This window comes from Vidua macroura, chromosome 18 (genome assembly GCF_024509145.1).
Source record: "Vidua macroura isolate BioBank_ID:100142 chromosome 18, ASM2450914v1, whole genome shotgun sequence".
NCBI lineage: Eukaryota > Metazoa > Chordata > Aves > Passeriformes > Viduidae > Vidua > Vidua macroura.
This window is the reverse complement of record NC_071588.1, coordinates 2,967,017-3,402,015: the sequence shown is the minus strand read 5'-3', so window position 1 is coordinate 3,402,015 and position 434,999 is coordinate 2,967,017. Positions and strand designations below refer to the sequence as shown.

General features: G+C 45.6%; 16 protein-coding genes and 1 long non-coding RNA gene across 51 annotated transcripts; 7 read left to right on the top strand and 10 right to left on the bottom strand.

The window, feature by feature from the left end:
• Window positions 1–2,189: 2,189 nt before the first annotated feature.
• On the bottom strand, window positions 2,190–46,321 carry MLXIP (MLX interacting protein). 4 transcript variants are annotated; one of them, XR_008439853.1, is made up of 19 exons: window positions 45,951–46,321; window positions 23,760–23,866; window positions 23,358–23,443; window positions 22,017–22,106; window positions 21,696–21,737; window positions 20,465–20,636; window positions 19,515–19,604; window positions 18,828–18,919; window positions 18,061–18,730; window positions 15,140–15,261; window positions 14,239–14,425; window positions 13,365–13,489; window positions 10,763–10,861; window positions 9,825–9,952; window positions 8,699–8,822; window positions 7,946–8,075; window positions 7,113–7,471; window positions 5,439–5,562; window positions 2,190–4,558 (listed from the first exon to the last, which is right to left on the bottom strand). XR_008439853.1 is itself a non-coding variant. In XM_053993775.1 (17 exons), exons 1-17 carry the CDS (start codon window positions 46,319–46,321, stop codon window positions 7,350–7,352), a joined length of 2,757 nt encoding a protein of 918 aa, XP_053849750.1. In that variant the 3' UTR covers window positions 6,785–7,349. The 4 variants fall into 4 exon arrangements, 1 of the variants encoding a protein (XP_053849750.1); XR_008439852.1 differs by having other exon boundaries at window positions 2,190–5,562; XM_053993775.1 differs by lacking the exons at window positions 2,190–4,558; window positions 5,439–5,562 and having other exon boundaries at window positions 6,785–7,471.
• A 3,352-nt stretch (window positions 46,322–49,673) lies between these two features.
• BCL7A (BAF chromatin remodeling complex subunit BCL7A) lies at window positions 49,674–69,716 on the bottom strand. Of its 3 annotated transcripts, XM_053994110.1 has the most exons (8): window positions 69,529–69,613; window positions 63,539–63,585; window positions 62,307–62,379; window positions 61,696–61,777; window positions 58,870–58,966; window positions 56,840–57,007; window positions 54,106–54,227; window positions 49,674–53,274 (listed from the first exon to the last, which is right to left on the bottom strand). In XM_053994110.1, the coding sequence occupies exons 2-8, from the start codon at window positions 63,546–63,548 to the stop codon at window positions 53,203–53,205; spliced, it is 624 nt and encodes a 207-aa protein (XP_053850085.1). In that variant the 5' UTR covers window positions 63,549–63,585; window positions 69,529–69,613; the 3' UTR covers window positions 49,674–53,202. The 3 variants fall into 3 exon arrangements, 2 of the variants coding, with proteins under 2 accessions (XP_053850085.1, XP_053850084.1); XR_008439921.1 differs by lacking the exons at window positions 62,307–62,379; window positions 63,539–63,585 and adding an exon at window positions 53,755–53,939 and having other exon boundaries at window positions 53,193–53,274; window positions 69,529–69,716; XM_053994109.1 differs by lacking the exons at window positions 62,307–62,379; window positions 63,539–63,585 and having other exon boundaries at window positions 69,529–69,716.
• A 1,421-nt stretch (window positions 69,717–71,137) lies between these two features.
• On the bottom strand, window positions 71,138–88,227 carry CFAP251 (cilia and flagella associated protein 251). 2 transcript variants are annotated; one of them, XM_053993466.1, is made up of 23 exons: window positions 88,173–88,227; window positions 87,468–87,687; window positions 87,212–87,296; window positions 86,949–87,052; window positions 86,665–86,805; window positions 86,364–86,473; window positions 85,787–85,895; window positions 85,272–85,352; window positions 84,890–84,967; window positions 84,390–84,434; window positions 83,845–84,062; window positions 83,185–83,358; window positions 81,141–81,388; window positions 80,900–81,048; window positions 80,237–80,410; window positions 79,778–79,962; window positions 79,193–79,307; window positions 78,845–79,008; window positions 76,505–76,595; window positions 76,160–76,303; window positions 73,880–74,108; window positions 72,608–72,709; window positions 71,138–71,752 (listed from the first exon to the last, which is right to left on the bottom strand). In XM_053993466.1, exons 2-23 carry the CDS (start codon window positions 87,516–87,518, stop codon window positions 71,625–71,627), a joined length of 2,925 nt encoding a protein of 974 aa, XP_053849441.1. In that variant the 5' UTR covers window positions 87,519–87,687; window positions 88,173–88,227; the 3' UTR covers window positions 71,138–71,624. The 2 variants fall into 2 exon arrangements, with proteins under 2 accessions (XP_053849441.1, XP_053849442.1); XM_053993467.1 differs by lacking the exons at window positions 71,138–71,752; window positions 72,608–72,709 and having other exon boundaries at window positions 74,021–74,108; window positions 76,160–76,325.
• Window positions 88,228–89,511: 1,284 nt separating this feature from the next.
• Window positions 89,512–93,123, bottom strand: PSMD9 (proteasome 26S subunit, non-ATPase 9). Of its 2 annotated transcripts, none has more exons than XM_053993470.1 (6): window positions 92,727–93,123; window positions 92,570–92,644; window positions 91,604–91,797; window positions 91,061–91,162; window positions 90,482–90,570; window positions 89,512–90,148 (listed from the first exon to the last, which is right to left on the bottom strand). In XM_053993470.1, exons 1-6 carry the CDS (start codon window positions 93,106–93,108, stop codon window positions 90,121–90,123), a joined length of 870 nt encoding a protein of 289 aa, XP_053849445.1. In that variant the 5' UTR covers window positions 93,109–93,123; the 3' UTR covers window positions 89,512–90,120. The 2 variants fall into 2 exon arrangements, with proteins under 2 accessions (XP_053849445.1, XP_053849446.1); XM_053993471.1 differs by having other exon boundaries at window positions 92,542–92,644; window positions 92,727–92,880.
• Window positions 93,124–94,036: 913 nt separating this feature from the next.
• Window positions 94,037–99,471, top strand: HPD (4-hydroxyphenylpyruvate dioxygenase). Of its 2 annotated transcripts, none has more exons than XM_053993469.1 (14): window positions 94,037–94,117; window positions 94,339–94,365; window positions 95,108–95,170; window positions 95,890–95,994; window positions 96,131–96,173; window positions 96,265–96,347; window positions 96,478–96,567; window positions 96,664–96,767; window positions 96,926–97,003; window positions 97,158–97,320; window positions 97,629–97,700; window positions 98,394–98,516; window positions 98,653–98,769; window positions 98,857–99,471. In XM_053993469.1, the coding sequence occupies exons 1-14, from the start codon at window positions 94,115–94,117 to the stop codon at window positions 98,965–98,967; spliced, it is 1,182 nt and encodes a 393-aa protein (XP_053849444.1). In that variant the 5' UTR covers window positions 94,037–94,114; the 3' UTR covers window positions 98,968–99,471. The 2 variants fall into 2 exon arrangements, with proteins under 2 accessions (XP_053849444.1, XP_053849443.1); XM_053993468.1 differs by lacking the exon at window positions 94,037–94,117 and adding an exon at window positions 94,137–94,230.
• A 1,342-nt stretch (window positions 99,472–100,813) lies between these two features.
• SETD1B (SET domain containing 1B, histone lysine methyltransferase) lies at window positions 100,814–149,037 on the bottom strand. Of its 2 annotated transcripts, XM_053993768.1 has the most exons (18): window positions 148,799–149,037; window positions 148,280–148,434; window positions 147,758–147,856; window positions 146,992–147,262; window positions 143,755–143,867; window positions 139,926–141,101; window positions 118,479–119,249; window positions 115,723–115,893; window positions 114,738–114,825; window positions 113,728–113,945; window positions 113,356–113,485; window positions 112,213–112,674; window positions 108,868–110,424; window positions 107,386–107,552; window positions 107,005–107,136; window positions 106,782–106,901; window positions 106,269–106,406; window positions 100,814–105,557 (listed from the first exon to the last, which is right to left on the bottom strand). In XM_053993768.1, the coding sequence occupies exons 1-18, from the start codon at window positions 148,869–148,871 to the stop codon at window positions 105,384–105,386; spliced, it is 6,015 nt and encodes a 2,004-aa protein (XP_053849743.1). In that variant the 5' UTR covers window positions 148,872–149,037; the 3' UTR covers window positions 100,814–105,383. The 2 variants fall into 2 exon arrangements, with proteins under 2 accessions (XP_053849743.1, XP_053849744.1); XM_053993769.1 differs by lacking the exons at window positions 100,814–105,557; window positions 106,269–106,406; window positions 106,782–106,901; window positions 107,005–107,136 and having other exon boundaries at window positions 107,401–107,545; window positions 108,910–110,424.
• A 1,867-nt stretch (window positions 149,038–150,904) lies between these two features.
• Window positions 150,905–165,445, bottom strand: LOC128816120 (uncharacterized). Its single transcript, XR_008439795.1, has 3 exons — window positions 165,040–165,445; window positions 162,781–162,874; window positions 150,905–151,926 (listed from the first exon to the last, which is right to left on the bottom strand). It is a non-coding gene; the product is annotated as an uncharacterized LOC128816120 (long non-coding RNA).
• RHOF (ras homolog family member F, filopodia associated) lies at window positions 150,963–176,636 on the top strand. Of its 5 annotated transcripts, XR_008439794.1 has the most exons (8): window positions 151,902–152,688; window positions 152,798–153,715; window positions 154,093–154,279; window positions 166,029–166,116; window positions 172,140–172,249; window positions 172,976–173,110; window positions 174,281–174,586; window positions 175,218–175,308. XR_008439794.1 is itself a non-coding variant. In XM_053993423.1 (7 exons), exons 2-7 carry the CDS (start codon window positions 153,633–153,635, stop codon window positions 175,380–175,382), a joined length of 768 nt encoding a protein of 255 aa, XP_053849398.1. In that variant the 5' UTR covers window positions 150,974–150,996; window positions 152,798–153,632; the 3' UTR covers window positions 175,383–176,636. The 5 variants fall into 5 exon arrangements, 4 of the variants coding, with proteins under 4 accessions (XP_053849399.1, XP_053849398.1, XP_053849397.1 ...); XM_053993423.1 differs by lacking the exons at window positions 151,902–152,688; window positions 174,281–174,586 and adding an exon at window positions 150,974–150,996 and having other exon boundaries at window positions 175,218–176,636; XM_053993422.1 differs by lacking the exon at window positions 174,281–174,586 and having other exon boundaries at window positions 175,218–176,636.
• An 854-nt stretch (window positions 176,637–177,490) lies between these two features.
• Window positions 177,491–186,979, bottom strand: TMEM120B (transmembrane protein 120B). Of its 2 annotated transcripts, XM_053993420.1 has the most exons (12): window positions 186,873–186,979; window positions 184,450–184,568; window positions 183,600–183,716; window positions 182,797–182,856; window positions 182,137–182,232; window positions 181,026–181,115; window positions 180,490–180,555; window positions 179,533–179,594; window positions 179,190–179,282; window positions 178,731–178,795; window positions 178,508–178,576; window positions 177,491–178,291 (listed from the first exon to the last, which is right to left on the bottom strand). In XM_053993420.1, exons 1-12 carry the CDS (start codon window positions 186,939–186,941, stop codon window positions 178,178–178,180), a joined length of 1,020 nt encoding a protein of 339 aa, XP_053849395.1. In that variant the 5' UTR covers window positions 186,942–186,979; the 3' UTR covers window positions 177,491–178,177. The 2 variants fall into 2 exon arrangements, with proteins under 2 accessions (XP_053849395.1, XP_053849396.1); XM_053993421.1 differs by lacking the exons at window positions 180,490–180,555; window positions 181,026–181,115.
• A 69-nt stretch (window positions 186,980–187,048) lies between these two features.
• Window positions 187,049–204,032, top strand: MORN3 (MORN repeat containing 3). Of its 6 annotated transcripts, none has more exons than XM_053993964.1 (7): window positions 187,049–187,102; window positions 188,502–188,609; window positions 196,519–196,674; window positions 197,396–197,553; window positions 198,953–199,112; window positions 201,761–201,945; window positions 203,730–204,032. In XM_053993964.1, the coding sequence occupies exons 3-7, from the start codon at window positions 196,530–196,532 to the stop codon at window positions 203,796–203,798; spliced, it is 717 nt and encodes a 238-aa protein (XP_053849939.1). In that variant the 5' UTR covers window positions 187,049–187,102; window positions 188,502–188,609; window positions 196,519–196,529; the 3' UTR covers window positions 203,799–204,032. The 6 variants fall into 6 exon arrangements, with proteins under 6 accessions (XP_053849939.1, XP_053849940.1, XP_053849941.1 ...); XM_053993965.1 differs by having other exon boundaries at window positions 187,065–187,153; XM_053993966.1 differs by lacking the exon at window positions 187,049–187,102 and adding an exon at window positions 187,150–187,170.
• A 289-nt stretch (window positions 204,033–204,321) lies between these two features.
• On the bottom strand, window positions 204,322–215,478 carry ORAI1 (ORAI calcium release-activated calcium modulator 1). 2 transcript variants are annotated; one of them, XM_053993971.1, is made up of 2 exons: window positions 215,247–215,478; window positions 204,322–207,661 (listed from the first exon to the last, which is right to left on the bottom strand). In XM_053993971.1, the coding sequence occupies exons 1-2, from the start codon at window positions 215,358–215,360 to the stop codon at window positions 207,095–207,097; spliced, it is 681 nt and encodes a 226-aa protein (XP_053849946.1). In that variant the 5' UTR covers window positions 215,361–215,478; the 3' UTR covers window positions 204,322–207,094. The 2 variants fall into 2 exon arrangements, with proteins under 2 accessions (XP_053849946.1, XP_053849947.1); XM_053993972.1 differs by lacking the exon at window positions 215,247–215,478 and adding an exon at window positions 215,156–215,222.
• Window positions 215,479–215,735: 257 nt separating this feature from the next.
• Window positions 215,736–329,425, top strand: KDM2B (lysine demethylase 2B). 3 transcript variants are annotated; one of them, XM_053993620.1, is made up of 23 exons: window positions 215,736–215,836; window positions 216,282–216,354; window positions 223,303–223,447; window positions 226,605–226,683; window positions 230,770–230,816; window positions 246,541–246,719; window positions 248,509–248,615; window positions 257,201–257,294; window positions 258,161–258,314; window positions 269,275–269,390; window positions 275,630–275,756; window positions 283,347–283,801; window positions 290,524–290,610; window positions 312,713–312,937; window positions 316,166–316,309; window positions 320,805–320,891; window positions 321,530–321,790; window positions 324,121–324,797; window positions 326,198–326,361; window positions 326,793–326,954; window positions 327,210–327,311; window positions 327,637–327,855; window positions 328,169–329,425. In XM_053993620.1, exons 3-23 carry the CDS (start codon window positions 223,408–223,410, stop codon window positions 328,348–328,350), a joined length of 3,708 nt encoding a protein of 1,235 aa, XP_053849595.1. In that variant the 5' UTR covers window positions 215,736–215,836; window positions 216,282–216,354; window positions 223,303–223,407; the 3' UTR covers window positions 328,351–329,425. The 3 variants fall into 3 exon arrangements, with proteins under 3 accessions (XP_053849595.1, XP_053849593.1, XP_053849594.1); XM_053993618.1 differs by lacking the exons at window positions 215,736–215,836; window positions 216,282–216,354 and adding an exon at window positions 223,029–223,120; XM_053993619.1 differs by lacking the exons at window positions 215,736–215,836; window positions 216,282–216,354; window positions 327,210–327,311 and adding an exon at window positions 223,031–223,120.
• A 208-nt stretch (window positions 329,426–329,633) lies between these two features.
• Window positions 329,634–343,437, bottom strand: RNF34 (ring finger protein 34). Of its 4 annotated transcripts, XM_053993622.1 has the most exons (8): window positions 343,220–343,437; window positions 342,424–342,500; window positions 339,876–339,966; window positions 335,095–335,313; window positions 333,381–333,770; window positions 332,998–333,051; window positions 332,549–332,750; window positions 329,634–331,462 (listed from the first exon to the last, which is right to left on the bottom strand). In XM_053993622.1, the coding sequence occupies exons 4-8, from the start codon at window positions 335,296–335,298 to the stop codon at window positions 331,275–331,277; spliced, it is 1,038 nt and encodes a 345-aa protein (XP_053849597.1). In that variant the 5' UTR covers window positions 335,299–335,313; window positions 339,876–339,966; window positions 342,424–342,500; window positions 343,220–343,437; the 3' UTR covers window positions 329,634–331,274. The 4 variants fall into 4 exon arrangements, with proteins under 4 accessions (XP_053849597.1, XP_053849598.1, XP_053849596.1 ...); XM_053993623.1 differs by lacking the exon at window positions 339,876–339,966; XM_053993621.1 differs by lacking the exons at window positions 339,876–339,966; window positions 342,424–342,500; window positions 343,220–343,437 and adding an exon at window positions 338,351–338,417.
• Window positions 343,438–343,545: 108 nt separating this feature from the next.
• Window positions 343,546–356,579, top strand: ANAPC5 (anaphase promoting complex subunit 5). Its single transcript, XM_053994200.1, has 17 exons — window positions 343,546–343,766; window positions 343,859–343,938; window positions 344,663–344,772; window positions 345,176–345,371; window positions 346,375–346,441; window positions 347,278–347,379; window positions 348,429–348,619; window positions 349,461–349,542; window positions 350,208–350,297; window positions 351,191–351,372; window positions 351,834–351,969; window positions 352,204–352,278; window positions 353,083–353,204; window positions 354,332–354,439; window positions 354,955–355,102; window positions 355,708–355,870; window positions 356,222–356,579. Exons 1-17 carry the CDS (start codon window positions 343,563–343,565, stop codon window positions 356,434–356,436), a joined length of 2,271 nt encoding a protein of 756 aa, XP_053850175.1. The 5' UTR covers window positions 343,546–343,562; the 3' UTR covers window positions 356,437–356,579.
• Window positions 356,580–358,903: 2,324 nt separating this feature from the next.
• On the top strand, window positions 358,904–375,879 carry CAMKK2 (calcium/calmodulin dependent protein kinase kinase 2). Of its 2 annotated transcripts, XM_053994287.1 has the most exons (18): window positions 358,904–359,010; window positions 363,204–363,314; window positions 363,733–364,204; window positions 364,946–364,993; window positions 365,406–365,459; window positions 365,601–365,652; window positions 365,742–365,875; window positions 366,482–366,518; window positions 367,289–367,310; window positions 367,606–367,694; window positions 367,928–368,127; window positions 368,218–368,271; window positions 368,713–368,786; window positions 369,160–369,247; window positions 369,494–369,589; window positions 370,141–370,269; window positions 372,141–372,241; window positions 372,604–375,879. In XM_053994287.1, the coding sequence occupies exons 3-18, from the start codon at window positions 363,905–363,907 to the stop codon at window positions 372,674–372,676; spliced, it is 1,551 nt and encodes a 516-aa protein (XP_053850262.1). In that variant the 5' UTR covers window positions 358,904–359,010; window positions 363,204–363,314; window positions 363,733–363,904; the 3' UTR covers window positions 372,677–375,879. The 2 variants fall into 2 exon arrangements, with proteins under 2 accessions (XP_053850262.1, XP_053850263.1); XM_053994288.1 differs by lacking the exon at window positions 369,494–369,589.
• On the bottom strand, window positions 363,375–396,940 carry P2RX4 (purinergic receptor P2X 4). 9 transcript variants are annotated; one of them, XM_053994278.1, is made up of 14 exons: window positions 396,372–396,940; window positions 393,771–393,946; window positions 393,022–393,215; window positions 391,115–391,168; window positions 381,457–381,528; window positions 381,290–381,362; window positions 380,721–380,817; window positions 380,481–380,561; window positions 380,254–380,395; window positions 379,780–379,916; window positions 378,367–378,460; window positions 378,217–378,282; window positions 378,031–378,126; window positions 377,214–377,339 (listed from the first exon to the last, which is right to left on the bottom strand). In XM_053994278.1, the coding sequence occupies exons 1-14, from the start codon at window positions 396,938–396,940 to the stop codon at window positions 377,307–377,309; spliced, it is 1,884 nt and encodes a 627-aa protein (XP_053850253.1). In that variant the 3' UTR covers window positions 377,214–377,306. The 9 variants fall into 9 exon arrangements, with proteins under 9 accessions (XP_053850254.1, XP_053850255.1, XP_053850256.1 ...); XM_053994279.1 differs by lacking the exons at window positions 377,214–377,339; window positions 378,031–378,126; window positions 378,217–378,282; window positions 378,367–378,460 and adding exons at window positions 363,375–363,642; window positions 364,419–364,506; XM_053994280.1 differs by lacking the exons at window positions 377,214–377,339; window positions 378,031–378,126; window positions 378,217–378,282; window positions 378,367–378,460 and adding exons at window positions 363,375–363,642; window positions 364,431–364,506.
• Window positions 396,874–434,178, top strand: IFT81 (intraflagellar transport 81). The gene is made up of 18 exons (XM_053994275.1): window positions 396,874–397,125; window positions 397,988–398,091; window positions 399,506–399,686; window positions 402,561–402,650; window positions 403,708–403,773; window positions 404,092–404,202; window positions 405,447–405,531; window positions 411,585–411,748; window positions 413,982–414,077; window positions 415,859–416,005; window positions 423,370–423,519; window positions 424,452–424,580; window positions 425,694–425,783; window positions 426,718–426,804; window positions 428,130–428,201; window positions 428,290–428,375; window positions 431,811–431,856; window positions 432,763–434,178. The coding sequence occupies exons 1-18, from the start codon at window positions 396,982–396,984 to the stop codon at window positions 432,943–432,945; spliced, it is 2,031 nt and encodes a 676-aa protein (XP_053850250.1). The 5' UTR covers window positions 396,874–396,981; the 3' UTR covers window positions 432,946–434,178.
• Window positions 434,179–434,999: the final 821 nt, after the last annotated feature.

The window sequence follows — 434,999 nt, the reverse complement described above, 5'->3', positions numbered from 1 at the left end:
GCACTCAAGTTTTCCAAGAGGAACTGAGGGACCAAGCTCCTTGCTGGAGCCAGGGGAAGAATTCTTCCCAAACAGGCCCCATTTCAGACACAGCTGTGGAGATGTCACATAGTGGTGACATAAAAGAAGGTAAAACTCCAACCTCATATCCTTTGTTTTTAATAGAAAAAAGAAGAGTAGCTGGAAAAAAGAATCACTGCCTGTGGTTGTGCTTATCCCCAAGGCTGAAGCAACACCTGCCTGACCTTTTCAGGTGGGGTCAGCAAACCTCTCAGGGGAGGAAAAGAGTCACACCCCGAGGGCTTAAACATCACACAAACCACTTAAGCCTTGCCGAACCAGAGGATTATACAGGACCGCTCCCGTGGCTTCCTCTCCCATGCACGGCTTTTGTTTCACCTCCTAAAGATATAAATAGCTCAACAAAAGTGTTTTCCTTAGAGAGGGAAATGCTTCCTCAGCAGTGCTAACAAGATGCCAAAGTGAGTCAGACGGTCTGTCCAAATTCTGGTCATGGGAAGAGCTACCTGAGAAAGAAGAGTTTTCTTCCCTGGGGGGAACACTCAGTCACTGCCGAGGAAAAGGCACCAGCCCCAGGCAGAAGAGTGAGAGAACACCTGCAGCCCTGTGGCCTTCCTGGTGCAGGGTTACCAGGGCTCACATAAGTCCTCCCCAGCCCTGGAGGGCTGCAAATTGGGGGATACACCTGTGCCACAGGGAGCATCTCTGCTGTGATCATGAGTTGGTCACCAGCCAAGACCTCCTGACATGCAGCTCCCCTTTTATCCTGGTTGAAAACAAAGCTTTTGAGGCCTATGAGGAATGAAGGGTTTGGATGGAGGAGCCACAGACGGGCTCTGTAAGGAGTGTCAGAAGGGAGCAGCAGGACCCAAGGATGTGATGAGTCTCATCTTTTCTGGGTTTGTTTCCATTGGGTGGTGGAAAGGCACTGGGGGTGTGACACACACACACCTTGTTCCGAAACAGGAAGGTGTTAAACATCTCTGGATGACAACAGGGGCTCTTCTGTGTTTGCACACAGGGAACTTCCCCAACACCCAAATAACCACTCCTTGTCTGCCCACCTCCTGGAGAAAGTGCAGAGATGAGCTCCTGAGGGAAAAAATAGGTTAAAATAAATAAATAAAAATCTACTGAGCATTCTATTCCATTCTTTTAGAAATAAAGAAATCTTGGTACAGAAGATTTCTATTATTCTGGGCTGTGAAATCACTTACAGCAATGATTTCATTTGGCATAATTTCCACAGAGCAAGTGTAGGTCCACTTTTGGCAGTGTTCAAGGATTTGCAGAGCCAGCCACAAAAAGAAACCACTTCACAAACTCTTTTGACACCTCAGCTGAAGTTACAGCAGCCTCCCTGAAATCATCACTAAATCAGTAATACAGAAACAGTGCTCTGCAGCCACAGCTTCCTCCCAGAGAGCTTTGATAGCATCACTGCAATAACTCTGGCATTCGTAGTGCTTGGTCAAGAGTGAAGGCAGGCTGAAGAGTTGATTTATCACTGTTGAAATAGCACTGCTTTTTCAAAATGCTCCCACCAAAATGCTTTATGTGAGATTAAGCTTGTGATTTCTGAAAAATTAAATGCAGGGTTTTTGAACCCTGCTGTACCTCCTGGAACCGCAGGCCTGACTCATCAGAAGTACCAAATCAAAAGCACCAGTCACAAGGGTAACATCAACCAGCACAAACTCTTGTGTGGTGATTTTAAAATAAAATCCTTCTTTTCACTCTTCTATTACCTTTCACTTCAACTAGAGCCTCACTGCTGCTTCCACTAGGCAAGAAAATCCAAAATGCCAGGGAGGTGACAACTGAAGCACAGAGAGCTGGAGTGTCCTACCGGGGAAAAACAAAAATCAGTCATTAAAGGCAGATTTATTAATTTCATTTTTAAAATGGACTTAAGCAGCTCAGTGCCTAACACTGACATCAATCCCAAAAGGAGTCCAAACTTCAGCAACTCCACAGAGAACACATTCCCTGCCCTGGGAATGCCAAACACACAGATCCAAAGGTAACTCCAGCACTGTTCACAGGGCAATGAGCTCTTGTCACCTTTTAGAGCTGCAAAAAGGATGCCAGGTGCCAACCCTGGTCCAGGAATAACTCTGCTTACCATTTCCTCACCTCCAGTCAGAAAAGAAAGGCATTAAAACCAGTTTCTTCCAAAAAATATCCTTTATTGTTTTGGTTGTAAATATAAAAAAATGCATTGCACAATTTAACAGACCTACTGAAAAGTGCTACATATCAACAGCACAACAGAAGTTGTCATGCAACAGAACAGGAAACCTAAGCAAAGCAAGAGCACAACCTGAAGTCCTCATACCTTCAAGCTTTTTTTTTTTTCTTTTTTCTTAACAAGAATGAATTCCATTCACTTAAAACACATTTAAATACAAGGTTAGAAGAAGAAAACAATCTATTTATTCATTGTATTGTTAAAAGGCTTGCTCATAACGTTGATATCTTTTGACTGAAAACCTTATTCATGTTGGAAAAGTTCAGATATAAAAAGTTCAGACAGTGGCTAGAAATTAATTCCATTCTATACCAAAGGTGTGTTTCAATGTAACTTACTGCAATTGTAACTGAAGAACTCAAGTTTTACAGGTAAAGCTACAGTTTGGTTCTACCAATTCTGTCTAACACAGTAAATGAGCAGAAAATCCAACCAAGAATGAAACCAAAGATAACTAGAGCTTTAACTGATGTTGTGGGAAAAATATTGGGCTCCTATTAGAGAAAAAAGCCCAAAACAAATCACCTCCTCTGAAACTCAAGTGTATAAATTGAGGAGTAATAGAAAAACTCCTGATGTCTCACCTAATTTAAAAAACTCCTAGAAGTTATCAACAATTGTCCACAGTCCTCCAAGACTGGTGTGACTGAATCCCTAAAGAACCTGAACTGGATGTCATCAGCCTTTTGTTTTTTGGTGGTTTTCCATGCAATGAAGGTGGGAAGGAACCAAAAAAATAGAAAGAAAAGGAGAAAACAGTGAAAAACCCGTTCAACTTTCAGCAGTACCTTCTAGCTGGCAACATCAAGGCAAGAATTATTCACTTCAGAAACTGAGAAAGTGAAACAGCCTTCAAGCAAGGATTATCTTAATCAACATTCCTGCAGTGAGCTTTCCTCTCCTATTCTCAAACTGCTTTTCAGGAGTTTTGGGCTTTAAAAGCAAACAAAACTAAATTTACCTAACCCTGTCCCTTCTACCACATGTGAACACAAACACACACACAGAGGAATGTAAAAAACCCTGAAGGTACAAAGGGATGCAGTTTTTCAATACATTTGACAGCCCTTTGTCTTTTGAAGCCATTCTGATGTAGAGGTTTAAGCCCTTGCCTGTTCCCTGGGTTTGGCAGAGCAGATTTATGTCCATGTGTGCACACGTGTTCCTGCACACGGCAGTGGAGAGGGGCGGATTCAGCAGGGAAGATGCAATTTTTTCCAAACATAGAAACAGTTACTCACAACCTCAGTCTGAAAGAGTCACAGCAATGTCACACAGATAAAACCCTCTAAAAAGCCAGGGAAGCCCCACTTCCTCCATTCTCTGAATTTTCCACACAGCATCATTTTAGGGGGAACAATGGATGACTTATGATTGATTAATCAAATGCATGCATGACACCAAGATCTAAGGCACAGATGGAAACATTCTAGCAGCCCCCCCCTGCCTTCAAGGAAGCCCTCCCCAGGGGTCTGGAAAAGCATGGAAGAACATTCCAGTCAGGTCAAACAGTATTAACCAAGAATCCTTTGGTTTTGTGCAGAGATCAGACTGCCATGGTGAAGTGTGCACTTGTCTCTGATCCTACTCCTCAGAAATTCCTTCAATTCTAGTTTTCTCTTGGACCTTCACCTCTTCCTCCTCCTGCTAAAAGGAGGCCAATAACTACAACACAAGCTAATTACTACACCAGATAATGCTCAGGTTCTCAAGAATTTGTCTTTGGGGTAGGGCCATTACAATATACCAATTTTAAAAATTTGAGGTCAGAAGGAACCAGCAGTCAATCCCATTTTGACTTTGTGCATATCACAGGCCATACATAAGTTATTTAGCCACTCCTTTACTGAGTGAAACATGTTGGATTTGACAGAATACAACTTATATTCAGTTATATGGGGGTTCTCCAAAAGTTTAGCACCAGACAGATGTGCAGCACCTGCAATTCTGTGCAGACTATAGGCACTGTGTGTTTGGCTTGCTCACTTTGGTGACACTGAGGAAATCAGAGTGCTTAAATTACAGGAGAAAGTGTTACCAAACTTTGAAATAAATAAAGTATTTTAACTCCTTCATGGGTAAGAAAGACAGACTAAGGTGTTAAAACATAAATCAAAGTGAAAAACTATGCAGGAACTAATACATACGTGGTCCATCTCCTTATATACCAATCTTTAGTGGTTCTACTGTTCAGATGTGAGACATAAACCAGCTTTTTTCCTCCTGTGCTTCCAAATGAAGTGAAATCACTCTCCTCACAAGGCTGACTGACAAAAGAATTCTAATCTGCAACAATAGGGTGACAAGAACATATTGAATCACTGCTTCAAAGAGGGGCCACATCATTTCTGGTAATTGCACTAATGGAAAGTATCTTTTCACTTTTCCTCCCTCCTACACTCCTGCCTAAGTAAGCAATACTTAAAATTTTTTCTCTTTAAGATTTGCAGTGTTTTAATAGTGCTTTGAGTTTGTTTCTGCACAACAATTTGTTAAACAAGCACTTTCCCTCCAACTGTAACCAGCTCATGGTGCAATGTGATTGATGAGTTTTCCATACACATCAAAACTGTGAATGGACGAAGCTTTTGGCAGTTCAGGTGAATTACTCCTCCCTGTTCCTTTAAGGCTGCTTTCAGTTTCCAATCCATTCAGTGAGATATGGGATGTTACGGTCTCAGTTCTCAGATCCCCCCGGGGCCCTGAAGGATGATTCTACTGCACTGTGATTGTTGGGACAAAACTCCCACGTCATCGATACCAGAAATGGTAAAAATCACACACCATCACTGCTGACAAGCAGGAGACCACACTGCAAGGGAGGCACTACAGGATCTGCTCATCTGAAAAGGTCAGCAAAAACACCAGCTCTTGGACAATATGCCTGCTGCTTTCTTGCTAGAAACCAAGACACATTTCTAACACACAGTGAGATCAGTCCACCAAGGAAAGGACAAAAGGGACATCCCCAGCTCATCACAGTGTACAAAGATTTTACTGGAGTCAAATTCACAACTAGTGACAAAAATGGGAGGACTGAAAGCACTGATTAAAAAAAGGATTTACTTATTTAACACTTCTTACCCAGATGTATCCAAAAGAATATTGCTTAATTAATTACATTATGAAAGATCTGGGAATGGATCCCTCCAGAAAATCTACTCACTATTTAATTACTATGACAACCTTTGCACACCATTCCTTGGCTGAGACTTGGAATTTTGTGGCTTCTGTCACAGGGACACAGGTTTTCACATGTGCCACAAACTTCAAATTATGTGTCAAATCTACTGTAAAAAAAAAAGAAAGAAAATCATGTCCCTCTCTGCCTGCACAGCTAGAGGAAGCTGTGTTGGTACAAAATGTGCTATTCTGCCTTCCCCTTCAGTCCTCAGTCCCTCCATCCAGGGAGAGGCTCACCTTTTGTGCCTTGTCCTTCCTACAGTGCTGCTCTCACAGAAAGAACTCTGCAAGGAAAGCCATTAGCTGCAAAACTCAGGACAAAGGAGAAACAAGAACAAAACCTCCACCTGTGCCCAACCCTACTCCCCAGGCCCATTGTTTCCTTCCAAACTTTGACCCACCAAGTGGAGGAGACTGGGGACAATGCTGAGAAAAGCTCCTTTCCCCAAGGAGAACCTACTGAGCCCATTTCAGAGTGTGCAACCCCCAAGTGTTCCAGTTATTCCTCATTCTCCCACTGTGAGAGGCTGCACAGCACCTCCAGCCTGCCCTCGGAGCTGGAAGAAACTGCTCAGGGAAGTGTTCCCACCATTTGCACAGCTCTGAACAATCAGCACCAAGTAGTGAGTGAATTACAAGGGTCACGGGATCATCCAGACTATGAACAATCAGCTGGAATGAACATCCCAGTGCTGTCTCAGGATGGACAATCACTGCTGGAACAGGACTCAGTTTACCTGCAGCAGAGATTGTGCTGAGATTGTCACAGAAAAATGTTATGCAGTATTTTGAGTTTTGAAGTTATTTTTACATGTTCTACAATTCATGTTGAACAGAACCTTCCCATACAGACCAGGCCTAGCGAAGTCCTTCAGGTTTTTCAGAGAGAAGGCAAAAAGAAGAAGCAAAAAAAAAAAAAAAAAGACAAAGAAGCAAAGAACTGACTGCAAGTCTGTGTGGTTTGACATAGCTTCTGAGATAATAAAAAAGCCAATTTTTTAACATTACAAACTCAATTCTTGTCTCTGAAGTGCTACTACATTTACCTATGGATGTGTTTTATATGTGCACATTTTGTGAGGATGGCAGCTGAACTGTGCAGAGTGCAAGAAAATAGTTCATTGATTAACCTGATATAAAATTCATGTATTTATTCTAATTGCAGAATTTATACAATCTCAAACTGTTTTCTTGCACTTACTGCACAGCCTGCTACTCCCTTGCAATGGCTATATTAAAAAAAAAAAAAAATCAGCTACTTTATTTACTAGAAAATAAAGCACGTCTTGAAACTGATCAAATGCAATGATACACTCATTAAAATAAAAATACACAAAACACAGCCTGAGATTTTAATTCTAGTATTTTTGCCATGAGTTGACATCACTGACAGATTTTTCTTCTCCTTTGGTTTTTCATATGATCCTGTTTAACAATTTTCACTATTCAAGTAAAACACATGGAACCGAATACCAGAGAACAAAATAAAAAGCACATTTTGCTTCGTGAAATCCGAAGTATTTTTTCCCCTTGAAGAGCACATTCCTTAGTGTACAGGATTTACACTTCAGAGAACTGAGGGTGTTCCATTAGTTGCATAAGGATGCATTGATGGAGATCTATTGCTGCCTGCAGGGCTCATACCTGCTGAGTTTACCTGAGCTTGGTGTTTTTTCTCACGTGACAGAGCACAGCACAGCACTGGAGAGGAACCCAAACGTTCTGACAACGCTGCATCACCTGCACCTCTTCGCAAGGCAGGGCCAGGTGCCCCGAACAATGTCTCAGGTGATGGAGAGAATCCTTTCTAAAGTGCACCGACTGGAGGAGCCTGGGCAGGCAGGGCCTGGCAGGTTCTCCACCCCTGGGACAAGCACCTCAGTGTCTTTGGTTGTTAGGTCTCCCCAGCTCTCTTGTTCAATTTCGTCACAGCCTCCCGCGCCTGCTCCGGCAGCCGCAACGGGTCCGACAGGATCGAGGTGGTCCTGCTCAGCTGCCGCAGGGTGTTCAGCACCACTATAGAACAAGAAAAAAAAAAAGGCAGGAAAGCATCAGGAAAAGCTATTAAACTGACTGGTATTTCTTCTGCAAAATAGAGCACCCCTTGACAGGAATAAACAGGAATTAAATACTTGCTGAAAGGCAAGAGGGAAAAAAACCAATGAGTGATGGCCAAACAGAAGGTCACTCCAGAGCTACATACAAATCTCAGAGGTCTTCCCTCATTATGAGATAAATCACACTGCCAAACATACTCCAACTACAGCCAAGCTTTTGAAATCTAAATGTAGTTAAAGACTGTTTAAATTCTGGTATATTCAACAGGTTTTTTTCCTCTCTTCACAGTCAGCTCTTCACTGAGCTAACAAAAAGGAAACGAAAGCCACATTCAGCATCATGTGCTCTCTTTGCTGTCCTCTGATTTTTAAGAAATGGTATTATATCATACTTTCTGTGATCTGAAGAGCTGCTGGATGGAACTTCACTTACTTGGCCTCAGAACAGGAAGAGAACAGTGCTGATCCAACCAGGCCAGTGCAGTTTCGTTCAGATCCTTAAAGCTTGTTGTGGAAACCATCCCATTGAAGGACTCAAACAATGGCTTAATAATAATGCTGAACTGCAAACCATCAAACGTTAAGGGACACAACAAAGGGGGAGTTCAAAACATTCTGTGGAAAAGGCTATAGCAGAGAAAACACCGGATTTCTAAGTGGACTTCAACTGCCAGAATGATTGCAATGTTTAAATAATTGTATTTTTAAATATCTTAACACTGAGAAATAATTTGAACCATAGTTCCTAGTGATATTCACTATATTTTGCAAAATTCCTCCACACTGACCCGAAGAGGAAAAAAGGAAAGGGGAATGTGCAAGTTTTTGAACAGCTTCTGTAACTAATTTTTCTTCCCCTGAAATCTTTGCTATTGTCTATGTACATTTCCCAAAAGACAACCAGAGCTGCAGTAACAGCAGAGCCCACAAAAGATTTCTTGCAGTCCAATAACCTAGCAAGAAAACCTTGCCTCTGCATTGCATTTTACTTTGCAGTTACCTCCCACACGTTGAGGTGAACAAGTTCTGCAAGAATCCATATCCACACGCAGATGTGGATGAAAACTGAGGACATTTGCTATTTGAGTAACTTGGCTTAAAGTCACAGCATCAGAACCCCAAGTTCTTGGCTCTAAAAGTACCGGTACCAAAGCCCAGGTTTAATCAGGTTGGTATAAAAGGATACAATCCAAAACTTCCAGTTCTGCAGGGTCCTGCTTCTCACATACTCATCAAACATCTTCCTCATGTGGTCAAACCTTTGCCGCGTTACGGGAACCCCGGTAGCAGGAAGCTGCTGCTGGCAAGAACTGAGAAGATGTTTGGAGGTCAGAATCTCACCAGAAAGGACACATTTCTCTTCCAAACTAAGCTGCAGCACGAGAACATTGTGTATTCCTTGTATCTCTGGTGGAGGGGCTTCCCAGTGCATGATCCCCTCAGAGTGTAACTGCTCCAGTCAGGAATAAAAACTCTTTTCCCAACAACTTTGCATATATTCATGCAGAAAAATTATTTATCAAGCTGCTACAAACACTTCTGGTTACAAACAATGAAACTGAAATCAAAGTAATTTTGGGCATCCATTAAGGATTAGGAACATTATGAGTCAAGGAAAAATTTGCAGTTACACCGAAGCACTTTTACAGAAGGTGTAATAGAGATTCTTATAAAACAGACCAATTTAAAATAAAACTAAGCAGACTTCATTATATCTTGCAAGAAAAATAAAAATACTTTGATTTACCGCTAATTTTAATGTCATGCCTAAGCCTGAAACTTCTGGAGATGGAAGTAAAGCCACTGCAGCTCTCAATGTGCTTTGCAATAGTACATAATCATAAAGCCACAGAGCAAACTGAGGCACTGGGAAGGTGAAGTGATTTACACCAGTTATGTTCAGCCAATGGCAAACTTCTGGAGCCCAAGTTCTGTGTCTTATGTACTCAATCACAATTTTCTATAAAAACTGACTGCATTTGAGAAGAAAACTGCAGCAAAGCCATTGTGAAGAGTGAGAGTTCAATCACCAATGAGCTTTATAAAAACATCCTCGCTGACTTCTTCTCAGAACTATTCTGACCTGACACATCCTCCCTGCTGCTGCCACTGTTGTGCATTCTGTGCTCAGAGCTTGCTGAAATCCACACAGTTTTCACCAGTGCCCATCCCACAGCAGCTCTGCTTGGAGCTGGCAGCAGCTCTGTTCTGTCCAACACCCATCTGCTCCCTGGTTGACACTGAGCACCCACTCCCTGCAGTTTGGCACCGCTGAAGCTGCTGCTCCATCCCTGGGAGCTCCCCGTTCTCACAGGATGGTGGCGTTCAGCTCCTCGATTTCCTCCCGGAGGCGCCGGGTTTCCTCCTGCATCTGGGTCCTCTCCTGCTGCAGCTTGGCGATGTATTCCACTGTCTTCTGCAGCGTGATGGCATGGCTGATCTAGGCCAAAGACAGACACACAGCTCACTTCCTGCAACGACCTGAGGTTCATGATGAGTTTGTCCTCCTAACCTGCACTCCAGCACCTTCTAATTTTCCTTCACTGTGTGTAAAAGCACAGGGTCAGGCAGAGCAAAACACTTCAGATACTCAACTCTGCGTTTCTCTGAATCCTCTTCACACTCCAGTACAGAGAAATGTGTCTGTAGGGGTTGTCTTCTTCCATAAATTACATTTCTGCTACTTTGTTGAAAGAAGTATTTTAATAATTTAAAATGTTTTATTTTATTATCTGTCCTCTTAAAAATATTTACACTTCTTACTTAAGTACTGAAGTATGTGCTACATCTCCAGACAGATTTATAGTGCTGGTAGAAGCACTGCTTTAAGTTGATAATATAAATTATTTAGTTTGGGAAACCTGAAGTTATTAAACAGAAGGACCCGTCAAAGGAAATAATACTCTTCTGTTTAGAGAAACCAATTAAAAAGCACAAATGACAAGTGAAAGGGGGAAAAAAGGCCCTGATTCTTAAAGACAGCTGTGTGGTGTAAAGAGTCCCAAGTGAGATTTTCCAAATCACCTGAACTGACCATGCTGGGAGGCAGAGATCTCAATGGTGTAGGAAATCCTAGGAATTTACCTGAGCTACCATTCCACCTCTGCTCATTGCTGTGTTCCAGCAGTGTGTTCTCTGCTGTGCTCAGCTGACCACTCAGCAGTGAAATGACTACATTTATTAACAAGACTTTTAGAATGGTTCTTTCTTACATTTCATGTTAAATTGTAAGTGCTGATGCAGTACTTACCGACTTGGAGTTGGCTGACACCAAGCTGTTCAGAGCACTGAAACCAATCTTGATATTAGACCTTCGTTTTTGTTCTGAAAGATGCCTCATCCTTCGATTCTGCATAAATAAAATCAGCTCAGTCTATGCTGTTCTCCTTTAGCTATGACTATTTCAGCTACTCAAATTTAGTGTCATTTTTGTTGACTTGCTGGCATTCACAGTTTCCCCTGGAATGACTCTCCAGAATCTTAATAACGAATTGATAGTGTGTTTGTGGACCAACCCACCTCTGACATCTGCATCTATTTTAAGCATCACATGCCAGGATGGCAAGGAGAAAATGTAAAAGATATTATATTACTTGGAGGTTCTAGACTTGTACAGTATGCACATGATTTGTTACTTGCCAGCAAGGCACACAAACGTTTGAAAGATACTATTTGTCTGTGAAGTGCTTTAGAAGAAAGAAAAGGACACCCCACACATCTTTCCAAGCTTCAGCCGTGTTATCAGGAAGTAAAATTTTTAGGATTTATATTAACAAAAGAACAAAGATCAATAGACCCAGAATTGGTCCAGGCTGTGGTGGAAATCAGTAACAATCAGTATCAAAGAAAACAACTGGCAGGATTTTTTTAGGCACATGAGGATCCTGCAGCTCCAGAATCCCAGGGCTGGGGAGCTATCTAAACTACTGACAGGAGCTCCCAAGGTTGGTGCCCATAAAAAGAAAAGACTTTCCAAGCTATAAAAGGAGCTCCAGTTTCTGCTTGGGCTTTGGGAATACCAGATTATTCCAAGGCCTCTGTGCTGCTGAGGACAAAGGAGCAGCTGGCAGATCCCTTCCCAGAGCTGCGGCCACACCGCCGCCCTGTGGCTCCTGCCCAGCTCAGCTGGAGCCTGGATCAGCCAGGGATCATCCCTGGGATAGTTACACGTGTCACAGCCACAGCAGGGACACAGAGAAAGGATCCAGGAAGGAACCAAACGACTCCAGATATGACTCTGAAAATCCCCACTCCACACAGAGCTGTGTGCCAGGTGTGTGAAGGAGGTGCAGAGAACATAACTGTAACAGCCCAGGGATTTCTTTGTTCTGAGTCCCTCTCTTGCACCACCAGCCTGAGTTGTTCCTATTGCTGCACAACTCAATTACTGCCTTTTCCTGGGAGTCTGCCACAGGAAACCTGGGATGAAGGAACTTCTTTAACAGAGTTTGCACTTTGAGAACACATTCCTGGCAGAGTGAGGCTTTCTGGCAGCAGTTCACCATCACCCCACTTTATAATGGAGGAAAACAATGTAATAAAGCAGTGAAGTGGTTGCCTAAAACCACAGAAAATGCAGGTCCATGAGCAGAACTGAGATTTCCAGTGCACTCCATGCTTTGCCAGACTGAAATAACTATGTTACCTAGCAATACAGAACTGTTTAATCTAACTAACAATACAGAGGAACAAAAGCACATACATCTGGAGCCTGGCAAATATCACTGTTTCTCTCTTGTCTTACAGAAGAGTTACTAACAATACATATCCAAAGCAATTCCTGTCAGAGCAGGTGTGTTTACATGGCTGTAAAGCCATGTCTTTGCTTTTCCATCTAGTGACCACTTTCCCACCATCAGCCAAGCCCTACTAATTTGCTCCTTTGTTATCTTACTCTCTAGCAGCAGAACAGGCTGTATCCATTGCTTGTGAGCTCTCATGCCAAGCAAATCCCTGCCAACTTTTATAACTTGCTGCCAACTTGCAGCATGGTCAGCAAGGGGCAGTTCTGACTGTCCTCTGCAACAGATCTAGACCTGAGTTTAGTCACAGGTTGCAGGTGTTAAATTTACCTTTCTGCCCTAGAGTAACCAAACTGCCACCAACTCACAGGGTACACAGAGCCAGAGAAGCCAGAAGGGGACTGGCAATTGCAGAACTGTTAAGTAACACTCCCTTCCACAACAGAATGAATAAGAGGGTTACAGCTGATTGTCCTGATGTGTTTTCACAGAGAAGTTTCTCATACCACCACAGAAAGTGTTCTGACAAGGTCAGCTTGTGTGTGAGGTACAACCAGCACTCAGGTGCTATCTCTAGACCTCCGAGTTCTTACCCCAGTAATTCTTGAATGGTTTTGCAGGTGTAACTCGGAGTCTGTGGAGCTGCTTCTCTGTGGAGCAGCATAGCATCACTGGAGACATGTAAGTAACTCAGCAGGTCAAGAACTTCCCCTCCAGCGATGGCCAGGGCCCTGCAGACTGAGGAGCCCCAACAGAACAATGGCAAAAAGCCACAGTTTAGAACACTAAGGCTGAAACCTTCGACCAAGTAAACTGACACCTGTCACAACACTCCTGTGAGCCACAGCAGGAACTGCTGTCACGACCATAAGGACCTGCAGAGGTACAGCTAAGCCTGGCCCCTCTGGTGACACATCCCTGAGGAGCACAGTAGATTAGAATCTGACATTTTGGATTGCACAGAGCAGCACAGATGCAGCAGCAAGCTCAGCCCGACACACAAATATGCTGCTGTCCTGAAGCACAACTTTCTCTAGCTATGCTCAGACATCAGGACAGAAAAGCAGCTATGAAGGCAAAGAAAAGCCCCTCAAAGGAAAGGACACACACCTTAAGTGCAGCCACAGTAGGGTCAGTGGCAGGTTTTCCTGAGCAGCTGTTCTGAGGAGACTGTGGACTGGGGCTCTGCTCAGAGGTGCAGGGGGAAGCCTGGCCTGAATTCTGACAGTCCCGACCTTCACAAAGGAAAAAACACAAGACACATTAACAAACAACTTTCTGTAGCAAATGTAACTGCTGAGAAGTTTCTACTCAGAACTGAACTGAAATGCAGTCGGCAACCAAATTACACTGTTTGATGCAGCAACCACATGCTAGAAAACATCAGGACTGGGAAAGCTTAGGATATCAGGTCACATGATACATCCTGAATAGCAAGATGTAATAGTCCTTTCACACATATTTCAGCAAAAGCAATTTGGATGCACAGGCTGTGACTCCATTGTCCTGCTGGGCTCCCCCATTTGTCTCTAAAGACCTGGGACATGATGGTGACACTTACAAGCCATTTACCACCAGAACCAGCCCAGGGAACACTCCATCGATGCACATGCAAAAGGAGTCTTTGCACTTACCTACAAGGATTGTGTCTGAGATCCTCCAGTCAAAATCAGAGCTATGACACTGAACAACAAACCTATTCAGCACTTCCTACACAGATGTCTTTCATTTCTTGGTGACTGCGACAGCACATCCTTTTAGAAAGGAGCCACTTACAGGAAGCACAAAATCACAGTTTGTGGGGATGCTGCACAGTCATTTAAGACAAGAATTGGATGCAACTGAAGCTGTGGGGTAGAAGGGCCTGAAAAGCTTTTCCTTCAAAAGTTAACTAGGGATCCTCAAGGCCCATTTACACCCTGCCTACCCAACAGAAACACACTTCCATGTGCAGGGAGAGAATGCTTACAGCTTTCTAACTTACTAGGTGTAGGTGAGGGAACTTGTGAACTGCTACAGTGGGAAGGGATGTGCTCTCCTTTCACCAACACATCTTGGACTACACTAGGAGGAAAGAGATGTGAGACTGTGGACTGGCTTTGTTGACTACTTGGTGCTCGCTGTGCTGGACCAACCAGAATGTTACTACGGAACTCCGTCACCCCGGGAGCCTGGGAACAGCACAGAAACAGCACAGAGAAAAACAGAGAGAAAGAGAGAGCAGGAGGGGCAGTGTGGGGGCAGAGGGAGAGATGGGATGAGAGAAAGGACAAAGTGGGGGGAGAGATTAAGAAAGAGAAAGAGAGAAAGAGAGATTTGTTACCTTGCCTTTCACTAAAAGTAGCAAATTAATACATGATTAACAATCTGATGACATGAAACAAGGGCTAATATATAAGGAACTGGCAGGCACCAAAGTCAGGCTTCTGGCAGGAGACCAGTATCCTTTCACATCTTAAAGCAGTATTACAACACATCAACAGCATAATATACTAAAATCTATCTCCATCTTCCTGCACACAACATATTGGGAAAACCCACTCACATACCCAAGGCATGTTTTCCAAAATGGTAGTGGAAAGGTGAGCTCCCTGGGCTCCTTCCAACTTCTGCACAAACCATCCCCATCCACAGCACTGTGAATACAGGCCTCCTTGGAATCTTACTGTTGTGTGAGATAGAGCCTGTCAAGACTATAAAGTGCTTCCAAGCCCATGAAGTGGCTACATTCAAAGTAAGCAAATATAATGCTGAATGCACAAATGCATACGTTGGGTAACAGATGATTTACTGGACTTGTTACCCACCTGAGCACATTATGGCTCTAACTACTTGCAAATAACAGACCTAGAAAACAAATATATATTTTTTTTTCTTCTCCTTACTCTGACAATTCCAGCTGGTGCAATTGCAACATTAGACTGAGACGTGGCTGGCGTCAAAATCCCCTCTCTTTTTAAAGGTGCTGGAGTTACAATCACAGCTCTGGACTGTCCCTGAAAGGCAGCTGAAGAACACAATTCAGTTAGAATAGTTAATGATACAAAAAAAAGATGGAAATTATTTTGTATGAAATAAGTTGTCGTTAAACATGGGCATGGATCAACGGGCACCTATTTGGTACTATTTCACTGCAGTATAAAATGCCACCAGTCTTCCAATAATCTCAACCCCTTTAATTCAGTACAAAGGACTTCAACACTCCAGCTATTTCTCAGTTTTCTAACATCACTGTCACTGCTTCACAGTGAATTTACAGAGGTATGTAGCAATTCAGGGAGATACAAAGTGCCTTCATTCTGTCAGAGCTGGGTTTGACGGGGGAGGACCATCTTCAGCTCTCCTCTTCCATCCACGCTTTGGGATCTCAGGCTTGCTCTGCTGACCCAGGAAGGGTCAATGACTCAGTACCTCATGCTTCCTTGTATATATATCTTAAATCCTTTCCCTCAGTAGTTCAGTCTACCAGCTTCTTTCACTGTCTGGTTTTATAGCTGCTTTAGATGACGCACAACCACAGACAACCAAAGGTGACTGGGAATCAGCATCAAAATTCCACAAAATATGCTCAAGAACCAAGAGTTCTGCAGTTTTTAGGAAGCTAGAGGTAATTCTGAATAGCAGCAAATGTCTCCACATAATCTGTGAAGATCTCCATGTAACCAATGCAGATGTGCAGTTACTACCACGGCATTCATGCTGACATTGTTCTTGCCCAGTCTAGACAGAACATGACTGACCATCCTAAACTGTTCTAAGGGAAGAATCTGGCAAAGACATAGCTTCTGTCTGGGTTTTGATCAAACTGAAGCAAACATATTTGGCTTCACTCTTGGCTGTACTGGATCAGCTCTCCTTTGTACAAATAAAGTCGTGATGCAGGAGAAGTGTCAGCACAGCTCAGCCCCTGCTGAGCCACCCCTCTGCAGTTCAGGACCCTGAAGGACACACAGCAGGACAGGGAGACAGTGCAGGGTTATCCAATGTCCCCTCCCTGACAGTGTCACCTGTGCCTGACAACTGTGTTTTGACTCAGCTGGAGTTTCTGCAGAGGCCTGGGGATTGCACAAACCTCATGCCAGCCCTTGCGTGGCTCTGTCTGGAGGGAGTTCATTCTTTGAGCATTCCCTCATCTAAAGCTGGAATCACAACCTTTCCACGGTTCACTGATGTTCAGCTGGACTTACAACATCTCTGTTGATGTCAAGAGCCTACTCTTACCAGTGCATTAATGCTGCTGCACAGGCTTGGCCTTTCTAATTTTCACATTTGGGGACCTGCAGCAACCAGCAATAATATTTAGAAGTCGCTTTACATGATTCATGTTTCTGTCCTACATATGCATCTTTTACAGACTTTCCTCTCCAAATCAGCACATTTATCATGAAATGGTGATAGCAGTGAAGTTTTGCACCTGATGAGACAATCTGTACAGATTTTTGGATCCTTATACCACACAGCAGTTTTAACACAAGGTATCATGTAATTTGTAATTTGCTTTACAGTCAGGAGATGATTTGTTTGTCCTGAACACAAATGACAGGCATAAATGCCTCAGTTACAAGTACTGATGTTTATTCTGTTTCCAAAAATAAAGCTCTAGTATTTATATAAATTCTTGGATTTGTCCCCTGAGCTTGATGTCCCAGTAGTTTAGGAACACCATGCTCCCCAAATACATGCCACTAATCTAGATGAAAAACAAATCCACTGGTTGTGATGATCTAAAAGTAAATGGTGGAGCACTGGGAAAGTAATGTATGGGGTATGGAACAACCTAGGAAGCCCTGAGAAAAGCAGGAGCAAAGGCTTTCTGAAAATGAGTTGCCTACAATCTTTACTAGGTGAGAAATGCATGTCTCAACTGCTGAAGCTACATGGAATGTTGGTTTATAACACACTGTAGATAGGAACACTGCCATTAACACCCTTATGCTATTAATCATAGACCAAATTGATCCCAGTGACATCCTAGAATTCCATCTTGGGTCTGTTCTCCTACTGAACAGTGATTTTTCTTTTTGGTGGGTAACCTCACTATCAGGCCCTGCAAACCTACTCCCTAGTAAAGCCTGTTTAACATTACTCCTCCAGGCAGGCTTTTTCTTGAATTATTGTTGCACATTTCAAGTGGCTGAAGTCACTTGGCCCCCAGCCAGCGCAAGTCTAAAAACAGACTGCAATAATCCCAAGAAGAGCGTTCTGCCTGTCCTGCTCCAGCCTTGAGCTTTCCTGCAAGAACCACCTCAAGCAAATTCTCACTCTGTATCTTGTTATTCTTTGCCTTGTGCAGCGCCAGTGGCTCCAAATCCCACCCAGTGTGGAAGTCTCAGGTGTTCCTACCCCAGCCTGATACTGACTCCAGACTTAAAGCATCTGAAGGGTCTCTAGACTGCTTGAGACAAAGATCTCCAGCTCCTTCAGGAGAATCTCCTCCTCCACTTGTGGCTGAATGCTCTGAGGGGCAGTTAATCACAACAGCATCACACCTAAAGCCAGAGCTTCTATGGGGCAGGAGCACAGAGCTGGTGCAGCTACACAGCCCATCACAGATGATACAAAGAGAGACCCCCTTTTGCAGGTCAGCTTTCCACGCTCAACCAAACTGCTGTCAATCCTTGCAGCAGTCCAGAGCATCCCACTGAACAGTGCAGCCACTGCATTCAGCCAGTGGATTCTAGGGTTCCGTGAACACACTCAGAAGCTCTATTTTAACTTATTATGTAAAGCAAGAAAAGCAAGAAGGTCTTTTCCTCCTGCTAGTCCCACTCAGAAAACAAAACCATCCTCCCACACTGCTCCTCACCTGGGGTGATGAAGGCATTCTTTACCACTAAGGACACTGTTTCAAGCTTCGGAGCAGGCACTATTTTTTGTGACTGTTTGGGCCTCGTCCCAGCACTGGCCAGCGGAACAGGTTTGGGGAGTGCAAATGTCAGCTGGGACTGCAGCTGGGGCCGGGGCTGCCCCTGCACAACAGCAGTCTGGAAGGCCAGGTTACAAGGCACTCCTGCCCCGGGCTGCTGCGTGGCCAGCACCAGGCTCTGGCTCTGGCTCTGGCTGAAGGTGGTGGCAGGGGCGTTGTGGGTCAGCGTGGCAGAAGCCGTGTGAGTGATGACCGAGGATTCACAGAGGCCGAACTTGGGGGTTTCCGGAGCGGCGAAGGCGGCGGGCGCGGGGCTCAGGCTGGAGCTGAGCGGCACCGCGGGCAGCGGGGACTGCTGCTGCGCGCTCGTGGGCTGCAGCAGCGGCAGGGGCGGCTGGAACACCGACATAAAAGTTTGTGGCCCGCTGAGAGACGAGTCAGGAGGGAAGTCTGCCGGCTGGATGAAAGATCCCCCACTTCTAATGCTGGAACACTGGTCAGCAACGACGTCAGGAATGACAGGAGCGGGTACTGAGGAAGGAATCAGTCCATCGCTGATGTTCCCTGCTGGAAGCGTGCTGGGCAACGAACCCGCCGGCAGGCCAGGAGACTGAGAGACAAGGAAATGTCACTGATTCAGACATGTCTGAACTCCTCCTGAGAGGACATGGCTCACGTCAGAGCCTTCTGTCTGAAACCTCTCTTACCTGGGAAGAGTGGCTGCTGCTGTCTGTGGTAGCTGAGCTGACAGCAGACACGGAAGGGAAATAATTACTGGAGCGACTAGGCGTGAATAATTCTGAAATATTAAAAGCCACCTATTAATTTTCTACTTTTCATACTTAAGATACAGCATTGCTAGATCCTAAAATTCACAGGAATATCAGTATTATTTAGCAAATAATGAAACCATGAGCTTTTTGCTTCATACAACTGCTGCTGACTGAGCAGTGAATTGCTGTCTTCCAGAGGAACTGATCTCTTTGGGACTGACTCCTTCAACTTTCATGCAAACTGGGACAATGCAAAAATCAGTCCTGTTAAAGGTTCATCTACACAGAGAGAGCCAATATCTGATCCTCAGTGAGTCCCACAAAGTACAGTCATCTGATGCAGACTGCTTGCAGAGCCAGCAAACAGACATGACTCTTTCTCTTAACTTCCATGAAGATCCATAATCATCAAAGCTGTCAGCAGTAGTTTAATGTTATATGGAATTCTTGACAGTGCCATAAAACATTAAAAGACAAACAAAATGTTAAACGTCTTCATCGCTAAGAAGTGTGAAATGGGGAAACCTTAGATGTTTGTAACACTTAAACTTTTTTTTAAAACCTAGTTCATAAATCACTGCAATATTTAAGAAATTAATGAACTCTCTATATGATTCTTACCCTGAAAAGGCTCAAAAGTATCCATAAAATCAAAATTTGGCTGGAGAGGAATAAGCCCTGGTTGAATCATGTCAGCATTTCCTAAGTGTCCTGCAAAATTCAGGAGACAGATTAGATTAGCTTCCCATTACTCACATAATAACAGCAGCAGGAATAAAACATTCCACAGCCAGGCTTGGCCAAGAGGTTACAGAAAAACTGCTGCTGAAAGGAACTGAGCATCTGCTTCTCTTCAGAGCTACAGCACAGTCCAGATATCAAAGCCATTGGGGAATGAAACTTTCAATTACTAAAATGGAAGTAGTGAAACCTGAAGGCTCTAATTGAGCTGCACTACACACAACCTTGCTGGGAAGCACAGCCTGACCCACCACAGCTCATAACAGAGTATTTTAAAGTAAACCACCACCCATTTCATTTGCCCTGGGTACAATTCATGTAAACCATGGCTGCTCTGGAGTTGCTCAGACATCCATGCAGCAAGGATGGTGAACAGTGGACATGTGCTGTCACACAGTCAGAGCCTCCAGACAGAGTTGAACAGCTCTTGCGATTTTTTGTACAGATGAAACTTGCACTGGTTCTACCGGACAAAGTCAAACAAAAATACACAGGCACTCCCTTAAAAATACACACACAGCTATGCTTTGAGATAAATCACAATGCCTTCACCACTGATAAAGTAAATACTGCTCATTACAGATTTATTCAGAGCAACATTAGGGGGCAAAGCTGGGAGCAGCACGTAAGAAGCTAAGACAAATTAAATTTGGATCATTAATTGGAATTCTATAACCTACAGAATCATAAGACAGCTACATTCCCTGACCTGTTTTTATCTGTATCAGCAATATGATAGATTTTTAAGGCAAGATTACAAGAGCACCAAAGCAACAAACCAGAGTTTTTGTAGGGGTTCTCACTGCAACATAGCTACAGCCAACAAATACCTATGTCCCTGGAATTTGGCCAGGAAACCAGCTGATGTGAAGAGAGCGTGGAGAACAGGGTGTCGGTGAACTCGGACATGAGCATGTCTGCATCCAGGAGGCTGCCTTCCTCCATGGGGACAGGGGTTTCTCTGCCATACCTTCTTTTTTGCCAGAGAACCACATCATCATCCTGTCAAAGGAAAGGAAGAGAGGTCAGGCTGCCTAGCAATGCCAAAGCAGTCTGGTGCATATCTATAAAAGCAGCCCTCATTTTTCACATTTTTAAAGAAAGAACCTCTCTTTGAGGAGCCATCAAATGGACTGAAACATTTCAGTGGTGCTTCTGATACATCAGCAACATCAGCTCAGTGAAATACCACAATGCTCTGGGAAAGGTTTTTGCCCAGAACGCAGATAGTGACTAGAAGGATGCAAGACAAATAACAACACTTCCTTGTTTGATTATTACAAGTATTTTTGCATTCAGCTTAACAATCCCTTGGTTTGAATAAAGATTAAAAATAACATGACTAGCAAGAATGTAAAAAACAAATCCTGTCTTGTGAGATGTATCTGAAACTCTGACTCGCAGTGAAATGTAATTGTACTCCAAGTTTGCACAAGACACTTTTTGCCCATGAAAAATACAACAGTGTGACTTGGCTTACCCATCCTTCACTACAGGCTGAGTTAAACTGCACTGCCTTGCAAAAACAGCAGAACAGTGCTTCTGATCATTGGTTTATATCCCCAAAACAGGTTTGATAGTTTAAGGGGACATACTAAATGGTGATACCACTGTTCCTTTAACCATTCTGTCCTTTTACAGGATCCTGGCCTATTATCTGCCTGAGATGTGGGCACAGCAGGAAGATGTGCAAAACATAGCTCCCACATCTTCACAGATCCAGTTACACAAGCAAAGCAGCAGTGCCAGTTACAACTCAGTAACAAGATGAAATCATGTGCCAGCCCTCAAAGAGATTGATCTCTCTGGGCATGCAATGCTGATTCCCATTTCTTCTGTCACAGCACTTTACATTCAACCTCTCCTCCATCCAATTCAAGCTACAAATCTCACATTGCTCTCTGAGGCACAAAACATTAAGGTGTCTAATCTTAATTAAGGCTTAAGCAAGATGCTCGTCTTTAGATTTTAATCAAAGCAAGCTACTGCATGTTACAGCTTTGTTATCTACTGTGGGTTCTACAAGCATAAATGTTGCCACTTCTCAGTGGTGTTACCTACCCTGACCAAACTTGAAAGATCTTCATCTTTGTGTTTCTGTAACTGCAAAAGGAGAACAGAACAGATAGTGAAGTCAGAATAGGCCCTGTATGTGCCAGTGGAAGACCTGATTTTGCAAAACTTTTAAGACCCAATCATGCACAATCAGTCCCAGCACAATAATTTTTAGTTAAGTGAACTAATTAGATGAGCATGTCTGTACCAGCTTATCATCTGTTTTAAGTACTCTTGCATGCCAGAAAAAGTGATAGAAAAACTCAAAAAGCAACAACATACTGATCAAGCTCAAGCAAACTACTTTCACAATGTAAACCAACAGACCCTTTTCTTGAAGTATGTTCTCCACTTGTGGTATTCCCTAATGACTATTTCAATTCTTCGTTTCCAGTATTTCCCTTCTGTTGCAATGGCCTGAGAACACAAACACATACCATGAATTACACAGAATCACATAAGGGCTGAATATTCAATACATTTCCAAGCAAATATTCAGGCATAAAAAATGCAAAAGAAAGCATGCTAATTCTCTTTGAGCTCATGTATCAGCAGCCCACACTGTCCCAGAGTTCAGCTATCACAGAGCAAATCTGACAGTACTAACTGCATCTTTCCCACAAAAACCAAACACGAGGTGACATCTGACTGCATTGTCAGCATCTCCCACAGTAGCTCAACCATAACCAAGAGTTAAGAAATGGCAAAAAAAGCCACTTTAAAATTAATTTACTGAAATATAATGTATAAAGCACACAATATCCTGTGAATTTCACAAGGTCACATGCACAGACACACATAAGCAAAAGCTGCTACGAATGACACAAAGCAATAGAAATCTGATGTCCAGCTCAGGGGGGGACCTTGCAGGCCACACACTGATGGCAACAAAAGATCACATGATATGGGTCTTCAATGTATCACAGAGAGCAGTGTGTAAGTTGGGGAGAGCAGACTAATGAGAGCCTTAACTTTGTGTTCGAGGGTCACTTTCAACACAAACATCAACACTGTTCTTTCAAAAACCTGAGACAGTTCCACAAACTCATCTGGAACTCCTCTGAGTTATAAATTACTCTAGAGTTATGCAGTATAGAGAGAGCCACATATTGCCACATCAAGGGCTTCACTGGTTTTCTGCAAGGAGCCAGAGGGCAGATGTTAGTTTTCATTTATGTTTACAGGAGCACAAAAATGAAAGAACACAAACTCATATTTGATCTGTCTGTGAAACTACCTCGACAGAAAGAAAGAAATTGCTTGTTCTCTTGAAACCACACCTCTCCAATTACATAAAATACAGAAAACTCTCCCAGGGTCACTTAGATTCAGTCCTGAAAACAGTCATCACTCTGATTTCCCACCGACTTCCAGTCAGGAGACAGCAGTGGCTGTCAAAACCTTAACTATTCAAACAGCACTTCTGCGACTTATGATTCATTAAACTACAACATTAACATAAGTTACACAGATAACAAATGTCCTTCTGGTTGCCCCTTGATCATCCTAATGTGATGAACTCACAAAACCGGGTTCACTCTGCTTTTAATGGTTCCTTCTAAATAAAAAGAGAGCACAGATTGGCTATGCTACCCTTGTTCCCAGCAGACCAGAAAATCCTGTTACAAACTCCGGAGCTCACTGGGCTGTTCCCAGGGTTTCACACACCTCTGGCCGCCGGTGCTCATCGACGTCCACGGAGCCATCCAGAGGGGTCACAAAGTGGCACACGGGGTTCTTGCGCTTCTCCAGGTCTGAAACAGCAACGACAATGCAAGTGCTGAGCACGTGCAGGGCCTGCAGAGCTGTCACTCCGGTGGCAAGGTGTGACAGGGAGCCTAGCCAGGATTCCCTCCCGTTGAACAACACGGAACAGGGAGATCTCGGGCTGTGCTTGGAGCACTCAGCACATCCTCAGTGTGGGCACATCCAGGAAAGCCCTGATCCAACGGCATTGCCTCTGGAACATCAGACCTTGAGCAGATTCACAAGCTTTTCACTAGACAATAATTTCAATTCTCTTGTTCCACCGGTCTCTCAGGGAAGACCCGCCCCCAGCACGGTACTTACACTGCATGTACCAGGCCCTCCAGATGGCGTTATTGAGACGGATTTTATCTCTCCACTGAAGCTTCAATCCCTTAAAATTTTTCCATTTTGGTGAAACCAACCTTCCGCTGCAACAAAACATACCACAAATTATTCTGCTTTCAGTTTTTCTCTCTCCCTTCCTTTCAAGACAAAGCATCCCCCTAAAGCAGCCAAACTGTCAACAGATGAAACAACAACAAGCCATGCTTGGCCATGGCTCACAAAGGCAGGAGCCAGAGATTAATCCAGTCTTCAAGTGTCCTCCATAAGAACTAAGAACTGCCACAACTGGTCTCACGAATATCAGCAGGAATGAAATTCATCTCACCCACACTTTTCTCTTTGCCAATATCACACCTTTTCTAATCCCCACCTATGAGCTTCTACCAACTGGGATTGAGTTTACTTAAAATTAAGAAACTTCTGCATGTTTGGTCAGATACAGTTCCATTCGATTTTCCAGGCTGGTAACACTGGAAAGGAGGAATGAAATGCCAGTTCTGGCCCAAGAAAAAATATAACCCACCAATTCTACACTGCTGGTAATCAGAGCTGGGCACAAAGGAATACCAACAGGCTAGAAAGAGTAACTTTTCTCCAAGGAAAGGCAAGGCTGGAAAAAGAAATGGTTTATGTATGAATGATCCTGGGAGGTGGAAGGGAAATGGAAGGAAAAAGGAAGAAGTAGCAGGGACTCTAGTAAACACTGTATAAACACAAACTACCCAGCCCTTAAAACACACCTTTATGAATCATTAATCCATACTACTGACAGGGCGGCAGAAGAAGTAGGAAATACTCATAACACAGTAAATTCCAAGCCAGAGATTAAAGTATAGAAACTGTGCCTATCCCAGGTTCTCTCTCTTGTTTTGGGGGGGTTTAGCCCCACATCTTCCAAGTTTATGTCTCCTGTGCTCTTTGTGCAACTTTGCTATGAGGGAATTGGACCAGCAATACCAAGTGCAACCCACACAACAACAAAGAAAACAGGTTCACCTTGACACACTACGAGCATCAGGTCAAGGGGTGATGGACACGAAGGAGTGGCAGAAGCAATGTCACCTACAAACACTCTGCCCTCTCAGAGACATCCATCCCCTGAGCACGTGGTCAGTCAGGAATGGTCTCTGCCATGGACTGCAGTGGCAATGGCAGCAAAAAAAAAACCCAGCACAGACAGTGCCCTGGCACAGGCCATTTGCCTCACACATTCAGTACAAATGAACTCGGAGAGGAATTATTTATCCTTAAAAGCTCATTTCACATTTAAGTTCTAAAATCGCTGTGCAACTAGGAAGTACATCCTACAGAAGTGCAAGGCACTTCCCTTAGCTCACCAAAGCCCATAGAGCCTGAGGGTGGAGAACTGATAATTCCCAGTTTCCTATTTGGTCTGGGAAACCTCCCAACAGCAGCTCTTTTTTAAAGAAATCTTTTAATAAAACTTGCAAGACTAAAAACAAGTAAAAAATCCTCAGCTTTAACAAAAGCAACCAGAATGCCAGAGCTGCCAATAACAGGATATTAAACTAACATTTTTTCATGTATTTTGTTCACCATTTCTTTCCTCCCTTGCTCACACCACAACTGCTCTCACACTCAGGTACTCCCACAACTTGACAGTAACAGAGGAGCAAATGCCAGGCTTCAGCCAAGAGACAGGTAAAGAAAACCAGCTCTGCTCTTTCAATTTTACTACTATATAAAATGCCAGTTGTGGCAACAGGTTGTAGCGATGCACCAATAGATAAGTTGTTGCCTGATTTTTTTTCCCTCCTTGTCCTCTTCAAAAATAAACTGTAATGTTCTTGTATGCACAAGGAAGCAGATGCAGAGACCAGGTATGAACTGCACTAAAAGGATAATTCCCAGCAGCAAGAGAACAGGCAAGTGACCAAGTTGTGAGTCCTGTCCATGCCCAGCTGCCCCTTTGGGGGTTAGGCTGTACACTGGACCATGCTACAAGGCTCTGCTGCAGCCTTTGGAACACTGGTGCTTGATTAAAAGAAAAAGTGTACACAAAATAGAACATGAGCACCCCCAAGACAAGCAGACTTGCTGGAGCAAGCAACTTCACTGACTGGGAGTGAGAGCAAACCATGACAACTATTAGCAAGAAATAGAAAAATCACTGTTAATGTATTTTTGCTGTCACTGGGCTTTAAGACACTCAGCACCATCTGTATGGTCACAGACATTTAGGAAATCCTTCTGGATTATTTCTTTTCAGTAATGCATCCATATGCCACTCTTTGAAATATATCTCCCAAGACTCCACTTCTAAATTTCAAGATTTTTAGTTAATGGAACAATCTCCTACTAGTTCATCTCACTGTTACCCAGCCCATGTGTCAGGGCAGAGAGAGGATCTCCACCCATTTAGTATTTCTCCCATCACTGCAAACTATCCCAACATCTTTGGTGTTCACTGCACAGCCAGCTCTGCCTCAGAACCACTGCACACCTTATCTTGTCTTCCAAACCCAGACTAAAGCACATCTTTCCCTGTTTCTCATCTGTACATTAACAGTTTGGAGACAGCAGATTAATGTGCATCACCAGCACTGACAAAGTGCCCACATGCCTTTGACTAAGAAATCTGTCAACTTAATGTTCATCTCTTCACAGCTCTGTGTGACTCGACATTTGCCAAAGCAACAAAACTCTAATAATCTGCACTCAGAATAACAAGAGCAAATGCTTTTCTATAAAAAGACTAAAAGGAACTGCAATCAAGTCTGGTACACTCCTTGCATCTTCAAAGAGCTAATTAAAACTGGAATTAAAACACAAATAGTTTAAAATATTTTCAATTACATTCTTAGAAAATGCTAAACAAGACTAGTACATCAAAAGAAGGAAGTGATTAAGAACCTATTCTTAAAATAATTATTATTTTTAGTTCCCATGGGAGCAAAACACAAGTCCAGCTTGAGGTCATAAGTGAAACGACTTCAGCCTCAGTGGAGAGGAATCAGCATGAAGCTGACAACAATATTTAGACACTGCTCCAAATTCCAAAGTCAATGTAAAGTCAATTACTTTGAACAGCACTGTGACTGAGAGCAGCTGCCTAACTGAAAGCAGTCTTCAGATTTTAAAGCAGCAAAACAACAAGGAAAAAACCCAAACAACTGGAGAGACCATCTGGCTGCGGCTCCTGCCAGTTCTGTAAGATCACACCAACTCCTACAGCAAATGTGGAGCAACCTCCCAACAGGTGGATGCTCACCAGGTACCTGCAGCACAACCCAAGAGCACCCCCATGGTCCTGGCCCCCTCTCCAACAGCTGCTGCAGCTCTGCAGGGATGCTGCTCCCAACAAGGGGAGCAGGAGAACATCCCAAGGGAGAACTGGACCCAACAGTGCACGGTACCAGCCAGGACAGCTGCCCCCACAGCTTGTGGGAATGCTTGTGCTGCACAGAGGGTGCCCAAGCTGAGCAGCACAGGGAGCCAGGCTCCTGGGTGATTCCTGCAGGGGATGCTGCTGCCAGCAGCCCAGCTTATGTAAGCAATGCTGGAAGAATAGGTGACTTTCATATTCTCCTCACTATCACACACAGATCAAATCAAAGCAGCTGAAAACCATCTGATGGGTGACTTGCAATGCATTCCAGCAGCTCAGCTCAGTCTCCCATGTAGAAATCTCCACCTCCAGAGTCCAAATGTCCTCATCAAGTGATTTGATCACAGCAAACCAGCCAAAAGAGCTTCAGCTCAACAGCCAACAGAGCTGGAAATCCCCTTGGACCGGCCCCAACAGACTCTGGAGGAGTTGTGGGGCTGTCACAGGAGAGGCTGCAGGCACCCGAGGCTGCCACTTCCACCAATGAGTCCTGGATACACCAAGAGAGGCTGCAGTCCATTCAGGTTTTCTACATGCATTTTCCCAGCTCAGGAACTAACCTCAGGCAACTGAGATCCAAGCAGGCAGACAGATAACAGGGCACTGATCTCTCACAACTCTCCATTTCTAAAACTCCAGTGAAAGCAGCTGTGTTTTAAAACAATTACAAACCTTCAAACATCACAAAATTTGCAGCAAAGTGCAAGAAACAGACATCCACTGTCAGAGTGTGACCTGATTCCCTTCAACACCTTTCATTTCTAAATTTTTCTTCAATCAACTGAAATGTGATTAGGGAGCAGGTTTGTATTCTAACAGTACCCTGACAGTATCCATTTACAAGAACGTTTTGCCTCTGAGAATCTCATTGTTTTGTTCTAGGTTAATAACACTCAGTTAATGATCTCACAGGGTATTTTAGTGATGCTTTGGACTCGGTAGAGACAAGGCAAAGGTGTGACCCTCTTTCTTAACAGATACACGAGATGCCATTCACTTGCTGCCAAATTTAAACCAGTAGCCCTCCCTAGCACTGAAACAACATTCAATTAATAAACTCAGTGCAAAACTCCTTCCAACATCTGTAGAAGCAGGATCAAGCTCTGAGATGAGATGACTCACAACAGAAGAATCCCCTGTTCTCCTCCCTTAATCAGAGGATTTTAAGCTGAACTTCAGTCAGCATAAAAGTACATGAGACAAGCACCCTCTGGATTTGGGCAGAAAGGGACATTTATCTGCGTGCAAACCCAGAAGAAATTTAGGGGTTTTTCATTACTTATTAGCATTAAGAAACGCCAGCATTTTACAAAACTGGTTTCTACAAAGAGCATTGAAGGGGCAGAGAAGCAGACTTTAAAATATTAACATAAATTTTATATATCCTCCACTTAACAGGTAGTTTGAATACATGTCAATTAAATGGAAACTATATGGTATAACATGGTAGAGCTTATGGGTTTTACACAGCTCAAATGCTTTATTCAGCTGTTTCTGATTCAACTTGCAGTTCCCAATTTTTTATCTCCCTCAGAAATGCTCACAACAGTACCACAGCCTTATGTTTAAATCTTTTTCTAACAGAAGGCAATAGGGAAGACTTTGCTGTAAACATCAGCCTGAAAAATCCCCTTTTCCTGTTCAGAAAAATTTAAGTTCATTCTCCACACCATGACGTGTAAAAGTCGCTGAGCAGGAATTGCAGCTGGGAAGAAATCTTGGGACTGTAGTGAACTAAATGCTGCATCAAGTAAGAAGTTTTTAAAATACCCTCTGAGGATGGAATGCAGGTTCTCCTGCTTAAAATAAGGAAAGAGTGAATTACATGCCCGTGGCTACAAAATTGTGTGAGTGACACAGTAGAAGTAGGACATAGATTTTTTTTTTTTTTTTATGTGCTACTGTGCTTTGCACATAAACTCATTTTCACCCTTTTATCCTTCCCTTTTTCGATACACAGGGACAAGGAAAATTTCTGGCTACACTTGGCTCCCTAGCTCAGAAGGTGTTATTTTTTTCTCTTCTCCTCAGAGAGCACCCGGCCAAGATCTATGGTACATGGAATTTAAACAGAAACCTCCAAGCACTGTGGTTTAGATTCCACAGGTCTGCCCTGCTGCCCAAATATGTATTCCCAGCAAGCCCAGCAGATAGGCTGGAAAGCAGCTACTGCATGTCTGCAGAAATCACTTCTACAGATCACTGGAGTCTAATGTGCTATGGTTGTAAACAAATTATTTTGTTTTCAAATCTGATTTTTGTCAACTCAGTTTATGGGGACAAGCTACAGAAATGTCCTGTCTTTTCCTGTTTAGGTAATGGATTCCCCCTGCCCTTGTGCTAAAACAACTCTTTTTTGCCTTATTAGCTCCAGCCTCAAAACCCACTTCCTCTGTGCCTCCCCTCAGTTCCTTCCTGTACACGATCATGCAATTTTTTGAGGTAGGTAAGAATTTTATTTTATTACAGGTAATGAATGGCAATGAGGCTCTTCATTTAAGTAGAGGACAACATTCAGACTTGATACTACAGTAGCTAAATAGATTAGCTTTTTCAGCAACACAGAAAAGGAACTTTCTGGCTTCTCCCCAGCATTTTTTTTTCAAAGGCGTGGTTTTCATTTGTTTTGTCATCTCCAATCTGTTTTGCTGGGGAGTTGGGCCTGTCAGCTCAGCTCTCCAAGAGCCAAAACTAACAGTATTTCCCAAAACAAAGGTTCATTCAGAGAATCAGATTATAAGCATTGTGTGTTGGAGCAAAGGGGCAGGCAAAAGAAACCAAAACATTTCTACATGGCGTGAACGTGTGTAGGACTGGCGAGGACACCACATTTTAGTATCTCACAATTCCTACCTACAAAGTTAATCCCAGCAGCAGCCTGAGGATACTAAACCCTGACAGAGCTCATTTTAAAAGCCAGATTTGGGGCAGGTCATTTTCTTTGTTACCGGGTTCATCTTCCTTCCCTGAAATCCTCCTGCAGCAGCAGGCTCAGGGTTGTGGAGGGATGTTCTATTGCCCACAGACCACAAAGAACAGCAGGGAGCTTCGTGCTGAAGTTAAATCAAACACTTTACAACAACATAAATGTCCCCTCACTGTTTGATTCAACACCTTTTAAAAATAATACTTCCATCCTGAAGACAGAGATACTGGACCGGACAAATATTTTTCTTCTGTCATGAGCATTATCTATTAAGAACTGTTAGAAAAATAAAAATTTAGCCACTGACAAACTGGAATTGCAACACCAGCCAAGAAACATGTTATCTCGACTGGTTTCACGCAGGCAGGCTCAGGTATGCACCTCCTGAAATGGAACAGGAAAGTGAAAGGTCAGCTGTATGCCTGAAGCAAATACTCCTGCCCCAACAAATCCACAAGAAACGTTGATTTATTTATATTATAAATTCAATGCTATTTTAAGCTTGGAAGTTTAATGTAATTTGCATAAATGAAAGTTTGCAGTGCCTGGGCTCTTGCTCTGACAACCTGATCTAAGCAGGACTCAGGAATGACCAGGTAGGTGTTGTGTCAAGGCAGCCTCCTCAGGGACAGATGAAAAATTCACATTTTGGGAGCATTATCACACCTACCCTGACAGTTTTTCATACCACCACCACTGTGTAAATAGGGGAAGGAGTCACTTGCTGCAGTTTGGCCAATGTGCAGGGAAGGCTGCAGGCAGCTGGGAAGGACCACTGAGAAATGCCTTCACCAGATGCAGGTTTCATGCAGGTTATGAAAGGGTGAAAAGAGCACTGGGCAAATATAAAAAACAGTACAAATATCAAGGAGACTTGAAGGCTATGGTGCCCTTCAGACAGTGGCTATTTAAAGACTCAGAATATTTAGACAGTTTCTCATTTCTAGTCAGAAATCAAAGGATATTTCTAGAAATGTTCCCACTTTTCAGACAGTTGTCCAACAGTGGTTCACTTTTATACAGAACTGGAATAGCAAGAAAAGCAAAACAGTTCTTAAGTACTGTCAGTAATAAGTCAGCCAAAAGGCTGAGAAAATGGGCCTTACCATCACATCTCTCACTGCTGACCCTCCCCAAACCTCTCCCTGATCCTTGCTGTCTTTTAACTTTGTAACTTTATAAATATTAACACTTTATAAAAGGCCACCCACTTCCACTGTCAAAAATCAGGACCTTCTTAAAGAACTACCAGAAACCCCATCATGGAAAAAGAAGCTGACACAGTGTTCTGGGATCCAGGCTCAGAGGCAAATCCCACCCCTTTCACTGCCCAACTCTGAAATGCCAGGATGGAGAGCAGCTGCCCATGGGCACAAAGTGTGTCAGTGGCAAAGCAAGGACAGAACACCAGCCAAGCATATCCCAGCCACACACCCCACACTAGAAATGCTACGAGCAAGGGTAAGCTTTAGCAAGGATTAGATTTACATTTTTCACATCAGATCAGTATATTTCGTTTTCTTTTCTTTTTTTTTTTAATACATTTTATTTTCCTTCTTTTTGAAGTGTTTCCTATGCTGTCATGCATGGTGGAAATAAGTGTAATTTTTCAGAGCTGCTTCAGTACAAAGGGAAGTGATCCTACTTACTTCAGCGTCTTGAAATTTTCACTTCTTCCTAAGACTTGATTTCTGCCACTGGCTTTTCACCAACCCTCTCAAAATCACAATATTCACTACAAAGAGCTGTTTCCCAATACAGATGACCAGGAACTGATAGAGTTTTGCAGTACACCTCAATTTTTCATTTAAAAGTATAGTTGTTGGTGAGGGACCCTCTTGTATGGAGAGCTATAAATGTGTCAGAATCTTTTTGAACATTAAGGTCCCAGCCTAGATTAATGAACTGATCAAGATGTGATAAGCTGGGACTTAAAAGATTTTTCACACATGGAGCTTCTGAAAAACCCAAACAAACCCTATCAGCATAGCAGATCAGCCCAGCTCTCTGAGCAGCACACATACCCCTGGAGCCCAGAGCTGTTTACCAGGCTCAAGAAACCCGAAACCAGCACTTCTGCTGCAGAGGATACTGTAACATTCTCTGAACAACATTACATCCTATAAATATACTGCAAGACTTCAGGGATCTTATTCTGAAAGAGCCTTACAGGTTTCCAGAAGCAGAGATGCTCTCCCAGCTCTCCCCTAGTGACACAAAGCTTTCATCTCAGCTGTCTGCAGCCAGCTCCCTGCAGCTTGAAAAACACCAGGCTGATTCCCAAATTCAGTTATTACAGACTCAAGACTGCAACAGCACACACAGCTTATTCAAAGTTTACATAAAAGCTGAACCAGAAACTACACAAGAGACAGAAGCAGGGTAAAGGCACCATTGTGTTACTACTGAAACTACTCAAGGATCAATCAAAATCCCATAGAAAGATGATGAAGGGAGGAAACTCCTTCCAGAACTCACACAGAACAGCCTGGAATGTGGGAAAAAAAAGTCTCTCAAAGGTCAGGCACAACTCACAGGAAAAGTCTCCACTTGGACCTTTCTTGGATCTGTGTGCAAACAAGTGCTCTGGCAATGCTTCACCAGAAGCAGCTCTTCAATTCATGGTGAACACCTGATTGCCCTGTGCATGGTCGTGCCATGGGGGCAGCCACATCCCAAACACCACAGCAAAACTCCCCAGCATCCACCCACCCAAGACCACAGTCCCAGGAAGGTTGAATGTTTAGAGAACACAGAGGGAAAACAAACTTCCACCTGTAGGTCACGAGTCAAACTGGAGCTGTGAAGATCTGTCTGCTGCAATGCAGGGAAGGCTGTGAATTAATTCCTTAATTAATTGGGACACGGGGCCTCAGCACACTTTTGCCAGATGGCTCCCATTGCCTGTCTAGGATTGGACAGGACAAGGGCAATGCCAGGTTCAGACACACAGAAGGAGAGATCAACCCTGTCCTTGGTGGCTCCAAGCCTGCTGAATTGTTGGATCTGTTACTTTATAATGATGGTGGTTATGGTAACTATGCACAGCACGGGGCACTGATCAATGTTTCATAGCAGTTAACCTCAAAAAGCAATATTTAACCTCACTATATGCAGTGAGTTCAGAGGAAGACTTTGTTTTATTGCCTGATACCCTTATAAAGTCATTCCTTTGCTCCCAGTTACCACCATGATTAAATATCAAGCAGCAACATGGTTCAGAAATTCTCATGCCATTCACCTGTGCACCAGTTAAAAGACATGTCTGGACTGACTTTCAAATGGACTGAGATGGTTTATGTCCCAAAGCAAGTGGTGACTTGACCAGTAAAACATGTGACAGCATCAGCACTTTCACAAATCTTACTGCAAGCAAAACAACAACCAAGTCACTAAATGACCCTCACTCAAGTCTTCTTTGAACCATGTTTTTCCTACGTGCCAAAAATCACAAAAAAAAAAAAGTAGTCCCAACCTTCATTCTGTAGAGTCCTGTCCTGGGGACAGGACAGTCCCTTGGGAAAGCTCATGTGAAAGATAAATAACACTTTTCATGTGTTTATTGCTATGGAGAGAAGCAATCTCTCAAAATTTCCTAGGATCTGTCTCCCTATTTCCAAAAGCCTGCTACATGCACCCAGCCTATAATCACCACATGCCAAGCTTAGACACCAAGCCTACTAATGTGCTAATAAAAACTGTTAATAAAAGTTTTAGTCTCCTTAAGCTCTGCTAAGATTTTTACTGGAGATTTGAGGGTTCTACTTGTATAACTGGATACTAAAAACAGATGGGATCCACGCTGAGTTCCTAAACAACAGCTTTCACAGACCAAAATTTTATTAGAAACAGTAATGAATTAGCTTTTATTGAAGAATTCTATGCATCTAAGAGCAGAGCTAAGCTCTGCTCTTTGGTAACATTTGCTGATTTGATAAATTAAGTGCAATCTTATCCCATGGCTTCCATTAAGGGTTAACAATTTCACACAGCAGGATAGATAGACCAGGATTTAGGAATGCCTCTGGGTCCCAAGCAGTCTGGCTGCAGATTACCCTTCCTCACAGAAGAATGACTCAGATCACAGTGTCGTTCCAGTCACAAGCATACTGGCTCTGTGCTTTCACAAGATCATGGAATCCCCAGCACCTCCAGGCAGCAGCACAGAACGGGGCTGAGGCCACAGAGAGCAGCCACAGCCACACACTCTGGCCTTATCTGCAGCTTCCAGAGACCAAATGCTGCCCGGAATTTTTTCCCAGCTGATACTAAAATACTGTGTAGCTCACTCCAGCACTTGGCACCTGCTTTGGCAAGGGCTGTAAGAACACCCACCCGGGGTGCCACAGGTCCAGCCTTCCCCACGCTCAGTCCCAGCAGTGGGTGAGCAGGTGCTTGGGGAAGGGTCACAACAGGATGAGCTTGTCCCTCTGGTGTTCCTGCCAGCTCCAACAACCAGCCCCTCCCAGATCTAAAGGAAAATGATATTAGCAAGTATATTAACTCAATCCCTCAAAGTGAACTGAAGAACTACACTTTTTGCTGTTTATAGACACTTTCCCCCCCCTAGCTGAGTATGTATATTGATTTGGCAAGGACTCTGCTCTGAAAAGGGAGGGATAATGACAGTTTTAGTAGAGAACACCCACTATGGTGACTACTCAACAGCTTGGATGCCCCAGGTTTTGGACAGATTGTTTTTGTTTCCCAAAGCAATTATTTCACAATCTCTGTTTTAGGTGTCAAACATGGTTGCTTTATAATTACCTGAAGTGAGTGCAGTTTCCTCCTTGAGGATATTTGTATTCCTGATAAGTCGGTTCTCTCATCCCAACACTAGGTTCCTTTGAAATAAGCTGACAAAATTCAAAGAGCTCTTCTGGCTCTGTAATAGATCTAAATATTTCACAACCATATCCAAATCCCTTGACTTAGTCCATCCTTTCTAAAAGTTTTATATCCTCTAATTCAGAAAAGTAATTTTTCTATGTTTCCAGGTGGCAAACCTCCTCTACAGCCCCTGCACTCGATTTTCTTTCTCAAAAGCTGTGTTTTAAAGAGCAAAAGCAAGCAGTTCATTCCCTTTCACTGCTTCATGCTTTCCCACATCTGGCACACCACCAGCACATTTTCTAGCCAAGTTCCCTCAGCCTCCATCCTCTCAGGGACAGATGTTTACCAAGCAAACAGAAATTTGGACTAAGCTGTGCAGATAGTAATATGCAGGAGCTTATACAGGGAAACAGTGATACGTTCTTTGGACACTGTACAGGACGAGCTAACACGAGAAGCACGGTATGCAACATCCAGACCTTTGTGTGCTGCTAACAGGAGAGCACATTTCAGAGCCATTCCTGAATCCACTACACAGCTTAGCAGGACCAGGACTCCGCTGTGTTGCCTCTCACTCAAATACTGGGAGTTCTCCTGATGCAGTTGTCACTGTAAATATTTTTAACAGAGCTTGACTAGCCATGGCTAAGCTTACTCAGACTACAGCTTCTATGTAAACATACAGAAATTCATCAGGATGAGCAGAGTGACCATCCAAGAACAAAACAAATAATAGCATTCTTTGCTCTGGGAAACGTGGCAGCAGATAATACCCATATCCAATGACTGGCATATCAGAAACGCAACAAGATCTTCCACTGCCCTCTTCCAGTTTGGTACTAACACGTCTTCTCTAACAGCTGCCAGACCCACAAGCTCAAGTATTTCCTTTTTTTTTAAGTTTTCCTTTTTATGTGCATGCTTTTCCTTTTTTACCTTGATCACTTCTGCCTCCAAAGTAAGGGCTTTTAACAACTAACACAGGTTAAATCAAGTGTCATACCATAACACCAAAAGCAAAAGTCTGCATGACAAAAAGATAATCAAGAGCAGTCATGGACTCCAAAGAAGAATTACAAAGACATGAGAAGCTCTTCTGCAATTCTTGCTCCATTTGGTCTCTGTCTCTTTGTGAGTGGTGTGGACAGTGAGAACAAACTAGATTTAAAAGCAGCCTAAAATCTGGATGTATGTAGAATTGAGCAGTATGAAGAATTGAGCAGAAGAGCCTGTGATGGCTCACATTCACATCAACATACAGTAATTAAATGCTGTGGGCCCGAGTTATTTTTAGGTCTATTGTGAAACCCCACATTCCAGCTGCTCCAAAGATACAGCAGCACTACCACAGAGGCCTGGGCTCTGTATCATCACCCTGGCAGGCTGGAGTGAGTCTAACCCTTGCCCTACATTAGATTTTTGGTGCCAAGGCAACCAAGTCCCTGGCACAGATGGGGCAATGTGGACAAGAAGTGTTTTGGACACCAAGCTCACATGGGCTGGGGAAGGGTTTGGCTGTTGGATACAGCAGTCACCGAGTTGCTGCAGCCTGGCCAGAGGTCTCCCAGCCATGTTGGCCAAGGTCACTTCAGCTGTTGTGTCCTTGAACTGCTGCACCCGTTACTATGGGACCTTGAGGGAAGGGAGAGTAAACAAAGCAGCAGAGGGAAAGGAGGCCAGGATTTCGAGTAAAAACACCCCACGCCACAGAATTCTGAAAACAATGAACGTGACAGATTCCAGAAGCAAACCTCTTTTGTGCCTCTGCAATGTTTGCTTGAATCTTGTTATGCAGACATGTCTCATAAAGAACAACCCTGCTGATCTCTGAGGACTAACAGCCTCCAATGGAAGGATCAGGGAAAAGAGAAGGCCCCATCCTGCTTACTTGTGCTTCTGCAGATCTGTTCTAGGCAGCAGCACAAGCTACAACACAAACTCCTCAGAACAAAACACTTGCACACCTTTGTTCCTTCGCTCTCTCCACCTGGCAGGACACAGGACCAAGGTCCTGCACTCACCACAGGGATCCTAATGGCACTGAAGGCTCTGGTGTTCACACAAGCTCTCAGCACAGACACCTCTGAGGACCCACATCTGCAGGACTTGCTCAATACCAGGGCAGATGCAGTGCAGGACAAAGCCAGGAGGAGCAAACACCCCACAAAGAAGGTTCAGGCCAGGTCACACTTGCCAACTGCCCCCTTCCCCCCAGATTTGCAAAACCCAAGTACAAACAATGCAGCTCCCATCTCACTTCCAAAACAAGTACCAGCAATCCCCTTTCTCAAGAAGGGCAAACCTATTACACAAGAGCAAGGTTATCTGGATCTTCTCCTTACCCCCTCAGTCACCCTTAAGGCTCCACTCTTCAATTCCTGTTCTTAATTCACAAGCCAGCCTTAGGACAAGTAAGCCCCACCCAAAACCAGCAAAGCCAAGACCACCCTTGATCTCCTGAGATGGAAGATCTTTCAAGCTCACACAGGAACAAAACTGTAACAAGCATTAGACTCCTTTGCTTGAGTAAGGACAACTTTTCAAAAACTAAGGGTCATCTCTCAACCATTCTTCATTGCTCTTTCAGCTGAAAGCAGCCTCAGCTCTTATTTCTGCTCTGAACCGTCCCCCCAAAATTCTGCTCTTTGTTCCCTGAATCACTGGGAGAATGCATAGGGAAATATTGTTAATCTGCAATGAAACAGAAGCACAAACACTACGTACACACTCTACCCATAAAGATATTCTCTGCTTGCTCTGGTGTGGTATAAATGAGCAATAGATATCCCCAGAAATCCAGAAATCTCCTGCTATATTTAAAAATAAAGCATTTATCTCTGTATGTAGAAAAATACTGTAAGATAAGGCATTAAATACAGCAAAAAGAGTTGTATCCATTGCTTCCTTGCACTACACCGTCAGATAAACCAGAAGAAGAAAGACTAAAAGGTCTCCAATTGTGCCTTACTGTTGTAGATAATGTGCTGCAAACACAAAACCAAGGCTAAAAAGCTCTCTAACAAGTCATTAAAATTTAACAAGTCATTAAAATTTTTCTCTGCTTTTCAGGAAAAATGATCAATTCATTAAGCAGCAACACTTAGCTACTTAAACAGCTGAACCCTTTCCTCACATCATGATACATCACCAACCGTGTCATGGCAAAGGGTTATCTGTAGGTCAGGAGTATTCTGGCCAAAACACACTGACATATCACTAATTGAAGTGAATCAGATTCTTTCACTAATACCCTGCTACAGGATAATCCAAGCAGTGCCCTGCAAGCTCTTTCCATCTGGCATGTCACCTTTTCTCTTACAGTCCCAAAGGTGACAAAGCAGCCCTAAGAACCACTCCTAGCACTGTGGGGGCTTTGTACCTTCATATACCTTGCAAGTGGCCATGGTCTGGATAACCAGCCAAGGGTAGGAATCTTTTCCCTGGGCCTAGATGGCTTCCTATGGTCCTTTCCAATCCCATTTTCTATTATCCACTGATGTCACAGCTGGACAGCCAACTAAAAACACTAATCTTTCACAAAAGTAACTGCTGCTGAGCTTCCTCTTAAGCAGCACTCAAGAGTTTCCATACCTTAAGGCACAAAGTGAAATCTGCTTAACAGAGAGGGAACAGGCAATTCCCCTGCAGCCATTCACACTACACGGAACGGCCAAGGTGTCACCCAGGCTCTCCTCACCACTTGCTCCTCAGAGGCATTAAGCCTGGAGGAGACTGATAAGAGATTGTCACATGCATGGGAATGGCAGGAAGATAAAACACCATTCCCACCGAGTTCAAGCAAACTTCTGCTCAATCCAACAGCAGATTTAACACAGGGAGGCAGAGTCCAGCAACGGCAGTGCATGGAGCCAAGACGGGCAAACAGACAAGGAGCCCCCCATTCCTGCCTGCAGAGTAAAGAGCTCCCAAACAGGCAGGGAGTGGAGTGGCACATTCAGCTCCTGAACAAATCTCTCTTGAGGAAAGGGGTCATGCCTCCAAAGGCTATTAACCATTTACCAGCTCACACAAGCTCACACCATTTAGACTTCCAAGCCCAACAGAACCCTGTCAGCAGCACACTCTGGATTCCTGATAGTAAAGGTTTTTTGGGGACTGCACGATGACAGCAACGATGCCTCTCAGAAGCACGGGCAGGGCAGGGAGCAGGTGCTTCTCAGGCAGTTCAGTGAAGACAATTAGCAGAACACTGCCTTCCAGAAGCATAAGGATTGCCCTTCAAATATCAGCCTGGTTTTATTACCCCAGTTCCTCATCAGTTCAGTAGCTTTTCTAAGACACATGCCAGTAAGCTGCACATCCTCTGCATCATCTCCTCCCAAATCTTTCTTCCATTTGTCCTCTTTCTTTTATTAAGTTTGTAACTGAGGTGTGATCTTGTCAGCTATGGCAGCTCACTTCTAAACTTTATGCCTTTGTTTCCCTCTTTCTAAAAGGCCAGCACACACATCTGGGGCCCTGAAGTGCTGAGACTGTTTTGGTCACTTCAGAATGGAGAAAGGGAAGAAAAAGCAGTAACTGATTTATCTAAGATCAACAGCCAAGAAACCAAGGGTTAGTGAAGAGCTTTGTGCTTGTGTGTCACAAAGTAAATAAGCTGTGGCAAATGCACACTGGAACATTTCCGATGGCAATGGCTGCTTTGCTTACCAAGGGTTGGCAACATTAATTATATCAGGAGCGACACCAAGTCAGCGTGTTTTATGTTCAAAAACAACCAAAAATTACCTTCCAACTCCCATCCAAGCAAACAAACAAATTATTTGAAAAGACCACGTTCAGGATTTTTGTTCTGGTACTAAAACTATTAGAAGCAATTTTTGAATAATCTTGCTTTTCCTAACCCTTTTTTTCAAGCCTTCCTGCTTCAGAAACGGTGACAATAATGTAACTCTAGCTTGCACTAAAAACAATCAGATTCAGCTTTTTCCATCACTGTCTGAAACACAAAGAACCAACTCTATTTTCTTTGGAGGCAACTGAAACAAGTACTTTTCCTAATCATCTTCATAATTGTTTCATGGACATGTTAAAGGTTTCCTTTCCAGAGCGAAAGGAAAATTGTATGAAAGCTGTAAAATATTTCTATAGTCATCAAAGAGTTTACAAAGCTTGTCTTTTTCCTCAGAAGTAGCTTAGAAGTTTTGTCTTTAAAGAACTGTTTGTGCCAATGATATTACGATATCAAAGGACAGATGAAGGAAACTGTAAATGCAATTAATTTCTGCATACAAAGAAAGGAAGTTGCAAGCATATAGCCTGTAGTCTGTAGTTAATTAAAAATAAAATTCCAGATTAAACCCAAACTGGTCCAGGTTTCTCAGCTGATAAGGCTTTTTGTTGTTGTTGTTCTGTTTTAAAAAGAGAACCCTTTCTCTCCAACAGCAAAAGGCAGCAGGGCAGCATGAGAAGACCCAAAGCAGGAATTCCAGAGCTCCTGCCCCACCTCACTGCTCCATTATCCACGACTTCTCTATCTGGGTCCATCCAGCTCATTCTCTCCTTCAGGCACACCTTCATCAAGTGCATCCTATCTAACTCTCCTATCACAGATCATGGGGAATTAACACTGGACTTTTCCAACTCCAGCCACACCTTCCATCATCTGCCCTTACTTTCCATATATTCTCCCCTTTCATTCCTACTTCTCCTGCCCTGAACTGCATTACACCAACAGCCTCCTTTCTCCACAACTCATCGTGCTCATTTACCTCTGTCCTTTTATTCAAATCTCATCTAAGTACAACTCCAACCTCTTTTCTTCCCCACAGTCCCCACCACGATTAGAGACTTCCCTTTCCTTGCTGCCATTCCATCCACCCCTGCTGCTGGGTGTTTCCTCACTCACACGGGTTCAGTGAGTTTGTAACCCGGGCTCAAACCCACCCAGTCAGCTGAGGCATCCTTTGTATGACTTGAACTTTGCAGTATCTCATTTTTTCTTTCCTGTTTCCATCCCTGTGGCCTCTGAAAACACCACCCAGCTCTTTGTGTGGCTTTATCTTGTCCTTTCTAATTCACTCGATGCATTCCTCAAAGATCCTCTTAATTTCACTCACATCTCAGTGAGTTTCCAGCCTCATTCCTTGCCCTTTCATCTCTTCCTGCTTTACAGCAGATTTCTGAGTGCCGTTATTAGGGGAAAAATTCCTCCCACACATTACAACTTAAAGAGTTCACTCTCTCCTTCAAGCCTGTCAAAATGCCTCTGACATCCCAGAAATGCCCAGCCTGCAGCTCAAAATGGCTACAAAGCTCCCTTTATTCCTCCCCACCCCTTCCCAGCTTGCAGCATCACTAGATACCCTTTTGTTTGATTAAGACTAATCATAGCTTAAGGACACACAGTCAGATAAGCAGCTGCTCAAGTGACTGAATATCAACTCCGCTTTCCAAAAGAATGGAAATTTTTTTTCCCCCACATGGGAAAGTAACAAACAAGAATGGTTCAGTGACCCGCTAAAGGGGTGTGTGGAAAAACATGAGTAAAGCCAAGACCTGAATTTGGGTCTCTTGGCTTTAATTCCTCTTGCCACTCAGCAGAAATAAATAAAAATGGGTAAGGGGGGGGAGAACTGGAAATCAACATATTAATTTCTGTTGCCATTCAAAGCACACCATAATCATGCAGCATAAAATCTTCACTAAAAATAATGCCAAATCTCAAAGTTCAACCAATTTTTTTTTCAGATCATGCAAAAGTTCTTGAGAACTGGCAATCTGAGGACAAACTAGCTCCTTCTTCCCTATTTCAGCAATCCATCAAAAATGATGATTACAAAATCCATGTTGTATTTAAGCCAGAAAAGAACATCTGTTTACTGAGTAAAAACACAAGATGACAACAACAACAAAACACGTAGATTAAATGGTAGATCAAAAGATGATAACAATGTGCTTTTTAATGAAAAAGGTGACTACTGTGCCCCACACCTCTATAGTAATATCCTGCCCAACCAAATCCATAAAAATAGTCTGCAGAGACACCAAAATAACCAGAAGCAAAACAAACAAAATTGTCCCTGTATCTAAACCTCTGCCCACAGAATTTGTCTGTTCTTCCTGCAGTCATTTGTAGCCCTGAAGACACCAAAACTTTAATCTGAATCAAGGCCTTCTCACACTACCACTACTAAATGTTTACTTTGGCAAAGAAATGCGCCTCTGAGACAAGAACAGCTCAGCAATCTTTCTGCAAACCCTCCTGAGGTTCAAGGTTGTCAAGGTGGAATTTCAAAGTGCATCTTACACAGAGCTTAAAAGCTTGTGACTATATCAAGCATTTGACATAAGCAGGGTAAGAGGCTCAGTACCGATGTCCTGATTCATACTGCACCCTGAGCACAGCATCCTTGCTTTGAAGGGACCTTTACTATGGTTTAAAAAATACCTGTAACAGCAACTTCTGCTCAAGTTTGGCTAAATTCAGAGGTGAATAGAGGTGTTTTTATCAGAGTAGCTTCTACAAGCAGCATGTGAAATACGTAAGTGAATTCTGGAGGTTTTTAATCTCCAAGTGCTATCAGCAGCGCTGAGAACTTCCCCAAACACTGCACTAACAAAGAATGTGTGGCAAAGGTGCTCTGGAAACAAGCTGACCCCTAACGTCAGTCCACTGGGAAAGGGAATATTTTTGGCTTCCATCTACATGAAGTGAAGGAGTCATATTGCTAAAGAGGAGAGATGAAATCTAGAAATGACCTGGCAAGCTGTTCACAAGGCAGCTTTTGTCCCAGTTCCCAGACCCCACTCTCCTGCTCTGTGCAGCTTTAGCAAGCAGGATCCAGAGGGCTTTGGACAAGGATCTCATGCCAAGGTTAACACTCTTACCTCAAGTACAACACCTGGCATGCTCCTTAAGCTCTTAATAAGAGGTGAGAGAACTCTGAGGCTACTTAAGAATAAATGAGCCCACAAAGTCATCTTCATCTACCCTACCATGGCCTATCCTAAGATAAGCAATGACTGACATAAAAATATGTAATAGTTTAAAAAGAACACCACCCAGTGTGAATATTATCATTAATCCTAACAAAGAGAAAAAAATCCTTCTGTCCCAATCTCAGGGAAAAAAGCCTTCATGATAGGCTGTTGTTGAAACATTTCTGAATACAGTTCAGCTTTGGGAAGTTATTTCTGGGCAATGTAATTATTTGGATAATGGTAAAGTTATTAGAGGGCTTTACTAAATTAAATATCAAGATGACATAACATTTTACTTAATTCTGTGTATTGTAGGTCATGTACCCAGGAGCACAGTTTCTCATTAGAATGAGCAGTGTCAAAGGTCTTTCTCATTTTGAGAAGAACATTTTTTAAGATCTTTTTGCCTGCCTGCAACAAGTCAATTCTAGCTACCTACACATCGAGGTCTGCAAGGTCACATTGGTTTAAAGAGCTGAGATGAAGGGGCTAAAAGGGGAAAACCAGTGTTCTTTTACTTTTGTCAGTGTGGTACAGTTCCCATAATCAATCTCATCAGAAAAACAGGTTACATTTAGATAAAGTACAGCCCGCGTGACACCTGTTGTAAACCCCAGTGTTTATAAGTTACTTATTAATTTAATAAAATTAAATTAATCTGCTCACTGTACAGGGGAGTATGCTATAGGCATATTTTCCCCTGTGGAATGGCTTATCTGAAATGAGACTTCTCAAGCTGTGCAACTGGATATGTGACTGAAACAGCTGTGATGAAAATAAGAATCACGTTGGTTTGTACTGCTCAAAGCCATGAGGGAATTGCTTCCCTGGTGTTCAGAAATAACTTTTTTTTTATCATAGAAAGTTTGACCATTAACAGCACAAAACCAAACTCAAAAAAATTTACAGCACAACTAAAAGAGCCCAGGTTACACCACAAATCCGTGATCCAGAATAAATTTGGTCGCTTCCAAACAAACCACCCGAGGTAATGACCCAGGTAATGACTGAGGTAATCTAGAAAAGCTTTGCTTTCTAGTCCATCCACAAAGCTAATGGGTACCACACGTTTTACTGCTTCTCTTTAAAACTTTAAACACTGAAATACCAGCAATGAGTGTCATGTGTAAATAAATATTACACAGAGAGCTCAGTTACAGCAGCTTCCTTGGGTTTGTGCTTAACAAGGCTGCATCCCCCAGCTCTGCAGGCAGCAAAATCCACACATCTTCACCTTTCTGTGTTACAGCTTTTGCTGTGGGTTTCCACACCTCCAGTTCTTTTCTAGAGTGAATTTCTAGCCAGCAAAGGCAGCACGGAAAACATTAACATGGAATCTGTGTGTTCTGTCAGTGCTGGATCTGACAGGCAATAATGAGAAAGGTACAGCTGAGGCAACAGCCACAAAAACATCCCCATAAACCAACCAAGATCAAATCCAACCTGAGGACAGAGAGAACTACAACGTACAAGATCAACAAGCTCAATCATTTGTTAAAAAGACATTTTCCCATTTCACAGCCACGTTCAACACCTCAAATCAGATTCTCCAGAATTACTTCAATCCTTTTTTAGACTCAAGTTTACAATTGGTTTGTTTGGCAGATTTAAAAATGGTATCCCAAAGCTGCTGAGTAAGCAGGCTGGATCTGGGCAGAATGCTTCAGGGCTGCAACTCAGCAAACCCTAAGGTACCCAAGGACAGAAGCATTAAGAATGTGCTTTTCTTTGGCAGCCTCTAAGAAGATATTTTCTGCACCTTGCCTCATGCTACCACCAGCAGGCAGGATAAAATTATTTCTTCTGAAATAAATTTGGTGCTCAATTTATTCACCTACCTCAGAGCCCGGTACTGTCAGTCAGTGTAACAGAATTATTCCTTTGCACCAGATGTGAGCCTCAGTTTCAAAATCCCAATGACATACTAACGGAAGCACAAAATAAAACAAAGGTGATAGAGGCCGAGGAGCAGATGCACATGAGCAGCCCAGTTCTGTCCTTCACAATCCCTGCGGTTCCTTTGCAAGTTCCTCCCAGCTTGTACAATAAAAGGCTTACTTTTTTTTTTTTTGTTTTTGTAAGTGCAAAGTACTTAGGTCTGCTGTTGCACACATCTTATCTGGGGTTCATTCTCTTGCCAATAACTAATAACGTTCTTGGCCAATGTTATCAAAATTTTAATATTACTTACATTACATCTTCTAGCTACTGTACAGAACAGATAGTTCTGTTGTTTCCTCGTCATTGAGTAATACTTAAATAGATTAATTTGGGGTGAGAAATGTTAATTTTCTTTTAGCAAGCTAACATGGTTCCTATAGATGAAAATAAATATTTCCGTTGATATGCCAAGAGGCATTTTCCATCAACCCTTTTAATCAACTTCCAAAATACGCTCAGCAGAGAACATCACATTGGATCCGGTTTCTGCTATATCACACGGAACAAAAGACTGGGCAGACACACATCTTTCCAAAACACTTCTACTCCACAGCTCTGCCTCCATTTTGGATGACAGACAAAGGGGATAAATGGGAATATAACGCCTTATTGAAGAAATGAAAAGCACAACTGAAGTCAGAGCAAAAGGTGCAGAAAAACCCAGGAAGTGCTGCTGCCAGCTGCAGCCACCACAGGAACAAAGGAAACAGCGACAGAGCCCGCTTGCTTGACTTTGTTATAAAAATAAAATTTGGGGAGGGGAAAAAGGAAAACTGGCCGGGTTTCACATCGAGCGGGGCACTTTGCCCTTTAAGCGTTTCTGTTTAGCACTAGAGGCTTCCACTCGCTCCCAGCCTGGCCGCGGGGATGCTGAGGGCTTCCAGCGGCACCAGCAGCCAGCGGGGCGAGCGGGACCCCAGCCCTCAGCCCTCACGGCGGGGAGCAGCGACACCCCCCGCTCGCCCCCAACCACGGGCCCCGGGCCTGCGGGGAAGGGCCGGCCGGGAGCCCCAAGTTCGCTGGAAACAAAAGCAGCGCCGAAACCCCGCGTGTGGGCCGGGGGGTCCCCGCTCGGCTGCGACCCCACCCCTCACACGGTCCCGGTCCCCGGCGCGGTCCCCCCGCCCAGCCCGGCCGGGACTCGCTCCCGGGGCCGCTCGGCGCCCGGCGGTACCTGTAGGCCAGGGACATGCACTCGAACAGCTTCGTGAGGGACGCGTCGATGCTGAGGCGGCCGCCGGCGCCGCCGCCGCCGCGGGCCGCCCCGAACTGGTAGGTCTGGCAGGTCTGCTCGTTGACCGTGTCGAAGTCGTAGCCCTTCTTGGGCGGGTGCTCGCTGTGCGGCGACGAGACCATGAAGTGCCCCGAGTGGATGATCTGCGGGCCCGGGGGCTGCCCCCGCCGCGGCCCGCACCGCCGCCCCCCGCCCGGCGACGTTCCGCCATCGTCCGTGTCCGACGAGTCCTCGTCGGGCTCCGTGCGGGGGGACAGCGGCCCCGCCGCCCCGAGCAGCCGCGCCGGCCGCATGAACACGTCGGCGGCCATGGCCCCGCTGCCGCCGCGGCCGAGCCCGCGCCCGCTCTGCGCCGCCACCGCCCCGCTCCGCCCCGCGCCGGCCCCCGCCGCGCTTAAAGGCGAAGGAGCGGCCCCGCCGCCGCCCTGCCCCCGCCGGGAAACGGGGGAACGGGGACACCCCGAGGCTCCGCCAGCATCACTATTTAAAAAAAAAAAAAAAAAAAAAAAAAAAGAAGGCGGTGCTGCTGCCCTGTGCCAGGAATGGGAATGTCCCTCATCCTTCTGAGGATGGCTGGTTTAAGTGATCCAGCGGGGACTTCCATCCAGCAGAATAATTTTTTTTTTTTTTTTAACCAAACTAAACCACGAAATGTTCCACCTCAACACGAAGAACAGCTGCTTCACGTTGAAGGTGGCAGAGCACTGGAACTGCCCAGAGAGGCCGTGGATTCTCCCTCTCTAGAGACGTTCCAAACACACCTGGATGCGCTCCTGTGTCACCGGCTCCAGGTAACCCTGCCTGGGCACTGAGTGATCTCCAGAGGCCCCTTCCAGCTCTAATGATTATGGAAAACATTCCCAAACTTAAGGGACTGCGAGGAACACGAGATGTAGAGGACAGCCCAGAAATGGCTGAAGAATGTTGAAAGAGCAATTGTGCTAGAAATACTTAAATTATCATTAATACACTAAACTGCTTATTATTTTCCAGAAGCAGTCTGCAAAAAGCCTGCAGAGTCACAGAGAGGTCAGGACATGGAGCTTCTGCTGCCAGGCTGGTGGCTCACAGCTCACTCACTACCTGCTCAGTGGCACATAAAAAGGAACCACAGTTGTTCCAGTGGAAGTAAAGGTCAGATTTCATCCTTCTCAAAAGCATAAAGGAAGCAAGGGATCCTGTAGGTTAACATAAAAACATAGCAACAGGGCCAGTATGGGGAGAGAGCATCATCCTACAGCACAAAACCCCATACACATATGTATGTGTACACAAAGTCAAGAGAAAAGATCTCAAACTTGCCCTGCAGTGCAAACCTCCATGACCAGGGGAGCAGTCAGATCCTTGGATACACATTCCAAAGCATTTATACTAAATTGCATATATTATTTCAGTTTTAGGGCCTCACACTTAAAATGAAAAAAACAGGCTCTTCTACATAGCCACCCTCAGGAGGGAAAAAGCTTCCAAACATTAAATAGCCACATGCTACTTTTTTCTGGTGTGTTAAACCAGAAATAAGATCAAGGGAGACTTAAGAGACTGAGAGCACGTCTTGGGCAAGGAGAGAAGAGGCATCCCTGCAATATCACAATTACGCCCATGCAATGATCTGACATTCCCCATTAGCATGGAATCAAGGCTGATCCCTGTGTTTAGGGAAGGAGTGGTAGGTCAAACACTTCCCCACACATGAAAGCAACAGTAAGGAATGACTACATCATGTGAGAGCTGTCTCAGATCTTTAAAAACCAAAACTAGCATTCAGCTCTTAGTCAGCATCATACATGACACAAATTCTGAAGAAAAAAAAGTGCTGCCTCCCAGCAAGACATTCTGAGAATATTTTAAGTATTAAAAAAACCCTAAAACATTTCAAAACAACATTCACAGTTTAACAATACCTAGTAAAAGTCTTCCATGTAGTTTATTCAGAACTAAACCCGAGCTAAAAAAATCACATCAGTAGCAGCACTGTATAAAGTATTTCCATGGTGACAGTCTGTACACTGACCTCACTAAATTCTAAGCCAGTGTTTCCTCCTGCAGGAAAAGACAGGTAACTTGTTAAGATAAAATCATTAGGTTGCAGTGCAATTTTCTAGGAAGAGTTAGGAGTACACCATCATTTAAAGAAAGGGCAGCAGCTTTAAGCTGCTGGGACACAAGTTCAGGGTTTTCTCCTTGGCCAGATGGAAGGAAAAAGACATTCCTTAAAATAAATCCACTTATTTTAGAGACAGACCTCTTGGTTTGCCCTTTTAAGATGAGCATTTAGGTGATCAGTAACAGTTCAAGACTGCCAGCGATTTCCTGCTCCACAGCAAAGAATTCCAGGAGGCATAGGGAAAGAGAGGCCACAGCATCTTTTGAATATGTATTTTCTTACTGTTTTTCATCATTCCACAGTTCAAGGTGAAACACAGGCCACCTGCTTCTGATGATGTTCCTTCAAGGAACAACATCAATTCCTTTAAATAAGCTTTTAGCACAGGAGGAATTCGACTGTAATACACACTGTGAATAGAGACATCCGAGCTGTTCAATGCCCACAGTGTATTCCACACCACTTAGTGGTGAGATTATCCTCCCGAATCTACAGACAGGAAGATAAGCATTCCCACACTGATGAGGGAAAGAGCTCAAGGGATCTTACTCACAGCCTGGGCCAGGGCTGAGTGCAGGAGTCCAGCCCAGCCGTGCCCCACTCCCATCCTGCTCCCAGGAAACCACAGGGACAACCTCCAGCCGTGGCCTGCTCCAGGCTGCCACTGCTCACTCCCTGGCACAAGCCTTACCTGTTCAGAGGCCTTTCCTTCTGGGACCCATCTTGAGTTACAGCCTTGCTTCTACTTGTCCTTTCCTCTCTCTCCAGTTCCACCCCGTATGGAACTCCTTGATACGTGCCTCCTGGTTTAATTCACTAATCTGGAGAAGGGGAAAAAAACCAAACTAAACCAGTTTCCTTCCCAGGTTAGTGAGTTTAAAGGGGCTCGTAAGGATGTTATGAGCACCCTGGTAAATGTGAGGGAGGAAACAAGTCAAGGTGGGAGCAGGCTGGGGCTCGCCCCGCTGGGAGCCAGAGCCAGCAGAGCAGTCCAGCTGCCTGTGGAACTGCAGGCCACCTTGGGACAGAGCACACTGAACACTAAAAATAAGCTGGACACTTTATATCCATCTTGAATGTAAAGAATCTTTCCAAAACTCTTCGGGAGTTTTACCCTTGCAAGCATTGCACTCGAGCTCGTTTCCAAACTGAAGCACGTTTCCACACCCTGCCTTCCCTACCCCCTCCAATTTAAGGTACCACAACACATTAACCGAGCACCAAAGGAGGAATTTGGTAAATGAATTATCTTAAATTACCAAATTATTCTGCAGATTGCTGTAATTACACTGGTCATATCTGTTTGTTGTTCTTACAACCATCACCTGCCCCTGCCCCACCACACAATTATCAAGACACCTTTGGACTTCTCAAAGGTGGATCATTTTATGAGTTACCAAACGAGACAACAGCAGAGAATGCACATTTAAATATACCATTTATAAAAACAGGAATTTATTGCAAATTAAAAAAAAAAACCAACAAAAAAAAAAAAAAAACCAACAAAACGAACCAAACTGAGATTAAGCTTCTTGATAAAAATTATTCACACAGCATTCATGTTGTGATTTTTTATTTTATTTTGAAATGAAACCATTGTACATTGTACAAACCATAACTACCGATGGAATAAATAAGTGAAAAATTATACTGCTGTACAACACACACACACAAATCATAAGATGGAAAACGATTAGGTATTGAAGAAAACAAAATTCTTTACACCTTCTAACAGGCCCTTAGAGATAAAGAACATTCCAAAACATGACAATGCTTATGAAGATAGCCACCCAAAACCGATATTATATACTGCCTTGTTGATTTTATTTTTTGTTGTTGTTTTCTAAGTGCCAGCACTTTTTGGAATGTTTAACAACTACTTTCCCAAGCATAAAAATTCCAAGGAATAGTTCTGCTATAAAATGTTTGGCTGAGTAAATCGATTATCCGGAAGGCCTTCCCACATGTTCCAAAAACTCAGCTAAATTACTTGCTTGCTTCTAGTTTCTTTTTTTTTTTTTTTCATATTTTTTGTTAATTTTTTTTATTTATTTGTAACTGAAGCTCCAACATTCAGCATTGTAGCAAGGAAGCACTTCTTGATATTTGCACTATTTCTAAAACATCAGCTGTATGAGAACTTTCAGTCATCTTGAAAAAAAGTACATCTCTCCTCCTGCTCCACCTCTCAATGCTTTCAATAAACCCTTTTACAGTGAGTTCATAAAACAAGTTTTGGGTAGAGATAGGTCCAAGCCAAAAAAAGCTGGATTTAGATCTGGTTTCAAACCTCAGTGGATTTGAATTCCATGTTCTGGTTTGGTCCCATCTGTACTTTCTGGCATTAAAATGTGTTCAATCACATCCGTTGGCCCATAAATGTTATCAGGCACTTCAAAAAAAGACTAATAACAGTCTTATACACTATTTTGGATTTCTTCATACCAGATAATGTCAAAGTCTCTTCCCTCAGAGACTGACAATAACAGGTCTAAGGAACCCAAATCTATCTGCTTGTTCAGTTGTCTGTTGTCATTAGAATCTCTGGTTAAAATAAAAGATCTGAATGCTTTCTGTAGAAGCTGTAAATGAAGGATTTCTACCTCGGAAATAAAGCCTCTAGGAAGATGGTTATGATGCCTTGTCTCATTAGCCACAGAACAATGAACAGTTCTGAGCAGAAGCCACAGGAGAGAAAAGGAAGTTTATAATTAAACCTGTTGATGTCAATAATGCCAATAAATGTTTCTATCTAGTGAAAAATTTGAGGTATTTTTAGTGCTATTTATATATTTTATTTCTTCCTAAAGTACAGGAATTAGTTCCTAAATGAAAAGTCTATTTACTCCCTTGGAAACATCTACAAAATGAAAATTAAAAACTTGCTGCGATGCACCTGAAGAGAGGGATTAGTAAACACGACTACTTGTCAAAGGTGGCATCAATTTGTTTTGTTTTAGCATTAAGAATAATGAAAAGTTAGTAAATCAAAAATATTTAAAAGTTTGAATCTTTCTAGATTTGCCCATTTAATATATCAATAGAACTTCTCACAAAATATCACTTAAATCTGAATGTAATATACATACAAATCAATCAGCATGGACCAGTTATCCACATTTTAGGCATACACACAATTCAAGAGAGAATTCTACCGTTTCATTGCATATATTGTGCAAATTCAGTTTTTGGCTCCTCATTTCCTTATTTTCAGAATGTTAATGGACTTCATGATCAGACCAGAAATCCCAAAATCTTATTAGGGAGCACGCTGTTTTCATGAATAATTTGCAATCAAATTTTATTCAGTTAAAATCCAAAATGTTTTATTTCAACGTAAAGGAAAAGTTGAGTGTCATAGGTTATTTGGGGTTCAATCCTACAAACATCTTACTGAAGGTCAGTATTGGCTCCCCACTCCTCCCTCCCCTTTTCCCTCCCCCCAGTTCCTCATTCTTTTTCCTAATAAAGTGGTAATTGCAAACGTAATGCAGTAGTCTAAGTGCAAGCCATTTTCACTATTGGAGAATTCAGACCTATATAAGCTTCAGAAACCTAATTTATGAAAAAACGTTATCAACTGGAAGCAACTTTTTTTTTTTTTTTTTTTTTTTTCTTGTCTAAAAAAGTATTTACAGTTTTTCAGCTTACAAACTACACGCAACCATTTCCAGAGCTGTGAGATCGCATTTCAGATTGCAAGTTCCATCTCCCACACCAGGAGAAGACAGAGCAAGGGCCCGATCCAGCAGCACGGATGGACACATGGATGGATGTGTGTGCATGGAAGTGGGAGATCAGGGTTTATTCCCTGGAAGTACAAATACCACTGGAAGACCAGACCCTCGTGACCTGATGCAGATGGTTCCACACTTCTGCTTGCCAGGAGTTTGAGGGGAGCTGCACCTACCTTGTGCCTTTCCATTAGTTTAGCATAAGCACACTTCAACGTTAATTGGAAGAGAAGGAACATTCCTAACTGGAGTTAGGAACTGGACTATGGAAACAACAAGGCTTATTTACAAGACTTGCTGAAAGAGAATAAGGAAAACCCCCTCCCAATACAGTATCTTCCTGGAACATAGAAGTAAACATCTCATAATGAAACAGTACAATGAAATCCAGTTCAGTGAAAACATGATATCAAAAAAGACCAATTGAAAACAAACTCACTGTGCATCAATCCCTTTGATCCTATTTATGTACATAGTGGAACTTTCCTGTAAAGCAAGTTGTACCCAGTACAGAGATCTGGACCTAATACGTAAGTATTTTAAGTGCCTGTGTTATAATATCTATTCAGATCTGGACTATAAATGGTAAACAGATCATGTTAACTTCTGATGAAGTTAAGTATTTAGAAGACCAAATTTACAGTTGCGAATGCCATGCATTCAATAAAAGATCTCCACTATAGCTGCTAAAATAAAACATCAAGCTCCTTTTTCTCCTTGGACTCCAAGAGTGAAAATGGCTTCCTGATTTGTAGTTGTTTAAAAATTTAAGCACCAGGGATTTAAAACTTAAAAACAAAACAAAAACCCCAAACAAAAAAAAAAGAAAAAAAAAAGCCTTACTACATGGCATTATGCAAACATAGGCCACTTTGCAAAGGAGACAGTTGCAAAACAACTTTTAAAAGTTAGCACTGTTTTCAGAACACAAGGCACAAAACAAAAGCAGACATCACGCCAGAACAATGAACTTCACATGAAAGCTAATACCTGACCTGTACCATCCTTAAATATCTTACAATGTTAAATAGAGAAATGAAAAAAAAAAAAAAATACAGCAGCAACATAATTGTAATTTTGACTTTAGAAACAGTGCGTAGACCCCTCCTGAGTTGTTTACTCCAACCAATTCAGAGACAGTAACTTAAAAGTTCTCAATGTTTGTTTCACAGGAAAAAGTTTTCAGTGTCTGAGAAGTTAAACCTTTATTAGGCTTTCTTGGATTTTTGCTTGGTAACTTGAAAAGTTAGGAGTTCTGTCCTCATCCAAGAGAAGATGCTTAAGTAAGGTTGTTCTATAATTAAGCCCACTGATGTACCTTACATAAAAACTGACCAGAAAAATCTATAGTCTAAATCTCTTCAACATTTTGTTGGGAAGCCTCTACTTTCATCTTTTTAGAAGGTGGCACTCCTTCAGAGTCCTTAATGAGGAGGAAAAGAAAAACAGCCACGTTATCATTGCTTATCAATTCAGGCACCACAAACATCAAACAAACAGCACCCACCAATTCCCCAGCGTGTGATGTGTCCCAGACAAAGCATCCCTGGATGCCAGAACATTTCTCAGAGCCGCCTTAAATCACTCCTCTACTTACATCTTACCTCAGCATCTTTGCACTTGTTGTCATCTACAAGGAGCAAAATTCTAGTTCCAGGCTAAAACCCACAGAGAATATTCCAAGGAACAGCCTCAATGGAGGGTGCACTGAAACTGAGGACCCACAGGAAAACCAGAGGAGCAGGGCTCTGCTTGAGGATCTGCCCTTGTCCTGCCCTGAGAAGGGCACAACTGCAAGGATAATTTCTTCCTCCCACCCACCCAGAATTTTGCAGTGTTTCAGTGAGTAAACAAACACCCAAGCATCCACAAATTAACTCTCCTAACTGCCATAAACATTTACCTTTATAGAAGGTGTTCTACTTCTGAATGGTGCTCAAAGGGTCCAGTAGGTTTGTTCCAAGCAATTTATTAATGTAAAATGTTAATATTCACTTAAAAACATGGTCTGGTTTAAGAAACCAAGAAATCCATCAGACCAATATGGTTTTACTGTTCCAACTCTGGGAGATTCAAGCAGCCAGCCACCTGGACCACAAAACCAGGAACAGGCACATTTAATACTCTACAGCTGCTTTACTGTCCTCACTTTGGAAATTAATGGAAATACACAACTGTCCTCCTTGTATTTGCTTTTAAGTAAAAATAAACTCTTCCAAAATCCATGCAATCAGGCATTTGCACTTAAAGTTACCTGAGAGTTTTTAGATGCCTCTGTAATTAAATCATTTTCTCCAGAGGACTGAATTTCTGCTTTCTCTGAACTATTCATGGAATTCTCCATTGAAGACTGTGAATTCTGTTCATCAGAGGTATCTGAAATGGCAAGAAATAATTTTAAACAAACAGATGAAAGCTTTCAGCAGGAGGTTTCCAGGATGTCTTCCCATCAGCAACATCCCCAGCACATCCATTTCACCCACACTGTAACCACTATGAAACACACACAACAAGTGTATGAATATGATGAATTAAGCTCAAACTCCAGGATCACAACCCAGCTGCTGCCTGAGCTTTTCCTTTTCCTTCCTGCTGCCGGAGCACAGACCCTGGGATCAGACCCTAGAGGGAGCCAAGCTCCTGCACAGCCTCAAAGAGGATTTCTGAGCCCTCAGCAAACCAGTCTGGACTGCAAGGGAATTCCTTCAAACCAGAAGCAAAAGGCTGAAGTGTTACAACTAATGGATCTAAAAAGCTGTGGCTAAACAGAGAGAATAAAGTTACCTGAATCAAAATTCAGCCATATATTTAAAATCCTTTTTTTTTTTCCTTGATAAAATATTTGAGATACAATTTAGAAATTCAGCTAACTAGCTTAACAACTAAATTTTTAATTCTGGTGGAAAGGTGTGAAGAATTCCTCCAGCCTATTACAGCTGTTACTTGCTTCCAGCTTTCACTGGGTTTTGGGTTTTTTGTTGGTCAGTTGTTTTTTAAACCCTTTTCTCTCTCAAAACAAGACTTACAGAAGGTTCGAGGTTAAAGCACCCATTTATTTAAACAGGGGACAGGGGCATGTAAAATGTATTCCTAGATCCCTGACCCAAAGATTATATGAATTTATTCCATATGAAGAAAAATGCAAGATCAAACAAAATTGTTGGACAGTTTTGGTTAATAAAGATGCCATAACCAATGAGTAATGGATATTTTTGTGGTGTACTGTATAAAAAGCATCATAAGCATTTCTAAATTCAAGACAAAGTGATGCTCATCACGAGCATCTCAAAGACCACATTCAGTGAACTCAGGCAGAATCCTCTTTCTGTCCATGTCTCACCAGAAAAGCATCTTCATGCTGATAAAGTAACAAGTCCCAAGGATCCAGAGAAATGTGAGTTTTGATTTTTGCTGAGTATCTCTCAGCCCCTACTGAGCTGAGGAGCACTTGGCCATGCTCCCATCTCCCTGTGACAAAGCCAGCCCCAGCTCATCACCGCTGTTCTCTTCCAGCTGCTCCTGATGAAACACTCAGCCTGCTGCTGACCTTTGGGCAAGGGGATCCATACCTTAAACCACCAAGCCTCAAGCTATTCCATTGCCTGCAGGACTTGTTCACACAGCAGAATGCTTTGAATCCACCTGTTTTATTTAAGGATTCCTCATTAAGCATTTCTGACCACACAAAGTGGCTTACAGGAACCTCCCTCATTTCAGTGGAGTAAAATGAGATAGACAGGCAAGGTCATTAACCCTGTCCAGCTGAATAATGTCCCAATTGCAGGGCTCTGACTGATCACAAGAAGATAGATAAATGTTTAGTAAATTGTTTAACACAGCATTTAACCAACTGAAAACCCTTGTATTAATAACAGATATTTTTTGCCATTATGTCTCCCTTTCATTCTACAATACCTGGCTCTGGAACTAATCCAGAGGACTTGGTATGATTTTCCCTGAACCTAAATTTAACCAGGGGAACATGCATGCTATGTAACAGGTTCATGTAAGCAGGTTCAGACAATATTAGACCAAGGAGTAAATCCTTACTGTTTACTGTGGCCAAATATGCAAGTGGAGGTATTATTTGCTCTGATTTATTCCAATTTGGTGATGGATCTGTTGTCAAATTTTAACCCCAGTTAACAATGACAACACTTAACATATTTAACCACTCTGGCATTACCAAGATAGAAGTTCTAAATTTAAATTGGTCAGTGGATCTACTGAGTGAAGAACTAAATCAGGAGGGCGTAATTTAATTGCTTTGGTATGGGAAGAATTCCGCAACCGAATCATTAGAATGGTGTTAAGGACATCTTTTATCTGTTACAATAGGACAAAGAAAGTTATCTTCCCAAGAATATAAATACAGAGCATGTTTCAATTACCCAAAATACCATTTAAAGAGTGAGGGTCAGAACAATCCCTTAACCCACATGTATTTTTAATCTGTCCACAACTGCAATAAAATCTTGTAATGCTTTCAGAAAATTAGGACAGAACTCAGAGCTAACTTTTGAATAAGTAGCAAGCAGGGTTAAGAGATAAGAAAGCTTGCATTATGGTTTACACAATTAAAAAAGTAATTTCAAAGCATCTCACCCCTATTTTACTGTCACACTAAGTCATCAACTTCCAGAGAGCTACACAAACCTTCCAAGACTTGTGTGATTACATGGTAGCAGTCATTTCAAAGATAATTTTAAATTATTTCTTCTTTCAAGACTGAGATTTGAGAACAATAACCAGTATTTTGTTTGTTCCTCTCTGAAAAGACTCCTGAATGTCAGTGTGACCTTTCCAGTCGTATGAAAGATCACCAGCAGGTCAGAGAAATTGTGGCCCATTTTCACATAGATGCTGAGAATTCAGAAACCATTTCTTTCAAATTATTATTTTCCAGTTCTTAAAGTGGATAAGCAAATAAATAACACCCTAAAGGATAACTTTTTTTGTTTGGCTTTCAAATGGCCCTCCCAGCTCACCTTCTGAACCAGGCTGCTCCTTTGCCTCTGCCTGAGTTTCGTCAGACTTGACTTCAGTGCTGTCTGCTTGTGTTGCCAAGTTCTGCTCTGGTGCTGGACTGGAATTACTGCTGTTTTCCTGTTTTATTGGAGAAGCATCAGCTATTGAACTCTGGTTGCTATTGTCATCTGTAAACAGAAGAGTGAAAACCAACAAAGTTTGATTTGACAAGATACAAAGTATACTTTAATTCTTCTATATTATTCCCTGATAACACATTATATAATTTAGCTCATTAGGGATCAAGTCCAATCATTTAGACTCACATCCAATTTTTTTCCACACCAGCCTAAGGAGTTTTCAAGCAGTTACTAAAAATCTAATTTTAATTTTATACATTAAAACAGTGAGTGTTTTACTCAGATCTGATGCAAAAGAACCCAGAATTTTGTAATGAGTAAACCAGATCAACCAAAGTGGCAGTCTCATATAACACAGGGCTAAGTAAGTTCATGCTGCAGATTTCCAAATACCCATCACTCCAATGTTCAGATAAGCAGGTATTTTTGAATTGAGTCCTGAAGGTCAAAAAAAAAAAAAAAACACACCAACCCAAAACCCCTTCAAGGTGAAATGTAACATCCAGTCCCAACAGTTTCTAAGTGATAATTGTCCAGAATATTCTCTAGTCCTCAAAGACTTGGATTACAGTAATCTTCTGCAGCACAGATCTGTAGTTAACAGGAAATATTCTGCCTGTGCCCTCTCCCTGTGACAGTGGTTTAAGTAGCTCAGCTGTTATTTTACACATTGCACTGGAGTGCAACTTCCTTTAAGCCAGACTAACATCCCTGGATAACCAAGAGGGAAGTTCCTGCTCCTTAAAGAAAACTAATCCTGCAAAATATTATGAATTAAATTACTAGAATACAAGTCAATCCATCTCCCTCTGCATCTGTACAACTATTAAATCCAAAGGACTTCAGGAACACAGAGCTGCTGCTGGGACCACCTCTCTCCAGAGCAGCCTGAAATCAATTCAGATTAAGTTTATCACAAAATTGTACAGTGTGAAATAGGAGAGTTAAAACGACAGGTGATAAGTGATAAAAAAGCAAGTAGTACATTCACCTCATGGAGGGAGAATCAAGACTTAAAAAAATTAAATTATCTGACCAAGGCAAAAGTGAAAAGGTTTTAAATAGACGAAAAATGAATCCAGATCTGCAAAACCCCTGCTCATTCCTTATACTGCAAGACCACACTTGCTGACAGCACTGCAAAAAGCAACCATGAGGCAGCACAAATGCAAATAAAACTGAAATTAAAAATTTACAACCCACTAAAAAGTGATCCTCTCTTATCAGCTCAAACAGTGCTGTGTTCTCAGCCATAATTGTTATCCAAACACCCAGAAGGTAAAAACCTGAAGCAGAACTGAGCTGTGCAAGCTGCTCTGTAATAAACACCAGGCTAACACTCAAAAGTCACATTTAGAAAAAAATTAAAGTGAAATAAAATTGACCTCATAGTGCATGACTGGCAAACAAAAATTGTTTTCTTGAGCAGTTAATTTCATCAAGCTGCAGCAGAAGGAAGGCACCACAGAACCAGAGCTTGCTTTCTTGGCTCTTGCAGAATTCTCTTGACCTTAATCAGTAGGAGAGTTAATAAGTACAAAACCTGCCTAAATTACAGTAGGTCCCACTGAGCCTTTGGGAGATTTTTGGTTCTTCAAGCAGCAAACTCTGTTGAGGTATTACTGCACCTGAGTGCAGTGCTTTGAATGGTAGATATTTCTAATTTTATTTTCATATTTAACTCCACTAACAATTTTTTTCCCTTACACACATAGCCCATATATAAATGACATTTAAACAACTGTTAGTACATCCACAGAAGAAAAGTCCAAGGTACCAAGTGAGTATCTGATGGTGTTTTCCATTTTGATTCAAGTCCATACATCAGAGCAGTGGAGAATCTGAGGTTGTTGGTTTACACTTTCACAGCAGTGTAAGAGGGGAATTGGGTCTGACCTTCTCCCACTCACCATGCATGTCCATCATCCCTGGGGAGGAGCTGTTCTCTGGAGTGGTCACTTCAGAGCCACATTTTTCATCTTTGCCCTTTTTCTTATTCTTATTTTTCTGAAAAACAAAAGGCACCACACTCAAATGAGACTACAGCCATGCAGAGAAATCCACATTGCTGTGGAAAACCTTCCCCACTCAGCACTTCTGTAAGAACAGCTCACAATCTCAACTGAAACCTCTTCCTCCTCTACAACTAGTGCTGTTTCTTCATTAAAACTGAAAGATGGATTAAGAAAAATCAGATTTGAACTAAACCAAAGAGCACAAGCACGACAGCCCTGCGTGAGCTGTGGGTCCCAACCTGCTCCCAGCCCACAAGGATGAAAACAAAGGAAGGGACCGTGGCATCCATCACGTGGGGAATCTGTGCCTGCTAAGGGATGCAGCATTTGCAATGAGGAGGTGATGTAATCAGTCTCACAGGAAAAAGAGCCAGCTGCACTGCTTTTGGAGATCCTGCTGCGGAGGAGACAATTCAAAGCCTGACTCCAGGAAGAATGCTCTCAGCCCACCCTTTTGGACAGAGACCGTCCTCCAGTGAGGGAAGGAACTGAACTACAATCAAATACTGTCTAAGACTGCAGAAGAAATTCAACAAGTGATATCTGGAGGGACTTTTCTCTATATTTTAAACAGATTATTAAGCTTATTTTTAAACTGCATTTTTACTTAGAGAAGCCAGATTTTACTCGCTGATGCTCTGGAAACAGAGGTGAGAGCACATGGACTTCTTTACCTTTGCAAAATGAAAGGGGGTCAGAGGGGTCATGATATGATCTCTCTCAGGTCTGGTTTTGTTGTTTTTTAAAGGTAAGAAGAACACTTTTGCCACAAAAGAAACTGAAAGTGACTGTGAGCAATTTAAGCTGACAGATGTTTTTTAAAGAGGTTTAACCATCAGAGTGGTGAGGTTCCAGAACAGCCTTCCACAACCAGGAGGAGGAAGAGCCAAGCTAATTGTAGTGCAGAGAAATGTCAAAGTGTCTAAGGAGCAACACGTGAGGGGGGGAGAAGTAATTTAATTTCTGTTCACCAAAATCAAAGACAACTTCCATTTGAAATAAGGGAAGGCACCACTCTCCTATTTTAGTGAAAAGCAAATATACTGTCTGGTCCTTCAGAGTGGATGAAATTTGATATAAAAAGATGTCCACAACAGATTTTAATAGACAAAATTATCCCTATCTGGTACTTACTGTTAAAATCTACGTGCTTGTGTGATTTGTGAGAACTTCCAGAGCTGCAGGACAGAAACCTTGCCAACATCAAGCCTGAAACAGCTTGAACTGAAACTGCAGCTGCACAACAGCCTCTACTTGAAATAAGAAGAACATGACTGTAGGACACCAGCATAACTGGTCTTAAACAAGTGTCCCAGTTTCAGCAAATCTGGAGCCTCAACCAAGAGATGATGGCTTAGAAAACACAATTAAACTCTGACCATAGAAACCATTATATAAACCCATTCTTCATAATAGAGAACCTGACTTTGGGTAGCAGCGACCTTGAAAATTCCTCCAGAAGCTCACTTAGAAATTCTGTTTCCAAGTCCCACAGCACCCATCCTGCAGGCACAGCTGAACAGCAGGGAAACAACTGCCAGAAGCCCTGAGCCTAAATATCCTAAACCCTGCACTCCCTCTCACACAGATAGCACAATTTTCCCCCACTATGTACTATAAATAATAAAATCAAGACCAAACACTTGACAAGTAGAAAGAATGGACAGGTTTCCCAATTCCCAAGGGGGAACTTCAGAAAGATGCTGCCCAAGCACTGGAAGAACCCTTGAGGTTTACCACAACTCTGACAGTCCCTAAAATCTGTGGGACAACCAAAGCACAGAAAAAAAAAAAACTCAGTAAAAGCAATCCTAATAAAAAAAAAAGGTCTTAAATTTGGAGTCTGAGTAAGACAAGGTCATGACACTGTCTTGTCTGAAAAACCACCATTTCACACATCTATTAATATAGAAGTTTTTTTCCAAATAGGTCTTCACTCATGTTTCAGGTAAAGTAAAAGTACATGACAGCCCAAGGAAAGAGTGCCAAACTTAGGATATGTTTTCTATTGAGTCATTAATTTACTGTGGTATCATGGGTTAGTGTTCTCTCTATCACAATATTACAATTTATAAGAGGAGAGCAACAATCAATTTTAAAAACCAATTTTTAAGTCCTATCAACTTTGATTTTTATACTTATTTTTACGCCACACAAACACTGCACACAACATAAACAGGATGCACAGACAGAACATTTATCAAGAGAAAACACACGTGACAACAGAAGCATGTGCTGCTGTGTTATTTGGCAGGACATCTTAATACAAGTGATCCCAGCTCCACAGGGTATTCCTACACTCGTGTCAAGTGTTTTCCACCTGGTTCTGAGCAAAAACCAGCAGTGATGTACACATAGAATATGTTCTTTGCCCTGTTCCAAACCAGCTGCTTTCTTTAAATCACCAGGCGCAAAGAGGGGAAAAATAATCCATGTCATAACTTTCCCTCCCTGCCTCCCAGTTAGTTAAAGGTTTCAAACTCAGTTTCAGCTGCATGTTTAACAGTTATCTGAGAACTGATCCCAGCTGACTCCAGGGAGACTGTCACACATTCACCCATCAACATCACTTGCTGTAGAGATCAACATCCCCCTGGAGCTTCCAAGATCCACACCAGTCTTAGCTTAAAGGCTCAATGAAAATCAAAGAGTATTTCTTTTGACTTTGCCTAAACAGGAGCATCTACATCTGGAAAAAGCAAGATACTGCAGGATACTTACATCATCCACTTTAGGCTCTGTTACTGGTACCCATTTGTAAATCCTTAGGGATGTGTCGCCAACTGTCACCCACTTCTTCTCCCTACAAAATTACAATGCAGGAGAAGTTAAACCTCAGATTCAGAAGAGAGTGATCTACTATTGTAAGTTGTCAAGAATTTAAACAGGCTATTAAGTAGGATGATCTCTATTACATCGTCTTTAGCACTGCATTGTGCAAATTGTTCTTTGCATTTCACAACTTGCTAGAGCACTGCTAACCTCCAGATTTCTCAGGGCTGTTACTTGACTGGGTGAGTAACTGCAGTAGCAGTAATAAGATCTGGATTAAAGATAAAGTTAAGAAGAACAGCAATTGAAAATGCAGATTTAATGCCTACAATTTTCACTTAAGTTTCTAGACAGCAGAAGAGGGTTTAGACAGACCGGTGTGTTTTGATTGTCATGAAGCTGTTTAATGGGATTAGAGATCTAAATGCATTTTGACCATCTGAGGTATATTTGGGGGGTGGGGGGGGGGGGTGCAGAAATTTGCTGCTGGCAATTTAATGCTCACTCCACACCCCTGGCAGACAGCTCTGCAATTCCAGCTGCAGGAACAACAGCCTCACCGGGAGCAATCAGTGCCGCGGTGCAGAATGCAGACTCTGGAGAGCCCAGCTCTGGGGAAAGGCGAGGCTGAGCCTAGAGAGAGGGGAAAGCACAGCCTGGGGTGCTGCGTGCAGACCCTGCCAGCCCTGCATGGTGACACTGACAAAAGCTGAAGGACATGTGGCTGCAGGGTGGCTCTGCCTCGGGGCTCCCAGGGCTGGGGTGGAGAGGGATGCTGAGGCTGAGGGATGCACTCCTTGAGCTCTGCACATCAGGGATTTAAAGAGGGTCCACAATGCCAGAGAAATTTCATCACGTTTCTGGGATCAGTTTTCAGGTCACAGATTACCACTGCTGGTTCCTGGGTTTGCAATGCAGCTCTGCAAATGGATCGATTAAAAGTTAACAACAAAGACCGATTCCATTAAATATTCAGGAACATCTGAAATTAATTTGGCATGAGATCTCAGGCTTTTTTTTTCCCCCATAAATACATTTAAATAATAGATTTGGGATCCAGTTATAGATTAAAAAAAATAAAAAATGTTCTTTGCAGGATGGGAGAAGCTGGATGTGACTCCAAATATATATATTTATATTTATGTGATAGCTCCATTTTTAGAAAGGGCCTCCAGAATCAAAAGCAGCCACACTGTACAAATGTCACAAATCCTCCTATTTGTTTTAGCTACTAAAGCCAATCTTGTATTTTCCCTTTAGAAGAGGCATTTTCCTGTTTAATTAAGAACAAAAGCAAAACTAAACTGTATATAAATGTATTTGATACATTTTGGCCCTGTCCATGATATTTTAATTGAAGTCCAAAACTATTTCAAATTACTTTCTTTCCCACTGCTCTTCGTGGAGCAGTGTTCCCTCAATGTGTTTAGACACAGCCATTTGGGTACACTAGGCGGCTAAATATGTCAAAATCCAATTTCACTCTAATTTGGAGCTCTACATGCGATAAAAATGACAGTGGAGATGAGGGCATGTCAATAATGAGAGCATACTTAATTGTGACGAGATGATCATGATATAATTTGGGTTTTTTTAAGGATAAAAGACAAACTAGATTTATTTCTACTTAAGAAAACCTTTGAAATAATGGAAATAAAACCAGCTGGGGTTTTGTTTTGGGTGTGGGGAGAGGTGAATAAATGCTTTTTTTAAAAAATCAAGATTTTAGTCTTTTCCTACAGCAAAATATTACTTAGAGATGCTGCACTGGAAAACCAAAAGTTCAAGATACCTGTTAGCATCTCAAAGCAGCCTCACACAGCATCTTCACTGGACAGACTGTAGAACACAGGAGGAAACCTATATTAGTAACTTTTTCCTTCTAGTATTAAAGTTAGCCCTGACATTTTAACTCTTCTGAGCTTCTTACCACTTTAAGTTTTGATAACCCTCAGCTCTAGGGATTTTTAACTGATTTCAATACACAGTAATTCAGACAACAATGGGAATAAGAATATTTTGTGATGGAAGTACACCAACATCCCAGTCCTGCAAACACTTATGGCAAAAAACCCAACATCACAGTGCTATTATGCAAATATTTTACTTGTGTAAGGATTTACAGTATTGACAGTTTAAGACCATGAAAGTATTAATAAGAAAAAAAGAAGACAACCTCCTCTAAAACGTAATAAAAGCATTGGCAGCACAAACACAAATTTGTTAACAAAGAAATGCAATGACTTTCAGACATTTAAGATCAACAGGGTAAAATAATTTCAAGATTTATGACATTTATTGCAAATTAAGCTTAGAATATTATCTGTAATACTTACTGCCTTACCATTTCGAAACAAAACCCAAAATCCAAACAAGCAAACAAAAACCCCCAAACCCACTTCTACTCTGAACACTCACTTTTTAATCTTTTGTGCAAAGACACCATCCCAACCTGCTGATCAGGGACTTTCCTTTTCACTCAGTGAGAACTGACAATTTACTGATGCTGCCCATGGCAGCGAGTTTGGGAAATGCTGCACAAATCACAGAAGATCCTCACTGGCCCAGTGCTGGGATAGGAATGAGGAACTCATGAACTCTTGTGCTCAGTCTGTTGTGAAACCTTAAATAGTTTCTTCACCTGTTTTCCTTCACCTGTCTGCTGCACCCACCCACCTCAAGATCCTGACCAGAATTCCACCCCCATCATTCAGTTCCACCTTTGATAAGTGATGACTGAGCAATATCTGTTATTGCACCATCCCCTGCTACTCTCTGTAGGTTGGTCTCTGTGTTGACTGTTGGATTGGAAAAGATGGCTAATGGAACACCATCAACCTGACACTTTATCAGGCTAAAAATGTGGCAATTATCAACTTTACTTGTCCATGTCTAGCTGATAAACTCCACAGTTTTACAAAAAAACCCATTTTGCCTGTTTTCAAAGCTCTCCTGTTTCTCCATGAATGACTCAGGAGTAACAACAACAGAAAATGGCAAAACTGAAATATATATAATAATATTTTTTCTTTTAATCTTCCACACTGAGAAGTATCTTCAATATTTTAGTTATAGTAAATTCAGAAACTAATCAGTGCAACAGAAACAAACCCTTACATTTATCTAAAATTGTGTAAAAGCATTTTTAAATTCTGAACTATATCTGCACAGCATTTAAAGGACAGCCAAGGGTACAAAGGGTAACCATTAGTATCAACACTTCTTCAGTGCTTATGCCTGAGGCATACTAATATCTCAGAACTTACATCATTATATACTCAATTCCCCATTCTAAATAACCCAAGACTTTCAAATATATCTATACTTTGTTTAATAACACTAAAGCTCCACAGATGAACATCAGATTCCACGTGTAAAAGTAATATACGGGTGAGCAAACACAGCAGTGTATATTACACTTATACAGAAAGTGTCAAGGCAGCTTCTGCAGCAGCAGTGAGTGCCAGAAACATTTGATGGCAGAGACACAGAAAGCCTTTACTGCCAATATATCACTCAAGGAAAGGCTTTCCCACTTGTCTGGCCTTTTCCCATGACTACCATTCATCACAGTGATCTGCATTTACACACAGATTTGCTCCCACATACCCCATCTTCTGCTGGTGATCACGAAGTGACGTCATAATGCTGAATTTATCACATCACACTCACTTGCATTGCAACAGAGTTTGGTGAAAATCACAGAATTATGACCTCCCTGTGGGATCAAGCAAAAGAGAAAGGGGATGGGAAAGAATATGCCATTATTATACACAAAAAGTGCTGTCAGATGCACAAAAACTGATTTTTTGAAGCGTAGGCTTGCTTTTCCGAGCACGCCTACTGCTGAGTAGATGTTTGTCTAGTGACTAACGTGAAGGAGCCCCAAACACACATGGTGTTTATTGAACAGGCTGCAAATACAATAAAATGCCATGTAGAGAGACTGGACAAGGACATGTGGTCACAGACACCTTCCCTCTGGGTTTATCTAAGCACAGCACGTTTGGGGTGTCCCCTGTAGTGTACACATGGCTTAAAGCAAGCCCTGCTTGGTTCCACGTGGCCACAAGCACCTTGCTCACAGCAGAGAGAACCACAGCTCACACATGACAAAACTCTACCTTCAGCTTCCACTGAAGGCAGAGAGCATATCCTGGCTCACAAAGAAATAATAATAAGCCAGGAAAAAGAAAGGTATCATAATTCAAGCATGGCAACAGCGTGTTTGGGCCACTACAGAACTTTAGTGCATTCCTGCACATACACTGGGTGTTTTTACTTCAACCACCACTACTTGAACTACAGTCTTAGGAGAAAACACAACACAGACTGGCTAAAGCAGGGAGGCAATCTGGGAGTAGCAAACAGCCTTTTTCCAAAGACATCATGTTAAGGAGTTCTGTGTCATGACTCCTTTTCAGAGCGAAAGCCTATTTGAAGAAGGAGGCATGAGCAGCGAAACCTGCAGAAACTCAATCTCAGAGCATTACATACCACACAAAAGCATTTTAGCAAGTCTGAATGGAGACAGTGAACAGAAAAGCTACAGCAGCACTGCCTAGAAATCCTAAATAGCCACAGCTCAGGATCCCAGCCAAGGGCACCAGGTAAAACAGCCTGTGGGGACTTTCCCCCTCAGCTTTCTCCAGGTACTTTCACCAGTTGTCCAGGTTCACCTCTTCTTCCTAAGGTGTTATCACTCCCCACAGATCAAGGCTTTGATGGGTCAGAAAAAGGTCAAAGGACTCCTGAGAAATACTGCAATTCAGAGGGAAGTGAACACAGTGGGATTTCTGATTCCTGGTGCATTCTCTAAAGTCAGGCTTACCTATCCCCACCAGGTATTCCAGACCTCCATCCTTACATGTTTGCACAGCTGTCCTAAAGTCCAGCAGTGCTATATACCCCTGCAAATTATTTCCCTGCCTCCCAAGACATCCTACCACTTATGCTTTCCTCCTTCTCATTCCTTGTCTCTCAGTAGATGTCTGTATTTTCCCTCATGTAATAAATCAGACTTTGACAAAAACCAAGAGTGTCTTCAGTATTTTTCTAGTGCTGGTTGAGGGCACAATAGTTTTTGCCCCTCTCGAGAACCCACTTTGAATCTACATGTACCCATCAACCTTTAAAGACAAAAAACCAATCCTGTACCATTCATTGAGACAAAATAATCTCAGAGGATTTTTTAGAAGACTGACAGAAGAATTTTAAGTACTGTTAAAGAAAGGTAGAACTGTTCACTTACTGTGGAAATTTAACATTTCTGCCACACAAACACAAGGCAACCATGTATTCTGTAAGCCACGTGCTGCGTGTTTTCCAAAACAGATGCTCATTCATGAGCGTGGTTTAAACAAAGGAGATAAGGTTACAGTAATCTCACGATAAAAACGTAACAACTTCACTGTTTACTACTAAGTTCCAGCAATAACCAGAAGTGCCACGCGCTCTGTGAACAGACAGGAAGACAGGGGACCTGCATCCAAGCGCTGGCTGACTTTCTGAGGAACAAAGTCCGCCCTGATGGAAGCTGCCTTCCAGCAGGCACATTCACATCCCTGTGGCAGCACAGGGATTCAGGAGCACCAAGCACAGCAAGGTGCTGCACACCTGCACAGGTGGATAATGCCTTGGATAAAGCCACCCTCCGCTCGGATGAGCTCCCAGCCCCGTCTGCCTGCCTGCCCATCCCTGGCACGCGCTGCTCCGAGCACACAAGTCTCACAAAACTCTCTTCTAGGAAATGTTGGACGCAAGGTATTTTAATTTTCAGTGGCTGCATTTCCACAGAAGAGCTGTGGATGGCAACAAATTGCTCCTATTATGCAAATGAAACTGCACACTTGGAAATTGCCGATGTGGCTCTTCTGAAGATGCAGGAATTGCTAGTGTGGAAAGTTCAATTTAACAAGCCAAGTCTTCTCAAAACACTGAAACCACAAAACACAGAATCTCTCTAGCTAATTTCCCACTGTATTTGACTGCAGGTGGAGGGGGGTAACCATGAGATTCACCTTCAAATTACGATTCCTTTAAAAATAAGAAAATTGCTTTATGTAAATACTTGTGACGTGCACGCATAAAAAGTCACATCAATACTTCTGACAATAATCAACAGAAACACTGCATGACTGTACAGGAACCCTCTACAGCAAGTTGTCTATCGTGAAGGTTAAAATGTAGAGAAATCTATTTATACCATAAGATTTCTGTTTTACAGAAAGAGCCATAGCAACTGGCATGATGGCAGAGAGTCTTTGCCAAGAAAAAAAAATAAATTAGGTATTTTGTTGAATGGCCAAGCTTCTGTCTCTACTCCTCTCTGAATTCCACAAACCAGGATTCAAAGGGAGCGTGCTGCGCTCATGAATGAAATACCTAAAGACAGAACAGTCCCACACATCCAACCACGCTCCGGCTGGAACAAAAGTCCTGTCACACCGCTGCACATTGTTCTGACCTTCCAAAGCCGGCCCAGCAGTCAGCAAACTGCACTTAAAAACAACACCCGAGTAGAAGAGAGTTCCTGAAAGCACCCGAGCTGCGGAGCTGGGGCTGCTGCGGCTCCCTACACAAAGGCTGGATTCTTTGAAATCCCCATCCCCTGCCCGGCGCTCCTGGACACACGTCCCGATTCTTTGTCCGGCTCACGCCACCGGGCCCATTCGTGTGCTCAAGGCCATTTAAAACTTAACAATCCATTTCACTCTAACACGAACACGTTCAACTCTATCTCTGGTCCTTTTTTTTTTAACGAAAACAAAGCGTTAGCTGAGGAGGACAATAGAAGTGTCCCCTTGATTTCAAAGCTGCAAACCGGCTGAATGATGCACAGTAACAATAACGCAAGGGATTTCCCCGTGGATTCCAAATGTTTAAAGAAAGTATTTTAAGATACATGCACAGAGACGGCTGAACAGTCAGGCAACTTGCTGGAAGAAAGATTCACTCTTGAGTCACACCGGCACTGCTCTTTATGCCATCCCAAATCCCCGGCCCGACCATGCAGAGCACGGCGCGACCGCTGCACTGTATTGTTTAAACACCTCGTGTGGGCTTTTCTAACAAAAGCAGGGGAAAAAAAGACAAAAGCGGGGAAATGCCAAAACGCGTTGAAGGCCTAACAAAAGGGACTTATTTCACACGGGGTATAACCTTTGATTTTTTGATTTAAGAGAGGTTCCAGGGGCAGTTCGCGCTCTCTCCCGGAGCGTCGGTGGGGGACGATCGCGCTCGGGTTTGCTGCGCTTTTACGCGCAAACCCCGGGAACTTGGGAGGCGAAATCAATACATAAACAGGCAACGACAAAAAAATAAACTCTCGGGAGCTTCAGAGGGGCATTCTTAACGTGTTTTCTTTTTTTCCAGAACACTTCTCCGAGCACTATTTCCACCCAGAAGAGCGGGCGGCGGAGCCACCCCGGGCCCGCTCCTCGGGCCCTTTGTGGGGGCCGGCGGCGGGAGGCGCCCGGCCCGACCCCGCCGCCCGCCCATGCCCGAGGCGCCCGGCCCGGGACCCGCGGCGAGGGGCGGCGGGCCGGGGTCCGCGGGAAGCGGCGGGGGGCGGCGGGGAGGGGGCTCGGCCGCACAATGGAGCCGCCTCTCGCCCTCACACGCCGCCGCCGCCTTCATGTGACTCGCCGGAGCGAAATGGCTGCTGGGTGCCGCCGGCTCCCCGCCCCCCGCGGCCGCCGGCGAGCCCCGGAGCCGCGCGGGGCCGGTGCGGGGCGCGGGGGGACGCGGGCGCGGGGTCCCGGCGCGGCGCGGCCCGCTCACCATTTGCGCACTTTCTCGATGGCCGCCATCACCCGCTTGATATCATCCTTCGCCCGGCTCCGGGTCTCGGCCCGCACCGACCGGCCCGACATGCTGCTGGGGGGCGGCGGGCTCGGCGGGGAACGCGGCGCTCGGCGCGGCCGGCGGCTCGGTCCGTGTGTCGGGGCGCCCGCCCGCACAATGCCGGGGCTGCGCGGGGCTCGGCACGGCTGCGCTCGGCGGCTCCGCTCGGCTCCGCCCGCCCGCCCGGCGGGGCCCGCGCTCCGCGCACGCGCGGGGCCGGCGGGGAGGGGAGGGGCGGGCGCCGTGAGGGGACGGCGGGTGGCGGGAAGAGCGGCCGGGGCGTGAGGGAGGGAGGGGAGCGGGTCCGACCCCCGGGCGGCTGTCGGGGCTGAGGGGACACCGCGGGGACGGCGAGCTGCCCCCGGCGGGGACCTGCGGAGGAGGTACCCGGTGCGGGAAGGAGCCCGCGCGGGGCAGAACCCGGAGGCGGCCGCCGGCCCCGCGCGCGCGGGGCTTCCAGAGTTCCCGTCGCTGTTTTTCCTCGAGTGTTCGCTGGAGCGAGCACAAGACAACGGTCTTTCTCCACTTCCACCCAGCTCAGGCCGTAAGGTACCCCAGAACTTAAAAGTTTATCCGATTTCAGCTCGCCTCCACTCTAAAGGGTCATCAAGAGCTGCCCAGGGAGGCGGTGGAATCGCCTGCCCTTTAGGGAAAGACTGGATGTGGCACTTGGTGCTATGGTTTAGTTGACAAGGCGGTGACCGATCAAAGGTTGGATCCCAGAGATCTTTTCCAACCAAATTGATTCTCGTGATTCTATGATAAACCAATGCGGTCTAGCAGCATCAAGAGCACAGTTACATTTTACCACAAAGTAAAATCCAGTCCTAAAATCCAGGGCTTTTACAAACGTCAAAGCACTTTGCATTTTTGTACAGGGCAGTGAAAAACACCCATCCTATCCTTGCACCAGTTGCTGTGACAGACCTTGAACATGGGTAATGGGTGATGAAGTCCCCTGTTTTACACGAAGCATAAATCCATAATTAGCAGATTTTGGGTTTGTTTCCCCAGTGGTTATACAGTTTCTCAGCTGCTTTAACTAATTCCAGCAATATCCATGGAACTGGGCTGCTTTTGAGCAGCGGAGGCTCAGCTCCGACAGAGATCCATGGAAGTACATGAGCATAAAGGCTAAATGAGTTACATGGGAGGTGAAGCTCTGCAGGAAATTTGTCACAGACCTGCGAGCTCTGGTGTGCTACTGCTGGACTCCTTCATTAACTTCTCCCTAATGCACACCTTGCTGTTGGTGCTAATTGCACAATCACAGAAGCTCTGGGTACACAACAGCGATCTCTGTTTAAAAAACATTGCTTCTGAAAGGAGCGCTTCTTAAGGGCCTACATTATTATTCAAATTGATGCCGAGGATGATGTAAAGAAGGAAGCTGTTCAACAGCACTTCACTGATCTTTCTACAGCAACTTGTATCAGTCTCATTATGCTGTTTATACACACACACAGAGCGATGCCGTCCCATTGGTATTACACTGCTAATTGGAATCACTACTTTCAGAAAGAAAAAGTCAGTTTAAAGGCCAAAAGAGAAGCGTGGTTTTAATGTATACCACAGCATTTATTTCTTTACCGAGGTCCATTGGATTTATAATTACAAATCCATTCTAACCTGTCAAAGCATTTATCAATGTATGTAATCAATACAATACTCTTACATTGCTCTTTTGCTGTCAGGTTTCACAAATGAGTACTGTCTTAACGTAATGAAAATAGACTGCGTCTGGCATAAACCCACCTGAAATGACTTCTGGGAAGGTTCCAGCCAAGGATGGAGTGGCCACCTGCTTCATTCTTTCCAGCCATTCAGTGTTTCCCTATATAGGTGTGAAATTACAGGTTTGTGTCATGGGCCAAACTGGGGACTTATTCTAGAGTTTGACTGAAATGCAACTACGTGACCTTTACTTTGCAATAAACACAAGCCATAAATTTTGCAGATACTTGAGGAGAGGATCCTGGAAAGTAAGAATAAACAGAAAATCTAGTGGTAGCTAGATTCTGAGTCTTTGTAGATCAAAGATTCTTCTTTTTCCTTCTGTTCTTTTTTTCTGGTTCAGCAATAGGTAAGCCAAGAATGTCTGCAACAAATATCTCTGCTGTGATTTCTGCTGGAATTTCTTCTTCAGTCAAAGCTGCTGCACCTGGAGAGCAGTAACAACATCACAAGACACACAGAAGCAATGTCAAAATTGCTCTCCAGTAAAATTTATAAGCAGCAATAAGTGAATGAAATGTTTTTAAAGATATACGAAGGGATCATGACAAAGTGATGGTTTACTAGCTTGATACTTTATGTGTTTATATCAGGAATTAAACCTGCCAAATCTGTGTGTCTCACCTTGCAGCAGGTCCCTGCCTCAGAGGAGTCATGGGACAACTTTAACACGTGGTCGATTTGATGTGATTTAGGATCCTGAGGGATCCAGGGATTTCAAAGTTCCCTTCAGGAGCAGCACCTTTGCTGCATGGGGCCCATTGCCAGTGACCCTAAACAGATTCTGTTCCAAACTGGTGGGGACTGGGACATGAATTGTACAAAAATGCAGTTCCAATTACAATGGGCAATTAAATTCAGCCTCTTGGCTCAAATCAGTGCTATAATTTGCTGTTCCAGACTGGTGTGGACTGGGACATAAATTGCAGACAAATGCGGTCGTTACCGACAGCTCTGTTACAATGGGCACTGCGGCCTGGGTGAAACCAGCCCTGGGATTTCCCTGTGTGTTTCTAATTTCAGTTCCAGCCAGCAGATAAACAGCAATGTAATCTTGTCAGGCCCCAGTTATAGTTCATTGTCCATTTATTTTTAGATATACCCATGCAATTGCTGCGTGGATGAAGGACAGTCTGTAGCTCTGTGACTATTTTTGCAATCCCATCTGAGCAGCTTTGACAGCTCTTGGCCTAACAGGGTAAATGGGTTTGAAATTTAAATGATTCCATTTGGGAATTGAAACAGTCCTGCTTCTGTGCTGTGTGGAATGCTAATCCTGTACCTGTGGAATCGTAGGTGTCCAGTTCAGATCCTTCTTTCCTGGGTCTCCTGCCCAGCAGGGTGGTCAGACACTCAGCCAGCTCATCCTCTGTCATCTGCTCCCCTATACAAAACAGAGCACCACCAGCCCGTGGGTTATGAAGAGCACAAAAACTCAAAAGCAACTGAAATTAAACTAAACAGGACAGTTCAAAAGAAGATCTGGCTTCTCTGAGATAGGGACATATACACTGCCAACTGAAACACACGACTCCAACGCAGGAAAATGTTGATCCTAAGGAAAATTGTCTTCTCTATAGCATTTTGGGGAAAAATGTCAATCAAAGGAAGAAATTCTGATGCAGACAGCTCTTTAAGCAACATTGTAGTAGCAGGGGCTTGAGCTTCTATTCCCACTGGAGAATTCCTGGCACAGAGCACAGTCCATGTAGCCATTTTCATACAGAGGAAGAGAAAGGTGGAGAAAAGTCTTGATTTAGTATCTTGAAATAACATGGACATAGCACTTGTTCCCAGTTAGTGGTTGGCTCATGCCCTGGAGCATGAGGTTATAGATCTGTTATGAAACTGTTCTATCTGATGTACCTATTTATGGATGTTCACACCATCTGTATAAATAGCTAACCTTTCTCACACTGGTTGAATCCGTGGTTTCCAAGGATCTTTGTGGCAAGGAATCTTGCCAAGTGATGTACTGAGTAAACCAGCATTTCTCTTTACCTGTTTTAATGCTCGGCTACGCTTTTACACCAGAAGTAAGACAATAAAAGTTTGTTATTAGCACTCTACAGCACTGGCCACAAGCAAATTAACACCCACATTTATGGTGTTCTCCCTGATTCAGCTCAACTAAATCATCCCATCTTTTCAGTCTTTCACACTGGGTGCAGCCCAGGACCAATTTCATCCCTCCTTTCTTGTCTCCCTTTTATCAGTTTTATACTACTTTTCCAGAGCCTGTGTGACTGGAAGAGAGAACAGCAATTCAGATAAGGGCACACTGGGAGAAGGATACATTTTGCCAAGATCCATACTTATCATTTAACAGCTGAGATACCTCAGGCCAGCAGAGATTTCCAGAGCAGTAAAAGAAGCACAGCTGGGGCAAGACATGTGATTATTCAATTTAAAATCTGAAGGCAGGTGGTTCTTCATGCCTGCCCTGGTTACCAGGTTCTCATTCCAGGATAATTTCTTGCTGCAGGGAAAAAGTTCTGAAATTGCAGGCAGAACTAGCAAGCATAAAACTGATATTAGAAACAAAATAACTCACCTCTGCACTGAAGCAGTGACAGGAAGTCTCCTCTGTCAATAACTTTGTCTCCCTTCTTGTTATCATAACCAAGAACCTGAAATGCTCGTTGTATGGTTTTCATCGACAAGCCAAGTGCAGGTCGATGATTTATATAAAGTTTGATAAAATCGTCTAAATTGATTTTTGTCACCTCTTCTCCAGTATCTGCATACTTGCTGAATTTTACTTCATTTATCATTTCTTCAATCTAAAGATCAAGACAAGGCAGATTGTTACATATTTTATTTTGAAGATCATTGGGCCAGTTTCCAATCCCATGAAGGCAAACGTCCCTGAACCATACATGTGTTGGTGCCATGACCACATCCCAGGAGGAAGCTGCACTCAGCAGCTGAGGATGGGAATGGCCAACAGTTACACACCTGCTGACATGACAATAACAAGTAAAGATGGGGGTCGCACACACACAGTCATTTTGGATTTCCTCTCTTGTGACAGGGACTCCGTGACCCTGCAGCTGTTACTGGCACCTTGGGCACAGCTGTGTCTCCACTCTGGAAGAGTGGGCAGGCAAACCACAAACCAGTAAACAAACCATCTTCCATCCTTGGTCTGGAAGCACAAACACGAGGGTCCCAATAGAACCAGGCTGCACACCCTGGCTGGATAAGAAGTCTTATCTTCCCCATGTTTAGGGTGGTTCAGGGACTGCACAAGCCAAATCCGAAACGTGCTCAGTGGGGCTGACACCCTGCACTGCTGGGTCCCTCACGCTCCTCTCGGACAAACAGGCAAGCACTGGCTGTGCTGGATACCAGTGGTTTTCCTGAAATCTGGTGCTGTGAGTCAGCCCAGTTGGCAGCTGTGCAGATGTGTGTCCAAAAGGCAGCATCTGCTCCATGCCTTCATTGTCCTTGCAGCCCCTCAGAGATACACGGGCAGCAGCGAGATGCCGGGAGAATTCCCCGTGCCAACACGTACCAGGCCTGCTGCTCCCCGGGAAGGGAAGCTGATGCAAGATCTCCCTGGGGAGGACTTTGCATTCAGCCTTGGGCCTTTGTCCTTGTGTCACAAGTTTTTCCACTGAATGAAGCCCAGGGAAGAGGGAAATCTCAGCCTTATATTTTTCCTGTAGCAAACGTCATGCCAAGCAAGAACAGTCATTTTTGCTCGGCTCTGGCTGATCTGGGATTAGGTTTTATATCAACCCCACTGAACTACAAAAGAAAAACACCAATTCCCAAAAGCTTTGCTACTCAGCCCAAGCTGCCTTTTCTCCCTCCTGCTTTTCTTTTATTAAAACACTAGAGAGAGCCGAACCTTCTCTCTGGATTTATTACTGATTGTAGGTTGCCTGGTTTCACAACAGCTCAGCACCTCTGTTTCCATGCTTGAAATGCTGTTTGTATTTTAATTTGGGGAAGCGTGGGGCATTATCAGTTATTATTCCAGAGACATTTCCCAATGGAATATGTTCTCTGTGTCCCCAAGAGGCAAAAATGCAATAACCCAAGGAAAAGATCTAACACAGTATGAAGAGATAACACCTCAACTTGACACCAGGGCAAAGCAGCCCCAGCTCAGACAAACACTTGCTGGTTGTGGGGGCTCCCAAGTGAGTCAGTTTGGTGGCGGCTGTGGCAACGGTCCTGCCTCCCATCTGGTGGCTCTTCTGGCAGAGCATTCCTGGGCAGATGGGGTGGCACAGACTCACAGCAGCGCCTCAGCAGCCTGTGGGTTGCTGTGCCACGGAAGAGATGAACACAATCTCCCCCGCAGAAAGGCTGAGGGAGCGCAGTGATGCACCTCTTCCCCTGGGAGAGCCTCTCCTGCGGTGACAGGCTGGAGCTGGTGCTCAGAGGCCGTTATTCAAATCTCCTTGCTTCGGATTCAGTCATGCCAGGTTACACATTACAAATGAGCTTTGTGTACAGTACAAACTGCCTTGGAGAAACAGCCACACAAAGGGGAAGAAGCAGCACCCTTATTAAATCAGTTCTCTCTGCTGTAAAATTTTGACCCTGAAGTTGCCTTGTTGAACAACTCTGAGCTGTCAGGCTTCAGGTTTGCTCTGCCTTCTTCTGCAGTTGCCCAACTTGCTAGCAAGGAAACTTTTTAAGGAATTTTCTGCCAGATTGTGGCCACTACTATATTGATGCAGAGCAGATAAAAATACGTTGACATCCCAGAGCCATCTAGCATGGCAATGGTCAGAATCTGGCCCTTAGAACACTTGGGAACTGCAATCAGTCTTGCTCTTTCTTCTTTTAATAACAACAATAAAAACAGCTGACCAACCTCTTCCTCTGATGGATAAAATCCTATTGCTCTCATTACAGAAGGAATTTCCTCCAAGGGAATATGTGTTGACACCTGTCTGGTCTCCAGTGTTTTGATACCTTGGCTGCACAGCTGTACGTAGTAAAAATAGTCCTCCAGTTCCTGCCAGGGATTCAAACAAACACTGCAAATTTCAGTTACCAACAGGCACAGAAGATAAGGCTCCTTTTAGGGTTTACTAACAGCCATATCAATGAGATTGCTGTTAAAGGCTAGCTGGACAAAACATAAAGAAATGTCAGGCCTGTATAAATTAAAGACCAACCAGATGTGGTCAGACAGCGTTCACAGTGAGATAATTACCCTGAAGAATTTGCCTTCTCTGCCGCCATCCAGGAGGTTGTAAAATGGGATCAAGTCCTCCCCACCCAGGAAAGCAGCAGCATCCAAGACACTGGCAGAAAGTGAAGAAAAGAAGGTACAGGAAGGGTTCATGTGAGGAGAGCTTTCATGGTTCCTTTTCTAGGCGTTGTTCACAGACACTTTCAATAAATAAAATCCCTGGGCCTCAGAATTCAGGAAAGAAAAGCACTGCCTTGAACCTTGTGCTATTTTATCATCAGCTGCACTTCTACAGCATATTTCATACCCAGGTTTTACATACAATAGCACAGTGTGGGAATTAATTATTACTGAATGGTCCTCTTGTTTAGTGGAATGAGTACAGGGCTGGGAGCCAGGAGCTTTTCCATGGACTTGAACTTGGTGTCTGGCATTTGGCTTTTCTGCTTCCTTATAGAGACATTGAGGGAGATGAATTAGCTAGATCAGCATTTTGAACATGCAGAGAAGGCTGGGGCTTGGTGTTTGCAATAAACCACACAACTCCCTGTTCCTTGATCCAACACATTTTTCCCCAGTAACTCAGTGCAATCCATTACCCGACTTCCTCCGCCGTGGCGGGCGACGGAGTTGCAGGTGCAGTTTGCATTAAACTGAAAGTGCCTGAGTAGCCACCTCTTTGTTTCAATTTCATAGGCAGTTGGAGCCAAAAGAATCCCTTTGGCTTGTGCAGATGTAAAAAGAAACCAAGCCTGGAAGTGCAATCATGGCATAGCACTGCCACATAATACCCCACGCCTGGCAGCCAGGCTGCAGCTTTCACACACACCCCGGTAGTGCTGCTTCCACTGGGGTTTTTTTGCAAGCTTCATGCTTTTTTCATAATTAAGTTATTTGGGTATTAAACACAGTGGAGATTCACAAGATGCCAGAAGCAGCAATAAAATGATAATTAGCTCATCAAAAACTTCACTCCAAAAACAAATTACATAGAAATTCAATGTTGCCTGGACTCTGGCCAACCATTATAAAGAAGGATCATTTATATTCTATTGCCTTCCTTAAAATGTCGCTTATCCTGACCCCCGACTGTTTAAGCCACACAAAGTGGAAAAGAAAATAAATAAACCCATTGCTTTCCAACCCAAGTTTCCTTTGTTCTGGCACATGAAGGTGAGCTGGCTTGGCACTCCTTGGGCTTTCCTCAGGGCAAATGGTACCTGCAAAATGTGTTCCTTGCAGGACCAGTGTGTGTCTTAACCACATGGTCCTAGGAAGGTGAGGGGCAGTTGTGTTTCCCAGGTGCGCACCACATGGCAAACACAGGAGCAAGGGCTAAAAGCCAGCTCCCATGGAGTTATTTCCCAGAAACCAGGAGACAAAGTACTCTGTGCTAGGAGGGTGTTGTGCAGGATTTAAAAAACAAAAACCCAAAACAGCACAGATTGAGGGAGACCATGCCACACTATCCTAACTCTGCCATGGACTAAGTTCCCTTCCCAGTCCCTGAAGTGTGAAGTGGTTCCATGGTGGCCTGGCAGTTTTCATGCCATTCACAGCTGCCTTGCTCCATTTCTATGTACAAATGTATCTACTGGGCAGCCATGAGGGGAGAGCCTGTGCCCCAAACATGTATTGCATTGAGCAGCTTTGGCCCTTGACATGCCAAGAAACCAAAATATCTATCCTGCCTTTGCTGTTTTACCCTCCTGTCATGTGGGAGTACATCTGGCAGCACTGCCCAAGGGATCTGGCAGAGGGAAGCCTGCAGAGGACAGTGTAAGAAATCTGGCAGGATTCATTGCTGATGTTCTGGGCCAGAGCCTGGAGATCCTTCTTTGTTAAAGCAGCCTCCACTCTTCAACCACCCCATTTATTGCAGGCCATTTATTCATGTAAGCAAAGCTTTATAGGATTAAGGTGGCTTGTCCTAAATCCAGTCTTCAAACAGGGGGGATTTCCCAGCAAATTCCTATTCCATTTGGAGGGCAGACACTTTTGTATCAGCAGCTGCCCTGTGTGCTCCTCCTGCAGCCAGTGCTGCTGCTCCTCTGGTCCCTGCCTAACCCTGACAATCTCCCATTGCACTGGCCAGGCCCTTACAAGTAGCAGAAAATCCTCTGCCCAGCTTCTTACCATTTGGACACTGTTTCCCAGACTGGAGTATTGTTCAAGCACTATGGCCACCCCTGTGAGGGTTGCTGGCTTATTCCCTCCTACATCACAGTGAGGGGACCAAGACCCCCTAAAATATGTCCCTCCTGTTTCAGCTGCCACCCCACATAGCTGCTTGGGGCCCAATGGGTCAACCAAGCAGCTGTGGAAAGCAGTAACAAGATTCCCTTGCCTGCCATAACTCACTGTAGGTTGACCTTCCATTTCATAAAAGTGCGCTCCTTCCCCCCAGCTGTAAAGATGTAACGCCCATCGTGGGAGATGGCCAAGTCAGAGGCACCATCCGGGTGGCAAATGAAGGCTGAGGACTTGTGGGGGTTGCCATCGACAGGCAGCATCTGCAAGCCCACCTGTAAGGGAAGAGGGAGTCTGGGAGGGCTGGAGGTCCCACTGGGGCTGTGCCACATCCTCTTCCCCAGGAGCTTGCTCAGCTTTCAGGCAGGACACGTGGTTTCATCTTCAAGGAAATTCCCAAGGGCCCACCAGCTCTGCAAGTGGGGACTCTTGTACAGCTGGGCAGGTGGGGCTCCATACCTTGTCCTTTGTAATGTACACCAGGTAGTGTTGCTGGGGGTCCGCAGAGCTTGTCCTAGGGAGGATTTGTATCTTCTCCAAGGGGGAGCCATAGGTTGGTCCCAAAAGGGTCTTTCTAAAGGCAAACAATGTATTTATCCACTCTAGGCCACCCAAAACATTTTTGAACAGCTGTTGTGTGGAACGATGGGTAGATAGGGGAGGTGTGCAGAGGCTTTGTGCTACTGGCTGAGAGAACAGGATAGGACAGGGTCCCTGGCTGGGGCTCAGAAATTAATTTAGTGCTCAGGGATTATTGTGCTTTGCTCATGTGGACTCCAATCTCTTTATTTGATGTCTAACTGCTACATCTCAGGTCCAATATAGTCAGTAGACCAAGATCCACCTGCAGCCACAACACATTAGTGAACAGCAGAGTGGACATAAGAATGGAGTGACCTGAGGGCTCTAGAACCATCCCAAGATCTGCATCACAGATGGAAAATCACATGCTCATGAGTGGGAGTATGGTGGTCATTAGACCAAGGAGAACACAGGGTCAGGAGGAGGCTCCCAGGCAATGGCAGGCCCGAATCAATCCTCTACCTGCACATTTTGGTCGTCGTGTTGTAGAGCTTCATTTTGTAGCAATTGTTGGCAGTGAGGAAAAAGGACTCGGTGCTGAGCTGTGGGTACCAGGTCAAGCACAGGGGCACCGCAACCTGCTCCAGCCTGTCCCTGTGTGTGACCACCAAGTGGTCCTTAATGCTGCTGTTCAGGTCATATTCAACCTGGAGGGAAGACAAGGAAACACAGCAACTCCCCTGTGGTCTGCCCTGCACCCATGACCTTGTGGATTCGCTGGATTTGCATCTCCTGGAGAAGCCACAATAGGAGAGCCTCGGCACCAAGACCAGGCTAAGAAACAACCCCCAGCAATGGAGCTGGTGGGGAGAGGGTTGGGAGCCATGGAACCAAACATGGAGCCTCCTTTGATGGCCTTGTCCAGCCCCACACCTTTAACCACAAAGCTTCACTGTCCTTTAAACTTTTGCATCAACCCACCAGCTGCCGGTCCTCCCCGAGGCTCAGGAGCCTGGGCTCGTTGCTGTCTGAGTGGACCCCAAAGAGGATGCTCCGGATGGGTTTGTAGTGGGAGTCCAGCCCTGCCAGATGTTCCCAGCATCTGCTCCCATTTTGCAGGACTCTCTTGTAAACAGTCACTGAATAATTCTCATCCTGCAACAACAGGACAAAGCTCAGTGAGGGAAATCTTTTTCTTTGTACAGATCATCACCAGTTGTTACAAACTCTGAGCCAAACTGCTTCAATGCTCCCTCAAAAATTGTACAGCAAGACATGGGATTGAGGGAGCAGCCCCCTCCCAGAGCACCAGCCAGGAGGAAATCCCTGCTCCAGCCCCTTCTTCAGATGGATGCAGAGCTGAGATTTGTCACTAAAGTTAGGGACTGGGCACTGCTGACTGATGACGTTTTTACAGAGTGACTCTTCAAAGCAGGAAAAGCATTTCGGAGTCAGGAAGCCCCAGGGGAGGAACAGCCCTCTGCCCTGCTCGTCCTGCATTTCAGAGTCACCAAGCCCCGGGGAGGGACGGCCCTTTGCCCTGCTCGCTCTGTGCCTCGCAGGATGGCCGGCAGTTCCCAGTCCCTCCCAAAGCTGCCCCGCGAGCAGCTCATGTAAATCACCGAGCGGAAAAAACAAGCTTACAGCGGTTGCGAGGTACTTGGAATCGTGAGAGAAGCTGATGTGAGTCACGGGACCTTGCGAGAACTGGAATTCCTTGCAGATGGACTGAAGGGAAATTGCATCAAGGATGTAAACGCTTCCATCAGTAAAACCAGCGGCCAGAAAATGACCTGGAAAGCAGACCAGAAACCTCTCATGACACCAGCACTCCTCCCAGGAAGGCCAGTGCTTGGCACATGGAGAAGTCACAGGGCTGGGATACCTTCAGGATCATAGGATAAGCACTGGATGCCAGCCTCAGTGAATATCCTGCTAACGAGGTACTGGGTCTGCTTGTATTCCCACACCTTCAGCAGCCCACAGTGACTCCCCACAGCCACGAATGGTTCCTGAGGGTGGCAGGCAATGGCATTCACAGCTTTCTTTGCCTCTGTCATGATTCTTTCAAAGTTTGTGCTGTCTGTTGCAACATGGAACATGGTTGCATCAGAGGTTGAAAGGATAAAGTTCCTGTTTAGCGTGAGAGAAACAGAATTTGATGAATCAGACCAACTGGCTCATGTCCCTGCAAGCTATATTACACATCAGTCTCTTTTTGGCAAGTTAGTTGGACAATCACTTATATTTTGTGATACACAGTATGGAAACGCTCCTTGACCTGGAAGGCAAGTGACACTTTGTATTCATGACCTGGGAAATGGCCATGGGAAGACACTGGAACCAGTTCTATTTTCTACCTGGCTGGGCAAGCCAGAAGATGAATGATATCTGGGGAGCTCCTGCCATTTGCAAGTCACTGGTGTGTGAGATGGACAAATGAGCAATTGGAGATACTCTGAATGGCCTTTTCACATGTCTCCACGCCACCATTGCCAGTGGCTCCACACTGACCGTGCTGCCATGGCCAAGGTCAGAGGGCAGTTTCAGTCCCTGTCTGCTCACTTGGCCATGCTGAGCAGCACAGCAGAGAGGTTTCACTGTGTGACTGATGATGCAGACAGCAGGATAATTATTCATATCACAGCACAAATATGTACAGTTTCAGTCTGCCTGATTGAGTCTGGACCCAGTAAAAGGGACAAGAGAGGATCACACAGAAATCCCATAGTGGTTTGAGTAGGAAGGGACCTTAAAGATCATCTTGTTTCAACATCTTTCACTAGACCAGGTTACTCCAAGCACCATCCAGCCTGGCCTTGAACAATTCCAGGCATGGAGCATCCACTGCTTTTCTGGGCAAGCTGTGCCAGGACATCACCACCCTCACAGTGAGGAATTTCTTCCTATATCCCATCTAACCCTGCCCTCTGTCAATTTTAAGCCATTTTCCCCTTGTCTTGTCACTTCCTACCCTTGTCCAAAGTCTCTCTCCAGCTGTTTTGGAGCCCTTGAGGCACTGGAAGGTGCTATAAGGTCTCCTTGGAGCCTTCTCCAGGCTGAGTCTGGGAGCTGCACAGACAGACAAGTGGGGAAGCACAGCCTCTTGGCCAGCTGTTCCATCACAGCCACCAGTTTATGCACATCTGGCCCAGGCACTGATGGACTCTACGTGCCTGGACCCCTTGCGTGCCTTAGCTGGGCTCTCCAGCCATTCCTAATCCCACCAGCCTCTGGGGATGAGCTCAAGCCTTCCCTTTCCCTTTGGGAAACCAAACCATCCTCCAGGACACTGCTCCAGGCTGGAGAAGAATCTGTCCCATATGGCTCTTTGGAAAACATGCGTGGCTAAGAACAGACATTGCCAGGAAAGCCTTAACAGGAGTGACAGACATGTGGCTTGCAGGCTGGATGGAGCCACCCAACAGCTTCATGTGGCCTGCAGACTCCCTGTAAATCCTCAGGCACAGCTACGTCACGCAGAGGGACACAGAGGGGCTGGTGACCAGTCAGCGTGGTACAACCCTGTCCCAGTGCCACAGCCCCAGTTAGCTTGCCAAGCCATGATAAAATCCAACTGGATACAGCCATGCCTGGGGAGGGTTTAAGGGGGGATTAAGGGGCCCAGTGAGCTCTGGAGGCTCAGCATTAACACTGCCTGGTGTGCCAGGTACGTGACAGAGAAACTGATCATCACTGTGCCTACACTAACGCCGTGTCTGCACTAAGGCATCACCTGGAGCTCAGAGTCTGATGTGCTAGAACCCACCCACACTCCCTCTCACTCCTGCCCAGGAGCCTGGGCACAGGGCTGAATCCTGCTCCAGACCAGGCAGAAGCTCATGGAGCAGCTCTCACTGAGCACCTTCCCAGCTTTCAGCTGCAAGGCAGACACAGGAGAAGACCTGGGTTGGTAAAGTGACACTCACCTGGTGAGAAAAGGCTGGCTGCTGCCTGGGAGGGCACTGGGAGGATCACGAAGGATTGGGGAGAAGGAGATGGACCAGATGGGACCCACTTTGTCGTGGCTGTAGATGGTGAGGAGCCGCAGCTGCCCATCGTAGAATTTAACCTGCCCTTTCACATCACCTGTGGCTATACAGCTGCAGGGAAGGGAAAGTTATTAATCACACTGACTGACAGCTCCCAAATATTTCTTGGAGAGCATCCTTGGGCGGAAGCAAATATCTTCCGCATTTCTCTGCACAAGCACACGAGCACAGCCCTGCACAGATGTGCAAGAGAAAGCCAGGGTTGTGCAGAAAACAGGTTCTGCTGTGACCCTGCCGTGTCCCTGCCGTGTCCCCAAGGCTGTCGCGGCGTTTGGTGGCTGTCTGCTCCCTCTGCCGGTAGCGGCCAGGAGGCCGAGCCACTGTCAGAGCAACTCCAGGAGAGCTGGCGTCGCATCACCACGACTTTTCAACTTCATTTCCACCCCCAGACAAATCCATTGCTGAAAACTACTCATAAACCTGCATGAGTGACCATGCTGCCAAGTGACTTAAAACTCCGACATTATCTCTGCCACTCCTACAGCTGAGGTACCTGAGGACTGTACCTACAGCTACTGAAAAGGGCTGCCCTGTTACCTCTCCAACACTTTCAGGACAGTAAGACTCTCCTTCTGCAGTGACACCACCTTGGCGGCTGTTACTCCGTGGGGTTTGGCCAGCAGTTCCTCGGGGAGAGTGCGGGGATTGTCCATGTCCCACACCACCAGCTTCCCGGCCGAGGTGCCCGTCAGAGCTTGGGTGTTGTTAACATGGAAAACCGACTGGCTGAACCGTCCCACCAGGCACTTGAAGGTCTGTGGAGACAGCAGCCAGGCTGTGTTTTCATCCCAGAGCTGGCTCTGCCCTCCTCAAACAGAGAGATTGGTATTCCCTCATGGCATTCCTTTCCTGTCCCACAGCAGGACAAGAGACAAGAGCCCCAGGAGAAAATGCAGTGGGGCACTTTGGAGAGAGAGCCCTGCTTGAGCTCAGCTTGGGCAAATCTGGCTTGTCCCTGTCTGAGAGGGACAGGCTGAGGCCATGGCCACTGGTTTTGCTTAAGGGGATGGGGAGGGACAGTGCTGCTGCCAGCAGGAAAGCCAAGAGGGTGACATGCTGTGGTCCCTCCCTGCTGTGCTCACCTGCTTGCTCAGGAATGGTGCCCCGTACTGCAAACCAGAATCATCCTGGGGAAAGCAGAGAAAACATCCAGAACAGGGATTTTGGAATCGAGCTCTGCAGTGCCAGCATGGCCCTCCCCACCATCTGGGCACTGGCCCCACACTGTGGTGACCAAAGCAGGGCTCCTGGGGCAGAAAGGCTCCAAGCTCTTCCAGAGAGCACAAAACATCCTCTCCTTCCACCTGCTTCTTTCCAAAAGCTGCTGAATGGCACAAGGCCCATGGGAAAGCAGGAGTGGGAGAGGTGAAGAGCATCCCTGCCACAGCTGGACCTGACCAGTGTGGGAGTGGAGGGAGTGGGATACTCTGTCCCAGACCACTTTGGGATCTGGCAAGGGCAGGGAGCAGGGAAGGGACAGATCTGCAGAGTGACCCCAGTTGTGGACAGACACCTGGCCCCTGAGCCCCCCCGCCATCTCCTTTCTGGCACCAGAAACACGACTTCCCATGTCCCTACTTACCCACAGGTAAAATATCACCTGGGTTTTGCTGTTGCTGACAAACTCATGGGGATTCTGAGGGTTAAAAATTACATAATCCTGAAATTCAAAGACTTGCATTAGCACCAAGCTGAGCAATGCCTTCTGCTTATGCTTCCATCCAAATACACTGCTTTTATCCAAAACCACCTCACCAGCTGCACTGAACTGGAATCAGAGGACACCCCATGCCTGTCAGGCATTAGAGGAACAGGGATGACCCCTTGGGATGCTCTGCTGCATCAGGATGCCCCAGAGGTGGGGTGTGATCCTGCCTCCCATGGGGGTACCGGGGGGAGCAGGTGAGGATGGGGCTGCCCAGTCCAGCCCATCCCCTCTGCCACCCTTGGCCATGGTCACTCACCTGATACCCAAACTCAGGCTCCAGCTCTGTGCTGCATATGGGTTTCTCTGTGGGCAAAGTCCATTTCCAAACACAAACTTTCTGAAAGAGAAGGGGAGAAAAATCCAAGGAACACTCCCATGGCTCTCTGGGAGGTTTGGGAAGCCAGGTGAATCCCATTCCCTACTGCAGGGGATGGTGTGGCCTAAAAGACTGGAGCAGGCTAAAACCCAGCACAGCCTGGCAGCAGAAAGCTTAATTTCAGGAAATAATGCTAGAAATTGCTTAGATTAAAGTGATGAAGTCAGAAGCTTTTATCCCAAATTAAGATCCATTTTCTCAACTCTGCAGCATTCACTTTAATGAAATCCAGGTCTGTCTTCTAATGGCTCAGCAAAAACAAAGCATCACTCTGCAAACCCGCTCCCCTTCCCTCCTGTTCTCCCCATCTGAATTCCCACCTCCCCTGTGCTGCACTGCAAAAACTTCCAGGTCTCTATCCTGCAAAGCTATGAAAGAGGAGATATTCTCTTCACCTGCACAGTAGCAGCACTAATGGTCACCAAATACTTGGCATCCTGGGAAATGGCAATGGCACAGACCCCGTCCTCTGAATGACTCTCGAAGATGGTGCGCACGGGTACCCTACGGAGCAGAGATCCATGGGTGCTCCTGGCAGCACAGGGGGTTCAAGGCAGTCACTTGGCAACGTCTGAGGCACAACCCACCCACCCTGGTCTTCGTGGAAGAAGGGAGGGAGGGAGGGAGGGAGGCTGCAAAACACTGGTGCTTCCACAGGCTAGTGCTCAGTGTCCCCTCCATCCCTTCCTCCCAAGTAAATGGCACTGGGAAACAACTCACCAGGGGTCTTTGAAGATCCTACAGCATAGAGATGTGATGTACTTAGTCTGGGGGAGCTCTGCCCCGTCTCAGTGTCCCATGAGTGTGGGTGATACAAGGACTATGAAGGACTTGGTTTGGTTTTGGTTCCTTTGCTGCTTTTTAGTCTATCCCTGTGTTCTCCCATTTTACTCTCAGCTGAGACTGGAGTTGGTCCTGAGTGATTTACTGGACACAGGGGCTTTCCAAAAGAGGAGATTCCTGGGAGCTTACCCAGAGTAGGAGTCCCACACGATGATCAGAGCATCTGGCCCTCGGTCGGCAGTCGCAACCCAGCGTTTGTCTTCACTCACACACAGGCAGGAGATGACATTTGTGTGGCCCTGGGGGAGGGAAGCAGCAAAGTGCCTTGGAGGCTGCAAACCTGGGGCTGTTCTGTTCATACCTTTTGTATGGGTTGCTCCTGGGTTTGGTTATAGGTGACCCCTGAGCACAGGGCACCAGAAAGAGAGATGGAGGGAGGGGGTTCAGGAGAAGGGGGAGAGGAGGAGGGAGATGCTCAGCTGTGCCAGACCTGCAGGTGGAACTGCCTGTTCTGCAGGACATCATGGATGACCACTGTGTGGGAGGAGATGTACAGGAGCACCCGGTCCTCCCCGTCCATCAGGCTGTGCACAGCCAGGCTGCTGTTGTAGCCAAACACCCAGGACAGGTCCTGCAGGGAAGAGACAGCTCCTGGCTCTCAGCAGCCAGGTCAAAAAAGGCACACAAGGTCTGTGGGGTGATGGAAGAGAGCAGGGCAGGAGTGCCAGGTGCCATGTGGACCACCCTGGTGGCACTGTGCCCATTGGTACTCACAAGGGGGTGCAGGCTGCTGTCCCTGTTCTTCCGGAACAGCATCCCCGGCGTGGCCGCCCACACCATGCTGGCAGAGCCTTTATGTGTGTGCTTCTCCCTGTAGCCTGAGAGAGGGCTGGAGATGGCTCCCTTGGACTCAGACAGTCCTGGGGGTGGTTCAGGGGGTCAAGCACCCTCCAGACATGATGTCCCAGCAGTGCCTTCCCCCAGGGTGCCCTGGCTCCCAGCCCAGGTGCTGGGCAGGGTGTCTGAGATCCCCATACCTAAAGGAGACGACCGGGGACACAATGGTGACTCTTCATTATCCTCTGGTGCTCCTTTCTTCTCCGTGGCAGCTGCAAGGGCATCCTTGAAAAGGAAGAGAGGTTTTGGTGAATGCTGGCTCCTGGGATGGTCTGGATGGGAACTGCTTTGTGGCTACTGGGAATGAACCCCAGCAGGTCTCAGATCCCAAGGGCTCTGTTTCTACTGGGATCTGCCCCAGACCCTGTCTCAAACTTTTCATGGTGCTGTCCTCACCTCCTCAGGCTGCACATCCGTCTCCAGAGTTGTCTGTCTGTCCTGGGACATCTGCCTGGGTTCACTGCTTAGTGCTGCTCTTTGCTCAGTGGGTCACTCCAATGTAACTTCACATGGACCATCCATCCACACCTTTTCCCTCCTCCCAGGGAGCTGGGGTGTGGAGATGCTCTGAAATACTTCCCCACACACACTCTCCCAGATTTTGCTACACAACAACCTGGTCACAGCAGGAGAAAAGGGAACCTGTGAAGCTGTGAAATGGGTCCCAGAGCCACTTCTCAGCTCCCACACTGAGCACAAAGAAGCCCAGTACAGCGGTTATTCCAGCTGAGCGCAGGCTCCCTCCCTTGGCTGCCCGCACACCGCGCCGGGCACGGAAATTTCCCTTTCGGATGGGGTTTTGTCAGAGTCCCTGTGAGCACAGAGCTGCTCCTGGGCGGCAGCTGCTTCACTCCGGCTTCACGGGTCTGGATTTGAGCAACACCGAAACCTTGTGCACAGAAAACTTTCACGGGAGGGGAAAGGCCCTGGGAAAAGCCCTCCCCGGGCCTCGGCAGGCGGGACGGGAGCTCGGGAGCGGCCGGGGTCGCCGGGTCTCACCGCGCTCACACGGAACCGTTCCCAAGACTCCTCCAGGCTTCGGTGCCTCCTGCTGTCCCGAGGGAACCCCCCGGAGACCCTCCCGAGGACCCCCCCGCTCACCGACACAGCGATCCCCGCGTCTCTCTGCCTCTGCGACCGCCGTTCCCAGGCAACGGCTGCACCGGCAGCACCGGCTGCGCCACCGGCTGCACCGGGAAACGCCGGGAGAGAGGAGAGAACCTCCTCATCCTCACCGGCTGCACCGGGAAACGCCGGGAGAGAGGAGAGAACCTCCTCATCCTCACCGGCTGCACCGGGAAACGCCGGGAGAGAGGAGAGAACCTCCTCATCCTCACCGGCTGCACCGGGAAACGCCGGGAGAGAGGAGAGAACCTCCTCATCCTCACCGGCTGCACCGGGAAACGCCGGGAGAGAGGAGAGAACCTCCTCATCCTCACCGGCTGCACCGGGAAACGCCGGGAGAGAGGAGAGAACCTCCTCATCCTCACCGGCTGCACCGGGAAACGCCGGGAGAGGGGGAAACTTCCTCGTACCCACCGCCTGCCAGGAAGAGGCAGCGCTGCCCCCATGCCCAAAGCAGGGAGCCAGAGGAGGGAACATTCAGCCCTTCAGCCTGCCCAAGCCTAAATCCCGCTCATGGCTGTGACAAGGCCCCTCTTGGGATCACCGGAGCCATTCGGGACCGAACCCTCACCCTGCCCAAGGAATGGGATGAGGGATCTTTACCCGATGCCCCCCAAAAGGAGTTGCAGGCAGCTCTGCTCCAGTGGCTTCCCTGAGCAGGACAAGTGGAGTCAAACCAAGAAAAATCATCCCCCAAGCCCTGCCAGTCCCCCATGGTCCCCAGCTCTCTGCCAGGATGGCACTTGCACAGGGAACCCACTCCCAGGGCTCACTCCAGGCTCTCACTTCAGCTCTGCAGATAATCAGCTCCAAACGCTCCCAGCTGTTGACCTCAGGCTTGCTGTTAAGCTCGAATAATAACAATTTCTAAACTTAATTTGTTTTTCTTTCTGTCCAGAAAGAGCCTCACACCCTGCTGCGAGCAGAAAGGAGATTTGTTATCAGCTCCCATCATTTCCCTGACTCGGAGAGGCTGCCCCAAATAATGACTTCTATAAGAACAGAGAGAGGCAATACTCAGTTTTATTGTTTTGGGAGACTATTTTGAAGTTCAACTGGAAATAAGCTTTAAACAAACCAGTCATTCCCAGAATCCTTTCCAACAGTTTCTGCACCTGTGGTGGTTTAGGAATGGTATTCCCCAGTTTACTGTTCCCACTGAAAACACCCCAGACCATGTGCCACACACCCACTCACCCCACTGCTCCTGCAGCAGGATGCGGAGGAGAATGGGAGGCACAAGAATGTAAAACCTGTCCTGGCTGGAGCCAGAAAAACACCCCTAAATCAACTCCTGCAAATAAACAAATTTAAAAAAAATTAAAAGAAAATAGAGAGAGAAGCTAGATTAGGAGTGCTTTTATCCTGACAACATAAACTACTAGAAGTTCCAAAAGTAGAATTATAACCCCTATTCCTTACCTCATTGTGTTAAAATAACTGGGCATTCCAAAAATCATTTCAGTATGTTCATTGACTTTAAAAATTGGCAACGTGGGGAAGATGAAGTATAAAACTTGCATATCTCTTGCCTGTCATCTACTATGATAGGCATCAAAAAGTGCTCTAGGACTTTTCAGCATATATTACATGATATTCAGTGAGGAGTTTTAAAGGGGAGAAAAAAGGAATGCTCTGTTATCACCCAAAAAGAGCATTTCAAGCTCTTCAGAGTGTGTATCAAGTGAGATTTGGGTCTCTCTAGAGCCTTTTTCTAAACTGATACAGGGTAGAAGAGATGAGAAGCCACATCTTGCAGCTCTGCAGGTTCCTCCTGACAACCAGTGCAATTCTGAGCTGCAGAACTCTGCCAGAACCCTTCAGGTACCAGAGGTCACAGCAACACCATGTAGGAAGTTTTCAAACCAGATCAGAGTCCAGAAAACAGGCACAAGCTTCAGCTTTATTGTTCTCCCAGCCATGGTCATCTTTGTAAAGGAATGATATTGCAGCTGAAAAAGAAGAGGGTAGGAGGAAATATTAAATTTTCATTTCTCAAAATGTCAGAAGACCTGACATGGGATGGCTCAGACCCACCACAACCCTCCTCCACTGGTTTCTTCTACCAGACAAGCCAGCCACTGAGACCTTTCTGCCTGTGCTCATGTTTGATGGAACTTGACTCCCTGTATCCCTGTGCAGAACCAGCAGCCTCCAGCTCCCTGGTGCCCGCCCATGAGGTCTGTCACAGTGGGCAGTGACACAGCCAGGGCTGGACCTGCTCAAGAAACGTGCCCTGAGCTCCTGAAAGCCTCTTCCCTCCAGCAAGTGAAACAGTAGCTCACCCCAGGAGGCCCTTCCCTGCCCAGCGCTTTGGAGTCAGCCCCACGTGCACCCTTCTGCCACCACGGATCACAGTCACGCTCAGGGGTCTCTGAAAGAGAAGAAAAAATTGAAAAATAACCAAAATATTTCACTTTTCCATCCCAAAGTCAACTCTCTCCCCTCTTTTGCTGACGCACACGAAGAACATAAAGCCCAAGGAACTGTTCTGCAGCAGTGCCCATTCCCACTCCTGTGGGAAAGAAGAGAGTGTTTTGTGTGAAGTCATCTCCAGGAGATCCCTCAGTTCCACCACCAAACACTTAATGGTTGTGGCAGCTTCTCTGGCCAGGCCACGAGGGTGGCACAGCCATGCTGCTGCAGGGAGTCCCTGGGGAGAACAAAGAGCACACACCTCTCAGCTCTTCCATTCATGAGCAAATAGCTCAGTGCTGGGAGAGAACAAGGCTACAACTGCACAGACTGAATCTGACTCTGTTTCTGACATGGAAATGGTGATTGCAGAGATTCAAGTTCCATAGAAAAAGCTGTGGCTAACAGAGACAGGCAAGAGAATGCAGTCACAGCAGGAATGAGCTCACCCCCTCGCTGTGCTGCACCACCGTGGCAATGTTCTGCAGGTTCTGGAAGTTGTTTGCATTGACAGATCCAAACTCCACAATCTCATCATCAACTTGAAGTCCCTGGACAGAGATAGAAGAGAGATGAGCATCTGCATTCTCTAAGGACAGGTAATATCACAGGAGCACCACCCTTCACCCAGCCACAGGGAGAGAGATGTGCTACAACACTTCTCACACTCAGGCAAGTGAACATCACTACAGCCACAGGGAGAGGTAAGTGTTCATTCCTCTGTCCTGTTTCATGGGAAGAGAAATACTGAGGCTGGCTGGTCAGTGAGGTGTAGAAGGAACTGTGTGGTGCCAGGACACAGCTCAGGGAACACCCATCTCATCCCTGTACAGTGACCAGCCCCTTCACAGGACATCCCAACGTGATAAAAAAAAGGGGGTGACACCCTAATCAAGGCCCCAGCTTATTCCCACGTATTAACAAGAGGCAGAGGGAGCCATGAGCTGTCTGGCTCCAGACAAAGCCTTCCCCATGAGCTGTGCCTGACGTACCGAGACACTGGCCGGAGAGCCCGGGGTCACGGTGTTCACTTTGGCAAAGGCCTGGGGCAGGCTCTGGCTCTGGCTCATGGCCTCGGCCAAGGCCTCTGCCTCATCCTTGGCGTGTTTCTCCTTCTCCCGGGCGTGCAGCTTGTGCAGAGCTTCCTCCACCTGCTTCATCAGGGCCTTGTGGTCGTTCTGCAAACCTGTGGGTGACACCATGAGCACACAGGGAGGTGGAAAGGCGTCCCCCAAAGGGGTCTCAGCACCTGCTCCCCTCTGCAGCCACACAGAGCAGTGCCTTGGCTCTGATCTCAGCAAGAACCTCTGCTTTATCTGCTGGGGCCTGGTGCCAGCCCAGCAGATGTTTATCAGTAAAAGTCAGACAGAGAGAAAACCACCCTACAAATTTTGGTAAACATGCAAAGGCAGAAGGGCTGGGAGGCCCATGATCCCTTAGAACTCAGTGAGCAGCTTAAGTCTTCTTTCCATTAATTCACCTGCTGTTACATACATACCCATCCTGAAAGTCAGGGCACTGGGAAAGCCTGGGGTGAAATAAATGCCAAGCTGTTTCCTACCCAAATTTTATTCTACAAACAGCACAGAAAAGCTTTGTTGTGTTTCACAGATCCCAAATGGCTCCGCAGCAGTGGCAGAATTTCAGTGCCGCTGCAGCAACACGTGGACAAAAGCATTTTACTGACTCAGCCCAGGCGGCAGCTCCGAGCACAACCACTGGGGAACCGGCTCAGCGCAGCCCTGGGCCCCGGTTCTGAGGAATTACAACGAGCGAGATGGGGGTTTCAGAGCGGTTACGCGGTGCCTGTCCCCGGGCAGAGGCCGCGTTTGCACATCCCGGTTTCGCTGGCTCATCCCGCGGGATGGGGGCGCGGCCCGGCCCCGCGGCCCCGGGAAGAGCCCCCGCCCGCTTCCCGTTCCCCGCTCACAGATGATGTTGTGCCGGGCGGTGCGCACTTGGTACAGGTCGATGTCCGAGCGGGGGAAGCCCTCGGCGTCCACCAGCGGCTCGTGCATCCCGACGCCTTTTTGCTGTGAGGGAAGAGCCGGAGGTTGGGAGGGGGCCGGGCCCGCGGGCCCGCACGGCGCCCCCCGGCCCTGCCCGGGTACTGACCCCCTCCAGCAGCTCGTAGCACGCCTTGATCTGCGCCTCGATCTCGTCCTTGCGCCGCACCAGCTGCTGCACATCGCTGACGGTGACGGGGCGGCCCCCGCCGGGCTCCGCCATGGCCGCGGCCGGACGGGAGCCGGGACGGGCGCGGGGCGGGGCCGGGGGCGGGGCCAGCGGGGACCGTGCGGGGGTGACACCGCGGCGACGCGGCGGTGGCAATAGCGGGGTGGCACAGCTGCGTCACTGCCGCTGCGGCACGCTGCTGTGCCGCCGGCATGGGGTGGCACGGCGGTGTCACCGTCGCTGGGTCACGCTGCTGTGCCGCCGGCATGGGGTGGCACGGCGGTGTCACCGTCGCTGGGTCACGCTGCTGTGCCGCCGGCATGGGGTGGCACGGCGGTGTCACCGTCGCTGGGTCACACTGCTCTGGTGGTGCCTCTGGTGGGGTGGCTCTGGTGGTGACACGCGGTGGCACAGCAGTGTCACCATCAGTGAGTTACACAGCTTTGATGGTGACATGTAGTAGCACAGCGGTGTCACCACCACTGGGTGACACAGCCGTGGCAAACGATGTTATGTCCCTGTCCCTGCTGCTGGCCCCTCTCCAGTCCGTGGCCCAGCACATTTGCCGGGTGCTGCATGGCATCCATGTCCCAGGCAGTGTGGCAGCAGGGGACAGCCCTGCCACGAGACCCCCACCCCTGTCCTCCGTGCCACTGGCACCCACCCAAGCCCCCTGTGCTCATCCTCTCTGGCCTTGCTGGTGGCTGCCACATCCCACCACTCCCAGCCAGGTGGAGTTTGTGCGCTGGCATCTCCCCAGCGGGGCCATCTCTTGCCCCTTCCTCCTGCTGTCCCACATTTTGGGGTCCCTGCAGCGCTGGGCTCACCGGGGCTGAAGGTGGCACCGCGTGGCCCCGTGCCCAGACACCACCACACACCCAGCTGGGCTCTGCAGGCTGCCCAGCATGACATGTCCCCAGGGAGGGGTGAATGTCCCCAGGGGCAGCGGGCGGGCCGGGGGATGTGCTGCCCAAATTGCGTCACCCCACCCCCCCCCCGTGACCTGTGACACACGCGGGGCAGGGATCTGGCTGCGGGGTCAGCAGGGTGCCAACCCTCCGCAGAGCCTCACGTGCTGCACACCCACCCTCAGCGCCCTCCCCGTCTCACCCCGCAGTGCCACCGCCAGGGCTGCAAGGACCCGTGACACGGCGCCAGTGACAGGCACCCACCACCCCCCTTTGGGCAGCTCCCAGCCGAAACCAAACACATCCCTGGGTTGGTGGTGGGAGAAGGTGGGGCCGAGGAGGAGCCTCCCCGTCCCGTTATATTGAAAGCCCCCCGTTCTTGCACTCTCTTTGCTTCTGTCACATCGCCAGGTCACAAAAATGGTGAGGGGCAGCAGATGGGAACTGATTCACACGTCTGGGGCTCCATGGCATGGGACACCTTGGGAAGATTTAAGCTCTGCTTGAATTCGGATTTTCCAGTGACTGTGCTGGAGGTGGCACAGCAGAGCCGTTCCTCACGGCCCGACCCTTGGATTCAGCTCCCTGGGGGCTGCTGTACCTGCCTGTCCTGCTAATGTCTCTCTTTTCTCATTCTCTTTCAGACGTCCTACACAGACAAGGGAGAAAAGGTAAGAGTTGTGTGTCCCTGTCCTGCCCCTCTGCCTGGTGTGAAACATCGGTCATGTTACTGCAGATTATATCAATTCCTTGATTACCTGTTGAAATCAGAACTAAAACTGCTCTGGCTGGGCCACATGAGATCCTTGTTGTAAATTAGTATTAATCATTGAAATTTCTGGTTTGGGAGGAGAGTGATGAACAGGAGATGATGGGTGTCTCCCAGTCAAACCTAGCCTTAAGCAGAATTCTCATTCCATGCAACATTTATTTCCAAATGCTGCAGTTTTTGCCTCTTTTTTAATTTTTAAAGTGTTTCCAGTGCTGGGTGGCCTGTGCCAGGTTGGGCAGTGGTGGGGAACGGAGCGAAGGGGGAATCTGTCCTGGCGCTGGTGGTTGTGTAAGAGCTTTTGTGGAAGAATTAATCTTTAACACAGCGAGGTTTGCAGGTGGGCAGCTCGCTGGGATGGCCACTTGTGGGGAGCACTGGGGGAACTGGAACTGTGGCTGTGGGCAGAGGCGAATCAGTGCTTTGTACCTTCCAGCCTGCAGTGCAGGATCCTGTGGGGCTTGACTGTAAAGCACTTTGGAAAATCACCATCTGGGGGGCTGTTCCACCCACTTAATTCTGATGCATTTGCAGGAGATACATTTTTAGGGTCCCAGCTGCTGCTTCCCCCTGCTCCGGAGCCGAGCAGTGCTGCAGGAAATGCAGCAGCAGCAGCTTTCAGCCCCATTTTCCCTCCCTTTTAGCCCCAGCGAGGCCGCTTCATCCATTTCCACTCCATCACCTTCTGGGTCGGCAATGCCAAGCAGGTGAGAGGCTGCGGCCGCCGGGCACACGTGTAAGGGGAGAGCCGGGCCTGGGGACAGCAGTGCCAGGGGACAGCAGTGCCAGGGGACAGCAGTGCCAGGGGACAGCAGTGCCAGGGGACACCTCCCACGCCGGGACAGGCCGGCGCTCCGGGCATTGGCTGCCCGGGGGGCGTTGGTTCATCCCGGCAGTCCCTGGGCCGGGATGTGCCGGCGTCCCAAAGCCCGGCCTGGCCTGGCGCCGGTGGCCTTGGTGGCCCTTGCGCAAGGCGAGGGGCGGCTGCCGGGGGCGTGTGACATGAACCAGCACGTGGCTGGGCTCAGCTGTGGCCACCAGCCTGCAGAGCTGCACGGGCTCATGGCAGCTGATCTCCATCCCTTGCCCTGGGCAACTTAAACACACCCCTCTGCTTCACAGCCGAGCTGCTTTTCACCCAGCCTTGCAGAACAGGGGACACGCAGAAATGTCTCCTGCTCCATGGCAGCCTCACAGAAAGTTCTGGAGGCAGCATTTCCCACTGAATTTGGGCTTTTTCCTCAATCCCGGACCTTTCTTGCCTCTTTGTTCCTCCTGGGCTGTTGGAGGAGGCGGAGACGATGCTGCCTGTTCTCACACACACACAGGGCAAGTGTGACTTGCACTTGCCATGGTGGCTGTTCTCCATGGCCTGTGGGACACCAGCACTGCAGCTTCAACCAAAGGGACTCTTCTCTGCTCACAGGCTGCATCCTACTACTGCAACAAGCTGGGCTTCGAGGAGCTGGCCTACCGGGGGCTGGAGACCGGCAGCAGGGAGGTGGTGTCACATGCCATCAAGCAGGACAAGGTAAGGGAGCCCCTGACAGAAGTGCCACTGCCAGGGCAGGGAAGGGTGAGGTGGTGTCAGGCATGAGGGTGCTGCCAAACCCACCATGAAAACCAGCACCTGTGGCTCCATCCTCACCTCTCCTCTTCCTCGGCAGATCGTGTTTGTTTTCTCATCCGCTCTGAACCCAGGGAATGAGGGTAGGTGTCACTGGGGGGGATGGAGTAGAAAATGGCCATGGCAGAACAAAGCAGTTCTGCTCATGCCTGTGGCTGTTCCTGCTCGGGGCAGAGATGGGGGAGCACCTGGTGAAGCACGGTGACGGGGTGAAGGACGTCGCCTTTGAAGTGGAGGACTGTGACTTCATCGTGCAGGTGGGCAGCCCCTCCACCCCCTCCCACACAGCCCCCCAAAACGGTGAGGGGAGGCAGGGAGGGCCTGGGGGATGTCCCCCCTGGGCCCAGGGGAGCTGTGGCAGGACGGGATCTCTCTCCTTCTGCCCAGAAAGCCAAGGAGCGCGGTGCCTTGGTGGTGAAGGAGCCGTGGGTGGAGCAGGATAAATTTGGGAAGGTGAAGTTTGCAGTGATCCAGACGGTGAGTGGCAGGGCAGGGCAAGGCCATGGGGCTGGCTGCACCTGGGAGGCCCCTGCATAAACAAAGGCACAGCACAACCACTTTCCCCCCTCATAGTACGGTGACACCACCCACACCTTGATAGAGAAGCTCAACTACAAGGGCCTGTTCCTCCCCGGGTACCACCCACCCCTCTTCAAGGACCCTCTGCTGCCCAAGCTGTGAGTACTTTCCAGAGGGTCCTGCCTGGCTCTTTGCCATCGTGTTCTGGTGGGATATCCCACCGAGGAGCTGGACAGGCCCCCACTGCCTTGCCCTGGAGCCCCCCAAGCTGTGGGGTACCCCTGAGCCTGAGACCCTCCTTATCTTCCCCCTACAGACCAAGCACTAAGCTCAGCTTTGTTGATCATGTTGTGGGGAACCAGCCTGACCTCCAGATGGTCCCAGTGGCAGACTGGTAAGAGTGGGGAGAGCTGGTGGGAGGTGGGATGGAGCAGCAGCACAGCTCTGCTGGTCTCACCACTTCTAACAGGGCTGATGAAACCAGAGCAGAGCTCCATTACTGTGGGGATGGAGCAAGGGCTTGACTGTGCCCCTTGTGACCTGGGCAGGTACCAGAAGAACCTGCTCTTCCACCGCTTCTGGTCAGTGGATGACAAGCAGCTGCACACCGAGTTCAGTGCCCTGCGCTCCATCGTGGTCACCAACTACGAGGAGACCATTAAGATGCCCATCAATGAGCCAGCACCTGGCAAGAAGAAATCCCAGATTCAGGTGAGTGGACACTGGTGGTTGATCCATGTGGCTGCCTCCACTCCCAGGGGCATCTTGGTGAAGGAAAAGGGACCAAGGGTCAGTGATTTGGAGCCAGAGCAGACCTGCTAAAGTGGCTGCTAGAAAGCAATCCTGGCTCTGCTTGGGTCTGACAAACTCTGAGCCAGTTTACCCCATCTCATCAACAGTGTCTTTGCCATTCCATGGTGCCCCTGGGCTGATCTTGCCTGCATATTTTTAAGCCCACACCCATCCCTTCACAGCTGCAGCTGTGCTGTCACTACCATGGTGACATCTTTTCCCTGTAGGAATATATTGATTACTACGGAGGGGCCGGAGTCCAGCACATCGCACTGAACACCCCCGACATCATCTCAGCAGTGAGTGCAGCTCTGGGACCCCCTGCCCTGGCACCCCCTGCCCTGGCACCCCCTGCCCTGGCACCCCCTGCCCTGGGACCCCCTGCCCTGGCTCTGGGCACGGTGCTCGTCACAGGGTGCACCATGACCCTGTCAGGGTACAAGGACACAGAGCCATGGCCTTTGTGCTGTGGTTATTTTACAACCAGGATTAACTGCCCAGAAGTCACTGCAAAGGGACCTCCCTGTGAGCTGCCTGTCCCTCCAGCTTAAAGCAACTGGGGTCTGCAGGGCCCTTGGTGGCACCTTTGTCCTTGCAGGGTGGCTGGTGGGACTCAGGCAGCCCAGGCTGCCAGGCTGAGCCCCACAGCCCACCACCCACCTTCAAGTGGGGCAGGGGCAGGTCTGGGTTGAGCCCAGCTGCTGCTGAGCACCCAGGTTTGGGCTCCTCTCCGGACCAAAGGGCCTCCAGAGGTATCCATTAGGTCAGAGCAGGACAGATGATCCTTGCACAGCTCTCTGCAGTGCCTGGGGAGGACATCTTGGGCCTGCCCATTCCTGGTGCCAAAGTGAAATCATGAGGCAGGTTCTCATGCCTGAGGTTGGCCAACGCCATGGGAAAGCATCTGTGTCCTGACACTGCCCATGCCAGGAAATGCTCCTGGCACAAACCCCTCCCAAACTGAGCCCTGCTGGGTCTCCCTTGCCTTGCAGATCACCAACCTGAAGCAGCGGGGCATGCAGTTCATGGATGTGCCCTCCAGCTACTACCAGGTGCTGCGGGAGAGGCTCAAAACTGCCAAAATCAAAGTGAAGGAGAACATTGACAAGCTGGAGGTGAGTCAGAGAGGGAAAAGGCCTGCCCAGGGCTGGACCAGCTCCCCAGAGTGCTTTGCAGGGATGTGAGTGACACAGAGAGCCCCACCTGCTCCTCTGTGGGTCTTGGAGCTGTCGCCTCATTTCTTTTCTCCAGGAACTGAAAATCCTGGTGGATTTTGATGAAAAAGGCTACTTGCTCCAGATCTTCACCAAACCAGTTCAAGACAGACCCACAGTCTTTCTGGAGGTGATCCAGAGGCACAACCACCAGGTTGGTTTGAGGATCTCCCTCTGATCTCTTGGCCACGAGCCCTCAGGGCCACCAAGCCCCTGGTCCGTAACGCTGACATCTCCGCAGGGCTTCGGCGCCGGGAACTTCAAGTCTCTGTTTGAAGCCATAGAAATGGACCAGGATGCCAGAGGAAACCTGACTGTCCTGGAGCCCAACGGGGAGACCAAGCGGATGTAGAGGATGGCAGGAAGTGCCACCCTCATCCCCAAGGAGCTGAATCCCAAATGAATTGGGAAACACCCCCTGTTTTGGTCAACAGCCCAGACTTGAGTGCTACAAACCCAGGGAAGCCACTGCCAAGCTGGACAATGTAAAAGGACCCAACACCTCTCCCAGCCCAGCCCTGGCGCTGCCCTTCAGTGACTTCCTGGGAGATGGGGCATGGGAAATAGCAAACACACTCTCAAAAAGCAGCTTCATCTGATCCAAACCATGGAATTCTTAACAAAGGGCAGATTTAAGGCATGTGCCAAAGACACGCAGCTACAGAGGAAGGAAGACAGAAGGAACAACTGGGAGTGCTCAAATTTAGTCTATCCAAAGTTTTAATTTTAGCTACACAGGAAGCTGCGAAAGCACGGAGGCGTTTTCCTCTCTGCACATCTCCTTTTGTAGGATTTTGGTTTAATTGCGTTTAGACTCAATCTTGAATTTGCTGAGAATAAACATGGTTTTAGGGTAGCTCCGACACTCTGGAATGAGAATTAATTGTATTTACATATTGCAGCTTTCCCAAGGCAACAGAGTCTTGCTCTAATACCTGTAAATTCCTGCATTAATGATGGGTTGGGGTTTCTCCCATGTTTCCAGCAGTAATTGCTGGCATTGGCAGCAATTCCTTGGCTCAGATCCTGGCTGCATGTGCAAGTCCCCTCTGGGTGTTGCTGTGGTGGTGTCCTTTGCACAGGGAATTCCTCCCCAACGCAGTAAATCCCTTTTCTGAGCTGGCCTGAGTGCCTGGGGAGTCCCTGTGTTCCCGGGGGCTGCAGCTCCAGCACTCCCTGTCCCAGCCCTCAGCCCAGCTGCTGAAGGACACCCAGGGGTCTCCCCGCTGCTGCACAGCCCCCCTGTTCCCAGTTCCCCAGCAGGGGAGCTCTCAGACCCCGAGCAGCCCAAGCCCCTGCCGAGCCTCAGCTCAGGACAGGCTCCTCTGACACGAGTCCTGTCCCAGCCCCTCCTGGCTGAGCCCCCAGGTGTGGCTGTCCTGCAGCCCTGTCCTGTGCTCACCCGAGGAATGCAGGAGCCAAGCTGGGAAGTCACCCACAGCCTCTGTCCTGTCTCCTCCTCCATCAGCCACTCCACTTGTCCCTGCTCCAGGTATTTCTTTTTGAATAAAAGCTCAGAGAGGCCACCATGACCCCCCCCAGCAGCCCCCCATTGTGGGGGTACAAGGGCCAAGCCTGAGCAGCTGCCCCTTCTCTGGGTCCCAGGGTGCAGAACTAATCCAGATTTCAAACAATCACAGAATATCCTGGAAGGGACCCACAGGAATCATCCAAGTCGAACTCCTGGCAATTTGAATAAACTGATTTAAAAAGAAAGAAAGCCAAGAGCGTCTGGCCACAACAGCCTCACATGTCACTGACACCTCACCTGGTGGTCAAGGGCTTTTGCCTCCATAGAGTTAAAAATAAATAAATAAAAAAAGGATATGAAATCAGAGCAATCCAGGGCAGAAGCTGGAGGAGCAGGGACCCCTTACCTGCAGAGGCTGGACATGTTTGGGACTCCTGGTTCACTGTCAGGAGAGCTCTGCTTCAGCTCTCCAAGGTTCTCAAGTTTGTTAATACTGAGACATTTCTTAAAGCTTATAGACTAGCATCACTCACATATTTCTTTCATGCAATATAATGTTGCTTAAATTCATTCCCTGATCACCAGAATTAATATTTTCAGTAAACTTTGCTGAAAATCAGTTCTTCACACTGTTCTTGTTCTGCATCTGCCTCCTTGAGCTCTCACAGCTCCCAGCACAGGTCTAAGAGCAAAGAGCTGCCCTGGTAATATATTAAGCACAACATAATTTTTCTGTAAGAAAAGTCAGTATATTTATGGTTTGCTTTATAAAAGTTACTATAATACAATGGTACATAGTATTCAATTCACAAAAATATGAACAAATATATACAGCATGACACATCCACAACAAAAACACTTTCTTCAAAACAAGATACATACTGGTGACAGATTCTATATGCACAAAACATCCCTAAATTTATAAATTTGCTTAACGAAAGAAAAAGCAGAAATCCTAAATCTTCAAAGCAGAGTTGTGTTTTTTTTTTTTTTAAAGGAACTTAGGAAATTTTTTTTTTAATTTATTGCAAACAATTTGACCTGCCTATTTTTAAAGGAGGCCCTTGATTTCCACACTGGGAATTAAAACCAGAAAACTGCAAGAATTGGGAGCTGGGTGTTCTTCCACTTTGCTTCAAAACTGCCCCATTGTTTTAGAGTGTCCTTCTTGATGTGTTCTCAATTGGACAAATCCTACAGTGGCAATTAAGGAGGAAACTCATAAAAACAAAAACAAATATTAAACTGAAAAAATCCAGTTGCTAATTTGCTTAAATACATTTTAGGGTGTCTATTAGACTGTACACATTTCCTCGCTTGAAATAAATAGATTTTGCACATTAGGTTTCAGACTGAGGGAGGGGGGAAAGAAGAAGCCTTGACTTGGCAATTTTTTGTCTTCAGTTTCTTAATGCTTCTAATTGCATCTATTTATTTGACAAAAAAACCCCGTATTTATACAGAATTTACATTATACAAAGCTTGACACAAGCTGTAAATGCCACCAGCTCCTTTGCTATACTCAGTCCTTCTTCCTCCCCATCTTGACATGATTTAGAGCTGGAATCTGTTTAAAAAGAACTCCAAATTACAATAGTCACTTTTAATAAACTATTTACATGCTCTTGAAGTACAAAGAAATCAGCAAAAAAATTTCAACATGTTTCTACAAGAAACAGTGTTTGAAGAGAAGATTCTTGAGTTCGCCTATGTACAGAAGAAGCATTTTTTTTATACTTCAAAATCCTTTTTTTCCTTAAATTTTTATTTTGTACAGAAATGCACTGAAATGATCCCTGAAAAAGGTCACAAAAAACCAGAACTGAAACTACTGTATTTGTTGGAGTTTTAAAATGATGGTTGTTTTTTCTTTCCTTGTAGAAATAAGCTGCTCTGTACAATATAAAGAAGTGCAGGATGAGCCCCATCCCCTGCAGCCCCACCCTGGGTGAGAGGTGTGACCCACACGGATCCCGTGGATGCCAGCACGGAGGCACCTGCACCCTCAACTCCCACAGCTGCAAACCGAAGGCTTCAATTCTATTTCCATGATTTTGCTCTGTTCTCTTGGGTCATTCCTCCCAGCGAGATGGAATTTTGCAGGTTGCACTGTAAATGTCTCTCTCTTTTTTTTTTTTTTTTTTTTTTGTCCTAGGCTCAAACTGAAGTGACAATAAATTTGGGGATGGGCTTTTCAGGGGACAGAAGCACTGCAGTCCCTGTAAGCAGCATGTGCTGCTGAGGTTCCTCTTATGCCTGCCACTGTTTCCACGGGGTCCCAGGGAGCCTGTGCTGAATGTGAACCACACAGCTCCTGCCCTCCTCTCATCCCATCCTTGCCAAGTACAAGGCAAAGGATCTGAGGCATCTCCAGCCCACATCTGTGGCTGCAGGGCTCCCCATGCCCAGCGAGACCCCGCGGGCTGGCAGGGACAGGGCACCCATGGACATCACTGCACCAGACCTGGGAGTCCTCACCATAAAATGATTTGTTTGGAGGTCAGGCAGCTTCCTAGCCCAAGACAAAATCTCTCCCAGGTAGGACTCTGCAAGCCAAAATTTATGGGGAAAAAAAGAGAAGTCTCAGGTTTGGCTTTGAGACCAGACCAACATGATTTTTCAGAAGTGCTGTGGCTTCAACAGCTCTGTTTCTTCCTGGGGAAGTACTGAGAGATCAGCTCTTCTAAAAACTCACATTATTTGTCTGGGATCCTAAAAGGGGATGAATTACTGGCAGTTTCAGAAGTACCCAAGTGATTTAGGTGCTTATCTTTGGCACCCAAATCCCTTTGGTGCTCCTAAAACACACGGCAAAGGACCTGAAGGTGACAGGGACCTTCCTCCCCACCTTCCTCACCAAGGATTAAGGCAAACTGCAGGGGCTGATCCCATCCAGAGCACACAGAGCTGCCAGCAGGTTCTCAGGGCTGGGCCATTTGGGGTGTCCTCACCCCCACAAATCCACCATTAATGCACTGGTTTGATGGAGCAGAGAGGGAGAAGACCAAGGCCAGGGGCTTCAGTTCTGACACACAGGAAACTTCTGTGCATTTCCAAAGCCTTGGAAGTCAAAGGCCAAGCTGTGGAGATGCCAACTGGAGTGCCAACACGTGGAATCTCACTAAAAAAATAACTAAACTAAGCAGCTGGTTTAACTCCCAAATGCCATCACTGCAGTTCCAACCAACATTCAGTGACAGAAACTTGTGCTTCTCACGATTTTAGGTTCTGGGTCACTTACACCCAGTTGCTGGAGAGATTTAGGAAGAAGGAGAAACAACAAAACCGAACTGAAACAAAAGCAGAGATGGACCGTGGACTGTCCAATCTCAGAGACAATTTGCTCGCCCTCCAACAGAAACACAGGTGGTATTAAGGCAGCTTGTAGCACTCTGTGTGTTCCTGCTCTCTCAGGCCTTTTGTCTGGAGGAGAAATTCAGAGGCAGAGGTCTAACCTACATTACAAGCTCCACGCTGCAGTGCAGGCCTGGCAATTCCATGGAACAGCTGAAAAAACTTCCAGGAATCTCTTTTGCAAGGTTGTCACCTCTGTGGAGGTTTGGAAAGAATACAAGAATACAGCTGTGCAATTTGTTCTGCGGGGAGAAGGTGTTTAGTTATGCAGATAATCTTCCCATTTCAGAATGACATTGCAACTTCCCCTTACAAGCCAATTAAAAAGGGTTTAGAATGACTAATCTCTACTTTTAAAGCAGGAGAAATTCAATGCAAATTGAAAAATTGATCCTGTCTATACCTGAACGGTGGTGTAAGATTTCCAGATCTCATCCAAAGAACTTTTTTTTTGGTGTTTGGTCCCATTTTTAAATGGAACCTCTTGAAGAACTGCAACCTTCACCTCAGCACATCTACAAGGACAAAGTATATTGAGAAATCATTTTAAAACATGCCTTCCAAATTTAGAGAAGCAATTTGTTTCCATGCTCTAGATGGAGGGGGGACAAGATTGCTTTCAGGGACATTTCTACCATGATTTTCTGGAGGGATGGGACCACCCCTGGCCAAGTTACTGAGTAACAGAGGGAGGAGAGCAGCAGGGCACAGCTTGCTCCTATCACAGGAGGCATCTCCCACATCCAAGGACAGAGCAAATACTCCACGTAAAACACTGGAAGGGCAGGGAAATGCAGATGAAAGTGAGAAAAAAATGAATACAAGTCACACATCAGCCTGTTTCCCCATCCACAGGAAAAAGTCCCGCTACAAACGTGGGCCGTAGTCTTTGCTTGCAAGCAGGGCAGGATTTCTACAGCATCAACAGGGGCTGAGCTGTCCACTCAATCTCAGCCTCTTCTGCAAGCAAGACAAGGAATCTCCAAGGAATGGGCAGCCCCCAAGGCCACACAGTGCTACAGCTGCACAGCTGACTCCACTTCTTCCTAGTGACTGAAGTATCCAAGGGTTTCTCACGTGCAGCTGCAGAGGTTTTGATCCCCCATGGACCAGCATGGCATAGAAAATGAGAGGGGAGCCCAAGGAGGGGAGCTGAGGTGTGGCTGACCTGACTCTGCCCCGGGGTCTGGCTGAGGGGCCTTGTTCAGGCTCATCCCTAAGGAAAAGGCAGGACAGTTCAGCTCTAGTCTCACTGTGGACACATCTCCACACACACACACACCCCCAAGCACACACACACACTCATTCACACACCCTCAAGCCTCTGGCTTGCTCTGTAACATCAACCTTACATTTATTTACAGCTTACTCTGAGAAATCTGTGCAATTTCAGCCAATCAAGCTCCCAACAAACCCTATATGGCATTTTCAGTCTCTGCTTCACATTTAAACGTTGAATGTCTTTTTCAACCAACAAAAACTGATGAGAAAAAGGTAGCAGCATTTATGAAACGATGAAGGCTTATAAGAACAATTAAAAAAAAAAAAAGGTACCATTATCCCATTATGGAGCATTACTTCAGGGACTGAACAGAGAAGCTAGTGTTTGGATAGACCATGCCACAAAAGGTAGCCACCTTTTTGTGTGCGTGTTGGATCTGAAAAGGAAAAAGCACCTGAAACATGAACAGTCCTCGTAAGCGTGTGCGCTTTTTGCTTTCACTCATGATCCTGGCAGAAGTGCGAAACTTGCTTGGTTTTCTTCTCTTTTTCCTCTTTTTTTTTTTTTTTTTTTTTGGTAAGTATTTTTTTGCTTTTAATTTTTTTTCTTCCTTTTTTCTGTAGTTTTTTTTTTTTCCTCTTTTTTTGGCAAAGTGCAACCACACCTGGTTACCACAGTTTTGACATGGCCGAAGGTGCAAGTGTGACGAGAAACCCTGAGTTCAGTTCAGGGTTCCCCTGCAGTTCTCAGAGCCACAGAGACACGGGATTTTTACATCCTCAATTGGAAACTTGTAGTCGTAGGTAATTTCCTCGTTCACATTGATGTGCTGCTTGGAGTAGATAACGATCTTCTTTTGAGACTCCACCGTGATCACTTTAGCATAACAATTTGGCTGCAAGGGTGACAGAACAGGTGATGATGGAGATTCCAGAGTTCCATGGCTTCCCTGCCTCCACACAATTATTTCAAGATAAAATAAAACAGGGCAGTCCTTTCCTGAGACAACCCCAGCCACACTTCCAGAGCCTGGACTCAGGGCAGGCCTAGGCAGAGAGGCGTGAAGCCAGAAAACACAGCAGCCTCCCTTGTGCTTCTCCAAAATATCCACATTCTGGTCATTTGTGGAGCAAAAGAGCCTGGATGGCGCTCCATCAATTTTGTCACAGGTTAAGAGAAGCTCAATGCTTAACAATTTGGCCAGGCAGGCAAGTCTGAGTGCAGACTGCAGCACAGAGCAGAGGGGGAAACAGCAGGGATTATTTTCCCATGCAGACACTAGAAGGAGACTGTTCCCACAGCTGAAATTTGGTATGTTTTAAGGAAATATTTGTTAGATTTGCTTGCTCAGTGTCCATCAGGGTCCCCCGAGACAGCCAGAAGGGCTCTTGAGTGCACTCAATCTCCCTGCATGTTTCATTCCTCAGGTCTCTCCAACATCTTTACACTGCTTTAGACCCTGCTCTGATCTGCTGTGGCTCATTAACATTTAATCACAGCCCTGCGACCCCCTGCCACTTCTGAGCACCCCAATCAGGGCTGGCTGGGCCTCCCCAGGTTTGTCAGCGTGCCAGGGAACAATGACAGGCGGGAACACCATACTCACATTGCAGCTGTGATTGATAAACCTGGCGAAGTTCCCGCATTTGGTGGCATCGATGATGGTGTCGTGGTCGACTCTGAACATGTAACTGCTGCCAATGCCCTCATCCTCGTATCGCTTCTCACGCATGTCAGCAATGACCTGCAGAAACCCCAGGCAGGCTCAGGCCACGCTGCACAACTGACCTGTGAGCAGCCACCTCACCTCCACAAGGCTCCCCTGAGCTCTGCTTGTGCCAGGCAATGGGGGTTTATACAATCCCCACCACCCCAAGAGAGCACACGCCTAACTGGAAACACAGAAGTTCAGGATGGGCTTCTTAAGGAGGATTTTCCTGAGTGCTCAGTTCTCAGTTTCCACAAATTGTTGCAATTCCCACCCTTGTACCTCCAAACCATGCCAACCTCTGTCCAGCCCACAGAGTTGACACCTCCAACCCAGGGCTCCAACCCTTGCTGTCATACTCATGGAGTTCTTCCAGGGCTGGTTTTTGCTCAGATTTCACCCACAGCTTACCTGCCTGATGTTCTGACCCACGTACTCGATCACCATCTCGTCAGCTGCAATGGGCTCCATAGCAAAAAGGCCCCAGTCGTGAATGTGGCTCTTGCAGAATTTTAGTTTTTTCTTCCGGAACTGCATGAAGAAAACACCCCAAAACCCCAACCCTGAATTAGCCACAGCACAGAATGGGAAAGGATGTCTGTGGGTCCAGAATCTGCAGCCGGGGGTGATCTACCTTGAGCTGGTTGAACTTGAGCAGGTCACTGTCGCAGCTACCAGTGAAGGAGGAGAGGAGCCTGCGCTGCTCTGATCGCCTCTCGGAACCAGCCCGGGTAGAAGCGTGAGGTTGGGCAGGGATGCTCATACCCTGAGAGGACAAATGGGTGATCAAAGCTGACCCAACACCCTGCAGGCTCCCTGTGAGCAGCCCCTTGTGCTGCAACACATCACCACAGAACACCAGACATCAAACATTAGCACTCCTCACACAACCCCAGGACAATCAAGGAGACACAACAGCTTCCTCTCCCCTCTTTGCCAAAAGGCAGGAAGCACCTACTGTGTGTGACAGTGTCAAACCAAATCCCATTTACACCTGGCACTCTGGATTCCTCACCTGTGTGTCAGCTGGAGGCTCCTCTGCAAAAGCTCGGCTATTGTTGAGGTATTTGAGTTTGTCCTTCTTATCAATTTTGTAATAGCCTTCGCTTCGTGCACAGCCCGTCACGTGCTCCCGCATCCCATCATCCCGCTTCTTCTTCTTGGGGGTAGAAAAGCTGGTAGGTGGCAAGAAGTTAAGGAGAAACACAGCCAGAGGTGGATATCAGACTAAACTTGCTACATTGCATGGAGCTAACACCAGGAGCCTGGAAAATTAGGAAGGTTTTGTGGGGTTGCAAAAAATAACATTACTACTGAGATGCTGCTCAGCCTAAAGGCCTTGGAGAGATGCTGCTATCACCAGCCTTGGGAGATCAACTCCTTCAGACACACATTACAAACCTTCAGGTTTGAAGGCACCTTCAGGGCTTTGACTCCTGGAAGGACTGTGGAGCTGCACTGTTGCCAGCTCACCCCACAAACACAGCCACGAAGGCTACAACAATCGAGACTGACCCAAAAATGCTTCCTGTGAGGCAAAACATATCCTTGACACCAGAAAACTGAAGCAGAGGGACCAGAAAAACCAAGAGGTGATGGCCTCAAGACCAGAGTGCTGAGGGTTGGCTGCAAAGCAGGTGAGCCTGCAGGTATTTTCACACTTGTCACGCTGCGTGACACACGATGAACTCAAGGTGATTTTGAAATGGCTTAAAAAGTATTATTGCAATTTTGCTGTTACAATATAATCCTTAACAAGAGGGAAAGAGATTTATTTTCACTATGGGTTTCGTTAGTTATCACTGACTGTTTTAGGTGGTTTGGGTTTTTTTTGTTTTGCTTTCCTGTTTTGCAGGAAGCAAGGGATGAAGATATCTGAACTTCACACAATCCCTAGCAACACACAAGGTGGTGTCTTTGTCTTCTTCAACACATAAACCTGTACATCCTTCCTAAAAAAAGTACTGGAGAGTTCTGAGGTTTTTAGAACAATCCTTTAGACTCTGCTCTGGAGAACACGACTGGTGGCTGCACACACACAGAGCCCTGATGTGCCACTTAGAAAGCACTGACTTTATCAGTATTTCAACCTCAAAGCAAGTTAAAGCTGCTAGAACCATTAACTCATTGTTTTGGGCACAGATGGTGAGATTATTTTTACAGCAAGTTTTAGCTCCAAATGAAAGCTCTGTATGTGCAGACTCGGAATTCCACAGGAAAGCTGGAAAAAAAAGTCTGGTTACATGCAGCCAGAAGCTTCTCAAACTAGGAAGGGAACCTCCCCAGAAGAGGTGCCTACAGACTGTCCCTGCACTTCCAGGCTGAACATGCAGCAAGAACAGCCACTTCTGCAGTATTTTTGTACTGCAGCTTCAGAGAATGAAATAGTCTAAAATGCCCTAATCATCCAAGCAATCTCTATTCTTGTAAGCAACTGCTTCTCCCACCAACTTCTCGTGCATCTCACACGTGCTGCCAACACAGTGAGAAAGGATATAAGGATGGAAAACCCACAGGGTGTCATTGAGCCAGTCCATACCATTGTCCTGCTGTAACAAGCGGTCGTATGTGATACACATGAATTTGATATCCTCCTCGTCTATGCCTCCGTTCCAGATGTCATACAGAATGGTCATCTCCTCAAACTCGGAGCGTGGCCTGAACTGCGGCCGGGGCGGGGAATACTCGGGGGAAGGGATCGCTGGCAGCTCCTCAGATGTCTTCTTCTGCCTTCGCCACTGTCGCTTAGGCTTTGCGTGAGCTTCTTCTTCTTTGAAGTCTTCATTCCACTGGTTCTCCAGTTCCTTGAACGGCAGTTTCTCTGCAACTGTCTCAGCTGCTATGTTCTCGTGGAAACCGTCATTCCTGAAGTCCAGGGTGACGGCTTCAGGGTCTTTCAGTCCATAGTAGGCATCAGGATGTCCGCTCAACAGCTCTTTGCCCACAGCACCTTCCACCAAGGCCACTGGCATGGGAGGAGGTTCTATGGTTTTGCCCGAGTACACGTCCAGCGAGAGGACAGAAGGTGGGGACCGCCTCGGCCGACCCGGCCTCCTTTTGGGAAGAACAGAAGGCGGCGGTGGGGGAGGAAGAATAGAAGCCCCAGGGGGTACTTCTGGGGAGAGCAAACCAGGTTTTACTTCTGCCTTGCATTCCTCGATGGGCATCCTTCCATCTCCATGCATGCACGGCAGGGCTGCTACAGGTATTGGCTCATCAGGTGGCAAACCCATGTCCATGTGGAAATCTGCTTGCGGGGGGCTGGCAAAGGGGATGGGGGAAGGAACACTGTTCATGCTGATCGTAAGGGAAGCACCAAGAGGCTCTTTAAAGGTTTTCTCTTCGAGCTCATCCTCTGACTGTTTCTTGCCAGGCAGAAGGCAAGGAACGGTAGCACCAGCCTCTGGGAAAGTAGGCGTGAAATTGAAATCTCTCCCAGGAGTCCGAGGAATGCCACTATTAATGCCAGGAGATTGGGATGGGTAGGAAAAGGGGCTCCCTGGAACTTGAGGGGAACTGAGGGTCAAGCTGCTCCCTGTAAGGGGAGCATCACTTCCTGGCGTGGCTGGAACAGTGTCCGTGCTCTGTGACTTCGTGAGGGGGTGTGAAGACTTGGCCAAAATGTCCCGCCCGGGAGTCCTAGGAATCTCCTCTTCCACTGATGTTTTGGTCACCATTAATTGTTCAGGGAACTTTTCTGGAGGGACTAAAGAGTCTTCTTTGCCAGGAGTCGATGGCAAGGGAAGCATGGAGGATGGCACCTTGTGGGCTGGCAGCAGGAGAGTCTCAGTCTCCGAGTGGATCATCACCTCCCGCCCAGGCGTGCGGGGCAGCCGCTCGTCCTCCTCCGCTGCCGACGGTGGCTTTGCTTTAACTCGGGCTTCCAAGCTGCTCTCCTCAGACTTGCCAAAGAAGCTGCTTTTGCTGGGTAGAGGTTCTCCAAAGACTCCCTCTGGAGCAGATATACAGAGAGCTGCCTCCTCATCTTGAGATTCAGGCTTTGGACCTTCCTGTACCTCTGGCTCCAGCATGGAAGTGGGTTCAGACTCTTCCTCTGAAAGGGGAACAGAGAGGAGAATCAGGAGCTTTGCCTCCACTTGGTTACTTGCCACTTGCTAGTAAAGACATGTTTAAGATGCCACAATTAAAGAACAGCTCAATTCCACTGGGAGGCTTTAAAACTCCAGTGCTTTACATTTTGGAGGCACGGAGTGTAGAGTAATTAGACACTACCACACACTTTCCTAATGGACCATAAAAAACCCACACTATTAATTTGAGGATTAACTACGACACAGACCAGAACGAAGGTTTCTCTGCTTTCAAAAGCCCTGACAACCTTTTGTACAGACATTAAAGGAATGAGTGGATTGTGGGGTGAGGACTTTGGAGGAGAGCTGTCAGAGCCCAGAGCTGTCACCTTTTCTAATGTGGGAACTAAACTAATTGCAGGCCAAGGAGCACCCTCTGCTCTCCAAGGAGGGAACGGTGAAGGGAACAGCAGAACACTCCCGAACAACACATGAAGGAAACGGGAAGCCCTTGTAATGGATGAGGAGACACTCAGATGGTATCAATGAGGCAATTTATATGCTGCTCTCCCTGCAGCAGCCTCGTTTGTCTGGAGTTTATTTACCCACTTAGGGCCAGGTCCAAAAGGAATCAACGGTGAATCTTGTTAGGCAGCTCAAAATAACATTTTCAAGTGGGAGAACGAAAGGAGGTGAAAATGCCTGGAGAATTGGAAGGGAGGCATTCCTTGTTTGTGCTGAACAAACCAGGGCTGCTGGAGAAGGGTCTGAGCCTTGCAACTCCTGTATGACAGAGCTGGGCTGCTCAAGAACAATGCTGCAGTTTGAGTTTGTTCCCACAGCTTGCCTGGGAAGCTCCTTACACATGTCAAGTTGCTCAAATGCAGGTATCTCCAAATTTATGTTCTTTCAGCACACTGACCTGTTCTAGAAAGGATTCGTGCAAAACCAGTTCTTCTTTGCCCTGCCCAGTTTAACATTTTACCTCTTTGTGACTTTCAGATTTTGTAGCAGCCAAGGAGTGACACCCTGTGCAGGGACTGGATTTCCAACTCTCCAAGTGGCAAAACACTGCCCAGTCCTCAGACACCAGTGCTGCCCAAGGCTCCACAGCAGGCCCCACTAGATGTGCCCTCCCTGTTGGCTCCAATTTTAACTTTTAGATTTCCCCCAGTTGCCAAATTACTCAAGTTTATGCATCTCACTCCTGTTCTAGTAAAAGGTTTCAAATTTCCTTGGGTTAAGTACAACTTTGTATTGATTGAAGACAATTTCCTTCTTCCAGAAAACTAGTGAGTATCACTCATTTAAAAGGAGTAGGTGACAAAATTGCCCACAAATAATATTAGGAACCATACATAACTCTGAGACTCCACTCACCTGCCCCATGCAGCTTCCCTGTCACATACTGCTTTGATATTAAAACCAAAAAGAGCCAGTAGTGACATTCCTGTTCTGTTTTAGCAGCCATGGCTTTTCTATCTTGAGCTTCAGCCATCACACCACCCGATCAGTCACCCTCAGACGATGACAACTGCTCAGTTCCTGTAGGACTCCAACTAAACTGGCCCAGGATAAGATTCTGGATACAGTAACCACAGTATTTTTAGTAGCAGATGGCTCATGTAAAGCTCCTTACTAGGAAGGAAAGTTCAGCACAGACCTCTTTCCCTGTACAGATAATCCCTAGCCTAAAGCCAAGGCTGGAAGAAGAAAGAGAACAAGGGAAATACAAACCCATATATATTGGATACTGGGAGAAAATTTACTTGGAAACATAAGAAAACTCCAAAGCACATGGAAGGGCATACCTGGCCTACAGATGGGAGAGAGTGCAAGCTTTGTCTCCTGGTCTCTTTCCATAACCACATGTTTCAGAGTTTCAGCAGCAACAGAAGCCCCCAGGACTTGGCCACACTCGCTTTCCCCTGCCTTGATTTCTTCACTGCCTTCATCTTTCACTGCCAAAGCTGGCTCGGCAAGTCCCAAGCCTGTTGCATCCATGTAGTCATCCACAGGATACAGGTCCAAAATAGTCTCTCTCTCATCATCAGGAAGCTCGTGACTAGCAGGTTCATGCTCTGGCTCAGCAACCATGGCTTCTCTGCCTTGATCTTCAGCCACCTCTTCCTCCTCTTCTTCCTCCTCATCTTCATCATCATCATCCTCCTCATCTTCATCATCCGAGTCTGAACTTGACTCGAATTCAGAGGAGTCCTCACTCTCATCAGATGATTCAGCTTCAGCCTTGGAAGACGAGGGACTTGCTACATCTGCAAGAACAAACTGCCATTAGTTCTGCTTTCTAGCTTTATTAAACAATCAGGGCAAATATCCCTTCCACTGTAAAAGTGTGGAAACAGCATCACCAGCAGCATGTGGGTTTGAAGGTGCGCTCTCCCAATTTACTTATTTTTGCAGAGATTTATAAATCCTGTGTCTGTCTGCACACAACAATCACCAAACATGTGAGCAGTAGTGCTGCCTGGCACCTTCCCACCTGGGTCTCTTGGTGTATCGTATCTTTTACTAAGATTTTCTCCTGCCTTTACACATGGCCTTAAAAAGTGGAAACTACCACCTTGCAGAGCAGGAACTGATTGATAGGACAGAGTTATTAGCGGCCAAATTAGCCTTTTCAGAATTCCGGTCCCTTCTCCCCCCAGCAACTCTCGTTTCACAAAACAAGCACACATTTAGCTGGGCTTGAGACCAGTGCCCCTGTGGCTGGGTTGGGATCAGGGTAGGGACTGGAGGGCTCTAAAGGGACCCACTGACTGAAGGATCATGGAAACCTCACAGGTATTCATTAAAAATATCTCTCTGCATTATAGTGTGTAAAATGCCCACCAGTGAAAGGAGGTGCACAAGTAACAAAATCAGCTCACAAAGGCAGAAGGGAGACCACAGCTGACCCAAAGGTGACACTTGCTGCTTCCACTGCAGCTCCTTACCCTCCTCGGAGTCCTGCTCCTCCTCCTTGTCACTTGTGTCTATGCCTGTCTCCTCCTCATCATCTTCATCCTCGTCTTCATCATCATCTTCATCCTCATCATCTTCATCCTCCTCATCCTCCTCTTCCTCCTTTGCAAGAAAACATTGCCAAAAATGAACAGTGCCTGAGCCTGTGACCTGGCTGTCAGTGCAGTAACCACCAGGGACTCTCAGGGAGGCTGTCAGAGAACCTGAAGAGACCTGACAGAGGCTCTGTAAGGACAGACCCCACCCGGAGCACTCATCTAGGAAAGGGAACTTTGGCATTTGGCATTACCAGGCCCCCTTTTAATGACAGACAGCACTGAAACTGCAGCCACACACCAACATACCTTGCCAGGTGCTGCTTTCACCAAGCCTCCATCTTCTTCCTGCTCCTCTTCCTTCTCTGAGGAGGACTCTTCCTCTTTCCCTGATGTCTCATCTCCCTCCTCTCCCTCGCTGTCGAGCTCCAATGGCCTTGCTGGTCGCCGTCGCAGCCCCACTGCCTCTGCATCCTTCTTTGACAGGTCAGATGTTGTATCAGAAGCATCCCTGTCCCTCTCTGACTCTGAGGAGCAAAAGCAACAGAAATTACCATCAAACACCTTGGAAAGGACAGAAAGAGTTAACTACATAAGGGAAACTTCTTCTTTGGGAAGATCCAAGTTAAGAGCAATGTGCCCATGTGGTGTGAGGGTTCCCAGCCTTACAGGGACTTGCTGATGTTGCAGTGAACAGTGCTGATGGCAAAATGTGGTGGCCAAAGCTGACACTCCCTAGGCAGAGCAGACAGGAGACACACGGCATGAGTGAGGTCAGGACAGGTAACCTGAATTTAGTGCTTTTTTGTTTCATTTTTTGGCTTCAAAACCACTTGTTACTCTGAATTGACTTCCACATGAACCCATGTGCAAAACAAAGGGTATTCAAAGCTTTGTCTCCTCTTTACTCTTCCCTGGTAATAAGAAATAAGATATTTTCAAACAGATTTTTCTGGCAAATAACTTTGCTTTCTTTCCCAAATCAAATGCAGAGCAAACTGTTAAGTGCTTCCTCCTACCACAGCCCCGGAGAGCTGTGAGCACACCCCAAAGAGCCCATGAACACATCTGAGCTCCTTCTGCTGGGGCCCAGCAGAGCTAAAATAGGTTATGAGTTATTCTTAAAATGTGAATTTCAGATAATTGAACCCAGAGGGGCCATGTCCCAGCTGATCAGAGCTCTGTGAGAAGCAGGGTTTGGCTCAGATCCTTGACTTTGTGTTTAACTGTAAGTGAGCACACTGCTGTGAAGTTTAAAGCATTCAGCTTGGTGGGGTTTGCATCTGCTCCTAGGTTTCAAACAAATGCACTTTGCAAACCTTCATCTTCATCATCCACAGATGTAGAAGGCCGGATTCTCTTCTGATCTCCCGCTGAGGCAGCCTCAGGTGGCTCCTTTCTTTTCACCTGAACAAAAGACACAATTAGCATTTCTGAAAGTTCAGAAACAACAGAAATCAACTTCTTAAGCAAATTGCCACTTCTTTACTTTGCCGTGGTCACAGCAGAAACTAAGGGCCACTTCCCAGCTCTTGATCTCTTTATTTGCTTGCAAACAGAATTTCACTCTGAATGAAACTCTACCCCTTCAACTTGCATGAAAACACCCTGGGTACCAGCATGGTGCATGTCATCACCAGGTACTTTGAGAAAGACAGAGAAAACTCTTGACAAATCCATGTGTCTGAGATTGTAGTAGAACAGAAAGAGAGCTTAAGCTCATGGCATCTAAAAGAATCTCAAAGCAAGTTTTACTCTATATAAAGACTGGAGGCTCTCCCATCCCAAACCTCTACTTGCACCTTCTGTGCATTCAAAAACCCTAATTTCAGGGAAGCCCTCTACACTCCCCTACCCTAAACTTCATTTAAGATACTTCTAATTTTTTATGTAAATGCTTTTCAAAATGGATACCCTATGCTTCTGAGGAGACAGAGTTTAAGCAAAGTTCAGGTGAGACTCAGCTGCCAAACCATCAGAGATTCCAACCAGAACAGTAACTGTGTAAAGCAAACATGTATTTTTATGATTATGCTGAAATGCTGTGTCCTAAACACAGGCAAATGTCCCCTTCCCCCTGCAGAGCAGGGAGATCCTCTACAGACAATTCACATAAGTGGAGGATGAAAAGCTAAGGGAGAAGAGGGTCCTTGCTCCGGTCCTGGGGGGTCAGAAGCAACCCCTGAGTGAACACAGAGTGGGGTGAACAGCCTGAGGGCTCTGGGGCACAAACCTAGCGAGGTCTGTCCTCCTAAGGCTCCTCTGGGGGATGTCAGCACAAGGAAGAGAGATTTTTGTGTTCACCTTGAAGGATGGCAGCCGGATGGCCCCTCGTAAGCCAATGCCCAAGCCGATGGCCTCATATCCCAGCCCTTCTCCTTTGTTCCAGTTCTCCAAGAGACAGGAGGCCATTCGATCCTTCGGCTTTGGTTTTTCCTCCAGCTCTCCTCCAGACTTCACTGGAGTGAGAGACGCCTGCAACAGAGAAGGCACACTTGAGAGGGGAAGTTTCTTGGGAAGGACACAAAGTCTGGAAACCATTCAGACAGTCAAGGTTTAGGAAATATCACTGCCCTGCCCAGACATCAGTTTCTTAGAGGGCATCTCAGGGTGCCCCACACCTGAAAGGAACTAGAGCTGCACAGAATAATACAAATAACTTGAGTGTGCTTTAGGCAAGTCAGCCCAACAATGTGTTATCTACCTTCCTTTGCTAACCCACATAACTGAAAGCAACTCCAGACCTTCCAGTTGGGAACACCTTCCTTCTGGTGAGTGTAAGGCCAAATATAGTGCATCAAAAATCACACACATCCCTGTGTTTCCTTAGCAACCATAGCCCCAGTCCACAAAACCTGTCAGAAGAAGGCTCCAGTCCTGGGAACAGGAACATCAAAATATTTAGGTGAAACACCAAAGGGTCTACAAAATAGACACACAGCCTCAACAAATCCTTTTTTACCAGAGCTGAGGTGTGAAGGAAGAGCAGGAATTCAGACCTCTGCAGCTGTGGAGAGGTGGATAAGCCAGGAGAATGTCACACATGGCATGTCATGCTCTGCCCAAGCCAGGGCCACTGGAGGTGACACTCACCTGCATCAGCCCAGGGCACAACACCCCAAACAGTTTCTCCTGCACACCCTAACAGAGCTCACATGCTGAAGTGGGCTGTAATCACCAAAGAGGCAGCACAAGCCCAGCTCTCCTGCTAATTAGAGACAAAACTAATGGGAATATCAAACAGAGAATCCAAGCAGCAGCACTCTGTGGCCAGGATGCCTGGTTATTCCTGGCACTCTGCTTAATGCATCTTACTCAGGCTTTCAAACCTAAACCCACCATCAGATCTGGGAACAAAGAAAAGCTTTCCCCTAGCTCAGGCAGAAAAGGTCCATGGGATCTCCTGCATTCCCCAGAAATGTGCTCCTTTCACAGCTTTCACCCCATACATTTTCCACCCTGCCTGACCCAGGACACCAGATTTATCCTTGAGCCTTCTCACCCTTTATCTGGGGCATGATGCCTCTTGGAAGTCAATCAGCTGAGCTGCCAGAGCTGGAATCAATCAATCAGTCAATCAATCAATCAGCTGCCTTTGATGGAATACAGCAGCCAGAATCACTGTGATGGCAGAGCACATGGGGAACTGACCTCCAGCTGCCACCAAGGAGCCCAGTAACTCCCTCCTCACACACACACAGACATCAGCAATGGGAAGGTACAGTTTAAGCTGAATATTCATATTTTGTTTTCTGTAAAAGCAGGCAATTTGTGCCTGAGAAGGAATCCTGTCCCACCACAATGCCAGGGGTGCCCAGTCCTGGCAGAAATCTCTGAAATCCATGAGGTTTTTCTGCACACAACAGTAACACATGCCCTGGGGCAGAAATGGTTCTGGCATCTCTGTTCCTGGACAGAAAGCACATGTGGTTTTCCATGCAGCAATTTCATATTTTCAATTATACTGCTCACATCCAACATAACCTGTGGCAAGGACTGTGGCAAGCTGCTGTGGTACACTCAGCTTCCCTTCCCAAAATGGCTTATAAACCCCAGGTGAGGGAAGAACACCCCAAATCCAGCCATAACTTGGGATGTAAGAGAGCCTGAAGATCTGCCTCAACTTGCTTCTGCTTCTTCACTGCAGATGTCTGGTTTAAAACAATTTCTTGAGTGTTTCAATTGCTGTTTTTGCAACTATTTGCTGGATCTGTTTCCTTCATTGCCCTGGAAACTCACGGGCCTCCTCCAAGACTGTCAGCACACGCTTGCTGGCAGAAGAAAAGCTCTGAGCATTAGTCAGGAGGAGAGGGACGGGGCTTCTGCTGCATGTCACGCCAGCCAGCTCTAAGCCACAGCAAATTACACTGTCACAAAACAGCTGTTAAGCAGCAGCATTACCAACCCCTCCAGAAAGCCAAGGAGCTCTCCCAGGCACCAGAGTTAACACGCAAATGGTTTACAAAAACAGGTGGCGAGGATACTGCTCTGAAAACTGACATCTGAAACAGACCTACCTGCAGGTTGTGGTTTGTTTTGTTATTTTTACAGTAATTCACTGCAATGGTAATTTTGAGGCTTGCATTAACCTTTCTGTAGTGTTAGGTTTTTTGGGTAGTGACAAATTCACCACACATTAGATCACAGAGCTGTTTGCTGGCTGAGGTACACTTCAAATTGGGTGAGAAAAGGATCAGAGGATTCATGCAAAGCTGTTTTCTCAACTAATCCCTGGAACTCTTGGTGTATTTGGCCAATGTTCAGCTTTTGAGTTAATTGCTGCTTTGTACATGCACTGGGGACGGGGCAGAACTGGAAATACCCACAAATCTCATTGCACAAAGTGGGGAACACAAGACAGAGGCTTGGTGGTTTCAAATACTCCTCTTGCATCTGACCTTAGTTTTTCGTAGCTAAACTTCAGCTTCCTCTTGTACATGAAAATTTAGGGTTTTGGGTTTTTTAAAGTCAGCTCCAGACCCCCGCTGACCCCACACACTGGCCACAAGAACTAAGAACAGCTCTCCCCAGGACCCAGGACACAGCATGTGAAAACCCACTTTTGCCAGACGTTCCTTCTTGTCCCACCAGTCATCAAACGCCCGGAACGCCACCACTTCGACCATCTTGCGATTCAGGTCCCTTTTCATGATGGCCTTTAGTTCCTTCACTATGACCAGGAGAACTCCATCCACCGTGGCTTTGTGGGGATCTTCCTTCTTCGGCTCATAACCCGGGGGTGGAACCGAGGGGTCAAACTTGGGCAGAGGTGGCCACTGCTGCCCGCGGGCGAGAGCGGCTCCCATCGAGAACGGGCGGTAGGGAGGAAGATTCACAAACTGCATGCGGCCCGTCATGAAAGGTGGGTACTGGTACGTGTTCTGTGCCTGCATCATGCGGCTCAGCATCTGAGTTTGCATCTGGAAGGACATGGGCATGCCACCCCACTGGTTGCCCAGGACACTGATCATATCCACCTGCATGACGGGGAACATGCCGGGGTGGAACGGGGGGAGCGGGGGCAGGATGTGAGGCGGAGGGACCCCGGGCGGGGCGGGCAGCGGCGGCGGGGGCACGGTGACAGCCGGGTGGGTGGGTGGCGGCGGCGGGGGCAGCGGCGGGGGCATCGGGAAGCCCGGCTGTGGAGGTGGCGGAGGAGGAAGAGGAGGGAATCCCGGTGGTGGCAGCGGGGGGATGGACGGGGCCATCACGGCCGTGTTGCTGACGGAGGAGTTCACCACAATGGTTTTGGCACATTCCGCGCTGGTGATGGGCGCAGGGTTGGTCTCGTCGTCAGAGATTTCCATGTCCTCCCCTGAGGAATGCTGACCCTGCCACAAAAGAGAGAGAAAAGGTGACGAGCACATTCTCTTTACATTAAATACCACAGTGCTGGGCTGCTTCAAACAAAAGCTAAGTTTAACACACATTTTAATTGGGAACGGAGAAAAGCGAGCGATGCTCTGAAAAGACAGGGCTCACTGTGCAGCTGGTGCCTATTGAAGCTTTTCTCTTCCGTGTCAGACCTCAGGAATCAGAGAGGTAAAAGCTTTCTAAAAGAGCATCAGCATCAACTGAACAAAACCCTCAGCTTCTATGGAGCAGGAGGAATTGCTCCCATGCTTGGTGAAATACACACAATCCAAACATCCTTCACTGCAAGATACATTATCTCTTATTTGTATCTAATACTCCTAGGTACATTACACCATGAGTTTTTATTCCTTAGTTTTTCCACGCACAAATAATTATCCTGGTTTTTAATTATAATCCCTGGCTCATTTGCTGTCAATTCCTAACCTCTAATTCTGGAAAGACAATACCTCCACATGATTGCTGCTACTAAAAGTTGTCTTAACTACACCACAGCAATTCACATGGGAAAAAAGAACCCCAAATCTGGTCAAATTGCTTTTAAACATCAAAGTCATAAATGCTGAGATTCAAAAACATGAATCTCAAGACTATGTTGTGTTTTCAGACAAAATGAATACTTTACAAGTTACAAGAAATACAGATTTGTAGAAAATTATGAAACTATGTCCTACCTCTGCTGCCAACAGGATGGAAACTGGATTAAAACAGTGGGTGCCAGCTTGCTCTGAATTCTCAGAGCTGCCTGACTAGGTTTTGTAAAAAGAAAAGTCTCAGGAACTACCTCCATCCTCAACAGCACATGGTCACACCTGCACACTGTGTCCTACAGGCACTTCAGTCCTCAAGGTGTCTCCAGCACCAAGAATCCACATGCATGACTGTTACATCCCTGATACGAAATACAGTAACTAAATACTGCTGGAAGACATATCCACAGGGTGACAGTTTATCTAGGAAACATGAATGGGGCTGATCTCTGACTAGAGTGATGACAGCAGACAGGACAGGGTCCCTGTAACCTGCAAACATGTCTCACATTGCTGATGTCAGTGTTCCCCAGCCCAGGGCACAGCAGGGATGCTCCTCCTGGCCAGAGCCCTCCCGCTGCCCTGGGAGCCAAGAAGAGATCACCATCAAGTGCCTCTCTCTATCACAATCCTGGCAAGAGTTCTGGAACCTGCTGGCTGTTATCAGCCAAATTTGACTGTAGGTCTCAGAGATATTTATTGTTTGCTCCACATTTCATGCCAGCAGGTGCCTCTTCTGTCTGCTCTCCTAACAGTCTTCCCAGTGTGAAAGGAAAGAGCAGTATCAGACACTGGAGAACCTGGAAGTTCTGGGAAGAGCTGCCGAGGAGCAGACTTTGTTGGCAGTTTTCACATTGAAGCCGCTGTGATTTGATTTTTAACCTGTGAATTTCTTACTAGCGTATGCAAACAAAAGCAGGAGCAGCTGAGTTGACTTTGCTACAAACTGTCACAGTGTGAAACTGAGCAACCACAACTATCCAAATCACTCCAAATGTTTCCCGTTTCATCAAAGGTCATCTCTGCTACAGCAGCTACCACCAGAGAGCAGGCTGAGCACGAGGCTTACAACAGCAGCTGTGCAAATCCTCCAGTCCTGGCACCTCCCCTCGCCCTGGCTTCCCCGCATTCCTCCGCTGCAGCACGAACTCACCGCCTCCCGCAGTGCCTGGGTCACCCCCAAAAAGCCACTCACAGTTTTAGTGCCCAAAATGCCCAACAAGGAGACACCATTCACCTGGCAAACCCTGAGCAAGGACTGCCGACCCCTTGGTCAGATGGAGAGGGGACATCCCCGTAGTCAGAGTCACTTTAGTGCATCTGTGCATGCAGGGAAAACTCTGAGGGCTGTTTTGTAAACCCTAAAATGAACAGCTAAAACAGAAGCAGAGGTGATAACCCATTGCACCAAGTCCTTCCACAGCCCAGTTGTATCCTGCCCTTGAGCTGCCCACATCTGGCTCACACTTCTCAGTGGGTCTCACACCCTGCATCCTCTCCCCAGCTGCTCTATTGTGGTCACGTCCCACGCCGAGGATGCCGGGGAATAAAAGGACATTCTGCAGTTTCAACCACTGCAGCTCCAGTGAAAGGAGCAGAGGAAGAGCGAAAAGGACGACTGTGGCAGGTGTAAACAAGATTCCTGTGAAACAAACCCCGGTTTTCAGTAAGTGAACACAAAAGGCCCTGTTAAAAGCACTGGCTCCAATTGCAAATGCTGGATGATGCTAAAGGTTGGCGCAGGATAGAAAGCCAGGAGTGTTCAGGCTACCAAAGACAGACAAAATCAGCTTCAAGTTCACATTCATCTCATCTGATGGGATATGGAGAAAAGTCACCTCATGAGGCCTCAAGGGAGACCAGCACTGAGCAGTGTCAAGCCACAAATTCTCCCCAGTCCCTCCTACAGGACCTTGCACCCTCCCAGAGCCCTCCCAGCCTCCCATCATGGAGCACTAGCAGCCCCCAGCCTGTCCTACCACACAAGATTTGTGTGCTCCTGCCCATTACCCAGAGCCCACTGCCATCCACACCAGCCTCTCATCAGCCTCAGTACCAATGACTGGAGTCCTGTCTGATAAATGAGGCTAATTTTCCCTCTTGAAGGAAACATCACATAGAAAAAGCCAGTCCTGAAATTGCAGAGAGGTGGCAGGACTAGCAGGATTCCATGCTTTAGGGCACAGCTTCCTTCATCCATACCTGCATTAATTTTTACTTAAGCTGAAATGAGAATTGCTAAAGCAATAACCAGTGTTTGAAAGCTTGAAAGATTTTTCTTTTTTTTTTTCACTTCTGCTGCTCAGATGAGTTTATAGGAAGCAACAACAGTTTCCCTCCTTCCCACAGTGTTGGGCTTCAACTCACCTCCACTTGCACAGTGCACACAGTCTGTGCTCCAGTTTTATCCCAGGCAAGATGGATACGGAGAGAGGAGATTAAATGGCAGGGAGAAAAGGATCAGAAAAGGCACAGGGGGTAGGGGGAAAATAATCACAAGGTTAGGAAAGAGGTCAAACCAAAAGATCATCTACAAGGAACTCTTTAAAGAAAGTTAAGAGTAACGAATATTTAAAGCGGATGACTTTCCTGTAACTGCTCATATCTAAGGGGGAAAAATGTAGGCATCAAGTGAAAGAGATCAAGGTACAGATAGAAAAAGCAAGGGGAGACATAGAAAGATCTTCTGTTATTTGAATTTCTTTTCATTCACCTGTCTGAACCTGGATTTACTATGGTTGCTACCAAATACCTCTCAGGGTAGAGCTGAAAAGCACCTGTGCTGTCCTCTCAAAGAAACTGCCTTCTAGCTGGCCTCCCTCTTTGCTCTCACAAGCAGAAAAAAGTGAGCTGATAGATGACATACATACTGCCATGAGAATGTCACGGCCATCACTGTCAATCAGGCCCAGAGTTCACCTGTCTGTTTCTGAGGTCATCTGGTACAATACCACCAGAAAACCTCTCTTCAGCCCACTGAGAGAAATGCCATTTCCAGCTAAATTAATTTGTGCTGCCATCTTTACTTTGGATTAATTAAATTAAGAGTTAGCAAAACAGGTATTTAATTATACGCATGACACATTTTTCCAAAGGTTCTTTAATGATGCAAATTTGTTGGGAGAGATTCATGTCAGCGTAACTGGTTATAAATGGCCTCATTCACTGTTCACCCAAAATGTTAATTGCCACCTTTAACACCAGCAGAGTGTGCAGAGACTCTTAAGTTAAGTGAGGGAACATCCTGGGATGCCACTCCATCAGCTGGAACAGTGACAGGGTAGAGCCACTGGCTACAGGGTATTGATCCCACCTCAGAGCCATACCCAGCGTTTTGCAAGCACATGTTAATACCTCCAGAGATGAGAAACTACATCTTAATATTTGCATGCAGACCTGGCAGTTTCCAGATGTGAGGAGGCTGTTCCATCCCCTGACCCAGGGGAGCACTGACACCGTGGCAGTGATTGGGACCTTCACTGTACACAATGTTCAGTACCTTTCTTACAGGCAGAGAAATTTCCACTTCCTTCTAAAAGGCTATCTGATAAAAGAATTTACTCAGAATTTCAGAACACATTTTGAACACCATCAGCTTACAGCTCATTTCACTTAAACATTCTGCTGGGTACCAAGTTACTTATAATTGAGGTAGGGAACTGTACCACTGAACATAGCAACTACTCTGGCATTACCTGCCTGAGCTCTGGTGCAGCAAAATAATGAAATGCAGGATCGATGGCATTCAGCACAGTACAAGGGCATTAGCCTTCATGTTTTTCAATAAAGCTAGAACTTTAAAGAAGAAGGGACTCCTGGACAAAAAAAGTTTTCCTAACCTGGTTAAAGTCATCACTTGGTTTTGGATTAAGTCCAAGCAAGGGTTCAAAAAAATTCACAAGTGATTATCTCACACTTCATCCTTACCAAAAAGCAGGGAAAGAAAAGCCTTCAGAGGTGAGGAGGAGAGGACAACTGACTGAAGAGGGTCACTAACAGACTCAAGAACAGACTCCAGGGTTTCTCTGACCTCCTATACCCTAACTCCAGCTGCCTCCCCACACTGGGCTCACACCAGACTCCTCACTGCCTGTGCTCTGTGTTTGACAAGGGAAACAGCCACGATCCCTGGGTGAAACTAGTTCAAGTCCTCTAACACATAATTCTCTTCCCAGACTCCTTAAGCAGAGCACCTTAAAGAGAATGAGATATTTCAAACCTGCCACATTTCTTATGCCACCATCCAGAACAAAAATGAAGCCTGAGGTCACCAACCAGACACCTGCAACTCCTCTTCCAAGACAACTTCACTGAAAAACTCCTTTCAAGTTTGGCCCAGAGAATCCCACCATTCACTCTGCTAACAGAGTAAATACCAAATACCTCTTGTAGCCCAAAATTTGCAATCCCAGCGAGGGCTCCAGAGAGTATTGCTTTGTTCATTTTTAATCTGCTTTTAGCTTGCAGGTTCCCTTTTCTAGGCAAAGCACACAAGGAGGAGCCGTGGCTCTGAACTGCCCTCTTGTCTTGCTGGGAGACCACGATGACATGGCAGAGGGACCTTGCTGAGCATTCACACCTCCCCGTGTCAGGCGTGAACAAGGCAGACTCACTCGGCACCTCATTTACAATGCACACAAGTATTTTTACTTTGCTAACCATAATTACAGCCCTGCCTCGGGAAGAACACACTCAAGGGCGGTGCTTCGCTGGCAGACACGGATTACAGGAGGGCAGAGCCACTGCAGGTGGTTTGCCAGCAGTCCAGCAGCAAAAACACAGAGCAAACTGCTGCCTGCACTTTCCTGGGTCAGCTTTCCAACCTGGTCAGGTCACTGTGCTGTCCCAAGTGCCTGTGGTGGCTCGTGGTGGCCAGCCCACCACCACTGCTGCCTGGACTGAAGCTGGAATCAGGTTGCTGCCTCCTCCCCCATGGGTTAGTCAGGTCTTTCAACCTCCTCTGGGCAGCTGAGAGAGCTCCTGTCCTCCTGCTGCAGTCAGAGCCCACAAGGGCAACCACAGCAGCTTCTAATTGGAACAACTTGCTGGTGTTTGCACTGTAATAAAATGCCCATCTCAGTAATTGGCAAATAGAAATATTTACATATTACAAATCAGTGATTATAAAATATCTCCAGCAACATGTGATTCTATGTCTACAAAAGAAGACTGCAAGGTTTTTATATAGTTATATATTTATATAGCACTTCATAAAAAAGGCTGCAAACACACAGATCAGAGGGATGGACTCAATGCTGTGTCCCACAGAAAGGTGCCCCAAAAAGGCCCTAACAGAACAGGGATGTCTCACAGAAGGAGAGACACTCCTTGGGTGTTTTGGTTTCTCTAGTACCAACTGCCAAAGTACCTCTCACTACCTGAAAAGGAGAATTCAAGCTCTCTGTGACGACAATATCCCACCTAACACACACACTGCGTTGGCTCAGGTTTGCTTTTGGTCTGGTACTTACTTGCAGCACTTCTTTGGCACAGGCAATGCTCCCCACACCTACAGGGCTGCCCAACAAGTAAAACAAGTGACAATAATATCCAAGTACTCATTGTAAACAAACAGCAATGCAAACACCAGCCCAATTTACACCACTTACTTTCCTTCCTAAGGCCAAGAGGGAACTTTGAGTTGGTATCTCAAACCACAGAAGGACAGAGGGAGAATTCCCTGGAAGACCCTGCTGGTCCCAGAAGAGGGGCACAGGGATGAGGAAACCCCACGTGCTTGCCTGTGTCTCACAATGTGCTTCATCAGGTGCTGGTCCCTAATTAGACCATCCTGCACATGGGGAGACACCACAAATGGGGATTTGGAAAGATGCAGGGAAGGATGAGGATGACAGCTCAACTGGGCTGTCAGTGTAGGGCAGGAAGGGCTTTTGAGGAGAAGGCACATAGGGCTAATGCTTACAAAGGGAAAAGGTCTCCTCACTCACTTCCAGTATTTCCTGACACCAGGAACAGAAGAAATTTGACTTATGTTTTAAAGACAGCAGGAGAGCTGGACAGCTGCCCAACAATCCATGCCATCATCAGAAAATCTAGTGAATCAAGATGACAAAACAAGCTAAAATGACTCCTGTAGGATGGACAGCAGTGCCAAAGAGCAATCCAGCCTCATGCAAATCCACACCACACTTCCTGCAGGCCTTCACATGCACTGAGCAGCTGAAATGGGGCTTGACACTTGGAGGCCCTGTTTCAGACTCCAGAGGGGATTATCCTGTCTCCCTGCAGGACAGTGGAACAACATCAACATCTCCACGGAAAGGAACTTAGCAGTAGCTTAAATCAGTATTTCCCAAAGCAAAGCCCCTGATGTGACACAGGGCATGAAATGATCCACACAAATCCCCACCAAAAATAGGAGAAAATTAATGCAGTGATTGAACAGGAGGGGTTCAAGCTGTTTTTACTTGACTGTACATAGGATCTCCAGTGGCTGTAGGAAATGATGCATGGATTCTCCCTTCCAGAAGTTGAAATAGATCCTGGAGTAAGAAACCCACCCAGGCAGCTGCTAGGCATTTCCACAAGGCTAAGAACTTCTTTCATTCAGCAAGTGGTGCAGGGAAGGACAGACAATTCTAAACGAAGCAAGAAGAAAGAAATGGGAAGCCTGTGTGGTATTGTCTGAGGTAAACAGATCTTTACTGATCCAGAAAAAAGGCAACTTGAGGAATATGATCCCAAGGGGAGAACACTCAATCATCCATCATTCAGTACTTTCAAAAATCCATTCTCTTGGCAAGAGAGCACCACAGTCCAGTTTTCACTGTGGATTTCAAGAGCCCACTGCAAGAGCTTCCTAGGACAGAAATCCTCAAAGCCAGGAATTAAGCCAGTGGGAAAACAACTGCCAGATCTGCCTCAGCAGAAATCCTGAAGAGATGAACTAGCAAAGAGAGCTAGGTTGAGGGGATTGCTCTGTTTGTTAGTAAGTTAGTAAGCCATCCACAGAGAGGATGGCTTAATTCAGGTCTTTCTCCCTCCCAAGAGGAGGAGGCTCCAAACTGCAAACCTCATGGCACATGATGTAGTTACACTGCTCCTGTCAGCAAGATCATTGAAGAAGGGATATTTGGAGCAGCCAGACATTACCTCTGGGCTCCCCATGCACTAGAGACTCTCTGGTGTCTGCAGGGAGAAGCCAACATAACATCCCTGGGGTCCACATTCAGCAATGCTGACATTGGAAACTTCCAGACACCCAGACTGCACAGATCTGAGCAGACACCGACACGAACACCCAACTGGGCAGGTCACAAAATACAGTGAGAGTATGAGATGGGGAGTCCTTGGCCCCCAGCCCGGCCCAGGGAGGCCTGGGCAGCCTGTGAGTGCCCCCACGCGAGGCTGGCCCGCACAGTCGCCCCTCCTGCATTATGTGGACAAATCCGAAGTGGCAGGGCGAATGTGTGCCAATTCAGGGCCAGCGTCATGTGGCCACAGTGTTTTTCATCACATATGAAACACCCTAAAATTGGATTTACCATCTCATGGAACCATGGCCTTTTCCCTCAAGTCTTAAGTAGATCTTATTAAGGGGGAAAAAAAAGGGTTTCTTTATGGGGGGAGGAGGAGGTAGGGAAAAGGAAGGAGGAAAAGAGATGGGTGTTAACATTGGAAAGCCATGTAACAAGGCAGGCTCTTTCCACAGCAATGGTTGTTCTGGTTTCCCTATTTTAGATGGGGGGAAGGGATAGCTGAAGAGCTATTTGCAATCTAACTTCAAAGGCTTTAGTGGCTGGGAAGCTAAGTCATGCATAAAAGGATGGTAGAGTGGCAAGAAAATACCCCCTACAGATAAATTAGTCAGGGAATGTTCTCTGCTTTTCCCAAAGACTTTCATACAGCCTGGCTGGCTTTAGCCAGGTAAAGCCCTTTTCAGACACCAGGTTCAGTGATGCAGAGTTCTGGGAACTAACCAGCCAAATCCAACAGACGAACTGAACAGTCTCTCTGAAAAACAGAAAGGCACTGGTACACTTGCAATGGGCTTCTCTGTCATTTTCTGGCAGCTCAGCTATTATTTTATTCTAAGGTCTGTCCACATACAAAAGATGCAGAGCTTGAGGCAGCATTCCCTTCTCTAAAGATGCAAAGAAAAGCAATGAATTCAGAAGAAATCACACTGTACACAGAGAACTCAATTCCCAAATGATTCTGTAACGCTGTCTTGCTCTTCACACTGGTGTGCAGAAATGCACCCATATTTCTACAGAAGGTACTTTGCAATCAAAGATAAAGGGAACTGGCAACATTAGCTCAGAGTCCACCTATAAGTAAAAATAAAAAAAAAACACCCTTCAATATCTGCATGAGCAGAGTACACAGATCTCTCACAGTTCAGTGCCAGGCAGGAGCTCACATGCCAGCCCCTGACCTCACCCTCATACTTAAACCTTAGGTCAAATGGAACCATGAATTCAGATCTTGCTACCAAGAGGGTGATAAGAAAGGAGATAAGCATGGAAAACAGTCTAGCTCCCCAGCTGATAGCAGCATGTTGAAGAAAAGGTTGTACACATGCTGTATTTAAACAGTTCTAATCAACACAACTAGGCCAGTTTGATACTCTTCCCCTTTTACAGAGTTCTACTGTACCCTTGAGTATCTGAAATCACGTGGCTATCACAGTTATGGCAGCATTTTCAATGTCCTGTTCAGTGCTATCTACATTTCAGTGTTAGTACCAACAGTGGTTTCATTTGTGAGACCTGGATGTCCCCAACACAAAACCTGTACAACACTGAGTCTCCTCAGAAGGGAGGGCAGAAATTAAAGAATTTTGGGTCTTGAAGGAGAATGGGCAAAAGTCTCATCCTTTAAGTCTCTCCTGCTCACTCCCTGCCCTCCACACCGCTCTCCTTCCAGCAGCTCTGTTCTAGCCCAGCATCAGCTATTTGAAAAGAAATATGCATGAAAGAGGGAACACTGTTAATAAGGTCTTTAGGGCCTTGTTATCATCCTAACTGCAGTCATGGTGGCTGCATGGTATGGTTTCAAACAAGGAAACCTGTGGCTTTCTGTTCTGGAGACAGTCACCACCATCACCCCAGACAGGAAAATAGGACATCTGCTGCATTTCTGAATTCCCAGAAAAATTGCTGCGGAGAAGATGGTTCAGCCAGCACACACGATCTTGACTGACAAAAGACATTTACCCACTTTGGACAAACCCCCACTGGAGGTGACACAAGTGCTTTGGGTCTGCCGGGACACAGCCTGGAGTGGCCCCAGGGAATGGGAGGCTCAGGAGACACAAACCCTCCCTGGCTGTGAGTCCTTCACAGCAGCGACCACAAGCCATGAGTGGCACCCTAATGAGCTTAGCAGCTCCTCATTTTCTGAGCATTACAACACAAACCTAACAAGTCCTTCCCAGCAAAGCAGGAGATGCATTAAAACCCAGCTAGACCACAGGAGATGCTTCACTCTGAGGAGCCTATTTCCAGCAGTTGAGTAGATGTTCTTCTCTAAAAGTAAGGGTGAGACCAGCAAGAAACTGTTCCCCTTTGGTAACATTTCTCTTCTCTCAGGAGGCAGCTTGATTTTTTCACTGCTTAATTTCCTGCTTAGATTTTTCTTCTCTTGCTGTACTCAGATTTAACTAAGTGCATAAAGTTAGAGAGGACAGAATCAGGCTCATCAATTGAGGAATGTAACATTAATTAAAACAATAAAAATCTTTTTCTAAGACAAAGAGCAAGAAATATCTCCAAGTTGTCCTTTTTCAAAACCTGCTCAATGAGGGAAATGCAACTTTTTCCCTCTATCACTCCCTTTGGGTGATAAAATCCTTGTGGCTGCTAACTGCTGACTGACCCCTTAACAAAAATAATCTCTGTGCAGGACATAACATTTCTCATGGCCTTCAAGAAGACACCAAACTTTTACTATCAAACTATCCCCACTGTATGCAAAATAAATTGTAAAACCACAAGTGTTCTAAAGCACCAGAGTGGAAATACCCCCCAGCTGGGCTGCATTCCCAGTGCCATTTGTGCAGGCATAAAATATGCAAAAAAGAGAGGAGAGGTAAAGTGTGCTGATTTCCCCAACTGTCCCCTAATTAGCAGGCAGGAGGTCTAAACAAACACATGAAAACACTTTTCACCTAGAACAAAACTCAGCTGTGCACTGCACTGTCACAGGACACTGCACAGGCTCAGGAGTGCAGATGGGTTGAATAATGGATTAGATGTTTGTGGAAGACAGGTCCAGCAGCAGCTACTGAGCTGAGCATTGCTGATCTGCTGGTCAGGAGGGAGCCAGGGGAGCTGTGGAGCGGCTGCTGCAAGGCACCCACTGCAGACCCAAAGGAAATAACCCCCAGCAACACAGACAGCCAAGGAAAGGTAGAGATGTGCCTTTTCCTTGCTTACTCATGAGTCAGTCTGAAGTCTCTCCTGCTCTCTCTTGCAGCAGAGCTGTAATCAAGCTCTTCCACAGGTGACTGCTCAAGTGGAAGGGCAGCATGTCCACGGCAGAGCCCTTCAGGAGCCAGCACCAGGTGATCCATGTTCTGCTCCTCAGACCCACCACTCCAGCTCTCAGGCTCTCCTAGGCCTCCCCATGCTGTTGACACTTCCTTTACTCACTTCTTCACTACCTGCTTTAAAGAGCTTTGCTAAAATGCTCGAGATGAGTGAAGCCCTGCAGAAGCTCACAGCAGCACAGCATCACCACAGCCCATTCTTGAGCCGACAGCTAAACCCCTCTCCATCACACAGCTCTTTATTGGTATTTTTAAAGCAGCATTCCTATTAGACTGGTTCATTAGCTTGAAGTTATATATGAAGTCTTAAAAAGCCAGGTTACTTATTTAAAGAGTTATGTGAAACAGTTGTGAGGAAGGCACAAAAGCAGGCAAACACAGCTCTGTGCTCACGCATTCCATGCCCTGTTCACTGATTCAGGTGTTCAGCTGGAAGGCATGGGCATCTTTTTATTTTTAAGCAGTTCTGCAGGAACAACTGCTGTGGTGGTTTGTGGCTCATCATTTATTACTTAGCACCGTTTGGCCTCAGCACCTTTTGAAGCACCAGAGCTGCACAGTGGTCATTTTATCACCAACCACCATCAATACATTTCACTGGACATGATCCTAAAGTTCTGCCTCACTAACACAATTGCACCATGCAATGCTCTTGATACCAGAGCTCAGTTAAAATAGTAAAAATACTGCAAAAACTGACCCTTCTCTGACTGCAGCACGTGTGCCCCAGCAACAACCCAAGACAAAGTCATGCAACAAGACTTCCTCAAGCTGAAGTCTGAACATCCAACCCAGCAGGGCTCACAACTGACTTCTGGTGCCTGGCAGCCAGGCTGGGTGTCCCCAGCACAATGCCAGCTCCCAGGGAATTTAAAAGCAACCCCAGCATCAGGACACCATCCTCCATCAGGGCTCTGCTGGACTGCCCCCTTGCCACCAAACCTTCACCACCTGTCTGCCTCTCACTGACCCGGAACACACCTCAGCTTTGCAAACCCATCTGCTGTTACCACTTTTCTGAGGTAATTTAGGAGGTGCATCCCACCTGACACTATATTAACAAGCAAATAAATTCGTTGAGATTCCCTTGTCAAAATTAATCCCTTCACACACGTCTCCATGGCATACATTCCACCGGTAGATTGCCCTTTATGTATTACTGCAATTTGAATAATTTCATGCAGTATGAAGGATTTTCATATTTTCCAAGTATTCCTTTTTCTTGACAATAGCAAAATGCTTGTAGCACCATGATAACAATTGCTCACATTTATCTGCATCCTTCAAAGACAATATTTCAATTATCTGCACTGGAAACTCTCAGCTACATCTGCCGACCAAAATGCCACATTTGGCAACTGCTTAGCAACAAGGACTGGAAACAGTCCCCAGAGCCACGTGCCAACATCACACCAGCTCCTGCTTCCACCTAACAACACTGCTATCACCTCAAATAAGTATATTTTGTTCTGCCTAGGATACACAAGGCACCAGAAATAACAAGCTCCTTTGGGAAAAGGGAAATGTGGAAAAAAGCCGCCTGCTTCAGCAATCCCTCTCCAGGCTCCACAGGGAATGTCTCCCTGGTGTGTGCAACACATGTTGATCCTGCAACACAGGCCGCTTGGACATAACATAAAACTGTGTCTGCTCACTGCCAAGCACAGTTCTTGTGGAAAAAAATCTGGATGTAAGAGAGCAACTCCCACCCCACGTCACCCACAAAAGCAGCAGACATCAGATTCCTTGATCAGGACAGCAAAAAGGCCCAGGAAAAACAAAACCCCATCCGTCCTTGATGTCACCCACCCTACACCATGCTCAGCCCTCTTTTTCCTAAGGCTCTGTGCCATTGCACTCAGTGGCACAGGGAATCTGGGCAGCAGCGAGCCTGAGGACATCCCACCTTGAATGCTTGAAGGTGTAGGCAAGAAGGTGAGACAGGAAGGACTCGACCTCAGCAAGACCATCTTTGTTTCTCCTCCTCTTCCCCTCCTCACCATTCTCAGAGCCTTTTTCCTAACTATCTCCCTGACTTACTGCCTGATACTGAGAGAGATTGGGCAGAACGCAGGTGAGCTGGTCAAAGGTGTGTGGTACTTGCACTTCGCACACTGTTATCGACTCCACAGAAATACACAGTCCAAACACAGCCCTTCGGAGCAGCCAGCAACTCCAAACGCCACCAAAAAGTGCCAAAGTTGAGGGAAAACTGCAAGGTGAGCTCCAGCTGTCTGACACCTTTGCAGGAAAGCCTCCCAAGCACGGGCATTGCTGCCAGCTCCGTGTCCGGGCGGTGCCCTCCGTGCTCAGCCACTGCCGGAGCCCAAGCCACCAACAACTTCCTCTACTCAAACTGCTCCTAGAGAAATACCCTTGCAGCAGCCAGAGGAGCAAACCTATTCCACCTATTCCAGCCTGGAGAGAAATGAGAAACCTCAATCTGCTGCCTTGTTATTTCCACTTCATGAGGCCTGTCTGCACTGCTGGAAATGTGTGAAAGCAGATGCTGACCTTATTTTAGCACTATGCAAATAAAAAAACATTTTTAACTTCTTTTTTTTTTCCTTTACCATTTTCTTTCGTCTTTGTTTTTTTTAATATTTTATTTCTAGGAGCACAAAATATGAGCAATCTTTTTGTCATGATGAATGGGCATTTCCAAAAGCAAGCACTGCACTTTCACAATAAATCCTGAGACAGCAATAACATGTCTGGGTCAAAGGAGCCCTCGTGGGCAGGTATGTGATGCACAGAGTTAACAATCTCACAAGTTTCATTTTGAGTTCTGCCCCATCTTCACTAGGTACAAATAAGTACCCCAAACTGAAAATTAAAATTAACAGAACGGGGGTGGCAAAGTCATGGGTCTCAAAATTGATGCAGTATGGAGAAAACATTCTACTGATGAACTGTATCTATTTAGAGGACTCCAGGAAAGGCACCAGCCAGCAGAAATTTGAATAAGAGCTCGTCTGCTCAGTGCTCTGTGTCAGACACAGACACATATAGAACACAGCGGCTGCTCCGGCATCTTCACAACCAGACCCAGAAATTAGTGCTGTTCTGGCGGCTGCCAGCACAATATGTTAACAGCAATTATTTTCTCAATATTTCTACTGATTACCTAACACACTGGCACGTTTTCTCAGTGTCACTGCATGTTGCAACACACGCCGCCATCCAGTAACTTGTCTGCATTCCCTTGGTCACTTTTCACAGCCATCAGATGCGAAACGCAACTGGAATGATAATGGGTTGGAGAAACTGTGAGGAAAATGTGTCACTTCAGTGTGAGGCTTCACAGCCTGCATTTATGACATCTGAACATTCAATATCGTCACGGCTAAATCCTGAGTGCTGTAAAGAATAGAAGAGCTCTGCAAGCAGCAAAAGGTAGATGGCCAATGGCTCTCTAACTGTGGATAGTCTGCAGAGCTCAGATTTGCAGATATTATTCCACTGTAAGTTATGTGCTATGGTTAAACACCGTAATTTGGATCTAACTTTGCAGTGCAGGGGCATCTACAGATTACACAAACACAAAATAAGCAATGCTCTACCTATTAACAAGCAGTTCAAGTGTACACAGCCAGGTTCTGCCAGGAACTGAAAATTTACAGAAAGTCACTGGTGGAGAAACAGAACAAACTGAGCAAGTGGTGAGAGTATTGTCAGGAACAGTGATTTATAAAAAGGAATGGCAATGTCAATTCTATCAGGTATGCAAAATGAAAAAGCCTCAAAGCCTTGGCCTGGTGTGAGAGCAAAAGAACCACTCAGCCTCCCAACCACAGCCTGCTTTCTATTTTTCAGTTACACTCCAGAGCATTTCACCATTTCCAGCTCTGTTATCAACCAGAGACACGTTCTCTCACTCTACTGGAGTTGTTTGGTATCCAAAAAATCCAAACCACAAACAGTCAAATGTTTTTCCATTCAAGTTTCCTTCCCCCAACAAGCATACACGCATGAGGGGTGTATCATCAGGAATGCCAGGTGGATCCTATGCAACACTGCTCTGAAAAAGTGACAGTAAAAACTGACACTGGGCTTGTTACCTCTTGCTCCTCCCTCTGCTGAACATTTGTCTGGTCAAGCTCTCTGCTCTGCTAACCACTCTGCAAGCACTCCAAGAATCACATCAGAGCCAAATACAAAAAGTCAAAAGTGAAATACAGCTTTGCAAAAACGAACAGACTCCTCTGCTTCATATAAAGTTTTGTAGGAGCAGCAGGTTGTCATGTGGTAAATGAATCAGTGTACAAGAAAGCAGTCCCTGCCTGTGGTCTTCCAGCATCAATTCTGAAAAAAAGGTAAAATAACAACCTGCACTTCCACTGCTGTGGGAGCCTGGACATCCCTGCCTTGGTCAGGTTATTTAGGAACTGACCCTCAGCATCTCCAGGAGGATGCAGGGCTGCAGTCCTGCCCCAGCCTGCTCCCTCCTCAGGACTCAGTGGCTGAAAAGATCACTGAGCTCTCAAAGGGGCAAGTGGGCCACTGTAGTGTCACATTTAAATCACCTTTTGAGGGGTTTACGTGCTGCCTTTCTCTTCTGAACAAGCTTAAACTCCACAAGATCTCCAGAAGTCCCTGTGGCTTCTCGCTGTTGCTGTGTGTGGGTCAGGGAGGGCAGAACTGAACCCACAGCTTAAGCAGTTCACTATCATTTTAATTTCACAGGTTTAGCATGGCTGGTGTAATTCACATGTAAAACCACAGCAGTCATCCAAATCTCTGCTGCCTGGGCATTGGCTGGCTGCATTTCTGGAAATTCATGGTCATAACACGATACCTATTTTTTGAGTTTCCATTAGGAACCGGTTCTGTCAGGCATGATCGCATTTGCAAGAGCTCAGGAGGCAGGAAAATTTGAAAAAGTGTTTGAGACTGGGTATAAATCACAGCTCTCAGGTTTTTCTCCCTTCTTCAATTAAAAGGCTACATTCAGAGCAACCATTTCCCCCATCTATTCTCCCCATCTCCCTCCAGAAATGATAAATCCCACTCCAGCTGTAAACTGGATCCCAGGTGTACCCATATATATTATATATACTAACAGCTACCAATGGGCATAAGGGCTCTTGCACAGTTACTGTGGAAACGAAGGTATCAAATTTCCTGGCTCTTAAGGATCTACCTTCTCAACCCTAATGTGCATTTACCTTGAATAAATCACTTCTGAGCTCTTCAGCCCAGAGACATCCCTCAGTAGAGCGAGATTGGGTTCACCTTTAGGAGGCTCCATGTAACTCATCACCAGTGTCCCAGGGGCTGCCTCCAACCCACACAATCCATGGGTGGGAGCAGGGTACAGGAAGAGAACATCCTTCTGCAGGCACAGATGGACTTGCTCCTGCCCAGCTCAGCTCCAAGGAGCATCAACTGCCCCTGGGGCAACTACTGCAGGTATTGCTAGCACCAAAATCCTCAACAGCTCCTCTCACTGCCTGGACAAACCTGGGCTCTGCTTTGTCTCACCAGAGTTTGAAAAATGAAAGGCTGAATTTGGCTCTGCAGGAATGGGCAATCATTTCCCAGCTACTGAAACAATGCCCAGTCTGGATGGGGATGCAGCAGCATGGAGCCACACAAGACACGAGGCAGTGTCTTGAGGGGAATGTCATCACATCCTGCTAAGGCTCCAGAGGGACAATATGACACTTCAACAAAAATTTCTTCCAGTTCTGGCCATGGCCACACAAGAACCCAAAGATGTTTCAATACAAAGGGCAAATTCAGCCCAGATGTAACCTCGGGGACTTCAGCAGAGCTTGTTGCAGGGCTGAGCCTGACCCACCTTGTCTGTGAGTAAGCACAGCTGGGAAATTCTTCCCGGGCAGCTGTGAGAGGAGCCACTGCATCCACAGAGCTTGTCCCAGGGATGCTGATGCTGTCCTGCAAGAGGCACCTCAGCACCCAGCACAGCATTCAAAACACTCCCAACAGCCACATGAAACAGCTGGTGACAGCACTGGCTTTCAGGGTCTCTAGGGCTGTTGAGCACTGTGTAACTTCCAGTTCCCAACCCATTTGCTAAAATTCCCAGCAAACAGCAGAACTTCTCTTGCCTCATTCATGCTTCAGGATCTTCATTTTTATGATGATCTTTGGCATTTTTAAGGCACCCCTCCCACCTCAGTAACCCAGTGCTTAGCCAAACTACCAGGAGGACAGGAGACTGCTGATCCCTCAATTAAAAAGTGCTTTTGTACTTATAAATCTGGAAAAATACCATTGTCAACCATACAGTCTTCCTATTACACACTGGCTATGCACACAAACTGATACATTCATAAGCTGAAACATGAAAGGCATCATCAATATACAACAAAGTGACTCCCTGCAATCCTGTCACCCTCCCCAAAACAAAGGCAGGGCCTCTTCCTGCCACAAGCCAAGCCAAAACAAGACCTGGCTCAGATGGGATGTCAAAACGTCAAACTGTACGTGCTTAACCTTTGCACTTCCGAAACAGCAAAAATCCAGTGAAAAGAAATTATTACAATTCTTTCCTTTTTATCTTCTCAAGCACACAGGAAGGAAAGTTTGTACATTGCTCCTTCAAAAATTTCCCTCATATAACGATGCAGCTTAGTTTTTTTTTCTTTTGTTTTTTTCTTTGCCATCTTTTAGTTTCTTGGAAAAGCCCTCTCTGTCCTGCCTTCCTGTCTGGCAGATTGTTCTTTTTGAAAAGGATCCTTCTCCTCCCCTTACCTTGTACTGCCCAAATCCCACTGTTCCATGTCTCAGCCTGGTCCCTTGGCTAAGCTTAGCTGGGCTTTCTCTGCAGGCCTTAATCACTGCTCCGAGATTAGCTGGGTTAGGTGTTGCAGTCAGACGCAGAGCCCTTCCTCTCCCACACCCAAAATCCCTGCCAAATTCTGGCTTAGGAGTATCATACCAGATCTTGAAATCAAACTCCAGGGTCTTGCATGATAAATCAGAGCATTTGCTGGGCTTGGCTGTACCTCCTTTACTTACAGCAAGTCTGGAGGGGTTAATCTGCCTGATGATTCGACAGCACTTCACCTATAGAACAGATGTTACTGTATCAGCAATCATTGACAAAAGTCGTGCTTGTTTTGATGGGAAACAGGAGGAGGTCCTTCAGAAGCACTGATCACCTCAGGAAAAACTTCCTTGTGACTTTGCTGGCATCCTCATGAATCCTGTGATTTTCCCAGCTAGAGCACCCACCCAAAGAGAGCTGGCCTGGGGCTGCTCTGACCCTTGAAGGGCCAAATATTAAGTAAATAAGTTCAAACTCTCTGCCCTTTATTGCTTCCTTATGATACTTAATGAGCCTCCCTACACTATGATATCACTCCTGCTCTGCTCCCCAAGCCACACAGTCACAAGAAATATTTGTGTCTGCCTTCCCTCTGTTTCGCTGGAGGATTCTCTGAAGGACTGGAGTAGAATAGTGGTATCACAATAGGCTGAAGCTGGAGGTTCAGCTTTCCAGCCCTTACACAGACTCAATGCCCCTCTCTAACTCAGTTGGAAAGCTGCAGCTCAAATTTCAGCCTATGTTAAGTCACTGTTCAGCTCTGCTCCTTCAGCAAAAGAAAGGGAAGCCAGAAGAGCCTTTTTCTAAAGCAAAAAACTGTGTGGGGAGAAGGGTGGGGAAAGGAAGCAAAAACACATGGAGATCGTTTTTTCTGCATCACAAGGAGCAATGAAAGGCACAGGCAACTTTTCAAACATGTCAGAATAGCTTAATGCAATTTGTAACCAAGAGGAAGTTTGAATAAACAGCTCCAACAACAAACATCAACTTTTTTGGGGGAAGGAGACAAATAAAGCAGAAATGACCTGCATGGAGACCCTACTACCACCCTTCTGACATCTGCAGAGGGTTGAGGCACTTACATAATTTTGTATTACAGAACCATTGATGTGAACTTCTGACACCAGCAGCTCATTAAGGGGAAAAAAGAGATTTAACATGGGCTTCAACATCAGCACGCTGCTGCCCCATATCACAAGCTACAATATCACATCCCAGCCAGTCCTCCAAACCCCGTGTCAGCTATGGAAGTGCCTGACCCCACACACCATGCTGGCACCTACCCATCTTCCTAAACACACTCAGAATTGGCTACACCCCACCTGCATGAATGCAAGGACAGCAGATACAAACCCAGAAATGCAAGGAGATGAGGGATGTCTTCCTCACTGGTTTTTAGTCAAACTAACAGTGTCCCCTCTTAAGCCTGCCAGACCGGAGCTTAAGGAATCAAAACTCCATTCCTAATTAACACATCATCAGGCCCCACCAGCCAGGGACTTGCCTCCCAAGAGGGGAGCCTGGGCCAGCCTGGATGATGAATGAGAACTCAAGCAGCTGAACTGTTTCAAATGCTAAACTGGCAACTGCAAGGACAAGCAGGTTTGGAAAGGCATGCAGGAAAAAAACAAAATATCCAGCACAGTCACATTGTTTTCACTATTTAGCACCCAGACTTGCACTGTGTTACTGCTGCAGAGCTTTCCCTCCAGTGAAGCATCCTGCAAAGCCCATGGCTACGGGAGCAGCTCCTCCTCTCCCAAAATGCAGACACTTCTCTGGTGAAAACTTCTCAACTGCAAACCACTGGAGGGAAACCCATTCTGCCAGCCTAACCCCAATAAACTTTCATGAGTAAATTAAATTGATCTACCATACTCGGGACATTTACACAAGACCAGCCCTCTTGACTGCAGCATTCTTGCACACCAGGGACAGCAGTTTCATCTGCTTGCATGACCATTACAAACATTGAGGAGAAAGGTCTGGCATTTGCAAAGATCTGTATTTTGACTGTTTCTTGACACAGCACAATAGGACCAACACATCCACTGCAGTGATACTCACATTTGTTGCAACAGACCTCCCAAACAGACACACTATGCAACATAATTCCTGTCTGCTGGCACCACTCCACACTGTTCAGCTCTCTCTCCCCCTTCAGCCACAAATGCCCCGGCAGAGGCAACATGCTCCATTCTATTATTGGAAGACTCAGTGGAGCACATCCCCCACAAGTCAACTACCTCCCCCTTTCAAACACTCCCTCCCCCCCGATAAAAGTGAGTATTAAAACCCAGCAACTGTCTCCCGTTGGTACCAGATGGCAGGAATTGCTGGAGAGCTTTCAAACACCCTATACACTCAATACTTCGGTGCAACATGAAAGCCCCGTTAAGCAAGTGTGTGTCTGCATACACACCCCTGCTCAGGGACCACAGCAATGGCAGAAAGTGCTCCATTAACTCCTCTAGTGGCTTAAGTGTCTGTCAACACTCAGGACATTCACACAGCCTGAGCACTGGCCAAACTTTGGTGGCTTGTGCAGTCCTTGAGTTCTCCTGAAGCTATAAATTGCAGCAGGCTGGTATTATAAATAAAGAAAGCTGGAGACTGCAAATTGATTGAGACCATTACTTTGTGTCACATCTAACTCATTTCCAGCTGGCTCAAGTAAAAGGAAAAGCCACCAGAAACCCCACGCTCTGACGACACAAAGACAAGTGCAATTCCCCACCCCGTCCAGCTCTGGGGACACATGCAAAGCTTCATAACTCAATTTCAGCTCACTTACCTCATCCATTTTTTCTGATGTTGGAGTCTGGTCACCAGGCACCATTTCTTTAGCCTCCGAGGTCTCAATTTTGGAGGTCCTGCTCAGCTGATCAATGGGAGTCATGCTGGCCTCTGATGCCCCTCGGGAATTCTGACTCAGAGAAGCTGTCCCAGGGATGGGCTCATCATCATCAGAGTCAGGTAAGGGTGTGGGGCTGATGTCCTCCAAGCCTGTGCTGGAAGGGCGCGAGGAAGGCGTCTGACCCCTGAAACCAGGCTGAGAGTTCGAACCGTATGTTGGGATGGGGGAGAGCTGGGAAGAAGAGGAGGAAATAGGGCTACCTTCCATTCGGATCTCATTATCTGAGTCATGCTCATTAAGAAAGGGTAATTTTGTTCTCTGCTCTTTTAAGAGCATCTCAATCCTTGAGTCTAAACTGTTATGCTGCATCTCAGTCTCCATGGTGGGGGTGCCAGGGGTCTCGCTCCTCTCTGGAGTCTGAGAGAAGGACGCTGTGCTCGGTTCAGGAACAGAGTTCGAGTCGGGCAAGGGCGGAGGCTCCTCTGGTTTCTCCTTCACTGGGACAAAATCGATGCTTGGGGCAGCGCTGCTTTCCACAACCATCTCGGTGGGAGGCGGTGCAGGTCTCCGGTACTCTGTCTCCCTGGAAGTTTGGGGAAACGGCTGCTCGTCGGATTGGGGAAAAACAGCTGGTGCTTGATAGGGGGAGAAGGCAGATTTATAGCTCGAAGAACTAGAGTGGCTCAGGGGAGGAGTGTGAGAGAACTGAACTGGCTCCTGCTGATGGGATTTGAATGTACTAAACTGATGCTCGGTGCCTCGGAACACCCCTGCCGAGTTGTGCATGTAGTGGTGTCCCGGGCGACGGTTGTACGCATCCGTAAATTTCGTCTCGTGCCTCCTGGGTTTGTACCCACTGTCCTGCCCAAAATGGTACACAGGCGTCGTCTGTCGGCTGGAGTAGGTGGAATCCTGGGAGAACGGCGTCCCCAGGCGCGGGGTGTGGGGTGTTCCTTGGGACTGTGGGGTGAATTGGCTGTAGGAGTTTGGGGTGTCTTGCCGGCAGCTGGAATAGGCTGTGTCATGGGAAAAGGGCGTGCTGCTGTTTGGGGTAACGGAGGATCCCGCGGAAGAAAGGGAACTGTCCTTCAGGCGCTTCAGGGAGTCTGTCAACTGTAACAACACAAGAGAGAAAAGCACCTAAACACACACTTCTATAACGATATTTGTCTAATCTGTTTGGATTTCAGAGGAGTTGAGCACCGGAGAGTTTGTGCTGATTTCCATGGCAAAAAAAAAAAAAAAAAAATAGGTTACAGCATCCCTGAAAACACAAACCATTATCCATTGCTAACAGTCTTCTTTGATTTAAAAGAAAAAGTCAGGCAAAGAGTAACTTGTCTGCAAGGGGAGGAAGAAGAAAGCAGATACAAGTTTCCCTTGTAAACTACCCCCAAGAGCATCAGGTGAACAGGCGGACTTCCACACCACTTTTAGCTGGAAGAGTTCCAGCTAAATAGCAACTATGTAATGCTTGTCTAAACTGCTAACATGGAAGAAAATAAGAAAAGTCTGCGATGTGAAGCTGTCAATTTATCTTTTTTTTTGGTGAACAAACCAAAACATACAAATGAGTGAACTGCCAGCCTGCAGCCAAATCTATGCAGCAGAGCTGGCCCACCATCCTCCCTACCACTCATCTGTAACAAGGGAGAAGGCTACACGTACAAAAAGTACAAAAATTTCTCAACTGGCAGCAAAACACCATTTTAAAGCTTTTCACAAAGTCAACAGCTCAGAGTGCTACTGATTATGGCATTTGAAACTGAAACCCTACAAACCTACAGAGCTACAAACCTACTGCTCTGCAACTCACTTCACAGGCGCGTTCAGGGGGTTTCTAGGAGCAGCCCTGCTCCAGCTCAGACTCTGCTGAGTCATAACAGTGCCACACTTATCATCAGCTCCAGAATCAATTTTCCATAATGCAAAGCAGGTGCTCAGTGAGAATCCTCCTGGTAGCAAGAGAGGATGGACTGAGCTCCAGCTGCCTAAAAGCACACCAGGATAGTCAACTGGTGAGACCTCTTAAGCACAGGTAGGCAGAGACGTGTAAAGTGACCTGCTTATAACATGCCAGCACCATCAAACTCAAGCTGAACTCTCACCTGCCTGCTATGTTCACACGTCTCACCAACTCAGTAGTGTGGACTTGCTCTCAGTTTGACCCCCTGGACACCATGACCAGAAAGACATCAAGAAAGTTTCTTCCTCAACTGTCCTAAAACCCACAGAAACAAGCAGGAAGCACGTGGCTGGTTCTTAACAACATCCACACTGCTGCACCTTTAGTATAGATGTGCTGCGGAGTGTTTTTCAGTGGGGTTTGTGTATGGCCTGGAGGCAGGGATTGCAGAACTGTCAGATCTTTGCTGCTCTGCATGAGAGGAGGAGCAAATGTCAGGAGTAATTTACTGAACTACAACAGCAAACAAGTTTGTTGGCAGATCCTAGTGTCAAAACCATGATGCAAACAGTTTAAAAGTTACTCACAAAGCCATAATTTTGATGGTAATTGGGAAAAAAATAAATTTAGAACAATAATATAACACATGAACACAATATCTAGAGAAAGAATCTTAAGGATAATTACAGCAGGGACTGCTTTGGGTGATACCATCAATTGTTAACCCTGAAAAAAAGAGTAAGAACAAATCTGCCCATTTTTATTTGAGATGTGGAAGTAGCAGAAATGAGCAGTCAGGATCTACTTATAGCAGGGGTCCCAGCAAAATCATTACCTGTCTCCCTCCTGCCTTTAAAAGCACCTTGCTGGGAGGTAAGGAAGAACCAACCTCTTTTATGATTTTGTTAAAAGGATACTGGGGTTTTGCCTTGCTGCTGTTGGGGTGCTTTGGTGGGAGGAGACTTTTCCTTTTTTCAGATCAATGGGATTTTCATGTTCACTGTACAGCTATTACCTATCCTGAGAACACTTGATTACAGAATTAATGAAATCATGATGTTTTAAGAAGTTGTATGAGTAGAGAGAAGGAAAAAAAATCTTTTACGAATCTCTTTCAAATTTGATGTCTTAAAATCAGTTCTTAAGTCACAATGAGGAGCCAAAGTACATTTAGACAAGCCAAAGAGGCTGATGACTTCACACGAACAGGCTTCCCTTCCCCCTGCCCCTCTCATCCCAGTGGGGTTTGCAGGGAAGCGGGTAATCGTGCAAAGCCACGGACAGAATTGTGCCCTAAATATCAAGGGACACCTGGAAGCCCGCAGGAATTCTGTCCACTGCTTTTATTAAAAGCTGATTCCGGCAACTAATTAAGATTCTGGAAAATTGATGCCACTATTGAAGCTCAGACACCTTCCACCTCTTAGCCTTTAAGCAAGGCTGAAGCCCGTGCGTGCTGAGGATTACACACCGCAGACGCCAGGCCAAATGTACCACTGTAAATCATTCCCCTGACTTCAAGGGAAAAATCTCATCTCAGGGACAGATCTGATCCAGTCCTAACTGCAGGAATTTCTGCTGTTAATAGGGCACGTTCTTTTGGTTCTGTAGGCATTTTGCACTCAGAAAGACAAAAAGCATTTCCCGTGCAAAGCAGGCACACATCAGCCACGTGCTCCATGTTCAGAGGTACATTTGTTATGGCAATTATGAGCAAGTTCTATTTAAATGTGAATTAATAGCATCCATTGGAACTACAGCAAGACACAAATAAAGATAAATTAAAAACGTTAAAATGCTAATGTTAATGTTTGAGATTTTCTAGGAAGTTTTTCTTTAAGAAAAGCCAAGCACACTTACCTGGAGAGCTTCATTCCCAGTTGGGGACACGTCCTGTTCAGTGCCTACAGGGAGGGTCTGAGGAGTGTAAAGACCATTAACCAGCAGTTCATAGAATCTCATGCGGGTTTCACCTGCACAGACCACAATGCAAGAGTTGATTAGAAAGAACTATCACAATCCATGTAAAAATACACATTCTTGACACTCACATGACCCTGCTACCACTCCCAGCCCACTCCATCCATGCAAGAGAGGAGCAGTTATCATCTCAGAGCTCGCAGGGATCATTTTAGAATAATCTGCTGGGCAAGTGAAGTCAGACACTCCCTTCTCCAGCCAAGACAAGGAGGTTTCTAAATCCTTTTTCCTCTTCTCAGCCTCCTTGGCAGCTCTGCTTCTTACCATGCTTTCTGGAGCGCAGCCGTTTCCCTCCTCTCCAAAGTGCCAAGCAAAGCTTGCAGATTTGAGAAGTGACACTCTCACCCAAGGGAGAAGCCTCTGCCAACACCCAGAGCCACTTCAGAAAGCTCTCCCTACACACCTTGCTCATAAGAACTGCCTGTTACTAATGCAAACACAATGCATGGGAATGCTGAGGACAAAACCGTTAATGCTGTCTTTCCAAAAAGACACCAATTAATCCTTTTTTTCCCCCCTGGTTTAAGGAGAACTCAGTGGCATCCTTCGAAGAATAAAGCCAGAGAAGCAAACTGTCCCATATAGCATTACTGAGCCTCAGCCTTTTCATGCCTAAAGTCTACAAAGACCCAGTTTCTTAATATTGAATTTTTCATTACTACAAAAACTTAATCCTACTTATTTTGCAGTCTGCAAGAAATCTGTCATCAGCTTCAAAGGCAACAGAATCAGACCCTGAAACTGTCTGAATTTTGCTCTGAGAGATAAAGAATACACAGAAAAATGGACAGACCAGGCACCTGAGCCCAGAAAATTAATTCAAGCAATACCTCCCCAAAACCAGGACCATTTTTATGAGAAAGTCCTGCAGGATCAAACCTCAACCTCCCTGTTAATCACCCTGTTCAATTCAAAACCAAAGCAACCCTTAGCACAATTCTGTCCTGAAAAAGACTTATTTATCTTGCACAAATGCTACAGATGAAGTTATTTGGGTATCAAATCTCATTGCACAAAGTCCTGAGCCTCATCCTCAACTATGTAAACTGTTTAAGTTCAACCAAAGCCATAGATCTCTTCACTGCAAGAGTCTGAAGATAAGCTTGAAATATTAACACACACCACCCACACATGACACTACAATACCACAGACATGGAAGTGTTAGGCTTATTTTCACTTGTTCTTAAAAAAATATAAAGTCATTGTTACATAGTTCTTCCTGGATCCCAAACATAACACAGGAAAAGTTACAATTTCAAAGAGGTTTATGAATGTGAAATTATACCTAGCTATTGCTCTAAGACAGGTAATTACTAGTTGTGTCCACTCTGTAGATGGATAAACTGAGCAGAGAAGTTTCTTTAAACAACCCTGTCTCAGATGAGGAGACTGGATTTATTAGTTTCAGATTCCCAGGCCTGTGCTCACACCAGACAGATAAAAATGACACTTTTACTCCTAATATTTATTTTGCTACATTGTGAAAACAAAGTTTTTAACCAACCTTTCACTGTCTTGCAGAGCAGAATACTAGAAAGAAACAGTGAAAAGGATACATATATATTTTAAGTATGCCCTAACCTGCTAATGCTATTTTAGGAACACCATTTTTACTTGATTCTGACAGATTATAGCACACTGACAATCCTACTCTTTTAGAATGAAAGAGAAGCAACTGTGTGAAAAAAAATACATTAGGAGCATAAAGCTGGCAAACAAAACAGCAATGCAATTTGAAACTGACTTCAGCATTTTCTCCCAGGAAACAGAAGCCTAAACCCCCCCCATCATTTCCCTGATGTGCTACAAACTTTCTGGACCAGCTGCCTGGTCAAGACTTGCAGCATAGTTTATAAACGGAGGAGAACAAGAAGGAAGGCAGTATAATCAGCTTGTTTAAAATGATTGTCATTAAGACATCCATCACTTACAAAACAGCTTTAGCTTATATTATTAAATCTGCAAATGGTTAATTTGTCCTTAAATGTGATTTTTACCTTCAAATTTCAAAGCAAGGGAAGGAGCCTGTCTGTAAAAATTATTGATACTAGAATTTCAAAGTATACACATGTAAGGTCAAGCCTAGCTCCCAATAGAAAATATTTTACTGCTACTGTGATTTTTCTTCTAACAGTGGTCAGTAATGTCAATAAACATCCTGTTCTACTCTATCACATGTGGCACACCAACTGCTGTGTTGGTTGTGCACTAAACTGTTGAAACCTTTAAATACAGAACAAAAATATCAGCATTTTTAAGAAAATGGTGTTAGCAATATCTTTTTCCCAAGAAAGCGTGCAGCAAGCCAGTCTTAAACTAGAAATGCCACCTTTAGAATGTAGAAATACAATCAGCAACTGATCCACACCTCCTCAGTCTTAGACATTTTCTAAAATTCAGGCAGATTTTAGTAAAGCCCTTTCACTAGCACACTTGGAGGAGAGAGAACAAACCAAATGCAATGCTTTCACACATGCAGAAACTTTATTTGGCTTCTGAGGGCTCAGGAGTGGGGCTGGGAGCTGGTTCCTCCAGCACAGGGAGCTGCTGTCGCTTTAAGAGCCGGTCTCACACTTATACACTCGCACACACTGACAAGTGCTGCGTGTGCACTCTGCTGTGCCAGCCCCCAGCCCGCTCTAAGTATCAATGAAATGCCAGGCACGCAGGGGACAGCACCCAGCCCCGCTGCTGCCACCGGAATCCACAGATTTGGGTCCCAGGAACCACCAGGACTTGCCCAAAAATCCCAAGTTTGCAAAATGCAGGTGCCACCGGGTCCAGCAGCCCTGGCAGGTGGCTGAGAGGGACCAGCCTAGGGCAGGGAGATGGGGGACATGAGAGGGCAGCGAGCAGGGACAGGGACGGGCAGGGGAGAGGCAGGGGACAGGCAGGATGGCAGCATTTTGCAAATTACAGGGCTGTCTCTTAGCAACAGACAACACATTTGGCTCCACGTGACTCGCCCAGGCCCCAGACAACCAGACCCGCTGCCGGCTTCCTTAATATTTTTAATCACCAGGTCCCTGCCCTATGCAACAGCCCCCGTGGTGGGAGTGGGACCGGCAGGGGCTCTGCAAACCCCAAACGCGTGAGGCCCAAATGTGCCCCCTTACCTTTTGTATCCAGCTCCACGTGGATGATGTTGCCCATGACAGAAGTATTGTGAAGGTGCTGCACAGCCTCCCGGGCACCCTTGACAGTGGCAAAGATGACTTTGGCAATGCCCAGGTGCTTCTTGTTCTTGGGGTTGTAGAGAATCTCCACCTCTTCCACTTCGCCGTATTTCTTGCACATGTCGGCCAAAAAGTTTTCACGGATGTTGTCGTTCAGCTTGGCAAAGGTGACCTGCTTGGGAGGCACTGGCCCCACGTAAAATTCATCAATCTGGAAACGGGCACAAGGTGGGGAACGATAAAAATAATCGGCATTGTTAATGAGTGTGGGGGAGGGGCCTAAGGATGGCACGGGAGGGAGGGGGTTAAACCATCCTGCAAAGTTTGGGGGGGACAAAAAACCTCCAAGGCTCTGGGTGAACCTCGGAGCTGAGCAGAAGCTCTGCTGCTGCAGCCATTCATTGGAACCGGCTCCTTTCTGGGCTACAAAGATGCATTTTGAGCAGTACTGCCAGCAGAGAGCCCACCCCCCACTGCCCCCCGCCCCAGAAGCCCCAGCTCCAAAACCTTCAAGTGATCTCGTTAGACAGATGCATTGATTTCTTGTTATCCTCATAGAAGAGGATTATTGTTAAACAGTTTGCTAAATAACAATGTTAATATAAATATGACTGTCATTTAAACGGTCCATTAAACTATTTGGAACTCAGGCTTCACTCCCAGATAAACAAGTTTCCAGAGCTAAAGCCAAAAGTCAGGGCAGTACCTTGAATTTGGGGACAGACAGCTCCAACTCCTTAGTTTTGGTCCATATTCGCCCTATTCTGGGATCCCTGACACAATCCACAGGAGCGATCCCCGAGTTCTGGGAGAAGGAGGAGGAGGAAGAGGAGGAGAGAAAACATAGAAACAGCAATAACAAGACTTGAAATTTAAGACAAAAATAAAAGAAAAAATAAATCCCGAGGAAGCACGGACTGTCTCAAGGGAAGGGGAAAGCGCACACACACACACGTGTCAAATTGCAATACTGCTGGGAAATGCACACAGATTGGAAACACAGAAAAAAGCCGCAGGTTTGGGCTCCTGACAGTTGAATACACAGTGTCAGGTGGCTGTAACTTTGGTGTCTGTGCGTGTCCCCCCCAGACCCCCCTCCCACACACATGCGCTACGGCGAGGATTACCACGACCCGGAGGGACCCCCAGCCCCCAAAACGCCGGTAAGACAGAGGCTGGCGGGGGGAGACACGACACAATGGGGGAAACCCGGGAGCCCCCCACTCACAGGCATGCTGAAATGTTGCCCATCGTAACGGTAGAGTTTGTGCTGTCCTTTTTTTAGAGCCGGGTCAATAATCAACTTGTAACTTCTCCAATGGTGATTTCTTTTCTCGACAGAAGTGCTGGCTTGCGTGCTGTTCTCCATTCCGTTGATCCAACCTGAACGCGGTGGGGGGGGGTGGGGGGGGGAAAGAGAGAAAGGGGGAAGGGGAAAAGAAAGAAAAACCACACTAAAAACCATAAAGTTAAAAAAAAATATTCAACAAAGACATCTTCGTTTCGGTGTGGGTTTTTGTTTTTTTTTTTTTTTGTTTGTTTTTTTTTTTTAACGAGCCGCCCGATCTACACACCCAGGCAGGGAGGAAATCCACCGCGAAACGAGCCCCAAAATGGGGGAATTGCCAACCGGGTCCCCCCCTCCACCCCAACCAGACAAGAGGCAGAGAGAGAGGAGGAGGAGAGGAGGAGGAAAAAAAAAAAAAACGAAGAAGACGAAGAAAAAAAAAAAAAGACCCAATCTCACTTGAACTCTGCTTTTTGCCATGATCTTCAGGGTGCTTGGCTTTTTCCCCCGCCTTGGTCTCTCGGAAAGACATCGCGCTGGGCGGCCGATCGTCTCCGGGCGGCGAAAGGCGAGCTCCCGTCTCACATGGGGCCGGTTACCGGCGCGGGCTGCCCGCCAGGCTCCTGCCTCCCGTTTTCGCGAGCCACCACATATTGTGTGTGTGCTCGCTGCTGGCGGCGGCCGGGATCCCACAATACACCGCTGCGAGCGCCGCGAACGCCTAACCGCGCTCCGCCGCCTGCACATTCACGGCGGCCGCGCCGCGCAGCCCCCGGCCCGCGGCCGCCCGCCGCCGCCCCGCCGCCGCCGAGCGCCGCCGCATGGGCCGCCACCGGGACGCGCGGGTTTTTTTTCCCTCCCCGCCGCGGGGTTAACGGCATGCGGGGGGGCGAGTGGAATCTGCCCGCTGCATTTACCTTAGAGCAAACTGTTTCTAAACAAGATGGACCTATAGGTGGGACAAGTTGGGTTTTTTTTTTTTTTTTTTTCGCTTTTTTTTCTCTTTTTTTTTTTTTAGGGGAAGACTTGGGCGAGCCCGGGCGACCGCGGGGGCGGGTGGAGCGCGGACCCGCCGCGCTGCTGCGGCGGAGAGTGCGGGGGGTTGCTGGTTGGGGGGGGGGTGGCAACACACGCAGAGGAAGGGGTGATGGAAGATGGGGGGAGCAGCTTTGCTTATTTAAAGGTCCGGAGCCCTCGTCAGCCAATCAGCAGGGAGGTTCCATTTTGTTTTCGGTATTAGAGGCGGGCGGCGCGGTGCCCCCGGCGCTCGGCGGGCGCGGGGCCGGGCGGAGCGCGGCGGGCGCATGGCGCGGCCGTCCCGGGGCGCGGGGCCGCGGCGGCCCCGGGAGCGGCCGCGCCATTGGCTGGGGCGGCGGCAGCGCGGTGGGCGCAGCCAATGGGAGCGCGGCTTCCATGGGGCTTGAGTTATTAGGCGGCGGGGTAAAAGCACCGCGCGGCAGAAGCCAAGGAGAGGCCGCGGGACCCGCAGCCATTTTTCTGCAGTGGAGCGAAATGGCCAACTGGGCTTTTCCTTTGTTCCATAAAGGGGGATCCGCCATGTGAATCCACACCGCGCGGGGTGGTGGGAGCCTCTAGCGCGGTGCCAGACGACTCACTGAAGAAGGAGGATTTAAATATATATATATATATATTTCAAACCCTTCACCAAAAAAAAAAAAAAAAAAGTAATGCGGATTTTTTTTTTTTTCACCCTTATGATTCGGGATCCATCTTTGTCTTGTGTAACTAGGTCATGGCACACCCTATGTCAGCAGTTAACAATTTCGAATGCCAACAAAAAAAGAGTAAATACATTCTTTTTATATTTTTTTCGTTGTTTTGGGGGTTTTTAAGCTTAAAGCAGCTCTGATGACTGAACAATAAATTTGAGAGACTTCTCTCTTGTATTAAACACTTGATTCCTGGCCATTTTTATTAACTCCTTTGGTGCTTAAAAGGTAATGTTTTAAATATAGGTATAGGAATAGTAAATTCTGGCAAAAAAATAAGGCAATTTTACTATGATAAGCTTTTTCTCTTTCTTTCCTCTTACATTGTAAGTACCCAATCCATTCTGTCCTCGCTAAGTGTAGTTTTCATGTTAATGTTACTGAAGTGGTCCTTATTGCTAAGCCTTCATTTGCATGTCTTATGTTTTTGTCTGTTTAAACCAGTTTATGCTTTTTGAAATATTTTACTTATAAAGCAAACTATCTGGCTAAGATATGCTTAAAAATTGTTTAGCACCAGTAAATGTTAACTAGGTGTTTTCACACTGACATGTGCAGCCTAAAACTATTGAGGAGAATATTTTTAGTGTCTGCGTGCTCTGTGGAAAAACACTGAACGTCCTTTTTATGTACAGAGTAAATCTGCCACAGGAAGGTAGATTTAAGCCTCGAGCAGGAGTCCTCGCCTGTGTACGGTCAGTCAACATAGCTGGACTTTTTCTATAGCTTTTTTTTCCCCCTTTTTCCTCTTTTTTTGATGCTAGACCAGTGTCATACAAAGATCCATAACTTATCTTAACAAGATCCGCTTTAGCTCGCAAACTTACGAGAGAAGTGGTGATACAGATCACATATATATTTATAGCCATTATTTTAAAAAAGAGTAACAACTTCACCTTCAGAGCTGCATTCAACTATGGTGTGCGGGTAAGTAAACCCTTTTGCCCTTGCAGAGGAACAAATAGCCCAGGCCTGTAGCTAATGGTATTGTCCTGGGTGGAAAGATCCCAATGGTCGTCTGAAAGCGGTGGCGATCTCCTTCTCCTCAGAAACATCTAACAGTGCCTCTGAAACGTCTCTTTTCAGGGAGGGATTTGATTTCTCTTTCTGCACAAAGCTCTTGGTCGTCCTCAACCCTGGGTGGGTTTGGTTTTTTTTTTTTTGGTGCGGAGAGACGCTGTGAATCCATTGCAGGCATTACGTGGCTGTTAAATTAAAAGCACAAAAAAAAAATCTGCCTGTGAACAGTAAGATGTTAGTGAGGTTGATGTTTAAAAAAGGCGAGAAGACGGTTGTGGTGGTAGGGATCCCTTACATGTTTTATCCGTCTAATTACAGAAGCTCGACAAAAAACAGGCAACAAAATGGGGGGGTGTTTTTCACGACGGTGAGTCTTAATGGCGGATGTCTCCCTAGAAAGCACTGTAAAATCCTTCATACCGAGAGGCAGTGACTTGGAGAGAGGGGGGAAAAAGGAGGTCTGGAAGTATATCCAAAATGAGGGAGTTTCCTTCCAAGTGAGGGACCCTTTGCAGCCTGAGTGTTACAGATGGAGAGCCGTGACGCAGTTGATATTCACAGCAGTTGTGCTTTAGTGCCGCCACCCAGCCCACGAAAATGGCCTCCCCGCCGAATTCTGGTGGGTTTATTATGTGAAAGGCTGCGGCAGCGCCGTGTCCCGGGCGGCGGGAGGGGCGGCCGGCGGCGGGCACGACGCTCCCGGTCGCGCTCCGTGTTGTGTGAGGGCAGCCGCCATCATGGCTTCTCCTTCCCTTCGGCGCCGCGTTCTCCTCAGCGCTGGGCGGTGGCGCGGCGGGCTCTCCCCCCGCCGCCTCCCGGCGCTCCGCGTCCCGGGCGCTGCAGGGAAATGATGAGTTTGGGGTGTTGGGTTTTTTGTTTGTTTTTTTTTTTTTTTTTTCCCCTTTTCTCTCCCCTTTCCCGCCCCCCTTCCCCCAGCGCTTTGTGAGGGGCTGTGGAAGGGCGAAGCTGGGCAGGGAGCGGCGGCTCTTTCTCCCCGCGCACAACATGGCGGGAGCGCCCTGCGGCAGCGGGGCTGGCGGCGCTCCAGCCGGGCCGGGCGGGGGGGCGGCCGGCCGGGAGGACAAAGGCAGCTCGGATAATGCCGGCGCAGCCCCGGCTGCTATAAATAACACCGCCCTTCCCCCGCCGCAGCCTCCCGCTCTCTTTATAAACAGCAAGCCATGGAAGTCGCCTAATGCAGAGGGGGGGAAAAAGAGGAACAACCAACAACACCCCCTTCCCTACACACATAAGGGGGAAAAAAAAAAAAATAAAATGCACAAAAAAATTAAAGCCCGGGCAGTGTGGAAGACGGGGGGAATCAGCAGCGCTGGCCGCGGGAGGGGCCGGGCGGCGCCGCCACCTCCCCGCCCGGAGCGGGTGCGCCGGGGGGAGCGCGGCCGCCGCTCCCCGTCACATGGCTCTTTGTTGTTTTCCTTCTCTGCCTCTCCTGGGCTGTTCCCCCCTCCGCCATCACCCAGCCGGGGCAGCGCTGCCCTGCCTCCTCCGGCCTGCAGCGCCGAGCTCCCCGGGCCCGCTCGGGCAGGGCTGGCGCGGAGCCGGTGCCGTGCTGCAGTGGAGCCGCCATGGCCCGATGAGGTGTTACATGTGGCGTCTTTTTTTTTTTTTTTTTCCTTCTTTTTTTTTTTTTTTCTCCTTCTGATTTGTTTTTTTGGTGGGATTTTTTTTTTTTTTTTTCCCCGAGCAGATTCTGCTGCAGCTCGCTTTGAGTGGAGGCTGAGGGTTATCTCGGAATTTCACAAGCCTCGCTGTGCTCTGCGGGGAATTGCAGCTTGTGCTCACTGCAGACCCAGAGTAGGTGAGCCAGGAAAGCCTGGCTTGAGCAACCACTTCAGAGGGCAGGACAGGGAGGAAAAGCAAACACAGTAGAGAGGTGGCCTCCCTGGTAAGGCTAGAGCAGGACCGTCCTGCGGACTCTGAGGGAGGGAGAAGGTAAGTGGCTGCTTGGCAGAGGCTGTCTGCGGGAGCGGCATGTGCCGGGCAGGGTGCGCCCTGCCCGCAGCTCCTGCGGCTCAGCACAAGCCGGTCCGTGGGTTTGTACAACCTGTGCTGTGGTATGTGCCGAGGCTCAGGGCTGTTTCCCTGCGAGGGAGCAGGGTGCTGCCGCGAAGGAGGCACCGCAGCCCGCGCCTTTCGCAACAACTGCGCTCATCGCTCCATTCCTCGCTCCCCCCCTCGCTCCTCACCGGGTCAGCCTCTATGTCGAGAGCAAGCGACAAACCGTCCGCACAAAACAGAACACGTTCCCATGGAGGGGGAGAAAACCAAACAAACCAACAGCAAAACCAAAGCTCTTCCGCAGTGCCAGGCTGGCGTTGTAGCGCTGCGAGCCCTGTCGGGGGCTGCGGCGCTCGGAGCCGGGGCCGCCCGAGCCGCCGCTCGGTCCCTGCCCGGCCGGGAGCGCCGGGCCCGCGCTGGAGCCAGCGCTGAGCACCCGGCCCGGGTCACGACGGCTCCCAGTGACCGTCTGCTGGCAAAATCGGAAGGAACGGTGACGCTGTTCTTAGCTGAACACCATTAAAATGCTCCTCTGGTATCTCTCAATAGAGGTGAAAAGCATTTCAGCTTCCTGGAAATGGCCGAAAGAGGCGACGTGTAGATCAAAGTACGGCGCAGAGCTGGGCTCGTGTTTGCAGGGGTTTTTGAACTGTAGTGAAAATGTTTCTGCAGCTTGCATCGTAATGAGTTAAGTCAGCACGTGAAGCGACTAAAAAAGGCATATTTAAACAGCATCGGGCTATTAACTTTCCTGGGATTTAAGATTTATGTTCAAATATATATTTGGCTGTTAGCAATACCAGCATTTAAACCATAACGTTGATCTGTTCAACCCTGAAGCAAACCAGTTCTGCCTAACGCAGCTTTGAAGCGACACAGCCAGACCATAATACTGTGGGAGCTTAGACAGCTTTGTCTGTACTTGCATCTCTCTGCATATTTTTCCAGGACTCTGATCTTTGTCTGCGATTAATCATTGTCCAGGACGGCTGTTCCCGGTGGTAGAATCCATGAAGTGCTCCAGCTGGGAGAGGTCCTAACGCGTGTGCCTGGCGTTGCGTACGTGCAAACCAGGGCCAGAAATTGCTGGGGCAGCAGGCGCTGGACAGCGAGCCTGCAGTGCCGCCCCAGTGAGTTGTGTGAGTCCTCAGCACTGCTGGAAGTTGTTTTTGTAAGTCTGAGCCGAAAATTTCTTTTCGTTTTTTAGAGTTTCTAAATGACTATAATGTTCAGTGTAGTTTAAAAGTCGCCAAGGCAGTTGAGACCAGTTGTGCTCTCAGAGTGGGTGGTTTCATGGCTGAACCTCGTATCTGAAAAGCGAAGTGTTCTGGTACAGTGTGTTTAAATCCCAGAAAGGTCAAACCAGACTTTCATACTTGAGTTAGACTGACCCTGGTTTGCTGCGTGAGACTCTTTAGATAAAGAGATCTTTCAGGGGAAAGGGGGGGGGGGGGGAAGATTTTTTTTTCTCTGAACAGCTTGTGGTGACTCTGTGCACATTCTTGAAGCAAAGGAGTTTGTTCTTGCCCACAGCGTCCCTGCCTGGCATTGTTGAGTGGAAAACTCTTATGCTAATTATATCACTGTCTGTTATCAATAAGAAGTGATTTAATTTCTTTGGCAAAGTGTTGCAACAAGAGCAAATTAGATTGAGAGGCAAAGTGAAATAAAAAATATGCAGCTGTTCTGCCAAACAATGATCCTGACTGTTTACAACATTTTGTTTTAGACTGCCTTGTACACAGAATCCTTTATACTGAAGGTTTTAAAGTTACAATCCACTGCTTGTGCAAGGAAACTAGATTAATAGATTATAAAAGACAAAAGCGACCAAGGTTCATCTGGTTCAACTTCCTGCATTCTGCAGGTCTCTTGATTTTTATGAATTTTTGGCTTTTTCTCATTTGAAAGAATTTAACTGCAGCATAGCTGCATCTTAGATAAAGATCAGATTTTCATTTTCAAATGGGCTGTGAAAGGGAGTAACATAAGGGTAAATTGTTTCCATCAAAAATCTACCTGACAGACTAGAAATCAAAGTACCTTTTTAAACTTGTCTAGTTTCTGCTTTCAGTTTCTGGATGTGTCTGTCCCTCAGCCTCCTTGGCAGAGGAATGCTCCATGACCAGATTTCCATCCCCTCATAGCTGTGTGCAAGCTGAGCATTTAAATACTCCATTGCAGGCTGCAGAGCTCCCCCTCGGGTCCATCTTTACTAATCCTGTAATTGTTCCTGCTCCAGTTTGTCACCATTTTGATCTGGGCAGAAGGGGACAGAGCCATCGGCAGTGACCATGCCCGAGCCAACAGCCCTCCTGGCTCAGATGTGTCTGTCAGGCATCCAGGGATTACTCCAGCCTGTGTTCAGCTGGTTTCCCAGCAGGGCTGCTAAAATGCTCTCGGATCTGCTCCTTCTTGGGATGACAACCCTGTACTGTAGGATTGTGCTCTTTGTTTTGCATGTATGGCTTTGCTCTGGTCCTCTTGAAAACTCTTAGTGTTGTTGCTTGCAATGGCCTTTTTAAATTATTGTTTTTATTTGATACTCCCTCCTGATACTGCTTAGTGTCACCTACAAACTTGGTTGGTTATGATTTTATGTTTTCTTCCAGATAAACAACCAATCTGCACTGTGGGTGTTTCCTGGTTCCCGGTGTGTGTACACACACCTCAGCAGTGTCAATATTGTGTCAGGAGGAGGTCTGGTTCCACACTGTCCCTTGCCACACCCCGGTTGCATGGGAAGAAAGCCCGGTTTAGGAGCTGGAAGGGAGCCAGAGGCACACTGCAACACTTGCCTGCCCTGGTGTCTATTATGTAGCCATTAAATAATTGCAGAGCTCAAAACAGGTGGTTGCAGGACCCATAAAAGAAAGATGAGAGGTCTGGGGCAGGGTAGTTACAAAGTACATTTTGAGACCTTCCTGTTAGATGTTTTTTTTTTTTTTTTAGACGTGATGCCTCACTACATACTCTGTATCCAGCTGTTCATTCAAGACCTAAATACATTAGGGACTTCTTCCCCTCTGCCAAATTTGAGATTGGAGGAAGGAGGGGAGAAAATTACATAGAACAACACAGTCGCATTAGACAGTTTTATTTTTAGGAAACCAGGCTAAGAATATAAAAGGAATATTGAGTAGGAATATGGACAGGGTATTTGCCTGTTCAGATTTTCTTGCCATGAAATTTTTCATTCCTTCCTAAGAACAGCAGATGATCTGTCTAGGGAATTGTCAGCCAAAATAAGCAAGCTGCTGACAGATTTCACCTGTGTCCCAGCATGCTCTGAGGATGCATGGGATGTGAGCCTTGAACAATGACAGGGAATCACTAGGCTGTGTTGTTTGGCTGCCGGGGTGCAGAGATGCATGGTGACACTCAACAGTGGAACAAACACTTACTGTGTTTAAAATCCAGACAAATTTTGATGGATATGTTGGCTATTTGCCATAGCAGGGAGAGGGGGAGTGTGTTACTTTTTAAACTGTATGTGATCATACTATTTCTGCAAGTATTATTACAAAGCCACCTCTGTAAGGTAGGGAGTGAGTGCTTTCAGAGATCTAATCTTTCTCGAGCTATAAAGGAATAAAGAAGCTGTTTCAATACCTGACTTGCAGAATGTTTTGTGTTGCTTCTTGCCTATTGAAATGCTGCTGCCATTGAAATGCTGTGATCCTATCAGGATGTAGAGCTGGTTATTTTTTAGAATGCTTTCAAGCTTATAAAAATCATGAAATAAATCAAGACGGCTGGCAGTTCTAATCAGCATTCTAAAGCCATCGAATTACAAAACAGTTCAGTTCAGTGCTTCATGGCCCCTGAACAGTACAGTTCCACAAAAATAAAAGAGAAAGAATGAAAAGAATGTACCATTTAAAGACGCCGGGCAATTCCAAAGCTTGCATCAGAAGGAAATGAAGATACAAATAAGTAATCTAAAGGATATTTATGCATTAAATTACTTGTGTCTCTGGACACTTCATTAAACAGTCTGATATGATGGTAGCTGGGGACCTGGGAGCCATTTTAACACGTGCAGCACATACAAGGAACATTCTGATTATAAGTGATGGAGTATAAAGCGTTGCAGCCAGAAACCGATGACAAAGATCAAATGGAATGAGTTCAGCTTACAAATGAGAGCAGTGTCTTCCCAGTGGTGCGATGCGACACGAGACCAGGACTTTGTTTTGCCCTTGACATTGCCACCATTACTCTCAATCCTGCAGTTAAGGATTTGCATCTTGATTTATTGTTTGACAGGACAGTGGGGAGTGCCCCAGCTGGTCCCCCGAGCCCTGGGTTGCAGCCGAATGGGCCCGAAGGCGCGGGGTCGGTGAAGGCTGAGCCGTCCATGGCTCCCTGCGCTACAGCAGCTCGCAGTTGCTAAGCAGCTGCGGGGCTGTGTCTGCCTGTGCTGTGCGAGGGGAGCAGCACGGCTTCCCCTTGATCGCTGGAGAGGAGCCGGCAGCATGGAAACGGGAGCAGTGGCCATGGCAAAATCGCTCCGTTCCTGGCTGGCTCACGGAGCCGCTGGCAGAAACGCTGGAGCGAGGAGAAGGGACACTCGGTGGAGCAGGGGGTGGCAGGAGGGGCGGGAAGAGCCAGCATATGTGCACAGCAGAGGTTACAAAGACAGCAGATCCTGGCAGAGCGGGGGGCACACACCGAGGAGAAAGGAATGGGAGAGAGGCCAAAGGCACAGTTCAGAATTAAAAAAAAAAAAAACAAAAACAAAAAACCAGAAGGAGAGTGTGGCATATGGAGAGGGGAAATAAAGCAGAACTTGCACAGCCTGCAAATAATTGAATAGAAAATACAGGAAGAGGGAAGGAGCTTGATTCATTACTGCCCTTCACCTTGTGGAGACAGCTACACCCAGGAAGAGGAGGTGTGGAATACAACAGCATCCTTCATGTTTCACAGTGAACTGTAGGTTTTATATTTCAACCCCTGCCATTTGTGGGTTTCTCCTTTCATAGCCCATGCCTTTTGTTCAGACTTGACTCCTGCAGCCTGTTCTTATCTTTGTCTACTTTCTGAGTTATTTTTGAACTTGCTTTAGGTGTTTTTTCTTTCTTTCTTTAGGTAAGTTTTAAATTAAAGTACCTTTTCCAGATATTTCAGTTGTTTTAACCTTCAAGAGGGCAGCCATTGCTAGTTTCTAACTGAAGTTAGTTTCCACTAAACCCACACAGCCATTGTTGCATTTCTGCCTGTCTCTCTCCTGGGAGCTGCTGATGCAGGACAGGGCTCTCTTTGCTTCCTGACACCTTCCCCTGCACATTGTCTTTCCCTTTCCCTGGGCAGTGCCTGCCAGCAGTCCGGAAGGACTCGCAGTTAGCAGCGTGCAGGAAGAGGTTCCTGTGGCAGTAAATTATCACAAGCGCCTGACGTGTTGCATAAAGGGGAGTGAAATAAGTGTCAGGAACATCTGCAGGGGGTTCTGACCAAAAGGGATCCTTAGTTCCACCACTGCCCACATGAAAAAGCACTTCATGGTGTCGGCGCCTAACGTGCACTTGGCTGTGGAATAGGAAATGCCAGTGGAGCTGGCAGGGAAGCAGGAAAGCTGGACATTCCTCTCCTCCAGGCACAGGACTGAGGGGCATGGCTTGTGCAGCAGGGTGGGGAGAGGAATTTAAGCTCATGCAGCTGTTGCTCTGCTGTGACCAGCCCAGGCTTGCTTGGAGGCCTTTCGACTGAGAACACTTTTTCCCAGGTCCAAAATTGAGTCCTAAAAGGAAAATGGAGGAGCCCACTCATACTTAACAGTGGAAATTATTTGCTGTGGGTGCTGTGTGTGTAGTTCAAGTGAATAAAGTACTTGACAAATACACAGCCAGATGTGTTCTGTACTTAGAAAATTTTTGTCTAAGATGTCTGATTCATGGGGATGCTGTATTTGCTTCCTTCTTCCATTTGCCTGGAGCCCTTATCTTTGAACAGGCACTGTCTGTACTATTGTTAGACTTGCAAGACCATTAAAGATCTTGAGGCACTGACATTTTACAAGCAGATCCAGCTGCCATTCACATAGGGGCATTTTTAACCTTATGAGGGATCCAAGTTTAATTAGAACAGTATTAACCAGAAAATCTCCCTAACTCAAGAAATCAGGGCTACTATGTTAATCTCAGTAAGCAATGAGGAACTTGACAATGTGCCTGTTGTTATGAGGAGATTCAGGAAGGGTGAGATGTGTGTAGGAAGGGTGAAACACACAGGATATGTGCCATCAAGTACAGAGGTGTAGAGCAGGGCAGGGCAGTGGTGTGGAGCAGGGCAGGGCAGTGTGCCAGACCCAGCACTGTCAGCTTGTTGCCCTCTGTGCCTGCCCTCACCACCCCACACCACTGCTTGAACACCTTCCTGACCTGCTCTGGTGACTCTCAGTGAGGACATCCAGCCAGGCCACTATGCAGTGTCAGCCCAACCAGCTCCCACAAACCAGGCACAGGTCAAGAGTCACAGCTCTAAAGCAAACATCACTCAATTACAACCTGGTTTTATTTCCAGCGCCTCAAGTTATTAATTAACCTGCTCTGAGCATCGCTGTTCCTGTCAGGGTTTGCTCTGGCCAGGTTATGGCTGCTCTCAGGTCTGAGAAATAGTCAGTCTGGGCCTGTGCTTTGCCTGGCCATGCTTTGACAAGCCACAAGCTCCTCTGGCTCCTGCCAAACCTCCACCTCTATGAATGAGTGTCTTGCCAGCCAGCCAATGACAGAGCAAGCGCTTCCCACTTAGCTTTACCCATACATCCAGCACTCCACAAAAAACAGGCAGAAATTTTGGTGTCCCCCATATAAATAGAGGATTTTATCATCTCTTCAGTCTGCCATTGCTGCCTTTCTGTGGGAAGTTTGCACAGATATCAGAGGGGAAGATGCAAACTTCATGTTAATGTCAGTGCTATGCATTACTCAGCAAAAACATGGCCCTACTTCATCCATAGTTCATTCTCTTATAGCCTACTTCACCATCTTTTATTCTCCCCCTATGAATATTCCCAGTTTCCCCACATCCTTGTCCAAAAGGTTTAAGAGCTTCCTGCCTGGGCCAGGTGCAAGGGTGCAGGAATGAGGTGTTGATCAAAGCCTGACTCATGACTCTGTAAAACACACATTTATTCAGGCCTCACTATAGCTCACATAGTGAAAAGTATATTTAGGAAGCCAAACCTGGGTTCACTTAAACTTGATGTTCTCTATAGCCACACAAAAAAAAGTACAACTCCGCATATTTCAGGTTTAGGGGAATCTTCCAACATAATTTTGGGGAGCATAACCCAGATTTGGCAATCCACAGTTGACTCACCCACTCCATATTAATACCTCCTGTGTAAGCTAAAGCAGCTGAATGCAACTCCTCCCCTGGTTCTGTGGTCATCCTAATTAACACACACTCCTCTTGGGTTCAGTCTTCCCTTGTTTCTGAACTAGCAAGTACATTAAAAGAAAATATCCCTATCCACAAGGAATTACATAATTTTGGAATAAGAGAAGGGGAAAGTGATCTGAAGGAAGCAGATACTGCAGAGTGCTCCAATTTTGAAAAAAAAATAGCATCTTCGTGCTTTCTGGGTTAGGTAGAATGTTGGGTAATGAAAACACAGGAAGGCCTAAGCCAGAGGGATTTTAGAGGTTATACAAAAGGGATTGGTTGGATACTGGCTAAGAACACACTGTGTTGCAAGCAAAGCTGTTTGTAGACCTTTTCCCTAAATTTCCCCAAATTACTTCCTGATGGGATGTGTTCTCTGCTGCAGATCTGGATGCAGAAGGGCATCTGATGATGACTAATTTCATGCAGATCTGTAGCAGATCCCTGATCTCTGTCAGCCACGAGCAAAAGGCTGTGCCTCACTCTTCTGAACCCACTGCTTCTGCCTGTTCCCATGGCAAAACCAAGCCCAGCTCCCAAGGCAAACACAACTGCAGATCTCACCTGAAATGAGGTGTTCTGAATCCCTCTCTCCACTAAACCTCCAGATTGCCTTCCCAGCACAGAGGCAGGGGATGAGATCCAGCATTGCCGTGATAGCTCTGCCAGCCTGTGGTGACAAATTCCTGCCGTGGCTCAGGGAAGCCATGCCAGCACTTCTGGTAGACACACATCCCCAGATCCGTGGAGGCAGAGCTGTGGAGGTGTTGGCAGACACTCACCTGTTCATTTCATGCTTTTCAGAGATCACTCATTGTGTTTGATGTCCCAGAAAGGCATAGGATGATCCTAACCTTGTGTTACCCATTTTTCACAACAGAATTTGGCTTGAGAGCTCACGCTTTAGTGAGCAACAGAAACTTGAAACTGCCTCTAAGCACCTACTGTATCAGGATGAGATGTTACCACGTTGATTTACTTCAGGTTTGTAAAATGGGGTGGTTTTCCCCCACAACTGCAAAGCCAAGAACTCAGTTTCTAATGAAAGGTGAAATTCAAAACACAGCACATTGGCCATGCGTGTATCAGATAGGCCATATTTGGCCCACACGGTTGGCACGCCTGATTTAAAGAATACCAGAGAAAATAACCAAGATACAGTTTGTGTTCCCTATAAATAGCTGCTCACCAGCTAGTCCTGAGTGTGTGGTTTATGAATAAAGTTTGTCCAAACTACATCAGAGTGCCTGAATATTCTCTGCCTGATTTTGCTGAATTGTGTGTCTTAATTTGTCTCACACATCCCCTTGCAGACCCTTGTCCTGTTTTCTTTCCCAGCTCTCTGAACTCCCTGGTAGAATTTGGACAGATTTTACTTAGAGTTTTTCCAAAGATTTCTGCACTGATTTAGTGCAGGGGCTACTTGAGCCAAGTGAAACAGGAGCTATTTCTAAGGCATGAAAAGGCAGAAAGGAAATTTTCTTATTGAAATATAATTTTTCCATATCACTTAATAGTCTAGAAAGTTAATGCCTTTCTGGCAGCACTCCCCACTGGGAAAAAATATGGTTCCTACTCAGCCAAACAACAATGTAATAATGTTTTAGGTTGGGTTAAATGTCTCAGAGATTGGCAAGTGTCACAGCCACCTTGCCTTCCGTGAAAAAGGCAATTGAAAGCCCTTGTGGAACAAGGGATTTACATCAGTAGGAGCTACTACACAAAAAACCAGGCACATGGCAAGGTTTGAATAGATGGTGAATCATGTGGCCCAAGGGATATTTCAGGGTGGGGGCATGTGTGTAAAATATCAGGCCATGAGGACCAGATGGTTGAGCTCTGCATGTGTGAGAGGAACAGTGAGAAACACTGCAGAAATGGAGACTGAGAAGCAGCTGAAAGTCAAGGACACTGGGGAGCTTTGCTTTTGGAAATTATGTGGAGGGTTTAGTGAGGGTCAGAGCAGTGTTGGCACTGTGAGCAAAAGCACAACTGAAAAGCAATTTTGTTCATTTGTTCTGTAAACAGGAGGAATCACCTTGAGTAGTATATACCTGCTTTGTCATAGGCTTCTCCTCTCACACTGATTCTGTCACCAGAACTTTGTGCTGTGTGCAGGGACAGTTCAGCTCTCCCACATCATAATTCCCCCTTCCTTCTGTGCCCTGTCCATAATAAATTCCTTGGGGCAGAGACTCCCTCAGTAAGAGTCTGTGTGCACATGACAAGCTATTGTTGGCCTTGTACAACATCTGAAATTTATCAGAGATTCACTTGACTTACTTGGTAAATCCCATTCCTTAGGCTCTGTCTTTGCTATTGTGAATTTTTCAAGGCATTGCTCTTGCTCAGTACATGCTGGAGTGGGACTTCATAGCTGAAAACATAAACAATTAATGTCACTGGTAATGTTAAAAAATAAATATTTAAGGCTCTGTCTTGTTATGCACTTTCTTTACTAAGTTTATGAATATTCCCTTGGACATAAATGGGGTTAGTTGTTGTTATGCTGAAGTCTTTGTAAACTGGGCTTTGTGTTATGAAGAAAAAAATTAAGTGTATTTCAAAAACATAGTTCTGATGACAATAAGGAAGAACAGGTCCCCATTCTTGTCCAGTTTGTGTTACCAAATAAACAATAGGAGTATGCAGCAGATGGTCTGTGCAAACAATATTGAACCTAATCTGTGAGTCTTTTTTTGGGTGTTTTCATAACTAACCTGAATTACCCATCAATACCATCCAGAGTGTTAAAGCATCTTTTAAAAATCATAAATTACCAGCAGTGTTCCTAAGCAGTGTGCTAACCTTTCACTCCTTCCTAACTTTTTCCTTGGCGATCATGAAGCAACAAATTGGCACCAAGACTGGAGCACAAATATTTTCCATACCACACTAATGCCCTGGTTTTGTTGTGCTCACTGAGAACCTTCACACACACATTGACCCCTGAGCTGCAGATGTGTAAGCTTTTGATGAAAGAACTTGTGCCAAAATCAATATTCAGGCCAAAACCGAACTAGAGAAGGACACTTACAATTAGTAATGATTATATTTGAATTTCAGTAATAGAGGGTTGAATCTTCTTCCATATAAATCAGTGGCACAATTCCATTTTAGATTTTGCTTTTTTTGGAGTCAGCAAAATAGGCTCAGCTTCTGCCCAAACCTAAATGATATGCCTAAAGCACTGCATAGCTATTAATTAAAATAAAGTACCTGAGACACCAAAATGTTGTATTTTATCCATAATAAGTTGACTCCTTACAAGTAGAATATCCATTACTTAAAAACAGTCTTTGGAGTGTTTACAGTTGTATTTGTAATCTGCTTATTTTATATTGTTTCATCCCAAATCTAAAGGTGTACAAATCTATAAGTTTCCTGAAGTGTATAATGTACAAGGAGACAAAGCTGTGAGAAGTGTAAAGATTGTTTTTTGAGACTTGGGAAAAAAAAACCCCAAAAACAAAAAGAAAAAGCAAAACTTCACACATTAATAATGAACCACAAAATACTTTTATCCCCCCAAAAATCCCCTTTATGTCAATAATTGACTTGAAAAAAAAAACCCTGAATTCTTCAGTTACAGGATGACTGTTAACTCTACCTGCTGATTGTATCATGCATAGTGTGATACTGGGTTTGAGCCAGGCCCAAATAAATAATTTCAGGATAAAACAAATGCTTTCCTGGCCCATCCATTCCTGTGCCATTGGAATGCTCTCAGCCATTACACGGGACAGGAGCTGATGGCTTTTCCTGTGTTCCAGATAAAATTTATAAGACTGTGGCTCGTAAAGCATTTTTGACAGTTTCTATGTACTTGCATCAACTTTTCCCCCAGGAAAACGGTGAATTTTAAATAGGTGTGAATTTGAGCGCTTTTTTATTGTTATAATTTGAGTTATAGTATTAAGTATTACAGGTCCTTCTTCTTATCTATTGCTGAAATATCCTTTTCTAGCTTTTTGTTTGCCCTGTGCACAAAGCAGGACCCTCCTCGCCCGAGTGCAGTGGTGTTTGTGTTGGGTCTGGAAGGCCATCTAGTGACACAACTGCGCAGGGGAAAATGAAAAGCCTTACTCGAATTGTATTTGGGGCGTTTTTTTCCTTACTTGAATTAAACGGTCTTGCTACACCCCAGCGTGTCCTTAGGGGTTTGTTGCTATTCTCACAAGCGGTATTAAGAAAAAAAAAAATTAGAGGAAATTTTTATTTGTTAAAAACAAACTTACTTGAGAGAGAGCACAGCGCTAATTCCTGCCAGGAAAGGAATAAAGAAATGGGAAGGGGGTTTTGTGCTGAATGGTGGTAGATTTGCACCTGAGCGGGTCTGTCCAAAACTCAGTGTCACTCCCCTGACCTGTGCATTGCAACCAAACATAATCCAGCAGTTATGATCCTCTTCCAGAGCCAAACATACCCAGCTGTTGTGATCCCCTGCGTTCCGTGGTACCAAAATACACCGCATGGAAGCCTGGGGCCACCACATCTCTGCAATTAAAATTAGAAATTCCAGTTATTTTCATTGCAGCTCACCTTGGGTGGTGAGCAGATGACGAGCAGAGCTGTCAGTTCTTTCCCAAGCAATAAATCAGTGGAAAACAGGCAGTGAATCACTGCCAGTGCCAGCGCCAAGGTGCCTTTCCGGGGGTGCCTCGGGGGTCTCTGCCTGCCCTCACCGAGCCTGGCACCGCTGGGCCCTCGGGGCCGGTCACACATCGGCGCTGAACTGGAGCGGCCCCTCAGCGCTGGCCACTTGGCGGGACCCAGCACGGCGCTGGAGGGGCTCCCCGTGGGAACAAATGGAACGGGAATAAATAAATGGGGATGGGGTGTGTGGGTGGAAGGGCAAAGGGACGAGGCCCGATGGTTCCGGGGGATGGAGCCTCGAGGGCTGCCCGGCGGGACGGGCGGGCGGAGCAGCCCCGGCGGGTCTGAGGGGACGCGGCGCTGAGGGGCCTTCCCGCCGTGACCCCGAGCAGCCGCAGCCTGCGGGCGGCCCCGGGCCGGCGATGAGCCCCGGGGTGCGGGGGAGGCTCCCCCAGTGTCCGGGGGTGGCCCCGGGCGGGGCCCTGCGGCACCTGAGGCGGCGGCGGCCGCGGCGCGGCCAATCCCCGGCGGGGCGCGGGCGGCTCTGCCCGCCCCGGGCGCGGAGCGGGAGCGGAGCCTCGTCCCGGCCGCGCTGCGCCCTCAGCGGGCCCGCTCCGCTCCCGCTCCATGGAAGCGGCCAACGGGGCCGTGCCCGAGGGCGCGGCGGAGCAGCCCCGCGGCCCCGCGGCCGCCTCGTCGGGCAGGAAGGAGGTGAAGGTGGTGATCGTGGGCGACGGAGGCTGCGGGAAGACGTCGCTGCTGATGGTGTACGCCAAGGGCTCCTTCCCCGAGGTGAGGGGCTGCCATCCCCGCGGGGCTGGGGGCCGCAGCCGGGGCCGGCCCCAGCGCTGGGGCCCCGCCAGCACCGCTTCTCACAGAGTCCATTAAGGTTGGAAAAGGCCTCTGAGATCATCGAGATCCTTCTCCCTTTGCAGCAATACGCGCCCTCTGTTTTTGAGAAGTACACAACGAGTGTGACGGTGGGGAAGAAGGAGGTCACCCTGAACCTGTACGACACCGCAGGTAAGGGGTTCCACTTTCCTGCGAGGGGCAGCTCCTGTGCGGCCACTGCCATGGCACCACTCAGGGACATTGGCCTGGGACTGAGCCCAAACCCGGCCCAGCCTTTCGTAACTTCAGGCAAATAAGCAAAACTGTATTACTGTAAAATGTTGCTCCTGTGAGCGCACACACCCCCATTTCTGTTCCAGCAGATCTTTTCAGTGTCGGCTTAAATCAGCTCAATATTTGAAGACTGTAAAGTTGGACAGGTTTTCAAATTGCTTCTCTACCAGCATAGTTTAACCATAGCATTGCAGGTAAGACTGCTAGAGATGAAAGTACAAACAAACAAACCACCATTACCTGTTGCATATTATTGTGCCTTCCAGAAAAAAAAAAGGATCGATTGTCTAATGGCAGTTCTGGTCATCGACTCATTCATTATCTTAACAACCCAATTAATTCAGAAACATCAAACAGCAACCATATCTGGAAGTATTAAACCCAGTTCCCAGATGCAAAGCATAATACAATCAACCAGGAAAATATTTTAATCTTCTGCCATGTGTGATTGAATAGGGAAGGAGAAAAAGGCTGGTTTGTGTTCAAAATCAAAAGGCTGTGAAAATGCTGATAGTTGTTCAGGTTCATTTGAAGAACTTGTGAAATGGTTTGTGTTCAACTTCACTCAAAGTTCCCAGACTCTGTTATCCAGCTGCTTTCCTAAGTGAACCCTAAAATTGACACGTGCTTGGTTTCAGCTCAGTGTAAATCACCTGTTTCAGTTCAAGCCTGTGGAGTTGTTCCAAATTTACAGCAAGACAAATAAGAACCAAATGCAGTCCAGTCATTTTTAATAGTAATAAAACACACTTACCTTCTTGTATACTGCACGTGATAGCTGAAAACATAATTTAAAAGGCTTTTAATCCAAAAGTAAATTTCACTGCTAATTTTTACTACAGTGTAGTAGGATCCCGAGCAGCCAATTTGCCAATGTGTCTTCTTGTGTTAGTGTTACTGTTCTAAGTCCATTTAGTTGGATAACGTGCCTTCTACTGAATGGCAAGGGGTTTTAGTCTAAGTCTTAGAGGAAAAGAGAAGGACTGGAATCTGGTATGAGCACCCAAAGAGGAATTTCCTTAATACATACAGGGTGTTGGCACCAAGAACCTACCACTGCACTCATGATTTTTATGTTTGTTTGCTGTCAGTGTGGACTTTTTGCCTGACACATAGTTCCTAGCTCTCATTTAAAATCCCGTGCCACACATTCCAGCATTTGCCTTTGGAGTCTCTTCCAGGCTGTAAGGAGCATGGCCTGGATCCAGAGATTGCAGTGGGCTGGGCAGGTCCAGCATTGCAGCACTGAGCTCTCCTGAGCCTGGCAGGAGTGCACAGCTCCTTGTGTCAGAGCTCAGCTCTGCACCAGACCTGCAGCCACCAGCAGCCCAGGGACTGCTCACTGAGCTGATGGCTTATTGCAGAGTCACGACAGTTTGGGTGGGAAGGGACCTTTAAAGGTCATCTAGTCCAGCCCCTGTGCAATGAACAAGGACATCTTTAACTAGATCAGGTTGCTCAGGGCCCTGTCCAAGCTGACCTTGGATGTTTTCATGGATAGAGCAGCCACAGCTTCTTTGGGCAGCCTGTGCCTCATTGTGAAAAAATTCTCCTTTATATCTATTGCAAATCTGCCCTCTGATAGTTTAAAACCATTACCCCACATCCTATAATTTCCCTGTTCATGCATATAACTTTTAGTGTGTACCTTCCACATTGAATTCACAGCTGTAAAAACTGATTTGGACTAAAGCACTGCTCCACTGAAGAACAATGGGGTGTGTCTTGTGAGACACTTTGGGAAATGGAGCTGCCATTGTTGGTGTGAAAGAGCAATTGCTTTCCATCTCTCATCTGGAAACCTTGAAACCCAACATTTTTCACCTCCCAAAACAGCATAATGGCCACAGGCTACAAGTTTCTTGAAGCTGTTGATTTGTCTCCTCCCTTCCTGTTAAATTTATTTAACTTTTCATAAGACACAGCAAGAATGAAATCAGGGAGATTGTCACTTGGGTTAAGACATTTAATTGGGAGAGGGAAAAACCTGAATTTTGGTTCTATTTCAAAGCTGCTTACATAGTTTTATGTTACATAGCTATAAACTCTGTCGAACTCAAGCAGCTTTTCAGCCTCTTTCTGTAACTGGAAGTTTTGCTAGAGGAAGGACTCACTTGAGCACACATTTTAATCTCATCCTGTTTTTAGTAGTACAAAACTGATGTTGAGTTCCTTAAGGGTTAGACTAGGACCATGAGTTGTGTATTTTTAGGATCTTGCTTGGGGCAACACTAAATAGAGCTGGATGTACTTCAGCATCATGGAAAGGTAAAGGACAGGTTCAGCTCCATGGGCTGTTTAAAGTTAGAAGGATTCTTTGTATTGTCAAGCCCTGTGCAGCTCAAACATTTGATCTTTTCCTACTTACTGAGGAAGGAGGACACAAACAAAAAGCTTAAGAAACAAAAGTTTCAAGATACAAAAGGTACTATTTTCTTGACAAGAATTTTGGTAATAAATGAACTTAATGGATTAGTCTAAAATGTACCAGAAAAAGAACTTTTGGTGAGAGTTTTGTACTGTGCTACTGTGTCTTCCTCATCAACCACTTCTCGCTGTTGCAGGAAGTTGGTGGTACACATATGCAATGTGTAAAGGCTTTCTAACGTCACTTGTCTGGTCTGCAAGCAGCCTTTGCAGCTGCTTTTTTCAATTAAAATTTTCCACTTCCAGCGGTGCTTGACAGAGGCAAAGGCACTGAGAGGTGAATGAACTCTGTAGTTTCTCCATGCCAGGGGAGCAGTGTCGGTGCCCTAGGTGCAGTTCAGACACGAGGCTCAATTCCTGGTGCAGGAGTTTCTCAGAGCAGAGAGCAGAGCACTGCTGGGCTGGGGAGGAAGTAATGCCTCATCATTGTGGGTACTTGCTCTGCCTGACAGGAAGCACATGCAAGGCCTCCAGCGAGGTTTTTCAGGTCTCTGATGACAGAAGCACAAGGTCTTCTGAGAAATTTTAAAAGCCAGTGAATGCAAGAATAACTTCTCATAACTTTGACAGGGAAATCATGCCTGAGTAAGACAGAAACCCCAATTTTTTAATTGATGTGTGCCCCTCCTGCCCCAAGTGTCCTCTTCTACCAGTTTTCTTCCTGCCAAGCATGTCCATTTCCCAATTTGTTTTAAACTGAATAGGGAAAAAACATAGCTGGCAAGCAGCTCACATGCTGGCACTTCTTTGGTGGTCAATGGACAAAGGGGCGAGGAAGAGCAGACAGAGGTGAACATGCACATGAGACTGAGACCTGTGGTTTCACTTCTCCTGTTCACCCTCAGCCACCACCAGAGCTCCCTCCCCACCACAGGGATGTGGTTACACAGCATCTCCCAGAGGCACGCAGGACTGGGAGCTTGGCAGAGAATTACCACATTTTAGGTGAATTCAGTTGGGTGGAGTTTTTCTTTAGAAAAACCCGAAGTTTCTGATGATACAATGAATCGAGGAAGACAGAGGGGTCACAGATGTGCTCACACATAGGCAGATACTTAACCAACTCCTCCACAGCGTGTTTTGTGTTAACTGGGGAAAGAAAATAACTACCTGTGTTTGAGGAAGCACACACAGGGCTTTGCATAGACATTCAGTTACTGCTTAGGTTCACCTCTGTTCCTCCTTTTTAAAACTCTTAGAAAAAAGACCTAAATCTCTGCCAAATTAGCTCTGACCACAGGCTGAGCAGCTTTACAGAGAAAAAAAAAGTTTCCCAGGCCCTTTCTTGCATTTCACCAGCAGCACTTGAGGACAGGGGGTGAAAGAGATTGTTTTCAGAGAGGGAGATGTCTATGTTTAGATACAGCTTGATCTGGGTCCCGTTACATCCTCAGCAGCTGAGGAGCTGCATCTGAGCTTCTAAAGAGCAGCTTCCTTCTCCTTCCCCGTGAGTGCTGCAACCTAAGGTTAAGAAATTGCCATCTCACCTTCCCCTTCTGCTCTCTGCAGCCCACCCTGTTCTGCACTCTGTATCCAACATTCCAAATGCACATGGAGCCATGTTTTATGCAGCATTTTCTCATGCATTTATTGTTTGCTTCAAAATCCATCACTGCAAATGGATTTGAAGATGAAGGAGCAGTTCATTAGGGCATATCTATAATTTTTGACCTGCAATACAACATATTGTGTCACATAAGTAAATACACTTTTTCTGTTATCGTATCCAGGAGAGTGTGAATTTAGAGCTTTGTTCTGATTCCAGGCAAATAAACATGTTTCTCCCAAAGGGACAGCCCTGTCTGCCTCACAAATTGCCAACAAAAACTTGGAGGACCTTTTAATTTTACAAGTTATGTTGTTAGAAACTCAGAGGCATGAACTTCAACAAGAAAAACTTTACACAGCACTAGAGGAAGTTAGGAGGGAAAAAAAAGTTTGGCACCTGAACTATTTAATGCATTTAAGGGATTATCTCTGCAACAAAATGGAAATCGGTTGCAAACAAGTAGATGGTTTGGGAGAATAAGAAGGGATAAGCAGTACAATCTTTGCTCTGAATGTTTATACAACATGCATAATTTTGTCAATTGTGTATTATTTCTGGATTAAACCCTGAGATATCAATCCCTCTTTGTCCTGCACCTCCCCACAGAGCCCACAGCTGTTGTGGAAGCTCAAATACAAAGTGGTCCAAATTCAAGATTCCCATTGTACAAACATCTCAGGCAAACTGAGTAATGGCTTATCCAGCAGGGATTGCCTTGGAATAAAATGTAGCTCAACCAATCATTTAAATTAAGGAAGGGAGAAAAATATTGTAGCATTATTGGCCTTCTAGTATCTGCAGTTCTTCAGATCGGAGACGAAAATGTGGCAAGTGATGAGTACATGACTTTGGACTGAGGCAGGTGCCAGAGCAGGAATCATTGCTGTAAAGTTGGGAGACACTGAAATTTTCTGCATTCCTTCATTTGAAATATCAACATGAAGATTTGAGATGTGGAACTTCCCTGTAGGGCAGTTTCTGGTCTGTGTGTGGATTGTGGTGACAGTGGGAAGGACCAGCATTCCCAGTTCTCCTCATGGAAATTCAGTACCTCACAGACACGTGCCTGATTCCAGCATTCAGCTGACATATACACCTTCTAAACACTGCTTGAATCATGCTTTCTTTCTTGTTAAATGAAAAAGATCGGGTTTTTTCCTGAGCTGCCAGCTGTAGCTGGGAATTACTGCTTTCTTGAACTTAATCTCTCAAAGCAAGACACCTTCAGGCCCTGGCATGGTGATTACTGTAAGGGGAAGAGTACAGGTCTGAAGCAAATCAGCTTCGTCTTGTCACATCACGTGCTAGAATATCCCTAATCAGAAGTATGACAAATCCCCTGCTTTTCCAGAATTCAGCAGAATTCCCTTAGATCTGCTGGGGAGTCCTGCTTCAAAGGCCAGTTAAGCCTGGCTCATGCTGCAGCATGGCTTGTACAATCCTGTGTGTAATCACTGCTTCCTCTCAGCTCACCAGGCTGGGAAAAAGCAAGTTTGCCACTAAGGTTTCTACTTCACCATTCCTGTCTAGCAAATACAGTGTTTCTTCTCGTCACAGCATCACATGTGCAAATGATTATGGGGACTGCCACTGTCAAACTGAAAATATTTAATAATAATTGTCATATTCCTCTTGATGACTTTATTTTTGAGCAGTAACTTGACAGTTGGTGTTTAGAACTGCTTCTAAGCCCTCAGCAAAGGACAAAGCAGGCTTTTTATTAAAACCTACCAAGGATGTGCTCTGTATTCTAAACCATCTGTTTTGTCAGTGAGGGGGAATCTCCTGTACTCAAGGGAAGGAATTTTACAAGTATGAAAAACTTGCAGTCTGTGCAATTATAGTACCATTGTTCTTGATCTCCACTATGTGTCTGTACATATCCCCATTGTTCTGCTTGCTCAGGACAGAGATTTCTTCATCCAAACCATCCTGTGTGTTGCAGGGCAGGAGGACTATGATCGGCTACGGCCACTTTCTTACCAGAACACCAATGTCGTGTTAATCTGTTACGATGTCATGAACCCCACTAGCTATGATAATGTAGCAGCCAAGGTAAGAGGCTTCTAAATGAATTACACATGCCTGATGTATGACAAGATGTCAGTTTAGAAATGCTGGTGCTTTTAGTATCCTGTACCCTGGGCGTGTAGATGCCCAGATCACTCATCCTGCGCTGAGCTGCAGGTCACAGACCTTAGACCTGGGGCTCACCTCTCCATGGCTCCCAAGTGCTCAGGACCTGGGTTGACTCTCACTAAAAAGATCAAACACCAGCAATTAAATCACTGTTTTTCTGTAGCATTGTTACATGACTAACATTGCACATCTTAGAATCAAGACTACTTCCATCACAAGTGTATTTATTTGCAGAGGAGAGATGAGAGCAACCACTTCTCTGTGCTGGGATTTCTGAAACGTTCCAAAGCATTCTTGGACATAGCACCAAGAAAACAAAGAAAGACTTAGTCCAAATTCTCTTTTGAAATGTGGCTTTAGAGGAGCTCCTCAGAATTTAAACAGATGGTAAATAAACATTTTGGCATAGAGACAGATGCCACTATGTTTTTATAAAGCAGCTGACTTTGGGTAGGAGTTTTAAACACTGCTGGGATGTAAATAGTGCATATAATAGTGTTAGTCTAGCCCCCCTGCTAGACTAACTCCAAAACTCTGAAATTGCAACTTATATTAAATGCTGCTTGGCTGTATTGTTTTGATTTCAGGAAACAATTGACAAAATAAAAACCAGATGTAAAAGTTTTGTTTTTCTACCCCCAGTGGTATCCTGAAGTGAATCACTTCTGCCGGGGTGTCCCGCTCGTGCTGATCGGCTGCAAGACAGACCTTCGGAAGGACAAGGAGCAGCTGCGCAAGCTCAGGGCTGCCAAGCAGGAGCCCATCACCTACAACCAGGTAAACTTCAGTGTTTCTACAGTGGTGGCCTCTCGGCAGGAGATAAAGCACGTGATGGCATTGCTCCTCACAGATATGATCACTGACACTGCAAAATTAGGTGATCCAGATAAAGAAATGGTTGACAGCACTAACAGAGGTTTCTCTAAGTTCTTTTTGGAAGTGGTCAAATCACCACCCATTTTTAATGCCAAAGTAAAGAGAAATATGAGCAGTTTTAAAGGACACAGCTATCTGCCTTCTATGCTCATTACATCTCATTCTTCTTTCACAGCTGGGTTATTACTGTTACAAGTTTGTAAGCCTTCACAAGTTTGCTGGACTTCCTTCATAATTGTTATTAGCCTACATTGCAGCCATCACTGGTGCTTTGAGCAGTACTGTGATAAAGACTGGAGATGTTAGGAAACCCATTCCAGTATTAAACACACAGACCATTCTGGAATAAATGTATTTTGCAAATCCTACTTAAAAATAAATCCTTTCAAGGCCAATAGCAAGAACATCTGCAAGGTTTCTCTGACATGAGAGACTGTTCTTTGAAGTCTCTAAAGTAATCTTAAGAAAACTACATATTATCAGTATCTCTAAGTTTTATGAAGCAGTTAGATTTATGAGTAGCATTATGTCACTGGCATAGCTGTCCTAGGTACAGGAGAAAGAGTGATGGAACAGCTTGTCCCATGTCACACAAGACCTTTCTGCTCTGGTCCTCCAATTTTTCTTTTACTTTTTTCTAAACTACAAAGCCATCCTTCTCCTCTTACCTCAGAGCAAGAACAGCAGCTCTCAAACTGAGACACACGTCCAGGGAACAGGGTCAAGTGCACTGTGACCTTGAGTGAATCACCACTTCTTCTAAACAGCAGGAAAATAAACTGCAACTGCATCACCACAAAACCATGCTGGGCCTTTTAGTTTGTCTCCCTTGCAGAAAAGATGAGGTCCCAGCCTGTCACTATGAGCAGTTGCAGGTTGTCCCTTGTTTGCGTGAATAAATCCCTTCATCATCCTCACATGAGAGAGGTCCCAGGCAAGCAACAAGCACTTCTGGCCAGTCTGCTGAGGCCTCATGCAGTTAAAGTCAAGGACCTACATGTTATACAAACTTTGTCTCCTACGTGAGCCCTCCCACTTGGTTTTTCCTCCCTGAAATGTGCTCTACCTCAGTTTTTTACAGCTGATGGCACCTTGAGCCACAATGTGATGCTTCCCATGCCAGGCACAGAGGATCTGAACAGTATCTGCCACCACTGCAGCTTACAAACAACTGGAAGGAGACAAACTGCTTAAATATGAAGAAACACCACCCCCCCACCCCCCCAATAAAAACCCAAGTGACCCCACTCCCAGAGATTACAATGAATAATTGCAGAGTCTGTGAGCCACGGGTTGCTGACCTGGAATTCACAGTAAAAGACTCACAAGCATTCAAACCTGGGGGCTGGCTCTGCAGGGACAATAAATGGATCACAAGTAAGAAATCACTGTGCTTTGTCTGTAGTGATTTCACACAACCAGCATTGCATGGAAATATTTTAGATTCAAGCCTGTTCCCATTGCATGGCTGGGAAATGCAGGCACCCGTTTGTTTTTGTGAGGATTTTGGCTGAGCACTTGTGATGTTTCAAAGCAGAAGTCAAGCTTCCTGCATGTGCACCAGCAAAACAAGGCAAGGCATCACTGCAGATTCTGTTCTTGCATGTGACATTACTAAAGGTGACATCACAGAATAGTTAAGGTCAGGCCTGAAAAAAATACCACCATGTAGACATCTTATCCTCACTTAAGTACCTACCTCAGCATTTAGTTTAAAGAAATTCAATACTGGGAATATTTTTGTGCTATCAGGACTCTGCATCTCAAGAGTCTCTAATGCTCTGAACTCTCAGGCCAGGCTTTGGTTCAGCAGAGTGGAAAAACACCAAGTTTATTTACAGTGCTTCAGTTTATTACCAATGCCACTCACACTCTAGCACTGCACTCAGAGACAGCTTCTTTCTTCATGATTGCAAAGATGTACAGATTCATTCCCTTTCTTCCCAACTCACCTTCCTTCACTCACCCACCGAACTTACATCTTTTCTTACCTTTTTGTTCTTTCCAGGGTGAGGCAGCTTGCAAGGAGATTAACGCACAAATTTACCTGGAATGCTCAGCAAAATGTCGTGAGAACATAGAAAATGTTTTTAAAGAAGCTACAACCATTGCACTGAGTGCCATGAAGAAAGCCAAGGGCCACAGGAAACAGAAAGTGTGCTCAGTGTTATGATCTGGACTGCACGAGAGCCAAGTGATTCAGATTTTATAAAAGTTTCACTTTAAAAACTTTTTTTTTTACATGTTTGTATTCCTAGGATAATTTTTATTTTAAAATTTTAATTATTTTTAGTATTTTTGCACTTTTGTTACACTGTTCTCACGGAGTTTTCAAAGCTGTTTATCACAGTTAACTCATGCTGTGTGCCTTCACCCATCTGCCTTTTGCTTCTAAGTGTGAACAACTCACTATTTAAACTGCAATGAACAGCAACTGCTACTATATAACTTAGCACTGGTGTTTTTCTTCCTCTGCAAAATAACTGTGGCATGTTAGAGCTACAATTTACTGTCTTTTTCCAGTAGAAAACTCACATCTTTCAGAAGCAATGTTAGAGCAGCTTATCAGGCACCTTTGAGGCGACAGAAGTTTTGTCTTAACATTTTCAAATTAATTAGCTCGGTGGCAATGGCAGGAATTGGCCTCAAGCTGCCCCCTGAGTGCAGATGGAACATCCACCACCTCCCAGGACCAGCTCTGCAGACCTGCACCTCAGAGTTCTTCAAGGCCTGCTGCTGGAATGGAAAGTGGCATTTATCAGTGGAAATACGTCACTTGCTCCAATTAAATAATGGAGTATCATGGGAAATGGTTAATTTACAGCAATCAAATTTAGAAGTACTCCAAGCAGCTACTACATGTAATGTTAAGTCAGTCTTATGATAAACATTTACAGCCTATTTAATACAAGAAAGATGCAAATCATGATGCACACTGGAGGAAAATTTCATTCACTTCTGAAATAATCTCTGCTGGTATAAATTAAAATTTTCCCTTTTGTGATGAAGTTGTCTAAGGATCAGGGAGGCTCCCACTGCACACCCTGGTACATGTGCCTGCTATCTCCTGGTTCTTTTGCACATCCCCCCACTGAGATCTCAGACTGTAGAAACAATCCCTAGTTTGTACTCATCATAAACCAAACCCGAGAGAGGAAATGAGGTTCCTGCAGTACAGGTGTTGCTGAAAGCTTTCTGTGTAAGGCAAACTGTACATGACCAGCTGGTGCAAAATTGTTTTGGAGCAAGCCATCATTATTGTTTTACATGCAGGTAAACAGGTCTTGACCCTTGAAAAATATTTTTCTTTTTTCTCCTAACTTGTTTTGATTTAATTAAGATTTGTGAATACTTATGAGCCTAAAATGGGAAATTAAATTAATTGGAAGTTTGTGCACATCCTTGACTATTGAAAAACCTTGAAGAATTGTGCAGCCTTTTCTCCACTTGTCACTAAAAGAACTACCCCTTACCTCACTCAGTACAAAACTGAAACACCAACGTTCAGGAAGTGACCCATTCACCATCAGCTCCACAGTGGAAAGCTCTCTGGCTTTTTTAATCTCAGTTTCTCAGGTTGCAGAACTCATGTTACTCACCCCTGCAGAGTGAGGTTCCAGTTTGCTCTCAAAAGAAGACAATTTAGATCTCATCAACTGAGAGTTCAAGGAGTAAAACAAAAAACCTTACAGGGTGTGTAAAAGATAGCAAAACACAGCCCAACTGGTGTGAAAACTGTTGAAAATATGCAAATTGCAGTTTATTTTTCATGCCCACAGGACAGGGACACAGCAAAGGTAATTTTGCTAGCTTGAGCAACAGAAGTGATGAATCCATCTCAAGCCTCTGATGGATTATTAGCCTGCATTATCTGTCCCCTCGTGAGCACCCTCTGGGGAGGAGGGCACTGTTTTCCACTCACACTGCCAGAGGATGAGTCCAGTTTGGGCTTTGTGCTGGCTTTCACTGTTGGGAAAGACACAGCCCAAGGCAGCTCAGTGCTGCAGCTGCCTGAGGAGGTACAGAAGTTACTCATTGGAACAGCTTTTTTTGGGTGCTGTGAGTGTAAATTCAAGCAGCACAAGGACTTTAGCAGGGTCTGTGTTTGTCCCCTGCCATCCCCTTGACCCAGCATTTCCATTCTCTTCATTATTGGTACAAGTGCAGCATCTAAAGAAAGTATTTAATATTTGAACTGTGCCGGACCTCCCCTTTCCAGAACCATGCCTCAAAAACCATCCCAAGGGCCATGTGTTAGTTACTAAAAAGGGGCAGAGGCAGTTGCATATTGAATGGTTTATTTTAGGTTCTTTCAGGCCTGGACAAATGACCTGGTCTCCCTGGAAAAGGGCTAGCAGTCTTCCCTGCCATTTAAAAACTGCTTTTGCTTGCATGATTTTGTTTTCAAAGGAGGAATTCCTCTTCTTTAAATAGCTTTTTAGAAGTGTATATAGCAGCAGTATGGTACAAAGATGAGTATTTTCACAGTACACACAAGTTAGTATTGCCACTGAGAATATACCTTAAACAAATGCCTTGAAAAACAGCATTCGCTCTGTATTACTGATCCACCCAGAGTGTTCATAAACCTCAGTAAATTCAATATCCAGAATTTAAATAATAAAACTGGAAAGTGTCAGGTATCATTCCAGAACTGGAATTACAGTAGATCCCACATTTTCCCCAACGCTGGCGCTTCACCAGGCAGGTGCATGCTGCTCTATATACAGAACAAAAACCCCAGAAGCAAATACATTTTATATTAAATATACATAAATAGCAGGAGTGTGACTGGAGAGCCATGCTTGCATTAATACTGAGTCTGTGCTGGCAGAGTCCTTTACCAGACACGGGGACAGGCGAGTCCTTCCGAGCCCATCCATCGCCTGGCTGGGGTTGAGCAGGATCTGTCCCAAACCCAGCCCTGCTGGGGGCACAGGGGTGGATGCACACTGGGAACAGGGGGAGTCACAGCTTCTTCACCTTGTCTTTGTTCTTCTGCAGTTTAGTGTGCACCACCTTGAGAGTAGTGAGGAAGTTCCCGAGGAAGAGCAGCAGGAATGTGAAAGCCAACACAAAAACCTGAAAGGGGAGTGGAAGCAGCATTTATTACCTTGTAATATTACAACATGGATTTTATATTCAGCACTGCTGGGCTCTACCAGACACAGAACAGGCTCTGTGCTGCATTATCCTGAGATATTTAAATGGAGTCAGATGCCCAAATATCTTTCAGGATGTGGTCACGCATCCCCTCTGCCCTGCTCTGTGCTTCTTCTGAGCAGAGCCAACACACACCTGCCATTCTTTGCATTCCTTGTGCCTTGACAATCTGAAAAGCGTGATTGCATTGTATAGCTGCCAGAACTGCAAAGGGGAAAAGAAAAAGGGAATTTAATTATGAGCAAAAATAATTAAGCCTTTGAAACATTTGTCATGGCTGCGTGTGACCCAAAGCACCTTTGGGTGGTGCAGCAGCAGACACTGCGCCGCAGAGGGAGGAGGGGCTCACCCAACTTACATGGCCAAAGAACAAGAAGGGAAGGAGAAATGTCAGCCCCCGCCACATCCAGGACTGGAATCCTTCTGGAAAAGGTTGACAGAAGAGGCAGAGCATGAGCACAGAAGAGCCAGGACTGGACCTGCAGCTCCTCTCCACCCAGCTCACCCCATAAGGGCTATTCCTGTCAAGTAAAAATATTTGCTTGAAATTGCAGTAGTAGGAGAAGGATAAAGTTAGGGATGACTGAAACCTCCATCTTAGTCTCCTCAAATGCTGGCAAAGATCAGATTCCTCTGCTCTTGACCCACAGGACCCAAGCACAGGGATAAAAGTCTTGCTGCCCTTCCTGCCTTGGGACACAGGCACCCAGGCAGGGGACAGCTCTGCAATGGAGAGGCACACAGCCCTCTCCCTCCCTATCACTGCACCCAAAACCAGTGCAAAGCAGTACAAAGAAAGCATAGCAGGAGACCTCACCTACTGTAAGGTCCAAGTGGTTTCTCTCCCCCAAAGCCCGGAGCCTATAGAGGCAGCCCCTTTGGTAATAATACTGTAAGAACTGAACACAGCCTGGAGAAGGAGAGAGAAAACATCACTCCATTGGTTATTCAGAAGTATGGTAAGTATCAAACTACTTTAATAATGTTTAATCCAACAGCATTTAACTATTGCTTATATTTGTAGATTGCCTATTTGTACACTATCTTTATATTCCTACAGTTTAATGTTCCGGCATTTACCACATGAAAGTGTTTTCTTCTAAGCACATATGACACAAAATTACTTTATCCCCTGAATTAGAAAGGTAAGATATACTCACTCTGAAATATTGAAAATGCTAAAAATTGACTGCGAAACATCTGATACATGAGTCCATCCGGCCTGGAAGCAGAACATGGGGAGGTCCATTAATCTGCTAAAAGCATCCAATGCATCCAACCCTTCCCCTTCACCACCAGGCCTGATCCCATTAGCAAGCGAACCAGCAGCTGGTGCCCAGCCCATTCCACCCCCTGGGAGCCCAGAGAGGTGCTACAGCCACACAGGAAGTGCTCTCATTGATTAGGCTTCCCCTCTCTAAAAGGATAAATGCTGTCCCCTCTTATCCTTTATCACAGTTTTCTCCAGGCAGCAAAGCCATTCAGCATCATCTGCATCGAGAATCCAAGCACTGCAACAGGGGGTGGTTGTGCTGCTTATCCTGAGGGCAATTCAGGATAGATGGAGGGCAAGAGACTGCCTGCCCCAGCCACTGTCAGCCTCTTACAGATTCAGGAGCAGAAGCTTCAGTTGTTTTAAAACAGTTTTTAATAATTAACTTATCATTTCATGCCCAAGTTGAGACAGGTTGCACATTGTAGGTTGTTTGACCACCACCACCATCCACTGCAAAGGGGTAACTTGAATTTTTGGCTTTGAATTCTTTAATCAAAGCTCAGTTAAGGTACCAAACATTCATTTTGTGGCGTTTCTCCTCTACAGTAAAGTGCTACTTGTTTCCTTAAGTACAGAGACTTGCAGAGATTTTGCTATCACCAGTCCAGCTACAGTCACAGGGTTTGCATTTCTTTCTTTTTTAACCAGCAATGTAAATACAACCTTGCAGTGTTGTATTTATCATTGAAAACATCTGTAACATCAAACAAATATTAAGGCTGACATGCTGCCATGTGTCCTGTGGCCACAGCTTCGTGGTCACACTGGATTTAAATGCTCAGATGATATAAACACCATGAAACAGGCTTGAAGCACCTCGAGCAGGCAAGAGCAGACTCACCACGTTAACATCACTCCAGACAGGAATGTGGAAACGTAGTGATGAGACACCCACCAGCCTTTGATCCTGAGCAGAAAAAAAACATGGCAGTTAGACAAGAAATATGGATTTCAGCACTGAAGTCCAGCCTTACAGGCAAAAAATGATCCAAAAATGGGAACAAAGTAGATGTCCCAACGCAAGCTCAAGGGATGCTGTGGCATTTCCAACCAAAGATGTGTGACCTCTAACACAAGGCAGCATACACACCCCAGATCACATCTACAACTAACCTACAGCTACCAAAACCAGCCAACACCTTGGACCAATAACTTAGGGACTCTTAGGAAATGCAACTGCTCTCTCCCCAAACCTCAGGTGGCCACATGTGCCCTTGGAAGTGACCAGGGAGGAGGAGAGAAACAAGAGACTCTGCAGAGAGGCCATCAGCATCTCAGATTTGCTAGGCTTCGGTGCCAAGCTGAATCCCTTTTTTGTTGCCTGGTTTTATTAAGGACATTTCATGCTTTCCGTGGTTTTTGCAGGTGGCACTGTACCTTGAGCCATTGCTAATGAGAATGCTTTCCCGTATCGTCAGCGTGCAGTAATACCACACCAACAGAAAGTTAAACACTTCATCTGTCACCCTGTTAAACACAAAAAACACAGAGTAAAAAACCCTCTTGTTAATTATGAAGACACATTTCAAAAATCCCTGTTTTTCCTTCCTCCTCTTGGGTAGATGAGAACCCAGTGAGTGCCCAAGTGAGGCTATGGACACAAAGTCCCATCCTGAACATCTGTAACCCACACATGGACAGCACTGCCAGGCTCCAGGCCCTTTTCCCTGGGATCCACCACTGCAGATCCTGAGCTGATAAGCAGGTATGCAGGGACGACATTAAGTGCTGCTCAAGGAGAGAAAGCACAACAGAAGCAGCAGATGATCCAATTTAGAGAGGCCTTTCCAGGCTAATTCAATGAGGAGATTCCATGAGATCTATATAAATCCAATCAGCTAAAAGAATGGAAGAGCATTATGCTCTGGTGTAAAAAATTTAAAACACTAAAACTTTATTTTGCCATTTGCAAACTCCTGAAGCCAAGGGGATTTGGGGCAGCCTCTGTACAGGGCAGCATTGTTCCTGGTACAATCCTGCATTCACTCAGACAGAGACCGTAGTGGAAGCATGTGGCTCCAGCACCTTCCTGGTTTTTAAGCAAAACTGAATAGTGGAAGCTTGTTGGTGCTCAGACACTTTATCACATCCTAGAGGTAATGTTTCAGGTCTGATTATTTAATGTAAATTCTCTTTTGTTGTTTTTTTTTTTACCCCCAGAGCTGCAGCACAGTGTTGGTCCCTGCCTGGGACAACCCACAAGCACAACCAACTGTCCATTCCAAACGACAGCACATGCCAGAATAACAACATCAATTTTTAGCACCATCAGGAAACGTGATGTTGGACTTTCCTTTTAAAAAGGAAAAACAATGAGCTAAAATACAGCTCCTGCCAGAGTTGAAGAAGTGCAGGTGTCCTGCTGCCCAATTGCTCATAGCCTAAACACCACCCGAGCAGTCTCACTGTTCTTAACAGTACATAAGATAATTTAAACCCAGCACAATTTTATGCAAAATACTTGATAAGAAATAAAAACGTAGCTTACCTGTAGTGGAGAAAACACCTGCAGGCGACAGCCCCGAGTAACAAGATTATTGTCAGATAAAGTTTGAATTTCTCATACTCGTCCTTGTAGGCGAACCTGGAAGGAAACAGGTGCCATTTGTGGACACAAACAGATGTTTGACTGGAATGTGGCTTCACCTTTTCCAAACCACATACAAAGACAAATGCCAAGCCCAGAGACAGAGGTTTTGCTGAAACACTTAGAAAAGCTCTGGACAGTGGTGAAAGGCAGTGTTCTGCCTGCAGGGAGGGTCTGTCTTAGCTGCAACACAATGCCTTTAGTCCATCAGAGCTGGTTTCTGGGTTGGCATGACAAGATTTTAAAAATATATATATCTCCATTTTCTGGAGCACTGTATGCCTAGAAGTCACAGTACCATTTTTCAGCACAAAAAAAATACCTCCAAACACTTTTACAATTAAGGTCACAGGCTGAGCTGGGCTTAAAAGCAAGCGATAAATGGAATTAATTTGAGCTACATAAGATGTTAGCTTATCCCCATGTCATAGTCCAATCATCCACCCTCAACATTTCACTCATCAGGTCTAAGAGAAACCCATTCCCCTCTCTGGGTTTCAGTCCACACCCACAGCTGGCCCCAGAGAAACCCAAACTCACACATCTGGGAGGCTCACTCACTTTGCCTGGTTGCTCAGGAGAGTGACATTCACATTTCCCAGCACCAGATTTAAGTACAGGCTGGAAGACAAAAGCCAAGAGCAGACTCAAGTAAGTTGTTTTATTTGAACACCACAGGACAATCTAGATCGAGGTGATGAGACAGTGGCTCTGCCAAAGCCACATTTGCTGGAGGTTTTTAATTAAGACAAAGTGGAGGGAAAGACCACAGAAAAGGTTTTACACATGGAAATATTGGTCAGCATTTCTAGTGAGTTACTGAAAAGGCTTATTTTCCTGGTTCCTTTTTGCACTACAGTCTAAGGGCAATATATGTAGTGTGCACTGTCCAAACCCAAACACAGGGAGGATCTGGAAGAGAAGTTTCTGATAGAAACTTCCGAGGGGCTGCAGCATCACACAGCCCTTGACAATTGACATAACCCTGTCCTAGCAACCCCACTTGAAGCAAAAGTTAAAGTTGGTTAAAAATATTATTAAAAAAAGAGTAAAGTCTTGTTCTGATTCAGCCCTCCAAAAAATTAGCCCAAGAAAACATTAGTGTGGAACAGTGAACTGCACAATCCCTTGCCAGTGCAGGTTACTGTCATTTTAACAGAAAACCTGCACTGCCCACACACATTTACATCCACTCACAGCTAATGAATTCTGTGTACAACTGACACAGCAGCTCAGCAAGAGATTTATGACTAATCCAATTTTACATGTCTTTCTTCAACCTTTTCCTTTGGGAACAAAGCACTGTGAACATTTAAAAATCCAAAATTCCTGGAGCACACAAGCATCCCTGGTGGAGCACATACCCATTCCTCTTGGGCAGGTAGGCTTCCATGTCAAAGAAGGCATTCTGCCTCTCCTTGATCTGGCTGCTGATCTCCTGAATGAGAGCAAACTCCTCAGGACTCGCTCTGGGCTTGCACCTGCAAGAACACAGAAACAAGATATTCCTGTTCATGTTTTCATCTCCTTTTTATTTGAAGGAAAATAATGTTGTCATAAAATCCAGCCTGTTAAAAAGCTGGCTCTGTGAGCTGATGAGCTTTGCTCCTGTATTTCTGAGGAACCATTTGGCTTATCATGACTTTATTTCACTGCCAGATTTATGCTGCTGTAAGTTACTTCAACCATTTGGTTTATAAATCAGCTTCTCTTTCCATCAGCTCAGTGACAGGATCGTGTGGGAATATTGTGCTTTCCTGAAGGAACTCCCTCCACCCTGGGAACTCTGTGCGTGGTTTCAGGCACTGCCCTTGCAGAGGCTGCAGCTCTTCAGGTATGAAGTATTTCAGGATGTAACAGGACACAGAGCTGACAATTTACTGACAAACTGTGGTTTTAGTAATTAATGTTAACCAGAGAGCAGTGAGCAGCAGAGCCAGCAGCCTGTGGTGTCAGAGGTGCTGTACTCAGGCCTGCACACAAAGATTTCAGCCCGTGGCTCCTGGGATCAGCCAAGCAGCCAGAGACAGTTCTTTATTTACAGGGCTCCCTCTCTCATGCAGTAATGAACACTCTCCTTGGCTGCAATATGGAACAACTTTAGCACTGCAACATAGATTTTCTAGTACAAGTACTATAAACCCAAGCATTTCAGCCCTTGGGAAGGGGAACTATCCCATCCCTGCCTCCTCCACCCTCCAGGTCTCCTGTTACCGTTGCAGGCTGTGCTTCAGATCCCTCAGTGTCTTCTTCTGCCGGTGTATGGAGCTGCTGCAGGCTGTCTGCAAGCTGGTGACTTCTTCTAGTTTCTGCCTGTAAACTTTGTGTGTTTCCTGCAGGAGAAGAGGAGATGGTTAGTAGGAAGAGCCCTTCTAGGTTATTCATGGCATTTGGTCCTCACCTCCAAGGGAAACAAGGAAGATCCTGGTTTTATGGGATACAAAAGGCACCCCTTTAACAAGCAAGGAGGGGAGATGCCAAACCAGTACAGATACAATAGGGCTTAAATGGACACTGATGAAATTCCTGCAAGAGGAAAAGCATCCTCTACACTCATCTCATTTCCTCTTTAAAGAGCTTTCCCACTCAGGAGCTTCTCACTCCCATCCCACCCTGCAATGAAGCCCCTAATCCTTGAATCCCCTAATCCTCCATTTGATCCTGATCCATGCCCATCAAATGGTGGCTAAATCACAGAGCAGGCATTCCAATTTCACAGCCAGATTAAATCTTGGAGAAAATAAATGAGGACCTAACAAGTGGGGGAGGGAGGGGAAAGACACAACACCAGACATAAATCCATGGCTGAAGGTTTAGGCACCTCCTGGCCATCACAACCCCATGGATGTTCAAGCAACCTACTGCCCCATATCCTGGTTTAAAGAGCTGAACTGATGTCCCTGCCTGTGGCCTCAGATGCTCCCTGGGAGGAACTGCTTTATCACAGCTCACTGGTCCCCTGAAGCCCCCAATTAGTGCTCAACCATAATGAGGAAACGCTCACCAAGTGCAAACCCACTGAGAGGAGCCTCTGCTCTCACCCCCCTCCCTGCACTCGGGGATACCCAGACTCTGTTTTTTCACCCTTTGCAAGGATTTTGCCCCCTTTCCCCACGAAGGAGGTCTCAGGAAGGGCTCCTCAAGCACCAAGCAATGACATTTGAGCCAATTTTAAGACCTATAATAAGATGGAAAACCGAGTTTGCAGAGTTAGTGCCAAGAGACAGTGTGGGTTACATGGCTGCTTCACCTACCAGCACACCAACAACCACAGGAAATTCCCACCGCTCTTCCCAGAGCATAAACATGGTGGTGAAACCACACAAACCAAATCTTTGCTCTCCTCCTTGCTAGGACCCACCTGGTAGCTGTTCTTTATTTACAAGAACAATCCAAAACAGGCTCCAGTGTCTGATTTAAAGACCTTAATAACCAAACTAACCCCGTACAGGCACTGCAGCTCTCGCCGTTTGAGGCTCACTTTGGTTTTGATTTACAGCACTAATTCCTGCTCAGTGACACCTCGACCACCAGCAGCTACCACCCCACCAAAAAGGGTGGCAAAGTGTTTCGACTTTCCTTTTCCAGGTGGGGAAACTGAGGCAGGGAAAAATCACTGCCATTTACTGTGGTTTAGGTCAGACTCAGGCAGGGAGCTTGTCGAGAAGGCGCACACAGCAAACAAGTGACCAACAAAACCACACCAGCTGGTCTCCCCCAGCATCCAACTCTTGTTTCTGCTAACAGGAGTACAACCTGAACTGAGTTTTAATTAAAAAACAAGCTAAATCTGGAAATCACACTTTTTTTTAATGCACATTCTGTTTAACAGTCTAAAAGAGGCTAAAACAGCCTCCAGAGTGAGAACAGCTTTTAGAACTGGCTTTAAGATTTAAAGCACGTGTATAGGTGCAGCACTGATGACAAGCAGGGAAGGAAGGGAAGGTTTCTGGAGGTAAAAGCATCTTGTAGAACAGCTCTTAGCCCTCACTGCGAGGCCCTTCTGTCCCTCAATGCACTTTTGCAAGATGGAAAAACAGCACTTGGACCCTTCGTATCCCGCCAGGGGAAATCAAACTCCGCCGGGAGATGCTGGCGGGACAGGCGCTGCCTGCGCTGCTCTTTGCACCACGCCATGGGTGCACAACCGCACCGCGTCCCCTTTTCCCATCCTTGTTCCAGCAGCGGGAACCGCGGCGCCACATCCCGGTGCATCCTCAGAGGGACCCGAGGCACGGCCACGGCTCGGCCCGGGCTGTCCCGTGCGCTCGCACGCGGGGGTAGCGGGGCACGGGCTGTTCGTGCGGGCCGTGCAGGGATGCACATCCTCGCCCCGCTGCGCTCCGTGCGGGCACCCCGCGGCCGCGGCACCGAGAACGCTTGGCCGCCCCGGGCGGGGCGGGGGGCGAGCCCGCCCGCACCTCCGGCTGCTCCCGCCGAGCCGCCCCGGGGATGCGGCCGGCGGCGGGGACCCCCGGTCCCGCTCCTGCCGGGCGGGGCGCGCCGGGGCCGGCCCCGCACCGCGATGCGAAGCAGAGCCGGCAAGGGCAGCGCGGGGCAGTGCGGGGGAAGCCGCGTCCGCGCAGGCGGGGGAGGCACCGCGATGCCCCGCAGGGCCCCGCCGCCCCCCCGCTCACCTGGAGCTGCCGGAACTCCTCCTCCAGCTCCCGCCACTCGCCGAGGCACCGCTCCAGCTGGTCCCGCATGGCGCGGGGCCGCGCCCGCTCCCCGGGCCGCCGGCGCGCGCCCGCCGCCCGCACCCCCGGGCCCGCGCGCCGCGTGCGCCGCTGACGTCATCGCGCGCGGTCATGGGCGCGGCCACGCCCCCCGCCCCCCACCCGCCCGCCTCAGGGGAGGGACCCGTCAGGTGAGGGAACGCTCCGGTCTGTGCTCCCCTGGGGCCGGAGATTCCCCTCAGGTCAGGGCTCCCCTCAGGTGCGGGGTGCGGCTTCCCCTCCTGTGATGGCCCCCCTCAGGCCCGGGATCCCCGCCCGTGGTGGCCCCCCTCGTGCCCGGGATCCCCGCCCGTGGTGGCCCCCCTCGGGCCCGGGATCCCCGCCCGTGGTGGTCCCCCTCGGGCCCGGGATCCCCGCCCGTGGTGGCCCCCCTCGGGCCCGGGATCCCCGCCCGTGGTGGCCCCCCTCGGGCCCGGGATCCCCGCCCGTGGTGGTCCCCCTCGGGCGCGGCCCCCGTCAGGCCTGTGCTCTCCTCAGGCCGGAGCTCCCCTCAGATGGGCAGGGTCCGCTCGGCTGCTGTCACCCGCCCTGCCCCGGTCACCTCCTGGAGGCCCCGCACCTCTCCTGAGCTCCCTTGTGTTGTGGCAGCGCCTGAAGTGCTCCGTGGGGTGACATGGAAGCATCTTCCTGCCCTTTAAGGGTGGTTCATCACACACGGAGCTGACAGTGGAGATAAAATCCTCCACTGCACAGGGCCAGCCACCTCCGAGAGTTCTGGTGGCTGAATCTGAGGCAGCTCAGCCCTGCAGCTGCCTGGACCTTGGTCACAAGTCCTTGGTATCAGAGAAGATGACAAGAGGATTCCTGATGTCTTTATTTTTACAATATTGCCCACTCAGCAGCTGGACTGGCCAGTTGTGAGCTGGGCCTGATGTTCTGGGGCAGGGTGGGAAGAGTTGTAAACTCACATCCTGTGAGTTTCTTGGGCAAGGGTAGAAATTGGCAAAGAGGAAGAAAAAAGGAAGGGGAAGAAAACAATTTTAAAAAATGGTACAAGGGAGAGGAGAGGGGAGGAGTGAAGCCAAAGTAAAAACACAAATGCAATGCTGTCTTTTCATAAGGAGTCTATGTAAGATCCCATTTCCTTGAATTTCATGTAAACAACCAAAAACTTTGGGTGTAGAGACACTCCTCGATGTTCTTGCTGTCCCTGGTCCTTCTCTAAGTCCCCTGTTTGACTTTTTGTATGTTTTTTTCATACATTTGTGGGTGGACACCTGAAATGCCGTTGATGACCTTCTGCATTCAGTTTCCAGAGAAACCCTCTCAGAACTTGCAGTGGTTTGGGATTTCTGCTGGTTTAAGAACCACCAACCCCAGGGATGTTGCCTTGTCCCTGCTGTTTCTCCAGTGAGGCCATGATTGTCCAGAGATCAAACACGTGTTGTGGCAGGTCTTGGTAATCCTGAAGTAGAAAAATAAACTAATCAACATAATAGAAATGTCACAGGAATTTGTTATGTCTGTATTAAATTTTCCTGGATTCTAGCATTTGCCCACGATCCTATGTAACAGGACTTTATGTTACAGGAGGCCTGGATTTTGGATTACAGACTTTGGAAGAAGGAGGATCACATCTCAGATCAGAGCATTAACTCTGTGCTGGATACGTGCCAAAACTTTCCAGTTCACCACAAGGTTGGAATACTCCCTGCCAGCAAAGTTATTTTTCCTTCCCACATGAAAACATTCCCTCCACCTTTGCAGTTCTCTGTCAGCTCAGTTTATCACAGAGCCACCCCTGACATGTAGCTGCATCTTACCCCTTGCTGTTGAGGTTGGGGTGCTGACACCCTCCTGCAGATCTGGGGGAATCCAGAAAGGAAAAACACTTCAACATATGTAGGATTGCTTGTGTCAGTTCAGGAAAGGGTGGTTTTGGAAGACATCATAAATTGTCAATAACCCTTAAAAGTATTCCTTTCGCTGGTGATCTGTAAGCCTCAAAAGAGCAGAAGGAAACTCTTATCAGGCATGAATATTTGTCGTGGGCTGGAATTCTGCAGGCTGATGACATTTCATTAGGGCTGTGGCTGGTGTTTCACATACAAAGGCAGGAAATGTTGTGCATTTCCCACTCAGAGCCCTGCTGTGCCGGCCCCAGAGCTCTCCCAGAACACCAAGGGATTTATCCCAAACTTCCTACCTCTCCCCTACACCTCTTGACAAGGAACAATTCTTACACATGGTGTGGTTGTGCATAATGATTACCTCAAAAGATTTCTTTCAACTTTTTAACTAAGCCATGCTAATTAATATTCATTCAAGAAATCTGCATTTTCTTTCAAACAGAAATCACAAAAACATTTAGTTAAGCACAAACAATGGGAGTGTAGCAGGGCTGGCCTTAATGGTTCTGCATTATTTAACCTTGCACCATTACAAAATACTTCAGAATTACCTGTAAGCTCTCCCCACCTCCTGGGAGGCTGTAGCTCTTTGTATAATCTCATTATTTCAATCACATCTTTGTGAACAAAACCAAAGCAAGCTGAGATAACAGTGATCCCCTCAGCCCTGGATGGGGAGCAGGGCTCTGTGCAGCTGATGCTTGGGGCTCCCACACCTTGCCTGTCTTTCACTTGTGGCAACACATGAGGAATGGTGCTTTTCCTCTGAATTTCAATATTTTATGATCATTTTTCAAGGTATCTTGCAGGTTTCAATGGCTGTCTTCTGCTGCCAGAGATCAGCTGAGGCCATTGCACAGCAAATTTACAAATATGAAATCCCTGGTTTGCCTTTACCTTAATTAATCCCCAACTCACCAACCTTTCACTGCCAGAAAACGTATCTAAGAAATTGAGTTCATAAATCAAGTTAAGGATCACAGTGAAATTGTGACTGTTTGTTCTCTGGGTGTTAGATTTTGTTTTGAGTACACACAGTTATATTTAAGTAGAGGCACATGTGAGCTCCTCTCCTTAACCCTTCAGACTATTCCTGAATGCAAATTCCATTCATTCTTTCCTCTTAAGATAATTGAGGCTGTTTCCTTTGATGCTTTTCCCCTGTCCTAGAAATGCAGATTCTTTCCAGCATAGCAAATGAGAAAGGACAAAATATAAATGTAGATGAGTCTCTATTCTAACACCAGGTGACAATAAGCCATGATAAATAGAATACTTGGCACATGTTTCAGCTGGAGATTCATACTGCTGATTCATCTTGTATTCATCTGGATTTATCCCTCAATTAAGGAATAAAGTAAGGACTTGAAGTGAGGCATTAGCTCAAGTATGGCCAAATTTATCTGCCCCAATGATAGTAAGAGTCTTGCAAAACACTCCATGGTCAGCAAATAATTCTCAGCTTTGGGTGACTTCAGGAATTAACACCATAACTTTACCTTTAAACCTCTACCTTGTTGCAGGTAGTTAAGCAGAGACCAAGAGCTGCAAATCTGCAGCAACAGGAACTCTTGGGGAGAGGGTATCTGGTGTCAGCTTCCAGGAATTCAGCCTTTCAGTTTGCATGACTATCTAAGTGCCTGAACATTCCAGATAACCCAGGGGTTTAACTTTAGGTTGTTTTGATGTAAAACCAACATGGTTTTTATCTTGAGAGAACTGCTCCCAGCAAAAAAGGAGGGAAGAATTTTAAATGCTTTCCCACTAGGCTGTTTCTTAAGCCAGAGGCAACCAGGTGAAGTTTACACCTCAAACCTTTCACTTCAATCCCTCCTAAATCCTGCTAATGACAATTCTTTAGAGCACAGTGGTGGGGATGCTCCTTCAGCTCACCAACACAGGCTTGGTCGGAGTCCAAGACCCTCCCACCTCTTCCCTGGCTTTTCTTTTGAATATAGCAGCAATAAAACACACATCTGAGCATCCCACTTCCACAGTATGTTGTTGTCACACTCTTCACCTTTAAAGAATTCCAACATATGTTTCCCTAAATGCTTTTTCTCTATTTATTCTACGAAGTTCCCAGAATAAATTTAATTTATTGATTCTGACAGTTTTCAGTTGGTTTGGACATTTCACTTGGGTGATTCCCCAAGCTTAGTGCAAGCAAACTCAGCTTGAAGCAGCTGTCTCCTTTCACTGCAAAAAAATGATTGGTTTCAGATGTAGAATACTGAGGGCCTTGGGCTATATTTAATTTTAAAAAAATATTTTTTTTTTAATTCTACCCTTAAAAGTGAAAAAAATGAAAGTGCATCATATGTCATAGGACCTTGCTGCAGAAAGGTGTTTCTGAGCATGTTTCCATGCACAAACTCCCAATGCTTGGTTTGCTCTTCACTGTGTCCAGCCTGGAAGAGGAGTTCATTGCAATGAACTGTGTTGGCAGAATAATGGGCTGAATTACCCCATAATTTACATGGACAGATTGAAAAGCTTCCTTTCAGTCTTAATAAATGTAAGGTTTAATCAACTGTCAGACCACTAAAGCAGCAACAGTACAAGCAGCAGCAGAACTGAAGTCCTGGCACTGCCTGGTGAAGGTTTTGCTGTTCCTTGATGTCAGTGGCCAGTGCCTGTCAGAGTGAAACAAGAAAAAGAAACCAAAAAGCCAAGAATGGTATCTGGGGCCAAATTTTGGCTGGCAATGCTGGAGCAAGGGGAATTGTGTCAAGGAAAACCCAAATTCTCCTCCTAGCATATCATAGCTTGAGTTCTTGACCCTACCCTTCATAGTGGCCTCACTGTTGTGCCTGGAAACAACTGCCCTTGGGAGAGGAAGAGAGTTTGGTTAGGACATTTCTGGGGCACCTTGAGTTTATATATCACTCTTTGACTGAGTTATATATTCTAGATATATCTAAAACCCTTTACAAAAATTTTCCCCACTTCCTACTTACTAAGGGGGTTCCTTCTCTCAAAATTGAATGACATTTTCTAAGTAAAATTTCATTTGAGTGAGTGAAAAGAACTTTCTGATAAAACTTCAAATATCACCACCTTCTCTTCAAGCTGGTCTAATTTTGTCTTTTTTTGTAAGAAGAATATGCTTATATTTTCCCACTCTGTACCCCTGTAATACAAAAAGGTACAGAATGATATTATCAAGTGACAAAATAATTAAGTATGATTCAAATGTTTATACTGAACTAAGAAAACCATAGATGGGAATCACACACAGCCTCTTCTTAGATAAATGTCTTTGTGAAGCCTCCTTGGAGGGGGCAGGAGGGTCTGTGAAGGTGCTGATAACCCACTCTGGGACCACAGAAGTAAAATAACACACAGAGAAGGAGCAAAAGAATTTAAAATGAGCGACCCAGAAATGGAGGCAGCACCCTCTGTCATATCCAGATACAGAGATTTTTGCAGAGGCAGTTTTTGATCCCAATTTGTGAATTTTAAACTATTGTGAAAATATTTTTACTCTTTTAAAGTTTTTTTCTGTTTTCAAATATATATTACTTTTCAAATATGTATGTAAGTTCTGGTTAGCAGAAGCTGTGGTTAGGTGTGACATAATTTGGACTTGCAGTTCAAAAACCTCAGGCAGCCCTTGCCCTTTAAAAATAGGCAAGTAAAATGGCCTGAATTAGCTAATTATTTTAATTGCCAATCTCTCAATTAAGTGCAGTGCAATATAGGGGCTGAAATAATAAAAATAGTTAATACTATTCCAGAGAGTGCTATTTCTGGTTGCAATTTCTGGCTGTAGATTTTGGGCTGCAATAAGCATTTTTTCTTCTCCCTTATGGGTTTCTTTATTTCCTCCCCAAACCTCTGTCCTCACTCCAGCCCTTACAACTGGCCATGGTGAAACACAGGAATTATTGTCTTCAGTAATTCTTAGGCTCTGCCCCAAACCAGAACACATTAACATGAGTGACTGTGAATAAATCTTTCCTGGATATCTTCATCTCATTTTTAATAACAGGAGCCATTTTCTCTTGTATAAGTATTTCCTAACTTGGTCAGCTCCCATGGTTTTCTCTTTTTTTTTTTTTTTTTTTTTTTTTTTCCTGGTTAAATAAGTCTTTAAGTTCTGCCTCTCCTGCATCCCTGGAAATGCTTGCTAACAGCTGCCATCTTCCCAGTTCATCTAACACAAGAAATTCCATGTGTGTATTTTCCCTTGGAACAGATCTCCCTCCATCATTTCCACACCAGCTCCTATTGTCTGTGGAGCATCTCTTCCTTCCCTCCACTTCATTTTCCTGCACCTGATTTCCCAGGCAGTGGCATGGTCTCCTTTGGCTCCATGGCCCTTACACGTGCCATGGGAAATGGAATATTTGCCTTTAGTCACATTGACACTTGGAATAAATCCATTCTCTGTCCTATCTGAGCATGGACACAACGTTTAAGCCACATTCAAAGCCACAGAGGCAGCTGCTGTGTTTCATCACAAGATTTCTCACCTGCCTCAACATTTTTACCTTACAGCCTGCAGAGTTGTGCACAAAAAATGTGGTAAAAGGATGAGAATCAAATGCATTTGGCTCATGGGAGTCGTACAAGAGCTGTGGTGTGATACTAGAAATGTGCACAGTCGATTACCCATTAGGGAAGATGATTACAGACACCCATAAGGCCAGAGTGGCAATCCCTGCCAACCATGGCTGTGGAAGATATGTAATGGATGAGGGAATTAGTGTCAGGTTTATTCAGATTTCTCCTTTAAGATCGCTGATGTGCATTTTCAAGGGCTTTCTCCTATTTCTCCTGACATTTGCAAGGCTGATTTATTTGTTACTCATCGGTGCTGTGATCAGTGCTTTCATTTCCAGCCTTCTGCTGCTGGGCGTATGAAAGACCAACCAGAGGTGAAACACTCGTTGCTTATTAGCACTTTATATTCTGCTGGAACATGCCGAGCCCAGGGCACGTAGCAGCACAGCGCTGTGTGTGCCCGGTGGCTCCGGCTCCATCCCCGGTGCTCAGCGAGGGGACCAGCGTGTCCCAGCTCATCTCTGTCCGCCCGGGGCCGCTGCCGTGGCCCTTAGCGCTGGAGTTTGGCACGTTGCTATGGCGACCCCGCCGCCGCAGGCAGCACCGAGCCGCCACCAGCACAGGTCGGTGTCCGCGGTTCGGCCCTCGGCGTCGGGGGCGGCGGGAGAGCGGCGGCCGCGCTCCAGGGTGCTCTGCAAACCGAGCTGTGGGCTCTCCCCGTCGGCCGCTGGCACCGCCGCCCTCCTGCCCGGCTCCCGCTGGGGAGGAGCAGCAACAGGCGCCCTGAGCATTCCGCTCGCAGACAGCGCCCTGGGGGCCGGGAGGGCAGGGGGTGACTCCGCTCCGCTGGTCGGTGCTGGCAAAGGGACCCCGCTGCAGGGCAGTGCCGTGGTGCTGGGTCACGGCAAGGGCTGAGTTCAGCCGGGGCATCCTCGGGGCCGGGGACAGTCAGGCAGGGTGCACGGGGGTGCGATGCCAAGCACGGTTCTGCCAGGGACAGTCTGCAGCCAGGTGTGTTTCCCTCCTTGCTCTTCATTAAGATGTAAGATGTGAAAAAGTAGGTACACCGCATTGCTCTGAAGTTCCGCAAAGAGCCAGGGAAAAAAAAATGGGCTTCCAGTAGGGCCGTGCAGACTAAAGTTGCATTTTACCAGAGACCCGACCAAAGTCGCAGAGCAGCGTCTGGAGGGGGACGCGAGGGTCTGTACGAGCCTCATCCCCAAGCACCGCGGCAGAGGCGCACGGGAGCAGTAGCGTCTCGCCCTCCACATCGAGAGCTGCAACCGGAACGGATCTGCACCGCCTGCCTCTCGCTGCCAGCCTCCCCGCGCCCTGGGAGTGGGCGGCTAAAAACATCCAGGGAGGCGAATACCGGCTGCGTTATCACTTACGCAAACCTGGCATCGCTGACGTAAATGTAGAAGGGGATTCAGCAAATAAAGGCGGCTCTCGGCAGCCCGCATTACCTCGGGTACTCTGCGCGGGCTGGGCCTCGCAGGACAAGCCGAGCAGATGGGGCTGCCCCCGCAGCTAGGAATCCTCCCTGGGGTTTGTAAAGCCTAAGCTTTGACTTAAAGAAGTGGTGGGATGTGTTGGTGGGAAAGCGATGCTCCCATCTGGCAGGGGTAGTGAAGAGACTTCTTGTCACAGGCATGTGCTGCTCAGAGGTCATGGCCAGTGTCAGGGTGGGTACAGATTGTTGTAGCTCGGCTCTTCTGGTTCCCCAGAGAGGGCAGGTCAGGCTCAAGCCAGCAAAGAGTGGCACAGTGTCCTCAAAAAACCCAGCTCTTGGCAAATATTGGCAAGACCCCCTTCTCTAGGAGCTGCACTCAAAAGTGAAGGAGAAACTCAGCAGTTCTAGTGTATCCTGTGTTGGCATTGCTGGAAAAACATCCTCTGTGGTGGGCTGTGACTCCACCATACCAAGGGACAGATCCTGTCCTCGGTGTCCTTTAACCAAGACTCTTTCTGGACACAGAAATACTTTTATTTAGCAATGCTAGCCTTCCAAAAAGCTGTTGACCATTTCCCACAGCTGGAAAATGCAGAACTAAGGTTGAACTCTAACAGTATTTTCTTAGTTAGAATTTCTAGCTTTTATTTCCTAGCAAGGACTTAAATCACCTTTCTTTCCCCCTCTCCTCTCAAGGCCCAGGTTTTCTCCCTTGCTGGGCTCCCCGGCACCCGCAGCACAGCAGGAACCAGAGCTTTGCTCTGCCGAGAAGGGAGACACAGCAAAATCATTCGAAATGGCTCCGTCCAGCAGATCAGAACAGAAGGGGGAGCCCAGGAGACAAAATCAGAGAGCATCCCACCCCGCCGAGCTCCGGCCGAGCTCTGGATGTTAACGGCATTCATAGAAACTTGCTTTGTTTCTACATCCACCTTTTGGGTTTTGTTTTATGATTTATAGAGACCATTCTCACCTCCCAGTCTGTGCCGAATTCCCACTGTACTGAACAGCAGTTCCATTGGCAGTGCTCAGAAATCACCATTATGCTGCACTCCACCATTGTCCTCTGTATTTATGAGGCAAAATATCTCCTTTTCCCTCCTCTTCCCCCACACTGACCCCTTCCCTCCAGGCCTCCAACGCCCAAATCACCCCCACTGTGCTTTCCATGCCTGCTGTTCCTGCTTTAAATCCGCATCACCTGAGAAGTCACCTCAGAAGTCACCCTCTTGACAGCTTGATGGGCTGGCAAGCATCTGGCCTGCCCTGGGCAAGTCCACAGCCTCCTGGGAGAGGGAAATGTTGTGGTTTCAACCCCTTTTAATAAGGCAGCTGGAGGACTGATCTTTTTAGCAGCAAAGGAGCCTGAACTGCATTACTGCTGGGGGTATGAAGTGTCCCAGCTCCAGGTGGGCCTCAGGAACAGTGGACAACTCCCTGATCCATTCCATCAGCTGTATGGAGGAGATGCCTTTCCCTGCACTCCCCAAGATCTCTGGCAGATGCAGAGATCAATGCCCACCACAAACCTGACCTGCTGAGATTTATTTAACATTTCCTAACAAGTTGGGCTATGCTATGAGCCCATTTTCACATAGTGCTGGTTTGTACTTCAGTATCTTCAGTTGCCTCCTGTTTGTTGTATCTCTGTGCATGTCTCACAAATACTGTTCTGCCTGTACCTGCCTCAGTACTTTCTAGTTTATTGCTGATAATAATTTGTTTTCTTCTCCAGATACCAACAACATGCCTGTTATAAAGTACCCAAGGGTTAGAGACCCTCTCTTTTATGAATGGGACAGGAAAGCCCAGAAGTGTGGATTAAGACACACAGTTTATGCTGTAAATGGGGATCAGTATACTGGAGAATGGCTGGACAACTTGAAACATGGTAAGATAGATAATTTTGAGAAAAAATAGCAACTTAGTTGTCCTTACAAATGTTTCTAGGGGCAGGAAGTGGTCAGCGGTTCTATGTGTTCTATATGCTCCTGGAAGAACATTCATTCATGTAGGACTATATGTTCACACACACACACACACACACACACACACACATTTGATATATGTAATGCAAAAATGCAGAAACATTTCTAATAGGTAACTTGGAGAGCTTTTGCATGCACTCAGGGGCGACTACCTGAAATATCTCTATTACAGATGTTTAAAAATCCTTTCCAAAAAACAACAAACTGCAGTCAGCTTCATGTACTGGGATGTGCCCTGGCTGCACAGTCCCTGGAGCTTTCTCAGCTCCTGACTTGGTTCCAGGAATCTTAATTTATTCCCAAGATGTGGCAGGGCCCGCAGGGGACAGAGCAGGAGAAGGAGACCCTGTCCAAGCCAGGAGCAGCCAGAGCAGGACAGATTTGTTTACAAGCAGCAAACTGAGGTTTGGAAAGATTTCAGTGCATTCAGCAGAGGCCACACAGGAAGCCCCTGATCAAGATTAACGATGGTTCCAACTTGGGAAGCTAAACTGAATCCCAGACACGAGCCTGACTTTGTGCAGGGAGTGCTGCCCTGCCTGGGATGGAGCCGGAAGGGCAGTCCTGTGCACCCTTCTCCTAAACATGATGGTCTCCCTGTCATTCCTCTTGTTTGTTAAACAGGTAAAGGCACCCAGATTTGGAAAAGCACAGGAGCTATTTACAGCGGTGACTGGAAGTTTGGGAAGCGGGATGGTTATGGCTCATACAGCATTCTTGACCCAGTGACCAAGGAATACAAGAGGGTGTACACAGGCTGGTGGGAAAATGACCGAAGAGGTGTAAGTGAGATTTTCTGCCAGCAGTGGGGCAGTGGGACCCAAAACACAGGGAATCGTTGGGTGCACATGTTCAAGAAAATTACTTAAAATACTAACTTTCACAATACTGAGGTTGAATTGAATGGTCAAGACTAAGAATCCAACATTTTTATAGGAGTGCCATCTCCTTCCTGGAGAGGGCATCATCTCCACCCATCTGCTGGTTACCAGGCTACAGCCCTGAGCTCCCACCGGCTGCCTCAGAGCAGCGGTTACTGCTCAGACTCACCTGCAGCTTGGCCAAGCACGATGGGAGGTTTCACATCCTGTCTCTTAATCCTCCCCGCCCATCCCTTTCATAACTCTCGTCCTTGAACAAGTGAGAGGAAGCTGTATTATAAGCACTGCCAGAAAATGCACCTTCTTCTGGGAGTTTTACAGCATAACAGGCAAATAACTTGAGTTCTTTTGGAAATTAAGCCTGTCACATAAATCAGTTTTGCCTTAAAGGAACATAATGAGAAAGTCATCTGGTAGAAGTGACTGCAATATAATGTGAAAAATCCTTGTAGGAACGTTTTTGGATCTGCCAATGGAAACCTTGTGTTTGTCTTTGTGTCTGCTCTTAAATTAAACTCATCTCCATCAACGCTTTTAATGGGCATGTGGCTCCATGGCTCCTGTCTCTTGGAGGCAGCTTCCCTTCCTGTTCTTTAAGGTTAGATTTTCCATAACTGAGCTTTGGTGAAAGATTTATGACATCCAAATATCACTAGGGTTGGGTTTTCTTCTAAAAAAGTTTCTCCCTTAAATCCATGCAGTTTAATAAAATTAACACTCAGAAAAAATCAGTTGTTTCCAGAACTGGTTTTATTATTTGTTCAGAGAAAAAAGAACACTTTATTCCTATGGGACAACGTGTTAGTGATATGGAAATATTTCTTATTGGGATCACTCCCTGGCATAGGGGGTACCTCTGGACTTTTCTTAATGGCAAACATACATGTAAAACAAGCTGCCCAGCCTGGGACACACTGAGCTGGAAACGTCGTCATGGTTGAAAGACATGAAATCCCTGTGTTGAGAGACACATCCTTTAATGCTGCCTATCCCCAGGCAGGTTTATATACTTGTAAAGCCTGCTTTTAGCTAAATATTAGCAGCAATCATGCCAATAATAACACACTGAGATATAAACCCAAGGTTTTGTCAAGGGAATAAAACTTTTTGCCAAAAAAAATCCTATACTACCACATTTCATTTCCTTCAGCACAAGAACAGCCACAGAGCTGAGCTGCCAACAGTCATGTGTAAGAGTAATAAACAAAGGAATATTCTATCAAAGTGATGTCCCAAAATTGAACACCGACCCCTTTCAATAGAGCAGCTCCTAACCAGCCATCTCTGTGCTGCTGTCCAGGGCCGGGGGATGTTCTTTTACCCCAACGGGGAGCTCTACGAGGGCGAGTGGAGCAATGGTTTGCGGAGCGGCTGGGGAAAGATGCACTACAAGGACGGCTCCACCTACGAGGGACAGTGGCTGACGGATCAGCCCAACGGGCAGGGCCTGCTGCGGCTCCGTAAGTACGGACCACCCTCACCCTGCCCCCTCCAAGCTCTTTGGTGTCGTGCTGCTCTCCGGGTGTCTCTGCCATCCAGATTTCTGTGCTACACTGCAGCCTTGCAGCAGGACTGCGGCCGCTCCGTGTCATCCCTCCCCTCCTGGTCTGGAGCGGGAGGCAGCACAGGCTGAGCAAGGGCCGGCGCTGCACTGCTCAAGCCCATAGCCCACACGCATGAAAGCTTACTTTTGCTGTGATTTACATTTAAATGACTGGGATGGTTCGGGTTAGAGATAATATACTGTTGGGTCAGAGAAGAGCAAATCTCTCTTTTCAAGGCAGGCACTTTGCCAGACAGGCTTTCTAGCTCTGAATACGAAAGAAGAGTTCAGTTTCCAGCACAGGAAAAAAAAAAAAAAGAAAAAAGAAAAACCACAACATAGTTTTCTTTTTGAGTTCACTCCATCCCCTCTGTCTACTTCTGACAGTGACTTGTGTTGAGTGAACACAGAGGTTTCATTAGTACACAATCCTTTTCCATAAATAACACCAAGTACATCATGGATTGGGAATGTTAGGGCCAATCTAGGCATAAATACAGAAATTATTTTTTTCCCTTTTATTTTCCTTGGAGTTTAACACATTTTCCCCCAAAGCCAATAATCCAAAGCCAAGAATCTCTGCAATACCAGGCACAGCATTCCAAGAACATCTGAATAAATATTATCTCCATATTATTATTCATCTATTCTATCTTTTTTTGCTTGAAAGTGATCTCAAGGCCAGTAATTAGCTAAGCAAAGCAGCTGGGAGGAATGAGCCTGACCTTCTCTGCACACCACATGCATGACTGTGCTCTCTCTGCTGACTGTAAAGTCGCTTTGGACCGATGGCTCATCTGGATGAAATCAGCACCTGCTTCCAGGGGGAATCTTGCACTGATCTGCTGTGCTCCTGTCAAAGGCCCTGTTAGTTATAAACTAACAGCCCCTGCAGGCTGAGCTGTGGCTGATACACCATTTCAGAGCCCAGTTGCCTCCAGCCTAGCCTGCAACTGATTGTTAGCTGGATTCCTTTTGGTTAAAATTAGCCGGAGCAATTATTTCATACCCACAAGCTTAATGCATTCAGCTCAGCTGCTGGAAGTGCGCCCACGTGCCGGCAGCTTTGCCATGTGAAAGAAAAGGAGTTCTTCAGTGGAGGTCATGATGAGCTGCAGCTCAAGATTAAATTGCTTGTAGTGGCAGCGTGCCCAGTGAGGGTGAGCTTGGCTGAGAGCACTGCACTGATCTGCTGCCTCTGCTACATCCATTCCCCAACAACTTTGTACCAGAGCACTTCACATCCACAGGGATCATGGTTGTGAGAAACACAGCCTCAGGTGCTCTGGGAGGAGAGCAGATGGGACCAGCCAGGCACCATAGTGCAGTCAGGGTGTTCATTGCCCCCTCCTTGCAGCCAGGACTGTGGTTTTGGTGGTTTCTCACTTGGTGGCTGGAGTGCGGAAGCTGAGCTGCTCCCAGCTGTGGACAAGGCAGCTTGGTGTTGCAGATAAGCACAAAACCAGATCAAAGTTGCAGATAACCATCACCACGGCTCCAGCCTGTAAACCAGACCCTGCCTGAGCAGCCCAGCAGCCACATTCCCTGGAAGCCTCTTTGGTTTTCCCCTCTTCCCTTACAGTATCCTGGCAGGCCCCAGCTATCTCTGCAGCACTGTGTGGGGTGCCCTGGTGTTTCAGCCACTTCTTGTGATGAAGAGTGGCAGAGTTCAGCTGAGACTCAAAGGTATTTCCACTAACATGGTCAGAAATCTCCATGGGTCTGGGCTTAGAAACACTGTATGTAGGAAAAGGGGTGAGCAGAGGACTCTCCTAGTGACAGCAGGGTAGTCTGGATCTATTCCAGCTGCAGCATCACCATGGATATGATGCCCTTTCTCAACCAGCATCCATGGATGAGGCTGCTCTCTTCCCCTTGTAGCTCAGCTTTCCCTGTTAGTGATGGATGGGTGGATTCCTGGAGAGCAGCAGAGAGCCCAAAAAAAGCCTCTCTCAACTTGCAGAAAATGCCAAGAGAAGCAGTAGAGCTGGAAAAACAGCCTGTAACTGACTGCCAGAACTGTTCAGACTCTTGCAGCAATTCTCACCCCGTAATTCATTGAGGAAAAACTTAACTAAAAGTATTCTTTGAAATCAAGATTATTTTGACTGGACAGCAATCAGTGCTCTGTTCCTTGCCCAGACAAGCAAACCTCTTCAAGACAGAGATCCTGCCTGATTTATTGCAGTGACAAATCTGAAACTTGTGTCCTGTAATTTTTCATGTTGTGAAGAGTGACTCAGAGACCAGTCCCTTACCTTGAGCACACTGGCTCCTTGTGTCAGCAAAAAATGAGTATCACTGTAAGAACAAAGCAAGTGAGCAGAGTCCTGGTTCCAAGTGAGCAAGTGTGGGCTCCTTCTGCAGCATTTTCTCCCTCTGTGGCACAGCAAATGGAGCACTGCAAAATCAAAATGACACAGTACCACAGCCACCTTGAAATTACTAAGAGGAGCCAAACACATGATCTTCTCCTCTGCTGGTTTGTTCTGTTGATTGATTTCATTTGTAACCCCTTAACACAATGGTGCAAATTTCAAGGTCTGTTCATGTATTTAATTGCAGCAAATGGAAATCGGTACGAAGGAGGTTGGAAAGATGGCAAGAAGCATGGCCCAGGGAAATACTTCTACCCAGATAAGGGACAGCTGTTAGAAGGCATCTGGGTAGCAGATATACCAAAGTGTGGAGTTCTGGTTGACTTTGGCAGAGACAACGCTCCAGCCCCTACTCAGTTTCCACTCCCAGAGGTAATTGCTTGGAAATTTTGGTTTGTATTCATCAGTGCTCGGGTCAGCTCTCTGGGTAGCGTTTCACTTCTCAAGAGATTTCCCCCATGGGGTGTGTGCTCAGTCTTTTGGCCAGCAGCATCCTAAATGGCCCCATAGGGACTAACAGCTCATGCAGCCTCTGCTGGAGCCTCCCAATTGCCTACATCTGAAAAAATGCAGTTCTCATGCACCAGAACTGCTCAGAGACCTGATGCAGCACAAAGGAAATGGGGACAATAGAGGCACAGACAATAGTGGGATTTGTGTCAAGAACAAATTATTTCACCAAGCCCAAGTGCTGAAGCTGAGCAGATCCTGCAGGAACCTGAGCAGCTGCAGGGCCAACAGCAGCTCTCTCCCCCAAGTCAGGGGCTCACCACTGTGCCCAGCAGCCCCAGGAGCAGAGGGATGGGTGCAGGTTCCCACCTGGGCCCAAGGTGGGGAGATGGTGTCCTAGTGCCCACATCCTCTGCTCCTCTTTTCCTTTGATTGACACACACAGCAGAGGAAGAGCCAGGCCCTATCCCCATCCCAAAGATTTGGCAAGACACAAAGACACACTGGGCCATCAGCCTGGCACCCACTGGGTCCTTGCACGTCACTTTGGTGGACAGGAGAGCCTGTCCCCAGCTCTGTGCCCTTGGAGAAAGAGGAAATGGGAATCAGTAGTGAACAGATGTGACTCCAAGTGAGAGCTGGCCCTAAGAGTCTCAGCTTGAACCCTTATGGTCTGCAAACCACACACATGAAACAAAATGGTCGGTGCAGGATGGGCTGGGGCAGCTCCCCTTCAGTTAGAGCCAAGCAGAACCACCCTGGATAATCACAGCTCACCACTCTGCTCCAGCAGCACAGGGAATAGCACAGGGAATAGCAGGTAAAGCCACCCACCTTCCTCTGGCCCAGGGACACAGCTGTTCAACGTGACACCAGGCACACGCAGCCTTCCAAAGCTCACAGCTGTTACATCTTCATTGCCCCTATCTTTTCAAATCTGTTTTCTATAGCCAAGGGCCCTTTGAGCACAGTTTTGAGCCAGTTAATCCTGTAAATACCAGGCACACCCACAGCAGTGCAGAATAATAAACACCAAACACCCATCAGAGAAAAACAATCTCTATTTTGCAAAAAGAGTGAAAGGAGTAGCACTTCTGTGGCTAAAAATATTTACTGTATGTGGTTTGTCAAAGGCCATTGAGAAGAGCCTCAACAATCCAACAGCCTGGGATGAACTACTGGTACACTAAGGCAGGATGTGCAAGTCTGGCTGTTTATTTAACTCCCTGAAGATCAAGTGATGATCCAATTCTCTTCTGCTCTATAAGCAAAAACAAAGCATCAACTTTCACTGCTGTTATTGTGCTTTCAATGGCTTGACCTCAATTTGTTGATCTCAGGATACAAAGTAGTAGATAAAAGGAGAAAAACTGAATTCAAGTTTTCATAAACTTTTGTCACCACCACCCCCTTTATTAAAATTATAGGTGAGGCCTAACAGGCTACAAATCAAAGCCACTTTTGCCCAAGAGTGTGTTTTGTTAAAGTCAAAATCACACAGAGCTATTTCAAGGAGATAAAGTGATGTTCAGCACACTAATAAAATTAGGGGAGTGTAGTTGTTTCTAAATAATTGAAAGGCTGCAATATGAGCTGAAGTCCTGATACGTGGGAGACTCTCCAGTAATGCTCAAGAAATTAAGATCTATAAAACCTTAAGCTTCTTCAATTACACTGCATAACTGATTTGTATTCTTTTTATTTAGATTGAACTACATGATCCAGCTGGTGTTTTAGCAGAGGCCCGGGCAATGTTTGATGACAGCCATAATTAATAACCAGATATTGAAGAAAGAAATAATTTAAGAACACAATCCTGGGTTACTTATTCCTTCGAGTGTCAAACCCACACCGTGGTTTTCATGTTGTGGTCTGCCTCACCATTCCCTCAAGGCTGTTCAGGTATACTTCCCTCTGCAGGTGGCTTTGCTCAGGAGCCTCCTCCCACCCCCATTATTTTGGAAAAGAAAGGAAAATAAAAAATGAATGGGAAAAAACCCAAAAGACAAGCACCAAAATGCTCTAAGACAGGCAGAGTGAGTCTCTGCTCAGCTCCTCTTATTCCTCCTGCTAAGAAATCACAGTCCTGGTGGTTTCAAGGCCTTTGCTTCAGAGAAGGAGCGTTTCTAGTATGTGTTTTAAAATAATATAGAAAAGTACAATCAAGTAATTGTGTCCTCCACTCCCCACAAACATAGCCCAACACATACCTGTGACCCCAAATCCCTTTTGAAGTTACAATAGATCATGTTTCAGTTAGTAACTCTATTTAAGGCCTCTAGATAAAAAATAATCCACAACAATTGAGTATATTTTATTCCATGAAAGTATTTTATACCCAAATAAGTGATATACAATAACCAATGTTTAAAATGATTGAGGTAAATGCCTAACATCGTTAGTATAAATAAGGGATAAAAAAATTTAAGTGCACTCAATGCTTAGATCCACATGTTTGTGTCTGGTTACTGCCTGGGTACACAGTGACAAAGGTACCCAAGGAGTAACTTTCATGACCATTTCCACAGGTGGAAAATGACAAAAATATACTAGATATCATGGCTTAAAGTGCAGAAAATAGTCAGAAAATTAGCTGTAATAACAGTGTCATTAGCTCAGAGCCTACCAGCTTGAGAAAATTAAAAATAACCATGTCCCACTAGCTTCTAATTCTGTGTGTCTTAAACAACAAGAAAATCCCACACTTCTTAGTCACTTTGTAAAAGATCCACAAATCAAAGAAAAATTCAGCTACTTATCCAGAACAGCAAGGAATTTTACAAAATAAACTCGGAAAACTGATTTTCTGGACTTCCATTCAGAACCATGTAACTTCTAAATACAAAATTTACAGACAAAAGTAAAATTTTTACACCTGACCACACCCATCCAATCAGGTGCACTGGTGTAAATACCAGGTCAGGTTTTCTGCCTTTAGTGGGGGATTTTAGGGGCCTGTTTCCCCAAGACAGAATTAGTAAAGTTCTGTCTTGGATGGGAAAACACATTTTGTGCCTACTACCAACATTTTGTGGTTTGGAATGCTGCTTCCTTATTGCCTTTACTAAAGCAATGCTTCCAGTGCTCTATGAACAAACACCTGTGAGTCTGTAGTTACAATCCTCACCATCAGATTTACATCAGGAATAGAATATATTTGAAGCATGTAATGGCAGAGCTGAAAAAATCCAGTTTGACCTCTGTATGCCAGGACTTTCACTTCACAGGTGAAAACACCAAGTAGAAAGCTGTTTGCTGCTTGTGAACCACAACTGCTGCTTAAAAAAACCAGTGAGACCAGCAGGTTTTTGGTTTTGTTGTTTTTTTTTGGTTTTTTTTTTGGTTTTTTTTTTTTTTATAGTTATGTTTTTAGAATACAAAGGCACCACAGGGGACCTTGTCAACACTTTGCACTGCAGTGCTGCTGACAGGAGAGATCAGTTCCCATCTGCTTCAGTAGTAACCACACTCTGCACCTGAACTCCACAGGCACTTTGTGCAGATTGCAAGAATGTTGGAATAACCTGAGATGGAGGTTGGTGTGAGAGACCACATTCAGCTCAGGCTGTCAGGCATGGCTCCACTGGACTGTCACAGTCCCTCCTGTCTCATGGCAAAATCCCAGGTTTCTATTCCACAGTGATAGCTATGACTAGTGATAGCTAGTTTGTTTTTTTTTTTCCCCTTTGGCTTGAAACGTGTCTCAGTTTGTGTTCAAAAAACAGCTTTTACCCACTAAAGCCCAAAGCTACTCTATAGAGGAACTGTACTCCAAAAAATTAAACTCCTAGACATAGCCAGAATTACTGAAGCAGCCCAAGACAACTGCTGGAATCTTTCTTGGCCAAACCTCTTATCTAGGAGACCAAATGGAGGTTTTTGCTTAGAGGAAATGAACAACACAGTAGCTTTGCTGTCATAGAGGTGTCTGAAAGAAAGCAGCAGTATTAATTACAAATAACCTACTTTCATAAATAAATATACATCAAGAAAAGTTGTCTTCCAGATCCTTTGGAAGCAAAAATGTATAATGAGTTATTAAATACAACACTTCAGCAAGGAGAACACTTTTCTAAACAAGGAAGACCAAGGCATAGCTAATTACTTGGGAATCCAACACAGAGAAAGCACCTTTTGCTGCTTGCTTCTGAGGATTTATTAAAAATATTTTTTCAATATAAAAGTATAAAATAATTACTACTTTGGCTTGGAAAAAAAAAACAGCAGTGGTTCTGATTTTCAAGCAAAAAAATTATCCAGTGATAATTTCCATCTAGTTCCTTCTTTTCAAAAAAGGATTCTTAAAAGAGAAACAGGCAAATCTATCTCTCCAGATGATATGTGCCAGCTCATGAGAACTTTGAAACAGTTATTGCTTTTATTTTCTTCCATGGAAGAGAAGAGTTGAGTCTCATTCCTACTCATGTGGCCACACCACATCGCAGTAAGTCTAGTCCTGGGTGTTTAGCAAGTTACAAAATGTGTAAGTGCCACGGGAAAAAGGCACTGGAGAAATCAGCAAAGTAATAATTACTTGGCAGCAAAACATACTGGGGAAAGTGCTGGGAAAGCTTTCACTCCTACCATCTGTCAGGCTTTCCAGGGAGAGCAGCGCTAGCACCAAAACTGAGCGCTAATTGCTGCATGTCCCAAGTAATTTGTATCATGCCATGCAATATGGATAGGACAAGCAGTATCTTCTAGTAAATGCCAACATCAGATAAACAGAGAAAAAAAAAAAATCCACAACTTCTCTATCCATTCCTAACAAACACCCAAATGTACAATGTTATTTTCCATGTATTTATACAGCCAACACTCAGCATTAATGAGAAAGATGCGAGACAGTGTTCACAGGAGGAGGGCTGCACACACAGTGCAGTCACACCCCATCATCCATTCCTTCAGATAGTAAAACTTGTATGAAAGGAACATTTTTTCCTTCTCTAAAGGGTTAGAACAATATTTACAATTAATCTTTCAACGGTAATCAGCAGTTCAACCAGTTCATCCACAGGGAGTCACCATAAGGCAGAAGCAGAATAGTGGATTTATTTTCTTAAGCACAGGTTTACACAAAATTGGTGACGGCTGAGGTGACAGCATCACCTCTGTGATCCAGCTGATCCTGGAGCCGTGCAAATTCAGCAAGTTCATTGAGTTCCTGAAACTGCCTGTCTGTTTTGTGGCTCACCAGTGACCTGTAGAAGTGGACTGCAAACACAATGAAAATCAGTCCAAAGGGCACCATAATGGACGTCGATGCAATGGCTGCTGCCTGTCCTGATGTGATGGTAGAACTGTTGCTCTGTGGGGTGTTGTCAGTTTTCTTCTTTAAAGGAAGGAACTTCACCCAGCATAGTAACACCACTTCTGCAAGAAAGAGCAAAGTCCCAATGACAGTGGAAAACGCCCACGCGAGCTCAATGTGCCGGTGCATGCGCTCGTGAGGAGATTCCTTGACAGAGTTGAGGTTGTGCACATTGCTAACAGCCTCTATGTTTGGAAGGATGCAGGTACTTATCATGAGTGCAAAAAGGTGAACTGCAACAAGCACAGTAGTGCAGGCACTGAAGGCTATCAAGAGCCCCTGAGGATAGTCGTGGTCTGGGTCAAGCTGAACTTCCACCATAGCCACCTGAAAAGGAAGGGGGAGAAAGATGCAGTTACCTGTTTCTGGAAGATCATCTGATCCAAACAAAGTAAGTCTGTATTTACATTTCTCTTCATGTCAATCTGCACCCTCTTCCTTAGGTCCAAATTTAGGTCTGAGCTATCAAGCAAAGGCCACTGTTTTCACACTTATTGTTCTGTTGTAGAGCAAACCCACAACCACCTTGCTACCTCCAGCTCATGCCAGCAAAACAGCCGACCCTTACAAACAGCATACTTGGACTCCTTAAGTGAAATATTTCTTCTTTTGTGTTATATTGAAGATGCAGCTTTTGATCTTTACTTATGAAGTCTTTTGAAGTATCTGTGAAAGGCTGCGAAGGCAGGGGACTGCCTGAAACAACCTCAGTGGTCCTTAACCCTTGGATATTTGGGTTTAAGTTCTAAAGTGCAGAAACCTTTCATGAGAAAGATCACCTTTCCATGGGGCTCTCAGCTATATTCTATCACACAAGTATTTAAACAGACTCAAAATGTGAGTTTCCACAATGCCCATGGCAGCCAAGCAAGCCTCTTGGAGGCTGGAGGAAAGACAGTGTCTTCAGAAAAGAGAACACAGTGCTCCCAGGCATCACTGCTCCCCCAAAGATGAGGCTACTCATGAAGATGTTCCAGCCCTCCACTACCACATGCAGCCATGACCTTCTTGTAACCTTAGATCTCCAAGCATGCCTGTGCCTAAGGAGTAAAAAATCAGCATTAAGTCACAGTGCTAGGAAACTCATAAAACAAGCTATGTTTCTGACAAATAAAATGAATCAGAATGCCTTTTAGCTAGTTTTAGAACTGCCAGGTGGTTTTGTGCATATGTGCAATTGATCAGTGACATTAATCCCAGCAGCTCTCCTGAAATGATCTTTCCTGATAAATTTGCCTTTCAGACAAAGGACAGTTCCAAAGATGGAATAATGCACCAAGGCCTCTACGTTCAGTGCTCTTTCTCCAAGGAACTCATTAAACAGACAAAATACAGGTAAAATGCAGAGGAAAAAACCTGACAGTAATCTGAAATACAAGCACATCAAGCTGACAGGAAGAAAGATTCATGGGTAACATGGATGCAGGGAGGCATGGAAACCAGGGCTCAAAGACAGCTGCAAAAGCAGCAGGAACATTCAAACCTCACTATTTTGCAGGGGCTGAGCCAAGCTAACCTAGTCCTGGATCCCATCTTCTTATGCATGTTCCAGGACACCAGAACTCTTAATCACTAATGCACCCAATATATTAAGGCAACCCAGGGTTTTGCTCAGACATGTTTCAACAGGCATTCGAGGCCATTTGCCAATTGTTTAATTCCTTTATTGAAAGCTTTTATTGTCATAAGCCTAACATCTTGGCCAACTAGCAAGCAGTTTCCAAGTGTTCTGAGAAACTCAACAAGAAATTATATTAATGCATATACAGTCCTTGCTCGAGGATTTAAAAATACCATTTTTCAGCTGTGGGAAACTTCATGATTGAGAGGATAAACATTTGCTTGTCAGGTTCCTCTTCTGCAGGATTGCTTGTTAAGTCGCAATGTACTCGTGGGATGTTGGGCTTCCTGTGTTTTTCACAGAACAATTGCAATCCTTCACCACTGAGGATTAATTTTCATACTTAAAGATTTTTCTCGTAAGTCTTCTGCTGTGCCTAGACTCAAAGCCACGCAGCATGACAAGACACTTTAATCCTTTATTCTAGTTCTAAGTATGATAATATAAACATGGCACTAAAGAGCTTCATGAGATGAAGACTTTATTTTCTTTTAAGAACTGATTGTATATAGTTTGCCAAACATTGAAGACATTTTATATTTCCATTTATCAACGCTTCCATACTAATGATATCAAGCATCTGATTTTGAGCCCCTTGTGTTCATGTCTGGCAGAGTAACCCCAGCCTAACCCATAAGTGAAAAATCAGTTCATGTTTTCCATCTCCTCAATCTCTCAGCAAAGCTAATTTGGGAACTCTTTCAGTGTAAACTAGCAGAAAAACTGCCAACTCTTTTCAACTCCGAGTTTACTTCCTGGGCCAAGCTTGAGCCAGGCACCTAAAACAAAACTTTCATTTTTCATCATGAGGGCCTGTGCCTGTTTTCTAACAGCGATGCAAAGTGTCAGAAGTTCTTCCCTCCTTTGCTCATGCTGCAATTTCAAAACAAACAGATCACAACTCCTCTTGTAAAGTAATACCTGCAAGAACAGGGCCCTGATGAGGTCACCTGATATGATCCAAATTCATACAAAGCCTGAACTCACAGGTACGTGCTGACATTCCAGGCAGGATATATTCCTGCTCTACTTGTTCAGAAGAGCTGCTCAGGGCAGGAGCTGTCGTCAGTGACTGCACACTTTCCAATACAACACTTTTAGCACCTTATGCTTCACCACTTTCAAAGCTTCTCTGAACGCTTGCTGAACGATTTGACTGTGCAGCTGCTGTGCTGCAAATGCCCTGCCTTGCTGTGTAATCACAGTGTAACATGGGCTGGAAGACACCTCAAGAGGTCATCTGGGCTAATCCCTGGTTCAAAGAAGAGCTAACTTTAACTTCAGATCATCCTACAGATATGACTGACAGATTTACTATGGCTCTTGACAAAGCTGTACATCTGAAGTACAGCTTCTTGACAAAACTAAAGGACTCATGACATTAGGACACAAGACTGAAGCTCTCCTAAGCCTAAAAGTGGTGGGCATTCAGATGTTTTTAGAAGATAACTGAATTTTGGCACATAACCGTGTTAAGCCTTCAACAGTCCTGGATTTCAGAGTCACAGCAGCCTGATTACTACCAAATTGCAGGAAATTTAACAACTTGCCCTCTAGAAAAATCTGCACTTCAACTTATTTTTAAGTTCAATATACTGACCAAGTTAATTTCACTCATTTATTCATAAGGCTCCCATGTCTTATTAGACCAGAGTGACTTAAATAAAGCCCCTGCTTTTAAATTTAAGTCACAGGCTTACATCTTTTTTCAGATCAGTAGACAGTGCTGTAGAGAAGAGGAAATAAAATGCCTTATCTCAAGTAAATCTGTATTATCTATGAGCTAATATTTATTATTTACTTCCTCTCCTCCCCTTCCCCACAAAGATGCCTCTGAGCTCGGGTTGGTGGGAATATAATCCTGTACTGGGACTGGACTGCATTTTATACAGTCTAGCATGTCAGGAATGGCTAAAAAGAAAGCTGTGTTGATCAAACATCACAACTGCATTTTTGAGGGCCCATCCATCATTGCTTGTCTATGGGTGGGACCGCAGAGGAAACTCAATAATGAGCCGAGTGTCAGAGCATCACTGGGAATCAGCTCCTCTGGCTGGCTCTCCGTTTTCCTGACAGTACAATTCACTCCAGAGACAGAGGCGCAGAGCCAGGCTCTCACAGACTGTCTGCACCATTCATAAAGAGTTATAAACAACTCATACAGAGGCTCTGTACGAGCCAGAGTAACTCACCGGAAATTAAAAACAGCTAAGTCAAAATAATGATCTTATTTACTGGTTTCATACCGAAGGGAAACTAAGCATCATTCATCCATTAGTCCAGGATCTTGACTCTGCAGATTATTGTGTGCTGCAGAATGGCAAAACACATTGATATTTGCTGATGCTGACACTGGAATACAAGTACAGGATCTCATTTTATTTTGCTAGCAAACATGAAAAGGCAATACCCGTGTGATTGGAGCAAATGCATCTCGAGGAGGTAATACCCCTCTACACAGTGTAACTTACAGCAAATCCATTCAGTAAGTACAAGTTCAGATTACCCAGAGGCTCAGTATCTTCTTTACATCCTCCAAACTACAGCAGCCACCCACAGCTGCTCCAAGACAGAACAGCAGGAGCCCCAAACACTCCACACTGCCTGCCTTGCTCGTCTACAACGGAGACAGGGATGTTCAAAGGAGGCACTAAACTTTCCTTTTGTGACTGCAACAGAAGAAACTTTTTGCATGGGGAAAGATTCTCCAGCACAGCTCTAACCTCTAAGTGCAGCAGCGTTAAAGAAGGCTAAGTGGAAGCAGAAGCCACAAAACTGGGCCTGTAACTCCTGCAGGTTACAAAATGCCACAGTTTCATGCTATTCTACCAGCAACCCAGCTAAATACCACTTAAGACCTTCTACAGAGACTGTTTTAGTATTTAGAACAGCCAAGTGACCTTTACTAGACAAAGACAATGCTGTCTTGAGAACCTGTACACCAGACACCAGCGGCCCCAGGTCCCACCTAACCATACCTCAGCACCAACTGTTATTATGGAAATCAATTTCAAAAATATTTATCACTGCAGTCAGTCTTCTGCAGAACATGATTGAAGCTGTCTTCAGGAGACCATACTGGCCATATTTCAAAGGCAAGAGTTGACCATTCTTTGATGATATTCAATATTTGAACCATATATATCCCATCTAGACAAAGCCCAGCCAGCTTGGGCTACTAGAGATATTTAAAAGAAAACTGCTGCCTGGTAAATATCAACCTCTGAATCCTACATATAAGGAAGCCAACCACCGTGTATAATTCAGACCCATAGTTCTGACTCAGTTATTTTTACAAAGCTGTTAATTGGTGGCAGGAGGAGATGTTGAGTCTTCTGGTTTTATAACTAGTGGCATTTAACAACTTTCCTATGGTTTCTGACTCCTGTATTTTAAAATTGTCATGCTACTGTGTTATGTGTCCCTGGTGACAAAATGATGCAAACAAATCAGAATAATTGTTCAAACAAAAATAACCTGGCAGCAGCCTATTCACTGTGAAAAATAAAAATAGGTAAACCAAGCATGAGGGGGAAGATCATGCAACAATATTTGGGCTATAATACAGAATGAGAAATATCTGATGCCCTCACCAGTTTATGGAATGAATCCTGCATTCTTGAAGGCACTACACATCCCCTACAATCTACAATTTCTTTCTCTACCTCTAACAATTTGGGGGATTGATACTACTAGCTGGCTCCATAAATTGGAAAAGTGTACTAAATGAGGTTATAAACTCCATGGATTTTCCCTCAGACATACGGCACTGGATGATAGCATCCATGGAAATTGAGTGAAGGAAAGCTCAGGTTTACTGGGGCGAGCTCAGCTCTCACATCAGTTGCCATCACCAGCCCCTGCAGCTGTTTCTGAAGCTCACACATGGCAGCAAATCCTGATGTGGAGCTCTGAAACAAAACTAATTATAAATCAGGTTTTTAATCTTCTCATAACAATTCAGGGTTTGAAACCTGGCTGAGTGTTTCATACTCCACCTCACTGACCCGAGCAATGCCTTGCCTTTGGCATGCCTCGTTCCACCAGGGTACATCACCAACCCTGAGGGAATCAACTTTGCAAACTGGCTGCAGCTAGACATAAAAATAGTTCATGAAAAGGGAGCAGTTCAACGGGGATAAACTTAGCTTCTACCAGAGGATGCAAGCACTCTTTAATCAAAGAGTAAGGATCAATGGGGCTGACATGGAAACCAGCATGTTTCACTCCTGACAATTCCCATCAATTCACTGGGTGGTCCTGGATGTGTCACTTAAGCTCTTTTTTCCTCGCCTGATAAGGAAAAGAGAAGAACAATGACCCTTCATTGCTGTTGCCAGCTTTGATCCAAGACTAGAATGTACTTCAGCAGCATTTTGTTAAAGTACCAGGTGCCAAAGATCTGCAGTCAGTAAACAATGCACAGGCGTGACAGAACAGCCCAGCTTTTCAAGGCAGAGGGACAACTCTAAAAGATCAGCAAAGCTTTTAAAAGGCATCTAAAAATACTCGGAAAGTTAACTCGGCTCTTCTGAACCAAGATTAGGAAGTCTTAGCTAGAGGACTAGGACTAGGTCTGTCAGTGCAAAAGCAAAGATACTACGGGTAGATTTCCATGCTGAACTTGTTAAAGGAAGGAAAAGAAAAAGTGGATTTTTTTTCTTTGGAAAAACTTAAATATGACTGTTCACACGTAGCATTCCTGGCAATTGGAGATTTTCTTAATTGGAACAAAGTGGCTTTTTCCTGAAATAACCTAAGCAACAAATTCAACAGCAGCAGTTTTCAACAGCAGGAGACTAAACCCCTAGAATTCTAGAGAATTAAGAAACAAGTAGAAGCCTCACCTCGTACATTCACGGATTTTGAGTCCATGTACCATACATTTAGAGAAAAACCAAGGAATTCAAGATTTTAAGTATGACCTTAAAACAACAGCATTTACATTGAGATGCAACTTCCCTTAGAAAATTTATAAACTCCAACAAACTACATTTTTCCCCACGTTCTCTCTCAAGGCAAAGGCCTGACTCGAGCAGCCACAAACTGCTCTGGGACGGCAGAACGGGCGTTCAACAAGGAAAATTCATGATCAGAAGCGGCGTGTGAGCTCCAGCCGGATGCGTTACCCAAGAACTGAGTGAAACGCAGGAACACAGCCGCCTGTCAGTCACCCGGGCAGCACTCCACCACCTCCCGAAGAGTTGTGGTCTGTTTTTAGCCATTGAAGGAGGACAGTGACATTTATTTGACCGTCAGCAGGCTGCTGTGTTTTCCAACAGCATCACTGGAACAATGGCTCTGTAAAGGAGCAGATTCAACGGCTGAAAATACTCAGTTTGTTAAAAGCGGGGCAAAAAGTCAAAATACGGAGGAGTGAAATTGCGAATTTATAAACCATGAAGCATTTTAACAGCTGCATAAAGGGGCTGAGGGCAGAGTTTGCAGCTTTGCATGTCAGATGTCTGGACAGATGAGGAAGTCTGTGAGTTACTGTATTTCAAATTATATGGAACATTCATACATGACATAATTCGGGTAACTAGACTGCGCTTCACATCAAACTCGGAAGAAAACACACACGAATAAAAAAAAAAAGTTTTTAAACCACGCACAAAACTCCAAACCAAATAACATTCAAGTTTTCCTTAAATAAAAACTAGAAACCACGCAACTGCAAAGCACTGATGATGGATGAGTCTGAGCGGCACCACGAACTTTAATCGGTTGTATTTCTTGGTTTATCTAAAAGAAACTTCAGCGCAACAGCTGCGCTTGCCCTCGCTGAGCCACGCGTGCGGTCTGAGAGAGGAGCGGGATGGAAACCCCGCAACCCGGGCAGCGCTGCGGGGCCCCTTGGCTCCCGACACCCGCAACACGACACGGTGACCCCGCACCCAGCGGAGCTGCCCACGGCACACGCGGCAGGCACCGCGGCTTCCGCGGTCCCGAGCATCCCCCACGGGGAAAATACGTAACAATCGAACAAATCTTGCACTATCCGGCGGAGATAAAAGCCGAGAGGCAGCTCTGAGCTCGTGCCATGAAGCGCTCCAAAACAAACGAGCTACCGGAGGGAGCTGCCGGGAGCGCTGCCCGGAGCGGGCCGGGCGCTCCGGGGCGGCGGCAGCAGCGCCCGCCCCGCTCCCCGCCGCCCCAGGTGCCGCACGCCGCGCCGGGCCCGGCCCCCCCGTCCTCACCGCAGCAGGCTCCGGCGGGAGAAGCAGAAGCGGCGGCAGGGCTCCCGGCCCCGTGCCGCCCCCCGCCCGCCGGGCCGGGCCGGGCGCTCACCATGGCGAAGCCGGAGAGCAGCGCGGAGGTGCGGCTGGAGGCTTTCAGCTTGGCTCGGCTCAGGTAGAGCTTCCGCCAGGACAGCGCCTGCATCGAGTGCTCGTTCAGGCTCATGGGCTCGGGGCGGAGGAGCGGAGCGAGGCGAGGCGAGGCGGAGCGGGGCCGGCGGGCGGTGGCGGCTCTTTCCGGCGGAGCGGGCCCGGCCGCGCTAACACCCCATGGCGGCAGCGCGGCTCTGCCGCCCCGGGGCCGCGCCCGCCGCGCGCCCCGCGAGCCTGCGCGCCCCGCCCCGCCGCGTCCCATTGGCCCCCGCCGCCCGGCCCCGCCCCCGGCCCCGCCCCGCCGCGCGCCGCCGCTTCCCGGCAGCCTCGAGCCTCCGGCCGGGCGGGCGCTGTGCCCCGGCGGCGCCGCCCGCCGCCAGGGGGCGCCGCGCCGCGAGAGCCGCGTCCGTGAGGGCGCTGCGGGCCCCGCGGGGCTGTGGGGCCGAGCCCCGCACCGAGCCCCGCACCGAGCCCCGCACCGAGCCCCCGCCGCGTTCCCCGGCTGAGCAGCTCAGCCGGAGTGCAGCTGACGGGAATCTGCCGTTTCAGGTGGGTTTGTGCCCCTCAGCCCAGTGCGGGAGCCGCTGCGCTCCCAGGGCGTGCAGGATGGGGTGTCCCGCTGCAACACGTCCCTCAGAACAAAGCACAGAGCCGTGCCTCAGCCTCTCCTTCTGTAGTCCCTCGTCCTAAAATGCTTAAACATCTAATCTACACCTGTCCAGACCGGACAGAACATGTGGATCCAGACCAGTTAGAACATCCACCCTCTCTTCCAATTAAATCTGACCCAGCTAACCCTTTGTCATGTAGTTCAGGTTTTTCACAACATTTGGTAGGCCCGGAGCTCTTGATAAACCCGCCTTTATCAGCAAGCACTTGATAAGGTTGATTAAGCAGGACATTTCAACATCTACACATGCCAGTGTTAAAAGATTTTTTATTACCTGGTTCACATACACACTTTAAACCATAATTCATTTTTTCTGTGTTTTAGAGAGAAAAGTGAGGCGTAGAGCAGAACTCCCTAGTGAATACTTGGCAGAGTTCTGAAGGTGATTTCTGACAAGGTGAGGCAATACACTGCTTGTGCCACAACAAATTTGTGCGTCAGGAGACTTAAGAGATGTGTAAGGAACAAACCTGTTGCCGTCAATTTGTAGTTAAGAAAAATAGGATTTTAACAATACAAATAAAACTCGACAACGATACTTTTGCTATTAACAGGCACATGGATGGTCACGTAGGAGATGAATCCATGCTAGTTTCATTAGCAATCAAAAGCATCGGTAGTTTGTATTGTTTTGACATTTCCACCTTATTTACAAGTAGGAAAATCACGGCAGATTGTCTTTAACATTTTTGCTTTGCTCTTCACACCTTTCTGATTTGCAAGATCCTTCACTTCCTTAAGCACAACAAAGGGAACGACAATCGATACCAACAAGGTCACTTGATGCTTTTCACATACAAGGCATTCTTTTTAAAAAGATGTAGTGAAAACATCCAAGAAAAATAATCTTAAGTATTTTAAGTCTTCAGAGGCATTCTCTGTACCATGTAGATTTGATCTTATTCCCTTCTCAGGAAATAAACACAGTCCTCTTGTTATAAACAACTTCGGGTGAGATTTTTATCTACAGGGGCATTAAAACACCTCAGTAGAAGAATGAGTTTGACTCAGCCTTTCCATAAAAGCCTCTGCTGTTCTATCACCGACTCCACGGAAATTTGGCCACAATCTTTCTCTTTTTTGGGTGACAGTACTGCTGTGCAGGATCCATTTGGGTTGAAGTCCAGCATAAGTTAAAATTTAGAGGTGGATTTGACAGTGTTAGGTTTGTGGTTAGACTTGATCATCCTAAAGGTTTTTTCCAACTTAAATGATTCTGCGATTATAAAACACTACTCTTTCTTTGGTGTGCTTTAATTATTAAACCCCCCCAAAAAAAAACAGAAGACCACCCCACAATCAACATTCTTTGTATCCCACTGGTACCTGAGGCTAAGAGCAAACCAATTGTGATTTATCACTTTTTTTCTTGAGAGATATGATAACCATCAAAAACAGTAACTAGAACTTCCTCCACTTCTCAGAAAACCATTTAAGTCTCTGTCCTGTGGAATTATATACTTTAAAATATTTTGCATTGCTGCTCATAAGCTATGACAAATGTTTATGTACATGTACATAACCAATGTGGATTGTTCACTATTTGTTCTTGTTTCTGTGCAAAATTATGGTTGAACTGTAACATCATGAGGGAGTACTACTGCACTAGGTCTTGACCCGTTCCCTAAAATCAGATTTCTCTAAATAACAGAACCACCTGCAAGAGACATACATCTGACAAGGACTTCAAGTGTCTTTCTAACTAATTGTATTAAAAGAGACTCCTTGAACTCACTGTTCCTCTATTTTCCTGTCCATCACTCTTATTCCTGTTTATTGGAAAGGGCTTTGAAAGATACAACATTAAACAGTGAAGTTCTGCTGAGTTCATATTTAATTCAGAGAAAGAGTATGAAAAAGGACTTGCAGAATCAGCGAAGGCATTTCATCTCATGCCCTTTTCCAAACCAGACCCATGTGTCATTTTGAGATCCAAGCCTCAGTGTTGTAACTTTGAAATAAACATTCCTTTCCTGTAAGAAAGAAAAGATAAATCAGTTTGTTAAACAGAAAAAATACCGTAAGGATCAACATGAGGACCACAGCAGTGCACCCTTTTCCCTTTCTGTCCCATTTTACAGCTCCATCTGAGGTACAAACTAAACAGGATAAATTATTTCCAACTCAATTACTCATTATGACACACCTCTACACTGCCACTCTAGAGTGAGCTGAAACTAAAAGAGTCAGCCATGCTTAATTAACTCTTAGAAATGCTTCAGGGAGTTCTTCTGAAGTCACGCTGCGGCTCAGGGCCGGGGTTTGCTGTCACCTGTGACCCGTGCAATTGCGGAATGCCACCAAAAGGGTGTATCCTGCCCTCTCCCTTCATCTCAGCCCTCTCCAGCCTGTGAATCGCACCGATCAAATGGCTGCAGAGCTTCAGTGGATTGACCTAATGAAATAAATATATATTTTTTTTTCTTAATGGCTAAGTTTTCTGCCGGATCGGGTCACTGAATTGACTCGCCCCGTGGCTGCACCAACACCAGACCTAATGCAGGAAAAGTGAGGGATGTACATGCAAGAGAAAGGGAACGGGCCCTTTCAGCAGCAGGCTGTTATTACCCCTAATTAGAGGTAATGTCAACCCGTTCTCTGGATCATTTATGCATGAACACAATCGGAGCAGGTGGCAGAAGTCCAAGTTTCTTTCCAGAAAGCCCTGAGAAATCTGTACACTGTCACAAGGATACTCACAGTTCTTTTTTTCTGCTAAAAATGTACTTCTGTATTTTCTGTAGGAGGCTGAATAGGTTCGCTGAGTACCCTGTGATTAATGTGATCCGGTGCTGAGCACACCGAGGCGCTGCCCTCGGCAGAGCAGCTTTGCTAAAACGGATCTCCAGCTTCACATGCAAATCAGCACTTCCATTTGTTCCTGTTACTGCACCCAACCCGAACCAAGCCACCACAAAGTGGAAGTCATGGTAGATCTGCATTAAAAACAACACATTTGAACTTGCAAAAGGCAAATACAGGTTTGCCAGCAGTCCCAGGGTGGTTAAGGGAAACATCTTTGCAAATCTCATCTGAAGCAGGACTTAACATTTAGTTGATGGAATTTCTGCAGGGGAAAGATTTTGATCTACCATGTCTAGAAAATTTGTATTTCAGCTTCCTTCATAAAACAGAGAAATACTTAAAAATCTAATCTTCCATCCTAACCCAAGGTTAAGAAAGTATAGAATGGTAGATCTTACAGGATAAATAGGATTTTCAAAAATGTTTTAAGATTAGTCCAGTCCATTCTGTGCAATGGGAACTAACTGTTTTAGAGCTCAGTGGGGTGAAATGATCCCATGTCTTCATAGAGCCTTGCCCAGCAGAGAACTTCAGCTCTGGTTTCAGCATGAGCCGTGCAGTACAACATTAATTAAATGACAGCTCCCAGTTCCAAGCTAACGAGGTCAGGATCCAGCGCCTCGGCATGATTAGATCTTAAATAATTTAAGCTACATTAACATCCAGCAAAAAAAAAGTTTTAGTGTTTTTTTCAGAGTTCAGCCCAGCCTATTGTATCACAATGTTTTGTGATATAGTGTCAAAATGATATGGTTTTCCCATATTTTTGACTGTGAAGAAGGCTAGTCTTGTGTCAGCCCTGGGATGTCCCATCCAAGCACTGCCTGATGGGGCCCAGCTCTGGGCACTGTTGGAAAACTGTGCCATGATCTGCTCAGAGGGAAAACCAGCCCCAACCCTCATCAGCCAGCACTAAGCATGGGAATTTAATATTGCTTCTAAATGTTTTTATCCTGTCTAATGCAGCTGTGGATATGGATATTCTCATCATCCACAACCTACACATTCCACCTCTCCTTTTTTCCCCCCAGTTCTTTTAAGTTTGGGATAGGTTTTTTGTTATTGACACACAGATTATTTCCATGGTATAAAGAACTGGAGTTGAATAGGTATCATTTCTGTTTTAAAACAAGCTTTAAAAAGTATTTTCTATTTTTGGAGATCTATAGATAGAAACTGTGTTGTTTCTGAAACATTTACTTCCACACTTCCATAATGTACTCTGATGTTTCCAGGTGTATGTGATGTATACAGTCTTGGTGGGTTTGCTTGATACACCAAGAGTCTTCTCAGATTGTTCATGTCCAAAAAAAAAAAAAAAATTAGAAAAATGAGTTAATTTTCTTTTATGTCTCTGTTCTGTCTCTTTTGGTAGACTTTTGCAGCATGGATGGATGATGTGTTTTTTGTCTGATGATTCTCCAGTAACATCCATTTATCTTGTATTCTGACCTCAATCCTACAGATGTACACATGTATTTAATTTTAAGATTGAGTAATCTTGGCTGAAAGGTCGAGATATGTATATATCTCCTCAGGATTATGAATTAATAATGCACTTGCTCCAACAGACATCTGGAATCCACACTTCAATATATAGCCTATAAAACACTTCCATACCATAATAAAGTTCAATCATCTGCAAACAGGGAGATGTTAGAGAAAGATTACATGATTTTTCAAGATTCTGCAAACAGTTCTTGGCAGAATCAGAAGGAGAAGCTCACTGCCTTAAATCCTGTTGGAACTCCGTCCTCTCCTGCTTTTATCCATGGATCATTAAAATAGGAATTGTTCCGAAGAGATCAATGGCAAGGCCTGCAAAGTTGAATTTTAATGTGTTTTAAATTTTGCATTAACACTTAATATATTGCATATAATACCTAGGATGCTTAACTGATTGCAAAAAGCAAACCAGAGGAGCACTGCCAAAGCCATCAGCCCCGACCCTGGTTTGGGTATCCTTTGATGTTCCCTTTCTTGGGGGATGTGAAGGGGAAGTAAAGGATGTCACTTCAGAGAGGAGCCACGCTGTGGAACCTGGGGGCTGTTCAAAACCTGCACTCTGACCCTGCTATTGCAATCAGATGGTCCCAATACTTGCTCAGCATCAATTTAGAGTAGATGTTAGGGGGTGTTGTAGAAATGAGACCCGCCGATAGTTTTAGGAACTGCAGGATCTCCATCCTGCAGATTTTTTGTATCAGCAGCTACTTTATAGCATTTTTTTTCTTCTTTTCCATGCGATTTCTAACTGCCTGTTGCACATGCATATTGCAAAAGCAATTTTGGTTTATTTAACACCTGTTTAACACTATTTACAATACATCTAGATTTTATGAGCGGTTCTCATAGGGCACGTGGGTGCAGTGCCGGGAGCGGTGCCGGCACCAGCCGGGTGCGCGTTCCGCGCCGAGCTGCACCGCACGTGTGGCAGAGAGGCACGGAGCGAAGCCACCACCACAATTAACCCCAAATCCGTATATTATAAGATTATTTTCAAGTGTTTGTTGCATTAATTCGCCACTCCTCACCCCGGCTTTACGCCGTTGGGGTCGGGCACACTCGCGGAGCTCAAATTACCCCCGGTTAAGCAGAACCGCTCAACTCTTCGGGCACATCCCGGGGGCTGCGGTACCAACCCAGAGACCGTCCGCGCCTTTGTGGGGCCCCGTCCCCGTCCCCCCGCTGCCGCTCAGCGCCTGCGTGCCGCGCACTCGTGACCGAACACCGCACGGCGGGGCCGGCGGCCAGCCCAGCGCCGGTACCGCCCCGGTACCCCGGCCAAGCAGAGCGCCGGTACCTCTCCGGTATCCCACCCAGCCCCCCATCCCGGCCAGCCCAGCGCCGATACTGCCCCGGTACCCCGGCGAGCCCCCCATCCCGACCAGCCCAGCGCCGGTATCGCCCCGGTATCCCACCCAGCCCCCCATCCCGACCAGCCCAGCGCCGGTACCGCCTCGGTACCCCGGGCATTCCCCCCATCCTGGCCAGCCCAGCGCCGGTGCTGTGCCGTGCCCCCGGACATCAACCCCGCCCGCCCCGGCCAGCCCAGCCGGTACCGCGCCGTGTCCCCGGTCCGCCCCCCCGCCATCCCCCCGGCCCCGCCGCTGTTTACGTTCCGGGCACTGCGACGCCTGCGCCCCGCTCCACACGCAGCGCCTGAACATGGTTCCTTAGGACTTTGCAAAAGGCATCGCCCCCCTCCCCTTCCCTCCCCCTTTCTCCCCCCCCCCAAAAAAAAAAAAAGTCCTGGTGCAAAATAGCAAAACTTTAGCGAGCCCTGGATGGCTTTTGTTTTGCCTCCTCCCCATTTGGGCCAAATATGCAGGACAGGAACTGTTGACAAATAAGTGATGAAACTCTCAAAAAAAATGGAGGCAAAGAAAGACTCTGGAAGAAGATTGGTGTGTAGCTGGCTTCGGTCTCTTTCCTATTCGTGCCTTTTAATTGATTTTGCTTAATTTTTTGCAAAGGGAGAAATGCATGTGGGACGTAGGCAGCGGAGCGACTTAGTTTACAAGAGCGCGGCTGAGGCAGCGGGGAAGGGGCGGAATGGAACCGAGGGACGGGCAGGGTGGGACGATCATGGATCATTATTTTTTCCGGTGCGTGCGGGTTTGCGCTGATCCACCGCGCGTGTCCGCGGGGCTGCGGGGCGGGTTCGCAGGGCGAGAGCTGCCGGGAGAGGGGCAGAGCCGCCGCCGGCAACCGGTGCACCGGGCTCCCCCCGCTCCTCCGGGGACCTACCTTGTGCGCGGCCGGTCCCCGCCGCCTCCAGCCCCGTCTCCGCGCCCGCCGCAGCGTCCCCGGGGCAGCGTCACCGGCCTCCGCCGGGCCTACCCTACATCCCCCCGCATTGAACTCGTTGCTGCCCCTCGGCCGCGGACCCCCGCGCTTTCGGCGCTGTCGAGCGTGCGGGGCGGCGGGGGGAGCGCGCGGGGGCTGCGCATCCATCGCGGCGTTACATAAAGCGATCTGGTTTTTAAATCGCCGCTTCCGGTGTGACTATGGAAACACTCGGATTATGTAAATACCGAAACCTGGATGCTGGGCATCAGATGCGAAGATTCGCCCCCCTTCCCTTCACCGGGGAATTAGCTCGTGTTCACGTACAACAATAATAATAATAATAATAATTAAAAGAATGATCCGGTCGTTAACGAGCATTTACCGCCGTTCAAGGGCTTTTACGGGATTGCAAAACGCTTCGGTGCTGTAGCCTGTGAATTGTCGGCGAGTTACGTGTCCCCCGCTCGCCTTCCAGCGCCAGCCCCTGCTCAGCAGCCCAAGTTTGAGTTTTCCTGAAGCCAAGCACCTGTTATTCCTGCCGAGTTCCGTGTCACGGGATGGAAAAGGTGCATGCAGCGGGGTTGGAGCTTGTTTGGGTTCAGGTTTTGTTCAGTTTGTGCTTTGCCATCTTAATTATTTCCCTCAGAATGTGTTTATCAAACCGTTGTGCACGATCCATGTGCTTTCCTCGATTTTTTTTTTCCTTTCCGGACAATGTGTTTTATTTTGGTTTTTGTGTCTTTTCTAGCGCTGCATCGGCCGAAGGCGGTACGATGAGAACGAGGACCTCTCGGACGTGGAGGAAATTGTCAGCATCAGGAGTTTCAATTTGGAAGAGAAATTAAAGAGTAAAATGTACCACGGGGATTTCGTGCATGCCATGGACGGCAAAGGTAACAGTGCCGGGCGGGGGCTGTCCGGCCGCGCTCGCCGCCGCCTCCACGTGCGGCTCCGCTCCGGCTTCGGATTTCGCGCCCGCGCCCCTGCCCGGGGATCCGGTGGCGCTGCCGGCCCCAGGGGAGCCGGGGGGCGGCTGCTGCTGGGGCCCTGCAGCCCGTCCCGTCCCGGGGGGGCCGCCCCGGCCCGTCCCCCCGCAGCCGGAGGGCGGCTTTTGCCCCAGCGCGGTGCTGGGATGAGCGCGGTGATCCATGGCAAGTGCCCAGCGCCTCCCCCGCCGTGCCCCGCCGCCGTGACCCCAGCGCAGCACCGGGCTGGTCAGGAATCAGGTCCTGGCACGGGAGAGGCCGAAACCCCAGCCCCCACTTAGCCAGAGGTGATTCCTGCTCCCCCTCCGCCTCCTCTTGAATCCAGGACCACTTTTGCGAAAGGGTGCGATTGATGAGCCTGTTCGCCAGTCTCGGAGACTTTAAAGTCAATAAGTTCTTTGTGTGTCTATCATATATTAAATTACAGCGCTCCCCTCCCCAAAGTTACTTGCTTTGCTTAGGTGACTCGAATTCCGGAGCGGTAAGCAGAGCCAGACAGCCCAGCTCTGCCGCACGCTGCCTGGCAGGAAGGGAAACGGGAGAGGCTTGCCCGGGAATCAAACGGGCCTGGGGGGTTGCAGGTCACCTTTATTTACCGCTGTGCTGCTGACACGGATCCCTAATCCCAGATGGCTATCACCAAAACTCGGCCTGACTGAGGAGCCTGTTTAGGATGGCTTTCTCAGGAAAGAGAAGTTTTTGCTGTAATCCTCCTGAAATTGCTCTAGCTGTGTGGAGCCACTAATCGAGTTTAGAAAATTTCCTTTTCTCCCCTAGGCTTAGTTTTGCATGAGCATTTTAAGCTCCTTTTAGAAAAGTTGATGTGGTGGAGAAATTAAATACCTATCTTACTTAGGAAGGTATTTGTTTAGGAGATAAGCTCAACCCTGACCCCTCTTCCTCCAAACAAAACACAAGCAACTATTTTTTAGCTGGAAAATGTTAATTAATTTTCCAGAAAATGATTGCATTCTACCCTCAGCTTCCAAACACTCCAGTGGTTGCCACTGCTCCATGCTAAGGATAGTACAATCCACATCTTCCCTGGCTTGGCAGCTCCAAAATCTCTAGGCAGCTCTCTCCTTTCTAGGGAACTTGAAAATAAATGAGTGTCTTTTGTTATTTTGTTGTGGTCTGTGTCGGCTTTGTTCAACCCCACAAGGGATTTAAATGCTTTGTTGGGGCATTAGGAAGAAAGGATCTGCCTTGCTATTTGCTCTGGTTTTATTTTTACTATTGGTTTACTTTTTTTCTCTCTAAACCAAAGAGTTGAATTGAATCTGGTTGAAACAATGACGGTAGTGTGTAAGGATAAAACAATTTATATGAACACATGGAATTAGTTGAGCAATATTTTTTTTCTTTCCCATGTCCTTGTTTTTATTTTTAATGATAACTCATCATGAAGTGGTGTGATTTTTGGCTTGAATGCAGTTTATCATAGCTACTTGTTCTTTAGTCTGCAAGGCTACATAGCTGCCTCTGCTTCTTCCACCAATATTACTCCAGATGTTTGTTGACTTTCTGACTTGGATCAGTGTCTGTAAAAAGTCTTTGCGGTTTATTTATTTGCTTACCAAAAGGCAATAGCTTTAATGGGGATGCCTATGGGGAAGGATGACTTATTTAGCACAGAAATATTTACTTGGTAGCCTGAGCTGAGTGTTCATTACACTTACTTTGACACTGATAGCAATAAAGTTTCTGTAGTTTTAATGTTTCTGTAAATGGATAATTACAGTGCTCTGATTTGGTAGCTCTTAAGTAGGAACATTACATCCCTAGTTGTCATAATTACTAACTGAATACAGCAAAGAAAAAGTAAAAATAGAGGGCAGTACATGTGCAGGCATGGGAGTTTGGCCTCTGGCTCCCCTCTTACTTTCAGTGTGGGTTTTAGAGCAGAGAAACATCAGGAATAGAAGCTCAGGCTGAGGTGCTTGTGCTGGCCCAGGAAGCATGAACAGCTGGAAGAATCTTGGAGTTAAACTGCTCGTGTGGACCTGAATAAACTGCAGGGAGTGTGCACTGGGTTTGGCAGTGCAGGGCATTTTGTAGTGCTGAACAGTCAAGCAATGCTTTCCATTTCAAGGCAGCGTATGGACTTTACAAAAGTCATTTTTTCCTGTAAAGATGGGGGAATAGCAGAGCCATAGAAACAGTCCATGGCTGCTGCAGGAATTCCTCTGCTCTCTGTGGCAGAAGGCTCCAAACTGAGTGTGGGGTTTTGTAGCCATGGCTCACCCAAATCGCTGCCTTGTAACTTCCTCTCTAATCCCCAAATCACTGCTATTGTGTCAGACCTTGCATAGAGAAATCCTCAGGGAAGGCCAGTCCTGTGTAATCCTCAGAGAGGAGCAGCAAGGTAATTCTGGCCAGTGTTAACATGACAAACTTATGTTTAATTTTCACTTTGATTGTGTATTATACTGTGACTCCCCACAATTCATTTTTCACAGACTTCCTAAGTGCTAGGAGCTATATAAAATCTGACTATCAGCTCCTGGAGTTACATTGCTGAATAAGTAAAAGAAAAGTTGTTCTGTTGAAACTAACAGTAAGCCCCACATAAAAAGAATTATGTGTTCATAGAATCAGAGCTCTCTGCTAGAACCAGATAATGCTCACAAGAAAACATGTATTTATCTAAGTAGAAATGTGTAACTTAGAATATCTAAACTTACACATACATTTTAAACTACACATTTGCCCAAAAAAAATACCAGACTGATTTGCAGTCTTTGGTCTGGATTATCTTTTAACTGTTAATTTGGTATTTCATTACAGCCTGGGTGTTTCAACACAGACCTTAATTGACAAACTGACTGGCTTCTATTTTATGTGCATCAGTGAACAGGAAAAATAGGGAGCAGCTGGGACAGCATTGTCTGTCACTGGGTTTCCGGTTTAGATCTAAAATATGCATTCTCTTTCTATTTCTCTTTAGGTGATAGGGAGTTCTTTGGTGAGAAAAAGGAAATGGGGAGAGCCTGAGAAAATGTAACTGTGAGGTGCCAACACCATTGTAATTGCTTTTGGATGTTGCTCTTATTCATTTCCACAGATTTTACTTTTGAGTATGTGCAAAGAGAAGCTCTCAGAGTTCCCCTCATCTTCAGAAATAAGGATGGACTGGGAATTAAGTAAGTTACAACCAAATTTTGGTGATTAATAAATGCTTTTATAAAATAACCATTATACTTTCTACTTGTATCTGATATTTCTTTTGATGATCTCAAAATGGATTGCAATTAGTAAGACTGTCAGCACCCTTGAGAGGAGGAATGATTATTTTCCACTTATAAACAAGCAGATAATGAAGTCTATAAAAGTTAAGTGCATACAGCATGGTACTATACAGTCAAAAATAAGTCAGCAATGAAAGTTAGGAATGAAATCCAGAGATTTTTTTTCTCCCAGTCCATGCTGTAATGACAGAACAAACTCCCTTCAATTTTTGACTTCTCAATTCTTTCATTCATTGCAGGTGGAATTCTAATGATGCCTGTAGTTTTCCATTATAATTATGTCTCTTCAGAATGTTACAGCTTTGTAAATATTTAATAATGTCTAGTTAAATATGGGATTACTGGAGCCTTTTTGAGGTTGCATTTTGTTAATATCCAGTATAAAGGATTTGGTATTTTAATAAGAGAATCCTGCAACTTTGTTTGTGAAAGTGACAGTGTCTAAAAGAGAAGTATTAAAAGCATTAACATTATCAGTATTTCATCCATAGTTTAGATGAATGTTCCTTGATACTTTTGGAAATTAGGATCATGTAACTGACTATTGCTGAAAGAAAGAAAAATAATTTTTTGAAAGCATCATTGCTTTGCTCAGTTTCACCTTAGTTTCCAGCTGTGGAACACCTCCCAGTTTAGGGGACCAAGGAGTCCCAATTGTTAATTAAAAGGAATCAAGCCACCCCAGTATAATTTAAAGAGAGAAAGAGATGAAGCAGAGTTTGGGGTATTTGACAGCCATGTGTCCTTTTACTATAAGAGCAAACAGGAGCTGCTGGGATGCTTCTGCTGATGTAGTAAAATAGTTTTATATGTTGAACACTGAACAAGAAGTGCTCAGTAGGCTCTCTCTGTATCCATTGGTTTTAAACTGCTGCTCCTTAGGGGCAAGTGGTAAAAGCTTCACAAATTTCTTCCTGAAGAAGCCATGAGCTGTTGAGTGAGGCTGGGGAGTGTTTAGGAGCCAGAGATACTGCAGCACCCTCCCAGCAGCCAGGTCCACCTCCTGTGTTTGAGGAAGTTCACATGAAATTCCCCTCAGTTCAAGAAGAAAACTGGGAAGATGTTTCAGCTCCCGCTGCTGTGCCAACGGTACCAGTTCAGCTTGTGCTCCAGAGTGAAGAAGTGTGGAAATGAGAGCTCATCCTGCAGACACAAACATTCCTAGGCTTCAGGTCACAGGAGGCTGTGAACATCATGATGTGGTGGATTGGGTGATCCAGATATGTATAGGGTGACTTTTGAGATACAATGATCCACAAAATTCGTGATATAAGGTGATTTATTTACTTCTGATGTTGTGAATATCTGCTGATACAAGCTTCCACTTCTGATTGTGCTGAGCAGTCAGCCTGCATGTCTGTGCCTGGCAGATGTACAGAGCTGAACAGTTTGCTTACTGTGCTTGGAGGTACTCTGAAATGGGAAGGAATGAGAGGAATGAGGAAAAATCCTTACAATGAAACTGAAAATTGCTTTCCTCTTTACTTCTGACCATCATGAGTGGCTACTTGTATGTCTGAAAGCAGGAAAGCCCCGCTGTGATCTCTCAGCAGAGGAGAAGCTGTTTTTTCTGGGAGGGCTGTTTCCAAGATTGTAACTCAGGGAGAGAATGCTCTTTGGAGAGGTGTTATCTCTTATCTGAACAGCAGTCATCTTGCATTGTTTTGTAGTTAATCAGATACCTGTGCTGGCCAGAGCTCATCCTCATTAGGATTTGAATAGGTTCTCTAGCAAATCTTTAAACATTTGCAAAAATGCACCCAGTGCAGACTGAGGTGTTTGCATTTCTCTTCTGGCTGAGGAAATTAGCAACACAATTTGTTTATTACAGACTGCTGAACATCTCCAACTTAGTCAGTCGTATTTTTGAGTTAAGTTACCCTGCTGTAATATTCTTCACCACCTTTTATGATATTTGAAATCTTTAGAAGCATTTGTGGTTGTTTTACACAAGATGCATTTGTCTGAAAATTGCATAACATCAAGGGAAAAACATTTCTGCACAGTTCTTGCATTGCTACTGTTCTGGAAACAGAAAACCAAATGACTGGTGAGATTCAAGAAAACAGTTGGTTTTGGGATTTTTACTATCATAGTTTTGTAGCAAACCAGCCCTAATTGTGTAAGAGGGAGTGTGGCAGTTCTGCTGGTGGGGCTGGAGCTGAAGAAGTACAAGTATCTCTGGCAGCAGAATGGGTTGGAATTAAAGCTAGACCTCCCAAGACTGCCCAACTACAAAATGAGTTCGTGAAACTTGCTGTTTTCAGGCCTGATTTTTTTCACTTATTGTACTCCTTTTTTTAATGTATCACACATCCTTAGACTGCAGAGAAAAAGAATCTGCCAGGTGTACTCTCCAAAGACCTAAACATATTTATTTGTTTGAAAGGATTGTATTCTTCACGTTTCAGTAATGTTTATTTCTGACTGCTGCTGAACCTCTCAGAAATAACAGAATTGCTCATATGCATCTCAGCTAAATTTGTTCTCCGTCTCTGTGGTTGATTTTATTTTGATTTATACAAATATGAAAAAGATTCCTATCTTATTGTTGGATGTTTCTGATACCAAATACAAGCACGCTGTGTCATTTGCAGACAAGCCTGGCATGTTCTTGTTGCCCACAAATGGTTTCTGTTTCCCTTACTTCTGACTTTCTAGTGCTTGGAAAGAAAAGATGAGCTCTGAATGAACCCTGAAGGTCAGTAGATTCAGGCTGTTTCATTCCAGAGAGGGAGTGAATTCCAAAGCTGTGAGGCCCTCACAGCCAAATGCAAAGATGTGAGGGTTGGCAGAGAACTAACAAAAGATACTGTCCAGCCTCTGCATCCCACCAGAGGAAGGTGATAAGGGTAAAAGAAAGTGGACAAAGAGAATTTGGCAAATAGTTCTCAACATATGTGGATGCCAGTAAATGCAGTTTTTAACTTTACCTTTCAGTGTTTTCCTAATAGTAAAAAATACTGTTCTGCATGTTTGCCCATGGGCTGGATTGTTCTAATTTTCAATGAAATAATGTCAAAAGTCCAGAAGAAAATTGTTTATCTTCAACGTGGGGCAGTAGAAGAGGGGCAGAGCACTGAGCTGGCAGGTCCCACTGGGCTGTTTTTCATTACAATTCCTTAGTCAGCTCTTGTGCAATGTGAAGTGTGAAATATTGTCAGTAAAATGAAGTCAATCACCCTTAAAACCTCACTACTGTTTTTGTTTTCTTTTTCCATCCAGTTTCTATGCTGCAGAATTTTACTCTCTCCCTGACATGTTAGAACTCACTTGCTGGACCAGGCTACTCTCTAATTACATTACTCCCTAAAACATTCCCTGTGTTAGAAGTGATCCTGTAAATGCATAACATCCCTGAACCAATTATGCTACCATTTAATTTAGCTCTGAATTAGCCCAAATTGAATTGAACAATTTCCCAACCCACTAAATACAGCCGGCATGTCTTCTGCCAGACGAGGAGGTTTGGAACAGTCATTAAAACAAAAGGGCTTTAATTTTATTTTTTTTAAATATATTTTATTTCCAAGCCATGGTTCCAACCTGTGATGATGTGGCTTTGAGCAGGTTGTTTTACTGCTCTGTGCCTCAGTTTGGCAAGTGTGATAATGCTTACCTAGGGGAACAGACATGGGGCACCACGAGTTACTTAACAAGCTATAAAGATTCAGGATTTTATTGAAATCACTCCCAACCCCTTCCCTTCTCTCCCACTCTGGTGCTGATAAAAAGTTCTCAAAAAGACACCTCTTCTCTTTCATTGTGAGTAGAAAAACTGCTGTACACTTGCCAATGCAAAGATGTCATGTGTGTCATTAAAACTTGCACTGTCCACACTTCAGAGAGGCCTTGCTTGATTCCACCTCCTGCACTATGGACAAAGAGCACCATACATTTATTTCTCCTTTATTATGGTAAAGAGAGTGTTCCCATACTTATCTTGACAGTATTTAACTTTGCTTTCTTTGCTAATTACAGAATGCCTGACCCGGATTTCACCGTTAGAGATGTGAAGCTATTAGTGGGTGAGTTATTTTGAATGCACTGGATTAACTCTATACAGAACAGAATTGCTTTTAAATACTTGTCCAGTTGTGTTTGTAGACATTTGTGATAACTCTCAGAATCTGGGAGAAGGCATGGAGAAGCAATTTGTAAATTAAAAAGGCTGGGAGAACCCTAATTAGTAGTTGTGCTGACTGGACTCCAATCTCATGCTGGATAATTGGCCATTTGGAAGGGAGGGAATGCTTTTGCTCTTAACAGGTGTCCTACAAACACTTTTGTGATCCTGCAAAGCAGCAGCTCTATTGATCGAGTTCCTATTTTTTTTTATTTTTAAATCTGTTGTAGAGCATCTGTTTGTAAAAGGTGTGACAGGAGCTGTATCACCTTTTGCCTGCGCTCTCCCCACAGTATTTATCAGTGTCAGGCCAGGTTGGTGCTTTGAGGGAAGGTTGTAAAGAGAGGCTGAGCACAAAGCCTTGCAAACTGCCTGGCTGTTGATGAGACACAAACCAGAGAAGTGGTGACTGTCATCAAATGTTTCCTAGCAATCTTTGCAAAATTAATGTTTTTTAACTCTAAGAAAAGCTACATCTTGAGTAGGAGATTATACTGTATGTTTCTTTGAAATCTGTTTTCACTGGAGATGGGTGTGTTCTTTATTGTTATCTGAAATTGTTGCTGAATAGTGATCCTGCACTCCATGAAGTCATCGCTGCGGAGCAAGCTGGATGTTGGATGTGTTGGCTGCAGTCTTTCTTGGAGATTTTAGCTACATTCCTGCTAGTTAGAATTTACTCAGTTTATTTACCTGTCTCGTGGCAGCAGTTTATCTTTAAAATTAACTCAAATGCTGCATTCTGAAAGAGAATTTTTTTTAAAAAATTACTCTTTGAGTTTTATAGCCAATAGGAATATCAGGTCTGGAAAAGATGTAGCTAAGAAAAACAAAGGAGAGGAACTTGTGCCTCATTTCTGCTCACTTGGGGTTATCAGTGAGAGAGGGGTTATCTCTGATAACCTTCCTTCACAAACAACTCAGCAATGTTGCTTAATTTATGACCATTTATAAGCTTAGGGAAAAAAAACCCCAAATATCTGGCAGAAAATGTTTTGAAAGTAGTGTGGGAAGTGCTATTTGGTGGTCAAGCTGCATTAAATTAGGAAATCAACTCCTAAATTTTATGGATTTCCTAAATGCCTGCATGTGCACATTTGCAGAAAAAAAAAAACCAAAACCTTTTTGCTGTGGAGGAGCCTTGTGCATAAACCCTGTAATTATCTGGACCCTGTTGCAGTTTTCTGAACTTGTTCCATAGCTGATAAACTGCCATTTCTGTCTCTGAGGCTGCTGGAGCTGAGGGTCTGATGCTGAGATGTTTTGGAACAGCGTAGTGTTGCATAACAACAGTGTTTTTCCTGTATAACAGTCAAAGTGTGGGAGTTGCATTTCCTCAAGATTGATGTCCTTTGAAGTTTTAGGGGGTGGAGATTCCTGTGTACATGGCCAGCAAAGCGGGAGGATATTTATAAATTTGCATTTATGAAACAATGGAGCAGAAATAACATTTGCAATTAACTTTGACATTAAGTTTAATGTAAGAGCATGCCTGCTCACAGCTGGATCAGCAATCCCTGTACCTGCTCTTGGCCAGATATCACATCATGGGTTCTTTTATATCATATTTGGGCAAACTCCCTTTGGAGTCATTGTGCTGAATCCATAATGTGGTCCAGAACATTGTCACCTGCCCTTTTTATAATACAGCTGATGACTTTTGGCATCACAGGTGGAAACTTTGATTCAAAAGATCGAAAACATTTGGGAAATGGACTGTGAGTTGCACCTGAAAAATCACAGTTCTTGTGGCAAATCGTTTTTCTCGCCGTGGAATTTGTGCTGGGTGGAACAGCCACATTGACACTGAGAGCACATGGGGGAATTCCTGTCTCCATGCCAAATTTTAAAATTATCTACTCATTATTTCTGGAAACACTAGCGAGCATCTTCCTATAGCATATCATTGCTGATATTTTTTTCTAGTTTTAGGTTACTTGTGCTACACTCACTATATAATGTTCAAATAAAGGACATAAAAAGTCATGTTTTATTACCATCTCCTGTCACTGGAGATGTTGATGTTGGAGATGTTGATGTTGTTGTCCCCACATTTTTTTAGCAGATCCCTCAGATCTTCCTGGACCTCCAGGTCTGCATTTCCAATGCGTGGTATTTTCAAAACTTATCCAATCCTTTGCTGAACCTGGGGAGGGAAGGATGTTTGGTGAATGTGAAATGGAATGATCCTAACTCTCTGCATCGGATTGTGTGTGGGAGTCAATAGAGAGAGAACACAGTCTGAAAAATGTTGTGTTCTGTGTAAACTTGTTGGCTTTTTAAATGCTCATCATCATAGTTTGCTGGTGCTTTTTAAACCTCTCATTTCTTCTCTTTTCTTCTTTGAATCAGGGGAAGCACATTTGTTACAGAACCCTTTAAGGACATGGTGCTGGCTTTTTCCAAAGCACATAAGGAAGTTAATGAGGCTTTGGTCCCAAACTCTGCTGAAATCTTACTTTCTATTTCTAACGTGACTGTTGTACCATCTTCTCAGGGGAGAACCTAAAAGTCACGGGGAAACAACAACAAGCTTTTAAATCTCCTTTTGAAAACTCTGCTCTGTGGCAATAATAAGGAGAATAAAAAAAGGATGGGTTGATTGCTGTTTTTGTTTACTTGAGCTTAGGCGTCTATTTCTCAGTCTTTTGTCAGACTTCCAAAGAAACATTGACATTGCTTGATGGATTTTTCTGTATTCCTGGCTTAAAAAATGCAGTAACCAGCTGTAATTCAGTTTGGTGATGTTCATGACCTCCTGTTTCTGACACAAGTGCCTGATTTTGCACTCATGTGCAATGTGTGTGCATGAAACACTCTGCCTTACAGTAGCTTTACTTTCCAGAGCCAGACTCCCACATCCATACAAACCATATCCTGGATGCTCTGTAAAACCTGAGCTGATGGATTAATTTCAGCAGTTGGAAATGTCTCATCTCTGAAATGGCTGTGAGCCAAGAATACAAATGGAGAAGTGGAAAGGAATTCCTGGCCTGCTCAGGAACTTGAGACAACTCTTGAAAGATGTAAAGCTCTGTTGTAATTTAATAACTCTTAAGCTTTGTAATTTCATTGCATAAGGTAGATTTGATTGCTAATTCTGAGGGGCAGAATGTCACTGTCATCTCTTCATAAGCTGATTTAAAATTTGATTGAGGGTCATTGGCCCTCTTAGAGTGTCCTTAAACATCTGCCACATCTGCACAAAAACTTTGGTGTCATTTCTGCAGGAGTGCCTGTCATATATGGGTGGAAAAGCAAAAGTGTATTTTCCCAGATTGTCAGCTCCACCCTCTGCACATAAGTACCTGTGTGAGAGTTTTATGCCAAGTGCTCTGTGGAACAAGGGGAATTGCTTGCCTGGGGCTGAGCAAGGAGAAAGGTGACTGCCTTGCTCAGCAAGCTGCTGAAAGCCAGGGCTTCCCTGGTCACTGTGGACCCTCTCCAGCCTTTGCCACTCCTGAATTCAAGGACTGAATGCAGTCATTTGTTTCAGTCTTTGATGTCAGAAAACCAAAGCATTCCATTTTGTCATTTGTTTGAATTTTGTCTTTATATTGTCCTTGATGGACGTCACACAATCTGAAGCTGGCAGCCCTGAATACTTTTGGAAGCTGTCAACCATGTAAGGGAGAGAGAAAGAGGAAGTGCTCATGGATGTGTGCCTCAGTCTATCACTCTGAGCTCCTTGCTCTTTCTCTGATTATTTCTTTTTATTGGGTTTTTTTAGAGGTTTTCTTGGGTCACCACAGATTGAATTTAGAGGAGCATCTGCTTTTCTGTGGCATCTGCAGTGTCTCCCCCTGTGACTCTGCACTGCCTTTGTCTCCCTGGGTTGTCCCAGTCTGCCCAGGAGCTCTGTGGGTAGGGCTTCAGGCCCTGCACAGTAGTGACCAGTCTGGATGTATTTGCATTTATTTCTAGTTTTTAGCTGACCTATTTTCAGTTTGCTTGCCACAGGCCCACAGCCTAAGGCTATTGAATCCCAGCTTTTACACTCACACCTAAATAATAATAATAATAATAATAATAATAATAATAATAATAATAATAATAAGTGGTGCTGCGTCTGTGATGTGCATAATCTCTTCCCTCTCTGGGCTGGTGTAGCTTTGTGTGCCAGGGTAGGTATTTGTTGTGCACCCCCAAAGTGGAGCTTGCAATCCCAGCAGGTGGCAAAAGGGGAGATTTCAAACATGCTGAGGATTGTAAGAAAGAAAAGAGACTTTGGGTTATTGTGATCTCTGGGCTGAAGAGGTTAAAGTTGTGACCACAGCGGTCACTTCTGTAGGATCAGCAGCATTGTCCTATGGAATTCACCGTGCCCAGCCAGGCATTGTATCAGTGGGAACAGTGCAAGTACAGGACTTAGACTATTCATAGGGTGGTCTAACAACTGACATCAACTCACTGATTGATTTTATTTAACTTACTCACTATGGGTTTATTTATAGAATTTAAAAAAAAAAAGTGTAGGAGCAGCAGAGGATGTGTCATCAGTCATGCAATTTGCTGTTAAAACTTGATGCTGTAGACTGGACTGGGTCCTGAGGCTCATAAGCATAGGAAATGTTTGGTTGCTGTGTGCACAAACTGCATTGAAAGACTTTGGTGTATAAAGAATCCCAGAAAAGTTGAAAGCAGAAAGCTTTTAATTGTCATACAATTTGTGCATTGAGGTATGGCAGTAAAGAGCAAATATAAGCAAGCTCCAATAACTGTTGCAAAGACCAATCTTCATCTGCCCAAGAAGATGATGCACAAGATGTGACCTAATAGATAATTTCAATATTTGATTCCTGTGATTCTGTCAAATCCCTAAAGACCTGGCAGCAGGCTTTGATCTCAAGACAAAGGGTAAAAAGAAAACCAAGGCTCTACATATCCTGTTGCTTTCTTTGGTGGGAGTAGCTGAAGAAATACTTTATTATTGCTGGGATTTGCCTTCTCATTAGAAACACCAAAATAACAGGAGCTGAGCCAAAAATTTCAGTTGCAAATCGACTGTTGGAAGAAATATGTGTGAAGAGCTCTGCCCCAGCTATGAGTTTATAATCATGGTGTCAGTGGAGCAAGATAATAGAATAAGTTACATCATTAAATCCCTGATATTTTCAAGGGAAAAGTCCTATAAGTAGGGGGGGCTGGGCACTGCAAGTGCAGGCCAGCCTTCCCTCATCCTGCTGACAATTTCTGGAGGAGATGCTGTGTGCTGTTACACATCTGCTCACGGTTTATTCACTAAGTGCATCATAGTGCACTGAAGTGAAGATCTGAGCTTTCATTAACATCAGTGGATGAAATCAGACCTGCAAACGAGTATTTCCCTGCTGTTTAGATTTTTTTTTTCCCACAGGGGAGAGCCCTTAGCAAGGTTTGTGAAGTTTGGTATTGCAACATTTTCCTCATCCTAAGAGGAACTGCAATTCTTCAGTGTGATGGTGCACAGTAAAAAGTGTGGCTTTGTTTTCCCAGGTGGGAATCAGGCAGAAAAGTGAAATGATCTGCTAAAATCAGAATATGGGGAGTCTCAGTTTCTAGTTTTCCTGTAAACTGTAAATGATGTAGTGAATGTAGGAAGCCATGGCCTCTTTGTGCAGGGACTGTGGTGGGGAGGAACAAGTTCCCTGACTAGTTAATGTCAGCAGGCTGATGTAAATAATTTAAATTCAGTTGGGACAGAAAGGATTATTGCCCATCAAATGCACCTAACAGCCATAAGCTATGTGAGGCTCTGCATCTTTCATCCAGCCATTTTTGTTCTCTTAAATACAGACACTGCTGTAGTTCCCAGGAATTCCAGTTAAAATGGGAATATGCATGCCAGAGAGACAAGAGCCCCCCCAATCCATGCTTCTGGAAGCAGGAGATATTGAAAAAGGAATAGAAAGAGATATAAACATTGTAGGCAATAATTATTCCAGCTTTATAAAATGTTTTATATACCTATTAAAATCCATACACACATTTATAGATGTTTACACATACACATGTATAAATTTCATTCAGTACTGAATCAAGAATCATAAGCAGTGTTTCCATGGAAGAGAAAATTGTGGTGCTGGTGGTGACTGCAGGTCAGGTGGGTAAAGGCAGGAGGGAGGGCAGAGACCGTGTAAAACACTCCTTTTACATCAGCATGCATTTCTTGTGGTGTGTCAGCACAATGGTCCCCGAGCTGGCTGTGCAAACCTTCAGCTTTTTCTTAACAGCTACTCAAAAAAGCTTAAAGCAAATCAGAGAAGTGTCCCTGAGTAGCTGCTTCCTAGTGATTTTTTGGTTCATTCCTCTTGCGTGTTTGCTGCTCCTCTCAAATTGATCTGTTCTGAAAATTGTATCATGGTTGAATTCACATCCAACTACAAAGCAAGTCGAGAGGCTCGTAGTGTGGTCCACAGGCAAGTAGGGGAAATTTTGTCTTAATCAATGTACAGTTCTCCATCCTGTGAAAGAAAATTAGCCATGTAGATACAAAAGAAGGACAAAGCAGCCACACACTGCAGCTCAGAAAACTTTCCATCATTTCTGCTGAATAGGGACCCAGTGTTGCTTTTTCTATAGAGCAACGCTCCATTTGTTTCAAGGAAGTTGTGAAATTGGAGACCGAGAGGAGTTAGGAGGGAGGCTCATTAAAGAGGCTCTGTTGTAAGGAGCACTTCCCAAAATTAAACTGGCTGCTCAAAGGAAGTGCAAAAGTCTGCCCCCAGACTTGCATCTGAGTCTTGATTAAGATGTATGGTTCTCCCCTGGTGTGGGGATTTGTCCTGTGAATGGGAATGCCACGTTGGGAAGAGCAGAAGAGCTGAGTCAGGAGTCATTAACTGCTGTGTCTCCAGGAGTCTTGTGTGGAGGGACAAGGAGGAAGCAGCGAGGTCTGTGCTCTGCTCCTGGCACCCAAATAATGCATTTTTCAAAACACACTGGGCCAGGCTCTTCTAGGGGAGAGGAGTTATCACTGATCTCATGGGAGGGGAGGTACTTGGATGAAATATTTCCATTCATTGTAAGATTTCTCCTCTTATTTCTCATGGGGTTTGCCTCATTGGGTGATCTGTGCCTGGCCTGCTCTCTGAGTTCTGCTTTTTTGCTTTTCATGTAAGTGGGAGTGTTGGAATATTAAGAAAACTGAGTTAAAGAAACATCCATACTTTGGAAGGCCAATGTCTGTGTAGTTTTATACCAACTTGTGAACGTGTTCCTCAGGCTGTGAGAATTCCGACTGAGGGTACCTCAGCCTCTGGAACCTGCAGGTCACACCCTGAGTTCATTAAGGGACTCAGAGCCACAAGAGACCGACGTGTGTCTGACAGCTGAGAGGAGCAGGAGATCCAAGAGCACCTTGAAGCAGGAGATAAGGATGGCTCCCTGCAGGAGGAGGCTGAACTTGGATGTTCCTCACAAGTGACTGTAAAATAATTACATGTCACTGCTATTCCCATTGATCTGAGGCTACAAACCTAAAACCTGTGTTTTCAGGGAGCTGGGTTATGTACCTGCCTACAAACTTTCCAAAGGGAAAAATGGAGCATCAGAAAGCAGCTTTCATCAGGGCCCCACTGATTTGTCTCAGATGTTATTCAGAAACATGTGTTTGAGATCCAGTCCATAAAAATAAATTGTTTCCTCCATCATGTTGTTTTGTGATCCAAGCTTGTTTTAAAAACTTGCACTATTTTTAAAAAATGCTCTGTTCTTAAAGTCAAGTTCCAAATTGCTCACAGTCATGCTGTTGGGCCTGTTGACATACTTCATGCTCTAAACTGGGAAATGTGCTAAGTCAGGCCTAAAATCAGCAAATAAATATTACCACTGAAAATTATAATTTTCCAGTGTCTGTAAGCTCAGATGGAGTCAAACCTATGGTCTGTCAACAAAGGGGTTTATAAGTACTGTTGGAATGAACTGCACAGACTCCTAGCTGCTGCATTTATTTTTAAATTTGAGTACTGCAAAGAGGAAACATCTGGACAATAAAAGTAAAATAAAATAAAATATAATGTGCTATTTCATTGAAATGATTGATTCCAATTCTGTCTAGCAGGTTTCTCTTTCCAAAGTACAGCACTGGAGGTTTATTGGCTCATCCTTTTGTCTTTGTACTTTTTTCTTCCTTTTCCCTTGAGCGACCTCTCCTGTTTTCTCTGTATCCCTCTTTCCTTGAGGAGGCTGCTGTACTGTACAGAACTTGTTTTATCCCCTAATTCCATGAAAGTTTGTGAGGAAGTACAGGTAAATCCTTCCAGACTCAAGCAAGTGTTCTTAGGATACTCTTTCCAGCCATGAACCAATAGTGATAGAGAGAGGAGCACACTTTGCTGTAAACAGGACCAGTAGGACTTGACAGGTGGGTTTTTTTTGGTTTCCCATGGAATCTATCCCTTCTTTGTGGGACACCAGCAGTCCCATATGTCAGTCAGACAGCCTAATGTGATTTCTCACCCCCTCCACATTAGCCCAGGGCTAGGAAGAATTAAAAAATTGTGGAGTTGCACTGTGTTCTCTCCTGGGCAGAATTAAAATTAGTAACTAGACAGCAAAGTTTCTGAATGGATTTTTTTCAAGTGAAGTTCCATTAGTGATTTTCCTACAGTCTGAGGGCTCTAATTTGTTGAAAATTGAAGTGGTTTGTAGCAGCTCTGAAGGAACCCTTTGGGACTTTGGCATCCACCAGTGTTAAGGTGGAGAAGTGCATAAATAAAGTGGAAATCTCTGTCAATTAAAGTGTTGTATTGCAGACTTTCAGAGGATGTTGCTTCACTTAACACTCACTGGTTTTGTGCCTCTTAAACAGCTTATTATTTAAGAAGAAAAGCTGCAGTCTGTAATAGCAGGAGGGAGCTGGGGCTGTGGTTGGTGTCACCGTGGGATTTCCCCCCGTGCCGGTGCTGGCTGCACATCCTTCCCCCGATCTTTGTGGAACTGTGCTGGGAAGTAGGCAGGGAGCTGACCCCACTTTAAAAAAATTATTTAAGCCTCATCAGTTTCTTGAGTATTGGTGAACAGTTTGTATCATGAAACCAGGACCTAGGGCAGACAGAGGTTAAAACTTACCCAGTGTTCCTGATAGACTGGAAATAGAAACTCTTCCCTCTAATACCAGTACCAGGCTCTGGTGCCAGACCATCTCTTTGTCATCTAAACTGGCCTCTAGCTTTGCTGCTGCTGCCTGTTATGTCATCAGGGGAAGTGTCTCTGTTCCTTGTGCTCCCTATTGCATCCAACAATTTGCTTTTTTTGCCATACCAATTAAACAACTCTAAATTGGTGTCCTGCTCATTCTCGTCCTTCTCTCCTCACTTCTGGCATTGCTCTCCCATCCCCTCCTGTGTGCTGGCACAGGCTTTCCTCTTTCCTGTAGTGAGGTGGTTCAGGAAGTTGAACTGGCAGAAAACTCACACTGTCTTTCTCCCCTGCAGAAAGGTGGAGGAATATATATATATATACACATTTATTATTTTTATATTTTTGGTGCTTGTTTAGCTCTCAGCACTAACCAGAGCTAAGCTGTGATGGATGTAGCCTTCCACCTCTGTCATAAGTTTCCACTGGGGCTCTGTGCATCAGAAGTGCCAGGTGAGTGAGCTTTGAGCCATGATTAGGGTTTCTGTGTAATAAAATAAATAAAAAGAAGGCATTTGATGCACTCTCATTATACTTTCTTTTTCTCCCAGAAGTAAAAATGAAATATTATAACACTCACTTGCCTATGTTTAGCACGTCCGCTGACTTGCCATTTTGGAAGTAGAACCAGTTCTATTTTTAGAGCTGAACTTCCTGTTTGAGCTCTCTTTAAGTTTGTCCTTTGCCTAACACAGGCAAAGTCTTTTAAAAATCTTAGTTAAACAGGGACAGTTTTGCTAAAAACAGTCATGTTCATGTCCAGTATAAACAGCAATAAATCTGCTTTGAATGAACATTACAACAAAAGTACAATCTCTAAGAGAATGTATTTCCATGATGTCAGGACATGAAAGTGAAATTGAAGTGATGTGTTGGTGTGGTCATGGGCATCTCAAAGCCTCTGTCTACAGGTGGATTTAAAGATGAATTGGCCATGTGGAAAAATCAAGCAGAACAGCTGTTTTAGAATAACTTCTTATAGTCACACTGTGTTTCTGCAATAAGAATCCTCTGCTTTAGCTCATCCAAACTAGAAATGAGCTATCTTATTTTGGAGTGATCCCACCCAAAATCCTAAATATTTTATGGTAGTTGATATGCTTTAGTGTAATAATATAACTTAGTTCAAAACTACCTTCAAGTGTCATGCCTTTACCTAAAAATATATATTAATACCAGCATGTTTTGGAGGTTTGATGTAATCACAGTTATATATTTTTTTAGATGTTCTCATAAGTGTGGGTACAAGATGTGTGGGGGTGTTGCAACCCTTTGACATCTTCAGATACCCTTCTAGACCAGAGGGGAGCTGCAGAACTGCTGGTATAGTGCACACGTTGCTTGGTAATGTGAGTGTAGTTGAAGGTCTTCTTCCATTTCCTAATTGCAAAGTATGAAGGAAATAAAGTTTTCCTCATTATGGGCTGATGATGAGGTTTCAGAGGGCTGAAAGGTTATAATTTTTATAACATTTTTCTATATTGTTACTGTTAGATATATTTCATTTTGAGACATTTTAGGAAATTATTAATGGTCTTTAAAGAAATGTGAACTATAAATAAACCATAAGATTTTAACCAAAGTTATATCCTGTCCCACTTTTCTTGGACCTTGTATTATTTTTCTTTCTATAATTGCTATTTGTGTGCTCTGTGTTTTCAGCCACCTGGAGTATGCTTATACTACAGGTTAATGCTTTGGGATACTGTATAAAAAATTGGAAGTAAAATGCTTCTTTGTATAAGGAATTTTTTTTCTATGAGCTTTTCACTGTCTGAAGCTTCTAAGAATCACAAAAAATTATGGCTTGGATAGGTGTGAGGATACTGATTAATTCCATATAATGCCACTAAAACACATGATGTGCCTGAGCCCCTTTCTCCAGCCCAGTCTTGTAGCATTAAGGGGCCCCACAGGCTGTTCCTGTGGCCATGCCCTGCACAATTCTGGCGTGTGCAAACAGCTCCTCCCGCGGCTTATCGCGATTCGGCACTTTGATATCAAATGATGAAGCTGCAGAGGGGCCAGAGGGGAAGGTTCGTGGCAGTTTTACCCCTCCGTGAGGAGGAGATGCTGTGACCCCGCTGAGAGGGCTCCAGACTGGCGCTGGGGACACAGACCTGGCCGAGGGGAGGAGGGAAGGCAGAGCTCTGCAGAGGGGATGCCCTGGGGTGCTGCGGAAGGTGCTGGGCGAGGAGTTGTGGGGAGAGCTGTGTGCGACGTCCGGGCTGCCTTCCCTTTGTTCTTCTGTGCCCTCTGGTGGCACTGAGAGCGATGGGATCGGGACGCGCCTCTTAATTTGTTCCTACCCTCGCTCCGAAATGCAGGGAATGTCGGGAATAGCTCCACTTGAGCAAGGACTTTCTGCTCGGATTCACATCCCTCCCAGTTAGCAGGGGATATCATAATAGTCTCCCATGGGCATCAGAAGAATACGTGCTTCCAGCTCCGGGAGCTCCGGGGGGATTAACTGGGATGCAAGTCAAAGCCTCAGTCTTTAGGTACAATTAACCCGCTAGCGAGGCTGGCAGATTTCCTGAGGCTCTGCCAAAAATCCTGCTTTACAAACCAAGGATTTTTTTCCTCATAAGAAGCATAAAGATTAGGCAGGACCAGCGGGCTGGTCCCTCGGCATTGGAGGTTGGTTTCTGGTTGTCAACACTATATTGTACCTTCAGCACAGATCTCAATTCAGCCACAGAGGGTTAAAGTAATTCCGCAAGGTAGCTTTATCCTCTTAATGGACAGGCTTGATAATCATTCTTACAGAAAGGACATTTCCTCTTTCCTCTGCTGTGGGGGAGTTGCACCTTTTCTTGCTGGTGCTGTGCTGGAGAAGAGACCACAGCCTAGAAAACTCTGGTGTCATTTGCAGCTCTGATTCACACCTCCTGTGCATTTCTCATACTCTGCTGTGTGGTTCATGTTTGCATTGCTTCCACTGCTCCAAATATCCATGCTAAATCCACGTCATGGAGAAGGATGGGCCGTGCTGAAGGCTGAGTCTGGCAGCTTGGATAACCTGAAGCTCAGGCAGGGGAAGGCAGTGCTTCGCTTGTTGGAAATAAAAAATGGCAGTTTTTGGACAACAGAGGATATTATTATAGTCCCAGCATTTCCCATTCCCTCTTCCCTCTCTGGAAAATTGTTAAAATATTTTATACATGATGGGAAATGTGGGTGCAAACTCTGCAGGGAAGATCCACGAGAACTTTGCTGAATGACTTCAGAGCTTGAGCCCATAATTCCTGAAGTGTCTGGGGTGGGCTTGGTGAGCTGTGATTTGGGAAATCATTTGCTGGTGCAGGGAAGATGCCTGTGTAGCCTTCATTCCTCAAGGGCAGTTCTCTCTCTGACAAGGGGACAAGGTTTGCTTCCCTGTTGCTCTTGTTTTACCAAGAAGCCCAGAAGACCCACTCTCTGTACCAAAGCAACTTGTCCAGGGTGGGCAATGGGAGGCAGGGACCCTGCACAAGTAATTTTTCCTCTAGATGTTCATTTCTATGTGAAAAAAATTATATTACAGCATATGAAAATGTTGTACAATTAAATCTATTAGAATCTTTATAGTGTCTTGGTTATTAGGCCTTTAAATAAAGGGAACTGATATATATATATATATATATATATATATATATATATATATATATATATATATGCTATTGTCCACTTAATGGGGATTTTACTAATACATGGGCTGGAGTAACTCAATATGTTTTTAAGGTTTTAAGCAAAGCATAGTTCTTCTGTAGCTCATCCTGATGGATTTTTTTTCCAACTTACATCCCTGCAATTGATTCTTCTTGTCTCCTTCTTGCTGTTGTCTGTTCCTCTTGTCAGAGATGGCACTAGCTTGTTTCTTAGTTACTGTCTTTGTCATCCTTTGGGGATTCACTTGTGCTCCATGAGCAAGCAGCAGGAGAGGAAGATGTTTCTTTAGGCTGTAAAATCCCCCAGCATCACCAGTCTGCCTCTGAGTCACATCTGCTGCCAGAGATGAAGCAGTGCCTCTTAATCCCACATTGCCCAGTCCAGAGCTCTATTGGAAAAACATCCAGGGAAGTCAAGGGTGAAGAGGTGCACAGTGCACTGAAGCTTCCCCTGTCAGCAGTGAGAGACTGCCAGGGCTCCAGGTGTCTGTTAATCCATGTCCAGTGGGTGATGAGCTGAAGTGAGGGACAGGTGGGAAAGAGGATGAGAGGCTGCCAGGGTCACTGAGGTCCTGCTGGGACCCGCTGGGCTGCCCCTGGCTTGGTTGAGTGAGGTCCCTTCTTTGAGAACACAGTGAGAGTGTGATAAGGGGATGCCTAGGATTTGATTAACAGAAATTGATCATGGTAAAATGTGTGTGGAGCTGCTCAGAAATCCAGCCTGAGATCTCTCAGCCTGCCATCACTTTTTGGAGCCTCTGTGTGCTTCTTTCCCTTACTCTTTACTCTCCTAGATTATATTTTTCACCTTGTACTAGGAACAGAAGATATAAGAAAGAGCTGAATCTTTTCAGGACAGAAGAGATAAAGCTGGCAGTGAGCCAGAGCTGCTGTGCAGTGGGCAGTGAACACCAGGATGTGAACCTGTAATTATACATCTCAAATTCTGTGAGCAGTACTCCAAGAATCATTATGTATAGGCTTGTTTGACAGTACTGTGGTTTAAGAGAAAAACATCCCCTCAAATTACTCTTTAATTTGGAAGTCAAGAGATTATCAATTCAAATCTTAAGCTCTTCTGCCTGTAATTGATAATCGTGTTCATTTAACAAACCTGCTATTGAACTGCTTCTCATACTCTTAATTCATCAGGTAACTGCTGATTTTTCTTTTGGAAAGGATAATCGAGAGGCTCTACAAGGTTGCTTCCAGCAAAGCTGAGATCAGACCTAGACTAAAATATGGCAGAACCCAGGCTCAGCCACACAGCCCCTCAAATGGGCTAATCTTTCAGTATCTGTGTCCTCAACCCCTCTGGGCTGTAGCCATTGCTTTGATCCCAGGCTCTGGAAGCAGGGAGTAGGATGGCTTTCATTAGGGGCTTGTTTAACAGGACTCCACCCCAAGCTGCTAACCTGTGGAATTGAAAAAAGACCATTCCCTTAGATAGTAAAGCTTACAGTTAAAAAAAAAAAAAACAAAAAAAACAAAACAAAACACAACAAAACCCTCCAAGCCATAACTGGATTTTATGTATGTTGTTTCAAACATGCAAATGCCAAATTTAAGGACTCTCGTGCTTTTTCACACATAACTAAACTCTCCTCAGACTGCCTCAAGGTGGCAACACTCCAGACAGTCCCAAGCCCAGCCCAAGGATGGGCTCCTGTTCCTTGGCCTTGGAATGAGGAGTTTGACTGACAGGCTGGTAGGACTACTCCAGATTTACACTATATAAATTTTTCTTTTTGATTTCAAAGCTTTATGGTCTTGAGTTCCTTTGCAGAGTCATTATCACATCTGTCACTGTCATTGCTATCAGGGGCTAAGGATGTTTGTAATGGAGAGCAGCAATCCAAGCTATTACTCTTGCTGAAATACTGCTGCTCCCAAGCACACGATAGACCAGGTGCTGTAATTATTAATAATTCCCTCTGATGGTGCAGCCCTACATTTTGTATTAATGCAATTTATTTTGAGTTATTTCTTTGGCGGTGAAAATTGTTTTGGAGAGATTTTTTGGAAGCTTTGCGAGTTTGTTTGCTGGAATCCTCTCCTGGAAATGAGGCATGTCTCTCATGGGCTCCTGTTCACTCACACACAAATGAACTGCTAATTAGGATGATGAAATTGCTGGGAGAGGTGAAACCTTCCAGTTGGCCGAAGAGAAGATTGTGGATTAATCTGTGTAAAGCTGAAGACTCGACTAAAACTGCTGCTCAACATTCTGGTGCTAATGAGACTTGTATGTCTGCCACTCGAGGAGCTGAAAGTAAGGCTTGTAGTTTTTGCTGAGAGATCCAAAGTGGGGGCTCACTCCTCTATGGCATTTAGTGCTTTCATCCACTGGAATTGGGAATGTTCAGCAGTTTACAGTATCCAGTGATGCAAGGCAGTTTTTGCTCTTTGTGGATAGTATTTGTACATGAGTAAAAGCATCTTGAGAGACATATGGATGTTTAGAAAATTGCAGTATGATTTGGAGAGCAATTTGTCTTGCCTGCCCCCTGCTACCATATTGTATTACTTCTTCATAGTTTTTAATGTACTTCTGCTCACATCAATTCACATAAAGGAGGAAACTGCTCTCTCCATCTCTGTGAAGAACCAGGTGACTTGTTCAGTGTCATATTGGGCAAAAAGTCTAGTTCCAAGTTAGTTCCTTGCTCACTGTTTGAGCTTCTTAGGAGCCAGGGAAAGGCTGGTACTGGTCCCATCCTCTTTTCCTGCAGTTTCCCTGCAGTCCCTGAGAACTGATATATAGAGATAGATATATAAAATAACATACATGCAAGTATGTATATATACATAAATGAAGGCAAGGCAGATGTTTTGAGGTTGCTGCTGTGCTTGCAGGAAGCCGCCGGATCGTGGATGTGATGGATGTGAACACACAGAGGGGAGTTGAGATGAGCATGTCTCAGTTTGTGAGGTACTACGAGACCCCAGAGGCCCAGCGGGAGAAGCTCTACAACGTCATCAGCCTGGAGTTCAGTCACACCAAGCTGGAGAACATTGTCAAGCGCCCCAACGTGGTAAGGGAGCCCCTGGTGATGGGTTTTATTGCAGCTTCTTCCCAGAAATAAATCAGGGAGTTTAAACAAGGTGATGGGAAGTACCCGGAACTCCTGCTCGTTTAGTGTCAGGATCTCATTTTTAGCCAAGTAGAAAGCTGGTCTCCTTGACAGTGGAACTTAATTTACAGGAATTAGGTACCTGATGAGCTGTTAATCATGCAATTTGCACTGATACACAGCTCCTCTCAAAGTATTTAGGGGAAATTCATCCAAAATTAAATACCCATCTAGTATTTTTCCTCCTCTAAGGAAGTTTAAACTATCAGGAAGCTTGGATTCATTATATATGAACACTCCTTTTATCTAAAAAATGTTCAGGGGGCTCCCAAAGCAAAAAAGTTGGAAACACAATTGTTAAATGTAGAAATATTTACATAATTAAATCAGTGTAATCACTGCTATGTCAGAATTGGCAGTAGTGGAAGGGGGTAGATTTTTACATACTTTTTAAATATAGAGGGCTTTTGTGATTTTATTCCCGATGGAGTCACTGGCATGAAACTGTGACCTTCTTAGTAAAGATTATTTCATTTATCTCTGAAATGTAGCCATGTGTGCTATGCTAGCATGGAGCTGGGTGGAAGTTACATCTCAATGTTTTCTTTTCAGACACTTTTTACCTGATTTCTAAGTCCTTTTCTAGTTAGAACAGCAGTTTTTTTCTGCTGGGGACATCTCTTACCCAAGACAATAGAAACACCACACTTCTGCCTGAACAGGTCACAAATAGATGGCAGCTCTAATTGCTGATTTGTAGAAGTAATTCTTAACTAGACTCCTTTGTTCTTTTACACATAGATCACAAATTTGAATATTAAACACATATTTAGAAGTTCATTCAGATTTTTGCTGTCATTCAGACACTTAGCGGGCAATTTGAAGGTGCTCTGGGGAATTTCTTGTGTTCAATTGATCCCGGTTTTCCCAAACACATTGTGCTCAGCGAGCTTTTAAAACATCTGTGCAAATTTCCTGGGTGCTTAGAAATGAAATACACAGTTAGGTACCTGTTATCACGTGTAAGTGGTTATTTCATAGCTGTTTAAAATAGCCTGAGTGCACAGTTGTTTGTAAAATCAGGAATATTTAGATATCACTGAAAGAGAGATTTGCATTCCCATGGGGGTAGAAGAGAGGGCATTGTTGTGGAGGTCCAGTACCCAAAGTCAGCTCCCATATATTTTTATAAGATATTCCCTTGAATCCTGCAGAGTTTTGAGCCCGTGTAAGGCAGGAATACCTGATTTAGGTTCCCTGCTGTGTAAACTCTGGGTTGCAATATCAGAATGTGGGAATTATTTCAGAATCAGGGCAGTAAGCAAGTTTTGTTTTCACATACAGCTGTGATATTGATGGAATCAGTCCTGTTTCCTCCTTGAAATGGAAGATATTAGCATTGTATAATCCCTTTTATGTTTGCATTTTAATGTTCATAAATGCAATTTCTGGGCTGTTGGCTACAAAAATGCCACAGACAGTACAAGAGAAGGTGCTCACAGGTGCCCATGAGACAGAATGGGCACCCAGGTAAACTGACTGTAAAACTCTCCTTCCCCTGTGTTTTAAGGGGTTGACTTGTGGTGATGAAATGCTGCACCTTAACAATTTGGGTGCACAGGACTTTGCTGAAGGGCAAGGTTCTCCCTGTCTGTGAGCATCTGCTGCTGTCACTGGAGGAGTTTTAGCCAACAAGAATATGTCCTACCATGTGTTCAGGAGCTAACAGTTGATTTTGGTGGCCTTTCAGGTGGACTTAGTCGACTGGGTGGATAATATGTGGCCACAGCACTTGAAGGAGAGACAGACAGATGCTACCAATGCTATTTCAGAGATGAAATACCCCAAAGTGAAAAAGTAAGTCTTTAAAAAGCTCTGCTCTTGACTGCCTTAAATAATTTTAACTTTGCTGAATACAGTCTTTAATCAAGTCTCTTTGAAAAGTGCATTTTTATTTTTCAGTTTTGAGCAACTCTGTTTTAAAAGTGGCAGATTGACCTTAAGTAGTAAATTCTCTGAAAGTGCTGTCCAAAGAAATCACATCACACAGATATGTCACACAGCATAGTGGAGTCCTGCTGTAGGCTGGGCTTAGATCCTGCCCAGGTTCTAAACTGCTAATGACAGACATTATTAGCTGAGAAATGTTTTGTGAGATGGGCTTGAAGTCCATTTTTAATGGGTGTGTGTGACTTCCTAGAAACTCTGTCACTGCCCTTCCTGCCAGTTTGCTTTTCCATTCACTTTTTCAAGAGCAAGGTCAAAGATTGGACTGACTATCCAGGCTCAGGATCCTCTCAGGGCAGGTTTGAGACTGAACACAAGATTAGTTTGTCCTAGTTCTGCCTATCTCAGCTCTAGGTTTTGGGCAAGCATAGGCTCACCTTGCTTTTTCTTCTGCTTTAATTTCTTCTTTGAATCTTTTAATGTGGTGATTGGAAAAAGGAACTATTTGGGAGCCTCATAATGTGCACTGCAAGTTTCATGGGAATGAGTACAGCTGAGACAGGGGTTCCTTTAATGATGTAATGACTTGTATGGCTGATGAACACCAGGTAATCCTGGAAACCCTTCACTGCTGTTTCTGTTTTATTGGCCCGACTGAATGCTGGCAGCATCCCAGGCTCTGCTGTTGAACCGACCTCTGATGTTCTGCAAATCACTCAGAACTCCTTCCAAACTGCAAAACAAAATGGTACCAACAGATACAAAGGAGTGTGCAGTCGGGAAGTGATATGTAGCATTTACTCTTGTTCTGTAAAAATAAACGTTTTGGAAGATAAAAGTCTCCATAAAAGAAGATACTCTGTGACAAGCATTGGGGATTATGCTCAGCACCACTGATTTCAGTGGAAGTTAAAGATACTCCTACATTTTTAAAAGATCAAACTGCTCATTAGGGTAACTGGATGTGGATTGGAGTCTCCATGCATTTGGAAGTGTCCTAAGTGACTTGCCTGAGGTTGCACAATAAACCAGCAGCAGAGCAGCACTTGCTTCTCAAGTGGTTAGTCAGCTAAATAACATTATTAATAATTTGCCAGAGCTAAGAAACTAAATCATGATTCGGGGCCTAAGGATTCATGGATGGTACAAGGTAAGAAGTAAAGGAAACAATTCCTGTCCTAGAGCAGGCACACTCCAGATGCTGAAAAAGATGTAGCAAGTAAACAGAACAAGGCAGAGGTGGTTTGAAGGATAAGGTAGCAACATGACTAACAGAATTTAGCAGAAAAAGCAGAGTATATGCTTGCAGTTCACTACTTGCATCATGAAATGCCAGATGGTAGGTTTCAAAGGGATTTTAGAGACGTACCAAATCAACAGATTTTGACATGGAGTTTTTCCCATTTGTGGAGGGTGGCCTGGTAGAAAGGCAGGAGATGCCTGAAGAAGCAGACATGGAGCCGTGGAGGTTGCTGTCACTGGCAAAGGGAAGGTGGAGGTTGACAGCTTGATAAACTAGTAGATGTGATAGGTACAGGGAAGCTAAACACTGAAAGACTGTGAACGCTTGAAATGTGACAATAGAGTTTGATGTTGGGAAAAGGAGTTACCAGGCATGAGTGTTAAAGGCGAGGGTGATGCAGCTGGAGTGATGAGGATGTTGCTACTGAGTGTCATCTCACAGAAAGACTAGAGAAGGATGATTTACAGCACTGTTGGCACAAACCCCTCATCAGTCTGAAGAAGCCACAAAGATAAAACCAGTAACAAACAGTGACAGTCTGTGAGCACAAGAGAAGCTGTACCAGATCAGGATGAAGATCTGTGGCTCTCAGTAATCTGTCAGGTGCTGGCATTGAGGCCCCTCGCAGGAGTGTAAGAATGGTGTGAGCATAAAATAATGCCACTCCTAAAATTACCTTCTGAACTTTGACTGTCTGCAGTCCAGGCAGGGGCTGTCCTGAGGTAAAATTGGTTTCTATGTGCTCAGTGACTCTCAAAGAGATTGCTCTTCCATGAGTGTGTCTGGTTTAAAGATGAACTCCTCAAGAGATTGGCTTTCTCCATCTTTGGGAATTCAACTTGACCCTTTCCTGTAGAGATACTGATCCCAGCTAGTGCTGTGAGTATCCAGAGGGTTTGAGCCCTTATTAAGGAAATCATGTTCAGCTGTGGAGCCACAAGTCAGTGCTGTTACTTCCTTCACACTGCCCATTCTTTTATATGAATCATCTATATTCATATGCTTTATTAATGACTGTTGTTGCTCAGAAATGGGATCGATTCATTCCTTTCTTGTTCTGAGCATTCCCATAATTCTGAGAGTTTGCAGTATGCCATCCCCACCATTAACGTGTTCCCTACAAACAAAAAGCACTCCAGCGAGAGCGCTGCAGTTTCGCAGACACAGATGGCATTACCAGACACAAATGTCTGTCTTGGCTCCTGCACGTCGAGTTCCGTGCTGGGAGTGAAGTTAGAGAACGCTCCATCTGCCGCTTCGCTTACCAGGAGCACCACGCGCGCTGGAGCCCACCCTGCCCTGCGCTTGGACTTGCACCATTAACTTCTTCAAAAAATTCTGGGCAATGAAGTTATTTTTCTGCCTGTAGGTAAATGGCTGCTTACCTCACCAGAGCCTTAGAGGACTGAATTAAGTGGGGCAATAGTTTATGTCCCTTCTTTCACATCCCAGGGTGCAAGTTCCTGAGAAAAGTCCTGCAGACATGAGATCCTGGATGAGAGTGGGAAGATGTTGTGTAACCAACAGCCAGCAGAAAAAGGCAATGATATTTTAACATCAGCTTTTAGGGGCAGAAGCTTGTTATATCACCAACATCATTTTCAGGTAGCTCAAAACAAGCTGGGATTTGTTTTTCTGTTTAAATTCATTCAGAACTGAAGCAATCTGGATATAGCTGAGTCAACCCTCCCCCCCCCCCCCAAAAAAAAGTACTAATTTGATTTTTCATTTATCAAAAGAGATAGCCCTGCTGAAATTATTATCCTCTTTATTAGGTTTTGTGTTTGTAGCCTTGCAAGATTATTTGCAGTGCAGTGGCAGTGAATAGCTACAGTTCAGGACATGAAACAGTACCAGGAATTTCTAAGAACTTGGTAATATTTGTGCTGTGGAACAAATGAAAACAAAAGCTTTAGTCACTGCAACATCCTTTTACCTTCAAAATTCTCTATATTACTTTAAATATCTGAGCACTGCTGTAATAGGTCTCTATAATGATGCCGGCCTTCAGTTAAGGATGGAGTATGTTGTGTGGAACATCTACCTGTTCACAAAGGAATGCTGCTCTGTTAGCGTGTCCTCAGCCCTATTCTCCCTCTCCCAGGCTGTTGTTCAGCCATCCGTTCCTTTCTATTCATTCCTTTACTAAGTAGGGATGGATTTAAACAGATGCTAAAATGCTCTGCTGAGCTGTGGTCTAATTAGAAGCTGAGGGTGCCTCTGGAGACAGGAAATCGAGGGAGCTCGCAGGTCCCACAAGGCAACCTGGCACTGGTTTATACATGTGAGAGACTTGTCTGCACTTTGTATGCCATTTGTGGATTGCTTTTGATACAAAACCTCTATAAATGGAATTCAGCAAAAAAATTTACACCAATAACTGTGTGTTCGTTAAGGCTTTCCAAGCTAGCACAGTAAATAAAATGTGATGTCTTCATATCAGTGCATGAGTCTCAAATCCTCCTTCAGGTAGAACTTGGAGGAGCAGCGTCACACATGTAACTCAAATAACCACCAGTGTTTACAACAGTTTGCGGTGGCCCTGGAGCTGAACAGCCTTGTCACAGGATGAAGAAATGAGCTGTGCTCTCACAGACACCAAACTGCTCTTCCAGGGGCAGACAGGCCTGGCTCGCAGTGAGTTGTTGGCTTGGTTCACTGCGGTGGGGAAAAAAAAAAATTAAAAATCCGAGCCCACCCCGCATACCCTTGGTGTTCCACCGGGGCTGGGACCGGGCAAGGGTGCGAGGAGGGAAGTGTTGTCGCTTGCTTTGGTGCCAGTGTGGTCTGAGAGCGTGATTTGCAGGCACTTCACAAACTCTCCGGTGCATGGCAGAAAAGTGGCTTCTCTTATCTCGGGTGTTGTTTCTGTTTGTGACTGTTTCAGTCGGACCGTAACCCCCTCAGGCCAGGAGCCGGGCCTTTCATGTGCGTTTGAAGTGCGCGGGGTGTGGTGACCACGGTGTGTGCCGATTTGGTTCGTTCCCTCGGGCTGGGAGCGCTCGGTACCGCTGCCAGGAGGGGGACGGGGCGAAGGTTGGTCCCGGCAAGGCACGGGCACAGGGCCGGCTCCGAGCGGCCTTCCACGGGCAGGGCTGGCCCGGTACTGGGGGTCCTGCGGAGCGCGGGGAGCCGGGGTTCCTCATCCCTAACGGGGAAGCCGGGGCTCATCCTTGAGGAAAGCCGGGTTCATCCCCGCTGGAGCAGCCAGGGCTCACCCCTAGGGAAGCCGAGGCCCTCCGTGAGGAGATGCTAGGGCTCATGCCCGCGGGGCAGCCGGGCCCTCCCCAGAGCGGCGGGGCCGGTCGCTGCCCGGTGAGGCGAGGGTGGGGGCGGCAGCCGGGCCGGTGCCTCCCGGGTGACAATGGTTTCTTTTGTCTTGCGGCACAATTCGTGGCTTCCAGTTGCAGGGCCCCAGTGTGGGAGCGCTGTCGGTGCGGGCCGAGGCGCCCCGAGGTAGCCTTTGTTCCCGCTGCCTCCTGCCAGCCCGCCCGCAGGCCCGGCAGAAGGGCCCCCGCGCTGCCGGGATGCTGCCGGGGGCCGCTCTCCCCCGACACCCGGAGCGGCGCTCCCGCCCGGGGATGGGGAGCGAGGCCCGCGCCTTTCCCCGCGCTGGCACTTGCAGTTGGCTCATGGGTCTGTGGTATTCGGTTTCAGGCTCAGGGATTTCAACCAGCCGGCGCTGCTCCTGGGAGGAAGGAAGAGTGAGCTATACTTTTCTCATTGGCCCGAACAAAAAACAGAAGCCTCTGCTGGGGTTTGGGAGTGGTTTATGGGCTGAGCTCAGTGGCAGGGGAGCCCTCGCAATGCCAGAGGGAATAGAGCCGTATGGTGCGCGGTGCTTATTGCGGGAGAGAAGGAGCTGAGCTCAGGGTAATGCTGCTGCCTGTGCGTCCGCTCGCGTCTCCCCGGGCCCATGTGCATGAACGCTGCCGCTGCCTGCCCTGCCCGGCGCTGCCTTCGCATCCCGGCGCGGCTCTCGCTGTCTTTGTTTCTCTGTTTGCTTGCGGGTTTGTAGCGATGCGTGGCGAGTGCATTGTGGGTTTGCCTGGGAGTGTGGGCTCTGCGCTGGTTTATGGAGCGGTGTCTGTGTTGTTCCTGTGTTCCCAGCTCGCTGTGTTTGCTTAGTGGTTTAGCTTCATTTGTATCATCTCCCTCTCTTTTTTTTTTGGATCTCTGTGTTTGTTCTTCCTCGTGAGTTTGCAGGTTACTCCATATTTCTTCGCATCATTTCTCTAAGAAATTTTCCCAGATGTTTGTGGGTTTTTTTGGTTGGTTATTTTATTTTATTTTATTTTTTTTGGGGGGTGGAGGGGGTGGGAGGGGGAAGTTCCCCTTTTTTCCACATCACAAATCCTTCCTCTAAAATAACAATACATTAACTGGACAAATTTCAGGCTTGTGGAGAACACAAACCAAACTCTTCAATCGGGAAGGGAAGCTCCCCCCCAACAGATTACAAGCAGCTGCGTGTTTTAAAACCCTGACTGAGGCTGTGCAGGGAGATAAAGTGGAGTGTGCAGGGGCTGGATGTGGTAGCAGTTGTGAGAATACTCAACTTGGGGCATCTTCTGGGTCGCTTGTGTTTTCAGGGTGTAACTCTGGTCAGATTGTCTCCCCATGCCTGACGTGGGATTGTGTCCCTGGAGCCACTGTACCTGCCCTGGCCCAGAGCGCTGTGGCCACAACACACAGTGGGATGCATTTCCTAGATTTCTTTCAACGTGGATACTGTGTTAGGGCTTTTTTCCCCCTTTTCTTTTCTTTCCTTTTTTTTTTTTTTTTTCCCACTGTTGTCATGGAAAACCCTGAAAAGTTGAGTGTTTCCCCAAATTAGCAGCTGTTGGTGATGAGAAGCCGCCGGCTGAGGCCGGTGCCTGAGATTAGCAGTGCCATGGAGTGTGCTGGGACCATGTGACTGCGGTGTACATTGGAAGAGGAAGCTGTAGAGGTCAATGCAAAGGCATTGTGCCAGACTCTGGCAACCAGGGAGAGAGCTGGATGGCGGAAGATCCTCCCGCAGGCTCCTGAGCCGGCTGGGAGCTGTTGGGCTTGGACAAAAGCAGGCCTGGGAGATTAACAGCATAAATTAAGGCATGGCTTGTTTGTGGATGGGAGGAAAAAGACTTTATTTTCCGAATGCTTTGCAGGTTCTTATTAATCGCCATAAGCGACTCTTTCACTAAAACCACCTTTATTGGAGTGGAAATTGTGTTTAGAGGAGTTTCAAGAAAAGAGAGGGGGAAATGGGGAAAAACAAGGAAAAGAAAGAGTTGCGTGTTCACACTTATACCTGCTTTGGTGTTTTGTCACAAAACTAAATTTAAAGTGCTTTGATTTGACAGGATTCAATCCTGTTATTACCTCTCTGAACATAAACAGTTTGACTGCTTCAGGTTTAGATTATTGACTACTGAGGAATAGCTAAAACCAGCTAATGCCCAGGCCATGTTTGCTCTTCCAGAATATCTTAATTCAGGGAGTGATTGTTGATAGGTAGCACTCCAGAAAATTTTTGTTGTTAGTGTGATGTATTTTATATCTGGCCTTCTGGAAACTGAAAATAATTGACTCCATAAGGATTTGAATTTTTTACTTTAAAACAACATGAACCTCTAATACTCAGCATTGCTTACAAGCTGAGAATTTCTATGCTGATTTTTTTTTTTTCCTAATGAGCAATAATTATTCAATCTGTGACTTTTTGCAGTTTGGCTGGAAGAAAAGCAACTTCCTTTCTGGGCTTCTTTTATTGTTTTTAAATTCTATCTGACTTGTAATCAACAACATCTTGGTAGAGAAAACATAAAAGGAGAATTTTTAAAAAAAAGTGTTTGGGAGGGAAGGACTCATATTTTGAAATGGAGCATATTGAGAGTGTAGACAGCTTCTTGGCTAGCTGTGATTTTTGAAGCATCTGAAATACCCCAGGGGCAGCAAAAGCTTCTTCCTGCTTCTGAAGGATTAAAAAAAAAATTTAAAAAATTCCAGAGTGGGCAAGAGGAGAGACGTGTAATTGCACAAGGAGAGGTTTTAATTGTGAGATGAAGGCGCAGGACCTTTTTTGAAGCCCACAAATTGACTGTCTTCATGACAGCATTGCGTATCATTCTGTCAACTCCGGCTCGGGATGTGGTTGCTAGGCAGCGGCTCTTATGGACCCAGAGTGGCTCTGATTTGCCAGCCTTCTGCAGACACATGGTAAGGTCCTTCCCAGCCTATCATCTACAGGGACTTCTGCACGCCGGCTGCATACTGCTGAGCTTCTCCTACCTGAATGTGAGCAGAAAAAGACACACTTAAATCAAACCTTTTTTTTTTTTTTTTTTTCCCCTTTCCTTGTTTTTTTTTTTTTTTCTTTTAAAATTTTTTTTAAGAAATCCCCTTCCGGTAGCGTTTCCATAACTCCCCTTAAAAACCAAACCAAACCAAACCAAAAAAAAAAAAAAAAAAAAAAGCCATGAAACGGAGACCGGAACAAGGAAAAGAGGTTAGTGGGTTAAGTGGTGTGTGTTTCCTGCGTTTGCAAAGGTGCCTACAGTGAGGAGGGCGGCTGTGATTCGGCCATTAGTTACAGATGGTGGCTGCAGGCTGGAGATTCCTGCAGCCAGACCACAGCTCTTGTGTCTTTTCCAGCAATGCAGACTTTAAACTGCTCAAATCCTGTATCAAGACGGTGTAAAAAATAGTGGATTTGATAGTTAGTGTGGCTGCCAGCTGGGTCCTTTATGTGTTTTGATGCAGAATGCCTAGAAATGTGAACAAAAAGGAGTTAGTTTACCAAATGAGGTTTCTGTCCCCTAATCCTTGCAAAAATGGCATGAGTGGCAAGTAGGTAAAGAACATTCAGGAGGATTTATAAGCAAATTAGGTTTTTCAAAACTTTGAAGCAATTTGCGTACAACTTGTAGTGAAGGTTGTGTCTCTGAAGCGATGAAGGAGAGCGTTAGACAGATCACCCCAGGGACTGGCAGTGCCATAAGAAATATTTCTGAACAGCCTAACTTTTAATGTTTTTCTATTCCTTAACTCTGGAAGCTTTAATTCCTCTTGTATGAACAGCAAACTCAGACATGGAGAGACGCGTTTTTCAGCAGAAACCTCGTTACCTTCATGAGATAAATTCCTGTACTGTAAATGCAGAAACTTAATTGGTGGAAGCAGCATTGCACAGGCAGTTAACCTCTGCAAATTAAGACGTGAAAAATACTGTTTCAGACTGATTCATTTTTGTCCTTCACTCTACCTGCAGGTACTGTTTGATGAGTGTGAAAGGATGCTTCACTGATTTTCATATTGATTTTGGTGGCACTTCAGTGTGGTATCACGTTTTCCGTGGGGGGAAGGTAGGTGAACCTTTTTTGATATATGGTTTTATTTCTTTGCACCTCTAACAGAGGAGAGGGGTTGTTTTATTTAATTTTTTTTCCTTTCTCTCTTTTTTTTTTCCTTGAGGGGATCAGCCAGTGATCAGACTGCTTCAGCAGCTTTGTTGATAAACACAGAGTTTACTGAACTAGAAGGACACCAGTCACCATTATGAAACAAACAAGTGATTTATTTGAAATACCAAATGTGTTATTTGCTGGTGGTGGTGCGTTTAGGCTCGCTGTTGCTGTGTGGTCCAGAAGTATCTTGCAGCAAGATGTGGCTGTGTGTACCCTTGTTGGGTCAGAGTGCCCTCACAAGTCTCCTGTAGCTAAAGCTTCTGTTCCTTTTAGAGATTCCACCTTTCTTTTTGTGTGTGTACAGCACAATAAACCAGAGCTGAAACATTAAAGGATGCAGAAGCCTTAACATACACAGCATGTACAGCTGCATTGCCATCTTTCCTGGTTTAGGATGTTTTTCCCAGCTGTGGTGTGGACAGTGTATGGTGGGAACTGAAGTCAGTGGAACAGCTCCTGTTCCTCTCTGTATCTCAGCACAGCTCTACTGTACCAACACGCTGTTCTGAACTGCAGGTAAACCACAGGCAGCTTCTGAGTAAGATATTTCTGGAAGAGAGATGACAAGTGGCAGTTACCCAGCCACTTCCAGCACGTGGGCTAATTGCTGCTGCTGTCTGTGTGTGCCTCTGTGTACAACACCTGGAAAACAAGTGTTTCATGCAGAAAGCAGCTCATTTTCCTAACACACTCTAGCCTTGGTGGAGTTTCTCAGCTGTTTCTTTTTGTTGACTGTAATAATTAAATCTTTATTTTGTTTTTAGATCTTCTGGCTGATTCCACCTACTCTGCAGAATCTAGAACTTTACGAAGAATGGGTTCTCTCAGGAAAGCAAAGTGATATCTTTCTGGGAGACAGGGTGGAACGATGCCAAAGAATTGAGCTGAAACAAGGCTACACGTTCTTCATTCCTTCAGGTATCCCTGTAACTAACCTTCTGGAATGACTGGGATTGTGGTTTACTATCAGTTCTGTGTAAAACAATTCTTCACAGCTAAACCCCATACTGACCTCTTTATTTGCTGTGGCAGAAGAAAGGCCAGGGACTAAATGTGCTTAATTTTCCAGAAATTAGGACTGATGGAAAATGTACTGTGAGGAAGTGTGTGCAGTGATCACATGTGTGTACTGGGAGAAAGGAGAGAGGAGCTGGGTCTCTGGAGCTGTCAGTTCACCACTTCTCATCAGAGCTGTACTGACTGCTGCTGTTAGCCTTCTGGGAAAGACAGTTTTCTCTTTTTGTGATCTCTTCTGGCAGGTTTCACCTGCAGTTCAGTAACTTGCTTCTTTGCCTCTATCTGTAGCCAGAGATGGTTCTTGGTGGAATCTCAAGAGAGATTCCAGTCCATGGGAGAGCAGGTGCTGTGCTCCCCTCAGGTTGCTTCTTGGGGAAACAGCTTCATTGTTATAACTGCTCAGATGGTGCTGAATCTGGACATCTTCCAGCACCCAGCCACACTCAGTTTTACACTGCTGCCCACCTCAGTAGCTGTGTTACATGATCCAGGCTCATCTTGCAAAGCCACCAAATAGTTGTTGCTTTGAAGACTGATGCTTCAGCCCTTTCTGCTCCTGCCTAAATTGGATTAAGGATGGTGGAATGTGTAACAGCCCTCATTTAAGATGATATCAGACTTTGCTTTCCGTGACTATTATGGGACCGTAAGTTTGTTTATATTAATTTAACACATTGCCTCTGTCTATTGGATCTTACCAGGGAAATAAATATAGGTAGATTTTCTACATGACAGAAAGGTAGATTTTCAGCTCTGGAATTAATTACTCTGTGGAGATAGGATTATTATTTTTTAACCCTAGAAATGGAGAGAATGCAGGCCATGCAGAGACAGGGACAATGTTCTTCTCATCTGGGGAGTTAGGATCAATTGAAAGCCACAAATGTGCACATTTATAAGTATTTGGTAAGAATCAGCCTGGGAGATGACAGGCAAAATGACTTTGAGGGTGGAGGAGTTAATCTGTTAGAGGAATTAGATCTTGCCTTGAAACAGGTCAGAATGTGCCATTACTGTTTGAACTGGGTGTTTGAGTGTGGCTGTGCTGTTTGCTTAGATCCCATTACTGCATCTTCTATTTATCTCCATCCTCCTGTGAAAAGCCTCCTACAAGTAAGACTTTCTGTATGTCAGTTTAGTCATGTTCAGCAGCTGGAACACTGCAGGTTGTGGGAGCTTGGACAGGACACAGCTGTAACATGGTGGCTGACACAAAGTGATTCCAAATGGGTTTTTGACAGTAGTTTCTGTTTTCTTAGGAAAGCCCCGAGTACAGAAATGCCAATACCTCAGACATTTTAGGCTCCATGCCAGATTTGAAAGGCATTCATGAATAATTTCTCTGTAAGCACCTCACAGATTCAAGGATTTTTGCTCTGCTGTATGTTGTTTGGAAAACTTATTTGCAAATCTCTTATTTGTGTGAAAGGGCATTATTTCTGCCTTTGTTTTAAGAGTATGGAAATGCCTAATTAAAGGCTGTTCCAGGTCAGTGAATTGAGCACAGCTGTGTAAAACAGGTCAATTCCTGTGACCTCTTTGCTCTGGTTTGTGCACATATCATGTTAGTTAATGTTTGAAAGTGGTTTTTATGTGCTTTAGAAGTGTTCTTAGTGTTTAGGTTCTCTTTATGGATGTCTGTAAAACTAGCGCGTCCTGTATTTTCAATTGAGCCTGATAAACCCTTGACCAGCCTCAACTCATCCATGAGGAAATACCTTCTAATTACAGGTTTGGTCACAGAAAGTGTAGAGGAATTAGTGCTCAGCTGGGCTGTGAATGGGAAACATTTCAGCAAGGGACCTTTCCCATAAAATACCCTGCTCTGCTCCTGCTTTCAAGTAATTTTTGGGAGTAGTCCTAGAAATGCTGTTATACCATAGCACTGTGAGAGTGAGGTAGGTAGAGAAGACTGTAAGAAGACAAGTGAGGGAGTGAAATCACTGTGCTGGGAAATGCAAGGTTTGTCTGAGAATCTGGGATCAGCAGTAGATCCAGTAAATCCCCAGAAGCACAAACCACTTGGACAAGAATGGGGATCATTCTTGGGGAAGGCATAATTATAGTGCTCACCAGGGCCTCAGGGTATTTTCCTCTCCATCACTGCCATCATCCTTTCAGGATTAAGTTTAAACCAGTAGATTTCTCCTGGTGTTTGTAACCCTGCAGAGCACTGAGAGCTCAGTCTCAGCTGTGGTATCAAGGAGGAATTGAGTCCAATATCGTCAGCACAGTTAGTTGTTATGGGCCAAGGTGCATTTTTCAGCATTTTAGGAGTTCCTCCTAAATATGGGGAGGGGGAGAGCAAGCTGGGATTCTGAGGGACACTCTTGCAGGAGCCCAGCTGTACCCTGGTGGCCCCATAGGGCTGCTCCACACGAGCCATGCACCGTTACATGTTCTCATCTCCCACTTCACTGATTCCCACTGGTGAGTCAAGGATGATAACTCTGCTAAAGTCTGTGGTAAAGTGATAAAATCAACTAGGAACCTGGCCTTTTCCATTAATGCAACTGGTGTCAGCGTAATTGTTGATTGAGAAATACACACATTGTGCCATTCTGAGGTTTATGGCCAGATTAGATGCAAGATGTTAGACCAGCTAAAGGCTCAAGAGGGGAGGAGGCCATAACTGCTACCAGTGTAGGGAATGATTTTTAATTTTTTTTCTGTAGAACTCCAACTGTTATTTCCCTAGGATGGGAGCAAACTTTTCCTCATACAGGAAAAGTGCTGCGGCCCCAGGATGTTTACACTGTGTATGTTACCATGGGCAGAGTTTAATATGTAAAGTTTTCATATGGTAAACATTCACCAGAGGTGAAATCTGGTCAAGGTAACATGTATCACTCTGGAATAGTGGACAGGGGATGCTGCCTATCTGACCCACATCCAAATAAAAGGGAAATTCTTTATAAAGTATGCTTCAGATGGAAACTGTGATGATCCAGAAGAGAAAAAGCATCATTTCACTGCTCAGTTATTTTCTCAGTAGGGAAACAACAGTCCAGTCACAGTCAAATCTAGAGCTTGTCCTGTACTATTTTTGCTGTAGTTTTCTTTTGCACCATGTGATGACTTTTCAGGGGGGATGTGTGAAGTGTTTGGAGTCTGTTGTAGTGGTGCTAATGGAGTAGTAATTAAGGTATCTCCCCTCACTGTGCTGAGACACACAAAATCAGTGTTTGGGCAGCATCCCTCAGATTTCTACAGCTCAGGATTCTGTGGACGTGTTTTTGGCTTCTACAGGCCAATTGCTCTGTTACATCCTGACTGTTCCTCTACAGCCTTTTTGAAATACCACTCACTAGGCTAATGCCAGTTAACCAGGTTTTTTATCTTCAGTGCTTCTCCCGTGATAAGTATTTCCTCCTTTTACATCACTGCATAACTTCACTGGAACCTTTCTCTCTCCTTCTCTTGCCCTTCACCCTCCACTCCAGTCTTTATTCTCTGTAAACTGTCTTTCACTTCTCTCCTTGCACTTGTTTTCTCAAGTGGTGCATTCATTGATTTCCCTCTCTCTTGGTCTCTGGACACCACATTAGTTCCTCTCATGTCCTCCTAAACATCACTGTTTTTACATAAACCTAAGCTCAAAACTAAGCATACACAAAAATTCATCTTTTTTTTCAACCCACTTGCTCTTTTAAGTCTTAGTCTTGCTGAATATGTAATTTTGATTGTGAGTGATGGACCTCTGACATGAATATTGTCTTTCTCCTCCTGCTTGTTGTCCTCTACAAGCAGGATTTTTGCCATAATTTGAAATATGTTAAACTTGTTTGCTTTTCTCTCAGTTTTTTGGTAGGCCTCTCTTTCAAAAAATGACCTTTTATTTCACGCATGTGTATATATGTCTGGTGCAGATACTTGCACTTCAAATTCTGGGGAGTTTGCACGTGTAAAATTGGTGCAGACAAAAGCAGACAGCTTGTAGTATCTTATGGAAAATGTGTCTTGCATTTGTGTTTTTGCCTGTTAATATTGTGAAGTCAGAGAGCACTCAGTGTCTTGAAAAGGTGAACTGCACCCAGTTCTGGATTGTCACTGATGTTATCTGCCAGAATATGGATAAACTTGGATTGTTTATTTTGTTTTGTTTTGTTTTTGTTTTGTTTTGGGGTTTTTTTGTTTTTGTTTTTGTTTTTGGTTTTTTTTGTTTTGTTTTGTTTTGTTTTTTTGGTTTTTTTTTTGTTTGTTTGTTTTTGTTTTTGTTTTTGTTTTTGTTTTTTTTGTTTGGTTTGGTTTGGTTTGGTTTGGTTTTTTTTTTTTTTTTTGTGAAGACCAATTTTGCTGACCTCCAACATAGTTGCCACATTTGTTGTGGATGTAAGTTGATTCCAGGGTTTGCAGTGTGATTGGTCTCAGAAAATTTGCAAACATCCTGAATTTAGTTTCTTTGGGAGGAGATGGCTGGTGCTGCCAAGGGTTGCTCTGTCATCCTCTCTTTCTTACAGCCTTTTTCTGAGTCTCTGTCACTGGGCAGAGGCAGTGGGCTCATGAGCAGCTGTGGGCTTGGGTTGGGTCTTCTGATCTTACTGTAGGCTTTTCAAATCTGTAGCTTTCATGTGAGTCCATGGAAGAGGTGAGATGTTGGGCTGCCATTAGATATTGCAGAAGACTTCTGCAGCGCTGATTTATTCAACATTCCTATGATCAAAATCCAGACAGGGTGACCTGCTGTCAACTGGATGGTGTTCCTTTCTGGTTCTTCTTCAAACTTCTCATGTTGCTGCATGCAATTTCATAACAGTTGTGTTTCACCTGGGAGCTGGCAGTGTTCCACTGAGGAGTAAGCTGTTTGTTTTACTTTATTTTTCTTATGTTCTCTGTACTGCACTTCAGGGCCTTTGGCATGGAAACATGCTGTTAGAGTATCTCTTAATTATTGTGGTAACCTGAGAGTGCTCCAGAGTTCTTGTCTCCAGTCAAATGCAGAAATAATGACCTTTCTCAGATGAATGTTTTTGGGAAGGAGAGTGGACAGAAAGAGATGTTCTGTGTGAACTGCAGGCAGCTATTTGCAGGGATTCAAAGTGTTTCAGATGCTGTCTCAGTGGTTATCAGTGGCATTTTGCCTATTAGGAGTGTGTGGTCCTAGGTCACCTCTGCTGTGCCAGTGAGAGTTTGATGGATTATTGTGTGATGGGGCCAGAAGGTGGCACATAGCCCTTACAGCAGGGAGAATGACAGGCTATTAAAATCTGGCTGGTACATTTTTTTGCAGGGTGTTGTGCTAGGGCTGCAGAGCTGCCTGGCTGTTTTTGGTTGCTGTTTAGCTTCTCCCATTCTGAGCTTCCACTGACATTAATGGAATCTCTATGCCTGGAACCTCAGGGACCACATGAAGAAGATAGGTGGAGAGGATCAAAGAGGAGAGGCTTTTTGTTTTAAGTGTCTGCTTTTAGATGGAAGGTGACAACATGATGCTGGATTTTTGATTCTGTACCTAATGCCAAGCTCTGCCTCATTCTTAAAAACAATATAAGATTGAGAGTTGCTGTATTGCTTGTACTACTGGGGCAGAAATAGTAAATACTTAACTTTAAAAATGTAAACATGATCTTTCCATGATAGATTTGGTTGTGGGCACTGTTATGATGGAGTCATTCTTCTTTTGAGATTTGCTGGCAGTGCCCACTGTCAGGTTATCTCTTTAGTCACTTTTTATTTTTGAGACATATATATTTCATCTTTTCCACCCCAAGTTGCTATAGAATTGCAGGAAAATGTGTGGCAACTTCTATATCACAAGGCAGAATATCAGTTCAGTTACTAATGGAAACACATGCAGCATGGTTTTGGCTTGGAGCTTGTAGGCTGTTTGCCCCATAGCTTTATAAGTTAATATTCTTTTTCATTATTCTCAGATGGATGATTGCATCCTTGAGTAGGAATTTGCAGCCCACTGAAATCTTCTAACAAGTTTGCAATGTTTAATAATACTTGTTTTATAAAATTCAAAAGATAATGAGATCATATCTTTCTTTTAACTGTTCAGAAAAAGTGTTTGTTACTGTTAATTTTACCTTCTTGATTTACTAGAGATGATAACATCTAAATTTTCAAGTGTATCTTAGGAGTGGTGGAATAATTCATAACTGTAAATCAGCTGAGAGCATTTCTGAGTCTCCTGAAGAGAATTCCTGCTCAGTGTTGGCTTGGCTTCATACACTAGGATTGTTTTGGGAAGGAGAAAGCACTTACTGATCGCCAGGAGCTGAAATAAAAACCTTAGAAAAGGTTTCAACTTTAGAAAAACCTTAAGTGGATGGTCTTCCTATTGAGGCTTGACAGGAGGGCTGTGAGCAGTGACTGCAGTGTCTGTGCTCCCAAATCCATTTATCCCACGTGGCTGAGCCTGTGGTGGGCAGGACTGGGCAGTGGCCGTGCAGGAGCTGCCCCCTGGGCCGGGCTGGTTCCACCTTCCTGTCACTGCTGTTGGCACAGGCTGCTTGGGAAATGGGCACCCAGGGGCAAGAATCTTCCTAGTTCATGACTGGTCCTCAAAGCCACACAGTCAATGTCCTCTTCTCATTTGTAGGATTTAATTGTAGCTTTAGGTAATATTTAGCAGGTGCTTTTTTGTTTGTGGCTTTCAGACAAAAATTAACGATTTCTTGTTCCACTGACTTTTGACTTTTTCCATCCTTATTCCAGTTGTTCTGATATTATTACAGTGCTTTTTTTTTTTTAGCATTAAGGATAAAATTAAAATTTTGGCATTTTTCTCCGTTTTTGAGACAATTACCAAGAGGTGAGATGTTATCTCCTGACTAGCATGAAGCCCTGAAACACAGAGGGTTGTGCAGCAGTAGCAGGGTTTGTGTGAGCAGCACAGAGCAGTCACTGAGGAGAGAACTGATGAATTCACTCCAGAGGTGTCAGTATTGGAGGCTGTGTGGCAAGTTTGTGCTGTGAGAGCTGGAAGTCAGACACAGACAGGAGCAGATGTGACAGGCTGTTCAGCACAGGTGACATGATCTAAAATGTCAACAGACTTTCAATGCATCCAGCAAAATGTAACAGCACAGGTGAAGGTGAGGCAGGGGTGTGGTGGATGACATTAAAGAAAATCCCTTGGCTGTCCTTTTGTCTTCACCATACGTACAGCACCTCCTGCTCTGGAGGTTTGTCTTCCCCTTTAAAAACCGTGGTAATTGGGGAGCTGACAAAATGGGTGTTTTTGTTTGCAAATGGTCACAATGAACATTCATCCTCCTCAGTTTATTTCTGAGTCGTGCTGTAGCTAAGCTGTGGGAATGGATTGAATGTGCCATCCAAGCTTCTCTTTCCTCAGAGCTCATTTCCACAATACATTACCCTGATGGAAACTGTTTCCTGTTTTCTGCTCATCTCTCTTTCCTCCTTCTTCTACTTTTCTGGTGCTGACCTCCAGTTTTTCTCCATACACAGCCTGGTTATTAGAACAAGAGATTTTCATGGGGTTGGGTTTTTTTTTCTCTGTAACATCTGTGCCAATCTTGCTGAGATTTTGTACCTTGTCAGTTTTCCCATCTCTTTTGTCTAACCTTGCCCCTTCTGTCCTGTGTCCCTGGAATCCACCTCTTGGTGCTCTTGGTGTCTCTGCAGTTTCAATTATGCACGTACGTTCCTCAGGCAAGTGGAAGCTATTTTGGGATGCAGTGTGACTGAAATGCTGCACAGCTGAGTGACCAAAATCTATTTTATGCGCAGGTGACTCCTCTGACAGGGCTGTGTCCTGTAGAGGGGCTGAGCTGGATGCTGCCTGTGGGAGCACATGGACTGCAGGAAATCTGGGATTCCCCAGGACTGCCCAGCTCAGCACTTCAGCAGTGAGGGGATGGTACCCACAGGCATCATCTGTGCCTATGTCAGAGCTATGCCTGGAAATCATCCCTGCCTTGGCAGGGGTAGGAATTTGACTTCCCAGGACTTTATATGATGATTTTTGTTGCTTTCTCGTTTATTTTTCTTTTCCCAATCCTGATGGATTTTAGCACTGTGTTATTAAAGGGTTTTGCTACTGACAACTGTGTCATTAACAGGAATATTTTCAGTCTTCTTATTAAGAATACTTGCATCTTGAAGGACCTAGTGTTCAGTTAATTCAGCAGCTGGGAGCTGAAGGTACTAATTGCTTGTAAGATGTTTAGTCCTGGATTATAAATGCAAGTAGGGAATTAAAGACCTCCACAGAACCAGAGGTTGTTTCAGATACTTTACAGAAGATTTTCAGTTTGCACTGTACCAGCTCTGCTTGAAACGTTATTTGTGTTCATTATTCTTCTGTGCAGGGTTTGTCATGTCTGGAACACCATTTGTTGGAGCATTGGCTCAAGCCAGTGATAGATCCTTCCACATTTCTCCCAAAAATATTGGGACTACTACCAATAAAGTCTAGCAGTTATTAACACAAAAGCCCTTGGCATCTCGTGGGGGTAGCGTTGAGAGGTCAAGGAAGGTGTGTTGAGAGACCCAAAGACTAGGAAACAATGAAACCAGCTGCACTCCAGTGTGAAATGTTCACTGAGAAAATAAAATTTGTAGGAGAAGGCTACTGTGTGGTTTCAGTGGAAGCACCTACTCAAAGAACTGCATTGATGGGATTTAATTTTATTGATTATTAAATGAAGGGATATCTCCTTTTAACCTTTCAAACAGGACAAGAATCAGCTCACTCAATCCTTTTAATCAAGTTGTAAATATTTGATAACAAATTGTATTTTGAATGATGTTGATAATTTCACTAAAATAACAGCTGCACTAAGGTTGGACATTGACACCAGTGCTGAGAGAACTGCTGTGGGAAGTGGTGCTGAGGACTCCTCAGTGTTCTGCTGGTAACTGCCTGGTTCTGAGCTCTGTCTTCTGCCACCGCTCACTTGTGGGGCCATGAAAGTCATTTCACTTTTTCAAGTTTCAGTTTGTTCATCTCTAAACCTGACAATTAAGGTGGATTGTCACGCAGACCAACCCTGTGTTTCAGCACCCAGCCAATGAGTTGGCTTTGGGGACCCAGATTTGCCTCAGCACATGGTTTCCATTCTTTTCCCCAACCTCAGAAATCTTTGTTTACCCAGTGGAAGCAGTGGCCCCAACTTCCTTGACCTTGGATCTGTTTTCCTTCCCAAAGACTAGGATGAGGATCATGTATTTTTGTAGTAGTTTGCTTTTTGCTTTTAGTACAGACTGATGTATTTCATGTGAGGTGCTGAACTACTTCAGCTGTGAAGTATTTATAGTGTTGATGTGTGTAGTTGCTACCCTACCCTTACATTAAAAAAAAAAAAAAATCCTCTCTAGTTGATTGCTGTTGATTTGGAAGTAATAAAGAGGCTGGATCTCTGTAACTGAAATTTTGCTGACCAGAGAAGGAAAGATGGAATAATTCCGAGAGCTGCCTGGGCCACGAGCCACCCGCTGGTTTTATGTGCATCACATTTAGTGTGTGGAGTCAGGCCTGTAAATTGACTGAAACATGGAACAGGTTGTCCAGAGGGGCTATGGAGTCTTCATCCCAGGAGATACCATGGAGCCATCTGGACATAGTTCTGTGCAGCTGGCTCTGGGTAGTCATGGGGGTTGGACCTCCAGAGGTCTCTTCTAGCCTCTACCATTCTGTGACTCTAAAATTCAGAAAAATATATCCAGAGTGATTGACTTGTGTTTCCAGGGAGAAAATTCTAGTGCTGATTTCTTTTCCTTCCTATCACTGTCCTACCAACATGCCCTTAAACGAAAGCCCCAGCCCTGCCATCTGCTGTGGCTCAAGGACTTCCCAGATAGAGCTTTGCAGGCCTTTATGGTTGAAAAATTGTTGTGGAGGAGCACTTTTGTGGCTGCTGGCTGGAAAACCCTCTAGGCTGAATGGCATTTTCCTGCTCCCTCGCTGATCTGGAAGTGAGGGAAAGCTGCCACAGCTTTAATGGAAACTACTGCACAGTCAGGAGAAAATTGACTGCCCCCCATGTTGCTTTGCTGTCTGCTGGTTTATAAATTGTAATGCTTTTCATTAAAAAGAAGAGGAAAAAAAGTGTCAGGTCTCTGTGGGTCCCAGATCATTAGCAGGATCAATTCCTTTTTCACTGCAGAGATCAGAGGCTACAGTCTTGCATAGCCAGAGCTTCAGCTCCTGACAGACCAAGCAAACAATGCAGAGGCAGAAGAGCTGGTGTGTGGCTCTCTGAATTGCTGTGCCTGGATTTTCATTGTGGTAGAAGATTCTTTGGAGCCTGTGAAATTAATTCAGTCCCTTGTAGGATTGGGTCAGAACAGTCTCATCAGCTCCAGTACCAGAAATGTTAAATCCCTTAACTTGAGGCTTGCAGTGAAAATGATTTCTTGGTTACTTCAGGAAGTTGATCGTAGGTAATGAAACTTTCACCCCCTGAAGGAGGGATGGTAATTATTTAAAATCTTTTACCTCTGAAGGTGTGTTCTGGTGCTAGTGTGAAGGACGTTTGGTGTGCCTCGGTCCAGTTCCACAACGCTTGGCCCACCACCACTGCTGACATGGTTTGCAGCCATGCTGGAGGTGCCAGTCTGAGAGCCAAGTGTATGGAACAGACTGAATTTACTTCTTAGTCATGGATGTGGTTGAGTCATAAACTTGCGTGTGCTCAGTAAACACTGTAAGTGTTGGGTGAATAAATAGAACTGATTTACAGAGGGTTGTAAGACTGCACGTCACAAGGTGCCCTTCTGCTGTGACTAGTCCTGAGTGTGGCTGTGAGCATCCCATTTAACCTTTCACTGCTTTAACCTCTCATCCCCAGCACAGTGGGATTCAGAGGGTTGTTAAAATTTGATTTTAAATTGCTCTTTAATGCTACATAGCACGAGGCATTCTCAGTTCTTTGCTTTCCCTCTCTAGGGTGGATACACGCGGTTTATACTCCAGTAGATTCTCTGGTGTTTGGTGGAAATATCCTGCATAGCTTTAATGTTCCCATGCAGCTTCGCATCTATGAAATTGAGGACAGAACAAGGGTAAGGATGCTTGATTCTCTTTTTAATTGAGCAGTTCTTTGTGACTATGATCTGTCATAGTCTCTCCCTCCTATTCCCTTCTGACAAACAACAACTGACGGGATCTCCGTGTCAGAGTCGTTGAAACAAGAGGTAAACATGAAGTAATGAGACTTTCAAATGTTGGTTATTTTTAGTGGGATTTACTCATGTGCTTCCCACAGATGTGTCCTTTCTATGTCTTTTGTCTGCCTGTTAAACTTCCATAAAACACCTTCCCTTTTGCACAAAACCATACTGCACTTTACAGACCTTTGTACCGGTATTTCTGGTAACCCTCTGCTTATCACCTCTCTGTGCACACTTGGGGTGGATGCCTGATCCTGGAGAATTGATGGCACTGGGCTGGTTCTGCTGCCCACAGCTGAATTGACAAAGCTGTGTAGAAGTTGTGTATGAAATGACATCTTCTGTAATTGGCAGTCACTACAGTGACTTGATACCATGCAAGAATTTCTTGGAACGGAGAGGCTGGGGTGGGACCTTGATCTGAAGGTTGTGATGTTCATCTGGCTGTAGCACCTCCCTAAGGGAAAGGCTGGGGAGATTACTGTGCCACCTCTTTGTTGGGGGTGACAATTTTATCCTTGGTTAATAAAGAGGGCACCTACTCATCATATCCATTGAGTTTCAAAACGCAGCAGGATCAGAAGGAAGTGACTCTGGTTTAGAAGGCTGTTGAATAACCTGTGCAAGGCTATTGTGGCATTCTGATACAAAAATGGACCAGAGAGATGTGCAATCCAGATGGGGACTATTTTGGAGGCCTCACTTTGAGACAGTGCTGATAAACCACTGACACAGGTGCCAGCTCTGGTGTTAGTGGAGATTTGGGCTGGCAAAATGGCAGGAAATAGCAATTCTTCTTCACTGAGAAGTCTTAAAATAGCATGTTGTGGACATCAGTGCAGTTCATCCCTACAAGAGGGCACAAATCTTGCTCCAAGTTGGCTTTTACCCCAGATTGCTTTGCAGTGAGAGTGCATAGGCCTGGAGCAAATACAAGTTGTTTTGAAGTACATCTCTGACTCAGTGGGAGTGAGGTGTCCTCCCCCCAGCCTCCCTGGCTTCCCAGCAGGTACAAGGCCTGGTAATCTTCACATTGCCAAACAGTGGTGGGAGCAGTGGGTTTCCTGGAGTGACTTTAAGGAAGAGTAGCACAAAAATGAATTCTTAGAGGAAGAGAGATGAAGACAAAAGTTGAAATTTAGGGGGAATTAGAACAGAGGAGTGTGGCAGAGAGCAGAAGTGGAGGTAGAGACCAGAGTGGATTCAGCCTGGCTTTGAACAGGTGAGAGTGTCTTGAGAAAGTGCAGAGAGACTTTGATAGGAAAGTTATGGTGACAGGAGCAGGAAGGGGCTCACCTGGCAGAGGTACTGGGCACAGGAAGGTTTCCAGAGGGACTGTAAATAAGAACCAGCAATACATGCTGGGCGTGCACTGCAGGTGAGCAGGGGAGGGTGTGTTGTTGCTGGGAAGGATGTTGCACTTGGAGAACGGAGAAGGGGAGACTGGGAGGGAGGATCAATGCCAGAAATGAGTGATTTCCATTGAAGTCTTTGGGGAAGATGGGCAGGAAATGCTCTTTTTTCCTTAAGTTGTATAAAAATGGACATTTTGTTCACACAGGACTTGAGCTACCCAGGATCACACACTTGGGTTGTGTGCTTCAATGCTCAGTTGTGCTTCAAGGCCCTTCTCCTTGGGAAGCTGGGTGCAGCTTTGATTTTCTAAGCTTTTTATGCCAGAAGGCAAAACTCCTTATAACAGTCAAATATTTTGGTAACTTCTATGAATTAACCAGCTAGTTACACTGAAATGCCTTTTAAAATTTACTGGCACACTGATCCTATGAGGAGGTTGTGGGAGTTTGGTATCTGCATCTTGAAAACTGTCCTGTCACCATTAATTGTGAAAGGGATACTGCAACATTTGGAAATCCCAAATCAGACCTTTGTTCTTGTCATTTTTTGTTTAAACTTTCTTTGAAGTCTGTGCATTTCTTTATCATTTTCCTTGCAAAAATAGTGGAGTGCTTTAAAAAAAAAAAAAAAAAAAAAAAAAGAAAGCCAGCAGCCCAGAACATCCACGACTTCACAGAAGCAATTTCAGCTCTTGGATGTTGCTGTGTGCTGGCAACGTGTTACGCACAGGCTGTACCTGTGCTCACAAACTTGTGCTCGTGGGCAGATGTATAAAATCAGAACTGTGTGAACAGTTGAAGAATAGCAAGAATTTCTGCACAGAAACAAAATAGAAGCTATGCAGCTAAGGCATACAGAAGTTTGATAAAAGGCAGAAAATCAATACTGTGATTTAGAAATAATAACACTCCCTCCCCCCACCCCCAGCTAAAAATATCGTGCAGGAATCTTGAAGGGGAAATGGTTTCAAAACAGAATTCTGGTGTGTACTACCTTATTTGCTTTGTCAATCAAATTTTGTCATTTATTTGTTGAACTAATTCCATCCATACACTGGCTGGTCTGGCAGACTCAGTACAGTGTAGTTCACCCAAATTTGCCAGTGTGAGCACACTGCAAATGAGTTTCTCATCAGTATTGATCTTTCCATTGTGTATGGCACAGAAGTAAATTACATGATGTGATTGACAAAGTAATTTGCCACACTCAAATCCAAGTGTAATACAGGTGTGCTTCTCCTCTTCATTTTGTACAGAGCAATTTTATGGAGGTTTCACTGTGTTTAAACCTGCTATGTAATGTTTAATCATCTTTGATTGCTGATATTCAAAGTCATTTTTATGCTAGGTGTAGTTGTTATTGTCTTAGCTCAGACAAGAATAAATACAGGGTTGAAATGGTAATGCTGATTTACAGCCTGATAAAATTGCCTAGTTTATATACTTGTCATGCTTATTCTAACTTAATTCCTCATACCCCTGGGAGACTTTTTAAGAGGGTTGTAGCCATTTAAAAATAGTTTTAAGGAGTAATAAAAAACATGTCTATTGTGGGAAACAGCTCCTAATGTGCAATTGAGGTAAACAAATATTCTCCAGCCTTACAGTTCGTAGAGACTCTCATTTTGCAGCCTGGCTTTCCTGGAGGCCAATTAACAGCCAGTCAAACAGGCCAAGCTGTTTAGCTCTCTGCAAGCCCAGCTTGAGGAACTGCAGAGCAGGATGCCATGCAGGGATTTATCATTTGGCACAGGGGTGATACAGCTCTCTAGTACTGAAGAGGAAGAATGTATCAAACTTACCCCCAATTAATCTAAATTTAACTGCTTTAAAAAATTGAAACGTGGTGGGAACAAGGGCACTCTGAATATATACGTAAGGTGGTCACTCACAGATGATGGTGTTTGCTATTCACTTGGTTTTCTGGAATGTAATATAACATATTACGTGGATAGCTTAATTATTTTGTAAATAATCATAAATTGCTTTTCAATAGTGTGATTAGATTGATTAAACACAAATGGAGTTTGTAATGATTTTAATGAGCATTGTGGAAGAGATTATGACTTCTTTCAGGAAAACGTGTGTCTTGCTTAGGGTTTTTGTTTTGTTTTTGGAGGGGCATATAAATCTCTCAAATATTTTCACTTTGAACTGAAGAAATGGATCATATTCCAGAGAGAATTTTTTCTTGCTGTACAGGAATAATTAAATTTTTTTTCCAGTGGATTGTAAATTATTAATCACAGAAGTTAGAGCTGGAAATGCCTATTAGATGATCCAGTGTATTTCCCTGCTGGTGAGGAATTCAGTCCTCTGGCAGTGTCTGTCTCAGATATTACACTTGGAACTCATCACAGAACATTTTTAATTCTTTTCCTTCTTTCTCTTATTCGTCCTCCCCTGCCCTTAAGAGTTCATTTGCCTATGAGTGTACAATGGAAAGAGTATGGACATGCACATAATGCAGTTCACATCCGTTATAATTAATAAATCTTCAGGGATATCACAAAGAGCATATTCCTCTATACTTTTCCATAAGGCAAACTTTAAAAGTTTTTAAAGCACTGTTGGAGTCTCTTTACTGGCAGAAGGCCCTGTAGATCTCTGCACAGTATCTCTGTCTACAGATGGTGTAGAGAGCTCTTCCTTCTGAAGGTTTGTAAAAGCAAAGCCTTCTCGGGCAAACAGTGGATTACAGAGGCATGGAGGGATTTGCTGTGGGTTGGAACATTGATAGCGAGGCAATTAGGAACTCAAATTGAATATTAAAGATTGATATACATAATGGGAGCACTGCATGCATTACTGCCTTGTCTTTCACATTGAATTAACATTGGTAACAACTAAATTTGGTGAAGCTCAGAATCTGTCAACAAATGTTGAGCAATGATGTCTTTAATATTCCCAGGCATGTGGCTGAAAACCTTTTGAAGGCTGAGGGGTGGAAGGCGGCTTCCTGTTTGTAAGTCAATTCTTTGCAAATTTTGTTTCCTGCAGTGCTCTCTTGGAAAAATTTGAGTTCCTTTATTAGCATATATTTTAGCATGGATAATTTCCCCTGTGTTCCCTAATAGTCATAAGTGACTTGATCTCTTCTCTATGACAAATAACTAAACTAAAGGAAAAATTTTCTTCAATGCAAAAAGGCCCTGGGGTTAAATGTTCTCACATTTAGGGGATTGTTGTTTGGCTGGTTGGGTTTTTTTTTCCTTTTCTTTTTTCCCTTCCTTTTTCGTATGTGTGCTTTGTAACAAACCACACAGGGAAACATTTGGGAAGGTGTAGCAGTGCTGGATGCATGACCTGTAGCAACAAGCAGTTCAGATTTGCCAGCCGTATTTGTGTTGAATTTAAGGGATTTTAACTTCTGGGAATTGCCATGGAGTATTTAATCCTACACTATGATACATCTAGTGTGACAATACAGTATATTTTGCCTTTGTTACATTTTGTTTTACTGCTAAGAGTGTTTGCATTTCCTGTGCCCTGGAAACAGAGGCAAGTTCTTTGGCTGTCCACCTTGGGGACAGGTTTCAAATCTGGGCATTCCAGTAAGTCACTGATCTGCTCAAGTGGATGCTTTGATCACCATGCAGGTGTTTGGACAGTGCCTGCTTTGCAGAGCTGAGGCTGAGTTTGCAGGTGCTGGGTTAGTGGTTCTGTTCAAACTTTGGGCTTTTGGCTGATCTGTGGTGGGTGGTGTTTTGGTTTTATTTCTGAGGTAATGCTCCTTTCTAGTGCAGTTCAGCTTTTCACTAAAGGTGGGTGCTGGGCTTAGGGAGCAGTGAATATGCAGAGAATGTTTTAAAGCAGCTCCTGTAACCCCAGTGCAGTGCGTGTGAGCCTGCAAAATGCAGATTTCTGTGCCACCAGGAGAAAGAGGTGTACAGTGTAAGTACAAGTGCATGCAAGATGCATGGCATCCATTTTTAACAAATCACAACAAATACACATATCTTCCTGCATTTTAGGAGCTTCCCAGATCCTTCTGTGGTACAGTGACCTTCTACAGATAGAAAACTATGCTGGAAAGGAAGGAAACCCTCTTTGTTTTCTTTTGTATCTGAAATACTCTTACAAATAACTAGTGCTGGAGAATTCAGCTTTTTGTGTGAGAACAACAGGTCTGAGATGTAAGAAAAAGTACACAGCTTGACAGGATCTTTTGTCAAAATCCTGCTCTTCTATTCTTACTCTGTTTGTGGCAAAAGCTAACTTGCTACCAAAGGGTAAACCACATAAGGGATTTTTACTTTAATGTGTAGTTATCAAGAATTTGTCTGGTAATTTCTTTAATCAAATTGTTGAGACAACCACAAATGAAAAAGATGAATTTTCTGCTTGACTCATTTTAGGTAATGTTGCCATTTTGATAAAAATCATGTGATAGTGTTTAGGAGATGAAAACCCACACCTTTATTTTAAGTTTTAGTGACTAACATCTGTATGTGACCACCCTATGTTTATACAGCAGGTAAATAATTCTGTAGGGGCCATCCATCAGTTTCATGATTTCACAAGAACACAAACCCTCTCCTCTCCCACCACCCCAAGAGGATACAAATTAGTGAACCAAGAAATGATGCTGTCGTGGCAGGCAGGCTGGCTCCTCATTCCGTATGCTGGAGGCATTCAGCTCCCTGCTCCCACCCTCTCCCCTCCCCCTCCTCACACTGTTTGTGCTCTTGATAACACGATGGGAATGATGACTGGCCCTTGTGCTGCAAACTTCTCTCCCTTCCCCATGGGCTGACAGTGTTGATTTGTTTCCAGGTGCACGCCAAATTCCGCTATCCTTTCTACTATGAGATGTGCTGGTATGTTCTGGAGAGATACGTGTCCTGTGTGACCCAGCGCTGCCACCTCAGCAAAGAGTACCAGAAAGAATCAATGTTAATTGGTGAGTGAATCCTTTGAGTGCAGATTCAGAACTGATGCTGGCACCTCAGGCTAGCTGCTGCTTTGGTTTCTGCAAAGCAGATTATAAATTGACCTGGAGAACTGGAGAAATTCTAATGAACTGTTTCTTTATTTTGGGGTGGGGAAGATTTTTGACTCTTAAGCGTTTCCATGAAGTACCAACCTACTTTGAATTATATTTATTGAACATTCCCTTAGCAAGTGGATCCCAGAAAATAATTTTTGGATGTGTTTGTTTGTTGGTTTCAGTAATGTTTGTGTTGGGATGATCTGCCAAACAGTTGAGGATTTACTGCCATGTTCAACACAGTATTCAGTAGCCAGAAATGTGTATATTGCAGATGTGCTCTGGTGGGGTGGATATTTTGTCCTTTTGTAGAGCAGCTCCTGTACAGAACACGTTGTGGTCACTAAACCTGCCTTCTTTTTCTTCTCTTTTCTTTAAATTCTCCTGTAATTCTCTGGTGACTGGGTTCTAGTGCTGCAGAAAAGCAAACTCAAGAAAACACCTACACAAATCTCCATGATCTGTAACCCAGGTACAGGGAGGTCAAAGAAACCTTCACAACAAGAGCTGAAAATGGACCAGAGGAGAGACAGACAGATGTGCCCGAGGCATTACCTTGGCACTGGTGTGAGCTTTGCATCAATGTGTGCCAATCCAGTTGTTGCTGTGCTGAACTGCCCTCTTTTTCCTCTTTTTGATGGAAGGTGGTGGTGGGCCATGTTCCCTCTGCTTTTAAGCACAGAATAGCTGAAAATAGCACCAAGCTAAATCTTAACTGATATGTGTTAAGTGTGGAGGAGGACTGAAGTATTTCTGTGCCTCCTGCTCCCTGAGGTGCCACTTGAAGTGAACCTGGCATGGCTGGCACTGCCCCAGGCTCTGGACAGAGAAGGGAAACGTTCACCTCTGAGCACAGTTCTTAGTAGAAGGGATTGAAGAAGTTATGGGCAGGTGTCACTCTCCAGCGAGTTTTACTGACCAAGAATAATTTAAGGGAGCTAATAATCTCTGTAGATAGGCCAGGAGGAATTCTTGGGGTCACTGGGCATTTGGGTGCTTCACATTTTAGCTCTGAGACCCTGGTCAGAAAGGTTAGTTAAGCAGAAATTCTGTGACCAGAATGATGTTATTTTTCTCATCTTATGATCTTATTTTTCTTACAATGATCTTATTTTTCTCATAAGATCATCCTAGAGGAGGAAAGGATGAATTAGCCCTTTGGATCAGCTCTTCAGAAAGCAGTGACAAAACTGATAACTGCATTCTTTGGAAAATAAGGAACAATCTCCTGTTGTCTAAACCACTGGCATGGAAAGAGGCTGGTCCTGCAGGCAGGGCAGAGGTGCCAGATTGGCGACGTGTAATTTCAGAACAAATTAGCTGTGGAGAGTGGATGGTTCAGGATATTGAGATGGGACCTTTTCCAGCTAAATCACCAGTGTGAATTCCAGCCCAGCTCCATAATTACTGATAATAGTTTGGTGATCCCCACAAAATGTGCCTCAGTCCACTTAGCTGGGAGATATTCCAGTCATATAAAAGCTCACTGGGATCTATAGATGTCCACTGTCTAGAGGGAACAGGATTGTTTTGCATGACCAAAGACTGCCAGCTCCAAAGGCTTCAGGAAAAGGAGCCTGGCTAGTTGGAAAAGGGTTTGGTGGTGACTTGGTCAGGGTTTTGTGACCTGTGGTGGCTTCAGTTGCTGGCAGAGAGAGATGTATACTTTTGTTTTGTCAGAAACTTGGCGTTTTGGTTTTATTTCTTGGCAGAAACTTTAAAAGAATTATTTACCTTAAAAGAATTATTTTAGTGGGGGTTGTGGTTCAAAAGACCAGGTCTTCCATACTGCTGGATCTTTCACTTTGGCACTTGCCATATTCAAAGAAGTAAAGGTGCATTATTTACCTTTACAAAGCTGCATTGCTTTGTTCTGTGTGAGTAATACTGTTTCAAATACTTGCTTTGCTTTTCTTTTAACTGGTCTGTGTGCAGCCTCTTGACTCAAATCTCCATGAACTGTAATCTTTGAGTTAAAACTGGTTTGTTCTGTGGAGCCTGTATCTTGATATCGTTCACTTGTCGAGGGATGGGATATCCCTAAAGACACCAATGTTCCAAACCCTACCTCTTTGTTTTTAAGCTTTTCTTCAGAGCTGCAAAAGTCCTTAAATTGTCTCTTCCTTAGGGACTTCTCTATCTGCAAGCAATTTCTTGATTTCCCATGAGGAAGTATCCCTTGACAAAGAATTTCCCAGTATTCTCCTTAAAGAGTAATGAAGCAAAGTACTTAACTTCTCCTCAAACCCCTCAGTAGATTTAACTGTCTTCTGTCCTTCTTAGTTTAAGAAAATCTTCATATCCTTTTATTCATTTTCAGAAATGTCTCTTGAATAATCTAAATGTTTCTCCTACTTTTAAAAAATAATTTCCTTGACTGGAAATTTGTTCTAAATTTGTTATAAATGTCTGCTTTCTGCCTTTCCTTTTGGGTGCTAGAACTGTCTCTTTTTCACCCTCCAGTTGTGCTGCTTTATTTCCTTATGTAGCTTCTGGTACAGTGGTTGTGGTGGATCTTTGAAGTTAAGAAAGTGATTATCAGTAGAGGAGGACATTGACCAGAGAGAGTGCAGGACACTGCCCACAGTCTCTGGGATTCACAAGGGAGGAGTTTTCATAAAATTTGTGGATATTCTGTTCTTCTGCATAAAGGAAAAAGAAATTACTATCTTGATAATGAACATTGTTGGAGAACACAGAAAACTGAGTTAATCAGCAGTCGGATTTTAAGGATATCTTTAGACTTTTCATACTGTGTTTTTATAACATAGTATTTATTTGCTTTGCCATGAAGGTTGTTAAATTCAGAGAGACTTTCAAGACATTGTCTGTTCATGAAAGTGTATTTGTGTGATTGTGTTGTGATACCTCTGTACTGATACTTGTATGCTGCCGTAGCAATTTATATTGTTCTTTGTATTTCTGTTTTCTAAATGTCTCCACTCACAAAACTTCAGACAGGCAAAAACTCCACCTTTATGAAGGCACAGCTGAAACCTGGAGTCTTCCCACTCCCTAAATAAAAACGGGAGTGCAGCTCTAAATGAGGTGGAAGATGATGGGTGTGCCTTCCTCCCCCATTCCTCAGGCCCAGGATGAATTTCCAGGCTGTGTCCTCCCAGGCCGTGTGTGAGGCTGTTCTTTCTCAGATCTCTCCCAGGAGGGCAAACACTCAGGGGAATGACGACATGACAGCAATCACAGGCTGCTGTAAAAGCACACAATCTCTTTTTCTCTTTTCTTTTGCTTGTCTCTCTCAACTGGGACATTTGTCCTGCCAGGTGAAATCAGAAGGGAGCCTATTTGGGTTTCCTACTAGATTTGAATGTGTGCTGTTTTTCAGGGTGGATATGTCTTCATTATTTTTACTCTTATCATGAATGAGTCTGGACTGGATGTTTTCAACCACAGCTGACCTTCAGTGAGATATGAATGTTGAGAGTGAGCTGACAAAGAGTAATTGGGAGAAGATCCTGGGCTATCAGAGACATGCTTTCTCTGTAGCCTGCAGCTTTGAAGATTCTCATTGCTAAAATTTTAACAGGATGGCTCTAACTGTATGTTAAGCCTGATGGATATAGAAAATATGCCCTCTGGCACAGTGAAGAGCCATGTCTCTTTTTCCCCCTTCTTCCTCAGGGGATAGAATAGATTTGCTTATGATAGACAGGTACCTGAGTATATAGAGTGGTTCCTCTATGGGGTGCTCCATGCAGTGGAGCAATGGGATACAGTTCCAGTATGCTCAGGGTTTTTCTGCTAATGAAAATGTCATTGCTGTCTTTAGCAGACTGATAGCAACTGCTGCTCCCAAGTCACAGTGGCATGGTTTGGAGCTGGGAATGGCCAGGTACACTACACACTGGACTGTTCTAAATAGTTCAGAAAGGTTTCATAATTATGCCTGACCCCCATCCTTTCTTTTAAGTTCTGTAATATAGTAAGTTGCTTTTCAGCAAGGAAAGAAACTGTGTATAATTATTCTTGTACAGGGGGATAACTGTGAGGAAAGTTAAGTGGTCTGCCCAGAACCACAGGGAAGTGAACTGCTAGAGAAAAGAGTTCTAATGCTCTGTCCTGTGGTCAAGTCTGTGCTGCTGCACCTCTTCACTGAGCTAGATCTGTATGAGCTGGTCTGTAGATCTGTATGGTCTATATGAGCTGGTTTTATTTGCTTTGAGATGAGGGGGGTGAAGGTATTTTTGCACTAAGTTGTATGTGAGCTCAGACTCTCTGAAAATGGGGTTCAGACCTGGGACTCACTGGGGCATTGACTCAGGAGAAGAAACAGTTGAGCTGTTGAGCTGAGCATGTGCTGTTTCCCACAGAGAGACTTAATAAACCAGAAGCCTCCAAGTCAGTGGAGCCCTGGTAATACAGTGCTTAAAATGCACTTCTCAACAAAGTAAATGCAGATTATGCTTATATAGGGCCTTGGCTCACAGCACAGTAACTGTCAGACAGTGTTTTCATTGAAATGAATAAATAAAAATCGTGGCATGTTGCATTACAACAAAACACTTGAAAACACAAAATTGAATCTCCCTCACCTTGAAGTTATCCTTCCATTATTGATTCCCTCGGTGCTTTTTTTTTAGATTAGCAGCAGTAGCAGACAGTTGTTGTGTTTTGAGAGCAGCCTGCTCTTAATCCGGTGGTGCACCAGCACTGTAATCCCCTGGTGCTCCAGAATAGCCTGGTACACTCCAGGTTAGCAGCAAGCCCTGTGCCCACGGGGAAAGTTAGGCAAGGCATGAAGTGACTGCCAGGCACGCAGAGAGCAGGGCACTGCTGTGGTGGAGGTTTGTTTGGGGTTAGATGGGAGTTGGTTTTGCCTGTCCGTGCCCAGGTGTGGCTGGCACAGCGGGGCTGCCTCGTGCCGACAGCCGGTGGCAGGGACGCGGTGGCAGCTGGCAGAACGGAATTGCAGGCCCCCCTCCGTGTGCTGCCTTCTCCTGGGAACAGGCCCCCACTATGCTCTGGTGCTCCACTCCTCTCCTGCCTTTTGTTTCCATAGATCAGAGCAAGAGACAAAAAGTGGAGATCTCTCTTGGAAGCTTTTTCTCCTCGCACCAGAGCGTTACTTGGAGTAAATTATTCACACCTCCATAATGTGATCTCCCTCGTTTTCTTTAGGCCTTATTTACACTTGTGCTTTGCCCCAGTTAGAGCCATTAGTTCCTGTTCAGCAGAGCTACAGCATAGGAGGACAGAAACACGATTTTCTTTGTGCAGATTTACACCACTTTCTGTTAATGACACCGTCCTGGCAGCGTAGGGATGTGGATCTGCTTCCACCCTCTCCTGTTTGATGCCAGATCACTGGCATTTTCTCCCATTGAGGCTGGGCTTTGTGCTTGAGTCAGTTGTAAAACAGCTCACCGAGGCTGTGTGGCTCAGAGAAGGGGGCTCCAGCCCTGGATCCGACAGCCTGGATTCTGATTCCTGGTTTTTCCCTAGATTTGATGTGTGACAATGAGCAAATCGTGCTTTCTCCCAAGCATCTGTTTCCTCAGTTGTAAAATGGGAGAATGACATAAGCTGATTATGTAGCCTTTGAGGTGGGTATGTGTGCTTGCTACTGTGGACAAAGGAAAAAACAGTGTGAAATAAAAGTTGGATAACTGAGTGGGTTTTAAATGTTCTAGTTAAGATATTTTCTAATCCTGTTTATTTTTCTAAGAGAAGCATGGGGGTGTATTAGCACAGAGCAGAGAGGAGGAGCTGCTTTGGAGCGCTGATGCCACCACCTCAGCACACAAAATAATCTGTGAGGCTTCTTTGGAGGGTTGCAGGGAGGAAGTTACCCTGCCCTGTGGATGGAGCTGGATTTGGCTGCACTCTGCCTTGCTGATAGCTGGTGTTTTCTGTGGCTGCCATCTTTTCACAGGCATTTCAGCTTAAACTTGCCTGTCAGGAGTCATTTTATGGCCATTTTGGTTTTGAGGAAAAATGCAAGCCTGTCTGAAGGAGTAGACTGGATGGAGATGCTGGATTCTTGCACACCCTGTAGCAGCAGCACACTTGCCCTGAAGTGTGAGGTGACCAACTCGTATCTCTGGGGCAGCAACACACAGAGCTGAGCTGGCCTTGCAGGGTTTTTATTGGGAACTGCAGAGCTGAGCAGCCAGGCAGGCTGAGCAAGCTGTCCTCAGACACTGCCACTGCCTGTGGCATCTCTGACCAGTGTGTTTGTGACAAGATGGTGCAGACTGAGCACAGTCAAGGAGCGTCTGTGATCAGGAGGAATTCTCCAGCTTGGAACTGGGCTCCAGCATTGGTTTTGAACCTCAACTGTTAAACAACCGGATGCTGAGCTTTCTCATTAATGTCCATTTAATCCTTCCTTAAGCATGGTTCACATTGTCCTAATCCAAAGCTACTGCACTGCAAAGCATGGAAGCTGTGAAAGGAACTTTTCATTAATTGTTCTCTCACTTTTTCTGTGTTACTTCTGTTTCCTTCGCAGTGTGTTGTTGTTTGCAGCTTGATCTCATACCCATTTCAGCCAGTAATAAAATTCACATTGATTTAACTGGGTGTTGCCAGTGTTGACTGTATTTTCCAGAGAAATTCCTGCTGTTGCTAGTCTGCATTCAATGTTGTTCACTTAGTAAGGGAAATTGTGTCTAATAAATAAGAAAAGATGTGTGCTTGAGGGAACCATGGCCACTGGTTTCCTACATTGCTTTCACTGCTTGATTGCACAGAGTTGGGTAACAATTGGGGCTCTTAGGGGGAAATGAAGATTAATAGTTCTTTAGACTCAGAAACTTGCCTTTAAATTTTCCTGAGAAGTACCTAAAATGTATCGGGAATGGCATTAGGAAAACCAGTAGCATGTAGCTGTGACAGTCCCCGTGTTTCTCAGTGTGTTTTGTCTTGTTGTCATAAAATAAGCACAGTTGAAATCCTCTGTCTCAGAAGAGCAATGAGTATTCATGCACTAACAACTGGGGGTTCTTGCTTTATCAACAGTTTGTTGCTTGCAAAGAGGAAAAGTAGTGAGGAGTTGATTTTGTGCTGCACAGGGTTCCTGGAAGAATGATGATGTACAGCATTTTAACGTGCTTTCTCCCATCATTTCCCCCTCCTCCTTCTGTGCTAACTCTCCTCTTAAAGCTGTAAAGCTGCCGAATCTGGTCTTTTTCGGATTTGTGGGAAAATTAATTGTGTGTGACTTAAGAGCTCTGCCTACTCCTAATTGAAGGCATAGAGGACTGAAGCTTTGAAGAAAGCATAATTTTTCCCTAAATGTTTCCCAGTCATTTGAACTGAGTAGATGTTAATGAAAACCAGCATTAAAACAGACAAACAAGCGCCCCCCCTCAAAGAAAAAAAAAATTAAAAATCAACTGAATAAAGCCCATTCCTGTCACATACTCACTAAACCATTCTCCAGTGCCCTTTGAAATAGGCAGCACCTGGCCCCAGTGGTACAGAAGGGCTTCAGCTGTGAGGTTACACTGGCTAAAAATTCAGCATTCTTTTTCTAACTTTCAGATGCAAAAAGAAAACGCAGCACAGACAGCTACTCATCAGATTCGTGGTTAGACATGGATGAAGAATCTTGCGATGCCCATCTCCAGGAGGAGAAGGATGACAGCTTGGATAAGAACTCCAAATCCTTGGTGGATGGCTCCTCCTCACCCAACAGCACACACTCAGAAGGGAAGGAGGCTGCAGGGAGGAAACAAAAAGCCACAGTAATGAGGTACCTGAAAAGAACTTTGTCTAATGAGTCAGATGACAGCATAAAATCAACGACCCCAACGGACTATCCCAAAACACCCACGGGGTCTCCAGCTACAGAAGTTTCAACCAAATGGACTCACCTCACAGAATTTGAACTGAAGGGTTTAAAAGCCCTGGTGGAAAAGCTTGAATCTCTCCCAGAGAACAAGAAGTGTGTTCCAGAAGGCATTGAAGACCCTCAGGCTCTCCTGGAGGACATGAAGGTGGGTGTGATAACTTGCTGATCCACACAAACTCTGCTCTGTGGGCACAGCAGGAGAGCAGAAGGCAAAGTTCTGCTGCAGAGGGGTGGCAGCTTGTGTGTGGTGACCAGCTCATGTCAGGCTGCTCTGCCACAGACAGGGAAATGATTCCTTGAAACAAAGCTGTCTCTGGCTCCTGTTTGCAGCCAGATTTAAGTGATACAGTCCTTTCTGACTGTCACAATAGTGGCCAAAAGTTTATATCCTCTCGTAATTCAGCACTTGTTATGTTCCACATGTAAATATTATACCTCAAAAACTCTGTTTATATTTATAGTCTTAATCAGTCCTTTTTGGTCTCGTGTCTCCCTGGTGTACACCTCATTAGCTGACACATACAAAATGTAAATACTTGATTGCAGCAGATAGATTGTCTAACACTTCCAGCTGCTTTTTTTTTCTTTCACCTTTTTCATTTTCCTTTCCTCCATTGCCCTCTATAGGTTGATAATTATTCTCCACTGGTACAATATATTGGTTTTGGAGCTGGGATGAAGAGTGAGTGCTCACTAGTGACACAACTTCTCTGTAGATTTTCAGTCTGTGAACAGTATGGATCTTCAGTTACATATTTTCTATACACAAGAGCTCTGTAAGGCACAATCTGAGGGGAAAAATACGTGTTTATGTGGTAAATGGGGAGGGAGCCTGTACTATTTTAGTGCAAGTGGTGTAACAGCTGCTTAGAAAGGCTTCAAAGCCATTAGAGAAGGCTGAACATGTGCAGTGTGCAGTGGAACCATATTCCCTGATCTTGGAGCTTGGAAGTGTGATACACTGCTCTCGTTCTGGTAAACCACAAGAGCTCAGAAATTCTCTTCTTGTAAAATCAACCACTTTGTACATGAAAGTGGACACACCTGCTCAAAGTTGTGGATGTAGATTCACGAGCTTGCTCTGGGATCAGTCATCTTTTAATCAGAAATCAGAATGAAGACCAGAAGTTGAATTTGTGGTGAAGCAGAAAGAATGGTCATGTTACTTCTCCAAGCTTGATGCAGGATAATTTTCACTTAAAAATCCAGAAAGGGGTGCAACATATAATGGCTGGTGCAGATGTTCCGAGTGGGATCCTGCTCCCTCTTTGGATGACAGACTCCAGAGTGCTGTGAGACATCTCCCTAGAACACAGCAAGGTACCATATGTGACTCTGGCTTAAAGCTCCGTGTGGGAGTATCTGTTTTCCTATTCCTCTCCAGAGCAGTGGATTCACTGATTACAGAGATGGAGAACTACAAATGGACTGTTTAAAAAAAGGCCAGTATCACCTTTTTGGTGATACTGTGCTGTAACTGGTATTAAGTGAGCACCTGCCAGTTTATTGTGTACAGCTTGATGTTCCATCTCCTTTGATAACTGCCTGCTTCTAAACTTTCTGTCCTTGCCAGCACATGCTGTAACCATCAGGATGTAGCCCAACATCTGGATACTGATGGTTCCCTGCTGGTTAAAGAGCTCATGACCACATCTAAACATCAGACATGCTGCAGGATTGTTTCCCCTGGCATCACCTCTGGATGTTTGGCCAGTCTGTGACTGATTAGTCAGAGTGAGACTTTTTAAAAACCATGTAAACTCAAACATCTTCTTGGAACAGTGTCTAAAGAACTGCTAAAGAACTTTCTCACCCATCTTTCTTATAGTATTGACCCACATATAAGCCAGCCCTCAGTCTTCAGAGAGTGGGAGCCACTAGGGCAGAGTAAATTAATTAAAGCCCATGCAGTCAGCTTCCTCCATAACTCCCTGTGGTTGCACAATCCACTTCCCAGGTGCTCTGAAGGAATGGGGGCAGTTAGGGGCAGTTGAGTACATTGCCTCCCAGGTCAGGGGGGAGTCCAGGATTCCCAGCAAGGCCTTCTCCACTGACACGGTGTGACCCATTCCCACCTACTTCTGGGACCCTGGGTGCAACAGCCATCCCTCCTTTCTGCCACTGTGCTCGTTGATGTGGTAGAGAGCAGTGCAGTGGAGCCAAAGCATCCGATCTGCTGGGAGCATGAGGTTTGTTTTATCCAGTTTATTCACTTCAAAAAAAAAAAAAAAAAAAATCAAACCCAAGTGTGTGAGTGTGTTCAGAGCTTTTACCTTCAAAGGCTGGAGCATGCTGAGGGAGGAGTTGCCAAGTGACAGATTTTAGTCCTCTGAGCATGCTCCAGCATAATGGTCCTTGCAGGATCCAGGGTTCCTTGGTGTGAGGATGCAGCTGTTCCACCCTTGCTGTTCCATGGGGTACTGATGTTCACCCCCTAGCTGGACAGGGTGAATTAATGTCCCTTGGGGTTCCCAGGAATCCCCACCCTCTGCTCCCACATAATGGATGAGCTGTTGTTATCACAGGGAACTGGGGTGCAAAGAGATTAAGATAAAAGTAATTTTGGGTACTGGCCTTACGTGCCACAGGACAGTTAGTGTATTTAACAATGATATGTGCAAAAGATGATTTTAATTATATTGAAACAGTAGTGGCTTAACATTTCTGCAGAGCAGAGTTCTGATCTTTAGCATCCAGATCCCAAGCCAGGCGTGAGGAAGAGCAGAGAGCAGGAGCACACAACTCATGACACCCTGTGGAAAATTGACTTAAAAGATTTGCCCTGTACCACATAAAGACATAATGGCAGAGGAAGAAATACAGTCCATTTTCCAGAATGGTATTTATCTCCTTGACCACTGAATCCTGTTCTCTCTTACTTTGCTACTAGTTTTCCAACATGTACAGATAATAACGTGGGGGGTTTGCTGATAGCATCAGCAGTGGAGTGAGCAGAGGCCTGGCCCCTTTACCTCACCCTGCTGAATACCCAGAGCACCAGTCAGCTGTGTGACTGAATGGAGGCAGGAATCCTGCAGGAGCTGTGCAAATGACCCGTGCTGTGACTGTATTCGGCTGTATTAACAAGGTTTATTTCATGGGCAACCCAACTTTCAGGCATGTGATGTATTAATAATGCTTCCTATTAGAAGTACCCTTTTAGTGCACCCATTTGAGAGTTATTTTTAACAAATGCATAGCGAGAACATGCTCTGACAAAGTCTGAAAGCTCTTGCTCTGCTGGGAAAGTCTTAAACAAGTTTCTTCCTGAAGCAAATAAATCAGTGTTTATTCTAGCACTTTTATTTCTTAATGAAATACACTCAGGAACTTTTTTTGTATGACATTCAAGTCTGTCTTTGTGCTTTAGGAAGATAATTAATGTTTTCAGAAAACAGGATATGGATAGTTAAAGTGGAGAAAGGAAACCATTTTATTCAGTGATGTGAAGTTTCACAGAACTAATCGGGGTAGCTCACAAAGAATCCACGCTTTCCCTGCTGAGCAAGAGCACAGTAAAGGATGGGTGACTGGATTACTGCTCTTAGTGGTAAACACAACCACGGCTATTTACAGCTATTTAATGTCAAGTAGGTGAGATTTTCTGAAGTAAAGTAATTTATTTTCCTTACCAGAAGGGAGACTGAAAACTAAACTAAGCCTGTGTAAATTCCTTACACATCATCTGAGCTCCAAACTAAGTGTGCCTGTCTGGTGGGGACACAGCAATCCAGAAGTGCCAACTGCTGCCTCTGCAGATTGAGCACCCATTTATCACTGTGATCGATGGAGTGCAGCAGCACAAGGGAGGCTTATTTGCAGAGAGGAACAGGCCTCACTTGGAGAGCAGGTCAGTTCTTTCCTCAGCCCAAAGAGGGAATTAAATCCCTGGTGGTTGCAGAGTGCTGGGGTGGGCTTATGCATGAAGAAGAGGTCACCATTGTACTCCTTGGTGTAGTTTGCACTCCACGTCACAGGACAGGTAAAGCTGAGCAGACCTTGGATTGTGGCAGTGCAGCCCACACATTAAACCCACTGCCAGGGATTCTCACCTGTGTGCAGCCTCTGATTTCTGCACGAAACGTTTCTGTGTGTTACCAGAGGATGGTAATTCCTCTGCTGCTCTTGGCAAACAGGATTGTGAGATCTGCCTCTTACTAATGCCACAGACCTTGCCCACTCCAAAGCAAAAACATTGCCCTTCTTCAGAAGGGCCTATGGAAGTCCATTAGAGCAGAAGAAACTCGGTTTGAAGAACAGAGGTTGTCAAATATCTGCAACTCCTTGGCAGCAGGAGAAGATTCTTGTGCAAGACAGATGATATCTACTGAAATATGTTCTTACTTTTTCTTGCCAAGAAATCTTACCCCCTTCCCATTCTGATGACAGAAAAAAACCTCCCTCTACTGAATGCATTTCAGGGGAGTCATTCCTTGCTGTGCTTTTGAAATTAATGGCTAAGCTGAATTCTTACACAGTTAATCAGCTTCTTCCCTTCATACCTGCTGTTGTCACCACAGCCCTCAAGTGTAATGAATCGAGCCACCTTGTGCTGGAAGAGCATCGCGTTGTTCCTCTAACTGGAGCCCCATGGCTTTGCTTTATCTTCTTTTTTCTTGTTTTTAAGCAGGTGAACAAAACCCTGCCTCCCCCAGCCTGTTGTGAGCTGACACTTGACGCTCCAGTCAGCGCAACTGTGGCTGTGCTGTGCTCTGTGCAGACAGCCGTTGTTTTCAGCTGCCTCAGATGATAAGCTGCCATAGTTTTGCATTTCTCCTTGGATAATATTTTCACGTGATACATACGATAACAAGAAACCTTCATTACCTTGCCAAGTTCTTGGAATATACTGTGCTTTCCATTGAACTCCGAGTCTCTGACAGTCGTTAGTGGAAATGTTAAGGTTTTCTGTCATACAGGCTTTCAAACCTAAAGGTAGCAAAGTAAAAAGGGATTAATTTGTCCTTTGTTTATGGCTCTCAAGCTGCCTCCTTGTTCTGGAGAATTTTGGCTTTGCAATGAGAATACAAAAGAGCTCTCAGTTTTTAGGATTGAACTTTCAGAATGTGCTCACAGCTCAGTTAATGCAGTGATCTCTCTCCAAATAAAAAGAACATGAGAAAAGAGGTGCTCACTTCACCTCAGCTTGGCCAAGACTTAATTTGCCAATGATCAGTCCCTGTGTAAAAGTTGTTGGGTGTTGCACTGGAAGAGCAGGTACAATACAGATTCTGCATCACAGCCAGGCTGGGGCAAGCTGGGTTTTACTCCTCACCTTGGCAAACCCCTGAGTGCAGCCACAGCATCAGGCTGATGAAACTGGGCTTGTACTATCCCTTATTTTGGTCATTGGTGCTGCTTTCAGCCTAACCAGTATCACCAACAGCCTTGCTGGGGTGCTGCTGTCTGCAGGAGCAGCTCTGTGCTGGGGCTGTGCTGTCTGGTGGTAACAGAGCTCTCATTTAAGCACAGGCTGGGGAATTGGGCTGAGTGTGACAGGTTGTCTGAGCTCCAGGGAGAAAGTCAGCCCCAGGGACGCTCATCCAAACTCAGGCTCCTGGGGACTGGAACATGCCATCACACTCTGGGCTTTAGTTGGATGATTACAGATGAATTCCAAGTGCACTCCCTATTAAAACAATTACTGTATTTTAAGCTCTTTTTGTATAGTGTGTGAAATTACTAATTACTAGAGTGCTGCACTGGGGACTGACAGAGCTTGCTGCCTGTTGTTGGCTAATTAAGCTTTTTTCATATACTTGGGAACAGCACCGCTGAACTTCATTGTCTGGGGTCATCTCCTAAATATTCTGTTGCAGTAATTTCCAGCCTGCAGTTCTCATTTGTTTTATTGGAGCTTTTTATTTTTTGGTCTTTAACCTGTTGGTGCTGTTTCGGCCTTCAGTTTTCAGCAGCACAGCAGAATCCTCCTTCTGATTCCTTTTTATTTGTTTTCATTTCTTCCTTTTCAGCCACCTGAACTCCAAAATGAAGAGCTTTGTAGCTAAATTAGTGAGCGTGTAGGGAGTCACGGGAGGCGAGCGTGGACTATTCCCAGCTGCACCACGGAGTGTTTTACCACCTCTGTGTTGAGTTACTGGTCATGGGAGTGATTCACAGTGGTGGAAGCTGTGTCAGCCTCTGCAACCCACTCACGAAATTTCTAGAACAGTGCATCAAAGAAAAGGGTTTGGTGGGGGTGGAAGGGAGGGGAGACTGATCTTTTTCCCTTAATGCTGTCCATAGTCAGATCCTTTCCTAGTGAACACTCAGGAACCTGAATGCCTCAGCTGGTCACATAAAGGGAACTGGATTCCAGCAGCTCTGTCCTGCCCATTGTGGGGGAAGGAAGGGCAGTGGGAATGCTGGTGCTCTTGGATTGCCATGTGCAAAAAGATGAAAGGTTCCAGAGTACATTTTTATTCTTGGCTTACCTGAATGATCAGGCATCTGAGGATTGCTCCAGACCACACACCTGATGGCTGAAATAACAGGGGCAGAGCCTCACTGCTTCTCAGGCCTTCTGTAGCCTTGATTAGGAGAGAAGGGGTTAGAGGTGGAGTCAGTTGGGATTTAACAACCTGGACTTTGAGGGAGAGGGATGATAGTGGTAAGACACTGGTCTTGGACACACCAATATTAAAGAATTCTGTAACATTTGAGGTGATTGATGGTTGATTTTGCTGCCTGTTTTGCAAGAAGTTTGACATCTTGGATGTTAATGATAGATGGTAGAGTTTCAGTGGGAATTGGAAGTTTGGAAGCAAAAGTAACTTGCAGAGATCTTGTTGTGAGAGCAGAGATCTCTGCACTCTTGAGTTGGAGAAATGTTTCTCTGGTTAATAAAGGCCTTTTCATTTGCAACAGAACATACTAAAGGAACATGCTGATGATGACCAAAATCTTGCCATTTCGGGTGTCCCTGTGGTCAGCTGGCCCAAGAAGACCACAAAGGTAATGAGACACAATTACTTACTAACCATTGTTGTGCCTGCTCTGGTGTTTATTTATCTGTAATCTGACAAAGTGCTGTGTATTATCTGTTGGCAGCTGCTAGCATTTTTAACACAAAATGTTACTTGTAATGGTTTTATGATTAAGACTTGAAGCAAAACAAGAAAGTGCCTTAGCAGGGAGAAATTAGAGTTTCCATTTAAAAAGAATTTGTTTGAGCCTTACTTACCAGTATAAAACTTTGAAATGTCTTGATAGTTTACTAATTATGGTTAAATCTAAAAATTTTGATGCATTTTGTGTAAAATTAAATGATGTGTAAATGCTACAAATCAGTCACTTAGGGAACACTCTTGTCTGAACGAGCGGATGGTTTTTCTCTTACACTGACTGCTGTGTACATGTGCCACTTTAACTTTGAAGCATTGTTTTCTGTCCTTGTATCCTAATTTTTCCTCCTATACATGGGAGTAATTCTTTTCACTTTGCAGGAGAACCATGAGGTTTGCTTCGTTAAGGCTGATAAAGAATTTGAAATAATTAACGAAAGAACAATGTCAAAAGGCTGGTTGTTATTTATAACAGTGGTATGTTTACCACACTGCAGTTATTCAGCACGCTGTAAAAGCAGCTTTGCTTATTTAGAAGATGTCTCATCGCTTCTATTTTTACTTTCATTTTTCACTGAATTAGTGTTATAATCCATTATTTCTTTAGAAATGCTGAAGGGGTCGGTCAGCTTAAATCAGGCTTCGATCTGAAAATCTGTCGTTGTTATCCCTGTAGATACCTTTCAAATAATTATCAGGGAAGACAATTCACTCAGTTCTCACTTTTTCTGCTGGTGAACGTGTTATGGCATGTGTAGCCATGAGAATTTGCTGTTTGCAGGTGGGAAGTAGGAGACCATAAACATGGAACTGCCAGAGGAGAGTGGGGCAGGATGAGCACACCACGTTCCTTCTTGGTCTCTTTTTGGGTTTTCACATTTCAGAGGAATTGTGTCTTGTTAAATACTTACTTCCCTTTTAGCTTGTAATAAATCCATGAGAATATGCTCTGTGTTTAAAACATTGGTTTAGAAACAATGGTGGAAAACCTTGAGAAATAGGTGGGGGATTCTCCACTCCTCTGGTTTTATAGCTGCTGCTCATTCCATGGTCAGGTATATTTTAGGCATTGAATAAAGCAAAATCACTTGACCAGAGAGAAGGTGGTGTGGGAAACATGTAAGATAAAACTAAGGAACAACTGACTCCCCTTTGAGCTTCTGAGAGAAGGGAGGATCTGAGTGCTTTGAGGCTTTTATAAGCTTTGGTATTTGTTATGTTCTTGTTCACTTTATTTTGGAACCTTGATAAATGCTTCATTTCTTCTCTTTTATTTCTGTGTATTGGCAATGTAACTGCACCTGTAAAGGATTTATAATTTTTGTGACTTAAAACTTACCTGTTTTTGCAAAATCCATCTTGCTGGCTGCAAGGGGTTTTTCTCAGGTATTTATTTTCCTTCTGCCTTTCTGAAAGCAAAAACATTCAGGAGGCATCATTCCCACTGGTATGACAATATCAAACATACCAGTTAATAACAAATACAAGGAAAACTTTCACAGAAAGTCAGACTTGAGGTTAAAGTTTGGAAATAAACAAAAATTGATAGCAGAAAAAATCATTTCACCATTTTCTTTGTATTTGCTTTTCTTAATCTGTGATCAGCTTGTGTTATGTCTTATGTTTTAGTTCAAAGGTACACTTGCAGATAGGGCTGCACATTTCCCAAGAGAAATTTGTTTTGGTGCTTCTAATTGGCAAATGTCCTTGTCATCTTCCATGTTCCAGCTATTTCCCTTCCTGGGAACAGAGGCCAAGTGAACACGCTGGGAAGAGACATCTTAGAGCTGAGCCTTTGAGTTCCAAATTAAAATCTGTGGGAAAGACAATATAGGGGAGATTTGTCTAAAAGCAGTTTTAGTAGTTAAGCTTGGTTATTCCTCCTTTGTTCCCTATAAGCCCTGATAATGAAATAGAAGATTTTACAGAGAAGAAAAACCCTTAGGGAGGGGGAAACTCCCTTGGAAAATGGATTGTAGCTGGTGGAGCAAGTCTCTATGGCCAGAAGATCCCACAAATGTTGATCACAAGGCAGGGGAGTAAAAGCTACCAGTAATTTTGCTTTCTGCAGTCTTGTAGTATTTATAGGAGAAATGGCAGATATTTCCCAGTGCTTTCCTGAGATCCTTGTGTTCAGAGGGAGCAGGAGATCCAGTACAGCACAGTACCTGCTAATGTGGGGCTGCAAGGAGACATTTTAGTTGGTATCAGCTTCCAGGGACAGGAGGATTGTCTGATTCCAAGCCATGAAGGAAAAGAAGGGAACTGAAATCCAGAAAGATGAAGCAGTACATGAAAAAAAGTACATCTCTCTTGCTTTCTCCCAAGAGAAGGCTCCAGAAAAGATTTAGAAAGACAAGAGCAGCAGATGGAGAAGGAAGAATAAAGCCAGCATTAAATGCCAAAACATTTCAAAGAAAATGGAAATTACTGTAAAGAAAGGAGGGGAAGAGACTAGAAATGGCAAGAGAGCAGGATTGGGAGAGAAGCAAGTACTGAAAAGGGATGGAGTGGGAAAGGCAAAGAGCAGAGGGAGAGAACCCTGACTAAAGTCAGGTCCCTGGAATAGGGACAGGGAGTGTCTGTGTAAGTAACCCAAGTTGGGGAAGGTCGAGCTTGCTTACGCTGACTTGTTTTGAAAGAATGTGCCTTTGGTAACCTGAATGATTTTCGGAGCAACAAATAATAATTCCCTTTAGAACGGAGTCAGTTTCTTTCACGTGTTGTGAGTGTGACGTGAGCAGCATGCACAGAGCTGCAGAACAGCTCTTGAAGCCTGTGACATGCTGGGGTTTAAGGAAGAAACATGTTCATTCACCTCAGATCCCACTTCAGAGAGCTTGAGGTGTAATGGGCAGGACATTTAAGCAAGTACAGGGAAGAGCTGTCCGTGTGTCGTGGCCCCGCAGTGGTGCCCCGCTCTGTCCACCTTTTCCAAAACATTTGGGGCTGCCAGTCACACTGCAGCTCCCTGACAAACAGAATGGTTCTCTGGGAAAAGAAACAGAAGTCATGAGCAGCGATGGTTTAGTGAGTAGATGGAATAACTGGGTGACATTTGATGATCTTGTGGTTAATGCACAAAATGGGAGGCCGGGGTCTGCGCCTGTTCCCAGCTCTGCTGCAGCACCCTGTGTCGTGTGAGGTGAAGGGCACATTCTTGCTCCCTGAGCTTTTCCAGGTAGAGATGGGGCTTCCCAGCTGGGAGCCTGGGAGGTGAAATTAATGGTTATAAAGACCTCTTGCATCTTCAGTGAAAAGTTCTGTAGTAAAATGTAGGAACCATTACTGTTTTGTGGTAATAAGAGAGATGGAGTGTGATTCATAGACACCTCTTCAGATCATATTTACTCATCTTTATGGAGCTATTTTGAGTTGCTTGTACTTCTTATAATTTATTGATAATTATTTAGCACAATAATTACTCTCCTTTAGGCACCTTTTTTTTTTCCCCCTTTGGAAAATCTATTTCAGAAGAAGCAAGAATCTTTTTCTTTTAGCTGTACAGTAAGAGACAACAGTCCAGTGCCAGTGGTTTTAGGATATGTACAACAATCCTAATTTGGCCTATTGGAGGAATCAGGAATGTGGGACTGAGTGGATATTTGAAACCTGCTTGTTCTGCTGGCTGACTGACAGTTCGTGTACCTTCAGGCAGGACATTTCCCACTGGCTGCCAGCACGGATGCAGCTGTGGATGTGCAGCCCCCATCCTGTTCCTGTGCCGGGGGCTGTGCAGCTCTGGCTTGTCCTCACTTGGTGCAGGGCTCAGTGTTATCTGGGGGGGTTGCAGTCATGGATCATTAAGGTTGCAAAAACCTCCAGGATCATCAAGTCCACCCTTTGTCCAAATCCTGCTGTGCCATGCTGTCCGAAGGGAAGAGCTCCATAGGGCACGCTGCCTTCAAGTGCTGGGTTCTTCAGCAGCTAAAGAGGAGCAAGGAATCATCCCAACTAACTTCTACCCCATCCCTGGGACATGACACAGAGCCTAAACCTGATTTTCCACTGTGGCAACTCACAGCTGGTCACTGGTGCAGGAAGCTGGTGCCTGCCAAGCCCAGTCTCAAAACCCATTCCCATGAGTTACTCAGCCCTGCAGTACCAGAGTTCCCATTTATCTGCACAGGAATTAGAGATAGTATTTTATTTAAGGAACTCAGAATATGGCTTAAGCAGAAACCACATTTTTCAAACCATTTCCTATTTCTGGAAGAAAATAGTCAACTCCAGCAGCATGTAATTACACTCTGTGGCAGTGCCTTCTGTTTTTATCGTGATAAAGATCTTTAGTTGTCTATGAAGAGCAGCTATAAAGAACTAAAATATGTTTGGACTCTCCTGTTCTGTGAAGAGTTAGAAATGCAGACTGGAAGCTGGATTCTCATCTCTCTTACCTGGCACAAAACTAAAGCCACTGCATTTGCAATGAGAGCGAGTGTCCAAATATATTTAGGTCTGGCTGTGAGCAGGAGATGGAGCTGTAATTTTCAGGAGCTGGTTAACAGTGCTGCAATATGTGGCTGTTTCTCTGATGCCTGTTCATACTCTTTCTCCATGTAATTTTTACCTGCTGATTTTAAAAGAAGATAGCTGAGAAGTCTAATAAGGAAATGGTAATATTCCTATTTAATGGAATACTGTTAATTAGTAAAGGCCACAAACTGAAACTTTGATTGGATTATTGGTTTTTTTAAGCACCAGTTTCCCTGCAATTGGCAGTGCAAATAATGTTCATAGCTCTGTATCAGGGCATGAGAACAAGGAAGAAAAAGTGATAATTGAAAAAAAAAAAAAGAAAGGCATCTCTCAGGCTGTTTTTTTTTTTGGGTTGGGGTGGTCACGGGTGGGCATCAATTGAAAGGGGCCTTCTGGGATGGCAGCATCTGATTTCTGTCATTAGTGAGTTCTGTCCTACAGCAATTCAGTTTGTACCCCATTATTTTTACTAGAAGTCTTTTTGCAGAATTCTACAGACACATCCATGGATCTGAAAAAGGAGGATTAACTCATATGAACTAATCTGTGAGAGGCAGAGCAAAAGGCTGATTCCTGAGGCTGAGGAAAGTCATGTTCCACCAGCCCACAGTCCTTGTAGCACTGTCCTGTTCCCAGTGGTGCCGTCACTGCTGTTAAAGGAGTTGTAGGAACAAAGCAGAAATACAGAGATTCCCTTTGCTTATCTTCCCTGTTAAGATGGAAGATTATATCTTCATCTTTTCTGCTTAGTTTTCCCTGGTAGAATTTTTTTCTCTCTGTGAATTTACCTAATAATTTGTGGAACCTGTTGATCTTTTTGATCTGCTCAGCATCCTGTGCCAGTGTCCCCCTGCGGTTTAATAAAGCTCTGTGTAGATAAGTACTTCCTTATGTTGTTTCAGATCTGTCCTTTAATATCATAAATACACTTCATGCCCTTGGTATCATGCATTCTGAGAAATTTGAATGAGGTCTCTGTTCATCTCTGTGCTGTCAAGGATTTTTTTATGCCCCCATTACTGTGTTTCAGTATTTTTTTCCCCTATTCCCAAGCTGAAAATCACAAGTCAGATCAGTCTTTTCTGGTACATAACCCATACATTTGAGCTTTTTTTTTTTTTTTTTTTTACTGTATACTAGTTCTATTATAGGTAGTTTTGAGGTGAGGGTGAATGTGGGACTCCACAACCACATACATTCAAGATGTGATGTTGGAGAGCAGAGACTGGCAGGACATGCCTGGTTCAGCATGGCCCAGCAGAGTTGAAGGGGGAGATGATTGTTGTGTAAGGACCTCAGGGAGTATAATCATTGGGGCAGGAAAAGAGTTATTTAAGCTAATGGACAATGTTGGCATGGGAAGAAGTGAATATAAACATACTATAAATAGATTTAGGCTGGAAATAAGATTTCAGATCATTGTTCACAGAACCAAAGAGCAGACAAGAAGAACAGTGGACAGCTGTGGTGAAAAGGATGGTAGATTTTTAGAATGAACCTGTATTTTAAATAATAAATTTTGGCAGGATTACCCACCATCTCCAGATCTGGACCCCATAGATGTCCCTATGTACTTTCATATGTCTGCCACCATTTCCAGCAAGGAAACTTTTCCCCTCTTTTTGGTGTTTCACCTTAAAAGTGCTGGGAAGAGAAAAAAAATCTACCAGTTTTTAACAGAGCTCCTTTATTTATGGATTCAATTTTATGTGACATTATGCATTGGATCAAAGCTAAGGCATAATAAGTAAATGGACTAAGAATCAGTGGACACAATGAATTTGATTATATGCAAAAATTAGAGGGTACAGCGTAAAATGGAGGGTTTCGATTAACTTGAAACCAATGTGATTTTTCAGAAGAGCATTCAGTTGAGCATTGTTTTATATCAGGTTTTCTTTCAGTTCAGGGGGAGAGGTGTGAGGTGGACAAAGAACATTCCTGAAAACCTTTGAATAAGTGCTTCCAGTTTTTACTTGCTTGCTTACTAAGAATTCCTGCCATAGCTATCGTTGGCTAGCTCCACCCAGAGAAGCAGGAGCAGTGAGGGACTCGTTACAGCAATTAGTGTTTTAACCAGAGTGGTGTCTGAGACAGATCTGAGCACGTAGAAATGGCACAACATCAAACCAGCATCAGCTTCAGGAGCCTGCCCGGGGCTACCACCAGGAAAGCAGCATTCCATGTAGCAGCAGTGGGAAAACTCTGCCAGATTCCCTAAGACAGGCCAGTTCCATGGAGATCTACTCAGGAAACTTCCTGTGGGAATACAAATGTATTAGAAAGCACATACTGACAATTAAAAACAAGCACTTCAGAATTAAAGTACAAATAGAGTCTATCTGGTGTTAGAAAAAACTTGGATAAAAAAGATAAAGATAGATAAGACAGCAAAACAATCCTGTGTAAATTGTTGTATGATGTATTTTCTGGTTGAGATTCTGAGTAAGTTGTTGTATGGTGGATTTTTCTGGTTGAGATTCAAATAAGTTTTCCATCAGTCATTCCAAGTGGTGCAGGAGCAAAAAGGAGATTTAAACTGTCACATTTCATTCTTGCCAGGCACCAGCTTAAAGGTGTTTGAAATGATCCCACACAGCAGAGCCTGAACTCTGTTTGGTGTCAACAACAATTTAAAATGCCAGTAGTCTGCAAGGAGATTTGCATATACAAATATGTGTGTATTGTGAATCCTTTTTGTTGATAAAAAGTCCTGATTATAAAGTTCATAATCTACTGCAAATCAGGCATTTCTTCATAGTTATCAGATGCTAATAATTACTTTTCTCACAGAAAATAACACAAGTACAAAAGAAAATGAGGATTTAAATCAATTTAAATTTGTTTTTCTCTTTACTGATTTAAATTGTGATTGGAATCAGTGATTTAAATAATTTTGAATAATTTGTGTTCTTTTACACTGTAGGGTAGTAGATGCCATGTGGTAGGAGAGAGCTGAAATGTATTCAAGAAAAATACCCCAGTTCTGGCTCCTGACAAATCTATTAACACACAAAACCACATAGCTGAGGTTTGGGGGATATTTTTTTAGGGGACTTCCCACAGTAGCTGTACACATTCGAAACTAAGGCCTTCCCCTGCTAAGTACACTTGGAGGCAGGAAAAAAACCTGATGCACCAGAACCAAAGGTTTCTCGGGGTACAGTGCAGAGGAGTGAAAGCTGTTGAAGCTTCTGGGAGTTCCTGTCAAGCCTCTGCTTTCCCAGGGCAGTGCTGCCCAGGAAGGCAGCTCCTTGCCTGACCTGTTTATTTTTCTGAGCGCTGTTTCAGTCTTTTACAGACATTAGTCCTCCCGACAAATTCATTTGTGCAGTAACTCGGTGCAGACCCGAGGAGTTCCAGGGTCTGGTGGATGTGGACCCTACCTAACGTGCCAAGGGGGGCTGGAACAAGATGGTCTTGAAGGTCCCTTCCAACCCACTCCACTCCGTGACTCTACAAAAGAGCTTCACTGCCTATTGCCTCAGTATTTTTCTAACACCTTTGCCTGGTGACTTGACAGATTATTTCTCACCTCAAGAGGCTGTACTTGAAATATTGTGTCCCTTCAGGGAGTAATTATAAATAGCAAGGACTTGAATGAGCACCTTCTTAATCTTCCATCTTTGACTTAATATTTTCACTTCTTATCAACTCTCAGCCACTTGCTTTGAAATCTGACCAATGCCTTTATGTGATTAATACATCAAACAGGTAAATTAGAGCCATTTTGACTCTGACTAGAAATCTAAATGGATTGGGAAAAAAAAAAAGAACAGACATCTCTGTTTTCCAACTGTTGTGCTCCAGGTATCATACGAGATGATTTATGTATTCCTCCCCATTGTCATTCTTCTACCATAGACACGAATATTCAGGAATATGAATTTTTCCCAACTATGCCTTGACTACCATTTTTCAAGACAGAAGCTTTCTCTTTATTTCATGACAGTATAAGTGCTGATGGAAACTACTGTAGTCTTAAGGCCTTTTCCTTAGATAGTCTATGTGAAGTGAGTTGACAGATCTCAGATTTTCTCACCAGGAGCCTGGCCTATGTTTATTGCTGAGTTGGCCGACAGAGGCTAAGGTTTGAACCTGGTTTAAGACTTCCAACATCCTTTTGCTCTCCACCATCTCAGCATCAAAACAATCCAAGCTTTGAGTACGTATGTGAAAGTTAATAGTTTTGTTCTGGATCGAAGCACATTGGCAGAGCAGTGGGAAAGGCGTTTGTCATTCCACAGTACAGGCCGTGCAATTATGGACATTAATCCTGTGTGCACTTTTCAGAACACAATTGAATTGTATGTTCTGTCCCCAAGAAGATGGCTTCCTCTTAGTTCCACAGCACATTGAAATTAAAGTCTGCTGAGAATATAAATGAGGGCTTGTTTCAACTTCAGGACTTTCCTGCAGGCACCAGTGGAGAGGGACAGATAGAAGAGGGACAGCAATGCTCTCCTTTTTGAAAATAACAAATATAACAAAATATATGGGTACATTCCAATAAAAGCAAAGCAGCTGCAAGTCTTAGCCTGGTGTGGTTTAGTTGTTAGTCCTGGATGTTACCCCACAAATCCAAGTCAAGTGTGTAGGTGAGAACAATGAGCAGTGAGCCCTCACAGGCAAACTGCACTTGAGATTTTCCTTTGCTTACCATGTGTTTGAGTTTGGTCTGTGGATTTTCAGGCTGCTGCCCACACGTTGGACACAGCTGACTGTCTCCCAGCATTCTGTGCTGTGTGTCAGAGCACACTGAGCCTCTTGCAGGAAAGCAGGTTTCCTATTCCGGTTAATCCACTCTTTCACATCTATTTGCATGTTCCTCCACAGCATGGCAGTCACTGCTTATCTTCTTAGGAACCTCCTTCACTAGTTCTTGCATTTACTGACAGAACATGGCTCTTGGAGACACAAACTGTGCTGTGGAAATGCTTTGTGCCATAAGGCTCTGTGGAAGAAGGAAGCATGGCAGGATTTCCCTCATTTCCTAGTAGATAGTCCCAGTCATGTCATGGCTCTTCCTGCAAAGAAGAGTCTGTTTTGTGTGGTAGATGAAGTCCATGTTTCACCATTCTGCAGTCTTACTTACTACTTTTTTAAGATGACAGGGTGCTGGGATTTGGGGAGGATTGTTTGGGTTTTAAGGCTTATGAGTGAGGAATTCCTGTCAGGAGGGTTTGTCTGGGCTCTTATTTGGGTGCTCCTCTGCTGCAATAGCCCAGGCTGTGTCGTCCAGGAGGTGTTTGTACAGCCCTTGCTGCCTTTGGTTCTCCTGGAACAGTGCTGGACAGTGGTTAGGGAAGTATGAGCAGTAGCATTGCATGGAGGGAGCAATCAATATTATTTCATCTTGCTTTACTTTATTTGATCTAAAGTTGATCAATCAGACTCTATTGAAACGATTGTGACAGATACTCAGTGCATCCGATGACAACTCTTATGTCATAGTTCAGATGAAGTTGATGGGAAGTAGTAAGATTGTGGATATTTAGGCTGTCAGACTGTCACTGCTAGTGTTGAGAATACAAATGAAATATTGGTTAAAACTCTTGAGAAAAGTGTCATGAAATTTGCCCAGGCCCAACAGTTAAGATCGTATTTCATGTGAATGGACACTTACACCAAAACAATGAACCTTAGAAAGCTACTAGGTAACTCTCTTATTCTGATACAGGTCAATCATTGTGATTCATAAACATCTCAGTGGATTTCCTTTTCAAAAACATATGTGCTGGCCTACAGAAAGCAGCAGCAGCTCAAATCACATCTTTTTCCAAGGACTTGCATATCAACCAACTTGAGATCTAATAGTTTCTCTGTAAATATTTTTTTTTCTAATACCAGCTAAATATAATACTAAAGGTGCATAAAAAGTTTCAAGGGAAGGTTAAATCAAAAGTGTGTTTGTGCTACATAAAAAACTTTATTTTACTTCATTATTGAGCATCATAAACTCTAGTGTGTAATAGGAAAACACAGATCCTGTTCAGCACTGGCAGCAGCAGCAATCTGTTGGTGCAGGAGATGCTCAGGAGTGAGTGAGTACAGCACAGGGGTTGTAGTCGTCCTCCCCCAGCTTGGTTTTACTACTTAAGGATATTTGCATGAGAATAAAATCTGGTTCTTTGGCACTCATCTGCTCCTGCTGTTTATTCTTCGCTTGAGGTTATTGTCTCAGTTTGTGACAACATAATTGGTTTCTGTGGAGAAGATTATGATATTGATGAGACTTATATATGACTTCAGGTGAGGTGCAATCAAAGCAACAGTTCAAAATAGAAGGTGCTGTCTGTTTTCATGCAGTTTTCACTATGGCTCATTCAGCAGCGTAATTAAGGATGTTATTTATTACTGAACTGTATCACACTAAGCTGAAGTATGGACACAGTTCTGCCGCTGCAGGCAGGACTGGGGTCACTGCTGCTTATTTTGTGTTCTAAACTGTTGTAAACTCCACCAGGCTGGGCAACTAGATGCTGTTCACACAAGGATTGCTCACTATTTGTTGTAATTTAGTGTTCTCTAGTGCAGACAAGCTGAAAGAATTGAGCTGGAAAATGCTCTCTTAATAGTTCCTTCTGTGTATTAAATATTCCTTTGAATGGTTAGCTGCTCTTGTACAGGATAAGTTTTTTTGAGAACAATTATAATCAGAAACAATTATTTTATTGTGTTGTTTCCCTCTTGCTGATTCCCAATTTGCTATTTTGTATCATACCCTATCCCTTTTTTTAAAACACCATCTCAGCAAAGTTTACATAGCGTTTGGAAATCATTCCAAGATCTTGGCATGTGTGAGCCTTCTGTCCTAACTCGGGCTCTGTAATTAGAGCTCACTTGTCACTTGTGGTGCTGTTGCAAGGGCAGTGTGGTGATGCTCTCGGGTGGCAGGGCTGGCTGTGGGGTCAGGGTGCCGTGGGTTACACTGGGGAGGAACCTGCTGCAGCCAGGAGAGGCCAATGCCAGCATTGGGAGTGCTGGAATGCATTGCAGATTGAGAGGAGTAGGATGATCTCTGTCATGATTTAATTTGCTGTGAATGACATTTTGCCGTGGTGTGACTGGTGGATTGTCCTTGGGGGATGTCACAAGTTATTTTTTCCTCCTGTCTGGATTACAGAGCCAAAAGGCCGGAGGGACAGACAAACGTGAGCCAGGTTACACGGAACTGGGCTAGTGGAGACTTGGTCTGCCCACAGGCAGGTGTGGGACCAGGCATTTTCCTTCCGGATGTCATCCGTCCTCCTGCTGCTGCTGCTGCAGGCCAGGTGTATTACAGCACCACCAACACGGCTGTAGCCACGGCCTTGCTCGTGCTTTAAAACATTGTAGGCCTGTCATGAGATGCATTCCCCCTTCCTCTCTCCTCCAGAAAACATTGGATTCTGATATTACCTTGTGATTCTGAAAGCCAAGGCCTTAGGCACATGCCTTTCGTGCCTCAGCTTTCATCTGCTCCCGCTCCCGGTTGTGTAGGAACACAATGGGGGAAGAGAGAAACCTGAGGAGACAGGCTGAGCACATCCCATCGCCTTCTGGGAGCCCCGTCGTGTGTTGTGAGTAAATGCTTCGCTCCCAGCATGGTGGATGAGCAGGATGGGGAGAACACCATCACCTACCCATCATTTGAGTTTGAGTTGGCAAGAGGACAGGAGTACAGCACTCAATGGATATTTAATGTACTGAAAATGAGGAAGGGGCATAATTACACGATTCACGTGGCTTCATCAGCAGTTGCCTGTAAATATGTGTTTAAAGTTTGGCTGTGTTTTGTTACTTAAACTTGAGGGGCCAGGCTCGGTGTGGATCCTGGTGTCACAAGGGTTGTGTTGCTGTTTGATCCTGTGCCAGCTCTTGCCTGTTGCTGCCTCTTCTGAACTACCCAAAGTGGTTGTGCCATGTGGTAATTCAGACCAGGGAACCGAGCTGAAACTAGTTTGGCAAAAATCCTGATGCAAGGACCATTAGATGTGCTTCTTTATGGTTTCTTGGTTGCTCAGCACATGCAAATATTTAATCTCATGTTTAATTCTGTGTTGTGGGCGTAGGAGCCGGAGGCAAAATCCTAACAACTTGAGTGGAATCGGGATTTCCCCTGAAAGCAGGCCCATAAATCCAATGGGAAATTTAAATCTCCGGCACTCAAATACAGGCCTGTGACCCTCAAGTTCTGGAGGGCAAAGGCAGTGTCCATGTGGAGGTGCTGGCCCTGGGACCTTTGGATCCAGAACAGATCCCCAGCTGACCGATGTGTAACATGTCACACTGCGGGGAGGGTATTTCATTGTGAAACCCCAGCAGCGGGGCAGGATGATCGGAGCACGGCTAGAAATGGTTCCTTGGGAGCAAGTCAAAGAGGGGGTGCCTGCACAAGGAACAGCGTGAGGCCAGATGCGAGCAGCTCCACCAGCCGGGTCGCTTCGTCTTATCCCAGCGCTGGTTCTGCCGCTTGCAATCTCGAAGTTTGCTCGGTGCCTTCCTCCTGCCGAGGGATGGAGGTTCCCCGCTGCCGGCCCGCCCCGCGCCGCGGGAGGGGAGCGGGCAGGTAGCGCGGTGCAGGGTGTGTGTGTGTGTGTGTGTCTGTGCGCGTCTCCTTTGTCTGAGCAGCCCGAGCAGCGCCGAGCGCCCCGCGGGCGGCCGCGCATCCTCCCCGCCCAGCGCCGCTCGGCACACCCGAGCCTCGGCCCGCCCCCGCCGGCCCTCGGCACATCGCGGGGCTCATTACCGGCGGGGGACTAATTGCCGGCCGGGCGGCCGAGCCCCCCGTCCCCGGCCGCGCCGTGTGCGGGGGGCGGCCGCGGTGCCCCGGCCGCGCGGTGCCCGCTGTCCCCGCAGGCCGGCGGTGTGGAAGCGGCCCGCGATTGGCCGTGCCGGCAGGGCCAGCCCCTTCCTGGCTGCCTGGCATGAATATGCACGGCCCCCCTTCCTCCTCCTCCTCCTGCATGTGTGTGTGTGTGTGCGGGGAGCGGGGCTCCGCCAGCAGCGCCGCTCCAGCCATGTCAGCTCGGCTCCGCCTGGGCCCACCATGAGCCATGGCCATGTCTGCGAGCGCCGACGAGGAGGACTACGACTCGGAGCCGGAGCCCGAGCCGGGGCCGGGGCCCGAGCTGGGGCCGGAGCAGGTCCGGGGCGGGCGGCGAAGTTTGCAGCGGGAAGGGAGGGGAGGAGGCCGGGCCGGGCAGCGCCGCGCCGGCCGCGGGGACGGGAACAATGTGGGGTCGGGAGCGGCCCCGGGGCAGCGCCGCCCGCCGAGGGACCGCGCCGGGCGGGGCCGCGGAGCCTCCGCGGGGCCGGCCCGGGGCGCTCGGCCTCGCCCGCCGCGGGCGCCCCGGGCACCGCGAGTTCGGCACCTCCCAGGGCCCCGAACGCGCCGCGAGCGGGTGGCTGTTGCCTCTCGGGGGCTGCCCTGTCCGCGGCAGAATTGTTATTTTTTTTCCTATTAAGATTCCTCAAATAGCTGAGAGGGCTGCGGGACTTGGGGGAGAGTCTGATGCTGAGCCTGGCTACCTTGTCTTCGTTTGATTTATAGCCAATGCCTCCTTTCCATTCCCAGGGACGAGGGATGTAGAAGAAAGAGAAGGATGTGTGCCGGAATGAAAGGAGAACTTTTATTAATACTTGCAGGGTTTATTCTCTGAAGGCTTTTTTTTTTTCTTTTTTTTTTCTTTTTCTTTTTTTTTTTTTTTTTCTGTGGGGGAAGGAGAATAAACTTCTTGACTTTATGAAGTAATCTGTGAAAAATAATCCAGAACATATGTTCTAGATTGCGTATTTTACTCTCTAAGAACTGCCTAAGCAATTAAAAATGCACCAGGAATAGTATTAAACATGTGTATGTGATTTAAACATAAACTTGATAGTTTTGTTCTTAACTCGAGGTGTTTTGATATTTAAAATAGCCTGATATTTTGTTTTTAGAGACAAGTTTGTACATAGTCCAGGTGTTGAGACTATCTTTCAAAACGCATCTTGTTTTGAACAACTTTACCTTGTTTTGGTTCAGAAACGCGCATAGAAGACAGGATCGAAAAAGAGTTTGAGGTGGTGGTGTGCCTTGGGTGCTCCCCAGGGATGGCAGATCTGATGCAGAAACCTTGGGGGGCACAATGTGCTGCGCTGGCCTGGTGCAGCGTCAGTCCAAGAACCTGAGGTTTGGATGAGTAACTTTATTAAGCCTTTACCTAATTCTGAGGATCGTGTGAATGTGCAGGCCTGTGCTGCTTCTGAGTTCACTGCTGTGCTCCCAAACATAGTAGTTAAAATGTCCCCGTCCTCTTTTCTTAAAATTTTTCTCATGCCAGGCCTTTTCCATTTGTGTCTGTGTCTTGGTGCAATCACTGCACACTTTTTAAAAAGAGCTAATGGTTGGGAGAGCAGATTGGTCTCAGCTGTATTGTGCCAGCTGTGAAATTGTTGCTTGGAGGTGCTGGTTCTTGCTGGATGAATCTGGAAAGTTGGTTGTGTTCTGGGATTCTTCAACTCTTCTAAAACCTGAGGCTTTCATAGCATTTTTGTATCTTAGAAGTTTAAAACAAAAATTATTGCAAGACAGGGGAAATCATTCTTTTGGAGTTTCTTAAGAAACTTGGTCTGATCCTAAACTGTAACGCAGTGACCTATGTACCAAAGACCTGTGGAATGTTTTCCTTTCTGTTCAGAACTGTTCCAGTGGTAAAACACCTCATGTAGCTCCAGCTGTATTTTCATACAGGCCTGCTTTAATGTCTGCTTACCCTATTTTTCTACACAGGACATGTCAAATCAATATTATGTTGCTTTTTTTACTCTGACAGCCCTTGTATGTAACAGGTGCTTCACCTCTAAGGGTGCAGTTGAACAGCACATTTTCAATGCTCAGGTAGAAGCCACAGGTTTTATCACGTTTTATGCTGACTTTCATTCCTCTTTCCCTGGTCTGTGTCTAAACTAAGAAGGCAAAAAGACTGCGAGGTTTTGGGCACACAGGATTTACTGCACTTGTGGTAGCTGCCAGCAGTGCTGGGGGCTTGCAAGTGTGTGGGTGCTGGGGCTGTGTCCTGTGTCATGGGCAGCACCTGCCCAAGCCCACCAGGTTGCTGTGTTACTCCTGGTGTGAAGAAATTCGATTTCTGACTGTGTGTAAACAGAGAAAACTGCACCTGGTTGGGGCAGGGAGATTTGGCCCAAAGCAGCAGTAAAAAGAGCTGCGTTGTGCCCCGAGTCTGTGGAACTTACTGGGGTCTTTGTTTTAAGAGCTCCTACTTTTGATGAAGCTTATCTCCCAAAGCATATTTTTGCCAATATATCTTATTCCACCCTCCAGGCCTAACTTCTGCCTCCTCACCACCAGAGGAAAATAAACAGGGGCACTGATACTGGCAATGATGTGCCAGTTTATCACACCCTAAACAACATTGCTATATTGGCAGAAAAGCTGCTGGAGTGTCATTAACACTCAGATGAACCTGCAAAATATAAACTTCTATTTTCTTTCTATTTTCTTGTGGGAAATGAGTCTGATTCAGTAGTGGAGCTCTGTGTGGTCACCTGGAAGGGTCACTAGGAGCTGCTTTGGTTGTGGTAGAAGAGGATTTTGTAGATGTGGAGGGTTTTGAAGTGGAGGAGATGGTGGCAGTAAACATCTGGAGAGGATTAATGCTGATTTGGGATAGCTGGGATTGAAAAAGTTCCGGTGCTTTCCCTTTGCCTTCGATGCTGCTGTTTAATGAGGGACCTTGGACTTTCTGAAGGACACCTCCACCCCAGCAGGAGTGTATTCTGAAGGAGGGTGATCTAACTGTAAGCACTCACTGTGAGAGGAAAAGAGCTCTCCTGGGGTTTGCATGTGCAGAGTTTTGGTAGATAGGCTTTAGCCAGGCATGGTCCATGGTGTTGGCATGTGCTCTTCAGTTAATACAACTTTTAAGGATGTTATTGGCATCAGTGGGATTTTTTGCTCTCTTACTCTAGCTTTTTCCTTGGCCCCACTGCATTCCTGCAGTTACATCATCCTGTCCTTCCTTCTTCCTCTGAGTTCTTCCTTTGAGAAGGGCTTCTGTTAATTGCTAAACAGACATAAGGGTTTAATACAGAACTGTTGACTTGGTTGTGATTATTGCCAGGGTCCTCAGGGAAGTGGTAGTAGAATCATGGTCTATGGAAGAGTTAAAAACACGTGTGGATGTGGCACTTGGGGCCGTGGTTTCGTGGTGAACATGGCAGTGCTGTGTTAATGGTTGGACTCAAAGATCTTTGAGGTCTTTCCAGCCTTAACAGTTCTGTGATTGTGCAGTGCCTGGCAGTGTGAGTGTAACAGGCCAACGCTGCCAGGCAGCCAAGGCCAGTACCCACATTTTGGGGTAAGTAGGGTTACCTGGTCTGCACCACTGCTGGGAATTGTCAGTTTGGGCTCCCTGCATAAGGAGGCTGGGAGAGGGATGTGGCACTGGAGCAGGAGGGGACAGTGCTGCTCACTGCCCTGGGCAGCACGCAGTAGTCGTGTCCTCCAGAACTTGCACCCTGTTTGGATGGAAAAATGCACCTCTGGTGCAATGGGAAAGGACAGAGACCTGACTGACCAGAAGCCTTTGCTGTGCCACCCTGTGGGTGTCTCCAGTGCCCAGTGTTGCCCATGACCCAGCCCCTTTAGGGTGGTGTTCTAGGTGACAGCAGTTACGAATTGTGGGTTAATGCATGTAGCTTCTGTTAAAAATGTTTTTCCCCTAATGTTTATTTATCAGACCTTCTAAAGAAACAAGTGTAGTTAGATTTGGCTATCCTAATTCTGTTAATACAATTGCATTAGGATGCAGTGCCACATAAAGCTCTAAGCTCAGGACTGGCACCTGGCAAGTTCTGGATTCTCATCTTTGGGTGCTGTTGTGTTTGTGTGGATGTGGTCAAACTACAGTAAATGAGAATAATCAGAATTTGTCCATGTGTTACAGAAGGAAGTCACCACTGCCTTGCAAATGCAAGGGATATATTTGTGTGGCACAGCACCTTGAAGCAGTGAACACTGCACACATACAAGATCTTGTCTAGGGGAGATGCACGCAGTGGATACTACACGAGCTGTTCAGACTGTACTTGGTTGAAGTGAAGTGCTTCAGGGTCTCACTGACCTGCTCCCCTGAGAAGCCCTTCAGAACAGCCCCACACGTCTCTGGGCTTTTTGTGGAGGTGTTGAGTCTGAAATAATGGTTTGGTGCTGCTGGCAGCAGTTTAAAGCAGCTCACTGAAGCTGAATGGTGGAATAGGAGCTGTGCCCAGGTAAAGGCTACTTGCAGAAGAGCTTGTTTCTAGGCTGCAGGCTTAGTCAGCCTTGCTTTGAGAACCAGGACCTCCCTCCTTCTGGACTTGGTCACAGGGTCAGCTGATCTTCCTCTCTAGGGTGGAGGAGTTTGTATGTGAAGTTGCCTGGTGACATCTCTGGCAGATCCCAGTTGGTGTTGGGACAGCAGCTGGGGAACATCAGCACCTATTTAATGATGCATTTAATGGCCGATAGTTCTTGCAGTGTTTTCTCCAAACTTTGGTGTTCATGGTACTTTTTGTTTGCCCGAAGTCTTTTGAGTTGTTCTTTGTAATTGTGAAGGTGAGAAATTTCTGTATCATAACATAAACATCAGGGTTATGTTTCTGTTGCAGTAAGGGTTGTGCTCAGGGCAGAGGCCATTCCTTAGTGCCTCTGGTCCTTCTGACCCTGGTTGGTGTTTTTTAGTGATAGCTGGGCAGGGCTGGGATACATGGAAGTGTCCTGAGGTACCTGTAAGTAGGCAGTGGAAACTGCCCAGCAGCCAAATGTTTGTCCATAACCAGGATTAACTCATGTTCCAAGCACAGGCTTCCAGGTAGCTAATTTCCTAGGGTTGGTTTAGAATTATGAGTGTTGTACCTGAGTTTATTCCCAGATCTGCACAGCCCTGTTGAGAGACTCTTTAATTTCTGGTGACCACCCCACCTAGTCCCCTAATTGCTGTCCAACAGGAGTGTGTTGAATTTGGTGGGCTTTGTAGGAGGCCAGCACTTCAGAAAATTGCTGCAATCCATTTCCTCTTGGAGGGGTGGGCATGTTTAAGCAGTGTGGTGTGGGAGGGTGAGCCCAACTTCATGACTTGTAAATGGTTTTGTAGTGCATAGGATAGTACAGGATGTGATGACCCACGTTCACCCCAGTGCCCCGGTGCTGCGTCTGCTTTGGGAACAGGAGAAAGTTACCTTTGTGTGTCATAGCAGTAATATGGAGAGCACCAAAAAAATCCCACAAAAGAAACAAAAAAAACTACCCAAACAAAACAAACTACTGAGCATGGTGTCTTCTGCAAGTCCACCAGCTTCCTAGGTTTCAGTGTAATAGAGATATGGATTTAAGGTATGAATACATTTCAGCAGCTGCTTGCTCTGCCTTTGTTGAGAGCTTGGCAGAGTGGCTGTCACCACTTCAGCATCCCCTCTGCCTGTCTTGAAGACTTGTGTGACCATAGAAGTTATGAGCACAGTTTTTGTGGAGATGTTGGAGAACACGGTGGCTGGTATTGGTATTCCAGGCAGGCTCTGTCTCAGCTTCCTGGCTTCTGTTGTAAGGTTTAAGAGGGGAAAAAATCTTCAAGTTTGGTACAATCTTTGTTTCCTTGACAGTTCTTGAGAGACAGAACTGTGGGGAGCTACAGAGTCATCAGGTCCAGACTGTGCTTGAGGGTTGCATCTCCTTGGGAAAGGAGATGGTGGAGTCCCCTCCACAGGAGTGAGATTGTGTCACACCACCCAGTCCTGAGCCTCAAGCTGTGGAGCTGCTGTTTGCTGGCCACCCAGTATAAGGAGTGCTGCCATCCCCTACCATGTGCTCGTTATTTGCAAGACAAGTCCATGGAGTTGTGCTGGGAGGGTGGCAAGTGGCAGTACAGAGATGGGGACAGGAGCTGTGAAGGAGATTTTACCCAGTCTCATTATTAGGCCTGGTATGCTGTAAAACTGCAGTCTGAGCTGGAAATCCTGCAGCATCTCCTCACTAACATCGACCTGGAATTTATCTGGCTGTCTGCCATGTGCTAAATAAACCCCAAGCCATGATGGAGGCTCCTTCTACCCCCTTGAATCCCAGGCCAGATTTTCTTCTGTGGAGGTTTTTAAGCGACCACTTTTGGAGCCCCTTGAAACTAGATACGAATGGGAATTCCTGCAAGGCCTCTCCAGCCTTGCTGGCTGCGACATCCTGGAGTGAAAACATGGCTTGGATTGAGGATTGGTTGGTTGGTAAATTAGTACAAACCCAGCTAGTACAATTTGCTAATGAGCAGTGAAGAGGTTTGGGTAGGCAAGAAACGTTCCATACAGTGAGATGGAGGTCTGCACCTCTGCTGTGTTCTGGTGGTGTCTGGAAGAAAATCTGAGTTGTGTGGTGTGGTCTGACTTCAGGCTTGTTCTTGTACTTTCACCTTCCTGCTTTTGTGAGTTTTTTAGGATTCTCAGATTCTGTGTTCAAGCGATGCCTTTTGTCACTTGCATCTTTGCAGTATCCTGGCACTTAAACTGTTGTCCTCAGAATTAGGACTTGGCTTGTATCACTGTGGCAGAAGCAGGAGTTGTCTTTCAGCTGGAAAAGTACAGAGTTTGATTTTTCCTTGAAAGCATTTAAAAACAGCATTCTCACGGTGTCATAGCTGTTGTTTGCCTCAAACTTAATCATGTTGCTTCCCAGTAGGAAGGAGTCAGGTGCTCACACAGAATCTTCCATGTGCTGTTGTCCAAGGGGAGCTGCCAAGGTTGTTGTGCATGTTTTGGTTTAACTTGTTCCTGCTGCTATCCAGCCTTTGGTTCGTGTCTCGCCTCCCTTCCTAGCTGAAGGAGACTAATAGAATGGAGGAGTGATTCATGCTGAGGAAGAAAATTATCTCTTATCTAGGTTGCCTCTAAGCCAGTCCTGCCAGAGCCGACTTTATCCTTGAGAGGCTGGAAAGTTGGTCTAGAAGGTAAATATTTATTCTTTAGAGTGTCTGACATTGATCTGAAATCCAGGCGGCTGCTGCGGTTGCCGATGGGAAGGAAGCTGTGCTCGTCCGTGTTCACACAGCACGGTGAGGTTCAGCCTGCACACGGAGCAAAATCTGTTCTGGAGGAGTGGAATTAAAAACTTTGCAGAAATCTCTGCAACCTCATGGACTAAGGAGTGTTTTCCCCCACCTCATAATGATAGTCAGTCTGTAGGAGAGAAAACTTATGGGGTCTGGCTCCTGACTTCCTCGCTCTCCCAGCACTGAGATTCCTGGGATGGAGACTGTTAAAATATCAGCACTTCTCTGCAGCTTAGAGAAAGTCACTGGAGCTTTGCTAAGTCAGCTGGGAGGATGATCAAATACACTGCAGTGTGGCTTCTCTTCAGGGTTGTACAGCAGGACACTTGGGGAAGCTTTTGAACAACCAAGTGCAATGTTTGCACATCTCTTCTTTTAAAAACTGGTGGAATTTCTGCATGGCTCCCTATGGCCAAACTGCCCCTACCTTGGTGATTGCCCAGAATTCAACGGGAACAGAAAGTGAAACTGGGTGGTCTGTTGGTCATATGCTGAGATGTGCAGAAAATGGAAGAGTTGTATAAATGCTAAAGCAAATGAACTTTGCAGTGCTGTTATTATCATCTTTATGGAGAAAGCTGTCAGGGGTCAGTATGAGCCAAGCCAGTTCTTGCATAATTAGCTCCATACAATTACATGGTATTTAGTGATGTCTGGTTTGAGCTGTAAGTTCTTGTGTACAACAGGGAGTTTCTGATGAGAACATGAAATTTGGATGTCCAGAGTGAATATGTTGCAGTTAACCTAATAATTTCAAATCTTTTCATGCTCCTTTAGTTTCTGTCTTAAAGGTCATTGAAATCTAGACCTCGGATGCCCTTTTTAGTCTTTGCACATCATCAGTTGGTGTTCTATTTTTGAGCACTTGCTGGTGTTGGATAGGAGGGGAGCTACCTTGGAAGGGTTTTGTAGCATTTGTTTTATTCCCTACTTTATTGCTTGGCAGCAGTTCATACTCTCCTGATTTTTTAGGGATATGACTGGGGGCTTGAGCCATTGGCTGAGTGTTTCTCTGCTGTACCTAACCACCAAACCACTTCTGCTGCTCATTGGATTCAGCAGAAGAAGTCCTTCTGGCTTAACCTGAGCACAAATCTAAGGTATCTCTAGCCCAAAGCTCATCACTGGCACAGATCATCTATTGACCTAAGCCAAGCACCTCACTTGGGACTTCATCTTGTGTTGAGCTGTGCCTAAATGTCTTTTCCCTGCCCTCCTGTTGAAATGGGTTTGCTCTGGCTTTGGGATATCTGTGTCTCGGCTTCTGTGTCATTTTACAGCCCACCCTTTCTTGGAAAAGCGATGGGACTCCTTTATGCCCAAGAGCGATCGTACGTACCCGCTGAGCGCTCCCTGTGCGCGCGTGGTTCCGCCAAGAGCGGTCAGTGCTGCACAGAGCTCACGGGGAGGTGGGATGTGCAGCTCACCCTGTGTGTGTGTGTGTGTCTCTTCCAGAACAGGGCAGTCGGGCGGCCCAAGGGGAAGCTGGGCGCTGCCTCTGCGGTGAAGCTCGCGGCCAACCGGAGCACGGCGGGCGCGCGGCGGCGGAGGACGCGATGCCGCAAGTGCGAGGCGTGTCTGCGGACGGAGTGCGGCGAGTGCCACTTCTGCAAGGACATGAAGAAGTTCGGGGGGCCCGGCAGGATGAAGCAGTCCTGCATCATGAGGCAGTGCATAGCTGTAAGTGTGCCTGGGCCTGCAGCTCGTCTGCAGAGTCCTTCCCTCCCGCCGTGTCTCCTGGGTGACCAGGTGTGGGGCTGGGAGCTCTGTTCTGAGTAGTCTCTAAAGTGCATTGGACAAAAGTGTGTGATCTCTGCCCTCCCAGATCAGATCTCTTTTTTTCCCAGTGTTTCTCATCCTCCCCGAATCCTAAACCAGAATGCTACTAAAACTTAACAGGACAGCTTTCCTTTTAGCGGTATAGAAGTGGAGATTATCATTACATCAAAAATCAGCGCTCAAATGACCCTCAAACTCTGGGATGTGAGGGAAAAGGGGAAGAGTAGGAAGTTCTGATTCAAAGGATGAAGAGGTGTGTTTGGTTTGGATGTTGGAATTTCCTGAGAAAAGCTGCCCTGCAGTCATCTTTGCCATGTTATCCACACAAATTAGGATGAGAGAAATCCTTGACTGACAGCCTTCAAGATGTTGGTGTTGATGGCCCCAGCCCCAGGCTCCCAGAGATCTGAATTTCAGTTTGTTTGCTGTAACTTAGGCATAGAGCAGAGGGTCTGATCTGGATGAGGCAGAGAGCCATCAGTCCAGGGTCTTGTCTTCCTCAGGGACTGGAAATGGCTGTCAGGGAAAGAGCATCAGAAGAGGGCAAGCAGGCAGTCAGTTTCCTGGGCTCCTGTGATACATTACTTAGGAGCTTCTTGAGTCACAAGCAATAGCTTTCTATTTAACAAATATTGACAGATTAATCTTCCATTAAGTTGTTCAAGCAGCTTTTGAATCTGTAGCTGCCATGCTGACTTGTGGAGCTTCTTTTCAGGTCTCATGTCTGCTGTGACTCTGTTCAAGGCTAAAAATCAGCTTTAGTTTTTACTTTAATTCTTTAGAAGGTCTTGTTTATGCTGTTGTTATGGGTTTGGTTTTCTTTTGTTGTTGTTTTTTTTAAGGAAAGGAATGTTGTTTATTCATAACTGAAATATCACCACATCTATACTGATTTCTCTCATTACAGTTCCCTCCACTTAGTATTTGGGTTTTTTTCTTTTAATTCTTAGGAGATGACCAAAGTGGAGGGATTAAATGACTTCACCTAACAGTGATAAAAAACTGATAAGCACTTAAGGTTTGCAGTAGTTGCTCCTGGTAGCTCACTCCATGTTCTGTGCCAAGCTCTGCACTGTTCCTGACACAGAGGATTGGGTTCAGCGCTGCTGGATCTTTCAGTAAAGTACACAGAATATCCACCTTTCTGCACAGTGCTTTTGCAGCTCAAGTGTCTTTTCTTTGAGCACTTGATTTCCTGGAGTGTAGCATGAATTGAACAGCATGGATGAAGAATTTATTATTCTCCAGGGGCAAGAAATAGTGAAATCATGCTGCCTTTTTAGTGGAAGGATTAAATTAGGGCTGCAGTGTGCTTTCTCATCCTCACTGATGAAGGAAACTTTCATACTAAGCTGTTTCACTCTGGGTAACACAGGCTGAGCCTTTTGGAGATGATCTGGGTTCTCTTCTAGCTGAGTGTAGTCGTCCTCTATCTTCCAATGAGGATTTATTTCTCTTCTTGGTGCCTAGGGTTTTAATTCAGTTAGGACAGAGGTAGCCAGGGGTCTCTGATTACTTGTCCCCCCCTCACGTGCACTGACAGTGACTTCTCTGCACTTTCTAGGTTGGTGCAAATATCAGGGAGATTATTACAAATTCTTAAAGCAGCAAAGGCCCAGAAAATTAAGGCATTGAAGTGTTGTACCTTTCAAGGTGCTTTACATTTCTCTAAGCAATCCTGTTGGCTTTGCTCTTTGCTCTAACAATTCTGCAGTAATAATATTGTGGTACCTATCCAGCAGCTTCCAGCCAAAAAGACCCTGCAAGATGCTGAAGCTGTATGGAAGCAATGATCCCTACAGTTCTGGGACTGTGCTTGCCTTGGTTAATAACACTGACAATATTAACTAGACAGACTTTCATTAAGCTCAGAAGCCTTCAGAGAGCCTGTGGCACTGCTGTTCAGAGAGCAGGAACCTCCTCTGCATCACCAGCTCCATCAGGAAGGGAAGCAGGAGTGCCTGGGACACTGCTGCATGGAGTGGGGCTGGGAGGACAAGGTGACAGCACAGCTGCTGTTCCAGCCCATCAGTGGGACAGAGGCAGTGGTGGCACAGAGGAGATTGCCTGGACATCCTTGCTCCCAGCAAGAAAAATTGTACTGCTGTTTGCAAAATGCTCTGTGCTCTAATGGCTCCCTACAGCTGGGCTTCCCCCTGCCTGAAACGTGCTAAAGGATGCACTGTTGATGCTGAAATTTGGGTTGGTGTGCAGGAATTCTCTTAGGGATTTATTCACTCCATCCACAAGAGATCCTTGCTGGGAAAAGCCCCATCTCTGCTTCTGGCTGTGTAATAGTTAAGGTCTGGCAGCCTAATCGATTGCACTTCCCTTCGTGGGCAGCTTAGGTTCTTCCTTTTCTTTTTTTGTAATGAGGTTTATACCTTATTGCTGCAGACCAGAATTTTGTTAATCATTAGCAAAAAGGTGGCTTTTTAATTAGAGTGGCATTCAGTGCTTTGACATGGGTGACAGGTATGTGAGATGCTGCAGTTCCCTTTCTGCCTCAATGGAAGAAGAAAATCTGTGTGATCTCACTTGTGACACTTGCAGGAGAGAATCCTCTTTCTAAGTGAGCAGAGCTTTTTGCAGTGCTCAGGTTGGGAGCAGGGCCCTGGATAATGGACTGCCAGTCAGGAAAAGGGCTGTTCTTGGTTCTGTTGTGGGCTTGCTGTGAGACCTGGATCAGGTCCCATAACATCTGTCTGCTCTGCCTGTAAAATACGGGAGCTGCCAAATTGCTGCTCGGATTGTGAAACCTAATGGATGTGAATAGTGATGTTCTAGGGTGATTCTTTCCTCTCCCATTGTACACTGGTGAAGTGACTTGCATGCCAATGTCTGTGTCAGCTCACAGATTCAAGGAACCCACCAAAAATGCATTTTCATCCATCCCAGTAATGCTCCCTGAACCTGTATTGCTACAGGGTGAAATGTGTCCTATGGAGCTTGGTCTGGTACCCAGCTCTAATTTGTTACCTTTTCTTTGTTTTTTTTACCTTCATGTCAGTTTGCACAATTAATCCCTATTAATCTCCCGTTTGAAATGAGGAAACTGTAAATGCACACTGAGCTCTTGTGTTTCCATGTCTGCCATATCTTGATCAGTTCTTTCTGATACATAAACAGCCGGTGCTGCCTCATACTGCTGTGTGTCTGGTGTGTGGAGAAGCTGGGAAAGAGGACACTGTGGAAGAGGAGGAGAGCAAGTTTAATCTCATGCTAATGGAATGCTCCATTTGTAATGAAATCATACACCCAGGATGCCTTAAGGTGAGTACAAGGATGTGATACATGTTGGAAACAAAAGCTAAATTAGTTATCACCTTAATGTAAAAGTGGTGCACAGAAATTGGGAAGCTTTTAGGTTTTCATCTTTGGACAGATGAGAAGTGAGCAGGGAGCTGGTGTGAAGAGCACAGCACTGGGTGAGATCTGTGGCACACTCAGCCCTGACCAGCAGGCAGGGTCCTTGATGTAACAGCATTCCCTGGGAGCAGGGCTCCTGGCTTTGGACATGCCCTGAGTGTGTGAAGATCTTGCTGATTTGTTTCTTTCTTCTTGCCCCTTGTTTAAGGAAGTGAGGTGTTTCAGTTGGGATGGGGAAGGCAGAGCAATCTGCCTGTACTCCAGGGTGACATAGTCACAAATCCATCTCAGTAGCTTCTTCCTGAGTCCCACGAAGTGCAGATGAACAATTGGCTGCTCATGTAGGTCCAGGCACAGATGTGCCTTAGGGTGGCAGCTGGCTCTAAAGATGTTAGGAGCAACTGTTGGAGCAGGAGTGCAGCTCTGGAGAGCAGCCTGAGCGAGTGTCAGGCTGCAGGAGTGCTCACCCTTGGCTGACTTGAGTCCTGTGAGCAGCTGTATTCTTTGCTGGTAACAAAAGTGTCATTTGGGGCATATCTTCCTGCATTAGCATTTAGAAGTTGCCTCTCTCCAGAGCTGATTTCTTTCAGCTGATCAGCCATTTCCTGTTGCTGATTTGTTTATGGTTAAAGTGATTTGCCAAAGCAAATGTGTTCTGACACACCATGCCCCAGAAAGCAGCGTTTGGGCCCTTCTGGGATGTCTGGGAGGAGAGGTGTGTGTGTTCCTTATGCAGGCCCGGGGTGAAGCTCTCCTGGCTTCATTTCTCCTGAGCTCTACGTGGTTCTGCACCAAGCTCTGTGCTGTCATTTATTAGAGCAGAATGTGGGGAGCTGGCAAACCAGAGCTGTGCCTTCTCCCTGATTCATGGAGCTGGTGCTCAGTTGCTGCCACAGATGGGCTTTGAAAAGGAGCTTTGCTTGTTTGGCTCTGCTTAAAACAAAACTTTGGGGGCTGATGAAGCAGAGGAAGGAGCTACTCATTTTCAGAGGTACCTTAATTTTGGCTGCTTTGCTGTTCCAACCCTTGCTGGAAGAGCCCCGTGCACCCCCATCTCTGCCTTTGCAGTGTCAGTGGTGCCTCAGGGCTGAGTTCAGAGGACAGTTGCTGTCTAGTGGCAGCTCAGGTATGACTTCCTCTCCCCATACTACATTTGGGACTAGTACAGGATGTGGGTCAGATCTGTGAAGTCAGGCAAGTGCTGTTTGTTGTCTTACACGTGTGTGGTGTTCTGAGTGTTCCTTTGGTAACTAGGAACAGCATTGCTTTGGGTGTTCCTGACAATTAAACACTGGGATTTACTGTGTGCTTTGTGTGTCTTTTATTTTGATTTCTCAGTGCTTCTGCTGAGCTGAAATGGTGGGTAACTGGTGCTGTTTATTTCCTGAGGCAAAAGAGCACTGGTAGAATTTCAGAATCATCTTGGAAGGTGAAATGAGACTGCTCAGGAGAACAGCAAAAGGAAAATGGAACCTCTTCCTTAGATCCTTCCTTGCTCTTTATTTCCAGGTTCCATGATTTCCTGGAAGACAGAAATCTCTAGCCATGTTTACATGTTGCTCGAGCCCTTGAGCCCTGAGGATGGAGCCCATAAATAGCCTTTGATGCAGCCCCAGCCCCAGGGCAGCTGCCTTCCTGTCCCACTTGGGAAATAGCACCATGTGAACTGCTGGTCATCTCCAGCTTAATGTCTGGCAAATGTACTACTGGGGGAGACTGGAATAAACTGGATCAGTGCAGATGTCCTTTCCTGGCTTATTCCCATGTGGAGTGAATTCCCTCCGAGATGCATCTCCCAGAGCTTGTGGAGTAGTTTGGTGCATGCAGGGGGTGATTTATTCTCCAGGGCAGGTTGGTTGTGGTTTGAAGTCCATCCTCTTCCAGCTCCCTGATAAGGCTGTTCATGTTATGGGGGTTTTTCTCCATGAAACAGCAGTGCCAGAGGACGTCTCTGAGGAGTTAAATTCAGGGTGGCTCAGGTGTACCTGTGCCCTGGCACACTGAGCCTTGAGGGGCTTCTGTGGGGGCCCTGGGTACCAGAGCACCTGCAGTGCTGGTGTTGGAGCTGTGCTGGGGACAGCAGGATGTTCCATGTGCTCAGAAGTGTCACAGGAGCCTCCTGACATCCTTCTTTCCTTGAAAATACCACACCAACACAAATGCTTGTTTTGCTGAACGGGTTTCTTATGAAAATGATCTTGGTGAGAGTTTCGCAAGCACAGCGCTGCTTCCAGAGGGAGCTCATGAGATTTTGGGATGAACACTGCCTTTCATTGTTCCACAGTGTTTGAGTTGAACCAAGAGTGGTGAATTTTTCTTGCTTCATCTCAAATTGCTGGCATTGCTAGCTAGCATGTCTTGAGTGCAGCATCTGATGCTGTTTCCTTAGGGAGAAGGGGTTTCTTTCTCCACTAGGAGCCTGTTCTTTTCCATCTCAGCTGAATGTAGTGATAAAAATGGAAGTGAATATTTAGGTGCCTTGTCAGAGCAGCAGGGATACAAAGGCCTTTTCCAGCACAGCTTCAGCCCAGGTGTGTCTCACTGCCTTTTTCAGTCTGGGCACTGCCAGAATTCATGGCTCTCCCTCAGGGATGCCAGATCAGCATCCTGGGGTCTCCATATCCCTACCAAGTGGAGTCCCCAGCTCCAGGTCTCGTGCTCAGATCTGAGTTGCTGACCTCGTGCTGCAGGTAGGGTTCTGTGACGCCTCACGCTGTGCCTCAGACACCCACCTGCTGTTTGCAGCAAACGCTCAGAACTGGCTCCCACCCAGCCTGAAAGGCTTGGGACAGATTCAGTGGCAGGTTTGTGTGTATCTAATTAGTTTGCTTACAGTTCCTCACATCTGTTCAGTTCCTTAAACTTCACAGAAGGGACAGAGCTGCAATGCTTTCCCTTCAGCAGCACTTGTTCTATATTCAGTGCGGGAAATAACTTGTTCCAAACTTGGGCTTGGGCCAGGAATTGTTCCCCTGAGGCAGAGATGTATACAACAACTCCTGGAGTATCTTACACCTACCATGGGAAAGAAGGTTCAAAGGCACACAGTTGTGATAAAACCAGTATTTAAATTCTGCCCACTTCATTTACTTATTTATTAACTCTAAGAGTCTTGCTGAGAGACTGACATGTCATCACTCTCACTGGATGGTGAAACTAGAATGGCTGCTCTCTGGCTCAGGGACTTGAGGAAGCAGTTCCTAAATCCAAGGGCTTGCTCCTGCACAGCCAGTTCCTTTTCCCTGCACTGGGAGGAGAGGAGGAAATGTTTCAGAAATATGAAAAATCTGCAGATCCCTGCCCGTGCTTGTTCCTGTCTCCTGCAGCCACACTGCTGCTGCCAGTGCCCAGCTGTTAGTCTGGACAGCAGCATGTTTTTGTTGTCTACAGTAGTAATAAATCAGTATTTTTCTTTTTTTTTCTCCAAGTTATTTATTTCTCAGTATGTAATGAAACCCTTAAGTGGGAATGTGCCACTTGTGAGTGAGTGTGTGTATGTGTGGAGGGTGTATCTTAGCTCTGCTTTTCATTCACAGAAATGTCTTTTCTGAAATGCCTGTTCCCTGTTTGGAAAGCACTCCAGGCTCCTGTGTGAAAATGCAGACATGAGGAACATTCCAGCTGTGTAGGGCAGGATTGTGCTTTTGCTGGAGTGTAACAACATTAAGCATAAGTTTCTTTCAGACAGCAGAGTGTCAGTGTTGGAGGTAGTGAAGTCATCAGCCTCTCTCCCCCTTACTCTGACTGAGGATCTGAGGGTGTGAGAAGGCCTGGAAATGCTCTGTGTCCAGTCTGTGAACAAACGTGCCTGTTCTGAGCTGCCTTGGCAGCCACCATCCCCACTGGCACATGGGCTGGAGGGCTGCAGCCTGGGACTGCTAGTTCTGATCCTGAAAGAAAAGTATTTTAAGGAACACTTGATTACAGTGCAGGGTGCTGTGCTGCTAAAAATGCCCATGGGATTAATGCAAGTGAGAACCCTGCCTGTGGAGGGATCAGGCTGTGCCTCTCCAGGGGACACGGGGCTGGGCTTTGCAAACCCGAGGTGTGGGAGGGCATTTGGAGATGTTGCAGCGCTGGGTTTGGGGGGTTGCTTGGGCTCTCGGGGTGTTCTCTGTTGTTCCAAGAGCAGAGTGTGGGTTGGGATTGTCACTGATCTTGTGGACAGCCCAGAGCTGAGCCCTCTGTCAGATGTGTTTGGCCAACGTCCCTTCCTCCCGCATTGTGTGGCTGTGCAGCACCCGGGGCTTGCTCAGCACCGGCAGCACGGTGCCTCTGCTCCCCTGGGAGGGCTGCAGTCCATCCCAGAAAACCAGGAGCTGTACAGTGTGCCTTGGAATGATCATCACCTTCCTGCAGGCTTGTGCAGCCCAGCTGTGAATGGTTGTGTCTCCCACAGGTGAAGGAATCGGATGGTGTGGTTAACGATGAGCTGCCGAACTGCTGGGAGTGTCCGAAGTGCAACCACGCAGGGAAAACTGGAAAAGTGAGTTTAATGGGAATAAGTGGTGCTGGAATGAGACACAAAATCTTAAGCATTCCCTCTGGCTTCTAGATAGACTTTAGCCCAATACCAGCTTTTGGGTTTGTGCTTAATTCAGGTTTTGTTCTTAATTACCCCATGGTGGGAGGTTGGAATGAGGTGATCTTTAGGGTCCCTACCAACCCCAGCCATTCCAGGATTATGTGGGTCATTCCATGATGATTCTCTGAGTTGAAGGAGACAAGCTCACAGCTTTCTGTTCTTCAGTAATTTTTGTATACTTGTACTAACGCTTCACCCAGCACCTGGGGAATATTTAGGTTAGTTATGTGCACTGCTGAGTGTTAATTTTGACAATGAAAATTCCTGAAATTAAAAATTCACAAGCAATTATGCAAAACCCGGAGTGTCTGTTGGAATTAGTGAAACGCTATTTCTTTGCAGACTGAGACAGACACTTGAAAGTGTGTAGTTAGAAAAATAACCTCAGGAAAATTAAAACTTTTAATTCCTTACTAATCATTTTGTGAGTTAAAAAGTGACCAACCCAGCAGTGTTGGAGTGCTGGTGGCAACGTGAAGAGCTGGGAGATGCATAAGGTATAAAGTTGGTTTGTGTTTTGTGTCTCTCTGGCGTACAAGCAAAAGCGCGGACCAGGATTTAAATACGCCTCAAATCTCCCGGGCTCGTTGCTGAAGGAGCAGAAAATTAACAGAGACAACAAGGAAGTGCCAGATGCTGCCAAACGGAAAGGGGACTGCGAGGAGACTCCCAGGCGGAAATCAGAGGAACATTCCAAAAAGGCCCCGGTCGACTCGATCCTGAGGAGAAAGTCTGACGAGGTGCATCTGTGGAGGAAGCGGAAATTCGAGAAGTCCCAGGAACCCACGATGAGAAAGCGGGTAAGGCACAGCCCCCTGCTGATGGGGCTGCACAGAGCCTGGGCTGGCTGGGGCTGGTGTCTCTGCTCTCCTGGCTTAGAGCTCACCCCCAGGTCCCACATTGTTCCCAGAGGAACTGGGATTTTTTACCATTCTGGTAAAAGCTGCTGGTCTGACAGGACAGTGGCTTGAACAGGGACACTCAGGTTGATGTTCAGAGGCTGAAAACACTGGGCTATGGCTGTTGTTTTATTCAAGGTACTGGAAAACTCACTTTAACTGAAGAGTCTTCACAAGATGCTCAGAGTAGGAACAAGGTGATAATCAATTTTTCATGGAAGCCTTTTCAGGTCTCTCCACGTGGTGGCGCCTGGCGGCTGATCTGGGGCTGATCTGGGGCTGTGCCACCACCCTGGGAAGCCTCTGGAAAGGACACCTTGGGGTGCCTGCAGAGAGCAGGAGCTGCTCCCAGCAGTTGGGTAGACAACTTGGCCCTGAATGTGACAGTCAGGACTTTTCAGGCCAGGCAGGGACACTCTGAATTTTCACGTAGATTCCAAAATGTGGTACTTGGGATCTGCAGAAATGCTGGTTTGCAGAGGCAGAAATGAGGGCTCCAATTTACTGTGTCTCATGACTAAAGTGGCTGATGGCTGTAAAATCAGAATCAGTGGCTGGACTAGTGTTGCCTGTGAAGCTCCCAGGGGTGTGAGTCAGTCAGTCCTGCAAGGCTGGACAGTGGGAATGCTGCAGGATGGCAGAGGCAGGGATTTGGGCTGCTTTGGTGGAGAGAAAGCAAAATTCACAGTAGCAGTTCATGCATAGCTGCTTGCTGGCCATGCTTTCCTTTTCCCATCCCTTTGGACTCTCCCCAGTGAGGAAGGCACTGTGGGTCACCACATCACCACACAACACAACAGATGTGTTTGGGTTTTTTACTTTCTTCTTGGAAAAGAAAACGTTATCCTGTTTACTTCTTGAAATTACAGAATCTCTCTCTTATGGAAACCTTTAACTCCAGGATAGTTCAGCTGCACCGTCTGGGTTTATATTTTCTCTTCTGGTGTCCTGTATTAAAATACAGCAGCCAGTTGTGTTTTGATGACCCAAGGAATAGAAATTTGTTCCTGTGCTGATGTTTGGTCCTCCCTGTGTGGTTGAACATTGCCCCAGTCACACAGCCCCTCTGCAGGCTGTGCCACAGCACATCAGCACACCCTGGAGTCCCTGCTCCCCCCAGGGAGCCAGGGATGTCCTGGCACTGCTGCCCTCACAGCCTGGCATGATCACAGAATTCCAGAGCCTGTAAGCAGAGCACCCATCAGTGCCCTGTATGAGGGGTGCTGGGAGCTGCACTGGCCTGGTGTAGAAATGTTTTATTCTAACCTGTCATTAACTTACTGTGTAACTTCTCCCTTTATAATATGTTAATTTAAAGGCAGGGTGATCAGCTTTCTCCACCGTGCGCCGCGGGCTGAAACTTGGGAACACAGCCACTGCCTTGATCCAATTATTGGGAAAGCGAAAGCAGGAGCCCTCTGACACAACAAGTGTGCTCACAGCAGTTCCCTCCTTGCCAGCCCAGATCTCCTTATTAGAACCATTTCATTTTAACAGCTGGTGACTTCTTTCTTGCTTGTGGTGATCAGATTAGGCTTGAAGCCTTCCCAGGCCTCGGTTTGTGTCTCTCACACAGCCTGGTGAATCGGAGGGGGAGGATGAGTGGGGAAGAGTGCAGAGCAGTGTGTTGGGAGCAGGGACTGGGGCAGGAGGAAGGTCCTGTCACATTCCCTGTTCTGCAGGGATTGGAGGGGATGGCCACGGTTTGGTTGGGTGTAAAGGAGCATCTAAAGGAGGCTGTGAGTGTCCAGCAGCCGGGATAGCAGCTGTGATCCCAGAGGTTTTGGGAATGGCCCTTTTGACCATGACGTGAGGGCACTTGGGCAGTGTTTGATGTGGGTGCCCAGTGGATGTGGCCCAAGCCTGGGTTCTTGTGGCCTGCTAGGGACAAAGCTGTCCATGGTGTGCTGCTGATCTTGTGTGTGTAAATGATCCACTCAGAGATGGGCAAGGCCCTGGAATGTGCAGGAATCTGCACGGTGAATCAGTACATTTGTCACTCCTGAGTCCAGCGAGCCAGTAGCTGGACTCCTCATCCCTGCTGGCTCTTGAACTCGATACCTTTGGCCGGTGGCTGCGCCCCGGGGCTGGGATGGGGCTGGGATGGGTGGGGCCCGGCGCTGGCAGGGGGCCCGGCCCGGGCAGGGCTCCTGTGCGGGAGCATCCGCATGGGAAGCGCTGCTGGAAGCGCTGCTCAGCTCCCGCAGTCAGCCCTTGTCTCTTCCTTCCAGCGGCGATCGTGGAAGGCCCCGGATGACCGAACTGCCATGATCAAACCCCTGCGGCGCCTCAAGCAGGAGCCCGAGGACGAGCTGCCAGAAGCACCCCCCAGGTCCAAGGACAGCGACCAGTCTCGGTCCAGCTCGCCCACAGCAGGGCCCAGCACGGAGGGCGCCGAGCCCAGGGACAAGAAGAAGTTCAAGATGAGGAGGAAAAGGCGGCTTCCCAATAAGGAACTGAGCAAGGAGCTCAGTAAAGAGCTTAACCAGGAGATCCAAAAAACCGAGAACAGCCTTGCCAATGAGAACCACCAACCCATCAAATCTGAACCGGAGAGCGAGAACGAGGAACCCAAGCGTGCGTTGAACAACAGCGAGAGACTCCATAGGTTCAGCAAAGGGTTGAACGGGACTCCCCGGGAGCTGAGGCACCACCAGCTCATGCCCAGCCTGCGCAGCACCCCCCGGGGAATAGCCCGGCCCCCGCCCTCGCTGTCGCCCCCCAAGTGCATCCAGATGGAGCGGCACGTTATCCGGCCACCTCCCATCAGCCCCCCTCCGGACTCGCTCCCCCTGGATGACGGGGCAGCCCACGTGATGCAGAGGGAAGTCTGGATGGCTGTCTTTAGCTACCTCAGTCATAGAGACTTGTGCATCTGTATGAGAGTTTGCAAGACCTGGAACAGATGGTAAGGAGGGCGGGACACGAGGTGTGGTGGGATGGGCACGGAAGGACAGCGGGCGATGGAGGCACCGGTGTCTCCTGGGGCGGGCTCTGGGCTGTCCCTGGAGCTCTGGTGAGCCCAGGCAGAAGGGGTGACCAGCAGAAGTGGCAGGTCTCGTGTTGCTTTCTCAGAAACAGCAGTTCCCAGCATTTCTGGTGGAGCTGTGTGTGTCAGACTCGGTGTCAGCCTGCCAGGCTCTGGAGCAGCCTGTGCTGGAGTCAGACACCGCAGTGTTCTGCTGCTGGAACAGCCAGGCTGGCTCAGTCTTGGTGTCATTCTGCCCCAGGACTTCCTGACTGCCAGCATTTGTGCAGTTCAATTATTAAATACCTACTGAGATAGTGAGGATCCCACCGTGTGCCCCTCACAAGGGCTGTGCTGATTGTCTCCCTGTGGAGGGCCAGCCTGTTCCCTGTGCCAGCAGAGCACGTTCTGCAGGAATCCTTTGTTGATGGTGTTTGCTCACAGCGTGTCCCTTGTGCTCAGGTACCGTGTGGCCCTGACACAGCTGTGGCTGCACAGCAGCAGCAGAAGCTTTAGTGCAGATTTACAGGTTTCAGTGACCCCTCAGTGAGGCCTTGTGGCTCTGGTGACTCCTGCTGTGCACAAGGACAGACAGACTGCAACAGGCTCCTTTCCAGCACAGCCTGCTAACAGAACATGCACAAAGTAGAGAGGCTGATAATTCAGTGTGAGGTGATGTGTGTGGAGTGTCTTCTCCGTGGGCTGCTTGATGTCCCTGAAACCTGCCAAATGCATTTTCTATTTAAATACAGTATTTGCTAATTAAAAAAAAACACCAAGAAAATGCAGACTCCTGCACACTCATCAGGACTTGGTGGTGTTGCCCTTAGAGACCCATAAAGAGTAAAAAGACACAATCCACATAGATAGGGAAAACACAAACACCCAACAGGAGAGGGAGGATCTTTTGGGAAGATCTTTTGGGAAGATTTTCCCAAATCTTCTCGTTTTAAGTAAGGAAAACACAGAGTAAATGGGAATATTATTTAAATCAGACTTCATGTCAAAATATAAGGAAGGAGTGGTGACTTGTCTTCAGGCTATAAAATGGATTTTAGTAAGTGCTGGGATGACTTAAAATGGGATCCAAAGTTGTTGGCTCTTGTAATTCTGTGGAAATAATTCCATGCTTTATCGCAGGATATATTTGATGGAGGAACTTGAAACTTACGTAACATTGTGTAGGGTTGTGTTTATCTTTGCAATACTTGGCCTTATTTTTGTAATTTTCAGTTAAATGCTGTAGTTTTTCCTTCTGTTTAATGACACCTTTTAAAGCCTTACCAAAATCCAAACAAGTGCCAAATTAAGTGCTGTTGGCTTTTTTTCTTTTTGGGTAGGTGCTGTGACAAAAGATTATGGACCAAAATAGATTTAAACCATTGTAAATCCATCACTCCACTTATGCTTAGTGGCATTATTAGGAGACAGCCTGTAACCCTTGATCTTAGCTGGACAAATATATCTAAAAAGCAGCTGAGTTGGCTTATCAACAGACTGCCAGGTAAGTGATGTGTTTTCATCACCAGATCACAAACCAGTTTGTATAACAAACCAGTCTGTATCCAAACTGAACCTCTGGGCAAAGTCTCCAGGGACTGGGGTGGCCTAGAAGAGGAGTAGACTCTACTAGGAGGGCTGGAGATGTGTAACAGTAAAGCATCAGTGGGTTAAAATGAGACAAAAATATTTTTTCTGACTACTTGACATGTTCAGTTAAAATAATTTGAGGCAGGTCTTGCCCAGCAAGTAATGAATTCTGCTGTGGAAAGGGCTGAGGGGACTGGGGGAAGGAGTGAAGTTCCAAGTGGTGGGACAGATGGAGAGCTGGGCAGGAGGAGGGGACCGTGGTCAGAGCAGCCTGGGGGTGCCAGTGGAGGTCACTGGGATGTGCCTGGGAAGGTCCCAGTGCTCCAACCTGTTCTGTGTCTGCAGGTCTGCGGGACCTGCTGTTATCAGGGTGCTCATGGATAGCAGTGTCGGCACTTTGTAGCTCCAGCTGTCCCTTGCTGCGAACTCTGGACGTGCAGTGGGCAGAAGGACTGAAAGACGCACAAATGAGAGACCTCCTGTCCCCGCCCACGGACAACCGGCCAGGTAAGGGCGGGAGGAGCCCGGAGCCCCGTCCCACCCCCGGGGCCTCTTCTGTGCTTAGTCCCCCTTGGAGCAAACGGGCAGGAGCCCCCACAGCCGAGCCTGGCGGGGCTGGGGCCGTGCTGCCCCCGGGGAGTTCGAGGTAGTGACTTGGCAGCACTCCTGGCTGGAGCCCTGGGGTGACAGGGATGTTCTGTGGCTGCTGAACCATCATCTGAGCCACTGTGCTGGTTTTCTGTCTGACTTTCTTCTCTTCAGGCTGCAACGGGTGTACTTTAGAGAGTATGGAAACACTTTCTTCCAGTTCAGGGAAGGAGCAGTTCTGTGGGTCATGCCACATTCGCCCGGATTTCAGCTCAGGTGAAATTTTGAGCAAATCAGATCTGCTTTCTGGCATGCACTGCACAGCCTACTGCTTATTCCCGACTTGTAATTCCGCTGGGCCCCTGCAGTTACTTTCATCCCTTTTGTTTTGAAATCAGGAGGTGGCTTTGTCCACATGCCTGTTCCAAAAATAGGCAAGTGTTCCTGCTGATGTTCCCTCCAAAGCTCCAGACAGGCAAAAGCGTCTGAAGTTGACCCAGGGCAGCAGTGTTGTGTGTCACGGTGCATTTCATAGAGGCCTGCAGATGTTGGCAGCACAGGGTGGGGCTCGTGGGAGTGACCGGCTGCCTCTGCTCCGCAGGTCAGATCGACAACCGGAGCAAGCTACGGAACATCGTGGAGCTGCGCCTGGCCGGGCTGGATATCACGGATGCTTCGCTGCGGCTGATCATCAGGCACATGCCCCTGCTCTCCAAACTCAATCTCAGTTACTGTAACCACGTGACAGATCAGTCTATTAACCTGCTGACCGCCGTCGGAACCACCACGCGGGATTCGTTAACGGAAATTAATTTATCAGGTAAGGGACGTGGGGGAGGGAACTGCCCGGGCATCCCAGCTCTGAGGGGGCTTTGTCCCAGCCCTGCCCTGCTCCTGCTGTAACTCCCTGGCAGCAGCTGCTGCCACGATGTGCTGCTGGTGGAAATGGCCCCGCAGCTGCCAGGAGCTGTTGTGTCCACGCTCATCCTCCCGGGGGATTTTCTGCACATCTGGGCTGCCTGGCTTGATCCTATGGGTTACACAACTGCAGGGGGATGGGCACGGAGCTGGTGGGGATTCCTCGAGCTGGAGGAAAAACTCAGTGCTGAATTTCTCCCCTCTGCTCTCCCCAGACTGCAATAAGGTCACTGACCAGTGCCTGTCTTACTTCAAACGTTGTGGGAACATCTGCCAGATCGACCTGAGGTACTGCAAGCAAGTGACGAAGGAGGGCTGTGAGCAGTTCATAGCAGAGATGTCCGTGAGCGTCCAGTTCGGGCAGGTGGAAGAAAAACTTCTGCAAAAACTGAGTTAGTTAAAGGACTCGTGTAAATACTGGGGTGAGGGGGGGAAGGGACTAAGAACACGTAGGGATTTTATTTTCAATTGGGAACTTGGAATATCAGAAAATGCCACGATTGGATTTTACAACTCTTGTTGAGGAGAGAACAACGTGAAACTACCCATGTTAAGAATTTCAACTTGTGCCACTAATTCAGTCCACCTGGGATGACCTGCACTGGCTCTTATGCAAATTCATAAGGCGACTGTTACCGATGATAATTGTTCACACCCTGGAAGAGGACTGAGCTCCAAGAAATACTGTTATTTAAAGTACCACAGCATGTGCTTGGTAGTGTAAATTTGATTTCTGCTTTTCATTTCTTAAGAAAAAAAAAAAAAAGTTGGTGTCATTTAAGTGGACCACGCACTGCATTTCTGCCTTCTTAACACGTTTTGTTTTGTTACATCTTACATTATGCAGAACTATTTTTGTACAAAAATTGTTTAAAAATTATTTATGCAATGTTTGAATGCATTACCAGTGTTTCGGTTTTGATTGCCAATTTTTATCTTTACTTATGGTAGGCGAGAACTTAACCTATACTTCGTAGGCAGTATCTATCTACAAACGTGCCCAGGTCAGGAAAAGTAGGTTCATACTTTCAACTTAAAGCATGTTTTAATGGAAGTTTATATCCTGCTTTGTATACTTCAGAAGTGACATAAGCATGTTGTGGAAATAAGGTGTAAATTATAGTTGAAGTAAAACACTTTTATCTGTATAGAAATCACCTTTTTCTCAAAATTTTAAAAAAATTCCAATTTCAGCTTTTGCACATAGGAGGGTTTCACTCTGTAGCATGAGCTCTTGTACTCAATATAAAATTAATTTATACAGTGAGTCCAGCAGTAGAATAAATGGTCAAACGTAGTCTCTCTTTCTTTGAAGTGTGAGTTGAGTTCTCATTTAAGGTTTATAACATGGTTATTTCCTGATTGTAAAATTCTGCATTCATAAGTGCCATTGTTGTACGGTGTTGTTTTCGTAGACCTTCCTGATGCAGTTTTACCTTTGTTGAATTTGTATAAACAATTGTACAAAAACAGGCGCTGGCTCTGCACGTTTCTGTCGGGGCAGGGTGGGGGTGGCTGCAGGGAGCTCTGGCCCAGGGCTCTGAGCATTTTCCAGGGCCTCGTTACATCCAGGGATCTGCCCAGGTCAGGCTCCAGGAGCACCGACAGCTTGAGAACATTGAAACTGGAGCTGAGTAACCCTCAGCACTGCCAGGGCTGGGTAAGAAAAGAGACAGAGGCTGAGAGAGCCCATCACCCATCTTTATTGAGTTTGAGTGGCTAATGAGCAGCATGGAAATAACACCGAGGGCATGTCTGTCTTCATTAGCCTCCCCTCTGGACAGACTCCAGGAATTAAGTACCTTTAAAAAGTTACTTCTAAAAAATAAAGCCATTGAGAAGTTTGCTCCCTTCTGAAAAATACCCAGTAGAGCTTGGAGCTGTGTTTTGTGTGAGGAGGAGCTGCTTTCTCCCTTCCAAGCCAGCTTAAGGATTCACAAAAATGGCAGGTGCCAGTGCAGCACAGGTCCAGTTCTCAGGTCCTGCACCCTCAGCCAAGCACAGCCTTTGTTCTGGAACTTTACTGGAATTTCACATGGGAAATCAAAGGAGAAACTGTACATTTTTTAACCAACTCTGCTTAAAGAATAACTGGCCACACATGGTTCTTCCTCACCTCTTTTGTACAGTGAGCTTCACCAATCACAGTTGTGGCCATGCTTGGTCACAGGCACACTGTTCTCACCCCCAGCACGAGGTCCTCTTGCTGCTCCCTTCCCCAGGTCACTGCTCAGACATCCTACAGGGACCCTTACAATTCCTGATCTGACAGGACCTGGATCCCAGCTCATGGCACAAAGCTGAGCCTGACCCTGGGCCAAGGGCTGGCAGCAATACAGGGCCCTCAGCAGCCCCTGGGAAGCTGGTTTGGGTGACTTGGCTTTGGGTGAAAGTCTGTGAACAGGAGATTTTAAACAAGAACTGTCCGTGCTCCTGCCTCCCCCTCCCCAGTTAAGGTTAGTAACGCCGTACATTCCACGTTAGCAGCAAGGAGGTGGTGCCCCTGATCAGGATTCACAGTAACATCAGGCTGGGCACATGGAGTACAATCATCACAGATTAATAGTTACAACAGGCATGAGCGGATTAAGGACCACGCTAACATGGTTTACTATAGTACCCCTTCTTAAAAAAATAGTTTATTCCTAAACTAAAAACCACTTAGTAACTGGTTTTTGGAGCCCACCAGGCAGAGCCCGGTGTGGCCCCTGAGCCCTGCAGAGTGATGGAGTGTTTTGTACACTGACAGAGAACAGCCAAGACAGCACACGTGTCATGACAGACATTCAGAGGGAGCAATCAGCATAAAGCAAGATTGCTTAAGGGCTTCTGTGCGGGAACAGTTCATGGCAGTGCTTCCTAAGCCGTGTCCGACACCAGCACCACGGCCAGGCTGTCGGAACAGATACATTCTATCATTAGGGAAAAGCTGAATAATCAACTGATATATTCATTGCTTCTAATGCACTAGAGAACACCGCAGGCTAACAGGCTCAAGCAGAGGTGTTTGCTGACCACTTGCCGAGTGCTGAATGCGTAAGGACAGGTGAGATTCTTCAGAAGAGAGCAAGAACTGCTGTAAACAGTTTGACTCCAACACTCTGTGGGGCTGTAAGGTCAGTGGGGCAGCACCTGGGCCTGCCCAGCCCTGCGCTGCAGGAGCTGCTTGAAAAACCTTCCACCAACTTCCACATCTTGATGTTGAAGAGGCCAAGTTTCACCAAAACGACAACGCTGCCGCGCGCCCCAGAGCCCAGCACTCCTGCCCACAGGAATCCTGCCCACAGGAATCCTGCCCGGGGCACGGGGGGCAGGGCTGGGTTAGGATTTGAAGACGTGCACGGCCCGCACGACGTACTGGCGGCAGATGGGGCACTCGCTCATCCTCTTGCCGCACTTGGTGCAGGTGACCATGTGGCCGCACTCCAGCAGCACGCAGTCGATCACGGCGTCCATGCAGATCCGGCACAGGCTGTCGTCGTCCTCGTTCAGCTGCATCCTCTCCCCCTCTGCAAACCAACAGAGAGGGAGGTCACGGCTCTGGGCGCTGCAGAGCCAGGGCAGTTCCAGCCCAGCCATGCTCCATCCCCTCACATGAACTTTTTTAACCCCCAGCTATGAATTAATCTATATTCCTCCAAAAATAAGCAAAGAAATAAGAACTAGAAAGCTCCTCAAGTGAACATCCAATATTTGGCTTCATTCTTTAAACTCAAGAAACTTGTTTTCAATTCAGAATGTAATGACTGCGAAATAACGTGCTGGATTAAAAATCAGAGCGTGTTGGGTTTCCACGTCAGAGCTCGCTGTTTGGCAGAACACTTTCCTCAGAAGATTAAACACAATAATAATAATAAAGCAGACTAAGAAATAGAAGCCTTAAGTTAGGCCTTTAAGAAGGCCATAAAGATGGCAGAAGTGAACAAAACCTGTCAAGTCTCATTGCATAGAGTCACCATTGCCATCAATAACTGAGTATTCTATCAGATAATGGCGAAAAAAAATAAACCTTAAATTCACGTTTTTTTCCCCAAGTTTTGTGTAAGCAAGAATTGGTCAGAGGACAAACTACACAAGTGAAAGTCTCCAAATGCTGTGTGGGGCAGAGGGTAGAACAGCAGCCACTGAGCTGCAGCCACAGAACAACCTTATGAAAATGTGGACTGAGACCAAAGAACTTGGACTTTTGTCACTGTAGATTTTAATTCTGCAGTAACAGACCTAAAGTGCCCTGATCTGCACAGCAACAGAGGAGCTCTGGCTAATGCCCTGTGAAACCCAGCAAAGCACAGGGAGGTGCCAAGTTCCAGTTCTCTGAGGAACCAGTTCTCAGTTGTGCAATTTTACCTTCACCGTGAAAGCTGAGCTCTCCAAGCTTCGGAAGAAAAGTCTCAAAAAACCAGCACAATCCTGGAAAGCTTTGTTTAATCACTACAGCCATGTTCAGCTACTCTAGGGGGAGCCTGCACTGTTAAAACACATTTTCCAGGTGTTCCAGCAGAGCAGACAGAGGTCAGATACCAAGTTCTTCCATTGGCAGAACCAAACCAGACACTCAGTAGTCTTAAGAAAGCAGAAATAAAGTATAAACCTACGTGTCTTGTGGTTCTCCTCGCTCTCTCTGTATAGTCTGCTCACTTTTTCCACAAGTTCCCATTTTTCACAGCATCCTGAGTAGTTGACAAAATTGCAGGCGAGGATTTCCTTCAGCTGCCGAACACTCAACCCTTCGATGTCTTCCAGACTGGAAATGTCGGACAGGGAGGCCCTCGCTCTCTTCCTGGCCAGCCCCGGGGTCTGAAACACATCAGTGTTGTGCTTTTAACTGCCCTGGTTACTTCAGAGCACCAGAGCTGGAGCACGTGAAGCTGCAGCAGCTTGGCTAAAGTTTAATTCTTTTTGAAGCCAGTGTGTGCAGACATTCATTGCTAGACACAGCAAACTCTGGAAGAACCAGAGCATGAGGCCAAATGTTGGCAGAGATATAAAACACTTTATGGTGTCACATGCCAAAAATCTATTCTTTGGATAATTCGTATCTCACCTGCTCTTCTGCACTTTCTTCTTCTTCATTATTTACAGATGTTTCAGTTTGTCCCTGTGTACAAAATGAAACTTATCAGGATAAAACCCCATGTTTTTCCCTTATAAAACACCTTCCTTCCTACCAAGGTGATCTCAGGTGACAATGAAATGACATTTTGAAGTTCCAATTGCTACTAATCATTCCAGATTTAAGTCACTTCTAACATGAACTAGGAATCTTTGCTAATTATCTCCAGCTTTCAGGTGAAGGGTACAAAAAGTATTTCTCCTGTCTCTCCAAACTGTATCAATTGGTGTTTTATTTTAAATTGATACATAACTATTAAAAAAAATCTACAAAATAAAGCAATGCTATTGCATAAAACATGTTAATCACTGTACCCGTGAAGGCGTTCCACTTCCTGTGCTTCCCCTTCTGTTGGCAAGTTCTCCTGGGTTTGACATGGACACAGACGTGGAAAAGGGATGGGTAAAAAAGCCCGAGCTCTGTGACCGCGACGAGCGCAAGCTGCCAGCGTCCATGTCCTCCTCTGCCCCCAAGCCATGGTGGCACAGCACCAGGTCCACCAGGTCTTCCTTCTCCCTGCAGGTGTCCGTGGGGATGTTCCTGAGGATCAGGTACTGACGCAGATCCTTCACTTTCAATCTCATTAGCTGAGGGCGCTGGAAGGCCGTTTCTTGCAGCAGGTGACAAGTGGAACATCTTCTGAGATTCTCTTGTAGGACTGAACAAACTGAGCAAAAATCCTTTTTGCAGTCACAACACACGTGCTGAGGGGAAAGGAGGGAACCATTCAGCTCTGGGTCACAGGAAACAAATCCAGGCCCCGCTCTCTGCTTCTCCAGGCTACAGAATTTACCATTAGCTCTTCCACTGTCAGTTGTGACAGACAATTTTTAAGATTTAAACACAGAAAACTGCCCTGTCAATTTTGCAAGTGTTCCCAGGGAGTCCCTCATTCTTCTGGCACTACTGAAGCTGATTTGAGGTTTCAGTGACAAATATTACAAATAAACAAATTAATCAAGTAGTCAACTTGTAGTTTAGACAACAAGTGAAACTAAAACCAATTTTATGGTCTGTTAAAATACTTCTGAACATACTGTCACTGCTGCTTTCATGTGTGTAAAACAACAGTATAACCCCAGACTTTAGAGAACCTACTGCTTCCTCAACTGACTGCAAGAACTCAAAGCAGGCCTTGCATGTGATGAATCACATGGGAGGGAAACAGTCCCAAAATCCCAGATGTCACTTCTGAAGAGAGCTTTGTTCAAAGGACTCACAATACACAAAAGCTGGAATAGGCAAGACTGTCAGCTTCCAGCTGCTGTGAACAAACCCAAACTCCTCAAAGTTTTCATGATTGTAGTAAATTAATATTGGCTTCAGAAATGTCCCTACACAATGCTTCACTCAACAAAGCCTTGCCATGTGAACAGGACACATAAGGGAAAACAAACTGAGGGAAGAGGCTTCATGATACCTGAAAGAGCTGCAGAGGATTAGGTCACTGAGGGGACAAAATAACAATCCCAGACAGTTGTGATACACAGAAATAATAAAATATTAATTATCTCAGTTTTATTTATCTGCATTAACCCACCAACCTGCCTCCCAAAGAAGGAAGAGGCTGTTGGAGCACAACAGCCTTAAGAAGAACTAAAGCTGGTCAGGAAATAACCAGAACTGCGTGAGAACTTCCAGAGAGAAACTCTAATACTGTATTGTGAGGTTTTAAATTTTCCATCACCCAGTTTGTTCACTCCAGGACTCAGCCACTGTTTGGAGCCACCTTCAATACCAGATTTGATTTACTGTTCATGATTCTGAAGCTAACACATGTATCTTAAAAATCAGAGTCCATTAATTTCCAGGCCAGCCCAGATCCAACGTGTCACTGACTAATGAGCATCAGACTTACTAACTTCTAATCCTGGTTGACAATCATTTCCTGTGACCTCAGAATAAGGCACTTCCTCCCTCCCCGAGGCCTATATCTGCCTCAGGTTTCTGAGAAAAACACTCATCTCCCAGTATGCCACAGATGAGTTCAGAGGGGTAAAAATCCAGTGCAATAGGAAATATACTCACTTTTTTCCTGAAAACTGAGAAGGAAAGTCCACAGGCTTTGCAGACGATGTTGGTGCTGGCTGCAGCAGGAGCTGGATATGCTGAGAAGCCTGTGCTTGGTGTAAACCTGAAGGGGCCAGCACCTCCCCCAAAGCCAGCCTGCTGGCCACGCACTGCTCCCGTGCCCATGACTTCATTCAGCAACCCGCAGCAGGAAGCCCACATGGAAGTAGCTCCCGCCTGAAAACACCACAGAGCAAACGCAGACAATCAGGATCTGGAAGCCCACATCAGATGGGACTTGCTGCTGAGGAGCTGCTTCACTCCATCTGCCATCACCCCAGCAGCAGCTCCCGGAGCTCCGGGCTCCCGGCACGCTCAGGGCTGTGCCAGACCAGCTCCGCTCCCAGCTGAAACCAAAAGGGGAAAGATTTGCCTCCAACGCAGGCACAGGGAGCTCACACTCACAACTCCTCTTCTGGACAATTCCCACAAAGAGAGTCAGGAGTTTGAGGAGTGATGCAACAGTGGAGCAAGGAAGGAGTGACTGGCAGCCCATTGTAGGTGAGGGGCAAACCCCAAACGGTGACAGGCAGAAACAGCGACTTCCAATGATTAATGCAGAACTGTCCCTGCAGGATCTGCTCCAGAACTCACCCAGCTCTCCCATGACTCACAACAAAACTCTCTCTAAAATAACACTCCTGGCTTTCAAACTTGAAAACCAACCTTCATTAGAAGATAATTACAGTCTGGTTTCACTAAGAAAGAAACATTTTTCAAGATTTCTCCTTGCTTTGTTGCCTTACAGAATGTCTAACAAAAGCTAAAATAAATCTAAATATATTTATTTTCTACTGATTGTATTTCAGTTTTGAGTCACATAATCTTAAAACAGTGGGAATTCTGAACACATAAGCAAAGTGCTATTTTTTATCCCTGGAAGCCTTTAGCACTGGATTGATTCTCTATCAGAAGCTCATATTCTAGTTAAAGGTGGAATTTGGACTCCAAGTTGGGCAGGTCACGAGTGTAATCACTGTCAGGTGGCTCCCTGAGACCTGCTAGAAAAAACATGAGGGACAAACAGAATCACATCCAGTTCTCCCTGAAAGGAAACTGAGGGTGCAACTTCCTTTAAACACAATTACTTTTTCATGTTTTTTCCTTTAACAGCTGTTCTCTTTTTCATTCCAGGGCAGCATCTTTTTTTTTTTTTTTTTCCAAAGCACCAAGACAGAAAAGAATTGCTTTTGAGACTTCTTGCTGTAAATCTTGCTGTAAAACCCCAACTTCTTGCTTGAAATCTTGCTGTAAAACCCCAACCAACCAGAACACACACTTCAGCTCTGTGACATGGTGCTTTAATTCCTGGTGTAACTACACCAATTTCTAGATGAATTTGCACATTTGGCCTGAACTGAACAGAATCCTCTGACATTTGTGGGAACTTAATGCCAGAATAACTGGGGATGGGCCAGAACGTCTCCCTTCAAACCACAGAGCACAAAAGGTAAGAACAGGAGCTTCAGTTACAACATCAAATATACATTCTAATTAAATCCTCTCATCTGTTAGATCTACTCATCATTATGGGTATTTCAACAGCAGAATTCATCCTGGTGAAGCAAGAACCCTCTGTGCCCTGGGCACAGGAGATCTTCCTCAGCTTCCTCCAGGAGATGAACTCCAGCAGCCCTTCCCTGACCTCCAGGGAGCTCACACAGCTCACTCCAGCCCCAAACTAAAGCTTGTTTTATACTTCTCCATTATAAGCACTGTGGAAATGCATTCAGATTCATTTTCCCTGGACAAAACATAATTATTCTGGTTTATTAGGCAAGAGGAATTAGCTTTCCAGAAATACATCCTGAAAACCAATGACAGTTCAGCAGAGCTCTGAGTTTTAAAACTTGGAACTTCTGAAAAATACTTCCTCTCATCTTAAGGGAAAACTGTAACACAACCATTCCTCTCATTCATCACCTCTTCTTCAAAACTGAGGAGCTAATTATGTATCTAAAATATTTCAAAGCAGCCACATTTAAATAACAGAAAAATAAAATAATGAACCAAAAGGACCTGTCAAAATTCAACTTCCTTTTCTACACAACTATGGCCTCAGGGGGTCACAGCAGCAGCAGGACACACAGTGACCAAAGGGACATGAGACATTTGATACCACAACCCCGGCCTGAGAGTTTAACACCTGCTTCTTGGACTTATTTTATACCAGAGCCTGTAACAACTGTTCAGACACCACTGTCAACACCAAACATATGTATTTTTAGGAATTTTTCGTCACCCATTTTGGACACACCGAAGTTGTTGGTATCAAACAGAAAATTTTTATCTTGCTGCCAACCACTCACTTAAGCTGAAAGGCAGGACTACGTGGGCATTAATTTTCTCCTTAACTCACATCACCTGTGGATTCCTTCTGTGCCCTCAGGTCATTAACTGATAATTGAATTACAGTGTCTAGACTCTCCATATTGCTCTGCAAAAGAAATGCCACCGTGCTGAAAAGCACCAACACAACACACAAATTAAACACGCTAAAGCAAAAAAATCCCTCCCTAGAGAATTAATCAAAACATTCCCAATTTCTGCACCAAAACCATCAGTCTCCACTTCCACGGACAAGCTGCCATCGGTACCGTCCCTCTCCATACCTTATGTGCATCTCATAGGAGCAAAATCCTGTGTCCCAACTTCGCTGCTGCTGTTTTCAGCTTTAAGGGTGTTTATTCAGCTGACGAGGATTTCACCTGCTGCTCCTGACACACCTGTGCAAGCTGCGTGTGCTACCAAAGCCGCAGAACGACAGGAGAGCGGTGGGAGGGATTTATTTTTAATCATTTTAACTGAAACTTCCTCTTTACACCCACCTTTGGACCAAGCAGAGCTTTTCCGGGACGGCCCAACAGCGCCGGGCGCGACGCGGCGCCTCAGGGGAGCGCCCGGGGCTCCGGCCCCCCGGGAGCCGCCGCTGTGCCCCTCACAGGCCCGGCCGGGCCCTGCCCGGCTGCTGACTCAGCGCGGGGCCCCTCGCTCGGCGCTGCCGGCCCGGGCGCCCCTCAGAGCGGGGCGGGACGGCGGCCGCGGCCTGAGGCGAGCCGGGAGGGGCGGCCCGGCCCGGACATCCCGCCGGGCTCCCGGCCCCGTCACCCTCCCCGCTTGGCCCCCTCCTCCCTCCTTCCTTCTCCGCAGAGGGCGAAGCGCTTTCCCGGCTGGCCGCACCCCTCACCTTCACGGCTCCCCACCCCTCCCTCACCTTCATGGCCGCTCCCGCCGCTCCAGCGCCGCGTCGCCCCCGCCCCGCGCCGACCCCGCCGGGCCGCCGCTCGGAGGGCGGGCCCTGCCGCCGCGCCGCACGCCGTTGGCTGCCGCGCCGCCGCGCCGCGCGCCTATTGGCTGCTACGCCCCGACGGCGAGCGGGAGCGACCAATGGGAGCAGAGGACACGGCGAGGCCGAGGGGGCGCGGAAATGCCCCGAGCGGGGCCGGGACACGCGGGGGCACCGGGGGTGGCAGCGGTGGGGCACGGAGCGTGGCACCGATGGTGGGCACGGAGCGTGGCACCGAGCGTGGCACCCATGAGTCACCGATAGTGGCACCGATGGTGGGCACGGAGCGTGGCACCGATAGTGGCACCCATGAGTCACCGATAGTGGCACCGATGGTGGGCACGGAGCGTGGCACCCATGCAGTCGCCGATAGTGGCACCGGTGGGGCACGGAGCGTGGCACCCATGGAGTCACCGATAGTGGCACCGGTGGGGCACGGAGCGTGGCACCCATGGAGTCACCGATAGTGGCACCGGTGGGGCACGGAGCGTGGCACCCATGCAGTCGCCGATAGTGGCACCGGTGGGGCACGGAGCGTGGCACCCCTGCAGTCGCTGACAGTGGCACCGATGGTGGGCACGGAGCGTGGCACCCATGTAGTCACTGACAGTGGCACCGGTGGGGCACGGAGCGTGGCACCCATGCAGTCACCGATAGTGGCACCGATGGTGGCTCCGAGGTGCTGCGGCCCCTCCACTCCGCCCTGGCACAGCTCCTCAGACAGGAGGGAAGAGCTCCAGGACGGAGGCACGGAAGGCACGCATCTGGAGCATCTCTCTCAGGAGGAGAGGCTGTGGGAGCTGCGTGCAGAAGAGGAGGCCGAGAGGGGATCTCATCAACCCATACCTCCATCTCCAAGGGGTGCCAGGGGGATGGTGCCAGGCTCTTTTTGGTGGTGCCCAGTGACAGGATGAAGAGGAATGGCCATAAACTAAACCACAAGAAGTTTCACCTCAACATGAGGAAGAGCTCATGGAAGGTGGCAGAGCTCTGGAACTGCCCAGGGAGGCCGTGGATTCTCCCTGTGTGGAGCCCTCCAGTGCCACCCCTGCCATGCCAGGGACACCTTCCTCTGTCCCAGGCTGTTCCAAGCCCCTCCAGCCTGGCCGTGGGCACTCCCAGGGATCCAGGAGCAGCCACAGCCTCTCTGGGCACCCTGTGCCAGGGCCTGCCCACCTATGAGTAAAGAATTTCCCCCTAACACCTAACCCAAATCCACCCTCTTTCAGTTTTATTCTACCAAAGCCTTTGGTGAGAACCATTAAACTTGAGAAAGTATTTATTATTTAAAAATCCACTTCTAGTGAGCTCCTAGATGCCATTATTATTTTCTTTAGGCTATGAGTGGGATATACATATATATATATACACATATAAAATAATAATCACAGATTACAAGAACTGAAAGCTTTTAACCAGAAGATGACATTAAAGAAAACCCAGCAGTACAAACCTGACCAAGGCTTCAGGAAAGCTTTATGTAAGAGCACGCAGGGCCAAGAACCAGGCAGGGCTTTGCCAAAAAGAGGAACAGACAAAAGTGGCTGAAAATAAACACAGAGCACAAATCAAATTTACCCCTACAAAGGGTTGGATGCAATCTGCTAATTTCTGCAGGAAGGATCTATTTTTGGAGCAAATGAGATACAAGAAGAGGGTAAAAAAGGGGAAAAAAAAAGAGGTGTGTAATTGCCACGTGAATGGCACGGTCCTGGCAGCTTCAGTAAGAGCAGATAGTGCACACAGCCCAGCTTCTGGATTTGCATTGACACCATATTTTAATTCAAAATCAGGGCACCTTTTTTCAGAAATGCTTATGCTCCCTGACAGGCTTTAGATATGCTCTGAACTTGTGTACAACTTAATAAAAAAACTTCATTTTCCCCCCAATAATAGCTTGCTGTTTTAGTCAAAGTGACAGAAAAAAATAGGAGAGCCTTGTGAATACAACGTTGGAGCTTGCAATGGCACATTCCTCACATTTCTCATGCAAGGGATTGCTTTAAGTCACCTTAAAAATATCAGTACAGTTTGCTTTTTAAGAAGTTCTATGTCATCTAAACTCTGTCAACTCAGTGTCATCCTTGAAATACCAAGTTATAACACATTTTTGTTATTAATATTACATTAAAAGATGAGAACTCCCCATGCAGTCGCTGCAATGGGGTAAAAGCTGTCCCAAACCAAGCAAAACCCAACATTTTCCCTTTTTCTCTGTTAAGGATTTGCTAACAAGAAATCCTCCCAAACACAGATGTTTTAGGGAGTAACGTGGGCCTGACAGAGCTGAGATCTGGTGACAGTGCTGGCAGCTGCACTTGCCACTCCTGCCTTAATTTGGGCAGATCTGGATGAATCATGTCCTTAACATGTGATTGGAGATGACTTTTTCTGCATTAGCGTGCCCAGACTGTAACCACGCTGAGGGCTTTAAACGAGGCTCTTGAACTGTGCCAGCTCCTCCGTGGGTGAAAAGGAGCATTTCAAGAGGTTCTATTAATAAAAGCCTTGCCCTTGCTGAGCCTCCTGGACTGTGCCAAAGCAGCATTAAAAGATTTAAATCTATTACTGCGAGATGTCCCATTTCCTTCTGCCACCAAAAAAACAGGTGACAACGACTCTGTAATCCCCCAAGGTTTTACACAGCACCAGAGCCAGAGGGAGGGAAGGGATTCTTCCCAGGAATATGAATTTGGTTTCAATTTAACAATCTGCAAAATTTAATAGTAAAGTTAAAAAAGACAAATTGAATGGCTGGGCTTTATCTGGGGATTTCAGGTTGGATATTAATGGCTGTGGGAATGATCAGGGAATCACAGAATTAGAATGGTTTGGGTTGGAAGGGACCCTAAAGATCATTTATTTCCAATCCCCTGCCATTGGCCGGGACACCTTCCCTTATCCCAGATTACTCCAAGCCCCATCCAGCCTGGCCTTGGACACTTCCAGGGGCAGCCACAGCTGTGCCAGGGCCTCACCTCCCTCACAGGGAGGAATTTCTTCCCAAAACCCCATCCAACCCTGCCCTCTGCCAGTGGGAAGCCATTCCCAGTGTCCTGTCACTCCAGGCCCTTGTGAACAGTCTCTCTCCTTCTTGTCGGCCCCTTCAGGCACTGAAAAGCCACAATTAGGTGACCCCAAAACTTCTCTCTTCCAGGCTGCACGACCCCAGTTCTCTCAGCCTTTCCTCACAGGATGCTCCATCCCTCAGATCATCCTGGTGCCCCCTCTGGCCTCGCTGCTGGGCACAGCCTATTTTAGGTGAGATAAAAGATGACTTCTTCAACTGCATTACCTAATCTTGGATTTAATACAATCAGAGTCATCTCTCACTGCTGGGTTTCAGGCTGAGAACTGATTTAAACACCCTTCAAAAGTGTATTCTAAATGTTCTCTCTGCACCACGCACTGAAGGATTGTCAGCAGAGTTCACACCTTGGCTCCAGAGCCTTGCACAGAAACATCAGAACCAGATGTTTGTCGTTTCCTTTTCCCTCCCAGCCCTTGCTCAGCCCGGCCTTTGTCTCACCCCCTCTCCTCCCTGCCCTGCCACGCCACCAGCTCCGTGTTTCCGCCCAGGCCACCGGGCTTTATTTTCAGGAAATGTCAGCAAATTGCCCTTTAAAACATAATAGCTGCTGTTACTTCCTGGGCTCTGTGTTCAGACACAGCTCAATGAGTTCATTGAAGGCGAGGAAAGGATCATTAATTACGCCAGCAGCAGCAGCAAGCTACAATGTTAAGTTTCTTAAATGTAAATGTATCCTAGAAAATTACCCCAGCTTGATTTGCCTCCTCCTCCTCCTCTCCCCACCCCCAGGCACGAATCAGGAGCAGAGCAATGGAAATCCCCAGGGACATGCAGATGTATAATAATATTGAGTTTTGTTTTGCTCTCGCTTAGAAAAATGAGAACCATTATAATAATTGGAGTATTTTCTTTGGGAATATGATGCCTTAATCAAGTACTTTAACAAGTTATTGAGAAAATAAAAACTTACATGTGGAAACACCTTTTTGGCATCACAATTAACTTGCAGGAAATCCGGAGGGGAGTGAATTCACTCTGTGGTGTCCTCTGTAACGTGGAAATGCTCATGTCAGAGCACAGAGGAAATGCATTAGATAGGTGGGTTTGTCTAAATGTTACTGTATAAAAGATGTAACTTTTACCCCCTGGGCTGCTTGACTTGTGGAAACCTCCACCTTGCAGCCTGTGCAGAATAAACATCTCCTTTTTAAACCAGACTCTTGTCTGTTTAGAGAGCTCCCAAAAGCAGTAACCCCACCAAGCCACTGCCCTTGGTCACCTGTACCTCACCTGCAACAGGTGTGGCCAGCTCCATTAGTCACAGGCTCATTAAAGTTAGAAAAGACTTCCAAGATCATCAAGTCCAACCTGTGACCAATCACCAAACCCTACTGCAAAGAGCCACGTCTGCCTGTTTTTTGGACACTTCCAGGCACGACTCCACCGCTTTCCTGGTCAGCCCCTTCCAATGCTTCACCACTCTTTCAGTGAAGAAATTTGTGATGTCAGCCCTGCCCCTCCCCTGGCCCAGCCTGGGGCCGTTCCCTCTCCTCCTGTCCCTGTTCCCTGGCAGCAGAGCCCGTCCCCTCCCGTCAGGACTTGTGCAGAGCCAAAGGGCCCCCTGAGCCTCCTTTTCTCCGGGCTGAGCCCCTTTCCAGCTCCCTCAGCCTCTCCCGGTGCTCCAGCCCCTTCCCAGCTCCGTTCCCTGCCCTGGACACGCTCCAGCCCCTCAAGGCCTAGCTTGGCGTGAGGGGCCCAGAACTGACCCCAGTGTTTGCGGTGCCTCAGCAGTGCCAGCACAGAGAGAAAATGTCTAGCAGATAAGTCCCCAGGGCCGCAGCGGCCCAAGCGCAGCCCATGCCCTCGCTGTCCCCGGCCCGGCCGCACTGCGGGGCGGTTCAGGGGAGCAGCCCCGCCACCGCGCGGACCCTTCTCTCCCCGGAACGTCTCTCTCGCGCCCGGCCCGTCGTGGCGGCCCCGCCGTGGCGGCGCACAGCCCCTCCTCTGATTGGCTGCGGCGCGGCGCGAGCGCCGGCGGCGGGGACGGTGATTGGCCGGCGCTGGGGGGCGCGCGCGGTTTCCCGGGCGACGCGCGGCCCCGGCGCCGCCATGGCGAGCGTGCACGAGAGCCTGTACTTCAACCCGATGCTGACGAACGGCGTCGTGCACGCGAACGTGTTCGGCGTCCGCGACTGGGTCACCCCGCACAAGATGGCCCTGCTCGTGCTGCTCAGCGAGCTGGGCCGCGCCGGCGCGCAGCTCGGCCTGCTGGAGCGGCGGCGGCTCAACCGGCTGCTGCTGCCGCTGCTGCAGGTCGGGGTCGGGGCCCGGGCTCGGGCAGGGCCGGGGGGAAGGGTGGCCGCGTTGTGTCGCGGCCTGTCGCGACATGTCGCTGTCGTCCGCAGGGTCCGGATATGGCGCTGTCGCGGCTGCGCAAGGCCATCGAGGAGTGCTGCCCGCACCTGGCCCGCTCCGTCCACATCAGGTGCGGGGGCCGTGCGGGCGGGCGGGGGAGGCGCCGCCGAGGGAGCGCTCTGCGCTCTTCGTGCCCGCTCTGAGCGCGGGGGGCGCTCCGGGAGGCGGCAGTGGCACGTTCCTAAAGCGTTCCCTTGGGCCAAAACGCTGCTGCCATCGCTTGCATACGCGTCATAACTAAATTCTGAACGGCGCCAACATCGAAGTCATCAGATTTAAAGTTTCTGTGGGACAGAAGATCTGTTGTCATGTCGGATAACTCACTAAACAGCAACGGTTCCAAAAATGCAAGCAGTGCAAAAAAATTTAAAATTGTAAAATTTTTTAGAATTCGAAAATAAAAAGAGAAAAAAAACCGGATCCTATTTGTTTTAAGAATAACCATCTCATCTAATTATTCTCTTAATAAAGACCTAATTAAAAAGAAAAAAAACCCCAAACATCATTATTATTATTATTATTATTATTATTATTATTATTATTATTATTATTATTATTATTATTATTATTATTATTATTATTATTTTACTTACCACTATTTAATATGATCTTATTTATCTCAGTATGAAAACCACCTGGGGTCCAAGAAATTAATTTTTACCTGTTTGTGTTTACTCATTTATCCAGGAAGCAGGGGATATTTGATGTCTATATTAACACCCTAAAACATGTCATTTTTCCTCTGTTGTCCATATTAATACCGTAAAAAATGACATTTTCTTCCCTCTTTTTAGGTTAAAACTTATGGCAGAAGGAGAACTGAAAGACATGGAACAATTTTTTGATGATCTTTCAGATTCATTCTCGGGGACAGAGCCAGAAGTTCATAAAACAAGTGTAGTGGGTAAATAACTGTTATCCATAAGCTGGTTTTGTTGTGTATCTGTCACTGATGTCATTCCCTCGGGACACAGCTTTGTTTTTCTGGGGAGGTGTCAAATTGCAGAATGTCATTTTGTCTTGCTAGGATGTTGCATGTTAACTGATGGTTTTGCATATTATGAGGTTGTTACTGACTTTAACAATTTATCACTTCTCTTTAGTGAGATTTGCTGCTAAATTAAGACCAGATTTACACCCTGCAACACTGAGTTGTATCACTGAGATGCGACTCAGTAATTTCTATTTAATTTCTCATTCATTTCTGTTTAATGAGGAGCTAAATGAAGCTGCTGGCCATGATTTTGGTCTCCTGTCTGCAGCAGCACCTGACAGCCCGTGCTCACAGCAGGCATTTCCCTCTCCAGGTCTGTTCCTGCGCCACATGATCCTGGCATACAACAAACTTTCCTTCAGCCAGGTCTATAAACTTTACACAGCACTCCAGCAGTACTTCCAGAAGGATGAGAAAAAGGACGGAGCCGACGAGAATGAGATGGAGCTGACAAATCCAGAGGAGCTGGATGGGAAAATGGAGAAAGAAGAACTTGATGGGCCTTTAAGGTGATAAATTCCTGTTAAAGCCTTTTCCACCTCTTAAGAAAATTCATGTTTTATTTGTTTAAGCTCTCCTGCAGCCGGGCTGAGCTCTGTGGCCGCTCGTTTCCTTGGTGCCACCGTGTGGTAACGTCTGTCAGTGGCTCGGGAGGGTGGCACTGCCCCATCCTCATCCTCCCCATGGGAGCCACAGCCCAAAGGCACTTGCTGCCCACAATTTCCCGCTGCTGAGTGACTCCTCTGGTTGCCACGTGCTCAGACTGTTGGAGGGGTCACTTCTGCTTGCAGCAAGGAAAGATTGCTCAATAAGGAGAAGTTAAGCTGAATGGTTTTGTTTTGCTTTTCACCGTTCTCCAAATAAAAGAACTTGTGTTTATTTACCTCAAAAAGGAGAAGCAAATACTGAGAGTTTTCACCTGCTGAAGAGGTGCTCCGTTGTAAGAATGATCCTGAAAGTATTTGATGTGTCCATATATTTAAAATGTACTTTGTAAACTGTGTTTGTGTAAACTTGTGCAGGAGTTGCTGCATTGTGAGTCAGCCAGCAGCTTTTGGGGTCTGGCTGTGGGCTGGACTTGCTGGATTTCCACAGAGTAAATGTCTTGCAGAACAGCTGTTTCCAGCAGTGATGGATGATGTGGCCAAAGTGCCAGTTCATCTCCTTGGGACTATCTTCAGAAGACAGAAAAACAAAGCAGAGCCATTTGAATATGTCAGCCCCAAATCTTCTCTCTGCTGTGTTTCTTTAGGGTTTTTTAGGGTGTATTTAGGGTAATGTTGCTCTCAACTATAGTGTCTGCAGGTTGAAGCTAAACCCTGTGAAATCATTTGGATTGCTGACTTTGATGGAGTAGATTTGTTCTTTATTAAGTTTTCTCAGTGTTCTTTCATGCTTTGAGCTGTAATATCTCAGAAAACTTTATAAAGCAGAAGTGTGGGGTGTCTGATGAAATGTGTTTCTGTGTTGTGTTTCCTTGCCCCTGTTTCTAATCAGAGTGTTTCTTACCAGGGAAGAAGAGATAGCCTGCAATGGGCCTCTTTCCCAGAAACAAGCAGAGTATTTTCTTTCTCAGCAGGTATGTTAATTCTCATTAAAGTGGAGGAAATGTTCCATAACATAAATTTCACCTTGAATTTTACCCACAGTGTCAGCTGAGATGTTTTCTCTGGTCTGGTAGAGGCTTGTTGATATCTTGCTTGTTGTTGCTCAGAGTGAGCACTTGGGGCTATGAGTGTTTTATCCAGACATGTCACCATATGCTGATATTTGGTTCTCAGAATGTCCTTCTGCTCTGCTTGCCTCACATTTCTGTGAAATGTGCAGTTTTGTTGATTATTCCAGCTGGTAAATAAAAAAGAGAACAGAAATACACATGGACAGTCAGCTGAATTACAGACAGTTGAATTACGTGAGTAATTCAATAGTCAGTAATGCTAATTTTAGTAACTACATTTATGTGATTTTTTTTTTATTAATTGAACTGCTTGCAAAGCAAACTGGATTTATCAATTTGTTTTCCTGAGGGTTTTTGTTTTGTTTTGTTTTGGGTTGTTTTGTTTTGTTTTGTTTTGTTTTGTTTTGTTTTGTTTTGTATGAGAAGATACGTGCAATTCCAGTGAGCAATGTGTGGCAATAGTTCTTCAGAGAGAAACTTAACCAGAATTCTTCAAGTGCCTTTAAACAGTCCTTTGAATAAAGTTTTATTTGACTTGGTCTCTGTGAGCTCTGGAAATTGAACACTATAATGTAGTATAGAACTGCCACTGTCATAATGGACAGAGCTGCTACAAAATCTTCTTTAATGTCCTCTCCAAGCAGGTAACAACCTGGCAATCCTGCACCACAATATATTTTTATAACCCTCCTTATGGAGTTACCTATCTTACTTGTACTGTTCAATTTTTATTCCAGGCTTCTTTACTAAAGAATGATGAGACAAAGGCTCTTGCTCCAGCATCTTTACAAAAGGAATTGAACAACTTGTTAAAATTTAATCCAGACTTTGCTGAAGCAGTAAGTATCTTTTTCTTCATCCAGAATGGTTGTAAAAGGATTTCTTATCTCAAGGATAGGATTGTTTGGAAATAATTTATTCTCTATTGAAATATAAGTAGATGACAAAACTGTGAGCAAGTTGCATGTAAATGTTAAGTAATTCAGACTAAATCTCCTGAAGGTACGGGAACCTTAATTAAGCAAAATACTTCCCCTTCACACACAGATATAAACCTCTTAATTTTGGTGTGACTGAGTGCATTCTTGTTCAATTAAATCTAAAACTTACATCTTTTACCCACACTTTCCTAAGTAATTTCAGGCCTCATGCTCCTGTAGTTTAAAAATCAGTATTAAGTATTAATCTGTTAATTTTGCTGGTAGCTGTTCACTTTGCTTCTGGCCCTTAATAGCAATTTATACTGAAAGCCACAGACAGCCCATGCTGAGGGGCCAGACCTATGGTGTGAGCTCTTGCTTTGTCCCTCAGCAATTTCTTCTTGAGCAACTTCCATCAGTTCAACTTCTTCCTGCCTTGCTTTCTGCCTCTTCCTCCCAGCAGCCCTGGGCTGAGCAGACAGGATTTTCCTTGCTGCTGTTTGGAAGGGTATCCTCGAAAGGGCTGCCACAACATAAAGGATTATCCTGCCCAGCTCTCAATGCCAAAAAGGAAATTCATCATTTTAGCATCTCCTTTCTATCTGCACAGCATTTTTGGAAGCAGTGCTGGTGTTTCTTAGTTTCTTCTTGAGTGCAGACACTCCATTCCCAATCTCACATAAATACAGGGATTCTACCTCTGCAGAGAGCTCAGACTCTCTGGGATCATTCTGACAGCCAGATCTTGTAATTTTCACCATTTGGCAGGTCCTGTTAGGGCAGACAGCCAATATTGCCCATGAAATTATCCAATTTTATCCAGAAATTCTGCCCAGGTAGTATCAGCATTGCAACTTCTGATCAGTATTTCACAGTTACGTGTTTTGGACAGAAATACCTAGTAATTATAAACAAAAACTCTGGTTTAGTACCTGTACAATTAAAGCTGATTTTGTTTCCCTTTCCAGCATTATTTAAGCTACTTAAACAGCCTCAGGGTGCAAGATGTCTTCAGTTCCACACACAGCCTCCTGCACTACTTCGACCGGCTGATCCTCACGGGGGCAGAGAGCAAAAGCAACGGGGACGAGGGCTACGGGCGGAGCCTGCGCTACGCCGCGCTCAACCTGGCGGCCCTGCACTGCCGCTTCGGCCACTAGTAAGGAGCTCACTCGCCCTGGGGCATCGCAAAGTGCTCACAAAGACACCTCCCCTTCCTTCTCAGAATCCCTGCAGGGGATTTCTCTGACTTGACAGCAGCTGTGGTTGGGTTGGGATCCTCTTAAAATCTTGGTTTGTTTGGGTTCGTTTTTGTTTTGGTGTTTATTTGGTTTCCATAATAACTGAGCCATCTAAGAGTTGACATTTGTCTGTGTCCTGGGTATTTTAAGTGTTGAATTACATTTCCATGACCTCAGAAGGGTCAGTGGGCATGAATGCCTATTTTCATCCATATTTTCAAGAAAGAGTGGATGGTTTTCTGCAAGTCAACATAGAGCTGGTGATCTGGCAAAAGAATAATTAAACCAGAAAAGCCATCTGAGCTTTTAAAATTTAAAACGCCATACGGGTTGGGATTTATTTTGTTGATAAAGCTGGCCTACCCATCTTCATTTATGGTTTGCATTTATTGATTGCTGCCTGGAGGCATGATGTGAAAGGACTGGAGAGGGGAAGGACACTGCAACGTTGAGAGCAACAATTTCTACACAGGCAGATTCTAAATGTGGCCCCTGTTCAGACAATAACTTGGCACTGTGGCCTGTACAGGGTTTGAAAGCTCATGTAGGGGTTGCAGCTGCATTTTGGTTTGCAAATGCTGTCAGACTTACTGTCCTGAAAACCAGAATGCAGTGCTGAGTGCTGGGAGGAAAACACAGGCTGTTAAATCAGAGATCTGAGTGCAATATGCATAATTCAGATCAATATTCCTCTGGATCAGGATGCAGTATCTTAAGCACTGTAGGAATACTAATTGTTCTTCCTCTCTCTGCTCATAGCCAGCAGGCTGAACTGGCACTTCAGGAAGCCATCAGGATTGCCCAGGAGTCCAACGACCACGTCTGCCTGCAGCACTGCCTGGTAAGAGCTCTGTCCAAATGAGCCTTGAGTTGTTCTGCTCAGGGAACTGCTGCAGAACTTCTCTCACAGCAGCATCTCCCCCAGAGCGTTTGACTGCCCAGCAGTGGGGTGACATCACTGCTGGCACACAGGGCAACAAACTGCAGGATCATGGGATGTTTTGTTGCAGCTCAGGGTTAATTTCTTAAGCAGGAATTGTTTTCCTGAGATCTCAGTATAGTAAGCTCAAAGCTGAGTCTTAGATGTTGTAAAAATAAGTATTTCAGAAGCTTCCTCCTTCCTTTCTGTTGAATTCTCAGAGTAACCAGCCACCTTTAGAGCAAGCAAAGTGGGAGGGAAGTACTTGGATTTCTCTCTATTTTTTTCCCTGTAATTAACATTATGATGAGTTGACATCAATGGTATCAGAGGTGCTGCATTCCACAGTTCCCTGTATTTTTGTGCATCGCTGAACCTCCAGCGTTGGCTGGTGCCACACCAGCATCCCAGCCTAGATGCACTTCTGCTATGTTTTGTGCAGCATTTAGTAGAAGTTTCCTTAAAATCAATCCTCAAGTGGTTTGCATTTCCAGTGAGTTTTTGTGCATTCTGTAACAGCAAGCCAAGTTAAAAGTGCTGCAGCCATCAGTTATTTGCAATGAGATTTTGATCTTTTTCCTTGCTAGAGTTGGTTGTACATCCTGGAGCAGAAGATATTTGATAGCTGTGTTCTGCTGGAGCACTCTGTGAACAAATCCTTACATTTTGGATTGCCAGTGAGTCCATTTCATCAATCCTTAACTTTATTCTGGGACAAACCCATGTGGCGATGGGCGTGTGTGTGATCAGAGTTTGGGGTTTTGTGGCTTGTCTGTTCAGAATATGTGACTGGATTTAAACAAACATGTTTTAACACTCCAAAATCTAGCTGTTTCTATGACTTTTATCCTTCATATTAACAAGCCAGAGTTCAGTTGCTTTAATGCCAGAGCATTATTGCAAGGCTCACTGGTTTTCCTTCTAACTTGTTTGATTTTCAGGCAGAAAAACTCTCTGTGGCTACTGGCCCAGGCACCATTTTGTTACAATCTGGTGCTCAGGGGAGGTTCTTAGGCTTCCCTGAAGCTCAGTGCTGATGCCTCTGGCAGGGCATTGAACACATTTACTTGTACAGCTCTGTGAAATCTTGCAGGGCAGCCTGCCCCTTTGGTAGTTCGTGCCCTGGTAGATCTGTTGTCTGTTAATGTTTAGTTCTGTCTTCCCCAAATCTGCAATTCCTTTGTTAAGAGAATTGTTCTAAAACAGACTAAACTGCTGTTGTTGGGAGACAGGAGCAGACATGGCCTCTGTGGGGAAGGGAAGGAAAGCAAAGGCTCTGTTTTCACAGCAGTTGTGGAGAAATCCAGGTACTGGTCCTGTCCTCCTCCATAGGATTTCTGTGTGGGGGAGTGGAAATTACCTTTCACATCCAACAAAATGACATTCACATATGTGTGGGTGTGCATAAGTGAGTATTTAAAGAAATGCCTGGAGCAGCATTCCTTTGTCTGTGCTGTCTTTTTGGGATTCTTTTTTAGTAGTTTAGAACTCTGCTCCAGTGTAATTTGCAAGCCTGGGGCGCTCTGTTGTCTTCCAACGCTGTAGGTATGTTTTTTTTCCTTCTTCCCAGTATCTTGCTTCCTTGGGAATACAGTCCTTGGTTCAGCAAAGAGCTTTTGCAGGAAAGGCTGCCAACAAACTAATGGATGCCTTAAAAGATTCTGATCTGTTGCATTGGAAGCACAGCCTGTCAGAGCTCATAGACATCAGCATAGCACAGAAAACAGCCATTTGGAGATTATACGGCCGCAGGTATTTGCTTTCTTTGGAACTCCTGGATTAGCTGCTGCACTTGTTAGCACATAATGCATTTATATAGGTGTAACAAGTGACTGTGTCTCTCCAGTGCACTAAAAGAAAGCAATCAGACTGTAATTCAGTACGGGCTGAGTGCAATTATTTCCATTCTCTTGTGTTCCTTTAAAACTCATACTGATAGAGGTTCCATTTAGTAGTGGCAAATAGATCATAAATTGTTCCTGTGCCCCCACTTTCAGCATCTATGTGCTTTGGCTGTGTGCAGCTTTCAGTCTGTAGTACTTGCTGTGCCTGCACAGTCCAGAGTCCCTGGACAGCAGTTATTTTACAAGTTTTCCTTCTCCCCAGGCCCCTGGCTTAACCAGACCATGTAGACTATTGTCATAACAAGACCATAGATTAAAAATGGTTGTCATTTGCTGCTTGAAAACTAAAAGATATTTCTCTTGCACAAGCACCATGGCACTTCAGCAAGCCCAGACCTTGCTGAGCATGAACAGTCTGGAGGCTGTGAACGTGGGCGTTCAGCAGAACAACACCGAGTCCTTCGCCGTGGTGTTGTGTCACCTGGCAGAGCTGCACGCCGAGCAGGTGAGCTCTAGGGCTACTTGCACAAAGTGCCATTTGCTGAGAGGAGTGTGGGTGTTACTGACAGAGGGTGCAAGACTTGACTTGTGGTTTTTCTGCCTTTAACGCCTGCTCTGGGGGCAGAGACAATGCAGGGTGTTTGCTTGGCAAATCCCTTCCCTTCCCTGAGGGTAGTGCTGAAAGGGAGGGGAGCGGGGCCTGCCCCGGTGCACTAATCAGTGTCCTTCTGTGTTCCAGGGGTACTTCGCAGCTGCTTCTGAAATACTGAAACACCTAAAGGAGAGATTCCCTCCCAACAGTCAGCATGCACAGGTAGAATACTTAGCATTCAGCCTGTAAGTTATGTAACTATTATACAGTAGGATCTGAGTCCCACTGCTCCTGAATTTTCCTCTGGATGCCTTGGGCTATACATTTTCTCATTTCCCTTGGCTCATCCTCATGGGAAGCTGTGCAGCATGAGCTTTTTTACAAAAGCATGGAAAAGCTGCCTGTGTTGTTTTCAGACTGGTGAGACATTTCTCTCACCACAACCTCCTAAGATGAAGCTGTTCAAATAGAAATTTCATTAACAGAGGAAGAATATACATCTGCTTCATGAGCACAGAGAGCAATTAAATGCTCTGCATCGATTTGAAGCTTCAAAGTTCTGTTTAATTAGTGCTGCTTATTTTGATATATTACAATCCAGAAATAACTGAGATAATAGGCTAATAACCTGATTTTTGTGTGACTCTGGGAAACATTGCCACAGGAGTCTATAAGATAGTATTTACATTGAAGTGTTCAAGATCCCGTTAGATATAGTGTGAGCCTTCTCTTTTCACTACAGAGTAAATCTACTTGTCTGCAAGTCTCAAATCATTAGTAATGATTTAAAAGAACCTTTTCACATAAAAGGCAGTCAAGTAGCTGAGCTTCAATATTGAAACATTAATCCAGACCTGAGCATTTCTGTTGAGGACAGTAATTCAGTAAATCCAGTAATTGGACAGTGGAGTTAGTGCGTCTAGAGATAAATACCCCCAGGGGAAAAGAAAAAGTAAATTCTAATTTGGGATTAGAAAATGAGCAGGCACAACTTCTAAAACTTGTTTCTGGATGTTCTTTGTTTAGCTTTGGATGCTGTTTGATCAGAAAATACAGTTTGAGCGAGCCATGAACGATGGCAGATTCCATGTAGCAGATTCTCTTGTAGCAGGAATTACAGCACTTAATAGCATTGAAGGTGTATACAGGTAAGAAATCGTGGGTCTTCATGCACTTGCAGGTGTGTTCCATGAGGATAATGAAAAATTTAGCAAAATGATCACTGGCAGTCACAGTGCTTACATATTTTTCTCTTTCCAGAACTAGTTAAGGTCATGTTATCTAACCTATAGGACTATTCCCTTAGAGCAGCTCCTGCAATAATATTTTGTAGTTGTTTCTCTGGGCATCTTAAGGACTGGAATAGCTGAAGTTGGTATTATTCTAGAGCTGTGAATCTGTCGTGGTAAGGTCTTCAAAATCTGCTATACTCAAACCTGAGCACAAAGCAGATTTTTATGTCAAATAGCTGGGGAGGGAGCACAGGCCTTGAGTGAATTCCTCTGTGGCCTGGTTTCTACATCTCCAAAATGGAACAATGTGATTTTTTTTTTCACTCACCTTAATGGGGTCTTGTTCCTAAATGAGAATGACATGTTAAAAATAGTTACAGTTAAAACTTGGTATTTGGTGAGTATGAAAACCACCTTAGTGTTCAAAGAATTTCTTGTCGATTTTCAATGAGGCAAAACACCTAAAAGCAGCCAGTGCCAGTCAGCCAGAAGAGCAGTATTCAAGCTGTGGGACCTGATGCTTGTCCTTCTGGAATTGGACTGATCATGAATTCCCTGATCTTTAAATATTCTGTTCAGTGTCTGATTCAGGGCGTTTGTACCCATCCCCTGCTGCTGTGCATTTGGTCCTGACTTCCCTGCTCTCCATTTTCCTGTTGCTCTGTATCCTTGTTAGCTCAGGCCAATTTTAGCTGCTTTACCTCATACCTGTTTTTCTCACAGATAATTACATATGTTGTCTAGCTTGCATGTCCTCCCACTTCTGCTGCCTGTTTGGCCTTTGGTTTTGGCAATCCCTGGTTTCTATCTAAAGCTGTTTTATGAGTTTGATCCTTTCTGCCTGGGAGTTGTCCAGTTGGCAGCAGGGAGATCTGTTTTTCCTCCTGTCTGTGTGTGCAGCATGTGTACACTTTGTCAGGGTGCCAGTCTGCAGTTACAAGAAACACAGGTCACAAAATAGAGACCTGTTTTACTGTGTTCTGAAGAGTAGAATTCTACATTAAATACAAAAATACAGTGATGTTTTCCTTCTACCACGACAGAAAAGCCATTGTATTGAAAGCCCAAAATCAAATGTCAGAGGCACACAAACTTCTGCAGAAATTGTTGACCCACTGCCAGAAAATCAAGAACACCGAGATGGTGATTAGGTAAGAATGTTTCATTTTCAAAGTACTAAAGCCACTTTGCAGTGATTAGAATCACCCATTTCAATTTGTCTGTGTTCAGACTTCACTAGTCTTCAGACTACCTGCTGTGATTCTGAGATTACAGAGTCATTTCAATTATTAATCACAGTATGGAGGAATCCTCAAAATATTGTGTCATTTAAACCTAGTTATTTTTAATATGTAGACTAAAAGGTGGTAAACTTAAAAGTTCCATGAAGATTCATGGAAGAAGGAAACACTGCATCTAAAATAAACAGGAAATGTGTGTGTGTGGTTTTACCTTGGTGTAAATCTTGAGAGAGCTACGGTGTTACTTCATCTTTTGTATGCCTGTGGCATCTCCTCTTAAGGGTGTAATTTAAATTTATTGTATGTGCAGCAGCGTAATTCATAATAATACCAATACCATTGTGGATGGAATAATTCCCTGGGAAACAAGTGGACATTTTTCATCCAGAGTAAAGGTTTGTAACAGCTTGTCCCTGTTTGGTCAGGGTGCTGCTGTCCATAGCAGAGCTGTACTGGAGATCCTCGTGTCACATCATCGCGCTGCCGGTGCTGCTCCAGGCTCTGGCCCTCGCTCGGGAGTACAGCCTGCAGTACTTGGCTTCTGAAACTGTGCTCAACTTGGCTTTCTCCCAGGTAGGTCTGATTTGTGTTTTCACAGGGCTGCAGGGCAGCATTTATTCTGGGAATTTGGATGCTGTTTTTACTCCTGAGAGATTTAAGAACATAACCTTGTAGGAATTAAATTATTGATTGTGAAGAAGCAAACTCTGAGTGTAAAAGCTTTCGAGGAAGTTAATAAAAGTTGAGTTTTGCGTGTATGACTAAAATGTATAGTTATTGTATATAATTAAGCAGCATAAATTTCCCTGGTCTTAATGTCTTCGGTTATTTTTTTTATGCTGGTATTTTGGCTTTCTAGCAGCACAGGTTGGCTTGTATATTAAAAATAATGCCAGTAATGAGTTCAGTTATATTGTTTATTCTGAGAGGTGTGGCTGTCAGCACTGCCTGAGTGGAGAAGCCTTTCCCAGTCATTTCAGAGAGTAGCTCATTTCTACTCACAAGTTTTGATTTAAAAGAAGATTGTGGGGAGAAAGTTGAAAAAAGAAAAAAAAAGAAAGGTGTGTGTTACATCATGTTATTAGAAACACACATGGCTTCTGTTGGTGTTCCCTGAAGAAGCTGCTCATATCAGTGGATTCCAGTGTGAGACCAACAAGTATTTATTTATCTTTCAGCTGATCCTTGGCATTCCTGAACAAGCCCTGAATATCCTGCACATGGCAATAGAACCTGTCTTGGCCCACGGAGCCATGCTGGACAAAGGCTGTGCCATGTTCTTGGTGGCCAAATGTCAGGTGGCTTCTGCAGCTTCCTACACTCCAGAAAAGAAGATTGAAGGTAGTGTGAAGAGTAATTCTCTCTGAAACTGCTCAGAAGTGCAAACCAGTCTCTGTACTGGAGTCCTGCTACACCAGAGTGTGTTACCTGGTTATTGTATGCAAAATTCATTTGGAATTAGTTGTTGCACAGATGTTTATAATGGAACATTGTTTATCTGCATACTTTCACAGACATATTTTGCAGCAAAGGCTGAATAATAGAAACTAGCTGAGAGACCATGTTGCTAAGACACAAATGGTTTTGAAAAGCTGAGAAATTTGTAATTGGCCTCCTTAGACTTGAGCTGCCTTGCTTGGAGTTGTTACTGTGATATTTTCTTAAATATGAATGTCCCCCATTTTCCCACAGCTTTGGAATCTGCTATCTCAAATCTAAATGAAGCCAAGACTTACTTTGCCAAAGTGGACTGCAAAGAGCAGCTCAGAGACGTTCTCTACTTCCAAGCCCGGCTGTTCCACACCCTCGGCAAGACCCAGGAAAGGAACAAATGTGCCATGTTGTTCCGTCAGCTGCACCAGGAGCTGCCAGCACACGGTGTCCCCTTAATCAATGCCTTCAAGTGATGCATTTAAAGATGAGATTTGTGTGATTTCCTGTTTTGGCTTTGTTTGTTTGTTTTCTTTTTTTTATGAACATCTTTTTATTGTATTCAGTCATCCGTGTTTCAGAATAACTGCCAATAAATCATGGTCTGCTCTTGAACAAACTTGTGTTTTGTAGCACAAATGTCATTTTCCACCCATTTCACTTTTATTCTGTACTTGAAACGAAAAAATTAGTGGAGAAAAAAGAGAAAAGACCCTCTTGACTGTGTTATAAACACACTGAGGGGAGCAGTGCAGTCACGAAGAAGTAGTGTTCTGTTCTTAGTAGTGACATTTCCCAAATCAATGCAGGCTTTATGAACACAGGGGTATAAAAAATAGTGGAAAATGTAGGCAAAGCTCCTTTGTGCTCTTTTTAAGTGGTATGGAAGGAGGAGTCTCATTTAAAACGTGTCCTTGCTTTTAACCTGTCTGCAGTTGTTGTTTACACTGCAGAAACAGATGGTGCTGGCAGAAGGGGAAAAACCAGGGTTCAGACAGAGAGGTGTAACAGTGCAAAGTCCTGGCACTGTTGTTTCATGTGTCCTTGTGCAGAGTGGGGATGAGGAGCGTGAAGAGTGGGAAACAACAGCCCCAGCTCAGCTGAAATGTTGTTATTGTGTGTGTTCTCCCCTCAGCACTGTGTGTCATTCACCTGCTCTGCTTCTATGGGTGAATAAATGGAGATCACAACTGACTGAAGTATCTGGAGGGGCCAAGGAATCGCCAAGAAATCGGGAGAGGGACTTTGGACGAGGGCCTGGAGTGACAGGACATGGGGAATGGCTTCCCACTGGCAGAGGGCAGGGTTAGATGGGATATTGGGGAGAAATTGTCCCCTGTGAGGGTGGGAGGGAGGCCCTGGCACAGGGTGCCCAGAGAAGCTGTGGTTGTTTCACCCCTGGAAGTGTCCAAGGCCAGATTGGACAGGGCTTGGAGCAACCTGGGATAGTAGAAGGTGTCCCTGCCCATGGGTGGACTTTGAGATCCCTTCTATCCCAAACCATTCTATAACTGAGTATGTGATGTGCTGGCATTGACTGCCAGCAATAAGATCCTCATTTTGGAAGAAAATTTCATTTTGGCTGTAGTGTGGAATTTGAGGCCAGATGTGATTGCACTCCTGTGAGTGTAAACCTTCTGTGGGTGCCAGTCACCTGGTGACTATAGAAAAGCTGAGCATCATTAAACCCCAGGAGCTACCCTGCTTGGAAGCAGCAGATTTAACTGTGGCATTGACAGACCAGAGCTAAACCTGGTTCTGCTGGAGCTGGGCCAGGTAAGGAGGAAGAGAGAAGCACTAAGGTGTGGTTGAGACAAGAATAGTCCGGTGTTAGTTAACACATTCCATTAATTAGTGCTGCATCGGGGCTGTTGGCAGATCATCAGGGCCTTGATTTTAAAAGGAGGTTTCCAACAGCAAAGGGGAGCCCGGCTTTGTGGAATGCTGGTGATAGCTCATTCCCTCTCTGCTGTGTTTTAACCAGCATCGAGGAGTTTAATCCTTAAAATGTTCAGAGCACCTACTGCGTTCTGGTAAGTGCATAAACCTGATTTTTAGAGTGGCTTTCAAGATTCTGTTCAGAATACAGTGTTTATCGACAAATCTGGCATGGAGGAGCAAAGGTGGCTCTGCTCTGGGGAGCTCTACAGTGTCAAAGTGGTGCCCACAAACGAGCCTTGAAGTAAAATGAGGAAGAAGGTTTGGTCAGCTGTGGCATTTGCATCTGCTAAAGGCTGAAGCTGTTGCTTCATGAAAAGAAAACCGGGGGTGAGCTTGGTGCAGAAATGGTGCTGGATGGAAATAAAAACAAACCCCAAATACCGAACAAAGCAAGGGGTATGTTTGCCGAGGGCTGGTGTCAGCTGGGGTGTTAAAGGCCGTGCCCGTGAGCTCTGTCTCAGCGCTACAGAGCTGCAACTTGAGTGGGAACTCTTTGGTAGTGGCCTCTGTGGCATTTCCAAACAACTGTTTTCCAAACCTCCCCTTTAGGTGATGATTTGGGCAATCCCCCGCTCCGTGCGGGGGAACTGGCGCGGGTAACCCGGTTCGCCGCCAGCCGACCTGACGCTGGAAGCGCAGTGTTTGCACGGGGGCAGGGGGAGGAAGCGGCGCCGGGGGACGCCGCGGTTCGTGTCCCTCCGAGGCGGACGCGGGGAGCCCCAGCGGCAGCGGGACCGGCCGGGGCTCCGCGCTGCATCCCGCGGGGAGGTGACGCGGGGCCACGCGGCCCGGGGAGGAATAAAACACTGGGGAAAAAATTTGTAAATAAACAAAAGAACAAAACACACCGCAACAGCGGTTTACAAGGGGGGAGGGCGGGCAGGATGCGGCTGCCCGGGGGGAAACCTGCCCTTCCCCGGGGCGGAGCGGGGCCTCCCTCTCTCCCTCCCTCCCTCCTTCCATCGCTCCCTCCCTCCTTCCCTCCCTCCTTCCCTCGCTGCCGCCGCTGGAGCGGAACCGAAAGCGAAGGCGGCGCCGGGCAGCGGCGCTCCGGCCCAGCGCGGCGGGGGCTGCGGGGGCTGCGGGGTCCCGGGGTCGCTCCCCGCCAGGTCGGTGCTGCGGGAACGGGCGGGGAGGCCGGGCGGGCCCGGGCGGGGGATGCGCCCGCGGTGGCGGAGACAAAGCCGCGCCCGGAGGGAGCGGGCGGGCGGGGGCGGCCGAGCCGGGGATGGAGCCGCGGCTGGGGCTGCCCTGCGGGCGGCCCACGGCATCGCCTCCGGACGGGGCTCTCTCTCTCTCTCTCTCGGGCGGCCTGTGCGGACACCCCCGCGGTGCGGGCTCGGTGCTGTCGTTTCCCCATCCCGCGCCGTGGCCGCCCGGGCCCCGCGGACATCCCGCTGCCGCCGGCCCCCACACGTGCCGCGGTGCCGGCGGGCGGCGGCACCCCGGGCGCCGCGATGGGACCGGGTGGCCACAGCGAGTGTCCCGCAGACCCCCGGGGCTCCTGTCCGGGGGTTGAGGGCCGGGATCAGGGGTCCCGGGAAAGATAGGCCATGGGGTTGGGGAAAGGAGGGGTTTTTAAGGTCAAGGGACGAGTGAGAGTGGGGATGGAGCTGGTGGAGCGACTGTGTACAGGGGATGGGTCTCATTAGAAGCCACAGGTTGGGTTGCTGCGAGTGACAGAGCGTGGTTAGAGGTGGGATGCAGCCCTGCAGCCACGTGCACGGCACAGAGCATCAGGAGCATGAAGATAACAGTCGAGACCAAGAGCAAAGTGAGATGACCACGGGAAGCTGGTGTGATGGAGCTGTGGGCTGACTGCAATGCTGCAGGGGCAGAAACCAGCCCTGGGGACAGGACCAGGTTGTCCTCAGGGCCAGGGAGACAGGAGAGAAGATGGAGAGGATGTGTGACAGCTGTGGGCACCAGAGCTGCCTTCATGACCCACACCCACAGAGACAGCCCCTCTCCTGGGAGAAGGAGTCCTGTCCTTGTCCTGGCTCTCCATGAGCACTTTCTCTTGGGAAAAACAGCCAACAAACTCCCAAAGCCCATACCTGAGTGTGCTGTGAGGGGTGTCTGAGGGACCAGTGCTGTTCCAGGGAGGTAATTTGGAGGAGCCTTTGCTTTCAATGCTGCCCTAATGTCTTTTAAGTGGTGTTCGCAAAGTGGAGAGCTGCTCTAGTTTCCTCTCTTGTGGGCATCGTGGGCTGGAGCTGATGTTTCCAGGAAAGCTGGGAGTTGCTTGGCAGTGCTGGACAAGGTGATGGAGGTGCCCTGAGCTTATCCTGGCCCATGCTCAACACCATCTCTGAAGCTTATGCTCTTTTGGAATGCTCATTATATATTGCTTCAGCAGTATTAGGCAGTATCCTCAAAATTATAAAAAAAAACCTTTCTAAAGACGTTTTTGTGACTCCTATTGAAACTTGCTGCTGGATGTTGTGACACTACAATGTTACCAGCCTGGCTTTGTATTTTTTTCCCCCAATTCTTTCCACTCTGTGTTGGCTGGGCCGGGCATTGCAGGAGGCTCTTCCATTTGCCCTGGGAGCGATAAAAAGCTTCTCTGCTTCAGCAGAGGGACCTGTCCTAGACAGGGCATGGATGCCTGTTTCCAGTATCTCATAAATTTGGGTGTCCTCTGACTTCTAGAGAAGCTCCTGAGAGATTTTTTTTTTTCCCATTAAAAGTCAGGTGGGGCATGCATATGGTCTTTGTATACTACAGTGACTAATATATTTCTGGCAAGGTCTGTGCTCACCCGTAGGAAGGGAAACTGTGATCGATGCCCCTGTTGCTGCAGATGACACCACTCTTGGCATGGGCACTTCCACTGCTGACCATGACCGGGGGAAGCGAAATAGCCACTGGACAGTGCCCAGGGAGACCAATAACTGCCCCAGGCTGGCCCTGCTTGGCTTTTAACCAACCTCTAGAAGTAGCAGGGGAGGATCTGTGCAAGTAAAATCAGCCCTGGTTTCGGTGTCTTGAGTTCAGTTTTGTTATAAACAGCTCAAGTTGCGATTTGTGAGCTGACCCCCATGGAAGGATGGATGGAGGGGTCACTGCCGAGCTGCCACCAAGTCTTACTCCCTTGGGAAGGTCTGCTCCTGACACTGTGTCTGGCCTTGCCACAGTGACACAGGTGTGGGGGAGGCGAGTGTGCGGCCCCTGCATCTGGGCAGAGAAACAGCTCCGGGGAGGGAAGGGCAGGCAGATGCTCTGATTGAAATCCCTGCAGCCAGTGCTGGCTGCAAGGTGTCACCCTCTGCACTCGCCTGGAATCGGCCAGCGTGTTCCCTCCGGAGGTGGCCGCATCCAGCAGGGCCCAGGCAGGGCCCACGCGCTCTCGGCAGAGCTGGGGTGGCCCGAGGGGCTGTGAAAATCCCTCACCCTCTCGGGGGCTGATTCCACTCCCATTCGCTTCCGCTCAAGCCACGTGGACGCTGAGCGAGAGGGAGAGCTGCTGCCAGGGTTTCACAGACCTCTTTTCGCTTTAATATCCCTCTCCTTGCTGAATTAGATGCGAGACTGATTGCTTCGATAATCCTGCTGCAGCCGCTATGGGTTATATATGGATTGCAGCCAAAAGCTGTGCCGATAAATCATTCCTATACACCAGGCTGTTATATTTCCTGAGGATTTTGTGGGCATGTGCTGCTCCCTTTTACATAAGGATCTGCTGGAGTTCATACCAGAATGTGCTGCTTTTCCCCAGGCAAGGGCCAGGATGGGTTGGTGAAGCCAAAGCCCCCAGGCTGTATTTTCTCTCTTTGGGATTACTGCCCTCGTTTCAGCTATTTTACTTTTCTCTCTGGCTGGGAATACAGCTGTTCTCCACCTCCTCCTCCTTATTAAGGATAACAGGGCTGTGTTCAACAGTGTGACCCCACTTTTGGGTTTCTCTCAGGCAAGGTGCCATCTTGGCAATTTTTTAAAACCCTCATCCTCTGACCCTTTGCACACACGCAGAGGGAAAACTCCTCTGATTTCCCACTTCAGATGATGCTACGATGGGGCTTGGATGACTTTTAGTTTCTAGAGCCTGGGGAAGCCTGCTTGAATTAATCAGACTTGATATGTTTATCCTGGTCAAGCCAATTAACTCCCGCCAGCCGGGACACGCTCAGCTCTCAAGTGTGACTGAGGCTTCATAACTCAATTTTGCTCAAGCCTGGCAAAGTTCATCAGGAACCCTTGGAAATGGGGATGTAGGCAATGCTCTGGGGGCAGGATGGGATGCCCAGCCGTGCTGTGGCACCGCTGGGGACTGGTGTTGTTCCTGGGGACAGTGATGTTCCTGGGGTGGTTTCATCCCAAGGCTGCCCCGATGAGCTGCCTTTTTTGGTGTGGCCGCAGAGCACGGTGAGGGTAGAGGGCACAGCATTCTGGATTGGCTCTGGCTTCAGGGCAGCTATTTATATGTGCCCACTGGAGGGGTGCCCAAAACAGGCCAGGCAAATGGCCTCGAGATGCATCCTTGTGAATTCAGGATGAATGGGGGTGGGCTGCCTGTTTGTTTTAATCCATTTGGGAGTGCATTAAAACACGCTGCTGTGGGCTGCCAGCAGTACTGCGGGGGGAATTTGACTTGGCTGGTGGCTCCTGGCTCTCTCATCCAGCAAAGCCCCGTCCAGGAGTGGATTCAGCCCCATGAAACTCGGCATTTCTGGAATAGTTTGTCCTCATTGCTGTTCATTGGCTTATTTATAGCCTCCCCATCCCTGTGCTTCTCCATGCCTCGGAGCAGCGAGCGGTGCCGCGTTGGCTTCAGCTCCAGGCCGATCCCACTTGGGCACAAAAGCTCTGGTTTATAGATCAGTGTTGAAAACAGCAATTAGGCCATTGTGAAGCCTCGAGGACAGGGGGAGACGATTTGATTTCTGTACTTGACCCATAATTTCTGCTGGGCTGATTCAGAGTGGTTGTGCTGCGGGTGCAGCATGGAAACTTCAATGGAGATGAGTGGAGCTAATTTTAACCGGCCGCCTCGTTGAGGTGTGGGAACCAGGCAGAAAAACGCCTCAAACCCTGTTCCTGCTTCTGGGCTGGTTGTTTCAGGATATTTTTTTCACTTCCTTCTGTGGCAACTTGTTAACCTAGAAATTAAAAACAGCACCAGTGTTGGGGTAGGGAAGAGTGATGGTTACAGCCAGCCAACCACTGAACAGCCCCAGGTGCTGTGGAATGCCTGGCGTGTGTGAATTAACATAATTTTCTCCTCTTTTTTAATTATCACTTAATTATTTGATTTTTTTTTTAATTTTTTGTTGCTAACAGTTTTCTCATTTATCTCAAGGTTTGGGTACCTGAGTTTTGCACAAAAGGCCACAGGGTGAGGAAGAGAAATCACTGGCAATGACGGGGACGAAGCAGTGAGCCAGGGGGCTGGTCCTGCACCCCATGCTTGGTAAGTGGGTCCCTGTGTCCCTGAACTGGTTTGGGGGGACTTGGCAGAGATGTGCCCACTTTGAGCAGTAAAGTAGGGAACTCAGTGGTATTTATGCCGGTATAGCGCAATTCTTTATCCTGCCCCTTTAAAATAACCCCTTTGGAGTATTTCCATAGTGGAGATGATGGAGTTGTTATTCCCTGGAGGTGTTTGAATAAAAAGGGTGGAAGGAGCAGTGGTGGCAGCCCTGGGGTTGAGGCTGACTCTGTCCTGGGGTCTGTCCCATGGCAGGGTGGTTGTGCATCCTGGTGACATCCTGCACTTCTTCCCTTGGCTTCACCATTCCCTGTGGAATGAATAAATCAATCTGTAGCACAATGAGCAGCAGGAAATCCCGCTTTCCGGAGAGCCTGGCCGACCCACTCTGTGTTTGCAGGCACATCTCCCCACCACAGCATGGCCAGGATGAGGCCATCGGTCCCTCCACGCCGCCACGCGTCCCCAGCAGCCCGCCCGCCCCACGGCCCCTCTGCTGCGCCGGAGGCTGCGGCCGCCGAGCCCCCACGGCACTGCGGGACCCCCCGGCGCTGAGCCCCGGCCACACCAGCATGGCCTCGCTCATCGTGGTGACCGAGCACGACGCCGCGGGGAGCGCGAGCGAGGAGGAGATGGACGTGCCCGGCACTGAGGGCTTCGGGGATGGCCGGAAGCTGCACCTCTCCGGCCGCAAGCTGTCCCTGCAGGAGCGGCCGCAGCCTGCCCGCTCGCCCGGGCACGGCGACGGTGCCACCCAACGCTTCATCTACCCCTCCCTCCCCTACTCCCCAGTGACGTCCCCGCACTCCTCCCCACGGCTGCCGCGGCGGCCGACGGTGGAGTCCAACCGTGTGTCCATCACAGGATTGCAGGTGAGGGGGATGGACGTTGCAGGTGAGGGGGATGAACATTGCTCCTGCAGTTCTCCTGCCCGCATCTGCCTGGATTTTTCCACCGTGGCATTTCTTCTCGCTTGTTTTTTTTTTGGGATACACCCCCGCGGCTTGTCTGCAGGTGTGTGGCAGGGGGCCCTGGGACATCCTGGGCCATGGGGAGAGCCCTCAGGGAGGTGAGACCCCAACTCACTGGTTCTCTTGCCTTTTGCTGATGCCACCAGCTCTCATGGCTGTGTTTGATGGAAGCCAGGGTGTAGCGCAAGTTTCTTTCTTTACTCCTTAAAAATAAAAAAACAGAGAAGTTCACTGAGATCTAAAGGGAAAACAGGCCTGCCTGCCCCCAGCCTGACAGAAAACAGGCAGCAAGTGGCTGCTTTGCCCAGAAGAAATAAAATTACTCGGCACCAGGTCGCCAGCATTAAACCCCTCAGGGCTCTCCCTGTCTGCCACTCTCGTTCCACACGAGTGGACAGGACAGGATCTCGCCTGCCCAGCCGTTAACATTTGCAATTAGTCCTCTATAAACACACCAACGTGTGGCTTGGTGGGTGGTTTTGTGGCTCATGAATCAAAGCTGCCCAGCCCCACGCAGGTGCTTGGGCAGAGGAGGATGGGGTGTGAGTTTGCAGAGAAAGTTTTGCAGGAGATTTAAAAGGAGAAGAGCAAATGTGAGCAGTTTTGTGGCTCATGCCAAATCTCCCTGCTCTCTCCCCACAGGACTGTGTGCAGCTCAACCAGTACAAGCTGAAGGATGAGATCGGGAAGGTGAATATTGGGTTTGGGGTGGGATGAGGGGTTTTGGTTTGGGAGGGTGTCAGGCTTGCTTTCACTTTCCAGTCACGAGAATGCTCCAGAATGGGAGCAAGTCCAGCCACTCGCCACGGCAGCTCTTTGTTGCTCGCTGTTCTGTTCTGAGTGCTGCCAGTTGAATTGTATATTTTAAAAATTATTACTAATTTTCCCCCTTCCCCCTCCCTCCCACACAATGGGGCATTTGAAGCTTTTCTTTGCTGTCAGTGTGATGTCAGACTGCACACCCCCCTGCTCATCCCAGCATCGCCCACCAGCTCTGTGATCCCTGTGGGGTGGGTTTGCGGAGGAGCCCAGAGCCTGGTTTGGTGATGTGGGTTTTCTGGATGGTCCCTAACTTGTGCCCCATGGCTGTGCCCCTCTCCAGGGCTCCTATGGGGTGGTGAAGCTGGCCTACAACGAGGATGATAACACCTACTATGTGAGTACCACACAGCCCTGGAGCCTGCAGTGGGGCAGGTGGGAGGGGGATGGATCCCTTCTGCCGACTCCCTGCCCCTTCCCATCAGCCACATTTTACCCTTGACTTGCCCCAAATTCCACATTTGTTCCCCTCTTGTAGGCAATGAAGGTTCTCTCAAAAAAGAAGCTGATGAGACAGGCGGGCTTCCCCCGTAAGTGGCAGAAAGCCTTTAGGGTGGGGGATATTTTGGGGATCCTGGGGGATTGTTCCCACCTGGACATATCTTCGCCTTTCCCACAGGCCGCCCGCCGCCCCGCGGGGCCAAAGCTGCTCCCGAGGGCTGCCTGCAGCCCAGAGGGCCCATCGAACAGGTCTACCAGGAGATTGCCATCCTGAAGAAGCTGGACCACCCCAACGTGGTGAAGCTGGTGGAGGTAAGTGCTGGCCTCTTTCCAAAACTTATCCTTGAGCGTGACGGAGCCTGAATGCTGCAGGGATGGGCTGGGTGAAGGGGAGTGACACCAGAAGGGAGCAAGGGCAGGTCCTGACTTTGGGAGAATTTTGTGTTTTTCTTAGTTTAGAAGGTTTTTTATTCTCACCTCCCAAAAGATATTTTCTTCCCTGCTCAGAAAGAGAAATGCAGAAAAATGTTTCTTCTGTGGAGGAAACAAGCGCTGAGACAGGTTTTGGGGAAGAACTGGTGTTTCTGTGAGTTCAACAGTGTAGCTGCCTTGCCCTCCACCCACTGCCTGTATGAAACAGTCAAAAAATTGGGAATTAAGGTTGTGCAGGCTGGAGTTTATTTGGCTCATGAGTCAGATGATGCTTCCTGTGTGTTTTAAATATTTGCTTCCTTGAAGTACAGCTACATCTCTGTCCTCTTTTTCCCTACTCTAGTGGGTAGAAGCTCAGAGATGAGCAGACCGTGCTGATGGTGCAGATGGTGCAGAACTGACATGGCTGTTAAATAAAATATCACAATGCTTAATTTGCAAGGCTTTCATGGTACTGTTTAATTGCCTTTTTGCTTCTTTCGGCAGGTCCTGGATGACCCCAGTGAGGATCACCTGTACATGGGTAACTGCCCACTGCCCTGGGGTTATCAGAGGGATGGGGAAAAGATTCCCACTGTGTTTTGGAGCAGCTCTGTGTGCAGGGCCGGGTCTCTCCTCCACTGTGGGTATAGCCTGATGTGCTAGAGGAGCAAATGAGATGCAGTCTGGGTTGTGAACAGAGATAAGAGTGTTTATAGCACTTTATTGGCATTAATTTGACACCAGGGCATGCTTTGCCATGAGAGGCACCAGCACTGATGTTCTCAGCTTTGAAGCTGGAATGATAGAAAGCAGTTTTATTTCTCTGGCTTTGGGAAAAAGGCACGAGCTAATTATCCAAGGTACAAATGAGCCACATCCCAACCTGCCTGGCAGACTGCAGTTGTTGTTAATACACAACTTTTAAAGAAGGCTTTTTTTTCTATAATTTATGTTCAGCCTGTACTAGTGGAGGAGCATGTGATGCCTTCATGGCCAAGTGCTGAGGTTTGCCCAGGGTGTGGGCTCAGCCTTTTTGGTGGCAAACAAAACCAAGGGGTTCTGTGTGCCATGGAGGACACTTCACGTTGCTGAAGCTGCAACACTGAGAAGATAGTTGGCAGCATCCCCTTAACTGAAAACGGGAGCAACCCAAATGCCACGTGCCTTGCATAAGACAGCATCTCTTTTTTAAAAATAACATATTATTTTTAGAATTTTTGTCATTAAAATAATTGCTTTTGTGCTGAGGCTATGCTCGTAGGAGCCATACCCTGTAAGTGATCTGTAATCACCTTCTCTTTTGTGTTGCAGTGTTTGAGCTGGTGAAGCAGGGGTGAGTACTGAATTCCAGATTTAATCCTTCTAACACTTGAACATGAGATGGGTTTGTGGGTGGCAGAGCTTGGCCATCCAACGTGGGAATGGGTTGCAGAGGTGATGGGAAGTTTCATGGTTGGGGCTTGAGGTCTGTGTAGCATTTCCCTGGCCTGGTTACAGCTGAGTACACCCTGTGTACTGTGTGCCTGTGTTTGGGGTTGTGTGCTCTCAACAGCCAGTGACAAAGCCTTCGGTCCCTGTTTCAGCACATCCAGGTGGGGAATGAACTCTGTTCTCTGTTGCCTTCACAGCCCTGTGATGGAAATCCCAACCTTGAAACCTCTCAGTGAGGACCAGGCTCGGTTTTACTTCCAGGATCTGATCAAGGGCATTGAATACTGTAAGTGTCTCTGAAAAAGGATGGGCTTTCTTATTTTTGTTCTTTTTTCTTAACACCTGCAGCTGGCCTTTCTGCTGGTGTACGGTGCCATTTCTGGTGGCTCATGCTGCACAGGGGCTTTTAAAGCTGGGGCTGGTTGTGGTGTTAGCAGAAAGAGCCACACGGAGCCCTCGTGGCTCCTTTGCTGCAAACCAGTGCTGCTGCTGCACCACTCATTGTCCCTCTGGCTGCAGTGCACTATCAGAAGATAATCCATCGGGATATTAAACCTTCCAACCTCCTTGTGGGGGAAGATGGGCACGTCAAGATTGCTGACTTCGGAGTGAGCAACGAGTTCAAGGGAGCTGATGCCCTTTTAACCAACACAGTGGGCACTCCTGCCTTCATGGCCCCAGAGACTCTCTCAGAAACCAGGAAAATCTTCTCTGGAAAGGTATTTAATAGCAATTTGAATGGTCCTGGACTAACCTTGCACAAACAGAAATCTTGCTGTAGATTTAACTGTGCTTTCTTCACTCTGCAGGCTTTGGATGTCTGGGCCATGGGGATCACACTGTACTGCTTCGTGTTTGGGCAGGTAATGAGATCGATTTTTCAGTGCTGTTGGTGTTTGTTTGTATCTCCCATGTTCCAGGTAAGCAGTGGGACTGGCACCTTGTGTCCCTGTTGAGTTGAGATGAGGATGTGTGGATGGAAATGGCAAACCTTTGCCTGTCCCTGGGATGGGTGCAGCCAAAAGGGCTGGGCTTCACTTCTTCCCCAGTGGAAAAAATTTTGGTTTTGGACAGATTTTTTAGGAAAGGAGTTCTTTTAGTAATTGGTAATTTTTGGTTAAATGTGTTTTTCATTGAGTTTAGAATTAGACATTGATATAATTGGAAATCTTCTGGAATTTCCCTGTAACTGGATCTTTGCTCTCCTTCATATCCTATGAGATCCTGATGCTCCTCTGGCTGCCTCACTGCTGCCTCTTAACAAAAATTGTTGCTTTCCTCATTGCTCTTTTTCTTTGTGGTAGTGCCCTTTTATGGATGAAAGGATCTTGAGTTTACACAATAAAATCAAGACCCAAACGTTGGAGTTCCCAGACCAGTAAGTACTCAAAAACAAAAACAACCCATCAATCCTTATTTTACAGCTCATTTGAGTTGTTTCTCAAGCACTGCCCTGGTAGGGCTGGCCCTGCTCTTCTGTTGTTTTGCAAAATTCAGGCTTTGAGTTGGTGTCTCCCTGCCCTGTAAATGTGGGATCACACTTCACATTGCCTCAAAAGGGAATATTTTGATTTTCCTGGGGGTTTGGAGAGGAGGAGGTGTACAAGGACCCAGAGCTGCCTCCCCCTCCCTGTTGGGGCTGGAGTCCAGCCCCTCTGCCCAGAAGGCTCATAGTAGCTGGCACTGAGGTGAAGAACAGAGGCAGCACCCATCTCTTTCCCCATCTCATCTCTCCCTTCTTCTTTCCACAGGCCAGAAGTTACAGACTTCTTGAAGGATTTGATTACACGGATGTTGGATAAAAACCCTGAATCTAGGATTTCAGTCCCAGAAATCAAGGTACTGACCCAGCTTCCTGGTGCTGGCTGTGGCTTCACTTCTGTTGGGTTCTCCTTGCTCATCTTTTTTTGGGAGTCAGTTTGATCGCGCCAGGCTAGGTCCTCCCCCTGTGCCCAGGGCCCCTGGGCAGGTAAGTCCCAGCTCCTTCCCCTGCTCCGGGACCTGCTCAGCTTTGGGACCTTTGGTGCCTATAGAAGTTGCAGGCAAAAGGAAATCCCCTGAGTACAGTATTTCCTCTGCTACCAGGAAAGTACTGTGCAACAGCCTTTCGCAGGAGATTTCTGGTCCTTCGCCCCTGCGGGAGCCTGGAAGGGGCGAGAAGCTGAGAGAATGGAGACCAAGGTAGGGGGAAAGGATTGCGGGGGAATTGCGGAACCTTTTGTGCTCCTCCTGCAGCCGACCAAGTCACCAGGTGTGTGGGCAAGGAGAAACAGGAGTTCTGCCTTCAGTCATGGATTAAACCAGGTCCAGGACGAGGGCTCGGTGGGTCTCCCCATCACTGCTGCTCATATGTGTGGACTGGAATAAATCTCTCCTGCCTCCTGGTGCTGTCTCATCCATAAGATGAGAGTGAAGATAGGTCTCCTTCCCTAAAGCTCAGAGATGCCCAGTGCTGTAGGTCACCAAGGTTATGGCTTGGTTGTGTAGCTGGGGCCAGCTCTGGCTCTGGATGAGCCACACCACGGCATTTTCTGCTCCGGCCTGTGCAGTGCCTGCTGGCACCCAGGTTAGCTGGCTCACCAGTGACGTGGCACAGCCCTGCCTTGCTCCCTGGCATTTCAGGAGCACGTAGGGGCCACAGCTTGGACAAGGAGATGCGTTTGCCAGGCTTGTGTTGTTTGACTTATGAAAAAGAGGAAATCGCTCCTGACAGGCTGTGTTATTAATTGAAGTTGCACCCTTGGGTCACCAAGAACGGAGCGGAGCTGCTGCCCACAGAGGATGAGAACTGCACCCTCGTCGAGGTGACGGAGGAGGAAGTGGAGAATTCAGTCAAGCACATCCCCAGCCTGGCCACCGTGGTGAGTACAAAGGAGTTGATGGCCTGTGGATGCACAGTGGGGTCCACGCTGCCTGCTGGGGTGGCCCAGAGCAGCTGGAGTTCACTGCTGAAGGGCAAAAGCATTGGGCAGGATTAGAGCAAAGACCTTCCCTCTCTCGGAAACAAGTGCTGCAAGACACTTGGGTGTCTCAGAGTCTCAGCAGCTCACTGGACATGGCCATACCCCACAGCGCAGGGGAATATTTTAGAGCAGTTTCAAAGGTAACTGTCATTGGGTTGATGGTCTTCACGCTTCGTCTGGCTGCCTAAATATCACTGTATTTGCTCAAGGCAAAAGAGCATCTGGTCCAGAACCTGCCTGTGGCCAGAAGCAGGTATTTTGGCCAGGCACAAGGAGCTCCTGCCCTGTTCTGCCTGTCCAGCCAGAGGGGCTTTGGGAGGTTCCCGGGATGGAGATCTTATCTGGGCCACGACGTGCATCAGCCCCCGCCTGGAGCTATTCTTGGTGACTTCATCTCATCTCTTTTCAAGCTCATATTTTTATTCTCTGCAACCCACTGTGGTGGTGAGAACCACATTGTAACCCTGTCCTGTGTAGAAAGTGAAATCCTTTGTGGTTTTGAACCTAATGATTTCTTTGGGTGCCACCAGCCCTTGTGTTAGGAGAAGCAGCGAGCAACCATTCACAGTTCCCTGGCCTGGTGTTATCTGCCTGTAGGCACACAGGCTGTGATTTTTTTGAAGAACAGGTTTCCCTTTGAAGCCCCTTTTCCATCTCATAGCTGTGACCACATCTGGCCTAATTTCTGGAGCTCTCTCCCTTTCGGATGCCCTGCAGACTGGCCACAAATGTGTGAACATGCAAATGCACCTTGTGCTGCTCAGGCTGAAAAAGCAGATGTTGCTCTAAAGACATCACCATTGATGAAGGGTTTACCCCCTTTTTCCTGTTCAGAGGGGACTTGATCAGTGCTCCCAGCCCTGTTGAAACCCAGGTGTGTTCAGTACAGCTCAAGGCAAATCAGATTTTACTGCACCTCTTTGACTGTTAGATAACACACTGCCTCCAGGCAAATGTGGTATTTTCACATTTGCATTTGATCTTCAAAATTACCCTCTGGTGCCTGATCTTTGTGCAGCCAAGTGCAGGCATTGACGCTCCAGTATGAGATTCACTCACGTGGCTTTGACTCTTAAAACACCCTCGCCTTCAGACACAGAACGTCTCTCTGTGTGCCCTGGTGAGCAGATAAATGAGGCACAGAGGGATGAGAAGCAACATCGAATGGAGTCAGGGGCTCTCAGGGATGCCCCTGCTGAGGCAGGGTCCAGTGCTGCTCACCTTGATTTCTGCTCCCACCAGCAAAACAAGCTGGGGGATGCCAGGGAAGAATCCTGACACGTCTCTGTTCCCACCAGTCTCTGATTGGTATCTTTGTGTTTTGCAGCCAAAGCTGGACAAATGGCCAGCTTTCAGTCTGGTTTCAGATTAACATTAAGGTAAAATTGTGCCAGTTCCTTCCCCTCTCCCTTTCCAGTGAATTATTTTGCCAGGTAATCATGGAGAACTCGGAATTTGCAGGTACTGGATGCAGTAATCAGTAAAACCTACTTCTGGAGAGGAAAGAAACCTCTCAGATTTGGCTTTGCTTTCCTTTCCAGCCTCTTATACCTAGTGTGGCTCTCACCTGCAAGGGTTTCAGATGAGGATACAGCCCCTGTATTAAGCAGCTGGAGACTTGCAAAGATGCTTCCTTCTGATTTCTATTAATAGAGAACTTTGGCCTGTTTTCACTAGTTTTTTTAATTACTTGGGCATGCAAGTTGGATGTTGCTGTTGCTCTTGAATGAAGGAAAAGCACCCCAATGAACTGCATTCTGGTTTTGCAGATCTTGGTTAAAACAATGATCCGGAAGCGATCCTTTGGGAACCCGTTTGAGGGGAGCAAGAGGGAGGAGCGGTCATTGTCTTCCTCTGGGAACCTGCTGCCGTAAGTGTCATCACCTCACCTCGGCCCCAAAAAGACATTTGCAGCTTTTTCTGATGCCCTGGAGGAGAAATTAAATAGTTGGGCTTTGAAACTTTCATAGGGGACATTACTGCAACATTCACACCCCACCTGTCTGATCTGTAACTGCTTTATGTGATTTTTGTGGCATGGAATATCCTGCTGTTCTGATGAGATGAAAAACATCTTTTTATGGCACTTCCAGCCTGTTACATGGGGAGAGATGACACATGCTCAGCGTCCAAAAGATCCCATGGCAGGGAAGGGGCAGAAACTGGTGTCTCATGGCCTCCTTTCCCTTTTTCTGAGTCACTCAGCAGCTGTTTTATTTCCTTTGAAAACAGGAAACAAGGCAGTGAAGATAACCTGAAATGCAATGACTTGCCCAACGTGGGAGAGGAGCAGCTTCTTTCTTGAACCTGGACTTTAAGGTTCTGTGGAGCAGCTCAATCCAGGGCACGTCACCAAGCGTGCACTGGGGATGAGGTGACCAGAGCCTGGAGCAAACACAGCATGACATGGCGCTATCTCAGTACAATGCTGGATGTAGAGCTCACATAGCAGCATGTTATCACACCTTATCAGGCATCTGATTATTTGCCATAAACATGGAGCATCTCTGAGCACTTGGACTGCTGACTTCTGGTGGGAGAGGCGCTGGCGGACAGCGGAGAGGTGAGCGGTGGTGATGAGCAGCAACAGGGCTTTGCAAAACAAAACCCACAGCAGCCAAAGGAAAATGCATTTGGAACTGCTTTTAGCTGGTTTTAATGCCAAATAATTTGCAGGGACTGACGCCAGCGTTGCAGGGGCACGATGCCCATGGCGTGGCTGTGGGCACGTGCAGAAGGGTGAAGCTTTTGCCAAGTGGCATACACAGCAGTAAAACCAACCACACGTGTGCACTTTGAGAGTTCACGACCTACCAGGAATGTTGTTGCATCTATTTCTTGTCGTTCTGGTTTGTTTTTAATTGACACCTTTTTAACTGCATGGGAACAAAGCAAAAACCCACCTGTTCAGCTTTTCAAAGAATGCCTACCTTTGTGAGCCAAGTTGTGTGAAACAGCATCTTCAGGACGTTCAAAAAGTGAGGTTAATTACCTCCTCAGGTAATTAACACCCTTCCAGAGGCCTTGGTGTGACCAGGACTTGGTAAGTTAGGTATTCAGTGTATGAAAGGAAAAGGTATTTAAGGGCTTAAGTTCAGTTTGAACTATTTTTGCTGCAGAAATATGAGTGAAAGGTGGTGTTTAGAATGTTTTAAACAACAGAAGAAGCACTAACAATTTGTTTCTAAATATTTTACTTGATCTAGGTAGATATACTATAAAATATAAAATTCAGGGTAAAATCCTTCACTTCCATGTACATTACATGGTTTACTACAAGTAAAAATAATACAACTTATGCTGGTTTTTAAGTATAGACTTAGGGCTTGCTTAGAATTTAAGATCTTAATGATTAGCTAGTAATTTTCAAAGAAACATTTGTTTTCCAAACACTTAATCTGGATTCTGGGGCCAATGCTATGTATTTTTTGCAAGTTTGTTACCAGTAGTTTGTGAATGCCTATGGATCAGAGGCTTGTTAGTAAATTAAGTGTATATCTAGTTAATGGATTGTTTCTTACGAAGAGCTCTTTCACCTTCAGTCAGATTACTCTGATTATTTGTGGTGCTTGTACAAAATAATAATCTGCCATGTGGTGGGAGAGACTTTGGTGTCCAGACTCACTTTCCCAAGTTCTCTGTGCTCGGACAAAGCTGGAGAACAAGGAGCCAGGGTTTGCCTGAGGAAAGGGGTCACGGTAAGTACAGTTGTTTTGTGGATGGAGCATGGGACTAGGGAGGAAAAGGTCTGATTTTTTTCCTTTCTCAGTCTGATGTGGTCGTGTGACCTTGAATGAGGCATTCGAGGTACCTGACAGAGAAGGAGGATTTGAGTCTCCCAAGCTTGTGAGGGACTGAAAAGGTGTAATTCTTTGCCCTCAGGAAGAAGGCACTAGGAGACTGCCAAGTGTCTTGATTAATGGTAAGGTCTCTGCCTGTTAACCCTGGCCATGAATGCCCTGCCTTTAAAAAGTGACCGTTCCCTTGTCTTCCTTTATTTTATCCTGGACAGCACAAGCAGCAGCGTGCCGAGGTCCTTGGCCCCACTGCAGTCAGACCTGGCCTGGTAATTCCTGGTTAAGACTGGTTTTTCTTAAAGCCAGGACAGCATTAGCAAGGGTGCAGATGCCTACCCAAACTGTCCCTTACATTTTTCAATCACTTGAAGCGATGTTCCCCCTAAATTGCAATTTATTCTGGAAGCATTGTGCTGCTGGCCTCTCTCCAAAGCCAGTGAGGACAGTTGGTGGTTTAGGAGCAATACTATGGAGTTTGGAGCCATAAGACATGCACTGTTTTCCTCCCATTTTAGTCCAAGGCTATGCCAAAGCCCTGCAGCTTCAGCTATGGGAAAACCAAACAGGTAATTTGGGGGCCAGCACTATTGCAGCTGCCTGCTCCCCCTACACAGGACTTTTCATTGTGGAAATGTGTGTGAATGGGCAGCCTGGTTCTCTAACCCTGCAAATGGACTTGATCTGCCAAAAAAAAATGTAAAAAGCTAGGGGATCCAATTCTTTGTAGGCGGTGCATAGTAGTGTGTGTGTGGTGTGTTTGCTAGAGGTGTGTTGTAGAGATCTCTGTGCTGCCCATCCCTGGTTGTGATTTGTCAGGTGAGACAGTTTACATTGACCCAACTGGTCTGCCAGGTGTAACGCAGCTTCTCAACAGCTGTACCAGCTCCCCAGTGCCCAGCCAGTCTCTGGGCCTCAGATACTCCCACTGATCAGTGTCTGACTGCCTGCACGGGCTTGGTTCTAAAGGATGCTAAACTCAGCACTTCCCCAAGGTGCTCTCCAAACCGAGTGTCCCTCAGTGCAGGCTCTGGTGGGGCTGCAGCCGAATGCACATTTCGGAAAGAAACGCAATGTGGATTTTTCTGGTTGGTCAGCTCTGTTGAAAGCATAAAGCATGGCCGTGCGAGGGAGATCTCTCTAAATGCATGACCTGTTAGAGAAGCTGTACTGTGTATATAAACCTGCTCAGTTCCCCAGCTGCTGTTCCTTAGTAGTACTGCTGGCTTTCTCCTTATAGTGAAGTGAACATTTTGCTTGTGCCTTGGAACTGGGCGATAGCTTGATTTCCCCAACTCCCTTTCCTTCCAAGCAAGCCCGGTGCTGACTGTGGGCTTATTGCTGGGTACTAAGCCTTTTTGGCTCTGAAAGCACACAGAAAAGTGCTAAGGGGAAACCAGGCCTCTTATCTGAGTAGTTTTCAATGGTGGTCCCCTCTTACCTATCAGGCAATTGATCTGTTTCTTTTCTAAGGTCTGGAATTATTCCTGATTTTTATACTGTTTGTTTAATGACCAAGGCTTGTGTTTCACTCCTACCCCTTTATTATGCATTTAACTTTATCAGGTGTATCAAGTTTAAATACTGTGTATTTATCACTTTTAAATTATATTACCTAAGAAGAAAGAATAAACCAACAACTAAGTGTTTTTCCATACAGGTGTTCAAGCTTCACTGTACAAATTGAAATAAATGACATGCAACCAAACCCAGAGTTAGTTGATCAAGTGGAACCATTATTTTGTTTGAGTGGTCTTTATCAAGCTGTGAGAGTTTGGTTGTTGGAAGAGGAACCTAAAAGCAGTCTCCTGTGTTAGTGAAGTCTGGTGCTCTACCATTACTGGGGACCTTGGGCTAGGATGGGACCACAGCAGCTCAAGCAATCCAAACTGAGCTTTCACATGCACAGACTGGAGTGCCCTTGGAAGGGCACCCTTTCAGCTGGGACACAACTTAGTGCTCGACAGCAGCAGGCACATAAAGAATAAAACAAAATGATAATGCTGTGTTTTACCCACTGTGCTGCTGGAGAAAGGCAGCCAGAATGCTGGAGGAATAGATCCTGGGGCTCAGTAACACCAGAAAAGGTTCAGAGAAGGGAAGACCTGGACTTTGTGAGTCAATATGATCACTAGAGGTGCTAAAGGCCATGTGAATATAAAGGCAACAAATCCACTTCAATCAGATTGTGTAAACTGCATTAAATGCACCAGCCAAGACGCAGGGTTGGTGTGGTGGAGAAAAGCACAAGAGGTGTGCCAGGGAATAATAGATCTGTTCTTCCAAGCAGTTGGTACCAGCACTCAGATAAAGACCTTAAGATCTTGGCCTGTGGCTTACAAGTCTTTTCCCTTGGAGAGGGTTTAAAGCAACAGACATGGACAAGGTGTCAGGAGAATCAAGGCAGAGCAGCTGTAGTAGCAGCAGCACTTCTGCTGAGAGAATGAAGAAGCAAAACCCACAGAGCCCTGGCTTTGATAGCCCTCCACTAACACTTTGTATGTGAGGAGAAATGAACAATCAAAACCCAGCTTGCAGAACTTAAGAGGGCTGAGGAAAGGTAGTATTTTATTAAAGTAAATTTTAAAGTAATAACATAAAAATTAGACAAAACAGAAAAAAAAGTTCTGTAACCAGTAAGCCATTTATCATAGCACAAGAGCCAGACTCTGCTTTATCTTGATCTGTGGCCATTGGAGCTTGGAGACCCCAATTCGATAGTAGGTACAGGCTCAGCTAATCTTCACAATCCTTCAGGGAAAGAGAAATGACAACAGCAAGGAGCTGCTGTCCCAAGGTCAGGCACCTCCTGGCAGTGGCCATGTTCACTCTAAGGAAGAATCTGGCAGGACTGGCAAAATGATAATGCCAGAGCTGTCTCTGTCTCAGGCTCACCCAGTGTGGAGGTCTGGCATAAAGTACAATTTTCCCTGTGTTTAGTGCAAATAACCTGGAAAGAGCAGACAAGGAGCAGACCCAGTTCTTCTCCCTGGGACTGGCTCCCAAGCAGTAAAGAGTAGTAAAGATTGTCCCTTTCTCAGTGTGGTTCCCACTTCCTTCCAACAAAGAGGTCTCAGGGCAGGGTCAAGAAATGTTCCCAGCAGTGATTTAGAGCAGCAGTTGGTTCTGGAGCACCAGGACTCAAGAGTCTGTTCCATATGTCTCACCAACTCCCTGCAAGGATCAGACATTACAGTTCTCTGCCAGAAACTCTTCTTTCTTCCCCTTCCAAACACATAAAATCCTTTGCCCAGGCAAGCTACTTCCTGTTACTTTTCCAGTGGCATGAGGTGTTCTGAATGAGAAATCTGCCCTCTGCAGCCACACTTCCCACCAAGCCGAGGGCTGAAGGGCTGAGCTCTGTCCTCAGCACTAGTTAAGCAACCAAATAAATCCTACTGACTAAACAGATCATTTGATTCCTGGAGGGAGCTGTAACTGTGGCTGTCAGCACATTGGTCTCAGAAAATACCAACCCATTGAATGAGTTTTCTCACAACTGCAGGAATCCCAAAAGCCAAGAAGGAAGGATTTGATGGGAACAGGGCTGTTCCCTACAGCTCTTAGGAGGTAAATGCCAATGACTGCAACCCAAAAAGGAGGTGCAGTAGGAGCATGACAAATTCTTGAACATATATTTTCCTCTCCAATAGTGGTTACCCAGGAAACATAATATTTGTTTCTAGTGCTCTTCCCTGCAACAGCTTTGATGTAGAAATTAGCTTCTCTGATGAAGATAAAGTTTCCTTAGAACTGTGGTTCAAAATCCCCATTTGATGTGAACTTTCTACATCCTGTTTCAGAATGTCTGTGGAGTCAGAGGAGGAAGCAATTTTGCCTTTACCTTGCCTTCATTGATGCTTACCAGTTCATAATCCTCCACATATTTGTATTTCTTCTCCCGATAGTAGTACCTCTTCTTCATGCAATATAGAACAACAATGTCACACAGCACTGTTGCCTAGTGGAGATTGAAAGAGTTTAAGATAGGGATCCTGAGAACTGAGGCACTAATCCAGAATCGAGTCCAAGTGCAGACAGTGTCACTTACCACACCGAACAGTGCTAAGCCAGAGCCGATGTTAATCATGGTAGGAATTACATCAAATTTTCCTGCCTAGAAGACAGTTACAAGCCTGAGCATGCTTTTCAGCATCTCTGAAAGGCCTCACTACAAGACCTTCAGGAACTGTCACCCTACCTTTCCAAACACTATGATATCAAAGCGGATGCCATAAGCTTTGACAAGTGTCCGTGATTCAGTGCCATCACTATTCCTGTAGTACTTTGCAAACCTGCAGAAAATATAGGTCAGAGCTTAACTGGAAATTTTGAGGTTGCTTATGTGATCATGCAACATCCAGGTGTGTTCCCCATCCCAAGTGAATGGGCTGAACATTGGTACTTCCAGACACAAGCCCTGAGTGATGGAAATTTCATGCTGGCAAACTCACATAGGAGGAAAGCCCAAAGCAGGTGAATTCAAGACAACAGTGAGCACCATAAAATGAGGAAATTTGCAAGGCATAGGAAGGGGAGAAAGCAGCTTTAGCAGGGGAGCAGAAGGACTAACAGGAAGAAAGTCAGCTACACGAGAGAGGCAGGCAAGGGCTGCAGGGGACCAGGCAGCCGCGAGAGGGCAGGGCCGGGAGCACAAAGGCTGCTCCGTGTCCCACACTGGGTGACAGCAGGCAAAAGACAGGGAAAAGGGATGAGAACAAATAAGTGAGATCAGACTTACTCTGCCACGTGGTTGACTAAGCCAAGAGGAAGCAGAGAAGAGGGTGGAAGAGAAAAGGAAGGACTGGTAAGGGGCTGTACCAGAGTCTGAAATTAGCAAGAACATTTCAGATCCAGCTGATATCCTCCAGACACCCTGATACCTGCTGGCCTGGCACCTCCCAAACACACATTTGTGCTCTGCACAGCTCCTCAGCAAATTCACCCAAGTTCCACCCAAAGATCCTCTGTCCTAAGTGAGATTTTGTGATTCTAGAAATAACAGCCCTGAGCTGTGTTTTCTCACAAGCAGGAATCCTGCAAGGATCTTGGCAAGGTGGCCAATCTGTATTTAATATTACAGTCTGAGTCTGGATCCGACCAGCTGCCAGCTCTGTGCTGGTGTTTTACTGGAAGTGCTGGACCTAGCTGTACTGGCCAGAATGTGTATGTGGTGGTGCATACCAGGATACTCCTGGTGCAGATATGGTCTTCAACTGACAGAGACACTTTTACAGGTTAGTTTTTCTCCCAAGCAGAGTGAAGGATATGCTTCTGTCTCCCAACCCCACCTCAGTCCCCTCAAATTCTGGCCTATCAGCACACCCTGAGACAGTCAGTTGTCCCATTGCCACCTCATTCATCAAACAGCCACCAAAAAGCTGACAGAAACATGACTCAGGCACTCTAATGCAATCAGTGGAGCTTCACTGACCTCCCCCCTCTGCTGTGGTTTGCACACGGTGAGGATCTCACCTTCTCTGTCTTACAGCATCAAAAAAGCTCTCAAGGTTTTCTTCTGTTGCTCTCCAAGCACCATCAAAAGCCCCAGACTACCACAACTGCCAGTGGCAGATGGAGCTGTGACACCAGGTGCCCTCCACAGCCACATTACCTGAAGTTGTAGCCGGGTGAGACGGTGTGGGCAGAGTCCTTGTTGTCGAGGCGCCGGAAGGAATATTTTGGCACACAGTGGGAAGCAGCTCTGTCCAGGTTGCAATCCCAGTTGATCTGCAGTGCCATGACTCCACCCTGCCAAGTGGAGGAGAGGAGGTGATGAGCAGTCCAAAGTGCACGGCCAGCCCAGCACTAGGCTCTCTGCTGACCAGGACCTGACCTACTGGCTCTAATCCCAGGCTCAGTCCAACACTCTTTTCTGCTGCTACAGAACCTTGCACATAACCCCACCCAAACAAAGCAAGGCCAATTATTGGTTAAGTAGAATTCACTCCAGTCCCTCTGGCCAGAACACTCTCCATCCTGCAGCTGATCTGTGTTCTGTGGCTTATGCCTTGAGGCAGAGGAGACAACCCCCTACCACTCTTCTTCTAAAAACAGCTGAAGCCCAAGAGAAGGGTCAGCCAAATACCTCCACAGCCATTTCCTGGAAGTCCTGCCCTGCAGCTTCAACTATTTTCCCTAAACGGAAGATAGGGCAGAAGGGATCAGTCTGGGCATCATAGATGCAGTTCTTGAGGTAGGTGGAGTTGATAGTGGGGAGGATGTTTCGCCTACAGGAGAACAGAAAGAGAAGAGTTGTTCATCCCATTTACTGCCCAGGAGACCAGACAGTGTGATGACCCTCTTGCTATTTACTTGCTGAAGTTGAACTTGCGGTACCAAATGTTGTTCTTCACCAGAAGGGTGAAGTTCTCAGCTTCTCGCAGGAATGCTGGCCTACAAAACAAAAGGGAAACAAAAACAGGACTCTGCAGAGTTCTTGGTGCTCATCTCTTCAGCTTTTCCCACGAGCATGTCAGTGGGAGAAGAATCAGCTGTGTACCACAAGCCTGCTCTCAGGAGGGGCACTGTGGAGTAGGAAGACAGAGCACTCACTTGGGTATGCGATAGTCATCCTCCACGGGGCACCATGCAAAGACTTCACAGGTCTTAATGCTGTTGTTGTATGGAACACACTCCCCAGTCTGGATGCCTGGAAAGACACGTGCATGGAGGTACTACTAAGCAAAACCAGGCAGTATTTGACCTGTGACATTCCCTATGATGAAAGCGATTTTCCTAGAGGTGAAGTGCCACTACCAAAACCCACACTATCTTCCACTGCAAGTGTAATTTCAGAGAAAGAAGCATCGGGTGCTTTTCCTGAGTCAAATCTTCATCCATGTGAAATACTGCTTCAGGGACTGAAGGCCATGAAAAAGCTTCACACTGTTTGCTAACTCACCAAAGCCCACATCTACCCAGCATCCACCCAACACAGTCTAAGTTCATGTGGTCTAAGTCCACCAGAAGAAAAATCTGAGCTTCTGCTTCAGTTCTCTTACATGTGAGAGAATGAGAACAAGGAGACTGAAGTGAAATGGTGCTTCCTTCACAGCAGGGAAGGCACAGCACAGAGGCACCACAACCCAGACTGAAAGGAGCTTTTGCAGCAGGTTTCTTACCACTGCTGTGGGTGCTGACATATCCTGGAATACATTTGTTCTTCACCTCACACTTTGTTTGATCGTCTGGGAGCTGGAGAGGAACAGTAGTTACATAAAACTCTGAGAACCCTCTCCCCCGCACTCCCACCCACACAAGGCAGGATTAAAGCAGATTCTGCACCTACCTCTGGGCAGCGGCCTTGGCTCTGGTTCAGTGTCAGTATCACATTGGTCATGACAAACACAGTGTTCTCACCCTGAGCATGCAAAACAAGAAGGAAACTTAAGAGTGACAGTCTGCAAAGAGCATCCAAGGCACTGCACCAAACATCTTTGTTGACAGAGCCCAGGTGGCCCAGCAGAGGGGACTTGCCCTGGACACTGCTGATGCAGCGCTAAAGGAGCAGATTCCTACGTGTATCGCCTGGTGCTGCTGTGTTTAGCCAGAGGAATGACTGTGGGACTGGCAGCTCCTTCTGTGCTCCCACTCGGCCCAAAGTTCCTCATTCATATTGAGCTCACACAGCTCCTCAGGGGAGTTGTAAGGCAGGTGCAGAAATAGAGCTCCAGCTGCAAGTCCGAGTGCAACTCCCACTCTTTCTTTTCACAATATATCAGTCAGGAATTTGCCTGGTCCTGTTTCTTCAGGGAGCACTATTTTCATTACTTTACTTTCACTACTTTCAGATCTGTATGACTCCAGATGTGTCATCTGCTTCCGCTCCACTGATACGCAAATATGACCACTCAGCCAAAATCTGGCTAAATCTGTCTTTTTTTCTGCACCATATGTCATGCAGACAGGGGGACCCATGACCAGCAGCTTGGCTGTGCCTGCCCAGCCTGAAGGCCACCACATATGGCCCACACAGCACAGATTCCCACAGATACAGTCAATCAGTAACTACAGCAATGCTTCCTGTTCAGTTCTGCATCAGGTGACTTGCAGGCTGTTCCTGTGGCTTCTGCCAACAACTTAACTTGGGGTTGTTTGCTTTAGAAAGCAGTAAGAAAGATGACAGGTCGTTATTGTTGCAGCTTCTTCCTGAGGCCTGCAAAATCCTCCTCTGTTGCAAGTCTTTGTGGGCACCATGGACAGTAGGATCAGTGCACCCTCAGAGAAGTAAAGGCTCAAGAAGAACTTAGAGCCCATTTGAGTACCCAAAGGAGGATTACAAAAAGGAGGGAGCGGGACTTTTTACACAGGCAGATAGTGATAGGGTAAAGAGGAACAGTTTTAAACCAAAAGAGAAGAGATTTGGATTAGATATTAGGAATTCTTCACTCTGAGGGTAGAGAGGCCTTGGCACAGGTTGCTTAGAGAAGCTGTGGCTGCCCCAGCCCTAAAGTGTTCAAGGTCAGGTTGGGCAGGGCTTGGAGTAACATGGGAGAGTGGCCCTGCCCACAGCAGAAGGATGGCACAAGATTATCTTGGTTGCTTCCAAACCCAAACCATTCTACTATTCTACACAAGCACACGCACAGACATACTTGGAACAAGCTTCCCCAGGGCAGGTGCTCAGCATTATCTGCAACAAAGCAAAGCTGCTTCATTCTCATATCATGGCCACACTGGAGCCAAAGCTGCTCCAGCTCTCAGTGGACTTTAGCAAAGCAGTAGCTGCTTGTTAGAAAACCCTTTTTCTGCATGTGAAAGTGATTGATACCTGAGGAGGGATGACATAGTCAGCTACATCCCAGACCCTGGCTCCCAAAGTGGATGTGTTTGTCAATGTTACTCCCTTCACCTTCGTGGTTACAGAACTGACCACAGAGTCTGTTTCCTGGTAGCCCTTTTCCCACAGAAAAACCCACCTGAAAGAGAAGGATTGCAAGAAACAATAGATAAACACCATAAACAAGTTTCAGGTCGGAATTTCTCCTTTTTCCATGTTACCTGAAAGGGCCATTCCAGACAGTTTCACAGCTTTTCCTTACAAAAGGGTCACAAGATTGACAATCTCCTGTCTGATTTTTGGGGTGATATTTTTTACTTTCAGACTGATTTGCAGGCTCTAATTTGCTTTTATGCCCAGCTCTGCTGGGGGAACGACAATCACCTCCTGAGAGGTCCCACTCTGAGGGGCCCTTGGGCCATGCACTTAAAAATTGAACCTGGCCCTTGTGGGATCCTTTCCAACTCAGAATATTCTGTGATTCTGTCCACAATCCCAGTTAAGCAGTGCCACCCGTGCGTGTCGCCGTTCGGTGAGCTCCGGGCTCCCCTCAGCCCGCGCCGCCCTCACAGAATCGGCCCCGCGGCCCCTGAGGGCCCCTGAGGGAGGGGCGGCTCCCGCCCTCAGCCCGGGGCTCCCAGCGCGGAGCCGCCCGCTCCCCCTCAGGGCGGCCGGCCCTGCGCCCCCGCCGCCCGCTCACCCGATCACATAGGCGAGGATGCCGAGCTGCACGGCGCGGTTGATGAGCCCCACTTTGCGGCTCCGGATCAGCACGATGCGCGGGGTGTCGTACTCGAAGAGGAAGCTGTGGAAAGCCCCGCACAGCGCCATGGCGGCGGCCGGGACGGGATCGCAGCCGGGACGCAGCCGTCCCGGGCCGGGCCGCGGCTGCCGCAGCCCCACAGCGCCCCGAGCCGCCCGCCGGGTGCTCCCGCAGCCCCGGGGCCCGGAACAAATTGCCCGAGGCCAGCGGAGGCAGCGGCACCGGCAAGCCACGGACTTTTCACGGCTGTTTTCACAGAATCACAGAACCCATTAGGTTGGAAAACACCTCTGAGATCATCGAGGCCAAGCTGTGACTGAACACCGCGTTGTCAAATAGACCACGCCAGTCTTTACTTAAAGGCTTCCAGGCTCGGTGATTCCAACACCTCCCTGGGCAGCCCGTTGCAACATTTAATCACTCTTTCTGGGAATAAATTCTTCCTAATTCTTCCTAATGTCCACCTAAACCTACTCTGGCACAGCTTAAATCAGTGCAAGGACCAAGCAACTGCCTGCAAAAGAGAGCAGAGCATATTGAAGACTGTCACCTTTCCATCCACAGTGACCAAATTCTTTATTTATCCTCTTGTAGAATTAATCTTTGCTGTAAAAGCAAAGTTCATGTACCGTCCACCTTGTTCTGAGATACCTAACACAGTCCTTATTGTAGAAATATCACTATAACCCTCATAAGAGCAGGTAAATCATCAGGAAGAGATGAACTGACAAAGTGGCAGTGGGAATTTCAAGCAGTACAAAACTATTAAGACCCTTTAGTTCAGCTGTATATTAGTAAAATGCTTATTTTTTTACAAAACCAGCCAAAACAGAAAGGACCAAAAGAAATGGGTAAAGGATAGGAATATGAGTGAATATTCAGTGTAACTTTCAAAAGGCGAATTGGTTCATGTGCTAGAACAGAAATGCATAAATGCCTATGGTAGTGTTTTCCCACTCTAGATATATAAGATGGTGCCATATGAATATTAACACAATTAATGCATTTTTCAATTGGAGATATAAATACAAATGGCATAATCTGCCAGCAATATATCTTAAAATGTATGTGGGAAATGGCAAACTGCTGGGTTAGCTCAGAAAGAACAAATCTTCGTTGAAAGGAGTGCAGAACACACCTGTTACAATCCTTCTCACCTTCTTTCTCCAAAAATAGAACATGTCTAAATAGAATAAAAATAGAGAACAGAAAAGGTGTTGGAGCACAGATTAATTTACCCTGAATTTGCTGCTCCTTGGATGTACTCTGGCCTTACACATCATAGCACAAAGCTACTCACACAAGTTCAGGGGGAGGAGGTAGAGGAGGCAAGGCCTGCTTGAAGCTAAAAGCAAACAGGAGGGCAAAGCCCCACATTTTAATTCCAGTAAGTATGAAAGAAATGCCCGAAAATATCACACAAAAATGGCAAAAGTACTTTTCATTGTAATTCCTTGGTTCAAGCTGAAAAGAACGATACAAAGAGAACTCATGGGCTTTTCAGAAAACGCTTTGTGTCACTGGAATCATCTAAAATGAGCGTGTTTGATCTGGTTGGACCATGAGGCCTTCAATGGTGAGTTATGAAACTCATTCAGTGGCCTCTTTCCAGAGCCTCGCAATCCAGGGCTGCAGAAAGCTGACAAGGCTGCGGCAGAAAAATGCTCAGCACGTTTTTTAGGTGATACATCTTTTGGGCTTTGTTCCTTCAGGGTCATGCTTTGAGGTGACTTCTGGCTTTCTTCAGGATGCAACCAGACAGCACCAGCTGCTGAAACCAATTCAGGTTGTGATGTGCTGCCCTTTTTTCCTTCAGCAAGAACTGCTCATGGTGCTTCTGAGTTGGCTGGCATTTGCCACAGCAGTACCACTTTTGGCAGCCTGGGGAAGAGGGCCTTGTCTAAGGGTTAGCCTCAGCTCATATTCTTCATTATGATGGTTCCCATGGGACTCACCAGTACACATCAGCTCAGATTCTTCACTTTCATTGTTCTCATTGGACTGGCTGGTGCAGCAGCTTGCCAGCAGCACAAAATTTCACAGGGTTGCTCTGCAACAATTCCCAACATAAATCAAAGAAAACAGCATTTGCTGCTTCATCCAACCACCGAGAGAATTTTCAATAGGGATCCTCACCACTGGGTTCTGCACTTGACACAGCACAATAGGGATAATGATGATGGATCAGCAGGTCTGGAGGAGGATTGTTTTTGTGTGTTGCCATCACCCACCCCAGCGAAACCGAATCGACACCTCACGAGTTGTTTCAACACCGACGCACTCCCGCAGGCACGTACCCACCACAGCAAAGCAGCAATTTTTAGTTGACTCAAGAAAACACATCCTCTGGCCACAGAGTGCCCATGCTCTGATAGCTTTGAAATCATGTTCTTCTAGACCAACTCTGAACTCCTGAGCACACTTCAGCATTCCGGACATCAGCATTTTCCATTCTATGATCAGTAGAGAGTTGCAAGAACCATGGGAGCCATAACCAGCTTCCAGTTCCTTATTCTATCAAACCCCTGACTTTCCTGGTGCACAGCTCACATCAGCTTATGGATCAATAAGCTGATGTGAGCTTATTGGAAAAAAGCATGGAACAAAGTGATCCTTTAAAGGTGACAATGAAAAACTGGCAGTGCAGACAAAAATCATTATATTAAACTGAAAGACCTACTACACCACACAAGGACACTAATATCCAAGCTCTGGTAACAACACCCATATGCCTTCTGTCTCAGACATGCTGTCAGGACTCAAAGTGCTGTATTGTTCTTGACTGGTATACTTGACTGATCTCTAAGCCCTGTTCACCTTCATTTAAATAAATAATTTGAATAAGAATTTGCTTAGCTGAAGGGTCAGTTCTAGGAGTGGCAGATACTCACAGATCCCTCTGTCATTGCTATTCAAAATTTGTTTTACAGTTGGTTGCCTGTTCAAGTACCAAAAAAGGAAACTGTTTAAGAGGATATGTCTGGTGTAAAAGCCAGCAGCTCAGCCTTCTGCTTGCTATCATCTCCAGGTATTCTGAAGATAAAGACACTTAAGGAAAAATTCATTTTCCTCCTTTCTTTTTGGCTTCAGTCCCTGCTGCTCCGCTTTGCCATCTTGATGCCAACAAACCAGTGCAGAGCAAGCTTTTATTTGATTCCACTCTCTCCTGCACATCCTACTGCAAGCTAAGTTTGGGAGACTCTGAGTGGTTTAATCAGAGTTCCTGAGATCACGCCATCATTTGCTTCCCATTCACCAGTATATGATTTGTATTCTCTGAAGGCAGTGACTCACTCCATACACCACATTGTGACATGCTCTTCTATCTTCTTGCTTGCACAGACATGAAATGCCCTTTTTTCTGTATTGAATGGTTCCAGAGATATTTTTAATGGGCCAGCTTTTAGCCTGCAGGTCAGTCAGGTTTTATTTGAGAGTTTTCCTAACTCCTTCCAGGATCAGAGGTTTCTTCTAGCCCTCAGGGTAGAGATTATTTCCCATCTGCTCTTGGTGGTATAGAAAGAAGCCTTCCCTGTAGCAGCTTTGTGCTCAGAGCTCACCTGTTCAGAGCTGTCTTATCTCTGTCTAGAACCTGTGTTACATCTGCTCAGTTTGTAAACATATGAATTTTTTTGTTTGTAGCTTCCAGATATATGTGCCCCTAACTGGGATCTGGGAATTAAGATGAATTCTTTACTGTTTGGATATTACCACCAGCAAAATTTTACCTGTGTAAACGAATCCCGTTCACTTTATTTGAATCACACATTGTACTATAGTGATTTTACCCTAATATAAACCAGTATAGCTGAATAAGCAATTCTATTGACCAGTGCATGGGAAAAATAGTTTTGCTGAGAGGCTGTGTTCCCAAACTTTCCTTATTTCCCTTGGTTCCTGGAGGACTAATAAGACTAAAGAATTATAGAAACTTTCCATTTGTCACCCAGGCAGATACAGTCCTGAATGCACAGCCTTTTTGAGTAAAGAATTCCAATTTACACTTTTTTTTTTTCAGAGCACTACTACTCTTCAGAAAGCATTGAGGAATGTTTGCACTTATATGGTGTAATTAAATTTTGGGAAGTGAATATTGTGCTTATTGGCACAGTGAAATCTTCAGGACTCCTCAGAATTGCAGGCCAAAAAGAAGCATCAAATTGACTAACTTCTTTTACTTAAATACATCAGTTAATGTTATGCCACTATACTATTACCTGGGAAGCTGTCAGTGGGAGGAATATTTTGCTAAGAATAACAGAGAGTTAGGTGGCTCAGGAGGGCAAGAAAGATATGGGTGGTTTTCTTAGCTTTGGGTATCAGTTGTTCTCTCTTTATTGCACTTGTTTGTGTGGGCCAAGCATAAATCAAGTCTCTAATTACAGCTGAAATATGAACAGGAGGCTTTTGATATAATTCTTGCTATAATAGTAGTGAGAATTTACACCATTTGACAGCTGCTGATTTCTGCCCCATGAATTGGCAGTTTCACTGCCAGTCCCCACAGCCATGTGGTCATTTACACCAGAGCTGCACAGCTGCTAAAAGGGTAAGGATCAGGAGTATTTGAATTTCCATCAAGACAGCCATTCCAAGGGGGAAACCCAATCTTCCAAGCAGTCATCCTTGTAAAGACAGTGCTCCTAAGCAGGAAATATTTTTCCTATCATTGCATTTTGAGCAATGCCTTGCATCAGAGATGTGTGGTGACAAGCAGCACATTAGCTGGATGACCTGTAGCTTCCATGAGGGACTTCTCGTGTCTTCTAAACCAAGTTAATGAATGAGATTTAATTGCAAACCAAATCAACCTTTGTGGATGCTACCTGAGCAGGAAGGTCACTGAATAGTTTCACTGTGTAACACTCAAGACAATTAATTATGTGTCTTAATTTTTAAAGTACTAAAAATTAGTAAACCTATAATGGGAAACTGTTGATCATCATCCACAGGGGAGCATCTGAAACCTGATCCAAAGCTCTTCTGAAAAAGGTGTTACAAAAATCAGTCCTTCTGCCAGCTAATCCAACAACCGTGCCCTGCCTCAGGCAGAAATGAACAATCCAAAATAGAAGAACCTTCTTGCCAACATGCAATTGTTCAGCTCCTGCCATAACTAACAGGAAGGAAAAGGAGGCCTCCTGTGTAGTTCATGAGATTTATCTTCCAAAAGATTTTGGCCAATGAAGACAATCATGGGTGTAACCAAAGCCCCACATTGCTACCTCAGTATCTCAACCACATGGCACAGCTTCCTGGGCTCTGACCTTGGTATTGTTCTGGTAGAAAATAAACACTCAGCTTTGCTTTTTAGTGATTCCTCCATTTTTTCTTCTTGCCAATGGAACTTGTGAAGGAACTTTACACATCATATGTTTGGACCAAACCTCTCATCAATTATTTTTGGTGCCTGTAGTGACCAGCTCCTGGCATGTTAGAGGCAGGTTAGGGAACAAGGCAGAATGTGTCAACTGTGCAATGTAATTGAAAGCAAAACTCCCTCAGTAACATCCCAGCAGGAGCCTACACAGGGTGACATTTCAAAATGACTGGCAGTCACTGAAACTTTGTAACAAACCCTTAGGATTTCATTAACTCAAGGAAGCTCATGCATATCTTTCCCGGATACTGTATGAACAATTACAGCCTTCCTGTTGTTGGACAAAGCCTTTTTCAGACCGTAACTCTGTCCACATGAGAAGGGAATGGAATTTGCTCTCAAGTGCTGAAAAACCTCAGCAGAAGGAGCTGTAGGAGGCATTGTGGGCACTAGAGGGGACCTGGCAGTGGAAAAACTGCTCTGCTTCTGCAGAAAACCCCAAAGTGGGGAGAAGATGAGATATAAATGTCAAAACTTATATGTATTTTATATTTTATACATATGGGCTTGTAAATGAGCTAATGAAAGTGCTAATTGACATAGATTCTTATGCATATATTTCAAAGCTGGCTGAGAGGAACTAAAATTCATTACAATTCACTTCTTTAGAGTATCAATTCCATAATTTGAGTTGAAATAAAATAGTTTCTAATTTTTTTTCATTCTTTGGCTGCTACAGACTAGAAATAGAACATTTTTATCTTTGATATTGTACAATCATGGGATTACAACAAAAGATGGCTATGAGGCCCTTCCATCCTACTCTAGGTCACAGCAGCATTGTTGCATGGAGTCTTTCTCCTAGAGTTTTGTTATCTCACTGAGATTGACAGCATTGAGGCTTTCATGATCTGTGTAGGGAGGATGAAGAGATTGTTCTTTGGTCTGAGGAGGATCCCCAGACACCAGCCTGCAGCACAAAGCACAGACAGCCAATCTACCCCACGGGGAAGTGAAATGAACCTCAGTGTGATAAATGAACCCACAGAGAACTTCCACATTTTCTTGCAGAAGAAAACCCCACATTAGGAAACTTTTTAAAAATTATTATTATTTCAGTCCCTGATTAAAGCTCTCTTACGTTGATGCATTTTTCCTTGACATTTGAATTAATGAGCCAAATGTCTCCAGTGAATTCAAGATGAGCCTGAGACACCTAAAGCTGTTTCTATGGCAGCTGCATGATGGTACAAACTGGAGGCTATGACTTGACTGCAGAATCATACAGCAGGGCAGCTTGGTAGAAGTCAATTATTTGGGTATTATAATGAGTGTTAACAATATGGCTGTGAAGGAAAGAGCTGGTTTACATACATGAGATCTATGAGTGCCTAGGCAGAGGGAGTACCTTAAAATTTCATATCAATGAAATTTTGTTCAATGTATCTTGTATGTTGTCAATGTATCTTTCTTTCAACACAAAAAAAAAATGTAGGTATGTCTTTTCACTTACTTAGGGAGGTTTTCTATGGATTCTACAGGGAACCCCTGACCTTACAGGTTTTTAACAGTTGCATTATAATTCACACATCATCCTGTTTGAATTCTTGTAAAGAAATAAGCTCTGACTCAAGGGTTTTTTGCCACTTAGAGACAGTTTCAATCTGTCCTCCTCAAATGTAAGATAGGCAATTTGACATTTCAGATTGTTGCAGCTTTCTATAGGAGGAAGCTGCAGAAGGAACTACCCAAACCATGGTCCTGCCACACCTCATCAATCCTTATTTAGCCCTTTGCTTGGGTCAACAGTGCTTGTCATTGTTTGGGCTGAGGGTGAAGTAATTTCCTTCACAATTTTATATGAAGTTTCATATCTGGGTCTGGTGATAGATTAGGAAATCAAGTGTTTCAGCTAGAAGATTAATTCAACAACTTGAGCCAATTAAACAAGGATGTAAAAGTGGGCAGAAATGTGACTATTGAACTGACATTAACTGAAGACTTGCCTGCATTGGTACAGTGTATTCTGCTGTAACCCAGATCCTGTTGCTTTTGTGAGCCACTTCCTTCACACTGGTACTTACTGAGCTGTTAACATCATCCTCTCCTGTCAGAGTCTGTGAGAAGTGGCTAGACAACTGTCTGGACAAAATGGAAAAGACAAATAAGCCCATAAGAATAAAACATGGCAGCTTCTTTGTACCATTCTTGAACAAAACACACTCCAAGATAAAAGTCAGATGGACATTTTCAAGTAGGTGAGACACATCAGCTGGATCAAACTCTGCCTAGTTTTTCACTTTCACAGCTTTTGGCTTTGAATTGACGTACACAAGAAGAGAATTTCTATTTTCCCATCCTAAATGACACAGACAATGTGGGGTGACATCATGACCCTTCAGATGCCATTTGGGAAACAGCATTTATCTGCAGCAGGCCTTGATGCCATCCAAAAACTTTCCCCCATGCTGTGTTGCTGTGCACCTAAACTCTGACTTTTTCTGTCACAAATGATAGTGTCCTGTCCATGTTGTTTTTCTTTAAAAGAGCTTAAAAAACATAGGCTTTAATTTTTCAGAGTGACTATTTTTGTGCCTCGTGCTGATTTTTTCAAAAACCTTGGCCTAACATTTTTACTTTCCCATGAATTGAATGTGTTAAGGAGGAAGGACACCTCTGTTCCAAAGCTGACAGGAATGTCACCCAGCTCATCTAACTCATAAAAGCACTGTCAAGTTTGAAAAACTATTGTATGTTCAGAAGATACTTTCTTCATTACATAAAAGTGATATAAAAGGCTTGCTTTGAAAAACAAGCCACAAGCACTTGCACCAATTCAGGTTAACAACAGACTTTTCTGGATGGAGATAAAATAGAATCTGGAGAACAAAAATACAAAGCAACTGATCGATGTTCCTTTATTTATATCCTCTATTTTGACAGCATTTCAGCCTTTTCCTCCTGGAGAACAGTGCTTTGGGATAACAATGTTGTTGGAAAGTGGCAGTGGGAACCCAGCTCTGAGTAGCAGAAGGTGGGCATAGAACCTTAGTAAGGCCACTTGGATTTCCTGCAGACTTGATCCTTGGTGCGATTGGGATCAGCGTGCGCAATGTCCTGGCCTGCTGCCCTCCCAGGAGAATGAAACCAACTCCACAAACCTCAGCAGACTTTGTTCAGCAAACTTATCACTGAGAACAGCCCTTGCTTGGCAGCACAGAGCAAAATTTGCCCTTTAGAGGCAATCAATTATGGCACATTCCTAAAACATCTTATTGTTCTTGGAATCTACTGCAAGGGGTGACTGGACATTTCATCTGACCTTGAACAGGAGGCTCTAAAGAGCAGGCTCTAATCTCAGAAACACTGGTGTAAACCTGAGACTAATCAGTGAAGTTATTTTGGATTTTTCAGACAAGAAACAAAACCAAACATCATGGCAAGAAACAAAACTGTGAGTGTTTTCTAGAGAAAGGTGAGTTAACTCTGCCCAACCAACCTCTCCTTATTAAATAACATCCTATGCCACACTCCCACCTCGGAGATCCACAGCCACATCCACCTTCCAAGGTGGTCTAACACCACATCAATGGTCTTGTTGCTGCTGTGGCATCATCTATCCTCAGTACTGCCAGACTTTGCCAGGCTGAAGTAATGCTGGGACAACTGGGGCTAAATGGTTGGAAGCCAGCGTCAGGCCAGCCTCCTTCTGGTCCTGTCTCTCTACCCCCAACGCTTCACATCAGTGCAAAGAAGGTGTAATGCTCTTCTGGGCTGGGCAGAACACACAGCACCCACTCCACAGGGCTGGCATTGCCAGGCAAGGCACAGGGCAGTGGGGTTCTGGGGTCATCAATGGCCACAGGGCTTCTTATCTCCTATTGCTTGGGACACCCTTCTACCTGGTCTTAGACTGGTTTTATATCAGGTGCTGGGATCAAAAAGGAGTGAGGAAGTCACTGCTCCTCTCAGCAGAGCCAGTGGCACACACCTTGGCTGTGCCTCTCCTGCTGCACAGAGTCACACAAAGCTGCAGCTGCTCAGTGTGTTCTGAGCCAACTGTGTGCATCTGGTCCAGGGGGCAGGGAGAGGTGTGAGGCCACCACTGACACTGCACACACAGGAGGTGGGGCTGCGGACGTGCAGAGCTCTCAGGGTCCGACCTGTAAATCCCAGGCTCAGAGTCTGAAAGACACAAGTTTGGATAAGAATCCATTAGACCCAGATTTAAAGGACCAGGATCCTCTCTCATGCAACAGAATACTCTCATAAAGGCACAAAATATACAAACCCTACAACACAGATCTAATGTTTTTCTTCCAATCCTTTAGTACTTTAAATCACTTACAACTGTAGACATGACAAAACATTCAGAACCAGACAGACTTCTTGGCTGTTGGTATTGCCTTAAATGCCTCAGCTCACAGGAACAAGCCACATTCTGCACAAAGAGGCTTAAAGATGTCTGTGATCACTCCTTAGGCTTTAGCTGACCACAGTACAGCTGCAAGTGGAAACCAGAAACAGGCTGGGGATGCATTTAGGTACTAGAATAGCCATAAAGAAATTAATTTTTAATATAACACAGTCAGACCTATATGTACATACAGCACAGTATTTATAATAACAGAAACAAACAAACAGGAGGGGTCAGATTGCTTGAGCAAAGCAAAATTATTGTCTCCTCTTCCTAAATGCTCTTTTTTCACACTAACATCTTCCATCTGGTTGGGATCTGACCTCGGCAGCCCGGCCGGACGCGTTCATGCTCCTGTCTGTGGTGTTCCCATATAAGGTGATCTCTCTTCGACGGCAGCAGGATTCTCATTTGCTCAGGTTTCGTCCCACTCGGATTTGCTGCTCTCTGTGGTCGAGCTCTGTCACAACTTTGCTCGGCAGCATCTGCACAGCAGTAGCTGTAAAGGGAGGAGAAAGTCAGGAGGGAGCAATGAAGTTGTGCCTGCAGATCCAGAGAGCTCTGGATTGTTTATTTTCGTTCTCTGTCCTCCACAAGTTACCTCTGCAGGATGTCTTCGCAATAAGCAGCTTCCACAAGCCTTTCCCAAGCTAAGTAAAAGACAAATTCTATCCAGAGAACTGGGTGCAACTGTAGAGCTGAACTCTTATAAACAACTCTCACATCAAACTTTCCTTGAAAATCTGTATCACTCTCCATGCAAAGTAATTTGGGACTGTGGAAAATGCCCCCAGAATTATACAACAAATATACTGGAACATTGGCTCTCGAGTCTGTAAGAATTTACTCAGATAGCACATCACCCAAACTGAGATAACTTAAGACAAGTTAAGCATAAACAAATCTCAGCTGCTCCCTGTAATATTTACCCAAGGCTGCACTGAGAGCTTATAATCTCTTTCATGTCTGTGAAGATTCTCTTGTGATAAAGAGGTCAAGGCACTGAGCTAAGCCTTGATTGTTTTCTTTCAGGCAGTAATTTTGAATATTCAGACCCCACTGAGGACTGTAAACACCAAGGAGCAGGGGGGCAGCCAGGGGACTGCATGTATGGAGAGCACAAAGCTCGTGGAAGAAAGGATCATGACAACATAAAACTTTAAGGATGACACGGGATCTCTCTCACTTTCTCCAAGCTGAGAAGTCCCACAAAACTGGGCTTCAGTGTGTGATTTTGCTCCTGCCTCCAATTGCTTGAGCTTTCAAACATGATAACAAGTTCAGCCAGTCCAGTTCTGACAATTTCTGGTCATGGAGGTCTCCTTTCCCAGAGTCAGAATAATCAGACTTCATGGGTTTCCATCCCACCATCTCTTTTTCTTCTTGGCATTATCTAAAGTTTTCATCCTTCCTCTTCTTTAACGTTACAGAGACATGAGAAGAGGGGAATGTTCCTTTCCTTCTGGGAAGGTGAGAGGACTGGAACAGTCTCAATAGAAAGCAAAATGCTCCCAGTGCACCCAGCCCAGATCCCTCTCCACCCTCACCACAACTGCCTTCCCCTCAGCACTGAGGAAGAAAGGATGAGTATCAGTGTTCACAGAAACAGTGTTTCTCCAGGATTAAGTGATGGGGAACTCACAGACAGCTCCATCAGAAATACCATTCTCATCTGCTCTCTCTGTGTTCTACATGCTCAAAATACTCATCGGAGAAAACAGTAACTGATACCAGGAAAGCATGACAAAGGAAAGCAGATCTCTTCTGGGAACTTGTAGGTAAATACGATTCCTAAAGGTCAGTATATGGACTGAAAGCACAAAGGAAACATGATCTGGTTTTAAAGTTCAAATCCAGGAGTCAGGAGACTTGGATTATGTTCCTGGCTCTACCACAGTTCTCATGCCCAACCACAAGGCACCCGTCCATCCCTTTTGTCACTTCATTTAACCAGTTAAGAGCTCAGACACCAATCAGTGTCATTTCCCAGCCTTCCTGTGAAGACCAACACATTTTATGAAATTTTTGTATGAAGTGTTTTCTGTTTCTCAGAAGGAAAAGAGGAACTAATCTAAGTTAGTCGCAGTGCTTAGAATTGCAAAGTATTACATTTATGGTTGCTACTTACTGAGTCAAATTCTGCAGTGATTTACAACCTGTGCATTTCAATTGGCACCAATTTAACATGACTCACTGCATATTTTAATCCATCATCTGGGGACTCACATGGGATGCTAAGACTATCCAAGAACCTAATTGAAATAGCAGAGAGGCTCCAAAATCCAACTATTTCAGGTCTAAGAATGGTTGTTGAAGGATCTGCGAGAACAAACTTGCAGACTGAGAGATTCCATGAGCAAGTTTGACTTTAATTTATAGTCTGGTTCGGATTGTTTGGTGTTCTTGAAGCTGCTGTCCTTGTTTCAGATTTATGCACTATGTATTTATTGCTACTTTGAGGCATGCTGACAACTGATGTTCAGCCTCGAGGACATAAATTTGCCATTTGCCCGTGTTGAAGCCTGGGCCCAGGACTGGCTGTTCCTGTTCCACACGGATCCTCTGTGCACCTTTCCATTTCAAAGGAATTAAGTAACCATTCACCTGACACGTACATCAGCCACACTTGACATCCCTTTGTGCTGTCAAAGGCTGCCAGAAATTTTAATTGGGTAACTGCAGCAATCTGTTTGTACATCTCCTACACATGCGACAACAACCTCCCTCAGAAGGAGCCGCAGAGCCAAGTTTATCCTCCAGAGGCTGAATCTCGGACCTATTTCTGCCACTCCTCGCACTTGTTCCGTGAAGGAGCCCCACGAGAGACTTGCCCTGTGCCGTGTCCGCCCCAGCGCCCCTCAGCCGCAATTCACGGGCGGGAAGGGGAAGGGCCGGGGCTGCGGGGCGCAGCGGGAACGACTGACCGGGGCGTGCTGTGGGGACACCGGGAGGGCTCCCAGGGCGGCGGGCTCCGCGCTGCCGCAGCCGTTGTGAGGGCAGCGATCCACGATCCGCCAGAGGAGCCCGGTGCCGGTCGCTGTCCCGGTGCCGGTCGCTGTCCCGGTGCCGGTCGCTGTCCCGGTGCCGGTGCCGGTCCCCTCACAGTTCGGCCGCGCCCCCTCACGGCTCGGCACCGCCCCGCCACCCATGACCACGCCCCCTCCATGCCAGACCACACCCCCTCACGCCCGGCCCCGGCCCGGTTCGCGCCGCTCGGCGGTAACGCCGGAAGTGACGCCACGCCCGTATCCCGGCAACCGTCCCCGCGGTAACGGCGCGCGCGAGGCTCCGGTCGAGGCCTCCCCGCCAGGGCCCGGCCCGGGCCCCGATCCCGCAGCCCCGCCAGGGCCCGGCCCGGGCCCCGATCCCGCAGCCCCGCCAGGGCCCGGCCCGGGCCCCGATCCCGCAGCCCCGCCAGGGCCCGGCCCGGGCCCCGATCCCGCAGCCCCGCCAGGGCCCGGCCCGGGCCCCGATCCCGGCGCTCCCCCGGCATCTGCTGTGTGTTCTCTGCAGAGGTTTTCCCGGGACACAGTTATGGGTGACCAAATCCAGTTCATTGTTGAGAAGCTCAATCAGGAGCCCTTCAGGAAGAACTACAATTTGATCTCGTTTGACTCCCTGGAGTCGCTGCAGCTGCTGCAGCTGTTGAGTGATGTTCTGGGGGAGATTGACCCGAAGGTAAGGAGGGCACTCAGGGGTGCTCAGACCTCCTGAGGTGGCCTGAGGCTGGAATTTGCTTTTATTTAAGTCTGGCTCAGTATAATCCTGCGGCGTGTTTGTCTCACCAAAAGAAGCTTGTATGAATGTTCCAGGAAATAAATGTGCCTGGCAAGAATCCTTCCTGCCTGTACGTCTGAGTGCTCTTGGCAAAGCAGCAAATGCTTCTTGGGGCAGGGCGGCAGCATCCCCGGAGGCTGATGACGACGTTTTCCCCGTGAAACTAAAGATCTTGGTTCATACTGACAATCGTGTTTAGTCAAAGTCAGGCTGTGTCCTGCACGCACCCAGGGCAGGAGCTGATCAAGAACTGAACCTCACGACTGTGCTGTTGCAATGGAAATTATATCTCACTCCTTGGAGGCTGCCAAAAGTGTGTGTGAGGTCAGAAGGGACCGTTCGTACACCTGGGGTGTGGATACCTGTGCCAGGATATCCAACTTTCCGGGTGGATGTGGTCGGTGTGACTGCACAGATGAGATCCCACGAGAAGAGATTGCTGGAGGAAAAATTGACAGGAAAATCCATTAGAAGAGAATTGAAGTTTGGTGATTTAAAGGATGTTCTGTACATAGCATCTCATTATTGTGTGGTGAATTAATAAAGTCAATTCTTTCAGTCTTGCCAAATAATTAAGATCACTTGGACAAACAAGTTTATAAAAAAATAATAGTAATATAATTGATGGTAGGAAAAAATATAGTCTTATCCTAAAAATTAGTAATTCGTTATTAAATCAATTCTTTTATAATAGTTACAATAATTTTTACTATATGAGTAATAATAAAGAATAATTTCTTATTTGATTTTAAAACCCGTTCAGCATGCTGTCGACATTAGAGAGGAGCTGCCGGAACAAACAGCTAAAAGAATGCTGAATCTCCTTGGAATCCTCAAATACAAACCTCCAGGGACTGTGTCAGACCTGTGAGTACCTTTTTGCCTACAAATCCTGTTAAAACATCTTTTTAGGTTCATATGGTACTGACCTTTAGCTCAGGTGAGCACTGCTCCAATGTCCCCATGGATGCCAGGATGGGATCCCAGGTGTGGCTCCAGCTGGGCGCTGTCCCCATGTCCCCGTGGATGTTTTGGGGTCCCAGCTGGGCGCTGTCCCCGAGTCCCCGTGGATGTTTTGGGGTCCCAGCTGGGCGCTGTCCCCATGTCCCCGTGGATGTTTTGGGGTCCCAGCTGGGCGCTGTCCCTGTGTCCCCTTGGATGTTTTGGGGTCCCAGCTGGGCGCTGTCCCCGTGGATGTTTTGGGGTCCCAGCTGGGCGCTGTTCCCGAGTCCCCGTGGATGTTTTGGGGTCCCAGCTGGGCGCTGTCCCCGTGGATGTTTTGGGGTCCCAGCTGGGCGCTGTTCCTGTGTCCCCGTGGATGTTTTGGGGTCCCAGCTGGGCGCTGTCCCCGAGTTCCCGTGGATGTTTTGGGGTCCCAGCTGGGCGCTGTCCCCATGTCCCCGTGGATGTTTTGGGGTCCCAGCTGGGCGCTGTTCCGGAGTCCCCGTGGATGTTTTGGGGTCCCAGCTGGGCGCTGTCCCCGTGGATGTTTTGGGGTCCCAGGTGTGGCTCCAGGTGGGCCCTCCCTGCAGTGGCGGCTCCGGCCGGCAGAGGGCGCCGCCCGGCCCTGCCCAGCCCCGGTCCCGGTCCCGGTCCCGGTCCCGGTCCTGGTCCTGGTCCTGTCTCACCTGTGCCAGGTGATCCCAAATCCCGCGCTCCCCCCACTCTGCCGGCATCCCCCAAGGCTGTCGAAGGAAACGAGGAGTTGTCACTGCTGGCTTTATCCTTTAGTGTGTTACGGGGTTTTTGTCTGACTCAAGGTAGAAGAATCAGGAACTGCAGACTTCCAGCTCAGAATGGGTTGGGTTGGAAGGCACCTTAAAGATCACCTGTTCCAACCCCCTCCGTGGACAGGACACCTTCCACTATCCCAGGTTGCTCAGAGCTCCTTCCAGCCTGGCCTTGAACCAGGGATGGGGCAGCCACAGTTTCTCTGGGCACCCTGTGCCAGGGCCTCACCACCCTCACAAGGAAGAATTGCTTCCTAATCCAAAGCCCTCTGTCACTGTTACCAGGACATTCCCATTGTCCTGATAAAAAGTTCCTCTCCATCTCTATTTTGTGATCCCTTCAGGTTCTGGGATGTGCAAATCCTTCAGCCTTCTCTTTTCCAGGCTAATCAAACCCAAGCCTCATTGTGAGCATTTTCTCTTCTAACAGCATTACGAAAATCATTAGGCAAGTGGAGAAGGAATGTCAAAACATTGCAGATTTTTTGTTCCAAGCCATCATCCTTTTGTTGGAGATTTATTGGCATTTTCTCCTGGTTGGTTCCATACAGGAGTGCTTTTCGCCAAGGGCTGGTTACTGGAAGCAAAACTGTAATTCATCCTGTCTTGCATTGGCTTCTTCAGAGGACCAGTGAACTCAGGACAAGAGCTTACCTGGCACGTTTCTTAGTGAAACTGGAGGTGCCAGCAGAGTTCCTACAGGATGATACTGTGGCTGACTTCAACAAACAGGTACCATTCCTCATGAATGCCAACATTTCATGTTAATTAAAGTGCCAGTGGGAGGAGGGATAAATGAATCAGGGAGTTAATGCTGGCATACATGTTCAAAGTGAGTTATGTTAAAAGCTTGTTGGAATCAAGGATAAGCAAAGATTCATATTAAAAAGTTGATGTCTTGACCACTTTTCTTTCAATAACCCTGAAATTATGTATTAATAAGTAGCATTGAATTAAAAGGCCTTAAGCCCATTAAGCACTGGGTGCCAAATAATGTTCAGAGCCATTTTGGCTTAGACAGACTTTTAGTTCTTAATTTTTGAGCAGCTTTGGGTTTTTTTTTCTATGAAATATGACCTGGATATTTTTAACTTTATACAATTACCACTTCAAACAAGTCCAGAAAATGTTATGACCAAAAGTCGATGTGTCCTAATTGTCCATTGATTGTGGTTTTAGTCATGATAGTCCTTTTATAGTATTTGATGCCTAATATTTGTGTGAGCCTTACTCCACTTTTGCTTTAACCATTTATTTTTTTATGAATAAAGAAAAGATTTCTTTCTCTTCATGCTGACATTCCTACTTATTATGTTCCCACTTCTTTTGTGAGCATTAAATGTTGATTTTAGATAGTCAGAATGGGTGGGTTTGAAATGTAAAACTTGAAGGTGAACCAAAGTTTTGGGTTTATTATCTGAGGTACATATTTACTTATTTTTTTCCAGTTTTCTGTGCCTTCTCTTCTGTTAAAACAGAGTGGGTTTGAGTGATCGTGAGAGGTAACTTGATCTGTTAACTCTGCACCAGCAAAGCTGAACAGTCTGACTGAGACTTGACTAAGCCTTTTATTTTTCTGTTACCTCTAACAATATTGGATTTATACCTTGAAATAACTCAGCAGAAGTAGCAGAGAGAGAAAGGAATGCAGATTGTATGTTTTGTTCAGTATGTCACAGTCTTAATGTGTATAAATATCCACCTCTATAATTTCCATTATGTAAGACGTGTTCCTTTTTGGAATTACAGTAATAGAACCATCTTATTAAACTAATATTCTGCTGATTAGTTCAAAACAGAAGCTGGGGTAATAGAATGGCTTACTGCAATATAATATGACAGTGCAAATATTTAGATATTAATGAATTAAACAATTAGCCTGAATTATTTAGATACAGTCTTGCAATGGTGTCTTTTAAGGGAAATTTCAAAAATGAGAGTTCAGATACCTTTTAGCACAGTTAAGTTTTATGAGTGTGTAGAATCAAGCTAAAATGAACTTTGTAAATTACTTAGAGAAGATACTCAGCAAACCTGTCACCTTCCCAGCTGTGTTGTGATTTAGACATTGGATTGCCTGCAATATATAATTTAAGAAATAAGCAACTTCAGGCATTAATCTCATTGTTCAGGCTTCAGTGATTTGCTCCCAGGTGCCAAAGATCTCTTTCCATATAGGAGCCTTGGGCACTTTTTGGTCATTTGAGTGTGTCCCATATTTCAGGTGCATGTGGAGCACCCAAAGGGAAAAGAGAGAACCATTTTTTGTTGTGATCCATCAAACTCTGCTCTGCCTTGTTTGAATCCTGCCATTGGCCTTGAAATTTCATGTTCCAATGGGGAAAAATCTTATGGAACTCCTCTTTTGACAGAGGTAGAGACACAGAAAGGAAAACTCTCGGACACCAGCAGTGAGAATGCAGTTGCTCAGAGACCACCTGCTCATTTTCATTCTTGTTAAAGGATTTCCAGAGTTCATAAGGGGTATAATGGAAGCCAGTTGGGTTTTACTCCTGCATTTTGTAACTCCTTCCTCCTTGTCCAGCCTGTGCATTCCTTTTCTCACCTTTATTTGCCACTTAATCCAGCTCTTTGTGATTTTATCTTCTTAGTCATTTTATTGCTATTTTTTTGAATTCCTTCCAGCTTGTCAGTGTGTGCTTGCTACTGAAACAACCAGAACTGAGCAGAGCGCTCTGGATGCTGCTTCCCCAGGGTTTTATAGAATGGAGGTGCTGCTTCACTGCTCAGGGCTCTGATGCCTTTGTTTGAACTGGCCTTTGCTGTTGCCATTTGGTATTCACCTTTCATATCAACTGCTCTTTCCAGGAAGTAAAAAATGACTTGATATTCTCTTTTTAGATTTTTCCATCTCATGAAGGGCTGTTTCTGTGGAGATAATCTTTCCTTCTACCACAGCTCGCGTTTCTCCGAGTTGAATCTAAATTTATTTCCTCTCCATATTTCTAAACTCTTGCTGTCCCCTGTTATTTCTCTACCCACACAGACTTTCACACTGCCTCTCAGTTTAAGATTCCTGGTGGGCAAAGTACTGGTGTGGAAGTAGCACACTGTCTCCTTGTCTCTGAGTGCTGAGCTGCATCTGTCAATCTCTGGGATGTTGTGAGGGTTATGCAACGTGGCACAGCCATTCCTCACGTGTGCACTCAGCTCTGCTCTTGGGTCACTCTGGAAACTCAAGCCCCATTGCTTCCTTCAGAAGTGTTTTTAGAACAAACAATTCCTTTTGGGGCTGGTTTATATATGTGGTATACACAGATGTATAGTAAGAGAGAGTAATTTGTTAGTTTGTCCCTCTCAGGTGACATCTTATCTTCCTGTTTTGCAAATACACTGTGTATTACAAAAGGTGAAAATACGGAGGAAATTGTGAAGTTCTGAATGTCTCTTCAAATGGAAGATAATACACTGTGATTTATTTCTGCTTTTAAATTGACAGGCTTTTGCAATGAGAAAATGCCTTTTTATCTTGTTCTCACCTTATTTCTATGTCTACATTTACTGTCTTAGTAGTAAAACAGTGTATTGATCTGAAAATCCTTAGACACAGAGCTCATTCTGCACAATTTCCATTTCATTTCACAGTATGAAGAACTCATGGAAGCATTTAAAAACCTACATAAGGAGCACGAGCAGCTCAAAATATCTGGTTTATCAACTGCAGAAATAAGAAGGGTAAACAAACTCCACAATTTTTTTTATTTCGTTGGTGTTTTGCATGTCAGTTCCATGTTTGATGGCTTTGTGGACAGTGTGAAAGCCGTAGAGGCCAGAGCTGGTGGGCACTGCAGCTGCCTCTTGACACTGCTCTCTGTTGGCAAACACAAGGTCCTCGCTCGTGTTTAGAGCTGAGCTTTCTGGAGCAGATTGGGGAACGAGGCTGCCAAGACTCTGTGCAGCATGATTTCCAAATATTGGAACTCCATTTCCTCTGAATGCAGACTGATACAAAGCCTTTTGCTTTCCTGATAGCAGCTAATAATTCCAGAGGGTGTTGAATGAATTAAGAGCTTAAGTCAATAGAAATGATGAACCCACGTGGTTCAGGTGTTAAGTAGAGATATTTGCTCTGTTTCAGCAAAATAATTAAGCTTGTGTACAACTTTCCAGTGGACACACAGAGAAGCCAAGCAAATGTTGAGATAAGGTCTACATTTGGAGAATTCATTTTCCTTTCTCTCATAACTACCAATCTGCAGAGCCCTGCTATGTAAATTAGAACTAAAGGAGAATAATAATAATAATAATCAGATACATGTTTCAGCAGTAGAAAGTGTTTCTTTTAAGGCAGTTTTAATACAAAAAGTGGCAGCAGACATCTCTCATAAGCAGCTTCATGCAAATTGGTCTGCCAGGAAGTGGTGACATTAAGAACATATATCAGACTGTATCAGATGTTGAATCCATACTGATTTGTTCCTTGGTGGTTTCTGTTTGTTTGTTTTTATTTTAGAGAAATCCACCTGCTTTTATTTTAAATGTTCACTGTAATACTCAAGGATGCAGATGAAGAATATTAGCATAAAGAGAGTGGGAACTGTGGGGGAAGTAAGGGAGAAGAGAGATTGGAATCCTGGATGTTTGATCATAGATCAATAAAATTATAACCGCCTCCGTCTATTCAGGGAAGAATTCTGATTTTCATATTAATTTGAAGAGAACTTAGTCCAATCCAATATACATGAGGGGGGAATAAATTAATATTTCTTTATCTCTTTTTCCTGCTTTTTAGGACATCAGTGCAATGGAAGAGGAGAAAGATCAACTGGCCAAAAGAGTAGAGCGCCTTAAGAAGAGGGTAAGAAGAGAAGTAACACTCCTACATTTCAGTGTCATAATCCTTGGCCTGTAACTCCGATTTTGGAATGCAAACAAGGATTAAGATAAACTCACTGTATGTCTAGGAAGGAATCAAGTAACTAATTGACCTACAGGGAATCTCCCCAGGCGTTGATCCAGAGCTTTTAAGAATCTTGAGTCCAGTACTTTGCTGTCATTTCTGAGTAGTAACGTGTATGGAAGGGAAGTGCTAAGTGGGCTTGTGAGACATATGATCTCTTTAATGTATTTCTCAGCTATCTGACAGCAACATGCACTATTTATCTGCTTGCTGTAGGTGGAGACAGTACAAAATCATCAACGGATGCTTGAAATAGCAAGACAGCTTCGCTTAGAGAAAGAGAGAGAAGAATCTCTGGCTCAACAGAAACAAGAACAAAAAAGTCAGGTACTGGCATAATAACATACCTGTTAAAGAGTTGTTGATGTTTGTTTGGGAATTGTGCATTTAAAAAATACATAATGAACAGCAGTAGGTGGGAGAGTTTCTCCCAACCTCAGAAAATTAAATCCCATTTAAAAGATCTATGTACATTTTAAGGGAAGAGGCTTGACCCTGCAAGTTTTGAACACCACAGTGAAGGTACCTGGCTGCCTCAGCTCCCACTGACATCATCCTTTAGCATTCCCAGGAAATGTTCCAGGACTTACTGCTGGAGCACCCAAAGGGAACTCTTCATATTTATGGTAGTGAGCAAATGTTTCCTTGGTTTGATTTCTATCTCTGTGATCTGCACAAAGGTTTCAGGGGATGAGCAACTCAGCAAGTGCCTCATATTTTTCCTGGAGGGAGGCAATATGTATTCAGGAGCAACCTTGGGATTTAAGCCCCTGAATTTGGGAAAAATGATGTCCTGAGAAGCCCTGGGAGCAGTTGACATCCAAGTGTAAGGGTGGGTTTTATTCCAGTCCTGTGTTGTCAAAACAAGATACTTCAACAGAATCCAGTGCCATTCTGTTACACTGTCTCACCAAATTCTGTAGCCTGAATTTCAACACTATTAAAATGAGGAAAGCCCTCAGATTTCTTCTATTGCAGCCTTTGTCTGGATGTGGGATCAGTGGGAATCAGTGGCCTCTCAAGCTGTTGTGTCTTTGCTGGAGCCCCAGTAAGATCACAACTAAAATGAATGTGATGTCCAGTTAATTCCAGTTTTTACTACACATCTCTCTAAGTCACAAAAATGCAAATCAGCTGGGACTTGTTTGGCAGGAAGCTTCCCAGACTGCTCTTGGGATGGACAGTGGATTGCTGTGACAACTCAGCTGCATTGCAGGATAAGGAGAGTTATCTGCTGCAATCCTGATTCCTGCTGCCTTTTGTTGTTGTTGTAATGCTCAAGCCACTCATATATTTGGTTGAAAATTGTTGGATGAATTTCTGCCATCAGAGAAAATATCACTTGGGAGAACAAGAACACTCTTCTCAATTAACAGGAGAGAATATCAAGTAAACCCAGGCCAAGTGTTGAAAATTTGGTCTGGCACATTTCCCTTGTGAAACAGAAAATCACCAGGCATTAAAGCTGCCATGTTTTGTGTTTGGGGCTCTTTTGGGGCTCTGTTGGTTGAGTTGTTTGCACATGGATTTCCAGAGAATGACCCTGTGTGTGTCCAATTGTCTCTCCAAAGTTGTTCCATGCAGAGCAGAGGCTGCAGAGAGCCCAGGTCCAGCTGAAGGAGATGCAGCACGTGGTGGCAGATTCCAAACCAGAAAGTGAGTAGAAAGTTTTCCTGTTGCATCCTAGGTTAGTGTGGTGCAAAACATGCCGTAGAATGGTGTATAAATTACTTCCAAAATGATAGAATCTGACTACTTCTCAATTTAAATTTAGTAAACCAAGTCATTGTCCTGCTCTTTCAAGAACATTTACTATTTCAGTTGCATCACACAACTGCTTTGGCAGCTCTTCTGAGTTAAAAGGATTTTTCTCAGTCGCCACCTCGTAGCATTGTTATTACTTTATAATTTTAATTTGATTTTTTTAATGATTCTCATCTGCCACTGAACCACAAGTGGAACTAAAGGAGTGTCTGAACCATCTCACAGGGACTTGCAGTGGATTTTATAACTGTTCCTTTTTTGCAGTAGCTATCAGAGAGTTTATACAGCAAAGCTGTGTCAACAATTCTATTTCAGTTCCTGGGTTTTTTTAAGGCCAATGGAAACTCGATGGGTTCAGTTCACAGAAGCAAAGGTAACATAATAAAAAGCCAGTAAATATGTCATTTGATCATTGAGATGAAAATAAAGTTAACATATTTAATTTCCTTATCTCAAGTCCTGCTTTCAGGGGAAAAAACAAAAAGTATTTCGATGTTCCCAATCAAAGCTTGGAGTCATTACTTAAGAAAACTTGTGTTGAAATTTTGCCCAAACAAAGACCTCAGGACTCAGCTTTGTAATTGCTTTCCCCAGATACAAAGGCACTGCCTGTAGCAGCAATTACAGAATGCCAACTGTGGGGTTTTTTAAAGAATTGAAATTAGGTGACCACAGTGCACTGAATAGGTTCCATTTATTTTAAAAGCTTTCTTGGTCTACAAGGTAGCACAATTTATTTCATTTTGAAGATTCCCTTTGGCTGCAGTTTAGTACCTCAGCTGCCTCCTGGTATCAGCCTTGTCTGCTGACAGTGCAACAGCTGGATTTTCACTGGAAGTCAGATCCTTCCCTTTAAAGGAAACTTCTTGCATTTTTAATGCTTCAGGTGTTTTTACTTCCTAAACAAAATAAAATGTTCAGAGTTGTTGCTAATGAGCAGAAGCTTTGTTGTTTGTCTTATGGATTTGATTACTTCACTTTATAATTAATTTTATATTTAAAGAAATGTAAAGGAACTCTGTAAGGAATGCAACTAGCACATATTCATGAGTGTTATTAGCATGCAATTAGCATCAGCCTGCTTGAGCTGTGCCAGGAGAATATGCCTTGTGGTTGGTAGGATTTTAACTCTTAGAAACATCATATTTAGAAGACTTCTTATTGTATCATCAATTCTTATGAGCTTCTACAAAAGAGCTGGAAGTGATGCTGCTGGTTCACAGAACACTCCTTCCCTGCTTATTCATTTCAGTCCTTATTAACTTCAGTCTTGCCCTGTGTGATAACTTCAGTACTACTCAGGATATTGTTTAACTAGAGAAGGTAGCACTAAGTAACATGAATTTCCATATTCTGGAGGGTTTTTTTGTGGTGTTTGTTGTATTGAATATGAACAGTATTTTTGTTAGCACTGGGCTCTGGTCTGAATAACCACAACCCAGCTCACAATTACTCTGCAAGACTGATACCATTTTGCTCTGCTGCACAAACAGAAATTGATAACATGAAGAAAGAAATCAAATCACTGAATTCTTGATCTCTGTCCATTTTGCAGGACATTACTTGTTACTTTATTGGCAGAAATATAAAGAAGTGAATGAGTAGCTTGAAAATATTGATTAAAAGAATGTGTTAAAACGATTTGTTGATGAACAGTAAAATGTGTAATTTATAAACTTCATTAATTTAATATGTAGAAATAGATTTAGAACACTGAGAACTTCAAAGATACTTGTCAAAGAGGAATTGCTTTGTACAGATGCCTATTTTATTTCATTCTTGATGAAAACCAGAAATTAAGGAACCTATTACTTAAATATTCCATTTAGTATAAAAAATTACTATTTTTCTCTTCCACACAATGATCTTTTCCTGAAATTCCAAGTTTAAATTATCTCCTCCAAGACTGCAGACCACATTACAGATAAAGCTTTAAAAGTATTTGATAAAGGAGAGTGGCTTAAGTGGAACTTTATTTCATCTTCAAATGATTTTATTTATTATAAAGTCACTGTCAATCGATGTGAGGTTGTGGTAAAGCACTTTTAAGATAATTTGATACCTGTGATGAGAATACAAGTCTGGTTGGTGAGATTGATGGTGTTGCTGTAGTTGATTTTTTTTAAGGTCATTAACTCTTCTACCCCATTTTGAACAAACGAAGCAGCAAAAATTCAATGTGGTCTCTGTTAAAAGGATTGAAAGGAGTTTAGTGGAAGGTTTAGAGAAATGGAATGGGTGTTCGGCTTTTTTTTTTGTTTGGTATTTACACCAGATTCCTGAAAGAAAATAGCAAATGATCATTGGTGAAATAAAAAGAGGGAAAAGGCTGAATAATGAGGAGACCCTTGATTCCAAGTGACCACAATCACTTGGGAAGCCAAGCTCGTGCCAGCAGTATTTATTTTGAGGACTAGCCAAATTCCAGGCTATTCCTCCAGGAATAATGTATATGCAATGTATTTATGGCATGTGGGGCTCTTTCCTCAGAAGTGTCTGAGAAGAATTTGTGGGTCAGGTGTGGGAGTGGGAGAGCTGGAGCTCCCACTGCCATAGATGAGGTGCCTTCCCTGCTTTCATTTCTGGGAGAAAATGCCACAGGAGGGTTTTTTTGCCTCTGGGTTTGGCTCTGGCACATCCAGCCCTGCAGCCCAAGGCAAATTCAACATTCAAGAAGAGCACTGAAAGGTCAGAGAGGTTTCAAAGAGCTCTAATAATAATTATAAACATGAAAAGCAGAACTTAGAATCACAAATTCAGGAAGCTTTTGGTTTTACAAGGATATATGGAAGGGATGATTGATCTGCCAGTGTTTGCATGTCCCAGGCCTCTGCTGAAGAGAGGGAAAGTAGAAGTGTTCTTGGAAGCTGTGGAGGAAATAATTTCAGCCCTGTCTTTGTGTCTGCAGAAAGGGGAGGGAAGGATTTGATGCTGGAAGTCTGTTCTAGAGTTGGCCATGGCCTTCCCGTGTGCTATTAAACAAATTGTTGGCAGAGTCTATGAAATGAGTGTCCCTCTCTCTCTTCCCCCCTTTTAAAAACTGAATTCCTGTTGCAAATGGTTCTGGTCCAGGATGCCCAGTTGGCAGCCTGTAGTGGGATTCTGAGCACCAAGTTAATCAAGATTTAGCTCCATTAACAGAATTATGCAGAGAAAATTGCCTCTCGTCTACATGACTGAGCAAGCACGAATAAACTCTTTCTTCCATCCCTCTCTTTATAATAATAATAAAAAAATTTGAATGGAAAACATGAGGAGTGCTCTGAATAGCTCTCCACATGTAAATATGAGGTTGGCAGAAGCTTGCTAAAATAACCTGAGGGCACAGAGCCAGATTTCTGTGCTGCTTACGTGTGTAGATTTTGTAACCATAAGTCAATGTTGAAACATTAAAACAGAATTTATATGTGTAATGGAAAGACCTGAAGTATGCTGGCATTTTTTCCTCTCTAGCCTGGGAATTTCAAAAGAATGCTTTTCACTGAAAAAAACCCAAACCAGGAGCTGTCCTGTGTTTTGGTTTCTAAGGTTCTGTTAAGCAGCAAAAGTAGCTTTTAGATAGTTACTTCTCCATGTGTTGAGTTGTATGGGAGGAAAAATATATCCAGAATATTCAGAAAAGAAATGATATTACTCATGAGGGATGTTGAAATCATGTCTTTCCTCATCAAGAAATCAAGTTTTAACTTGTTTTGTTGCTCCATGAGGACTCAGCACAACACAGAACCACTCAGGGGGCAACAGGACTTGGTAGCAGCTCCGAGGTTTTTTGAGAAATAAATCAGATTGTAATCAAGGTTATACCCCATGAAGTCAAAAGGTCTCTGCTCTTATCAAAGCTCTTGTAGTTCTTTGCTAAGTTTCTTGTCATATCTACAACAAATCATTTAAGCATGTGCCTTTATATCAGAAAACTGGAGTAGCACAAGATATGAAGTATAGGTTATATGTGCAGGTTTCTTTGCTGCTAAAAATCTCAATAAATTGATTTAATTAAAATATGAATATTTCATATCAGAATAATGTAATTGATATCACATTGATTTCCACACCAAAGATCTTGGTTATAAATACCAGACTGGGAGGGGTGCTCCAGTCAGTTCTGAGGTGATAATTCAGCTCACAGGGTACGTGGGAAGCAGCTTTGCTGCGTTTGCAGAGGTGGGAGATTTCTAGTGAGACATTAAAAAGTGGTCCCTCCTGCCCAGCTCTGTCATGGGCTGAGGAAGATTGGAATTGAGTTCTTCTGGAGGAAAGAAGTGGGAAATCTCTCCCAGAAAGTCCCAGTGTGTTTCCCAGCGTGCAGCTGCAGTGCCAAGTGCGTGATGGCTGTTCCACAGGCAGAGGAACTCCTCTCTCCCACTCCAGAACCAGTCTGGGGGTTTTTGTTTTGATAAATGGCCCCTCCACAAAGGGGAAAAGGTCCAGTGGTAGTGTTGCTTTCCATAAACACAGAAATCAACAAACTGGGAACGAGGAACTCCCACTCATTTTTAGTTTGTGTTGACTTGGTTGGCAGCACTGCTTTCCCCAGGGCCTGTTTTTCTCCCAGTTCTTGAGTTTTTCTCAAGAGCTGATGGCTTATTTCCCTTCTGGCAGCTCTCCTGTCAGAGTGGGCTGGGAGCAGGGCTCAGGAGGATCTCTCAGGACACTGATTTAGAGGTAAATAGCAGCAGAAAAACAGGGGCCCCTTTTCCTGGGCTCTTTCACTTTGTTCTGACCTTTCTCTTTGGCAGTCAGGCTTCTTAGCCTGAGAACCAAAAGCTCTTTTCATCTACATCCTTTCCCATCTCTGTTTCAGCAGCATCAGCTGCATTTTTGTATCTCTGTGCTCAACTTCCCTCGCTTGTGCAGTAAATGAAAGAGATGGAGATTGTGAACTTCTTGTTTTCCTTGGCATTTCATCACAATTCCATCTTCTACCTAATATGGAGAGAACCAAAATCCCAACCATAAGAAGTTGTTTGAAAACTAAAAAGAACCCTGGATCACCTAGATCATGAGAAATACTCTGAAATACCCATTCCCACTCTTATCTGACATGCAGCTTCTGAATCTTGCAGTCCTTGGCACAGCTGTCTCTGAGGAATTGCTGCACTCAACTGCCTGTTGTCAGTAGAGACTGTGCAGTGTCATTTAAATAGATGTTTCCTTTTATTCTGTTGCATTTTTCTATCTGTGAATTGTTCTTATCTTGGGCTTATTTATAAATGATCCGTTAAGGAGCCTGAATTACTCTGCCTAGAAAGAGCCAAGTCCTTCTGAGCCTGGTAAGGTGCAGGTCCATCAGGCTGGTGTCTAGCAAAGCTTATGAATGGGGTTGCTTTTTTCTTTTGGATTGTTATTTTCTGCATTCTCAGTCTATAAACTGTCCTGAGATTAAATGTTTGTTCTTTCAAGAAGAAATCTTTACAGGGAGGCAATCTTTGTTCTAGCAATGTAAAGGACCCTTAAAGTAGGTACACATTAAACTTGGCCCATTTTAAGGCCTTTTTAAATGCCAGACAGAAAAAAAAGTTTTATTTTAAGCATGAATCTCCAAGGGTATAATAAATCTATCAACGAGCTAGGCCAAATTAAGATTTTTCTACAGATAAAGGTTCAATGGCTGTTTATATCAGCAATGTGTGTTGAATTCTGTATCTGACTCAGCTGGAGTTTCCTGTGAGATGGGGTTTACTTGTTATTAATGAGAAGAATCTCTCAAAGAGCTGATAGTTACATGTTCAAGATAGAGATGAATAATAAATCCTCTTATATTGTTTAAAATCCAGATAAAAAAATTAAATCAAGTAACTCCCCCTTTCTCTGAGCACTGAAGACTCAAATGTTATGCTGTTGTTATTGTAATCAGCTGCTAAATACTTTAATGTGTTGGGGAAATCAAACTTAATTATCTGCTACATTGCTTTTATAGACACTCACTGATTTAATTTGTTTTTAAGGTTTAATGAAGAAACTAGAAGAGGAGATAAATTTCAATTCCTACCTGGTAAATGAAAAAATACCCAGAGAGATGGAAAGTAAAAAGACTTCAGTGTATTTCTTACAAAAGGTGGTTGCAGAGCCAGCCATGACTCAAGCTGATCTCACTGCACTGGAAAGTGAGGTGAGGGACCAAGGTCACCCTTCATTTGTGTTCTGTAGCATGGTCTGAGCTGCCTGGACTCTGCAATGTTCTTATCCCTGCTTCATATCCCAGAGAAAATGTTTCATTCCCAAAGCAGCATCCCTCAGCTGTAAAACCGAAGGTGTCTCAATCGCTAAGTGCAAACTCTCTGATAGGGTTTTTTTAAATACCCACAAAAGAGACACGAACAAACCAACCCCAAACCAAACCCCAAACCCAAACATATCCTTAGGTGCTGTTGAGGAAATTGTGTTAATTCAGCACTAAAGGGCTGATTTTTCTTCTCTTCAGATTTCACTTGTTTGGAACTCTCCCTGCCATCAAGGGGGTTTATCCCAACACATCCAGAGCTTATGGAGGGAACAGCATTCCCTGAGGGATGTATCCTCACAAGATGATGCCTTAATCCATGTGCAATGGCTCCAAACTTCTCAGTGTTTGGAAGAGCCCTGCATTGTTTGGTTTAGTTTTTAAGAACAAAGAAAATTTGGGCATCAAATACTTGATTTACCTTTCCAGGCTTTTTCATAAGTGAAAAGAAAATAGTCTTAGAAAAACTCTTATTTGTCAGATATATCCAGAACGTGCAGAGGGTTTGTTGCCACACAAGTGCATTTATATATTAACTCAATGAAGTTTTCCTGTTTGCATAATCCTAAAAAAAAGATGAAATACAAAATATAATCTTCTAGAAGAATTTAGAGGAATGTTAATTATTGGTATTTCTATTGATGATAATGATGAAGAATTACACCAATGTTAGAGGGAAGAAGAGTAGTTTCTTACCAGCTGGTGTTTAATACCCCTGGGATTTCCAACTCCGGCTTTGCCATGAAATAGAGATAATGAGGAAACAGAGTATCCATCTTAAGGGATGACAGCATTAATAAATGGCAGATTAGGGCTGAAATAATAAACCAGCTCTGTGATTCAGCCTCTGCTTTCCTAGATTAGTTCCTCTAATCAAAACAATATTTGTGGCTGCAGTTATGTCTTTCAGGCACGCTTGAAACCCTGGTTTTTGCACATTTCTTTTCCAAGAGTGTTATTGGGTTTATCACAATACTTTAAAAAGCTTTAAGTTTTTCCCTCTTTCTCCATGATGTAACCTTTGATTTGTTATATTTTGGAAGTATCTTCTTCTTGAAAGATAATAAAGCCATGTCATACACTTGGGTGTTATCACAGCATGGCCTTAGGCAGCTTTTTCTTTTTAGTTGGCTTTTTATTATCTCAGTGCCTTAAAAAGGAGCTGAAGTGTACCAAGCATGTTTCCACCATGCATTTTATAATATAAACCCAGGAATTTATTCACAGAAGGGAATTCTTATGCCATTTTCAAATTCAAGCCTATTCTACCACTAATAGAATAGAATTCACAGGAGAGTTGGTTTTTTTTCTCCAGCTGTTGGAGTATTTTTAGTCCTATTGAGCAATTTATTTGAGATTCTCAGTTTTTCAAGCACATGGATGTTGCTCCCAGAACTTCCAGGGTGATACCCAGCACTGTCCCTGTGTTCTGGTCTGACTCCCTGGGATTGCAGCACGTGTTTACACTGCTCCCTTAGCAGCAGCAGAGAATTAAAGGCAGGTTGCTGTTGCTGTGTTTTCCATGGCTGGTGGGAGTCCCAGTGCACTGGGAAGGCTGGAATCTGCACTCTGGTGTGGCTGAGAGCTCCAGAAACTTTGGCTGGAATGAAGCTCAGCACTTTGGGACTAAGGACAACCAAGGGCATCTTGTGGCAGGAGGAAAAGGCACCACAGACCTGGAATATGATGGTCTGTGACTTCACAAAGCGTTGATGAAATTTTTATCACTTAGCTTTTATTTGTTTCCCTTTGAATTTCTGTTAAATGGTTGAATGAAAGGGAATTTTAGTTCATGTCAATAAAATTACATTTTTCACTCAGTATGTGGCAATTTCTTTTTTTTGTACCAACTCACTGCACTTTCTCTCCACATGCACCAGTTTACTTCATTTTCAGGGCCAGTCATGGTTCTGCCTTATCATAAAGGCACAGAACTGGAAATCCAAAAACAGCCTCTTCCTGGCCAATACTTAATGACTCACGGAGATTTTTGGGTCTGTTTCTCTGTTTAAAAAAAAAAAAGAACTGGCTGGATTGTAAATCATCGTTGCAAAGCATTTAATTCTTGGAGAAGACAAAGACACCAAGCTCTGTTTCCTTAGTTTTCCACTCTGTCTTGCAGATAGAGGAAGTCAATGCACAAATGAATCAGCTGATTGAGAAAAGGATCATCACGTATGAGCCAGCTGATAGTAAATTCTCCATGTATCGCCAGCAGGTAAGAAGGAACAAAATGTGTTTTAAGCAGAAACAGGAATAAAAATCAGTCTCTGATTGGTTTACATGCTGATTTTTTCCTTTGATTTATCTAGCATCATCAGTAGAAATACATAATAATGGAGGTGAGAAAGAAAATAAAGAGCTGTTGAACATATGTATGTTTAGGGCTGAGTCAAACGTTGCTTTCAGTCGTGTCAGTGAATATTTTTACTGCTGTCCTTGCAGCACAGCAGTTCTGGAAGGGGCATTTTGGAGGAGCTATTTTGGTAAAGTTCCAGCTGTGGATGGATTCTTACAAGGCAGCATGGGGGCTGCCTGCTGCAGCTCTGTTCCTTCCTTAGGTCTGACAAATGCCATTTTTCTCCTTTGCATCTCTTCAGAAGGAATTCTTTGATTTCTCATCCAGAGGCTGTAAAATAATCTTGCTATAAAATAGGCTGTCTGGTCCAGTCTTAGTAAATTCCCAAGTTATAAAAAGGATTTATGAACTCAGAGATTTTCAGAGCTTACACAGGAACCTGAGCGATTCCTTTTCCAGGCACCTGCACCACTGCTAATTTTATGGAAGATCTTCAGTGTGATGCCTATGGTCATGGCTTGAAAAATCAAAAGGCTTAAGTAAAATGTACCAGTGGGAGGGAAAAAATGGGGATAAGATATGTACTGCAGTTCAGTCACAAATGCAAAGTGAAACACCGTTTTATTTTGGAAGAGATGTTCTTCCTGAGAGAGAATCCTGCTCTGGAATGTGCTGGGATCAAGGAGGGTCCACTTCAGGAGCTGAGGTTGCTGCTGGAAGCTCAGAGCCTGGGGAGCTCTTTGCTTTCTTCTGCCAGGGCCTGGGTTCTGTTTCACAAAATAATCAGCTCTGCTGTCCCCTGGTTTGTCACCACAGACACCTCGTGCAGCAGAGAGCTGAGCTCCCACCCCAACACAATTCTGTTGGAGATTTATTTAGGGAGAAAGCTGGTCCTCTCAGCTGAGTGTGAGAAAGCTGCTGTGTTTTGGCTTCATTTTTTTGTAAGTTTTCCCTTTCACTTGAAGAAACCAGCCATGCCTCAAATTCCTGTACCTGCATCTAAATGAATGTGTTGTATTATTTTAGAGTATTTTTCAACAGGATACTTTAGCAAGAGAAAAATGCTTTTTTTTTTATCCTTGAACTAATGTATACTTATGTTACCAAATCTGTTCTGGTCAAAACTCAGGTACTATTAAATATTCAGTCTTGTATAAAATATTATTTTAAAGTGCTTTATCTTCTAGACTAAGAAAAAAATTAATCTGTAATCTACACTATTTCTGTACTTTATTGCTTTATACATCATCTTCTAGCTATTTGCCAAGATTTAGTGGCTCAGTTCTGCTTTAGTGTAGCATATTTCTGTAGGTTGGAGTAGGTTGGAGTTATAAAAATCTGTATTATGACATTTGTGAAATCTTGGATAACTTTCCAGTCAAGCCATGTTGGTGTATCTTATATATGCACCAAGAGGGACTAAGCAGAAGAAATGGAGCAGCTAAAATGCCTGCCTTTTTCCTCAATGAAAATGAAAAAATGAGGTGAAAAAATGTAAATCTAAAATGTAAAATACATCAGCTTGAGTCTGGGCAAAAAGGCTGTGCTGGAAACCTCACCCATTCTGGAGAAAGTTGAGATGCTGCAGCCAACTTCAATGAGGTTGTGGTTTAACCTGCTGTATATAATTTATACATTTTATCTAAAAATCATTTTTCTCCTGATTAAACAAGGCAATTTTTATGCTAATGATCTTGCAGGCTTCTATAATTTCCCGGAAAAAAGCAGCCAAGGCAGAAGAGCTTCAGGCTGCCAAGGAGGAGATGTCCAGCCTGGAGAGGCAGGTGGAGCAGAGGAACAGTCAGGCCCACGAGCTGGGAGGCTCTGAAGTCCTGACTGAGGATGAGGTAGGGATTTGTAGCTATTTTCAAATGATTAATTTCTCTTATTCACATTGTGCCTAATCCATTGCAAGGTATACAAGGAGTCAGTGTTGGGCTGGATTAACATTCCAGCCAAATAATGGCAATATCATCACAGTGGTGTGATGGTGAATAACTAACCATAAAAGTCAACATGATTATAAATAATATAAAAAGTCTGTATGATTATAAAGCATAATACCAGTGATTATCAGAGATGCAATTAGTCCTATGGTATTTATTAGCCACAAAAGTTTTTACTTAAAACCCAGATTTCCCAGGCCCTCCTGAGGTTCAGCTGTGACACAGTGACTGGCACAGACAGTGTGGCCCAGGCACAGTGAGATTGGCAGCTGTACTTCTCAAAGCAGCTTTTTCTGCTTCAGAAGTTTCCAAAGAATAAGGGAGCTACAGTTTGGTATTGGTTTGCCAGCAAAAAAAAAAGGACTTTTCTTCAGCCAGTAATTTTTCCCAGTTGGGAAGAATCCTGCTAAGGGAAGTTTACAGGCAGAGTCACTAATCTAAAGAGAATTTTATCTGCATCATTCTCTGAGTTAATGTCGTTCTCTCATGTATTGTCTTTGCATTGCCATCATTTAGCCAGGAGCACACACTCCTTGCTTGCCTGTTCTTTGTTTCTGTGCTTTTTTTACATACTACTAAATACAGGGAACGCCCTTTTGAGAAGGAACTCCCTTCCTAATCCCATAGGACGTGGCTGCTCCACAAAACTAGTCACTTTTAAAAGAGTCTGAAAGTGTGGATGAAGAGTTCAGGTGGGAGTAATGGCACAGAGATGTGGAAAATGAAGATGTTGGTTTCTCTTCCCATCACACACTGTACCCTTTCCCGTGGTAGCAATAATAAGGAACCCACTGCATTAGATTTCTCTCCACTCCAAGGTTTTCAGCTCCAGTGGGCACATTGCTGGAGTCTTTGACAAGTTTTTAAGCAAAAATTAAAGCAGAAAGCTGACAATTTGTGTTTTGTGACATGTGATGGAAAGAAATGTTTAATTAATCAACAAGAATATATTACCAAGACAGCAGCATATGTTTTACATTATCTGCACAGGCACTGTAAGGTAAGAAATAATTGTGCCTATTCTTCAGAAGACAAGAAACTGATCCATAGAAATTTGAGGAGAATTGGGTAGGAAGGAAACCTCATAACATTGTAAAAGGCTTAGTAATGAAAAACTCAAGTTAACTGTCTGACACAAGGAAGTGGCTCAAGACAGAAAAAGGACAAGATCTGTTTTGGACATGATCTGCATTCCTTTTGTTCAAATATGTTCTGCTTTTGATTTTTATAATATTTTCAGGTCTTCATTTTGCACAGAGAAGGATAAATGAGCAATTTGGGAAAAAAAACACTGGCTTAAAATCAGAAGTATTTGTCTTTTCATAAGAAGCATTTCCTGGTTTGTAAAATATTTTCTGCAAGGAAATGTGTATTGGCAAGGAAGTCAATATATAAATCCATGTCCTGTTCATGTTTATTACTTCCTTAGGTGAAATGCAGTGGTACTCACAGGCACCCGTGCAAAGCAGTAAAAAGGGTGTTTCCTGTGCCTAAAGTCTAGGAAAGGATTTGAATTCTTGATGGTTTTTGGTCACTTCTGTTTCAAAGGTCATGGTTTCCTCATCTGGAAGGTGGAGACAGTGATGTTTAATTCTTTGTAAATGTCTGCTGCCAGAATTGCTGCACAGGGCCTTGGTGCTGTAGATTCTGCATCTCCTCCAAGTCCCTGGCAAATTAACAGAGCCAGTCCTGCCTCAGAGTGGGGGTGTGAGGAGCCAGGGCTGAGATGAGACAGGGCTGGCAGGGAAGAGGGGATGAAGCAAAAGTGGCATGAGCAGGTTCTCCCTCCCCAGTGAAACTCTGGGTTCCTCACTCCAGCCAACCTCCTGCTGCAGGTTTGTTTCTGGTATGTTCTGCTTTAGGATTTGTATTTTCTGGTTCAGTGCTCCAGCTTTGAGGCAATAGCAAAGGAAGTGTTGATTAATGTGGTGGTGAGTCAGTGCTGCAGTTCATGGGGACAGGAGGAGTTTGTCCATCCAACCTTCACTTCACACTCTGACAGCCAAGAGCTTCCTTACACTTTCCTCTTCCAGTGACACTTCTGACATTTAGTTCCTCCATTTTTAAAAAGGCAGAAAGAGGGTGTTTTAACAAATAGCTTTGCTGTCTTACATTTAAATGGATTTTTTAATCCTATCAAAGTGCTACAGTTAAATCAAAGCATTGTTTTTCTCCTATACCCAGCATTTCTAATCTTTGCTTTGTCTCACTTTGCTCTGTCCTGTTACATCCCATGGTACTCTCAAGACTTGGCAATGGAAGAATCAGCACCTTCCTAACTCGTGCTCCCAAAGCAGCATTTAGATCTCCAGTTGAGGTGGTTTTAGCCCCTCATTCACCAAAAGGTCAGGCCTGGCTTAGGTTTTTAGGTGTTGGTGTTTTGCTTTCTTCCACAGTCATGAAAAGCATTCCACTGGGTTTGAGAGGTTGTACACCTGGATAGAACTCAGGAGAAACAGCAGGGAATAACCAATTCATTTACATCAAACACAAAAAAGTAGGAATAAATTGTCTTTGGGAGTTATGAAGTCTTTTTAAGTACTTCAATCAAAGTGCAGTGAGCAGGGGGCACAGTTGGCAGCTCCTCACTGCAGCTGTCAGATCCTGAAAATTAGGGAATCACATGTTGACACTTGGAATGCTGGATGGTTCAGTTACAAGTGATCCTAGGTAAAGCTGGGATATTTTTAGCCTTTTACACAACCCATTGTACTTTCCAGAGTTCAGCACAGGGCCCAAGAACACTGAGTTTCCCAAGGATTCAGAGTTGTCCCAGAGCTGTGCTGAGCTGCAGGATGGGAATTAATCTGGTTTTGAGAACAGGGCATGGGAGATCCTCACTTTGTTCACAGGTCTGTGAGGTTTGCACATGCATTTACTTAAGGAGTTTGATCTTTTTTCCATACAAATGTTCATCCATGCCTACTTGCCCCTGGGAAAACAAGACAAACGTTTCTATTTGCAAATAGAGAAAGCAGCCTCAGACCAAAGATCTTGCCACTTTTCCTCAAAAACTGTTGATCCACCTGAATCTGCCAGATTTTTGCTGTGGGGAGTTCCCTGCCACCTGAATCAAACATATGCAGAGATTCAGGGAAATCTCCCAGAGCTGAGCACTCCCTCAGCACCCCCTGCCATGGATAAATCCTGGATCTCATTGACCTGTGCATCTTCCCTGAGCACTGAAAAGGGGTTTTCATTATAAATATTTGGATTGATTCAAAGTATTAGTAATGGCTGCCTTAACACTTCTTGCCTGACCAGAAGCAAGCACTCCTGGAAAATGCTAAGGAAGAGTTTTCCTGGCTGAGCTGTGCCATGAGCAGGCTGTAGGATACTTTCATTTTATTACACTGAGGTTCTACTGCTCTTATCTTTTAGAAGCTCATCCTTCCATGTCTGAGTTATTAACTCTGTCCAACACTGGCTGTACTAGCTTGAATTTAGAGCCTCTTAGGAAAAAAATATGGACAACCTGTTATGTTCAGGAACTTTTCCTAACTGAATTTTAATACTTTGGACAGTCTGTATCCCATTAATTAGTCTAGTTAGAAATTAAAACATCTGTTCCTCAGTTATTAATGAAAATAGATATAATCAGCTAAGATTTTCTAGAATTATTGTGCTTCTGCAAATAATTTTCTTAACTAAATTTTTTTATTTGGAACCTTGTAATGTGTTTCATAGAAAACCACTTTTTTTGCAATTAATACTTTATTTTCTGTAATATTTCTGCATGAAGAACATTTTGAATACAATAAAACAATCAAATTGCTGCATTAATCCAGAAAATACTATTTTAAAAGATTTTACTCCAAAGTGAGCAATTTATCTGGAGTTTGTTCTTTGGAGGAAACAAGCTTTATCCATTTTCTCCTCTAATGATAATCTTGGAATAAGAAACCTTGTGAAAATGTCTCCCGGGGCAAATGTGAGGTTAATGGAGAAAAGGTGAGGAGCTTGTAGTGAAAAGCCAAAGCTGCAAAGGGGAGCTGGGCTCTGGTCCTAGTTCTGACCACAGAGGTGACCAGGCTGATGTCCCTTCCTGGAGGGGATAGCCTGCCAGGCTCTGGATGCCCCTGGAGAAGCCATTTCTACATCCCTGACTGGATTTTTATTTAGAACTGTTATGGTAATTCCTTCACTAAGTGTGGAGAGACTGAATCTGGTGATACCAACCTCTTCCAGAGCCTAATAAATGGAGAAGCATAAAGTAGGTGCATTGCTGGATTCTTCCAATAAAAATGGAGCATAATCCAGGGAATCTGCCCAGGGATGGTGCATACCTGTGTTATATGAGAAATCAAAGTCCTGTTTTCATTCACTGTGTTCCATAATCTGCATTCCATGCTTGTTATGTTACAGTCACCCATAAAAATAGCCAAGTGAAAAGGCAGAATCTTTGCTTGCTTGTCCTTGGATGGTTTTTGTGTCTCCAGGGGCTCTGACTGGGCTGACACGGGCTCCAGGCTGGTTTGCTTCCACTGCTCCCTTAGTGCCAGCACTTGGTTCTCATCCAGTCATTTAATCTCAGAAGCTGAAACAACTGCTTGAGAAGGAAAAGCTACTGGTGGCCATGGCCTTGACTGGAGCACCACTGCACAGGCAGATCCATGGGAATTCCAGGATGAGCCTGCTGAGTTTGGACACAGGGAGCAGTTGCCTTGGTCTGTGGGAAAATGCTGCTGCTCAGGAGTGGATTCCTTTGGTTACTTCACTTGAAAGTGATGTGGCCCAACAATGTTATTTCTCTGGGAACTATTCCAATTATTGACAAGACCTTTCACCACAGTAAAATGCAGTGTTTTGTGGCATTGATTTCTCTTGTACACATGAGGTGTATAAAGCCTCAGGAGCAATGCTCACACAGATGAAAACATTGATATTTTATACTTCTTTTATTTTTGGAAACCTATGGAATGACTCTCAGCTTTTAGGCTGAAGAAGCCTAATTCTGCTGTAAGAACCCTACAAGCTGCTGATTTAAGTAGAGTCAAATCTAAGAGCTCCAGCTCAGAACTTGGCCCTGGATCTAAAGGAGCCTTCAGTCAGTGAGATTTTGAGGGGCTAATCTTTGCTGCCCTTGGAGTAAATCAGGTCTTTTGAACATTTTGCCAAATTATTGGTTGATTTTCTACACAGATGATCACTTTCCTACTGTTGTTTATATCTGTTTTACCTTGTTTACTGCAATAAAAGCTGTGTGAAAGGTTAAGTTTGCTTTAAAGAGCCAGAGGTTGTGCATCCACCTCTTAAAAGGAACAGATTTCAGTTGTCACTGTGAGCAACTTGTAGTTCATTTGGGATGAAATTTGTATTATATAGTCCTAAGTTAATCAGCTAATAATAGAACAGTGGTGGAATTGGTTCGTTAATCAACAAGATCCTTTGACTTCCATTGTAAAATACATTATGCTTTGAAAATTGAATATGCAAATACCCTACCTCCCACTTGAGCTATTTTCAAGACCTTAAAAGTGAAGAGAATTGTAGTTTGCTTTTCATCCTGGGATGCACTGACAGAAGATCATTCAGATTTGATAGCTCTGTGTGGTCATATATTAAGTTTAATCCTTTACCTCATTCTTTATTATATTCCACTGGTCAAATGAAATGTCCCAAGGATCAAGACAGATGGCTGTGCTTGCCTTAGATTTTCCTCAGCTGGTTGGAGAGATTGTATTTATACTTTTGTAATCACTTGGAAATCACAGAAAGCTTGGTATTGTCAAAGCAATTAAAGAAGGAAAAAAAAAAAAGTCTTTTGTATTAATGAAGAGGATGTGATTGAATTTGCTATGAAAAGGAATGAATTTGGTGCTACTGTATTAAATGTGCCAGTAATGTAGCAGAGAGTGTGACAGGGGCTCAGGTGACCTTGTGTATCCTTGTCCTGGGTAATAGCAGGATGTAGGATGTTATCCCAAAGCCTCACAGAGGCCAATCTGCATACAGCACATTGAGTAATTTGTGGGTTTGTTCTTTCACCAAAAACGTTTATAGCTTTTGGCTTTAAAAATAGTTCTGGAGCGTAGCAAGAGAGAGAGGCAGCTTTGGCCTAGATATTGCACAGGATGGCAGATGAACAGGGTTGATTTCATTGTGGGCAGTTTGCCCAGGACACTTTTTATAGAACATACAGTTACTCAGGGGGTTCTTAGCCTTTGGTCACATTAGGGGTTTGGGTTTATTCTGAAGAAGGGAGAGGGATAATTTCATAAAAAATAAAAATTATTGTAAATTTTGAAATTTAAGTTATTTTATGTTTGAATTTCAAATCTGTATCAGTGGGAGTGGGATTAATTTTCCTGCCTGGTCTGTGCTCCCTGCACACACTGAACGCCTCCTCATCCAGGAGCATTCTGAAGCCTGTTCTTACATCATTTACTCTCATAAATTTTGGTTTCCATCTCTGGATCTGAATGCATTTTTTGAGCTGTGACTGGTATTTACCTTGTAGTTCTCATGTAAAATCCAAGAATGAGAGCTGAGACTGCACAACAAATGGAAAACATAAAAGAACAGAAAAATGTTATCTGGTTGTTTCAACCCTGATGCTTGTTTTACAAATTGAACACACACAGGTCCAAGTGTAAAGTTAGCTAAGACTGTTGGACTGTAAGGATTTTTATTATTTTACTCAGTCTTTAATAAAAATATAAATTCCCCATTGCTTTAGATTTTGAGTGAAATAGATACTGCATTTCTCTGTTTCTCTGCAAGGACTCTGCTTTTATTTTCCTGGCTTTTTTAAACGTAGCCAGCAATATTATCCAGGTCTGCAGGAGTCAAGGAAAGAGAACAACAAGTTTTATCTGCTGAGAACATTTAAAAAAAATATCTTTTCCCATGTCCTCTTCCCTTCCAATTTTGCTGCTGTCTATTACCATGTTTTGGTCTGCAGGACTGGGGCTCTCTTACAAGTGCAAATTACTGTTGCATTAAGTTTTTATTATCCATGACTCCCATAACGTTTTGCAAGGAGTATTTACTTTTCCAGCTGTCAAATGGTGGCGAGCAGAAGGGAGTGATCTCAGGCCTGCAAATGAGTGAGCTGGGACAGAAAGCAGAGGAGCTGCTTTCCTTGATCTCCCTCGGTGAACGAATGCAGAGCTGAAAATAAATAGAGCCTGGGAATCCTGAATTCCAGCTCTGTTCTAAGCACTGCGTTTTGGATGTGCAGGACCAAGAGGATAATTACATTGCACGCTGTGGTAAGGCCCTGCTTTGCTGGAAGTGAAGTGAGCTCTGCTCTCTCTCCCCAGTTCAAGCAGTACGTGAGCAAGCTCCGGAGCAAGAACACGTTTTACAAAAAGAAGCGGCAGGAAATAGCAGAAATCACGGCGGAGTGCGGGATCCTGCAGAGGACGGAGGAGCTCCTGCGGCAGCGCCACGAGGCCGCCCAGCAGCAGTTGGTAACCTGAGCTTGTGCTGCTCCCCCGGCCCTCCCTGCCCTGGGCACAGCCTGAGGATCCCAGGGATGCTGCTGGGATTATTCTTTGTATCACCCCCAGCTCCTGCTGCCCTCGCTGAAGGAGCCTTTGGGGTAGCAAAGGTATTTTTGGCTGTTGACTCTGAGGCTGCTGTACTTTGTGTCCATCAGGACTGGTCTGCAGCTTCTTTTTAGACTGAGGGGCCTGATCCTGCTTTTTAAAGTCGATGGTAAATCTGTACAGATGCTGCTTAGGGCAAGGCTGGATGCTTACATTACTTTTTGGTATTCATAGATGTAGTGAGGGCTTAGAGCATGACCAGCAGCAAATAGGATCCAAGTTACTGCTGTAAAATATATAGGAGTAGTATTTAAAGAAAGAGCAGGCAAGAAGGAAACATTCTAACCCCACGATATTAAGAAGAAAATGTGTTCAAATTTAAAACTGGATGAATCTTCCCTAAGCCAGAAGGATTTCTGCTCTGGATAACTGTAAGCATCCCAAATGCAGGAACACTCTGTGGTATTTTCTTCCAATCCCTGTATTCTTGTTACCAAAATACTTTACAAAATAATTTGCTGCATCTTCTCATCAAGCAGACAGATTTTACACATTGAACTTCTTCAGAGCCTGACTTCCAGCCCACTTTGCTCTGTGGAAACTCTCTGTTCACTTCACTGAGCATTGGATGACCAAATATTCTATTTACAGAGGGTTTTTATTATCCTGCTGTTCAGGCACGAGATAAAATCTACTTTTCTGGAAGCTAGATTAATTATAATAAATTGATTAATAAAATAAATTAATTACAGTACTTACCCTTTTCACTTCTTCACAATATTTGGCTCCACGAAGGAATTTGCTGTTTCTTGGTTAATGGACTCACATCCAGCATTTATTGTTTGTGTCTGCAGCAAGCAATTGAGGAGAAGAAAGGAATCTCTGGATACAGCTACACCCAGGAGGAGCTGGAAAGAGTCTCTGCAGTGAAGAGTGAAATGGATGAAGTGAAAGGCCAGACATTAGATAACATGTCTGAAATGGTGATTTTTGTCTTAAACTACTGCATTTCCTCAGTTTCAGTATCTGGTTCCTCAGGATATAAAATCCAATTTAATGTTTTTGTTTGAGTTTATAAATTTCCTTTAATCTGTGTTTATAAATATATATATATAAATATTTCCAACAAATGCATCTGCAAAGCTAATCTTGACAAAGTTTACTAAAATGTGAATTTCTTTTCCTTAAAATCCTACAAATAAAACCTTCTTTTCTCCCCTTCATAAACTTTAGGGATATCAAATATTCTTGTCTTTGATTTTTTTACTTTTTTTTTGTAATTTCAGAAGTGGTTTCATATTTGTTCTTATTTGACACATTATTTGAAAAAGACAAATGGTTTGTATCTGTAATGGAGGCTTTTTCTAAAATGTTTGTAAATCACTGGAGTTAAGCATTTGTTGAAAAGATACTTAATATGCTTAAAGAGCTAAATAACTTGTCTTTTTCTTTATAGCCTGATTTTCAATTGCCCTTAAAACTGTCATGTTTTAATTTACCTGCCCACATAGCCATAGAAGCAAGAAAGAACTTGAATTTCTAATTTAAAAATATTATAAGTGAGCAAAAAGCAAAATAGCATCTTTTTAACTCATTAGGGCATTTTTAAATACAGTGGTGTAACTAAAATAAACTACTCTCAAACAGAAAGGTGGATGCAAAATGAATTTTCAGTCTAAATATATCAAAGTGACTCAGTTTTAGCATTTTCAAGCTTTATTTAACCTATGCAAGTGTATTTGTTTTCCTTAAGGATTTCTTCCTTTCTCTGAGCCCCCTCTGTGCCTCCCCTTCATCTCCCCTTCTCCTTCAGCTTTTTGGTGTCTGGCACGAGGGCAGTGCCCTGGACTTTTCTGGGATGTCCTCAGTTGGAACAATGGAAGCAGAATTTACCTCATTTGTGGGAATGACCCCACTGCCAGATGGCTTTTCCCCTTTCTTAATTAGGCCTGAACTCCAGTTGTATAATTAAGGTTTCATCACACATTTTTTCTCTCTGTATTTTGGTTTACTTCCCTTTCTTTTCACATTCCTAATTACATAAATGTACAATTAGGGTTATAGAGTTAATGAATATTATTTTGTCCCTTTCTCAGGTGAAGAAACTGAATGCCATGGTGGCAGAGAAGAAAGCAAGCCTTGCTCCTGTCATCAAAGAGCTGAGGCAGCTGCGTCAGAACTGCCAGGTTTGTAGAAACACTCCTCTCTTTCTGTGTAAACCGAGTCAAATCCACAAATAAATCAAATTTACAGATCTCTGAAGTGCTCTACAAGGACATGATCAACTCTGAGGGAAAGCTGGAAATAGCAGAATGTGTCAACAGTGTTTGCAGCAAGCAACGTGCTAAAGGTTGGGATTTGTAAAAGCTGACGGTGCAGGCACAGAATTCAGTCCTTTATAGCAATTTTAAAAATTACTACCTCAGGGAAAAATGTGAAAAGTCATAGTTCAAACCCAAAGCAAAGTTAGTTTCAGATTAGTTGCAAAGCTATTTCTGTATTTCAGCACTGGTGATCCCAACCAACGCTGTCTTTTTGAGTGGATTGCAGATAACTTCCCATCCAAATGTAGCCTACATTGATTTAATTCCTGCTTTAGTCTGTGGCACTGGCAGATTTGTCCATTTGTTCTCAAAACTTTATAGAGAGCTGGGAAACAAAAAGTCTTTTGGGTGTATAGCTGCCATAAGTTGGCTCATTACCGTGGAATTAAATAAACTGATGCATTTATCCATCAATGAAATTTCCAGAAAACCTACTTTTAATGGTTCCATTCAAAGTGTCAGCAGATGAAATCCAACAAAGAGGTTGATTGTGCACAAGTGGAAATCTGGCTTTTCATAGGGAGCACTTATATTGATCCTTTCCTAATGTCTATTTTTATAATTATTTGTTCTTTCTTCTTGCAAACACAGCCTTGTTTCCCTGGCAGGGAACAGAGGGAATTTCCTTCTCTCTGATCCCAGAATGTGGGGGGTTGGTGGCTTCCCTGTGTAACCACAGCCACATGCCAGCGAGGGTCACACTCCAGCAGCTGGGGCTGGTGTGTGAGGGGCCTGAGTGTCACATGCCAGCCACAGGAAGATTTCACTGATGTGCCCTTTTGCCCTTTTCACCAAGGAATTAACTCAAGAATGTGATGAGAAGAAAATCCAGTATGACAGTTGTGCGGCCGGGCTGGAGACCAATCGCTCGGCGCTGGAGCAGGTGAGGTGGGGCTGGCTCCTGCCCCTGGATTAATGCTGGGCTGCAGTGCTTCCCTGCCCTCCCTCAGGATGAGGAAAGTACAAATGCAGTCAGTGTGACCCACAGGGCGTGCCTGAAGCTGCTGTGTGGGGTGGCTGCAGTCACACGGGTGCTGAGCAGCAGCACATGGACTCAGGGTGCTTCATCCAGCTCTGATCAGCAAGGACGTGAGTCTGCCAGAAATGCTGCTGCCCTGGACAGTGTCTGTTAGGGAGGAGTTTGACCATAAAATAAAGATTAATTGATCAAGACAAATCTTTATATGCAGTTAGCAGTTTCACTGCATTAGCAACAAGTTCAGTGGATAATTAATGACTGAAACTGGTGGTGAGGAGACTCATTAAGTGGGACTGTCTTGTATTCACTTTGTCTCACTCCATCACTCCTGTGAATTTTGACTGGGCTTGGTTTCTCTAGGCCTTGCCCTTAGAAGAATATACTGCAAGGTAAACAGGGAGTTTAAAGTGTGGGTGGATATATAGACAGTTATTTTCCTGCTCTAAAAGTTCCTTTGTAGGGTCCTTCATACCAGATGGACCTGGTATGAAATGGACTTTCCAAAGGAACTATTTTACAACAGCAATCAAGGCTTGTCTTCTTGGCAGACAACTCAGTCATTTTCTACCACGTGGTGACAATCACATCCACTGACTGAGCTGCACATGAGTTGAACTGTAGAATTCAGTTTTCCAGCTGATGGTCTGGAAATCACACAGTGACAAAGCTCTGGAATTGCAAATGCTGTGCAGCCTGGAATGTGTACAGGAATTCCATTGGGATCATGAGGCTTTTTGGGAATGGACCATTTAGAGATGGGAGCAACCCACTATGTCCAGACTCCTCCATTTAATTATTGATTGGTGATTAACATACTATTGGCACGTCTGTAGCTTCTAACATGCACTTTGCAGATGTGTTCCAGGAAATGATTGTTCACAGCTGTGCCTGGCACTTCAGATGTGCTGAGGAGCAGGAATCCTGGCAGCACTGCTGAAGTGTCTGTTACAAGTCAGGCATTAATAAAAGCCTGTTAACAGCCATTTTGCATCTCTGACTGTGACTGAAACTGCAAATCTAAAACCACTCAGTTGTGTTTCACCCTAAAAGAGACTTGTGAGAAGCCCAAATTTTATAAACATTTGAGAAATTATCAGTTCAGGATTATAATTATTATTGTTATTGTTGTAGTTATTATTATAAACTCTCATGGTTTATATGGCAACACAGGGCATCTCCTGGGAGCTTGCAGTCACCATGTGCTTTGGAATCTTACTCTTTTCCCACAGGAAGTGAAAGGGCTTCTTGAGGAGTGTGCCCAGGAAGAGAGCAACTATCATTACATTAACTGCATGAAAAGGGTGAGAGCACAAACTGTTCACTGTGAAATGAAGTGGCAATTATAAAATACACCCCATATATGCATTTAAGTGATACATTTCTTGACAGAGCCTGGAGATCCAGCTGCAGCGTGCCAAGGAGGAAATGAAGGCCTACGTGTCCCCAGACCCGCAGGAGCGGCGCAGGACTCTGCGGTGAGCGGGGCAGGACTCTCTCCCCTTGGCAGGACTCTCTCCCCTTGGCAGGACTCTCTCCCCTTGGGGTGACTTGAAGGAGATTCACAAACTGAGGCTGAAGTCAGGAATTTTCTCATTGGCATTTGGGCTGGAGGAGTTCACCTGATAAATTTAGAAGCACTATAATAATCTAAAAATAAGCATCTCGGATTCCAGCCTATACTGCTGTGAACGTACAAGTTCTGTCAGACATACCAGGAGATCTGCCCTTCCCACTGGAGATTCTCAGCCCAGGACAGGCTCTAACTGGCAGCTCCACACTCTGAGGATGGTTCTGCACCATCCCATGAACCTCCATCCTTACCCTCAGTTTCACTGACTCCAGTAAAAAGCCACTTCCTTCATCCCATAACTCTTTTCAGGACCCCTCGCCTTTGACTGGCAGCAAGAGAAACAGGAAATACTATAAATTGAGCTGCTGATTATTTTTGGTGTAGTTTTCTATTTTAAATAGAAATTTTTCCTGCCAAAGATGGAAATGTTTTCTGAGAATGAGATATTTTGGATTCATTATCTGTGCTAAGAAGTCTAAATGTTACCATGTTGTAGAGATTTTTTACACTTAACTAAGTGTAACTTAACTAAATATTTTTGTGAAAGTATCCTGCTGAAAATTTTGTGTATGTTCAGTCTTCTAATACGACATAAAAGCTGAAACAAAATTCAGGCAACAGTCAACAAACTGTTTCAAAATTAAGCATCAGCAAAATCCAAAACATTTTTAATTTCCAGTTGGTAGAAGTGTCAAAATACCCAGGGCTTATTCTTCATAATTAGCCTTTCAAAATTTCAGAATATTGCATGAAATAGAAATTCTGTTTTCCAGAAAAGTGAATCTTAGATCCTTGTTGTCAGCAAAATAATCCAGTTGGTGTCAGTCGTTTTACAAGGTGGTCTTTGCTTTCCCACCACAGTATTTCCCAATCATGAAAACTTTTATCAAAACAGTTTTAAAATTTGTGTTTGCTCAGTTTTATGGCCGTTGATAGGGAAATGTGTCAGACAGTGAGAAAACTCCAGGGATTCTCTCAGGAGAATCCATCAGACCCTTTCCTGAAGCCCCTTGCACTGGTAGCAGTGGAGCTACATCTCCATGGTCTAGAACAGGAGGCAGAGATCACCAGGAAGGGAAGGACCAGAGTAAAATCCATCACAGAGACCTTCTGCAAGGATGTGAGGCATGGGAGTGTTCAAACACTGTGTAGTAAAGAGTGTAGGAAAGTAAGAGTAAGCAAAGAATCAAAACTACAATCGTTGGGGAGGGAGAAGGATGAGGAGAGAAAAAAGGTGATGGAGGCTGAGAGGGCTCTTGGTCATCTCACAAAATAATGAAAGGCTGTAGGAAATAATCATTTATCTAATGAAGGAAAGATGAAACAGCACAATTAGGCAGAAGGCTGAACAGATAAAACCTTAGTGATGATGTGAATATTCATGAAGATGAGGACCTGAGGCAGTAGGGTCAGACAGCAGGGAGTGGGAGCTCAGGTTGGTTCACTCCAACTGAAATCCTTGGGAACTGGACATCCAGGATGTGGGGATTCACACGGAGCAGCCATCAGAGCCCAGTGCTGGGATGGAGCACGAGCCCAGCCATGCAATCCCAGGTATGGGGAGGGAATGTGAGCAGGCTGTTACCCCTCTGTGCTGTCCCCGTTTCACTTCCTCACTGTGGAAATTATCCTCCCACAGGGACCAGCCACAGTCCTGACCTTGCTAAGAGGTCACAGAGCTGTCTCATTTCAATGAGTTACAGCAAAGTTCAGTAGAGAGATCTTAGCAAAATATAAAATGAGACGATGACATTTTTCTCTAGACATCCCTTTAGAACCTGAATGTATTTTTCAGCAAGTGCTGGAATGTAAACAGAGTAAAAATGAACCATAAATAGAATTGCACTCTCCTAACAACGTATTGAACAAAAATGTCTTAATTCAGACCCTCTTTATTGAATATAAACTCTCTGTTCCATGGAGTCACTTGTTAGGAATGTGAAAAGTTAATTTTCTTTTCTAAAAATAAAAAGTTGTGGGGTTTTAGCAAAGTTATTAAGTTACATTCTTTCCAGTCATCATTATAAATAGTAAAGAAAAACTTACTAGGAAAGACATAAAATCTTCTGATGATTACTTGGAAAACTCTACTTTTTAAAAAAAAAGAGGGTGTTCAGGAGGCCAGATGTGTGAGAACATGTGCTGTGTGCCAGGGCAAAGAAGCAGCTTCAGCCTCACCTCCAGATGGGTGAGGATTGCTGGGATCAGTGTGACAGCACAGCACCTGGAGCAGCCTCAGCACAGCTCTGCTCTGTTCTGGCTGGAATTGTCCAGGAGCAAGAGATCCTAAAGTGATCCATCTCCATTCCCCTGGAGGCAGGACCAGCTGGCCCCAGGCCCAAGTGCTCCAGTCAAAGTCCTGGAGTACCTGGGAGGAAGGGAAGGAATAAGGGAACACAGTGCTTTGGGTCCACACAGCTGCTCTCACACTCCAGGAAACCTTCAGGCTCTGGCATTGTGAAGGCTGACATTTCTTTCTGGAAATTAGGATTTCTGTACTTGGAGGTCGTCTACCCTGAGCACTTTGAAAAGCTCTTTAAATGAGCTGGGTTATTTTGAATTCCACTAGATGACTGTGCACAGGGTTTTTTTTCTACTGTCACATTTCAGAAAAGCTGAAGATAAGTCCCTGTGCTGTCTGTGGACGGTGCTGTTGTGTTTTGCATATTTTACTGTCAGGGGTCGTGTCAGCTTTGGGTATGGCAGAGTGATGAGGCCACCTGGTACAGACAGAGGTGGCCAGCCAGGGCTTTCCATGCTGAATGTCAGCATTAACACTTCTCAGCCTGTACTTAGGCCCTGAAATGTGAGGGCTGTTTTCTGGGAGAGGAACGTGCAGCATTGCCACTGCACTCAGTGGCCTTCTCAGGCCTGGGCTGAAATGCCATTCCCCCTCATTCCTGGACTTTCCCACTCATTCCAACACTGCATTCACAGCACTTAAGGGCTGTGGGTCTGTAAATTCTGACACCTGTACGAGTGAGCCTGTGGCTCGCCTCGGGATGTCACCAGGATAAATTAATTACAAAAAGGATCAGGATCTCATCTGCATGGTCTCACTGTTGCCCTCAAGCTGGAAGGAGCAGTGATCATGCCTGCTTCAAAAATGTAAGAGACCTTAGCCAGTATCACTTTTCCCAGCTGCACAGCTGAGACAAGGAGATCTGATCCTTCATATCAAAGATTCATTTTGTCCAATGACAAAAAGGTTTCTTTGTGTTTCCTCTTCTGTCTCATTTGTGAACCTCACAATACTTCCATCATTTTCCATGTTTGCATCATTATTCTGTCCTGTTACATAGAACCAAATCATGATAAAATCATTTTATGTTTCCTTTAGAGAACAGTATACACGGATAATCCTTGAACAAGAAAACCTTGGGAAGGTAAGAATGAGGCTTTTACCTTGCACAGCCATTGTACAGTTTGTATTTTTGTGGGGCTGTGGTCAGTCTTTTATAAAAAGCATTGTGCAGCCTACAAAGAAAATTCCATCACTGCTGGCATTGGTAATTAATACCCTGGAAAAAGATCCTGCTCCCTCCTCAGGGCTTGATTTCCTGCAGGGAATAGCATCAGCTTCTGTAAGGGATAGGCAAACAGCTCAATGTGACAGCACATTCCCTGAAAACCATTTGGATAAGACCCTGAAACAGGGGCATAACGAACTGTGCCAGCTCAGATTTTCTGTTGTATATAAAGCAACCTGTTGAAGACAATAAATTCTGAGCCTGTCACCCTTATCACTGCTGCTAAAGGCCAGGGGATCAGCGGCGTCAGACAAAAGCAGTTGTCCAGTTTTAATCTTGTCTGAAGCTCAGATCAGCAGGGACGAGGCTGGGCTTAGCAAGTCACACCAAACAGCTTTTATTAATTTCCTTTTCTTAGTCAGTCTGAGTGATTTTTACAGGTCTGGGCTGCCTCTCTTAATAATCAGGAGGGGGTTTAATTGTAAAACATTGATTTTGTGTTAGAGTATCATGGTATGAATCCACTGCAGGTTGTACCTTGATACTGCAAGAGCTCTGCATGGAAATTATGTCAGATATTTAGCATAAGTTCTCAAATAGATGAGACTAGACAGTTAAAAACTATGGAAATAGTTGTCAATCCATACAAAGATCTAAGTCCCAGGTGTTAATGCCTTTAGCACTTGCAGGGAGTGTTATCAATGTGAACAAAACAGTATTTCCATAGCATATAAAAATCTCTGTCATTCCAAGCTGCTTATGTGAGCAACTTTTGTGGTGTAGAGCTGTTGCAGAAATCTGATACATTTGTATTTTTAACAGAAACTACGAGAGAAACAGAAAGTTGTACGGGAAAGTCACGGGCCCAATATGAAGCAAATGAAAATGTGGCAGGACTTCGAGAAATTAATGGAATGTAAGAGAGAATGTTTTCTGAAACAACAAAATCAAGCAGCCATTGGTCAGATCATTCAGGAAGGAGGTAAAGATAGGCTTGTGTTATGAATTCTTCCTCCTGATACCCACATGAAGTAGGAAGACTCTTGTTAAATACTGTTGCTTTCATCAGTTCTACAATTTTTGTCCATGGTTTGGTTTTGGTGCATAAACAGAGAGAGCAAAGAAACCCCTCTGGAATCTTTTGCTCCACTGTCTGAGTGACAATGTGCCATGGTTGGAAGCTGTTGGGAGGGCTGCACTGGGGTGAACCTGCTCGTAAATCCATGTTTTATGAGGCCGGGAACGGCACGCATCTGTAGGGAGATCAAAGGGAAACAAATCCTTCTGCAGGGTCACAGAAAACTCACGTAATTGCTCTGCCTCTCATTCTCTATCGATAAGGTTACATTTTTGCAAGGCCTGAGAGACTTGATATTGTATAACTGTGGCCCTCCTGGCTTGGCCCTGTTGTCCCTATTGTCCTTAGCCACCCAGTGTGGCAGCAGGAGCGGGGCCACTGTCGGCCTGGCCCCAGCACTCCTGGCCATTCTTTCCTTGCACGGTTGAGCTCAGCTGATTGCCTGGAGAACAATCACTTGGATTCTGAGCTTTTTCCATTATCTTTTGCTGTTGTTGTTTTTAACAGAAGTTTTTTCCTTGAACATTTACCCCCTTTATATTTCCTGAGTGTGAAAATGTAAAGGGAGCTCAGCTGAAGCTCTCCCCAGGGAGGAGTTTTGAGCTGTTTTGTCTGCACAGTGCAATTCCAAAGGGATTATACACACAAAGAGGGTCATCCCGGGGCTGGAGGTTATCCATGGATGTAGACATGGCCCAGGGCTTCTTGCATCTGGCCTGGAGTGCAGCCCTGAGCTGGGAGCCCCAGGCAGCTCCCTGCACTCAGAGGTGCCCCAGGGCTGAGCCTGGGGCACAGGGATGGAGGTGAGGACTGAGAGTGTCCCTCACACGTCACCATTCCAGATGAGCAGCTCCTGGCCCCCGTCACAGATCAGCAGCACAGAGATAATTCTGTGGGACCAGAACTCCTGCTGTTCTCCTTTGGCTTACTGGATTCCTAGATAGGTTGGTGGGGTTTTTTATAGTTTTTCCTGCTTGAAGTAGAATGTCTTTTTTCAGGATATAAAAAAAAAAGTAATTTTGCTCTCTTTGATACCTAACTATGTCAGATCTTCTGCTGGATTCTATATCCAGAGAGTATGGTAATTATAGAGTTCCTGGTTTGCTTTTGCATTAAATATATTTGTTAACAGGACTAAAATAAAAGCTGGCAAAACTACATTTTGACTGTATGGTATTCTTCTTTTTTACATTTTTTAGGTGAAAGAAGGAAATTGTTGGTGGCTGGGCCACATGAAAAATGGGTTATTTAATGACATTTATTTGAGAAGCTTCCAAAGGGCTTACAGTGTGAGGAGTGGGTCTCAGATCCACAGATCCCAGGACATCCTCATGCCAGCCCTCCCACGCTGCCAAATAGCTGGAGATAGTTTTTCCCAACAGCTGCACACTGACCCCACTCTTCCAGGCCAGGGAGAAGAGCAGGCTGCCCCTGGCACAGGGTGGAAGGAAGGCACAGGCACAGGTAGAGCTGTGCCACCACCCCCTGCCTCCAGCAGCTGATTGCTGCAGGATTCAGTGAGGCAGGGAAGGCATCTCTGGCAGGGAGAAGCTCAGGAAAGGCCAGGCTGTGTGGGATGGGCACAGCCATCTCCAGAGAGAGACACCTGGGTGCTTTGTGCCTCCTGCCCTGTGCCATCATTCCCACACAGCACCTGCACAGGGCTGCAGAGCTGCAAAAGCCGTGGCAAACCCATTCCTGGACTTCCAACGGAGGCGTTCGCTGAAGGCTTGACAGTAATAGTTAAAATAACACAGACAAGGAGATGTGAGACATGCTGAAAACGTGGGATAATCACCAAAAATGGACATTTAGGTTACTTAGGAATCAGCCTGTGGTTCAGAGTCACTAGACAGGGCAGGGAGAAAGGGGATTTCATAGACTGGAAGTCAAAACTTTAAGCCAAACGTTAGAAATCCTATTTGACTGGGCCATTTACACAAAGATGTATGACAGGGATTAGCCTGCTGCCCAGGAAAAA

What these genes read in the sequence shown, in the direction of transcription:
- CAMKK2 (XM_053994287.1), top strand. Translation starts at nt 363,905, where the DNA reads ATGGCCTCGCTCATCGTGGTGACCGAGCACGACGCCGCGGGGAGCGCG. An exon ending in ACGTGGTGAAGCTGGTGGAG is followed by an intron (nt 365,876 to 366,481) that starts GTAAGTGCTGGC and finishes TTCTTTCGGCAG; the next exon opens with GTCCTGGATGACCCCAGTGA. An exon ending in ACGTTGGAGTTCCCAGACCA is followed by an intron (nt 368,787 to 369,159) that starts GTAAGTACTCAA and finishes TTCTTTCCACAG; the next exon opens with GCCAGAAGTTACAGACTTCT.
- RHOF (XM_053993423.1), top strand. Translation starts at nt 153,633, where the DNA reads ATGCTCCTCTGGTATCTCTCAATAGAGGTGAAAAGCATTTCAGCTTCC. An exon ending in GAGGCGACGTGTAGATCAAA is followed by an intron (nt 153,716 to 154,092) that starts GTACGGCGCAGA and finishes ATCATTGTCCAG; the next exon opens with GACGGCTGTTCCCGGTGGTA. An exon ending in GAACCTGTACGACACCGCAG is followed by an intron (nt 166,117 to 172,139) that starts GTAAGGGGTTCC and finishes TGTGTGTTGCAG; the next exon opens with GGCAGGAGGACTATGATCGG.
- TMEM120B (XM_053993420.1), bottom strand. Translation starts at nt 186,941, where the DNA reads ATGCGGGACCAGCTGGAGCGGTGCCTCGGCGAGTGGCGGGAGCTGGAG. An exon ending in CTGAAGCACAGCCTGCAACG is followed by an intron (nt 183,717 to 184,449) that starts GTAACAGGAGAC and finishes GTGTTCTTGCAG; the next exon opens with GTGCAAGCCCAGAGCGAGTC. An exon ending in CCACTTGGACCTTACAGTAG is followed by an intron (nt 178,796 to 179,189) that starts GTGAGGTCTCCT and finishes AACCTTTTCCAG; the next exon opens with AAGGATTCCAGTCCTGGATG.
- HPD (XM_053993468.1), top strand. Translation starts at nt 94,162, where the DNA reads ATGGCATGGGACACCTTGGGAAGATTTAAGCTCTGCTTGAATTCGGAT. An exon ending in ACACAGACAAGGGAGAAAAG is followed by an intron (nt 94,366 to 95,107) that starts GTAAGAGTTGTG and finishes CCTCCCTTTTAG; the next exon opens with CCCCAGCGAGGCCGCTTCAT. An exon ending in ACTGTGACTTCATCGTGCAG is followed by an intron (nt 96,348 to 96,477) that starts GTGGGCAGCCCC and finishes CCTTCTGCCCAG; the next exon opens with AAAGCCAAGGAGCGCGGTGC.
- BCL7A (XM_053994109.1), bottom strand. Translation starts at nt 69,620, where the DNA reads ATGTCGGGCCGGTCGGTGCGGGCCGAGACCCGGAGCCGGGCGAAGGAT. An exon ending in CAGAGCCTAAAGTGGATGAT is followed by an intron (nt 58,967 to 61,695) that starts GTAAGTATCCTG and finishes TTTGTTTTTCAG; the next exon opens with AAAAATAAGAATAAGAAAAA. An exon ending in GGAGCAGCCTGGTTCAGAAG is followed by an intron (nt 54,228 to 56,839) that starts GTGAGCTGGGAG and finishes TTGCCATTTCAG; the next exon opens with ATACCTCTGATGAACAGAAT.
- MORN3 (XM_053993964.1), top strand. Translation starts at nt 196,530, where the DNA reads ATGCCTGTTATAAAGTACCCAAGGGTTAGAGACCCTCTCTTTTATGAA. An exon ending in GCTGGACAACTTGAAACATG is followed by an intron (nt 196,675 to 197,395) that starts GTAAGATAGATA and finishes TTTGTTAAACAG; the next exon opens with GTAAAGGCACCCAGATTTGG. An exon ending in GCAGGGCCTGCTGCGGCTCC is followed by an intron (nt 199,113 to 201,760) that starts GTAAGTACGGAC and finishes ATTTAATTGCAG; the next exon opens with CAAATGGAAATCGGTACGAA.
- PSMD9 (XM_053993470.1), bottom strand. Translation starts at nt 93,108, where the DNA reads ATGCCGGCGGCACAGCAGCGTGACCCAGCGACGGTGACACCGCCGTGC. An exon ending in GCTACGAGCTGCTGGAGGGG is followed by an intron (nt 92,645 to 92,726) that starts GTCAGTACCCGG and finishes CTTCCCTCACAG; the next exon opens with CAAAAAGGCGTCGGGATGCA. An exon ending in GCAGGGAAGGGCCTCCTGGG is followed by an intron (nt 90,149 to 90,481) that starts GTGAGCTACTGT and finishes CTTCTTTTTCAG; the next exon opens with CTGCAATATCATTCCTTTAC.
- P2RX4 (XM_053994277.1), bottom strand. Translation starts at nt 396,940, where the DNA reads ATGCCGGGGGAGCGCCGGGATCGGGGCCCGGGCCGGGCCCTGGCGGGG. An exon ending in CGTCCGGCCGGGCTGCCGAG is followed by an intron (nt 393,216 to 393,770) that starts GTCAGATCCCAA and finishes TGTGTCTTTCAG; the next exon opens with ACTCTGAGCCTGGGATTTAC. An exon ending in TGTCAGCACCCACAGCAGTG is followed by an intron (nt 380,818 to 381,289) that starts GTAAGAAACCTG and finishes GTGTCTTTCCAG; the next exon opens with GCATCCAGACTGGGGAGTGT.
- SETD1B (XM_053993768.1), bottom strand. Translation starts at nt 148,871, where the DNA reads ATGTCTTTCCGAGAGACCAAGGCGGGGGAAAAAGCCAAGCACCCTGAA. An exon ending in CATCAGAAAAAATGGATGAG is followed by an intron (nt 119,250 to 139,925) that starts GTAAGTGAGCTG and finishes CTTTTGTGGCAG; the next exon opens with GGTCAGCATTCCTCAGGGGA. An exon ending in TGAAAGCAGCACCTGGCAAG is followed by an intron (nt 113,486 to 113,727) that starts GTATGTTGGTGT and finishes TTTCTTGCAAAG; the next exon opens with GAGGAAGAGGAGGATGAGGA.
- MLXIP (XM_053993775.1), bottom strand. Translation starts at nt 46,321, where the DNA reads ATGGCCGCCGACGTGTTCATGCGGCCGGCGCGGCTGCTCGGGGCGGCG. An exon ending in ATCTTTCAAGTTTGGTCAGG is followed by an intron (nt 20,637 to 21,695) that starts GTAGGTAACACC and finishes TTCCTTTGACAG; the next exon opens with GATGATGATGTGGTTCTCTG. An exon ending in TACTTTTGAGCCTTTTCAGG is followed by an intron (nt 18,920 to 19,514) that starts GTAAGAATCATA and finishes TTAATATTTCAG; the next exon opens with AATTATTCACGCCTAGTCGC.
- ORAI1 (XM_053993971.1), bottom strand. Translation starts at nt 215,360, where the DNA reads ATGAGCCTGAACGAGCACTCGATGCAGGCGCTGTCCTGGCGGAAGCTC. An exon ending in TGCTCTCCGGCTTCGCCATG is followed by an intron (nt 207,662 to 215,246) that starts GTGAGCGCCCGG and finishes CTTCCTTTTCAG; the next exon opens with GTGGCTATGGTGGAAGTTCA.
- ANAPC5 (XM_053994200.1), top strand. Translation starts at nt 343,563, where the DNA reads ATGGCGAGCGTGCACGAGAGCCTGTACTTCAACCCGATGCTGACGAAC. An exon ending in GAACTTGATGGGCCTTTAAG is followed by an intron (nt 345,372 to 346,374) that starts GTGATAAATTCC and finishes GTTTCTTACCAG; the next exon opens with GGAAGAAGAGATAGCCTGCA. An exon ending in CCAACAGTCAGCATGCACAG is followed by an intron (nt 352,279 to 353,082) that starts GTAGAATACTTA and finishes TTCTTTGTTTAG; the next exon opens with CTTTGGATGCTGTTTGATCA.
- RNF34 (XM_053993621.1), bottom strand. An exon ending in GAAGTGGAACGCCTTCACGG is followed by an intron (nt 333,052 to 333,380) that starts GTACAGTGATTA and finishes TTTTGTACACAG; the next exon opens with GGACAAACTGAAACATCTGT. An exon ending in CGAGGAGAACCACAAGACAC is followed by an intron (nt 331,463 to 332,548) that starts GTAGGTTTATAC and finishes GTTGGTTTGCAG; the next exon opens with AGGGGGAGAGGATGCAGCTG.
- CFAP251 (XM_053993466.1), bottom strand. Translation starts at nt 87,518, where the DNA reads ATGTCCCAGGACAGACAGACAACTCTGGAGACGGATGTGCAGCCTGAG. An exon ending in AGGTGATATTTTACCTGTGG is followed by an intron (nt 84,435 to 84,889) that starts GTAAGTAGGGAC and finishes TGCTTTCCCCAG; the next exon opens with GATGATTCTGGTTTGCAGTA. An exon ending in AAATGGAAGGTCAACCTACA is followed by an intron (nt 76,596 to 78,844) that starts GTGAGTTATGGC and finishes ACTTTCTGCCAG; the next exon opens with TGTCTTGGATGCTGCTGCTT.
- IFT81 (XM_053994275.1), top strand. Translation starts at nt 396,982, where the DNA reads ATGGGTGACCAAATCCAGTTCATTGTTGAGAAGCTCAATCAGGAGCCC. An exon ending in TAGAGCGCCTTAAGAAGAGG is followed by an intron (nt 403,774 to 404,091) that starts GTAAGAAGAGAA and finishes TGCTTGCTGTAG; the next exon opens with GTGGAGACAGTACAAAATCA. An exon ending in AGGCCGCCCAGCAGCAGTTG is followed by an intron (nt 423,520 to 424,451) that starts GTAACCTGAGCT and finishes TTGTGTCTGCAG; the next exon opens with CAAGCAATTGAGGAGAAGAA.
- KDM2B (XM_053993618.1), top strand. An exon ending in GCATGCCATGGACGGCAAAG is followed by an intron (nt 223,448 to 226,604) that starts GTAACAGTGCCG and finishes TCATTTCCACAG; the next exon opens with ATTTTACTTTTGAGTATGTG. An exon ending in CACGTTCTTCATTCCTTCAG is followed by an intron (nt 258,315 to 269,274) that starts GTATCCCTGTAA and finishes TTCCCTCTCTAG; the next exon opens with GGTGGATACACGCGGTTTAT.